General features: G+C 39.3%; 67 protein-coding genes and 1 long non-coding RNA gene across 131 annotated transcripts; 33 read left to right on the top strand and 35 right to left on the bottom strand.

Annotated features, from left to right (window-relative positions):
* The first annotated feature begins 6,031 nt into the window (after nucleotides 1–6,031).
* LOC6579739 (probable palmitoyltransferase ZDHHC24) lies at nucleotides 6,032–7,254 on the top strand. The gene is made up of 2 exons (XM_002005585.4): nucleotides 6,032–6,416; nucleotides 6,494–7,254. The coding sequence occupies exons 1-2, from the start codon at nucleotides 6,152–6,154 to the stop codon at nucleotides 7,111–7,113; spliced, it is 885 nt and encodes a 294-aa protein (XP_002005621.2). The 5' UTR covers nucleotides 6,032–6,151; the 3' UTR covers nucleotides 7,114–7,254.
* A 23,093-nt stretch (nucleotides 7,255–30,347) lies between these two features.
* LOC6579738 (DE-cadherin) lies at nucleotides 30,348–38,271 on the bottom strand. Its single transcript, XM_002005584.4, has 2 exons — nucleotides 36,568–38,271; nucleotides 30,348–34,660 (listed from the first exon to the last, which is right to left on the bottom strand). Exons 1-2 carry the CDS (start codon nucleotides 37,222–37,224, stop codon nucleotides 30,752–30,754), a joined length of 4,566 nt encoding a protein of 1,521 aa, XP_002005620.1. The 5' UTR covers nucleotides 37,225–38,271; the 3' UTR covers nucleotides 30,348–30,751.
* A 753-nt stretch (nucleotides 38,272–39,024) lies between these two features.
* On the top strand, nucleotides 39,025–41,622 carry LOC6579737 (F-actin-capping protein subunit alpha). Its single transcript, XM_002005583.4, has 3 exons — nucleotides 39,025–39,539; nucleotides 40,124–40,293; nucleotides 40,366–41,622. The coding sequence occupies exons 1-3, from the start codon at nucleotides 39,299–39,301 to the stop codon at nucleotides 40,813–40,815; spliced, it is 861 nt and encodes a 286-aa protein (XP_002005619.1). The 5' UTR covers nucleotides 39,025–39,298; the 3' UTR covers nucleotides 40,816–41,622.
* Nucleotides 41,623–41,770: 148 nt separating this feature from the next.
* Nucleotides 41,771–42,449, bottom strand: LOC6579736. The gene is made up of 2 exons (XM_002005582.4): nucleotides 42,278–42,449; nucleotides 41,771–42,221 (listed from the first exon to the last, which is right to left on the bottom strand). Exons 1-2 carry the CDS (start codon nucleotides 42,447–42,449, stop codon nucleotides 41,830–41,832), a joined length of 564 nt encoding a protein of 187 aa, XP_002005618.1. The 3' UTR covers nucleotides 41,771–41,829.
* A 215-nt stretch (nucleotides 42,450–42,664) lies between these two features.
* Nucleotides 42,665–43,373, top strand: LOC6579735 (39S ribosomal protein L54, mitochondrial). The gene is made up of 3 exons (XM_002005581.4): nucleotides 42,665–42,767; nucleotides 42,838–42,971; nucleotides 43,026–43,373. The coding sequence occupies exons 1-3, from the start codon at nucleotides 42,665–42,667 to the stop codon at nucleotides 43,185–43,187; spliced, it is 399 nt and encodes a 132-aa protein (XP_002005617.1). The 3' UTR covers nucleotides 43,188–43,373.
* Nucleotides 43,374–43,478: 105 nt separating this feature from the next.
* LOC6579734 (chitinase-3-like protein 1) lies at nucleotides 43,479–45,071 on the top strand. Its single transcript, XM_002005580.4, has 2 exons — nucleotides 43,479–43,592; nucleotides 43,651–45,071. Exons 1-2 carry the CDS (start codon nucleotides 43,517–43,519, stop codon nucleotides 45,003–45,005), a joined length of 1,431 nt encoding a protein of 476 aa, XP_002005616.2. The 5' UTR covers nucleotides 43,479–43,516; the 3' UTR covers nucleotides 45,006–45,071.
* LOC6579733 (chitinase-3-like protein 1) lies at nucleotides 45,006–46,897 on the bottom strand. Of its 2 annotated transcripts, none has more exons than XM_015163849.3 (4): nucleotides 46,602–46,897; nucleotides 46,363–46,542; nucleotides 46,043–46,307; nucleotides 45,006–45,985 (listed from the first exon to the last, which is right to left on the bottom strand). In XM_015163849.3, the coding sequence occupies exons 1-4, from the start codon at nucleotides 46,666–46,668 to the stop codon at nucleotides 45,079–45,081; spliced, it is 1,419 nt and encodes a 472-aa protein (XP_015019335.1). In that variant the 5' UTR covers nucleotides 46,669–46,897; the 3' UTR covers nucleotides 45,006–45,078. The 2 variants fall into 2 exon arrangements, with proteins under 2 accessions (XP_015019335.1, XP_002005615.2); XM_002005579.4 differs by having other exon boundaries at nucleotides 46,598–46,689.
* A 1,138-nt stretch (nucleotides 46,898–48,035) lies between these two features.
* On the top strand, nucleotides 48,036–51,697 carry LOC6579732 (sodium/potassium-transporting ATPase subunit alpha). The gene is made up of 7 exons (XM_002005578.4): nucleotides 48,036–48,345; nucleotides 48,407–49,099; nucleotides 49,176–50,771; nucleotides 50,847–50,938; nucleotides 51,008–51,182; nucleotides 51,240–51,469; nucleotides 51,531–51,697. Exons 1-7 carry the CDS (start codon nucleotides 48,265–48,267, stop codon nucleotides 51,661–51,663), a joined length of 3,000 nt encoding a protein of 999 aa, XP_002005614.2. The 5' UTR covers nucleotides 48,036–48,264; the 3' UTR covers nucleotides 51,664–51,697.
* A 1,905-nt stretch (nucleotides 51,698–53,602) lies between these two features.
* Nucleotides 53,603–78,345, bottom strand: LOC6579731 (RNA-binding protein asd-2). The gene is made up of 8 exons (XM_002005577.4): nucleotides 77,209–78,345; nucleotides 69,628–69,709; nucleotides 60,455–60,540; nucleotides 60,117–60,380; nucleotides 56,569–57,049; nucleotides 54,339–54,587; nucleotides 54,106–54,262; nucleotides 53,603–54,031 (listed from the first exon to the last, which is right to left on the bottom strand). Exons 2-8 carry the CDS (start codon nucleotides 69,680–69,682, stop codon nucleotides 53,932–53,934), a joined length of 1,392 nt encoding a protein of 463 aa, XP_002005613.1. The 5' UTR covers nucleotides 69,683–69,709; nucleotides 77,209–78,345; the 3' UTR covers nucleotides 53,603–53,931.
* Nucleotides 78,346–117,017: 38,672 nt separating this feature from the next.
* On the bottom strand, nucleotides 117,018–120,613 carry LOC6579730 (pickpocket protein 28). The gene is made up of 6 exons (XM_002005576.4): nucleotides 120,172–120,613; nucleotides 119,813–120,106; nucleotides 119,645–119,760; nucleotides 119,482–119,570; nucleotides 118,591–119,176; nucleotides 117,018–118,534 (listed from the first exon to the last, which is right to left on the bottom strand). The coding sequence occupies exons 1-6, from the start codon at nucleotides 120,564–120,566 to the stop codon at nucleotides 118,248–118,250; spliced, it is 1,767 nt and encodes a 588-aa protein (XP_002005612.2). The 5' UTR covers nucleotides 120,567–120,613; the 3' UTR covers nucleotides 117,018–118,247.
* A 1,066-nt stretch (nucleotides 120,614–121,679) lies between these two features.
* LOC6579729 (probable palmitoyltransferase ZDHHC24) lies at nucleotides 121,680–123,125 on the top strand. Its single transcript, XM_032730243.2, has 2 exons — nucleotides 121,680–122,033; nucleotides 122,126–123,125. Exons 1-2 carry the CDS (start codon nucleotides 121,802–121,804, stop codon nucleotides 122,740–122,742), a joined length of 849 nt encoding a protein of 282 aa, XP_032586134.1. The 5' UTR covers nucleotides 121,680–121,801; the 3' UTR covers nucleotides 122,743–123,125.
* A 206-nt stretch (nucleotides 123,126–123,331) lies between these two features.
* LOC6579728 (probable palmitoyltransferase ZDHHC24) lies at nucleotides 123,332–124,433 on the top strand. The gene is made up of 2 exons (XM_002005574.4): nucleotides 123,332–123,732; nucleotides 123,798–124,433. The coding sequence occupies exons 1-2, from the start codon at nucleotides 123,501–123,503 to the stop codon at nucleotides 124,391–124,393; spliced, it is 828 nt and encodes a 275-aa protein (XP_002005610.1). The 5' UTR covers nucleotides 123,332–123,500; the 3' UTR covers nucleotides 124,394–124,433.
* LOC26527697 lies at nucleotides 124,423–125,105 on the bottom strand. 2 transcript variants are annotated; one of them, XR_004364199.2, is made up of 2 exons: nucleotides 124,776–125,105; nucleotides 124,423–124,704 (listed from the first exon to the last, which is right to left on the bottom strand). XR_004364199.2 is itself a non-coding variant. In XM_015163848.3 (2 exons), the coding sequence occupies exons 1-2, from the start codon at nucleotides 124,951–124,953 to the stop codon at nucleotides 124,504–124,506; spliced, it is 384 nt and encodes a 127-aa protein (XP_015019334.2). In that variant the 5' UTR covers nucleotides 124,954–125,006; the 3' UTR covers nucleotides 124,423–124,503. The 2 variants fall into 2 exon arrangements, 1 of the variants encoding a protein (XP_015019334.2); XM_015163848.3 differs by having other exon boundaries at nucleotides 124,771–125,006.
* A 570-nt stretch (nucleotides 125,106–125,675) lies between these two features.
* On the top strand, nucleotides 125,676–127,195 carry LOC6579727 (28S ribosomal protein S29, mitochondrial). The gene has a single exon (XM_002005573.4). The coding sequence runs from the start codon at nucleotides 125,758–125,760 to the stop codon at nucleotides 126,961–126,963; it is 1,206 nt and encodes a 401-aa protein (XP_002005609.1). The 5' UTR covers nucleotides 125,676–125,757; the 3' UTR covers nucleotides 126,964–127,195.
* Nucleotides 127,196–127,341: 146 nt separating this feature from the next.
* LOC6579726 (RNA-binding protein asd-2) lies at nucleotides 127,342–130,815 on the bottom strand. Of its 2 annotated transcripts, none has more exons than XM_015163847.3 (4): nucleotides 130,321–130,815; nucleotides 129,587–130,163; nucleotides 129,409–129,530; nucleotides 127,342–129,337 (listed from the first exon to the last, which is right to left on the bottom strand). In XM_015163847.3, the coding sequence occupies exons 1-4, from the start codon at nucleotides 130,562–130,564 to the stop codon at nucleotides 129,099–129,101; spliced, it is 1,182 nt and encodes a 393-aa protein (XP_015019333.1). In that variant the 5' UTR covers nucleotides 130,565–130,815; the 3' UTR covers nucleotides 127,342–129,098. The 2 variants fall into 2 exon arrangements, with proteins under 2 accessions (XP_015019333.1, XP_002005608.1); XM_002005572.4 differs by having other exon boundaries at nucleotides 129,409–129,509.
* Nucleotides 130,816–130,918: 103 nt separating this feature from the next.
* Nucleotides 130,919–133,877, top strand: LOC6579725 (KH domain-containing, RNA-binding, signal transduction-associated protein 2). 2 transcript variants are annotated; one of them, XM_002005571.4, is made up of 5 exons: nucleotides 130,919–131,719; nucleotides 131,781–132,285; nucleotides 132,634–132,735; nucleotides 132,813–133,000; nucleotides 133,697–133,877. In XM_002005571.4, exons 1-5 carry the CDS (start codon nucleotides 131,455–131,457, stop codon nucleotides 133,840–133,842), a joined length of 1,206 nt encoding a protein of 401 aa, XP_002005607.1. In that variant the 5' UTR covers nucleotides 130,919–131,454; the 3' UTR covers nucleotides 133,843–133,877. The 2 variants fall into 2 exon arrangements, with proteins under 2 accessions (XP_002005607.1, XP_015019332.1); XM_015163846.3 differs by lacking the exon at nucleotides 132,634–132,735.
* Nucleotides 133,878–134,807: 930 nt separating this feature from the next.
* Nucleotides 134,808–135,563, bottom strand: LOC6579724 (DNA polymerase epsilon subunit 4). The gene is made up of 2 exons (XM_002005570.4): nucleotides 135,259–135,563; nucleotides 134,808–135,191 (listed from the first exon to the last, which is right to left on the bottom strand). Exons 1-2 carry the CDS (start codon nucleotides 135,458–135,460, stop codon nucleotides 134,905–134,907), a joined length of 489 nt encoding a protein of 162 aa, XP_002005606.1. The 5' UTR covers nucleotides 135,461–135,563; the 3' UTR covers nucleotides 134,808–134,904.
* Nucleotides 135,564–135,631: 68 nt separating this feature from the next.
* LOC6579723 (KH domain-containing, RNA-binding, signal transduction-associated protein 2) lies at nucleotides 135,632–137,399 on the top strand. The gene is made up of 6 exons (XM_002005569.4): nucleotides 135,632–135,884; nucleotides 135,956–136,077; nucleotides 136,136–136,500; nucleotides 136,564–136,650; nucleotides 136,809–136,894; nucleotides 137,185–137,399. The coding sequence occupies exons 1-6, from the start codon at nucleotides 135,728–135,730 to the stop codon at nucleotides 137,322–137,324; spliced, it is 957 nt and encodes a 318-aa protein (XP_002005605.1). The 5' UTR covers nucleotides 135,632–135,727; the 3' UTR covers nucleotides 137,325–137,399.
* A 1,694-nt stretch (nucleotides 137,400–139,093) lies between these two features.
* On the bottom strand, nucleotides 139,094–145,778 carry LOC6579721. The gene is made up of 3 exons (XM_002005567.4): nucleotides 145,459–145,778; nucleotides 141,154–141,357; nucleotides 139,094–141,089 (listed from the first exon to the last, which is right to left on the bottom strand). The coding sequence occupies exons 1-3, from the start codon at nucleotides 145,517–145,519 to the stop codon at nucleotides 140,770–140,772; spliced, it is 585 nt and encodes a 194-aa protein (XP_002005603.2). The 5' UTR covers nucleotides 145,520–145,778; the 3' UTR covers nucleotides 139,094–140,769.
* A 3,882-nt stretch (nucleotides 145,779–149,660) lies between these two features.
* LOC6579720 lies at nucleotides 149,661–160,191 on the top strand. The gene is made up of 3 exons (XM_002005566.4): nucleotides 149,661–150,353; nucleotides 159,416–159,622; nucleotides 159,680–160,191. The coding sequence occupies exons 1-3, from the start codon at nucleotides 150,278–150,280 to the stop codon at nucleotides 159,991–159,993; spliced, it is 597 nt and encodes a 198-aa protein (XP_002005602.2). The 5' UTR covers nucleotides 149,661–150,277; the 3' UTR covers nucleotides 159,994–160,191.
* Nucleotides 160,192–162,087: 1,896 nt separating this feature from the next.
* On the bottom strand, nucleotides 162,088–175,251 carry LOC6579719. Of its 2 annotated transcripts, none has more exons than XM_015163845.3 (7): nucleotides 175,153–175,251; nucleotides 171,661–171,851; nucleotides 164,089–164,319; nucleotides 163,710–164,032; nucleotides 163,055–163,612; nucleotides 162,616–162,802; nucleotides 162,088–162,555 (listed from the first exon to the last, which is right to left on the bottom strand). In XM_015163845.3, exons 2-7 carry the CDS (start codon nucleotides 171,719–171,721, stop codon nucleotides 162,398–162,400), a joined length of 1,518 nt encoding a protein of 505 aa, XP_015019331.1. In that variant the 5' UTR covers nucleotides 171,722–171,851; nucleotides 175,153–175,251; the 3' UTR covers nucleotides 162,088–162,397. The 2 variants fall into 2 exon arrangements, with proteins under 2 accessions (XP_015019331.1, XP_002005601.1); XM_002005565.4 differs by having other exon boundaries at nucleotides 175,217–175,240.
* A 935-nt stretch (nucleotides 175,252–176,186) lies between these two features.
* Nucleotides 176,187–178,254, top strand: LOC6579718. Its single transcript, XM_002005564.4, has 4 exons — nucleotides 176,187–176,631; nucleotides 176,689–176,802; nucleotides 176,867–176,926; nucleotides 176,979–178,254. Exons 1-4 carry the CDS (start codon nucleotides 176,230–176,232, stop codon nucleotides 177,600–177,602), a joined length of 1,200 nt encoding a protein of 399 aa, XP_002005600.1. The 5' UTR covers nucleotides 176,187–176,229; the 3' UTR covers nucleotides 177,603–178,254.
* LOC6579717 (neurotrimin) lies at nucleotides 177,615–180,658 on the bottom strand. Its single transcript, XM_002005563.4, has 6 exons — nucleotides 180,313–180,658; nucleotides 178,790–179,269; nucleotides 178,275–178,721; nucleotides 178,143–178,208; nucleotides 177,953–178,087; nucleotides 177,615–177,884 (listed from the first exon to the last, which is right to left on the bottom strand). Exons 1-6 carry the CDS (start codon nucleotides 180,488–180,490, stop codon nucleotides 177,688–177,690), a joined length of 1,503 nt encoding a protein of 500 aa, XP_002005599.2. The 5' UTR covers nucleotides 180,491–180,658; the 3' UTR covers nucleotides 177,615–177,687.
* A 2,714-nt stretch (nucleotides 180,659–183,372) lies between these two features.
* Nucleotides 183,373–186,542, bottom strand: LOC6579716 (RNA polymerase-associated protein Rtf1). 2 transcript variants are annotated; one of them, XM_002005562.4, is made up of 5 exons: nucleotides 186,461–186,542; nucleotides 186,074–186,193; nucleotides 184,999–185,965; nucleotides 183,768–184,946; nucleotides 183,373–183,703 (listed from the first exon to the last, which is right to left on the bottom strand). In XM_002005562.4, the coding sequence occupies exons 2-5, from the start codon at nucleotides 186,152–186,154 to the stop codon at nucleotides 183,597–183,599; spliced, it is 2,334 nt and encodes a 777-aa protein (XP_002005598.1). In that variant the 5' UTR covers nucleotides 186,155–186,193; nucleotides 186,461–186,542; the 3' UTR covers nucleotides 183,373–183,596. The 2 variants fall into 2 exon arrangements, with proteins under 2 accessions (XP_002005598.1, XP_032585725.1); XM_032729834.2 differs by lacking the exon at nucleotides 186,461–186,542 and adding an exon at nucleotides 186,367–186,441.
* A 1,090-nt stretch (nucleotides 186,543–187,632) lies between these two features.
* Nucleotides 187,633–199,394, top strand: LOC6579715. Its single transcript, XM_032730035.2, has 8 exons — nucleotides 187,633–187,912; nucleotides 194,601–194,971; nucleotides 195,096–195,256; nucleotides 195,396–195,597; nucleotides 196,320–196,571; nucleotides 196,645–197,576; nucleotides 197,641–197,838; nucleotides 198,314–199,394. Exons 2-8 carry the CDS (start codon nucleotides 194,622–194,624, stop codon nucleotides 198,424–198,426), a joined length of 2,208 nt encoding a protein of 735 aa, XP_032585926.1. The 5' UTR covers nucleotides 187,633–187,912; nucleotides 194,601–194,621; the 3' UTR covers nucleotides 198,427–199,394.
* Nucleotides 199,395–204,445: 5,051 nt separating this feature from the next.
* LOC6579713 (autophagy-related protein 16) lies at nucleotides 204,446–220,135 on the bottom strand. 4 transcript variants are annotated; one of them, XM_032730036.2, is made up of 10 exons: nucleotides 219,774–220,135; nucleotides 219,373–219,634; nucleotides 219,131–219,293; nucleotides 218,502–218,590; nucleotides 217,269–217,744; nucleotides 217,053–217,195; nucleotides 205,290–205,590; nucleotides 205,134–205,218; nucleotides 204,929–205,072; nucleotides 204,446–204,799 (listed from the first exon to the last, which is right to left on the bottom strand). In XM_032730036.2, the coding sequence occupies exons 1-10, from the start codon at nucleotides 219,961–219,963 to the stop codon at nucleotides 204,679–204,681; spliced, it is 1,974 nt and encodes a 657-aa protein (XP_032585927.1). In that variant the 5' UTR covers nucleotides 219,964–220,135; the 3' UTR covers nucleotides 204,446–204,678. The 4 variants fall into 4 exon arrangements, with proteins under 4 accessions (XP_032585927.1, XP_032585928.1, XP_015019329.1 ...); XM_032730037.2 differs by having other exon boundaries at nucleotides 217,269–217,720; XM_015163843.3 differs by having other exon boundaries at nucleotides 204,446–204,772; nucleotides 219,774–220,134.
* On the top strand, nucleotides 207,198–216,547 carry LOC6579714. Of its 4 annotated transcripts, XM_032730031.2 has the most exons (10): nucleotides 208,888–209,034; nucleotides 209,098–209,376; nucleotides 212,040–212,503; nucleotides 212,600–212,804; nucleotides 213,369–213,529; nucleotides 213,640–213,841; nucleotides 214,313–214,564; nucleotides 214,635–215,569; nucleotides 215,636–215,863; nucleotides 215,981–216,547. In XM_032730031.2, exons 3-10 carry the CDS (start codon nucleotides 212,182–212,184, stop codon nucleotides 216,148–216,150), a joined length of 2,475 nt encoding a protein of 824 aa, XP_032585922.1. In that variant the 5' UTR covers nucleotides 208,888–209,034; nucleotides 209,098–209,376; nucleotides 212,040–212,181; the 3' UTR covers nucleotides 216,151–216,547. The 4 variants fall into 4 exon arrangements, with proteins under 4 accessions (XP_032585920.2, XP_032585922.1, XP_002005596.2 ...); XM_032730029.2 differs by lacking the exons at nucleotides 208,888–209,034; nucleotides 209,098–209,376 and adding an exon at nucleotides 207,198–207,453; XM_002005560.4 differs by having other exon boundaries at nucleotides 209,098–212,503; nucleotides 215,639–215,863.
* A 1,501-nt stretch (nucleotides 220,136–221,636) lies between the features above and the next one.
* On the top strand, nucleotides 221,637–274,979 carry LOC6579709 (kazrin). 6 transcript variants are annotated; one of them, XM_015163840.3, is made up of 13 exons: nucleotides 221,637–222,350; nucleotides 237,183–237,212; nucleotides 259,306–259,864; nucleotides 260,456–261,044; nucleotides 264,788–265,108; nucleotides 265,823–266,728; nucleotides 266,794–266,854; nucleotides 266,939–267,624; nucleotides 267,693–267,854; nucleotides 268,005–268,149; nucleotides 272,028–272,139; nucleotides 273,504–273,527; nucleotides 273,594–274,979. In XM_015163840.3, the coding sequence occupies exons 3-13, from the start codon at nucleotides 259,751–259,753 to the stop codon at nucleotides 274,023–274,025; spliced, it is 3,552 nt and encodes a 1,183-aa protein (XP_015019326.1). In that variant the 5' UTR covers nucleotides 221,637–222,350; nucleotides 237,183–237,212; nucleotides 259,306–259,750; the 3' UTR covers nucleotides 274,026–274,979. The 6 variants fall into 6 exon arrangements, with proteins under 6 accessions (XP_015019326.1, XP_043866835.1, XP_043866836.1 ...); XM_044010900.1 differs by lacking the exon at nucleotides 237,183–237,212; XM_044010901.1 differs by lacking the exon at nucleotides 272,028–272,139.
* On the bottom strand, nucleotides 274,964–278,270 carry LOC6579708. The gene is made up of 2 exons (XM_002005554.4): nucleotides 278,128–278,270; nucleotides 274,964–276,323 (listed from the first exon to the last, which is right to left on the bottom strand). Exon 2 carries the CDS (start codon nucleotides 275,290–275,292, stop codon nucleotides 275,140–275,142), a length of 153 nt encoding a protein of 50 aa, XP_002005590.1. The 5' UTR covers nucleotides 275,293–276,323; nucleotides 278,128–278,270; the 3' UTR covers nucleotides 274,964–275,139.
* Nucleotides 276,420–278,126, top strand: LOC6579706 (probable hydroxyacid-oxoacid transhydrogenase, mitochondrial). Its single transcript, XM_002005552.3, has 5 exons — nucleotides 276,420–276,530; nucleotides 276,588–276,672; nucleotides 276,735–277,109; nucleotides 277,165–277,306; nucleotides 277,367–278,126. Exons 1-5 carry the CDS (start codon nucleotides 276,475–276,477, stop codon nucleotides 278,107–278,109), a joined length of 1,401 nt encoding a protein of 466 aa, XP_002005588.2. The 5' UTR covers nucleotides 276,420–276,474; the 3' UTR covers nucleotides 278,110–278,126.
* A 24-nt stretch (nucleotides 278,271–278,294) lies between the features above and the next one.
* LOC26527677 lies at nucleotides 278,295–279,490 on the top strand. The gene has a single exon (XM_015163839.3). It carries the CDS (start codon nucleotides 278,894–278,896, stop codon nucleotides 279,224–279,226), a length of 333 nt encoding a protein of 110 aa, XP_015019325.1. The 5' UTR covers nucleotides 278,295–278,893; the 3' UTR covers nucleotides 279,227–279,490.
* Nucleotides 279,380–300,589, bottom strand: LOC6579705. The gene is made up of 8 exons (XM_002005551.4): nucleotides 300,482–300,589; nucleotides 300,164–300,235; nucleotides 283,247–283,831; nucleotides 283,080–283,192; nucleotides 282,832–282,963; nucleotides 282,436–282,766; nucleotides 280,676–282,371; nucleotides 279,380–280,615 (listed from the first exon to the last, which is right to left on the bottom strand). Exons 3-8 carry the CDS (start codon nucleotides 283,814–283,816, stop codon nucleotides 280,293–280,295), a joined length of 3,165 nt encoding a protein of 1,054 aa, XP_002005587.1. The 5' UTR covers nucleotides 283,817–283,831; nucleotides 300,164–300,235; nucleotides 300,482–300,589; the 3' UTR covers nucleotides 279,380–280,292.
* A 788-nt stretch (nucleotides 300,590–301,377) lies between these two features.
* Nucleotides 301,378–304,733, top strand: LOC6579704 (ATP-dependent zinc metalloprotease YME1L). Of its 5 annotated transcripts, none has more exons than XM_032730032.2 (9): nucleotides 301,378–301,591; nucleotides 301,676–302,109; nucleotides 302,171–302,230; nucleotides 302,299–302,491; nucleotides 302,553–302,645; nucleotides 302,872–302,954; nucleotides 303,027–303,343; nucleotides 303,414–303,804; nucleotides 303,856–304,733. In XM_032730032.2, the coding sequence occupies exons 1-9, from the start codon at nucleotides 301,565–301,567 to the stop codon at nucleotides 304,514–304,516; spliced, it is 2,259 nt and encodes a 752-aa protein (XP_032585923.1). In that variant the 5' UTR covers nucleotides 301,378–301,564; the 3' UTR covers nucleotides 304,517–304,733. The 5 variants fall into 5 exon arrangements, with proteins under 5 accessions (XP_032585923.1, XP_032585924.1, XP_002005586.2 ...); XM_032730033.2 differs by having other exon boundaries at nucleotides 301,379–301,591; nucleotides 302,168–302,230; nucleotides 302,881–302,954; XM_002005550.4 differs by having other exon boundaries at nucleotides 301,379–301,591; nucleotides 302,168–302,230.
* A 349-nt stretch (nucleotides 304,734–305,082) lies between these two features.
* LOC6579703 (ER membrane protein complex subunit 8/9 homolog) lies at nucleotides 305,083–306,190 on the top strand. Its single transcript, XM_002005549.4, has 2 exons — nucleotides 305,083–305,367; nucleotides 305,422–306,190. Exons 1-2 carry the CDS (start codon nucleotides 305,170–305,172, stop codon nucleotides 305,830–305,832), a joined length of 609 nt encoding a protein of 202 aa, XP_002005585.1. The 5' UTR covers nucleotides 305,083–305,169; the 3' UTR covers nucleotides 305,833–306,190.
* Nucleotides 306,191–307,016: 826 nt separating this feature from the next.
* LOC6579702 (phosphatidylinositol 4-phosphate 5-kinase type-1 alpha) lies at nucleotides 307,017–313,239 on the bottom strand. 4 transcript variants are annotated; one of them, XM_044010904.1, is made up of 17 exons: nucleotides 312,841–313,239; nucleotides 312,217–312,251; nucleotides 312,008–312,157; nucleotides 311,745–311,942; nucleotides 311,549–311,691; nucleotides 310,938–311,453; nucleotides 310,770–310,874; nucleotides 310,572–310,704; nucleotides 310,409–310,496; nucleotides 309,846–309,908; nucleotides 309,661–309,678; nucleotides 309,433–309,516; nucleotides 308,995–309,354; nucleotides 307,751–308,009; nucleotides 307,508–307,680; nucleotides 307,316–307,401; nucleotides 307,017–307,087 (listed from the first exon to the last, which is right to left on the bottom strand). In XM_044010904.1, the coding sequence occupies exons 1-17, from the start codon at nucleotides 312,926–312,928 to the stop codon at nucleotides 307,079–307,081; spliced, it is 2,508 nt and encodes an 835-aa protein (XP_043866839.1). In that variant the 5' UTR covers nucleotides 312,929–313,239; the 3' UTR covers nucleotides 307,017–307,078. The 4 variants fall into 4 exon arrangements, with proteins under 4 accessions (XP_043866839.1, XP_043866840.1, XP_043866841.1 ...); XM_044010905.1 differs by having other exon boundaries at nucleotides 310,770–310,862; XM_044010906.1 differs by lacking the exon at nucleotides 309,661–309,678 and having other exon boundaries at nucleotides 312,841–313,238.
* A 407-nt stretch (nucleotides 313,240–313,646) lies between these two features.
* On the bottom strand, nucleotides 313,647–317,026 carry LOC6579701. 2 transcript variants are annotated; one of them, XM_002005547.4, is made up of 6 exons: nucleotides 316,175–317,025; nucleotides 315,859–316,052; nucleotides 315,563–315,725; nucleotides 314,430–314,538; nucleotides 314,157–314,338; nucleotides 313,647–314,038 (listed from the first exon to the last, which is right to left on the bottom strand). In XM_002005547.4, exons 1-6 carry the CDS (start codon nucleotides 316,236–316,238, stop codon nucleotides 313,959–313,961), a joined length of 792 nt encoding a protein of 263 aa, XP_002005583.1. In that variant the 5' UTR covers nucleotides 316,239–317,025; the 3' UTR covers nucleotides 313,647–313,958. The 2 variants fall into 2 exon arrangements, with proteins under 2 accessions (XP_002005583.1, XP_015019323.1); XM_015163837.3 differs by having other exon boundaries at nucleotides 313,960–314,038; nucleotides 314,147–314,338; nucleotides 316,175–317,026.
* A 1,260-nt stretch (nucleotides 317,027–318,286) lies between these two features.
* LOC6579700 (fork head domain-containing protein FD3) lies at nucleotides 318,287–321,502 on the bottom strand. The gene is made up of 2 exons (XM_002005546.4): nucleotides 320,555–321,502; nucleotides 318,287–319,650 (listed from the first exon to the last, which is right to left on the bottom strand). The coding sequence occupies exons 1-2, from the start codon at nucleotides 320,932–320,934 to the stop codon at nucleotides 318,585–318,587; spliced, it is 1,446 nt and encodes a 481-aa protein (XP_002005582.1). The 5' UTR covers nucleotides 320,935–321,502; the 3' UTR covers nucleotides 318,287–318,584.
* A 10,371-nt stretch (nucleotides 321,503–331,873) lies between these two features.
* On the top strand, nucleotides 331,874–335,608 carry LOC6579699 (inactivation-no-after-potential D protein). Its single transcript, XM_002005545.4, has 11 exons — nucleotides 331,874–331,977; nucleotides 333,040–333,200; nucleotides 333,256–333,451; nucleotides 333,507–333,694; nucleotides 333,758–334,204; nucleotides 334,261–334,413; nucleotides 334,486–334,557; nucleotides 334,612–334,723; nucleotides 334,779–334,918; nucleotides 334,980–335,276; nucleotides 335,333–335,608. Exons 1-11 carry the CDS (start codon nucleotides 331,935–331,937, stop codon nucleotides 335,519–335,521), a joined length of 1,998 nt encoding a protein of 665 aa, XP_002005581.1. The 5' UTR covers nucleotides 331,874–331,934; the 3' UTR covers nucleotides 335,522–335,608.
* LOC6579698 (60S ribosomal protein L23) lies at nucleotides 335,591–336,606 on the bottom strand. Its single transcript, XM_002005544.3, has 4 exons — nucleotides 336,498–336,606; nucleotides 336,282–336,365; nucleotides 336,082–336,209; nucleotides 335,591–335,853 (listed from the first exon to the last, which is right to left on the bottom strand). The coding sequence occupies exons 1-4, from the start codon at nucleotides 336,508–336,510 to the stop codon at nucleotides 335,656–335,658; spliced, it is 423 nt and encodes a 140-aa protein (XP_002005580.1). The 5' UTR covers nucleotides 336,511–336,606; the 3' UTR covers nucleotides 335,591–335,655.
* Nucleotides 336,607–337,011: 405 nt separating this feature from the next.
* Nucleotides 337,012–339,374, top strand: LOC6579697. Of its 2 annotated transcripts, none has more exons than XM_044010908.1 (8): nucleotides 337,012–337,292; nucleotides 337,837–337,914; nucleotides 337,976–338,134; nucleotides 338,253–338,375; nucleotides 338,434–338,513; nucleotides 338,569–338,719; nucleotides 338,777–338,998; nucleotides 339,063–339,374. In XM_044010908.1, exons 1-8 carry the CDS (start codon nucleotides 337,101–337,103, stop codon nucleotides 339,171–339,173), a joined length of 1,116 nt encoding a protein of 371 aa, XP_043866843.1. In that variant the 5' UTR covers nucleotides 337,012–337,100; the 3' UTR covers nucleotides 339,174–339,374. The 2 variants fall into 2 exon arrangements, with proteins under 2 accessions (XP_043866843.1, XP_002005579.2); XM_002005543.4 differs by having other exon boundaries at nucleotides 337,360–337,914.
* An 800-nt stretch (nucleotides 339,375–340,174) lies between these two features.
* LOC6579696 lies at nucleotides 340,175–362,289 on the bottom strand. Of its 4 annotated transcripts, none has more exons than XM_044010896.1 (15): nucleotides 361,993–362,289; nucleotides 352,399–354,384; nucleotides 348,757–348,922; nucleotides 348,324–348,562; nucleotides 348,096–348,259; nucleotides 347,813–347,949; nucleotides 347,613–347,765; nucleotides 346,025–346,120; nucleotides 342,748–342,897; nucleotides 342,597–342,673; nucleotides 342,077–342,388; nucleotides 341,890–341,984; nucleotides 341,737–341,825; nucleotides 341,364–341,680; nucleotides 340,175–341,122 (listed from the first exon to the last, which is right to left on the bottom strand). In XM_044010896.1, the coding sequence occupies exons 1-15, from the start codon at nucleotides 362,061–362,063 to the stop codon at nucleotides 340,987–340,989; spliced, it is 4,188 nt and encodes a 1,395-aa protein (XP_043866831.1). In that variant the 5' UTR covers nucleotides 362,064–362,289; the 3' UTR covers nucleotides 340,175–340,986. The 4 variants fall into 4 exon arrangements, with proteins under 4 accessions (XP_043866831.1, XP_043866832.1, XP_043866833.1 ...); XM_044010897.1 differs by having other exon boundaries at nucleotides 347,613–347,750; XM_044010898.1 differs by lacking the exon at nucleotides 346,025–346,120.
* Nucleotides 362,290–364,877: 2,588 nt separating this feature from the next.
* Nucleotides 364,878–365,909, bottom strand: LOC116804097. 3 transcript variants are annotated; one of them, XR_006357836.1, is made up of 2 exons: nucleotides 365,138–365,909; nucleotides 364,878–364,999 (listed from the first exon to the last, which is right to left on the bottom strand). It is a non-coding gene; the product is annotated as an uncharacterized LOC116804097 (long non-coding RNA). The 3 variants fall into 3 exon arrangements; XR_004364122.2 differs by having other exon boundaries at nucleotides 364,878–365,002; nucleotides 365,398–365,909; XR_004364121.2 differs by having other exon boundaries at nucleotides 365,398–365,909.
* Nucleotides 365,910–366,980: 1,071 nt separating this feature from the next.
* Nucleotides 366,981–371,624, bottom strand: LOC6579695 (protein artichoke). 2 transcript variants are annotated; one of them, XM_002005541.4, is made up of 10 exons: nucleotides 371,382–371,624; nucleotides 371,045–371,324; nucleotides 370,810–370,970; nucleotides 370,583–370,752; nucleotides 369,919–370,521; nucleotides 369,612–369,866; nucleotides 368,941–369,552; nucleotides 368,512–368,606; nucleotides 367,559–368,446; nucleotides 366,981–367,488 (listed from the first exon to the last, which is right to left on the bottom strand). In XM_002005541.4, the coding sequence occupies exons 2-10, from the start codon at nucleotides 371,149–371,151 to the stop codon at nucleotides 367,083–367,085; spliced, it is 3,297 nt and encodes a 1,098-aa protein (XP_002005577.2). In that variant the 5' UTR covers nucleotides 371,152–371,324; nucleotides 371,382–371,624; the 3' UTR covers nucleotides 366,981–367,082. The 2 variants fall into 2 exon arrangements, with proteins under 2 accessions (XP_002005577.2, XP_032585919.1); XM_032730028.2 differs by having other exon boundaries at nucleotides 371,388–371,624.
* A 104-nt stretch (nucleotides 371,625–371,728) lies between these two features.
* LOC6579694 (inactive selenide, water dikinase-like protein) lies at nucleotides 371,729–373,594 on the top strand. Its single transcript, XM_002005540.3, has 2 exons — nucleotides 371,729–371,813; nucleotides 372,175–373,594. Exon 2 carries the CDS (start codon nucleotides 372,192–372,194, stop codon nucleotides 373,386–373,388), a length of 1,197 nt encoding a protein of 398 aa, XP_002005576.1. The 5' UTR covers nucleotides 371,729–371,813; nucleotides 372,175–372,191; the 3' UTR covers nucleotides 373,389–373,594.
* Nucleotides 373,595–374,523: 929 nt separating this feature from the next.
* Nucleotides 374,524–376,735, bottom strand: LOC116804121 (zinc finger BED domain-containing protein 4-like). Of its 2 annotated transcripts, XM_032730244.2 has the most exons (3): nucleotides 376,498–376,735; nucleotides 375,172–376,408; nucleotides 374,524–375,107 (listed from the first exon to the last, which is right to left on the bottom strand). In XM_032730244.2, exons 1-3 carry the CDS (start codon nucleotides 376,503–376,505, stop codon nucleotides 374,625–374,627), a joined length of 1,728 nt encoding a protein of 575 aa, XP_032586135.1. In that variant the 5' UTR covers nucleotides 376,506–376,735; the 3' UTR covers nucleotides 374,524–374,624. The 2 variants fall into 2 exon arrangements, with proteins under 2 accessions (XP_032586135.1, XP_043866789.1); XM_044010854.1 differs by having other exon boundaries at nucleotides 375,172–376,735.
* Nucleotides 376,736–376,737: 2 nt separating this feature from the next.
* Nucleotides 376,738–382,589, top strand: LOC6579693 (ras guanine nucleotide exchange factor R). The gene is made up of 7 exons (XM_002005539.4): nucleotides 376,738–377,031; nucleotides 379,799–379,888; nucleotides 379,956–380,152; nucleotides 380,315–380,526; nucleotides 380,585–381,618; nucleotides 381,675–381,863; nucleotides 381,933–382,589. The coding sequence occupies exons 2-7, from the start codon at nucleotides 379,817–379,819 to the stop codon at nucleotides 382,065–382,067; spliced, it is 1,839 nt and encodes a 612-aa protein (XP_002005575.2). The 5' UTR covers nucleotides 376,738–377,031; nucleotides 379,799–379,816; the 3' UTR covers nucleotides 382,068–382,589.
* Nucleotides 382,590–382,908: 319 nt separating this feature from the next.
* On the bottom strand, nucleotides 382,909–385,395 carry LOC6579692 (beta-1,4-N-acetylgalactosaminyltransferase bre-4). The gene is made up of 6 exons (XM_002005538.4): nucleotides 385,145–385,395; nucleotides 384,755–385,062; nucleotides 384,263–384,686; nucleotides 384,073–384,195; nucleotides 383,918–384,013; nucleotides 382,909–383,853 (listed from the first exon to the last, which is right to left on the bottom strand). The coding sequence occupies exons 1-6, from the start codon at nucleotides 385,270–385,272 to the stop codon at nucleotides 383,712–383,714; spliced, it is 1,221 nt and encodes a 406-aa protein (XP_002005574.1). The 5' UTR covers nucleotides 385,273–385,395; the 3' UTR covers nucleotides 382,909–383,711.
* Nucleotides 385,396–385,554: 159 nt separating this feature from the next.
* On the bottom strand, nucleotides 385,555–387,861 carry LOC6579691 (dnaJ homolog subfamily C member 11). The gene is made up of 6 exons (XM_002005537.4): nucleotides 387,586–387,861; nucleotides 386,950–387,526; nucleotides 386,587–386,884; nucleotides 386,404–386,520; nucleotides 385,919–386,342; nucleotides 385,555–385,842 (listed from the first exon to the last, which is right to left on the bottom strand). The coding sequence occupies exons 1-6, from the start codon at nucleotides 387,655–387,657 to the stop codon at nucleotides 385,714–385,716; spliced, it is 1,617 nt and encodes a 538-aa protein (XP_002005573.1). The 5' UTR covers nucleotides 387,658–387,861; the 3' UTR covers nucleotides 385,555–385,713.
* A 265-nt stretch (nucleotides 387,862–388,126) lies between these two features.
* On the top strand, nucleotides 388,127–391,872 carry LOC6579690 (heat shock 70 kDa protein cognate 5). The gene is made up of 6 exons (XM_002005536.4): nucleotides 388,127–388,383; nucleotides 388,499–388,545; nucleotides 389,113–389,691; nucleotides 389,760–390,864; nucleotides 390,928–391,068; nucleotides 391,140–391,872. Exons 1-6 carry the CDS (start codon nucleotides 388,291–388,293, stop codon nucleotides 391,239–391,241), a joined length of 2,067 nt encoding a protein of 688 aa, XP_002005572.1. The 5' UTR covers nucleotides 388,127–388,290; the 3' UTR covers nucleotides 391,242–391,872.
* Nucleotides 391,873–392,543: 671 nt separating this feature from the next.
* On the bottom strand, nucleotides 392,544–405,914 carry LOC26527701 (ATP-dependent translocase ABCB1). The gene is made up of 9 exons (XM_015163835.3): nucleotides 405,705–405,914; nucleotides 397,395–397,608; nucleotides 396,556–396,833; nucleotides 394,542–396,495; nucleotides 394,158–394,463; nucleotides 393,882–394,021; nucleotides 393,259–393,820; nucleotides 393,052–393,198; nucleotides 392,544–392,971 (listed from the first exon to the last, which is right to left on the bottom strand). The coding sequence occupies exons 1-9, from the start codon at nucleotides 405,821–405,823 to the stop codon at nucleotides 392,771–392,773; spliced, it is 3,921 nt and encodes a 1,306-aa protein (XP_015019321.1). The 5' UTR covers nucleotides 405,824–405,914; the 3' UTR covers nucleotides 392,544–392,770.
* A 2,086-nt stretch (nucleotides 405,915–408,000) lies between these two features.
* LOC6579689 (cytochrome b5) lies at nucleotides 408,001–410,210 on the top strand. The gene is made up of 2 exons (XM_002005535.4): nucleotides 408,001–408,200; nucleotides 409,526–410,210. Exons 1-2 carry the CDS (start codon nucleotides 408,081–408,083, stop codon nucleotides 409,811–409,813), a joined length of 408 nt encoding a protein of 135 aa, XP_002005571.1. The 5' UTR covers nucleotides 408,001–408,080; the 3' UTR covers nucleotides 409,814–410,210.
* A 24-nt stretch (nucleotides 410,211–410,234) lies between these two features.
* Nucleotides 410,235–412,662, top strand: LOC6579688 (glycerol-3-phosphate dehydrogenase, mitochondrial). The gene has a single exon (XM_002005534.4). The coding sequence runs from the start codon at nucleotides 410,288–410,290 to the stop codon at nucleotides 412,418–412,420; it is 2,133 nt and encodes a 710-aa protein (XP_002005570.1). The 5' UTR covers nucleotides 410,235–410,287; the 3' UTR covers nucleotides 412,421–412,662.
* A 2-nt stretch (nucleotides 412,663–412,664) lies between these two features.
* On the bottom strand, nucleotides 412,665–421,639 carry LOC6579687 (ATP-dependent 6-phosphofructokinase). 6 transcript variants are annotated; one of them, XM_015163832.3, is made up of 12 exons: nucleotides 421,516–421,639; nucleotides 421,349–421,460; nucleotides 421,205–421,296; nucleotides 420,903–421,149; nucleotides 419,954–420,055; nucleotides 418,019–418,360; nucleotides 417,800–417,954; nucleotides 417,560–417,668; nucleotides 415,316–415,504; nucleotides 414,611–415,053; nucleotides 413,709–414,551; nucleotides 412,665–413,645 (listed from the first exon to the last, which is right to left on the bottom strand). In XM_015163832.3, exons 1-12 carry the CDS (start codon nucleotides 421,557–421,559, stop codon nucleotides 413,507–413,509), a joined length of 2,817 nt encoding a protein of 938 aa, XP_015019318.1. In that variant the 5' UTR covers nucleotides 421,560–421,639; the 3' UTR covers nucleotides 412,665–413,506. The 6 variants fall into 6 exon arrangements, with proteins under 6 accessions (XP_015019318.1, XP_015019316.1, XP_015019317.1 ...); XM_015163830.3 differs by lacking the exon at nucleotides 417,560–417,668 and adding an exon at nucleotides 416,868–416,976 and having other exon boundaries at nucleotides 421,516–421,638; XM_015163831.3 differs by lacking the exon at nucleotides 417,560–417,668 and adding an exon at nucleotides 416,278–416,386 and having other exon boundaries at nucleotides 421,516–421,638.
* A 552-nt stretch (nucleotides 421,640–422,191) lies between these two features.
* Nucleotides 422,192–423,151, bottom strand: LOC6579686. 2 transcript variants are annotated; one of them, XM_002005532.4, is made up of 4 exons: nucleotides 423,039–423,148; nucleotides 422,914–422,975; nucleotides 422,610–422,831; nucleotides 422,192–422,551 (listed from the first exon to the last, which is right to left on the bottom strand). In XM_002005532.4, exons 2-4 carry the CDS (start codon nucleotides 422,931–422,933, stop codon nucleotides 422,215–422,217), a joined length of 579 nt encoding a protein of 192 aa, XP_002005568.2. In that variant the 5' UTR covers nucleotides 422,934–422,975; nucleotides 423,039–423,148; the 3' UTR covers nucleotides 422,192–422,214. The 2 variants fall into 2 exon arrangements, with proteins under 2 accessions (XP_002005568.2, XP_015019314.1); XM_015163828.3 differs by having other exon boundaries at nucleotides 422,610–422,975; nucleotides 423,039–423,151.
* A 1,526-nt stretch (nucleotides 423,152–424,677) lies between these two features.
* Nucleotides 424,678–434,952, bottom strand: LOC6579685 (14-3-3 protein zeta). Of its 4 annotated transcripts, none has more exons than XM_015163827.3 (7): nucleotides 434,864–434,952; nucleotides 428,898–429,144; nucleotides 428,715–428,828; nucleotides 428,505–428,631; nucleotides 427,269–427,392; nucleotides 426,984–427,147; nucleotides 424,678–425,946 (listed from the first exon to the last, which is right to left on the bottom strand). In XM_015163827.3, exons 2-7 carry the CDS (start codon nucleotides 428,957–428,959, stop codon nucleotides 425,791–425,793), a joined length of 747 nt encoding a protein of 248 aa, XP_015019313.1. In that variant the 5' UTR covers nucleotides 428,960–429,144; nucleotides 434,864–434,952; the 3' UTR covers nucleotides 424,678–425,790. The 4 variants fall into 4 exon arrangements, with proteins under 4 accessions (XP_015019313.1, XP_015019311.1, XP_015019310.1 ...); XM_015163825.3 differs by lacking the exon at nucleotides 434,864–434,952 and adding an exon at nucleotides 433,379–433,468; XM_015163824.3 differs by lacking the exons at nucleotides 426,984–427,147; nucleotides 434,864–434,952 and adding exons at nucleotides 426,561–426,724; nucleotides 433,384–433,461.
* Nucleotides 434,953–435,001: 49 nt separating this feature from the next.
* Nucleotides 435,002–436,071, top strand: LOC6579684 (mRNA turnover protein 4 homolog). Its single transcript, XM_002005530.4, has 3 exons — nucleotides 435,002–435,126; nucleotides 435,194–435,441; nucleotides 435,496–436,071. The coding sequence occupies exons 1-3, from the start codon at nucleotides 435,099–435,101 to the stop codon at nucleotides 435,997–435,999; spliced, it is 780 nt and encodes a 259-aa protein (XP_002005566.1). The 5' UTR covers nucleotides 435,002–435,098; the 3' UTR covers nucleotides 436,000–436,071.
* On the bottom strand, nucleotides 436,010–437,260 carry LOC6579683 (SAGA-associated factor 29). The gene is made up of 4 exons (XM_002005529.4): nucleotides 437,117–437,260; nucleotides 436,822–437,049; nucleotides 436,374–436,761; nucleotides 436,010–436,302 (listed from the first exon to the last, which is right to left on the bottom strand). Exons 1-4 carry the CDS (start codon nucleotides 437,153–437,155, stop codon nucleotides 436,088–436,090), a joined length of 870 nt encoding a protein of 289 aa, XP_002005565.1. The 5' UTR covers nucleotides 437,156–437,260; the 3' UTR covers nucleotides 436,010–436,087.
* Nucleotides 437,261–437,468: 208 nt separating this feature from the next.
* LOC6579682 (diphosphomevalonate decarboxylase) lies at nucleotides 437,469–439,406 on the top strand. 2 transcript variants are annotated; one of them, XM_032729806.2, is made up of 2 exons: nucleotides 437,469–437,550; nucleotides 437,631–439,406. In XM_032729806.2, the coding sequence occupies exon 2, from the start codon at nucleotides 437,690–437,692 to the stop codon at nucleotides 438,758–438,760; it is 1,071 nt and encodes a 356-aa protein (XP_032585697.1). In that variant the 5' UTR covers nucleotides 437,469–437,550; nucleotides 437,631–437,689; the 3' UTR covers nucleotides 438,761–439,406. The 2 variants fall into 2 exon arrangements, with proteins under 2 accessions (XP_032585697.1, XP_002005564.2); XM_002005528.4 differs by having other exon boundaries at nucleotides 437,480–439,406.
* A 336-nt stretch (nucleotides 439,407–439,742) lies between these two features.
* On the bottom strand, nucleotides 439,743–441,406 carry LOC6579680 (transcription factor AP-1). The gene is made up of 3 exons (XM_002005526.4): nucleotides 441,243–441,406; nucleotides 440,498–441,067; nucleotides 439,743–440,432 (listed from the first exon to the last, which is right to left on the bottom strand). The coding sequence occupies exons 2-3, from the start codon at nucleotides 441,039–441,041 to the stop codon at nucleotides 440,119–440,121; spliced, it is 858 nt and encodes a 285-aa protein (XP_002005562.2). The 5' UTR covers nucleotides 441,042–441,067; nucleotides 441,243–441,406; the 3' UTR covers nucleotides 439,743–440,118.
* A 291-nt stretch (nucleotides 441,407–441,697) lies between these two features.
* On the top strand, nucleotides 441,698–442,143 carry LOC6579679 (60S ribosomal protein L29). The gene is made up of 2 exons (XM_002005525.4): nucleotides 441,698–441,841; nucleotides 441,927–442,143. Exons 1-2 carry the CDS (start codon nucleotides 441,740–441,742, stop codon nucleotides 442,053–442,055), a joined length of 231 nt encoding a protein of 76 aa, XP_002005561.1. The 5' UTR covers nucleotides 441,698–441,739; the 3' UTR covers nucleotides 442,056–442,143.
* Nucleotides 442,144–442,560: 417 nt separating this feature from the next.
* LOC6579678 (kinase D-interacting substrate of 220 kDa) lies at nucleotides 442,561–467,470 on the top strand. 11 transcript variants are annotated; one of them, XM_044010496.1, is made up of 13 exons: nucleotides 442,561–443,242; nucleotides 460,451–460,585; nucleotides 460,652–460,849; nucleotides 460,903–462,463; nucleotides 462,545–463,757; nucleotides 463,818–463,996; nucleotides 464,057–464,289; nucleotides 464,353–464,523; nucleotides 464,598–464,804; nucleotides 464,916–464,945; nucleotides 465,037–465,373; nucleotides 466,723–467,004; nucleotides 467,071–467,470. In XM_044010496.1, exons 2-13 carry the CDS (start codon nucleotides 460,475–460,477, stop codon nucleotides 467,259–467,261), a joined length of 4,713 nt encoding a protein of 1,570 aa, XP_043866431.1. In that variant the 5' UTR covers nucleotides 442,561–443,242; nucleotides 460,451–460,474; the 3' UTR covers nucleotides 467,262–467,470. The 11 variants fall into 11 exon arrangements, with proteins under 11 accessions (XP_043866431.1, XP_043866429.1, XP_015019306.1 ...); XM_044010494.1 differs by lacking the exon at nucleotides 442,561–443,242 and adding an exon at nucleotides 447,827–448,383; XM_044010495.1 differs by lacking the exon at nucleotides 442,561–443,242 and adding an exon at nucleotides 452,809–453,096.
* A 717-nt stretch (nucleotides 467,471–468,187) lies between these two features.
* Nucleotides 468,188–476,007, top strand: LOC6579677 (glycogen debranching enzyme). Of its 5 annotated transcripts, none has more exons than XM_044011000.1 (8): nucleotides 468,188–468,248; nucleotides 470,790–471,130; nucleotides 471,194–471,551; nucleotides 471,614–473,017; nucleotides 473,083–473,938; nucleotides 474,006–474,183; nucleotides 474,245–474,414; nucleotides 474,475–476,007. In XM_044011000.1, exons 2-8 carry the CDS (start codon nucleotides 470,799–470,801, stop codon nucleotides 475,791–475,793), a joined length of 4,617 nt encoding a protein of 1,538 aa, XP_043866935.1. In that variant the 5' UTR covers nucleotides 468,188–468,248; nucleotides 470,790–470,798; the 3' UTR covers nucleotides 475,794–476,007. The 5 variants fall into 5 exon arrangements, with proteins under 5 accessions (XP_043866935.1, XP_015019297.1, XP_015019300.1 ...); XM_015163811.3 differs by having other exon boundaries at nucleotides 468,209–468,306; XM_015163814.3 differs by lacking the exon at nucleotides 468,188–468,248 and adding an exon at nucleotides 469,407–469,656.
* LOC26528476 lies at nucleotides 475,944–476,715 on the bottom strand. Its single transcript, XM_015163809.3, has 2 exons — nucleotides 476,332–476,715; nucleotides 475,944–476,273 (listed from the first exon to the last, which is right to left on the bottom strand). Exons 1-2 carry the CDS (start codon nucleotides 476,428–476,430, stop codon nucleotides 476,037–476,039), a joined length of 336 nt encoding a protein of 111 aa, XP_015019295.1. The 5' UTR covers nucleotides 476,431–476,715; the 3' UTR covers nucleotides 475,944–476,036.
* A 141-nt stretch (nucleotides 476,716–476,856) lies between these two features.
* On the bottom strand, nucleotides 476,857–480,471 carry LOC6579676 (putative sodium-coupled neutral amino acid transporter 10). Of its 2 annotated transcripts, none has more exons than XM_032729521.2 (5): nucleotides 480,189–480,471; nucleotides 479,399–480,114; nucleotides 479,190–479,338; nucleotides 478,995–479,131; nucleotides 476,857–478,937 (listed from the first exon to the last, which is right to left on the bottom strand). In XM_032729521.2, the coding sequence occupies exons 2-5, from the start codon at nucleotides 480,010–480,012 to the stop codon at nucleotides 477,054–477,056; spliced, it is 2,784 nt and encodes a 927-aa protein (XP_032585412.1). In that variant the 5' UTR covers nucleotides 480,013–480,114; nucleotides 480,189–480,471; the 3' UTR covers nucleotides 476,857–477,053. The 2 variants fall into 2 exon arrangements, with proteins under 2 accessions (XP_032585412.1, XP_032585411.1); XM_032729520.2 differs by having other exon boundaries at nucleotides 480,193–480,471.
* Nucleotides 480,472–480,726: 255 nt separating this feature from the next.
* On the top strand, nucleotides 480,727–481,717 carry LOC6579675 (40S ribosomal protein S15). The gene is made up of 4 exons (XM_002005521.4): nucleotides 480,727–480,833; nucleotides 481,039–481,127; nucleotides 481,203–481,425; nucleotides 481,488–481,717. Exons 1-4 carry the CDS (start codon nucleotides 480,825–480,827, stop codon nucleotides 481,611–481,613), a joined length of 447 nt encoding a protein of 148 aa, XP_002005557.1. The 5' UTR covers nucleotides 480,727–480,824; the 3' UTR covers nucleotides 481,614–481,717.
* On the bottom strand, nucleotides 481,372–488,793 carry LOC6579674 (serine/threonine-protein kinase meng-po). Of its 4 annotated transcripts, XM_015163807.3 has the most exons (9): nucleotides 488,159–488,289; nucleotides 487,570–487,754; nucleotides 485,301–485,562; nucleotides 485,137–485,236; nucleotides 483,583–483,765; nucleotides 483,342–483,513; nucleotides 482,956–483,273; nucleotides 482,548–482,896; nucleotides 481,372–482,043 (listed from the first exon to the last, which is right to left on the bottom strand). In XM_015163807.3, exons 2-9 carry the CDS (start codon nucleotides 487,624–487,626, stop codon nucleotides 481,856–481,858), a joined length of 1,629 nt encoding a protein of 542 aa, XP_015019293.1. In that variant the 5' UTR covers nucleotides 487,627–487,754; nucleotides 488,159–488,289; the 3' UTR covers nucleotides 481,372–481,855. The 4 variants fall into 4 exon arrangements, with proteins under 4 accessions (XP_015019293.1, XP_015019292.1, XP_015019291.1 ...); XM_015163806.3 differs by having other exon boundaries at nucleotides 481,372–482,896; nucleotides 488,118–488,793; XM_015163805.3 differs by having other exon boundaries at nucleotides 481,372–482,896; nucleotides 488,159–488,793.
* Nucleotides 488,794–489,642: 849 nt separating this feature from the next.
* On the top strand, nucleotides 489,643–499,567 carry LOC6579673 (sodium-dependent dopamine transporter). The gene is made up of 8 exons (XM_002005519.4): nucleotides 489,643–489,904; nucleotides 491,645–491,910; nucleotides 496,451–496,585; nucleotides 496,648–496,802; nucleotides 496,862–497,031; nucleotides 497,104–497,481; nucleotides 497,549–497,786; nucleotides 497,855–499,567. Exons 2-8 carry the CDS (start codon nucleotides 491,730–491,732, stop codon nucleotides 498,476–498,478), a joined length of 1,881 nt encoding a protein of 626 aa, XP_002005555.3. The 5' UTR covers nucleotides 489,643–489,904; nucleotides 491,645–491,729; the 3' UTR covers nucleotides 498,479–499,567.
* Nucleotides 499,568–503,133: 3,566 nt separating this feature from the next.
* LOC6579672 (gamma-1-syntrophin) lies at nucleotides 503,134–511,516 on the bottom strand. 3 transcript variants are annotated; one of them, XM_002005518.4, is made up of 10 exons: nucleotides 510,573–511,516; nucleotides 508,700–508,782; nucleotides 508,431–508,580; nucleotides 508,001–508,286; nucleotides 507,769–507,933; nucleotides 507,483–507,667; nucleotides 507,252–507,410; nucleotides 505,906–506,130; nucleotides 504,165–504,368; nucleotides 503,134–504,042 (listed from the first exon to the last, which is right to left on the bottom strand). In XM_002005518.4, the coding sequence occupies exons 2-10, from the start codon at nucleotides 508,757–508,759 to the stop codon at nucleotides 503,932–503,934; spliced, it is 1,545 nt and encodes a 514-aa protein (XP_002005554.1). In that variant the 5' UTR covers nucleotides 508,760–508,782; nucleotides 510,573–511,516; the 3' UTR covers nucleotides 503,134–503,931. The 3 variants fall into 3 exon arrangements, with proteins under 3 accessions (XP_002005554.1, XP_032586101.1, XP_032586102.1); XM_032730210.2 differs by having other exon boundaries at nucleotides 511,190–511,516; XM_032730211.2 differs by having other exon boundaries at nucleotides 511,354–511,516.
* Between the last annotated feature and the right edge of the window lie 2,664 nt (nucleotides 511,517–514,180).

Raw genomic sequence — 514,180 nt, 5'->3', positions numbered from 1 at the left:
ATATCAATCCATTAGACAACAAAGTATGTATGTATATTTATTATTATTATTTTTTTTTTTTTAAATAAATTTTATAGGTACATAGATACAAGAAAATCTTCATTTTATTTTCATAGACCCATAAAATATTCTATGTATGCATATTTAGAAAAAATTATTCTGTCACGAACATATTTTTAATTTACAGCACTTATATCTGTTTTTTACGAGGTATATCAAAGTCATGAATTTGTAGATTTGATGTTCGCTTTTGTACGCCAATTTCGACTTTGTTCGACTGTTTACTTTTGATCGCATTGTATCGTTTTTATTATCTATGGGTGCGCTACTTATTAGATACACTTTGGACATTTGAGTGGGGCTAGGCGCGTGGGCGGGTGCCTGGTGGGGTGGGCTAACTGACTGCTACTACATGACACGCTCACACGCACACAGAGACAGACAGAGACACACACACATACATTGTCTCGCTCGCATGCTTCCTCGCTCGCTTGGTCACCTGTGCGCAGCAATTCGTGACAATTTCCATTTCTAAATGCTGTATTCATATCTAATTTACAGTTGCTGCGGCTGTTCTCAGTCTGTCAGTCAGCTGACAGTTAATATAGAAAGATTCTCAGCTTATCACTTCTCGACATGCTCTTGACTCTAAGGCCAGCATCGATGGATTTGTCGCAACATGTGGAACTCCCAGAGAGTGGAAGTCGCTGCTAATTACAGCCAACACGCACATGGACAATAAAAGTGCCGCATTAGAATATATATATCTATATGTATTTGACTTAACGGCAAATTGAGATGAACGCATCTCATCAAGTTGTTAAATTGTTGGGCGAAGTTCTATTCAGAAGTGGCTGATCCAACAAGAGCTATAGCCAAATAAATTACAATAAATCCATATGAGCTTAGGCTCTCGTATTCCTGCAAGTTTTATTTCATAGCCACTTCAATGACATTTTAACAATCCAATAACTGGCTACCATAAAATTGCAATCAAAAAATTTATAGACCCAAACAAAGGCATCAAATTGCAATAAATCAGAGGCCATGAACAGGCGACTGTACAAGCCTATGCATATAACAATAAATATATTTATATATTTGAATTTGCTCGCCTTTCTGTGTTTATGCAGTGTCGCTTTGTGAAATTTATGGAGTACGCACATGTGACATCAAACACCCGCCTTGGATGCTAGGCTCGCTCCTCTGGCTGGAGTCGAATCGCCATTGAGAGCTGCAGTGGAGCCTTCGCAGTGCCCTTGTCACGAAAACATTATCGAAATTGAATCACTTGAGCAATTTGTAACGCAAACCACCCCAACACAGACACATAGAGTGTGTGTATATATTGTAGTATATATAGTTAGTCAACTCTAGCAGGGGGAGAGAGAGAGGCTGTCACAATAACAAGGCAAAATAAACGGAACAGATTTCGGTAGCAGGGTGAAGCTGATGAAACGAGATAAACATGACCAGAAACAAAGAAATAACACAAGTTAGGGTGTACTAGTAAGGAGTGCTTGACCTGGGCATACCCTGTATATATAGACGGGAAGAGAGATAACAGTTCAGGCAGACCTTCAGTACACTTCATACACTGTCAAAAAACTACTATATATAGTAATCTGAGTTTCCATTTCCGATGGTTTCAGGCTATATCAAATAGAAGAGCCTTAGTTAGGAGTACTTGACTGGGAGATGACCTGAATACAGCAGAGTTTCCATTACTATCAGGCGGCCATAGCAAGATCGAACTCACACCTCTAGTGTTATCAAGTATATACATATATATATGCCTATATTCTGCCTGTAAAGTACATTTTGTAACTCCCATTTTTCACTGAGAACAAGTAAAAGTAGTATAGTAGGGAGTGTCCGACTAGGAGATACGCCGTAACCTACGCAGAGCTACGTTTCAGACGACCAGATAAAGATTCAGCTCGTTATCCTGCTCAAGAATACACTTCAAGCCACCTGCCACGCCTCCTCTTACCTCCTGCTGCCTCTTACATCCACTTTCCACTTTCACAAAGTCAATATACCCTGCATTACCATTCACAATGGACTCTGAGCACAAAAATGTAAACATACGCTGTTTATTCTAAGCTCTGGCCCCTTTTTTTGGGAATTCAACTTTCTATTTGCACTGCATCAATTTTTGAGTAAGTGAAGCAGAGAAAGGAAAACAAAAAGAATCAAATAAAGCAAATGAAATTACCGGCACGCTATAAGGACATCGTTTCATGCCTCCTGCTGGGCCTGCCTGTTGAGTAATGTGACGAACGCACGCGTCTCGAATACCAAAAGGAAACCTGAATTTAACCCCGAGGAGCAGCCAGGCAGCAGCTGCTGCAGTAGCGAAAGGGCTGGCAAACGACTTGAATTCGGCATTTCTTGTGGGCGCAGACCATCTGGATGGAGATCCTGGTCGACTTGTTCACGCTGACTGCACTAAATCCAGCTGCCACGCCCAGTTGTTTTATTGTGACAACCCCAGATCGGATCGACTCCTGCCCGGCGCCTCCTCCCCCCATGTTAATACTGCGCCGTTTATTTATCCCATTTGGTGGTCTGTAAAGTCGTTGCTTATCAGCAGCTAAGTCCTGCAGTAACTCAAACGTAAACAAATGCAACCCTTGGGCTCTCTCTCTCTTCCTCTGGAGCTGTCCTCAGCATATTTATGGGCTTCGTTCGGCAAATGGCAAAGAACAAAAGCCACTTTAATTACTTTGCTTTCCATGGGGCTTAACTTTATGAGTCCCTCTTTCATATATATTTTATTTATATGTTTGCCATTGATTCATTTAAATAAACAAACAAAAAGAATATTATAAATATCATTGCATTGCGTTGAGGATGGGCTGAGATATGCAAATTTTCTATATAGATAAATGACTCCAACTATTTGGTTCTATGGCATCATAAAATCATGATGGATATTCAAGTATATTCAAAATATAAAGATATTTTTTCATTTTTGTTTACCACGCCCACAATGGGCGTTGATAGATGGGTATTGGGTATGTTTAAAATATTTCTATTATATTTTTGATAATCATCATCAATAAGCACAAAAGTTAAGTGTTTTTTATGTCTGGGAGGGGCTGATCATTAGAGAGGGTGTTAGCTCGAGTTTTGAGTGTGCGTGTCTTAGGAATTGTGAATTCATATGTTTGTACACACATACATACATATATTGGCAGTCATAGACAAGTGTCATTCAGATAGATGAATGAATAAGAGAAGAAGAATATAAAAGCGAGTATTTAGCAGTCCTCATTGGTTATAAGCAAATGGAATCTAATTTTTATATATTTAGTAATTTTAAAAATAAAATAGAGTTTAAAGAACTTAAGTGCCAAAAATTAAATTACAAAAAAAAAAAAAAATATTTTGTTTTATTATGTTTACTTTTTTTTGCGAAAGCGAAAGCTAACAAGCTACTAGGCAAAGCGTTAGCAAGTCATAAACATTTGCCCATATTAATTATAATCATAAACTATAATTTTCACCCAAGAAAAAAGAATCAGTGACCGGAAAGACTGAACTATAGCGGGGCTGTGGGTACAAAAAAGAAAGCGAGTGATGCCATCTCTGCACATACATACATATGTACATATGTATGTATGTATATATGTAAGTTTATATATTTATATTCATATATATATGTACATATATACACATATATTATTCATCATATATATACATACATACATACATTCGTAAGCAAATTTTAATCCAACTTCTCAGCTCGTTTCGCTAATTTGGCCATAAAGAAAAAAACAACCGTTTCATGTGAAAAGTTGGCCAAAAAAAAGCATGTTGCATGTCACATACAGTCCATAGGTAACCCTCCGGAAAACTTGGTGCCTGCTTGTATCGTAACAGTTGAGCGCTTTCTGCGTGCAAAAAATAGAGTTTTAGTCATATTCTAACTTTGCGTGGGTGCAAAAAAAAAAAAAAATGTAATTCCAAAATTATAAAATTGTCAGCTTAAAGAATAACAGTTACTTTTGTCTACCAAAATGTGCCAAAATTTTAATGAACCGAACAAGTTTAATAACAATAGAATATGTCATGCAAATTATTCCCACAGTTTGGTAATAGAATTGTATAATTTATTCACCCACACACACACATACACACACACGCACTCGAAGCTCTTGAACTCTACATGTTATTTTGGTTTTGATCAAGCACACCTACGCATATAAGACTACAGACTCAAAATGACTTTACATAAAAACACACATATGTACATATGTATGTGTGTGTATTTATAGTTATTTATGTGCATATGCTCCGTTGTAAGTTCACATTTGATCATCATCTTTTGCATTTTACACGCAACTCAGTTGCGGAGGTGCCGCAAAAATATCTTGAAATGAAACTGGATTTCATGGTATTTATTGTGTGGGTGTGTGTTGTGCATGTGCATAACTGTGTGTGTGTGTGTGTGTGTGTTTGTGACTTCAGGCATGGGGTCGCATGTCCGTGTCCATGTTGGCGCATATGACACTTTTCTCTTTTATTGCATTATGACATTTATTTATGATCGCCCTGCCGCCACAAGGCAGCTGTGTTATCGAAAAGGGAGTGTTGAGAAACGTCCTATCAGAAGCAGGTCTAGAACAGTTTCTACGAAAAGCAATTTACTTTGCATTTGACAATGGTCAGTCAGAAGTGCAAAGAATTCCAATGCAAATCAGTTGTATGTACATATGTATGTATATACTTACATATGTTAATATGTGCTATTTATTAAAGCTAACTTGCTATCCAGTTCGCTTCAGTTGAATATGTTATTCATAAGCATTTCCTGTTTTCTAGGTACATTATCATTATACATGCTGATGTTCATACATACGTTATATACATATGCATGCATATGTACATATGTATGTATATATTTGCATATGCCAAATGTCAAATGGATATCCAAGACTGAGCTGCAATCGGACAGCCAAAAGTGGGGCTCAACTGAATCACACCTTTTCTGCCGTTGCCTTTAAAATTGATAAATGAAAAGTTGCATGCATGCATACATATACACATACATACATACATACGTGTATTGTACATACATTTGCATAAGCTTCCATGTGTCAGCCCTGTGGCAGTTGTTGTTCAACAAGATCTGAACGAGCTCTGGGTGTGATATTGCGAATAAATCATGCAAAAGTCACATAAACACGCACATACACACACACACACACACACACACATACACATGTATAACAGCTGTATAAGCTCTCCGTATTTCGCTTTTGCCATTTACTGTTTTTTTTTTTTCTTCTCATAATTGTTTTTCAAGAACAGTTAAAGAGAATCAAAACTTGCGTAATGCAATTAAGTCAACAGAGAGCGAGCGAGACAGACAGAGACAGAGAGAGCCCTTGACATAGTCAATCGTAGAGACAACAATTGAAAAGAGATGGCCAATTGCCGTTGTCTAGCCAGACCGAAGCCGTAGCGCAAAACAATTTAAATTCATTCAAAAAGTCGTAAACCTAATTACTGCAGCAATTTAAGTAAGTGTGGGTCATACTACTCTCTGATTAAGTGGCAGAAGCGAACTCATCTCAAATGATATTCAGTGTCAATGTAAAGTGCGGGAGGGAGCGGAAGACAGTTATCATTGTGTACATCTATGTAAATACACTTGTATGCGCATGTGTGTGTGTGTGCGTGTATGTGTTAACTGTCGCGAAAACAATTACTAAGAAAACACACACTATCAAGCGTGAATAATTATAGTGAATAGTGTGTATTCATTCTGAAATTATGTCACGGTATCTTGAGGTTATATGTACATATGTATGTATTTATTTCTATGTTTGTATGTGCATATATTGTAAGACATTCTTTATGCATTACCTAACAATTCTCATGCGACCCACTTTTCTACGGTTAATAAACTTGATCGATCTTTACCTTACTACTGAGTATCTTCCATATAGACATTACAATAAAAATCAAGCACACTTTGTGGGCTCATTGGGATATTCGATTTAAGTAAGCTGTGCTTTGTTTTATTTTGTTCAGTATTTATATTATATTCCATGAGAGGAATCGGTACTCAAAAAACAAGTTAGAATCTAAATATTTGGCCAAATCGTAATTCGTAATTTGTAAATCGTAAATCGTAATCATGCTTGCGTCTCTGAACCGATTCTTTCCTCGAATGAGGCTACGTCGCAATGTACAGCTGATCTCCAAGATGGACATCTTTTGCCATCTAATTCTGGTCATTTGCTTGCCCGTTTCGTTGCTGTACGAGTTCATAGCAGTGATACCCAAGTACCATTCGCCTGGAGGATATGCCTATGCTCTAATAGTTATATGCGTTATCTTGCTCTACATAAACGTCATGGCTAATATGATCGCCTGCATGATGGTCGATATATCAGTTGATTGTGAGTATTTAGATGTTGGAGAATTTATTCTATATATGTATATACATATGCGTAAATGGCATTGCTTTTCCATATAGGTGATCGCATCAAATCTTTTGACGTTAATGATGAGTGCGTGAATTGGCGACATTGTAAGATCTGTAATGCTCTAGCACCGCCCAGGTCCTGGCACTGTGCCACCTGTGGAACCTGCATTTTGACACGCGATCATCACTGCAATTTCACCGGCTGTTGTATTGGCCATCAAAATTACCGCTATTTCACCTGTTTCGTGCTCTATTCGTTTGTTTTATCGAGTCTCCTGATGTTCTACAACCTAAAGTATTTCATCTGGTCGATGGGTCAGCTGACATACCATACCCACTTCTCAGATATGACGTTCCTTCAGATTCTACACAATTCTGTCTTCACTCTGAATCTAATCTATCAAATCTTTTCGACCGGCATGATCATCCTGCACGCCCCCTTTGTGCTGAAGGGCGAGCTGATCGGCGAGCGTAACCTGAAGGACAAGCACAACTACGATGCTGGCATCTACTACAATCTGCGAGGTATTTTCGGACAGCACATGCATGTCGCTTGGATATTTCCCTTGTTCGCGAGCCAATTGCCTGGCGATGGCTACAACTGGAAATTGACCACAAAAGATAAGTCAACGGAAACCATCGCAACAATTCGCAGCCGTCCTACCGTCTAATCGCTCGCCAATCGCCCATCGTATATATTTAATTGCAATGCAAAAAATTCATAGTTTAAATCGATAATTGAATCTTATTCGAAAGCCTTTTGGAATTATCCGTTTATTAAAGTCGCATCGTTATTGGAAACAATTTTTAAATTTTCGAATTTTCATATCAAAATGATTTTGTATGTGCTAAAGAAGCTATAAATAAAGATTTGCGTGAATTCATTTCAATTTGATGTTCGGTACTTTCGAGCATCAACTAACTTGGCTGAGAACAGTTCGTTTATGGGCCTTAACTGCATTTGCATTGAGCATCGTGATTTAACGGATTTGGTACGTGTTGTCTGGCTGCATTCGAGTTGGGTCTGCGGTCAAGTCGAGAGGCCCTAAAGTGTAAATTGGCCATGTCCAGCGCTAATGGATCGACGCACGCCAGCGCAAAAGGAAAATGGACAAAATTGAAATGGAAATACCGCTTATGGGCACAGCGAGCGAGCGAACGAGCGAGCGCAGAGCCCAACATAAATGGCAATGAATTGCCTGTAATCGTGCAGGAAAAATACCATGGAAAACTTGTTCAACACGAAAACACGCGCCAAAACAATTCCCAATGCGACGAGAAAGTTGACGAGGCCCCAACAACAACCAACAGCAACCAACAGGCAACAGCAACTGCTAAAGAGCCTGATCGAGCCAACAGATGCTAAGAGTGTGAATGGCTATTAGAAGACAGTAAAAGCGTTTCACGTTCGCATTTTCCCACTGTAAGCAGAGACGAGTTTTATTATTTATTTAAATGGGTAATGTAGTTCTCTAAAAGTTTCCAAATTTATACTAAAATTTGATAAATTATTTTGAAATATATTCTACATTTTAAAAAACATGTTTTAATATTTTTTTTTTACAAAGATATATATTTTCTAAAAATTATTTTATATATGTTAAAAATATATTCTGTATTTATAAATTTCTATTGTTAATTATGCTAATTTATATAATGTTAAAAATATTTTATATTATTATTTTATATTAATATATAAAAAATACTTGATGTTAGAAAATATATCAGCTATTTTAATAAAAGCTAATGAAATATACAAAATAAATAATATAAAATATGTATATAAAATTTATCAAAAAATTGAATTCAAAAAAATAATTATACATATATACATAGAATCTCATTTACTCGATTTGAATATTTTTTGTAGAACTCCTTGCCATAGAAAATTTAATCAATTAAACCTTAAAATTTATTTTTATTATAATCGCAGGCTCAACAAAAAGGAGACAGAAGAACCGCCTACAAACTGCCAGCCTAAAGATGTTTTTAAAAGACTCAACAAGCTGGTGGAAAAAAAAATAGTGAAATAGGGAACCGCACTCTATAGACTCTTACGACTTTGCTAAAGTTAAACTACTGTAAATCAAGCGAGTTGGAAAAACTTTGTATAATTTCCATTTAATGAATACCTTTTACTTACTGTTTATGGCGAGAGTTGACCAAGTCAATACACCCCTTTGTGAGGGTGTTCAAAGTCAGCCAAGTCGAAGCTGAAGTTGGTTGCCTGCATTGCTGCTGCGGTTTGTAAACTTGAAAACTGGAAACTGACTAAGAGGAGATAGGCAGAAACAGAGCGGGAGGCAGACGGGGGAAAGACCGGTTTTGCAGACTTGAGAAATGCATAAGGCGAAAAAGAGACAAGCTCCAAGCATAAACATAAACGCTGACAATCAACTGAGGCTTGGCAGTCGCAAAAGAGGTCAAAGTTGAGCACGGCATTCGCATGCGTGTATATACATACAGGCATATGCATATGTATGTACTTATGTGCATATATATTGAAATTCTCGAGTATTAACTTTATCTACGTGCTGCTTTATGGCTGGTGGTGTAAGAAGCGTTAACTGCAGAAGGTAATTCGATTCTCCTAATGGCAGTTCGTTCTTTTTAAAGTCCGATAATTATTTAACAATTACAAAAGCTAGCATTCATATATATGAAAAGATGGTTTGTATTCGAAGGATATAGTGGCTAGAAAGAAAGTTGTAATATTATAAACTCTCTATCTAGCTCATATTCTTTTTATATTTATCTCTCTTTCAATTTTAATAATCTCCCATCTCTTTCGTTCTCTATCTCTCTCCTTATATTTTTTCTATCTCTGAATCTTAGCCTCCCTCTTCCTATCTCTCTCAATCTCCCTCTCTCTCCCTCATTCTATCTTTCCTTCTCTGTCTCTCTCTCTGTTTCCTACTCTCTCTTAATCACTGTATCTCTTCCACCCTCTCTCTTTACTTTTCTATTACTAACCTCAGTGTCTCTCTAGGCAGAGATCTTCTGGACTTACAAATCTGTTTACATTCATGTCCGGGCTTGCAACATTCTTACAAAGTGATATTATTAGCAATGAACTCGAGTTTATTGTCCATTTGTATTATTAGCACTTATCCCATGGTACTGATTGCATTGAGGATCTATTTATAAAATGCAGACGACTTCAAGTGAGAGTTCAGACAGAATGCCATGCTATAAGTGCTGCTCACTGTTCATATGTCTGGAATCACGTATAGTATTTATTATTGTTTATTTACAAATATCGCACTTAGTATATAGTACAACGATTCTTTTACCCATAAAGCAGCTGTCTCCCACGACTAACTGAGTCAGATGTCTAGGTGTTTATAATTACCTTCACGACACAGCCATTCAGATGAAATTATGAGATTGCAGCTTTCACACCCAATTGTAATTATACTTTTTATAATTTATGATCATTTTCCAAACACCTTTTCCCTGCCGGAACCCTCAATTAAAGTTGCTGCCATAAATCTGAGATGAGCGCACAAGCATGAAGTATATATTTTTGTATGTATATTGTATATTATATATATATATATATATATTTTTTTTTTTTTTGGTTCTATTTTCTTTTCAACTCTTGTTGAATATGCTCAACAGATGCTGGCAGTTTTGCGTTTTGTCTCTTTCATCTCGCAGCAGCTTAAGATAAATCAAATGAAATCACCATGAACTCATAATGAGTCAATAATTCAATTTATATTCCATTCATATTTGAGCATTACCAATAATATCACTAATTTGTTTAGCACTTAAAATCTGCCATCGAAAAGAATGAATCTGAAAATGAAATATTTGTGTATTATAATTATTATTTATGTTTATACTTGGTTTCATATGGTATCATATGAAATTCCTTGATAAAGATCTTCGAGTAATTCCTTAGCTTAGTTTAACAAAAATAAACCTCATAGCAACTTAAGCTTCAGCACTCATTCCAGGGTATTTTCTACCCAGTTACTCCCTGCCAAGCTACTCTGACTAGTTCGAAATGTGTTTTTGGAGTTGTACAGGGCAAACAGTTTGGGAATGCGGTGTTGTAGTTTAATTTGAAACCAGCCGAAACGTCATTTAGCTGTCAAACGGCGACTTCGCTCTTCAAAACTCCGGGAAACAGCCTCGAACATGATTATTCCAGATTCAATTAAAACTCGACCCTGCGTAGATCGCATTGATTGACAGGGGGGAATCCCATTTGACACACAGCCGTCGAGTCGAGTAAGTGAACGCTGAAGGAGTTTCGGGTACGGTTTCTAGGAATATTACAAAGTCTATTAACAGCTCTCAACATGGCGGCATATTGTTTGGAAATTTGCTATGTAGATCGGACTAGAATCGCTTTGTGTTCCAGTTAAGGGCATCAAAATCATATTAATTATGAAAATTGTGTCGGGCATTTATAAAAAAAAAAAAAAAAAAAAAAAAATCAAAGCGCATTCATTTACCAAAAATATTTCACACAAACGGGCAGCCAAAGCTAATACAAAGATTTTAATTAACAGCGAGCATATTATTTATGAGCTTGTGAGAATTTACTGGAGAGCAGCAGCAGCAGCAGCAGCAGCAGGAGGAGGAGGAGGAGATGCAGAAGGAGGAGGATTAGATTGGGGGCAAATGCTTGGGCAACAAAGTCTTCAACCAATTTTAATTTTATTTGTTGATCAAAAGCTGCGCGTTCTTCATAATCATAAACTTTGCATATTTATAAAAGTTTATGACACTGGGCAGGAATCGGCCGCCAGGGCTCGGCTGGCTCGGTTATGATGCGTGCGTCCATCGTCAGTTGCACACGTTCGAGATTTACAATTGGCCATAAATCTTCAGTGCTCCCCTCGCTGCAGACGGAGGCAGTTTCCCATTAAGCGACACCAGGAATCAAAACATTAAAAGTAGCGGTTGCCCATTGAGCCAGGAGGAGGGACCAGCAGCTGGAGGAGGAGGGGCAGCAGCAGCAGCAGCAGCAGCAGCAGGAGGCGTGTGTCAGGAACGGCCGCCGGTGGCGTCTGCTAGCACTTGCTTTCGCTTTTCAGGGGCTGCTGACATGGCCATCAGCCGTATAGTAGTGTTAGTGGCTGCCACATGCAGCATGCAACATGCAGCATGCAGCATCTCCTCCAGTTTGTTTACTCCGTCTGTCATAAAATTTAAATGCGTACTTTGGCGCTAATTTAGTTGACGCTGGCGTCTGCCGATTTGCCGGAAGATGTGCATTCGCTTAATTGGACTAGCCCCGCCCCAAAATCGCAAACTAGACACAGCCTCCGTTTTGAGTTGCTTTGCAGCTAGTGGGCGTGGCGCGTTGCTATTTTCGTTGCACTCGACTGAGAGTCGATTGAGTGCGAGTGAAAAGAGTGCGGGATTTGGAAAAGGTGTGAAATTCTAGGAAAAAAGTCTGGCAGCTGAGCAAAAGTGAAATTTTCCTGATCTTTAGATTATTTTTGTATTAAAAGTAAACAAATGATGTTGAGTTAAATTCTATTTTCTATCCCCCTGTTTAGACATTATTTTGTATTCGAAATCATTATTAATTTATGAGCTTGGGAATTTTAACAATTATAATATGCTATATGGATATAACTTTATGAATAGGAATTTCTATTTTTTTTTTATTTCGGAAACAATGTTTTACCGATTTCTTAAATGAATTTTCTTAGATAGAGACTTGAAACTAAATAAACATTTTAATATAAATATATTTTTTTTAAATTTATTTGTACAGAAATGATAAATATAAGACTGTAGAAAGGAAATGGAACATTCATTTCTTTATAAATATACTTATAATTGAATAATAAACTTATATACATAATGATTCATAATTTCCTAGGAAGCATAATCATATATTTGGAGAATACATAGACTAGCCAATATCAATATTTCATGATTGGCACCTTATCTGCTTAGCTCATGTATTAAAAAAGTCAAAGAGAAATTGATTAAGACAAATTATGAATCACAATTATTGATTGTGAAAGCGAACACTATATATGTATATAGTAAAATTTTTGTATTTTAAATTAATTTAAGCTACTATTATTATACTATAATAATTTATATTATACATATAATAATATACGTATATTGTTATATTATATATAATTACATATTTTTATAATTTTGTTATTAAAATTATTATTTATTAGATTATAATTTTAATATGATTAAATTTTTTTAATATTTAAAATTTTTTTATATTTTTTTGAATTATTTTTGTTCTTATAAATGTTATTTGTATTAAAATAAAAGACACTTTTTTTGCGTGCATTTTCAATTGAAATATTTTCTAAATATTAACACCTTTCTGAAATTAACTCTCTAAAAGTTTTGTTTACTCTGCATTTGCGGAGCAACCCTTTCGTTGATCAAATCCAAATTGCAATTGTTTGATGGCAGCAGCTGCTACTTTCTATACATATATATATGTATGTGTATATGTATGTGTGTGTGTGTGTGTGTATTCATATATTTATATTCATTGAAGTGGCAAGAGACGTAAAGTTCATTTAGAGTGCAACGAGGGTGAGCCTGAGGCTTGAGGCCGCGCGGCATGAGGGAGCGCGCGGCAGCGGATCGTGGAGTGTGCAACAAATGAATCTGCAATTGCAACAAAGCAGAAGCCAAAAGAAATATGTGAAATGAGCATGAAGGAAGGATTTACTGAATACCCTGTAAATGGCAGAGAAGTATTTAAAATGGATTTTTATGTGAATATGAATAAATAAAAGTAGAGCTGTAGCACTTTAAGCGGAGGCAAGGGGCATAGACTAATATATTTACATATACATCTATATTTTATATGCATATATACATTTTATAGATTTTAGTGTAAATAGAAACAAGCATGAAAATATAAAAATTGTAATTAAATAGGATTTAAACATTTAATATATAGATTTATATATGATTTTACTTACCCCATATTTAGGAAAGGAGAAAGAAAGTACTCTGAATATTTTAAATTTATTTATTTAAAAAATATTGACTTTTCTAATTAATAATTGAAGCAATCATACCCCATTCTAGGTGATATATACAGGGTATTCAGAACCAACTGCCGACAGCTGCTGAACGAATGAACGAGCTGCCAAATCAGCTAAAGCAAAAGCCAAAAAGCTCGGACTGGCCTGGATTATAATGTAGCTAATTATGCGCAATTGCAGCAGGAGTCGCCGTTGCCGCTGCTCCTGCTGCCTCTGTTGCCCCTGCTGCTGCTGCAGTCACTACAAAAAAAAGTCGCCAACAGGGCATGCAACAATAACAACAAAAAGGAGGTCGCGCATGCGCCGCCATGTGGCTTACCTGAACAGGCAATTGGAATTGGAACTGGAGCGTTGATCGTGCCGCGGGCTGGACTGGTTAATTGCTGTAACTCAATTTTCAGCAATGTTTGGGATTTGTCCACTTGGATTCCGGTTCGTGACTCACTGCAGCTTTTGGCAACGATGTGGCAACGGAAGTTGCCGCAGGAGCAACTGCACTCGTGTTGCATGTGCTGCACGCTTGACCTGGACGAGGCTGGCTGGCTGGTTCGTTTGGCTGGTTCTTTGTATGCTTAGGTGTTTCAGTACTTGGTTTGTTGTCGCTTCATTTAACCCTCTGTGCAACCAGTTTTATTTGTTAGTTTGTTAGCCGACTTGGCCCAGACAAAGGGCCAATGGCTGGGCAGGGGTTGGGTTGAACGAACTGACATAAAGTTCCACTCGCAGTTGCTCTGGGTGCAGCGGATGTGAATGGGAGAGCTCTCTGGCCTGCCCCTGGACTGCATGTTGCTACACATACCGAGAGACCTATGTCATGCCTTACCTCATCTTATCATCTTGTTGAGATAAAAGTGCGCACGATAAGATATGATTCACACAACACACATGCGTATGCCACTTTTATCAGTCTCTCATGCCCATCTGAGTTTAATCAAGCAACTTGATGAGTTTCTCCCTATATATGACTATTTACATCAAACCAACAATGCGATGTAGGTATATATGTATGTATATAGTTTATCTTTTGCACTTCGTGGAATATTAACAATCGTTGCATTTTATAAGCATATCTTAAGTAAACTTAGCTTGCGCGGAGAATTGCGATTTCAGTCAGTCAAGAGATTGTCAAGCAAAATGATATAGGAGTATTAAATGAATAACTCCATTGACTTATATGAATTGAAAAAGGGAAAAAGCGTATTTAATAAAGTAAAACTAAATTTTCACAACTTCTAAATATTTTATAAATTTTAAACTTTCCGACAATTTAAATTAGGCATAATTTTAGTTATATAAAAATAAAGCAATATAAGCATATAAAGAGTGAACAGATTGTCTGCAAAGCTTTTCCAACAAGTTCCCAGTTTTAACTCGTTTATTTTATTTTCTATTTTATTTTAGTTCCCATTAGACTTCCGTTTCCTGTGTTTTTTTTTTTTTAACCTGTTGATTATTCTATGTTGGTATTCTATGTCATATTGCTGCAATCTTTAAACAAAATTATATTATATAATTAACTGTATTTATAATACATTTTATATATTTTTCGTTTTATATTTTAAGCACTGAAATATATAAAAATGCAAATAATTGTTAAATAAAAAATACATGTTTACTATGATTTTCACAAATAATTTTAATTTTTTACATTTTATTTTCATATTTCTAATCCAAGAATTCGTGGCTAAAAATAATTGTAAAATAAATTTAAAATATCTCTTTATCTTCATCTCTATTTCTGTCTTTAAATAGCTATATATCTGACCTTCTATCTTTATCTCTCTTCCTGTTCCTATCTCTTTCTCTTCCTCACCCATTCTCACTCTCTTTTTACTCACTTTCACATACTTTCTCTAGATCTCTCTCTCTTTTTAAAATCGCCTCCCCCATGCAACTATCCCATCAAAATGCAAATAGAGCTAATGTCAAATGTCTGACAATGCATCTGTCAAATCTAACCTAATGACAATTAAGTGCGCAGGTGTAGCGTGTGAAAATGTGATCCAAAACTGATCTCAGCTCAAGCTCTGCGCTCGGTGGGAGCGAGCGATAGACGAGACTTGGTCAAAAGTCAACTAAATATCGAATTGACTACGACTTCATTCCAAGTTGATAAGGAAATTAGCATTTTATTCAAATTCTGCGCTGCTTGATGTGATTTACTGTGACTTCTTCTTCTTTTTTTTTACCTTTTTCTTTTTGCTCACTTTTTAGCGATAATGAATTAATTTCTTAATTATTCGCTGGAAGTCACGTCAAGAGCTTCGGCTCCAAAACATATACAATGGAGCCATAAAAGTTGCTTCATAATTTCTGAATGTTGTTGTTGTTGTAGCTGTTGCTGATTGAACTTAAGTTTGTGCAATTTTCTGAAAAATTAATCAGCAAAATGTTGACGCTTAGTTAAGATATCAGATAACCCAATTGTCGAGAAATTTGAGATCGCCTTTTGCTGAAATTCCATTGCCTACATTCGAGCAATGTTTTTAAATTATTATTACATTAATATATTATTATATGTACTGCTGTATATATATAAAGAATTTTGTAATAAAGAAATTATTTCGATATTATCTAGCAACAGGGCAGATAAGCAGCAAAAGGTCTGCGCAGCAGGTGCAGCCGAAGCCGCAGCAAAGCGGATGACACCTGTGCTGGCTCTGCTGGAGTATCGTTGCTTATCATGATAATGACAGACATGAATACACACACACACACAGCACCACACTGGCCACCGAAAATTTGTAGTTGCTTTGGTGGTCATAAAAAATAAAATTGCAGCGCGTTGCTGCCTCAAATGCAGTCGAGTGTGTAAAGTGAAGTTGAGGTCGTGTGAGGATGTGCCAGGGCGTGGCCAACTAGCACTGAAAGGGGGAGAAGGGGAGAGTGGAGAATGCTGACTCGGTAGTGTTGCTTCGCTTCGTTGATTTTGGGCCTGGGAAACTGTTAAAGCCAAGTCGCGTAATTGACCTTTTTTACTAACAACTTTTTTTTTTTTTTGGTCACATTTCCAACAGCTTGGCCAAAACTAATGGAAATGGAATTTCAATATGAATGCTGACACGCCCACAACATCATACCAATAATATATACAGTATTTATATAGTATTCTTGTATATATTGAAAGAGTCTTTCGTTTATGGTTATATTTTTGTTTTTTTTTTTTTTTTCGGCTCGTTGATGAATGTCAACAAATGTGATTTGCATAACAAAAAGAGAAGAAAATACAAAAACAAACAAAAACAGTTTCAGTTGCTCAACTCAAGCATTAAGCAGTAAAAACCGCCAGAACTTGACTATATACATATATGTGTATTTATGTATGTATGTGTGTGTGTGTGTGTGTGTGTGTGTGTGTATGCATATGTGAATATATTCAGCTTTTGTTTACCCATTGGCAGCTTCGGGCAAGCGCAACTAATTGCAAGCACAGCCATATGGGGGCACCTTTAGCTGCGATTGTTTAAACAATTTGATGGGAATTTCGCTTTGCCAACACCAGCCGAAAGCTTCGCCTTTAATTTATGTGAATTTGCCAAAGAGTTCTGTTTGAAAATCTATTCTCGACTGAGGGGAATCGTAAAGTTTTACCATCCTCGGCAGATGCTCAGAATACGATGGAAGGAAAAGAATAGGTTTAAAGTAGATATAAATATATATTTGGATATGTATGTATATGTTGATATATTTTTAATTAGCCAATGCTCGATCCAGTGAGTCTGCCAGCTGTTATTGCCCGCATTTGTCCCATAGAAAAGATTTCTTAAATCTTACATCCGGCTACATATTGGCCACAAACTAACTTGCCAATCTGCTTGAGCTAAACATCTCTGAGATCTGCAATAAACTTAGAGATCTACAATGAGAGAATTGAAATCTGAGAGCAAAGGCCTATATGAAATATAAATATTTTACTTATTAATTTATTATTTTTTAATACAAAAAAAAAAAATAAATAAATAAATAAATAAAAAAAAAATATTTTAATTAAATTATATAAAACAAAAAGTAAAGAATATATACAATAACTTAAATATAAAAAATATTTAAATTATATTAAATGATAAAAAAGGAGAAATTTTAAGAACAAAATTATCTAATTTATTTATAATTTAATATATATCTAAAAATAATTATTTAAAATTTAGAGTACTAAAAATAATTAAATTGAACTTTAATTTAAATAAAACACAAAGTACATAAGATAATAAAATTAAACAAAAATTGTACATATTTTCCGTTGATTTCTAATTCAAAATAAATTCAAGTTAAAATTTTAAATAATAAAAAAAAAAAAAAAAACAATTTAAATAATCTTATCAAACATAAATAACACAACAAAATTAATTAATAATAATAATAATAATAATAATAATTAATAATAACAACAATTAATATAATATTATATATCACTTTACAAAGTTTCAACAACAAATCAAAATAAACTAAATATATTTACCATAAAAATTAGTGCTCAAGTAAAATGCCTAGAAATAGCTTGCCTTTGTCTGAGTTCCCATCAGCAAAACTTTTTTTCGGCTCTGTTTGATTTTTGTTCAGTGTGAATATCTATCGGGCATTGTTTGAGTATCGCGGTTCATTTGGCTTTTCTGGGCAGAGTTTAACGTATTTCCGGTTCAATAAATTAAACAAATGCTCGCAGTTATGTGGCTGCCTCTAAATTTGTCCAATGCGCTTTTAGCGAAGCAATTGAAATGCGTGCAGCGATGGCCCCAAAATGTCGCTTGGAATGTGCGTGCGCACGCGCCAATTCACTAGGCTCCATCGGCCCCTCTCTCTCTCTCTCTCTCGCCTAGGTCCAAGCGGAAGTGCACTGTCAGCTGGCCTAAGCTCGGCTGTCTTTGATGCCGCCGGCTGGCAACTGTGGCAAGCAGCTCGGCTTTTGGGGCAGGCACGTCCAGCACCAAATTAACAGACAGCCAAACGGCAAACTTGAAAAGATGTTTCTGTATTTTTCTTCTTTTTGTTGTATTTTTATGGCAGCGCCGCTTGAAAGCTACTTTTTTCCATACACAATTGCAGTTTGAGTCATTGTCACTCGACGGCAGCTGCTGCCGCCTCCTCCCCTCAGCTCAGGCCCGAGCTGACCTCATTCTTAGCTTTCAAACTGCGTAAAATGCAATTTACGCATATAAAAAATGCAAAGCGCAATGCCAAACGAGAGACAAATGCAAAGCGCAATGCCAAACGAGAGACAAATGCAAAGCGCAGCAAAAACATAAACTAACTAACTAACTAACAATGGCTCCAGCTATGCCACTGTCGATATAAGCACACTCGGTCTTTGTTTAAATATCTGCACATACTACTAAAGTCTACTATTATTATAGTATGTATTAATACATAAGGTTCCAGATAATATTGACTGTTATTTATTATTACTAGTACTAGTATTTATTATTTCGTACTTTGTGTAGTTAGTATATAATAACAACTATATGCTGCTATCTATACTACTATTTTATGAAAGCTAATACCACTTCTATTGTTCAATTAGTGTTCTTTTATTAAGTTATATACCATTATTCTGAATAACACTAATATATGTCTGTATACGTATGCTACTAAGTAAGTGATAATAGTTTATACGGATATAACCTATTCTCTTCCTACTTCTGTCTTCCAATTTGCTAATATTCTATAAAGTTCAACTCTAGTACTTCAACTGTCAATATTTCTACTACTTCTACAACTACTCCACTAATTTTTTGCGATTCTTAGTACTATTAGTACACGTCTACTATTTCCACTACTTCTGCACTAAGAATACTATTATTTCTGCTTCTTCTCCGACTACTTTTACTACTATTTGAATGGCTTCTATTACTACTCCTACTACTATTTCTGCATAGCTACCAGTTTAACTACTTTTATTCCTTTGTAACTACTCCTACTCTTACTATTATTTATAGTTCTACTATAACTATTCCTACTACTTTTATTACTTCTACTAGTAAAACAACCATTTTTACTACTTCTATAACTACTACTACTATTTAATATTTTTCTATCACTAGGTGTACTAGAATTCTTACTACTTCTATAACTTTTCCCACTAATATTATTACTACTTCTATAACTTCTCATACTACTATTCTTACTATTTCTATAACTACTCCTACTACTATGTTTACTACTAAGTGTACTTATATTTGTACTTCTTCTATTAAAACGTCGTCTACTACTACTACTACTCTACTACTACCACTACTCTTACTACAAATATTACTATTACTTCCACTAGCTCACCTTTTTATACGAAACTTCTGATGCTTCTCTCAGAGGGTATCAAAAATCTCTTTTTAGTTGTCGGCAGCAAAAATGCTTTTGATCTCTAAATTGGTAATGTTTTAATTCTCGGCTCACACGGCCAGCAAAGCGACGACTGCAAATGCCAGAACAGCTTACAAAAAGCCCGCTGTAAAAGCAATTTGCGTGCCTCGAGTGGTGGGGCGTGGTGCTTGATGGTGCAACAACTAAGCGGATCCAGGCCGCACACGCATTGCTATTGCATTCTTGTCCAGCTCTCCCCTCTCCCTTTTCCTTTTCCCACTGTCTGTCTTGAGTCGGTTTCAGATAACAATAGCCGAGTCTCGGTCTCGGTCTTGGAAATGACCAAACGATCGACTAATTTGTCAAATGCCTGACCTGCGTCCATCTCTGCTCGAGGCTGGATTATTAGACAACAATGCCGTGATTTTCCAGCCTCCGCCTCACATATCTCAGAGCTGTTGAATCATGCAACATATTGCTGTGCTCTTCTCTGTGGGAAGTGTCGGGGCACTCAAGTTGATCGGATCCAGCGCCATTTGGTGCTAGATTTCGCGCTGTGTGGCCCCTAACAGGGTTAAGTACCTCATAAAGCGGGTCTGCGGTAATTGAAATGGGTTTCCCTACTAATATGTTCCTCAAGAATGCTGGAAAACCTCCACGGCTCAGCTGTTGCATGCTCAGATATCATTTGTAGTCTGTAAATATTATGAGTGTGTTTTATGATCTAAAATTGTAGATGGATTTATTTAGGTGCACAGAGTGTGTGGCATATTAGACATAGATTTGAATTGTCTTAATGTGGAAATGTAGCCTAGACACGTCCGTCAGACTGAGTCACTTCTGATGGCTGCTGAACAGCGAAACTTCATGGCTCAAATCACAGCCTCGTGTAATGCGACAAGCCATTGCCTATGCTGAAGGTCAGTTTGGCATATACGAATCTGAAACTGAGTGTGATCTTGATGAGTCAGGCATTACTATAAGTTTGCATATAGAATTCGAAGAAATCACGGAAATATTCTATTGATATCATACTAATATGATGATGTTCTTCCATATATCCAACTTAAACAGATCTACCAGAGCGCATACTTCCCATGCGAAATCTTCGCACTCAACCGTAGTTCATAGACCTATTTCAAATTCATTCTTTAACCTCCCTCACACTAGCTTGCTTTTATAACATCTATATATAACTATCAAGTTATAGTCTTGAAAAGGTTTCCAAGTTTTAAGTTGAAATGAAAAGTATACATACATATATAAATATTGTAAATAAGTATTTATCTTCAGATATAACAATAATAAATATAATAATTTGTACCTTTTACATTATATCCCTAGTAAATTTGTAAATTAAATATACCATTTCCAAATGTAATTTATGTCAATATATAAAAGCTGGGCGCTTGTAAGCACATTTGCTTTGCCCTGAACTCTGAACCAATTGCCGAGAAATAAATGGATTGGTTGACCTCTGACCTGGTTTATGCGCAGCCTTAGAAGTGTTAACATTTGGCCGCATTTTGCAGCGTAAACTGAATCTCATGTGTCATTTGTATTCAGTTTTCAGTTTTTTTTATTGGCAACAAACAAAGCGATCAAGTCCAAGTCAAGCTGCTCCACTTCGCCATGTTCTCCATGTGTTTTCGCGCTATTTTTTCTTATTTTTGTGCTTTTTTATTTATTTTTTATTTTTACTTAGCTGTCTCAAATGTCTTAATTTTGTTTACTTCCATTTGTCGTCGCTGTTTGTTTCTTTTATTTCAATTAAGCAGATTTTTTCTGCGCTTGTTTGTGCAGCAAAACCTTCGCGTCATCGCATTTTGAATAACTTTTTTTTTTGCTTTCAGCGTGGCCATTTGAATTTGAATTTAGATTTGAGTTTTAGCTGCGTTGGCGAAACTCTGAACACACACACATTTGACAGCCCAGAGATTTCTCAATTTCGTTTTGAGAGCATGTCAGTGTCACATGAGAGTTTTTGGCACTAATGAATAAATATTTGAAGGAACGAAGCTGGAGAGCTGAAATAGAATGAAAGAATCTGAATCATAAATTGCAAAGCAAAATCTTAGTTCAGAAAATGTTTATAAAATTGAATGAAAAAGGGATTCAAAAATTTGTTTGTGAATTTGAAAATTCGGTTTTGGGTTAGAGACCTTAGTTTAGATCAAAATGAATATTATGTGAAAGGACGAATGAAAAAAGTCTTTGATTATTTGGTTTGGGAATCAAAGACTTAAAAATGTAAAAACTATTGCAAATAATAGTTTCAATAATTTTTATAAAATTTTTTATATATTTTTTTTATGCAAAATTATTGATCTTTATCTAATATATAAAGCTCTTATATAAGCTAAAATTTATTGTATATTTTTTTTACATCGATTATTAGATAAAACTGACTTTTATCCTATATATCAAGGATTTATATCAGCTATAGGCTCTTCTTCAGTTAGGCCTTGTATACTCTCTCTTTTTTGTATATTAATTCAAATTAAAAATACTTAAACAAATTAACAGTAATGGAAATTAAAAACTAAATCAAATTAAGATTACTTTAATGAATTCTATAAAACTATTCATAAAGCTATGCTTGTATGGCCCTATTGAGCCTTCAATGACAACTGATTTCATCGCAATTCTCTGCTTTCAATAAACTAAACCTCAGCTGATGCCCAATCTCAGATCACACACATACCATTGCAAACCCTGTGTCGTCCACCTGGGGTGAGTGCCTTAAGGTTTTCCCTTCAAAACTCACTTCACCTCGACATTTACCGCTATTGAGCTGCAGCGGCATTTATCAAAGCTGTCAAAGAGCTATGCACATTCATTCGGTCAGAGCCATAAACGCACGCTTATCCATGTTCGTCGATGCATGCAACAACAACAACAACAACATCCCAACTAGTTGGGAATTTCAATATCTTTTTCGCAGTCGATATGGGAAACACAGGCACAATGCCTATTTATATGTACATAGGGTAAGTACAGGCACAGATATACATAGATGTGCGTGTGCTTGTGTATGTGTGTGTGTACCCAACGACCTACATATCCGGTGCTCTTATCAATTATCACAACTGCCAACAATTGAGGCAAAAATCAAGCGAGCAGGCAATCCTTTGTAGACATAGGCAATACCCTAGCTTTGGCTACTTACTGGGAGTTTTGGCTTAGTCGGGCAGGGCACCTATTTAGGCATATACATATATACCAAATTAGTGCTAAAATTTCGTTGGCAATTCCTTCTTTTTTTTTTCGTCTTAGGTTTTTGTATTGTTCATAATTTATGGTTTATGGCGAGGGTTGCTAGAGACTCTCTCCCCCTCTCGCTCTCGCTCTCTCTCTCTCTATGTGCGTTGTGGGGAACTCTAATTTGTATTAGGGTCATATTTCACTTGTAGGGTTTCCAGCGAAGTTTCATTTTAATTTTATTGTTGTCGTCGACGTCGACATCGTGCCACATGAAACTAAAGCAACGAATGCATTGTTTTCTGTTTTGTGTATTTTGTTGTTGTTGTTCTTGTTCGATTTTAGGCCTCGCTATATACTACGTAGATCCAAAATATATTCCACCCTGCGGTCGCTGGCGTTCCACTAGGGTGGGTGCCAAGAGCATTTCGTGGGTTTCCGCATACCCATTTTGGCAGACTCCTCCTCACGTCCTCACGTCCTCCGCTCGTCCTGCTCTCTCATGCTCTTTTATTAATAATCGACAATTGTTGACGCACATTTATAGCCCAAAACTGTGACAGCTGGCATATGGATTTCTATTTGGATTCGTGTGCACTCATATCACATATTGTGTCACGCCTAATTATTGTAAAAATAAAATATGTTTTCGATATCACAAATAGCAAAAAAAAAAAATAATGAAAAAGATTATTTTACGCTCCTAATGGAAAAGCACAAAGATAACAGTTGTCATATTTGCTGAGAGCGTGCATTAATAACAGGTGTGACTCTAAGGTATTTCTAGCTCATTAGCTAACTGTTTTTTTTCTTTCTTTTTTTTTTATAACTAAGATTTAAAAACTTAAGAGCTGTTTAGTAGAGGCAGGAACATTTGTTTATAGCCCAGCTTGAGTGCAGTTTTTATTGGTTCAGAGAATATCCGAGACAGTTGCAACTGCGATAAAATAAAAATAAATATATATATATGAATATATGTTATTTCGTATTAGTAACTACTGCTTTATGAATATTTATCAGTATATACTTATGTATAGGTGTATATGTATTTTTATTTTATTACCAGCTGAGCGTGCATATATTAGTTTTCATATTACTAGCTGAATTTTCATTTAGCTGTCATCGATCACAAATATAATTCTACATGGAAGGCGTTTTGAACACTTCATTGAAAGCCTTTAATTAAATCTCAAACTCCCAACATTTGGTCGTAATTATATACATGAAATCTCAATCAATGTTCATTATCCTAAACAAAGGCATATTATTTTTTTTTTTTTTTTTTTTTTATATATATTTATATTAGATTACATTATATTATGTATTATATTTTATTTTATATTTTATTATTAATATTATTTAATTGTCATTATCTTATAATGTTTTTCTTTATTTTTTAATGAAAAAGATTTTTTTTAAATATTTTAATTTTCTAAGCTGATGATTTCATTATTAAGAATATAATAAATATATTATTTATAATTTTGTTGTGCATGACCACGCCTTATTTTGCCTGATACAAATGATATTACCACATAAACATTATACAGTCTTAACACAAAAATCATAAAAGATATACATATATATAAAAACTTGTTCTTACTTCTCATACAACATTTTCCAAGTAAGCAATTATCCAGTTTAATAGAGTATATCTACCCAAATCTAGTACCCAGCTTAGTCAACTAATTCCGCTATATCTGCAGAAAACATATTACCTTTGTAAATATTATTCAACATTCTGCAAATTATTGACCAACTGACTGAGGGTTCGCGGGTGCGAGCAGCTAAAGCAGCCGAAAGCAATTTCCTCGAATTCCAAATTCTTTGTAAGTCGATGCAGCAAAACAGAAAAAAGGTGAGCAAATTCACACTCGACGAATGCAAATGAGCCCAGGCAGGCAGGCAACCACATCTCGCTCAGTCTCAAGTCCAAAGTGCTAGCCACCTTCCGTCTACCTTGCGGCCCTCGCCCCTCCCGTTACCTATCACCTGCTTGGCTGTTTGGCTGTGGCAACATTTGCAGCTGAAACTGAATCACTTGGAAACATTGCAATTTAAGCAGAAAATATGGACTTAAACTAGTTTTGCCACGTTTTCGCCTTCAGCCTGGGGCTCTCAGTGGAAACTAATGCTTGCGCTGACAAACGACGCTCACAAAACAGACTAAACAAAAGCAACAACAATAACAACAACAACAACAAAACATATTTCGCATGGTAAACATTGCTTTCAAATGCCCTTAAAAGTAATCATAACTCTGTAAACATTTCAAATTATTGCCAATTTTTTATAGTTAATTTTAAAAAATATAAAAAAAAAAAACAAAAACATTTTAGCTGTATGTGGAACGCCTTTCCAGTTTGTTTGGCTGTGGCTTTAAGAGGCTTGCATAATATTTTTGCCACCTGTGTTGCGTGTCATGCGCACGTGAGAGTTAAAGATCGTAGAGCGAAGTTTTGTTAGACTTTTGGAAATATGGGAATAGAGAAATAGAGATATGATCATACGGAAATATACATATAGATATTGATTTGGGGAAATAAATTTGTAGATATAGATATATGTACATATGTACATAAAGGGATTATGATATAAGTATATAGATGTAGAGACTAGATAGAGATATCGTTAAAGATATTTCGGAATAAAGAAATATTAATAAACATATATAAATATAGAGATATACAGATGTAAGTATGGGAAATTATATATTTTAGACTTATTCGATTGTCTCCATTCAATGTTTAGTCCAAAATTTATTTAGGGAAATTCTATATATACACATTTTTTTATACACTTAAAATTCCTAAATTGCTTTGATTATAATAAACAAATTTTTTGATTGGTTAAAATTTATATTTGGTATTTATATTATATGATTATTTATATTTATACACTACTTACTTTATGTTTATTAGACTGCTTTATAAAGGGAGCTATATCGAAACAGAGCGATCGCTATATATTCAAAGCTTGTAAGATATAAACAGACTTTGATGTGAAACTGATCTGATTGTTACACATTAAGGTACTCCATATAAACAGCAAGATCAAGTACTGCAAACAAACAAAAATTATAAATAATTGTATATTTATCTTTAAAAAATATTTAAAATCATTACACTCTATAAAATGAGCTCTGTTCAGTGGAATGTTGCTTTATTAAAGTTAAGTATTTCCCACTTTGGCTATTTCAATTAATATGTGCTTCGTCCAAATATGCATAAATGTCTTTTGCTTAATGCTCAAACCATATTCGGCCTAAGAGCTGCATCAATTTTGACGTTTCAAAAGCCAATTTGGCCTCACGGTGCAATGCGGCGCGGCTGCGGCTAAGACTGCGATATGCCAAGTAGAGCTTACAGTAGCGATTGCTGCATATCACACACATGTATATGTATATATGTATGTATGTGTGTGCGTGTGTACGTGCTAGGCATGGCAAATCAGTTGATGGGCAAGAATCTGCAGCCAGCACGTCCCGCCAAACAGCATTTCTCTAGGCCTCGATGGTCTATCTGTCTGTCTGTCTGTCGATCGGTCGATTGGTCAGCAATCGTCGCCACAAAAATTTCCCTTTATGAGCGATCTGTATTATTGATTCTAGTCGTCGGGCTGGCCAGCAGCAACACAGGTAGCTGTCTTATCTGTGTACCTGTTGGCATGTTGACCAGCTAATAGCCAACTTAATACAACAGCCACGTCTCAGAGCTTCATAGAGTTATTAGTGTCGTATTAAAAGGTTTGTGGGTGTTGGAGTGGGGCAGCACAGCTGGAGGATTCTTGATCACTGCTCAATGCATATGAAAGCAAAGAATCTATATATACGTATGTATGTATGTATTTATATATTTATATATTTTCTACAATGGCTGATCTTTGTTCCTCTCGGCATCTGCTTGGCTTGGTAATTGAAATTGTGATGAATAGTCGCAGAGTGTTAATGAGCACTTTGCCTCGACTTGGAGCTGTTGCCGGGAGCGCTACGAGTACCTACATACGACATTCCTTAATGGTCAGCCAGTTGCCTGTTATTAATCAAGAGCAGAAATGTGCAAGAGAGCAAAATTGCAGCAGCAGCAGAGCGACAACTAAGATGGGTAACAACGGCGGCAGCGGCAGCGACAGCGACAGCAGCATCCTCATCAACAGGTAGTAAAACGCCAAGACGTGCCCATCAATATCAATACAATGGCATCGTGCGTGACATGCTCAGCTTCGGGCTGCTCAAGAGCAAACAAGAGAGAGAGGGAGAGAGTGTGTGTGTGTTTGTGTGTGCATGAATTCAGCTAGGGGAAAGAACGAAACGAGGTAAATGAAGTTGGCGCGGCAGCTGGCGAATGAGCAGCCCAAAAGAGAAACACACAAAACACACATACACACGCACACACACACAAAATGCACTCAAAGCTCAGCGCTGTAAACTTCACTCAAGAACAGAAAAGAAGAGCGAGAAGGCGAGCGAGCGAGCGAGAGCATAAATGGAGTACAGCAAGGCAGGCAACAGATACACACCTCGCTGTCAAGCAGTTCCAAAAATACTGGTTTTCTGCAGGCGGCCAAGTTCGTTACAAAGATTTGCTTTCATTTTTCCGTTAACGGCTACGCTCGCTACATTTATATGTATGAGTGTGTGTTTCGTATGTATCCGACAGCAAACACACACACACACACGCACACATTCACACATGAATAGTTTGTATACACGAGCTGCAGCAACAGCAGCTGCCTTGTTTGTATGCGTCTGTCCAGGTAGCATTTGAGCCGTGTTCTCGACTTGGCTTTGCTTTGCATCTTACGCTTTGTTCGCTTCGTTCGCCTGGTCGTTCTTTTATGTTAATCCATTGGCTAAACATCCCGGGCACAATCCCAATCCCAATGCCCGTGCCGGGCTACACACACACAGCTACACAGACACACCTGAGCAGCAGCTGCAGCTGCGCACAGCTCGGACAGGTAGCAAAAGGTTATTTGATTATTCAACAGCCATTTTTTTTCAGCTTCCTCTGCGTCGAGTCCTTCGACAGCCGTTGCCTCTACCTGAACTGAACATCCTCAATTCTGATAATTTTTGCAGTTTTTTGGATTTTAATGTGTGTGTTTTTTTTTATCGCTTGTTTGGCCGAGATAGAAACGCATCTGTCGTTCGTTTTTGGGCCTTTCCGCAATCCAAGAAAGCCTTATCCATGACATCAGACTTTCATACTCTCCGAGAATTTGTATATACATATATATTCTCTGTATTCTCTTTGGCGTTCTGCTTGATCAAAAATGTTTTATTGATACTTTCGAGAGGCAATTGAAAAGTAATTTGCTTGAAATTTATGAGCATCTGGCGAGCAACTGCAAGACTTTAATTAAAGAATTCCGAGCATTTTCCTTTAGTATCGATATTTGCTTCATTTAACAGTTGAGCGACTACGATATGCATGTGTTAATCGATTCCAAATCGATAATCGATTTGAGCTGGCTAAGGCGGCGCACCTGCACTCAATGTTGAGCATATCAATTCTTAGCTACCAGCGTTGCCCCAGTTTGATGCACGCGCTGTAATCCATTTGCTCGTGCCCCAATCGATTTACACACACACACACACAAACACACATACATATGCACGTTGAGTGTGTGCCGGCGACATGGCGGCCTACTTTCGAGTCAAGCCCGCTGATAAGATAATGGGGCTTTTCCTCCAACACCATCACACGGTAGCCACAGTCAATGACTTCCACTGATGTTCGGCTCTCTACCTCCCTCACTCACCCCACCCCCCGCCTTCACTGCTCACTACGTTCCTCGCCTTCTGTAAACATCGCCACTTGAAATACGTTTGCTTCATGCTGCATTTGGTATTTTTGTTGTTGTTTGTTTATTTCTTCATTCGTTCTCTGTTTATTTTGGAGCTTTCATAAGACGGTTTGTATGTATTTGGATTTATAAGCATAATTCTGGTTGTCTTATCGATCATATTTCTTAAAAGGGAGTGTCGAACATATACAGATGTGAAACTGATGAGCGATCAAGTATTGCTCTTTCCTGTTCAAGCATCGCACACATTTTTTGCCTAAACTAACTAACTGATCAAGTTTTGTACGTTTTTCCGTTCGAACATTGCCTTATCTATATGTTCATATACGTTATGTGTATGTATGCTCCACTCTACCTCTATCTGTCTTATCAATTGTATGTTGAAGGGGTTGTATTCTACACAATATATAATGTGATAGGTACAAACTGATTAGGTATTCTCTGCTTTCCCAATACCATTTGCTCTACAGGAAGCATACTCATATATATATGTATATAGATCAGTTGTATGTATATAGATCAGTTGTGATCTTTGAAAGGTAAGAAATACGTTAGGAATTATATTTTGTTATTCTAATCTATAATATATTTGTCTCGAGACAGTTGTTACTTGATATTCATTTAAATTTTACCCCATTAAGAGAGTCACAAATGCTGATCGATTGTATAATAGTATTACATACATACATAGTATTACCTCTTATCTGTCCATAGGTCACACATCAGTTCCATTTCATGCTGTAAAATCGTAAATAATTAAAAGAAATCTTTTTTTTTTCAAATATATTTTGTGGTTTATTTTACACAATTGTGTTGTGTGTGTTTGTAAATTTATTTATATAAATAAATTTGTCAGTTAATCCTATATGTTGGCTTGTAAAAATTTTGCTTAGTTCTTAGGACTCTGTACGAAAAAACGACTTATAAAAAATACATATCGCATATTTATTTATTTTTAAACATTTTTCACATAAAACTTCTAGTTTTCAGGTTGATTTTACTCGATCTCTATATGGAACATAGAAATAACTGCACACACGCAAATACATGTACTCTACATATACATTTATGTATTTGGCTTAATCATAATTAATTGGATTGATTTGTTTCTTACATATATCTCTCTATGTATGTATATGTATATATGATAAGAAATTTACAGTGAAAACTTAAGAGCTTAAATTGTGTTAATTATTATTATTTTTATTTTTGTTTTTCATAATTTAAATGTAATTTAATTTGTCTTAACTTGAGTTTTGTTTATTCGGAAGTTGAAACGAGACTCCACAGCCTGTACATCTGGATCTAGGAGTCTGTCTAAGCATAAAATATAATATAATGCCTTTTATCGAATCTACACATAGATTTAAATTAACGTTAAGAACTAGTCTTAAATCTATTGTTGGGAATATGCAAATCAAATGCAATGCGTTTTCATTAATACATATATATTGTTTTCTCTTGATGTAGGAATATTTGTTTTGAAATTTTGATTATTTCATAAATTTTTGATTCATAAATATATATATATATTTATCTATATATATCTAAGCTATTGATGTGTATATATATGTATGTATGATATATACTCTATATATATATATGATATTTGTGTTGACTTCTATATTTTTTCTTTGAAAAATATAGACAACAATGCTGCAATGATATTTTGTTCGCAGTTGCTTCGCTAAATTAAAGTTTAGATTGGTTTTACGTAAGATCAAGATCACCTTCTGCGACAATCGATGGTCGACAGAAATAATAACGTGTTCCTATGCCCTTGCAATGCTCCTCAGTATTGTATAAAAAATCTATATATTTGCAATGTCTTGTTCAAGCGCACGGCACGTCGATAGGCCGAGTGGGGTCCGTCCGGCTATGCCGTCGTCCCGGCGCCCTACGCACACTTATCGTAAAAGTCTTTTAATTTCGTACTTGCTATTCTCATCGTACCGTTCTTCATTCCAGCAGTTCTACTCCGGCTCGGCTACCAACTGTACGCCTCTCAGATGCGCCAGCCCTGCTCGTCGTCCACATTTGAATCGGTGTCGGAGGGCTCCTCGCCGTACATATCGGCTAGCTTGCGGAAGCGTGGCCCAAAGTTCGACAAATAATCGAAATTGAGATCTCCGTCGTCGGTGCACGACGCCAGGCTGGACAGGCTGCCGTCCGAGTTGCCGTCGCCCTCGTAGGCATAGTGCCGCACATCGTCGACGGTGTTGGCGCCCGTGTCGCGGTCACAGTTCTCCTTCTTCCCGCCGAGGAAGTCACCAATGTCGGGTATGTCATTGGGATCCCGCATGCCCGATTGCAGTGCATGCGGATCCTTGTAGAGCTTCTCCTCGTAGAAGGGCTGCGTCCGTAGTACGTTTAGATCGTAGTCGGTGTCTCGCTCGCCGCCGCCCTCATCCTCATAGTTGATGATCGTCTCACGAATGTCGTCAATGTCCTTCTCGTGCCAGCCGTTCTTCTGCTTCTTCTGCACCACCACGGCCAGCAGAATGATCAGCAGCAGCGCAATGCACGTGATGATCGCTATGATGAAGTTGCGATCGATGCCGAAGCTGACCGCCACAGCCACCGCCCGCTGGCAGCCGCTGTCGATGTTCCGGGACAGAGATGGCATGCCCAGGTTGTAGGTGCGCTCGTTGATCGTCAGATTGCGGACGCAGCCGAAGTAGCCCTGCTGATTGGGCACATGCGTCCAGTTCAGCTGGCGGCCCAGGTGCACCAGATCGACGGGAGTGCCGCCCAGCTGCAGGGGCGAGTTGACGTTGAGGAACTCGTTGGGGCCCTGAGGAGCGCCCAGGCTCATGCAGGTGGACAGACGGCAGTTGTCGACGGTCATCTCAATGCTGGCCCTCTGCAGAATGATGTCCAGCTGATAGGAGCGACCCGCCTGCAGCTGAATGTGCTGATGCTTGATGCGCACCATGCCCGAGCCGTAGTCCACGCTGAGCACCGGGTAGCCCTTGTCCAGCTCCAGCGACAGAAAGTCCGAGATTGGCAGCAGCGGATTGTAGCTGAGCGGACCCAAGTACATGATGAGTCCTTGTTCGTGCTGTGGCGAAATCTCCAGGCTGATGCGCGTATTGTCGCAGGCGGATACGGGCTCGTAGAAGGCATAGCCGTTGCCGTAGAAGCCCACGGAGACCAGTTCGCAGTGGGGGCCCGTGAAGCCATCGATGCAGTCACAGGCGTCGTTCTCGCCGTATCTGCGCGTGCCTCCATTGAGGCATGGCTGGGAGGCGGGCAATGCTTCGCAGACGCACTGCGCCTGGACGAACGCATTGATGCCCACAAAGGATGTCGTGTTGGAGTAGATCATGTAGGGCACGGAGCTCTTGTGCAGTTCGTTTGTGCAGGAGCTCTCGCACTTGAGCTTCTCGATCAGGCACTCGTCGATGTTGACCATCAGCATCTTCAGGCCCAGTTCATCCTCCAGGCGCTGCTGGCTCTGACCCACCATGCCGTTGAGTTTCTCCGGCGCATAGTAGGGCGACCCGTGGGCGGAATAGCGCACGTCCAGTGTGCGATTCTCATTCTGCAGCACCGTGAAGACATCCACGTTGGAGACCGAGGTGTTGAATAGCTTGGCCAGCGAGTGCTGCAGCCGATCCTTCAGCGAGAAGACATCGTCCGCCATTACATCCCGGGGCACACTGATGAATTCCTCTTTGGTGATATTATAGAATCGTATGCTGCCACTCTTGTCCACCGCCTCCTCCGGCAGCTCGTGCACTATGACCGTGACGTCGGCATCAACGGAATGCTTCTGTATCTGGGGTGCGTCCTCGGTCACCACGAACTCCAACAAGTATTCACCTGCCTCTGTGCCCTGGAGCATGGTTATCATGCCGGTGCTGGGATTGAGACGGAACTGCTCATGCGGTATGCCGCTCTTCCATTCGAAGTACTTATCCTCCAGATCCCAGTCGTCCTCGTCATCCACAAAGACGCGGCCAATGTCCGTGTCGGGCGCCTCGCCCTTGTAGTTGTACATGAAGATGCGCGACGAGCCCTCCGACATGGCATTGTCGTTCACGTCACCGATGATCAGATGCAGAATGCTCACCGAACTCTGCTTGGGCACGCCCGCGTCGCTGATGCGAATGGGTATGAAGTATTCCTTCTGCTGCTCCCGATCGAACTGCACGTTGGCGAACAGGTAGTCGTTGTCGATGCTGAACTTCGACTTGATGTCGATGGACGCTTCGCTGTCGATGCCAAAGGTGAAGGGCGGCCCATTCTGCGGCTCGTCATAGTCGTTGGCCAGCAGCTGGACAACCTGGCCGGGATTACGATTCTCCTGCCAAATCACAGGCATCTGGTTGATGAGGAAGGGCGCATTGTCGTTGATGTCCTCCAAGGTGATGATCACTGGCTTGACTGACTTCAAAGATGTGCCTACGCCATCCTCGTCGCTGGCCGAGATTAGCACCTGCCAGCTTTTGTGTCCGTTGGGCGGATCACGATCGAGCGGCTGGATGAGACGCAGGCAGCCGTTATTGTCGATGGTCAGCAGCTTCCTGTGATCCTCCTTGACAATGGAATAGGTGATGTGCTGGTCAGCGTTGCGATCTTTGATATCCGGATCGTATGCCTCGATATTGAGAATGCAATCGTTGGACAAAACTGGACCCTCCAGTATGGTCTTGCTGTACTCCTCCTTGAACACCGGCGGATTGTCGTTGACGTCCTCTATTTTGACCACCACCGTTGTGAAGTCATCGTAGACGCCATCGAAGGCTCGCACCTTCAGCTCGTATTCGGTGACCGTTTCGTAGTCGAGCCGCTGATTAACCGTTATCTTGCCAGTCTTCAGGCCGATCTTGAAGGCATCGCCCACGTTGCCGCTCTCAATGCTGTACACAATCTGTGAGGCATTGTCCTCATCCTCGGCCTTCACCTCGATCACCTCGTAGTTGGTGTTGGCATCCTCGAGCAGTTTGTCGGCCAGGTACGTCATCTTCTGGAAATGCGGCTTGTGATCGTTCTTGTCGCCGATGGAGATGCGGAACACCTGGTAGCCATGATTGTGGTCCCCATTATCGAACAGGCTCGAGGGTGAGTTATCTGTGGCGCTGACCTTCACGTTGTAAAAGTCGCGCTCCTCCCGATCGAACGTTGTCAGCGCCGTGATATTGCCCGAGTTCGGATCGATGGCGAAGATCTCCCGATTGTCGACTAGCTCAAAGGTGATGATATTGTTGGCCGGCGTTCCATCCATGTCAAAGGCGCGCACCTGCATCACTGGCGTGCCTGGCGGCTCGTTCTCCAATATCGTGCCGGACTTGACTTCCGTAAAGAATGGAATGTTGTCGTTGACGTCCTCCACTTTGATCTTAATCTGATGCTCAGCGGCCAGCTCGAACGTGTTGCGCACGCTCATCGTCAGCGTGTACTCCGTGATGGCCTCGTAGTCGAGGCTCTTGCCCAGCTTGATGGTCACCTCGTTGCCAATCTGGTTGAAGACGAACGTATTCTTGCCATTCGTCTGCTCGGTGCGACCCGTGATTAGCTCGAAGATCACCTCCGGCTTGTCGGGCATGTTGGACACGGCGCGCAGCGTTGCGATTGGCTGCGAAAAGTTCTTCAGATTCTCCTTCAGGTAGATGGGCTCGTCAATGGGATCGACGAATGAGGGTGGCTTTATCGACGACTCCACCACACGGATGCGCACCTCGATGTGCGCCTCCTGCAGCGGATCTGGCACGATATTGAAGGCGCGCACATTTATCGTATAGGTCTGACCGGGCCGCCTGTCGATCGGCCGACTGAGATAGATGATGCCCGACTCCCTGTCGATGCGAAAGTATTGAAAGTCTCGCTCCCGCAGTATCTCATACTCCACGATGCTGTTGTTGCGATCATCAAAGTCGCTGGCACTGATCGACATGACCACTGCGTCGATCTGTAAGTAAACCAAAGAAAGAACAAAAACAATTTCGATTGAAGTTCTATATGGGAAAAATGTTCCAGTTCTAGCTCCAATTCCAGTTCTCATTCCCTCCTAGAGTGAAAAACTTGCCTGCCACAATGCGATTATGCACATTTTCCCCAAATGAAAAACTTATGCAAATGTATTCACGCAAGAAAATTCACACCAGCCAAGCCAAATGTGAGCACGAAACCCAACTGAAAAGTCTGCTTGGAAATTGGAAAACTGTAACCAGACAAGCCAAACACTTGCGCCCTTTACTACAGTGCCCACTCGCTAATTGTAACCTTGGCGAATTCGCAATTTCTATAAACACCTTGAGAGACGCCTTCTGTAACTTTCGCCATTTTTATACTGAGAAAACAAACTGGTTTTCAAGCTTCACCTCGTCTTCTTCCATTTTCAAAAGCAAAAGTTAACTAACTACAAATTTTTGATGATTTAGTTTAGAGTTTTTAGATCAATGAACTTTAGTTTTAAGTAAATAATTTATATATTCATTTCAATGAAATTCTATTGTGGTATTACTGTGTTTAATTTATTGATCCAATTTGTGCTGGGGTTGTCGCATAATCCCTAAATAATCAATAGTTGCACAGGGCAAATGAGAAACGTATATATGTATATAAATTAGTTCAAGGTCTTTTTGTGATATATGGCTTTAGGTCACGGGAACTGCTTTACATAGAACTCATTAAATATTTTAAAAGAAAGTCTATCCAAGACAGACAAGTTTTATCTTGTATTTATCTAAAATATTAAAAAAAAAAAACCTAATATCATAAATTAGCTGCTTTATTTAACTTTGGCATAAATTCAAATAAGATTTCTCTTTATCTATATTAAATATGATTATAATATAAATTTCTGCATTATTAAGGTTCTCTCTGTATGCCTACCCTATTTGCTTAGTAAACTCTGGATTTTATCTAGACTATTAATAGAAGCTATTCCCATTTCAGACTAACATGACTTAGGCCTCGACTCGTTTGGCAGCTTTTAAGAACTATTTAACGTGGGCTGAGAGGTAGGTAGAGCGCTTCAAGGTTTCGGGACTGACTCATCGAGTCGAGAGCTAAGAACTGCGAATTGCGAACTGAGAACTGAGAACTGAGAACAATGAACCCCAACCTGTGCCTATGCCATTTTTTTTTTTTTTTTTTTTTTTTTTTAACCTAACCAGCTTTTCCAGTTGAACGCCCACTCCCACACACGCTGAGATCCTGCTGCAGCTGCCTAGCTATACTCTTGCAGAGGTATTAAACAAAATTATAATATTCTCGGCTATATTTAATTTACAACTTTATGTCTTCTGTATCTTCATATATGCATAGAAATTACTATATATCTTCTCTGTTTCTCTTTCTTTTTATTTTCTCCTTAAATATTGATACTATCATATGACTTTTTATGGCTTATCTCTGGAATCAAATATGTTAATTGAATATGTCTGCATTTCATGTTTTGACTCAGACTTTAACTCTATTTTTCTGACATCTTCTATAATTTTTCATTTACATTTTCTTACTCTTTTCTTGAATGTTGCAGTATAATAATAATATTCTATTTTTTAAATATTGCTTTACATTTAATACTAACTAAAATCTCTTATTTTTACGATAATACTGCAGTTTTTAAAAATTATTTTTTAAATACAAATATTCAACATCTTTTTAATTTCTCATTTTTTTTCCCACAAATAACATTTTTCTCGGTACTCGGTCTATACAGGGTGCCTCTAAATTTCAACCGCCCACAAAAAGTATTTAAACATTCAGATCAGAGCATTTGGCACAGACGTAGATCAAATGGCGGTAATCCGTGGTCCGCACATTCGATCCCGACTGACGCCGAGTGCTCAGCTTGCAAGGATTACTCACCATGGTGTTCTCGGACATGGACTCGTCGTAGCGCGCCTTGTTGAAGACGGGTGGATTGTCGTTGATGTCCTCGATGGTCACATTGAAGGTGCACACATCGTCCAGCGGCGGCAGGCCGTTATCCGTGGCCTGCACCGTGACGAAGACGAATTTCTCGTGGATGGGCTCGTCGCGGTCGAAGATGTGCGCCGTCACAATGACGCCGGAGGTCGGATGGATGACAAACTTGGCTCGATCGAAGGCTGACTGTACCAGGCTGTAGGTTATCTCCTGATTGGGATCAGGGTCTGTTGCCTGCACGGTGAACACGTATGTATTCTCCGGCTGCTCCTCCTTGACGGAGGGCGCATAGCCGGCGCAGTTCTTGAACGCGGGCTTTCGATTGTCGCCCAAGTAGTTGTCGTATCTGCTAGAGCTGGAGCTGGAGGAGACGGCTTGCAGTGCTCCGACAAACTGGGCGGGTAAGCAAACGAAGGCGGCAACAACAATAACCAGCGCTATCATCGCCGGTCTCTGTGACCGAAGGCAGGTGTAGCAACTTGTTGTTGTTGTTGTTGTAGAGCGACATTTTCGCTTGTGTTGCTGATGTGGCTGCTGTTGAGCGGGATTCGTATTGCTGCTGCTGCTGTTGCTGTTGTATTGTGAGCGTAAAGACATTTTATAGCATTTTATTCTGTGTACACGATGGCGGAAGGGGATGTCGCAGGTGAGAGGGGATTTCGATCTAATCAAGTTGTCGATATCATCGTAGTAACAAAACAGAAATCACTAAATGAATAACCCGGTATTTTTTTTTTTTATTTTTTTTTTGTATTTCCACGATTTCGATAACTTTATATATATATATATATGTGTGTGTGTGGATCACGGGTTCACGTTACTTTACTTTTCTATTGAACTCGAATTCTTAAAATTCGTTCTCTCGCTCACGCTTTTGCTCACTTTTGCTCTTGCTCTACCTCTCTCCCGCTCACTCTCACAATCGTTTGTTTGTGTTCGTGTGTTTGGCAGTTTGTTTAGACTGCATTTTCATGGCAACCGACGCACGAAATACTTTGTAAAATCGAACTCAAATCAACTTGCAATTAATTCAATTAATTTTCATTCAACTTTCAGAATTTATGCTCATTTAGCTTAAGAATAGCATTTGCTCATTTGCTTTGGTATTCACATTGATTGCCAACTTTGCTTTGTTCAGCTCTTCGTTGTTGCGGCTCTACGGCTTATTTCACTCTCGCGAACAAACAGGTAAATCCAGGTAAAAAGCGGTTTCACACACACGCAAGCGCGCATACACACATAGAGGCTGCCTCTTTCACAGTAACGTAAGGGAGTGTGTGTGTGTGCTTAAGAGCGTTGTTTGGTCAGTGCACTTGTATTTGTTACCAACACGTATAAATGCATGTGTGTGTTTGAGTGTAAACGTTGGCAAAACCAAGGAAAAAGGCACTTTTGTTACTTTTGTGGCGTTTGCACAAGTCACAAACTCGGTTTGTTCGTTGTTTAATTGCTAACTGCACTGCAAAACAGTTGACTTTAATTTACTCTATTCGTATATTAGACGTAAATCGGATTTTGTTTTGATTCAATTTTATTCACAATTGCTTTGTGATCTTGTTTCAAAGCAACCGTTAGATGAGACGGAGTGGCAACGCGAAACCGAAATACACGAGCGTCCGCACGATTCAACTGCGAGAGACGGAATGAGCAACAAGCCGAAAATGAGCGGCAATTCAGCGAGCGAGCAGCCACAATGCCGATATATCGATATTAAATTTATGCGATAGTATATTGTGAATGATGTTAATTAACACAATGGCTTGAGTTACTTTCTTCTTCTGTAAAGATCTTACAGTTTGGAGATTATGTTAGTGGCCGTCGACGTCGAAATTCAAATTTCGAAGTTCGCATTTTGTATGTTCGTTCCGTTATTTAAATGCTATTTTAGCGATTTGATAGTAAACTGGATCAGTAGAATATTTGATTGTCTTGCATTTGTTTAATACTACTAATAATTAATAGTACTTAGTACATTTAATATTCTATTACATAATAGATTTACCTAACAAAGGTAGAACCTCCGTTAATAATTAATCCGAGCTTTAATAAATTTTCGAACATACTTTGAATTAAGGCATCTTCGAACTCCGAAAATAATACAAATCCACTTTTTGTTTAATTGATCCTAAAAGTATGTATTTGTTTTTGTAAACTCTTGTATGATGCAGACATATGTACATAGATGTTACATGAATACATTATTAAAATGACTATGCCAACGTAGTTGTTATTTATACATTTTATTCAATTGATACCAATTCCGGCCTAATGTAGTAAATACATAAATAAGATATGTATTTTCGCCGGCAAAAAACGATAGCGCAGTATCGTTAAATTTGCTCTCGAATATCGATACATGAATGCGATGTTGCACTAGTCACTAAGTAATATACTAAATAAATACCAAAAGAAAAACTCTGTCATCGTCATCGTTCATTGTCTTTTCATTAATTGCTTGAAAAAGTAGAAAAAGGCCGGATTAACTTTAATACGGGTAGAAAAATAAAGTTTCAAACAACATTGGCGGAAACACATGCCAGTAGCAACTGCCTTGTACACCCATATACACGTACTGTGCAATACTGCGATAGTTTAACATCACCAACAGCAACAACAATAACAACCTAAAAACCAAACACTGCCCCGAATTCGTGAATCACCAAACGAAAGAATGGAACAAACACAGATTACAGATGCGGAAAAGGTTCGCATTGTCTCCGAGTTCATACTGCATGCGCCGCCCGGTGAATTCAATGAGGTATTCAACGATGTCCGCGAGCTACTGAAAAACGACTCCTTGCTGAAGGATGGCGCCAGCCACGCCTTCTCCCAATACAACAAGGACCAATTAACGCCCGTGCGGGTCGAGGGCAGTGAACACAATGCGATCATCTCTGAGTACAATGATTTGGGTGCGTATATCAACTCCAATTTATGCAATTCTGCCTGTAAGTGATGGAATGGGGTAGTGGTTGGCCATCGGAGTAGGAGGAGGAGTGGGCGTCAGCTGCTGAGAGTTTGTTTGCTTATATTTTTGTGGCGTTTACCATATATGGGCATACGTTGCAGAGTCAGCCGAAACACACACAGACACATGCACGCTCACAGTATTTACAACTCGTTACAGTGGAAGCAATTGTTGAATTGAATGTTAATAATTCATTTCAGTTCATTTATTAAAGTAATAGTATATATTTTTATTAAAATTCAATAACTGCAAACTAAAATAAAATTCGAATTGGAAATCGCCATGTGGATTTCAGATATCATCAACATATTATCAAAAATTAGTCATAGATAAAATGAATTCCATTTCTGGTCCCCTTTCAAAAAAGTTGAGTTAGAGGTTTTGTAATATTATTATTTATTTATATGTCTAGATTTGTCACTACAATTTTCAAAGATTTCTTATCATCAAAGATATAGATATTGATAAGATATACAAATTTCCCCCGTATTTAATAAATTTTCTAATCGAAGTTGCTTACATTTATAGGGAATGGTCGCTTCTTCGATCCTCGCACAAAGCAATCGTTTAAGTACGATCATCTACGGAAAGAGGCGTCCGATTACCAGGATCTTAAGGCAGATGCCAATGCAGAATCGTGGCGAGCTGCCCTGGATCTAGCTACCTTAGCATATACCGCCAACCACTATAGGCACGGCGTAAGTTCAATTAACTAAATACATTGGTAAATATATATATTTATGTATATACATATATTATTTATGGTGCAGGTGTGCTCCGTGTTTGGCAAGTCTCAGGGAAATCAGATAACTCTGACCATTTGCATTGAGGATCATCAGTTCCAGCCGAAGAACTATTGGAATGGCAGATGGCGTTCGCAGTGGCACGTTAGCTTCCAACCTGGTTGCGGCCTGGCCGAGCTGAAGGGCGTGCTGAAGGTGCAGGTGCACTACTATGAGGATGGCAATGTTCAGCTGGTGTCATCGAAGGATTGCCGCGAGAGCGTGGTTGTCTCCAATGAACAGCAGTTGGCCAACGAGGTAATTCGCCTGATTGAGGAGGCGGAGAACGAGTATCAGCTGGCCATCTCGGAGAACTACCAAACTATGTCGGACACCACATTCAAGGCGATGCGGCGACAGCTGCCCATAACCAAAACCAAGATCGACTGGAGCAAAATCGTATCGTACAGTATTGGTAAAGAGCTAAAGACGCAATAAGAACAGGAGCAGCAAGCGGAAGCCGGTGGCACGCCAATATCCCCGTTGCCCATGGCAGTGCCGGCGCAGTCGCAGATCAAGAGACCCAACAGTCTTCCACTTGCAATGGCCAAGCGAGAGTAGTGAACGGAGCAGAAACGGAGATCGCAGCCAGAACCATATATATACACTATCTATTTACGATCGTTAAATGTTGGCGCTTATGTAATAACTGTCTTTAATTTGCTTATCTTTTACACAACACAACAACACATGCATCAATACTTAACTACTACATCTACATACATATACGTGCACAGTGCATACATTTCTTATCTGTTATATTACGATGAAAGTGGATATGTATATATATATATATGAACGAAACATACACCAACACACTCACACACAATACGCATACTATGTGCACATATTCGTGTATGTGCAACACAACGTATCAAATCAATTAAACTTGGATGATTGTCGTCAGCTCGAACCTGGATCATAGTCACAATCGCCACCAACAGTCGCCTTTATCGTTTAATTAAGCGCGTGTTTTTAATTCTAATAATAATAATAATAATAATGATAATAATAATAGAATGCATGTACTTTCAATAATGTATTATACATTTATAAGAGCATCGGTCCATTTATGTATGTAACCCTTGTCTCTCTCTATCTCTCACTGAAGCTGGCATCAGTTAGATCTTAAGCCACCGCACCTTGCAAACAGTAACAGTATAAACAATTTATATACAATCTTTTTTAAAAAACGAACAATAATTCAATGCATTCAATAAACACACCTACGCAATTGCAAGATAATTAACAAAAACTATTAATATAAATATACATACAAATATTTATATATATACAAAAGAGCGCTGCATAAACAAACAAAACAAAAATACGTTTTTTGTTCAATGAGACTTTGGTTTTATTTTTGAAATTTTTTGTATACTAAAATTGATAATTAAAAGCTTGCATAGTCAAATTTAATAACAATAAATGATATAAATTGAAAATTTTGATTTATCGCATGCGTCCGCCATCCGCTGTGTGAACGAAAGCCGATGATTCTTCCGCTTGGTGAAGCGGCTGTGGCTTCGGGTATCCGTGTCTCTCATAATGTGGTACGCCGGCTGGTAATTCTGAGTGTTTGGGTTCCGTTTGGTCCCGCACCGAGTATTCATCTTGTTTTTTAAGCAAAAAACGCTTATTGGGATGCTGATTGGCCTCCAACTCTAGTCGATCTATGAGCCAGCCGTCTTCCTTATTTATTGCCCAAAAGAAAAGTTTGCCTTTGTCCTTGGGGCCACGCACAGAAATCTCGAATTGGGCGCTCTCTGCATTACATGTATTAGCCGAATTGGATATGTCGAAGCCAGAGTCCTTGATGGGTTCGCCTAGCAATCCGACCGCACCTACAAAACTTGTTTACATTTTAACCGAACAGCTGGGCTGGGTCAATCCACCTTACCTTTGTGTTGGCGTAGTGTTTGCAGTGCCAATTTATAATACTCTGAGGAACGCACACGATCTTCGAGTTTCCAGCGCATGAACATTACCGCTGAGATGGACACCATAGCGCCGTATACACATATGTTGCCCAGTGTCCGATTGGACGGGAGCCGCAGTTTAAATGTCGGCATTATTTTATTCAAATTTGCATTTGCTCAACTTGTATAATTTTGTTATCGCTCTTTTGCCGGCGCAGGAATGATTCCGATAGATTATTGCATGTGTGACCGTTTGTTGAATTTAGTCTGGTTATACAACTGTATCGCTATTGTTAAAGCGTGTTGTAAATATAGGAATGAATTAAAAATTGAAGTTGAAGTCATAGTCAACTATAAATACTACAGATATGAACCACCTGACGCTTACCTTCAATTTGTTAAGGCAGCGCCTTACGTGCTCAGCGACTGCGGCGCGCTGCTATGCAGCCAAACCGGCTGCTGTGGCAGCAGGTGAGTTTGCTATTACTTGATTGCTATTTACATTGATTGATAATGTAATTTGAATAATGTAATCATATAGTGGGCAAAAAGAAGAAGCTGGGCAAGCTGGGGCCCATCATGGAAAAGAAGATAATACCAGTTGAAACGGATGCAAACAAATTGGTCAACTACGTGTGCGGCAGCAACTATATGAAGACTGGCGAGGACATCAAGGTAAAAATCAATATAAGTGTCCTGATGGTGTAATTAATCACTGCTCATCTGCAGCTCAAGCCTGACTCGGAGTACCCAGACTGGCTGTGGACCTTAAATACCGAACGCATCATACCGCTGGAAGAATTGGATCCCAACACCAAACAGTATTGGCGCCGCCTGCGTAAAATGGCTCTGCGGCGCAACAATCAACTGTCCAAGCTGAAGAAGTTCTAAGTGCGTTATTTTCTCTGTGCCTGGTAGCTGGTCACACTGCTCACCCGACCTTCAACTGTTTAAACGAATCGTCGTATATAGCTTTCTTTGGTCAGCCGAGAATTCTTTCATTATTTACCTTGCTGTTGGAGCAAGAATAAACACTTCGATTACTTTTATTGCTACGTTCTTGTAGCATAACATGTATACAAGCTTTTATTTAACAACAACTTGCACTTATCGATTACATTGTTTGTGTTTATTTTGCACACCAGCAAATTGTATAAAATACGAGCGTAAGACAAAAATCTTAATCAATATTGTAAAAGAATTGAAAAGGCTAACTTGAAATGTGGAATTGTTGGATTTTAGGATTATTGTTTACAATGCCGCTGATGGCAATTGCAGGAGCAACGGAGCCCACTAGTAAGTATATATAGTTTAATCACAGGTCAATAATAACTATCCATAAATCCGCACCCAGAGCACGTTGTATGCTACCAGGGCACTTGGTCCACCTATCGGCCAAAGGAGGGCAAGTTTGGTGTGGAGGACATTGATCCGTTTCTGTGCACACACTTGGTATACGCTTTTCTGGGTATACAGGAGAGCGGTGAGCTGCGTGTCATAGATCCCTATTTAGACCTGGAGGATAATGGAGGCCTTGGCAACATCAAGAAATTTAATGCTCTCAAGCTAAAGAATCCCACGCTGAGAACGCTGCTCGCTGTTGGCGGCTGGAATGAGGGCTCCAAGCGCTTCTCGATTGTGGCCAACGATCCGGAGAAGCGTTCGCGGTTCGTTGAGCAAGTCGTGCAGTTTATCCAACGACATGGCTTCGATGGACTGGACCTGGACTGGGAATATCCAGGACAGCGTCATAATCTGAACGAGAACAACGATCGCGAAAATTATGTAGCTTTGCTCAAGGAACTGAAGGCGGGCCTAAATCCCTTTGGCTACATACTCAGCGCTGCCGTGGGCTCAGCAGAGTTTTCGGCCAGCATATCGTATGATATACCAGCTATATCTGAGTACTTGGACATAATTAATGTTATGGCCTACGACCTGCACGGTCCGTGGGATGAATCTGTGGCCATCAATGCGCCTTTATATGCGGGTGCAAACGATACGACGCAACGGGCACAGCAGCTAAACGTGGATGCAGTCATCAAGTATTGGATAGACTCTGGAGCGCCGCCTGAGAAACTGATGCTGGGAGTGCCCTTTTATGGTCGTACCTTCACACTAGCTTCGGCCGAAGGGCATATGCCCGGTGCACTGCATATAGGACGTGGCATAGCTGGGCCCTACTCACGGGAGCCAGGCGTTCTGGGCTACAATGAGCTGTGCGAGCTCTTTCAGCGTGAGCAGTGGACGTTGAGCTGGGAGCCGATGCAACAAGTGCCATTCGCCTTCAGGGAGCGCCAATGGGTGGGCTACGAGAACACGAACAGCTTGATGCTGAAAGCACAATATGCCATGGAGCATAAGCTGGGCGGCATAATGATTTGGTCTCTTGAATCGGACGACTTTCGTGGCTGCTGTGGCGGCGAAAGTTTTCCCCTGCTGCGCAGCATTAACCGGGTGCTCTTCGGGAGGGACAATCCGACTGGACTCGCCGCTGAGATGCAGCAGCCAGCAGCAGCAACTCAGAGCGGCGATGGAGTCGCTGACTCTTACTGCCGCGACACCAATGGCTATGTGAGGGATCCCAACAACTGTTCCAAGTTCTATTACTGCAACGGCGGTGCGAGCTTCATGTTCGACTGCCCATCGGGTCTGGTGTTTGATACCAACACAAACAACTGCAACTATGCAGATCTAGTAGAATGCTAATTGCACAGCCGAAAGAATTTTTTATTTACTGACTATTTACTATAAACTTGAATTTATACAATGTAACTGAGAGTTAGTCAACTACCTTCAGGTTGAGGGGCAAGTCGCGGAAGTTGTAGCCATCTTGGCCTGGACGCCAGGTGACAAAGTTGTTGGAGCACTTCACCTGCTCTGCGGGCTTGCACTCGCCCACCTCCTCGTCGAAGAAGTCGCCGTCTTGGCACTCGTAGTCGGTGCGCTGGGCATCGCGGCACTCATAATACGCCTGACAGTCCCACATATTGCGGAACAGTCCCTCCCTGGGACAGAGGCCGATGCCCTCGGTGGTGGGCGCGGCAGTTGTTAAGACATTGGGATTGCCTATTTTCGACACGATTACTTTGAGCAGAGCGTAGCGCTCACCGCATCGGCCAGAGAAGTCGTCGGCATCGATGGACCATGCCATGGCGCCACCCAATCGTTGATCCCTAACCAGACGCATTTTGGCGCTGATGCTGCTGCCATCCTCATAGCTGATCCACTGGTCAGCCTTAAAGGCATATGGGACATGCGCCTGCTTGTCAAACTTCTTTGTCCACTTGGACGCTTGGGAGCAGAACTCAGCGTAGGTCATATACCCGGGCCGTTTGGAGGAAACGTGCTGCAGGCCGGGTCCCTTGCTGGGTGCATTGACATTCGTTTTACTCTGGTCGCGAAGGGTATATGTTTGTCCGAACAGCGGAATACCAAGGATTAGCTTTTGTGGCATTTTGCTCTGCTTCACCCAGTGCTTGATGCCGAGCTCCACGCTCTGGCTGCCGTTGCCACGGAGCGGCGACATGTAGTTCACCTGCTGCGCGTATATGTCGTGCGAGTCGTGGCTGTTGAGAATAATGAAATCGACGATTTTCGCTATCCTCGGAATATCGTAGGCAGCGAGAGTGTTCTTGTCCAGCCGCGCAGAAACGGTGACCAGAAGTAGAAAGTGATGTTCATCCAGGCTATTTGGGAAGTGTTGTTAGACTCTATAGGACTCGGGGGATCTACCTTGCACTTACATGATCTTCAGCTCTTTCAGTAATGTGATAAAGTTGTGGCGATCGACGAAATGACCCCCGTGCTGGGTGGGAAACTCCCAATTCAGGAGCACTCCGCTAAAGCCTCGTTCGAAGAGGAATTTCGTTAGAGTAACATAAAACTGATCGCGTTTGCGCAGGCTCGCTGCCATCTTGGAGAATCTTTCGGCGTCGCCTTTCTTATCGCCAATGGATAGAATTGCCTGATAGTTGTCGCGTCTCATACTCAAGATATCAGTCAGGAGTCCTGCAGGACACTCGAGTAAATTTAGATACCACACTATCTGCAGAGAGATATTTACCTCGCCCCTCAAGCATGGCCTCATTTATGACCTTCAAGGCACCCGACCCGTCGGGGTCCAAACTGGCCACAGACCCATAGACGAAATGTGTGCACAACTTTCTGTCTATTGTCCAGGAATTGAAGTAGCTCAATCCCTTGCGATCATAGGAGTCAGTATTCCAGTGGCAAAATATTGAATCTACGGATTGTATTTATATATAACAGAGTATATATATTCTATATAAGTCCTGTACCCACGTTTTGTGCCTGTCGTCTGCTCGCAGATCAGCGAAGTTATGAAAATTAATACACACAGAAATTTCATAGCGCCGATTGCATTACATTGACTGAACAAACAAAAAATTACTAGAAATTTAAGATTATCTTATATACATATAGATATAAGTTGGTCGCGTTCATTTGCGTGTTTTCTTTTTGAAATATTACAACTGATAAATAAGTTCAATTTAAGCTTCAATAAAGTGTTAAAATGTGAGTAATTTCTGCTATGTAAATTAGGTGTTTTATGAAAGGTAATATTTCTTTCAAAGGTTACTTGAATTTGAATGAAAAGCTTGAGTTGCTATACTTCTATTATTATGTATGATTTAGGGTCTGTAGCTCTTAGATATGTAAGGAACTTAAACCTTTAAAAGCATTTACAAATTTCTGTTGATTGGAAATAGTAAAGCTAACTTAAATTCTACAAAAACTTGATCCCAAAAGCTATTGAAATATTACCTTACTTGCACTTTGATATTTGAAAAGATTGGAAGTGGGAAAATATTATGCAAATAATAAAATCTATATAATATAATATGTATGTATATATAAAAGGATCATTCAGAATATATTAAATATAATCGCATAACTAACAGCTTGTTCATACAATGACAATATACACTCAAATATTCAAGTATTCGCTTATTTAAGCAAATATATGTTTATGCATTTTTATGTCATTTTTTTTTAGACAATCAAATTTTAATGTGCCATTAAATGTGGCAATAAAGTGCGACGGAACAAACGGTATTCATATCAAGAAAGTCAACTCAGGTATATACTTCAGATTTTTCTTTCAGCTGAGCAACCGGACATGTACATACACAAATACATATAAATACACCCACATATATACATATAATATATGTTTCCTTCAGTTGCGCATCCGGCACTTTATGTGTGAACAACAATGAAACAAATTTTACGATTATTACTGATTTAAAAACAAAGTCGATCGATTTTACGCCAATTCGTTTACATAAATACACAAATTTATGTACCTCAGCCTCAATTGCTGGCAAGAGTAAGGCCTCAAGTTTTCTCTTTCCAGAGACCTATTTGAAATCCTTGGAGCCAGCGAAAAACATATAAATTTCCATAAAAATCATTGATTACAGCTGTTTGTTAGTTAAAAAAGGAAATTTCTTCTACTTTGCGAAATTTCTTTTATCTTGGAAAGTCAGTCGACAACAAATAAATCTTGTACGTATATCTCGTAAAGTTAATAGACCTGTTTAGTATTATAGTATATTCAAAGAAATGAAAAGAAAACAAACGAAAGAAGAGCGAGACACTGAGTGAAAAGAACAGACAGAGGCAGAAAATAATAACAGAGAGAGAGAGAGAAGACTAGATTGAGATAGAGGAATAGAGAGAGAAAAGAATAGAATGAGATAGAGAAAGACCTAAAGAGCGAGATACAGAAATTACTGGAAGTGAGAGAAGAAAAAAGTGAGGTAGCATAATAAAGTGAGGTATGTAGATCAAGAATGTAGTTTTCATAGTAGTAGCTTTCATAGGAGCATTTGACACACTCATCAATTAGTCTCACACATTTTAAGGCGAATTCGGATTGCACTCCTAATGGGCTATTCGAAAATAGACCTTTACACCTAAGTAAGTTGGAAAAAGAAAAGACATGGCTGGGAAAGAGAGTTCGACATGGCATACAGACGACTTTGATAGACTATGCAGCCAGCTAGAGACCTGTCCGATAAAAGTGAGCACTGTCTAGAGACAACAGAGTCAGAGGAGTAAACAAGTTTTGTCTATCGTTGCAGGGCCTAACTTCTTCAGTGGCCGCAAAGCGCTTGGCTTTAAATGGCAAAAACAAAATGAGCTTGCCGGAGAGACCCGGATTCAGATGTGTGAGGTTTGCCAAGAACTGTTTTCGTGGCCTGGCCTCAACCGTATTTATAGCCATAATTTTCTGCTACATTCTGTATTATGTGGAGCAGGAGAACCCAACCGATCGACATGCTGAAAATGAATACCTAACGGTCACCATTATTTTGTTGATAGTATTTTTAGTGTCTGGCTTGCTTCGTTACATTCAGGAGAACGACGACTACCTGGTTGCCTGGGCATTCATGGAGCTGATGCCCATGTACTGCACAGTCGTCCGAGACGGCCGGATGCAGATAATACGCTCCGAAAATGTCGTTGTGGGCGACATACTGATAATCGCGTATGGGGAGCGCATTGCGGCCGATGTTCGAATCTTTTACTCCGAGGATCTGGAGGTGGACAATGTGGCGCTCACCGGGTACTCGACCTCCGTTACCATCATACCGGATGTTACGCATCAAGACAAATGGATCTCGCGCAATGTGGGCCTGGCGTGCAGCCATGTCACGCAGGGCTCTGGCCGGGGCCTGGTCATTGCCTGTGGCGATGATTCCGAGGTTGGGATCATGGCACGTCTGAGCATGGAGCCACGCCCACTGACCAGACCACGTAAAAATATGAAGCAGGTCGGCGTTACTATACTCTATGCATATGTATAATCTAATTGCAAATTTGGATCTGCATTCGCTCAACTTACTTCAGGTGGTCTTCTATAGGTACGTCATCTGGTTCATCATGCTCGGCGTTATCGTTATATCGATAACAATCACGGGCCTGAGCATTCCCAATCTGCTTGAGTTCTATGTTAGCCTGACGGTATCCTCGTCCCCTCTGTATGTGCCCAGCCTGGTGTTCATTGGCCTGTGGATCACCAAAAACAATTTGACTGAGATCGGCTGCTACGTCCGCAACATGGAGTCCGTCTCCACTCTGGGCCTGACGACCGTCATTTGCAGCAACCTACTTGGGTCCATGACGCAGCGAACTTGGCAGATCTCCGAGCTGTTTGTCGATGGCGAACTACTTAATGTGCAATCGTATTTCGATGAGACCGATCATTTTCGGCATCTGATTCGCGCCTCCGTGCTGTGCAATCACGCCAACTTCGCGCCCGGCCAGAGGGGCCTGCCCGCCAATCAGCAGACGCTCGACGGCACCGACTACGAGAAGGCGGTGATCAAGTTCGCCATCCGGTTTGTGGAGAACCTTCATGTGCTGCGCGTCAAGCATAAGAGAGTCGCTTGCAAGTCCGTGGACACCATTAGCCATCTGCAGGTTAGCGTCCATATGACGGTCAATGACGATGATGAGATGGAGTATTATCTGTATATACGCGGGCATTGGAACGAGGTCATGGATCACTGCACCACTTGCTATATGGATAATGAGGCTGAGCCAGTCGAGCTGAGCGCAGACCTGCAAAGTGAGGTCGTTAGTCATGGCCTCCAGCTGGAAAAGCTGGGCAGGCACACATATGCCTTTGCCTCCAAGCGACTGGAAGCGGATGATTATATGCTGTCGTTGATCTCGAACAGTTTTAGTTATAGCAACAAGAACACCTTTCTGAGCTTCATGAAAATGTATTCGGACTCCATGTGCTTCTTGGGCCTGATTGCGGCACAAAATCCGCCGTATCCCCATGTCATAGATGCCATCGCTCAGTGTCGCACCGCGGGCATCAAGCTGGTGTTCATGACCCGAACCGGCGTGAATTTCGCGCGTGCCATTGCCAGAGCTGTGGGCGTCTTTGGGGAGGACAGCGACATCGCTGACATGGCGGAGAGATTCAACATGGCATTGCCCCGGGTCGAGCACCGGGAGGTCACAGCAATCACGGTCAACATGCAGAACATGAGCACACAGGGGCACCACCAGCGCTGGAACATCGAGCAATTGCTCCTCTCCCATGTGGACGTCGTCTTCAGCCGGATTGCCGTCGCCCAGCGCTACCTGATCATCGATACCTGCCTGCAGCTGGGCGCTGTGGTCACGGCGATCGGCAGCTCCGTCCACGATACGTCGGCCATCCGGTGCGCGAACGTGGGCGTCTCTGAGAGCGCCTCGTCCCACGTGAGCCAGTCCTGTGCCGACATCATTGTGCTGGAGAACAACTTTGTGACGGTGGTGAGGGCCATTGCCGAGAGTCGCCTGCTATTTGAGAACCAGAAAAAGGCCTTGGTCTATGGGCTGGCCACGAATATGTCCATGATAGTGATTCACTTTCTGTTCGTAGTGCTGCAGATGCCATTCCGAATGCCTCTGGTACCGTTATTATTCATTTCATTCTTTGTGAATATGGTATGGCATTGGGCATCGGGCATCGGAGGTGAAGCTCGCCAGTTTTCATAGTTAGTTAATTTTTTTTCCTTCCAGATACCTGCTTCCACGCTGTTCTATGAGCCTCCCGAGTTTGATCTTATGAACGTGTTGCCGAGGGTCAATGAGGATTTCTTGATTAATCGACGGTAAAGCGGGAATTTCTTAGCTGAACTAAAAATCCAGCTTAATCTTCCGTCTATTCACCCATGTTTTAGCATGTTGTTTGTGTCCTACATAAATGTGGGTGTCCTGGAGGCCAGCGCCGTGGTACTGGCCTACATTGTATATATGCTGCGCAATGGTTTCCTGCCGGGAGCCCTGTTCGGCCTCAGTGCGAAATGGTATGATGATTCCCTCAATGATATGACAGACTCGTATGGCCAAGAATGGGCAAGTATCTATGCGATTCTCATCAGAGATCTCTCGTCCTAGCGACTTCATCTGCAGACGCGCAGTGCACGGCTTCAGTTGGAGTACGAGATGACTTCGGTGATCGTCATCACCTTAACTTTAATGCAGGGCGTTAATCTGGTCATGTGCAAAACATCACGCATCAATCTCCTTACGCATGGCTTTGGCAATCTCCGTCTGAACCTTGCCCTTGTCTATATGATCGGCATCTGTTTCATATTCACCTTTACAAGTGCGCCAGAACAACTGCAAAGTTTACCTGTCAAGTGCGTGATTTCAGTGGAGCATATCGATTATATTCATTGAATTTTAATTTATGTCTTTCAGCTATCTGCCCATCTTCCTATATGTCTTCCCGTTGGCCATACTAACCGTTATTTTAGAAACAATGCGACGTTATTTAGTGAGAAAATATCCTGGCTGCTGGCTTGAAGAGGTATCATATTACGGATGTCTATGAGAATGTATATATATGAATATGTGAATATATGAATATATGAATATATGAATATATGAATATATGAATATATGAATATATGAATATATGAATATATGAATATATGAATATATGAATATATGAATATATGAATATATGAATATGTGAATATATGAATATATGAATATATGAATATATGAATATATGAATATATGAATATATGAATATATGAATATATGAATATATGAATATATGAATATATGAATATATGAATATATGAATATATGAATATATGAATATATGAATATATGAATATATGAATATATGAATATATGAATAAATGAATAAATGAATAAATGAATATGTATATGAATATATGAATCACTAGAGTCCTAAATTATTTATTTATTTTTAAATTAAAATAAATTATTTAAATTAAATTAAATTAAATTGATAACGCATGGATTTAATGTATTTTTAAAATATTGCATTTATTTTTGGAATAGCTCGAAGCTGTGGTGGTGTAGCTGCAATTACTCACATCAATATTTTGTCTATATATTCGTGTGTGTGTATGTGAGTACCTTGTAGATTAATTAATTATTTAATTAAAGTTGCATATTAATATTTTGAGTTTCTACATGCAGTTATTTATGTAGGTACGAGTAAATTTTATTTTTAAAATTTTTCTTTTAATTTGTATGTGTGTTTTTTTTAGGACTTTACACGGTTTGGTTTTTGTTTCAACATCAATATCAATATTTGGTTTTATTTAATGCTATTTTGCTTGTAAATTGTAAATATGCCTTTTGATTAAACGGTTGAACATTAATGCATAAACTATTTATGTTTGTATGTATTTCTCATATTTGTATTTCGTATTTGGTTTTTATTCATATTGCGATTATATGTATTTATTTATGAATGCATTCGAGTGCATTTTAGATATTCAACTTGGTTTTGCTCTGTTTGTCGAGTATTTGAAATAATCTTCATAAATTCCAGAATACCAAATTCAGATATTCTCTTCTATATTCGGCAACAAATATAAAACGTAAATCAGTTGAGAACTGATTCAGGAAAGCTCCTAAGTCTCCTGTTTTAATTAAACTTTAAAAATAATTTAACTTTTAGGTTTTAGATTAAATAATCATAAATTGCGAAAATATCGTTAATTAATTCGTTGCTTTCGATGTTTCTTATTTGTTTTTATATTTTTGCTTAAACTGAAACCGAATAATTTGTTATATTTTTTTTTTTGTGTTTTGTTAACGACATTTGCTTTGGGTTCAATATGAAACAAGCTGAAGGCGGTGGGATCACTGTGATCACTTTTTATCCAGGACTTGGAATATCGTCTATATAGATATATATATCTCTATATATATACATATATGTATATATATTATATGGCTTCAATGTGTACTACGGGTTGTGCTCCAATCTATGCAAAGTAAAATATCGTTATGCCTGGGTCTAGAGTCTGGGAATATTTCTCAATTCTCGATCTGATCAACAAATGTGTGTGGTGTGGTCATTAATATTTCTTGTTGTTCTGCTTCTGCTTCTGCTTGTACTGAGCTCTCATTGGGGCTTTGAGTTGGCTTCTTAAAATACTCCAAAAATGATTATTATCAATTTATGTGGCGTGTGGTTTAAGTTGAGTTTTGCTTGGTTTCAACACGTTTTTATTTATTTTTAAATATATTTATATAGATTTAAGTACATATTCAAGTATATATATATATATATTTGCTGTTTGTCTATATATATATATATATATATATATATGTATATATATATATGTGTGTGAGTGTATATTTATTTAAAGTAATTTATTTAAAGTAATTGCGTTTACATTGTAATTCTATTGAAGTTGTTCATTAATTTGACTCTAATTTAGTTTTTTTTTAGTTTTCTTTTTTTTTATGGCTTTCTCTTTTTTTCGAAATAAAACATCGCATTAAAAATACTTGCGTTATTTATTTAGAATTCGCTTAAAACAAATCGTGTGTAGACAGGCTCTCTGGTATTGGTATGGCTTGGTATGGGCTGCTCTCGCTGCTCTTCCTCGTTCAAGACTCCTTTCCAATCGACTCCAATCGTATATGTTTTTTATTTAGAAATCGTATTTCATAAATTGTAATTTTGGTAAGCCTAAATTGTTAGTGTGTGTGCGATTGTGTGTGTGTGTGTGTGTGTGTGTGTGTGTCTTTAGAAGAAGGAGGCGGGGCAAATTGTAGTCGGTCAGGTGCGACCATCTGTGGTGCGCAGCGTATAAAAGTCGTAGGGTTAGACGCCTTGGGCCAGACTCTCCTTGGGCAGCGCTATGATGGACTGATCCATGCCCTGGTGCGGAATGATGAAGGGTGAGGCCAGCATCTGGAGGGGCCTGCAAGGCATAGAGAATATACATATTGAATCTCGCTTCAACTGCCAACTCCCCAACACTGAGCTAGTATTTACTCGGCAAAACTGGTGGTTGTCACCACCGGCTGGCGCACAGTGTGCAGCGCCTGGGAGTTCTTGGCCCGCGCCAGCAGGCTCATCACGGTGCGCTTTGTGGGATTCATGCCGGATCGCGGAACGCCCAGCAGCGGTCGCTTACGGCCCAGGCCACCACCTGCAACGATATCAACGGAGGGTTAAGCCCCATGCATGTCCGACCGCACGCAACGTCGACTAACGGACTAACGCACCTATGTTGATGGCCTTCACGTTGCGCAGTGCCGGATGCAGTAGAGCTCCGGGCGGATCGAGTAGCGTCAGTGTCGATGTGTTTGCGTCCCCATCGCCGGCCAGCTGCAACGCTGCGGCGCTGCTCTGCGCACTGTTCAGTCCAGACATGGCACCGGCCACGCCCACCCCAGGCGCTGGCTTCAACAGCCCACCGATGCCTGCAGCCGTCAGCTGGTGCTGCAGCGCCACAGCCATGGCCGTTGTGTGCACTGCAAGGGAAATTTAAAGCCAATTGAAGAATCGAGAAATTTCAGAGTGTGAGTTGGATTGTGGATAAAAGTAGGCTAAAACAAGCTAAAATAGAAAGGAATAGCGGGCTCGATGAAAAAAGTAAGAAAACATACCTCTAAGTGTTTCTTCTAAGTATTTGCTCTAGGTACTTGCTCTAAGTATTTATCATATATGTTTCTTCTAGGTATTTCCCCTGAGAGTTTGCTCTAAGAATTTCCTCTGAGTATTTCATTAAAATATTTCCCCAAGTATTTCCTAAAAGAGTTTCCTTTAACTATTTACACTAATTATTCCCTCCAAGAGTCTCCTATAAGTACATCTCCTAAGTATTTGCTCCAAAAGTTTCCTCTAAGTATTTCCAAGAGTTTCCTCTAAGTATTTCCTCTGGGTATTTTTTCACTTCCCGTCACTTCACTTTAAAGTCCTGCATTGCACTGCATTGACCTCCACCGGGCCTGGGTTTGACTGAAGAAATGCTGCAGCTACTGCCCTTTATATAGGGCGACTTTCACTCAGAGTCTCAGTTGCGCTCAAATGTTGTGCCCGGTGTCAGTTAGACGTCGTTGTAGTCGAACTTTGAGTGGCCAATGAGAGCACTCTCTGCTGCAGCAACTATTCTAGCTTCGTTTTACTTAAATATAAATACCGAATGCATGTGATCTTCTTCGTCAGGCAGTGAAAGAGACAGAGAGACAGGCAGTGAGAGAGGCAGAGAGACAGGTATACAGACGGATATACGAGCATATACATATATAGGTAAGCAAACACGCACAGTTAAATCGGAATACCTCATATATTTATGTATATGTATATATGAAAGGGCTGATTATTTATATGCTAAATAGCTTATGTACATTAATATTTGTAATAATAAGGTGCTATAGGCAGCTGTTTCTTCTGTTCTATAGTTCTCTTACGTATGCATAGAGAAGGATATATCAAATATTTAGTGAGTCAAGATTATAGCTCTGAGAATACTCAGAAAAAAAATATATTGTACAGATATGGAGTATTCTCATACATATATACAGACATACATACGCCTGTTTACCCTTTAGCTACTGCCAAAATAGCTTTCATTATGCATTACTGAAATACTACTATATGAAATTTGGCAAATGCCTCAAATAGCATAAAAGTGCAGTAGACTAGCTATGCAAAAGATGCCTTCAATATGATTAAGATCTGAATACATTAGCTTTATGCCAAAGCCAATTGAGTTGCCGGAAATGTAACTCAAAAATGTATTACTTGGAAATGAGATACCAAATATGAGCCTTGGCAAGAAATTCAAGGTAGAAGAAGAAGCATCCTAAAGTACTTGAAGGTTGGCTGTGTGCTCTTTGATGCCAAAAGGTCTCTCAGTGATGCATACGAGTACAAATATTCGCATTTGTGCGTGGTTTTTGGTCCTCCATATTTAACCAATTGCATGAGAGGCAATCGAGGGGCCATTGAACACTTTCATGTAATTATGTATAATTTGAATAACTGTGTCAATTATGGTTATTCGCATGATTTGGTGCATATGTGAATGTATTTATATGTATGTATACCATATGTAAATATATTTACATAAATGCTGTAAATATTAATATTTATTGAATAAAAAGGAACTCTCAAATTAAATGCCCATCTGGCTGTATATTGGATAGCGCGCCCTTCTACACGATTCTCAGAAATTCAAGTACAGCCCAAACGAGTTTCATGATTCAATTAAAAGTGTTAATGCAGACAGGATGAGGTATCAAGAGCAAAAGCAGCTGGAGCTAATGAGAAACTTCGCTTTCGCGAATAAGTATATATATATATATATAGATATATCATGAAATTTGATTATTGGCGAAAATTGGATTCGCTTAATGCGCATTAAAATGGCGAGTTTCACTGCTCTCACTCGCTTTCTTCCAGGCATTCGGATTTTGTGCTAATTGCATTTTCTTAGCCAAGGGTACTCACGTGCCGCTGCTGTCGCCGTAGTCGCCTGTCCGGCGAGATGCTCCCCGCAGGCGGCGGCCGCAGCTGCAGCGCTGGCTCCGCCGTGCGCCTGGAGCAGCTGATGGAAGTGCGCTGGCTGGTGGTGATGGTGATGGTGGTGCTGTTGCTGCTGCTGCTGTTGTTGTTGTTGTTGCTGCTGTTGTTGTTGTTGCTGTTGTTGTTGCTGTTGCTGCTGTTGCTGATGATGTGGGTGAGTGTCGCCGCCGCCGCCGCTGCTGCAGGACTGACCGCAGTCGAGCTTGTCCGGCGAGAGGCAATCCATGCCGCTGGCATCGTTGTCAGACTTGTCGTCGTTGGATGTGTCCATGTCGGCCAAGCCGCCGCCGAGGCCGCGCGCCGTGTTCGTCGGACTCTGCGAGTCGTCCAGGTTGCTGAGCGTGGGCGTGGACGTGAGTGCCTGCATCTCCCACATTTGCTCTTGCCGAATGTCGTCGTGGTAGTCCTGCAAAGCGAATCGGACGTAAAATACATTAACAATGGATGCCGGACACGCCCAGCGGGGGGCAGGAAGCTGGCAGCAGGTGCTGCTGGGGTTCAGTCATGAAAACTGCATTTCAGGCGTTCGCAGTGCGCGTAATAAATGCGAATTTTATTGGATGTCAATTAAAAGTTTGTGTGACACACCCACCGCCCAGCGCCCACCGCACACCGCCCACTTTTCCCACTTGTTCCCGCTCTGCTCGTTGCTCCGGAGTCCGGAGTGCGTGCGCGTTCGACCAGAGTAGAGCAGCGAAATATACGGGTACACACACACACACACACACACACACACACACACACACACACACACACACACACACACACACACACACACACACACACACACACACACACACACACACACACACACACACACACACACACACACACACACACACACACACACACACACACACATACATTTATTTACTTTTGTATGTGTGAGTGCTTAATGCAATTACGGCACAGCGCCAGGGGTATAAACTGTAACTCAAATGGATACACAGCACAAAATTGGGAGCTAGTCTCATCGAGTGTGGACGAGAGGCGTCGAAAGTATACTTTTCCATTACGAGCATTAACCAAGTTATTGTTAGTTCAACAGTTAAGTGCGCATGTGTGTGTGTGTGTGTGTGTGTACTCCCCTGATGAATCCTTAATATGGCCACTAGCCAACTACTAATTTCATTCGATTCCATTCGACTGGGCAAGACTGAAGTTGACTTTCTTTAAGGAACAATCAGCCCACTCCATAAGACGCACTGACAGCTGCCACAAACAGTTGGATTCACTTTACGAATTGCCCATGTGTACACACACGCACACACTCACTCACTCACTCACATTCATCTAAATTGATACAGTTTATGCTTCAAGTGTGAGCGAATCACATGTGAGAGAATACGCGCATAAACTTGAAATAATTTCTATGCAAATTTTCCGTAATCTGATCAGAAAACTCCCCAAACCGAAGCCAAAGCAAATTTATGTGCCTGACAGTTGCGTGTCACAGGTTCGCTCGTGTGCGAGTGTGGGTGAGTGAGTGTGCGTGAGTTTTGCTGACACCACATGTCTCCAGATATTATCCAAAGTTATGAGACTCCGTTTGGTGTGTGGGTGCTCAGAGCCGACAAAAAGAGTTATGTCTTTCGCTTTCAGCAAGTAGTCTAAGATTTATTACAAGTTATGCTTCAAAACATCCAGTCAAAAAACTAGACATAGCCAATTATGTTTTATTGTTAGCAAACTCGTGCAGAAGGCTTTAAGTTTAGCCAGGGTTTTAGGTTTATGGCACTAGATAAAAGATTGGGCTTGATATTTTATACTTTTGGCATGCAAATATATATAAAATAAATTTAATATTTATGATTAATAGAATTTTAATATATATTATAAATTTCATATGTTACATTTTTTATTTTCATATATTTTATTTATAATTTTTTATATTTTAAATATCATTTATTTATTTATTTATTTTATTATATATAATTTTTTATATTTTAAATATAGTTTATTTATTTATTCCCAAAATGTATTTTGTATATTTATATTGAAAACATATTTTATTTATATTTCATATGTAATTTTAAAAATTTTCTTTTTGAATACAATTTATTTATTTATTTATTTTTTTTTTAATATTTATTCATTTATTTATTTATTTATTTTAATATTTTAAAATTTATACATTAAGTATTTACTTTTTTAATTTAAATTATCGTTTATATTTTCAATTTATTTTATTATATATATTTTATATGTTATTATACTCATTCATTTATGTTTTTTAAAATATATGTATTTATGGTATTTTATTTATAGCTTGCAAACCATTTTTATTAAAATTTATGTTTCTCTTTATATTTTATTGATTCATGACCCCGTTTATTTTGATATTTCTTTCCATAAACAATAAGATTTTATTCCCAAGCATCATCCTGCTGCCCTAAATAATATTCTATAGAAATAATATAAATTTAAAGACGTTCAGAGTATTTTATTCAAATTTCAGTCGAATGATTTCCACACAGCTCAAAGCGAAAAGCTGCTCGAGTCTGAGGTAAACAAGCTTCACGGAGCAGAGTTTAAAGGACGTCGTCCTTGGTGGTGGCTTTGGAATTTAAGATATTTTAGATATTTGGGTCACTTATGCAGGGCAAATGGGTGGCTATAATTTCAGGTGGACTCGTCGTTTCTCATTGGGAAAGCGGAAAAATAAATAAATAAATAAATATCGTTGCGAGACATGTGAACATGTGAACATGTGCACTGCAGCCGGAATGATGGAAGCCAGAAGGATTGCAAACGAGCAACGGGCAGATAGGTAAATGGTTACCGTTTGTATCTCAAGTGGACGGAGCCACAGTGAGGCGTGGCAGAGGCGTGGCGCGGGGTGTTGGCAGCGGGCGCACACGCGATGCGAGAATGTCCTGTGAATGGCATGGCGATGGCGATGGCGATGGCAATGGGAATGGGAATGGAGCTGCGCCACGCCATGTCAGCGTGGTGATAGTGTGCCATGAGCCAACACAATGGACAGAGGCGACATCAGGCAGCTGCAGCGGCGAATACGAAGTTTATGGAACGCTTCCCGAGTGCTGCCAAAGGGGTGGCAAATGTAATTACAGCACAATGCAATTTAGTCAGCGACGCATGGAGGCGTGTCACGTCGGCGAACGAGGAGGATGTCGTGAGCACACGGAAGCTGCAGTCGATAACGAGTGCAGCCTTGATACACTTCCCGCTGTTCCGTTGTCTCCCGGACACGGACTGGGACTCGGACTCGGACTATGACTCGACAGCTATTGGCGTGCCATTAACTTTCGCGCTTGAGAAAATTTAAAGATGTTTTTTTGTTTTTCTTTTGAGTGCGTCTTTGTGCGCATAGCGACAGAGCTTCAACTTTAAGCACTTGCGACGGTCAATTGTAGCGGGGCAAACAAAGGCCGTAATGCCAACGGGGACAAACAGAGAGCAACGAAAATAAATAAATACAAAGAAAAAGAAGCAAAAATGAAGGGACTCACCGGAACCAGAAACCGACGCACTTCCGCCAGGGCGTAGGCGATGCGAGCGTGCGCCTCGGCGGGCGCCGCAAAGGTCGAAATCTCCACGTGCAGGTCCTCAAAGAGATGGGCGTAACGGCTGTCGCCACTGGCCCGCAGCTCCTCCTCCTTCCGTCGGTCACGCATCGATCCGCGCCCCAGCACGGCCATTTTGCACATTGTGTCCTCCTGGAGTCGCTTCATCGAATTGCCCTTCGGCCCGAGCAGCTTGCCAACGAAATTGAACTGCCAGCCAAATGCCCAATAAGTAAAATAAGTAAGCGATTACCGTTAGCATGATTAACAGATACTCGACCCACCTTCGGGTGATCCCGCACCGGCACAGCCACCTTCACGGCCACCTTGACGGGCTTATCGCGCGTTATGTCCAGCATTTTGAGTTTCTCTATAAAGCAGAAATTAGATTTAATGAGTTGAGGTAAGCTTTTAATGAGAATGTAAGTTGATAAGCATTTTATATATGTATGTAAATAACTAACAAGAGGTATGGGCTATTTGTCCAATACAAATACCCTGTCTTTGTTCTTGGCGACACAGAAATTTCTACGAAATTGTGCGTCTTGTGTTATTTATCATTAATCTGTACTTAGTATGTATGTATGTATATGTAGGTATATATGTATTTGCCCAGAGCTTGACATTGTTCAAAGGCAATTAAAGCTTTTTAGCTTAAATTGTGAACTCAATTTCTATACTTAATAGGCATAATATGTATGTATGTGTGTACACGTATACTTGTATTTATTCCCAGAATTGACTTGACATTGTAAAAAGACCATTTAAACTTTTTTCTGCTTAATGGAAAGTCTTTTTTGATCGGCTCAACTGCCATTGACTTTTGTTCTTTAAGGAGCGGATGTTAATATGCCACCATCAGGCTATTTATTTATTGTCCGACTGAAGATACATACATATGTAATTTAAAGTTGACTAATATTAGGGTTCTCAGAGCATCGCTTACGAAACTTTAAGCCTTACATCTTGACATTGATGGTTTCTGCCTTCGTTACTATCAGCTCAACTGTATGCGGAAGAAACTTATTTATTTTATATTTATCCTAAGATATACATATATATAATGTACATAAATATTTCTTTCAAATAAAATTTGACCGTTTCATTCCTCTATTCGCGAAATCAATCGAAAGAATTCATTCTCACTCGCTCTCACGCTGAGCAGCAGACTTCGGTTCTTTTCGTTCTTTTTATCTGTTGAGCGCATTGAGTTGAACAATTCGTGTGACGCTCTTTTCACGAACATCGTGTAGGGAGAGTGAGATTGGCAACTGACGCTCACACGTTGAGACTGAGTAAGAGAGCCAATAACTTTAAAGCTCAATGCAAACGGTCTTCATATTCTCACTCACACACACACACACACATGATATGTTTAGCATACACCATCCTAGCACACTCACACAAAGGGCTTTTTTCTGCATTTAACTCAGCCAAGCGGTAGGCAAACAACAAGAGCGAAGCAAAGCAAAAACAAAACGAAACGGTTTATAACCGATCGCAAACGAAGCGATGCAATCGGTTACTCTCCGAGTCTTTTCTTTGAGTGTGAGTGAGAAGCACTCATTTGCAGACAACAAGAAACGCTCAGCAGTTATTTGAGAGCTACATATGTATGTATATGCTTTTGTGAATATAAATAGGTCACGAAAAAAAACAGAATAGAAAGCTTTAATTTTCAAGAACATTAAATTAAATTATTAAATATAAAAATAATAAGAGAACATTAAATAAGTAATGGAATACTAAACAATTTAATTATTTTACTTAATAAAAAAAATAAATAAATAATAAAAAATTAAATTAATAATAAAAAATTAAATGCATATACAATATTAATCTGTAGGAAATTAAAAATGAAATATTAAATAATGAGAATATTTGTTTACCTATTTTTCACCACCCTTCATTGTAAGCCTTATAAATGCTATCAAATTCCAGGGTGAACCTAAGCTAAGCTCGTAATATCTACCTTGACTCATCTCACTTAACTATAACTTGCTTTTAGTTAGCAAACAAGATACACGCATATATTAATAAAGATTAAGATAAAAAGTTTTATGAAGAGGGAAATTCCACCCAGGAGCTCCCCCTCGACTCTCGCAGCCAATTCAATGTGAGCTGATTTCATCAGAGTTGCAAAGTGTGTGTGAAAGTTGAAAGAGCGTCTAGTCTGGTCTGGTCTGGTGAGAAGATTAACACGGCTGACTTTGACAATGTATTCGAGTGTTTATCAGATAGTTACCTGACATCCTTAATCAAACTGTCAGAGTCAGTTGTTGTTGTTATTATTGTTATTGTTGCCTTTAGTTTGGGCTGCTCAGTCCAAGTTATGTGACCCTTAAAGCGACTCAGTGTCTGGTCTGAGGTAGATAATTCCTTTTGGATTCTTCGTTTTTAATGTTTGTAACTAATTAAGCAAAATGCTTCTGCATACAGCCAAATAAGAGAGGGTGACAGCGAGAGAGAGAGAGAGAGAGGAAGAGGGAGCTCAACTGAAAGGGACAAATCTGTTGACATGCCCAAACATGAAAACATTTTTGTTTGCTCTTCAGCTCAAGTCCCGGCAAGGCTAGGGCCCGGTAAGCCAAGACAAGAGCCTGTAAACACACACTGAGAAAGAGAGAGAGAGAGAGAGAGAGATACAAACACACACACAAACACATACACCTATACATTTATACCGACACTCATTAGCAGGGAAAATGGCTTTCTTAACACCTTTGTCACTGCTGCTGGTGTTGCTATCTCTGCCCCTCTGCTTCCGATGACTGACTGGCTCTGGCTCTGGCTCTGGCCTGGCTCTGGCTGATTCTGAATATGTCGAGTTGTCAGTTGCCGTAACATACGTAAGTAGTTTGCAGTTGTCAGCAGAGTGAGTGCACTTTGCCGGCGCATACCCAGACACTTACACACACACACCTGCCCAGGCTATGTATGTGTGTGTGAGTGTGATGTATTTCGGTACTGACAAATGCATAAACAGTCAAACGGTAAGTGCAAGAGCGAGCAGCTGAATGCGCTCATTGCCTCAACTTGTCTGTGTGTGCGTGTGTCTTCGTCGTCTATTTGTGTTAATTGTTGTCATTGCCACATCAAAAGCACGCTTCATCATCATCATCATCATCTCCACTGTCCGTGGCATTTTATACATGCGGGAAAAACTTCCAAGACGAAAACACGTCTCGCTCTCTCTATATATTCTATATATTCTATATTCATATATATATATATATATATGTACACTCATATATTTCCTCGCCATGTACAATATTATGCATAATTTAACTGGAAAGCATTTCGGCAACGGTGCGTATGTGTCATGTAAATTTGGCATCAAAATATTTGCATACATGCATAAATTTGAGATGAGTTTCGGAGCGCGCTGAACACGCCAAGCCTTTTGTTGATTAATTACACCCATCGCATAATTCCCTAAAAGGACTTTTGTGTTTATAATTAAGTTAATTAATTAAAATCATTAAAGCGCCAAGCATAAACGCACAAGCTTACCCATACTAGCCCCAACAATTTAACACCGAGCTTAAGTTGATAAAATATACGCATATACGTATACGTAATATTGTTGATAGCGACCATACATACATTAAAGTCTGCTTGAATGTGAGTTAACATGCTGTTAACATATAACTTAACAAATAAGAACTCAATCAGTGAATTTCACACTGAGCTTAAGTTGAAGAGCTTTAAATATTACGTATACGTAATATTGTTGGTTACGAAAACATATTAAAGTCTGATTGAATGTGTTAATTCACATGCTGGTAACATATACTTTCACAACTAACGTTTCAATCAGAATTTTCGAAAAGTTGAGAATTTCACACTGAACTGAAGCTTGAAATATTACGTATACGTAATATTGTTGATAACGAAAATATATAAACATATTTATTTCTTGCCTTTAATTAATATGTTTTTAACAAATGCTTTCATAACTAGTATACCAAGAACTATTTACCAATATTTAAGAATTTCACAGTCAGCTTGAGTTGAAAATATTACGTATACGTAATATACGGATGACATCATTGATACAAGGACATTAGCTGTATGGGTATAATTGATTTGTTTACTTCCTATGGCTGTATTGCTATAGCACAATTGCACTGTGATGTCCTCGAATGATGAATGAATGAGACTGTGAATTTATTAGGGGCATAAAATCCAAGAGCTATTCGAGAGAGGCTTTCAATATTTTACGAAATAGAAAATTGATTCCAAAGGAAATTAAAAGCTAAAAAAAAACTACTGTCTCTATCTATCATATAGAATAATTAAAATTTGGTATGAATAGTCATAAAATAATATATTATAATATAAGCACACACGCTGGGCTTGTCTCTTATGCAAACAATAATTTCATAAAATAATATTCTATAAAGTGGAGAAATTTATTTAAAATGTTAATTACATTCTGTGCAGCTCGTCAATTGTTTATCAATAATATGTGATAAAAATTTATAAATATATATATATTTTTTTCAAAGTATTTTCCATGATAATTTCTTTTTGGGGACGACCGTCCTTTGGGCGACCATTGAACTAATTACGTAATTAATTTCCGCTTTATGCATCGCATATGCATTTAAAATCCATTTAATTGGCATTTGACCAGGCGGCAATCTATTGATTTTGGACGAACGTCGACCACACCGAACCGAACAACAATTATTATAATCATTATTCGTTTACAGTTAACGTGGGCTGACAATAATTTTTTGGGTCTGCCTACGGCGGACATAATGGGGCTATGGGAAAAGTTTTGCTGCTGTGGGGGGGTGGTTGGGTGTATCCATTGGCTCCGGCCAGGTCAGGTGAATGCAAATTCTCTTTTTTTTTATTTGGCACTCTAATCTTGTATAATTTATGGGCGAAAGGCCATTAAGCTAATTAGGTATGCATTTCAGGGGCCTCGATTGCGCTGCGCGAACTGCTGTTCCAACTATTTCTTCGCCCTTCCCCTTGCTCCTCGCCGTGCCCCTATCAGATTGCATTAAGTGCTTTTTTTTGTATACGGGCAGCTGTTAGAGTGTTTTTGGCCTTTGTCTATGTGCGGGCTGCCAAAAGTGCTAAAAAGAAAACTATATCAGGAATTCCCGAGTCCTGCGGGGGCTGAGCAAAACTTCTGCCTGGATATTGTGGGCCACAGATAAGCGCTTTGAATGCGTAATCAAACTGAATTTATAGTTCCGACAATCACTGAACTAACTGAATATGCAACAAATACAGTCAGAGCCGACAGCCAGTGGGAGTGGAGCACTTCCTGTGTGAAGAGGCCTCAGGACAGATGCTAAGCATTTGCTCAGTCATTGCAATTGTTTCCGTTGCCAAGTTGTTGTGCAGCATTTGCCTTTTGCTCGCATATTTTTCCATTTTTCCCCATTTCTTTTGTGTTTGCTTTCGTTTGGCTTTTCCAGGTCATTTGTTTGTCCGGAAAACAGTTCCGTGTGCCTGCTGCTTGTCCGACTCCTGCTCCCGCTCATGCCCGAGGGGCAGACACTTGTCTTAACATGAGGATTTGCCCTGACTCAATCCATGACCCTCAACACTTCAACTTCACAGTGTGAGCATGATTTATTTGCCTTTAATAAAAAGGCACACACCTGAATTTAAATAAATTACGTTCGCCCATCAAAGGCCCAAACACAATTTTCCAAACATAAGTTCAAATATCCGACGCTTAATTAAGTCCACTCAGCAAAGATTGATTTACCCTCGATAATGGTGGTTAACCCTTTCGATTTACATAAGCTCATGCTAATGCGTAGAAGCTTTTAGCTAAAGCTTTGGATTAAACATGAATACTGCACTATTTGTTTAAGAGCTTTATGTTTGATAAGCCGGGCTCGTTTTTATCAATTTATCAGAGATATTATCGGTTTACAGAGATGTGTTGAACAAGTGCTTTGAACTAGATCTCCCTTAAAGGTGGAGAGGTCGTGCAGGACAGCTGCTCTGTAGATTTTTGTATACTCATTTAAGTGAAATAATATTTTGATATGGAATAGCATAGGTATGGTATAGTGTGGTCTGGTATGGTAAGTTGTAGTGTGATATGTTTGATATGATAAGCTATGGTATTGGGTTTGGTATGATTTAGCAAGCTAAGGTATTGTATGATATGGTATGGTATGATTTGGTATGATATGAAAGTGTTTGGTACGGTATGTAATGGTTGGTATGATGTAATAATTATATAGTATGTTGTTTTTTGATATGGTATGGTTTCCTTAAGCATGGTATGATATGGTATGGTTTGATATAGTATTATTATGATATGGTATGATATTGTATAATATGGTATGACATATTATATGATTTGGTATGATATAGTATGATATGGTATGATGTTGTATGATATGGTATGATATGACATGATATTGTATGGTTTAATACAATAGGATTTGGTATGATATGGTATGGTTAGATATATAATGCTATGGTTTGTTATTGGGAAGACTATTGTGAACATCTCTCAAAGTTTGGGCGAGGTATAAATCTCCTTTAACAACAATAATTCGCAGATTTATATTTCCCTTAACTCTTTCCAGCTATCTGTCCAATATATTACAAGGTTTCTATTCCCCATACTCAAGTGACAAATATACTTCGATCAATCCCAATAAATTTCCACAAATTCTAAGCAAATGCTATTCACATGACAAGCTTCTGCCAAGTTCTTGCTCAGCCTCAATTCAATTGCAAATAAAATACCAAAATTTTGCCTGTTTCAGGCCTGGGCCCAACTTTTGCTGCTGGCAATTATAAAAACGACATATCATGGCAAATGGGGGCATTGTTAGCAAGAATTGAAAGGTATCGATTACAATCAAGCAAATGTAACCCGCTGCTGCCGGTGGTGCTGGTGGTGGTGGTGGTTCTGGCGGTGTTGGTAGTAAGTGCGTGTAAAAGGCTTTGTTGGTATTAATTCGGTTTCCCTTTGGCTGCTTATCGCAAACATGAGCGTATCAAAAAAAATAAAATAAAAATAAAAACCCTGCGTAAAGCACAAAATAAAACCCAAAGGAAACCAGACGCCTTGGGTCAAAGTCAAAGGCAGCTCCATGGCAATGGCAATGGCAATGGCAATGGCCAATGGCTCATTTAATCGTTTTGCGAAAGTCTTTTTGGTACTCATGAGCGAGACGGGTCTGATGGTGTTGGCTTTGACTCTGGTTTTCTGGTTTAACATTTCCATGCCAAATACCCAAGGGACGGATTACCAAAATGCGGCTCGTTAGTCAAAAAAAATGTGCTGCCCAAGAGCTTACATGCCGCAACGGCAACGGCGACGGCGACGGCGACGAGGAGACATCAAACATTCAAAGAACATTTGGCCCCTCGTTACGTTGCGTTACGTATGTATCCTTTTTTTTTTTTTTTGCTTTGCCCTGCCTTTCTTCTTCTTCTTTTTTAAGGCTGTTCCTCGAGATGCTGGGGCAACGGCATTGTTATTTTAAACTTCAGTCTTTGGCAAATTGAATTTGAGGAAAAACGAGCATCCTTCTGGCCGGAGCAGAGTTGGCTCTGTGTGCTGGATTTATATACATGCCGAGATACTTTTCTGGTTTGGTTGGCCATCTATGCTGGGCGTGGCATTGGGGCATTGCCTAATGAGCTCAAATGGTCGGATGAGATGAGGGTGTTGGGGAGTGCGAGTTGACGACAAATAGTTTTGTTTTTCGTTGCTTATCACCGCATGACGTAATCTGCTTGTATGCTTATGATTAAATTTCGGCGTGTTCGGTTCCCGATATCGGTAACAGCCAGTGCGACGACAGTTTTTACGACATCAGGATGCCAGTCGCTTTATGTCCTTCCTTAACTTTTGCACAAACAAGTCGCAAGTCGAAAAGGTAGTTGAATGGGAGCACAGAGAAAGAAAGCAAGAAAGAAGAAAAAAAAAAAAAAAAAAAAAAATAAACACTCGCTGCTAAAGCTCACATCTCGCCAGCTAAGTTCGACGTTTGCTTAGCTCAGCAGCAGCAGCAGGAGCAGGAGCAGCAGGAGCAGGACTCGAACTCTGTGGAAAATTCGTGTGACGCCCCACACTGACACACACACATACACATTCAGTTGACTCCCACACCCACACACAATCAACACAAACGTTGACTTTGCTCTGTTTGAATTTCTTTGCCACCCCAACGGGCGCTGGTTTGGCATTTGATTGTTCTTGGAGCTGTTTAAGCTGTTGGAGACCTGGGAGTGGGAGAGTTTTCTTATGCTTTTTCTTTTTGTATAAATAACATAAGTCATAATAGAAAACAATAAAAACAATGTAAATCTCAGTGACACTTTCACTCAACTAGCATTGCAGGCAATGCCAGAATACGATTGTAAACAGAGGTAGAGTGAGAGAGGGAGAGATTGAGAGAGGGAGAAAGGGAGAGAGAGAGGAAGCTATAGAAAACATTATTTCAAATTTAAGTGATATTCTAGAATTTGCCGCTAAATTTAATTTAATTTAATCTATATTTAATTCTATATGACCTAAAGCTCTCTTAAATATTTTACATTTCACTTTAAATTATGCCTCGCTTCAGTGGATTTTGGGTTAAATGAGTTGTATTCTAAAGTACACTCTGTGCGCTTTGGTGCCAAATGAGTTGGTAGACTATTCTGCTATTTAATTATTCCATTATAATTTTTTGTTTAATATTATTAAAATTATATATTTTATATAATTTATAATTTATATATTTATAAAATAATTTTGATAGTCTATTTAACAAAACTTTGATTTTGAGCATATGATGTATTTGCCATTTTTTAGTATTTTTAAATATTTATATACATATTATATTATATGATATTATATTATTAAAAATAAATATCATCATCGATTATAATTTTTCTTCTTTTTGAGGCTTTATCGTCATATTGAACTCAAGCAGTCTGTCCAAATCAAAAATCAAACTACGCAATACTTTTCAGGCAGCCCTCGTATGCATGCCTATTGCCAAACAGATAATGCTTTAGACTTATTCCTTTGTCTGCTTCTGTCAGTCTGACACTTCACACTCTGAATCAATATATATTTGCTCCTTATTCGTTTTTTATTAGCTTTAGACTCGGTCTCTATATATTTATTTATCATATTTATTGAATATATAATATCTGTATATTCTTCAATATATATTTGCTCCTTGCTGTCGTCTGTTATCCTTTTTTATTAGCTTTAGACTTCGTCTCAATGTATTTATTTATTATATCTATTTACTTTTACGCTTACGACTCATGTTTCAATATTTGACGGGTGTATTTACTCTACGTAATCCTTTCAGTTTTTATAGCTTAGAAACTACTTTATTTACAAAATTAATAATGGAATTTTGTTGCTCCCATACTTTCAGTTCATATTCAGCTCTCATATTCGATGAAGCTGCTGCTGTTTAGTTGGAATTTAAAAGTTTTGACTTTTATTGCATACCTGAACTTTTGAGGGCACGTTCCTCCTGGGTGCTTAAGCTGGATTTGGGTTCCATTTTATGCTTCGGATTCTGCCCGGCAAACTGCAAGCAAAGAAGTCAAATAATCAATGTAAGTACATAATAATAGTTTGCTCTGGCATTTTGAAGCCACCCGCCCAGCCGCCCCGTTCCGAGTTGTGAGTTAAGAGCTTAGGGTAAAAGTTTGCAACATTTGATTATACAAGTTGGGTAAGTAGTAGCTAAGACCATCATCAACGCAAATTCGCTTATGGAGCTTACGGAGACGAGAGTCTAGAGTCTGGAGTCTAGGGTCTAGAGCTTGTGCTCTATTGTTCTATTGGTTGATTTGACGGCGAGTATTTTGTTGACAAGTTGAGGAACATATTTAAATCAAATCAAAGTTTCTATGAGCCATTTAGCAAAACAATTCATGTCAAGTGGCTTGTTCAACGCTCTGTAAACAATGCCCTTTCGTGTGAACCCGTCTTGTATTACATCAGACAGGGGCAGACAGACGGAGAGACGGACAGACAGTTTGGCCAACATATTTGGGGCCAGAGTCTCTACGAGCAGCAAATATCAAGTATCAAGTTTTCATAGTCAGCAAATACTTGAAGCGAATTCACGCCGACATTTATATACCTACATACACACATGCTGGAGTGTATATGTATGCGTGTGTATATGCATGCGGGCTGAGCATAAAACATCGACGACTTGCTTAATGGAATTGATTTTGCCTCGTGGCAATTTGACTGGCAGCCAGGCAGATTGGCATTGCCTCAGGATAATTGCTGGCACGGTCCATTAATTTCTAGAGTATTGCAATATAAATTCATATATACATATACAAATATATCTCTATATATTTATAGCTGTTGTAATTCTCGTAGCTATAAACCTGTGCATCATGCCGCCTAATTGCCTTTTATGACAACGCGAAACATTTGTCGAAGCGCCTCTAAAGCCCCGCTGAGTACCTGGCTTGGAATCGACGAAAGGATAATCGTGGGAGCAGTTCTTCAAATTAATGATAGCGTGGGCCTGACAATTCCCGACAATGTTGTTTGTCATTGTTGGGGTTTGTTTATTTTTTGTATTTTTTTATTTTTATTTTACTTTTTTTTCGCTTTTGCTTTTGTTTTTCCACTTACATAGCTGTAGTAGCTTTTCCCTATCTGTCTATCACTCTCGCTCTCTAACACTGTCCCTCTCTCTCTCTCTCACTCACTCTCTCTCTCTGTCTCTCTCGCTCGCTTGTCATCCTACTTTCTGAGTTTGACGGATTTGTGCGCATTTTCAGATTAATGCTGCGATTATTGTTTACCGTTGGAATTGTGTACAGTGGTGCGTATACGTAATTTCATCATTGTTGCCTATGAAACTTTTTAATCTCTGCGATTATCGCTTTTGCTGAAAATTATATTTTTATTGGCATTTAAATTGTGATGACTTATCTACCATATTTAATAATTAAATAATTATTAATAATAATATTAAGGGGAATATTCAGATATGTTAAAGAAGTAGGATTATTTGGATTCTGTAAGCGAATGTACTAACAATAAATACTATTTAAAAGAAATAAATACTATTGTTAATATATAAATCAAATAAAATGTGGAATATATATAAGTAGATATCAATTTAAAATAGTGTATGGTATCTATTTTTGTATTTTTCAGTATTTTATATAACAACAGCCTTAACAGCATATTTTGTAATTTTTTTTTATCATTTTTTTTTTAGTTATTTAAGTGTTTTTCAGTACTGTTATCCGTTAATAACTTGTAAGTATTTAAAAAAAATTTTATATAGTTTTAAAAAATTATTTATTTTAAGCCTTAGTATTTTTAGGTATTTTTAAGTATTTTATATAATAAAAGCTTCTGATAGTAGAAGTAAAGTGGAAACTGCAAAGTCTATAAATTATTATTTTCAGGCTTTCCACTTGCTTTTCCCATTTTCACTTAGGACTCAGAGAACAAAAGCTACGCGGATTGAAACAAAGTAACAGATGTTTCGCTGCAATGCAATTGATCCACTGTGCAGCGGCAAAGACGACATTCGCAGGAGCGTTGTCTTTTATATGCAAAATTTAACCCAGAATAGAGAGTCCTGTGCGCTCGTTGGGCTAGTGGGCTAGTGGGTTGCAGGAAGGGTTGACGGCGGGCAGAGCTCCGTCTTCCTCTTCTTCTTCCTCTTCTTCTTCATCATCATTTTGTGCCAGAGTCCCGTGCACTCTCGGCGCTCTCGCTTTGTATAGCTTCGCACGCACGATTTAAGGATAACGAGGATGGAATGCAGGAAGCGAGGCAAATATTTACACAGTTGGATGATTTAGATAAAGAAGACATGAACATGAACCATAAAACGAAGAAGCCAACAGAGCGGTGAGGCGGCGACTCTGACGGCGCCGGCGCCGGAAGGGGAAAATAAGCCCGAGACATTATAAAAGTGGGTTGGCATTATAAAGGATAAAGAAATTTGAATACAATGAAGAGGATTTGGGGAAAGCCGTGATTGCCGAGCGCCACTTCTCGGCTGCCTTTGTGGCGCAACAGGAAACCAACACAAAGCACAAATAAACCAAAAGCCATAACAAATTCCTAACAAAATTAATGCAACTATCGTGTTCGCCCGGTAGCCAACATCGCCAGCACAACATAATGAGCTGCTCGACACGGCTAACCTGTCAATCAGTCAGTCAGGCTGGCATCGAAGTGCTGCCACCAGGTGCAGCTGTGCATGCTCGCTCACCTGGTCGCACGTTTCGGCTTTTGCTTTAAGCAATGCTTGCATGCAAAGCACGAATAATTTATGCAAGCAAACGAAGCGAAGGAATGAAAAAATAAAAGGAAGCAACGTGAATGAAAATGAAACCTAAAATGGAAATGCAAATGCTCAAATGAAAGATAGATAGACAGAGAGGGAGAGAGAGTTACAGAGAGAGGGAGAGAGAGATGGGGAGAGTGTGTGTGCATATTCCATGTCCACAGGCAGACGACAGCTGCGTCCGGGTTACGAGTCCTTCTGCCAGTGGCACTGGTTCTAGTTCTAGTTCTGGTTCTGGTTCAGTTTCTGTTTCAGTTTCTGTTTTTAGATGCCAGGTAGCCAGGTGCCGCTTTCTAGCCATGTCAAAGGTGAATATGTGCTCACTTGAAAGCCACACACTTACATACAGAGCCGCCACACGTGCCAATGGCCCAAATGCATACGCCGCCGGATGGCGTATGCCGGAGCGCATAGCATATGAGCGAAATTCGTCAGCTTCGCACAGCATTTAAATTATTTGTGCTTGTGTCAACATTTGGAATTCCATAAATTTCAGCCAGTCGATGCATACGAAATCGCATCAGGGCAGCAGCAGCAACAGCAACAACAACAGCTGCCTAGACCCCACCCAGACCCAGTCCACACCCAGTCCGCACCCAGTTTCAGTTCTAGCCCGAATTCCGCCCACTTGCACTTGTTTATTTATTTGCTCACTCGTTTGAGCATATGAAGCACTGTATTGAAATATATGCGAGTATTCAAATGCATTCTCTATGTCTCTCTCTCTCTCTCTCTCACTCTTTTACTCGTTGCTCCTGCCCGCTGCATTGTCTCTGAATGCAACTAGAATTCCTGACCGGAAATTGTTTCACAACTGCTAGCCAATTAATTTAGAAAATAATCGAAAAAAAACTGCATTTCGAGCAAAAGAAAAAATAAATAAACAAAGAGCGAAAGAGCGAAAGAGAGTGCAAAATGAATTGTGATGCCCGCAAAATATTTTTCTTTTCTTTTTGGCTTTTGGGAAAAAATCGAGTAAAATGAACTGAACAATAGCAGAAAAGCGAAGCATAGAAATATGCTCGAATGCATTCCAGCTATAAACTAATCAATTTTTAATAACTAACCAAATAAACAAACCAGCTGCTAAAACCAATAGTAAAAGCAATTATTTTTCAAAATATTTGTTTGATTCGAACTGCATTTAATTTGAACAATTTCAACTCAGCTCTGACTGCAAAACAAGCTAAAAGAAATCAATGGAATTATAAATGTGATGCTCTAAGCTTGTTTTATTGTGAATAAAATATAAAATATATGCAAATGCAAATTTTGATAAATTAGAGGCAATTGTTTTGCAAATATTATGTGAAATGAAATATTGAAATTGAAATAATAATTTATCATGCATCAATTATTGTTGTATTAGAAATACTTTTGAATTTTTTCATGAACAGCGAATAAATAAAATATAATAAAAAATTTATTTTATTTAAAATATAATAACAAATTTATTGTATTTTCTTTCACTTTTTAAAATAAATTCTAGATATAAATTTCAATTTTTATTTTAAAATTTCTAGTCGAAAAAAAGCGGCGTGAACTATAAAACACTTTTCTAACCATTTTTAGCTTCAATAGCAGCAAAATGTTTTGCGTTTATATAGACAAACAGACGGATGGATGGATGCATAGAGCAATAGACAGCTGGAGAGACAGCGAAACTCATGTGGAGAGATATTTTCGTTTTTTTAACTTGTATAAAAAAGTATAATTAAATTTTAAATTAAAAAAAAAAAAAAAAAAAAAAAAAAAAAAAACATTAAAAACATATGAAAAACAAATTTTGAAACTAGTTTGAAGCAAAGTTAGATTTTGTTGGATTTGCTGATTGCAAAGCAAAGCAGAATAAAATAAGTCAAGCACATTAGAATTTTTTTTAACTTTTTGCATTATTTATAATATTATATTTAATGTGAAATATGTTATACTATTAAAATATATTTAATGTAGAGATATAATATATATATATATGTGAGCGTAAATACCTGAAGAGGAGGAGGAGGAGGAGGAAGGCTCTAAAGTTCTAACAAACAATACATTATTTAACAAAAAATATTATAAAATATTTAAATACATATAGAAAATTCACATATATATATTAGTATATATTATATACACTGTATATTATTTTATTTCTTCTTTAATGTAACAGTTTATCAGCTCATATCTCCCGATAAATATTACTAATATATTAGCTCTTTGCTTAAACATATCCAAAATTCAAATGTTTTTTTTTTTGGCCAAGTCTAGCTCCCTTTTGGCCGCCTCAAATAGGGCACAAAAATAGTTGAGTGACCCGATAACCTTTTTGGGAATTGAAATGTGGCTAGGCACACTTGCATACATAATTACATATATATGTACCTAGGCACACCTAAAGCATATGCACATACATTAAAGGCGAGCAGCCAATATACATAATCGCATATACATATGTACGATTTGTTGTTGTTGTTGTAATACAATAATGTGCATATATAAATAGCAGCACAAAGCAAAAGTTTTGCCCTTATTGTCCGCACTGTGGTTGTTTCTTGCCCACACGAAAAAGGAGAACCGCCAAAGGTCCTTTGTGCTGAATATTTTATAGGCAGCGAGCGACCATATTCAGGGGTTTTCCAAAATACAGTTAAGGCCTGCTTGTGGCTTTTTAAAGTACGACTTTTTGCGGTTCGCAGCTCTTCAAGGTGAGCTCAGATGTGGAGAGCAACTTGAGCTTATGAAGTGGGTGCGAGAAATCGACATAGTTCGATAGGCAGCTGGCTCATAAATTATCTAAATTAGTTTTGTTCCGACAGAGATCAACAAATAAATGATATAACACTGCACCACAGTGCCCCACTTTGCACCGCTGGGCTCGAAACTATCAGCCATAAGAGTGAGATAAATCAAAGGCAATTACAAACATTCATTCTCGTTTACTGTCTGTCTGGCTGGCTGGCTGGCTGTGGGCCCCTCTGGGTGAGTTTCTGGCAAAAATCCATATGTATAAGTAATCTACCCACACTTAAGCACACACACAGACACACCCATAGGCGTGTTGGCCATCGTATTTGCCTGGCGGCCATCTTCGTAGCTCGGACAGTGTAAATAATTAAGCTTATTTCCCAGCAGTAATTAAGCTGCTTCAGGTGCACAGCCGTACTTCATTAAGTCTTTAATGCAAACTGATTACCCATCGAACGAGCTCCCCAACGACCAGTCCCAACTGCTCCAACTCTTTCCCCAAAACTTAAATAGCTCTCAATATTCTTCGATATTAAATGCAAATAATTTTCGAGTGTTGACCAAGCGCAAGGCTCGCTAATTACACAGTAAATTGGAAGTTCTCAGGCCTTGTAAGCAAACAGCAAACAGCAATAACTGTAGCAATACCTGTGCCAGCAGCAGGAATCAGGCAAAGTTGTGTAATCAACACTCGAAAATCGTTTGTAAATGTGCAAAGTTTCTTAATTTGAATGGGGCGCAGATTTCGGCTTGAGATTATGTAAATTCATCATTAAATGTCTATCAAGGCAAATTGGCAGAGTTATTAAGGTTTCCTTTAGAGTTGCCCTAATAATCATGGATTTTTGTGAATTAACTGTTGAAAATGTGAAATATATTTTGATATACAAATATTTCATTTATTTCAGAGTAAGAAATTCGATACAAATTCAATTTCTGTTTTAGCAACTGTCATCAGCCATATCAACATATCGATAACAACAATATAATTTTCATTTGCGACTTGAATAATTTTCAAATAAGCAAAATAGAAATTCAATAAAGCACACACAAATCTATGTTTAGAATTTGAAGCCATTATTTCAAAAGATGTCAGAGATAGAATTTTACAACGAATTGTCCACTTGGCTAAAATAAGAGTAGTTATCGATTTTTGTAAACAAACTCGATCTAAAAGAAATTCAAATTTCTAGCTATTAAACAGAATGTATTTTGAGATTCACGCATACGGACGAACGGACAGACAGAGAAACAGATAGACAGGGTAACAGATAGACAGAGAAACAGACAGGCAGACAGACGGACTGGGCTATATCTACTCAGTTCGTCGTCTTGATCAAGAATATATATGCTTTATGGCATCTGCCACGCCTTCTTCTGCGTCTTATACACATTTAACATAATTATACTCTCTTTTTTTCAAAGAGTTCGTGGTATAAAAAATCAAGGGATCCATAAAATGAACTACTACTACATACTGTCTTAAATTTATTTGATTTTACTATAAATTTCATTAAGGCTCGGCAGTTAGCTACAATTTCTGACTCAATTCAGCTAATAATTATTAAAAATATAAAAAAAAGAAGTATTTTTCCTAATATGTTAATATATGTATTTGATAAAATATTTATTACTTTTCTTCCATTTACTAATATATATGTAAATATATATGTTTTACTAAAGGAGACATCCAATTATAATTTTAATAATACAAAAAGTTACTATATACAAATCGAGTCTGATGATGATAATTTCATGATAACTCCCCCCCAATATTTTATCAGCTAAATCATAATAATCACATACACAATTGATTCGTTTATTCGAGCAATAATTTTAAACAATTGCTTAAGAGATTGCATCATAGCCAATTTGTCATTGGGAAGTGCATACGAAAGTAAAATTAAATACGACTGATTTATGCAATATATTGTCAGCAATTGATGACAATGTATATTATTATTTTAATTTATGAATTTGCTAAGCTTGGCCTTAGGCTATTTAGTGTCGCTTACCGTCGGAGTCGTTGAAGTACTGTGGTAAATTAATTCAAATTGGCTCGTATAAAGTTTTGCCGCGTAAAAGTAATCCGCTGGAGCAGTCGATTTAATTGCGAAACATTTATCTCAATTTTCGGTAGCGACACACTTGAATTTTCACTTTGCGTTCACAAGTGCCTGGAAGTGCTTATTTAATGCTTTATTCATTCGCTGCAAACATTTGCACATCCACCAAATTCATCAGGGCTGATTAAAGATGCATGCTCCGGGTACTCGGGGAGTCGGTTGTCGGTTGTCGGTTGACGGGTGTGTACGGGTGTGTACGGGTGTACGGGTGTACGGGTGTACGGGTGTACGGGTGTGCGGGGGTCGTAGCAGTCGTGTTGCTGCTAGCCCGAGGTGCGAAGACTTTGTTCGCTTTTAATTTAAGTCTGGTTGACAAAAAAACAACAAAGTAAACAACAACGGCAGCACTACAGACACATATATATGTATATATATGTATATGTGTGTGTATATGTATATCTTCGTCTACATATATATCCCGCGGGCCGCAGATAATGTCATCCGATTGTGGAGCCGCGCGAGAGCAGAGCGCGTGACGATATCAACAACAAGCACGTAAAACGACTACGGCGTAGACGACTACGGCAAAGAGGCTGCGACTACTACGGCGTAGACGTACCAACTGTTTGGCTAAGTACTCCGCAGACGACGCCACACGGCACCCACAGCTGAAACCGCCAGCGACAACTTTCACTGCCTAGCAGTTGGGGCAGGATGCGAGCGGGTGGCAGGCAATCTCTCTCTCTGTGTGTGTGTGTGGGTGTGGATGTGTTCTCAGCACTTGACACAAGATAAACAATTTGTCTCTGCAACGCGCGCGTCCAAATGGCCAGCTGGACTTGCCGCCAAACACCTGAACAGAAGCTGAATCCGAATCGGAGGCCGAGCACTGCGCTGCAGCTGAATTAGGTGGGCCTGAGTCGAACTGCCTCGACCAACTAGACTGACTGACTGACTGACTTGGGCGCAGCTACACTGGCGTCCCAGCATTGCCACTAGCGGAGCACATCTCACTGCCGAGTTATCCCGTTTGGTGAACCGTTCCGTCAAGAGCCCAGCGCGCAACTGATTCGCCAAGCACCAAGCTCTGCACTGCCATGGCCCAAACACACAAACCCATCTGCTGCTGCTGCTGCTGCTGTGGATGCTGAGTTCCATTTGGCCGAGTCTGCGCAGAGCACTCGATTCGAATCTCTTGTCTCTTAAATACTGGGTACAGTTCCTGTGCCTTGGTGTTTTGGATGTGCATTGTAAACAAGTCACTTGACTTAGGTTGGGCATATTAAGAGCTAGCCATTTGCTATATTTTATAATTATATATTCAAATTATTTTGTAAATTTAATTTAAATATAATTTAATTATTGTTAATGTAATTAATCCTTTTTATTTGTCGTACATATAATTTATTTTGTATGTTTAGTTGAACTTATGAGAATCACATAGAAAGACGATAAACTTAAGCTTAAAATAGTGTTGTGGTATGCTAATGGTTCTTTCTGTTTACTTTACTTCATTTACTTTTTTGACTTAAAAAAATGATTATTTTTATATATATTTTATTTAATATTATTATTTCTTAATTGTATAATATATAAAATATTTGTATAATAACTAAAATTAAATAATTATTTTTATTGTTTATTCATAACTATTTTAATAGTTAGCTGTTATTTATAATTATAAAATCATTATTTTACTTCTTTTTTTTTTTAATATTGTTTTACTTATGATATCCAATAATTTTCAATTTTTTTTATATTTGTTTTTTTTTTTTTTTTTACTTTTAAAAATTAAATTAAATTGTTACAACCTCTACCTCTATTTCACACTTAATATTTTGAAAAATTTTATTTATTACTTTTAAATATATTATTTTCATTTGTATACTATTATTACTTATAAATGACTTTAAGTTTATTATAATTTTATTTTTATTATTATCATTATTTTTAAAATAATATTTTTACTTATTTGATACTTGTAAGTTTCATTAATAAATTTATTATTTTATTATTAAAAATTTTAAAAATTAAATACACACAGCTCGGCTTGATTGACTGCTTTGCCAACACAACAACAGAGAGCCGACTCATATTAACTAGTACATATAATATTTATATAACCTCCTACACAGCATAGAGTCCATGCAGGTTGAGGCAGATGCTTGAGATTTCGCAGTAGATTCATTAAAAATTCTACCTTTTGCTTTAGCCGATTAAGAGCTGAGCTTTGCTTAAAGTAACATCAGAAGGGTAGCCAATAGCAATATCTCCCACTTACTTCCGTTTTAAAGGTCACAAGTAATGCCCTATTCATATTTCTCAGCTGCCTCATCACGACTTCTGTTTTCATTTACCAAATGTTATGCATCGGGTCCATTCGTAAGATAATATGGATAAATTCAAATCTTATTTTCACATTTTCTATGGCCAACAGCTGGCTCAGAGTAACGAATTTTCCAGCATGGATTGCAGGAATTCTGAAAAAAAAAAGAAAAGAAAATTCGATTGTTTTCTTTCGTTTTCCTTTGGTGGTGCAAAAGCAGTTTAAGTTTGGCTTTATGAAACTAGCTGGACATGGCCGTAGGCAAAACAAATTTGCATACACGTTTTCAATGTTTTCAATGGAACAAGTATATTGGGCAAAAAAACAAGAGCAGCAAAGAGTGTGAGAGAGAGAGAGAGGGAGCTAGTAAGTAAGAGAGACTGGTCGAAAAAAAAAAAAACAATCAGCCGTGAAGCTGTGGCCACAACGGCCGTCCGAATACGTACGCTTGTTCACGCTCGTTATCCTTGTGGCGTATGTGTATGTGTATGTGTATGTGTATTTGTATTCGTATTCGTGTACGTATTTCGGTGTTGCCAAGGTCCACACATATTCAGCAGAGCGTCGAGCACAATACGCCTGGGGCCTTATTTGGTTACCGTTCAATGCACCAGGGACTCTTCTCCTATGTATGACAAACAAACATAAACATTGTGTGCCGAAATGGAGACCGTAAAGTATCGCATATTCAGCTCCTTAGCCAGAGCAGAGTGAGAGAAATAGAGGAAGGGAGAGAGAGAGTGGGCAGGCGGGGCCGTCGGACCGAGGCTGGAAGTGAGTGAAGGGTCGCTGCCATGTTTGCGTGGAGCACTCTAATTAAAATTTGTGCCCCCGGCTGCAGTGCACCCAAAATACTTTACGAGCTACAAGTCGAAAAAATAAGAAAAAAAGAAAAACAAGAAGAGTAGAGCAAAACTAAACTAAACAAGTGGCAAACAGCTTAATTTGGTCAAGTCAGGGAATGTAATAAACTCGCGCCCAAGGCGCATTATTATGACCATGTCTGTACTTTGGCCAAATGAAATTATGGCCCCGTTTATGCCAGTGTAATTTGAATGATTTTACAAAACTCTGCGAATTGCTCCAAGTTGACTAAACTGACTGACTGAGCTGATTTATGGCTTAGTTGGCCTTAATATGCAAACACTTTTGAATACCTGACTCTAACGAGCCGTTTGACAGGACATTAGCATACATCAACTCACACACACACCCACACAAAGACACAGACACACACTCGCACGTGTCATCGTCCAATCATAACAGGGATATATAGAAACTAAGCTATCTGTCGTCGCAGTTGAATTTCAATGAAACTCTCTTAGATTTCCATTCCACAGAATTTCATTCATGACACTCAACAAACAATTTTAATGTAATAAAAAGGAAGAAGAGCCATTCTTGACGGTAAACAAGAAACCAATTATGCTTCACTTGACAAAACTTTGTACCCCCTTTTATTTTATTTTATTTTTATTTATTTTTTTTTTTTTGCAAAGTATTAAACAGAAAAGCTTTTGAAGACAACTTGGCTCAAATGCCACATCAATTATCTGGCGGAATGTTCACTTATGTACATATTTGCATCACTTTGTAAAAGGTCTTTGATCCAGCATCAAGATCTCGGAAAATAAATTTATAGAATTGTTTTTCAAAAGAGATTTCGAATGAAATTTTTAATAATTTTTGAAATATTAAATGAATAAATAAAGAAATATAAAATAAGTATAATAAATGAACATAAAAAAATATTACAGAAATATTAATTAAATATAAAATTAAATTCAATATTAATTAAATTTATTTAGATTGAATATAAAATTAAATTTTATATTGATTAAAATTATTTAGAATAAATATAAAATTAAATTTAATATTGACTAAGCTTATTTAGATTAAATATAAAATTGAATTTAATATTGATTTAATTTATTTAGAATAAATATAAAATTAAATTTAATATTGACTAAACTTGTTTAGAATTGAATATTATTTAAAATTAGATTTTTTGTTTAAATTTTTGATTGAAGGAGAAGTGAGTTCCTTTTATCTCTTTCTCTCTCTCTCTCTCTCACTCCCTCTTTTGCTCTCTCTAATTGAAAATAAATTATATTTTCCACTACTTCGATCTCTCTGTCTCTCTCTATCCCAAGTTTAATTGAAAGCAATGCAAATAGAAAAAAATTCAAAATAAATTAATTGAAATACATTCTAAATACAAATAAATGTGTGATAAATAATTGAACAGAATGTGAATAACAGTATAATCTCTATCAGTGCTATACGAGATGTTAGGAGATGTGAGGAGTGGAATGATTGTGCTTCACCATTAATTGTGCTTTACCAACTGTTTAATTACCTTTAACTGTCACTGTTGCATCGTGTCAAACATGTCGGACGACGGAGCATTGACATTCGTTGAAAAGTCTGGAGCGGTGCAGGGAACATGATATAACATGACCAGGTTGCCGGGCTGCCGTAGCACGAAGCCACCACTGAGCCACCGAGCCACCGACTCACCAAGGCAACTGAATTGCCACTGACAGGAGCAAAGTTTTAATTGATTTCCTGCACTGCACACAGGACATTGCTGCATTGGAGAAAGGCAACAAGCACACACGTATATATATATATGTATATAGATAAAGGTATGTATGATATATCTGGTATATCTGTGGGCGTGGCAGTTTGATGGCTGCCGTAAAGTCAGAGCGGAATGCTGCGCTCGCTCCTAAGTAGAGGCCCCCAAACTCGTAAAGTTTCGTTTAGTGCAATGCATTTCTTTGCGGCGCAGTTCGCACAGCACTCAAAATAAAGGCAACAAAGTGTTTTGTGTTTTGTGTGTTGTGTGTGGTGTGTTTGCCGCTGTGGCAAGCTTGCGACAACACACATAAAGTTGTCAAGCACTCGAGCGTTGCCAGAGTCTGACAGGCTCGTTCTCTCGGCCTCAGCGACAGACATAGACAGTCTAAAGCGGCTGTATGTGTATGTGTGTGTGTGTGTGTGTGTGTGTGTGTGTGTGTGAGGTCGTCGTAGAGATAGAAGCCAAATGTGCCATTTATAATTTAAGCGGGATTAAAGTTTCCTACAATGGCAAACTTGCTGCCTGAACATGCCGCGCGTCAAAAACTTTTTATGGCCTTTGGGGCGGACAACGCGGAAAAAAAACCCAACCGAACTGAAAACTGTAACTGAAAACGGCCCAAGAGCTGCTAGCAAATTTGACATCAAGGCGGCCCAAAACATACCAAAGCGGATTAGGCAGAGCAGCAGCAGGAGTAGCAGGAGCAGCAGGAGGAGGAGGAGGAGGAGGAGCAGCAGCAGCAGCAGCAGCCGGCAGTCAGTCCGTCCGCCCAAGGCGCAGTCAAAGTGCTCTACACTTTCTATACAGAGATTTTCCGTATCCTCTGCTCTGCTCGGCTCTGCAGCAGCTGCAAAGCAATTGCAGTTTTGGCCTCCATTTTGTTTAGCGTCCACAAGGGCTGTCCGGACGGACGCGGCGCGAGCAAAACACGCGGAAAAGCACGTGGAAAAAAGAGGAAAACGACGGCAACAACAACGGAGCAACAAGCATCAAACACAACGGCCTGCAATTTCGCAAATTGTCTTGAAATGGCAGAAACGTTTTTCCGACCCAACGACCCACCGAACCACCCAAGCACCGCAAAGCGCTCGGAAATGCCACCAGCAGTCGTTGGATTAATTATGAAAAATACCCACGCCCGCACAGGGGCAGGAGGCAGGAGGCAAGAGGCAGGAGGCAAGAGGCAGAGGCAGGGGGCAGAGGCTGAGGCATTGTGAATCGTGCACAAAAATGCGCCCATCTCTCGCTCCCTCATCAGGCTGTCTCGCTCGCTCTCTCGGTCGGTGGGTCAGCAACTTAATTGTCTGTTAAGTGTCACAGTGCGCACGCAAAGTGAGAGCGGCTGCAATTGTGGGTGGCTCAGTGCTGCAGGGTGGTTGGGTGGTTGGGTGGCTCTGCTCTGCTATGCTCCGCTCAGTCTCTCGCGTCGGATGTGTGTCGTCAGCTATGTTTTGACACTTGGACGCACTTGTCACACTTCCGGCTCCAACTGCAGCTGTGACAATGCCCACACCTGTGCCCCTACCTTTGCCCCTACCTGTGCCCCCACCTGTGCCCCTGCACAGCTGCACGTCAAGGACGATCGTCTAATTTGACGTGTGCTATGCAACGTGGCAATAGCTGAATGCAAAGTACTAGATCTGTGCATAGCTAAGGCTAATTTGAAATGTAAAGAGCACCGTCTCCACAGAAAATAGTAAAACTGTATATAAATATTATAAAAAAAAAAATTGCTATGTAAATGTTTTTTTTTTTTTTTTTTTAATGGCAAAAACTAATTTTTCAAAAGAGAAAGAAATATATATGTATATTTATAAACCAATTATTAATTTCAATATAAGAAATAAAATTTTTATAGTTAAAAAAAAAAAAAAAAATTAAAATATGATTCCATTATAATTTTAAAACTCCTTCTATATAATATTAGAATTAATAATTGACTATTTAATATTAATTTTATTATTGTCTAAATTATTATTTGGCATCTGATAACTACGTGAAAAAGTGTTATTATATTATATAGAAATACTAATAAAAATTATTTAATTTGAATACTCTTTTTAAATGCAGCATAAAATCTATATTTAAGTGCATTTAGGGTTTTTCTCTGTCAATAGGCTGATAAAGAAATACCTAACAGTTACGGTTTTTTTAACTCTACTCTTTATCAGTTTTTCACCCATCTTTATAGTTTTAATAGATTAATTTACATTGTGCAAGTGACAGTTCTGAAATTGACCCATTTAAGCCAGCCAGGAGCTAATATTTTAGTCAAACATCAAGTACAATAGACTCCTGTGCTGAAGTGCTAAGAGTCGAAAATCGGATAGAGGATTTCTTGACTGAAAAGTGCTAGTTGGCCGCATTTTACTGGCTTTGATTTTCAATTACCTTCACTTGATTCATATGCATTCAAAAGATGGCCATTGGCAAGACTGTCAGCTCAACTGGCACACACGCACGCACGCATACGAATGCATACGTATGTGTGTGTGTGTGTATGCATGTATGAGCGTATGGTCCGTTGTACGTGGACGTCGCTCTGGCCTTGGGTAAATATTACGGCCTGCGTTGGACATGAATGATGTGCGCTTTGAGTAGAGCATTGTAAAACACTTAACTGAGCAGGGTTGCTGAGAGAGGGAGAGGCGGTGTCAGGGTAGAGGCAGCAGCAGAGATAGCAGAAGGGCTGTCGGGATGGGCAGAGATGGTATCAGGGGTAGAGGCAGCAGCAGAGCTAGAGGGGAGCTGGGAGAAGCGGTGGTAGAGGCAGAGACGGTGTCAGGGGTAGAGGCAGCAGCAGCAGCAGCAGCAGAGTCAGCGCGTAGTCCTGGGAATTGGCCTCGTTGGCCTCTGTCTCTGCTGCTCCACACACAAACACACACACACACACACACACACACACACACACACACACACACATACATAGCGAACATCCAACAACCACAGCCAAAAGATTGTGCGCAATTCATTCATTGTGGGCTAGATGAAGTGGCAAGCGGACTGCTGTGTGCACAGCGCATATAACACACTCCATTGAGTCTCGGCCAACACTTCACACTCTTGTGGAAATTACCGAAGCCCTGATTAACTCACCAGCCGCAGCAGCAGCAGCAGCAGGAGTAGCAGCAGCAGCAGCAGCAGCAGCAGCAGCAGGAGTAGCCGCAGCAGCAGCAGGAGTAGCCGCAGCAGCAGCAGGAGTAGCCGCAGCAGCAGCAGGAGTGACCGCAGCTTTTGGAGGACCAACAGCAGCAGCCGGTTTGTGGAGCACGTTAAATTGAAATGCATTCTCCAGCATCCAACGTCCAACATCCAATATCATCGAGATGGACATCAACTGCGATAGTGATTGTTCAATGGAGCAAGCTGAAGTGTGTTTTCATTTTCATTTTTATTAATTAAATTCCACAAAGGTGATTTTCTATTGTGCGCAGCTGAGCTCAAAGGGCAGCAGCATTTTTCGTCTGCTCCTTTTTTTACGTGTAAAAGGACACGGGACGAACGAAAAATAAAAATAGCTCCTCTCATTAGCTAATGGCACTGAATTGCTTTTAGCTGATACGAAACGCGGCTTTAAGTGCTTTAAGCCCGGCCTGGAACAAAGAGTTTGGGCTCTGCGAAAGGCCGCAGCACCGCAAAGCTTTCCCATTCAACATTCGCTCGCATTGGCAGGATTTTCAGCATTTATTGCAATTGTTTCGCTTTATGGTTCTTCTGCTCTACCCTCTGCCCGGCTCAATTCAGCTCGGGTAGTTTGACATATTTGCTCGCATGACAGCTCCTTCGTTAAGGTATGCAAAAATGCTGCAACTCTCACTCGATGCTCGCGCCAATTGAGCGATTCAGCGCTTGGCTTCTTCATATCTGAGTGCTTGACTTGAAAGGGCATCCGCACTTCGGTGTTCTTCAATTCTTGTTGACCTTGTTTTTGTTTCATTTGTTGGGTTTATGCCGTATTTATTTGCTTTGATAGTGTTTACGTGCATTTTTTTACGGGAATTTCTGGCTGCCACAGCAAAAGAAAACATTCGGTTTTCCACTCATATTTTTTCCTTTCATTCAACGCGCAATGGCAGAGCACCAAAGTAAACATAAACAAAGCGGAAAACTCTACGAAAAGCCCAACCGGCAGCTATTTGCACCGATTGCCCTTTTAATCCACAGAATGGCTTAAAACTATTAACAAACGAAGCCGTTTTTATTACCATGTAATACAACAACTGACGGGCGGACGATAGGGTCGGCATATATTCGAAAATACGGCTGATGCCCAATGAAGTTTAAACTGTAATATATGTACATATATGTATATACATAGTTATGGAATAATAGTATATCTAGTAATATAATAGTAGTAAAGTAGTAGTAAGATAATGCAGATAAAACAGTATTAGTAATATAGAGTTATAACAGTATTAGAATAGTAGCAGAATAGTAGTAGAATAGTAATAGAACAGTAGTAGAATAATAGTAGAATAGTAGCACAATAGTAGTAGAGCAGTAGTAGAATAATAGTAGAATAGTAGTAGTATAGTAGTACAATAGTAGTAGAACAGTAGTAGAATAGTATTAGAATAGTAGTAGAATAGTAGTAGAATTAATAGATTTTGCTATATAAAAGGATATTTAAAGACAGGATGTTATATTTTCCATCCATAAAAGGGAATAAATATTAGGACATGGCCTAACAGTATATTCTGTATGAAGAATATAACGAAATCCAGCTTCTAACATAATGCCACAATCTAACTTTTCTTCAATTACCTCTCTATGAAAAAAAATACTAAAAATTGCAACAATCTTCAATTCGTGCTTAACTATTTTTAATGATAGATGAAAAATATTGCGCATACGCCGCATTGTATCGTTAAAATTTCGATTTAGCCACAAAGCAAACCAACATTTTGCTTGTAAATTAGTTTTAAGCTTTGGCTGGCAACAGTGCTGCCAGTTTGGCCTATTTAAAGCTAGATTATTCATTAAAGAGAAAATATATAGAGGAAATATTTAAAGGAAATACCTAGTAGACATATTCAGAGGATATACTTAGAGGTATATTTTCATATGTTTCCTCCCGTTTTTCATCTGGCCCGATATTCCCGCATGTCTTTCCAACAATTTAGCCTGCTTTAGCCGACTTTTATTCACACACGGGCAGCACTGCCTGGCTGATGCGGGACAAGTTAAGTCAGCAGAGTGAATGGACAACGGATGATCGGAGCTGGTGGCTGGCTCATCAATTACCAATTGAATTGCTGCATTTCGCTCTCGGCCAAGCCATATATTGGAAACCTTGCACATCTCATTAAGCTTCCATAGCTGTCTGCCCGCTGAGTCGTTTATCAAATGTGTGTGTGTTTGTGTGTGTGCGCGCTGCGAGATTCTCAGTTCAAGTCTCCGGCGATGATGATGTCGGCGGTGGCGTGAATACGGCAGCCGCAGGCCGCAATTGAAGCACGCCGGGCATTCAGGCATGCAGAGGCATGTCGCGCAGTCAAAGCCAAGCGGCGATGTCAATTAAAATTGTGGCAAAGTCAAGCGGTGCTCACACCCGCGAATCAGTTATGGTTCCAAATAAAAAAGCAAAAGCCAGCCCCACACACACACACACAACAGCAGTAGCAGCAGCATGGCGAGAGGGAGGGGGAGAGGCAGAGCCACAAAGGGCAGCCACAGCTGCATGCAGCACATACAGCAGCCAAGTGGCATCCACATGCTCGCATGAATGTGCATATGTAATTGCGGTTATTTGACTGAGAGTCAGTCCGGATCCGGGTATCACACAGTTATACGAAACGCAGAGGCGACAGGTGGGAGGGGGGGAGGTGCGCCTGGATAATGACGGGATGCTTTTCAGAGCGCTCGGCTCTTCAATAATTCAAGCACTTTCACACTTGCGGTCAGGTATTCCCACATGGACATGCCTTCGATGAGTGGGCGTTATTGGCGGTGAATCGGTGGTTGTGGCCGACTGGATGGCAGCTGCATGCATGCATGCATGCATGCTTACATGCATATATGCAAATTATGCATTTGTTCCACAACTCTACCGAACTGCGTCGAGTCGAGTCGAGTAACTGCATCAAAGTGGCAGTAATCAATGCATCCTTGCGTCTATTTATATTCCTGCAGGGTAATCAAAAGAATTGCAGCATTCATTCGCACTTATTTGCATACACACTCGACGTCTGGGCATGCAGGTAAGAGCAAACAACACACCTGGCCCAAACACTTCAATCAACGTTGAAGGGCTCTCTTTCTCTCTCTCTCTCTCTCTCGCTCTCGCTCTCTCTCTCTCTCTCTGTTGCACACATCAATAAAGTCCAGCCAATTTATTACTGAATATTGATATGAATTCAAATACAAATACGAAAATAAATGCAAATGCAATTTAAGCCTTACGGCTCTTAATTTATGATGCGGCTCCATTCGTTTGTGAATGCCGCATCGGCAACGTTTTCATTCAATACCCCCAGAGCTCCAACAAATTAGTATTACAATAATGTGCAACCACACGCAATAGGTGTTTATTTATATGACTCGAATGTGAATTACTAGCCAGATGAAATGAATTCAATTTCACAAAAGAGAGAGAGAGCGAGAGAGAGAGAGACACAGGATAATGGATTTTTAACTAGCAATTATAATACAACAAATATTAATTTACATTTTCAACTGGGACGTTGCTTACATGCATCATTTATATGGGACAGATGTCCTTATGTAAATTAACCATAAGGACCTCTTTCTTTTGGGTATGTACATATATTCAGAGACGATCTCTTAAAGGACTTTAACTAGACTAAATTCCTTAACATTTATCGTTATAAAATATTTTTGTGTAGCTCTTTTATGAAATTTCCTTTAATTAAAAATTTCGTGAGCCTTGCTTTGTGAGCAAAAAGTTTGAATTTTCTTGAACGGAAAAACAGGAAAACCACATCAAATGTAGAACATTCTCAATTAGCATTGACTTTACCTAAGCCCATAAAATCTTCAACAATTTATTAAATTCATAACTTAGTTTAATAATTAGAATTTAACTTAACATAATTTGAGCTTAGAAAAAAATATTTATTAACTGCACTAATTTATCTACATTTTTAATTTAATTAATTTTTTTTTTTCGGTTCATTTAGCTGTCTATAAATTGACATAAACATATGACAAGAATTGTTGCCCGTCTAAGGCACGTGGCGTGAAGCCCTATTTATGCACAGCTGCCACGCCCAAGTTAAGGTGTCACCCTAGTCACAGCGTCTTATGTTGACAGCCTGTCTGAAAAATAAACACATGTGAGGCTTCCAGGTAAATGTTTTTCATTAAAAACCTGGACCTCAGCTGCTGCATTAATTTGCCATCGTCAGAAATTGACGAAGAAATCAATCAACATAAATTTAATTAGTATGTGACAGATATACAGAGATAGAGATAGTAGTTATAAGAAGTTCTCCCCTGCTAAATGTTCAATTTGCAAAGCAGAGCAACAATTAACCAGAAAGTGACTGTCGATTGGCATTGAACACTCTGTTCCAATCGAGCTGTGGCCGAGACTCTCACTTAACTGTTATTGTCGAATGGACACTTGGAGTGGGTGGGGAGTAACTGGAGAGGGGATGCTGGATGCTGGTTGTCCAGGTCGTGGTGTTAAGCATTACTGCTTGATCGCTCCACTGAAGTGACTTTGTAATGCAATTGAACCCATTTTGTAAGAGAATAACGGAAACGTGAGCTAGGCCACAACAGGAGCGGAGCGGAGCGTAGGGTGAGGGAGTGGCACCATCGACTGTGAATGGAAGGGAAACACAAAGGCAAACGTCAAGTGCTCGATACTTGGTCGCGCATTTAACGAAAATCAGCAGAGAGCAAAAATCAGAGAGAGGGAGAGCGAGAGGGAGGGGGAGGCTAGAGCGAGAGCGAGAGAAAAAGTTGACTTTTCGAGCTGCTCGGGCGCCTCGAACATTCACAGATGCCAAATGGCAAACGAGGTGCCAACTGGTGGGCAGCAATACGACCGGAAAGGGAAAGCTGCTTTGTTCGTTTAGTTGCGTGATATTTCAATGGCTGACTGCTTAATCGTGCGGTAGCAGCAGCAAAGCAGCAGGAGCAGGAGGCGGCAGGCAGGCATCGTGTCGATGGTGTCAAAAGTTAATGCCAATGCGGCGATTTCCATTTGACCTCGTTGCACGACTTCCACTAAGCAGCCCTGGCATCAATGACAAAGAGCATTGCAAATTTCATTGTTTGATTTGGCGCTTCTTTTTTTTTTTGCTTTTGGTTTTTGTGACCGCGCTGCCATTGTTCCCAGTTTAAAAATGTTGTTCGCACTTTTTACGTCACCTCCGGCAAATGACATCGCTGTGCCACACTCACACATACACATACTTACATACATTTGTGAGCTAGCAAAAAAGGGACGAGAGCCGTAAATCGTACGTGGCATGAATTTATGTTTGGCCCAGTTCTCGGTCACGGAATTTACGTGCATTTACCCGAAATGAACTAAATTGCATCTTTAATGCCAGCATTCTGACCAACAGTACGCTAAACGGTCTGACGAATCGACTCTGCAGTCATAAAAAATTTAACCAAAATTGTGTGAAAATGCGTTATGCACAGCTGATCTACGTGTGAGATACCCTGGCAGCAGTTGGCTGTATGGTAAAATGTTAAAATATGCTCAGCAGATGATATCATACAATAAACTGTTCAGCTCAGAGAGATTGCGCATATTTGCGTTATTTTTCTCACTTGCATTTACATAAATAAACAGTTTCGCTACATTTGCACATCATCAGAAAGACTTCGGCTAGCTTGAATTAGAGAGAGCGAGAGAGAGTTACAGAGTACGTAAGCTTGAAGCTCTAACGTTGTCGCTGGCAGCCACAAAGCTTCAGATTCGCTCTGGAGTCGCCTGATATTACCGTTGCTTATTTGCAAAGCTCCAAAATACTTTATATTGTTCGCAAAGCTGCTTTGCTGCTTGATCTAAGGCTTTGTTATATTTTCAGTTACTCTTACTCTCTTAACTTCATTTGGCTTCAAATTACGCTTTGCTTAAGCTATTTATAGTTCTTCTGCTCATTCGTTCTCTTAGCGCATCGGCTTGAGCTTGCTCAGTGTGGCATATTTACAGTTAGAATTAAACATAGAGCAGCGTGTGCATGGACCGCTCTGCTTCTTCTTCTTCTTTTATTTACGCCTTGCACAGACAGTTCTTCCTTTTGCTTAGAACTTCGCTAAACTGCACGGGTGTGAGCAGTTCTGCTTCTTTGCCTATCTCTCGCTGTCCCTTTCTCTCTTCGTTTCAATTGTATTTACATACATATGCATTCTTATGCTCTTTTCGAATCTTCAATTGCTTAGCAGAAAATTTACATAAGTATGCAGAAAATGTATGTGTGTTTATGTATGCTTAGCTAAATATACAAACAAATTTAGTTTATATATAAAATTACATTGTACTGTATATATGTATATATTGAAACTATGATATTCAGGAACCCCCATAAGCATTTACATACGCATGCGAAAATCTTTATGCAGCCCTAAGCTATTCCAGCACACAGAAACAACATCTCAAAAATAATAATATAAGCACTTTCCCCATAGTATTTGACAGCTCCAAGAGCTATTTCCCAATTGTTGCTGAATATGCCACTCATTAGGGGTACACAGGCACTCTGATAAATTTATATGCATATATTGTCAGCCGTAGGTAAAGAGACAGTGGTGTGAGTGCCTGTGTGTGAGTGTGAGTATTATGCTTCTGTTTCAAGTCAGCGCACAGAGCGAAACTCATACGCCCCGTTGCACAAATCACAAATCAGCTCTGGAATTGACGAAGCATCCGAAATTGCGCAACAAAGCCACTACGATTTACATGCCAGCTTGAGTGTGAGTATGATTGTTTGTACACACTCGATTCTACATGTATGCATACACACACACACACATATATACATATTTAAATTTACAATTTCCAAGGGAGTTGGGTGAGAGGTTTGATGAGCTGGCTTATGCACGACTGTGGCTGGGAAATTAAATACTTATTGTGATTACAGAGGGGCCGCAGTTCGACAGACACAAACGAGGCCAGAAATTAATAGGAGCATTGTTTTAGAGGCGATTTGATGGCTTTATAAGTAATTCGGGGCGACAGCTGCTGCTGCTCCTTTTGCTACGACTGCTACTGCTGCTGCTGCTCCTGCTACTGTTCCTCCTGCTGCCAGCGGGCACAATTTCACGTTTCGTTCATAAATTGCTGCTTAAATTGGCTGTGCTCCACATTACCTGACGCATCATTCAAATTATTGAAGAAGTTGCGCCTCTAAGTTGCCATCAAACTGAAATTTATCTCGTTAGCCCACTCTGGCAGCGCCGGGTCCAGACAGCTGTCACTGCAGTGCCAAAGCAGGAGGCGGCAGTCGTCGACAGGAGTCGGCCGGAGAGGCTGCAGGGGGTGGCAGGGGGTGACAGGAAACGATGAGTTGTTGCGACACCCGGCGACAATTTTGAACGAACTCAAATTATGAGCCGGAGACAGCAATCGATACGAGTCTGGCTATAATACACATACAAACACACACACATACAAACATATGCATATATGTATGTGTATAAGTAGATGATGTCATCGACAGATGCTTCGGTGGCCCGTTTAATGAAATCAATTTAATTATTTATTTCCCTCGTGTCTCGTTTGCATATTTATTAAATGTTATTCCTGCAGCACAAATATTTTTGCAGAACAATCAACTTGTCTTCGATTTTATGGATTTTCTCATTGCGCTGCGATCATAAAAATTTAACGCCATTTTCCAATAACATTTGATGACCATAATTTCACATTTTCATTTCTCATTTTTCAATAAAGTTAAGCACATTTTCAAAGTGCAAGAGGAAGCATTCTTAAATATGATGACACTATCTATATGAGTGTCTGAATATGCACTGATGATAGGATTAACGAACTAGTGATATATTTACTTCTGTTAACTTAAATTTTTATAATTCCCAATTGGATCTGTGGCTCTGTTTGATGTTGCAATTGCATGTTTAAACATGAACACTTATCAAAGGCAAGAGAGCTCAGAAGATCCGATAGAGGGCGCGTTATCTCAGCAGTATAAATTCAAGTAATAAGGATATATGGAATGCAGCTGATGAGAGTGTAAAATGTGAGCCCAGAGAATACTTAGTGTTAAGGCATTTGAATTATGCTATGCAAGAGCTATGTAAGAGAAGTGAAAGAGAGAGAGGGGATGAGAGTGAGAGAGAGGGGGAGAGTTAAATGAAGTAATGAGAGTGATGATAGCGCCATGACAACATGACTTCAATTTTTCTCGCGCTCTCTTTATGTGTTGGAATAAAATGATATGGAATTTAAGACTATGTGACTTAAGTGTAAATCGAATGGAATAGAACTGAAACACAAAATTTAACAAAAGTACATATGCATGATAGCTCATTGACCTCGAATGGAGAGATTCTTATTCACTTTCACTTGCAGCAGTGTTATCTAGTTTGTCATAGGACAACGAGTCATTCAAATTGAAAATTTAAGTTGAAATTAATAAGAAAATATTACATATATACCTTACACTACATTATATATTTCTATCCACTTTTTATGATTTCTAAAGATACATATAATATACATAGTTCACATCTAAAATTCAATTCTAATATAAAAGCTTAAATAATTCACAATTGTTTCGCCTCAGCTCGCATTTTTATACGCCCAACATTTACAGTAAAATAAATAATTTGTATTAAAAATCCATTGTAACCTGACACACCATGCCCCCCCTGCTCAGCCACCTCTAAGAGAGAAAAGAAAATTCAATTTAAGCTAAAGGTCCAGTAAATGGAATTCGGTTTGGTATTCCCATCCGTTTATGACCACAAATTCATAAACATTTTTGCAGCCAGCTGAAATTATTAACTCTTATTTGTGCTGAGCTGAGCTGTTTGGCTTTCATTGTGTGCGTGTGGGTGTGCATGTGTGTGGGAAGCCGTAAATAAAAGAGGCAAATCCTCGCTCGGTTGCCCTGGCCTGGCCAGGGCGAGGCACAAAAGGAATTTCATATGAAATTCCAGTAAGCGAATTTGTGACTTTTTTAATGAAGCTAAACAACAATTATTACAACAAATCCAGAGGGGGCAAGCAGGTGGGGCAGCTGGTGGGGCAGCTGGGCAGGTGTGGCACCCTGTGGCGCCGTTGAATAGCAACAGAATGTTTTATATCTTTTCTTTCTTTCGCAGTTTGGCTGCTGCCTCTGCCCATCGCACGTAGCCGGAGTATGCTGAGTGGGCGTGCTGTCATCCTAAATTTTAGGTGACAAGTTGGCGACACTCACGCGTGTGTGTGTGTGCGTGTGTGTGTGTGGGTGGATGCATGTGTGTGTGTGAGTGCCAGAAGATGTGACACAGCCAAACGTTGCTGGTGTTGGTATCAGCGTCTGCTTTTATCTGTGTGTGTGAGGGTGTATGAGAGTGTGAGTGTGTGTGTGTAGCATCAGAGTCTGTTTGCATCTATTTTTGCATGTGTGTGTGTGTGTGTCTGCGCGTAAAATATATTTCCGAAAATTAAATTTTAATTATTCATGTCTGTGCTGGTAAATTTTAATTAAACGCTTTTATTGTCGCCTCTACTCCCCAAATGGGGATTCACATCTGGTTTGCTTATTGTATTTTGCAAAACACAAAAACTCGTCTCTCTCGCTCTCTCCCTGTTCCTCTCTCTCTCTCTCTCTCTCTCCATGGTTTTTTTGGAGCTTCGCTGTAATTACATACACTCAAATATTTATTCACATGCCTGCAAATATTTATATTTTTGGCACTTTGAGCACATAATTGATTCCAAAGCTCAACAATAAATTGAGTCAATTTCTGGTTCATGCTATGAATTGCCTTTTTTTAATGGGTTTTACATATCTATATAGGCTTCTTCTGTATTACTTAATTTGTGTTCATTTCTCTTGAAATTGTTTGTGCAGTATTTATGCTCTTTGCAATTAAACGAATTTAGACTTTTGAAAAGGAATAGCTCTTTCTACTTTATCAGTCTTCAAGATTAGAGACTTCAAAGTCTTCTTCTTGGACCACCTGTCTCTTTGAGTAAAGTAACTATGTATAAGTAAGAGCTTTTCATGACCGTTTCATTTTACAGAATTATTTATACGAAATATAAATTTTCCAGAGCGGGTATTTTGGCTCACTCTCAACTGGTTCTACATATATGATACAAAAATAGGAACACTTTGGAATTGAAACCCAGGACGGTCTATCGTATTGTTCGGTAGTGTTCTCAAGTTGCTCTCTCATCCATTTCGTTTGAACATTATCAAACTCTGAGCTGGTGTAGAGCGATTTCTGCTGAACTGATTCTCGCTCCGAAGAGCGACTTCCATAACTTTAAAATTCCTGGTAATTAGAGCATAGGATATAAGGGTATTTCATATTTGCCAATACGTGGGGGATGTTCTTTAATTTCGCAGGCCACTGGGGGCGTCTATGTTCTATTATGTTCCTGAAACTAGTTCATGCTGATTTCAATATCTCTCGATCACAGACAGTTTATAGCAGCTACCCCTCTATAAAGCTGTTCAATAGCCATGCGATTTAGACTAAGAACAGTTAATATTAATTAAATTTATTAGTTATCATTCCAATTGGATGCTTTTCATATTTCCATTTTATTATTATATATGTATGTATATGCAAATTGGATGCTTGAGCGGGCCAAGCTGTCGTCGCCCATTCAGCCAGATTTGAATGGGGCAAGCAATTAAAAGCAGGAAAGATAATTAACCCAATGCCATGTTATCGGACTGCGTTGGCAAAGCTGCACCGTTTGCAGCTGCCGCAGGTTGTTGTCCAGCGATAGCTGCAGTTCCAGCACCGTCTCCGGCTACAGACCCAATTCCATTTGCCGTTTTAGATTGGGTCTGTGGCACAAAATGGGCAACGGGCACAATGCGCCTGCATGTTCGTTCGTGTTCGTGTTTTTGTAGTTTTTGTCGCTTTTGTCCCGAGGATAGTAAATGATTCCTAAATTTTGCTGGTAGAGTCGCTTTTGTTGCGCTGTGTTTCGCGCTTCGTATGCAATTTCAATTTTCCGCCAGCGCTTTTCGCCATTTTCCATTTCCTCAGGCCGCCTTTTGTGGAGAGACACAAAGACAGAGAGAGAGAGAGAGAGAGCGAGGAGGAGAGAGAGGAAGAGAAAGTGAGAGGGGTAGTGCGTTTGCCTGCGGGCGCTTGAACAACATAATCTGATTCAACTAGTTAAATTCGTTCAGCTGCTTTCGTGACTCCGCCGTAAACGATTCTCACGAAATGCTCAATGAGCCCGCACGCGCCCCCAATTGCAGCCGAAAAACTCCTAAAAACTCGTCTGGCGCTGCCCATTAAATCTCAATTATGTTAACTGAAAAGGGGCCAAACGCTGATGCCATTATAATGAATTGGACGCCGACTTCGACTTTGAACCTTTTTTATGCGCAAATAATTTAAGCTTTGTACTGCATGCCGAGCCGAATTCACGCATGATTTCCCACCCACAATGCCAGTCAGTCGAGCAGCCAGCCAGTCGGCTCCTTCCCCCATTCGATTTGGCTGGCTCGGCTGGGCGAGGATTTGCAATCGAAGCTACCAAGACGTGGGTGCTAGTTCCTCTAAAATAACAGACTCTCGGCCCAGCCTCTGGCGCTACAAGCAGCAACACCCACGTCGAACAGCTAATAATAGAGCGGGCTGAGCTCGACTTGAAGATAGGCTGGAATATGATGAATTACGGGAGGTTGGAAATGGAATAAAACTTGCTGAGATGCTGTCTATTTATATACTATCTCCTTAAGCCTAAGCTTAATATTTTATATATTTAATAATTTTATTTATTTGATAAATCTTTAATTTTTATAATTATTAAATATGTTAACAAAAATGAAAAATAAAAATGTATGGATATAATTGATAATAATAATATAATATAATATTTTATTATTATATATTTTTTTTAAAATATTTTATAATTTTTAAAATTTAATGTAAATAATTATTGCTTAAATTATTTTAAATTTTAAAATTATTATTATTTTTTTTTTTAAATTAGCGTTGCTTATATTTTTTAATATATTTTTTTATGTATATCTTATTTGTCTTATATAATAAAAATATATATTAATTTAATTTGAAATATATTTACATATATTTATTTTTATTTTTATTTTTTTTTTTTTATCATATTAGCTTACAAATTCACAACATAAATTTAATTTTGATTTTAATTAATAAATATATCTAAAAAAAAATGATATAAATAAATAACATATATATATTTAATTTTATGTACACTCTTTAACATATTTAAAAATGATTTAAAATTAATGTTTTTTATTTATTTCTCCTATTACAATGCTAAGCTCCACTCTACTTTCAATTACAATGAATTCTTATAATTATTTTAAGCCTTTTCTCTTCACTTTTCTTTTACAACATTTTCAAAAATTTCTCCCCCTTCTCTAGTTTCTTCCCTAAAAGCGGTATACCCACAGCGCTTGCATACCCATTGATAGGGATAGGGTTTTTATTTTTTGGCGCTCCCAACTTGCTGTAAAAGAAAACTTTCTTTCCTTTTGTGTAACTTTTGCTCTGTGTTGTGTTTTAATAGGAGCAAACTTGCTGCTGCTGCCAATTTATTTGTTCCTTTTGTTTTGCCAATTTCTGCTGTGTATTCGCCTCGCTCCGCTCTGCAATACATATACATATGTACGTATCTATTAGGCTTACCCGGAACACCTCCATGGACATCGTGCATAACATCCATGCGCTCATCTGTAAGCAAGGTTAGAATGTGGCTAACAGGCGGGCGGGGCAGGGTGTGGAGGTGGGGCTGGTTGGTAGGCTAAACCAGCACGTTTGTAATCCGTGGCCGTGCCATAAATTTCAAATTGTTTTATTGCGCCTAATTTGCGTCGAACAAAAGGGTTTGCTATTCTATGTCGTCTATTATTGATTGTCGAGTCGACAATCGCATTATTCATGTTTTTCGCCCCGTTAATGCATCCACGGGCTTAACGCCTGAGCAAATCGGATTTGGTTTGAGTGCTTTGCTCCTTAATCTTAAATGTGCGGAATTTTCGCTTTGCGTAACATTTTTTCTATATATATATTTTTTCTATTTTTTTTTCTTGTTTTTTTTTGCTTTTTTTTTTTAAGAAAAACACATCCATAAATATAAAAAACTTTGCTGCACTTGCACAGACGAGTCAAGTCGAGTAAGTCTTCGTGTTCTAGTTGCGAAACTTTTCAAGAACCTTGAAAATGTCTAAAGTGCACGCAATTCAAGATTATATATTAAATACTATATATGTACATATATAAGTGTATATATAAAAATTCTTGCCTTTCGTTATCAACTGCAACTGATTTTTTCTGCACTTCTTCACCTTTTTTTGCGCTCTCTCTCGCCCTTTATCTGTCTCTGTTTTATTTGAGTTTCTAGTTTTTGTCGCACCGGCACTGGAAACGAGCGAAAATTCTGAGTGGTTGCCAGCTGGGAACTGGCAGTCCACTTTCTTATTCCTATTCCTGCTTCACAACTGACGATATTAACTTGGCTATCTCAGCAATTGCTTTGCACTCGCTACTTTGTAGCTCAGACATTCCTCCACTACTTTCAGCAAGAAAGTATGCTAAAATCTGAACGGGTATGAGCGACCAACAAATGCTCACGTTACTGAGCTAAAGAATAAGCAAAATTATTAAAATAACACTAATTAGTTAAAGAAAAAATGAATATTTATGTTAAATATATATATGGTGGCTGCATATTAGATTTCTAATAAATATTGTTGCATGATGATTAACAATAATAAATAATTTTTAAATATAATAAATAATTTAAAAATATATATATATATTTATTTTTTCGATTTTATTTTTATTAGCATACATATTGAAATGTGGATTTTTATATATATTTAGAATTTGTATTTTAATTATTTTTTTTTTTTTGTATATATATATTAGATTATTTTATTTTAATTATTATGAGGGAACATACATATATACTTTTATTTATTAATCCTCGTAAGTGTTCAAATGCTTCTTTACTTGTCCTGTGTGTGTGTGGTTTTTCTTATGTATATCTATAGTTCTATACTTATAGAGATCATAGAGATCTGCATATATTTTATAAAATAAAAATTATTGTAATTTTGTTGACCTCTTTTCATTACTTTCAACCAAATGTAAATAAATTCTACATTAAGTTACAATTATTCTATAAATAACTCTGAGTAAATATATTATTTAAACATATTTATATAATAGAAAATAAACAAAAACAATTAATAGTTATTTCCCCACAATAATAATTCAATTATGCATTCAACTTATTTCAACAGGCAACAATTGGGTTTCTCGTTTGAGAAGTTTCATTTCAATAGAATCTAAATATTAATCAGAAAATGCCGAGTGCCTCAGCGAGCGTAATTCAATCGAAATATATTGTCTGTCTAGCTCGAGTCCTCGGAGAAAAATAAATAAAGACTGAATGAGTGAGATGCATAGAGAGAGTGAGCGAGGCAGAGCGTATATGAAATGAGATGAGAATGGACATCAAGCTGTCCAAGGCACACACATACACAGAAAAAGAGTGAGAAAGAGAGAGCGAGCGAGAGAGCTAAAAGAAAAATGTTTCATGCCACTCGGATATTTAATGGCGTTCAGTACAAACACAAATATAAAATGTGCTCGAGTACAAACACAAAGCCATAAGTCTACGTGAGAAATCAAAAATGTTGCGATAAGCGCAAGGACTAGAGCCATGTCCTTTGGCACTCCGGCTCCAGTTGTATGCCGTAAGCCAAGCGCCCGGCATTCACGAGTGCGAGTGCACTGCAGGATTATCGAGCACGTACGAAAAAATCGAATCGACTCGAATCGAAACGAATCGAAACGAATTGAGCGGAGCTGCGTTGCGTTGAGTCGAGTTGAGTCAAGCCGAAAACTTCAAATTTAGATTGAAGTGGCTGCCGCGCGACCAATCCACGGCCAGCATACAAAAACGAAAAAGTGACGCAAGCTGGCTAAGCCTCACCTTGTTAGCGGCTTGTTTGCTTTTCAATTTTCGGTCTGAAGCCGAAAACGGCAATAAATCCTGTCCCAAGTGTGCGCCCAAAGTACCCCTAGCATCCTTCACTGGCGCCTCGACTGCAAGTGGAATCCAAGAGCACTCACTGCTGCTCCCCCACCAGCCCCACCAGCCCCGCCAGCCACACAACTCTTTCAGCCTTCCTCTCGCTCTCCACCTCCGCCAGCTGCATAAATTAAAATGTGCCACATGGCATCGACGCCCAACGTCTTGTTGCTCCCAAGATGGATGAATGGTCCACAACTCAGAGCAGTCCCTCCAGCCTCCAGCCTGCAGCCTCCTGCCAGCAGCCTGCAGCCTCCTGCTGCTCGACGTTCAAGCACCTGCATGCGCTCGCATTCAACTCGTTTCACTTTTTGGTCCAACTTAAGCCTCAGCTGCACTTCTTACAATATTTAAAAGTTGGAGCAGTTTTACTTGCACGATTATACCTCTATAGAATGGACTAACAAATACAATTGCAAGCGAAACACTCGACTGACACGACTTTAAAGTGTGTTTAAAGTGTATTCATGGGTTTTTCAGCTTGGCCTGGCTAAGACTTTGCTTCAAGATGGGGTTGGCCAAAAACAAAGCTGTTTTAAGAAGCCTATAAATTGTTAATATTCAATTTTTGCTTTATGTTTGTGGCATTTATTATTTATTAAAAAATAAGTAATTTTTATTACATTTTTAAATGCTGGATGTTTAAATTTTATATTATATTTTTCCTGTCTATCGTTTCGTTGAAATTTGTGTGCCTTGCCTTATATTATATTTCGCTTAAATTTTCTGCTGAAAAACCTTTGACCTTTACTTCTCATGAAACGTGAACTTGACTTTCTGACACATTTCATGTCAATTTTTGCTCACATCTGAGAAAAGGAAGAAGAAGTACATACATATGAATGTATAGATGTATATAGATTATAAATGGTTTATATAATATATATTGCATATACATATATCATGGTATATATTTATATATTGCCAGCTCAAGCCTTCATTCAATCTGCCAGTTTCCTTCTCATCTAACTATAAAATATATCTCTTTAACCACTCCCATTTCATAAATATTCCATGTTTATGGTATGAGCATTATAGACGCCATTCATAGTCTTAGCAGTCTTAAAAGAAAATCTAGTTGAAAGCGTGCGCTGCATATCAAATGGCAAATGAAAATGAAAATGAAAATGAAAAGATGATCAATTATGCAGAGGAATATTTATGTGCCAGCACACACACATACATACATACATATAGAAGTACACATATATTTATATAACCCAGCTCTAGTCAAATGAAATTGAATTTGCGGCCGCTGATGGCATCAGAAAAGCTCTTCGGGCCATAAGCTATTGGCAAGTGAGCTCGTAATTTAAAGTTTACATATCAAAGGCGTTGCCATGAAATCGACTTAATAAAATGAGAAAAATGCCAAAGAGCCGCACGTGTTGTCCATCACTTGAGGCGATTTGCTGGCATCGACAGTCGCTTGACTTTTGGGCGCTGCATTCAAATAAACAATTTATCCGGAGGCCAAGCAGTTGGCACTATTTAAGAGTTGCTCGGACGCTGGTCTAGTGTAATAAATATTGCAGGACTTCATTTGTATGCCAAGCCACGTGTTTTTGTCTATCAGCTCGACATAATAACCTGAGAGAAAGAGAGAGAGAGGAAGAGTGAGGTAGAGTGAGAGAGGGAGAGTGAGAGTGAGCTGGCCCAGCGGTCCAGACACGAAATAATGTGATGCAAATTTCGTGTAATCATATGCAAAGTCGCCTGCCTCAGAGCGCTGTCAGTGTGCTTGAGCTTCATTTGGACACGCAGGCGAAGCAGGTGCTGGGAGCAGGAGCAGGAGCAGGAGCAGGAGTCACATCAACGTCGTCGACGGCAACGAAAGTTTTTACTCTCGACAACTGGGTGATGAGCTGGGAATGATGTTGCTGCTGCAGCAGGAGGCGGCCGCAGCCGCAGCCGCAGCAGGAGGCGTGTCAAGGGTTTACGAGGTCAGTGAGATGTCGAGAGGTCGGCTCCCATGTTCAACACCAGCACACACAAGTGCAAGCCACACAAATATAATGAACTTACGTGCCCACATAAATATTCATTAATTTGCATCAGACTCGACTTCCTTTTTGTTCATTTAAAAAAAAAAAATTTTTTCATAGTCGCTGCAGCAAGTTGGGATCTGCTTGTCGGCACGTGTAATCCGAGGCAGAGCTGACTGCAAGAGCACAGCGGAATCCTTTTCAAAATGGGCTAATGAATGGATCAGCAGTGGCCAGGGCAGCGGGAGTGGGAATGTGGCTTAAATCGTCTATTTGCAACTCGCTGAAATTGTTGCGCGCCCAACCGAAATTTACAGCGCGCGTCTCATTAAAATGTAATTTCTCAACTTGTTACTGAAAAACTTTGATAATGTGGGTCAGGGCCGCACATCATCAGCATCAACATCAGCAGCAGCAGCAGCATCCGCAGCTAGCGAGTCTTCATTTTCGGCTCCAGCTCAGTCCTGCCCCGCCCCTACTGTGCCTCCTCGCACATTTGCTAAATCAACCCCAGCTGTTGAGCTACTCAGGCAGATGCCACACCTTGGGGCTGCAGCTAGGTGCCGCAATTTGTGGCAGCTAGCTATTACCCATCTATCTGGCTATCAAGCTAGCTGTACACGCAATCGGCCTAAATTTGTGATTTCAATTAGCCGCAAAGTGGAAGCGTTAAGTTTTGATTAAATGAAGGGCGTCAACACAATTAGGTCGTCCCTGCAGTTAATTGACATACAGCTGAACAAACATGACCAATGCACCAACGGCACCTGCACTTGCACCCACAACAACAACAACAACAACAACAATTGTAGCAACAACAGAACTGGCACCGTGCAACACGAATCGCTGCGGCAACGCCTGAAACCCGCAACACAAATCTTTAATGGCGAGTCGACCGCATATACGATTGTGGCTGCGGCACAGTGGGACAAAAGCATTGAAACTGTAGTGAAATTTGCAAATCATGGATAGATATTGACAAATGTGGCTAAAGCTGCAGTTTAATTCAAATGTATAAACATTGATATAGTGAAATATTGAAATAGTGTAATGCTGAAGCTAAATAATTTAAAAATACTGATATATAAAATATTAAAAATTAAAATTGGCCAACATAAAAATGTAAAATAAAATACATATATTAAAAAAAGAATATGATATAAAATACATTGTATAATATCAATAGAAAAAGTATTTTTTTGTTTTTTGTTTTTTTTTTATAATTCTTTTAAAAAGAACATAATGTTTAAATATTAAAAAAAAAAAATAAAATAAAATAAAATGAAGGAAATAAAATAAATAAATGTGTATATTAAATAGTTATATAAAAGATTTGAATATAGGAATATTAAATAAAATAATATAATTATATAGAAATATTGAAAAGTATTTTTTATAATACTAGACTGATCTATTCTGGGTTTCATTTTAATAAAACAAGTTTAATATTTATATATTAAATATAGAAATATGTATAAAAATATAATTTAGAATATAATAAAAGAATAATAATAGTATCAAATAGAAATATTATATGTTCAAAAATGTAATGAAATAAGTAAAGTAAAATAATAAAAGTACTAACATTTACAATATCCATTAACAAATTTATTCAATTGAACAAATTGAAATCTTGAAAAATTGAATAATATAAAGGTTTAAAATCATAAGGCTGAAAGCCTTATTTGATTTAATTGTATTTCCTAAAATAACTTAATATGAAATAACTTACCAAGTATACTATTTATTTTAAGTACCATCACAGATTATATGTAAATTTTCGCAATTCTTACCACTGTGCCATGGTTGCTCGAAAGGGGAGGGCGGTCAATTGAGCGCTGGCCGCAAAACTGTATTGAAATTTGCGGTCAATGCAAAACAAATTCCAACTCCATTGAACGGCTGGGTAAACAGGACTTTAGTGCCAAGAAGGGACGACTGCAAGAGGCGGGGCACAGAGGACGATTGGACGACTGGACGATTGGTCGAGGCGGGGCCATGAGTAGGTTGTGAATCGTCGTTGAGTGAGTGAAAGCCAATTGCGAATTGTGTTTTCAATTGATTTGCTTGAAATTGCATTTGGCTCTGCAATGGCAATGGCATTAGCAAATAGGCCGCAATCGAGGGGCCAGTCAGCCTGTCAGCCAGTCAGCCAGTCGATCCGTACTCTGCGGTCGCCTCTTAATCAAAGAGCCCGAACAGTGAATCAGCAAGGCGAGTGGAAGGCCCCTGGACAAATGCAAAAAGACAGGCATTCCTAATTTATAGGCAACATGGCATTAAGTTAATTATTAATGCTCGCTCCCCCTCCCAGTTGGGTCTTGAAGCATGTCCATCTTGTCGTCTGCCCCGCATATAAAAAGGTGGAGTCAAGTAAAGTGAAGCGGAGGCTGAGTGACTACGACTAGGAGGAGAGCGGGACACAAAAAGGACAAAGCTCCACTCCCAAGTGTTGTTCTTTAATTTCAAAGTGATAAAAAATTAACACGACAGCGAAAGCAGCTCGACCCGCCCCAAGGGCTGTCCAAAATACACACACACACAACAGTACACACACACACTAGCACGCAATGAGAAATGGCCTCTTATTGGTGTCTGCGACTGCCATTAGTGCGTCCGCCTTGCTCGGAACGCCAAATGTCCCGCATCCGGATCCGCACACTTGAGGTGAGAACGCAGTCCGGGTCGAGTCCTGCGTGGGGGCGTGGGGGTGGGCGTGCTTTAGCTGTCAGCTCGGGAAATGATTTATATTTGTTATTAAATCTGCAGCAGCATTTGAATACTGTAGCCCTGGCATTTGATTGCTATTATTTGCCGACAGAATGGGGCCAATGGTGCCAGCCGTGGGATTTGCCAGAGGTCGTAAAGTAGCCTCAAGATCCCAGAGTCAGAGACCATATTGAAAAGTTGCAATCGTAGCCGTGCGCCTGTCCCGTCTGTCCAATTGACAAATGGAAATTCGCACAAATTTTCACGATGGCCTGCGCTGCTTTAAGGTTTTCCCTTCTTAAAGCGCCTCAAGCCTGGGAATCGCAAAGCAATCTTGATTAGGCGCCAGCAGGAGGCGCTACTGTGTGTGCTGCGGCCAAATATCAATCAGGCTAACAAGTCGCACACACAGCTGCCAGCTGCTCACCAGTTCCACTCGGAGTCGAAGCTGTCATCTATCACTTGGCCTGCGGGTCTCGCTGGCCTCGAGGGTCTGGCTACGAAAATCATGTTTATTTAGTGGATTTGCTCAGTTCTCCAGTTGGCGACCCGAATCGATTGACCGGCAGCAAATATGTGTGCACCCATTTAAGAACCAAATCAATTTCAATTATGCATAATAATATAAATAATTGAGGATTTATATGGAAATGTCATAGTTGCACAAATTGCTACGAGCGACGTTCCATGGGCGAGTCGAGCTTCACGTTCCCATTCAGCATTTGCATACAAACGATAGACCTAAATATATACATACATATTTTTTTGCTTCTGCTTTTGCTTGCTGCTGTATATATTATATTTCTTCTCATTTTTGGTCCTGTCTCTAATCTCTCCCTCTCTCCCTCTCTCCCTCTCTCTCCGTCTCTCTCTCTCTCTCTCTCTCTCTCTCTCTCTCTCTCTCTCTCCATCTCATATGCACATTTGATGCCTTTATTGCCCAGAGTATTTCACACGAACGCTCTCGTTATTGCTCCCTAGGCACAGTGTCTCAAAGTAGGCCAAAAATTGCTGGTAAATATATTTGAAGTCTCCTAAGAGTGCTCTCATGCAAATATACGTCCGTGTATTGGTGTGTAATCTATATATGGAATGGCTTATGGTTTGAGCAGCTGCTAAGGTTGAGTGAGCTTAAGCGAAAGTAAATTGGGGCAAATAGGAGAAAATATTTGAAAGAATTATTTATTTTTCTATTTATATACGGCAGATTTATTTATTTTTATTTTTTTTTTACCTGTTCCATTCTGTGGAAATCGAAGAATTATATATTTTAAATTGCAATTTTATATTGTATATATAATTATAATTTAATTTCTTATTAATATGTTATACTCTGTAGAGCTTAAAGAATTTTTCAATTTTTATTAAATTTTATGGAACCTACAAAATAATGATTAATAAAGAATTATTTATTGTAAAGCATGTATATTCAAGATTATTTGTATTGCTTATATTATTTATGTTTTAGAGATTAGAATTTATATAAAATTAAAGCCAACTGGCAACTGGGGCTTTTAAATATTTAAATATAATTTTTTAATTTTATTATTAATTAATTTCTTATTCTTATTTTACATTCCTTATAACTTAATACTATGAATATCAGAATTATTTATTATTAATATTAAATTAATTTAAACTTCATATTTAAAGGTATTAAAATTATATTATTTAATTATTTAATTCTTCTTGAACTCAAAAATTGGAATTTCTAAATTAATTTAACAGTCATCCATAAATATTTTACACATAACATTTTCATAGAACACCTGCTCAAGGTGCTCCATTCACCTATCCCTAATTGAACACACCTCGTTAAATAGCTGAAAATGGGTTTTATTGCTTTTGCTGAGTTCCCCTAGCCCAGTTTCTAATTCAATAAGGCGCAGCCCGCACCACTGTGCCGCAATTGCCAATCGCCTTAACACGGCAATGACTGGGCGTATCGTAAAAAAGAACGGCTCGCTTGAGGTGCAAAAATATAAAAATAAAAATAAACAAAATATAAAAAGGGGAAAAACTGAAAAGCAAATCATAATCGTCTAACAAATCAAACTTATGTGCGTCGGCAAAGCCAGCGTTTATGGCATGGCAGCAGATCCGGGCAATAACAGCAATAACACAACTGAGCTGCCTCTAATCCCGGCGCAGACATCAGCCCGCAGCAGCAGCAGCAACAGCACAGGAGACGCACAGCTTGGCCATTATTTGATTTGGCTACAAAAGGACACTGGGGAAATACTCTGAAGAAAGCGCAGCGCCAAATGGCCGGGCACAAAGGGCTGCTTGGCAAACTTATAGTTGATAAGTCTTTTAGCGCCTCGCACATATACATATACATAGATGATTGACTGAGTCTGACTGACTGACTGAATGATTGATGATCAAGGCTAAGCATTGTCAGAGCTAGATAGCTCAAGGTTTTGCTGCATTTGATTTATGTGATGCAGATGTGATGCGTGGGCAACGATGCGGGTTTTAGTTATTATTTTATATATTATTTATTTAAAGATCACTAGAGTCAAGGGAATAAAAGATATATGCTTAAGTTACTCAACTATTTGTATTAATTTAAAAATATCCATGAAAAATATAAGTGCATAAGTCAGAATTTTAACTTTGATAAAATCTGATAGCGACCCTATTGGAGTATACTCTATTCAGCTCTTGACCGAGCAGGCAAACTGTCTAAAATTCAAGTCATAAACCGTTTTTTTCCTCGCTAAATTAAATTTACCGCTAATCGCTATTAAATTGATGCATGTAATGCGCATATCAGCGTGTTTGTACATCATACCCGGGCAATATCAACACATCAATATTAATAATCGCATTCATTGAGGCTCTACACATGTTTACTTAGCCAGCTGTCGACAGAGCCGCGAGCTGCCTCACGGGAACTGAAAAAACGGGCCAAGAAAAAATAAAAAATAAAAAAGAAAACAGCTGAAGTAAAGCGCAAAAAAGTTGCTCCACGCAGCACGTGATGTCGCTGGTAAAAGTTTGTGTTATCCATTTTGTTATTTATTTTGTTTTTTATCTGCCATTTGTAGCTGCAGGCATCTGCAAAAAAAAAAAAAAAAAAAATGTCATCAATATGATGCCAATGTCTCAAGTTAAGGCAATTTCCGAGAGACATCAATAGCAGCCGCAGACCACGAGCGTGGCTGCTCGAATGGGGCAAGTGGAGGGGGGACATGTATAGCAATAATATATAATTAAGAATCGAATTACAATAAATATTTTTCAATATTTTCAATTTATTACAGGGTATTTGCTCAGCAAGCCAAATTTATCAGATGCTGCAGTTGTTTCGATACATTTTTGATTGCACTAATACTAACATGCGCATGGAAAGATAGGTCAAATGTAAAAGAGAGAGATAGAGACAGAGAGAGGGAGAGAGAGAGAGAGGCAAGTGCTTGTTCAGCCGCTGGATATTGTGCAGCGATGCCATTCTCGCAATTACCCAGCCAAGAGAAACACTTCAGCAATTCATTGTTGCCAAACTGTCGTTTCACAGATTTTTGCATAGTTTCACGGTTGAAAGTGTGTAAGCCAGGCCAGCTCTGCATAGAAATCGGTGCCCATTTGCCATATGCCGGCAGGCAGCGGCGTGAGTGGGGGCGGATGGAGTGAAGTGGAAGAGAGAGAGGGTGGGAGAGAGGAAACGAGGCCTGGCATTTACACAGTCGGATGATTTAGATAAACAAGACATGAGCTGTCACAGAAAACAAAAAACAAGATGGAGAGCGAGAGGGAAAGTAAGCCAGCAAAGTGTGCTCAGTGATTGACCAATAGATACCCTATAAATTCTTATAAACAAATTAGATTATCTATATATAAATTACACATATTAATATGAGGTATATTTAAGTTAAGTAGAGAGTAGCTACTTATATATGACAAATTATTTGCTAAAGATAGGGCAATTGAGTCACTAATATAGCCTAATGTAGCCTATTCTCTAATCTCTACATTTATCAATTGATGGCCACATTAATCTACTTGTCACTTGGAATCTCATATGCCCCACTCCACAAACTTGGCCACAGAGCATACAAAATGGAAAAGGAAGCTGCAGCTGAGAGAGACACAGATACACAAAGAGAAAGAGAGAGAGAGAGAGAGAGAGAGACAGTAAGAGACAGAGACATCGGCAAGCAAAAGTAGTAGTTATTATTACGCAGGATAAAGCAAAGAGATTAGGACAAATCTGTGATTGTGACTGCGTCGGGGCAGTCAGTCGGCACTCGGCAGTTGGCACTCGGCAGATGGCAGATGGAATTTCGGTTTTCGGGTCTTTTTCTGGAGGCCAGTGCAGTCAGCAAAAACCGAAATTCGAATGATTTAATTACAGTTAATTGTGCGTTTCATTTGATTGACTTTCGCATTGGCGAGATTCACAAATTAATGCAGCACAACTGGCTAAATCAATGGCCAAGCTTCAATGGCTAATTGAAAAACTAAAATCAGCTTAAATTGTTCATAAATGATTTGTGGGCTGGCTTGACTATGGAAATCTATCAGTGCACAAGCGCAGCACAATGGAAATTTGGCATTGTTATAATTTAATAAATTTATTCATTGAATTTATTATTTAATAAATCTGTGCCAGATTCATGCGACCATGCAGCATAATTGGCTTTATAAATTAATTACAGTGAAGCTAGTGCAAAAAACTTGCAGATTTTCATGTGTGATAATCAGTAAACGCATTATTATGTTGTAAACCATATTTATTAAACGCATTATTGTATTATAATCAAAAAATCTATTAGTATATTATTCAGATAATGTATAAAAGATTTACAGCGCCTAAAACTAATTCTAGAACTAACTAGCTATAAAAAAATAAAATAAAAAAAAGTAGCTGTAATATTTTTGTTTATTTTTTTTAATGAATTTTACTTCTGTTTTTATTTATTTTATGCATTTTACTTCAGTTTTATAAAGAAAATTTCATAAAAATAATTTAAATTTAAATTTAAAATTTTTATGCTAAATGAAAGGAAATTCAGCTATATATATTAATTATTATACATATTTATTTCAGCTATAATGTCAAATTTAAATCAATTAAATTCCCATTCAAATTCTTATTAGCATTCTCTCTGAATACTGAATCAAAGCTGAGAACAGCAAAGCTCAAGTGGAACGAGAGTCTAGCTCTATCTGAGCCGAGCAAACTTTATACTTTCATACATAATATATAAGTTTGGGGAGGAGTTCGAAGTGTTTCGAGACAAGCAGCATAATTTTTTAATGAATAAGTTTTGCTTCAGCCTAATTAAAATCTTAACTAAGACCAACAGATTTAGCAAAATTATGTTCATAATTATTTAAAGGCTTTAAATATGTTATGCAAAATGCAAAAATTACATAAAAGTTGGCCAATATGAAAAACAAAAATATTGTTGAAGGCGACTAGCTTTTAATATAAACCAAATTTTTTTTAAATGTGGCATTTTATCAATAAAAAAAGTCTGATTATTAATCTTGAAATTAAAAAAAGTTAAAATATTCGAAATGCGCCTTAGAATTTTTCATAATTTTAAAAAGTAAAGTCTTAACCTAAGAATTGCATTTTAATTTTTAAGCTCGATTATTTACCTTAGAGGAAAAATAGTAATAATAATCAAATTAAAAAGCCAATGTTATTTTAAGACATTTTTTCATAATTCTTAAAAGCCGATTATTAATCTGAAAATAAAATATATATTTTTTTAAATGCGTATTAAGATATGATCTTTTTTTTCTAATTTTTCCAAGTTGCTTATGCTGAATGAAAAGAAACTAAAAGCTAAGATTGTCATTGGTATAAATCAAAATAAATATATAACTATATTTAGGATTAAGATTTAAGAATTCGTTAGAGTCAGATTAAATCTTCTTAAGTAATATGTAATATGAATAATAACATATAATATAAATTTAAGACTCTCGACATCCTATCAAGTGCCTTCAGTTCAGTTTTCTTTCATTATTACGCATTTCGCAGCTGTGCAACCTGTTGGCGGGTGGCAGACGTGGCTTGTGCTTGGCTTTGATGGCCGTGCAAAACTGACTTCCCAAGACAGTTATGGGGCAGCACTCGAGTGCGAGTGGCAGCGTCCAAGTGCGGATGTGGATGCTGCTGTGCTCCTCGCTGCAGCTAAATTGCGAGTCTGCGCTTGGCGCTTGAAGCAGGCAGGCAAATACTGGGAACACTTTGGGCTGTCCGCTGGTTAGCATGTGCTTTGCTTAGCCACATGCACTCGAGATAATTCGTCTGATAATTAACAGAGTCGGGTGATCAATCTTGTCCGAGCTCCAGTCACACTTTACGATTTTAAATACTTAAACCCCATTACAGTGCATACCAAAAGTCAGCTCGTAATAATGAAATATTATAAAGCGCATGGAAAATTGTGCTGGTTGGGTGTTTAGCCCTTTGCTTGTGCCCCAGTCCGTCCGCCTGTCCATCCGCCAGTCCAGCTGTGCGTCCGTGCGCAATTGTGGGATTAGCCTAATGAGGTGTGCTGGGCGCCCAGTCAGTGGCTGTCTGATTGATGGTCATGATTATTCAGCCTGACAGGCTTACCAGTTGTCCCTCAATTCCGCAATCTCTACAGATCCCACCCACCCACACACACACACACACGCACACAGGTCTGTCCTGCCAAGCGGTGAGACCAACGACAAACACGCTCCGCACATACGGCGTATGAATTATCTGGCCGTAACCGAAATACATTTCGAACCGTGGCCAAATGACGCGTCGCCCACGGCGATGTTTGCATGTGTAAAATTACCCAATTCCAAATGCATTTTGCTGCATTAGGCGGTGCGGCGTGGGTCGTGGCTGTGGCTGTGGCTGTGGCCGTGGCGACAAATTTCCATATTTGCAACGTATTTTCGTTAGCTGCCGCGGGCGTCTGTGCGACGCATTCTTCGAACCCTTTTTTGGCTTACCTGCGCAAATATTACAGGTGAGCGGGCGGGGCGGCGGTGGGTGGCGACTTGTTATTACTGTCAGCCATTTTATGGGCGGCGAAAGCTCGCTTGAAGGTTCCATTAGCCAAGCGCCTAGAGACGAGCATTTGGCAGCCGAATATTGCGCCCTAAGTGGCTGCCATTAAATTCAATGCCGTGATCCACATCTTTTGTGCCAAACAAGTTTATTCACTTAACCGCAACGGGAAAAAGTTGCATAAACGAGCAAGTTTAAGAGTCCCTCAAAAGGAAGAGCTCTCAAAAAATATCAGCAATTGAAACAGAATGATTACAGGGAAGAGGTAGAGCGAATAGACAGACAGAGAATAATTCTCTTCCTTTATGGGCCATAGAAAAGGCAATAGTTGCGAGTGGTCAAGAATGGGACAATGGAGAGAGGGAGAGAGAAGGAGAGAGAGAGAGAGAGGGAGAGTGAGAGAGAGAGGGAGAGTGAGACAGAGAGAAAGAGGCAAGTAGAAAGCTTCGCAGTATATCTATATTTGTTTATTAAATATAAACAAATTATAATGGACTATGTGTATGATGCAGAATTATATATAATATATGTGACCATAAACATATAATATAGTTAATATATATATTTTATATGAAATGAAATTAATTAATTCCTAAATATCAACAAATTATGACGGTCTGTATGCAGGATATATGAAAAATATATATAAAATAGTTAAATATATATTTTAGTTTAAATCAAATTATCAAAAAATTGTTATGGTTTGTATGTGTGAATCAGGTATGTAAGTATACGATATATATTTACATATATAAAAAATTAGCAGATCAAGAAATGTCTATTAGTTAATCTACATCTTTTTGTCTGTCTGTCTGCAGCAAAGTACATCAATATTTACACACATACATACATATATTTAAGAGAAAAACTAAGCTCGAGCACTTGAAACAGTAGAAAGTGCTCTCAGTTGCTTACTCCTCTCAGATCGTGTGTCAAATCGAACTCAGGCCAAGGTCACAGAGCTCAGCTCGAGAGCTGAGTTCGAGTTCGATGAGAGCAGCATGGGCCCTACATAAAGGCAGGTCTGCTGCAGCTCAAGTTCAGTGGTGTTTCGAATTTGTTGGTGATCAGTTCTACAGTGCAGGGCTCCTCTTCTTCTTCTTTGTCTGGTAAATATATTTTGTTATATTATTAGCACTACTATACTAATACTAAGTACATATACTATACTACTATATATAGAAATACTAATAATAATAATTTTATTTCTTAATAGTTTTAAGACATTGGTTCATCACAATTAAAATTAGATTTTTACAAAGTTAGTGACTTGTTGTACTTAGCATTAATATATAACTCTTTATATGTTGCACAAGTATGTAAAAACCTTTTGTTCTATTTCTTGCATTAATAAATAAATTAAATTGGTACATATATTATAATTCGTTTAAAAAAGTTTTGTAAATTGTATCAAATGTTTTATTCTGCACTTTATAATATTTATTAATAATTATATTATTATGAAAATGTAAATGGTATAAATATTATGTGCTCAATAATAAAATTTTGCATTTAACAAAATAAAGCTGGGCACTTTATAATATTTATTAATAATTATATTATTATGAACATGTTTAATGGTATAAATATTATGTGCTCAATAATCAAATTTTAGATTTAACAAAAAAAACTAAACGGCCTAAAATCCCTGATTTTCCATGCAACTTTCAATTTACTCATTTCATTTTTATATACAATTTCTTTACAAACAGATATGCAAATGGTATATGTACATACATATATCCAAATACATATATGTATATACCAATATGCTTACCCAAAAAATTTCATTGCAAGCTGCACTTAAAATTATTTAGTTGACTTGTGAGTTTTGTGACATTTTTATCCATGTGTGACTATATATTTATGTGCATGTATGTATGCATGTGTATATGTGCCCTGTATATGTGCATATTTGTCTGCATGTTAACATGGCTGTATGTCTGTGTGTGTGTGTGTGCATGTTTGTGCTTTTGCACTATCATTATTGAGGAAAACACATCATAAAATATGAACGAACATTTCCGAAGCTCTCAAGAAGTTTTAATTGCTTTTCCGCATGCAACTTATGGGCATATGCAGCACCCACATGAATGTACATCCTTATAAGTAGAATTTGAACAAGCCTTCAGCAGCCGCAGCCCCAGCCGCTCAACGACCTACCCCTCATCCACACGGCATTCGTATTAGTCTGCCCATTCCATTCGGAGGGGCAGAGCCACGTGCCAGGAATGCTGTGCATTGCTCCTCCTGCACATTAACGAACGAGCGAACGAACGAACGAACGAACGAAGACATTCTCTCCCACAACAGCTGCACAACAACTTTGGGACTTTGTGCATAACGTAGCCATAAAGGCGCACACTAGCTCAGCGAGAATGTCATAAAGTTGACAATGCTGAGGGCTGCCAAGGTGCGCCGTATACCTCTGGATATGTAGCATAACAAGCTGACATCAATTATTTATATCTTAATCAAACCCGACCCACATACAGCCCCATGGCCACAGCTTCACAGTCTTGACAACTTGACAACTTTACCAGCAACAAATTGGATGTTAATTACTCGAACTCATGTGCAACTACCTCCCCCCCCCCACTCACCTCCTTCCCCCATGAAACTTGCAAATTATATTGTCTGCCCATTCATACGAAATGGCATATTAAATAAATGCTTCAATCTGCTCGAGTTCAGTTTCCATTTCCATTTCCGTCTCTCTTTCTGTTGCTGTCTCTGTTTTTGTTTCTTTTTCTTTTTCTTTACGTTTTCTGTTTCCGTTTCATTTTGCACTTTTCCACAAATAGTAATAGCATAATTTTTCATTGAAGGACCAAAGCTCTGCGCGAGGACTCGTTAAAGCAGAGCAGCAACTGCCATTGGCTCTGTAACAGCATCATAAAGAATTGAATTCAGTTTTGTTCCTGACATTTATGGAGCTGTGGCTGTTGCTTGTATAGAATTCCATGAACACGTCGTAATCATTTGCGCCAGTTGTCTTATCGTTGAGCTGGCTTGGTTTTACTTTAGCTAAACCACTCACCCACCGCCGGGTCGTCCTGCTGCTCCTCTAGCTCAGCTTGCCCTGGTTTCTGTTACAATTTTAGTTGTTGTTAGTCTCCTTTTTGGCCACATTGTTGACTTGCTATAAAAACACGAAGCAAAAACATAAACCAAAAAAAAAAAAAAAAAAAAAAAAAAAAATACTCAGATGCATTGCACGTGGAAGCATCAAGCGCTGCAATTTCACAAATTGTCTTGAAATGCAAGAATGCATTTCATTCCTTTCGCAAAATCCAGCAACCCCGCCTAGCCACGCCCACTTGCCGCTTACCCGCCCACTTATCAGCACGCACTGCACCACAGGCAGCTGCTGGCCGGAATTATGAGAGTGGGCCGAGCCACGCCTAGCACTCACCCACACTGAATTGTTGCTGATATTCACACAGAAAGAGACACAAATCAAGCAGCTGCGAGGGCGGCTTGAAGAGTTACCAAGACACTTTACTATCACTTATTGGTATGACTTTTTGTTTACTATACTTCATTGTGTGGGTAAAATACTAAATGTAAAAAGAATACAATATGAATAAAATACTAAATGTAAAAAATTCTGAATTTAAATAGCACGGAAAAAATAAATTTGTCAACGAAAATTAAATTAAAACAAAATATATATATTGTATAATAAACAAGTAAGAAAGCTCTAGTCGAGACTGCTCGACTACGAGATCCCCTGAACCCTTGGAGCAATAGATATTTCAATACTTTTTCGCGACTTTCAGCTTACACAAGAAACACGCACACACACACACACACACGTACGTACGCACACACAGGTAAACATACACACACACGCATAAAGACACACATACACACACACACACGCATACAGACACAAACGCATACACACACACACACACATACAAGCAACCACGCATAAACACGCATGGGCTGCAGTGTGCGCTTACTATGAGAACTTAATTGTTTAATAACTTTTTTTATGGACGTACGATCTTCATGAAACTTTTAGATTATGATTATAACATGAATATGCATATAATTGCCAAAGCACAAGTCTCTAGTATTTGAAATACGCTTTTTACAAAAGTGAGGGTGAGGGGGTGAATTTAGAGGTGGGGGGTAAATTTTAACAAAAACCGAAATTGTATAAATTGCATATAAGCATACATTAAAAATTTGGAGACTCTAGCAATAAAGGTGTAGAAGATATAATTTTATAACTGTGTTTCGATAAGGTTTTTTATCGATAAAAAAATATCGAGATGAGTTATCGATTTTTAATGATAAACTTGATATGCGCGCTGTAATTACGGACATTTTAAAAAAAATTTGAAGTCTCTAGCTCTTATATCTTCTGAAATCGACGCGTTCATACATACGGACAGACGGACAGACGGACAGACGGACAGACAGACGGACAGGGCCAAATCAACTCAGCTCGTCACCCTGATCAAGAATATATATACTTTGTGGGGTCTGCCACGCCTCCTTCTCCCTGTTACATACATTTCAACAAAACCATTATACCCTGATTTCCCATTGAAAATGGGTTCAGGGTATAATAATAAAAAAAGTATATATATTACAAATATGCATGTTTAATAATATAGATATATATATTCACGAACTAACAAACAAAATATATCAAAACAAACAAACAAAGAAAATTTTTATAAAAATGTTTAAAATAAAATTAAAAAAATTAAAATGAAAATATACACACATATTTATTTTTAAAACGTAATTTGATTTACTGTTAATATTTTTATAAAAAAAATCAAAATACTAAAAATTTGCAATTAGTCTTTAAAAAATATTTATCTTGTATAATAATTTATAGCAATATAGGTTTATAATTAGAATATAATTGCTTCCGAATTGTATTCATAAACATTTTAAATATTTATATATTACTACATATAAATATAGTCTTAAAAATAAAAGTAAAATAAATTGTAATTGAACTGCATGCAACAACTTTATATTAGATAATTAAATAGCTGTTGTTATAGCTACCCAAAATAGTATCACTCTTGCTTGATCAACCTTTTATTTTGATATACATATTTCCATCAAACTCCCAGTACTCATCGAGCAGCCCTCAAATTAAATGTATATTTTCCTGTATGCACTTATGTGTGTCTGAACAAAATTAGTCACTTTGTGTGTGGGTCAGCAATTACCGTTGAGGCATAAGTATGCCAGGTCTTCTAGAGGCTCTGGCCTAGGGAAGAGCCGTCCGTACTCGAGCGTTAGCCCAGTTTCTCGACTCTGACAGAGTGGCCGTGCTGCTGGTGGCACAATGGCAAGCCATAAGAGTGCTGCTGCGCTCGAGTGTTGTGCAGCACAGGACAAGACAGCACGGCTCCAAGGGCAAGTTAAAGCGCTACGCAGATACAGAGGTACAACAGTACACGAACTGTTGGCGGGCACTGTGCGCACATCTAGTGAAAGCAATTACGCAAAATGCGCTTATATTGGCATCAAATATAATAAAATAATAATAATAGCCACAGCAGCACAACGGCGAGCCACTACAACTGTACATTATTTTGGCCAAAGGACTTGCTTCTATTTCCGCACTTCTTTTTCATAAGGAAACTCTTAATTGCAAACAGCATTCGGGCTGCGAGCATCTGCTGCCAAACCCATAATTTAGAAAGTGACTTAGTTTTACTAGTCTAGAATGCCCGAAGATGGCTCACACTGTACAGTGGGTGCTTTAAGTATACGGACTTTGTATAACTTCGCATAATTAATATTTGCATATTTAACCATTTCGATTACATTACACTCGGAACTGAGGGACCCTCTGCATGACATTCAAGTCTTTGTTGTTCCCTTGGCCCCCCTCACAGCTGCGACAATAACTTGAAGTGTAATTGTGGTGCATTATTTAATATTAAATAGATGAATGACCAAGCGCTTGTTGCTCGGCTTGGACTCTACTCTATATATATATAGTATTCAGGCCTTTATCAAATATGCACATAAGGTAAAGACTTAGCAGGCACTGTAGAGCCATGAAAGCATATATATTATGTAGTTGACTTTTGCCTAAGAGTAGAACATTTCTAGTTAAATTTAAAGCTTTAAACTCATAGACTCAAATGTAGATCTTCACTCAGTCATCACCCAGAGCGCTCTTAGTACTTATATTTATCTTTAACTAAAAGTATTTTTGCATTTTTGCCACGTGGCTGCATTTTGTTTGAAGACATGCCCTTAGGATACAGTTCCCTTGTATGCCATACTAGATTATCTTGGTTCAGCTGCTGTTTAGAGGGAGTTCGCTCAATTCTGGGTAGCTTCTTGCTGCCGTATTTCCAAGCTATAAGCTCCGATAGGGGTTTCAATACCAAGAAGTAAAGCATTTCAGCTATGGAGATAACGCTGAAGCCCATAAAGAGGCCCATGACGCCGCCAATGTTAGCTGCAAGGAAATATTATATGAATGTAAAGAGAGAGCTCTATATATGTACGGCTTACACAAGAACTCCGTGAAGCCAATGTAGACATTTTTTATACTGCCATAGTATGCCGACTCGCGATAGTATAAATGCATGACGGCAATATTATCCAGTAGATAGCTTTTGTTCATGCTGGCCACGACCCTATTGGCCAGCTTGAAGTCCCGCTTGGCCAGTGGGAAATACAGCGAATCAGCCGTATAGGTCAAATCGAAACAGCTAGGCAGACACTCCTTTCGGCACCTGTCCGACCTGTGTTCATTCTCTGGTAGATTCGCCTGGTGAATGCACTCAGTATCCTTGACGCCGCACACACTCGCATTCTTGTAGATGAGCGGGTAGTTGTGGGGAATACAGGTGCAGGCCTGGTACAGGTATTGGGCAATGCACTCCCTCTCACAGTAATTGTGCGTGTAGACCCGGTGGTAGAGCAGCTCCTTCTCGTCATTGAACACACACTGACGATCCTGCCGCGATATGCTGCGAAGCGCTGGCACCGCCTCCGACATGCTGACCGCGAGCCGGAAGTTCGTCTCATAGCCAATGCCCAGCACAAGGCCCTCCTCCTTGACATTGGGCGTTGTAATGGGATTATGGAAGAGGACCTGCAAAATGTGTGAGAACTTTGTGCTACATCCATGTTATCTATGAGAAAGTTTGTCCATGTAAATAAAGCTTAGAGAGCTCATGGAGACCTATATGATAAATAATTTATTTGAATTCATTTTCTATATAATTGAAATGAAATTTGATCTGATATTATTGATATTTAAAACATTTTTATAAGAAATATTAAATGAAATTAATAGTTTTTAAGAGATATTTATGAATAGTATGAAAATTTCAAGAAGTTTGGGTAAGTAGTCAATACATTATAATAATAATAATAATAATTGCCATATATACCAACCTTAAAACCAGGTCCATTCGTCGAAGAGCAGTAATATTCGCTCAGCTGCGCATCCAGAACCAGAGTAAAGCCCATTGTAATGCCCGTGCCTGATAATGAATAAAGGGATTCAAGCAGATACTAACTATAATATAATTCTGATATATATGTTTCAAGCATATACCAGCTCCCGGCAGTGGATAGTGGTGTTTGGGCAGTTTCGCGGGATAGCCCGCTTCGGGATTCCAAGGCACAGGCTGATATCCAAGTGCTTCAATATCGCTCATTGACTCAACTTGGCTAAGATTAAAGGTTAGTGGTAAAATGGGGAATCCGAACTCTCCTCACTTACTGCGATTTGTATATAAAGTGAGCGGGCAGAAAGTTAAAGACACAGCAGAGGCCCTCATCAGTGAGGATAAGACGGAATATTTCGGCGCAGGGCGCTACATGTCCATTGAATCGGCAGTATCGCAGCATCTGGTGGCAGGGCTGGGAATGATTCTTGACAAAGTCGGTGATCTTTAAGGTGTTGCTGCTGTTGACAGTCGTGTCCCAGGCCCTGTTGTCCGCCTCAGTGCTGTGATAGACCCGTTCCGAGCGTGGATTGCAAAGGACCTTCATGACATCGTACTCAGGCGAGCCCCTGTTGCAGTTGCCAATCAGCTAGACCTCAGATATATGTATCTCTCTCTCTATATATAGACTTACTCTCTGTATTGCAAGACTTTGCTGCGCTGAAACTGGTTCATGTTGCAGACGGTGACAGCCGGAAAGGGCACCTTCCGTATGGACGTGGCATGTGGACTGATGCCGATGATGACGGGCGTGCTAACCCACTTGGCATAGATGTTCGAGATCAGCTGGCAGGTCATCGCAAGGGCAGCCACAAAGGCAATCAGGAAAAAGGATCTGCAATTTGTCCTTAGCAATAGTATCCGACTTAAACCAACTACCGATGCTTGCCTCTCCCAGATGTTCAGCTCCGAGTCGCCCACGAATTTCAGTCCATGCAATCCGGTTTCCTTCAGAAACACTTTCAAACTTTTCTTAAAACTATGCTGCAAGAGCGCGCAACTTTTCCGACTTTTCTGCTTGGCCTCCATTGCGACCAGTGTGGACTATATAAAGTCTGTCCACAGTTCTCAGCTACTTATAGCCAGGCACTTGCTGGACATTGAGCGATTAAGCCAGGTAATTACTTAAAGGTATCTCCGTGAATAATAATTAAAGCCTTTTATTGATTGCATCATTTGAGGCAATTGCCCTGATTGGTTTCTGTGGTTTCAGTTACGCTCGCTTAAGCCGCTAATAAAATATTCAATACGCATTTCACTCAAATCACTTATGTATTAATTACTGCATGCACTGGATTTGTGTGGCTCGAAATAGTTAATGGGTATATATAAATAAATATATACATATATATGATACTGATATGTTAATTTTTGTCGGTCATCAATGTAAAATATCTGAGTGTGAATTTTGTCAAAATAATTTTGCTGAGCAATCAAAAAATTTTGCTGATGCTCTTCTATGCGCTTCTCATGAATTAAAAGAGGTATTTATATTGTAGTGCTCGCAAATTAATAATGCCTTTTTTTACATCACTTTTCAATTCTTTTCTAGTTATGACTCTCTCTCTCTCTCTCTGTTTCACTCCCTCTGTCTCTCTTTCTTTGCCTCTCTCTCGTTTCCCCTATTTTTACACCTTTAACTAAATTGATTAAACTTTTTGAGCATTCATTCTTATCAGAAATATTTTACTTCTTGGATATTTGATATTTATAGCTTAGATTAAAGGAAGAGCTGACATGAAGAAAGAGAGAATACTATATATACAATATATTCTCCATCTTATAACATGATTTGGTTTACAGGGTATATAATAGTCTAACATGTGCAGCATACACAAAAATAGATGTTGAAGCGATTCAGAGCTGTGCATATCAACACATATCGAGCTTATTAATATGAGCATATATAGCTATAAATAATTATGCACCTGCATACAGTTCGATAAGATAAAGAATTGTAATCGATATTCCCTCTCTCTCTCCCCCTCTCTCTCTCTCTCTCAAGCAACTTTAACTCTTTCGTTAAACAAACTCGTATCTCTTGGCCTACAAATGACGCAACAAGTATCTAGTCACTCTATAAGGTGTGCAATTGCAGCTACAAATGTATCTGAATTGTTGTGGAAGTCTGATAAGAAAGCTCTGCGCGCAAAGCTAAAAAGCTTCCGCACGTGATCGCCAACCGGTTGCGAGAGGCCGACAGAAGAAGAAGCTTCGCTCTACGCACAGCAGTCGATCAGTTGCTCCATGCGATTTTAGTCGCAATGAGAGTGAGACGGAATCCGCTGCCCCGGCGGCTGGTGGATATATTGTGCTACCTGGTGATTGGAGTATTTCTGCCCATTGTTTTCATATTTGAGATCATCGTAGTGCTGCCCGCAATACACGAGCCCGGCGGATTTTTGCACACATTCACATTCCTCATGGCCATGTTTCTGCTCTTCAATATAAAGGGCAACATGCTGGCTTGCATGATGATCGACACGAGCGTTGATCGTGAGTATTTTAATTGCAAACAATATTGCTAGCTCTCACTATCACTCTCTCTCTCTCTCTCTCTCTCTCTCTCTCTCTCTCTCTGTTTGTAGAGCGGGTCAAAGCGCCACCAGAAGGCGACGCAGCTCGTTTAGACTGGCGGCATTGCACGACCTGCGATCGTTTAGCACCTCCCAGATCGTGGCACTGCAAGGTGTGCGGCGTGTGCATACTGAAGCGCGATCACCACTGTCTCTTTACGGGCTGCTGCATCGGGCACGAGAATCATCGCTACTTTATGCTCTTCACCATGTATTTGTTTATCGGTTCGGTCTATGCTCTCTCCTACAACTCGGTGTTCATGTGGATACTCAATGCAGATGTCTACTGCAACTGGCTAACGGCCCTCAAGGTGGCCTGCCCCATATTCATGCTGGTCATTGGCAGCTTCTGGACCAACCTGCAGCTACTCTTCTATAGCCTGAACATCTTGGCGCTGCTCTATTCGGTTGTGATCCTCGTCTACCATGTGCCCATCGTGCTGCGCGGCGAGGTGTGTGCGGAGAGTGGCAAGCAGCACAAATACAATAATGGACTCTACGCGAATCTGCGAAGTGTCTTTGGCCAGCGCATGCACATTGCCTGGCTATCGCCATTGATAAGGAGCGAGTTGCCCGGCGATGGCTATACTTGGAGCACAAGTTCTGGGGAAAGCAAAAAGAGAAATTAACTCAGCTTAGAGGTTTTACAGTTATTGAGTGGCAGTCAACTTATATGTTATGGTATTATCTATGAGTCGAGTTTAGCTATATGTAGGTACTCTTCAAATGGAGATTGCTCGTAGCAGAATCACGAAAAATGAACAAAACCCAATATATCATCATCAATATGTCATCAAGAGCAAACGAATGCTAATGTGTCTTAACTATTAAGTTTAGTAATTAATCATAGTTAAAATAAATCTATTGTGTATGTTGTTATTGTTATAATTATTTTATTACATTTTCTTTGATTAATTTACGTAGAAATATATAGTCTATTTGTGTTAGGGTACAATCATTGTTCTTAATATTTTTTTTTAAAAGTTCAATGAGTAAAATTATTGCCCTATAAAAGATATGTCAAATCCAAAGCCAAAAAATATTTCTCAATTAAAAAAATAAAATAAAATAAATAAATAAGTAATGTCTCTCATTGTAAATATTTTTATGAAATTGAGAGAAAATTCCTATTTCAGCTAAAATAAAAATAAATATACATATATAAAATAATGGTATATCTGTTTTATTATACCTTTTTTTCCTCAAACCTTAACAAACAAATTAAATACAATTACTAAATTCACACACATATATGTTTATACATATTTTGCCAACAAACATGTTTCGAGTAATCTGATGATATCAAAATTCATAATTTCAATCCAGTTTGACATTTAGCTTTTTTTTAGATTTTTGTTTTTTGTTTTTAATATTGTGGATCCCAAATATGAAATTGCGCAGTAAGCCATATCCGAAAACGTGGTTCGAGATTCTGCTTTCTCTGAGTATACTTATACTCTTGCCGGTGACATTCGTATTTGACATATTTTTTATACTGCCAACTCTACACGAGCCATATTCCTTTTGGTACTACTTCAACATCGTGTTGGCCGTATTCCTGAACCTCAACATCGAGGCCAACATGCTGGCAGGCATGTTGATCGACACAAGCGTTGATTGTGAGTGACAGCTGACAGCTGACAGTGCTTAAGAAACTCTTCTCAATGTATATCTCATTTGCCAGATGAACAGTGCCAGCCGCCGCCAGAGGGCGACGCAGCTCGCTTGGAGTGGAGGCATTGCACGGTCTGTGATCGCTGGGCGCCGCCCAGATCGTGGCACTGCAAGCTCTGTGACGTCTGCATACTGAGGCGCGATCACCACTGCAACATTGTGGGCAGCTGTGTGGGGCATCACACTATGCGCTATTTTGTGTGCTTCGTAATACAATTCACCTTCGGATCGGTCTACTCCACGATCTATCACTTATACTTTATGTTGCGGTACAATTATACCTTGGTGGTCCTACATTTGATTTGCGGTCCTTTTCCACTCTTCGAGCTGGTGACCCTCAATGTGTTCAGCTGGAAGTTGCTTGCACTGTACTCAACTTGTACGGCATTTCGTTATTATCTGCCGCATGTGTTGCACGGGACTGTGCGCTTCGATCGTGGACCGAAGTACGACTGCGGACTCGCCTACAATCTGCGATGTGTCTTTGGCGAACGCATGTTTCTGGTTTTGCTATCGCCTTTCATCAGCAGCAAATTGCCCACGGATGGCTATTCCTTTCAAATTAATCCAAATCACATAACGGCAAAAAGTGTGATGGCAGTTTAACTGATGTAATAAATAACGGAAGTGAGAGATTTTTATCATACGTCTAGTTTATTTAATTTCTATATCACGAATGCGAAGCTCTTTTAACTAAAACTTTTTAAGGATTGCTCCTATGAATCCATCACTATTCCATATATGAGAATATTTATTTTGGCACTCCTGGGCTCAGACTCGCTCAATGCATAGCAGCTCAAGCGCAATGTCGTGTGATTGCAGCCGATGCCACCTTGAACGATCTCTGTTATGGCAACCGGATCCAATGGGGTTTCATCGAAAACCAAAATTAGAATTATTGTAAATTTCAAGTTGCCCTTGAATGCATGAATGCCGAATGTTTGTTGTTAAGTTAATAAGTACACACATTTCAAGCTATTCACCTCACTTATTATCTTGTCGTCGTATTCTACATAGCGTTCGTCACAATTCCAACTTATATCGTCCTCATGAATGGGCACGGCAGCTGGATCCATTTGGCCATATTGAAATGAATATCCGAAAATTATATTTGTAAAGGTAATTAAGTAAAAAGCACTAACTGACAGCAGCAACGGTGGAGACATGATTTGATTTTATACCAAATGTCAGGAAATAGAAAGCCATTTACTTTTTTCGTGCGCTCTTATCAGGCACTAAAGTACCTAAGTTTGTTTGATTAGATATTAGAGTAATTGATTTTATAACAGAATATAACAAGTATAAATACTCTAGTCGAGAGTGCTTGACTATTTACTAACCTGAACCAAACTAAGAAAAAAACACATTGAGTACGGTTTCTATTTCTATTCTATTTCGATATATTAAAAAAGATAAATGAAATAAAAAACTTATTTAAGTATATAGTACATGTGTATTTAAAAACTAATGACATGACGCACTTTTACTAGTTACAATTGAGATAATTACATTTTTTGAAACAATGAAAATATATAAATAAATACAAAACTTGCGCGCTCTGAAGTCGTATAAGAAAACTGTCGTAGCTGCTTCACGTGTGTTTGTTAATTGGCCAAATATTTTGTTATTTTTTAACGTCGATAGGTTTAATGTAATCTAATGAAACTTTCGGCATATGATCTACATAAATATATAGAAATGTAATTCCAAAAAAAATTTTATTTAAATTTAAAATATTTAAATTTCCCATGGGGTTGCTATTCACTATAATAAATATTTCAAATGATTTAACGCTCTCTCACGTCTACACGTTACTGGCAATAAGCGGAATTACAACTATCGCATAAAAGTGTCTGACTATCGCATGCAAGTGTTATCGGAATCGATAATTTCCAGCTGATTTGTAGCTCTTATTTAATATACACGCTCTTGCACTCCAATTCAATTTGGATGTCAAATTGTTAATAAAAATGTTTCGCAAACAATTTGGTAACTTGTCGCGTGTCTCCACACACCTGTCCCGCAATGTGCTAGCTGCTCGTGTGGCCAGCCGGGAGGCCGAAATGTCAACAAATGCAGCGCCGGCAGAAGCCGCTACCGCACCGCCTGTCGTCAATGAGTTTCGGACAGGTGTGGGAAATCCTGGTGAGCACTCGGATGTACAAATAGGCAAATTCTACACTATTCCCATGGAAGAGAAGAAGCAAATTTTCTCTGGCGGCGGCCTGCCAAAGCAATACGAGCAACAGATCAAAACCTTCACCGAGGCCTGCCTAATGGTGCGTTCTCCTGCCCTCGAGCTGCTGAATTACATCAAGAGGGCTGATTTGTCGAAACCGGTGGTACGTTATGTGCTGTATGGTGACAATGGTGTTGGCAAAACCCTGTCCATGGCACATGTCTTGCATTATGGCATGCTGAACGACTTTCTGCTGGTGCACGTGCCCTGGGCGCCCAACTGGATGAAACGGCCCAAGGAGTCAGCGAACTCAGCCAGCCAAGAGGGCTTCATCGATCTGCCATTTGATGCCGCCGCCTGGCTGGTGCATTTCAAGACGCAGAACTCGAAGCTGCTCGAACGCCTGCAACTAAAGACCAGCAAGGAGTATGTGTGGAGCAAGCGTGAGAGCACACCAGCAGGCTCGTCCCTGATCGAATTAGTGGAGCATGGCATTGCGAGGATCAAGTATGCATCGGAGACAACAGCGGCTCTAATCTCGGAACTGAAGCAACTGGCCACTGCTGGCCAGTGCAAGGTAATGGTGGCCATAGATGGCTACAATGCCTTCTTCCATCCCATCACGCGCATCTTCTCCGACAACAAGCAGCGTGTGTCCCCAGACCGCATAACGCTCACCCAGCCATTTCTGGATATAACCAACTACGACTGGACGAACGGCGTGTGCATTTTATCTGTGGATAAAATAGCCATGACCGAAGGCTATATGGAATCCTATTTGCCACGCTATCTGCTTGGCAAGGAGGGCTTCGAGCATCTGGATCCATTTGTGCCCGTGCACGTTGGCAATTACACGGAGAAAGAGTTCACCAGCTATATCAAGTACTATTTGGATCGTCATTGGATCTCGAAGACGCAGCCCGGCTTTGAGGAGCAGCTCAAATTCATGAGCAACATGAATCCCTATACACTAATGCAGCTGGTCAGAGGCCTCTAGTGTTGCTGTTTAACAATAACTTTTTGTTAGTCCCTAAATGTTAATAAAAATAAAAATAAATCAATTTCGAACGATCGAAGATATTGAAATAAAATATGCAATTAAATAATAAATGAAATAAAATGTTAAATAGATTTATACTTTCAACTCATATATGAACTGTAAAAAATTTTCAAATTTCCTGTCCTTAGAATAAATATTGATGCAGCCATCTGCCTTCGTTTCTACAGGACCATATATCTATCTATATAGGAATACTAGTAATATTCCTATCTATAATATAATTTATGAATATATTTCTTCTTTTTTTTTTTCAATTTCAGTTTCTCTTCTAAAAAAAATTAAAATATTATTTTGGATTCAAGTTTATTCAACATATTCAATTCAAATTGTGAATTTATTTAACGATAATCAGCAATATATAATAATGCACTGTAAAATAATTATAATGCGGTGTGGTGTGTGTGTTTGTTTGGTTTCTGTGTGTGTGTGTGGGTGTCAATAGAAATTATGTTTTGTCGCTTCATAAGCTCCCCTCTCACACACCTGCTGCACATGCATAACAGTAAATCGATTGATTTCATCTTCATTTCATTTCGTTTCGGTTCCGTTCGATTTTTGGCTTTCGGTAAAATAATGCAAAAAAAAAAAAAAAACAATAAAAATGGAAAAACCAATTGAACTAACATACTCATACTGTATTATTATGCATATGGTTCATATATATATTTTAGGTTTTATTTTTGTTTTCTTCTCTTTTTTGGCGTGCGGAATCAAGAAAGTTGAAAATGTTTCTCGAATCACAAATAATAACTAAGCAGCTGCAATTTAACATTGTCACCATATTATTTGTATGTATATTTGCATAATTCTATTACAATTTTAGTTGCTTTTAACAACAATAACAATTATGTGTGTGTGTATAGGTGTGTGTTGTGTGTGGGTTTGGATTCATTTCGTGTGTATCATTAAATTTATTTTTTATCTTCTTTTTTTCTGACGTGTTAATGCTAAGCTATGTAATGTTTTTTTTTTTATTATTATTTTTATCATAATCGCGCTCTAGTCGATTTATGTTTAGATTCATGTTTGCATTATTAATTGTTGATTCTTAATTTTTTTTTTTTTTTTTTTTTTTTTTGGTTTTTGTTTATACGTTTATATGTATTGTATGCTTGATTATATGTGGGTATTATGTATTTATGTATTTCTGTGTACGTGAAATGTCAACGTAAAAAGTACAAAAATTAAATAAACTACATTTCTGTTACGCTCGACACTTTTCCGAATTCATAGGTTACAAATAATAATAAGCCTCCTAATCGTTGTAAAATGCATTACGATAGCATTTGGAGAAATAGTTCAATCATGTATAATTCATATGTATTATATATAAATATATATATATATATATATTTGTATATATATGTATTGAGATATATAAATATGAAATGATATTAAAAGAACAAATGCGTCAATTATAATGAATACAAAATTAAACAAAACAAAATAAAATCAAGACACCTTGGGGTCCGTTCGGAAAACAGATTCACACAGTTTAAAATTCCAATAAACAAAAAAAAGAAAACGGAAAGCTTAGAAAATGGCATCTAACGAGTTCCCCTCAATCCACTCCTACAATCAATCGAAAGCCCAATTAACGTTCGTCGGTGTGTGTGTGTGTTCTTGTTGTACGTGTGTGTCGTCTGTGTGTGTGTGTGTTCATTTGGAGCATTCGTCTACTTAGGCTAATTTCTTAAACGTACATTTTACTCATTTCATTTCATTTCGTTTTGTTTGGTTTTGGTTAGGTTTTCCACTCTCGAAATCTTGTTAAACTCAATGTGTGAAAATTATATATGTATGTGTGTGAGTGTGGTGTTTGTATGCGTATGTGTGTATGTGTGTATCTATAATTATTACATCTACCTTTGGAGCAGTGTGTGTTATGATCCGGCTCAGGCTACAAAACGACCAAAGCCCAATCATCTAATGGCGGCGGCGCATGCACATGCATCAGTTACATACATCTATGCACGTTGCTAGGCGGGGCATGCATTTGGATGAGATGATGATGGACATGATGACAAAATGGTGAACAAACAGCGAGCGGCAGGTGACGCATTGCTTCTGTATTATTTCTTAACAAACTGGTAGGGGGCGGCGGGACGGTAATGCCGTATAGGCTGCACAGTGTTACCAATTCCACCGCCTGTGGCAGTCACAATGGTATTGGCCATTATCCCACCGCCGGCATTGCCCATGCCAGCGTTGCGTCCATTAAAATTGGCTGAGCTAACCACCATGCAAGGTGATTCACGTACAATGGCCTGCGGCGGCAAGGTTGTATGCATCGCATTGCCACGCTGGGCAGCTGAAAGAAGAAGAGGCGAGAGTTAGCAACGAGGGAGCACAACTAGAACACTGCAGCACACACACACTCACCTGGCACATAGGGCTTTGGCTGGTGATAGGCATTGTTGTGTGAACGATAGTAGACAGTCTCGTCGTTGTGATGATAGTGCGGCTGCTGCTGATACTTTTGTCTGAAATGGAGCAAGCCATGGCTGTAAGTGGCGAAGCATTGGGAAGGTGAATTTGTTTTGGTTCAATTGCAATTCACCTGTAGCTGCCACCAGAGCGATTGTTGCCATTGCCGTTGCCACCAGAAGCTGATTGTTGTTGCTGCTGCTGCTGCTGTTGCTGTTGTTGTTGCTGCTGCTGCTGCTGCAACTGGCGCAGGGTCAGCTTTTTGGCAGCTTCCGGATCCTCCATCAGCTCCCTGTACTGCTCCTGACGTATATCGTCATGCTTATCGGGTATCAGATACCGCCTAATTTCGGCCAGCGCATACGCAACACGAGCGTAAGCCTCAGCTGGTGGTGCTATGGTGGACACCTCGACATGGAGCGGAAGATTCAGGTGGGCATATTTAGCGTCCGCAGAATTGCGTAGCTCCTCCTCACGTGCACGATCCTTCATTGAGAACCGGCCCAATATGACGATTTTACACTGCGTCTCCTCCTGCAGCCGACGCAGCGAGTTGCCCTTGGGGCCAAGCAGTTTGCCAACATAGTTGAATTTCTTATCCTTGATCGGCACGTGCACCTTCTGCGACAATTTAATCGTCCGCTGCTGATACACATCGGCGTACTGGTCTCTCGTCGGAATGCGACCATTCAACTGCACCCGCTCCAGAGCTGCAAGATCGTTTCATATGCATAAACATACACACACAGCCAGATATGCATTTGAGTATATGTGGGTGTGTGTGTTTGTGAGATGCATATGTGTGTATGCATTAGTATTTACCAATCAGTGTGTACATAAGGTAATTGGTTGAACTTATTTCATTACCTTCATCAATTAGTTTTAATGCCAATGGAAATTGACTCTCCATGCGCGACCGTTCGCTCATCAGTTCTTGCATGTATTTTTGGGCCGATTCATTTAGACGCACCGGCTGCACCTTCTCGTTGTCCACAGCATTGTGCTCGTTCTCGTGCTCCCCGTTGCTGGTGCCAGCATTTGCATTGGCAGCCGCCGCCGCTGCTGCCGCCGCCGATGACCCTGGGCCGACACGCATTCCGTTTTCCGCCATTTGTCCTGCTTTCCGTAACGGCGCCCGTAGTCAATTGATGTGGCGAATATTACCAAAACGAATCGGCACAATGCGTGGCGCGTTTTATGTTAATGGCCCCGTCGCCGAGCAGTCGATTTAATTTGAATTTATCAAATATGTTTGCAACCTCTTTGTGGCCCTAATTTTTTCTCTCTTTTTCCATCAAAGTGTGTACACATTTAGCGAATATAGAAAAACGCGCTTTCCATCCCACACTGTCCAGCCCTGACAAGCCCAAGTGCCAGATTGACCAGCACTAGCAATCTGATATTCATTACGATAGTATCGATAGAGTGTGGTGGAAGAGCGGTAGCTTGTTCTTTATATTGTCTGTAGTGTTACCATTGTTTGTGAATAAAACACCCTACCTAGTAAACTTATGAAAAACTCTAATTTTTATTGAAAAATTAAGTAAACAGTGAATTAAAACGCGACTAATATCTGTACAATATTTGTCTTATGCCCTACTGCAGTAATTGCTTAAATGCCATTGCAATATATTGATAGTTTCTTACTCTACTGACTGATATAAGTTGTATAATGACTGCATTTCGATCTATGTCGAGTAAATTTACACTAATAAATCATGTTCTCAGTTAAATAAACATTTTTCGCTGATAAACACTAAAAAACATAAACGGTGTAATTTAGAAAACTACTGTTTTCAATTACCATTAGATGTGAAAGATACCAAATCCTTTAAAATATGTAATACGGCAACACTGATTACCCCATACATAAAAGAAAATTTTTTCAGGCACATCAGTTTTGCAATTGAACTTTGAATTTCGCTCTGACTTAATTAGTTGCCACAAACTTGTAATTAGTGGCCAAGATATATACACTTAAAGTGTTTTTATTCAAACAAAATGCCGCGAGACTACGACAGAGACTATAATGAGGACACCGCCGCTGATTACAAGCGGAAGCGACGTGATGATGAGGCAGCCGGCGCCGGCAGCGCTGCAGACGCTCCCGAAGTGGATGGCAGCCATGGCCACACAACTAGTCACGCCCCATTGCATGACACGCCACAGCTGAATGAGAAAACAAACGCGTACCTGCAAGAGTGCCTAATGGAAAAGAAGACACTAGAGAAGAAACATATTATAACAAAGCGTCTACTGGACGATGGTGAGTATAGAACACGTAGGAGATGCTGAGTGCACGATGTAATCGCTATGATTATTTGCAGAGGTGGAAAAGATTTTGGTCAGCGGTCGCATTCCAAAGCCAGAGATATACGCGAATGTGTATAGCGAAAAACCGATTAGGGTGGCCCAGAAAGTGCTGTTTCCCATCAAAGAGTATCCGAAATTCAATTTTGTGGGGAAGATACTTGGTCCAAAGGGCAACACACTGCGCCAGCTGCAAGAGGAAACGATGTGCAAGATGGTTGTCATGGGACGCAATTCGATGCGCGACCATGGCAAAGAGGAGGAGCTACGCAGCTCCGGCAATCCAAAGTATGCCCATCTCAGCAGAGATTTGCACGTAGAGATATCGACAGTGGCGCCTCCAGCCGAGGCATATCATCGCCTGGGATATGCCCTGTGCGAAATACGCAAGTTTATGATACCTGACGCCAACGATGACATTCGTCTCGAACAGTTACGAGAAATGGACGGCAAGGAGCGCATGTATAAGAAATCTCATCACTATTCCAAGTCCTATGGAGAACATGGCGGCTATAGCACTCGGTAAGTTCAACCCACCCACACAATGCACTGCATAGTCTGAGAAGCATAATCAAAACCTAAACGATGCACTTTAGATTGCAAATAGATAGTTTTTCAGTTTATATCACTTTATAGGAATGATATTTGAGACAGTTTCAAAGTACAGTTTGCCAAACAATCTCGAATTTCAGTTGTTTCCAGTAGAGCTCTTTCAAAGTAGACTTTCACATATTGTTTTTCAATGTTGGGCCAATATTTATAGAACTAGAGAACTAGCAGATATTTAATTGATATATAGACAGATATTTCTCTTGAATTGCTGAAAAAAAAAAGAAAAGTGCATTGAATCATTTTTATATTATCATTTAGCACACCACCGCCAGCCACATCTAAGCCGAAGGTGTATTCAATTCTCGAAAAGGCCCGCTATGTAATGGACGATCCCAATTACGGAATTGTCAAAGCTCATAGGTAGGTGACTAGGTGAACCTGACTAAGAATATTTGTCATTAATTTGTATGAAATGCATTTGGTATTCGTTTATGCAGATCACGGGATCATGAGCTATACGATCACCATGGGGAATATGATCGGTATGCGACGCCGCCTCCGCCCCAGTCATCCAAGCATTCGAGTCATCATGCCCAATATGCAGACAGCAGCTCATATGAGCGTGACTATAGACGTGAGTATCATCCGCACTCGTCTTCCTCATCCTATGCGGCGGCCTACACAGGTAAGAACAGTCGAAATTAGATAATTAATGTCTTTTCCGCAGCTGGACTGTTTACAAATGAAAAACATATAAACAAGAAAACAAAAGAAAAAGGCAAAAAATACAAATCGCGCGCAAAAAAATACCAAGAGAAGCAAATTAAAATACCAAAATATATCAAGTTAAGAAAAACGCGAATCGAAATTATGAAAAAGAATAAAACGGAAGTTCCATCCACATATATATCTATATATATATACATTTAACAAGATTTTAAATGCACTACGCCTGACAGGCGATCGATCGAATATAACTCTCAAAACTCACAATTATGACAAACCAAAATCAGAAGCTCAAGACAAACTACTCTCTACTAACAGCAATTCGAACAAAAGCATTTCAAACACAAAACTTTTAAAGCAATTCAATTCAATTCTCATACATTAAAAAAATCCAATATTTATCTGTGATATAGTAAAGCAAAAAGTTGAAGAAAAAAATCAAAAAAATAAAACAAAAATAATATGTTTTAATTTACTGGGGCTAGTGCATTCAAAACCGGTTAAACTCCTTTATATTTTTTTTTGTTTGTTACCTATTTTAAGATCAATTAAAACAGAAAAAACTAAATAAATGCAGAAAAGAAAAAAAAAAAAAAGAGCACAGAGACAAAAACAATTGAAATCTAAACAACAAATAAAATTCTTTCCAAAATAGCAAAACCAAGCAACGGTCGTTCCTCATCGTCATATAGACCCACAACATCGAACTCGGGATCACATTCATCGGCTCACTATGAAACTGGATCACGTTCTCGTGAAAGCGTGCGTTATCGCTCGGCTCCATATCCAAAAATGCGCTAATTTATCTCTCACAATAAATCAACCAACCAACCAACCCAACCCAACCAACAAATCAACCAACCAACCAACAAAGTTAAGTAGTTTTTATGCAGCAATAAGAGCGGCAAAAATCCCAAGCTAAAAAAAAAAAAAAAAAAAAAAAAATACAACCAACAACAATAAATACCAAAATGTTTAAAGTCCAATAATCCAACCAATAATAATACATAAAATCTATTCATACACTATTTATAAAAAAAAAAAAAAAAAAAAAAAAAAAAAAACCAAACAAAATTTAAATGCAAAACCTATTTTATAGTAATTGTTGTTTAAAATATTTCATTTGTGTTAAACCAAACAAAAAAAATCAGAAAAAAACAAAACAAATATTAATAACGCAACAAAAAAAAGAAAGGAAAGTAAACACAGCTATATTCAACTTGAACAAAATATTGTAAAAATCGTAAAATTCACAAAATCAGTTAAACTTTAAGAAAAAAGATGCAAAAACAACAACATTATACACACACCTATATGCAATCGTAATTAAAAAGATAAACCCCTAATTATTCTAAACAAAATGTTAGCGTAAGTTTTGAAATAATTTTTCAAATAAGTTTATGAAGAGATAAACAATAAAAGTTAATTAAATAAAATAAAAATAACAGAAACGCCCAACGACAAAGTAAGTATGCAAACGGCTTCAATAAAAAAGAAAACACAACTTCCAAAAAAAAAAAAAAAGCAAAGAAAATAATGCAAAAAATTGTCCGGTTACGTTCAAATTCAGAGCTTTCCACGCTATATATAAAAATGCGTTAAAACTTAAAGGAAGAACTAAAAACCTAATGTATAATATACTTGATCATTATTTATAATTTTTAACGATGATGTGCGCATTGAAAACATAGAATGAATAAAATCTAATATTTTTAATCTATTTCTCTGTGTTCGTCGAACACTATCCCCAAATAAACACAACATTATAATAGAACCAAATAAATAGCGTTTTCCTTTTGATACTCAACGAAAACATGTTGAAATAATTATAATATCACAATGGAATTTTTTATTTGGGATCCTTCAAAAATTCAGTGCACCATCCAAGAACATAAGACTATCCACAGCGGATATGGCGAGATCTACGTCCCTCTTTTGTATGGTCTTCTTCTTGGCCTGCGCCGTGTAGGTGTAGGCCTCGCGAGCCAGGGATTCGATAAATAACTCAACGGCTTTTGTCACTGCAAAGACGGCTTCATTCGATGCGATTTGAAGATCTGGATCCAATTTCATAATGTTTCGAATGCGACCCATTGGCAGCTGCGTGAGCTTACCATCGTGCTCATGCTCCGAGGTCTTGTTGCCGTTGGCTGCGGATACATTAAAAATTAACAATTTGTTGTATTTGTTAATGGATCATAGCGCCAGTAGTTTTACTTGTTTTTGTCTGCTCTGGGCTCTTGGCAGCCGGCTGATTGACACTTGGCGAGCTGTTCGTGCCGTTTTGCCCAATGGATTTCTCAACATCTTCAGTGTCGTGTTCAGCCATCTCTGCACTCATTTCAACGTCTTTTTGAAATTCCTGCCCCAGATCTGGCTCCTCGGAGTAATCATTACGAAACAAATCTTCACTTGCCATTGCAATTCAATTTTATTTTCCAGATTTAGTGGTAAATGCTGTTTACTTTGTGCAACACGGTATGTCGCCGCCAAAAGAGTATCGATATAAAGCTGGCATCGATGACATCAGGCCATTTATATTGTCGGCATCGATAACGTCTGCCATTTCTATCGTTTTCGTAGCTGGCACTGAAAATTTTACAAATTTAATCGAAGAGGAAGATTAAAAGCGTACAAACTATTATACACAATTTTCACGTGAATTTAATTGAAAAAAAAGGAAAAAATGGATAGTGCTAGTAGCGATTTTAGTGAAAAGCCAGCTCCACATGAGCATCAGCCGCGTTTGAACGAAGTTGCTCAAAAATTCTTGGCCGATTTAGACGAGGAACGCCAGCGTCTGTCCGCCGACTTCCCATTATGTGCGCTGTTGATTGACGAAGGTAATGGAGGAAAAAAAAAAATGTCGAGCATGTATTATGATTTATGTATGTATACATGTATTACGTTTCAGCTGTGGATCGCGTTTATTGCACTGGCCGCATTCCTGGCCGCGAGTTTTATGCCGATGTTTACAAACAGAAGCCAATGAAAATCACACAAAAGGTCTTCGTGCCCGTCAAGCAATATCCAAAGGTAATACGAAATGAACAGCTAGCAAATGGGGTACTTAAATTTGGCATATTCTTTATAGTTCAACTTCACTGGTAAGATTCTGGGTCCCAAAGGCAATTCATTGCGTCGTCTGCAAGACGAAACCCAATGCAAGATTGCGATCAAAGGGCGCAGCTCAATACGCGATCGCGGCAAGGAGGAGCAGCTGCGCAGCTCTGGAGATCCGCGCTATGCTCATCTGCAGAAGGATCTGTTTCTCGAAGTGAGCACTGTGGCGACGCCCGCTGAGTGCTATGCTCGCATTGCCTATGCGCTGGCCGAGATCCGTAAGTATCTAATTCCAGACAAAAACGACGAAGTCTCCCACGAACAGTTGCGCGAGCTAATGGAAATGGATCCGGAGTCTGCCAAGAACATACACGGACCCAACTTAGAAGCGTACAGGTACGTAAAAATAATAAACAAACATTAATTTAAATTATAACATGCTTAAATTGTAAATTGCAGATCCGTTTTTGACAAGAAATTTGGCGGCAGCAGCGGTGCACCGAAATACTTGAATCTTATCAAGCGAGCAGCGGAAAATCCGCCCGAGTAAGTTACTTGTAAAGTATAATTTTAAATCAATTCTCTGTAAGCGTCAAATAATGAATGGCAAACAATCTGAACGAGGCAGCGTATACCTGAACTGAACCGAAAATATTTGAGCTTTAACATTGTTTACTGTTACAATAATAATATAATTTTTTTAGAGTCGAAGAGGCTGAAGAGGTGGCCTACGAGTATGATCATCGCATGGCCAAGCGTGGCGCACCATCTGGATATGAATACACCAAACGTAAGTTAAGCCAACGATTCGTAGCGAGTATACCTTAGAAATCCCAACTATGAACAACAACATAACAATGGGGGATCTTCTCTTAGTGCGGGTCGATACGAAATCTAAATCGTTATAAATCAAATTGATTGCATTATCTATGCAAATGTCTAAATATTAAAATGCAGTTGAGCTAACTGATGATGACTAATTCTTATGCAATAACAAACTATCTCTCTACATATAATAACTCTATACCTATTCAATTTATATAAATGTATAACATATTTAAAATGCATAACATTTTATAGCACGCCCATCAATAATACCAACAAGCGCAGCTGCATATAAACGGCCACAGCCATACCAAACTGACATGAAACGAATGCGCGAACCACCCATCAAGTCTTATAAACCGAATACGTACACCATTCTGAAAAAGTATAAATAAATGAAAGCACAGCAAATGCTCCTAAAAATATAAGTTCAACCTACAAATATACAAAACTATCTAAATATAATTAAACCACAAGCAAAGACGATGTAATAGTACTATAAAAAAAATTTCTCATTAAAAAAAAAAATATATTAATTAAAATCAAGAGAACGTTTCAATTTGTTTTGGCCTTGGGTGAAACACCAAAATGCAAATGCCCAATGCTAAACAAATCTGAAAAATAATACATTAATTATAATATTAAAAGGTTTTTAATTCACGCTCCTTCCTATAAGTATTTTTTTTTTTATAATTCGGCACCTTGAAGGTTGTGAACAACCCGACTTATTTTTATGTTTTCAAAATTATATTTTAAATTAGTATGGAGTAAAGAATAAAGAATAAAAGAAATGATCAATTTTAATAAACTAAAAGCAGCTTATAATATACTTTGATTATAAATAGATACTAAAAAAACGCCGTAGCAATAGAATGTATAAATTAAATAAGATTCCATTTCCACTCGGAATCATACTGTTTATAAACAAATAAATTTGGATCAATTTATATATATACATATATATATATATATATATATATATATATATATATTTAAAATCTATAAACAGTTAAAGTTTATAACAAAATATGCGCATATTACAATAAGATCAAATGAAACTATATAAAAATTTATAAATTTTTAAAAATTTTAACAAATAAATAAATATGCTCAGCACAATAATAAAACCAGCAACCCACATTGAATGTAAATTATGAACAATAAATTAGCTTTACAGCACAGACGGAGATATTTCCTAAGACGATCACATTAAAATCTTGAAATGAGCCAATCCCAAGATAATATTGTGTTTTTAGCACATAATTCTCTATGGCATTCCCACAGTGTTTCGAGCTAACTCAATGTCTAAGGTATGTACATGGATGTATAATAAAATTGATAAATATATTTCTGAAAATAATTATGAAATTGCAATAAATAAAATGTAAAATACATGAAGTTGTGCATATTTTTTTATTTTAGTTTTTAAAATTTGGGAAAATGTAAAGGTTAGTATAACTTCAAATCAAACAAAGATTCCGAGAGTATCTTTAAGAGTATGTTAAGTCACCATGACAAAGTAATGTATTTCTTATAACTTTAAAAATATAATGAAAATAGCAGTTTTAACTAAGTTTTGCTTAACCTGTAAAAAGTTATTAAAAAATTAAACTCAAAAGCTCATAAATATTATATCTTGAAATAGCTGATATAGGCATACCCTAGGCTGAATCTATCTATTAAATGTTTATTTTATACATATGTACATACTAAATGTCACATGCACACACATATTTATACATACATATATGGGCTTTATCATGGGATCTTTGTTCAACTTTCCCTTCGATTCGTATTTCTTAATCAAATCATGTATATATGATTCATTACATTCATTGCAAATGCAACCCCTATTGAAATATTCTTTCTGCTGCAATCTCTATGTTGTCATCGTTGTGCTCAGACTTCAGACAAAAGAAAATTACTTAAATTAAACCTTAGCTATTAATAATGGAACTTTGTTTATGTAAGGAATAAGAAATCGTTATTCATTTCTCTGCAGTTGAATGTTTAATTTAGGTATATTCTCTGTTTTTTAATAAGTCATCTTCAATTTAAAATATACTAATTTTTATTATTTCTTCTACTAGATGTGTCTTAAAAGTCATGAATTATTTACAAATGTACTGAATCCAGAAGACTCTTAAAAAGAAATACAAATATCTTATCTTTCAAAACAACAGTTTATTTGGTTTCAGTTCAGCTTAGGATAAATTTAATACTATAACGCTTAAAGACTGTTTAATTGATATGTAGATATATACAGCAGCCTATAGACTCTATGATCTTTCATTACAAGCTCTTGCTACGCTCTATAGTATATGTTGTGGCCCGTAAAAGTCGCAATCCAAATTTGTTTCAGGACTTCTTCGTATGGATGTGCTGCACTGCTGTTGTCCTGGCAGCCAGCTTCCCGCTGCATGCGCTCCAAAATGCGACGATAGACCTCTGCGGCAGTTTGCAGCTGGTTGCAGTGGCTCTGCTCGCTCCAGACTCCCATGTTGCTGGGAGACTCAAGGCCAGCCTGAGCTGTGTCAATGCATTCTGTGCTGGGAATCATTTGAAGAGAGTGCGAGTCTGGCCTAAGCAGTTAGAAGTAGTCGTAGTTTATCTCTGATGTGCCGCACAGATTTGTTTCGAGCTGTGTCCTGGTCGCCGTGCCGCTGTCGACTGCCGCAGGAAGTTTCGTGTTTCTTGAGCCGCGCTTGGCTTGCGTCGGTTCCACCACCCTGGCTCTGCCCTGGCCCATTGTGCTTGGCTGCCTGCCTGCCTGCCTGCCTGCCAGGCCATATGGCCTGCATGTCCTGCGCACATTGCGGAATTCCTACCCACAAACTGCAGCTGCTTGTGTGACAGAGTAAAGGACAGACAGAGAGGGAGAGAGGCAGACTCTGTCTCTGTCAAGCGCGGCGGGTGTTTACTTGTGCAGTCGCCCCTATTCGCTCCACTATGCACTCTATGGAACTCTGAGCGTGTTCCCTCTAAGGGTGGGTTTTCTTTCACGAAACTCTCATTATGAAAGGCTGAAATTGAAGTTTTTATTATTATTTATTTTTAACGGCTTCTGCATTGATTGCACTGCTGCAAAATGGGAAGAGCTCCAATTCGATTTTCAAAAATTTTTTTATTATTTTTATTCTTCTTTGTATTCGGTTTAAGACACTTGGAAATATTACATTTTATGCATTTGTTTCAATACAGTTTTAACAAAAATAATATATTGTATATAAAATAAAGATCTATTGAAATTATGAACTATTTGTTACTGCTGGAATCTTATGTTTTAAGCTAGTTACTTAAGTTAAATTTCTTTGTTAAGAAAAGTTCAGATAAAACATATTTATAGAATTTTGATAGGGAAACAACAAACTCTTAGCTAAGGCAACTGAATCGGATCAATAATAACATAGTTAATTGTAAATTCTATATACTTTTTGTGGTTTTTCGTCTAGCAGCTATTGATCCTATAATTGATAAGCAATTTCACATATATTTGTGTGTATATATATATATAATAAAGCAGATTCGTTCAACACTTGTATATAGGCGCATATATACAGATTATATATATATATAATCTCTTATGGCTAATCTAGATTAATAAAGCAACACCTAAGTGGAGAAGCAATCCATTCAAGCTCCACCTGATGGGGAGAGGGAATGGAACCAAGGCATTGGCTAATGCGAGAGATTTGCTCAGATTGAACTATTTTGGATACAAGCTCGTCCTTGATTGTGCGCTGTTCAGTAAGTCCTTTTGCCAGTTGAAAAAGTACAAGGTGGTGCCGGTGGTGCCGGTGGTGCATTCATTAGTTAATTGTGTGTGGATTTTGTTGTGGCTTAGAAATGTGCACGGATAAGTATACTGAGAATGAGACATTTCAGAGCTGTTGGCCAGCTGAGCGCTGGAGGCGCCGAGCTGTGGCCAGCCGGCGTCGCGTTTGGCTGCGGAGGACTGGGTGGCGTCGGTGCCAGCTTGACGGAGATGTCGCGCCGCACACCCGACGGCAGCACCTCACAGTGGAAGCTGTGGCCCGTTGCATTGGCCAGGGGGGCAAGCAGTACGAAGGGGCTGTCCAGCTTGTAGATGTCGATCACCGACTGATTGCCGTTCACGACCAGCGTCTCCTCGCGATACCAGAGAATCACATGGTGTTTGGCTGCAATGGAATGGAACATGAAAGCCCGAACCCATCTCAACTGGCTGCAATCATCAATCCATACCATCGTAGTTCTTCACTGGGCAGTCGATCTTCACATTGCTCGCACTGGCATCGACGTGCACGACGCCCGCCTTCTGGTTGAAGAAGGGCACCAGTGGAGCCGCCGTCGACTTGGCCAAGTTGCCCGGCGAGCGCGCTGAATCATCTTCCCCATAGTCATTCTCGTTCTCATTCTCATAGTCGCTCGACATCTCCTCAGCGTGTGCTGAAATACATACACATAGATTAGTAAATGTGGGCGAGGCAAGGTCAACAGCACACCTGGACGTAATTAAGCTCCAATTATGCATTGAAAACCACTCTATGGCAGACACAATCCCTCCCCCTCCCCCCCTCCACGAACTCTTTCAGATTTTCGAGCTTAGCTAGGCCTAAGCTTAGATTCCCAAACGCCCAGCTCCACCCACTCGATGGCAACAACATAAAACCATTAGGAAATGGGCGCAGCTCTGGCCACTGGCAGCGTGTCAACGCCCATTTCACAGCTCATAGTCCCCATAGTTTCCCGAGTCTTTCTACACATGCCATGCCCAGCCGTGCCACGCCACGCCATGTCAGCGCTTCGAGGTCATTATATGTTTCAGCGGGAATTGTCTATGCGTCCGTTTGTCCATCCGTTTGTCCGTTCGTCATTCTGGACAGACATTTTTCGGGATTTCAAACACGGGTATGCTTTGTATATTGATTTATGTCAAGGCTCCCGCAATATGGTTCGCTTGCGTCATTTGCACTTTTAGTTCGTCGCTCAAATTGGCAAATACCCGCTATAAGCCACAGCCACAGCCACAGCCACAGCCACAGCGTGTGCTAATTTATTTATCCTGTTTATCGAACGCTTAGCCACCAACTTGTGGGAGTCTACGGAAATTGGGTCACAGCTATAGAAAGCTAAGGAGCTTCGTGCGAGACTTGAGCTCAAGATGCATGAATACTTGTAGTTATGTGAAATAATAACTGTTAAGTATGTTAAGTACTCGGTAATTGCAGCAATTAGATAAGTGAAACAATCGCAATTGTTGAGCAATAGAAATTATAAACTTAAATTTAATTATAGGTCAAAGTGTTGTTAGTTAAGCAACAGCGGTAATTACAGATTTTCATTAAAACTCAGAGAACTGTCAACTAGCTGCATTTATAGCTATAAAGACTAAATAATAGTAATTGACATTTTAGCTAGTTGCAAGCCAGTTTAAATATAATCGAAATGCCAATTATAATCCAAGTTGAAATCAACAAATGTTTCTACTACTGTGATATATTATAACAATTTTAAGGTATTTTTTAATGGTATTTTAATTTTAGTATTTAAAAATAAATTTTAATGATATCAATTAAATATAAGTTAGGTTTTCTATTAAATTCTTTAATATTCTATGCTGACTTGAATTAAAATTTTTTTTTTTTGAACTGCAGACGGATGCATAAGCAAACAACTTTAAAGAGAGCTACGAGATTATTTATTTTCTTAACATGTCGGGTATAATGGAGTGAGCTTATAGATAATTCAATTCATTTCAAGATTTATTGTTTTAGATCGAATACATACATATATGTAAGAAGTAAAGAGAAACATGGCTCATCTTATAAGACATATGAAGATTTTCTCGAATATCATCAACAGCTATATATACATATTACTTCATATCATTTTGGAGCAACTTCAACATTTAAGTCATGTTATAACTTGTTGCTTAGGTATGACACACTTATAGAGACAAGTAGACGAATAGACTTATCTTTATATGGATATAGCCTGGAGATATAGAGACGAATTAACTTCCCTTTATCTGTTCGTTTCTCATCTCATCTTTATCTATTCGTCTCTGTACACACTTCTCTTTGATAGACTTTTCTTTATATAGATATAACCAGAACAGATAGCAAAGAAATTAACTTCCCTTTATATATTCGTCTCTATGGAGACTTCTCATTATCTATTCGCCTTTATAGAGACATCTCCCTATCTATTCTTTATAGAGACTTCACTTTATCTATTATTCGTCTTACAAAAAGGATCAAGGTCAAAGCTGCAACAAAATTCTCAAGCCTTCATTAGCAGCTCAACTGTCAATGATGTTTACATATTAATAATAATTAAAAAATAAAAAAGAACTCAATTCATTCACCCATTCATGCACTCATTTCCCCGTATTCATTTAGCCGCTTGATTATTCAAAGTCACTTTAATCATGTTGATATTTTTATTCAATGTGCTCATTGTCCCCTCTCCCACTGTCCACTCCATGGATGAGTGTGTGCTGTGACACTAATTTGTCCATTTGCGGTTAGCCACACAAGTGCGTACAGCTCATCAGCACGGTGGTGCCGAGTCAGTGGTGCTCGGTGGTTCGCTGGTTCGCTGGCTCGATGGTGGTGCGCACTACACGCGCCGTCTTCCGAATTTCATCAATTTGTCATCGCTTCGGTCGGCCACAAGACGCGATTCCCATAGATGATTTGCGCGGTTTACAAGGAAATTCTCTATTGCTAAATATATGTACGTCTAGACGTGACTCTATTGTCGATAAGTTAGATTCTCTTATAGATGGATCTATTGCCATATTGTGAATAGTTAACTGGATGTGAATAGAAATGAATAACTCGACATTTGCATTCATTAATATGCGAATAGTTTAGAGCTTGTAAACAGACTCGGCGAAATATTCCATTCAATATTCTATTATTATTATATGACATATACATAAATATATATATATATATATATACACACATTTATATATATGCATATATAATTATGCTTCTGAATATATTTTCAAGAATTGCAATAAAAAAATCTAATAAAAACTTTAAAATTAAGAGAGCAATTGCTTCTGGTGTGAAACTTTTGATTCTCTTAAATTTTCTCTCTTAAACTTTGCATGACTCCAAACAATTTTGCAAGCTCTTTAACTGTAAATGTTTTCTAAGCAAGCTAAATTCTGTTATGCTATTATGTTTAAGCTTTATTCGAAATCAGCTAAATTTGCAAATTTGACTCTTATCTAAAAAAGAGAACTAAAAGTAAATTAAATTTGTTTTTGAAAAATTTAGTCAGCATAGAGTTTCATTAAAAGAAAATTATTTTATAAGAATTTGAAGACAAAATTAATAGAGTTTTAAAGAAGTAAAAAGTAATCTGTAAGTCCACATATTTTACAATTTTGAAAGTATTAAAGAAATCACAAGTTAATTAAAAAAATTGTAGCTAATTAATAGGTGTAATATCTCAGCTGATTCTTATGCTCTCGATTTCTCTATATGACAGATAAATAAGATAATTAAAATTAATGTAAAACCTTCAAAAACTTCCGATCCCATTACCTTAACAGATAAGCATATATAGAAGTATTTAGAAGAAAACTCTAGCTTGGTTTACATTCACGTAAAGCCCTTATACTGTTTCACTCCAAGCATATCAAACATTAAATTCCTTAACTCAGATTCCATACAAGCTCATTGCAAACATTTTATAGCACATTTAAGGATATTTAAATAGTTGCAAAGTAATCAGCGTATGCAAATTGGCGTAGGCCGTTAAATGCTGCCACCAAAATGTTAGTTAGCAGGTCGCAGAGGGAGGCTAATGCACCAGAGACGATGGCTGGGTTGGGTTGGGTTGGGTTGAGTGGTGTTGGGTTGGGTTAATCCATCGATTTCTTGAGCGTTGCCTCCTCGCGCATTCTCACATTTTCCCATTTTGCACTTTGTGCTATGCATCCAGTTTTGGATATACTGCAGGCACTTTGCCTAATCACGCCATAATCTATGTGCTTATACAACTTGAAGGATTGTTTACCCAGCAACATTTTGTAATCCACAGAGATGCAAAGTGGATGCCGCCATATGGCAACAATGAATCGAGCTAGGCAACCTTGGCAAGTATATTATATGTGCTCATAATATATATTCTTTGAATAGTTTTTATGCAATACAATGAAAAGTGGAAAATCTTATGAGTATATATGCTACATATCTATATAATTGGCAGATCTGTCAACATGGCGTATGATTGATAAACTTAGTATGTTGGCATCGCTCAATTGGCTAAGATGGCTAGAGACAAGGCTAATGGATCAGATGAATATTCCATGAAAACAGATGCCATAGATTTTAGCACAAATTGCAAATGTATGTATGCATGTATGTGTGTGTGTGTGAGTCGTTATGAATGCCAAGTGTGCTATAAATAATTGTGTGTGCGTGATGTGAATGGACCGAATGCAAATGCGAAGAACTTATATTCGAAAACATTGAACAGATTCCAATTGGAATCCAACTGGATAATGTAATGCAGCAGGATTTGTACCTGACATCCACAGAGATCCAAGGCTGAGTGCCAGCAGCAGGAGATGCGTCATTCGCCACATTTTATTATGATTATATTTTTTATTGTAACTCGACTGCAGTTGAGCTGGAAATCCTTATCACTTTGCTCTACGATATATATAGTTCTTTTTCTTCGGTTATTTGTTTTTATTTGGCTTTAACCAGACCCGGAGAAACCCGTTCACACTGAGCGACACTGAGAAACTGAACTTTTGCGTGGGTTGCTTTGGTTGTTTGGCCGCTTTGCTCGTGGCGTCGCGCCGTTTCGCGTCGCTTCTCGCAGAGAATAAGAAGAGCACACCACGAATCGTGTAGGACGACTGCAGCATAAAAAAAGGAAATAAAAACGAAAACTATGCGAATGCGAATGCGAACGCAAACGCGAACGCGAATGATGATGGCCGATGACTCACAGCAGCGGCAAACTTTGCTGCCCAATTGGAAATTTACTGGGCGAGCAGAGCGCGCCACACAGGACTCAATGGCATACATATGTATATGGAGATGTCGCTCAAGTGGAGTTTGGCATTTGGTATGCATCGCATGCCCATGCGCGAATGCGACCACAAAATGTAACTCCACAGAATAGCAGGCAGCCCCTGGCCTAAATGCCGTAAAGCTGTTGACTTATCGAGGGTGTTCACATGACAATACGTATGTGTATGGGTATGTATGTGTATATGTGTGTGTATGTGTATGCATATTGTATGCTATGTGTGCAGGAACGTTACGATGCCTAGGTCAGTGCAATATGGAATACACTGTGAAGGCAGCAGACGTGAAATATATACTTTAAATAAATTAAAAAAAATAATAAAAATATATTATTAAACTTGAAAAAAAAAAAGAAAAAACAAATAAATATGAAATTAAAATCCTATCATTATTTATGTTTATATATTTTACAAACAAATTTTTGTTCATCTGATTATTGTTGTTTTTTTTATTTATTATTCTTATACTTATTTACATGTTTCTATGCTAAATTTAAATAATCTTTAATATTTTTATTTTATTATTACTAAAACTATATATATATAGAGTTAATTAAATAAATTCAGTATTTATTTTTTTATATATTATACATATTAAAATTTATTTAACTATCAATATATATTTTTTACTTAATATATTATTTTTAATATATTAAATTTATCTAATATTTTAATTATTATTATTTTTCTATTCCTCAATTTTGTCTTTGTTATTGTTATCTCTGACAATGCTCCATAAGTTGTTTTGAATTCGTTCTCTCTTCCCATTGTTGTCAGTGTATGTTTACATATGTGGAGTGAGTATATTGCTCGGTGGAAGATTGAAATTCTTTCGCACATTTGCTGACACTTCCAATTCCAAACAATTACTTCAGTTGCTTTTTTGCTGAGGCCGTGGGTCCTGTTTCATCCATCATGAACTGCTCTTTTGCACAAACACCAGCTAAACACAACCCCCGACACACACTCCCACACACACCAATACACACGCACACACTCGGTCACACCACATTTGCTCGACTGTACGTGTGACTCGCGTTGCCAACTATACATAGTTTCTAACGCTCTCTTTGCTGTCGTCCGTTGCGGCTCTCTTAGCCGGCGGCTGTGGAGTCTGCGCAGCGACTGAGATAAGAGACAGCTAGAAGCTAGAAAGATCTTGTTTGATTGTTGCTTTATGCAGACATTGCACAGCTTTTAACCAACACACACACACACACACATACATATATCTGAATTGTCGCTGTTGTTTATTTGATTAATTTGTTTTCAAAGTTGTAAAGAAATTCTCAGAAAATTTGGTGAATGCCGCCGCCGTAGCTGCCTCTGCCTCTGCCCCAGCCTCTGCCCCAGCCTCTGCCCCGCCTCCATCTCTCTGCCTACCAGCGACAATGTGTGCGTTGTCTACGTGTAAATATAAATATTTGATTAATATCCTCGCATTGCTTTGCTCAGCTTAGCTGCAGGCGCGAACATGTGCAGTTGGAGATGAAAAACAAAAAAAAGATGAAAATCTCAGATGCTGCTGCCCCCAAATCTGGAGATTTTGCGGATGTTTACAAAACTTGGCAACCAGGCAGCCCAACAACAGTCCCCAACATAAGGCAACACAAACAACAAGATGAATGTGCACACACACACACACTCGCACACACATAGATAGAGATGCATAATGCATCCGCGAGATACTCGCGCACAATACGCACTTTGTTTTATGGTCGTAGATTAATTTTAATTGTTTGTTTGTCTCGTTTCAACTCGACAAGATATCAGCAAATGTTGCATTGCATGTTACATGTGTCTTCTCATACAGTTATTGCAGAGACTGTCTGCCCACACGAGCAATCATATACAAATGTATATGTGACTGCATCTGCTCCCCCAGTCAGCCTCTCGGACTGATGCTGGAGTAAATCACAGCAACGTTTGCCAATCGTCCGGCTTCCCATACAAAACATTTTGCTGGGAACGTTGCAATTTCATTAAGCGAACTGCAACTGGAGACTGCATCAGTGCAGCTCATGCAGCACGAAATGCATCGCAGTGCGGCTGCAGCTCGTCTTTTGCGTCTCTTCTGAGAAACTGCAGCATGTAGAACATATTTAAATGGAAAACACCAGCAAATTGCTCGCTACGAAAATTTGCAATGCCCAATAAATGCGAAAGTATTTGGCACAGGAATGCCTTAAGCAGATAAACATGATATAATTACATTTCCTTTTGCATGCCATTTTGCGAGCCGAATACCAAATTAATTGCCAACCGATTGCCTTTCAGTTAACCTACATACAGTGTATATATGTATATGTATGTGTATACCATATATGTCAGCATATTTGTATGTGTATGTATATATAGTGTTAACATATTTGTTTAAATGTGTCAGATATGTATGTTTCACATATGTTTTGCCTGTATTCTGAGCAAGGGATTCCTTACCGCTAAATGTTACATTTAAAATACATAAATGTGAGTTACATGCATTAATTAGCATAAATAACTTGGGTTTGTTTAATTAACTACTTGAATTTCCCATCTTCAATCAGTGGAGATATATAGTAGATAGTAGTAGAAGGAAATAGAAATTAGAAAATGGAGAGACGATAGAAGGTAAAGGAAACTTCAGATTTCAATAGATTTTTCCCTTGCTAAATCATAAAAATCCTTATAAATAATAAATATACTATTATATATATACGGATATAACATAACACCAATATACTCTCTTCACTTTCCAAAGGTGTATATATCATAAATTTGTTAATTTATTAAAGCTAATCTAAGTACAGTTTTTCTTTTCGTGTCTCAAGCAAGCTATCAACAGTAAAATCTAAAATCAATCAGGAAACCAGCTGAGAGCACTTGTAAATTCGATTTTCCTATGATTATTATTTTGAAAACGTTTCCATATATTGTAGACATTCCATTAGCTGATTACTTGAGGTATTTTTGCCTGGCATTTCCGCAATTGAGTAAACCAGAAGCTAATAGTATATGCTGAAAACAACTGCCTGGCTCGCTTACAAAATAATCATCTGTAAGTAAATAATTTTTAATGACTTGAAACGATTAACGATGCATCGAATGAATAATTTAGATTTTAGATTAAATAACACGTCAATCACATGCTTGGATTGAGAACATGTCAGGAAACTTGGTTCAAAAGTTCTGACATCATAAGAAAAATGTAAAAATTCAAATAAAAAATTAAATAATATTTAAACAAATATTTCCACAAATTTTATATTAATAATTTCTATATGAAAATATTTATACTATATACAATATACGAAATATAAATTGAAACAATATTATTGTAGTACTTATTTTATATTATATCGATAAATTATATACTAAAATATTCTAATGTTAAAATGTTAAAATAAAAAATTAAGTATTGATTATTTACTTATATTTAAAAGAATTGTGTAAATAAAATAATAAAAAAATATTTAAAATTAAACTATGCTTCATCAATTGCAATTTGAATCTGTAATGGAATAACAGCCATTAGCGCCAAAGGGGAAGCCAAAGCATATTTCTCTTTAAATATAGTTTCGGCTCTCTTTAGCCAAACTCTCTGACATTGTGCACTGCCTCTGCCTTTGCCTCGCTCTCTCTTCAACCACCAGCACAACGCTGGGGCCAACAACTATGCGACAAACGGCATTCGTTTCAGCGCTCTTGCGGCGAACAGTGCAGTGAATCCCAGTGAGCCGAACAGACGAGAGCCGAAAGCCGAACAGTCAATAGCCGAAAGCCGAACGAATTGGAAAAGTTAAATTCATAAATTCGCGCCTCGCCGACAATGCGACAGAGGCGAGTTCGTGCAGTCAACTTTTGTGCGTAGACGCAGATCGGAACGTTATCGGCTGGAACTCTTCCCCTGGATTAACTGTGAACACAGAAAGTTTCTGGTGAAGTTCGTTTATCTGTGCCGGATTGAGTGAAGTGTGAACGGAGCCAGAAATCAAAATACTAAAATAACAAAAAATAAAGAAAGAAAGAAGAAGAGAATAAATAAATAACTACAAAGCAGAGTAATTACGCTTCTTTTGTGGAAAAGTGCTGAATATGTAGGCTGAAAATTGGGACATTGAACGGCAACGAAATCAACTTCAATAATTAATTACTCGGCAATAATTTGTGTGATTTTGTGGGAAATCACAAGAATAATAAACAAGCAACAGTCAAGACGAAGACGAAGACGTGTGACACAGTTTAAGAACGTTGCCAGAATATATTCCCCAATCTCCATTATCATATTACTTTCGAGTGTCGAGCAGTTAAGAGAGAACTACGAAAATGGTGTCGGGAACAGTCCAAAAAAATCAACTGCTGCTGCTGCTGGCAGTGTTACTGATCGCCCGATCTGCCCTGGGTAAGTTTTTGGTAGAGCCTACTATATACATACATATACGCTATATACATATATACATAATCCAAGTTTTAGTGCAGCGGAAATCTGTTGCAATTGTAAGCGCATAATCTAATCTCTGTGTGTGGAGACCCTTTGAACTGACTTGATCAGATTCAACTAAATACTAATGATTGTCTCTCTGTGTGTGTGTGTGTGAGTCTTTTGGAATTTATTGAACAATTTTTGACCTATATAAAGAGTATTCTACAAGTCAAATGCGCTGAACTTTGCGCGGCATTAAAAGATTGACGAAATACTTTGAGAACAATTTGCTGTGATTCACACTCGTGCCCGGAGGATTAGAGGGCGGTGCTTAAAATAGATTTATATGGATCCTGCTCTTGTGCAGAAGAAATTTGAATTTTCTATTTTTATATATTTCAATCACATTCTTTTGCGGTGATGACAACTGATTCACTCTGGGGAATGCCCAAAAAAGATCTACAAAACATCAGAGATTTCCTAAGAAACTTTATCATTTATCATTTGTGTTGAAAACTCTTGGCATTTAAAAGCAAGCGAAACTCGTTCCAGCTATTGCTCAATCATAGTGCACATTAAGTGAATAGATAAATATTACCTGTTTTTTTTTTCTTCTTTTTGCTAGTTGAATGCAAACTGTAAAATCTATAATTTATAGGCGAAAGCTGTCACATTAATGCAGTTATTTATCACGATCAATAAAGCGACTGCAGCGCCAGCACTCCCTCGATTACATACACTATATAGTATATATACATATATATAGATGCAGGCACTCATTCAATCGGAAGTGAGTATGCCAATTTTGAATGGCAGCGCGACGGGGTGTGTGTGTGAGTGTGAGTGTGAATGTGAGTGTGTGCCATTCATTCGCATATCGGTTACGCTGTTAATTATTCCATAGATGCCTAATAGGCGACAACACAACAAAAACAACAACATCAACAGGAAGCACAATGAATGAGGATGTTAGCAACAGTAACCAGGTAAACAGGGTAGGGCAGAGGGCGATATACCGCAGCTCCTTGTTTCGATTTTTTTTTTTAGTTAGGCAAGCGTGTCGCAGCAGCGTGAGAATGTGTGTTTTTCGAACAAAGAGAGAGAGAGAGAAAGATCCTCTGCTCCTCCCTGTAGCCCCTAGGCTAACCCCTTTGGCCATAAACAATGCGATTGCTATCAGTTTGATTGGATTGCCGAGGGTGAGCTGCCTTTGCTTGGCAGCCTTTGCGAATCTCCTAAAAAGTATTTCAGCCCCAGCTCAAAGGCTGCCTATGAAATGGCCATCAATATCGGCGCATTATAATATTGGGCTCAAATTCCATCGCCCTGACACGGGTAAATAAGCCAAATGAGGATCATCAGAATCGCTCTGGTTTGTCTTGTCTACGTTTACCTTTACCTTCTTTCTTCTTTCTCCCTTCTTCTTTCTTGTTTCTCATCACTCTTTGCTCTTTGCTCTTTTTCTCGCGGAGCATTGAGTTTCACGACTGCGAATCTGAGAATCGCTCGACAGTCGCCTCTCGGTCGATCACGACAAGGGGCTCGGTCTGTCTTTTGCATAATTCCTCTGGTATTTGCATACATATTTATTTTGGAATCTCTGACTCATGCCTCGTCTCGAGACAGCCATAGACAGCCATATGCCTATAGAGTAGATGCAGTAGATACGACCGCAGATACGAATGCAGATACGAGTGCTTCATGTAAGCCGCTCGATTCATGCGCATTGCTCATTCTCTGTTGGCTGTCATGCCTCAGATGGGGGCACTGTGGCATGGGTTGCACGAGCAGGAGGAGGAGGAGGAGGAGGAGGAGGCGGAGGTGGAGGAGAGGCAACAAGCCGCACAAGCAAAAGGCAAAAGCAGCAAAGCGAGTTAAACAAACTCGTAACCAATTCTTGACAATTAAAGAATCAATTTACTGAACTGAGCTGGCGAATTGGCGGCTCATGCTGCCACTGTTGCATGCCACCCGCCGCCGCCCCTGCTCCTGTTGCGGCTGCTGCTGCTGCTGCGGGTGCGGATCGGCTTGAGATAGAGGCAGGGTTCGACTTCGGTTCGAGTCGGCACAAGTATGTGTATGTATGTGTGTGTGTGTGTGTGTGTGCACTCAACTGGGGCAACAGCAGTCAGAGGCGGGTATTATTATTATTATTTGTGTGTGTGCTTGTGGCATGCTGCATTCAATGAGTGCTGCTTGAGTATATAAGCACTCATACAATAACTCTTACTCTTATGTACTCTCTCAACCTTCTATATAGATGTATAAATTGTGCCACATTAAAACATAAAAATTAATCGGTTTGATCACACAATGATGCTCTTGTTGATCATGATCATCATGTTGATGATGATGATTCAGCTGCAGCAACAAAAGCCAAAGAGTTTAGCTTCGTCTACAGACAAATTTCGTGTTCTATTGTATTCTAATAGAAAACTTGTTTGATTGATCTTCCTTTTTATACACATTTTGCGCTGAGCTTTCGATTTTCATTAATATGCCTTAATTGAATCAAACAAACATTTATGAATCGTTCAAAGTTCCTTGAACCAGCATTTTGGGAGAAATTATTATCGAGAATGCAGACGGAATTTTTAAAATAATTGATATTTTTATTAGAAATTTATTAGTTAAAAAATTTGCTAAAATCATAATTCTAATATATATTAAATAAAATTGAATATTAAACAATAATCAACATAATCATTTTGATTTTATATTATATTTATTATAATAGATTTCATTTATATTATAATTATTATTTTAGCGAATTTTTTTAATAATTAAAATTTATATTTAAAATTATGCAATTGAGAAGAGTCTTAGCTTAGCTTTGCTTATGGCTAACATAGCTTTAACTCAAGTCTAAAATTGCTAGAAATTATATATTATAATATTATGTATTAAAATAGTTTATATACATAAATATTCTTTAAATCTTTTTTTTTTTTTTTTTTTTTTTTGAATTGAAATAATATAGAATATATATAATTTTTATGGCAAAATATTTATAGAAATTTAATTTAAATATTTTTAGTGCATTTATTTAAAATATATAACTTTTTTTTTGTATTTGTCATGTACATAATAATAGAATAATTTTTAAATATATATATTCATATATTTTGTATAACATTTATAATATATATATAACTTTAAAAAAGATAACGAATATTCAATGAGAACTTAAACAATAGACTGCAGCAGATCTCAATACTATTATACATATATAACTGTATAAATACATACATATATACATATTGTTTTTTCAAATTTTGAAAATATTTCAATGCCTACAAAATGTGCAAATAAATGAATATTTGATGTTTTGGAAACCACTTTCATAAAATATGATTTGAGCTGCATGGGAATTCGATATGGCGAGGCTGGATTATGGATGGCTGTGGGGACATCGCGCCATTAGGTGGCGCACATGAAAGGGAATGGCCGAGGCGAAGCAATAAATAATACAAGAGAACTGGCCACAGAAAGAGGCGCAATGAATTAAAATGAAAAAGAAAGAGAAGAAGAAATAGAATTGCTGTTGCCTTTTGCGCTAAATAGTTGGCGGTGCTGGAAAAGGAGTGCCGCATATTAATTACATGCCACAGCTACAGTCGCAGTCACCGCCGCAGCCACTTGAATGGAACACGAGCCCTAGGCCAAGCCAAGCCAAGCCCTGCCCTGCCCCGCCCCCCTCTCAATGGGAAGCGCTTTTTAGTATGCGGCGGGCGTGCGTCTTCGGCTCGTAGCTGGACTTGGACTTGGATTGTGCTAGCTTCTATTGTTGACCTATTGGATCTTAAAGTACATACATGATGTACATATATGTATATGCACATGGACATACATACATATATGTATACATATAAATAACATATGTATATATATAGCTATGGTTCTTTTTTTTTTTGGCTATGTGCCCGCATCTGAGCACTTGGCGAGGCCGCAGCTCGGAGCTCGCCCCGCCTCATAAGTGCCAACACGTGCACTTTGGGCAACGGGAAACGCTGTCCATGTTCTCCCCCCCTGTATGTGCCAGAAATGTTTGAGAGGCGCTCTCTGGCTCTGATAATAACTCTGGCGAGGCACGCACAAGCGCCTATCAAATGTAACTGCTCGGCCGGCTAAGTGAAATCAATGTACTTCGTCTATATTTGGCTGCAACTCCCAATTGTAAGTGCATCGGGTTTCGTATCGTACATACTTTCATTTCTATTGCCTTAGCCACTTGATCGCCTGCAATTGAATATCGATTATGGGACAACACGCTCAGCCATGTCCCATAAATTCTGAAGCACATTGATTTGCATTTTATTCGATTCGATTCGAACAGCTTTCAATAATTGCCCAGCAAATGCGCTCGACAAACATCTGTCGACTCAATCCCCTTGACTGGGCACACGACACGCGGCCTTTCAACTCGAATTGTAAATTGTGAATGTGAATTGTGAATGCGAATTTCTAATGCCGCATTTCGCCTGCAACTGTGTGGGTTATTTGTCAATGGGTGTTTGTTCTGTGAATTTGCTGCACATCTGCCGTCGAGTTGGGCCAGTGCGTAGGTAGAGCTGCTTGGCTGTAGAGAGAGAGAGGCAGAGTCTCTGTTTGACTGTCTGTCTGGCTGTCTGTCTGTTGGTCCCTCGGGCCGTAACCTGATCGCTTTCAAAGAACCAGAATGCCATTATCATTATCCGCTTCGCTTCATGTCTCTATCTGCCACCATCCATCCGCCACACAAACAGCATAATTTTCGGCTCGTATAACGCACTCGCCAGTTGGCCAACCTGGACCCGAGCCCGAGTCGGGACTGCGCACCATCAGGGTCAGTCACGTAGGGGCTGGCTGTTGGAAAACCTGAAACAACACTACGAGACAGACAGACAAACTGCCAGACAGGAGATCAAAGATCAGAGCTCGCTGAGCGCTTTTAGGCCTCGGCCTCGGCCTCAGACTCGGCCACAAATGAGGCACTCGGGCGGCTTATCAGGTAGTAAAAACTGCTGCACTTGGATGATTCCAGTGACTGGCAGAATCCAGCGCAAAGGCTTTGCCCGCCAGGCTTATGGCTACCCACTGGTCAGCGTCATTCGGGTCAGCTCTAGGGGTTATTAGCCGAACATTTTTCGAGAATCATTCAGCCTATGATAAATTGTTTCTGGCCTAATTCTGAGTACCAATTAAAGCCAGGAAAAAAATAAAAACATAAATAGAAACAAAGCTACAGAAAAAAAAAACAAGATCAACTCACAATTGTTATCTTAAACACCAAGAGCATGAACAACAAAATATAAAAAAAAATAATAAACAAAAACTATTCAGTCCCATGGGAATAAATTTCCTGCAATAGAAATCTGGAACATTAAAAGAGTTTTTTTTTTTCTTTTTCCTACAATTTTAATAAATAAAAAAAATGCAGAAAAAAATGCAACTAAATTTCTTATCTATTATATTTATATTTAAAATTATATAATACTGTTGAATGCTATTTTTTAATTGCTCTACATTTATTAATATTGAAAAATGTAAAATATATATTATATAAAATTTATTAAAAATTCCTCATATAAAAGCAAAACAATTTTTTCAATATTTACTGTAGCAATCATTTTCTAAATATTTTAAATTTTTGTAGTCTTTTTTAATGCGTTTTTTAATGCTCTACATTTTTAAAGAATGTGATTGACATGAGCAAAGATTTATTTATAAATTTTTAGTAGAGAAGCAAAAACAATTTCTTTTACTATTTTAACTTGAAACATTTATAAAGAAGAATCTACCTACAACATATTTAAAATTTTTGTAGATTTTTCTTACACTTAATTTTTTTAATTTTTCTTAAATTTGATTGATATAGGTAAAATTTCTGTTTGTAAATTCCTGAATATCCACTAACAATATTTGTTTTTTTTTTTCGCATAGCAAAAAAGTTTTGCCTTCACTTTTAACTCTTTTTTCTTTGCATAAATAAATAATATATATTCTGTGCTGCATTATAATGCAAATGGCACATGGCACATGTTTCAGCGCTTGCCGAAAGAGTAAAGCCAGCAACTGCCCCCTGGCTGCGGCATATATCAACAGCAGTCTGCAGCGGCCATTGTGTTCCCGGTTCATTGGCGTTTTTCTGGGAAGCGAGAAGAATTTCTTATTATTGTTACTTGGGTTGTTAATGGCACGAAATTTACGACAGAGCGAAGTCGATGGGGTCAATGCGTATGCTCTTTCTTTATTATATAGAGGAAATTACCGTCCAAGTGAAATGTGCCTTCAAAATTTTCAATTCATTTCAAAGTTGGGGGCGGGCGCCAAACTCAAGCAAGTTCAGTCAACTACACTTGGCTGTCGGCGTATCCGCTATGAATTAAGTTACTAAAACCCAAGTCCATAAGCGTGCAAATACCCTGTAATAGGTTTAAATCGGGTATGATGTGCTTAAGAAAACTGTTTTACTAAATGAAATATGAAATATTATATTTATTTGTATATTGTTCGTTTCTACTAAGTTGCATCAATTTTATAGGGTATTCTGCTAGTCGTGCCTTTCTGCAGCAACTTTATCAGTTGTTTGTTATTATGCGAGTGTCCGATCTATATGACAACTAACAATTTCAACACGCAACGCTGAGCAGCAGCAGCGACGGCGACAAAACTGGCTATAATAAAGTGTGTGTGCGTGTGTGTGTGTGTGTGTGTGTGTGTGGGCAAAGAATAATACAATAAAGAAAACAATAAAAGAAAAACCAACAGGCATAATGCAGTCAGTAGCTGAAACAGAGAGAGAGAGAGAGAGGGAGAGAGAGGGAGAGAGAGAGAAATGGCAGCAGCGAAATACGAATGTAAATTTAAACTTTTTCACAATCGTCCAAATGTTTCCCTCTTCCAATTTTACTCCCGACGCTTTGTCTGCCTCGAGGAGCGAGGGTGTGATATATATGAGTGTGTGCGGGTGCGTGTGTGTGTGTGTGTGTGTGTCTGGCCATGCACTGCAGTTGTCAGAGTGAAAATGGACATTGTTGTGAAATGCTATTCGATTTTGTGTCCACTGTCGACACCACTAAAACAAAGTAGCACAAAGTGACGCCGACGTCGACTGCGACGCCAGACAGCCAGCCAGCAGTGACAGTGGCAGCAGCTACAGCTACTGTCCGCATAAGCCATGCCACCAATGTGTTGGCCGCATGCACACATGTGGGTGCGGCGATCGGCCGACCGACACGGGCTATGCTCGGTTTAGGGTGGGGGTGGGGGTTGGGGTTGCTGTTGTTGTTGTTGTTGTAGTTGTTGTCGGCTGGCGCAGTGTTTTCTCTTTCCATTCGCTTATTTTAATTTTTTGTGTGCGAGCACCCGAGTTTCAGTTGACCCCATTTCCGTGAAATGTTTTTCCATTCGACTTTGACAAAATATATACACACACACACACATGTAAACACCAACACACAGACAGTGTGAGTATTTATATGAGCGATATAAAGGAAGCAATGAATATCTGAAAATGTGAAATGCGAGCAAAAATATGCGAATTGGCTTAACTCGACCGTGCGCAGCTGCGCTGGGATCTGCAACTGCATCATTGCTGCTGCGTCTGCGGCTAAATATGTACAAGTGTGTGTGTGTATCTGTGTCTGAATATGTCTGTAATTGCATTAGTATCTGTAATGCAGCTACATCTGTGCGGCTGCAGTTGCATCTGCTTCTGCACTTATGCATCTATTTATATATCTGCATCTGCATATATCTGAATATATCGAAATATATCTATATTTACATATAAATATGTATCTGAATATATCAGAAAGTGTATCTGTATCCGCATTTGTATTTGTATCTGTATCTGTATCTGTATCTGTATCTGTATCTGTATCTGTATCTGTATCTGTATCTGTATCTGTATCTGTATCTGTATCTGTATCTGTATCTGTATCTGTATCTGTATCTGTATCTGTATCTGTATCTGTATCTGTATCTGTATCTGTATCTGTATCTGTATCTGTATCTGTATCTGTATCTGTATCTGTATCTGTATCTGTATCTGTATCTGTATCTGTATCTGTATCTGTATCTGTATCTGTATCTGTATCTGTATCTGTATCTGTATCTGTATCTGTATCTGTATCTGTATCTGTATCTGTATCTGTATCTGTATCTGTATCTGTATCTGTATCTGAATCTGTATCTGTATCTGTATCTGTATCTGTATCTGTATCTGTATCTGTGTCTGTATATGTATCTGTATCTGTATCTGTATCTGTATCTGTATCTGTATCTGTATCTGTATCTGTATCTGTGTCTGTATATGTATCTGTATCTGTATCTGAATCTGAATCTGAATCTGAATCTGTATCTGTATCTGTATCTGTATCTGTATCTGTATCTGTATCTGTGTGTCTACATTTACATATCGCTATAAACATATCTCAGTCTCCCTCTCTTATCATATCCGCTTCCGTATCTGTATATTTACCTATCTCGCCCATCTGCATCTCCATCTCTATTCACATCCACATCGCATATTGCTCTATTGAAAACTGTATATAAGCTATAAAACAAACATCAACATCAGCACCGCCTGATGAGTGCCCCTAATGCATTGGCAAAACAAAAACTTCCCGGTTTGAATTTCAATTTAATTGAAACGTTCAAGTGATTAGCCACCAGGAAATGTGGGTCATAATGGACCAGGTCCAGTTATAGCTGCGGCCAACGCGAGTTTTGTTTGGCTTTTGTTTCTTTTCATTTCATGGCTGTTTTTATGGCCCTATTGTTTTACCAAATAGTAATAATTTTTGTTATTTTGAATATTCCCCATAGTTTCGAGATGCGCTCGTAAAACTTCAGATAATCAGATCGTAAAAGAATTCCAAATTCAAGGTTGAGCCACCCACGCTTTTGTGTGTGATGTCGCCTGCGGTCTGGCTATAAAGTCCAATCTTTAGTGTTCCGATTTTTAATGACAGACCCAGACACATTTGAATGATATATTTTATGAAGCTTTTTCAAATAATAATTAATGTTTCAATAATTGTCTTTTGCACTTCTAGGCTACCCCTCAAATGCGGACAGCGATGATATGATGCTGAATGACGATTACGATTACGACACAGATGAGTTGAGTGCGCCCAGTCCACAGACAAAGCCCACAGGTGTTGTCAAGACCAGCGAAACAGGATTCCGCAACAGGACTCTGACCCAGCGGGGCATACTGGGCGAGGATGTTGTGCTGAAGTGTGATGAGAACATCACAAAAGGTATGTGAATTCAGGTCAATCGACTGAAATTGAAGCTAATTGAAATATGCATTGCAGAGAACGTCATACTCTGGTACCAGGACTCCAAGATCATCACCAGCGGCAGCAGTGTGGTGCTGCCCAACTTCAGTCTGAATCCGCGAAACTACGATCTGACCATACTGAAGGCGAGTCCGCAAAATGCCGACACCTACTACTGCCAGATCCTGCCCCAGAACATATTCGTGGCCACCAAGGTGGTGCTGGGCGATCATTCGCTGGACGTCATTACGCCGGAGAGCTCCAAGTCCGGCCAGAGCAGTGCGCACCGGCTCGCGCTCTTATGGCTGCTGTCCGTGGGACTGGCTCTGGGCCATCAGCTCAAGCATTAGTTAGGTTTAGTATTAAGCAGCGCTTTTTCTATTAAATATAAAATCAAAGAACAACAAAAGTGTCCAAGGATAAGCTGAAATTGCATTTCTGTCTCCCATTTGTCTCCAATATGAATAAGTAATTGTTAATCGTGCATTTTGCTTCTCTGTAAAGACAAACGATTTATTTATTAAAAACCAAAGTATACAGAAATTAAATTAAATTTTGTTTGATTTGTGAATCAAAATGAGGGGAGATTTATGAATTATTATATTTGTATTTTTAGTTTTTATATTTCGGAAAATAATATTTTTATATGAAATTCTATGCTGAAAGTCAAGAGTTGAACTGATTTAATTTTGTGTTTTCAGAAATCTTAATAATATGGATTAGATAGATATTGCTTATATTCATTAGTATACTTACTTACGAGCAGAAAAGTTATCTTAAGCTGAAATGAAATATAGAGTATATATACTCTTTAACACTTAAATTACCAAAATATAAAAATTGAATATTTGTTCTAGATAGACCCTAAAAATGTAAATTAAAACTTCTGTAGTGCACGTAACCTCTTGTTTAGTCTCTTCCAGCTGAAAGACAATGAATGGTCTGAATTTCATCCAAAGGCTGATTTTTCGCATGGCATATATCAAATTTTGCATATTTTTACATTGATAATATAAGATAGGAGACAAATATATCGCTTAACTAGAAATAAAACAGTTCAGTTCTCAAGCAGGAAAATATTTAATTTGAGTTTCAATTCGGAAACCCTTTCAAATTTAAGCTCCTTTATAAATTAGTGATTCTTAATGAAACGACTTTTACTTGCTCCATTTAAAAAAATCCCTAAAAATGTTTAAATCCAATTATTCGGAAGAGTTTTTTTGTTTGTTTGCTTTATTCATATCGGTATATATATATTTATATATTTTTTTTAATTAATATTTTTTTGTTTTTAATCGTCGCATTAACTAAATTAAAGGAGACAAAATTACAATATTTGTTTAAGACACTGGCTTTTAAATATGTATCCATGTATGTATGTGTATAACAGGTCGGCTCTCGAAATTAACTTTTGCACGTGGCAAAATGTCGTATGGAACTTTTGGCGTTTAACAATCTTCGTTTGTTCTTCTTCTTCTTCTTCTTCGTCTTCTTCATTTCTGCGTTTAACATTTCAATTGGCACATTTATTCTTGATTTCTTTTCGATACTAATATTATGATTTCTTAAATAAAATATAAGTATACAAAATATATATATTCATATATTCTCATATCTGTTTACTTTCTTGATTGTATGTGAATATATATATACGTATATATACATAAAAAAAATATATATATGCGTATATATATCAACGATCTGTGTGGTCAGCGTTTGCATGGCAATTTTTTCAGGTATTGTAGCGAACAAATTTCAATCGAAGCCCAAACGAATAAGCGACTAAATTCTCCATCCTCTCTTCCTCTATCTCCTCCTCTGATTATATAGATATCTGTAGTTATTACATAAGTACTCTGCTCTTAACTATAAGTATCATTCGGGTTCCTTAACTCCCTCCCTCCCGCCTCCAGCCTTCTGCTTACTGCTCCCTCTTTATCCATATGTATGTATGTATGTGGGTAGGTACACATGTATATTTTAAGCTTTGGTCTAGTTATCGTTCAATATTTCAAATGTTTACATTATTCGACAAATTATCATTAAATAAAAAGTTCGTTTTTATTATTATTACTAGTATTATTAATATTATTATTATTCCCTTAGCGTAGCGCTCGGCTATATCGAAACATCCTCACTAGATCCTCATTTACCCTCATTATATGTACATTCTTCATGTTTGTTTGCGTGTGTGTGTTTCATTCTTGCTATTTGCTGTTTCCGGTAATTTCAGGATACTACGCCATACTTCCCACACTCCATATGGCTTCTCAGTGTTAACTATCCTCACATACAACAAACAAATAAATATTACATGCTAAGTTTTGGGCGGTTTTCAACCGATCATCGTAGTTAATTTCATCTTAACATTTAATTAAACTAAACTATTGCTCCTCCTCCTCCTTCTACTCCTCCTACTGCTGCTCCTGCTTTTTCTATAGTTGGCACAAATTTTTTCATTTCTTTTTTTTTTTTTTTTTAGTGAATTATGCCTATGCTCGATTGAATTTAGTTTAACATTAACATTGAACCCCACGATCGGGGCCTGTGAGGCGCATTAGCATTTGCATATTTAATTAGAATACTTGGGTATTTTCTTTCATTTCTTTCTATTCTTTTGCATTCGCATTTTTTATGGATAAGCTGCTACTGCCAGTTGGCCGGGTTCAAGGCACAGCACAAGCAAAACATCTAACTTCAAATACGTATGTACAGTTGCCACGGCCCTGTTTTCCGCATATACTGATCGTTCGCTTAGAGTCGCAGCAGTGATATACTAAGTCCGGCTAGCATCGCAATGGGCAGCAATTGCTTCGTGCACGCCGCATTCGTCTTTGAGCTGGCTCCGACTCCAAAGCCCGCACGCACCAGATCCTCCGGCGGCACTGCGCCCTCATCGATTTCCGTGGATTCTGTGTGGGACAAAGATCGTTATTATCTAGAATAGATGATATATATCTCTCATAGATTACCCTCTTGCTCCTTGATCAGTATGTCGTGCTCGGGCGAGAAGTGGGACCAGCCCGCCGTATTCTTGGTCTTGATGCGCGCATGCCACAGACCGGGCGTCAGTTCCATCTGGTGCGTGATCTTCCAGATGCCATTGTCCTTGTCGTGACGCTGTGTGTGTATGATGGAGACGGTGCTCCATGTATACGACTGCAAGTGGATGTGGTTAATGAGGAATCTATAGAAACTATATGCAGACTAGGGCTAATAATATCCTTATCAGACTTCCTTTAGTCAGTTGAGGCATGCATGGACGAATTATTTATCATTATTGAAAATCAATTTCACATAGTCTCATTGAAGACCAAATTGCGTATGCTCCATGAAACTTTGCGAAATTGATAGAGTTTTCATATATTTCATTTAAGTGTAGCCATATATCTCTAAAAGCTGAAGACCCACCATGGAGAGCTTGTAGTCCAGCATGGCCTCGGACAGGGGCTGCAGACTGCGGACGAGCCAGTGCATGGTGACCTCGTTGCCATTGATGGAGCTGTTCTCGAACTGGGGCGTCTCGGGGCTGTAGCTCAGCTGGATGCGCACCTCGTTGGAGCCGATGGCATTCTCGACATGGCACAGATACTCGCCCAGATCGCTGTCCTCCACGTGCTTGATGATGAGCGTGGTGCGATTGTGCTCCTTGTGCAGCGAGTTCTTAATCGAGTACTTCTCGGACAGGGACAGCGTCTTGCCGTCCTTGATGAAGAAGCTGATGGCAATGGGACTGGCGCGATAGTCGCAGTAGAGCTCCGCGGTGTCGCCCTCGATGGTGTTGACGTGATGGCGATGCGTGGACACCTTGGGGCTGTACTGCACATCGACGGTGACCATGCCGTGTGGAGGATCGGCGCTGCCATCGTCGCCGAGGCACTGATAGACGCCGGCGTTCTCCTCGTCCACATTGTCCAGCACGACGACGCCCTCGGCTGTCTCCTTCTCCGAGGTGTGCAGTCGCTGGCCCTGCAGAGAGAGAGTGGGAGAGTGGGGAAGAGAGAGAGGGAGAGTTTAGCTTGGGGGCAGAACTGATATAGGTTTCGCTGCACTCATTCGTTCATACATTGAAGGACCACTTAATGTCCGTCTTGGTGGGCAGGAACGTTTGGCAGACGAGCCTGTGGTGGTCGCCTTGCTTGAACGTCTGCGATCGATCCGTGACATCGCGACCGTCGCAGAGGATCGACAGCTTGGCGCCCACACTCAGAGCTGTGTGCTGCCTCACGCCCTGCGGCAACACCTCGCAGTAGTAGTCGTCCGCATCCTCCCGCGTCACGCCCGCAATGCGCAGCGAGTTGTTCTTCATGACCTCCACCCGATTGTTGATCGCACTCTGCCCGGTGGCCAAGAGCGTGGTGTTCTTGTACCACAGCGCAATGTTCTTGACTGAAAGACAACTCCCATGAGTTACGTAAAACATAGCTGGCATAGCTCACACATACTTTGAAAGTTGCGCGCATCACAGTTGATGGTCACATCGTCGCCCGGCCTGGCCTGAATACTGACGTCTGATTGATCGAAGTAGGGCGGCAAGCTCTGCACATCCTCCACTATCTCAGCCGGCGGCCCCTCTGGACTCGTCGCGTCGTCATCGCCATCGTAGTCGTAATCGTCGTCCTGGTACTCCGGCACAGTGCTGTCCTCCTCGCCAATCGGTGACGCACGGCAGAGCTCTGAAAGCAAAGGCGAGAACGAGAGCGAAAGTCAGTTTAAGAGGAAGACCAACCAACAGCGAGTCAGCTTTGTATGTAGGTGAGTCGTGAGTCATGTTCGAGTTGTTAGCTCTCGAGTGTACAACATATTTACATTACTTGTTGACATGGGGTGGCTCTTAATTGGAATTGATAAAACTCACACCCCATCTCACGGTACTGAGAACCGAGAACCGAGAACCGAGAACCGAGAGCCAACAACAAGTTCGGGTCATATGATCTACAGCTCTACAGAGGAAATCGACTTGCGAAAACGGCGACAAACAGAGCGGAACCAATTGCTGAGCAAATAACACCTACAGAGATATCTATAGTTGGCCAGGAAGTGCAGGTATTACGCTACAAGCTCATTCGTGACTTGGTCACGAATAACCTCGACTCTAGATGAGTTTTATTTCCTGTCTTAGCTGTAAATATTTCATACATTTGTCATACAATATTGCTGAATATTGCCATTTATCTAATATAATTAGAGAGAATAATCCTAGCCACATGTATCCTTTGCCTTTTCCATTGATACTAATTATTCCCGCTCATCTTAAGTAATTAATTTCCTTTAAGCATGTCTCATTCTTGATGATTAATGCTCTTAGTTTTATTGACTCTATGACGCTGACGACATTCTCTCGGAGACAACAAATTACTCACTGAGATGAGTTCGTCTAGAAAGAGTTGCGTTGAAGAGGTTGAGGCTCTTTATTTAATGAATTAACATGCATTTTAGAGTTCATTAAAATGCTAATAAAATTGCGATGTAATGAAATTGATGATAAATAAAAATAAAATATATATCTAAATAAATAAATTAATATGTGAATAAACAACTTCACAGCCAAATAACCCAATACGAACATAAATAAAGAAAATCATTAATGAAAAAAAGTTAGTTAATTAATTAAATAAATATACAATATATATATATAGCAACAAAAAAAAATTTTTTTTAAAAATAATAATTAAGAAATCTAAAAATCAATATAAATATAAGTAAATAAAATAATGCATATATGCAAATAAATAATAATAAATAACACAAAAACTATATGAAAAATAAACCAATTCAAAGAATAATAAAAAATAATAATTAAAAATTGATCATAATCAATAATATTTAATCAATCAACCAAATAAACAATTATTATATATATTACATATTTTAAAAAAAAATATATATATATAATGTTTTAATTTATTAAACATTAAAAAAATCTAAATATGTTTTAAATATTAGTTATGTATAAAAATAAAATAAATAATTTTTTTTATTTTAAATTTAGTATATAATAAATTATATAATATAAAAATAAATAAATGAATGAATTAATATAAAATGTTCATTTAGCTAGCAGCGCCAGAAACTTAATTAATAATTATAAGTAAATTAAGCTTATGAAGCAGCAGCAGACATTGTTGAATATAGTCTGTTGCTGTTTTTTTTTTCACAAGTTACTAAACTTGAGTCTAGTATCATTTCTAACACATTTAACCCATTTGAAGCAGTTAGCTGTTCAAGTCATTTAGCTTCTATTCTCTAGTCCGTTTACAACTCTCTAAATTAGCACAATTTCTATAACGACAAAGTGAATTGAGTTTTGTTCGTCCATTCAGTCTGTCCCTCTCATAGTTCCTCCCTCTCTTTACTCGTCGCTCCATCCTCGTTAAAGTGATATATACTTAAAAATAAATTATACGTAGTTTTCCTAATGGCACACATAGATAAAAAATTTTTTCAATTTCTATGAAATCGATAAATATCTACAATAAGTAATCTCACTCACTGAATCATATAGAAATCTATAAAAGACCCCAATCCAATGAGAATATATCTCTAAACATTTATTATTTAGCTGCAAGTGAAACTCATTTTGAATAATTTAGCTTTTATCTGCATAGCTTAGCTGTAACTTTGGCAGTAAATAATTAATTTAGCCAGTTTTTATCTGCATAGCTTTAAATACAAAATGGGGTATAGACTCAATAACAATAAAGACAGCCTGACTGCACAGACATCAAGAGGCGAAATTGAATTTGATTGGCTCCCAACTCAATTGTCTACAATAGCGAAGTTGGCCATAAGCAAAGCTAATATTGGTTTCTGAATTACCTGCACGTTGTGAGAGACGCTCGAAATATGCAAATCGAATGACGAATTTATCGCTGCAATTCAGAAATCGCCATTAGCGCTAGCTATAGACCATTGTCAGGCCCCACATATGGGCATGGCCATAGTACGAGTGAGATCTAACGGCAATTCCGATCTCACGACTCATGGCCCACGCCAATGAGTCATGGGCATAGCGTCATCCGACGAGCCTAATTTGGCTATGGGATGAAGCGATGCGTCTGCAAGGTAAAGGGATTACGCAAGCCGAGGTTATCAGAGCTCGATATATAAACAGTTGCCAATTGATAGCGATAGGCAGTTATCTTATCCAAAACCCACACAAAGATAGACAGACAAATTTAAGCTAGACGGCGGGTGAATGAGAGAGAGGGAGAGAGGGGGAGTGTGCGCCTGTGGCCAAGACCTTTAACTGAGATTGTGAAATTTCGTTGCCTGAGTCAAGGCCAAAAGCGTCTCAGCCCAGTTGGCACTCCATGCCCAGGCAGCAGTCAATTGGCTCTTGCGTAAGTGGGTCACCGCGAGGGGCGACCCTGACGTTTGCCACATGCGTCAGCTACCGCTGCCGCTGCTTCTCTCTTTTGGGGCGCATTGTCCTTGGATCGATGTCAGAGCCAGCCATTCATCCACTCAACAGTCTGCCATATGCCGCCCCATGCTGTCAGCTGCAATTCCAATACTCAGCAAGGCGACAGGACGTCGCGGCGCCAGCCCCTGCTCCTGCTCCTGCTCCTGCTCCTGCTCCAGCCACTGAATGTGGTCCACCCTGCCCGAATGCTGTAATAGCTTTGCCCTTTGGCAATAACTTGTGCGAGCTCACGCATTTGGGTCTAGACGCGCTCCGCTCCGGTCCTGGCGTCACTCAATTGCCATTTACAGTCTCGATTGCTCTTGAATTCCTTGCACTCAACTGTGTCAAGGGATGCAATTCGTCATGCCCGAGCCAAGGATTTGGCCGAGCTCTGGGCGTCTTATCAGCGCCCAAGTATAATATCTTTTATGACCTTGTAAATATAATTGTCTGAGCTTTTTATAATGCGTGCGCAGCACACGCACTGTTTTCCCTTCACAAATATGTGAGCAGCTCGAGCATTTGAGCCACATTTGGCTTATTTATGGCTTTCATTACGATAAACATGCTTGGGCCCGAGATAATATCTAATGGCCCACCTGCCCGTGGCTCCAGCCGAACATGGTACAATTTTGACATTTGCCCATAAATAGTTGATGCATCAGACATAAATTTGGAGCTCTCTCGCAGATGCGAATACCTCAGATGCGATTAGATGGCACCTATATATATATATATATATATATATATATATACATATACACAATATAAAGACGGCGTCTGTGGGACATATCAGTAAGGTCGGTTCGCAGAGATAAGATGAGCGGCAGGCACGACATTCAATTCATTCAATTTAGTTCAAGATGATGCTCGATGGACACGTATTAAATGCGAGTGCGTGTTTTTGTTATTATTTCTTTATCAACGTGGATGATGAGAGCAGTAGTGGTGCAGTGGTGTAGTGGAGCAGCGGTGCAATCGATATGTTATTTCGTGTCCTACATATGTTGGTCATACACACACACACACACATACACATATATACATGTATGTCTATATGCATGTTTATACAGATACCATTCGGCTATGGGGTCAGATCGTAAACAAATAAAACGCCATGTCTGTTGTCTCAATGAAATATGCTTATAAATAAATATGAACTGCTTCGCTCGATGCTTGCCAATTCCATCGACAAATTTGGATCTGTCTGTCTGTTGTATGGATAAACCGAATACATATCTCAGTATATACATACATATAGAGACAGTCGATTTTGGCTGCTGGGGTCATAAAAGTGCCGCGGGCCACAGACGGGTTAATCGCGCTTCGTAATGGGAGCATGTCCGGCGCGTGTCAGACCAAATATTTTAAAGAGAATTATATGCCAAATATACATATAGATAATCGAGAGGCGATTCTTAAGCTGAGATCTATAAATGATTGTCTGCGCTTATTGGAGCAGAACAAAAACCAGCTGAAAATCAATTATAATCTTTTCACTGTTTAGCTCTTGCTGAAGCGTGAAAAACCTATGCGATAGTCGTGCTCGTGTCACGCGCCCTGCTCTAGGCTACAGGCGACTTAGTGCCAAAGGCGTAAATTGTATGCCCCATGTATTTGTCCATGTACATAATGCGATTCCACGAATTTGCATAACGTCTGAATTTAAACAAAACAAAAGGAAATAAAAAAGAAAAGAAAACGAAATTTAATTGAAATCAATTGATTTGGCGGTGGCAAAGGCAATAAGGCAATGGGCAACATTTCTATATATCCATATGACTATATGTATATATATGTACATATATATAGATAGATATGATGTATACTTATATATACATGTGTTTCTACGTAAACCCCTGACAGTGAACTGGGAAATATGATTTGCACACGGATCAGGAAAAGGCGTGGCTTCTGTTTGATCAAATGCCGGCAATCGAATCAAAATGAGTCAAAATGAATAATTTTGCATGCGCGCATGGATGTTTCATAAATATTCGAGAAATCAATTGCAGACCAAAGCTTGCAATCAATATGTATTTAATTGAAGCAGTTTTATGCTTCAAGCATTTCAAATGCTAAAAATAAATAATTATTATATATACATATATATTATCTATAGATATATTTTTTTTTTTAATTTATTATTTTTTTTTTTTTTTAACCCGCATAATCGATCAGCTAATAATTTTTGCCTCTAAATATATTATGGAGCCTCATTATAATCAACTTATGCAACGTATGAAATGCCAGCTTCCCATTTCAGATTTAATTCGCAAATTTGATTATTGCTTGCAATATAAGCTGACAAACCTTATCAGGAATATTCCTAAATAAAAATGCATGATTTTATTATGAACATTCCCTAATTATATGCATAGAATATTAATATTACTTTTCTAGGAAATGCAAAATTTCTTAGAAATGATTTCAATATAAAACCCGAACTCTTAGTCTGACATAATTATTTTGATAATAATATAGAAAATCTTTTAATATTTTAAGAAATTGGAATTTTTTGAACGATGAAGTAATCAAGAAGAAAAGTTTTACTTGCATATCATACACTGTGCAATACGAATTTGTATGATATTTTGCGAAACTTATTGAGCAATTTGATAGCTATGATTTTTTTGCAGTTTGGCCCTTTACTCTGTCTAATTTATTATATTGTATTTATTGAGGCATGCAAATTTTAGTGAGACTTTTTATCGAATTTTGTAACAGACCCATTATTTTGAAAACAATTTTCAATGAAAATTAAGATTGAGATTAATATATATATATATTTTTTTAATGTTTTGTATTTTGTAATTTTCTGTAATTATTTTTAACTAATTTTTATTTATTTTATTTATTTATTATTTTTTTTTAAATTTAATTTTATTATTATTTTTTAAATTTAATTAAATTTGAAATGAATAGATAAAATAAGTTGTTAAAAAATGGACTATTTAACATTAACTAAAAAAGAAATATGTATAATTTTATGTTGCACGTATTGTACGTATATTTTTATATTGTACATATTCTAGTATATGCAGAGATACCCTAGATTACAGATACTATAGATAACGGCAGTCTAAACACAGATAACACAGATAGAGATATTCTAGGGACAGTTGCCCTACAATCAGTCACCCTATATACAAATACTACCACGATTACAGTCTCTGCAAACTGTAAATGCACAATCGAGAAAATTACTTAATGCTTGCGCAATTTATAAATGTTGTAATCATCATGAGTTAACAAAACATAATTTTCGTACAGCTGTCTATTAAATCAACATCCATCAAATTCTTTCAAATTTTTTATGCAACAACTAAATTTCCAAATATTTACAGAGCCAACCATAAATATGCTTTGAACTTGCATAGAAAATGAGACTATTTTGATATATTGGGGTGTATCTACATACATATGTATGTATGTACATACACATGTATGTGTTCGGGTGTGCAAAGTTTTTTTAGCTGGAAATCATTTATATAGTATATATGCTTGGGGTTGTCAGATTTCGACATGCCTTATGCCTTATGCCTTATGCCTTCTGGCTTCTGCCTTATCGCATGCCTAAAATTGGAAAAGCGCACATTTAATTAAAAATTTTGTTCATTCTTGGTGGGCCGTTTGGCCAAATGGCAACCAATGAGTTGGGGCCCGGCCGCACAGCGTGTGTAACCGCGGAAACCAGAGAACTGGATGAAAGCAGAGATCGTCTGAATAGAGAGAGCGGTAGAGCGAGGAGGGGAAAAGTGGGCGTTCGTTGTCTTCGCATCCATTGCCAGGCACTGGCTGCGTGTCTGGCATTAGCAAATATCTGACATCAAAACTGGCAGCAAATATTTGCTCTTCTACAAGCAGAGTAAATGACTAAATAATAATGCCAAGCGCTCACTGTTTACCGTTATCAATGTTTTATGAAACTCAACTTTCAGCTAGATAAGCGTTCGACGATAAGATATGCTGCTTGGCATTTCATTTAGCGGCTTAGCTTTGGTATATTCAGGTAAAAACCCACGTGCTGTACACACACACACACTCACTCACATTCACGCTGCTATAAATTAATCAGAATGATATGTACGCATTGCTCATTGCTATTAATATGGCAAACGCAATGCTGGTAATTCATAATTTTAACGCACACGTAAAGCCCATTGACAACGCCTCGAGCTGAGCAACATCTGAAATACCTGTGTAAATTAATCATTGTAAAATATTTTACTTATATTTTATGGCCATAAACAGTTAGCGAAACTTTCCCCAAAAGTATTCAAAAATAATAAATTCTAATGCAATTAGCTTTGGGTTTGTTAAATTTACTAAAAAAATACCATGTCAACATTTTCCTTAATAAAATCCAGTTCTATTAGCTTTAAGCTTAAGCCAATATCTAGTTAAGTTTAGTTAAAGTTTTTCCTATATCGAACTTTATTTTTTAGAATTTATTACTTAACAAATCACACTTTATATGGCCTATAAATCCATCTATTTAAGGGGCGTTACTCGCACGACGTTCTCTAGGGTTTAAGTGTTAATTAAATAAATCCAATTCATATCTTTGGTACATATCATTCGACATGCCAATGCCGTAGAGACTTACCGCCATAAAATTGTCCAATTAGCAGACAAATGAGTAACATCCACGTCGTAGCTCCTCTCATTGTTATCACTTTCAGCTTTTTTTTTTGTGTTTTTCTTTTGTTTTTCTGTTTTACTGTTTTGGCAGCTCACGCACTATTAAAATTTGTATTTGCTTTCGAGTTTGGTGCGCTATCGGAGGTAGATTGTTAACTGCAATTAATATGTTTGTTGGAAGTCGATTTAATTAATTTGCCACTAAATTGCTACAACAATCAATTGTCGGCCCAATCGGGCACCGCAAAGCCAACGAAATTCTTCTATTTGTTTTCGTATACGTATCGCGTCGTGTTCACCGGAAGCTCAAAAATTGGCTAAAGCCAAAATCAAAGAAAAACGCGCGCGCGCGCGCAAATATTGCAGTCGAAATCGGACGAGAAAAAAAAATACCAGAATGAAGAATGAAAAAATAAAACGAAAACAAAAACAAAAACCTTAACCTATAGCCCGAGTTGCTTAAGCTGGAATTCGCAGCTGTGCGCTAGAAATCGCAGCTTCCAGTGGAAGCTGATTGACAGCTGAACGGTAAACATGGCTTTTAATATTCGCCTTGACGATTATGCAAGCGCTGCAGAGCGGCGCGGCGGCGAGACTCACTGATATTATGATCTCAGTGCGAAAATTAGAATTCGCTCTGCTCACTAATTCGCCGCAGCGCCTGACTGCCTGTCTGCCTCTCTCGCGCTCTTAATCCCTCTCTCCGTCTCTCCTGTGGCGCGCTCAATGCCAAACCGCTGCAAAAGTGGGTCGTGTCGGGTCGATGTGGTGTTTGGGCTGGGCGTGGCAGGGGGGGTATGCCAAGTTGAAAAGCATGCAAATATGTATGCATATAAATAAATTAATGTGCAAATGCGAAAAGCTCAAAAACGAAAAATAACAAGGAAAAAACCCGATTGTGAGCATAACGAAGCCTCGACACCCTTTCCAACAGCAGAAACACTTCAAAATAAACAAAGCTAATTGACAAATAATTGCAATATTAGTCATAATATTTGATACTAATCAATCTGAGTAATTATTCATTTTGTGCAGCATTATAATTTCCTGATTGTATCTCATCTGCACTGACAATGCCAATGGATTCTCTCTGTTAGCGTATGCTGATGCAAACATCCAAATAAACAGTTGAATATACAGACACAAACACACACACACACATATATGCAGCAGCATGTTTGCATATGGTATACATATATATAAATATAGATATACTATATGTATTTGCAACACTTCGCAATCAGCTTTTAGTTTGTTGCATTTGCTAAAAGCAGCTAACGAATACCAAATATTCATTTTTCTATTCACATATTTACCCTTCGCATAGGCGAACAATTGGCGGATGAACGTTAGCTTCGAGTTCCTATGAGTGCTATTTGCTTAAGTGCTTTTTTGTTATATTCAGGGAAAAATTTGAAAGTATTGAGAGGCTTACTATTTGGAATCTTAACAGAACAAAAATGGTTTCAACCATAGAAAATTCATTTAGAGCGCTTGCCCTGCCCATCATGTGATACACAATCTGCAGTTAGAAAGTACGGTTATCAAGAATGACGCTTTTCATTTATTTTTATCAATGGTAAACGTGCAGTCAGTCTTCAGGCAGTTGGACTTTCGATTCTTGCGAGGGTCGATAAGTGCATATGACATTTTAAATTTAACCGAATGGAAAAACTCAAGGAAAATCAATATACTTTTAAGCCCTTTTTGATATGCTACTGAATTATGTTTTAGATCTTGAACCAGGCATCATAAATTGTATGATAAATCAAAATTGTGTTTTTCATTTCAATCAATATTTAGTTTAATTTATATTTTAATTATGGCAAGCTAAAATCTTGTCTAAAAAATAAACAAGTCTTGAATTGAAGTCACGTAAGACAAATGGGAAAAACTTTGGCATTCGCAAAGCTTTGGCACTCAGAATGTCTAACTCAAGTACTCGCCAAGCAGCTCTCGCTCCCTCGCTCCTTCACTCACTTACTCAATCACTCATTCACTCACATGCTCTCTCTCTCTTTCTCTCTCTCTCTGTCGTACTTCTGCGTCTTAAGGCGAGGCCTTACCAATCTTGCTTGCTTGTCTTGTTTTTGGTCTTTTTGGCGTTTGTTTATTTACATTGCGCTCCAAGTTTACACACACACACACACACAGCAGCAGCAGAGATGCACTTGTATGCGTGCGTGCGTCTGTGTACGTTTGTGTAGCAGCTGCAGCTGTGCTCCGTTTGCTATTACAACGATTTTTTGGAATGGGAATCAAAACTGAAAGCGGGAACTGAAAACAGAAATGCGCGCCTTGCAAATGGAATTGAAAACTTTTCGTACTGTAAATAAAAGCAATCGATGTTTTCTGTTCGCTTTTTGTACTCCTTTACTCCATCTCTCTCTCCATCTCCATCTCTTTCCCCCATCTGTGGCAGCTGCTCCTGGTGCCCTACAGCAGCCGCCATTCCCCTTTCCATTCGCCCATATTCCAATTTCCATTTCCTTTCTCGAACAACTTTCGGTGCCGTCATTTCGCTTTCGTTTGCCTCTCGCCGCATTCGGCTGGGCTTGCCGGCAAACAGCGGCGACAGACGACATCGGCTGCCGCGGCTGCAGCGACTGCATCGAGTATTTTTTACATTTTTCACATATTTATAGAATGCGCGGCCAATGCATTTGCATTTGCATTTGTATTTGCATATTGCACAAGCCTGACGACGACGTGTTGTTGATTTTGTTTTCGCTATTGTTGTTGTTTTTTTTGTGTTGATAATTGCGAGTGCCAAAATGCATTGGGGACCACAATTCGAATGCGCTTTGGCAATGCCGCAATTGCTTTAAGGCTTTCAGTGGCAACATTTTTTGTCATTATGAATCACAGCGTCCATGGAGTAGCTCTTTGACTTTGGGGCAGCTGCAACTGCCACCGTCGCCGCGGCGGCCAGGGCCAGGTAAAGAATGGATAAAGTGAAGTGCCTGTGCCTATGCCTGTGCCATTTACAGCAAGAGAAACAGGTTTTGCGTTCGCCTGCGACTGGTCGTTGAGATGCGAGCAACGCGAGCAGTGGCAAGAGAGTGAGAGAATTGGAGAGATGAAGAAGGCGCAACAACACAAACACAAACAACGACTACAACAACAAATATTCGGCTAAAGCGTTACAAAAGGCAACCAACTGGAGGCGACGACATATTGTACGAGCAATTTTGATTTACGACCAGGTAATGCCCGTGCACAGATGCTCTTCCAGTTGGTAGCACTTGCACTTGCAACGCTTTCGCTCAACTTCGTGACGAACTTGTGCCCCTTTTTGTCTTCGTTTAATTTGGTTAAATTTGTTTCAGATATCTGGCGTAAAAAAGCTCTGGCTCTGGCCCACGTTAAATACGACTATAAACACAAACACCACACATACATGTATATGAGTGTGTGTGTGTGTTCGCGCACAAAACAAATTGAAGTTTTCAAGTACTTAATGGTAGTATTGATAGGAGTAAATAGTATTTTCAGCTGTGCGCTACGCGCTCTTTGCGTACCCGTCGCGATGCTTTTCGAGCGAGAACTGACAGACATTTACTTTTCAGCGCGTGCTTGGATGCCGTTTTGGGAGCCACAAGCAAGCTGGTACAAGTGGAATGGAACGGCTCTCTTGTGGCTGCTGTTGTTGTCGCTGCCGCTGGGGCAGGTAAACAAAAATTTTATCTTTTCCGCGTTCCTCGAATGGCGCCAAATATATCTGAGCGAGAGAGATAATCGAACTGAGTGAGCGTGGGTCCAGAGAAGATGCTGACAATGTCAGTGTCAACTGTTGTTGGTTTTGCACTGATTGGAAGCCCTACACTGAATAAATACCCACTAGCTGAGCATGAGGGAATATTCACTTTAGCATTACACATATGCAACACTTTGGAGCTCATGGCGGATACTTTATTTATTAATAATACTTGAGAGTTCAGGCCTAAACAAATAAATTAAATTAGTATATATGACTTAGTATTTGGTTTCCTGTACGATCATATCTTATTTTTGTTTATACAAATTATGGCTACTATATGAGCTGGCATCACTTTTTAATTTTGCCTTATCACATTGTTATAAATGCAGTCATAACGGAAAACTACGTAGATTTCATCATCACTCTTAGTGACTAAATAAAATGTAGTATACGTTTTTTATTCATCAGATGACTTCACTGCAAATTTAAAAAGAAATTAGTCGATTGATTAATAATTTATTTATTGGGACACTTTTTTATCATTACATAAATAGATATTTTTAAATACCTTAAATAAGTTTTAAAGAAATAAATAAAATGGTAATAAAAATTGTAAATATGTAATTGATAATATGGATACATTATAAAAATCAAAAGCTCGTTATTCGAAGGCCGTTATTGGCCATATTTAAATAAGCGATACTTTTCTTTGCCCACTGCAATCTTCAGTATATCGATATATTGAGAATTGGCAAAAATTTGCAACACTGTCAATTTCGCAACATTTTCAGCACTGAACTAGCACTGCGCGATTCTTTGTTTACATCTTGAATCATGGAAGTGCCTTTAAGCGAGTTCAGCTCGCTGGATCTGGAACGTGAATTGTACGCTCGAGCAAAAAATACGGATGGATTAAAGCAGGAGCGCTTTGGCCGCCTGTTGGCTGCCCGACAGCAAGACAGCCAGTCGTCGATCCGACAAAGAAGATCGTCCATTGCAAAGTTTGGAGCTCGCTTGCAAATGGACGACTTTGCCGAAATAAAAATGTTCGATCCGACAGAGTTTGAGTTCTTGTCCAATAAAGTTCGATGGCGACTCGATCGTGTACGACGAACAGAGGATGGCGAAGGACTGGAATACTTCCATCCAGATGTACTCAGTCGCATCGACCGCAGCAAGACGTACATGCTGAATATGGATGAGTTTCTAGTGCGACAAGAGCCATACATTCATAAGGTGAGCTCAATGAGCTAATGTCGATTGCAAACATATAAAAGACTCAATTTTGTACAGATCTTTGTTATTTTCATATCTCGGACTTGTGGGCAAGAGCATAAGCTGTGCTATGCAAGAAGTCTGGCCAAACTGCGCAGCTGGGATGAGCAGGCGGAGGAGTTTGAATGGCCCGTGAGCTAAACATTAACTGCTCAAGCATACCTTATTTAATTGTACTTTATTTAATTGTAATTAGCTCATCACGACTGAGAACATAACCAGCTTGAGTGCGGATAATGCTGAGCTGCAGACGACGGTAAGTTCACGTTTTTTTTTATTAATTACCTTAACAACATATTCTTCTTCAGCTCATTACAACAGAGAACATTGCCAAAGCGCTGAGCTACGTATTGGGAACAGTTAAGGACAATAATCTAGAAAACATTGTGGCCATTGCCTGTGATACGAATCGACTCGGTGTGCCAGCCATAACGATGCTGCTGGAGGCGAGTGGCCATGTGATGCCACCGACGCTCTACGACATCTATGACCTGCAGATCACCTTGCAGAACATGTTCTGCTCCGCCTGTGTGCGGATCCTGATGCGTGTGGAGCACGAGATATACACGAAGACCACGTACGGGGATCAGCTGTGCAGGCTGTGCTCTGGCAATAGAACCAAGAATATGAATGCTGTTCTGCTGCTGATGGAGTATGTGAATAAGTTGCCCCAGATTCTAAATACAATGTGGAGCTTCGAGGAGCATCTGGACAAGCCAATTTCCCTAATTGGCCTGAACAACAGATTGCTGAAGATTTACGGCTCACACATCAAACGAGAGCTGCCGCCTATAACATTCGAAGACTGTGCCGCGGGCTCGGGACTTTTGCAATTGATCGTCTTTGATGCCCTGTGGTGCATCTCAACCGAAGCTGAACCTGAAGAGATAAATCTGGAAGTCATAGTCTATCCGCCACACAACCAGGAATGAGCTGTTTAAGAATAAGTTAGATATATTTATTATTTATTTTATTGGAACATGGAATTCAGTACAGTTATATTTTGATATACTTAATTTATGTGTAGAGCATAGCGAGACAAATCTGTATAAATATCGCTAGATATAGCAGTTCACTGCAGCCAGAACCTGTGGCCGCATTATGCACCATGCTGGCTGTAAAGACCTGTGATCTCTGCGTAATCTCGTTCTCAAAGCTCTCCTCGGTTGCATCGTACTGCAGCTCCGATTCCGTTGAATAGTTGGGCAGCTCAACTTAAATTAGAATAAGAAATGTATTAGAATATACATATATAATACTATAGTGATAAGGCAGTAACTACCTTCGCCACCTGTGGCAAATCGCACCGTCTTGCTGTTGTCGCTCCAGCCAAAGCTATTCCGCGCCAGCACTGAAACCTCGTACAGACTGGCCGGCTGCAGTCCATGCAATGTGTACGAGGTTATGTAAATGGGACCTATATGGAGACTATGCAAATAAAATGATGACTAGATATAAGAGACTAGGCTTACCAATGGTCATTTGTGCTGGAATCGTCAGTTCGGTCCAGTTTGTGCGAATGGGCCTTGTTATATTTGCTGTTTGAAAGAAATGAAGGCTATAAATAGACTGAAACTAATGTAACTAATGGGAATTTCACTTACCCGATGGAATCTGTCGAAACTTGAGCTTGAATTCCATAATGGGTAGCAAGCTCTCCGTCTGCCAGACCAACACATGCGACGTGGAGCTCTGCGTGCCGGGATTGATTTTGAAGACGCAGGGCATGGGTCGTCCGGTCAGCTCGACCGTGGTGCTCTTGAAGCCAATCGAGTTGGTTGCACGGCACTCGTACTGGCCCATGTCGGCGTCGCGCACCTTCTTGATGATTAGCACGTGCTTGACCAGACTCACGTAGTTGTCCAGGGCATGGCTGCTGGATGACAGCTCCGTCTCGTGGCTGCTGATGTGGGAGCCAGTTTGAACGGGCACGCCGTAGTGGAACCACTGCAGCTTTGCCACAGGCGCCGCCTCCACAATGCACTCCAGCTGGGCCCGATCGCCGACCTTGGTATAGACCACAGGCTGTGGCAGCGTCAGCTCCGGAGCAACTGGAAGTAGATGAATGGCTCTTACTAATGCTTCTCTCTCTCGTGTTTCGCCTCATGGCAACACCTACACAAGACCCGCAGCTGCACGCCCGCCACCGCCGGCTGACCCACTCCGTTGGCCGCTAGGCACTCGATCAGCCCCGACATCGCCCTCGACTTGATCTCAAAGATGTGACTCTGCCGGTTGCCCGTATTGCTGTACTGGTCCAGCGTGTTGCCATTCAGCCGCCAGCTGATCGCCGGCTGCGGCACACCGTTGGCCAAGCACACCACCTCAAAGGTGGTGCCAATGGGCAGCTCCAGCACTCCGCTTGGCTCCATGGCAACGCTGGGCTCGTACTGCACCTCGATCGCATGCGCCTGGACGGCATGATTGCTGTTCGACATGATCTCGCAGTAGTAGTTGCCCGTGTCCTCCGACTTCAAGTTTGACACCTGCAAACTGCCATTGGACCAGAGCACAATCCGTTCCGGTGGCGGAATCTCCGGGTGACGTGAGTCAACCAACTGCACATCGTCCCTGTGCCAGCGTACATAGTGAAAGGGCGCTATAGGAGAAGGTTTTTCGTATTATTATAATTAAATGTATATTCTCAAAATATAAATAAAATATTTTTTTTCTTTTCTCTCTCTTTCTGGTGTTAGAGTATTTGTGTTCCATATGTATTTCGGCTTATGCATTCGCACGCTTCTAAGGTATATTTGTAACCTAAACTGACCTGGGTTATTCCAGCTTCAACATTAGATTCGGCATATTAAAAACCTTGGGAAAATCTTGTTCTTGTTTGGAAATTTCAATTCATCTGATCCATCTTGATATACCTTATATTATATGTTATATTATATCATATTATTTTATATATTTATTTTTATATATATTTTCAGATTTATTTATTAAATAATATATATTTTTATAAATGCGCCTTGGTTGTATTGAAAATATTGCAATTCATTTATATTTTCATTTATCAAATGAGCGCTACATTTAATATCATATCATTTTCATTTACTAAATATAAATAGGTCATTTTGTTCTTAGATGCCTGCAGATCATATTCTGAACGCAATCAGTCTTCATGAAGACTAATTTCAGTTCGTTAAATCTTCAATGCTTATTGGATCAGTACTGCACATTCAAGTTTCCTTTTATTTATAAAAATTACTTTTAAATGTCTAGCTATAAAATATAAATATAAACATATAGCCTCTGATATATATTTTTTCTGCAAGCATTTCTAAGCTGACATTTTATATGTGAAACCATCTGAGGAACTTGTAAACAACTTTTCAAGAACATCTGAAGTAAATTGCAAAATTAACCAAATCCCGTTTTGTTTGTCTATTATAGAAAAAAGAGATGTAGAAAATGCATTGTGATGAACGAATTTCCTTTGCTGTCTTTTGTGAATTCATTCACAATGCTTAAGAAACTCAATTTAGACAGCGACAAATTAAATGTTATTGTTGTCGCCAATTGCCTGCACAAAGGAGCACTTTCAAGGCCCATTATATTGGCTAACTAATACGTATAATTATGCTATATATATATTTCTGATTGATTATAATTATTATTTTTATTAAATTGGCTTACTATCCAAATAGCAGGGCAATAGCACAGTTTCGTTCTCGTAGCTTTTGATGGTAGTTGGAACGCTTTTAAATTTTTGATTATTCTCAAGATCATTGTTAAAGTTCAGTTCGCACTGGCCGAGGAGGGGCAGCAGCAGCAGCATCAACATCATCGTCATCATCTTGATGGGAACACACATGTTGCACACACTGAGCTGAGATTTGTAATTGAATTAGACGTAGCGATTTCAAATCTCTCAACGGCTAATCGAAGCGAATTCCACTTGGGCGCGTGTCACGAGATTTACTGTTCCGATGCGTTGGAAATCCCGAGCTCAACTGAACGCTTGAGCAACCGATGGGAGTCTGACGAACACTTGCGCCTGGCTTTGGCGACGACGACAGAGGCTGAGGCCGAGGCAGCGGCAGCGACAGCGACAGAGGCAACGACAGAGGCAGAGACAGTGACAGTGACAGAGGCGACGATGAAGACAGCTCAGAAAGTCACTTGCTCTTTCTTTTTGGGATGCCGGCTGATTAGCTGTCTTCCAATGTTCAGCAACGCATTGTGTGCCAGTTTGGAGCACATTTAACAGTACATAAATATACATATAAAGTAGCATATACGTATAGCGTGTGTATATATGTATATGTACATACTTATATAGCATATAAAATATCTATAGAATGCAACGGAGCGTTCTGCACGCCCTCGCCAAAGCATGTCCATTTGCATGTGCCATGCATCGCTAGTTTGTTCAGCATTCTGAATCGGATTTTGATTCTGTTTCAGATGCTGCTGCTGATCTATTACGTTTGCCGCTTGAAAGAACGTGCTCCTGTTGCATATTATGAGATAAAATGTCATTGTGCCACAATATACATACATATGCATAGATGTAGTCGCCGCCGGCCACATCCACATTGTCATCGGATCAGACACACACATTCATACTCTCATTCACATTCACATTCACAGTCCGGCACTTAAGCCCCCTCGAGAAGCTCCCCCTCGTTAGAACTGTGAACCAAATGCAAAGATTTCAATTATAATAACAAACTTTTACCGGAAGTGCAGCCATAAAAATACATTCATTTACGAACGTATGTATAGCACGGTTGCATCATAGTAAATAAATCTCTGAAATGCCATGCAACCCCCTTTAGATCTTCAGAAGATTGTGTTATCTCAGTTAAACAGAACTTTTAATGTATATAGAACTTTTAATTTAAATACTTATATGTGATTATGTTTTTTTTTTTTTTTTTAATTTTAGGATGACTAAATAAAGCACTTTTAATTTTATTATAGACATCATTCCAAGATCTTCATTACACTGAAACTGAAAGGTAATAGCTATGTATGTATATTATATAGATATATATATTTTATTTATTTATTTCTTTAATTTAATTTAATTTTTTTTAATTTTTTATTTTTATTTATCAATAAATACCATTTTACATTTTTTAATATCATTAGTATTTTTATTTTATTATTTTATTTATTTTTGTATTATATTTCATATAATTTATCTGCATCTATTATATTATATTATATTCATTAATTTTGTGTGTATATAAAATGTAATAAATGAAATATACATATATTATTTTATTTTTATTTATTTCTTATAACAATGAGCTAGTTAAAATATCATTAAAAATATTAAAATACTTAAAAAATGAAGAGTGTTTAATATTATAATTTATGATCGATTTCATGAAGCACTAGAAAATGTGTAACTATTAAATATATTTATAAATATATATAAATATACAATCAATAATAATAAGATCTCCATGATTTTAGGGAGACGAAGAGACCAACCCTACTCGATTAATAATGCTGATTCACTGTATCGAAGAATTTTTCCTCTACCTATTCGCAACACCAGCCTACTCCAGCGTATTCCACATGCCTAGAGTATAATACGATAAGACTTGGCCAAATTTCAATTATAAATAAACAAAATTGTAAAATATTTGAGAGCGATTTCTGCTGATTATTAAGTAAATATTTTCATAAAGATTCCGCACTCTATGTATCTCCTAAATTGGTGTTGTCCATTCAGGCCACATAGATATACATACGTAGACACATGTACATGCACATGATGATGATGACTCTCGATACGAATCGAGCGTGACCTTTAACAACTTGATGTAGCTCAGTCGAACTCCACGCGAAACATCTGAAATGCGATCGCGTTCAATTAAAAGACAATTTGATCGAATTAATTAAATTAGACGTGGACATGCTGGGGCTCCAAACAGCTGCGCAAACAAACTGCAAACCAATTAAAAACGAAAAGAGGCGTCCACAAGACTTAACCCGCTGCGATGTGATGCGATGCGTTGCGATGTGGCGCTATATAGAGGTCCATTTACGATCATCCCCTTCCCAATCCCAATCCCATTCCTATTTTCACTCTGGTACAGTTGGGCAATTACATTTTTATATATTTTCGGATAGATGTTGAAATTTTTGTTGAGTATGGTTGGTATTTTATTTGTAAACTCGACTACAATAACTGATTTCAATTAAAATAAGTACAGTGCTAAGTGCTTACAACCGACGCATTAGACGTGTGCGGAGCATGGTCAAATTTTTATCGGAATTAGGCAAAATTTAAAAATAGTACTTAATTTACTAAATATATGGGATTTCGGGCCATAAATACATTGTTGAACTTATCATATACATATATGTATATATATTTAAATGGGGGATATACATATCAGATCCTATGACTTAATCGTAATCATACAATAAATATAGCTGTTAAATGAGTTTCGTTTACGTTTTACTTTAGCTAATTGTCGTTCACAAACTATATTTATTCACACAGACAGTGACAAACAACCAAAGACAACAATTGCTATCGTTAATAATAAATAAACAATGGTCGTTACACAGATCGCAGACGCAGAACTCACAACTGGGGACGGGTGGCTTCACTGCCAACTTCGACTTCGACTTTCATTTTGGAATGCAAACGCATTTGAGCTCTGTGCGATTTCGTGTAATTTCGTCCTATATATATATACGATACGAACCCTGAATGAAAAAGTTTATGAATGATGCTCTCTATATATCAGTACATAGCGATATACATATATTCGTAAACATACAATACAATTCGTAAACTATGCCTATAGGTGATTCAGTTGCGCACTGCCGGGGGGGGAGTAGAGCGTTAACAAAACTTTCCTCCTCAATCAATCGTCACAATAATCGATTACGTTTAATTAGTCGTAACAGCACTAACCTAAGTAAAGAACGTCATTAATTGAACGGTGCAGCTAGATGAGGCCGCGCTTCTTTTTGTAATCTTCCAGGTTCAGTGAACGCTTGGACACCGTCTCGGTTGGCTTGCTCGCCGGCTTGGGCAGAGCATTCGTGCTATTCACTGCAATTGGAAGGCGAATTATTTAGTGAGAGTCAAGCTAATTAAACGGATGTTGTCAGCTTACCTGGCAGCGGTACATCTAGGTCTATGTCAAAGTCGTGTAGCGAGTATAAACTGTAGTCCTTGCCATCGCCTGGCTTCGCATTGGATGTGCTCGTTTCATTCGGTTTCTTTTTGCCAGGCGGCGGTGGTGGCAGCGGGGCGGGCAGCACCTCGTCCTCATCCTTTTTGGCACCCTTGAAGCCCATGCGCGGCTGAGTAATGCGCCGCGTGAATGGATCTGATATCTTCATGCCCTTGTTGGCACGCGCCTCCTCCATGATGGCCTTCTCGGCATCCTGCACATTCCGCTTGCGATTGCGATCGTTGATGTACGAAATCAAATTGAGACTGTGCGAGCGACGTTTGTCCAGCTCGGAGGCGCGGCTCTCCAGCTGATCGATCTGCTGGCCCAGCTCGTTGGCAATGTCGTAGTCGCCGCGCAGCATAGCTGCGTCGCGCTCCTTCATGAGGCAGGTCTTCTTCATGGCATAGTTGGTGGGTCGATTACGGAAGCGATTCTTCTCCTCGACGATCTTGTCCACATCCTCGTCCTTGAACTCGTAGTTAAGCGCCTTCTTAATATCGTTTTGCTTAATCTCGATCAAATCCATCGTCGGCATGGGCACATGCTGCTGCTGGCAGACCTCGTACCATTTGTTAAACTCGGTTTCAGTGAACTCCTGATTGGATATAAACTCCAAACGGAAAACGCGCTCCTGAGTGCCGTGCTTGAGACGCAGTCCCCGATTGGTGCGCGTCGTTCCAAGCGTGTATATTTTGCCCGTCTCCACGACGCCAACGATCTCCGCTACTCGATAGACGGGCTTCTGGCCATTGTTGCCGATGCTGATGCGCACAAAGCAGTTGACCACGGTGCACTCAAATATGGGCAGATTGACGAAGCGCTCCATTTTGAAGCGAGACAATCGCAGCTTGTTCAGATCCTCTCGGGTCGTTATGAACACGGGACTCTTTGCGGCCTTTTCGTCGTCTTCAGAGTCGCTGGACGCTTTGCTGCTGTTTGAACGAGAGCGCTTGCCCGCCGGCTTCTCTTCGTCATCCCAGTCGCTGCTGCCTGAGTCATCGGAATAGATCTCAGACGCTTTCAGTTTGACTGCCGATTTGCAGCCAGACACACTCTCCAGTTCCTCTTTGTCATCATCTCTGTCACGTTCGGCCAGTCGCTTCGCTTCCTCCTCCTCTGCAAATTCGAATTTAGTCATATTATATATTCATTATGATTTTGTACTCACCTCTCTTAGCTTTTCCCTCTCGCTTGGCTTTGAGCATGGCCATCGCATTGCTGCGCTTGTCGTCAGTTTTGTTCGCCTCCACGTTCTTCTTACGCTCCTTGGACCGCTCTTTGTGATCGAAATAGTCAGCTACATTGTTGGCATTTTGCTCTTCGGAACTCTTCTCGGCACTGCTGCTGGTGGCCCCCGACACAGATCCCGATGTCGAGGGGCCCTCGCGAATCGAGGGCATAGGTGAGGGACTTTTGGCCGAAGCACGCGCCTCTAATGCACTAATTTTGCTGGCATCCAGGTCTGCGGCAGTTGATGCGGGCACCGGTGGCGCCAAGTCCTTTGCCTTCTTGTTGCGCTTGTCCTTCTTGGACTTCTTTTTGGCACGATCCCCTTTTGTTTTTGATTTCTCGTTCTCGCTCCGACGGGCGAGCTTCAACTTCCTCTCGATCTCCCACCGGGTGCGCATAAGATCGCGCTGCTCGATGCGCTTGAAGATCTCTGTTTCACGCTCTTTTTCAGACAAGCCATTGAGGCGCTTGCGGTCCTCCTCATCACCCATCAAATCATCGTCGTAGCCGTCATCAAACTCAGAATCGGAGCTCGACGACGATGAACTAGATGAGTCGGAGCCACTGGCAGAGCCCGACGATGACGTTGATTTCGATTTGGATTTGTCATTCTCTGAGTCGCTGTCAGAGACCTCCCCCTCTTCGTGCTCACTTTGAACGTCGGTTTTTTTTTGTTCGGGTTCGATACGTTTCTCTGCTGGCGCTGGGGCCTCATCGTGACTGTCCTCGTCCCAATTCTCCTCGGACGAGCTCGAGTCTCGGCTGGTCTTCTTTGAGCGCTTCTTCTTCGAGGCTGGGGCGCTCGATTTATTGTTTGCCCAGTCCGAATCTGAATCGGATTTTGAGTTTGAGGCTTTTGTGGCATTGCTTGGCTTCTTTCTCTTTCTGGCTAGTGACAACAAGTCCTACGTGCAAAATAAATATAGATTTGTACAATATAATCTGCGCATTGATTTGTTACATGGTGCGAATTTGACGGAGGCGTCGTTTGTCATTTTATGCGCATTACTTACCGATTCTAAGTTGGTATCCGCGTCGCTATCGCTATCGCTCGAGTTTGAGTCGATTAGAGACTGAGTGCGACGTTTTCCCATTGTAATTAAGTAAAATTTGTGCCAAACAACAAAGTTAACCTGCAAAGAATGTGAAAATAAATAACTAACATATATATATACAGCGACAATGCCCTAACAGTCCCGCGACTGTTAATAACAGCAAGCATTTATTTTTCTCAGAAACGGTGGTGTTAGTAAGGCAATAAATTACTGTATTATGCAATTTAATGCGTTTTTGTACAACACGCAACTAATATATTAAAACCATATGAATTGTCACTAATTCAGGGAACGAATTTCAACTAAAAACCAGCTTAACTCTAAATTCAACATTTGCCAACTTACTCCAATTCCTAGACCCTAAATGAATGAATTGCTGTACAACACTGCATAACATAGAGCGGGTATTTATCGATAATTTATAAAACAATTTGTTGAACCAATTCAAAGCATGAGCTGCATAATTACATAGTTTCCAAGCTGAATAAGATGATGAATTAATTGTTCGCGAATGAAGCAGTTGGATTTCGCTTAAATTACTTAATATTTTCCATAGTCGATTGCACTTACCAACACTTGATACTTCAGGCATCAGTTTTGTAGCAGCTGTCAAAAATCGATGTCCGCGAAAAAGCTAACTGCTATGAAACTACGCGGGGGCTTTGAATTGATTGCTTTTATCGCTTTGACTTTTTCAGATTTTTAATTTCATAATTTGTTTAAATATATAAATTTTTTGCAAAATTCATCTAGTGATGTTACAAAAGGAAAATATTCTTAATGACCGACGATAAGTCGGCATTGGAGCATGTTATGAATATATACATATATAATAATACTATTTTCTTCCTGGTGCACCCGTTTTCGCAAGTTTAATTTTCTAATGGGATAAATGCAGAGTATGCAAATAATAGCATTGCTCATCTCTACGCAAAATTACTGTTAGCATTATTGTTATAAATTATACAACGGTAATTGAGTTACATTACAATGTACACACACACATGCACATTGATCACGCATTGCCGTTGACTGTAAAGAGACACCTAAAAATATGTGTTAGTCCAGGAAGGTGGTGATATAAATTACTAAACACGCCGACTGAGGAGAAAGAGAGTGAAAGATGGGCCAGGAGTGAGAAAGTGAGGGGGGAGAGCGAACATCAAACAGGTGTACATTCAACATCGTACATTGACCGCTTCCGAAAAGTCGTGTGCACTCTCTCTCTCTCTCTCTCTTTCTTAAGCCTTGCTGGTTGGTCAGGTAGAACCCAAACACGTTTGAGTTGCACTGTGGAGAGATTTCGTTCGAACCAGACGCGAGTCGTGGAGGGTTCGGGTTGGTAAACAATTTCTTCGGCCATCGAGATCTCACACTTTCTGCACCAAGAAGTGCTCTTAGGCGCTCTCTCAGAAAATTCTCTTATATTCAGGCGCTCCGTGATTGCAGATGTTGTGGGCCCAGCTCCCACAGCTCTCTTGGGGAGCACCAGTAGCAGCAGCAGCAGCTCGGCTCAAGTTGCGTCTGCAGAATTTTTTTCTTTTTGGTTTTTTATCTAACTTTTATAACAAGCGAGTCGAGGGCAGGAAAATCTTTAGTTCTGCGTTAGCCATCGAGTGGATAAGGTCGGCTTTCAACCGAGTTGAAGAAGTGTTGAAAAAATTAGTTGTGATCCCGGTTGTAAAAGTTTTGCCAAGTTCATCAAGTTGCAATAAGAGGATTATGAGATCTATGATATAATAAAATAAAAATAGCTGAAAAGGAAACAGAAAAGAGAAAACTATTTCAATACATAAGGTAAGTCGTGCAATGTTTAATTAATGATAATAGTTGAAGCATATCTCTCAAGGAAACGATCATTAATATAGTTAATAATTAACTTAATGACTTTTATTTCATATCAACGTAAAACAATAAAATCTTAATACACCTTTTGTCGGCCCATAAGACATGCGTGTATACATTCATATTTCTATGTAAATTAAGAGCTTCCACAAAACATAAAACATGAAAACAGAAAAAAAAAAACACAAAAACCATTACCCTTACTGGCCCAGCTTAAGAATAAGAAGAACAAAAAAAAAAAACCATTACACTTTACTGAGGAATGACTAAGAAAAATCACAAAAAACATGTTAACCGGTTTATTCGAACAGCCGCGACAAACGGAGGAGGGCGTCGATCGTCGTACCTCATAGGAGGAGACGGACCAGACTAGTGTGCAAAGAAAGATTCTGTAAGACTGCAATGGGAAAAAAGCGGCACTTCGAGCTGCGCGCCTGAGATCGCAGCTAAAAAGCAGCACATAAAACACACATTGCAGCAATGCGATTTTCAAACAACATCCAACATCCGTCAAAAACATAATGAACGGTAGCGCTATCCAGTTATAGCAGACGATTCGATTTTGTAACAGTTGCCTGGGCCCTCGCTGACGCCGATGAACAGCTAGTTAGATAACCAGCAATTAGCTCTACCCAGCAATGTGAGAAAAAGAATCTATAATCTATAATTCTGTTTGTCCATTAAAGTTCTTTAGATATTTATGGATAATGCGAGAAGTTGTTGGAAAATCATTTCTATTATTTTGTAACTTGTTAGAAAATCATTTATTTCATTGACAGTTTTTTTTTTTAATTAAAAATTCATTTTAGAAATTTGTAATTTATTGCTAACGATTATTTTCGTAGTGAGAGAAGTTGTTAGAAAACGATTTTTATTATTTTTGACAGTTTTCTTAGATTTTGTTTAGAAATTTGTAAATTTATTATCAGCAATTATTATAGAAAGTTTTAGTGGATAAAATTTGTATCTCAGATGTCATTTGAGTGTTAATTTCAGTTCATTAAATATTGATGATGAAAGGTATACGAAATTTGCGATTTAAATAAAGCAGATGCTTTCTATGCTTTGATTTTGATGTATATTAGGTATAAATATTGCAACTATAATTGGGCGAAGAGTTGACTGGATGGCACTCAAATTTAAGACACACAGGAGAGTTATAGGATAATTTAGGATAGGATAGGATAGTTTATGCTAGATGAGGAGGTAGTAAAATATAAGAAAATTAACTAAATTTACTGTTACATATTTTTATTATAATTTTTTCATATATACATTTTCAATGCATTCAAATGAAATGAACGGTATTTCGTAATTCTCTTTTTGCATTCGTAACTAAACAAGATCACAAACATTTATCGCTCGAACGGAAAAAATACCGTTTCATTGGATATAAATTTGCGAAATGCAACAATACTATTTTAATGAACTGTATATATTTATGGAAATATTTAGTATAAATATAGACGTTTGTTATTTTAACCTCTTTATGTCATCATTCTCTGTAATCTCTGCCCCAGAAAACTTAACTAACCTTTCATATTTATGCATCTTGAGTCATCTGCTCAGAATTATAATTTCTTTGACTTCTTTCTATTGACATAATCATTCTATATGCATCATTGGAAATTTCGTTAGAAGGTAAACAAATCTAGGTAAACTTAACGGAGTTTTAGGCTGGCCAATTTCTTGGCACACAATTCGATCATAAATTAGCTATATAATTGACTGCTAACACCTAGGGAAACAGACCAGCTAATAAGTGTGTCAAATACATCTATGACAAACGCACACACACACGCACACACATATACACTCACGCATGCAGCCAACATCCAGTTAGATGTTGTTAAGAAGCTTTAGATTATCAAATCGGCAGATAGACTCAAATGCCTTACATGTATTTCTATGTGTATACAAAGCGTATGCACCGTTACGAATCCAAGATTCGCTGTGATAAACGCCTATTGAAAATTTCGACTACTGCATGACACAAATAATCGAGTCGGGCCAGGCCGAGTCGCTCGTCGCTCGCCGCTCGTTGAATCAATGAAATTGGCCGACCTCGCAGCATGCAGAATAGAGAGAAAGTTCTTTCAACGGGTTTTTTTTTTCTTTTTCATTTCTTTTCTTGTTTTTTCTTCTTTTGGCTATATTGATTTTGGATTGTGTGGATTGCTTGAACTGTTAAATGACATCACGCACCTTACCAAACATTCCGTAAAGTCTATTTGTTAGCGCATTGAAGTGGGTAAATAGGCTAAATTATAAAGTTGTGCAAATATTTAGTTAGTTTTGGTTAGTTGGGGAATTTAACTCGGGGTGGTTGCACAGTTGATTATATATAGGTATATATAAATATATAGGCTAATCGATTCAAGATCTTCATATTCATATTGCAATTTTCTGTATTCTACTTAAGAATATAATAATACATTCGCATGACTTTTTTCTTTATAGCCAAGTCTCTTTCGATGGTATCTCTCAGTCAGAATCTATTACTACTGACAACAATACCCTGTACTCATTAAATATAATTTTCGCTCGACTTCAAAAGAAAACTTCAGATAATATATTATTAAATATCTTAGGAAACCCGAAGGGCATATTACCGTTAAGTATGTTACATACATCCAATTAGCTTAGCATTCTCTAATTAGATTTCTCGCAGTAATATTATGAGATGTGTCATAAGAAACGTGTGCGAAACTTAATGTTTGGAAATTTAATAACTTCTAATTAGTAAAAATTTAATGTGGGAAATTTGGGAAAGCAGAAAACAGATTGTGTATGAATACGGGGTTAACAGTAAAATGGATTATAGACAGGAAGTAGTAATAGAAAAGAAATAGAGTGGGATAGTAATAAAATCTGTAACAATAACGATAATAATAATAATGATAATAATAAAATATGAGCTTAGCTCTATAGACTCCATACATAATCGAATATATACCCCTTCTTCCACACATCACTGCTGTCCATAGGGTATACAAATTGACCTCATTACTGTGTGGGTTTTCTAAGCATTCGAAATGAATGAGAAGCAACGCCAGAGACAGATGACCACGTATTTAAGTGTTGGTGAAATTGAACAAGTGAATCTCAGCATACCAATTCGTATCTGTCTCTCTCTCTCTCTCCCACTCTTCTACTCTCCCGGTCTCTCGCTCTCTTACTCTCTCGCTGCTCGAGTAAAGTTTAATGTGTGCAATAAAAGGCTATTTGCATATCTATTCAGACTTCACTCGGCGATACAGTTCAGTTTATATGGTTTGTTTTTATTGTTCCCAATTATAATGTTTGGATATCAAAAGTGGGACTTTGGAGATCCAAATAGAAAAAGAAAGAATGGAGGAGAAAAAAAAAATAAAATAAAACAAGTAAGAAGGCTCCAGTCGAGACTGCTCGACTAGGAGATACCCTGAACCCTCTAAGCTGATATTCTAATCATTCTGCACTTCTTTTATGCACACATACATACACATGCATTCACACGCACGCATAAGCCTGCGCTCTGCTAACTGCGCAGTAAGCAGCGACTGCGCTTGGGCTGCGCTGCAGTGTGAGCAATATTATGAGAATTTATTTGTTGAATAATTTCTTTTGTAAACATAGGATCTTAATAAAACTTTCAGAGCGTATTCATATGGTGAATATGTGTGTACATTCCAAAGCACAAGTCTCTAGTACTTTAAATGCGTTTTTTACAAATTGGGGGCGAAGGGGGCGTGGTATCCAAAATCTGTAAATGACAAAATCTTTGTATCCATTAACTTTATATACAACGCAAATTTGAAGACTCCAGGTCTAAAAGTGTTCAAATTAGGCTAAAAAAACAAAATCAATTTTTCGATTATTCTCGATAAAAAAGTTATCGGATGATTTATCGAAAAAATAAAGCAAACTCGTACTGCGTATGGTACACACGAGTATGCATGCCAAATTTCAGCTCTCTAGCTCTTATAACTTCTGAGATCGACGCACTCATACGGACGGACGGACGGACGGACGGACGGACGGACGGACGGACGGACGGACAGACGGACAGGGCTATATCGACTCAGCTCATCGCGCTGATCAAGAATATATATACTTTGTGGGGTCTGCCACGCCTCCTTCTGCCCGTTACATACTTTTTCACAAAACCATTATACCCTGATTTCCCATTTTCAATGGGTTCAGGGTATAATAAACTAACTAAGCAAACGCATTGAATTAAATTTAACTGCAGAGGAAATGGGATTTTAAAGAAGAAAGCCGGTTTAGATTTTTTGGTGAAAATTGTTATTGGTGTAGGCAGGTAGCTAGCCAGTCAGCCAGGTAGGTATGTAGGTGTATGTGTGTGTGAGTGTGTCGGTGTATATCAAATACCGTTGCTTCCAGTTGCGTCGACATTGTTGCCAATGAAGATTAGGGTGCACGGCTTTCTGGCCATGGGGCTGATGGAGCTTTTGTTGCAGCAACAACAGACGCAGCAGCATGCAATTTTCATGTTTGGCTTTGCAACAAGCACGCCAAGCATGTCTGTGTATGGCTGTGTGTGTGTGTGTGTGTACGCACACACATGATCAACCCAGTAAAATTCACTGTTAGAATAACAAGTTTTTCGACCCGCAAGTTCAATTTTTAGTGGTGAATCGTATGCGAGATGAAGAACATTGCCATAGCCATAGCCATAGCCGTTGCTAACTAGACGCTGGCCAGTCGTTGCGCTTGGAAAACTCTGCTAATTGGAAATGAGACGCCTAAGAGCAGCCAAAAGGAAAACTCACCTAATGCATATGTATGTTCATGAGTTGGCCTACACACACACACACACACACACACACACACACACACACACACATCTCTCTATATGTTTGTTTAGTGGCTTATTTCTTTATGCGATTATTCCCGGCACGCAGTCGCGTTTCACGAGATCTCATTTGTGGTCTGGTATGCAGCATTATCGAAAATCAAAGCGTCTTTCAAATTTGTTATGCCTTGGGGCGACTTTCGGGAAAGTGAAATTGGGCGAAAAGCCGACGCCGGCAGACTTCGACTTCGACTTCAACTTGGACTTCGTCTTGGACTTGTTGCTGTCTATTGTCATGCTCTTAACTAAATGCGCTCTAATACAAACCCAGCGCACGTCGAGCCGAGCGAGGTTGGCCCAGAAATGTGAGATAACATTACACAGATCGATTTCCAAAATGTCAGCATCAGCCTAAGCCCTTTCCTTATATATAGGATTTGTATATTAACATACCATTTCCAGTAGATCTCCGATCTCTTGGTAACTCTGTAGAGTTCACAACCTTTTTATTACCTGGCGTCTCGTGTTCGCAACTATGAAAGCATAAATGTTATTGTTGTTGGCCATTAAGTCGGCAACTGTGAAGCCAGCTAGCGAGCCCAGCCGGCTTAAAGCCAGCTTGAGTTAGCGAACCAGAACTGGCATAAAAGGTCACTCACTCCCCAAAGAGGTAATTGACTTTCCTCGTACTCAATGGTCCATAGGGTCACTACGTGCGCCATTGTTATGAAATACTTCCAGCCAGACGCCATAGGCTGGACTAGGGTCCACTCTAGAGTGGGCATCTCATATTAATTATATGGGTTCGCTGCGCGTTCGCAAATAAATTGATGTGTATCAGAAACGATTGCAAGTGCTTATAATCTTTCAATTATGGGCGAAGCCAATTTAACTGAAAGCATTGTTCTGACTTGTTAGGAAATCGTTAAGTGATGAAAACCCTGCTCTGCAGTGAGGCGCTACAAACGAAACACACTCTGTATAGAAAGTAATTTGAAAAACTTTCAAGCGAACTTTTTTTTTTTTTTGGATAGAATTCTTAAGCAACTGGAGCGGGCGTTCGCTAATGGAGGTCAGCTTTTGCTCTAGTTTTGCTGTGAACCTTTAAAAGTAGTGGGCGTGGCATTTAACATGTATATAAAGCCATAGACAATGATTGATAATCATATTTAGCATTTCTAGCTGTCATTCAGTGGGCAGAAGGTAATTAACGGCTGAATAGATCATTTATTCAGAAAATCGACTTTCCAAATGCAGTTCTCATGAGAGAATTTTTCCAAGTGTTGAAGTTACTCAATCAATGCCATTACGCATAACTGACATTCACTAATTGTATTCAAATTGAAGAATTGAACATTCTTTACTCTGACCATAAATGAGTTTTCTTTGCGCGGTATTTGCTAGTCGAGCAGCCTCTGTATATTATTGATATATATATATATATATATATATATATATATATATTTTTTTTTTTTTTTTTTTTTTCATTGCTTGACATTCATCAATTTAACCTAAATTGAAAAAGTCTATATATATTAGTCTAACTTTAAGTTTGACTTCGGTGCGCAGTATTTATTAGTCGAGCACTCGGTTAATACATTAGTATATTTTTTATATCTTATTTATTTTTCACTGATTAACACTCACTAATTCGTGAATCCAAATCGAAAACTCAATTCAAGCTTTTTTTGCGCGGTATTTGCTAGTCGAACACTCTCTAAGTTCATGGCTCTTACAATTCTCGTTTATTTCTTCTCTATATATATTGATATATATTCACTTATTTTCTTTTTCTTTTTCTTCATTGACTGACATTCACGTTTTATTTATTTATGCTTTCAGCCCTCCATTTGAATAGTCATAATGGCTTATGGAGTATTTAGCCACAGTATTTTGCAATTCGTTGCGCTGGGCGTCTTAATGCTGTGCATGACTCAAGCCCAGACGCAGGAGACGGCGACCACAGACAGCTCTGATCAGCTACGCGATCTCAGCGAGCAGACCACTTTGCTGGCTACAGATCCGTCGCTGGGCGAGACAACCACAGAGATTCCAGCCACAGTCGATGTGGTGCCGGCCATCGAGACGGAGAATCGTAATGCCCAATTTGATCTCTCAGCTGCGGCCGATTTGGATACGAAGGACTCGAACGAGATCTATTTGGATAATGTGAGCTGCGAATCGGATGCAGTTGGCTTTGAAATTGTCACCGGGTAGGTTGAAGAGGAGGAAAGCTAACACCTGTGATTATATTTGATATTTTAATTAAGCGCTGTCATAAGTCGACGATTTACTATTTATAACTGTGTAATCTTTTTCTCTCTTCTCTACCTTTAGCTATGTTTTTTCAGCACCTGGCCGGCTCTTGGACTCGCTGCCCGGCACTCTAATGCTGACGGACTGTCTGGCCACCTGCCTGAAGAATGCCACCTGTCAGTCCGTTAACTACGAGACGGGCCTCTGCGTGCTATTTTCAGCACACGCTGATCAGTTGCCAGGTAGGAGAGAAAAAAAATAAACATTTTAAATCCTAATTCGCTAAATATTTGTGGATTTAGATAGGACAGCAGAAGAAACATAAAAATTGGCTTATTAAATTTGCTTCCCTCCTCTCTTCTTCTTCTTCGTTCGTTGCAGGCGCCTTAACCAAATCGCAGTTTCCGGTTTTCACAATCTATGCACAGAAGTCTTGCCTCTCCGCGAAGCACTGCTCTCGGGCCTGGTTCGTGGACCGCGTTCAAAACTACAAACTGAAGTCGGAAGTTAAGCGCAGCCTCGCGGTGGGATCGCGGCGGGAGTGCTCCGAGCTCTGCCTGAGCGAAACGGAATTTACATGCAGGTAATAACACTTTAAAGCTAATAGAATTGACTTCTCGCTGATTCGGTTCACCTGGCCGGCCGCAAGGTGCGCTTAATGAATCGTAATTATGAGTAATACATTAATTATGAATGTGAATAGGACTATGAATATTAATATGAATATTAATATGTATATGAATCCATATGAGAATATGAATGAATAAATATTGGTATCTAAATATGAATCTATATATAAATACGAATGTGAATGTGAATATCAGTATGAATATGCAAGTGAATGAAAATGAATATTGATATGAGTACTCGAATATTGGCGGACATTCAGATAATCATGAAACGGAATTCACATGTATTTGAATTTAAATATAAAAATAATCATGAATATTGTATGAATATTCATATGAATGTAAATACGAATACAAATTTGATATTTATTTATCAAAATGAATATGACTAAATATACAAATTTAAATAAATATATAAAACTAAATATGAATATAATATGAATATATATGCGAATATGAAGAAACATATATATATGAATATAAATATGAATGTGAATGTAAATATGGATATATGTATTAATATTCATTTTTGTATTCATTGTCATATTCATCTACATAAATATGAGCTAAAGTATGAATATATTTATAAAGAATAAAATAGAAATAAATCTAAATATGACTATGAAAATCTGAATACTATGAATATGAAATTCTCTCATTCTGCAACTCTTTACAGATCAGCAAACTATAAGAGAGCCACTGGCGTCTGCGAGCTGAGCGAAATGGACCGTTCGACTTTGGCTGGCACGAATGCCTTCCAGGTCATGGACGGCACTGACTATCTGGAAAACCATTGCATCGAGGAGCCGAATAAGCTGTGTGAGTTCAAGCGACTGCCCGGACGCATTCTGAAGACGGTGGACTCGGTCTACCAGGAGGTGAGCAGCGTGGATGAGTGTCGTGAGCTGTGTCTCAATTCGCCATACAGGTAAGCACACATATCATATGGTATGATATATATATATATATATATATTCAATTATTTCTACTCATCTTTGTAGATGCCACTCGTACGACTACAATGACACGGGCGACATGGTCTGTCGCCTTTCCCACCACAGCCGCGCTACGCTGACGGACGTGCAGGATCCCTACCTAGAGGTGCCTGAGGCGGCGACCTATGAGCTCGCCTCCTGCTACAATGTGACGATCGAGTGCGGAGGAGGCGATATGCTGGCCAGGATACGCACCTCGAAGCTGTTCAGCGGCAAGGTCTACGCCAAGGGCTCGCCCAGATCGTGCGCCGTGGATGTGAGGAGCGCCCTGGACTTTGAGCTGCGCATGAACTATCACGATCTGGAGTGCAATGTGCGCCAGAGCCAGAGTGGGCGCTATGTCAACGACATTATCATCCAGCATCATGACATGATCGTCACATCCTCCGATCTGGGTCTGGCCTTGGCCTGCCAATACGATCTGACCAACAAGTCGGTGACCAACGGAGTCAATCTGGATGTGCGCGGCGACCTGACGCCCGCTCTATCGGAGGAGGTGATTGTCGACTCGCCCAACGTGATCATGCGCATTACCTCGCGCGACGGCTCCGATATGATGCGCTCCGCCGAGGTGGGTGATCCGCTGGCACTCAAATTCCAAATCATGGACGAGCAGAGTCCCTATGAGATATTCGTGCGCGAACTGGTCGCCTTGGATGGCGTTGACAACTCGGAGATCACGCTGATCGACTCGAATGGCTGCCCCACCGATCACTTCATCATGGGCCCCATATACAAGAGTCCCGGCTCCACCAAGATCCTGTTATCCAACTTCGACGCCTTCAAGTTCCCATCCAGTGAGATTGTCCAATTCCGCGCCCTGGTCACGCCCTGCATGCCCAGCTGTGAGCCGGTCCAGTGCGATCAGGAGGACACCAGCGGCGAGTACAGATCTCTGCTCTCCTATGGCCGCAAGCGCCGTTCGCTCAACGAAACAGGTGAGTCTCTCAGACTATATGATATGAAAGAGAAGTTTGCTGAGATTTGCTATTATAATTCCAGCCACTTTCGAGCTGCGTCAGAAACGCGAGGTTAAGACACCCTCAGATATGCTATTGGTTCAGTCCATTCAAATCACTGATAAGTTCGGCTTCGAGGAGCAACAGAGCCGTAAGTCGAACATTGGCGGATATTCGGAGAACAATGAAACGGAATTCACAACTACAAATCCGGGACGCGGCTTCTGTGTCAATGCATTTGGTAAGTAGAGTAAATTGAGCCTTGTTATAATAAATAAAATAGTGTTGATATAATTTTTGATATTTATGAGGAATCAGTTATATATTTCATATCAGTTATATATTTGATATATGACAATAGTAATAGAAAGTTTTCCATCTGATATCAAATTTTTAGGGGGTTGGTTGGTAGAGCAAAAGTCGATTCTGATTTACTCCACCTCTCTTATTAGTTTAAGATTTCTTAGGAATATATATCGTATATCATATATCATTCATATTCTTTACGAAAGATGTAGCAATATATATATTTTTTCTTTAGAGGAAATGTTAAAATGAAAGCCTAATATGATTCTCTAACTGAAAGATCTCTATATAGAATTATGTAAAACTTTTGTTAATGGGAATTTATAGATCTAATATATAAATACGTTAACTATTATATTTTTTATGTATATTATTAATAATTTCTTTACCTCTTACTTCTTCTTCTGTAGGACTCATCACAGCTGCCACGTTCTTCCTGCTCACCCAGTTGGCTATAATTGGCATTTGGACCTTCTGCTATCAGCGCCGGCAGAAGCTTCAGGCCTACCAGCACTCGTATTAGGTTAAATATCTTCTCTAAGCTTCGAACTCAGATCGAACAAGTTAATTTCAGCAGGTGCGCACGACGAGAGCGGGTCACACATACATATATAAATCTGTCTCTATATATATATTTGATACTTGGCAGCCTTGGAAATTGGTCTTGTCTAGTCATTGCTCGATTTGGGTGTAGAATATAAATAGAAATGTCGCGGATTGTTTGTTGGTTAATGGATACTTATGTATTTCAGTTCTACTATTTATATATTTTGAGCCCACTTTACGTACTATGTACTCTATGCATGTTTTCCAGACTTGTGAAGGTAGTTCGAGAACTCCACTGAACTACCCTCGTGACTTTGGAAAAGAAGAAAAAATCATGCACAAATTTAAACTAACTTTATTAAATTTATTTACTAACTTAGGCAAATGCAGAACGTTTTTTAAACAACACATATTATTTATTTATATATACATAATATATTTATTTTTATTTTCTGATATATAATATACTTAATATATAGAACATGTATTATTGCCGATATATGCATTTAATTTAATTTAAATAAAAACTGCCTTAAAAATCAATAAAAGTAAAAACTTTTTAATGAATTCTTTTTGTGAGCGGATTATTTATACTGCAAATAGAAACGATTTCTTGATTTAATTGGAATGACGAGCGACAAAAGACGTGTGAAAGAATCGAATTTTGCACAGTTTCGATTGTAACAAGGTAATATTTGTATGGCTCTTTTTAGAGACACCTGCGCTAATTGAAGCTTTCTAATGCTGCCAGCATAAAATCCCATTATGATGCCCAGACTTTCGATCAGAATCAACATCCGACTTACGACTTGTTCTTGATTTCGTGACCTACACCGATGACAAAGCAACTTTGAGCAGCCAGACTGAATGGACTGAATGAATGAATAATGGACCTTAACTAAATCAAAACAGAAAACAAAATGAAGACTGCCTTGAGATCTTTAAGATGATATGGAGCGATTGGCTAGACAATTTAAAAAATTGCAAATATTTTGGAAGACAATTAACTGAGGTCATTAAGCCTAACCTTGGGATGAGTCTATTGAGATCAGAGATGCAGATACGGGTAGCGAAAAGATAAAATTACGAATGCTTAAAAGTGAAATGAATAAGCAATTCTATAGATAATAAAGATCAAGTTAAGTTGTGCATAGAAAATTTTAATATATGAAATTGTAGCTAATAGAAATAATATATATATATATAAATAAGAACGCAAAAAAATCATTAGATCAGTTCAGTTATTTATGTTAGAGCTCCAACTAGCTAATCAAAAACAGTTAACTCTATATTTTGGAATACCAAATTTAGAATTATTAAAATAAAATGATCAACTTTTCCCTTTCTTGAAGCATTTTATCACTTCCGCATATCAAGCTGTCCATATGCAAATTATTTCGTCGTTAATCAAGCTAACGAAATTTTATTTACAAGCTCGCGTGACAGCTGCTCTTAAAGATTTCTTGGCCACGCCCACTGGGGGCTTGGCAAACAGGGAATTATTATGAGTTTCACAACAGAGAGAATTATAATTCGGAATATACATATTGATACTGACCATGCCCAAGAGAAAGCAAGTGCTCTCGCTGGAAAAGCTCGACTAGGAGATACCCTAAGGCAGGTAACCTTTTGTGGTATTCGAGTTGAGTTTAAAAGACTACATCAAATTATAGATTATAAACGGAAAGATGAAGAGGTGGACAGATGGAAAGCTGGACAGATAGACACATGGATAGTCGACTGGATGAAAGACGCTATTAACACACAAATATTATTTTTTATGTACTATTAACATTATATTATTCTCTCATATATATTTTATGGCATTTGTCGCACCTTCTTCTGCTTACAAATATAGTTTCATAGCACCATAATAAACTAAAATCCCATTTACAACTGATTCAGCATATCAATAGTTTGGCTAAACCTACCTGAATGGAAAGAAAACGCTCACTTTCGGAGTTAAGATCAGCTAGTTTTTCCGTATTTCACTGCTAGATAACGATTGCTTAGCAAAGCCAAATTACAGATGATCTTCGAGTGAAATCTGCGTAAATATTCAAAGACAACTTTAAAGTAATTGCCCTGAGTGAGACTTACAGTTAAACAGAGAAAGAACAAGAAGAAGCTGAGGTAAAAGCGTGTTTCCCAGCTGTTTCGGATGCACCATAATGCTGGGAACAGAGTGGAGAGACTGCTGTAATGACTGCTAAATTGTCACCTATTAAGTTCGTTAGCTTGTTTGGCATTTTATCTCTCGATATTTTCATAATGATGCGTGTCAATCTGCATTGTTTGTCAAAGAGGGAGAGGAAAAGGAAGAGAAAGAGCAAAAGGGAGTTAGTTGGAGAGAGAGAGAACGCCCAAATCTGAAGAGCCCATCTGAAGTAAATTCTTTTGCAATGGTGCTTGCATGTTGGGCCTAATTAAAAACTTTCCTAATTTTCTAATTTGAAAGACGCTGAACGACGACGACGACAATGAAGACGATGACGACCTTTCAAGCCGAGTGCTTGGTCGCTGCGGAATTCTCGAGAGGCCTCAACTATATAGCTATATAGAAACAGTTGTTGTTGCTGGCGTTGTTTTTGCTGTGTAAGTGAATTAATTGAGATGAATGCACCTAACTGTGTGCGAGGGAGCGAGGACACAGAGCCAGACAGCAGTTACCTGCTTGAATGTGTGCTGGTTGCTCCACCAGCAGATAAAGATACAAATCTGCACGAAGCCTGTTTCCTGTTGGCTCCGAGGGTGCATTAATTTGCATGATGCACACCATCGGCTGCAGCTCCACTTGTATACACACACAAACTATATATATATATATACTATATATATATATATGTATATATATCGTGCTTGAAGCAGGTGCGCATCTGAATGCTGGCCGCTGGATAATGGCTAACAGCATCGCCATGGCAATGAGTGGAACGTCCAACCCACATCTTAAAGTGAATCGCGGCTGCAGCAGCAACTGCCTTGCTGCAACCTTACCTCGCCTTGCCACATGGTGTCGCCAATAATGATAATGTTGCCACAGAGTGCACATTATTTTGGCTAAATTCAAGTGGGCGTTCGCGTTCCAAGAACCTCTTCAATTTTCATTTACAGTTGTTGCTGCTGCGGCTGCTGCTGCGTGCTTCGTTATTTTAGAAAAGTAAATAGTTCTTAATTGCGCATGCGCTACGTACGTAGCAGGGATGGCTATATAAGAATCACATTTCGAACTTTCTATAGCTTTGCCTGGTGGCAGCTCAAGGAAAAGGCCCTGAAAGCTGACTCTCCTGAATTTCTACGGGACGTTTGAATTACATATTTTAAACTAATTTGAAATTGTAGAAAAACTTTGTATGCAAAATAATTAGAAATAATAAAAAAATTAAATAATCATAGAAATATAAACTTTAGTAATATTAATCTACTACAAATTAATTAATGAATAGTATATTATTTTATTATTTATACCGAAAATGTAATTTTTAACATTTATAATTAAAATTAACATTAATATAATTTTAAATAATATAAGAAAAGAGTAAAACTTTTATTAATAATAAAATAATTGCAAAATATAATATTCAATAATTTTGAATTATTATAAAAATAATAAATAAATATATAGATTAAATTTCAAAAAGTTACTAAAAATTGTTGAAATAAAAATAAAATGATGGAATTAATAATATATGTAAATCAAGAAATATAATATCTAAAACTATTATAAATTATATAATAAATATATCAACAATAAAGTACAATTTATAGCTTACATGCCTGAAGATCATTTATAATATTGCCAAATTCTAGAGTATGTCACAGTGTATACTTTTTTGTGCAAGAATTTCTTTGAGTGTAATGATTTCTTAGTTTCATTGCAGAAAACAATTAAAATAGTTTCAACTGGTAGCTGTTTGCTCTTTTAGATGGCATTTAAATCTTTTACTACAGCCACAACAAAGACATCATTACACTGAGCGAAACTGACAGCATTTAGCGTATGCAAGAGCATGCACTGGTTAGCATTTGCCCAGTGCCAGACGAGGAAGCAGGCATTGATGAACGAGTGTCTGATATAGTCCATGGTGGGCTGCTCGAAATGATCTCATGAGATTGGAGCGCAATGTGGCCACAACTGTCGTGCCAAGTTGAATACATTTTTCAATAAAAGGGCTGCACGAATGTGTCCCTCCCGACTCCCGACTCTCGACTCTTGGCTCTCGGCTCGCGACTACTCTCGTCTCTCGACTGGCTGTACCAACAAAGCAATTAGATTTCTGCACCTCATTATCCACACGAAAAGCATTCGTGCCATTAAAAAATTACTTTTCCAAGTGTACCAAGGTAAACGATCTTGGGCAACTAGTTACATACGATACCGAGCGCTGCTGCCCATAAACTGACTCAGTGGCTGCTTCCATTTAATGCCTAATGTTTGCACTATAAACTGCTTAAAACATGTTCGCCTCTCCTAGTTAATCTCAGCATAGTTACTTGGCCCTTCAATGTCACCAGGGACAGAGATAGAGACAGAGCCAGAGACTGAGGCGGCGAGAGCATTGACTCTGCATTTCCATCCAGTCAACAGTTGAATGACATCGCATAACACAAGTAGTTCAATTACTTACACCTCATCTGAATAATCCTCAAATATAAATTCTCAATAATTAACAGGCTTTGTAGTAAATGTGACAAAGCCATTAAATGAGGTGACATGCATAATAAATTATGAACTCTTTATAGGAAAGTGTGAGTATGGAATAAGGAATACCCTTGCGAATATATCTATATATAAAAGAAGATAGATAGACGTATAGATAATTCTTGTATACTTAAGAATATATTGAAGAAGTTATTCCAGAACTGAATTTAGTGAAGATTGAAGAGTGTGAAATGGAAACTTGAGCATAGTAACTCAATATATTATGTAGTAGCTTGACTATGGATATAATATTGTAAATATATTGCCATAACAAATAAGCCTTACTTAAGTTAAGATCTTTAACTCAATCTCTCTGTAGATAAGATCTTTGTCTTTGCCTTCACATAAATACTTCGATAACTGCTCATTTGATTGAACATTCTTCTATGAATTCTTCTTACGCTCTATTTGTCTTCGCCACAATTTCTTAATACACTTTTGCTGCTTCAGAAATGATCAGCTTATTTAATCCGGCAAATATATAAAATGATGAAAGCAAAACTATTTTAAAAATGCTTTAATGACTCGGCATTCTTACATCAGTTTAAGTGCTGTTGCATGCCAATGGCAGATGATCTAAATTGGTTTTTTATTACATTTTCAAAGTCAAGGTAGAACGAAAGAAGATGAGGCGAAGGCACAGTCGATGTGTGCGAATGCTTAAATGTGCTAAACTTTCGTCTTCATTTAAATATATATATATATATGAATATATACAATATATAAGATAGTATGTATTATTGTATAAAAATACACAAAACCTGTTTTATATAGACATATCAAATTATTTATGTGGCCAAAGCACATTTTATATAAATATCTTCTGCCAGATATATATAAATATAGCATTTCATATCTTACCAAAGAATTTCTGTTTATTTATATCAAAAAATGCAAAATTCAGCTTTAATACAATTATAGACTAACTGCAAATGACTTTAATTATATCTCTTTTAATTGCTTCACATCTAAATAATTAACTCAGTGAATAACTAAAATCGTATGCATAATTTATATTTTCATATTTACATATTACAAAAATCTTGACTTCTTTATATCAGTTATTTTGGTAAAAAAATAAATGTTAATAAATATTTTGCTTTGAAATCTATTAGTTAAATTGCTAAATTCGTTCAAACCTAAATATGCGAAAAGAGTCCAAATTAAATATTTAATTGATAGTTTTACGTACACATAATACACGTAACAATAATGATAATAATAATAATCATATTAGGTAACCAGCTAGAGTTAACTTTAAAAGAATTTCATACAAAATATGTCGTAAAAAAGTTGGTTACATTGAAACGGAAATCGGCTCAGTAAACCGATTCAGTATACATATATATTGTATATACTACATAATATATAACATCCAAATACATATTATAAGGAGGACACACGGCTGACTTGCTGACTCGGTGATTCCATAAGAGACATCCGAAACTGTGCGCCTGTTTAACGTAGCTGCGATCGCTGGGACAAGCATATATACTTATATGATAATTATTACGTCAGCCCGACTTTGGGCTACGAGTCCGAATAGATGATGCATCTTTTGCTCTTCCCCACGGATGCGAGCGAATTGCTGTTGGGACTCCAGCTCACTGCATTGACGGCCGTGCTGTGAAAGAACGGAACGGAACCAGAACTTTACGTTTTAGGGTTGCCAACAAAACAGGAACAAGAAAAAGAAAGAGAACAGTGCAAATAGGTGTGTGCCAGTGTGTGTACGTGTGTGTGTAGGTGTAGTTTAAATAATTCCAGTTCCTATGCCTACCTGTGCCCCTTGAGCGTCGTCTCGAGAAAGCCATTCACATTCCATATATATATTGCACCATCTGCCGATCCACAGGCGATCTTCGAAGCGCCCGAGTTGAACGAGGCGCGAGCAAAATCACAACTGATCTTGAAGTGCTCATTTCTGTGCATATAGGGTAGGGTATTATTAGATATTTACTTATTTTCAGTTAATTCAAACTTACGAAAACGTGGATATAACTTGATTCTTGCGTAAGTCTAATAGTTTTATTGTATCATCCCTCACCGAACATATCAGGTAATTGCAATCTATTGATCGTGAAATTGAATATGAAATAAATCTTGATCTTGATTTTTAATTTCATTTTCGATTCACTCACCCTTCGACAGATCCAACGAGGTAATTTTGGCAGGCATTAGCACATCGTCCGCTTGCTTCTCCGTTCGTATATCCCAGAAGCGTATCTTCTTATCATAATGGCCACTGATAATCGTCGAGCCGAGGCTGTCCGTTGTGCACAGATCGTTGCAACTGGAGCCGGCAAACTTCGTCTCAATGCATGCGATGCTGCGTAGGTCCCAGATCTTCAAAGTGCGGTCGTGACTTCCGGTCACCACTTTAATTGGCTCTTGGACATATTTGGCGGCCATCACCTTGCCACTGTGACCCGTTAGTGTGTGCTTAAAAACAAAGAAGAGGCCAGGTGTAAAGCCGTTAAACAACAACAACAAATTTGGGCGCCATAAAAATGTTGCACTGGGCACAGTTGACAAAATATATATACATTTATTTTATATAAGTATGTTTTATATGAATCTGGACGTCGCGACGTCGCGTCGTATATTAGGAACAATTACGCATACCGAACAGCAGTCACTTAGCCAGGCTTTACCGGGAACAAAGTGTCATTAAAGTTGTCGTAAACCCAAACCGAGCAACAGCTTCAACTGCTCTTGAAACAAATTATTGAATACTATGCTGTGCGCCGTTCAGTTAGATCAACAACAACTAGCTGGGGCTGGTCCAGCCCCGAAGGTTAGCTGTAGTTTCAGATGTTTCAGTTATACTCGCAGAGAAATACGGTTAGGATCATGACTCAGAGTGTGGTTATCATTGCCAAAAAGTCATTTACCTGTGAGAGCATGAGAGCAGCAGAGGAATCTGTGACTCGGTTTAATGTAATGCTAAAGTTATATAATAGACTCTATATGGAATCTAGTTTACTATAATGTGTAAAGCTGGCAGAGAGAATTGTCACTGCTAATTGAATTTGTCGTTGTCTAATGACAATATAATATAGTTAATAATATAATTTATGATCTGCAATATCTTCCCCTTTTAACTGAATCTCAGTTACTGATGATCATTATCAGAATTTAAAATAATTTAACTATTGTGTTTCCTATACCAACTGTGATCATATTTGATCTCTATGCTCAAAACCCTTTTTGATTCATCTTATTCAAGGCTGAGTTCTTTAAGATGATATTAATTGATTGAGCTCTCATATTTTAATTCATAGTTCCAAAGTATCGAATATTTTTAATATATAACTTAAATTTGTTATACCAATTGCGGATGGCATTTGATCTAAATATTCCTAATTTTCATACTTTGCAACATTTTCTTTTCTTTTAGAACTAAGTTTCTTGAGCTGAATCTGGTATTTTTACTCATTACTATTACTATTACTATTACTATTACAATACAATATATTTTCTATACTAAATATTTTCTTACTTTTCAACTCTTTGTTCCCAATTCTCATTCTCTTTAGTATTAGTTTCGATTTCTGTTAACTAATGTTATAATTTATATCGATTACTTTATAGAACTAAAGCCCAACTCCTTCCTCTCATATCACACTATAATTTATAATCAAATATTTTGATTTGCATACTCCATACATTTTATATCATTAACTCGCAGCCATGAATACAATAGGAATATCAGGAGTTTCTTTTTGCATCGTGTGTGTGTGTGTGTGTGTGTGTTTGTGTGCGTGTATTGGCAACCAGAATAGCCTGTTCATGTCCCTGACCAAGTTTTTCTAAGCCATAGCAAGTGAAGCGCAGCTCCTGCTCTTAGCCAAGTTCCGAAAGAGCACAGGGGAATGTTATCAACCCGGCAACTGAAGCTGAACGGTCAATGCACGTTCTGGAGACTTGGAGCATGGCCACAACACTAAGCAACAGGTTTCTCCACTCACTCACTCTCTCTGCCGCCGCTCTCTCTCTCTCCCACTCTCTTTAGAGTGAGGGCCTTTCTGCTTAGAATAATAGCACTTTCGACAGTGCCACCGGTTGACGTATTGTCAGAATTTGAGCTAGACTCTCTTAAAGTTTCTCGCATTCAAAGTAAGGTTAATGCGTATGCTGCAGAGCTTCGGTGGTTCAATCTTGAATGGAATGCTGAATAGAGCATGGATCGGCAGTAGTTGCTCCTCTAAGTGCAGTCGGAAGAGGCATCTTAACTTATAAATATAAGAACATAACTTTGGTCAAATGACTTCAGTTCTGCGGCAACCTTACTCAAGTAATCAAGTACGTCTCAAAGGTGGATACTAAGCCCCATGCTAAAACTAATATGTTCTGAAGTGTGCAAATGTGTTCAAGTGTTCGTTTATTCGTTCGTTCGTATTGCGGCATTAATTCGAAATTAAATTAGTTTTTATTTAGAAAAATATAACTATAATTACAATATATAGAACCGAGGCAGCCATAAACTATTTTGGGCCTCAGAGCTCTGTTACAAAACTTTGGGCGTATAAATATTTCCTTGTCAGATGGAATTAATGATGTGCTAATGAGTTTATTATTTGGAAATAATAATTAGGTATAGTTGCCTAAAATGCTATTTAAATTAATTAATGGAGGTGATCAGGTGCAATTCAATAAGCGACTGAATATGATTTTATATAGTAAATAATGAATTTGTAGAACATTATAAATTTGCATATATTTTTATAGATCAATACTCATTCAAACTGAGCACTAGATGTTTTGAAATTGCTTATAAATATATATTTTATACATCAATTTGCTGAATAAGGATAGTGAAACCTACGGTTTATATATTTAATTTAATATATATATATATATATATTTCATATATTTAATTTTATATATTTAATTTAATACAGCAGCATTCGTGAAAAAAGTAGTGCAAATTTGCACTATCATTAAAAAGTGTTAAACGTAATATTTTGAAAATAATTTTAAGCGAATATTGCTTTGAAATTGTTTTAATACATATGTTTTGAAAATCAATTTGGTAAAAAAGGGACAGTGAAACGGATTTAAATGTCAATAGGATATATGATGATCATATTTCATTTATGCTATATCATATGTATGCATGCAAATAGAGTGCAAATATTTTAACTGCAATAATATAATAATAAAAATAATAATAATAATAATAATAATAATACACTATTAATGAACAATAATAATCATAATTAAAATAATAATAATAATAATAATAATAATACACTATTAATGAACAATAATAATCATAATTAAAATAATAATAATAATAATACATTATTAAAAAAATAATAATAATAATACATTATTAAAATAATAATAATAATAATACATTATTAATTAACAATAATAATCATAATCATATATATTATATATATATGCCTCTGTAAAAAAAAAAACATATTTTCAATGTAGAGTATAGTTAAAATATTTCCGCGCAAGTATTCTTAAAAAAAAAATTTGCATAATTTCAACAATCGAGTGTAACATAAATTATCATTTATCTATATTAATATTTTCTTGCAAAGAACTCACATTGCTAAGAATATTTTTATGAAGCTATATAGCTTCAACCCAGAAACTATATAAAATGTCGAATCGTATTAGTTTTATTGCGAATGCTTTGCTCTTATTTGCTCAGCTTGAAACTTCAGTTTACAATTTTTATTTCAATATTAGCATTAAAATCTGTTCGAGTAGTCATTCAATTTAAAATATTTGACTATAGCCAGGCCAATTCCATACTTGACTGAATTTTCCCAATATTTCAAGTGATTAAAAAATATATATTTAGTTTCAGTAAATACTTAGGTTAACAACAATTCCACACTTGACTTAAATTTTCAAATATTTCAAGTAAGTAAAAATAAGTATTTAATTAGGCTTCATGCACAATCTTAAAACATTACGTTCAAGCAGCTCCCACTTGCCGATATGTGAACAAGGTCGTTCCGAAAATTGGCCCACTTTGGAAGCCAGCTGACAATTAAGAGTCGACGGAGTCATACTCTCGAAATGGGGTCGAAACGCAATGGAGCATATTTTTGGGCAATTAGATAGGCAGCTGGAAAAATTGTGCATGTGTCTGCATGTGCATGTGTGTGTGTGTGCGAGTGTGTGTATTGGAAACCGTTTCGTGTTTCGAGTTTCGAGTGATCGCCGCCGTGGCTGTCATTAATTCAATGGCAAATAATTCAGGTAAGAAGTGCAGGCGCAAAGTTGGCGCGGCGTGATAAGGAGGCAGCTTAAGTCAATGTGCTCATTTCAATGGCCGCGGACAGCGGGACTCTATATCTCGAGATGTGCGCAAAAAGAACCGTTTAAATGTCAATCCAGAAATACCAGTTAGAAAAGGTGGTGCAACAGCAGCAGCAACAACAGCAGCAGCGGCAGCAGCAGCAGCGGCGGCTGCAACTGCATAAGTGCATAGAAAGAGGAGGAAGAAATCGCACTTATATGTTTAGTCACATGCCGCAATGTGTAGCACCAAATGCTGCCACAGCCTCTGCCACTGCCACTGCCGCTGTCGCTGCTGTTGCTGTTGCCTTCCTGCTATTTAGGCCAAGTCAATGCGGGTTCTCAGCCTGTTGTCATATTTAACAATTTATTTGATTTCTCGCAATGCGCACATGCAACGCAATAGAAGGACGTCGGCATTCGCTGAGCTATGCAGCAGCTGCATTCGGTTGCTGGCCAACTGCAATTAGCAAAGCAATGGCCAAGACAGCCCAAAGGCAGTAGGCAGAGTCAAGTTGAGCTAACTTAAAGTTGGGCTAGTCAAAATGCAGCCCAATTTCACTTTCACTCTAAAGACTTTTCTTCTCTTTTTGATAACAACAGTTAGCCAGGCCTATCTCTGTAAAATTCTCAATCTCAAGTATAGCACACATATGTAGCTCAGTTAAATTCCTAAATGGTTTCCACACTCTGGCTTCTGGCTTCTGCATATTCACAGCGTCAGATATCAGCAGAGCCGATGAATACTTAGGCATCGAAGCATGCTTTGTGGTTTCTCTGGTTAGTGCTGCGCCTGAAAATGGGTTATAATGCAAAATATCTGTCTATCTGTCTGTCTGTCTGTCTCTCTGTTTGTTTGCTGCCTTTGTTTACAATCTGTTCCTCATTTACATAGGGTCATGTGTAGGAGCGAGCAAATGAATTAAAATGCTAATATCTCCCATGAGAAGAAGTACATTCAAAGCAGGCGCAACTACAACAGCAACAGCAACAACAACAAAAGCCCACTAACATATTAAGTTAGTCTGCTTTCATCTCATGTTTTTATAATTTTTAAAGTCAAATAAACAGGCTCAGAGTGTGATTAGTGCCGTTGCTTATAAAAATGTATCTAGTTAATTGTACTAAATAGATAAAGTCATTTGATGAGATGAGAAATATGAGCTACAATGTGATTTAGAACTGCTTTACTCAAGTAGCTCTAGGGATTAAAGCGAGCAAATCAACACCTGCTGCGGCAATATGTTCTATAAGAGAAACGATATTTATCGATATTGTGCGATATAGATAATGTAATGTCATGTAAAGGAAGTAAAGGCTGGCCCTATTTTATTTTATAAGTGCACCGATATTTATCGACATTTTGTATAGATTTCTATTCAAGGTTAGCATTTAGCTGCACTTTAATAAAATTCCCTCGCAGAGATTAAATCACTTCCATATGCAGTCCAAGATCATTTCTATATATAAACATGTGTATTTATATATATATCGACTTTTTTCTTATTCCCTTTTTTTCGGCCTATTAAAAAGTTCGACTGCACGTTGCCCCGTCAGTTATTTTAGTCACACATATTAAAAACTTATCCCATATAACCCTCAACAACTTGGTCTACGTCGATAACTGTCAATCAGCAGATGTCACTCGTCAATGTTGCATTCGAGACTCGAGTTGCTCGTGTCATTCCATAGATGTCAGCGAGAGAGTTCGTTCAGTTGACTCGTTAGTTGATTTTGTATTTTGAGCTGTAGTCAAGCAAACAATGGACACAACTTGAAGTTATATTAAAAGACTTTAGAGAAAGTTAAGAATTAAGAATTCTAGCTAAAGATTAGACAAGATCAGATTGAAGCAATAATAGTCTATTTGATTTTTGATCTGTATTTTATAAATGAGTCAGGTGAGGTATTTTATAGTAATAAGAACTATTATCTCTATTTATATGTATAAAAATATTCACAGGAATATAGTTAATTTTATTATAAATGCTATAAAGCACTATGATCTAATGATTTGTAAATATCTATAAGAAATTAAACTTTTTGCTTTAAGTTTTTCATCTAAATAAGCGCTGATAACTATACGAACTCGAAATTCCACTTATGAATTAAACTTTTAAGCAAATAAGTAGCCAAATATAGATGATATTTTCCCCTACATAGGTAACTACAGGCATTCAACGACTTCATCCTAATCACTTTCTATAGACACAAGCAAGTGTGAAGTGTACATAGTAGGAGAATATTCTACTCTACTTCGATTTCCATGTAATTCCAAATCAAGAAACACCTGTTTAGAGAATTATGGAGTGAAGCTCACATAGCAAAGCTCTTAGAACTCTAATTGAAAACAAATAAAAATAGTTTGTTCTATAGATCCAAGAGCTGTGTAGGGAAGAACAATTGTCGATAGATGCGGAAAGGTCATTATACTATAATAAGCCTATTAAGGCTTATTAACAACAACAACAACAACAACAAGAAACAACTAACATACAATTATGGGTAATGGTGGTCCCCTGGCTGGGCGCCAGAGCAATTGAACGGACTAAACGACACCTCAGACACCAGAGCTGGCATGAAAAGATAATTAAATTAATACCTCTGCTATTGTTTTTCTTTAGACTGCCGAGTGGAGTGCGAGAGGAGCACACAAATCGTACAAATCGAGAGAACGTGCGCTGCCGCAGTCCGCTGCCGCAGTCCGCTGTCCGCTGTCCGCTGCCCGAAGTCCGCACTCTACGCATATTGAGGAAAATATTTCCAATGAAAAACAGCATACGGCCATTACGCAGCATGAGGCCAACGCACTTGCAGCTACTGCTCATGCTGCTGATGCTGTGCTCTTCGGGAGATGCACGCAGGTCGCGCATTGGGCTGGAGGCAGCTGCAAGGGACAATTTGGCGGAGCCAGAGATGGTGCCCGTCGCCATTCAGCTGGCACCAGCATCAATGCCTGAAAGTGACAAAACAAAGAGCACCGACAGCAGCCCAGCCGATCCCAGCCAGAAGAATGATCAATCATTGTACGTGGCCAATGCCAATGCCAATGCCAATGCAGCAACAACACAGACCAAATTGGCTGGCGGTAAATACCTCAACAAACAGTAGCCGGCAACGTGAACCCGCTACCTGTTAATGCGACGATTAACCATGAATGCCATCATTTTCATTTCACTTATAGATGCCAGCCACGCAGAGCCCGATGCTCACGCTGACTATGACTCGCACTCTGACTCTGACGCACCGAAGCCCTTTTTCAGAGAGGAGCTGTGGCAAGAGGATGAGCAGGGGGAGAACAGTTCCCTGGCTGGCCAGCCAGATTATCATAATTACACTTGGAGCGAGGAATGTGACCCAGATTTGTTGGGCTTCGAAATTATTACAGGGTAAGATTTTGGAAGAGGGAAGAGAGAGAGAGAGAGAGCGAGAGAGAGGGAGAGGGAGAGATAAAGAGAGAGGGAAGAGAGGGAGAGTGAGTGAAAGATAGAGAGAGAGAGAGAGAGAGAGAGAGAGAGAGAGAGAAAGTGAATGAAAAACAGAGAGAGGAAAAGAGAAAGAGAAAGAGAGAGACAACAGAAAGGAAGTGATCGAGAAGAGATATATGTATATATGATATATGTGTTTATATAAACAAACTGTACTTAATTTATCAGGGAATTCGATCATTCAAGATCATGATATGTACTTTATAATACTGTATAATATACAATATCACAATATATCATATAAAATATACCTTATATAATACATATTTGATCATGATATATATATATTGCACATATTTAATATCCAGATCCATATATATGTTATTTATATATAATATACTACACGTCATTGAACTTCAATAATGTGGAATATTTTAATGCCACCTACAAATCTATTTCATAAATATTTAATATTATTTTCTTCATGACCACTGAAATTCAAATTTAAGTTTATCTCATTTACAGCTATGTTTTCTCCGCACCTGGCCGACTGCTGGACTCGCTGCCGGGCACACTGATGCTCACCGATTGCCTGGAATCGTGTCAGACTAACGAAACTTGCCAATCCGTTAACTACGAAACTGGATTATGCGTTCTATTTTCATCGAATGCTGATATTCTGCCCGGTAAGTGGAACAAGAATTCGTTTAAGATCATATTGAATAAATGTATTTAGTGTTAAGCTACGTTTCTAATGAATTGATTTTTTCAATATTTTCTCAATTTAATTGATCAGGTGCCCTCACTAAATCACAGTTTCCTGTTTTCACAATTTACGCGCAAAAAACCTGCTTGGGCGTGCGTCCATGCTCCAGAGCCTGGTGCATCGATCGAGTTCAAAACTACAGACTGGATGGACATGCAAAACGAGTCGTATCAGTGACATCGCGTCGTGATTGCCTCGAGTTGTGTCTTGGCGAAACGGAGTTCATATGCAGGTGATTAAATCAAATATTGTGTGCGACTACCGAAGTAATTTGTGCTACTGGACTGAACTGAAATCATTCTATAGATAGAATCGGCCTTTTTGTAAAAACTTTATAATTTTGAAGAAAATTATTGGCTTAAGTCTGTTAAAAAATAAGCTCGACTCTTAACATATTCATACATCATAAAAAAATAAAAATAAATAAAATAAAATAATAAACTAATAAGCGAATAATTTGATCATAAGTTACTGAATAATGATATTAATAATGATGTTCCCTATGTAAATGACAATAATCAGTATATAATAATAGAGTAATAATAACTACTATGGGATAATGCTCATGGTGTTCTATAAAAACAACGATCATCATATTGTACGATAGAGCTAGAGTTACTAGATTTAGTTGCTATAAATATTGATCGAAATACCTTGCATTATTATTAAATCATATTCCGTATTTCATTTGTGCCTCTTGCAGATCTGCGAATTATCATCGTGATACAAATAGCTGTACGCTGGCCGAAATGGATCGTTTTACTTTGGCCGGTTCGAACGCCTTTCAGGCACATCCGGGCACAGATTACTTGGAGAATAATTGCGCCGAGGAGCCGAACAAGTTGTGTGAGTTCAAGCGTTTGCCAGGTCGCATACTGAAAACGGTGGACTCGGTTTATCAGGATATTGGCAGCGTGGACGAGTGCCGAGAGCTGTGTCTCAATTCGCCATACAGGTGGGGAATACATAAGACTAATCTCGCTCTAAGACTCATCTCTCTCTCTCTCTCTCTCTGCCTCTCGTAGATGCCACTCCTACGACTATGGAGACACCGGCGACATGGTTTGCCGCCTCTCGCATCACAGTCGCGCCACGCTCTCCGATGTGCAGGATCCCTACCTAGAGGTGCCAGAGGCGGCCACCTATGAGCTGTCCTCCTGCTACAACGTGACCATCGAGTGTGGAGCCGGCGACATGGTCGCTCGCATACGCACCTCGAAGCTCTTCGATGGCAAGGTCTATGCCAAGGGCGCGCCCAAGTCGTGTGCTGTGGACGTGACCAGTGCGCTGGACTTTGAGATTCGCATGGGCTACCAGAATTTGGAGTGCAATGTGCGTCAAAGCGGTGCGGGTCGCTACATGAATGACGTGGTGATTCAGCACCACGACACGATTGTCACCTCATCCGACCTGGGTCTGGCCGTCACCTGCCAGTACGATCTGACCAACAAGTCGGTGACCAACGATTTGGATCTGGGCGTCAAGGGCGAAGTGGAGACGGCACTCTCTGAGGAGGTCATTGTCGACTCGCCCAATGTTCTGATGCGAATCTCCGCCAGAAATGGCTCCGATATGATGCGCTCTGCCGAGGTGGGCGATCCCCTGGCCCTGCATTTCGAAATAGCCGATCAGCAGAGTCCGTACGAAATATTCGTACGCGAGCTGGTTGCCATGGACGGCGCTGATAATGCCGAGATAACGCTGATCGACGCACAGGGCTGTCCAACAGATCACCTGATTATGGGACCCATTCTCAAGAGCGAACAGTCTGGCAAAATGTTATTTACCAATTTCGATGCCTTCAAATTCCCCTCGAGCGATGTGGTGCAGTTTCGTGCTCTCGTCACGCCCTGCATGCCCAGCTGCGAGCCCGTGAACTGCGAACAGGATGATATTACGGCGGAGTTCAGGACACAAACCTCCTATGGACGCCGACGTAGGCGTGAGGCATATGATCAGGGTAAGTTTAATTTGATCTACTTCGATTAAGATTAATTTTAATCTCTCTCCATTCTCAACCTTCTAGCAGATCATCAGCGCAACAGTCGTGAGGTCAGACAGGTGCAAAACAAAACAAATCAAGAGGATTTGCTGCTCGTACAATCGATACAGATAACTGATAAATTTGGCTTCGTCAAGAGGCAGCAAGAGCAACAGCAGCAAAAGCAGACAAATAAGCTGAAGGACTACGATTCGTATGACAATGTGCTATTTGTAAATGAGGGCGTGGCCGGCCTCTGTTTCGATGGCATCGGTGAGTACATACAGACATATATCAAATATCTCGCTAATCTACTTCTGATAAACTATATTATATTCCAAAACCCTCCACATTGAGTAGTCTAAAACAAGCTTCTGTTGGTTGTTTCAGGTTTCATTGTGGCTGTGACTGTGTTTTTTGTGGCGCAATTCATTGTTATCGCCCTTTGGTCGTATTTGTATAGGCGACGACAGGTCCATCAGCCATATGTTAATCAATTTCTGAATGGCGCCACGGACTACAGAGCCAACGGCAGCAACAATATCGCGTTCGGCAAATAATCTGATAAGCAGGGCCCAAGCTGGGCAAGCTGTGCAAGGTGTGAGCGAAAATGATGTTAGTTCGTATATAATTCATTATATACTGGGGTTTTTACTTTTTGCCTCGATTGCGGTAAATGATGGAGGAATCGGTGCAAAATAATGCAATATTCTAGATCTAAATATATATTATTTAAGAGAAATCAAATTCTGAAAATATTTTATAAATAGAAGTGATATTTCGAAATTCTTTAGCATAAAATTTTGCATTAGATAAATCTATAGTAGTTATAACAATGATAATAATACAATTATAATGATTTTTTAATTTGGAAGAAAAGATGACTGAATACACTTGTCTTTTTTTCCAATATTTTTAATGAATAAAATAAAAAGCACAGCAATGAAAAATAAATAATTTTTAAATACTCATTTAGAGAAATGAATATGTTTTAAACATAAAGAAATTCGAGAAAATTATTATTTATAAGCATATTTAATAAAATAAAAAAATAAAAGTTGTCATAAAGCAGATGGATTTAGAGATAATAACAATTGATTAATATATTTTATCTATATTTGTTGCTGCGGTGTATTCAATCTTTGGGCAGGGTATGCATTAGTCGAGCAGACTGCGGCACTCACTATCATTTGGTTTCGATTATGGAATTATTTTACAGCGTATATGTCTAGCATTGTGTTGTGACATGATTTAATAAATATATGAATATATTATAGTCTTTGTTTAGCAAGATATAATATATTTATATATATTTAAATAGAATGATATCTACATAGGTAAACGTTCTTACTTCCATATCTCTGCCTGCCTTTGTTTTGCGACTTACAAAGATAACAAATAGAACTGTCTAAATGTTGTATTTTGAATGGCTCTTAGAGGCTTAACTCTCCGTTCTACTCACCCGCAGCCGATTATCCATTACTGTCCACACTCGGGCGCCATAGTCATTAGATGTGCCCAGTATGTAGGCTCCCGTTGAGTCAAAGTCCACAGAGTTGATGCCAGCGCTGCTTCCGCTCAGCACAGCACGCGGCTCCGTCGAACCTAACGAGCATTGATTGCAGTTAATAAAGCTAATCTCTTTCGGCAGCTGTGCAATTAATCTATGGAGAATTACCTTTGCCAACATCCCAGAGTTTGACTTTCCTATCGGCACCGCCCGTGGCTACCATACGCTCCACCGGACTCCAGCGTACTGCATGCGATTCGTTCTCATGCGCCTCGAATTTCATGAAGATCTTCGTCGGATTTGGCTGGCCCAGGTAGCCAGCAGCTTTGAGAGTCTCGATGGAGGTATTTGTATTGGGACGCACAACATCATGGACAGCCTCGCCGCCCATAAATCTAGCACTGATATATTCCTCGTCGTTCAGACCCAAAGCTTCCATGGCGCCGTTGATTGAGCCGTCATCAATTTCGTCGTCGCTCCCAGCGGGGCCACCGAATTGGGCTGGACTCGAGTTGCGATGCAGTGGCGTGCCGCCCGGTGCAGGAACAATCGGATTTACCGCCGAATTGGGTTCGCGCACGGCGTCCTCCAAATCACGTTTCAGTTTAGCCGAACGTTTTCTGAAAAGTGACGGCAGTCTTTTTCTAGATATTTTCGAAATCGGTTACATATGTTTATGTTGAACCATATAAAAGCAAAACAAGAAAACAAAAAAATATTAAATTCGAAAAAGCCCGTCTAGATAGATAGATACGAATCGGGATTATTTACCTTTAACAAAAGCAATTTAGTTGCATAACAATGTGATTTATTAATTTTTAATGACCCAATGAACAAGCTTGCGAGTTATGTAAGTAGCGAGCGAAGTTATTGCAATCAGCCACAAGAATTTAAAATTTAATAATAAATGAAAAAATCAAAACTCTATGAATACAAGTGTTCAAAAATATTTTGCTGAAAATCTAGAATTTCTTGTCAATATACATACTTAGAAGAGATCTGTTGTTAACGTGTTTTATAATACTTAAAACTGATATCACAAACTGAGTTTTACTTTCATTTCAAATTATTAATATTTTACACACAATTTTTATAAATTAAATGATATCTGATTCATGCAATTTCTTCAATTCTACTGTGAAAACGATTTTGTTTTTTATTTTTGTGAAAATATATATTTTTAGCATACCAAAAAGATTTGCAAGTTTTAGCCAATACTTATCAACATTTCTATAAATATTATATGTATATATAGATATATATACAATATCATAATATGAACCGATAACATGAATGAATGCAGTGCACGTTTAACAAAAAACGATATAAGAAATTATAAAAATAAAAGCATTCTTCGTTTTTCTTTTCACTTTTCTGTTTTGTTGTCTTTGTGTTTGTTACCTTATTAAACTTTCGTTTTCTTCATTCAGTTTATCGGCGTCTTTTGCCCGATAGCGCATCAAACGTTCCAGCAAGTAGCGATTCTCATCCTGTAAGTCGAGAGAAATTAACAAAATGTCAGCAAATAATGCAAATTAATATAATCATTATAATTAATAATGTATGGGAGCTACATTCATTAATATGCAAATTCATTTGATTTGACCCATAAAAACTTTTACGCCTGGAACAAAGAAACAAGTTTGGCAGTAGAAAGATAAAACAAGACAAATTCACGTCTGCTCGCTTTGCGGCTAATTATATATTCAGTTCCGAAATGACTCTGACTAGATCAGCTAGCTATAAGCTGGCAAATGGAGTTTAAACTATTCAACTTTCATTATACTCTTCTCACTTCATTAAATATAATCTATACCCTACACACAATCATTATACTTTTATATATAATCGACTTACAGAGTTCCTTTAACGACTATTCTATTTAATATTCACATGCATTTATAACATAAACAATATAATTTGGAACGATATTTAAAAAAAATCTGACAATACTTGTGGGCAAAAATGTTTAGAAATCGTAAAGCAGTGCTATAACGATCAGGCTTAACTGAAGAATCGGCCCAACTAACCTGCACATTGCGCATTTTCTCCTCCAGGGAACTGAAGGCCAACTGCAGTGCCGTGTGCTCATCCAGCAAGGTTGTGTTCAGCTTCTTGAGCTCCTCCAGGCTGGAGTGTAGCAGCTGCACCTCAGCCCTTAAGCGATTGTTGGCAGTTTGTTGTTCGTAAAGACTGAAACGGGAGAGAGAGAGAGAGGGAGAAAGCAGCATCAATTGAATCGGAATTGGCAAGAGTTCTCTATGGGACATACCTGTGCTCCTTTTCGGAAAGTAGCTCCTTTTGCTGCTCCACTTTGAGATTTAGATCGACAATCATTTGGGAGTGCTCGCCCTTTCTTTTGTGCAGGTCCGTCAGCTCCTCCTGTTGCGCCAGCAGCTTCTTTTCCAGCGTGGCAATGGCCACATTGGGACCGGTGCCACCTGTTGACACGGCATTGCGCAGTTGCTCGTTCTCCACGGACAATTTCAGATTGTCTGACTTTAATTGCGCAACATGATCTATGAGGCGGTTGTCTATGATGGTGCTCAGTGGAATAGAACAAGTTTTTAGTTAGCACGCACTCAATCGAAATGAGTCGCCGTCAGGCTTTGTCTGCAGTCTATATATAAATATATGTGTATGTATGTGCATGCGTGTGCACATGTTACTCACTTTGCACAATAATCTCCTTGAAGTTCTCACACTCCTTGCGGTCACGTTCGCGCAATCTTTGGACAACGTGCTCGCGCCACAGGCACTCCTCAGTGGACATCGTGGGATCCGAATGGGCTCTGGCTTGCTCTAAATTAATATATTGCGCCTCGCTGCTGTTGCTGTCGTCACAATGCGTATACAGACACATTCATAGTGGCAAGGCTATTCTAATTAATTTCCAAAATCGATGCGTTACGTTACTCGAGCGTAATTGCTTTTCGTTTAAGCTAATGTTTTCTTTCTTGTTAAAATGAATTTGTTGTGACCGGACGATTATTGTTTTACGCTATCTAGCAGAACAGCTGTTTATCGCTGTGGCGGCCAGACGATAAGTGGTCAATCGGAAAACGCGTGTTAAATGAAAAATACCAAGAATGACGTAAGCCATCATAAATGACGTAGTATTCGTTAGTTGATTAACGATGCAATATGCCTTCAATTACAGTTTAACCTTTTTTTTTAAGAAAATGGTATGTTTAATTATGTTATAATGAATGTTTTTATTAGACAATAAAATTATTATTTTTTTTACTACTTATATTTTTACAATTTTACCTAATTCCTGTTTGAATTTGCTGAAAAGTATATTTTTTAGTATTTTCTTTAGAGCCGTTAAAAATATACTTCTTTGTTGCTTAAAATTTACAATACTATTATTAGCTGATATGAATATTTGACCATGAAGTATTACCTGCTTTTTCATTAAGGGTTTGTAATAAACTCCATTTCAACACTATTAAACGCAAATTTCCATGAAATGTCAGATATGCCATACTTTTACAAACAAGGTGTAAATAAAAAAAAAAACTTTCCTTAATGCAGTTATGAATATGCGCTTAAAATTTGATAAGCCATGAAAGTTTTTTGTTTGTTAATAAAATAAACACAATTAAATTAAGGCACACCTGCACGGCTCAATATGTTCAATCAATATTAATTAAAATACAGGTATTCTCCCTTAGGCGCATTCACATTCCCATTCCTGGCGTTTTGCATGGGTGCTTCGCTTCTGTTGTCGGCGTGTGCGAAGGGCGGGCAGCGGCAGCGGCAGCGGCAGTGGCTGCCTGCACCGAGTTTCATAATTCGACTTAAATGCTACGAGGCAATTTGCAGTAGCAAACAACAACAACAAGAGAAACAGCAACAGCAACAAAGCACAAACAACATGAACAAAGTGCACATTCCTGCCGCTAAAACGCCGCCTGCTGCTGCTGCTGCTGCTGGCGCTGCCACTGCCACTGCTTCTGTTGTTGCTGCATTATTACAACTACAACAACAATAATAGCAATAATAACGTGCGGTAGAGAAAAACCATCCACCCACACTTGGACACAACTCAAACAGACCGCAACCCCACGCTGGGCAACCACCACCCACACGTAACGCAACGAGAGCGAGCGAGCTGGAGAGATTGAGAGAGAGTGCGCCAGAGCGTAAGCATTGAGTGAGAGCTTTGAGCGCGACTTTTGAACTATGCTGACGCATGCGCTCAACTAACGGGGTGTTTGGAGCTTTTCATCGAGTCGCCGAATCGCCAAGTCGTTTTGGCCATTTTCGGGTGGTTGTCGTTCAAAGCTCAACGCGCTGTTGCGTCGCATTTACTTTGCAAAGCCACAGCCGCCTTCGACTGCCCAAGCGAGGCAAAATGAATGTGTGTGCGAGACAGAGAGAAAGAGAGAGAGAGAGAGGGAGAGTGAGAGAGTGGGAGTGCGGGAGAGCCAGTGATTGCAATTGAGCGTATGCTCTTTGTAAAGCTTTCAACTGCTATTCTACTTTCCAAAGTTCAATTGAGAAATTCTGCTCGATGAGTGTGTGCGACTTTTTTTGGCCAGTTTGACGAAAGACGTTCGCGTGTGCGGTAACGGTAAATCCAATCGAGCCATTGGTAAACAAAAACAAATGTCGCTTGAGTGAAGTGTGACAGCGAGAGAGGCGCGGGGGTTGAAAGTTGAACATTGCAGTAGCAAAAGGCGCAATTAAAACGGTGCTAAAAGAATAATTTATAAAACATAAAAGTAAATAATAAAAAGTTAAAATAAATATATGTATATAATATAAGTATATTTAACTAACTGCAAACTTAGCGGACACAGCAACAACAAAATTAACGTGGGCTTTGCTGTGTGTGTCGCGGCGGGCTAACTGTAAATTGTACACGCCGTGTTGCGCCTTCACCCAAGGGTGCACGGAATTGTGCCACCCTCCTTGAATAAACTTTCCATCCCAATCGTGCGCTGTGTGTGAAAATCACACAGAAAAACAAGCGCAGAGTTTTAGTTTTTATTCGCAACAGCCATTTGCTTAGTGCCACAGCAAAGCCGCGGGCGTGGCGTCCACGGACACGGACACGGACACGGCCAGGGACACAGAGACAGCCAGCAGCAGTGGCAGCCGTAGCAGCAGCTGCCGTTGCAACGGGACTATTTCACATTTTGCTCTGCCAGCTCTGTTAATTTGTCGTGCATTTGCAGCAACTGGGGAAAAACAACTGCGAAAACTTCAGCTCGCAAAAAATAGAAAATATTTTTTGTTTAGGTGAGTGTGAATACAGTTGATGGCAGATCATATATTTCTCCATTTTTTGTGCTAAATCGGATTTATTGTTGCGCCATAAACTATCTATTATTAGAGCTATGTAGCAGCGCCATAAAGCTACCAAATATTATTTATATGCCACTCTTTTTTAATATAAGAAAATATACATATAACCATTTGTTGTTTTATAATGAAACTCCATTGCTATATATTTTTTATGTTTAATTCTATATAGCACTGTATATTGTTAACGAAACTCTGTTTCTTTAAAGATTAGATATACAAAATTATTTTATAGTTACAAAAATATATAAAAATTTTTATTATATAAAAAAATCTATACATCACAGGGTGGTACATAGTTTATTTCGTATACAGGATGATAGAAAATTCTTTTAAAATTAAATATTATATGATATTTAATTATGGTTGTACTACTATAATATCCAAAATATTTTAAATTATTTACACTTTACAAGGACAACCCAGTTTCGCTCAGTGTGTACTGCTAAAAAATGCGCAACTGATGCACTGAAGTGATTTAGTCAACAGCCAATACAATAAGGTAGTTAAGGGCTTTCGCAAACAAAAGTGGCCAAAGTCAATTCATATTAAGGGTCAGGCTGCTGCTGGCCTCTTGCTGCCGATGTCCCCGACGAAACCAGTTCGCCAAACCAAACCAAACCAAACCAAAGCAATCCAAATTCAAATCCAAAATCGAGAGCCCAGGCGCAGCCAGCCGAGTCCACATATGTATGCACAGTGGGCAGTCAACTAACTAAACAAAAGAAGCTGGCAATTCTGAAGAGCTTAAAATGCGTTTTGTCAACATTAGACAAAAGGCCAGTTGACTCTATCTCCCTCTCTCTCTCTGTCTCTTTATGGGGGTGTTGTGTGTGTCATGTGTGGATAAGGGGAATGATTAATGCTGGCAAAATTGCTTTCGAATTGCCGCCAACACAACAGCTAGCTATAGCCAGATGCCGTGTGGACTTTGTGGATGCGAATGCGAGCTGGAAACTGGAAAATGCACAAAGTGTTGCCGCATCACGCCGCCTGTTGCCGCCAACCCTCAAGGACGGCAAACAACCCTCGTCTTCGAGCAGCAGCTACAGCCAGCGGCTGCAGCACGACTGCAACTGCAGCAATGATGAATAATTCAAATTCAGACGCATCTCGTATGCATGTGCATACAAAAGCAGTGAAGACCAGCTGAGTAACGGTAGCTTGTACAATCCGTAGCAGGTAACCGTGGCTTAAGTGCATTATCCTTGAGCCCCTTTGCCGCTCAGCCCCCTCCCAAAATAATTGCTCAAATCTTGCACCCAAAAGCAAGTTCCCTCAACGCTTTTCGAGGCCTCGCCGGGTCCTTGACTCGCATGAATTTGTTACTCCCCCAATCCACCTACCCACAACCCAAGGCCCCCAAACCAGCAAGTCACTTACTCTCTGTTATACACCCACCTCTCTGTTATACACCTGCTGTGATCAATCATCAAGGGATGCCCGCCGCCTGAGCTGTTTGTTTTGCTTCCTCATGAACTCGCGCGGCATTTCATATATTTCGCTTTTAATTTAAAGAAAACATAACAAAAGCAATTTACTTGAAATCATTGCGAAGTTTATTTACTTCAGCAACAATAACATATTTGTACTTTACTTTATTACATTTTTTATAGATTTTTTAAATTTACTTCACTTTAGTTTGTTTAATTTTTGTTATTATATTTATTATAAAATGCTTTTGCCAAACTTTTCTAAGCATGACATTAGAAATGATGGTTTATTATAAATGCTCTGACACTGCATGACAGAAGCTAAATTATATGACACTCGATCGATGGTTCATCTAGGAAACTTATAGAAATATTAATCATAAGTGCTCGCTAAATAAACGACGTAGGCTAATGAATGAATGTCACTGAAACTGTGGGCAAACTCTTTTTGTGAATGTGGCAAAAACTAGAGTGAAGGCAGCTGCATGACAAAAGCTGAATGCTACGATACTCAACGGAACATCAATGTGAAAGACTGAATAATAATGTGAAGCTTTTGTAAATATTGATATGTTTATTTTATTTCTTTATTTGGAATGAATGATTATGTAACTGTACTAGCTCTTCTAGTGAATGTGACAAAATCAAAACTTGAAACTTGGGTTAGGGTGGATGCATGACAAAAGATGAATGCTATGACACTCGAATAAGGTGCATCAATGCCAATGACTGAAACTATTTGAAATATTCATCATAATTGCTCGTTAAATAAATGACGTGGCCTTAAGAATATCTCTGTAAATGTGGGCAAACTCTTTTAGTGAATGTGGCAAAAAATAGAGTGAAGGCAGCTGCATGACAAAAGCTGAACGCTACGATACTCAACGGAACATCAATGTGAAAGACGACTGAATTATAATATGAAGCTTCTGTAAATATTGATCCTCATTATATTAATAATTAATTAATTCTAATATAGCCCATTAGAATTATCTTACTCCTAACCTTTCCTAATAAACGAACTCAAATTACGACTAAAGCAATTCGAGTTCAATTTAATATTTCTCATAGAGAGCAATTCAGCAATTTGAAGAGTATGCATCAGCTGTGCATACCCGTCCGCAGCTGTTGCCGACTTTTCTTAAACAGGGAGTGCTGCACTTTTGGCGTTGACTTTGCGCTGTCTAATGAGAAGCATTGAAGCCGGTTGAAGCTCAATATAAAGATATCACACTCAGTTTGTGCGCCGCATCCTGGGCTCCTTAACGATATTAGCGAGGTGAGGTCCTGGCGCCGCTGGGTGGGCGTGGCGCGCTGGCTCGAGTTTGGCTCTGGCTATTTCCACGCCGGGCACGTTTCGCTTTTTCCAGCTAAATTAGATTGCGTGCAGAATGTGGGCGAAGTGCTCGACAGGTGCAAACGGCGCTCGGTGGCTGACTGACTGACAGCGCGCCACACAGTGGGGCATTGCGTGTGCAGCTATTGACAAGGCACAGTGGGCAGAGTGGGCAGTTATTGTTCGTACTATGCAGGGCAAACTAATCTCCTTAGTGCTATTAATTATGTGCCGACGCCATTTTGTTAACCACGGCAACCCGCAACCAAAGGCTGAATATGCGTTTCCAAAGCCGCGCTCTCGCTCTCCCCCTCTCTCTATCTTTCACTCTGTTCTGCCAAGCCATTGTTTAGCTGTTCCGTTAAACTTTATCCTTCTAGCTGCCCTGATAAGCCAGCCAACGAGCCAGTCAGCCACAAAGGCGAACGCTTCACGCAACTTCAGCATGCTTGGAGATTATTCAACGCCTCGCACCCCCCAGTGGAGCGTTTCCAGGAAGAACTTTGTGCTCGGCTCAGCTGTTTGTATTAGCACTTTCATCCGAACAAAATAAAAAACAAATCTACATACACACTATATATATGTGTGTATGTAACGCACTTGCATATGTATTAGCGTAGGCGGCGTACACTGTCAGAAATAACTCTTAGCATGAATTGAGTGATAAGAGACTTTTGTACTTGTTAACAAAATGACAAGGGGATATTGGTTTTCTTTAATGCCCGTCTTGCAACATAAAGGGAGGATCACTACCTTCGTATCTCCGTTTGAATGCAGCTTTGGCACGATAACTATATTATCAGAGCAAGAGACTCTGCTGTGTCTGTGTTGACTTCCGATATAAACGAAAGATAATAAACTCAGCTGAAACTGAGGACTAAACTTAATATTGCACAAGTTGCAGCCAGCAACAAGATAAGCAGCAACTTTTCGCTGATGAAAGAGCTTAAGGGGATTTATGCAGATGCCACAAAAAAAAAAAAAAAAGAAGAAGAAAAAATATATATGCTAGATATAAGACATTATAATTATAGATCATGGAAATGCATCAACTTAAGCCGGGCAAACAAGCTTTAAGAATTATCATAATGACAGAGCGATTATTGTACAAATATACATACTATATATAGAAACTATGGCATGACATTATTATTTATTACGTATACGACACGTTTGCCCCACGCAAATACGAAATAGATGAGGCGCACAGCTGATGTGTGGGATGCGTAATTGCAAAGCTTGTTTCTGGCCAATTAAGTGCAAATTATATTATAGAAAAAAATGAAAAAAGTAATGACAGAGAAAGAAAATATATATACTGCGTACGCCCACGAAGTTTTCACAATTCAATTTCAATGCCAGCTCCAGTCCATCTGTCCAACTGTCCGTTCGTCTGTCTGTCTGTCTGTCAGCTGCGCCGCTTGACAATTCCGACAAAACAAATCAGAGGCAGCAGCTGAAGCTGAAGCCGAAGCTGTAGCTGAAGCAGTCCAAGTCAAGCCACCCATTTGACTGTGGTCTGTAAGTGTAAGTGAGTGTCATGTGTCTGTGTGTGTGTGTGTGTGTGTGTGTGTGTGTCTGTGTGTGTTTCTTGTGGCCGCAGCCACAGCGCGTAAGTGAATGAATGGAAATGAAAAAGTGCTGGTGGCACAGAAACTACGTGATCCGCATGCCAAACAGCCAACTGACATTAAATGACTCGGACGACGGGCGAGAGACTGACAAGTGCCGACTGGGCGGTGGGCGGTGGGCGGTGGTCGATGGGGGGTGGTTGGTGGTCGGGAGTGGGCGGGTGTGCGCAGCGGTGGGTGGTGAATGGTCGCTGGCTGCCCAAGCGTAACAGCAACTGGTCAATGCCTCAGCCTCAATACAATACCACGCTGAGCACACACAAAAAAATAACACACACACACACACAAGCACACACACACGCAAACACACAGCGCAAATTAAATAATTTGTATTTCTGCAATTGTTCGCATTTTGAGCTGGAATTCTCAGCTATGCTCTCGGTCGCTCGAGCATGTTTGTTGTCTTCAAATTAATTAAATTGTCTCCAAAATGCCATTTAGACAAATAACAAGCCCAAAAATAGCAGCAAATTAAATTTCAAAACAATTCGTAAATATTAAATCAGATTTGATTGCTCCGATTCGCTGAGCACTGCTAGATTTTTATTTTTTTTTTAATTTTTCTTTTTCTTTTGCTTTCTCTCTCTCGAGTGGCTGTAATAGGCTCGCCAGCTGACTTTGCTCTCATTAGGCTTTGCCTGGTGGAAAAGGTCACGGCCGTTGACCGGAAAAGTGTGTAATTCAAGTTTTAATTAAAATCATAACAGCCATTGCCGGGGCACACAACATTAGCCAACCTTTTGGCCAAATGAATCTGGCTATTTCATATAATTTACGTAGCGCTTCTGCAATTAATTTTCTGCAAATTATAATTACAAAGCCAGGTTATAAATGTGCCTAACTCAGGCCACCTAAAACATTTGCTTCTATTTGTTTCTTGGAGAAGAAAATACTATATAGCAGAGGAGGTATATATAAGAAATAATAGTAAAAACAGAGATTGAGGAGAAGAGGGAGAAAGAAAATTGGTATTTGTAGGCGTTATATGTGTGAGCGAAAGAATGAATTACAGAGCAACACAAATAGAGTGAGAGAGTGAATGAGAGAGAGCGAGAGAGAGAGAGAGAGATAGAAAGATAGATAGAAAGATGGAAAGGTATATACTGTTGGAAACAGAAAGCGGGGGAGAGAGAGACAGGAAGTTAGACAGTATGTGAGAGAGAGGATAGGAAAGTTACACCGAAAATGGGAGAGAAAGAAAGAGTGAGACTAAAACAGAGAGAGAGAGAGAGAGAGTGAGAGACAGAGAGAGGAAGAGAGGGAAAGAAAGTATTAGTGAGTTTAATTGATACAAACACAGACAGAGAAATAGATAGACAGAGAAAGAGAAGAGAGAGAGAGAGAGGTAGACAGGTTGTGAGAGAGACAGAAAGTTATATAGAAAATAAGAGAGAAGATCTGGTATGGGTTTTCATTTTTTAGCTTATCCTCCTCTTATCGTATCCTCCTTTAAGCCACCGACTGTTCATCTATTCAGTATCTAATATATTCATGAACAATTTCTTATGCTTCAGCGAATTTCCAATATTCAAATATTCAAGCTAAATAATAACAAGATTGCTGCACAAAAGAAAACAAAAATTGTTTATGCCTTAATCGATGTATTTTACATGTTAAAGAAAACAATTTATGGATCAGATGGAACACAATCAGGTCTTGCCAATTACATTGCCTGAATAATAAATAAAAACCACTATAAATCAGAAAAGGTACACCAATTTATAGCAGAGCAGATGACTTGGCATATACATATACATATACAGTGTAGATATATTTAAATACATTTATACGTTAAATATTTATACACATATTTGTCGAGTTAATGTTTGTGTCCATAGATCTTGTCGCAATAGCAGGTGAATTGGTCAATTAATGCGGGTTTTCAGCTTGATGTATGGCTGGAATGAATCATTGCGGTCATGCAAATCAATGGGAATGCCATAGGTCCAAGACAATGACACATTCTATGGGTACAAAGTGTATTTAATACAGGCAATAAATTATGGCCAAGCGATGGCAGCAATTCATCCAGGAAGCTCAGCATTGGCCGAGGGCCATGCGAAACGATTATTTTTGAGCACCTGCAGTTGTTCCAAATAACACACACACACACACACACACATAGGCACGTGCAAGCTCACACACATACGCAGACACCCCACATACACGACTCATTTATTAGATTGCATGCAGAAACGATGTCAATATAAAGGGAACCCAAGGTTTAAAGGTAAAAGCAGAAAATGTGTAACCATAAACCAGCTGGTAACCACAAAAACAATTTGATGGTCGAGTGTGTAGAGGTGCAGGGGTAGTGAAAGAGAGAGAGAGGGGGGGGTGTAAGTTCATGTGGGGGTGTGCATGTTAATGGTCGTACGCCGGGTGGGTGTCAGGGAAACAATTGTGTGTCATGCACTTTCAACCCCAGCGTCGTCATGTCTGGTGCTCTGGACTCTATAAAGGGGCAGGAGCAGGAGCAGGAGGTGGAGGTGGAGGAGCTGCAGGTTCGAGATGGAGCTGTAGTTGGGGCGTGAGCTGACCAGGAGCAATTGTCTAGCAACCGGGGAAACTACAGCCAATGGACTCAATTGAGCAACAACAGCAACAACAACAGCAACAACAACAACAACAGCAACAAAGAAGCAACAGTCTGTTGCCGCATGCTTTGGCCTTTCTAGCTTTCCGTTAGTCGCTGACTGACATCGCATCCGTAGCCCCGCGGCGCCGACACGTGGCCCGTGTCTGTCTGTCTGTCTCTGGCTCTGTCTCTGTCTCTGTCTTGCTCTGTCTGTGCCAGCCCTCTGGCAGCTACATCATTATTTTAGCCAGTGGCAAATGTTTTGCCAACCCTTCAAGCCTGCCAGCTGCCGCAGTGCGTTTTAATTTTGTTTGATGTATTACCCAAAAAGCCCAACACCAAATGGACCCGGCAGCGCGCAAACCTATCTAATGGGGTAGCTTAGTTCCAGCACTCAACATATGCAGATGCCAGGCGACATTACTATGCAGATTTCTCAGCATTTTCATTTGGTATTGCGCACATTGAGCAAACAGCAATTTCCGCACACAAATTCAGTAAACAGGCTCATTGTCAGGGGCTCTTGGTCGGGCCCAATCGAAAATCCTGCCCCCAAGTCTAACGAAAAGCCATAAAAAGAAGGCCAGCCGCCAAAATTGTGTTCGAGTGTGCAGCGGATGAGCTCTTGAAAGGAGCCAGCGACAGATAGGAGAGGAGCCTTGAAAAACAATGTAAAACGAAGCGGGAATACCCTTACCGAAGCGAGAGTACCCTTACCTGAGACAGCCATATATAGATATATGTATATATAGATATTCCTACAGATATATGTCGTGTCTTGCTCTCATCCAAATTCTAACTCTGTTATTTTTTTATAGATTTTTTTTTTTTTTTTTTTTTTTTTTTTACTTGGTATCGAGTTTGATGACTTAGTGCTGTGAGCCATTGTTGGGCAACTGGCAAAACTCCATCAACATCAATGCAATTCCATTAGCACGAAATGATTTGATGCGCTCCGTTATCTCTGTAGTGTCAAGCGTCCAAAGGGACATCGGCTGGGCAAACAACACGAAGCAATCGCAATTGGAAAGCCATAAACGCGCATTGAACTGTGCAGCCTCGCCCGTTGTTAGCTTTAGCTTCTTTTTCTTCTTCTGCATCTACTTCTGCTTCTGCTTTTACTTTAGCTGCCAGACAGTATTATTATTATTTTTTTTTTTTTACTTTTTACTTTTTTTATGTGCGCGCTGAGCGCTGAGCCACTCAGAGCTTAGAGCGTTCGACGCTAGACGAAAGCCAGCTGAAGCTGAAGCTGAAGCTGAAGCGCACCTAGCATAAAAAGCGAGCTTTAAAGCACTTTCTTTTTTTCTTTTTTTGTTGCTGTTATAATCTTCAGTTGTTGTACATTTACTTAATGTTTCGCATAAAAACTCTGAAATGTCTACTTAGGCTATAAGTGTAGCATAAGCTAAGAGTTTACTAATTGTTAGCAGCTGTGTTATTATCATTATTATAATTATAAATATTGGTATATTACTATTATTATTATTATTATTTTTTTTTTTTTTTTCATTAAAATAAGCACTGTTATTATTATTATTTTAATTTTTTATTTTTATCGATTTTTTAATATTAATTCTTGCATTATTATTCATATTCAATATTATGTAATACACAGTCTAATAATAGCACAGCTTCAGCCAAATTATAATTCTGAATAGTGTTCGGGGGCTGCGAGCTTCGAGCTGGGCGCTCTGAGGCTGCATAATTCATTTAAGTCAGATTCAGTGGCGCTGCTAATGGAGCTGCTTTGTTATTATTTACCTCAATGGGACAAATCATATACGCTGCAATTCAAATGGAAGTCTCCACTCTGCACTCTGCACTCCCCACTCGCAATCCTCCACTCTCCATACGCACACAAATTAAATGATGGCAGGCCTGTCCCTGGACATGTGTCCACTAATTGAAATGGACTGCGAGTGACCCGAAAATCCTATTACCCTTAACCAGGCAGCGGGCGCATCTGGACGCCATTGCGTCGAATTTTCAGCTAGAATCCGTTATAGGGGCCGTGCTCCATTAAGGAGGCCCGGAAATCTATATAGAGCTCTAGCCAACCGAGTGACTGACTGAATGCATGCAGGCATCACTACTTCCTGTTAATATTAACTCAGGCAGTTAGTGAGTTTCGTTTGGTGATTCAATTTAAATGCATCTTTAATTGGTTGCCAAGCAGCTGCCGACTTGGGCTTCGCTTTAACTGCTTAGGGGCGCTGCAATGGAATGCTGTATGTAATGCACACCTGCCACATGGCTGCCAGGTAAATGGGAGACAGCTGCCCCGGGTGAGGCATTAATTCCGGCTGCCGCGACTACAGAGATGCTGATGCAGCAGCTGGAATGTGGCGGCAGGAGGGGAGGGAGTGTCTGGAGCAAGGGAATGGGCTGGAATGGAACGCTCGAGCCATACATGAAATGCCAACGAAACTGAGGAAGTAATGGGAATTCTGAGCGGAGGCACAGCAGAAGCCGTGTGAAGCCTGGTGTCGATTCCGGATGGAGTTAGTTTCGGCGTGAGTGAGTGTGTGTGTGTATGTGTGTGTGTATGTGTATGGCTGAGCAGCAGGAAAATGGAATAGGAAATTGAGTGTGTCTAATGCGTGCTTATGGCGCACATTTTAATAGAATTTTTCAGAGTCTTCTGTGGCCAAGCAACAGGTGAGCAGCAGACGAGCAGGTGAGCAGGTGAGCAGGTGAACAACTGCCAGCTACAGTCGATGCTCGCTTTTCTTTTATTAAAATCGTGCTGCCTGTCAGAGTAACTCGATTTCCGTTTGCATTTGCATATTGTCGCCCAAAAACGGGAACTTGGCAAATTTCTATCATTTTTCATATGTTGCACGTTGCGACGTGGCATGCTACAATATTAAAGAACTTGCACGTGTGTATCCGTAACTGTGTCTGTTTGCCTGTGTGTGTGTGTGTGTGTGTGTGTGTGTGTGGCATCTGTATCTGCACTCAAGTCGCGTTTGCTGCTGCCGTTGCAAATAAATTTGTCAAATTGCATTCGCAATTCGCTGTTTTTCTTTGCTCTCGCTTATGAAACTGTGCGGTCTTCAGTGGGTGGTGCGGTGGTGCAGTGCTGTGCTGTGGTGGCTGCATGTTGCAATTGCAGCTGTAGCTGAAGCTGAAGCTGAAGCAGCCACAAACAAGCGACACAGCAATGTGTCGCATTGGTCTGTCTCTCTCTCCATCTCTCTCTCTCTCTCTCTCTCTCTCTCTCTCTCTATCATGCTCACGTCCTCACGTGCTCCACTCTGCTCCACTCGGCACCACTCTGTGCCACCCAGCCAGCTCGCCACTGACAGCTCTTACACATTTCATTTTATTGTCACGTACGCGTTCATTCCGTAGTTTCTCTTTATGGTAGGTCGGCGCTGGTTTTCCACCAAAAATTATTTCTATTGCCCGCCCGCCATGTAAGGCCATGCCCAGCTGTCGTATTTCACTTTGTCACTCGTTCGTAAGTCGTATCTCTTCCTCTTACAGTTTCATTTACATACAGGGTGCCTCAAGTGTAGGCAATTAATAAGCTATAATAATCGGCTTGTCTCCCATAAGTACTGCATTTCAATGGAGCACCAATTGACCCTCATAGAAACTGCAAGTTGCCATATAAATGCTTGTACTTTTATACATATATATATATATGTATGTGTATACTATTTCTGCGAAAAGTCTTAACTAAAAACTTGTGCAATTGCATTGAAAAGCAGTTAAGTAGTAGAGCAATTGGAAAACTCTTTTATGTCAAACTAAATAAGTGCAGTTATTTTGTAACTTTTCATAGAAATGCTGAGCGTATACCTAAGGAAAATTGCCAAATGGGGTATAATGTTTTATTTGTTACAGTTGTAAATTGCTAGGGTAATTGTAAAGCTTAGTTGAGGCAGGACAATATATTAATATTGAGTATATACATATGTGTTATTTATATGTCTTCATTTTAGCTAGAATGCAGGGTATATTCTAGTCATGCACTTACTAGAGCACTCTTGCTTTTCTTCAACTGTAAAGCGCATTAAATTTAATATTTACAAGTTTTTTTTTTACAAGTTTTAATGTGAATTGAAAATAGTTTATATTTTATACACATATCTATACAATACAATATTTCAACTACTTCTGCAATTTAAAAATATTCCATAATAAAAGTAAAAAAATAGGAAATAAATCTAATAAATGTCATTTGATATTTGGCCAACAATTCAATAAAATATTTATTTAGCTCAAAATGATTGATAATTCATTTTCATTTTTCTCGCTTATTTTTTATTGATTGCTAAAAGCTTGAATTTAATGGCAGAATTTACCGACAACAACAAAAACGGAGTTTTCATAAATTTTGTATTACATTACCTTAATTAATGCTCGTTGATTTTTTTAACACAATTTTCAAATTTGGTTTTAATAGCAATTTATTTACATATGCATATGTGCATTTAAATCATAAATCGAACGGATTTAGCGTGGTTGAAATAAATATATGTAAATATATGATTTATTACTATAAATTATGAAATAATTCATCTGCTTATATGTATGTATACGATGCGAGCCCTCAACAGCTCCGCGAGTGGAGCATGTCCTTGATTAAGGGATTAAAGTGAATGCTGAAATAATTTTACTAAAGAAAATTCAGTTTCTATTAATATTATAAGGAAAAAAATAATAATAATAAACAAAATAAAACATATTTAATTATTAGCATAAGTTAGGCAGAAATAATAATGGATAAAAATAATGTGTATATAAAATTTTATATATTTAATATATATAAATACTTATGAAAAGAAAATCAATAAGATGATTTAATTTTAATAGCAAAAAGAAAATATATATTATTATTATTATTAAGCCATTCTATATTTTATAATATTTTCATTTATATCACAAACCACATTTGTGGTTTTCACTTGGACCACAAAAGATAAGCAAGTGATTTAATAAGTAAATTACTCAGTCCATTAGTCAGTCAGTCAGTCAATCAGTCAGTCAGCAATCGCTGTGTTTGTAATTCGTAAATTGACATCTGTAACTCCCAATTCGTCAGCATCTGGCTACTGCTGGAAGCTGCATCTGTATCTCCATAGCTCAGCAAATTTGCAGTTACGATGCAATTAAATCCGACAGTCGGATGGACAGACAGACAGACAGACAACGAGCTGGGCGAGCTAAGAAAAACGTTGATAAATGTCAAATGGAAAGAAGAAATGCTGATGATAAAAAGTCAGCAGGACGAAGAAGATGCGACCGCAGTCAATGCAGGAGGTAACAGCAAAAAAAAAAAAAAAAAGAGAGAGGGTAATTCATACTCATGGCTGAAGGAGGAAATTACTCGAGCTGAAAGCTGGAGGAGCAGCTGCACTTAGTTAATTGAGCATTAGAAACACTTTGCTCTGCGCCGTTCGCCGTTCGCCGTTCGCTGCTCGCGTGCTGCATTAACTTTAACTTTGGTAATCTGCTCAGCGTAAGTTCTACAAAATGAATTAAAATTCCTTGCAATGAATTAAAGCTGTAGACATTCTCATGCCAGCCAGGCAGTAAGGCAGCCAAGGCAGTCAAGGAGCCCAGGCAGTTTGCCATCTATCCTACAACTAGTTGAGATCCTTGGAGAGGAAGGACACATTCGTAGAGCGCTAATTCAGTTTGCCGTATCATCTCTCAGTTCGTGTGCCGCAGTTCTCCTTTTCTTTTTTTTTTTTTTTTTTTTGGCACTTTCTGGACTCGAATGGCCGTGGATTACACGCAGTTGCAGCTGAAACTGCAGACGGCAGGAAATATGAAAACTAACAGACTTATTGCATTACTTACGCTAAATAACCCACTTACAAAAGCGGCGCACACGAAAAACGAGCAGGATGCCTGGATGACAAAATGAGCACCAGCTGGAGTAGAAGAAGAAGATGCTGCTGCTGTTGCTGCTGCTGCTGCTGACGACTAGAACGGTAGCTAGCTGGCAAATGCGTACGGCAAACCGTAAACCCGTAAACGGTAAACGGTAAACGTAATGCTGATGGTGATAATGATAATGATGATGCGGGCAACTTATTAAATTCTCCAACGGATGCTCACTAGCAGAGTTACAACCGCTGACAGTTAGCAGAGCAAAAGGATGCCCAAAAAAAGAAGAAACCTGGCCAGGCAGAGCATGACAATTGCACAGAGCAACTTGACAGCCGCACTGACAGCAAGCATCCCAGCGGAGAGCGCTGCGATGATGAAGTTTTTCCTTTTGCCTGAATGCTGAATGCAGGAAAAATCTCAGCTACGTGCTCCATGCCACACGAATGTGCATAGGTGGATGTGTGAGTGTGACTGTGTGTGTGTGAGTGAGTGTGAGTACAGGTAACAGTATATGCATAAGAAAACAGATCAATGAAGCAACGGAGTTTGGCTTTGCCATACATACCCTCACTAACCAGAGATACCCTACGATGTCGCCGCACAAGGTTCAAAATATCGTTAAAAGCAAACTTAACGATATTTATAGCCATCGACACATCGATTTAACAGCTCTGCTGCTAACTTGTCTCTTGTGGCCTAACAAGCATTTTATATTAAATTAAAGTTACATTAATAAACGTTTTAATGTTGTTTATATACAGAATCAGTTAGAATGATTTTATATTTCAGAATAAATTATACGCTAAATACATACATACAATATAAACAGTATAAATACTTTCTCACACAATAACATAGTCAGTTAATTGGGAAGCGATATTTCAGTTATTCGCTGCGGCAGCCGATTAGCAACATCGCACACAATCTATCGATCTGTTGCAAAAATTAAGGTTCATCGATACTATCGATACAATGCCATCGACGGTTTTAACAGCTCTAGCTTGTGCAACAGTGTTTGTCTTTTCGCAATGCAATTGCGATTTGTCCAGTCCAATTTAAGAGCTATAATTATTGATTAAATTAAGTTAATTAGCTCTCTGAATCAGTCTAGTCACATCTAGAGTATTCAACAGTCATTCAATAAAATTTGTTACTCACTTTGGATTCTCTTTCATTTCGCATGGGTCATAAGATTTGCATTCGGAGAATTTGTTCGGTATTTGTTTTTTCTCCTCTTGCTCCGCCTCTTCACTTTTTCTTTTGCTGTTTGCATGCCTTGCAGTCTTTTGTTTATAGTTGGAAAAGCTCTTGAATTTCACATCTGACTTTGGGAGTTGCATAAAAATCTGCATGTTGCACACAGATTCATCTCGCTCTGTGTGGAGCACGGAGAAGCTAAGAGGCTGCACTTGTATGTATCTTAAATTTGAATAGGACATAGAACAATACAGCAGCTGCGTGTGCTTTAAATTCTGCACTCGAGAGACTCTCTGCATTTGTGTGCGTGCGTTTGTATTCAAATTTATGCGAATGCGGGGGGTAGGGGGAGAGCGCAGCGGCAAAGATGAAAATGAAAATCTAATATGCTGGCAAACCCAATTAAATGCTGCACAAAGCAAGCACAAGGCAGCTGGAAATAATTCTGTTTACGCTGAGCACGAGACAAGTTAAATCTTTTCTTCTGCCGCTCGGTGCGCCAGCTGTGCGCCGCCAGCCCAGAGTTATGGGAGTTGAGACAGCGCCTGGGGCTAGGCTATGAAAAAGCGCAGCCCGTTCACATTTGATTGGATTTGCCAGGCGGCGCGGCGTGCTAAACTGAAGCCAGACAAATTTGAATTTTAGTGAGCTGCTCTGAAATATGACTCTGACTAGAGCTAGTTTTGGCTGGCTCTCTTTTCTAATTGTGGCTTAAACTAATTTATTATTTCTTCTCTCTTGCAGCTTCTCACACATCTCCAGCAATGAGCTGAGGTAAGTCGGAGAATTGAATTCATCCCGCCAATGGGCACATTTCGTATTTCAGTCACGGCATTCGCGCTGGTTGCCAAAAATAGAATAAGCTGAGAGAGCAGAGGATGAAGTCAACGCCACACAAATACAGTTCAGCGTATTTTTATGGCAATCGTCACTATTACAACAGAAATACGTGAGACTATTTCCGAGTCATTTTATACGTAGTATTTATATATATATATGTATTTGACGTCACGTATTTTTTTTACAATTTCTGTAACTGTATGTTGCAACTACTAACATAAGCCTTGAACTTTCCAAGGAGAAAATAAGTTTGACGGCCTGTGAAATACTCTGTAGCATGAGCAGGCTTGTAGATTAAAGGGAAATGTCGAATGGTAATAGAGTTTGGTTGGAGAAATTTAGGAAATTAATTGTGTGCACTCGCGTGTAAAGGCGCTTTGTAGAAGATTGTCCAAGTTGAGTTCTCTCAGAAGAGTTCTATGTGCAGCTTCCTTTTGCCTAATCGATTTAATTGCCCTTTGCTAGGACTTCTGTCAAGTCCTGTTTGAGCCATATTCAGCAGGAGGCTTCAGAAAAAAACTCATGCTAAACGTTCGTTCAAACACATTGCATAGAATCACTCAGGCTCAAGAGTTCTGTCTAAACTTTGGTACACCCATTTCTTGGGGGTACTTGAAGGCAAATTTGATAGGGCTCAGACTTTGGCCTTTGCTACTATAAAGTTGAAGAGAAAAGCCTTAGGTAATACTCATACGGAACGAGGGTTGATAGAATGAAGAGGGCTCTGTGCAGTATCTGTTAATAATATGCTAGAAGTTAGTGCTTCCTTCTGCGAAGAGTTTGTTACGCAGCTTAGGGACTTTGATTTTTGATAATAGAAATGGCAAGTCCGAGGCTTGACCTGTAATATATCAGAATGAGTCTTAGGTTGTTCAGAATGCTTTCATTAAGGCGTTCTCTGAGGAATTATTCAGAGTAAGAAATTTAGCCTCGAGTTTGTTTAACCATACTCTGCAGCCAAATTTTAAGGCATCTGCTTTTGACATCAGTTAAGATAAAGCTTAAAAAGTAATTTTCCAGAATGAGCCTCAATAGTCTCAATGTTTCCTTTGTGAATGCTAATAGAGAGATGAGCACTGATTCTAGCAAATTCCTATCAAACTCAAGTCCAGACGGAAATCTCAAAGAGAAGTAATTAAATTTCATTTAAGAAGCATATATTTTCTAATTAAAAATTTACTGATGTCGAGCTGTCTCCTGCTGTCATCGTGCGCTATCGCTCAGTCATTCATTTCATTCGTTTGTCATGGTTACCTCTTGTATTATATTTGAAATGAATAGCATTTAGTCATTTGGGGCTGCCTAATATATGTATATATATAAATACATATGTTTTTTTGGCCAAAATGTAAGTAAAAACCAAATCAAATCGTCTCCAGCTGTGTGGGCACTGCTAATGAGCTCGTTCATGTGTGTGTGTGTGTGTGTGTGTGTGCTTGTCGTTGTGTGGTTTTCTGCTACTTGTGAGTTTTTTCACAATGCGGTTACAGCGGTGCCACAACAAAGTCGTCGCAGCTCAAAGGCTAGGCATTAAGCCAGTCAAACACGAAATCAGCATGCAAAATAAATGTGTAGTCAGTGTTGGATGTTGGGTGGTGGGTGTTGGGTGGTGGGTGTTGGGTGTTGGCAAAAGGATTAGTCAAAGTCAAAGAACTCGTTCGGCGAGCTGCGTATGTGGCACAGTGGAGCAGCATGGTGAGTGGCTAAGTGACTCAACTTGACTCTGCCTTTTTAGCCGCACACTTTAGACTTATGTATGCGACGAATGTGGCGCAGCACCACCCAACCACCCACCAACACGCACACCCACACTTGCTCCACACTTGATATGGCTGGCACACATCATACACTTGTTGACCGAGTTTAGATCAATGTTTTGACCAGGCCAACTGCTGTTCAAGTGCTCATCTTAAAGATCAAGTTTCTCAGTGAGCGAGAGAGAAAGAGAGAGAGAGAGAGAGTGAGATAGAAAGAGGGAGAGACTGCTCTTATACGCAAGGGGGCATCCTTGGCCATGCGTTTGCATTCTTTATGGCTGCACTCGGCTGGCAGCATCTTCGATGTTGGCCATAAAGTGTCGTTGGCCAGAAACTAATCGGTGGCTGCTATAAAAGTAAAACTGCCGCAACGAGCCAAGTTATTGGCTAGTAAAACTAGTGGAAGGCAGCTCGCACAGGTTGAGTGTGGCACATGAGCCACAGGGACTTGGCCTCTCTCTCTCTCTCTCTCTCTCTCCCTCTTTCTCTCTCACCCTCTGTGGCTGCATTTGTGTGACATCTTAAGTGCATTGGCCCAGCAGCAGCAGCAGCAGCAGGAGCTGGAGCAGGAGCAGGCACAGGCGGGCAGCCGGGGCATTTATGATCACATTTTTCGCGACAGACAATGTCAAACAGAAACACTGTTATGTCGCAAAGTTTTGCCTTTTAGTAACGCTTTTCTTTCTGTTTTTCCTCTTTTTGTATACTTTTTTATTAATTTGGTGAGTCGAGGCACCACACGACTAAAAGCTCACATTGTGGTTTTTATGCGCAAAAAAAATGAAAAAGGAAACAGAAAAAAAAATGGAAAAACCGACGCAAATGCACGGAAATCCCGCACAGATTTATGAAAAACTATATCCGCAAAGCTTTTATGCTTTACGGTAACAGGCTGTACATTAATTTTAAGTACATACTTTTATGCCGAGACCGTGTCAAAAAGTATTTCAAAGCTCTGCCCTGCCCCTCCCTCGAATGTAAAACACGCAAATGTTTTTAATAAACTCACAACTCAATTTTGTTGCCGTAAATCGGTTAGGACTCTCACATATGACAACCAGGTTATATATAGCTGATAAATATGTATGAGCATGTGTGTGTATATTTTCAAGCTGGCGAATTTCTTTTTTGTGTTTTGATTTATTCTTGAATTTGCAAAAACAATTTTCGTTTTCACATATGATTGATTTACAGCTATTATTAAGCTCTTCCACTTGCCGCTCGCTTTGTTGCTTTTGTTATCTGCACAAAGTTCTCAATGGGCATTCGCTTGTATTCGTTAGTCGCTCGCTGTGGGAGAATAGTTTTCATACTCGTTCAGGCAGTGAAGAAGAGTATATTAGTTTTTGTGGAATTTTCGTCTTGCTGGGCAGACAGGCTGTCCATACGTCAGGTCATCTGCTCTTTCATTTATCTGTGTCATTGTACGTCTGTCTCTTCATCTGTTTGTCTCTCTCTCCGTCTGTTTCTCTGTCCGATTGTTTATTTGACTGTCCGTCTGTCTCTTTGTCCATCTGTCTCCCTGTCCGTCTGACTTTCAGTGCGTCTGTCTCTCTGTCCGTCTGCCTCTGCATCTGTTTTTCTCTCTGTCCCTCTGCCTCTTTATCTGTTTATCTCTCTGTTCGTCTGTCTCTCTGTCTATTTGCCTGCTTCACTGTCCATCCGTTTGTCTATCCAGCCGTCTTTCCATTCTGTCAGGTCATTCCACTATATCTGGTAAAATGTTAAAGCTTTTACTAAAACAGTAGAGAATTAAATGACTGCAGACTCTCTCTGAAAATTTGAATATAAATAATTCAACTCTTTTTTTTATACTCTGAACGAGCATGGGGCAGTCATATACACCCGTCTGCAATATTGCTTCTTGTTCCTATTGAAATATGGCTAAGTAGCTTAAAGGCTACTGACTGCGTCAGTTGCGTATTTCCAGCATCGGGGCAAATTCGATTTATAGCTAATACATACATACACACATACATATGTACAAATATATATATATATACATATATGCCAGCTTATAAACGGCGAACGCACGTTTCCTATTCTCCCAAAAAAGGAAAAAAGTAAAAGCAAAAAGGAAAAACTTTCTGCAATAATATTTGAAAAATGCCACCATAAAGAATTCATGACATTGCGTATAGTGGATATTTGTATTTATATTCCTTCCCTTCCCCTTCTTTTTTTTTTTATACATTTTTATCATGATATTTTATGTTGTCAATATTTTGAAGGGCGACCCGGAATACTATAAATGTCCCTGATGCGCAGAGCTTAAAGGCTACGAATTTCGTATGTTTTCGGTCGATGGCAACAGCCATAAACATTTATTCTAGTAATCCAGCGTAATTAAAGTTTTAGCTGCAGATAAAAAAAGAAAAAGCAAAAAGCAAAAAACAAAAAAAAAGTTGTTAAAGCATTTGAAATGCTTTCACGCCTGACCCGACGCTTATTAATTACTTGACACTAATAGCCGCAAACATAACCACAGATGAAAACGAAAACGAATCCCAAAAAGCCAATTCAGTGCCTCCACTGTGCCTCCACTGTGCCTCGTCTGTGCCCCCAAATTGGGGTAGGCTGCTCAAAATGGTCAGTCATTATCCTTTTGGCTTTGCAGGGGGTAGAGGAGAGCCTGATGGCCAGGGCGGACTAACTGAATGGGAAAGCAACCAAACAACGGCAAGTGAGGGGATCGCTCTGCCTCTCGCTCTCTCTCTCCATCTCTTTCGCTCTCTCCCACGTTCTCTATGCCATGAATGGAACTTATTATCTGCGTCAGTTGTACACAAACACGTACGTGCGACTTGGCACAGCCTCCTCCAGGCTGGCGCGACCCGTGACTCGGCGCAATAAAATCTTATTAAGGCGCTTTACAATAAGCGCTCAAAGGGGAATGCGAATGGCGGAGACTAAACCCCAAAAGCCCGTAACCCCCAAGCCTCAGCCACAGCCTAAGCCATAAGGCAAGATGCGCATTTTTACAAATGTGACGCCAACAACAATCGAGCCGGGCTGAATGTTTATATTTTTCTTCGTTTTGGCGTTTCCTTCGTTGGCTATAAAATATATAAAAGCATACATATATATATATATTTGTATCTGCATGTATATTGCGCATACGCCGCATTGTGCGCCGGCTCGAGTGGCCGCTGTGCGGTGCCCAGTGCCTTATATGTAGTCATTAATAATATATCGCTGCTTCCGGTCGTCGGCGGCGCCGCCCTCGGCAACCAAGTGCGATAAACCGTTTAGCAATATCCGGCAAGGCACCAGAGGGCCAACTAAACAGCGGCGGACGTACATGCGAGCACGACTACGAGCATATTACGTATACGTAATACAAATAATTGCACTTGTAACTTGTAACTGCCAACGCGTTCTGCCCGTAGTTTGCTTCTGTTTTCATTTTATTTTATTTTTCTTTTTGTTTTTGTTTCTGTCATCCGCTCAATGCTGTCACATTAAAAGCCAATATATTTCTCTTCTCAAGTATCCTAGATTTTAGGAATGGCGAAGCGGATAATATTGGAGTGGAGAATGCTACTTGTCTATAGACTGAAGGAAGTTTATAATTAAGTTGGCGAAATAAAAGAGTGTGAGTGAGAGAGAGAGAGAGAGAGGGGGAGGAAGCCATTCAGTTTTATGGGTTAATCTAGAAGATTAGCAAAATATTTTATTTATGCATATAATAAAACTACAACAATTAAATGTACATATATGTATAAATAAATTTATATAACTACAATATTTAATATATATAAAAAATATTATATTTAGTTGGAAAAACGGCAGCTGAAGCTTAGTTTGCGCAAACAGATTTTGTCGGAATTTTCAGATAAAATCCGCTTAAGTAAGCTGCGGCACTCGTTGCGCAACCTATTCAAAAATCAATAGATTTGATTTTATAACTAATTTGTATTTACTTTAAAGTAATAATTGAGCTGATAAATAGTTTATATTTATTTTAAAATAAAGATTTTGTGAAAACAATATCAAATTATGAATAAATTTACTTTATATCCATATGAGCTCATTTTAAGTTTTGTTCATTCAAATATACTTAGTTTGATAAATTATAATATAATGATTAATCAATTGCATATCAAATCATTAATAATAATAATTTCTTTTCAAATAACTTATACAAGTTTTGGCACTCGATATTTAGCCTATTCAACAGTCAATTTGATTTGGATAATATCATTTGGATTTACGTAAAAGTAAATATAATATGAAAATAATTAAAAATCAATAATCAAATCTCATTGGCTAGCGATGAGTCGCCTCTTCCTTGACTCTGGCCTTGAGATGCTCTCAAGAAACGAGCTGCAGGCAGCCCGAACTGAGCTGACATTTCGGTCCACTCAGAGACAATGGCATTCTAGAGTGATTCTCTACTTATTAACTCAAAGCTTGCTCTACAAAATGTCACAGAGAGAATATTATATTCGTATCTAAATGAAGTTCAGAAAATACTTTTGCAGCCATATTTTGAAGTCGCTTAAGTTTCAATAGAGATAAGTAAACATCCCAAATGCACGACTAGGAGATACTAGTCGTCTGCTTACTTACATTTACCCATCATCATAATACCCCAAATGTCCAATTCGCATTTCCAATGAATTCCGCTGCTGATGTTGCAGACACAGAGTTTATCAAAAATGCATAAATTTATTGAATTTGATTTACAGAATTTACACACCAATTGATTCAAGAGATTATCACTTGTTGTTAGACCAGAAGTTTGACACTAAATTTGTGACAACTTTTAAGCTAAGAACATAATCCTTTTACTAAATTGCTGTGTAGGAAAGAGAAAGAGTGAGAGAGAGGAGGAGAGTGAGAGAGGTAGCGAGTGGAACTATTTGCCTGCTATCTACAGTGCTGGGCTATTGACATAAGGCAACATATGAGATCCTTTGACTCTTGCCAAAATGGTTTGACGACTGCCGGGTCTCGGCTTATTTAAGTTTGTCCTCGACTGCAGGAGGAACTCGAATGCATCAGCTATGGAATTTAATAAAAAATAAATTGTGAGAATATTTCGCCAAACACACACGAATATTTTATTTTGTGAATGCGTATTTTATATGCATACTTATTTATGTATGTATGGGTTACTTGAACAATGCCATCAACTTTGCCGACAGCTAAACACAGGCGCACACAAACACACACAAACACACACACACACACACATATGCATACCTTGTGCTTGTTTTCGCACAGATGTGGAAAAAGTTTTGCCAATAAATGAAAATAGGAAACGAAGGACGGATAAAAACAAGATGTTGAAATAAGTTGTCAAGCTAACGCCAGGCCGCCCCCTGCTTCCCCAGCTGCCCCCCTCTACCGTGTGCCACACACACAACGCTGCCCGTTTCCGCTCTGGCAAAATGGCGGCTGGTGGCTGACGGCTGACGGCGATAAGCGCTGAACATTGATAAACATGCCCGGGCGTGCAACAACACGAGGCAGCGGCAGGTCGCTTATATTGTAGTTTCCCTAAGCGGGGACTCGGCTCGAGTTGTAGATGAAGTTGCAGGCAGGATGATGTGGTTGCCTGACAACGCATCAGATCGTTGACAAAGCACACACACACACACACACACACACACACACACACACACCTGAGACAACAGAGTACACAATTGCATCCACATCCATTTAAGTTGAGGAGTTGCAAACGACAATCGCAGTGGAAGTGAAAATGGAAATGGGAATGGGAATGGGAATGGGAACGGGGAATGGGAATGGAGTGAATGGAGCACTCGCTCTTCTTCTTACTCTAGCCACGCTTTGCCGCTGCTTTTGTCAGCTTTCTATGCACTCTGTGAGTAGGCGCGTCAAAGCTTTGTTAACTAGATAGCCTCGCACTAAAGTTAGACGGCTATTGTTATTATTATAAAGCAATATGTGGGGCAAGGCGTCAACTGAATTTTAATTTGAATTTTTATTGATTATATGGAATGAAAACAGGCTGGAAAATAAATTAAATTAAAGTTAAATATTATTGACTTACTATTAATTTATTTTTATTGTCATCCAATTTAAATAATATAATTTATATGCCTTGTTTATTTTTATGCAAAATAAAAATTAATAAATATAATTAGAGTATATTGAAAATTCGTTTAAGAACAATATAACATAATATTTAATTGATTTAATAATATATACATATGTACATATATTAATATGCATACTCTAAAATAAATATATTTGATATATTAATAATATTTAAGCAAATGTTTTACTTAATTAAATATTTTATTTAATATATTTGTAACGTTTTTAATTTAAGTATATTACCAATATTATTAATATATTAGATTATAAATAAATACACGACATTTTTTATCCCTTTATCATTTTGAATGTATACTAAATAAAATATATTGAGTATATTCTATATTTCTAGATATAAATTGTTAAATTTATAGCTCAAAATAAATAAGAAATATATAGAAATATTTCTATTTCATATACATAACGTGGAACGCATTTTGCCTCGGCCCAGCATGTTTTAGTGAATATGTAACCTCAAACAGGGTGTCTAACAGGGTGTCTAACAGGGTGTCTCACGTTAATCTTATCAATTGTACTCCATCAGCAATCGAATTTCGCACTCACCTACATCCATCTCTCTCTCTTTCTCTCCCTGTCTCTCTCTCTCTCTTTCGCTCTTTTTACATTTTCAGCTTGAATTGTTGCCTCAGTCACATTTGAGCAACAACAAAGCCGTAAATTGCATTGCTCGAATGTTGCTCGAGTGTTTGAAGACCTTTTCATGGGCCAACTGTGACGAATAGTTGTTATATTTACCAGTTTATATATATGTATATGCAATATATGTATATATATATATATATATGCACATAGGCGTAGCCTGGCGAGATGAATGAACTCGACTTCAATCGCTTGTTAATATACACATGAGAATATGTATATATCTAGCTGATATGGAGTTCATATTATGTTGCTCCTGCTGCTGCTCCTGCTGCTGCTCCTGCTGCTGTTTCCTGCTTGAAGCTGATAAAAATAAAATTCAAATATGCCACACAAACTGTGTGTGTGTGTTCATGTCTCTCTTTTTTTTTTGCCACATCAGGATGTTGGCAGACCATGCCGATAAAGTTCACTTAGCCGCAGCTGAAAAACCACATCGACAATGGGCGAAATAAGTTTTGACATGCAGTTGATAAAATTCTATCAGCATTTAAGTTGAATGCAGCTCGGCTGATATGATCTAGCAGCACAATGAAAGTCACTCACACACACATACATATCTATATATATTTATTTATTTGTGTGTATGTGTGTGTGTTGTGGCAGGTAGACTCGGATTATGGAGGCAAATCAAACCTAAACTAACTACAACATGCTGCAGCAGGCACTATGCTTAATTAGAGCATCTCACAATGGATGGATATTCATGCCACATACACATATATATATACTATATATATATATCCATTCTCTGCTCAGATACTCTCAGCATATTTGTATAGACAAACGAGCCTCAATGTGCGTACCTATATTTGTGCAGGCCAAACCAACTAATTACTGAGTCTCTCTCTCTCTGTGTCTGTCTCTTTCTCTCTCGTATCTTGGCAAACAAATCAAATTAGTTTTTTCAATTTCAGTGCAAGTTAAATGACTCGAATGGCACACAAAAGCAAAAAGCTCGACTCTTTATATACCCTCACCCAGCACATGGTAAACAATGAAAGTTGCTTAATATCAAAAGTTTTCGTTCTCTTTTCGGTTTTATTAGCGAAATGTGCTGCAAATTGCAATCAATTAGTGCAAAAATGAAAAGTTTCGTGTATTAAAATTTTTGTATTAAGGGGCAATTCGGCAATATTTAAATCAATTAATGAGTGAGCAGGTAAATGTGCTTTTTTTCTTCGAAAAAAAAAAATATTATGGCAGTATCAAGATAGACGAATACTTTTCATCATTGAATTTCTTTTATTAGATAATTTAGATGACTTGAATTAATTATTGAGCGAAGGCTAATGGAATAATTTGCTCTTTGTCATGTTTACTTTAAGCTATAAGTTCTCAAATAAAAATAAATATATTAATTATAAATATTTTATTTTAAATATTTATAAAAGCTTTTTTCGCAAATAAAAATAAAAATATTAAATCAGAATATTTAATTTTTAATTTTTAATTTTACGTAAGCTTTTTTGTTTTGCAACAATTGATATACAAATTGTACAACAGTTATGTAATGCATGCAAAAATTCAGAATAAAATATTTTATTTTATTAATATTCAAAATTTTCATTATTTTATTATATAAGTTTATAAAAAAAAATAATATTCATTAAAAAATAAAATAAATTGTATTATTCCAAATTTTTGTATATATTACATTTTTTCGATTTTATTTATTTATTTATTTATTTATTTATTTTTTTTTTTTTTTTTTGTTTAAATCACATTTTTTATATTTTTTGTATTTGGTGTGAAATGAAATGTGCTCTAAGGCATATCATCGACTCTTATTATACTTAAGCTATTGAAATAAATTCACGGAAAAACCCTTCCTGTATTATTCCAAGTAAAACCAATTTATAATTCAAAAATAATATGCTTCGTGTAAAGCGTAAATATTTAGAATATTTCGAGTGGAATATGTGAAGATGTCAGCTGAGGCATAGCCCGAATGATGTTTCTCTGGGCGGTTGGTTGATTGTTATTCAATCCTTAACCAGAGCAACTTGGCCCACAATCACTTGTGGCTGCCAAGTGAATGGATAAAGGAGTGCCAACAATGCCAACAGAGTCATCGAGTGGCATCGCCCACACACACACACACACACACACACATAATGGACCCAGGCACTGGGCAAAAAATGTCCAAAGTGACAGCTGGAGACATCGAATATAGCTGTTGGATAAGCTGTTTGTTGCGCTGTGAAAGAAAACACATTGTTAATCTGCTTAAGGCTGGACTAAGTCCAGGAATAGAGAGTCTGTTGGCTAATGAACTTCATAATTCTCTAGTTTTTGTGGCCAGAGAAAATATGTTTTGTGAGTTCTAAAATTTCATGAGCTTCAATTGAAAATTCTTTGACCGTTGGAATGTGTTGCAATTGTTTACAGCAGCCTTACCTCTGCCTTCCCTCTTCCTCTGCATCTATCTATCCCTCGCTCGCTCTGCACTTATTTCAATTTGTTGTTTGGGCAATGCGGCAAGCAGAATATTTCTGTGCTGGTTAATTGGGCTGCTGCTGGCAGGAGCCGGAGTAGGCCACTGGTTGAGCGAAAGCCTCAATTTATTTTGCATTGGCATTTCGAGTCTGCCTCGATAAGGATGCTTTCCCGCTGCCGCTGACGACGAGCTGACCTTCGGCTTATGCGAGGCATACACGGACAGGGATCAGACTGCGGATTGCCGGAGTGGCCGGGCCAACAAAATCACCAAAAACGTAAACAAACATTTGCCAGAGAGGGAGGGAGCGAGAGGCACCCACTCTCTTGTAAAAGCTTCGCTTCGTTGCGCAGGCGCCTAGCTCTCCAGCCTCTCCATTGCACTCGGCTGCATTCGGAGCTTTCGGAGTGACGTCAACTCTCGCAGTAATGCCAAGGACTCTTCGGCTGGCCAATGCTGGCGCTCAGTGGCATACGAAACATACGCCGAATAAGATGTCTTCGCAGTGCAAAAATACAAATCCATAAAGATATTTAATCCCATACACACATACATATAAATATACATATATATATATATGTATATAAATATATATGTATATGTATGTATATTTGTATACATAGTCGACGGCTTACACGTGTGTAGGCGTGCGTATCCGCGCGTGTGTGCGTATGTGTGTGCTCGTGCTAGTGTGCGTGCGTGTGTGTGTGTGTAAGTGAATGCTCTTGAGTGTCAATAACACAAACAAGTTGGACACGAGCAAACCACCAAACGCTGCTGCCCACAATTCAAATTGCAATTGCTGCGGCAGCATCCACAAATGCTCCAAGTCATTTCAATTGCAGTTGACGACGGCTCAAAGGTAAATGCCAAATATAATGCTGTTTGATTTTTTCTGAGTGTACACAGACACACACACACACACACTCACATACACACAGTTTCATGCTTTATTTACGTATTTACGCTGTTAAACAGACAATGAAAACAGCGACAAAAGCTACGCTTACTCACACATACGCACACACACACGCACTCACACACATACACTCACAAAACATGGCCACCAAAGCCGCAAGAGAAAAGCGGCCAAACACGAAAACATGGCCAAATTCGCCGAAATTCGGTCAATATTTGTCTCTGTCTGTGTGCACGTGTGTGCGTGTATATGTGTGTGTGTGTGTGTGTGTGTGTGTGTGTGTGTGTGCGTCTGCTTAAAAAAGGGAAATTTCCAACAGTCTTGAGCATTGACAGTGAGAACTGATGGGGCAACCAAATCTGTGTCAGCATAAATTGCGACGCATTCGTTTCGGCTTGAAAACACACACACACACAAAGAAACAGAGTTTATATGGGAAACAGGAGCAGAAAAAGACAAAAAGAACAACAAAGAGAGTGGGCGTAGAAGATCTGGTCGAATGATGGGGTTAAATTCCATTTAGAGTTAGCCAACATTTTCCTGGAATAAAATATTAAAATTTATAAAAAATACATATATAACTATAATAAATCTTAAATGATATTAAATATTAAAATATTTAGGAATTTTACTATAAACATACAAATAATACAAATAATGTGCTGACTAATATAATTGAAGAATTGTAGATTTTTCTTACACAAATAAATCTAAATAAAAATTTTTATAATAAATATGTAACAAATTGAAATATAATTAGTAAACATATAATTCAAGAAAATTATGCAAAATATGAATATGCCTGGAAATAAATAAATAAAAAAAAAATAATTAAATTAAAAAAAAAAAAAACTTAATTCAAAATAAATTTCGAATTTGACAATTAAATAGGATTTAAATAAATTTCTATAAATATAGCTATAGGAACTATCTGCTTGACCCTGAAAAATATAAACTACCAGATTCATTTCCATATTTAAAAAAAAAAAAAACAATATGCTTGCTTTGCCACCCCAAACAGCAGGTGTAATAGGTAAAACACTATCACGGGCGATCAGTGGGGCAATTGAACTTAATTGTATGATTCGGGCTTTAAGTGGGCAGCGGCAGCAATTTATTCAACTATTGTCTCACCTGATGCTAATCAGCTGACAGCGTGACGGCTGACAGAGCGGCTAATGGGGTTAGTGGCAAATGAAGTGGCGCAAACCGAAAACGAATTTGTAGCCATTTAAAGAGATAACCACAAACTGACGTCGGCGTCTATTTGTCTTTCCGCTTTTCGTGCATGTTAAATATTTCTGAAATAATTTCATAGCCATGTGTGGAAATGTTGCAGCATGTTTGCTCGGCTGGGCACGACATTATGCGGGGTTGGCCCAAGCCAAGAGCAATAGCAAAATATTACGTGCATTTTATTACAATTATTGTTACGCATACGCCATGTGGAGCAGCAGGAACAACAGCAGGAGCAGCAGGAGCAGCAGCTGGAGCAGCAGGAGCAGCAACAGCCCGTTGCGCGTAATAAATCGCTTGACAATAATTCACCCGAGCGGCAAAAGGAAGCAAAGGAATGAAAATGCCATCAACGGAGCTGAACAGAGCTGAACACTGAAACGAAGACTGAAAAAGGCTGGGCTATTAAGGCAAAGGACTTAAAGTATTTCCCAAGTGGCAAGCTGTGAGCGCAGCGCCCCTACTTCACTGTCCTTTCAGCTGCTTCTTCATTTTATTTGTGCTGAACTGTCGCCCAGCCACGCCCACCGGCAGATAGCCAACGTGGCAAGGGCTAACACATCCGTGGCAAGTTCCGTTGCCACAAACGTCGTCTCTGTTTGTAGGCAACACGCACCTTCCTCCACCAGCTGCTGCTGTCCCTGATATATGTGAAGGTGTGTGTGTGTGTGAGTGTGTGTTTGTGTATATGTGTGTGTGTGTGTGTGTCCCACGCACTTGGTGACTCGACATGCTCTTAATGCCAAACAAAAACATAAGCTCAAGGACATGAGTGCGTCTGTGTGCCTCAGCCGCAGCCGCCTCCTGCTCTCCTCCCCTCTCTCTCTCTCTGTCTCTCTCAGCTGCTCAAAGTGTGCGTCAATGTCATTATGTGTAAATTTTTAATGTTGCCAACCGACACACACTGCAGCCCAAACAATAGCAACAACAATGGCACCAACAACAACAGCAACAACAACAACAACTACTACTAGAGCATTATGCCAAAAGTAGGTTATCAAATTGTGTAAGTACAGGGTTAGGTCTCCGGGGCCTGCCACCAAGTTGTTGCACTGAATCCTCACACAGCGCACAGCTGCCGCAAGAAACAACAAACTTTTACTTATCACAAGCAGCCTCCACTCCCCCCTCTGTGTGCCCCACTGCCTTGCTCTATCTCTGTCGCACACACACACACTCATGCATTTTAATGGGAAAATCATTTACTGACCCTAGATTACACAGAGTTATGCCTCCGCCTGCTCAGCTCTGCTCAGCTCAGCTCTGCTCTTTACCTTAAGCTGCGCAAAAAATGTTTTGCATGTTTCTCGTTCGGCTGAGGCTGCCAATTGGGTCAAGCATTTCAAGCATTTCCATTTCGCGCCCCCCACAAATATATTCAGTAAGCGCTTTTCTTTTTCTTTTTTTTTTTTTTTTTTTTTTTGTTGCCGGATTCGGAACCGGAAAACGCTTTCCAAACTTGCCGGCCAAACAGCTACAACAACTAAAACTACAACAACAACGGCAGCAAACAAGTTGAAGCCGCATCTATTTAGTTTAATGAAAAACACAAACTCCACCCTGTGCTGGCTGCAATGGCAAGTGCCACCCTGTTGCCACTAATTAATTGCAAACTAAATGAGTTGCTCAACGCAAACTTTGCCTTCTGCTCGGTTGAGCAAATCAGCGAAAAACAAACAGTTAGCAGACAGCAGATAGTCGACAGTAGACAGTAGAAGGTAGATAGTAGATAATAGATAGTAGATAGCAGCTGGTAGTCCTCTAGCTGCTGGCGCTATTCACAGTTATCGCAGTCAATGCCGGGAATCACAGACAAATGCACGTCACGAAGTCACGAGGCATGCAGCCTCTACGTGTGTCTAATCATGCCTTTCCCCCAAAAGGTGTTTACCCCAGCCTGAGCTGAACTCCTTTACGCAGTCATCTATCAAAAGTATCAAAAGTACATTTGAGCATTGGCATTGTTAGTTGCCAAGATTGACAGACAGCAGGTCTGATGTTTTCAAATATTTAACAGTATTTCACTAACAGTAAAGGGTAACTGACATGTACTGTTAAATGACTCAGACTCTGTCAATTGTGATTAGGAAAATCTTGAAGAGCAATTTAGGTTACTAATTTGGAATAAAACGAGACTTAACCTTAAAACAAAGTTGATTAGAGCTAAAGAAATTGTATAACTGAATCAAGAGAAACTATACCTATACAATACTACCCTTATTCGTACAACACCAATACATACAGCGGCGATCCGACAACAAATAGTAGTAGTGCTAATAATAGTAAAATACTTAAATAAATACTCCAGTTTCAATTTATCCCACTTTACGCCTCACCCAGCTATCTGCCATTCCTTCAGAAACTATACAAAAGCCAATATACCCTTAAAGCACCTTCCAAACAAGCAACAAAAACAATTGAAAAGTGTTCAACAACTGAGCTATGAAGAAGACCATTTTATCGCACTAAACTCTAAAAGTTCTCAACTTATTTGCATTTATAATTCAAAAGAAAATAAACTTAATTAGAATGTCAAACTTAATGAAACGCCCTTAAAGGAAAATGCTTATAAAGGAAAACCATTCACAAAGGTGTAAAGTGAAAAACAATTGAAAGTGTGACAGCTGCTGAAAGAGAGCGTATAACAGAATACGTTTTGCAACACTGGACAGCCAAGAGTCACTCACTTGCAGTTACTTTATGAGTTAACTTGCGAAACTTATGGCCGATTATAGCCGAGCGAAGCGAACTTCATCAAGGCAAACAAATGCGTGGCAAGAAATGTGCTGAATACAATTCAGGCTGAATTGTGGCAAGGCTTAAATAACTGTGAATAGCTGGTCTAACGGCTGCACTATATAATTTGCATATGAATGATGTTGGCGCAGGGGAAGTGGGGGGCAGTTGGGGGCTGACATGAAATCAGCGTGCTGATGATGTGCCCGGTCTTAGCTGTGACGTGTTACGGACAGCTAATCAGACCAACTAAAGTTTTTGCCTGCTCGGCCAGAGAGGGATAATCGAATCGAGTCGAGCCCAACAGGAAATTAATACTAAAACTCTATATACATACCTATATACTATAGTATATGTATGTGTGTGTGTGTGTGTGTAAAATGAGTCATATTTATGAGTCATTTGTGTAAAGGAGCTGCTGTCAGCTATAACCTCTATATGTAGGCCTCTTTCCCTATCATCACATCAGTTGTAACTATTGTAACTATTTCCATGGCGCTGTAATTGAAGCTGTTTGGAATGCGTTTTGCTCGGCTTATTAATTTCCAATTATTGCTGCCTGTCGCCTGTCAGCGCGACAACAGAGACAGCACAATAGTATCGTAGAAAGAGGGAGTGAGAGAGATGGGTGAAGAGTGGGCGAGTGGGAGTGGAAGGCTGGCAATTCTGTTATATAATAACTGCCTCATTTGCAGCTCTTCGGCAAATTTCAGCTCCAAAGTTCGCTGAACAAACAAGGATACCTCCGGCTGACATCTGTCACAACGAAATCTAACTACGTGACTGCAATTATGTGTGTGTGTGTAACAGGTAAAGATGCAGATACAATTGCATCTAATTGGATTATGGCTGAAGGGCGGAATTCCATCATTTGCAAACATTTTCTAGAGTTTGTTATCTGTCATATGAAAATGCTATTTGTTCATAAGTAAGCATTATTATTTCATTAAGAAACACGTTTAAGTTATTCTCTGAACTGAACTGAAAGCTAACTGAGTTGAATGGAAGCAAAGCGAAAATGCTCCATATATGATTATATGTATGTGTTAAGAAATTTCTATATATTTTTATCATATAACAAAGTAAGACTCTTTTAGTTGGAAGTGTGCAACTAGGAGATACCTTAAGCCCTATGGCATTCATTTTTTCCAAATAAAAGTGGAATTAGCAGCTACAAATTTAGACAATGAACTTTATATACTTAAGCGAAAGCTTGTTAGAAATTCTCAAAATTTAGTTTGATATTGACTTTAATAAAATTCTATGAAAATGCAACTGAGAGCATTAGAGCAGCAATTTTATGGAAAATTTCGCGTTAATTTTTCACAAGGTTCCATAGCAACAGGCAGACAGACAGTCAAGCAGCCCAAAGTAGACATAGACGGACGGACGGACAAGCAGACGAGACGATATTGACGCAGCTATTGAAATTAATAAAGAATGTAAATAAATAAATGGGAGTCTATAATATATTTTAGCTAAATACAAATATAAAATATCAATATGAACAAATAATTGATTTATTATCTGAGAATTTATGCATTGAATAGATTTTACAAATAAATTTAAATAAATATATAAGACGCATACCTAAATTTATTTGTTTATTATAATTTATTCTTATAATTTATAATTATTGCCCAAACAATTATCTAACAAAACATAATATTATATAATAATTTTATTTTATTTATTTATGTATATATTAGATAATTTAATTGTACACTCATTTAATTAAATTTATGCATGTAAAATAAATATTTTAAATGTGTAAATACACATATAATTTTATTATTTCACTTACGCTCTCTAGTTCAAAATTTAAATTGATATATTGAAGTTGCTCTCTATGCATGCCATATCAGAATAATATCAATAAGAGTACTTAAAATTCAGCAGCATTTGCCATGTTTACTCTGAATACTTTTCGATATGGCAATATTTTGCTCATATTTTCACCTTTTCAAGTATTCATTGAAATTGTTAAATTTTAGGTGCAAGTGCACTCACGGAGTGCAGCAGAGAAAATAAAAATAAATGAAAAATGCATTTTGTATAGAAATGAGAAATGAAAAATGCTTGCGATGCCTGTTTAATTCAATAACGTGGCCAGGTCATACTCGTTTGAATATGCTTTCAGGCAGGTCAAGTATTTCAGTTGAACTTGGCATAAGCCAAGCCTTTAGAGGAATGAGATAAACAAAGGCAACAACTTGCTCAGGCAGCCGAGTCGTCAGTCAGTTGCCATGGCGACGCAGCTCAAGCAACTGAGCTCAAAGAAGCTCTGCTGGAATTTATACACAAATTGCACTTGAGTGCACATGATATCTGAATACAGAGCAACGGGGTGCCGGAGGAGTGTCTTTGACGAAGACAACTCATACGAGCTGAGTTGAGGTTGGCGCTGCCTGTGTCTTCGCCTGGACAACGGCTCTATAGCTAGGCACATAATCATATCGCTCGCTCTCTCTTTCTCTCTCTCTCTCTCTCTCTCTCTCTCTCTCTCTCTCTCTTTCTCTCTCTCTCTCTCTCTCTCCGACTATCGTAATTAATTCCATTGAATCAAAGCATAGCCAAGGCTAATTATAGTTTACTTGAAGCTTTGACATCAACTTCAAAAACTTTGCCTCTCACTCACTCTCACAGCAAACTGCAGTGAAAAGAAATTGCTCTGACCCGTATTCAATGAGCTGGCGCTTACGCTGCGCCTGATTAATTTACGGCTATCATAAAAGACGTCGTTTATTTACAAACTTTTTGACACATGAAAGGCTTGACAGTAATAAGAGCTTGGTTTCACAATGGAAACACTCAGTGGGCGATATATTCAGTACTGCTCGATCTGAACTGATTATATTGCCCACTAAAAGATTCCAATGCGCTTGCGACGATTCTCTTCGTATTGCTTGGCAATGCGCGTCAGGTAGAGTCCGTAGCGCAGCAGCTCGCAGCATCGGTGCACCTGTTCGTTGTGGCGCTTCAGCTTTACGACGCGCTTGGCCTGGCAGCGCTCGTGCCTTTTCACATGATCCTGCATATCCTTGACTAAGTGATGCCGCAGCGCCAGCAAGGCGCTGTCTCTCCTGGCATGGAAATCAGCTGTTAGCTTGGCCACATGCGCCAATCTCTCAGTGAGTCGATCGACGCGCTCTCTGAGGAACTGATGCCTCCGATTTATGACTCTTTGGTATTTTTGCTCCCTCGACTTGGCATCGAATGTGTGGCGGAAGCTAAGCAGACAAGCTGGAAAATACTCCGCCTTCGCATCCTTGATGTGCACATAGAAGGACTCGTTGGGCTGTGGCACTAATGGCTCAGCCACGGGCTCGAGCTGTCTGTAAATCTCATAGTGAAGTGGAGGGGCGCAGTTCATAAAGTCTTCTATAACGTCATACACCCCATTATAGTTCATTTCCACATTTAATTTCGTTTCAAATTTCCAAATATTTCCAAAATATTTAAAGCAGTAAAATACATGGTAAACATGTTTAAATTTGTTTAAGCAAGAGAAAAATAAATAAATTGCTAGTGGGAAATTAAAATTAAAGTAAATCAAATAAATATATTTTAAATATAGTCGACTTATGATGGAACTTATAAATCAAGTATAAATAAAGACTTATAAAATTAAAGTAAATCAAATAAAAATATTTTAAATATAAACGAAATTCTCAAAAGCCACATACATATTATATTTCTATAATATTTCTATTTGAGAATGTCTTTGCTTAAAAATTATTCTTGCTATTCTTCTTAAGTTTTATTTAATTGCTACTTATACTACATACATATCTATTGACTTAAGAAACAACGACTCAAACAACTCAAAACTGCATGAGTGGAATTTGTGTGCAATTATAAAGATAATGAATTCACATGCTCAAGCCATTTAATTAAAACCCATCCCAAATGATAGATTGAATAACTGGAAGTGAAAAGCGCCCACACAGGCTTATGAAAGCCTTTATTATGGAACACAAAACTCTTCACAAATTGCAAACATAATTTCTCCTAGCTCAAATGAACACAGCTATACATAGACATGTATACATATAATTAATATATATATATATGTATGTACTAGCACACATAATAGCCAGCCATGTAACTATCTGCTCGGATTTAACATAAAAGTTGTGTGTTATTATTATGATTAAAGTTTCTGTTATTTTTTTGTGTTTGTTTTTGTTTTTGCCACATGCAGACACCACACCACACTCATCCAACCATACACACACAGCTCACCCCCACACTTGGCACCATAAAACACATTAGTATTAGATCCATTCCAGGCAGGGGACTCCCCGCAGCTTAACTTCAGGTGCAGCTGCGCTGCTCTGCTCTCCTCTCCTCTCCTCTGCTCAGCTCGACTCAGCTCTGCGTGTGTGGCTGCGGTCATGTTATTCTCAAATCCTGCCCATATGTTTGTGGTTTGGGTTCGTGAGTCAAGGTGCAGTTGGAGTTAGCTCTACGACCAAAAAAAAAAGAGAGGAAAATCTAGACTTTGGTCACTGCGACTGAAGCACCGCTTAAGCCTGGCATTTGTACAATTTTCCCTCCAGCACTCGCAAAAAAAATCCTCGCAACACCATTTATGGCCAGCGTTTTGTAGCTATTCGCCAAATCGGATTAAAATCTAAAGGACCAAAAATAATCAAAGCTTTATGCAACTTTAGTTGAACAAGCTATTACGTGGTTTCAGCTGGCAGCGAGTAAAAAAATATGGTTGGCTCTCTTCAATTAGTCACGATTCAATTGAAAAAGCTTCGACTTTTTCCCGCATGGAACCATAAAGTTAATAAAGTCCTACCGATCAGTCCATTGACATTCGCATGCCTTTTCATATGCCCATACAAAGTCCTTTACGCTTTAAAATTGAACTAAGAAAACGCTTGCGGGTTTTTTACGTATTCCATTCACAAAAAATTCGCAATGGAACTTTTTGTTTTACATTCAATCGTCGGTGGAGCTTCAATTTGTATGGCTATAAGTTAAGTTAATATTGTTATTTCCAAAGTTGAAAATCGTACAATCCAATCAAAAACGAAATCGGGGTATGAAATAAAAACATTTTCCATGATTTTTATAAAGTCCGCAGCCGGCGCTGAAAAGTGCTCGGAAAAACTGATAGTTAAAGCTCAAAGGAAAACCACTTGGCGCGCTTGTAAATACAGAAAAGCGTAAATAATTTCTGAAAAAAAAAAAAAATAAATAAAAACAAACAAAAAAAATTATATATATAGTAGCATACGTATGAGCAATAAAACACGGCTTTAATTTACTCTAGCCGAAAAACTGTTTTAGGTGGCACCATTGCCATTCCTATTACGAGCATTTGGGTTTTTACATTTACTGCATTCCGGACGCAGTGCAGTAAAACCGAATCTAGACACGCAACTGGATGCATAGAAACGTGGAAACAATCCGAAATAGAATTTGTGTGGCCGGTGCTCTAAATCTGTGTATACACATATATATAAATGCCCACAAATGTTTATATGTATGCGTGTGTGTGTGCATTGGTAGGATCTGTTGTACGCGATAAAGCGTTTACTGCCTGAGCAGTAAAAAAAGCAAGTCAGGGATTCTTAACTCGAGTTAAACTGAGTTCGCAACTTCAAACAGCCGAAAGATAGCTGAAAAACACTTGAAAGTTGTTCAAGCAACGTTGTCCATTAATTGAATTTGAAGTAACTTACGTAATTAACTTAAAAGCACTATAACGTCGATTATTGTTAGTGGAAAATATCGAATTTATAGCGATGTATTGGAAATGCAATATATCGATATCTTTCAAAAAGGTTTGTTGCAGAGATTTGGAGACTTTTTTCGCTTACCATTGATTTTGTAAATTAAAGCGGGTTTAATATCTTTATTAATAATAACACAAATTATTAAAAATAAAAATAAAAATTTATTAACGTTTGCCTTTCTGGTATATAACGTCTATGTTTTTCATTGATTAATACATTTTAAATTTAAGTAGTTAATGATGCAGACGATACTTATTTAAAAGTATCGGCAGATGAGCGATATATCGCTTCGTTGCACATCCTTTGCGAAGCTTTGTAGATTTCTTTACTCTGATATCGAAGTTAAGAGCCTCTTTTATTTAAAATATTAAACTGCCATTGTGTGGATATATTTTTCTGCTATATAAATAACTATAGTGAGCCCTCGTTTGATAAAGCCTTTTCCATTTATCTACAGATGCATGCGGAATCTTTGTCAAGTGAAAGCAAACGAAACGCTGAGCAATTAACGGATTAAACGAGGACGCGAACGGGAGCACAGAGCAGAGGAGCTGGAAAAGATTTCGGGAATCGGCGCCAACAGCATCTGCGGCTCATCGGGCGTGTCCTGCCCTCTCCCGCCTACAGACGGCGTCTCTGTGTACGTATTTCTTCGGTCCCTTTGTAAGGTAGTCAGAATGTTAGAGCGGGCTGCGCATGGTGCAAATTGTGGCAGTTGAAATACTTGTGGTCGGTCGGGCGAAGCAGCAGCAGGAGCACTTGTATTCGTATTCCAATATATATGCATATATATCTATATCTGGGCAACGTGGCATAGAGCGAACGTTTTGGGACAGAGAGACACACAAGCTCAGCTCAGCTCAGTCACTGGCACTGGGAGCGCTTCAGTTGTGTGAGGAGGTATGCAAATAAACGGTCTTGCTGCCGGACCAACCATGGCCGCATCAGAGCCACCAGAGCCGCCGCCACGCAATCCGGATCGCATAAATGCCTCTCTGCACAAGCTGGGCGAATCCGTAAGTACACCAAGTACAACCCAATCCAACAACCCCGCACCCAACCCCCCAAAGTGCCAACCCTGCATGCCCCACAGCCCCGCTACAACAACCACTAAAAATGAAAAAAAAATGACAAAAAAAAAACCTCCATTCACTTGATGTTTAACCTAATTGGGCCTCATTCATTTGCTTGTTAGCGCCGCTGGGTGGTTTTTGGGCAGGGTTCGACGGGGCGGAGGAGCCGGAAGGTTAACCAAAGGATGGGGGTCAACATACAATTTGCATGCCACTCGCCATTCAGCGCTGTTCCACTTTCACATGCTTATACTTATGCTTTCAAAAGTTTCGGCACATTTCCATTACCTTATCTCTGCGAATGTATGTATGTATGTCTGTCTCGCTCGCACATGCTCATTGACTAATTGACTTGGATAGCCAGCGTTTCTCTCTATCTCTCTCTGTAACTTTAAATCTCTCTCTCTCTCTCTCTCTCTTTCTCTCTGTTTCGCTATTTCTCATACATCCTTTGAAAATTTCTAACATCCTACTTATGTATAGAGCGCGCTCCTAATTGAAGTGCATCCATTAAATGTTTGTCCAACTTTACAGAAAATTGTCAAGTCGCTGGACTCGAGTGTGGGTGCGCTCAAAGAGAAGTCCGTGAACAACAACAAGCCGGTGAAGCCGGTGCTCTCCCTGGACAACAACACCACTAGCACAAGCAACAGCCAACAGTTTGGGATTGCCTCGTCGACCTCGTCCTCAGCGCCAGCTGGGCCCACACTAAAGCAGCCGAGCCTGTTGGCAGGCAAACGGGATCTAACACCCAACGCCTCCTCCGTCTCCGACAGCAGCTCCCCGGCCAGCTCGAATGGGAGCAATCAGACGCTCACGCCACCCATGACCATCGACAACCAGAATCGCTTGGCCGCCAAGGGCGACACATTGGGACAAGCAGGACAGGCACAAGCGCAGGCGATTGGCCAACCACAGTCGCAATTAATGAATGGCAGCAGCGCCAACTCCATCTGCATCAGCAGCACCAGCAGCACCACCATATCCACGGCAGCCATGATCCATGCGAATAACTCAAATTTGATTGCCGCAGGTCACTTGGCGCAGGTCAACCCAGCCAGCAGCAGCAACAACAGCAACAACAGCAACAGCAACAACAGCAGCAGCAGCCAGCTCAGCGCCGGTAAGTGCCAGCCCGCTGCACCCAAGTGCATTTCTATAACATTTCAGCTGGTCGAGTGGGCTTGTGAGTGGGCGCAATTAGCTCAGCAGCCGCAGTCGCAGCTGCTGGATGGGGCTTCAAGCAATTGCGTATACACACACACACACACAAACAGACACAAGTGTGCACGTATATGCATATATGTACAAATATGTATATTTGTATATATGTATGTTATTTTTTATCAGTTCTCTCTCTCTCTCTCTCTCTCTTTCTGTTGTGTGTGGCCCAGCATGTGCAGCGCCGTAAGCCTCGGTCACAAATTATCCCCCTTTGTTACACTATCTCTCCTCTCGAATCGCATCTTAAATTTTGCATACATATGCACTTTATTTGCGTACTCAAATTGATTTTTATTGCAAATTGAACTTAAAGAGCGCCATGAGAATTGAGAATTGTATAACTTGAGAGCGAATACTTGCCTCGCTCTAGTCATGCCATCTCTCTTTCTCAGCACAATCTCTCTTGAAAAATCAAAACACTTTTACTTATATTTCGAATGTTTTTTCATGCCCTTTTATAGTTAGATCTTGAGATTTAGTTTCTTAAACATTACTTAAAATAGTCCAACAGAAGTATAATATTAAAATGTATTATTAAGAAATTTTATATTTTTTAAACAAATAAAATAAAAGTCTTAAGCCTCACATATATTGTAAAGGGTCTCAGAAGGGAATTTTGAAAAAATTCTGAGAAGAAATAGTATGAGACTGAAGTACATAGAAAGTATAGATAGGATAAAGATGAGATGAAGATGAAAGTATTACTTATTAAGTAGTGGAAGTAATACAATACATAATAATTAATCTACAATGCAAGTTGAATGCCTTTTACTCTCTTAGTCTTGATTTAGCACTCTGTATATTAAGCCTAGTCATATTAATTACGACAGCGCAATTTGAATGTCTGTTAGTCCATCTAGGGTCTGCCTTGAAGCTATCCCTCCATTTCCCTAGTAGAATCTTTCCTTCCCATCATAATGTTCTAGTAGTCTAAACTCATTTCGAGCGTAAAATCAATTTTGTTTACATTTTGAACAATTTGAAAGAGCAGACAGGATATGAAATGCCTTTTCCATTACACGAAATCCATAGGGCATACGCATTGCAATTGGACTGGGTGGACTTTGCCCTGTGTTTCGTTTGAAAACCCAAAATCTGACTTTACATATTTTTGGAGCTGTCACAAACATTGAACAGCAAAGCCTTAGTTACCTTTACTAAAAGCTCTGCCTCTCTCTGGTGTTGTTTTTCGATATGTGTGTGCGTGTGTGTGTGTGTGGAGCACCTAAAGGCAGATTGGACTGTAGCTAAACTAGTGGCAGGTCCTAAAAATTAAAATTAAAATCACACTGCAATGTGCAATGTGTGTGGCCTGGACTGGGCTGGGCCTGGCCTATCCTGCTCTGTCCTGGGTGGGCAGGAGGCGTGTAGGGCACAAATGGAAAAGTCCGGGCTGCAAATAACCGCATGGTTAGATGACAAACACAAATCTCTTGCTTACACGTACGATGCAAAATGCGGCCGTAGGGCAAAGCGGGGATTGGGGAGGGCTAAAGTGCAGCTGGGTACGGCGCATCGAATCATTTCCGAATGCCAAAGAGAAAGTCTCGAAAGAGATAGCAACGGGCGGCCATTTAACGTGGCTTTCTCTGCGTTCCTCTATTTGGGACCCATCCTTTTAATGGCGCTGGCAAAAACTAACGAACCGCCGCCTCCAGCCGCCTCTTGATGGATTGGGCCCGGGCTCCTGCACCTGTCGTCATCGCCGTCGTCATCATCAGGATTAGATGCGAGCTGCGGCAGCTGTTGCCCAAGAGCAATGCAATTGCTGTCTCGCAAATCATGCAACCGGCTCAAACTCAGCCAGATGCGATGCACCTACCGACCGACCGGCCGACCGACCGACCTACTGCTGATATCTACTCGAATTTACATATCTCTCTCGATTTCCTCAATCTCGGACTCAAGTGGGCTCTCGGATATTTAAAGCTGCAGATTTACTCACGATGGAGTATTAAAGGTGTTCAATTTGGGTTAGGAATTGAAATGGAAATATATAGTAATATATCAAAGTAGGTAAAGGGTGTGAATAGATATACGCTGTATAGACTCAATCTAGCATTTTTTTTTTTGATTTAGGCAAATTATACTAGACTGAGAAAAACAATTTAATACAAATTTAGTTGAATTTTATATATGAATAAAATATCTTAAAATTATAATTTATTTCCCACTATTCCCACATCAGCTGTTGACTATGTTGCAACAACATTTCAACTGAATCGCTTCCTGTGCGAAATTTAAAATGGTTTTAAATTACATTTATAACGGAGAGGGCGAATTAAATTATATATATTTTAAATGAATTTAAGCGTAGCACTATGGGCCACGCCAAAATTTTATTAAATATCGAAATTTTAAATATAAAATAAATAAATATTGAAATATTCTATATTTAAGATTTAACTTTAAATTTCATTTTCAAAAATGTTTTTTTATTATTTTAGTTAAACTATATTTTGTGCTATTTTTTTCTTTTCTTTTCTTTTCGTTTAATTTTAATTTCTTTATTTTATTTATTTATTTTTATTTATTATTTTTAAATCTTGATTTTATTTTTTGTTAAATTACTGGCATTTATTACGCAAATTTAGTTTTTTCTTTTCTTTTCGTTTTATTTTCATTTATTTATTTTAGTTATATATTTATTAATTTTCTTTTATTTTATTTGTAAATTTTTAATTTATTTTTGTTAAATTTCTGGCATGTGCTACGCAAATTTGAAGCTAGCCAACAAATACAAATAAAATATTTATATCAAATAAATATTTATATTAAATTTTGGCCTTCACATTTTTATCCCTTAAATGGCAAGTTCGGCCCACAGTGCGCAGTTCAAAATAATATAAATACATATTTTTAGCATTCGTTTAAATGCGCTCATGCAGAAGTGAGCTTTAATAACAAATTTGGCATAAAAAGAGGAAGCTTAATAAATAGATAGGTGAATAATCTATTTTAACAAAAATATGTCCACATCACTGGGCCTCAATTTCATTTGATTGAATATGCCACGTTAAGTAGACAAATCAATCCCATGGTCAGCTACCCATATATACCGACTATATACTATATATATGTACATTTTGTAAATGTCGCAAAATCAATCAATGATTGTTGTATTTATATGAATTTTCAGTTTGCCTAACGACCATATTTATGAATATATTTTGAGTACGTTTGATTCATGATTAGCTAAAATGAAACTCAATTAAAGCTCCTGCACGCTCCATTTGCCTGACTTTCTATCTCTGTCTCTTTTTATCTCCCTCTCTCTCTCTCTGTGCCTGGGTGTGTTCATGATCCTATTAACACACTCGCACATATATATATTGTATCTACCCTACATTATCATTATCATCATTATCATTAACATTAACATTAACAATATCAATCGTTGTTGTTGTTGCTGTTGTTATTATTATTACTACTACAATTGTTGTTGTCGTTGCTGTCGTTGTTGTTATTTATTTTGTTAACATCCCTCTCCAACTCCTCTCAACTCGGACACTCATCCCTCATCGATTGAATACCCTCGGCGAATGGGTATATCTATGTATTTGGGGAAAACAACAAACAAACAAACAAACAATATATATATATACGTATATATGTATGTGTATAAAACCGTATAACTACCAGTCGACAAGAGAAATGCGAATGATGTTTGCTCGATTGCAAAATTAATGGAACCGGAGCTGGCAGCGGTCGCCGCTGCCTCATTACCTACTACGGCTACTGCTGCAACTACTACAAAAGCAAAGACAATGAAAATAAAATCCGCAATGGCCATGCCCATGCCCGTGCCCGTGCCCAAGCCAGTGGCATCCCCCACGTGCTCACTGGCAGCACATTCCCCAACATCCGCTGCATCCGCCGCGCTGCTGATGCTAGAGGCAACCACGACCAGCAGCGCTCACGATGGCAATCGCAATGACGAGTCAAAGTTCACCTTTCGCTCAGGTAAGTCGATTGAGACTCATATACTTGCCCGCATCCGCACCGGCACCAGCATTACGACTCCTGCTCCTGCACCCGCTCCTGCACCCGCTCTCACTCTCGCTCCCACTCTCACTTAAGCCATTTCAATCTTACGTTTTCCTTACTTTTCATCTGCCATTTCCGCTCAGTATTTTTAATTGGAGCAACGCACAGACGCTCTATCAGCACTCGCATTAACATTTAACCCGCATGCCCCGCTCCCACTCGACCCCCAGTTGCACTTGAATCTGTCCGGATTGCTCTCTGACTTAGCCTATTTAAGTTATTTTCTGCTTGGCACCCCCTCCAACCCCCTTCCCCCTTCACCCTCAAGCAAAACTTTTGCCTGCCCCAAAGCCTTTCACGTTGCACTTGTTTCAGTTTCTGCTCGCTCGTAGTTCTGTGTGTTAGACATTGGCATGCATTAGGGGCAGCTGACTGGCGACATGTCAGCTGGAGTATGTGTTGCGGGGGGTGGGCCCAAGTCCAGCGACCCTTGGGGAGGGTAGTAGAACGCCTGAAAACTCACCTATATGTATAGGTACATCAATAGAGTAGCCCATGGGGCGGGTGGCTAACTGCTAACTGCGCGTAGTATCTCGACAAGGACACCGTCCTCGCTTTTCCACGGCTTGAGCTTAGCGCGGCACACAACTGGACATGCTCCATCCAGCTAACTGTATTGGTCTCTTGCAGAGGCGGCCATGAAGCTACGCGAGGAGAACGAGCGCCTGAATGCGGAGCTAGTGCGTCTGCGCCGGCTGCTCGAGCACTCGACGGACGGTGCCGTGGGCGGAGCTGATCCCGGAGCCGACTTGGCGGCACACGATGGCCACAGCGTGACGGCGTCGCAGGAGCGCGTGGAACGACTGGAAACGGAGCTGCGCAGCGTGAAGAATCAGCTGCTCACCATGCGGCTGGAGCGGAAGAAGCTGCGCACAGACAAATCTGATCTGCTGGGCCAGGTGAAGCAGCTGTGCGCCTCGCTGCAGGAGAAGGAGCAGGAGCTGCGCGACTTCATACGCAACTACCAGGAGCGTGTGCGCGAGACTGAGTCAACCAATGCCAAGATCTCGGGTGATCGCGACCGAGAGCGCTTTCAGCTGCTGAAGCAGGCGCGCGACGAGGCCGAGCGCTCCCTGGCCCTGGCCCAGCAGCTGTCGGCGCGGGATCTGCAGCTGCAGCGCCTGCAGGAGCAACTGCAGGAGGCGCGCCGTCAGCTCACCGGCTGCCTCTCCGACCAGGAGAGTCTACATTCATTTGCACCGCTGACGCCGCCCTCAGCTGCCTCGGGGATGCTCAGCCAGCTGGCTGGCGGCTCTGGGCTGGCGGGCAATCTGAGCGGCATGCGCACAGCCGAGGACAGTGGGCGTGGCAACTCGAATTCATTGTCCGCCTTCAGCGGCAGCCTGAGCGGCGGCTCCGGCGCCACAGTGGGCGACCGCAACTCCTGCTCGAACGACTCGGGCCTGCGCAACAGCAGCGATCGGGAGAGCACCGGCGGCGAGCTCAACTTCAGCGACGGCACTTGCGACAACGGACCCTGCATCACCGTCGATCCCGACAGCATCTCTCTAGTCTCCAGCCAAAATATGTATCAATGTGAGTGCTCGAAGATTAGAGCAAGCTTTTCCCTTGACTCAACTCAATTTCTGTATCTCCTGCAGTTGGCACTCCCAAGGAGCGCAGCCCCACACTCTCGCCTCTTAACTCCGGCGCCTACTCCAGGTAATTGTGTGTGGCTGAGACAGTCTCTAGTTTGCCTACTTACCTCTCTCTCTCTCTCTTTGTCTCTGTCTCTCCTTCGCTCAGATCTGTGGAGCAGCTCTCGCCGGATGCCGAGGGACCCGGCGGCGCTGGCGCCATGACCCGCAAGTTCGGCAACAAGAGCGGACCACTGGGCGCACGCAACGGACGCGGCGGCACCTGGGGCAGCATCTCGCGCGTGTTCGCACGCTCCAGGAACAAGAGCAAGGCCATGTCCGCCGACGGGGTGAGCGAGTACAGCGACTACTCGTGGAATCCGCTGTCCGAGGAGGGCTATGCCGAGAAGCTGCGCCTGCTGCGCGAGGCCTCCCAGCTGCCCATCGAGCGCTGGCGAGCCACTCAAGTGCTGGCCTGGCTGGAGGTGGCGCTGGGCATGCCCCAGTATAGCGCCCGCTGTGCGGAGAACGTCAAGAGCGGCAAGGTGCTGCTCGAGCTGAACGACGTGGAGCTGGAGGCGGGCCTGGGTCTGGCGCATCCCATGCATCGCAAAAAGCTGCGCCTGGCCATCGAGGAGCAGCGCCGCCCCGAGCTGGTGCGCTATCCGCTGATCACCCAGCTGGGCCACACCTGGGTGGCCTCCGAGTGGCTGCCGGACATTGGCCTGCCCCAGTACGCGGAGCCCTTCCTGCAGTCCCTGGTCGATGCGCGCATGCTGGACACACTCTCCAAGAAGGAGCTGGAAAAGTTTCTGGGCGTGACGCGAAAGTTCCATCAGGCCAGCATAGTACATGGTAAAATTCCCCTGAACTCACCTGAAGCTCCTCAGCTCATCTGGCTAATGCATTGCTCTCACTCCTAGGCATCCACGTCTTGCGCATCGTTAAGTACGACCGACAAACGCTGGCCATGCGGCGCGTGCAGTCGGAGACTGTGGACACCGATCCCATTGTGTGGACCAACCAGCGCTTCATACGCTGGGTGCGCTCCATCGATCTGGGCGAGTACGCGGATAACTTGAAGGGTGAGTTGGCCGGCCATTTGCCAGTGGAATCAATGGCTATATCTGTTGCATAATAGTAATGGATGTGCCATTGGTTTAAGCACACTTGTGCTTGCCGTGTCCAGTTTCAATGCAATCCCACTGAATTCGTGTGTCCCGTTCCCATTGCAGACAGCGGCGTTCATGGCGGTCTGGTGGTGCTGGAGCCATCATTTTCGGGCGATACCATGGCAACGGCTCTGGGCATTCCGCCGTCGAAGAACATAATACGACGGCATCTAAACACGGAATTCGATGCTCTCATCCTGCCCGCAAGGTGAGTGTGTGTGCGTCCTCCCCCAGCATCATCCGGGCACAGTCGCATCACGCGTGATGGGGCTTGTGTCCGTCCCCCCTATGTAGAACCCTGTATTTCGGTCTCGGTTTCAATTGCGTTGCCGAGCACCCGCCTCCCACTCTCTGTCTCTCTATCTATCTCTCTCTCTCTCTCTCTCTATCCCATCTACTATGCATAAGTATGTAGCGTTAAACAGCGTTTTGATTCCTTTTTACCCCATTCGATTGGAATTTCTATTGTTTCGTTCACATTTGATTGGTTTTTGGTTTTTCGTTTTTGTTGATTTTGTATTTTTCTTTTTTGTCTGCATTATATTATAGCCATTGTCATCATGTATGTACATGCTCGTAATTCGAATTCTTTACTGCTATATTGTGCTCATTATTTTGTTGATTTGAGTTGATATCATATCATTACTGCATGTTCCATCATGAACACAATCATCCACATCATCATCCATCACATCACAAATGCTGTAGCGGGTTTATAATTGTATTATGTAAGGGTATTGGGATTAGAGTTCAAGTGGGTCGATTGGTGAATTATAAATATCAGTCGATTTTGAATAATTCATTGGGCAACTTCATTAGGAGTAATAGGAATTCATAGTAAAGTTTGTTCTTTTATGTATATTTTCAATATGTCATATAGCTATATGAGGCATCTAAAATACATTTAAACTCTAGATTCCTGCTCTGAGCTGATTGAGCAAACAGCTCTCTGTTTAGCCGAAAGTATTTAAGGGTCTAGGCTATATTTACGTACCGCTTCTTCCATCATTCACTTCATCCAAACACACCCACACCTACACACACCCACACACACACGGACACCAGCATTGGAGTGTCATACGCTTCTCTTGATTTCCAACTGATTTGCATATTCTCGTACATCTCATCTACCCAAGGCTCACAGTCTCTGTGCGCCTCGTAGCAATCATCCAGTAAAGCAGTTGTGGAGCTAGTCCCGAGATTATTGTTGTTGTGTGCCTAGTGCTTGACTGAAGACAATTCATTCTCCTCCACAGCTCTATATATATACATACATACATGCATATATATTCATGCGCCGTCATACGTATCCATATACTAAACTAGCTGCATTATATTAACTATAACTACTGCTGTCTCTGTCTCTGTTGCTGTCTTCGTCTCGTACATCAGTGTGTGTCTGTGTGTCAGTGTGTGTGTGTATGTATTATGTAAACTAGATATGTATATGTGTGCGTAGGCATACATACATACGCGCATATATGTTATAATCACATACATGCATACGACGTGCGGCGTGTTTGTGTGCGTGTTTTAGAGCATGTCTGAAATGCCGTCAAATAACGCACTAATTGGCTTGTGCCTTATTTTTCTCTCTCTCGTTCTTTCTCTCTCTCTCTCTCCCTCTCTCTTTTCTCTTCCAACATCTCGATATATTTATATAAATATGAACATATTTTCTATTTTGCTCAACGCCCAACAATGCAGATACATAATATACTGTCAAATGGAAGAATTTCAAATGGAAAACTCCCGGCAATTGGCCAAACTGCAGGGCCATTAAGTCGAAAGTCGAAAATCGAAAATCAAATTGAAAATAATCAAAAAAAACAAAAAGACAAAAAGTAAACGAAAACGAAACGAAACAATCCTTGTAATCGCCGTGTGTATTTGTAATCAATTGTAACTCGATGGGATTCAACTCGATTCAATATTTAATTGTATTTAGCTAAGCTGATTGGTATTTCTAGAAAGAGAACAATAATTGGAGCACAGCGCTAATCAAATCAACATAATTAACTCAACTTACTCTTAGTCTAGCCAAAGAATTACCAGATAAAAAGAAAATTTAACTGAAAATCAAAAGTTAAGAAAAATTAAATCATCTATGCATAAGCATCGAAATACTCGTAGGGAAACGTAATCAGAAAAGCCCACCCTGAGACCCAAGAAAATCTATAAAAAAAAATAACAAAAAGAGAGTGAAATACTATAGCTAATAAATAAATAAATACCACATATCGAACAAATCTGAGGAGCTTTGCACTATCTATCGATATGTCCATATTATATATACATATATATATTCTATACAAACGAGTCTCCAGAATCGATGTATGCTTTGCAGCTAACTTAAGATCGCATTTACCACACAAGAACACATACTATATAGATATATACGTATTACACAACTGAAATTTTTGCATTTAAGCCAATAGAGAGAAACGCGCTATATGTGTTATATAGTATTTGATTGTATCGATATCGATGTTATTTGTCAGAGATCACACGCACACGAATCAGAATCTCTAGAAGTGTCTAGGTATAGTGGGCCAGCGTATATTTGGGTAGAGACTTTTTTAAGTAGTAGCAAATGCGATTTGTTTATAGTTTTATACATACATATACATACATATATATATACATATGTGTATTCCACAGACATTTGATGTGACAACAAAATAAAACTCTATATGTTAGACATACATATATACTACGTACATACATATACATTTATATAACTAACGATATCATCGTGAAAGCACACACACAAACACACATAACTGGGTTTGTAACTGATGTGGACAGCCGTCCACTGTGATACAGCACACATAAAACTGAGAAGTAAAGAGAACATACTCACATACATAAATACCAAAATATATATACATATAGATATACATATTCAAATGGAATTATCTGCGAATACGTATACGAAAACTCACAGTTCCGTACCGAGATTTTCATTTCCTGCCTAAGTAACCAATAAGTAAATCAGATGCAAACATACATACACACACATATACATATACCTATACATACAAACATTAGCTTGTTTTCCTCTCGATGTTGCCTACTTTTGTGCGCCAGCTGCATTTCGATACCTAGATAATGCTCGTAGTACAAAAACTCTTGGTATTTTATTTTCTTCTATACAAACCAAGTCCAAAATTTCCCACCAATATCCCAAAAGTCTCTTGACTGAGTCATTTGTAAACAAAAACAATACTGAACAAAAAAAAAATGCAATGTCAATTGTAAGTAAAACTTGAATTCAATTATTTTGGGTAAAAACTAGAAACATTTTCGTCTAATATGTCTATGTTATTTTGTAGAACTTAGCCTATTCGTTGTCATCTCTACATACAAATTCCAATTCCTGGCCCCTACCCCCCTATATCATCTCAGTCTACATACATAAGTATATATGTATATACATATATCTGTTATATATATATATGCATATATTTATCTTTGTTGTTTACGCTACAAGTAGTCAATTATGCTAAATACAAAACTATTTATCAATATACACCGATGCTCTGCATTTATTAATCGTTTTTCTTTCTTTTGTCTCTGTCCCGTTTCTTTTCTACTTTCCATATTTTTCATCTCTTTCTTTCGGTTGTATCCAAACAAAACAAAAATCAAACTCAACGGCTTGTTGTTGCTATCCTTGTCTTGATTGTTTACGATAATGCATTATACAACACTACAACAACAACAACAACAACCACACGATGTATGCCTACAACAACTACAACGACTACCACAACTACTACTACTACTACAACATTGCTATGCGTGCGTGCGCGCATGTGTGTGTGTGTATATGTGTGTGCTTGCATTTTTCGTCTGCCTGCGCCCGCCTGCCTATGCCTCTGTCTCTGTCTCTCTGCCTCTGTCGCTGTCTCTGCCTGCCCCGTTATATCTGTGTGTGTAATGTTCATTTGTGCCAAAAATGCAACAAAATTGTCCACATGCACAAACACAAATATACACACACTCCCACACACCCCCACATGCTCACACACACACACACCTAAACGAAAACAATCCGGTTGTATTGCAATGTTTGTTGTGTAGAGCAACTTTGGGTCAAGGCATTCGTTCCGGTTGCGGCATAGTGCCCCTAACTGGACCCGGCGGACTGCAGCACTATGCCACAACAGATCGGCGATCGAGCGGCAGCTTGCGGGTAAGTTCCACTCCAATACCATCAAGTCATGCATACGATACATATATCAATATATCTCTCTATATATAACTATCGCTATATTGTTTGCACACATCAAAATTGCGATTTCTACAATTGAGAAATAATAATTAAAAAATAAAAAATAAAATAGAACTCCAGTTTCTGCCTATGTATTTATCTTAGCCTGATTTGACGTGAAGCTTTTGTTGTCTACTCTCTCTATATACATTGTATTTCTCTTTCTCTCTATCTCTGTCACTCTCTGTGTGTATATGCCTTTATAAACGTTATCGCTTCAAGTACTTGTGTAGAATGTCAAAGGAACATAGTAGTATTTATTTTGTATTCATTTAATTTACATAAACAAAACAGACAGACATTTGCCCACTTCTCAAAGTACTTTGAGCACACAGTACAACAATGCTTCGACACTTAAGAGTACTTAGTATTAATAAGCCTAACACACAAATTGTTCAGCATATATACCGAGTCTCATAAATATACATATATATATATATACACTCAATTATATATATATTTATATTTAACTAAGGTTAAGTATTTCATTATTTTCGCATAAATTTCTTATACTTTGGCATGTTTGAGTGAAGCTAAATAATCGCGTGGACCACAAGAGATAACGTCCCGAAACGAATCGCATCATTTAACATTTTAGATATGCTACAACAAATTATTTAAAAATAAATTAGAAAAAAAAGCAGCTGAAAAGTGAATAAGAAATTAATTTACAAATTTGCTTGTGCTTTTTTTGGTATTCAAAATATACCAAAAAAAAACGAATTAATTGAAATAAGCTAGTTCAATTATTTAGGGTCCATTATTGTATGATTCGACAGTGTTGAAAAGCGCACATTTAGTATTTAAAAAAGTTTAATCAAAAAGTATATAAAATATTTATAATATTTGAGCAGCCTAAGAAGATAGCTAAAAAAAAAAAATAATAAGCATTTATAATAAATACACAATAATAATAATAATATATATAATGATTTATATATATACATAATATTAAATAATCCCCATACACAACTCGTAGTTATTGCAAGTAAGTAACAATTAATTAATACGCATTTTGCGAAATGCACCCAATATGGAAGTTAATTAAAATAAATATAAACTGTTTAAATTGCGATTTTTTATTTGATTATTGACAAATTCATGAATTATTAATTATTAACGGCATCAGAAGTTTCACGACAAATCGCAGATAAATGTTAATTGGCAAACAGGTGGGAGTGGGTCGAATGAGAGGGGGTTGGTCAGCTGGTTATCCATAGCTAAACTTAAACTGAAAACTAATCTAGCATTTTGTTCTCTTCTTGTTCCTCTCTTTCGCCTGACAGATTTCGGCATGGAAAGGATCTCAGGTGAGTGGCCAGCCACAGCAGAGGTGTGCCAGCTTATCAGCTAATGATCGTTTCCTTTGCTTACAGAGTTCTCTGTCAAAAGCCTTTCGCTTCAACAGCAAACCCCATCGCGCCGGCGATCGCAGCTCCTTCGGTAACTCCACCTCCCCAACGCCATCGTACAGCAGCAGCGAGGGCGGCGGAGGAATATATGCTACCATAGGTCCGCAGCAGATGCAAATGCAAGCGCATCATCATGCGCATCAGCCGCATCATTATCTGCCGCCACCCACGACCGCACCGCCGCCGCCACCACCGGGCTCCAGCTACGGCCCCCCGCCGCCCGGGCATCGGGTGAGCGCCCCACCGCTCGCCAGCATCCTTGATAGCCACGGACTGGACTCGCATCTGCTCTATGAGCAAAACAGCCGCCGCGTGAAGAGCATCAGCGACATAGGCGTGGCAGCCAGCGGCAGTCTGGGCGGCATATCCGCATCATCGGACTCACCTGAAGCATGAGCATGAGCCGTGTAGGGTCTTCAAGATTTCATTTCATACATGTTCCAAAGTGATAGGTTTAAGAGTCGAGATAGAATTTGGAGTTCAGCAGCTCCTCATCCGTTGATGGCTACCATGACCCACCTGTAAAGGCGTTAAGGTGAACATTACGCAACACATACATACATATATCAAGTCAGCAACAAACACAACACTAAACATAATTGATTAAATCAGAATTCCAACAGAACAAACTCATAATTTATTAAATAACACATACGAGATGTAAGTTCTATGCACGCAATTACGTAAGACAAAGTAGTAAACATTTAATTAATTGAATTAATTAACCACAGAGCGCGTTGGTTGTTTGCCGTAAACCAACTCCAACTATAAACAATTTAACTTTATTAGCCTAATCAAATCTGTATTAATTGTAAATTCATTTGGAAATTATATTTAATTATCAAAGCAAACTGCGAAAACCTAAAATGGAAAATGCAAATCGCAAATTGCAAATTGTGAACTGCGAGTGGCTATAAATTAAAGTCCTCTGGCATCGGATTTGAATTAATACCCCAAACTAACCATAATTGCAATTTAGATAAATTCAAATTATTTTGTTAAGCGCCCCAACTAACTAAACTAACTAACGTAGCTAAGCAATTGTGAAACCCAATTCAATTCGTATTGTGCAAATTGTAAATGGCTATAAATCTAAGTTTAGTATGCAAATATTTAATTCCCGCAATTCTATGTAAAATCTCCAACACAAATTAATTCAGGCAAAAGATAAAACTTAATCCGCAATAGTGAAAGAATATTTATATATATATAAATCTGATATCCTTCCTACCTATACAACTCCTAAAGCATATATTGTATCAATAATATGAGATGTTTATTTTTAAGCAGACCAATTTAACTCTAGCATTACAGGTAATATAAACGAATAAACGAATGATTGAAAACGTGTTTAATTTGAATATTTTTGCTCGAGCTTGCGTTGTTACAAAACTAGAACTTCAACAAATTGCATTGTCTCCAGACCGAAACATTTCACCGTGACCAAAATTTTGTGTGTTTGTGCATCCCGAACGGATTTCTGCTTAATGCATCTGATGGGCTTGAGCTGCTAGCGGCGATCCTCGTCGTTCTCATTCCTCGGCCGGCGAGTTGTATGGGGTCGTCCCTTGGGTTCCGGCACAGGCTCGGCGGCAGTCAGGGTGCCAAGGCTACCGATCATAGCCAATACGCCGAAAAATAGAAACAAATTGAACCACTTCATAGTGAATTCCGTTTGTAATTTGCAGCTTAGTTGGATGTTAACTGATCGCCAATCCGATCTGGTGCCCCTTTTATGGTCGGGCTTATGCAAATGACACTGGGAAAGTCTGTCAACATCGTTTAATGTTGCTTGTGTTCTTAGATCAAGATGTCCGATTTTTAAAATTGAGTTGTAAATCTCGTGTTAAATATGGGCGGACATACATTTAGGTAATTGGCTGCAATCGCAATTGTTTTTCCCACTCACAAACAGCAAAATTGTTTTGCTTCGCGACGTGGGATCAATGCTGACATGCCAAATCTATTTAAATGTCAAGCTTGACATTTACATTTGACTTATTGCTAATTATGGCCAATTTATAAATATCTATGTGTATATCTATGATAACTGTATATTTGTACATGGGAGATTGTTCTAAATTAAAGTGATGATTGCATCACTGGAAGCACAAATACTGTTCAAACGAAATTACATAAATAACAAAATTAATAATAAATTTCTATATGAATGTATCTAATTCACAGCATTACGAAGTGCTTGGTCTAATGCGACTATTAGGACTAGCGAAAATTGAAATATGTATGTATGTATATATAATATAAACATACTCGTTTCGAATAGATTACAATTGATGAACGAAATTTGGAGCGGAGTGTGTGCTCCAGTTAATTAAATAACCTAACGAAGGTTTTTTGGTGATATTGCGAGGACTGTACAAACAATTTTCTTAACTAAAGACTGCATTTATCAAAAATGCTGTTGACTAAACAATAATCACAAAAGATTCGTTTGACGCTAATTATATTCAGAACTCCATTTGAGAATGGCATTGCAGAACTAGCTTCTCCCGAAATATGAGCTCCAACTCGTTGGCCTCCTGTTCACGTCGTAGCTCCTCACCAATGCACTGCCACATGCTCTCGAATCCACAGTCCCACGGGCAGTTGCTGAGCTCACTCTCAATTAAGCTCTCGTCAAAGTTGAAGGAGTATTCGTGCTCGTAATCACACATTTTTATTTGTTTGTTTAAGCTGCAGTAGACAGAAAGGAACTGTTATAAATATCGATATAGAAATGATTTCGATTATTGCATCAACAATGCCAATCGAGGTGGACAGCCCCGCTGGAGCTGTTATCAGTTGCAGAGCACAGCTGATAGCATTTAGATCAACAGAATAGTTTATGAAGATGTCGCGCAAAAACGTCTTAAATTTGATCAACACAATCGTTGCCAACTCGTAAATAACTGTATATAAAATATATTTCTGCAAACCAGCTCATTTGATTACTTTTAGCTGCAAGTGTCCAGCCCATTCGCACAATTATGGATCAGCTGCAGCAGCCACAACCCAAACGGGTCCAAAAGAATACGCATTTGAGGTAATTACGGAACGGGCAAAGTCCAAAGTCTATAAGAGCTTATCATGGTTTTCTATGCACAGATGTCTGCGTCTACTGTGCGCTTTGGTCCAGGCGTAAGCACAGAGCTGGGCGCTGACCTGCGCAACTGGGGCGCGAATAATGTTTGTCTGGTCACCGATAAGAATGTGGCGAAGCTATCTTCAGTTCGGGTTGCCCTGGACTCTTTGGCGCGCCATGGCATCAACTACCAGGTGTACGACGAGACGCGTGTAGAGCCCACGGATGAAAGTTTCTGGCATGCAGCTCAATTCGCGCGTCGCCAAGAGTTCGATGCATTCGTGGCCATTGGCGGAGGCTCTACCATGGACACGGCCAAGGTGGCGAATCTCTTTAGCTGTGATCGCGAAGCAGAGCTGCTAGACTACGTCAATGCGCCCATTGGTCGAGCCAAGGAGGCAAGCGACAGCTGTCCATACATAGATTCTTGGCTGATTTTCTCTTTTCTCGTAGATTTCTGTTAAGCTAAAGCCACTCGTTGCGCTGCCCACGACATCCGGAACCGGCTCGGAGACCACTGGAGTCGCAATATTCGACTATAAACGGCTGCACGCTAAAACGGGCATCTCCAGCAAGCATCTGAAGCCAACATTGGGTGGGAGCTGCACACACGAGTCGCCAATTGCATGAGCTAATATTTATTTCTATTGCGCAGCTATTGTTGATCCTTTGCACACTTTGACGCAGCCGGAACGGGTTATGGCCTTTGCTGGATTCGATGTGTTCTGCCATGCCCTGGAGAGTTTTACAGCAGTCGACTACCGCGAGCGCGGTCCAGCGCCTGCCAATCCGAATCTGCGGCCCACGTATCAGGGAAGAAATCCCATATCGGATGTATGGGCGAAATTCGCTCTGGACATAATAAGCAAAAACTTCATAGATGCCATTTACCAGCCCGACAACCAGAAGGCCCGCTCCAGCATGCATCTGGCATCGACTATGGCAGGCGTCGGCTTTGGCAACGCAGGAGTGCACCTCTGCCACGGTCTGTCATATCCCATATCGGGTCATGTGCGAGATTACAAGCCCGCTGGCTACTCGGCTGACCATGCCCTAATTCCCCATGGTCTCTCGGTTGTGGTCAGTGCACCGGCTGTCTTTGAATTCACGTCCTCCGCGTGCCCTGAACGCCACTTGGAGGCTGCTCAGATACTTGGAGCCGATGTGAGTGGCGTGAAAGCTGCTGACGCTGGCCGCCTATTGGCGGACACTGTGCGCGGCTACATGCAACGGGCGGGCATAGAAAATGGCCTCCGCGAGCTTGGCTTTTCCAGCAGCGACATCCCAGCTCTTGTCGAGGGAGCTCTGCCCCAGGAACGCATTACCAAAATGGCTCCACGCGCACAAACCCAAGAAGATCTAGCCCGACTTTTTGAGAACTCAATGCAGGTCTATTAATTACACATTTGCACTTACCTATAAATTTTTTTCACTTGGCAGCAATGCAAGGCGACCTAACGGATCTTATTAATGAAGTTAGCTGCATTGGAAAAGGGCATAGGGATTTCGATAACTTAAGTGCATAATCGAAAGTGAATTAGCAAACGAACAATCGTAAAAGGATATCGATTATTAAATTGCAAATAGTACGCTGTTAAGAGAATTTCGAAAATAGTTAACAGCGGCAGTCAACTATAAATAATGTATGTAATGCATATATTTGAATTATTACAAAATTATAATAAAAATTCATTGAAATTAGCATATGTATATAAAATATGATGATAATCTAATTTTTCTTTGAGATTAGACTTATTAGGACCGTTTTCCGTTCCATTCAGGAAAACTCTAGTTCACTTTAAGCTTAATTGAATAACTCATATAACAGTTTTTAGAACTTTGATTTGAGTTGAATTGCTCAAGTTTCTCTTGTGTAAGAATATCATCAAACAATATTGTCCACATTGTATTCTTTCCTAAAGTAAACAAACTCTGAGCAGATCATATTCACTCAATCACACACAAATACATACTTACATACCCTCGCCTTCTCTTGAACTTCCATTTGAGTATTTGCAGAGGCAGCATATTTGAAAATCGGGTTCGTGGAGGAGATGCTATTTGCATGGCTCGACTTTTCATTCGAGGAGGCATTCAGTTGACTATTGACATTGGTTAATTATGCAAGCATATTTTTTGTGAAATATTATTTTCGATTATATATACGTACATATATTGTTCAATGAGCGACTACAGCTGTGAGTGCAAATTTGAGGGCAAGACATTTGATAAGGAATTCGACCGAATGTGGTTGGATATAGCCGATGAGCTGCGAATGCAGCACGAATCAACTGGCATAGGTAAACTATTTCAACACAATCAGATCGGCAGTCCGTGCGACAGTGGATTCGAGAAAATGTGGCGTCAGACTGAAGAGGATCTGCAGAGGGAACAGGAGATTGCAGAACTCACACAAAGATTTTGGCAAAAGCTAAATTTGAAACGTAAACAATCACGATGGAATGTGTGCACAGTATACCCTGTATGCGAAAGTAATAAGAGAGGAGACTGTTGATTGCTTAACAATAATAAGATGCAAAGTGTGAAATTGATTAAATTGAATAAAAATGTTTATTTGATATACAATTAGTCGATCCACGTCCAATTCATAAATAAGTAAATATTTGTATTATATTTAGTCGTACTAGAATACAATGTAAAGATTAAGTTCGTTTTGGTTAAAATAATTTATTGATTCCAGAATATGTTTGCAAGCTCAACATTCAAATTGATTGGATTGATAGTATCATAATAATAAAAGACTTAACGTAGTAATTAATATGCTCTGCGTTCACTTATCTTGCCCAGATCTCAAATCAAAAGTTCTTAAGGAGTTGTAACAGGTTCAGATCTACAGATATATATATCCATGTTTTGCCCAACTGTTTTCATTTTTTTATTTTTATTATTATTATTATTATTTTTTTTTTTTAATTTTATTATTTATCTTTCTCTCTCTATCGCATCTCTCATGACTTTACTATGCATATGAATTTCGGCAAAATGGCACTAAATCTTCAAAACTGTTTCAGAAAAGTATACAAAAAATCTGACATCTGTCAACAGGATATGGAAATATATGTATATATGTATGCATATATGGAATACGGCAACTCAATCAGTTAAGTGTCCGTTGCTCTAGAAACGGTTTGCTGACCGATCTCTGCCCTTTACCCTCGCTGTAGTAGAACAACACCTATTTGCTAGATATTATAGTGGGGAATTTCTCAGTATTTATTTCAGTTTTCTTTTTGTTTCTTTTGTTTCGTTTGTTTCTTTTTAGCTAATACTTTTCACGCGCTCCGCCTGCTGCTGCTGCTGCCTGGACGAAACGTTTCGACGTGCCTCGAGTTGGTGTTTGAGTCGCAGTCGAAATGGCTTTTGGTTATTATTGTATTTGATGATTTGTTGCTGATTTGCTCTTGTTATTTGTTTTTGCAATTTTCCACGTGCTCAACTAAGAGTTAACTTATAAATTAAAAAAACAGCGCAACACACTCGACCACCGCGCTCCATGCCACTCCGCCCACCTAAGAAACGAAGCGAAGCCTTTGGAGCTGCTCGCTGCGTGCGATACGGACTTAGACCTGATTGATTGGCGCGTATCGGTGCACCTTTGGTTGTTTTGGCTCCTTGCTGGTAGTCGGCTTCACAATGTCCTCGCTGAGCTTCTGATACACGAAGGAGTTCTTCGATGCCAATATGGCCATGCGATAGCGCTCGCCGCGCTTGCGCAGTACCAAAGCGACCAGCTTGGCCAGGCCCATCAGGATGACCAGCAGGCAGGTGAGTGCCAAGATGGTTGGTATTAGGAAGTTGGAGCTGTTGTAGTAGATGCGACCGCGCTCAATAATGATCTCCTCCTCGTCGCTATTCAACTCGTCGCTGTCGAGGCCGAATTTATCTGCAATTGCAATGCATTAGGAACTGCTATGATAAGAGTAGATGCAAATCTCCGACTTACCAATCAAGAATTTGTCCTTGGTCTCCTTGGACACATCCACTTCCTCGACCTTCAGGCCGTGGTCCTTGATCTTGGGCTTCAGTTCGCTTTCGATATATTTCTTGACCGCATTTACGGTCTTTGCCTTGTCGCTCTTCTTAATCGGCTCCTCCTCGTCTTCACTGTCGCTATCATCATCATATTCGCTATCACTGTCGTCGTCGTATTCTTTGTCGGCGTCTTCCTTGTCCTCGCCGCCATTGTTCAAGTCTTCCTCCTCGCCGCTGTCCGAGTCCTTCTCCTTCTCCTTGTCGTCGTCAGCGTTAGCCGAGCCCTTCATGATCTTCTGCATATTACTTAGCTTGCTCTTATCCGGAACACTCTTGTCCAAGACACTCAGCAATTTCTTCTCATCATCGTCCAACTTCTTCTCGCTCTCCTCGATGCGCCTCTCAAGATCCTCCTCGCCATTGCTTGAGCTGTTGCTGTGCTTGCACACCTCCTGCGCGAGCTGCGTCCAACCAACCTGAGTCTCGATTTCAATGAGTGAGGCGATATCCTCCAGATTGGGCATCAGTGCCATTCTCTTGGGCATTGTCTGCGTGTGCAGCGATACATAGCTAATAAAGTCCTGGAAATCGTTGTCGCACTTCAGTGGATTGTGGGTTATGTCCAACGAGCGCAGATCCTTGAAGCTCTTAATGTCCGAGGTGGAAATACGCTTGATCAAATTGCCCGAGGCATTGAAGGTACGCAGCGTATCGAAGAACGGATAGCCGACGCCGGCTTCCTTGTCCGTCAGCAACGATGTCAGCTCGCAGTCATTCACGTCTAAGGAACGCAGCTGTCGCAGCGGCTTGAAGAGATGCACAGAGAGCTTGGTGATAGGATTTCCAGCCAGGTTCAGCTTAGTTAGCTCATTGTTTTCCCTAAAAACGAGCTCGTCTAACTGGGTGATCAGATTGTTGCTCAAATCCAAGTCGATGAGCTTTGTGAGGCTGACAAGCGTGTCGCGGGGCAAGTTGTTGATATTGTTCCAGGCCATCTTCAGTGTCGTCAGGTGCGGCATGGTGGAGAAGGTCTTGTGGCCCAGAGCGCCGATGGCACAGTTCGAGAGGTCCAAGTAGTAGACCGTGAAGTAGCCGTTGTAGCTCAAGAAGCCGTCAGTTGGCAATTGGCTCAGCTTTGGATTATCGTTCAAGCGGATGACATCAAGCTCTGAGTTCTTGAAGAACAGCATGCTGGAGACCTGGTCCAGTTCGTTCATGGACAAATCAATGTGGCGCAGACTCTTGAGCGTCATGAACGAGTCTGTCTGAATCTTGGTAATGCCATTGCCCTTCAGGTTCAGATTCGTGAGGCCAGGCATTTTCTCGAACATGGTGTGATGCACATGGTCAATGGAGTTGAAGCTCAGGTCCAATTGCTGCAGCTCGGGCACACCGAAGTGCAGATCGCCCGTGAATGTGTTATATTTCAGATGCAGTATCGATAGAGATGTGCCGTTAAAGACGCCGGCTGGGAGCTCCGTTAGCGAGTTGTAGGACAGATCCAATTCCTCGATTGTTTCAACCGAAGCGAATACCTTCTCGGGTATCTGCTCTAAGTTATTCTGCGACAGATTGATGTAGACAATGTTGGAGAGCATTGAGAAGGCGGTAGGGTTCAGTTCCCTTAGGTTGTTGCGCGAAAAGTCCAGCTCCTCAATGCTGGATGACTAAAATGGAAAGTGAATTGTGATTGGAGAACCGAAATAGATTTCAAGATCATCCCCAACATACCTTCAGCAAGTAATGGAACGTGGACATGAGGCTCAGATCGTTTCCGGAAACGGTCACCATGCGCAGCTTCTTGTTCTGAGCGAAGGTATCGGGGCTAATGATGCCCAGGCCGACATCAGTCATGTTGACGGCATAGAGATCGTCCAAGCCATGGAACGCCTCTGCGTCCACATACTCAACCGTGCAATTGGCGATCTTGATGGAGGCCACGAACTTGAGGCCCAGCTTCTGGAAGAACTTGGGGCCCAGCAGGATGGGATATTTCGGACCCACATTAGTGACCACCAAATCGGTAATGTCCGAGCCAAACTTCTGAGTGCCCAAGTCCAGTCTAAGAAATCAAAGGGTCAATTGATATGGAGGTCAAGATTGGAAGGCATTAATCGATCTACACACCTGCTGCAGGTGGCCACCAGGTAGCTGTTGATGTTGCGCGAGCAGGTGCAATATCTGGGACATGGCACATTCTCGCTGAAGGTGACCTGCTCCTCGTCCATCATCTTGTCCACCTCGTCCTCGTCATCGGAGCTGGAAGTAGAATTCAATTTGTACAGAACATGGAAAAGAACTCAATGTACTCATGGCCATTTTCATAAATATATAGATAAAGTGGTTCATGAGCTCATTTGCTATCGCTATCTTACTCATCGTCATCATCATCGTCATCGTCATCGACATCATCGTCATCATCATATTCATATTCGCTATCAATGGCGTTGTCATTCAAATTTTCCTTAATATCCTTGCTGATCTTGGGCTGGAAGGGAACAGAAATTAGAATATATTAAGCAAAAGAAAGTGGAGCAACTACCTTGGGCTTGCTGGAGGTGTTCTCCTCAATGGGATGCAGCTTGGGCGTGGTCGTCTTGGTCGGCTTGACCTTTTTGGGCCGCGCGCTCGTCGTCTCCTTGACTTCCTGCTCGTCCTCCTCATTCTCGGAGCTGTCGTAATTGTATGCATCGTACTCATAGTTGTCATCATACTCGTAGCTCTCCTCGGTGCTATTCTTGCTGACGGTGGCATTCTCTGGCTTCAGGCGATCCGGCAGCATCTTGTTATAGCGTGGATCCTCGGCCAAAGTCTCGTAGTGCTTGGCCGCCTCCATCAGGTCCTTGAGTGTCTCCTCGCTAACCTCCGATTTCTTGGCCTTGGCCTTGGCCGTGGTCGTATCAAGCGGCGTCTCCTTCACCTTGGGCGTGGATATCTTGATGGCTGCCTTCTTGGCATCCAGCTCCTCCTCGGAGAACAGTTCATTGCTCAGCTGATCATCAGCCAGCACCTTGGCTGCTTTAGCTGGCGCAGCGGACTCACTCGAGTGACTTACATGCAGAACACCCAGTGAGATGACCAGCAGCAACACCAGTCTCGCCTGGCGACCCATTCTTATGCTCGCTAACTGCAATGCAAGAGAGAGAAAGGGAGACAGAGTGAGAAATTATATGAATGTACATAGTAGATGCAGGTAAATGCTTCAGTCTATTTCCTCTAGTTGCACAAAATGTGCCCGTGGAACTCGTTCCGATACTAAGAATGTCAGCAATTCGATAACTTATCTTATCACCCACCTGAGAGATAAGCACAAAACCTTTATTAAATCAACAACTCGCAGTGCGCAGTGCGGATCGAGCTCTTTAAGAGGTGGGCAGACGGTCTCTATATGCCATATACTGATCTCAGCATCCGGCTAATATGGACGCTGCTGACGTGCATCGGTCTCGATCGACGTCGGTCGGTTTTCTGTTGATAAACTCAATTAGCATCTCCCACTGGGCAGAGTTGACATCATGGAATACTCAACTCTGCGACTCCGAGATTGGGCGACCAGTTTTTACGGGGAATTTTACTCAGTTTTTGATATTTTATTTTCTTTCGTGGAACTCTTACTTATCAACGAATGGCCGTTGATAAACAACGCATGAATCTTTAGATATTTTCAATTTGTTACTCAGTTGTTTGCCAAAAAATCTCAACAATTGCAACTTCAGGTACTTTCCCACCTGAGTCCGCTTAAAGAAAGTCGGATATAAGTACTTGGGGTTTTGGTACATTACCAGCTATTTTTAGTGAGTTTATATGAATAGAGATTTATTTGACTGTTTCTATTTCCTGTTGGTTTATATAAAATCTAATCGAAGCGAATGAACTATTGATAAGTTATCTAGCTTCAAGTGCTATCAAAGGGCATTAACATATTATATACACACATATTTATATACATATAGTTGTATATGCATTTAGATTGTCAATTATAGAGAGACGTGTTCCAGCCACAGGCCAAAAACTATTAACGACAATTGGGAAACTCGTGTTAGATTTCTAGTTTCTCGTATGGCAAAAGGCGCTTGGCACGCAGACCAGAGCCATAAACATATGAATAAATATGCATAAACATTACTCTGAAATGACATTTGTACACTCTGTGTGTGTGTGTGTGTGTGTGTGTGTGTGTGTGTGTGTGTGTGTGTGTGAGTCCAGCCAATAAAAAGCAAAGCACTCGACCCAAGCAGCGATCATATTTCCTCTCTATCACCTCTCTCACTACCTCTCCCTCTCTCTCTCTCACACTCTCAGGGAACCCAATTCCCAATGGTCTTTGCACGAGTTTTCGGACATTATATCTATGTGTATATGTGTGTGTGTATTTATCAGAGTCTGGTAAACAAACAGCTCTTAAGTTCAATTTGCTGTTTAGTAGGGCAGACAAAACGCGAATAGCAGGAATATTTTTTGCCTTATATACATACACATATATACATACATATATTTTTTTGTATTTTTGCAAATGCAAATGCGCAGTTTAAAGCTAAACAAAAATGACATTTATCTATAATGTATGACCATATTGAGTGGCTATACTATATCTATATGTCAGTATGTTTGTATGTATATACACGCTTGTTTAATTAGACATATGAATGCACACACACCTAGCTCGCTCGAGCTGCAGTTAGATAGTTATCTGCATGTATCCATGAGATTGCTCTGAGCCAGGCTAAAACAGTTTGCGTGGGCGTCAAAGCGGCTGAGTGCAGTCACAGATACAGTTACAGATGCAGATGCAGTTACAGATATATACATAGGTATATATGTATATACATGTATATATATGACTGGCTCTTTGAACCGGCAATGGCTTTAAACGTGTTTAGGTCTTAGGCAGGCCTATTGCCACAGCTTTTCATCGACTCACGACTAGCTGCGCCTCTCTCTCTGTCTCTCTCTCTCTCTCTCTGTGTGTCTCTCTCTCTCTCTCTCTCTCTCTCTCTCTATCTATCTCTGAGCCTGACTGTAGGTGATCATAGGCGCCGTATACGTCGACACGATACCATAATTAATTCCATTTGCCATTGCAATGAAGTCGCTGCTGGATTGCGTTCAAGTTTAGCCTGGCTAAATCAAATCAAATAAAACCGGTACAGCCCCTGGCCATACTAGCGACGTGTATGCAAATGAACAGCGAGTCGGAAATCATGAGTCAACCAATTCATCAATATACTCCATATGTATTGTTCGATTGTGTTAATGCGAGTCGCAGTCTACTAGCTTCGATATCTCTGTCAACCTTATACGCGCTTCGGTCAAGCCCTGAACTACCGTACCGTACCGCACCGCATCGCACCGCACCGCCCCCTGCCTCTTTGAACCTGTTGCTGTTTGCTCTTGGCATGCGTCGCATTAGTCTGTTTTGCTCTCGCGTTATGTGGCTGGATAATATGAATAAATAGAACCGAGTGGATTTTTGTGTTTCGCATATAATTAACTTGGCCTGATACACATACTAGCTCGGCCTCAAGCCGGTTAATAATATTTATTTAATAGACAAACACTCGCCAGGCACGGAAGTCAACGCCAGGCAGAGCAAACACGCTTTTTATTTTATTATTTTAACTTTCTTTCATTGAAGCACTTCTAGCTCAGAGATATGGAACACTCAAGCAAATACTTGATATATACTTGGTATTTGTTTCCTGAATAGCAACATTTGTCATATTGTTTACCTCAGCTCGAGCAGCTCAAATAAACATTCCCAGTGAAATAATTCTTGGCTGAAGTTTCTCTAATAACATTTTAAAGCTAAATATTTGTTTAATTTTATGGGCCGCAGCGCAGCATGAACTTTATTAACATATTTATATAACATTTAAGGGTATCCGCCCGTTAATTCCGGAAATTCATAGATCACAGTTATGGCCTAAAGTATCGTCTTACCAAAAACAAAAAGTTATTGACAAAACTGCATTTTGTTCGAAGAGAAAATCGATGGTCTCGAGTTTTCAGTTATTTATTTAATCAGGCATTTGGCGTCTGACTGGGTTTGTCAACAGACTGCGGTCGGTCGATCGGTCCGTCGGTCGAACGATCCCTCCGGCCGATAGACATTTCCCATGTGGCTTCGGCTGGCACCCGCATTCGTGCCCCAGCCAAAAACAGTTTCGTATTACAAACAGCCGAGCGAACCGGAGACAATAACAAAATGTCATCTGTCGCCGACTGGCATGTGGAGCACCAGCTGCTGGTGACTGCCCCATGAAAGTTATCAGCATTAGCTTTTGGGTGCGCCCTAAAGGCAGCCCGTGACGACATGATAAATGGGCCAAAGAAATGGTAAAATTGGAAATTGGTAACAGTTGCTATTCAGCTGAGATCAGCGCTCAGAGATCTGCGTATGCGTCACAAGGCCTCTGCGACTGAACTCTGAACAGAGCCAAGTGCCGAGAGTCGAGAGTCGAGAGCCGAGAGCCAACAGGCAACAGCTCGACTCTAGGTAGTTTCACCTTGACAGTGGCTTAAAATTTCAAAAGTTTTTAACATTTGAACCCAAACAGAAATTCATACGAAATACACAGAGAGAGAGAGAGAGAGAGAGAGAGAGAGAGAGAGAGAGATACACACACATGCGTGGGTGCTTGGTGATCTCGATTGAGCTGTTGTCACGTTAAAAATAGCCAGGGTATGCGATGTATTTGCTTGTGAGCAGGAAGTGAAATGAGATTCGAGTCACCTTTTCAGCATGTGTTCGCCCCGGCAGACACAGCAGGCAGACCAGGCTAAGGGCACAATATATTCTTCCTTTGAGATTATACAAAACAACAAAAAACAGTAAGGAACTGAAAAAAACTACAGCGGAAGTAATTTGGCAACGTTGTTGAAACGAGGGTGATTTCATGTAAGACACATATTTCAAGCGCCTTTCTAAAATTAATTGAAACAACACTGAAATTTTTGTATGTCGGAGATTAATAAGACTTTAAATGGAGTTTAACGGAGCTGAATGATTTAGAGGAGGATTGAGGATTGAGATTGAGGTAAAGATTGTTAAATGTTGGAGTTGATTGAAGAGAGTTTGAAGAGAACTCAACAGATAGCTTCAGATATTTGGAGCAGATCATATAGACTTTTATGATATAAATATATAACTTCTAGTTATACTTGTTATTTCATATAAGCTAATATGAAATACATAGACTATTTATTTCAAATGATCAATTAAATGTCTTTTTCAGAATCGGTTTTATATTCTCTAGAATATTTTTATATAAATATTTGCTATCTGCAACACAAATAGAACATTTCATGAGAATAGCTAGAGAATATCTTCCATATTAGGTGCACCAAAAGTCTGTATTATATCATTACATCGTTTGCTTCTCAGTTACAGCTAAATAATACTGATCCGCAACCTATATGATCGGTCGAACAGCTGTCAAAGTTATCTTCTGGGTAGACGTTACGTATTTATACTAAGCTATCATCTAGCACCCTATATGATAGGCCCTTCAGCTGTCAGAGTTGCCCTTGCTCACTTATACTGAATATTTTCAGCTAAAAGTTTTAACTTTTTCGTATCATATCAAATACAAAATCATATTATTATTTCACATCTCCGACAGCTATACATAGGGCATAAATTCTCTCATTACATACCCTAATAATGAGAACTCATATTCCCTATATACGCAGTTGTGGAAGTGTGCTTAGCTTTCAGGTTTTTGACGCACCTTGATCACGACTTAATCCCGTTTATTGACAGTTCATTAGCAGCCACAGACTGCGTGATATTTCAGTTGTCATTCGTTATTAAAACGGGGCTGATTGCAACTTAATATCGCATTACGTATCAGATACGATAACTATGAATATAGATCAGTTCTCAACTTGAAATGGCGAATGCTTTGAATGACTTTTGACTGATGTTGTGTCTAGTATATAATAACTATATACTATCTATGTATATAATATATCTGTATGCCTGCATGTTTATTCATTATTTCGAATGCGGCTCATCATTTCTGCGACGTTAAGTTTTGCACTAAAAACTGTTTAATATGAGAGTTGCAGAAGCATATAACGACAACATGCTCATACAATGGAAAAATTGCTCAAGGCGTGCACATAAAAAAAATGCCGACATTTGACCACACACATGAGCACACACACACTCGCACACACGCAGAGAAAAAGGGGGAAACTGTTGAGTGGCCGCAACAATAACAACAACAAAAGCGGCTTTAAGAGATGGCCAGACTGGTTTTCGACTGGAAATTGCGACTTGGAGCAGCAACAGCAGCAGCAGCAGCAGCAGCAGCGGTGACCGCAGTCAACTCTCGAGCAGCTGCTGTCGATGCCGAAAAAAAAAAAAAAAAAAACGTCACAGACCTTCCAAGTCAAGCGAAGTCAAACCAAGCCAAAGCCGTAAGCCAGGCCCAAAGATGATTTTTTCGAGTTTTTAAATTCTGAGTAAAACAATTTCCATTTACTTTGCAAACAGTGAAACTTTCGACAATCTAAGGAGGCTGGAGAGTCCAGTCAGACATTCAAGGGGAGAACCTAACCAGTTGAACAGATTTAGTTCAGTTGATATTCGGACTAGAGAGAGTTTAGACCTATCGTTCCAAATTATATAAAATATATTATTTCTTTGAACACAAAGTTGTTATATATTCACAAGAACCCAACACAGCGTCCCCCAATCACTAGTACTCTAGTATGGGAGCGCTTAACTGGCGCCCGAGCAGGGACCCACATTCTTCACGGAAGTAAAGGAAAACGGTGACGTGTCAATAATTCTATAAAAATAACTTATTAAAAAAGCAAGTACAAATAAATTGTTCCAATCCAATTGGGCAATTGTTGGCAAAATTACGAAGTACTTCTGCGATTTGCAAAGTAATGGGATGAAAGTCCTTGCCATAACATAAAACAATAAATAATAACATAATTTCTAGCAAGTGTTGATGCACTAGATAATTCTATAACATAAAAGAAATCGTGGCTAAATGGTGGTATTGGCAATACCTAGGTTCAAATCCGTGCCGAGACGAGTCTTAAAACGAAAATACAAGAAATTTGCAGGCATAATGGTGGTACGAGATTGATTCTCGTATCGAGGTTCAAATCCTTGCCTTAAGACAAATGTCATAAAAAATAAACGTCACAATTTCCACCTGTGTTGAATGATGGGTTTCCGTATAAATTAAAAGAAACCTAGTGGTCAAAGTTAAGTTTAAAGCACTAACTATATAACAAAATTAAAAGGCGGTTGTCTGGAAATCTCTAATCAACAAGCAAAGCATATATATGCAAAAATAAAAACATGAATTGCAGAGACCTTCTATTCGATCGTGGAATAACCCTTACCCTAGTAGGTCTTAGAACCAAAGAGGAATACTTTGGGCTTCCCTTTCGGAAGAGAATAAGTCTGGCAACAATATATAACAGAAAAAAGTAAAATAATTAAATAAATGAAACGAAAGCAAGAGAGAGACCAGATGATTGTGGAACCACCCTCACCTAAGTAGGTCTTACACCAAAGCAATTCTACGAGACGATTATTAATATTTTCTTATCTCCACTGGAAACGGTAAATAGCAGCAGCTTGGAAACAATGAAAAGCTGATTTAATGTAGAAAATTAGATCGATAACATAGTAGGCATCGAATTGAATAGTAAGTAAGTTTTCCGACATTGAAATAATTTAGTTCACTTTTGCACCGAGCTCAAGCCGTAACTAAAACGAAATATTTTGAAAAATTTACAAATTATAAAAAAAATACCAAAAAAAAAAAATAATAATAATAATAAAGAAATTTAAAAGAAATCCTACAAAAAGTTTAAAAATTAAAAAAAAAAATAGTAATCAAATAAAAATAATCCCACAGAGGGTTTAATAATAAAAATAATAATAATAATAATAAAAATAAGAATAAAAATAACTTATATAAATAGAATAATAATAGTAGAATTAACAGATAACAAGTAATATTGTCATAACCACAAATGAATACTAAATGTATGGAACTATGAGTGCTTTGAATTAACTTGAAGGTGGATATTGATGGCCCTCTTTATAAATTTATATTGGATAAATAACATTATATTGGGCAATTTATATTGGATAATTATCATTATATTGGACAATTTATATTGGATGAATATCGTTATAATGGACATATGCACCCTGATCTTCGGGACGCAGATATTTAGATGGGGAAGAGTTAAGACTTTTGACAATCTAAGGAGGCTGGAGAGTCCAGTCAGACATTCAAGGGGAGAACCTAAGCAGTTGAACAGATTTAGTTCAGTTGATATTCGGACTAGAGAGAGTTTAGACCTATTGTTCCAAATTATATAAAATATATTATTTCATTGAACACAAAGTTGCTATATATTCACAAGAACCCAACACAGCGTCCCCCAATCACTAGTACTCTAGTATGGGAGCGGCTTTAAGAGATGGCCAGACTGGTTTTCGACTGGAAATTGCGACTTGGAGCAGCAACAGCAGCAGCAGCAGCAGCAGCAGCACCAGCACCAGCACCAGCAGCGGTCACCGCAGTCAACTCTCGAGCAGCTGCTGTCTATGCCGAAAAAAAAAAAATAAAAAACGTCACAGACCTTCCAACCCAGCGTCGGAGTCAAGCGAAGTCAAACCAAGCCAAAGCCGTAAGCCAGGCCCAAAGATGATTTTTTCGAGTTTTTAAATTCTGAGTAAAACAATTTCCATTTACTTTGCAAACAGTGAAACGCCGAAAAAAAAAATAAATAAAAAATAAAAAACAGTCTGCTCAGACACACTTTTTTCTTCAAAGCTGAAGCTGAAGCTGAAGCTGAGCTCGTCTATCCGAGCTGGCGACATTTGCTGCTGGGCCGCTCTCTGTTGACGATGATCTTCATGATTAGCAGACATGTGCTGAATTTAAAAAGTGCCATAAACAGTGGCTTCGCAATCCGAATTCGTTGGAACGACATTATACATCCCACATACACACACATATGTACATACCTAGCGGAGCTAGCAAAGTGCTAAGCAAAGCTAATGAACAAAAATTATTTAATAATAATGGCACGTGCGTGTGATTTCAGCTAGCTAACAAACAATCATCCATCTCGCTCTATCTACCTCACTCTATCTTCCCTTGAAGAAAAATCTATATTAAACTTGTGCAAAACGTTAAAACCACTTCTAATTAAAAGTTTCATATGTATAGAAGCTGGCAAACATTTTACAAACTTGTTACGGCATATTCCAGTTTTAATTAAAATATGCTGAATATTAATGCGAATAACTAAAAATAGAATAAGTCATAATCAAGCACAATAATTCTTTATAAGACACAAAAATACTTTAGTAACTAGACAAACTTTGAGAAAACTTTGAGACCAAGATGCGAGGTCAAGAAATACATTAACAATTAGTTAGAGCTCGAGTTCAAAGCACTTTGAGCAATGAAATATAAATGATATTTTTAAATTTATTTTAATTTAGTAAAATATGTTTTTCAATTTTTTTTTTTTTTTTTTAATATTTATTTTTTTTTTTTTTTTTTTGCAGCAGATTCCAAAATATTAAAATAAATTTTTTTTTTATAAAATTATGGTAATATATGAGTACGAATAAAATTGATGTAAATAATATATGGAATATATAGGAAACATATTTAATATAAATAATATATATATATATATATATATATATATATATATATATATATATATATATATATATATATATATAATAAATAATCCTCAAGCAAATCAAATTAAAAAAAAAAAAAACATTAAAATATATAAATGTGTTAAAATATGTATAATATAAAAAAATAAATAAATTTCAGAAATCAATAAAAAATAAAATAAATACAAAATTGAACAAATAAAATAAATAATAATCAAGCAAATAAAATATTTTAAAAAAATCATTTAAATATATAAAAGTGATAAATATATATAAAAATACATTCATTAAAATACGTATAATGTAAAAAAAATGAATAACATTAAAATACAAATGGCTTTAATAAAATTACGTTTCAAGCATAAAATTGTTATAAAATTGATGATGCAATAGAAATATGTTAATTATAGTTCAATAATACGTGAATTTTGCAATATTTTATTTTGAAAACATTCTTGGCTAAATGGCTATAATAACACTCCCATATAGAAGACTTCGCAATACGCTTTCGTTGCGTGGTTAAAGAATTGAAAATTGCAATAATAAATATTATTGTCAATTTGGGTCAAGCTTAAGTGGAATTTCTGAGTGGATACAATTGATGAAATTGCCAAAATTTTCTGCAATTAATCAGGATGAAAGAGCTGATGGAGAAGCATAAAAAAAAACATATAAATATATGTATGTATATATGTATATAAAGGTTGTCTTTGAGTAAGAACTGCAATCGACGAGGAAGAAAATTGCATTTCGCTGACAAAACAACTTTGAGTGCATGAGTAGAGAGAGAGACAGAGAGAGAGAGAGAGAGAGAGAGAGCTATATACATATATACAATAGCATTGTAAGGTAAATAAACATATGTACATATATAGTATATGAGTATCTGTTTATGAGACAAAGACTCTGGGCAGCTGTCAACACAGAGGCTTTGCTTATCGTTGAATGATCCCACTGTGGTAGTCCATGGCCCGCTAGACATGTGATTAATCGAGCTTAAAATTTCAATTGCCCAGCGTTTTGTGCTTGAAAACTCTTCATTTTCTTTATTTCTTTTTGTGCTGATAAAGGGAGTTGGGTGCTCGTTTCTGTCATCGGAGCTGTGCAGGAGCTGCTCAGGTGCATATTTTTCCCAACTTTTTTTTTTTTTTTTTTTATATATACTTATATTTTCATTTTTTGGTGACATTTGCTTGTTATCAGAAAGTTGATTTCAATATTCGTCAGCTTAATGCACAATTTGTGTTTGTTTCCTTGCCTTGTGGGCCGTAATTGCTGGCCAGACAGTTAACGAGTTAATGCTGCATATAGCCATATTAAGCGCCCCACATGATTGCGCTTTGTTTTATTTAATATCATTCGCAGCCATATGCATGCATATATAGTATTATTGGCAGGAAGCAGAGCATAAATTAAGTTACTGCCAAAAACCGGCTCTCAGTTCCTTACGGCTCAGATCAGCGGTTCATTAGCGCGTACTTGAAAGAATCTCGGCATGACGCTGAATGAGAGACCCCCCAACCCTTCCGCCCGCCAATCCCGCCGCCCACACGCATCGCTTTGAAGTTGCTCCGCTTGCACTGCATCAAAATAGTTTTTACTGTTGCCTTTTCCACACCTGAGTGTGAGTTTTCAGTTCACACAAATTCAACTTTGCACTCGACTCCACTTGACTTGACTCGGCTCGACTCATAGCCTAGGCTCTCCATATGAAATTGTGACTGCCTTTGTTTATGGGGAGGGCAGACAGAGACGGAACAGCCATCGCACTTGACTGGGCTGTCGGCACGTAGTCGTCGTCTCTCTATGAGATTGCAGAGGGGCTTTAACGCCATTGAGTTCATGAAACTGTCAACGTGCTAATACTCGCACTCAATGCACTCAATACTTACGACGACGACGACGACGATTGACGCCATCGGGCACAGATATGAAAATGTTCTACCAATTGGCTAGCATTGGCTTAGCGCTTGTCAAATTGCTGACATTATTATCGCAGCGAGGTCTTAAAATTCAAATTCGTTGGCCCTGCCCTTACCTGGCCAGATTGCCATTGCTGTGGCATGCTGCGAAGTTGAATGCCGACCGAGCATGAAACACAAATTCGTCGATCTCTGAATTAATTAAGTGCAGCAAATGGAATCTGAAATGTGAGTTTTTGTTGTTGTTGTTTTTTGTAGCTGCAAGCGCAGGCGTGCGCCGCAGCCCAAAACAAACCAAGGCAGAACCAACAGGCTGAGCCACAGTCGGAGCCACAGCTCCAACCGCATTTGCAGTCAGACAGAAACAACAACAACAACACAAAACGCTGGCCACGTCCACATTCCTCGTACCAACCACGTAGCTGCTGCCGCTGCTGCTGCATGCCGGCTCCACAGACGGTGCTCTCTGCCTCCCCCTCCCCCTCCCCCTTCGCTGCCCCTCTGCCCACTTCAGTCTGACTCACTTTTTGGGCCGAGTCTGGATCTGCGTTGGGCAAATCAAAATCGTTGCATTTCATTAGCCATCAGCCAGCAAACACAGACCACAATCGCGGCCAGCCAGACAGACAGACAGACAGACAGACCGACAGACCATATGCCGTGCCAAGTCGAGCTGCCGTCTCTGTTTTTGGTTGTTGTTATTGGCCTAATACGTAATTTATGATTGCGACTAATACACACAGACACACACACACACGCGCAGGCACTAAATAAAATATATTAGCTTATGCATTTGTCATGATCTGTGCTGTGAAAGCATTTACATAAATTGACATTTCAATTCGAACTGTTTTTGATCAAGTCCAAGAGATTTTAGACCAAATAAAAACAACTTTTTAAAGCTATCATATATTAGATGGTAGAGAGTTTAGAAATGCATTTATATAAGCGCAGGCCAAAGATATAGTTGACATTGTTGATAGCATTAGGAGAAGTTGGGGCAGTTGAGCAATCAAGGCTTAACTGATGATCGATCATAGCTATGAGACCTAATTAGATGATATACTGTCCCAATATGTTTCCCCATATAGATGAATATATGAATTCAAGCACTTTTTCAGTATGCCTGGCATACCCTATATGCATATAGGTCTAGAAAATATGCGTGTTTATGTCTCTGTCCCTTTCTATCTCTCTCTCTCTCTCTTTACCCTACGCACACAGTTAGACAGTGAAAGTTAAGATCCGCTGCAATTGAAATTCAATTATGGTGGCACCAATAGCCAAAGTATGTTAAGACTGCGTCATGGAGCATGCGGCATGCAGCAGTTGGCATTGCATGGCATGCGATATGCAGCGTTTGGTTTTGTCACTTGCCTTGATCTGATCCGTGGCCGGCGAAGTGGAGAATGGCATCTGGTTTGACAGAGAGCCGCAAGATAGTACCGCAGTTGATTAACGATCTCTGATCGCTGATCGGTGATCGGTGATCGCACTCTGCAGTCAGTCAGGCTTGATCGATTCGAGTCAGGGTTAAGGTAAATGTCATAGCAAAATGCGTTCTCCATGTACATTTCACGCTCAATTAGGCAAACGAGCACGCTTAAGCCAAGCTAGAGCAATAAACTATCTGTATAATGCATTTAGCTCCTACACGTTTTATACACACTTCAATCGATCATCGACGCTTGCAATTGGTTTTATATTTCGGCATCTGATATGGAAACATGACATCATTTGCCAAAACACTCGAAAATCACTCGAAAATTGTTATTTGAAGAATCGCAATTTGTTTTTCTGTTGATTTTTTTTTCTTCTTTTTTTTTTTTTTTTTTTTTGCATGATTGTCATGCGGAGATTCGCTAACTAGGCAAGAACAACAATAGCTAAAGCAGTTAATAATATACAGTCGGCAGCTCAGCTATGAGATATGCTAGGAGTTTTTTATTGTCTAATAATATTTTGTATTTGTATATGAAATAATTGGTCTAAAAACAATTAATTTGACTATATATCAAATATTATAATAATGTTGTACAATGAAATTCAAGCTGCCATTAATAGAGTTATTTCGAGTGCTCATTGCAGGCCATTAAGCTGATATGAAGTCTGCTCAAAAAACTTTCAATATTTTCTATATTATATATTATATATTATATATTATATATTATATATTATATATTATATATTATATATTATATATTATATATTATATATTATATATTATATATTATATATTATATATTATATATTATATATTATATATTATATATTATATATTATATATTATATATTATATATTATATATTATATATTATATATTATACTATATATAATATGGACTAGATTTATTGTATGAAGTTTTTCGAATAACTATGTTTAATATCCACCGAGAATTACTTTAAAAAGGCAAAAATAATATCTACTTTATATGTATGTATATATACATATGTATATCACATTACCGCGTAGAAGTTACATAAGTTAAGCTTCAATGAATTTTAACTTAAATAAATAATATTCACATATATATTTCTTATATAATATACAACACCCTAAAAATTCTATATATAATTTAATTAAAATCCAGTTCGTTTGCATGTCAAATAGATGATTTTTTAAGTGTTTTTTTGTCGTCATTTGTTTTGGCGAAAAGTCGTGATATGTTTGTTAAAATAAAAATGCTATTAAGACGTATTTTTATAGGCATCCCAGAGACATTTAAGCTGCCGCTGTTGCTGTTCCTGTTGCTATTTCTACAGGGTATATGTAGTTGGCATTACGCATACGCCGCATGTGCCAACACTTAAGTTTCTGCCTGGTTTTTTCTCCCATTTTATGAATGCGAAAACATCTAACCGAGTTTGCCTACACGCAAACAGCGACAGCTGCCAGTTACCGTTGTTGTTGTTGTAATTGGTGTTGTTAGTGGCAAGCTCGTTGAACAACATTTAATTTTTAGCCAAATGTTTGCCTGCCACTTTGACGAATTCGTTAAGCTGTTCGTAAAGCTAAGGCAGAGTGTTCACTCACACAATTTGTTGCCCTCCTCCGAAAGCGGAGTTCAACTAGCCTGGCCCCCTAGCTCCCCTAGCTGCCCCTACTCCACACACTGTTTGCTGTTAACTACTTTATGAGAGCTGTTGGCACAAGTACAGCCTAGGCATCTACTCAATTACCACTGCAATCGAGCAGGGGGGCAGGGGGTGGGGCCAGAGCGCTGCAGCTCGCTCGTAGAGCCGAGTGCTCTGACCTCATTAGTTCGGCAGACACACGAAACTCAAAAACGGAGTCAGAGACAGAGACGGAGTTGTTGTCGTTGCCAGCCAGTTATATGTATTTTATCTGTGGGCCGGCTTATGGCAACATGTTGCGATAAGATAATGTCGCCACTAGCCTAGGCGATCTATCGCCACACAAATGATGGAAAGGTCTCAGTTTTTGACACTACTCGAAAAATAATGCATACTCAAAGAGATATCGCACTTAGCGAGGACTTTCTGCACTCTCGTTTCCACCTCTTCCCCTCATTCCCAGGTAATTGGCTCGACTGTGTCCCAATTTGCATAAAAAATACTCAAAGTATTCATGGAATTGCAACACACCTATGTAAACGTTGTTGACTATAGCTAACGTAATCATGTCGCACCTCCACATTCAAGTGTCCAAATGACGTATTTATGTATATTTGTATAGTCACATAAATTCATATCTGCTCACAATACATATATACAATATTTAGATAGATATATAGCCCAATACTTTACGAGCATGTACAAAAATAATAGTTTTGTTATATTTCAGTCACCCATGAAATTGATAAAAAATTCTAGACGCATACATACATATAGTTATAATTATACATACATAAATACATACAAATATATGTGTATTTATTTGTGGTTAAAGGGAAAAAACTTGTTTGGAATTATTGATGTAGACAGAATTTGATATTGTGATCGATAGAGTTTGTTCATTATTTTTTCGATCAAATCGACATTCCTTTCAGTGCTCAATGCATTCCCTCACATCAGCAAAGAAAGCTTTCAGAGTTGGCTCGATAACTGCGCATCTGTAAGATAGATAGCATTCCAGGGCTGATAATGGGACAGCTGCAGCTGCTGTCGCTGTCGACGTTGCCGTTGCCGTTGCTGTCCCTGGCGAATGTCAGCGAAATGCCTAAAGCCAATCTTCAGGGCATTGAGTCGCGGGTCTCGGGTCTCTAGTCACTCGGGTCTTACGATATTTTAGTAGAGTTTACAATGCTTCTGTCTCTCGACTTGGCAACGAGCTGAGTTTTATATGAAGGTGACTTCTTTTCGAATGCATTACCGGTTTTTCTTGCCCCCCCTCTCTACGCGCTTCCCTCTCTCTCACTCTTTTGCTCTCTCTATCACACTGCGCAACTGATCGCACTCTTCAGGAAAAGAGTAATGCAATATATTTACACACGCATACAAACAAATACGCACACACACAAACACACAGGTGTAAGCTACCTTTGAGCGGGCATGCGAAAAAGGGTGAACAAGTATATAAAATATCAATTTCTTACTTCGGACTATAAACATCATTTGTTAGTTTTAAATAAATTAAATTACTATATATTTTTAATTGTGTATTATCATATTTGATATAAATACTTCGAGTATGTAAAATTAAAGCTTTTAAATTTTTATAATATTTATTTATATTTTCTTTGTATGAAATTAAATGAAGACCTGTTAATTTTTATTATTAAATTATATTTTCTTGTTATTATTCTTTTACTTTATTAAATCAAAACTTTTATTAGTTTTATTAAATTCAATTGTATATATTTTTTTAGTTTTGTATTTTTTTTATTATTGTATTTTAAATTTGTACATAAGCTATTTAATTTTCTCCTTAATTTAAATATTTGCAGCATATTAATTACAACCTAAATATTTTTAATAATCATTTAAAATTTTAAATTTTAAAACATAGAGTATTACTTCTTGGTAGAGTATATCAAATTCGTATTGCTGTAAAGGCATCTATTCATTTCCCTAAGCCTTTGGCACATTTTAAAAATATTGCGCGATTCAGTCATGGCAGACTGTAAATGTTTGTCTACCACGGATAGCCGGGGTCTGAGCCAGAGCAAGCCAAATCGCATATCTCACCTGGAGACGACGTGCGGCTGCTGCACTTTTTCTGACTTTGTCTGTATTGGTGAGTGCAAGAAAGTAAGTGCTTACTAAGAGAGGTTACAGTTGGCCTCTTGTTGATAAAGCTGCCAAATTGGCGGCAAGAATTGGGCCAGTGCTGGCTCAGTGGTAAAATAAAAAACGGCGAATGCTTAGATAATGCGGACTTAAGTTGAAAATTTATATGTCATTAATACGCTCTCTAGTTCGACTACACACACAAACATACTGCTGTGTGTGTGTGAGTTTTAGTGTATTTTAGATATGGCACAGTAAAGGCAGCAGCGCGCAGGTAATGAAGCTACAGGTAGGTAGACAACAAACAACTACAAACTCATACACACGCACACAAATAGCCGCTCGCTTACACACACTTGCATACTCGCGTTCACGTACTCGTGCATGAGCGACTCGTCGTAATTGGGAAAACACGTGCGATAGAGCGAGTAAACTCTTGTTGTTGATCTCAGCTCGCATGTTGTTGCTCTCGCACTTGTGCTCCGTATGCCTGCCCGCAAATGACGAAATCTCATCCCTCATTTTCATTCAAATTCAATGTCTACTAGCTCTGGCTGTGGCTCTGGCTCTGGCTTGAACTGCACTTGCAACCAACAATTTTGCATCGTGGTCTGGCAGATGAATATTCAGATATGTATATATTTCCTACAATTTGCACTTACCTTGCGTTTGTGGGCTGCGTAAAATACGTTGCTCTCGAATGAAGCGAAGTAATCCAAACTTTGATATGATCTCTAAAATAAACACACAAACGTTATCCAAAAACGAAAACAAACACAAACTTTATCTGAAGGTTTTGTCTAGCACTACAGATTACTACGTATGCATGTATGTGTATGGAAACTTTTCAGCTGATTTTTTATAATTTAAATTATTTGTCACGTTCTTAACAAGTTGAGCATATGGCTAATTTATATATATTTTATTTTGTTTTTTTTTTTTTTTTTATAGTTAAGCGAAGCAGTTACTCCTTATTTTACCGATATCTCGTGTGCAGTAGTAATACCGCTTCTCTCGTAACGAATTCGTTTTAACACCTGTTGAAGTTCAAACTCGACTGATCGTTGCGCTGTCGAAGTTGAGTATACCGGAGATCTGCTGTTGCAGCTCTAGACTGTTAACCAACTGTTAAATATATCGATGACAATTCAAAAATTCGATTAATCAATTAAGCCAAACAACTGGCGCCATCTGCCGAGTATTGTATATTACCGTTTCAACAGAACACAGCACTTATGCCTAAGAGTTACCTTTATTTTATAGCATAATTTGCAGCACTATTCACTTTATTCATTTTGGTATATCTTACAAGTATGCACTATTGATATGTACATATCTAAGTTATTCAACGCAAATTCTAAACCTATTGCGATGTTAGCGCTAGTGTCGTGGCATTTCTATAGTTGGGTTTGGTTTTGTTTAATTTAATAAATCATATGTCGATTAGGTTTTTACAAACTAAAGTAATATTAGTATTCTAATTGTTCCTCTACATTTGATTTGAATATATTTTACAAAAGATGGCTCTGTTTTCAAAATAATTTAGTTATATTTCGATAGTATTTAGCTATCGATATTAAATATTTTAATATGCACATTTCATAAATAAAAAATGAAGCTTGCTGTGAAGTAAATACTATAAAGTTATAGCAATAGTAATTCTTCATTTCTAAAGCTATTTTTTTGTCATTTCTCATGCAGAATTTCTCAAAATATCACTTCACAGTGTGACCATAATAATATGGCGTAATAACTTTTGGTTAAAACACATTGAAAGTATAATTGATTTTAATTAATAACATTTTGGGTCAAACAACTCACAACGCAAACACTCCAAGAGTTTATAATCAAAACAGTTTGGTTATAAAATCAAATCCAAAATTGCAGTATTTTAAATAATTGTCCAGGCGGGCTACCAAATTCGAGGGCTGTCGCAAAACACACAGGGATGCAACACGGACGCAACAAGATTATGACATTTTCGCCTGTCAAAAATTTTTGTCGTCCGCTCGCCCGATCTAAGCCTGTTATTGTAATTAATAAAATTTTTGTATATTCTGAGAATGTTTTCTGCCAACACACACTCAGTGGTAAGTGTAGGCCAACTACGATCCCGATTCTCCATTGCTTCCATTCCCACAACCACTGACTTTTTGGTTTTTATTCAATGTCAGCCCTACCTTTATCTGGGTAATTTTAGTCGAAAACCGCACTATTACACAGTAAAACGTACCAAACTGCAAACAAATGGCGGTGTTCCACGTTTCTTTGCCGATAAATCAAGGTCCTCCAGCTCCAGCATCAACAATAACAAAAGTACACATGCCCAAGGTAGAAGTTACGACCTCGTGTTGGATTTCAAGAACCTGCTCATCAAATCGGGTGCTAGTTTACAAAGCATTGTGGAGAAGGCAGCGCGATTGAATGGTATACTGGACAAGGAGCTTGTCAACAATGCTCTGATCAGAGTCACAAGCATGTTGCCCTCGATGCGGAATGTCCATGTCACACTGGAGGAGCCCGCGATACAAACAGCTGCTTCGGGCAAGCAACACGCTAATTACAAGTTTAAAGTCTCATTGGATTCGACGAAAAATGCTGAGCTTATGTGCGTATGATCTGTCTAAAATCTCATTCATCCACTAACTAAAAACTCTCAATTGCAGCAGCATGCAATCAACCTTGTTGAGAGGGCTATTGAGTCCCATGTCACTGAACCACCATCAGTTGTAAGTAGAATTGTCAATTGTTGATTGCTGGAGCGGAATGATTTCAAGAATTTTCATCGTTTCTGCAGGAGACAATTCCGCGGATTCAAGACAGACCGTTCCATTGAGGCGGAACAGAAACGCAATCCCACAATGACAACCAGACTGAAGTCAGCGCTGCAAGGAACGCCGCAGAAAACAGATGGTGAACTGAACATTCAGGCCGAGAAGCTTAAGAAATTGCTCTCTAAATCGGAGCTGCAGGGAAATGCACATAATGCGGTATGCACTACGTTCATTTATTCTCATTCGAGAACTTCACTGTGGATAACTCTGTTTTCAGGAGAATATAAAAATTGCTTTTGCTGAAGGATATTTGGCGGCATCGAACGCGGAAGATTCGCAAAAGTCGGGAAAAACAATGAAGTACCTGAAGGTAAGTTCCAATACCCAATTAACTAACCCCCCTTTGTCTTGACCTTCGTTATACTGCCGAAGAAAGCATCTCCGAGAGGGGAAACATCTCGGGCAGCTCTCTGAGTATAAGCTATAGCTATATATTCACATTCTGCCAAACTGTGCTTTACTTCTGGTCTGTAATGAGTTGTTGTCCACCATTCGCTCCTTAGTGTTGTGAATAATGCTCAGTAATTGTCACGCAGATTTTCCAGACACTCATTGTTATCGTCGTATTCATTGGAATCTTCATGAGTTTCTTTACCTCATCAAATGGATCTGTATTCCGGTGAGTCAAACTTTACATTCTCTTTCTCCACTCTCACTCTGTGCAAAATAATTCTAAAAACATGTCTTTTAGCAGCATACAACTTGGCAATCAGGTTGAGGTTGATCCAGAAGAAATTCACGTCACATTCGATGATGTCAAAGGCTGTGATGAGGCGAAACAAGAGCTTAAGGAGGTGGTAGAATTTCTCAAGAATCCCGACAAGTTCTCAAATTTAGGTGGTAAGCTGCCGAAGGGTGTGCTCCTCGTTGGCCCGCCTGGCACTGGAAAGACTTTGCTTGCCCGCGCCGTTGCAGGCGAGGCAAATGTTCCCTTCTTCCACGCCGCCGGTCCGGAGTTTGATGAAGTCCTGGTTGGCCAGGGCGCCAGACGTGTTCGAGATCTATTCAGTAAGTAGTTGTGATTGTTCACTAACTAATCATTATTGTGTATCACTTTCTTTGTTCATATCATTTACAGAGGCTGCTAAGGCTCGCGCTCCCTGCGTCATCTTCATCGATGAAATTGATTCGGTTGGCGCAAAGCGCACAAATTCTGTTCTCCATCCATACGCGAATCAAACCATAAATCAACTGCTCTCCGAAATGGATGGCTTCCATCAAAATGCCGGTGTCATAGTGCTCGGTGCGACGAATCGTCGGGATGATTTGGATCAAGCGTTGCTACGTCCAGGTCGTTTTGACGTTGAAGTTGTAGTCTCTACGCCAGACTTCACGGGTCGCAAAGAAATTCTTTCATTGTATTTGGAAAAGATTCTGCATGATGACGTGGACTTAGATATGCTAGCACGTGGCACCTCGGGTTTCACGGGCGCGGATTTGGAGAATATGATTAATCAGGCAGCTCTGAGGTAACTCATCATATATTCTTATAGGATAGTAACTAATTTTATTCATTCCAGAGCTGCCATTGACGGAGCCGAGACTGTAAATATGAAACATTTGGAAACTGCAAGAGACAAAGTACTAATGGGTCCAGAGCGTAAAGCCCGTCTGCCCGATGAAGAGGCAAACACAATAACCGCCTATCATGAGGGAGGGCACGCGATAGTGGCCTTCTATACGAAGGAGTCACATCCTCTGCATAAAGTGACAATTATGCCGCGTGGTCCCTCTTTGGGACACACCGCCTACATACCGGAGAAGGAACGCTATCATGTGACAAAGGCGCAACTGCTGGCAATGATGGACACGATGATGGGCGGACGTGCCGCCGAGGAGATAATTTTTGGTGCAGAAAAAATTACATCAGGCGCAAGCAGTGATCTGAAGCAAGCAACATCGATCGCCACGCATATGGTTAAGGATTGGGGTATGTCGGAAAAGGTCGGTCTCCGGACAATTGAGTCGCCCAAAGGCCTGAGCGCAGGCGACTCCCTAGGACCGAATACCGTTGAAGCCGTAGATGCTGAGATTAAGCGCATTCTGAGTGATAGCTATGAGCGTGCGAAGGCCATTCTCAAGAAGCATGCGAAGGAACACAAAGCGCTCGCCGAAGCGCTGCTAAAATACGAAACTCTGGATGCTGACGATATCAAGGCTATTTTAAGTGACAACCAGTAGTATTTTTCCAGAATGGCTTCAGATGGGCGTACACTGCATATACATATAATTACATATATTTTAGTTACAATATTATAAACGTAAACACTCTGAAACAGAAAACTATTAGAGATCGGGACGCAGACGAGCAGTTAAGTAATAAAATGTTATACATATTTTTTATGTATTCTTATTCATTCATATAAACGGAATAACAATAATGAATAAGTCAAATTCATTACTAAATTGTTTTATTTCAATCGAATCAGGTGTTCTGTTATTTCAGCTTCTAAGGTAAACAACACGTATGCCATGGCCAAAAACTAACAGCAGCTGCTCTGTTATTACATGGATTGCAATATTATGTTATCGATTCAGTACTGTTAAAGGTTTAAAGTAAAAATCTTTTCCAAGAATACTTAAAAAAGATTATTTTAAATGAATTACTGCGCAAAATCACATTTTGTCTTTCATAAAGTAATCCGTTATTTAATTATAAACAATACCCGCCATTCTTTTTGAGCTCGTGCACATTTGACGTATTTTAGTATTTTTGTGGATATTTCTGAAGTATTTTGACATTTGTTGTTTACGGTCTTACTCAAAGTTAATTAGTAGTAAAAACTTACAAGTCAACTCTCGGCTACGAAAATTTACAAAAATAATAAGTTAAAATGTGCGAATATGAGTTTTCTGAGACTGCATATACAAAAATCATATTTCATGCAGCGAAATACCCACACCAAGCTGTGAACGGTCTGCTGCTGGCCGAGAAGAAGACAAAAGGCTCTATAGTCCAAATCACAGATGCAATTCCTCTTTTCCATCAGTGCCTGGGCGTTACTCCTATGGCAGAAATAGCCCTAATGCAGGTGAGTTTGCAAACAATTAAAAACTGATCAGATCTGAAGATGTGGCAATTGCAGATTGACGCTTACGCCGAGAGCGCGGGATTGGTAATTGCCGGCTACTATGCTGCGCCGGAGAACTTTTACGACAATCAAATCGAGAAGGCGCCAGCTGCCAAAATCGCGGATAAAATACAGGAGAACTTCAAGAACGCCTGCTTTGCCATTGTTGACAACAAGCTCGTTTCACTGGAGCACAAACGAGCTGCACTGCAGGTGTACAGCTATGCGAGTGACTCGAACCGCTGGTCAAAGGCCAAATACTCGCTGGTGAACACGTCGCAGACGCTGGAGGGAGTGTCGCTGCTGCTGAAACGGGGCGCTATGCGGGATGTGATTGATTTCGACAATCATCTGGACAATCCCGAGAACGACTGGACCAATCAGTTCTTGAATCAATCCCTGAAAGATCTGCAGAAGCTGTACTAGTCCAGAAAAGTTATCCGTTATCTAAGTGTGTTAAAACTGTTAGCAAATTGTGTGCATTTCCAAATGAGAAAGACCAGAGCCGGATTTTCAACCTTGCAATTTAATTTATTGTATGTAATTACAATTGGATTTCAGTAATCTTTAGAATAATGCATATAAGTTAAATAACATTCAACTAATTAATAAATAATCAATTCATTCGTATTTGCTTTTGGAGTACATGTCCTAGCCCTATCCGATTTGTAAGAGTCTAGTCCGTCTGTCGTCCGTGTCCTGTGGTGTCGTGCGCGTCCTTTAAACCTAAACATGTTTACAGTTACCATATTATAATAAATACAAATGAATAATATGCATAGAATTTTGCTTTTTGTTTTCTCTGTCCCGCTCATCAATTTTCAATGTTAATATATTTTACAACAATATTGTAATATCGCGATTGCTGATTATACATATGTAAGTACATAATACGTATCGTGGATATATCGGAGATTCGAAAGTATCGCAAAAACGTTTTTTAATTTAATTTTGTTAAATATAACTATAATTTTTTTAAAGTTATAACTTTAATTTTAAGGTATTGTATAATTCGATATTATGCATTCATATCATCAAATATCAGCTTATATATGGAACGTGGATCAAGGAACGGGAATCGTAATTGCATTTCGTTTTGGTTTTTGTATTTGTTAGTTTTTTATTTTTGCTGTCAACTTGCTTTGATCTTATGTATGTTTTGATGTTTGTATATAATATCAATTATATTTATTGTTTGCTTGATAAATTTATTGTATTCGTATATATGTATATATATGTACTTTGTTTATATAGAATATATATAGATATATATATATTACTTGAACGATATCTGTTGCTGGTATCCTGTATATACGAATGCATGTAGATATTGCTGTGACGTCTATCAATGGAGTTCTACGAGGGCGCCTTTTGATTATATCCTAGCTATACAAGTGCAGGCACACACACACAAATATGTACATATGTATGTCAGTATATAACAGTATATATACGGCTGGTATATGTATATGTATGTATGTATGTATTTATATAACAGAATGTGCACATGCCCATGCACCTGAACACTCAAGCATTTTCTTTATCATATGTATGTATGTATGTTTATAACTTTAATCCAATTCTGTTTGCACCATGTATACGAGAAGTAGTTGTTGTTGTTGTTGTTGCTGTTGTTTTGTGTTGTGTATCATCGCCATCATCACATGTTATGTTAGTTGATCTACAATACATATAATATATAGAATTATTGCAAGTGCATATGTATGTGAGTGGGTGGGTGGGTGAGGGTTGAGAGTGTGGTTGTGGTTGTGCGTGTTAATGTGTGTGCAATTTGAATGGGTTTCTGTCTGTCGATCGGGTTGCTTTGTGTGTGTCTTGGCTTGGGATTGTATTTCGAGTCAAAATCGAAGAGAATCTAGATGTTGACACCATCGCCACGAATATTTACCATTCCCGATGACAGAGAGTTGATGGCATCCTCCACTGTCGGCTTGTGTCGATCGAGTTTGGATGAGTTTATGGGCGAGAAGTTGTCTGCGATTGTAAGCGAATGAATGAATATTTATATATATATATATATATAGACCAACGGAACAGAAAAGGCGGATTGCAGTAAGAAATCAAGTCAAGTGCCAATTACCGAGATCACCACTCGAACTGGAGTCCGTAAAACTGGGTGTGCCCTCTGTCCAAGTGGGTGTTGAGCCCTCACCTGAAGCCGGTGGCGTCCAGGCCAGGCCACCGCGTGACCCATAGTGACTGCTCGATGACGTGTCCACCGCCAGAAACGTGTCCAGATGCACCTCAGAGACGCTGCAATAAAAGCATAGACAAAATCGAGAATTGAGAATTCTGCTAAGCCTGTTGATGTATCTAGCAATACCTAACAATATCCTCCTTATAGGAGCCTCGATATGCTGGGCCAATGTTCATCTTGCGATCCAAATACTGTGGTTGTTGCTGATAATAGGAATGTTGCTGCTGGGTTTGTTGCTGCTGCTGCTGCTGGTGTTGCTGGTGGTGATGGTGATGATGATGATGTGACCTGCGCCCCATCGAAGAGGTGCTGTTCTTGTTCGAGCTGTCCTCGGAGATGTCGTCAAAGGCAGGGGGAGGTGTTGAACTGCATGATGGAGTTGTGCCTAGCAATACAATGAGAACAGAAATGCAATGAGCGCGACAGAGTAGAGAGAAATCTAGAGCAAACATAAACATATAAATATAGGGGATGGGCGGGGATGGGGCAAGCGCAATGTAAGCATGCTGCAGTCTAGGCACAACTGTTGCGTCTGAATTCGAGCGAATCCTGGAACGTTGCGCCATTGGACTGTGTGTCCGTGCTCTCCGGGATGGTGGAGGGCGCCGCTTTGGGTGCTCGTCGCTTGCGCTTGGGGCGCTTTGGTGGTGCTGCGGGCACACTGAGCTGCACGTGCTGTTCGGCTTCATCCGCGGCCTCCGGCGGAACCTGGAGCACGGGCAGGTTTCTCGGCCGTCGATTGGCGCCTTCGAACTCGCGCTTCACCTCGAGAAATGTGCTCACCGACTGCAGCAGATTCTCCTCCTGCGACTCGCAATTGTCGTCGCCCAGCGCCAGGTCTACATAGTGCAGATAGCGCTGGCGCTTGTGCTGCTTGCGCTGCATCAGGTGCTTGCTCCGTCTGGGTGAGCATTCGGTGCTGCCGCTCACAGTGGTGTGGGCGGTGCGATAGCTCTCGGTGCGTATGGGCGGAAAGTTACGCACGATCGAGCCCACCGAGGAGCGATCGCTGCGCGCCATGAAGCTGTTTTGGCGCTGAAAGATGTCCACATGGCTGAGCAGGCGCGACGGCTGCTGCTGCCGCCGCTGGCTGCTCTCCGAGCGCGCCGTGGAGTAGGCCGACTGCAACGACTCGCGACGACGCGTTGAGCGGTTGCGTTGCAGCGGAGACACGGACGGCACGGGCGCTGGACTCAAATCGTCCGCCACATCAAAGAGATCATGCAGCTCCAGCCAATCCTGGACATTGCTGGGCGAGCGACGATCCCCAAAGCGAGGATTCGAGTCGCTGGGCAATTGCAGCGTGTTGCTCACGCTGACTGGAGCTGCTGTAATGCCTGTGGGTGAATTGATATCGAATGTTGCTGTACCTGGCGTGGTCGAGTGCGCCCGACTGTCCTGTGCATCCTTGCGACGTGGCGATCCACGCGGTGGCACTGGCGGTGGCACACGCGCCTTCAAGTTGCTGCCAGCCGCAGCACCGCTCGCCGACGACGTGGATGCGCGCTGCCTCACGGGCGGTGGCACATTGCCGGAGTGGGAGCTCTGGCCAGCTGCACTCGAATGACGCCCACTTTCCCGATCCCGATCGCGATCCCGATCTCTATCTCGATCCCGCTCGCGTTCCCTGTCACTAGCAGCAGCTGCTGCTGCGGACGTTGGCTCTGAGTTAGACGACTTGGATGGCTGATGGATTTTGCCGCTGCTGTGCGAGTGCGATGCATGCACAGCTGGAAGAGAGAGATGAAAGATGAGAGATGAGAGAGATTAGGAATGAGTTTTTAGTCGATTGAGCAACGCTCACTCACCTCGTGTGGGCTCATTGTCGCTGTCTATGGAGCGCTGTATGGCCTTGGAGAGGCTTTTTCTTTTCGACGGCGAATGCTTCAGAGCTGTAAAATCCCACAAAGATCACAGATTAGTTGAGGAGCGAGAATATCATAAAAGAGGTGTGATTGAGTAGGCGCAGCACTTAAAGCAGAAGCTCATTGCATTTGGATTAGTTGGATATGTGGGTTAGAGATATGAACACTAACGTGTGATCGAGAGGCATGCTTTGCGTCCGGTTTCATCAACCAACCAAGTGCATTAAATATATGTAAAATATAAAACCAAAGTGTAAGAACTCAATAAATATATATGTAAATATAAGTATATATATCAGTTAGTTACTTAGCAATCAAAATGAAAATACAATTCGTGAGTATTGTTGTTTCTTTACCTATATAGCTGGTTACCAAGGTACGAAATTTTCTGTGATTTCCTTTGATCTCTGGGAGATCCACTATATGCGTACAAGTGAGAGTAATGCATCAAAGTAAGTAATCGATAAGAAAGCAGAGAACAGAGCGGTTTCAGAAAGAAAATACACATCAAGTCCAAATTTTCAATTACGTTTCACAAATTGGATAAGATAATAACAAGATAATGATAATTAATTAGTTAATTCGACTAGATAATTAGCTGACTACCGATTGATAGCGCACAGAGGGCAAAGTGTGTGTACCATATTGCATTTTTGCTGCACAAAAACTGAATCAAACTAAATTAGCGATTTACAATGGTGTTGAATGGGTATATCAAATATTCTGATATACCACAGATATATATATATTATTATGTGTGTGTGAGTGTGTGTGTGTGGGTGGCAGCTACGCAAAAAACGATTGCCAAAAGGTCGAATGTCAACACGGACATGTTCAAGTAGTTTTCGTTTTGCCAATTGCACAAAAATGCCTTATAGTACGTGTACTTAGCCCAGTTTGCGACAGCCGGCTGACTTACGCGATGGTATCTTGCGGAATACGGTCTTGGCCATAAAGTTCTGAAATCTTTGAGCATAGAACGAGGGTCGACAAACCGAAACGGTCTCCTGCACAAAAAGAAGAACAGAAAAGAAATTTTATTTGGCTCTCTCAAGTAATCTGAAACCAACTCAAGCGCTTACCCCGTCATGTATAATGCTTTTGAATGTGTGCTCCAGCTTCTTCTTTAGCCTATACGATTGCAGTATATCGATGATGCCAATATAGAGCAACAGGCGCTCGCCCTTCTCGCTGCGTGCCGGAATGCCACCAGGTCTGGTTGGAAAATATATACATATATACAAATATAATAAAATTTGTTTATAACCAAATGCACTTACGGCACATCCTCCTCATCGTCGATGGGCTCGCTTTCCGCCTGAATGCTCTCCATGGCAGTGGAGTGGGCCACCAGACGCTGTCGATTCACGGATCTGTATGCCACACTGGATTAGCATTTAGCATTTTCATTGAATTCTCCTCTTCTGCTGCCTCCTGTGAATACTCACTTATTTCTGCTGATGCCCGTGGCCGCATCACGATCCTTGGCATCACCCTCGGCCGCTTCCAGCGGCTCATCGACATCGGAGTCCTCGGCCAGCGGTGCTCTCAGTGGCTTTCGATGCTCACTCAGCTTCTCCTTGAGCGCCACGTCCAAGTTGTGGACGCCCAGCAGCAGCGAGTAGTCCATAATCTTGAACGATTCCAGCACTGTGCAATCCCGTTGAATGGTCTTGATCAGAGCCGAATAGGTTTCCGCCTCCAGAAAAATGCCATTCGGATGCTGTTCCATGAAGTCGAGATCCTTGTACGTGGGCGACTTCTTGGCCCGTTCCGCCTTCGATGCCTTGCGCTTGAACGTCGAACCCTTGAGATCATATTTCAGATGCATTCGCACCGAGGATGGCAGCAGATTGTTCATCACCACCAGGCGAATGTTTTTGGCATTGCTCGTTTGCAGGCAGTAGAGGCCGAAGAATTTCGGCAATAGAGTGCGCGGATTTTGATTGAGATTCATATAATAACTGTTGGGGAATGAAGCCATTAGCAAGAGCTCACACTCTCTCCTCCTCTCTCTCTCTCTCTCCCTAACTCTCTTCCTTGGAGGTGTTTCCCTTACCCAGGCAGTAGTTTTTGTAAAAATTCACCCTCTTTGTGTTGCACCGTTTTGATAATGAACTCATCATCGTCCGTTAAATAGAATATAGAGCCGGAAGCACCTGGATTCGATAGTTCGCGCAGTGGCGAAGTGCACATAGACATCTGGAAAGCAAGAGCTTTTATAACAATTATTGAACTTGGCTGCAAATACGGACCATAAAATCATCGGGCTGTATGCCAAACAGATCACGAAAGTAACGAAATGCTATGGGCGCATAGATCTTATATCTGAATTCGCTATAATGGTGGGCAGGTGTAAGGCTAGAACCCTCTGGCGGAAACGTAATGCTCTCAATTTCCCAGAAGTCCATCATAAGTAGATCACGTTTTGGCTTCGATGCCAGGCTGCCGACCTGCCGAATAAAAACAGATATTATAAATTGGTGTATATATTTACGATTCTCCTTCAATCACTTACGGTATGTTGTATGCCCAGCTGAATGGAGCCCATAATTTGCGACGTCTGTATCTTCTTGTAGGTAATCTCGCCGCCCTCGCCGACGCGCCTGTGTCCAATTTTTCGCTCCTTGTCCGCTTTGTTGGCCGAGCGCGGAGGCCGACTGCCCAGCTGAGGAGTAAAATAGAAAATGCTCTATATAGAAACTAAACACTTGTTTGTGTACTTACGTCGGGCGATGAGTTACCCACATGGTCGGTGGAAACTACAAGTTGGGAAAGTATATTATTAGTTGCCTATTTAACGTGCTTAATTCATATAAAATTTATAATGTCCTGGACATGAATAGCGAATGACCCAAGTGGGAAATGAATCAACTTGAGCTTGAACTTGGGTTAGGTACATTCACGCAAACGTACATACACGCACATGCACACGCACACACGCACACATACTGGCATACGCTGTGTAGCCATAAATAGTTGACAGGTTGTTGGCCGCTTGAAAGTTTCTTTTGTTTTCGTTTGATTTTTATGTAGGTCCTTCTTGATGATGTATATAAATATCAATTGGAAATGTGTTGGCATTGGCTCAGACAAGTATCTCAGTTAGTCAGTGAAGCAGTCAGCCAGTCAGTCAAATCGGGGGCGCGCCCCCCGCCTCCCACCTAGTTTTTGAGACACATGCGCCACGGCCACTTCCATTTGCCATTCATTGATTTTTTGTCTGCGCTCGTAGCGAATTCGTCTTTGTTTGCCACAAACTTTTGTTGTGAGCTTCTTTTTTTTTTGGGTTTTACGTTGGCAAAAATGCGTTTGTTTATTGCAACTTTGTTTGTTTGCTTAGTAAATTACCATTGCTTGGCTCCGCTAGTTTAGCCTGCGATGCTGAGGAGCTGTCCAGGTCAATGGTGTTGATGGTGTCGCCGTCGGCGGACGCCATGCTGCCGCATTAGCTGCTCCTCCTGCTGCTGCTGCTACTGCTACTGTTGCTGCTGTTGCTCTGCCAACAGTTTAAGTGAGAGTCGTCCACGTTTCCAGCTACTAATACTAGGACATGCTGAATAAAAATTGTTATTTCTTTTTTTTGTGGCTGCTAAACTGTTGTTAATATGGCTCGCGGATTATCCAATCAATGGGCCAAGGGAGCAGAAACCTTGGCTCTGCCTATCGTCTGGCCTATGGCGTCAACTTTTTGCAATTTCAGTTCACAATGATGTTGATTTCTCTGCTGCTGCTGCCAGTGCTGTCATTTTCACTGCATACTCATGGGCGCATTGGAAGGAGCACTGGAAGTGCTAGTACGTACATGCGCACCAGGGCTGCACAAGCAAGCGACAGCAAATAGTGCAGGGCTGCAGTGTACAGGCGCCATATGCTAAAAGTGCAAAAAAATACCAAATGGTTTAAAAGCGTTATATTTAAATGTATATATTTAATACTAAGTATAAAATTGACAATGGACATATTATGAATTTATTTACGAAGAACATTTGACAACACATTTAATTTAATGCACTTTTAATTTTTTCGTTTTTTATTAGCGTTTCTGTACTCAATTAGACCTATACATCATACATAACTATTTATATATATATTTTTAAATTTATATGGTAAATATATGAATACAATAATTTGTTTTAGTTTTTGTTGTTCTTGTTTGTTTGTTTCTGCTTGTTGTGTTCTGTGTTCAGTTAAATGTTTTATGTATATTTGTTGTTGTTTCTTACTTAATTTTGTCTGTTTGTATGTTTATGCGTGTATATATGTATGTGTGTATAGGTGTGTATGCGTGTGTATCATTCGTTTCTCTTACATTTACATGCATTTACAAAATAAGCGCTTTTTTAAAAATACCGCAAAAAATTACGTTTATCGTTTTAAAATTCTATTTAAAAATGAAATTTTTCTTTTAAACATTCTATACGAACATAAAAACAAATACGTACATAGCCTACAAAAACACTACCAAACTAACTGCTTAAAGCTAAAGATGCGATCGACATAACTACGGCGACTGTTGTCCATTTGCGTTGTATATTTGTGGCTTTATCTGAATTGGCGATTGACGTTCAAGAGAAGTGGAAGAAGAAGAAGAGTTGACTTCTATTAAGAATTGTTCAAGAGAGTTGTGGGGGAGCCCGCCTGCCTGCCAGCTTACCTCTACTTACCATAGAAAATAGTCTCCCTGCGCTTGGTATAGTTAGTGCCGAGCAGGAAAAACGCACATGTGATCGGTGTGGGTGATTCGAGTTGATCTCTAGGAATGCGCGTTCGCACTGTCATGCTGTACAGGCCACTGGGATTTTGATCCAATTGCGTCAGCACCGAGTCCAATATATGTGTATCAAAACTGAAGGGAGACAGCGAGAATGAGAGAGTATAAGAGAAAGAGAGATTATAAATATATTGTGTATCTATCATAAATGCTGATCTTTACTTACATGACAGATAGCACCGGCTGTGGGAAAACATTCTGCACTGCACACATTATGTCCACATCTGTCTGCTCGCCTCCCATGCGTGCCTCCAGCATGAAATCCGACTCAGGAACTGTTTGCCAATCGAGTTGGTGTTCAGAGGGGGGCGTGGGTAGATTGGTCACAGGACATGTAGCGAACAAAAAATCCGTGAGAATTAATCAAGTGTCAAACTAAACAAAAAACCAGAAAAAAAACCCCAACAACAACAACAACAACAAAACTTTTGATATAAAACAAAAAAATACAAACAAAAACAAAAACAAGAGGCGGCGCTTGGCTGCTGGCTGGGCGCTTTATAACCGCAGCGACTGCCACATGACACGCATGCAAATATGAGTCGCACGTGCCACAAACACACACACACACTCAGACTCAGAGTAACAGTCACACACCCACATGTAGCAGCACACCTAGCCAACACCTATGCAAACAAGTTCACGCCATAAACAGGTGAGTAAAATGGAGCTCAATAGAGTCGACTTATTTTTTACTCTCAAAGGCTACGAAGAAGAATTCCTATATTTTAATAGGAAATTTAAGATGAAAGGAATTTGATTTTATATAAAAAAAATATTAATTAGAAATACTAAAAAATTAATAATTATCAATGGATGTCATTTAAGTTTTTAAAAACTTAACTACAAATTGTAAAATAATAAATATCTATTACATTTTAATCTGCTTGAGAAGGTTTTATTTGATTTCGCAATAATAAATATTATATCTTTATAAAAATATATATAAATACATTATATCAAAATCAAAATTTAAGAATTCAATATTCGTCTTATGTACAATATCTCAAAAAATGTATATCACAAACATGTTTATTATTAAGAATTATGAAAACCAAGCAATTTAATATATGTACGTCTTATAAGTTATACTCTAATAAGAAATCGAACTACTCGTTCGATCTAAATCTAACAGAAGTTAACCTAATAAAAAAATATGTTCATCTTGATGCACACATCCATATAACCTCTACACTCATAGGGTATTGGAATAAAAAGAAAACAATAGCTTTATATACATATATGTAAATTGCAAACCCATCCACATTCGTATTCGTATTCACATTCACATTCACATACCGATTATTTGTAAGCGGGCACTTCGCTTATCCGTGGACTCAAAGGTTTGCACGGCACAGGTGTATTCCCCCGTCATGTTCCAGTCGGGATTCTTTATCGATATAACACCGGGACTGCCCTCCATGGTGAATATTTTGGTGTCTATCTTTGACTTCATGAAGCCCTACAAGAGGCGCAACAACAACAAATGTGAGAAGAACAAGAAGAAAGCAAATTTTATGTTAATTAATTTTTTTGTTTGAGTTTTGTTTTTGTTTTTGCGCCTTTCGAGCTGAAATGGGGTGACAATGACTCACCATGGCAAAACCCTTTACGGATGGTATCCACTGATAGATGGAGTGATTATTGAACAGCCACTTGAGCACAAAGCCCTTCTCCCTTGGCCCCATCTCGTACTCGCAGTCCAACACCAAAGGATCGGGCTCATTATCACGTTCGAGTGTGTAAGTGTGCGGCACACGGAGATTGGTAATGCGCACCGTATGGGTCACTAAACATATAAATATATATATAGGATTAGGATTAGAAAAAGCTACCTCCAAGCTCTCACTCTCTCTCTCTCTCTCCCACACTCTTCATTCTCTCGGTGTCTGCCTGTCTGTCTGGACTTACCCGTGAGTAACGTGAGGCCGGCCAACAGCGTTGCGCACAAGATGCTCCAGCTCCAGCTCGCCATGTGCGCTTTCTAGTCGTCGACCTGGTCCTGGTCGTCGTCCGCGTCGTTGTTGTTGTCGTTGTGCAGCCGTAGCTTGTGCTTAACGTTATCTTAACCCGGACGTAAAACGCTTTTGGCTCTCAGCTCTTAGCAATTGGCTGTTGCCTGCGGTCTCAATTCCAATTTGAAATTTTTGGCTCTGGCTTAGGGTAAGGCTGTTGTCGTCTGCCTCCAGCCGCTACGCATTGCTCAACAGCCTTTAAGGCGTTTAGTCACACAAATTATCACCTTTCTCATTACCATAAACATAACATCACAAACAACAGGCCAACGCTCGGCACGGGGGCAGTTTGATGGAGGGGAGGGAGGCAAAGGCTCCTTTCGCTTGTGCTGCTGCTTCTGCTGCTGGCAGAACTTTTCTACGCTCTATGATGAGCTCAGCATTTTGGTATGAAAAACAAAATGCTTTACACGTCTATATCACACACATTTTGCAAAGTTTTTAGTTTATATTAATTATATTTTAATTGATGGCAGTTTCTTTTTGCTTTTCGTTAAATTTACTCGCGTTTGCATTCAATTTATCCTGCGATTCGAAAGTTTTGCACTTTATGTTGGTGAAAAATCGACTTTTTGCTGTGTGTGCGCCTGTGTGTGTGTGTATGAGCGTGTGCGTGTGTGTGGGGAATTATGCCAAATGGAGTTTGCAGCTCCGTACTGCTGGATACCAATAGTGTTGGTATCTTCTATTTAACTGTTGTCCTTTTTCCAGCCTAGCTTTTAATGTTTTAACACTGGAATACCACGCTACAAATACTTCAGAGCACTGTCCGCGCAGAGCTTTCGCCAAGCGCCGCAAAGCTTTCCTCCACCGACGCGTCGCATACCAAACAGCTGAACGCCAATGCGAACGGCGCATGCGCCAGCTTTTTGACAGCCGAAATAGCGGTTTGACAGTCGGTAACAGAAAGTTATCAGACAATCGAGAAGGAGACAGCAAGACAGAGACTGAAGGAGAGAGCTACATTTACATTGAACTTGTTGCAAGTGTCAAGGCAGTTAATTGTTTCTTCAATTAAGACTCTAACTTTCTTTTAATTAACAGCTTTACTCCTCTTACCTTACTGTGGCTTCAACTTCTTCTTCAGTTTTTTAATTAATTCAATTTCTGAATAATATACATACATATGTAAGGCACTATCAAGAAAATTAAATAGTGCTTCATATAATTGATGAAGAAATAAAAAAATTTTGTATAAAAAAATTAAATTAAATAATAAGTAAATAAAGTAAAATAACAAACCTAAAATTACCTTCAAATTAAATTAAAATTAAAACAAAAATGGGAGAAATATTTTTCTTTAATTAAAACCTTCTAACTTTACACTTTTTCTCAATTTCAATAACTAAAGGGCAATGAAAATATGTAAGAAAAGAAAAGTGAGTAATAAATAAACTAAAATTAATAATAATAAATAATATTGTAATAATATTTTATATAATAATTAAAAAATAAAGATATCAATTAAAGGAAATATAATACATAAATAATAAAAGAAATAATATGCAAAATGCTGGAAAAGAGGGTTTATGACTTCATAAACAATTTAATAAATTATAATATGTTGAGTAAATCATTTTTAATATTCATATGTAGTCCCATTTACTTACTTTATCCTCTTTACTTACATTTTGTATGCTCTAACCAAAGAGTTTCATTTTCTAATTATAGTTTTTATTAAATTTTCAATAACATCAGCAAATCTCTTAGTGGCTACGTCTAAAGTTAATAGTGTTTGTATGTGCTTAGCGCATTGGCATACAATATATATGTATGTATGTGTGTGGATGTACGCACACAGACAGAGAGACAGACGTGCATATACATATATATGTAGTTGTAGTAGCACACACACACACATATATATGCATGAACAGCTATGTGTGTACACACATATACATATATACCATATGCAATCGTTTAAAAGTATGCTATAAATATGTAATTTCTTTATATATGTATATATTCTCCTTACATTCGGGCATAAATATTGAGTTGTGTGTGTGTATGTGTGTGTGCGTGTTCTCTATATAATTTATACAATTGATGTGGACTCGCAACTGGCGCGTTTATTTGGTCGCATTGAAATGTTCGTGCATTTGGCATGAAGGTAACTGGGGGATGCTACACTGGGTGCTGTCGGAGATGGGGTGAGGAGGGGGGTTACATCAATGGGTCCGTTTTTTTCACTACAGCTAAAGTTTACAACGTACAGAAGAAGTGTTAAAATATGCCCAAGGCAGGCAGCAGATGCCGACAGAGTGAGGGAGCGAGAGAGGGAGAGAGGGAGATCTCATCTCGTCTCTCTAATCGCTGGCCGCCCCATCGCTGTGCCCGTGTCCAATCAGCGTCTCAATGCGAAAATCTTTGGCAATTGTCTGCCTGGCGCATCTCAGGTTCGCGGGCTCCGAGTCAATGTGGAGCAGAGTGGATCGGGTCAGTGATCGGGCGGGCGTCTTTGGGCTGGACGTAATCGCGACTGAGCCATTGGATGCCTCGGTCTGCTCGAAGAGCAGCGCATAGGGCGAGTTGCGCTCCGGCTCGGGATCTGGGTCGCGTGTGGTGGCCTCTGAGGCCACCTCCAATCGTGTTGGATTCGTGCACACCGAGTCGACGGAGTCCGATATATGCGAGTCCTGCTCGTGCTCATTGGCACTCTCCACGTCGATCTTGTCGCACGAGGTATCATCGGCATCCACATCATCGCTATACACATTGAGATCGGCATAGCTATTGCTGGCTCGGTCCGCATAGTCGACTGGGCCGAGCCCAGCCGCCGCTGCGGACACATCGAATGCATATGGATTTTTGTACTTGTTGGCTCTGCTGGCATCGCCGACGACGCCGCTGCCGCTGCCGGTAACGCCGGTGCTGCTGCTGTGAGGCAGTGCATCAATGCCATCCGCGCGGCGATTGATGAACGACAGGCGGTCGAACTTGTCGCTGTTGTTCTGATAGAACGAAGCCTCGGCATTGGCAAAGAAGTTGAATTTCTTATCGACACGCAGCGCCGTGTCGAACACATCGCTGGGCGTGTGCATCACATCGAAGTCGCGGCTGCCATTGAAGTTGGGCACATTGAAGTGCACCGGCACCAGCGGCACCGGCTTCCGTATCCAGAACGGCGACAAGGTGCCAAACACCGCCGGAAACGAGAAGCGCTGCATGGCCGGCGCTCGCTTGTAGCGCTTCCGTCGGCGCAGGAAGCTGCCGTTATCGAACATGTCCTCGGCCAGCGGATCCAGTGTCCAGAAATTGCCCTTGCCCGGATTGCCCGGCTCGCGCGGAACCTTTATAAAGCAGTCGTTCAGGCTGAGATTGTGCCGTATCGAGTTCTGCCAAGCGGGAAACTTATCCTTATAGTATGGAAAACTGCAAGGATATCAAATGGTTTAATATATAGCGCATGCGAATATCCAAAAATGTTTTGTCATGTTTTGCATAGATAATCAAATAGTTTTAAATGATATTTTAAATAATTAAAATTATGTAAACAAAATAAAATTACTATTGTAATCATAATACATAATTACGACTATAATTTAAATATTTTAAATGCATATTTTAATGCATATAAAATAATATTAGTATTTCATATATGAATATAGCAAAAATATAAAAAACAACAAAAAAATATATAAAAGACAAACTAAAATAAAATTAAGCCTGTACTAATTATAAAATAATGAAAATGAAATAGAAAACATTTATTAAATTGGATTTTAAAGAAATTAAAAAACACATTTTTTTTTTAAATATTTATGATGCGATTTGCTTAAATGGATTTTTATTTAAATAATTTTATTTTAATTTTATATTTATTTTTTTAAATATATATATTTTTTCTTATAAAATATATTTATATTTTATATCAAAGAAAAATAAATAAAAAATTAATATATTTATTTTTAATTACTTATAAAATAAAAGTGAACAAAATTGCAACCAAACTTTTGTTAGAACTTAATATATTTATTTTTTTTATATATAATTTCTATATACTTTTGGTTTTTATTTATTTAATTAAAATTAAATTAAAATAGAATTGAATTAAAATGCATAATATACAATTTAATTAACAGTCAATTTAATTAAATTGCCGACTTAAATTCAATGTTAAATAAACATATTCGCATATTAAATTTGGTCAGGAACTTTTAATCAATTTTAATAAAAATTAAACTTGGTAAACTTTATTCAAATTAGACTGCTAGACGACATCTATCCATTCCAATTGGAATACAAAGCTTGTTTTAATTGTTCATTAAAGACTTACCGGGACATTATGAAATCACATATTCCACTGAGTGTGAGTTTCTTGTGCGGCGACTGCAGAATGGCCATGGTGATCAGGGCTATATAGGAGTAGGGCGGCTTCACCAGCGGGCCGCCGGTGCTGGTACTGTTGCCGCCTCCGCCTCCGCCGCCGTTGCCGTTATTATTATCGCCGCCGCCGCCGCTATTGCTGCTGCCGCCGGCTGGCGTTGACTCAAAGTCGCTGTCATCGCAGATCATGGACATTTCATCCGCAGCGGCGGCGGCGGCGGCAATGGAGGCTCGAGAGGATGTGAGACCGCCGCGCTGTGCCTTGTGCAGGGGCGGCGACTGCGAGGAGCAGTCGTGCAGGGCGTGCATAGGATCTGTGCTGGTGTGCATTGTTGTTGTTGTTGTTGTTGTTGCAGTTGTTGTTGTGGCTTTAGCTCTTAACTATTCTAAGGATCTGTCTACTATATGCTAATCAAATGCTTAACTTATGTATGAAGAGGACGTAACACTTGTTTGACTATTTCTCAGGAACTGATTTATGTTTTATGCTTTATGCTTTCTACTTTTTTTTTTTTTTTGTCGTTTGCTTTTCACATAGATTTTTTTTTTCTTGAATATTTTCAACACTAATTTCAAGTATGCAATGTTATTTCCGATTCCGTTGCCGTTTCCCGTTTACCGTTCACCGTTTACCGTTTACCGCTTCCGTTTTTATTGAACTACGCGTGACACTGTTGAGATCTTACGAGCTTGAGTCTTCGGTCTGTTGCATCATCCGTCGGCTTGTCTGTTTTAGGCGGAATCCTTTTGCCAAATGTTAACTGAATCGCAACGAAAACGAAAATCTTCTCGCCCGAAATGTTTTTCTACATAACTCAAACATTTATTTATCAAAACCGCTGCCGCTCTCGCTTCCATGAGCTTTTGTCGGCGCTGCTATGTTTTCGTATCTCGAATAACTGTGATTCTACTGTCGACGTCGTCGTTGCCGCTGCCGTTGCCGTTGCCGCTGCCGTTGCCGTTGCCGTTATCCCGGGCGTCGTGCAGCGCTGCCAGCGTCAGCGTCAGCGTCAGCGCATCAGCATCCCCGTCTGTGTGCGAGACAGAGATGGAGCTAGTCTCTTGCGTCTCTGCTCTCAGCAGGGGATGACTGAGATTGTAAACCAATCTACGACCAAGTGCACCCCCCAATCAGGAGACAGAGGCTGGGCAAGGGGCAGCAGCAGCAGCAGCTCGTCGCACTCTCGCACACACACGCACGCACGCACACAGAGACAACGTAATAACATAAAATGGTGGAGTGCTGCTTGCTGTAAATGTGATATTTGTGTTTTCCTCTCCAGCTCCATTGTGTAACGCGGGCGCGGACGCAAATTGGCAGGCGACGTCGACGCCAGCGACTGCAGAAGCCAAAACTCATGGCGCGCCCCTCTCCCAGCCCCTCTGCTCCACGGCCCCTCTGCCCCTCTTCGAGTTGCCTCAGGGCTGACGGGCAACATTTTCTCAAATTTAGATACCTTTTGCTGCGTTGACGTCGTGGCTCTTAATAATGTTTCATTATGTCAGCCGCACGCACACACACACACACACACACACACACACACAGACAGACAGAGCTGCCATATTGTATATGTGTGTGTGTGTGTGCTATGCTAGTATGCGCTCTCGTTCAAATGTTAGCATTTTTATGTGCGAATGTTTTTCTAACCGTATGTCGGGCGTTCTCGTTCTCGTTTCAGCTCAGCTCAGTTCGTTTCGCCACCTACTCTGCCTGCTCGGCCTACTCCAACTCACTCCCTACCCACCTCTCTCACTCACTCACTCACTCACTCGCGCGCGCTCCCTCTCTCTCTCTCTCGCTCGCTCTTTCACTCACACAGCCAATGCGCCATTTTTGCAACATCCTTAACACAATTGGGGGGATATTTGGTATACTTGTACATATGTATGTCTATTGTGTATGAGTGGGCCTGTGTGTGTGTGTGTGTGTGTGTGTATTATTTCTCTTTTTCATTTTCGCTGTTTTTGTTCTCTAGTTGTTAGACATTATTGTTGCTGTTGTTGTTCGCTTTCTTCCCTTTTCAAATTAAACATTCAGTAGTCAGTTTTATTTGTTGTACTTTGTTCAAATTAGTTTTCAGTTTTGCGGAAGTTGCTAGCACACACACATACACACATAGGCACACACAGATACGCTCCCTGGGCAGGACAATATTGATATCGTTGCTTTCTCCTTGCATGATTTTCATTATTCTATTTTCTTTGCTCATCCCAGCCGGATCCCACTCCAATCATCGCTATACAAAAATCACTTGGCTACACTTACAAATCACTGAATTCTAGTCAACATTGTGGGCGTGGTAACGCCCAGCCTCTATATGTGTATCTATATCTATATATCGAGCTGTGTGCTCAGCTTTTTGCGGGGGGGTTTGGGGCTCTGATTCTGGCTCTGGTTTTGCAATTTTGTTTGTGGTAAATTTATTGCGGATTTCCTTTGTCTTTTTACGAGCTCAGATGGACATTCAATTTCAAAAGAAGTAAAGTAATAAACGAGCGTTTTTCGAGAACCATTGATTTGGCTGCTTCCTTAATGGCAATTATTATAAATGTGATTTCTCCAATATCAGTGCGATGATCCAGCGGATTTTTAAGGAATAATCAAATTTGAGAAAAATCAGTACTCGATTTTATTTAGAGATATCCATAAAACATAAAAATGATTACAATTATTATTATAAGCATAATAAAAATAAATAAATGTATAATAAAATGGAAATATGTATATATTCTTCAAATGTATTATTATTATTATGCTTATACTGCAATTTTATTTATTAACAGCCAAACAGAAATACTGAAAATTATATATAAATTATATTTTTTATATACATATATAAATTAATTTAATAAAATAAAACTAATTAATCTAATTTAATAACTTAGATCTACTAAATTGTAATAATTCTTAATAAAGGTAACGTATTAAATTAAACCTGTTATTATTTAGCGACTCCATTCAAATAAATGAAATTTGCAATTATCTATCAAAAAGACAGCTGAAAAACTAATGAAGCACACATATAAATAATTAAAGGTAATTAAGTAACAGAAAGAGAAGCAATCAAATTTGTCTAATTATTATTTATTAATTTCACATCTGCTTGGGCAAAGCACTTTCAGCTTGAATTACCTTCATTCCATTTGTGAATATTATATTATCTACGGCTAGTCAGTGATTAGTGTGACTAGTTACTGATTAGCCATGGTCTATTTCCAGTTGGCCAAGTGCTTTATCTGCACGCCGAGTTGCCATAGCGATTTTTGATGGCCAAGTGAGACGACCCATATCCAAGCCGAATCCGCTGCGGCAGCCCCTGTCATTCCACGGTTAATCATCGCTTAAGCACAGCATGGGACTGGGACTGAGGCTGGGACTGGAGGGGGGTTGCTCAAGTTAAGCGTAAGGATGCGATGCGTTTAAGCTTTGAAGGGGAACAATTAACTTATGCGCAAACAATAACGCCAAAGAATGCACGCTGACAGGAACCGGGCAGCCGGGCAGGAGGCGGGCAGGAGGCAGCGAGCAGGAGGCAGGAGACAGGAGACAGCATACAGGCAGGGGGCAGCGGTATGAGCCAGCAATAATCCCTCTTTTGTCAGCAAATTTATTGCCAGCAAACAAACAAGCCGCCCAAAAGGATCGGCCAAGGATATAAATATATATATATATCTGTATATATAGATGGCTAAAAGTGGATGGGCGCGCGCACACAATTTTTATTGCGAAATCTGCAAAAGGCAAATAAAAGATTTGACACTCGAGTTGCTTTGACAGGCGAGCAGAGCCAAAGCGAGTCCTGGCGAATCCTTGAGCGTTGCCAAGACACAATGACAATGACAATGGGAGACAATGCAACAAGGCTTTGGGCTCCACTAATTTGTTCCTTCGCTTCAGCTATTGATACCTGGCTGCACCTGACTGCGGCAAAGAGATCGCAAAGGCAAACACACACACACACACACACACACACACACACACACACACACGCACACAGAGAGAGACTCAATGGCTGTTGGGCAGGTTTAATGGCAGCTCTTCTTATGTCATTATTAAATCTTTGAAGTATCTGCAGAATAAAAAACAGCAACACACACTTGAATACTTGAGTGACGCTCAATTTGATGGACAAGCATCAGGAATCAACCCTCAATGGGAAAAATCACAGCAGGCAACGGCGAACAGCGAACGAATTGCACAACTGCAACAGCAGCAATAGCAACAGCAATAGCAGCAGTCAGAAGGACCTCAATCTCAACCGCAAACCGAGGGCAGAGCTCGGCAGCGGCTCAGCTCGGCTCAGCGCTGGGCAACAAATCGCTGCAACCTGCCGTGGCGCGGCAAAAACAAGTGGCAAAGTATAACAAAGGAGTCCGAGCTGAAATATTTTACGCTCGATTTATCCGCTTTGCAGCGGCAGCAATCGAAGGGGAGGCAGCAGGCAGCAGGCAGGAGGCAGCAGGCAGCAAGTGCCTGGCGCTGTTTCGAGGCTCATTTCATTCATTTGTTCATTTGATGAGGATGATTCTGGTGCGCTTAAGCCTCCTTGTTTGCCGGCAATAAAAATCGAGCCCAAGCATCCCCACCCACCCCTCAGCCAGCCCGTTGCCCGTGCAGGATGTCAATTTCTCAATTCATAAATAAAACCCAAAGCCCTTTGAATGTGTCAGCACAAGTGTGGAAATTACAACCATTCCCATGGTTGGGCATGGGCATGATTGGAGAGGCCTCAGCACACACTCACACACACATGTGTATGTAGGCGTGGTGGGTTAGACTGCACTGTGTTATTGTTGTTTATTTGCTGCCGCTGCTGCTGCCGCCTAAACCACACATTTCCCCTCTCCCCCTCACTCGCTCGCTCTGCAGCAATAAGCCAAAGGATTTGCGCGTCTGTGGGCGCTGCATGAATGGGGTAAGGCTCATTCGCTCACTCCGAGTCCACTTCTGCCTCTGGATTGCTTTGCATGCTCGCAGGCACACTTGGATCGCATTAAGTTGATTTATTATGCAGCAAAGAATTCAATTAAGTAGGATGATTGTCACTTGTCCGTATGCCATCATAACCGGAATAAACTCGCACTTTTGCGCTTTCGTTTCTTCGCTTTTAATTTGCGGGGCGTGATTATTCGGACAGTTGGCAATAGTTGGCACTGATCTTACGGCTTGCCGACTATGGCACGCACAGACGCCGATAATCGTTTATTTGTTTTGACTGCCGGCGCAGATAATAAAGCCAAAGTCAACAAGCAAAACCATTAACTACTATTAACGTCCATTAAGAGCATTTAGCCATAGAGATGAGCTGTGAAAGTCAGTTATTTGGGCGATTCCCTGAAAGAGGATCTGGCCTTGGAATTGATGAGTTATGAACGGGATATGATTATTGCTATAAATATGACAACTATATGAAATGTGGAATTGATTTACAACTATTTCTTATACTAATAAAATGAGAGTAGGTAAATAAAAATCTAGAGTAGTAACTAAATAGAATACGGACGTCTCTCCATTATAATGATCTCAGCTGTTTTTGTTTTTAATGTGAAAGGTGATATATAGAGAAAGAGATAGCGAGAAAGAGTGAGAGAGAGAGGGATAGCTAGAGAGAGAGAGAGAGAAAGAGAGTCAAAAAGAGAAAGAGGGAGAGGGAAGATTATCAGGGTAACCTAGCTGATGACGAATATCACCAAAAGGAAAGTTATCATAATATATAATAATAAATTTTAGTTCTTTGCATTTGATTAACCGTATGGATATATGGACATGTGGACAAATATTATTACAATTATACATTTATTTTAGTACACATTTATTATTTTTACATTTTTAGGTTTATAAGAGTTCACGGCTGAAATAAAAACTGAATTTAGAAATCGGGATTAATCCATTATTTATTAATTAAATAAATATTTATATAATGTTGTACATATAATATTTATTAATATATTTATGTATAATATATATAAGCAAGTTTAACTTATTTAAAATATATAAAATTATTAATTTAATTTTTTTTTTTTATTATTTATTATTTTATTTTCCAAGAGCATTCAATAATCACAAATATATATATATTTTTTTAAATATATACATATAAATTGTTTCAGATGCAGTCAGGCAATAAGATATCAATTGTGCAGTTTTTAATATAAAATAAAAAAAAACTTTCCACAAAAATTAATCTTTCTCTTTTCGCCCGCCAAATGCAACCGCTGTAAAAAGTGTTAAAATTGAATGCAAACATTGTTAACAAAGAATCTGGTCTTGTTAAGGAGTGTTATGGAGACACCCAATAACTTGTTGTGGGGCACGTGGCGGACGGACGTCGTTCGAGGGGTGTTAGGTAATTCACACTTCCTGCCAGGACAACGGCCGTATATATGTTGTGCGTAGCTGGAATTTCATTAAATAATCGTTAGTGTAAATCAATTTGTTAGATCAAAGTGAAGAGCGGAAGAGAGAGAGAGAGTGAGAGAGGGAGAGAGACGAACGGAGGCGACATGGCGACAAATGAAAAGAAAATATGTGACGATGCTGATGATGATGACGATGATATTATCAATTTGTGCTGCAAATATTTGACAGCAGCAGCAGCAGCCATTGATGACCAAATTACAAAACATCAGCACGTGCCACGAACCGCGACGCTTGAAGTGTGAACACGTGCAATCGCTATCAATGTCCAAAATCAACAATATCGAGCGCAATATCAAATATAAATAGAACGAGCCAAACACTGCTCGGTTAGGGTTAATCTGACATAGCAGCAACTGAACTAGACATACACATTAGAATCTGTTTAAATATGCATACATATATACATATATATAGAGAGGTAGAAGAATAAAGATCAATACGAAACTATTCCTTCAATAGATGTATGTATGTATGTGTGTATATGTATATGTTAAGTGCAGCTGGGCTCTATTAAAAGCTTCATTGCCATAATCGCATTAGGTATTTATACTCATCCTTGAGCAGAGTAAATAAAATACAAATAAAATCTATTCGTCATGGTCGCAGCCATTCAATTGTCCTGTGACTGAGCTGCCGCTGCCGCTGCCGCTGCCACTGCTGCTGCTGCTGCTGCTGCTGCTGCTGCTGTGAAAAGTACAAGCGTTTGAAATTTAATTTAACGCATTTACATGCGGCTTAAGATTTCAGGGCTTCAGGGCATGGTAAACAAATCAAATATATTTAGGAGCAGCAACTCAAACAAAGGGATGCAGGAGCAGCAGGAGCAGCAGCGTCGACTGATGTCGACAGCCAAATGAAATTTACTTCTTTTATTTCGGCACTTGATGTAAACGATGGGCCCAGGTTCAGCACAAGGACAAGCACCAAGCAGGACCAAGGACCAAGGACCAAGGACCAGGACCAGGAGCAGAAGCTGCATCTGCGACCCTGCGCACATGCTACCGTGTCCTGACTGCCGTAGGGTGGCGGGTGGTGGTGTTGCTGCTACTGCTGCTGCCGCTGCTCCTTGATGGCGGTGGTGGTTGAGAGTTAAAAACTCAATATTTGAATAACTTACTACCGTGCGAGTGAACTTTGAGGCGGTGCTCGAGCCAAGGGCTTAAGGGCAGCTACAGCAGCTACAGCAGCGACGGCGAGTCCGGCGCTCTCGCAAAAGGACAATTATTTGTTTATGCGTTGTCATTTAAATTGAGTTTTAATGTTGACAACATACAACAGTGACCAAAAAAAACTGAAACGATTGAGCCCGCCTCGAATGTTTGTGTGCCGTTGTGATTACAAACAATGCACAGATACAGCTTCAGCTCACACTCACACTCACATGGCAAAGGAAGCAGCTCCATACGGCTGTGCAGTGGGCGGCGTAGTGGCATTTATGTGGGCACCATTATTTGCTTTGGGCACGTTCACATTTAAAAGTTATGAGCCCATTATACTCGTAGTAAACACAAATATCCATAATCCATAGCCATGCCCCCTGTGCGACACATGTACGCGTAATTGTTTGTCGATGTCCTCGACTGTCGTGAGAATATTCACTTTGGCCCTCTTCTCGCTCGCCCCAGCTCCCCACTACCCAGTCCCCACCCCCCACCTACCATTCGCTTTGTTTTGTTTCACTGCGTTTCATGTGCATGGAGAGCGCCTGTTGCGTATGCCACACTCGGCTGCAACTGAAATGCTAGACACAGATGCAATGCGGACTCTCAGAGCAACTGTTGACGGAATATATGGGACCGAAATTAAGGCATGTACATAAGTATATTGCCATGCAGGTTTGATATATGTATGTATATATTTTGTGCAATATTATACTAACCTCAATTATAGGCATAAGCAGTATCAGTTCAAGAATCGACTGGCCAAACTATAATTCAATTAGCCTAAATATATGTACAGTTCTGTTCATACAAATAGTAGTGAGAACACTGAGAGCAGTACTACTATTTATATGTATTGTATTCGTATGATCTCTATTCTTTGCATAAACTTGATCTAAACATAAAAATTGTAAGGAGAGAGCTTGTATTAAAATTCTAAGATATAGCGATGAAACTATTAGTACTGTTTTTTACTAATATTTACAGTAAATGGGCTTATAAGCACTGAAAATAGTAGTATTAGTACTACTAGTACTACTACTACTACTATTTTTATAAAGTTGTACGTAAGCTAAATACTTTTATTAAGTGTTAAAAAAAAATAAATAAATAAAAAACAAATAAAATAGTAGTACCAATTTCACTACTATTTTTACAAAGTAGTTAAAAAAAATAAATAAATAGATAAAAATAAATTTTAAATTTAAAATTAAAAAAAATTAAAAATAAAAATCAATAAAATAAAATAGTACGACAAAAATTACTTTATTAGTATGTTTAGCTCCTAACACCTCATTTTAGGAATTCCATTAATAATTTCTCAACAATAATAATAATCCGATCAGAGAATATATATTTACAGATTTTATATATTTTTTAATCATAATTATTACTATTAAATTCTCTGTATACCATAAATGATATACAATTGCAGTAAAGTAAGTTAGTAAAACCCTCCCCTCACCACAGCTCATTTGATTAACCATCGAATTTTCGTTCTTTCTTTCGAAATTAGCTCAAATTATGAATATAAAATGAAAGACATTCTCTTAAGCCGAGACACTCAAAACTTATCGCCAATGATTTGTCAGCATTAATCAGATTAGTTAAGGCCATTAAAGTGGCTGTGCTCTGACTGTGTGCTAAAAACCAAATTCATAACGAGTTTCTACCAGCTGAAGTGTTTTTGCGCAAAAACTGTAATTTTTATTCATTTCCAGGACGCACTCAGAAGTGGCTGCTAAACGATTATTAGCAATTTGATATAACTGCATGTAAGTACAACACGAGAACAAGTCAACAACGAATTCACACACACACACACACACACACACACACATACTCAGGCTCAGACACACAGCAGGCATATGTATGTACACGTGTAGCTACTTACATAAGAGCTTAGCGCGATGCTGTTGTCTCTATAGGTGTATATGTATGTGTGTGCGTGTGTGTGTGACAGTAAACAGTAGAAAATCACTTCAGTTAACTAAATCGTCGCAACAACCATGCGCCGACTGCGACGCAGCAGCGCACACAGCACGATGCTGCCAAAATGAGAGACAGCAACAGCGCGCGCTCTCTCTCTCACACACACACACACGAACACACGCACACTGTTGATAGCGGCCATTGCAAAAGGCGTGCCAGCTGAGCGACAATAGCCAATCAGCGTTCAGCTGCGCTGTGTGACAGCAGCCGCAACGCAACAGCGACGCCAGCAGCGCAGCCACTGGTATGAGAGCAGAGGCAGCAGGCAAAGGCAAAAACAGCAACAGCGGCAGAGGCAGAGACGGCGACTGCGGCCGCCATTTGCCGCTGCAGATGCGTGCAGCGCTGAAAGTTAAGCTCATTGCCATATTTTTGCTTTTTTAACTGTTTTTGCTGTCTGCTTTTTGCTTTCTGTTTTCAGCGCTGGTCGGGCGCTGTTCTCTCTTTTGAATTTACTTTACTAACAAAACATGACTGTTGGGAGGCAAAAAGGAAATTGTTTTATGAAATGGGTTTCCTTACGCTTTTTATTATGAAATTAATTTTCAACATCGTTTCGCCGACGTCGCCGCCGTCGTCGTCGTCGTCGGCCCTTTTTCCACACACATACATATATATTTCGCTATACATATATATATATATATATGTATGTATATGAATAATTCCCGCTCTTTGTGCGTCTCTGTTTACTCAACTTAACGCTTTGCCATGGCTCGCCTACCGCCCACAATATTCATAATTCTGTTCCCTTGCAGCATTTAATGGAAATGTTTGCGTAGCTTTGTAGCCCAGTTGCCCACCTCAATGCGCTGGGTACCCGCCTACCGCCCCCACCTCTCGACTCTCTTTCAGCTCTTGATATTAAAATGCAAATCTTGATTATGCATTTAAGTTCTGCAGACAAATTAAATTCATTTGCGACGAGCGTTGATTAATCGAGCCCCATTAGCCCATGCCGAAAGTCCTTGGCTCCTTCGCTCCATGCGCTGCATGTAAATATTTTCTTTTAGTTCTCCATATAGACGTGCACGGCGTACTTAAGCGCATGTTGAGTGCATTGAAGCACCTAAAATCGATGGGCATTTGGCATATGGAAGAGCATTTGATGGGCTTCCATTTACGGAGTGTTGACTTTTCCATTCTGCAAATCGCAACAACAAATTAATATTGTAATGTTGTCAATAAAGCCAAACATACTCTTTTCTTTTCTTTTGCTCTAAATATTGTGACTGAGATGTGAATGTGTGTGTGTGTATGAGTGAGTCTGTGTGTGTGTGTGTGTGTGTGTGTGTGTATTGCGTCATATCTGGCAAGTTATCGCGGCAAAGCGGCGAAAGTTACTCAATGCAATTGAAGCCAATGTGAAAATGCTCTGGTAAATCAATAACACTATGCTACAAGTTTAGAAATGGGATTAGCATTAGCAGGAAGTTGCAGTAAAGTTCTTCTATTTAGATTTTCACCAGCTCTTTAAACACCTTCGTTTTACACTCGCCAACTGACACACATTACAGCACGACCCACTCTTGTTGTGCAGTGTAATCGATACGAAATTTAGACTCAAAATAGAATGGCCACTAAGTCAGTTAGCAAGAATGCCAGACAGCTAATTGTAAAATCAGTTTAGGCGCGATTTTCAATGGGCTCACTGCAAAAAGCAAAAAGCTCACAACGAAAAATCAAATAGAAAAAAACCTTTAACTAGTTATTATTGTAAATAAATAGGAAATATATATAATTTATTATATTAATTGAATATGGTTCAATATCAAGGGAACTCCGGTGCCGGCGGCGGCGGTGGTTAGTATTCCACAATCAACCGTGATAAAAATCTAATTTGTATTTTTATATAATAAGCAACAAACGCTGGCAGCTTAACATTGACTTATTTAATTTAGTCTAAAACTAATTACATAACAAACTGAGAATAGTTGCATCAAGTGGAAGTGCTAAAGAAAACTGAACCGAAATATTAATGTGATTAGATATTTTTTTTAGACTGGAAACACAATTATGCACGATTATATATTATGAAAATATGCAAATGAATTTTACGTACTTTAATTTACGTAATTCAATAAAATTAATAATAAAAGTTCATATTTGAACGACTAAAGTGTCTCATTACATTGCTAATATTGGAGAATATTATAAAGCTCTTCTTTTTGAATTTTGGAGAATTTCACGAGTGAAGCTGTAAATTCAAAAATGATACCATCAGGGCTCCATAATAGATCCGTGCTTGGTATACATATATAAACTCTCTATATATGTACGCATGTAATAAGGATGTATAGATAACATATGAAATACAGATGCATTGTACTTTAATTACATACTATAACGTGTATTTTCTTATGGCATTAATGTACAATTGATGTGTATTTGATATCTTAATACAAATACCTAAATACAATAATATGGTTTTCTAGATACCATAATAAAAGTTCTGAAATTGTCGTCTTTGCCGACAAGTTTTACACAAAAAGAACCAAATAATATTAAATAGTACGCTCGTAGTTATAAATTCGTATATAGATGTATTACAGTACGTATGATACACTTTCTACATACGAGTATATATAAGTTTCTTTTTCTATAAATATACAGATATCCCTTTCCATCTCATATACTAAGATGTGTCTACCCGCCCACAAATCTTCGTTTCAGTTTTTCTTTATATATCTCTCTTCCTCTATCTATTTCTTCCTCTCTTGTTCTCCCTTCCTAAGCTTCTCTCGCTATACCTCTCGCTATATTTTCAACCCCAAATCCCACTCGTTCCGTGCCCAAACTATTTCCCTCCTTCATCGTTATTCTATTTCCGTTTCATCTCTTTCTAACCACCTCTTCGTCTTCCAGAGCACATTCACATGGTCACCTTGGATAAGACGGGCAAGAAATCCTTTGGCATTTGCATTGTGCGCGGCGAGGTGAAGGATTCGCCGAATACGAAAACAACTGGCATATTCATAAAGGGCATCGTGCCCGATAGTCCTGCGCATCTCTGTGGCAAACTAAAGGTCAGTAGCTGAGATCATGAAAGAGCTGGGTTTACTCAAGCCACAAAATTTGCAGGTGGGCGATCGCATTCTATCGCTGAATGGCAAGGATGTGCGGCATGCCACGGAGCAAGCGGTCATTGATCTGATCAAGGATGCGGACTTCAAGATCGAGCTGGAAATACAGACATTCGACAAGAGCGATGAGGCCAACAAAAGCAACGATCCACGCAGCAATGGCTACATGCAGGCCAAAAACAAATTCAATCAAGGTGAGAAGCTTTCACATTGATATTATAGTCCTATATCCGGCTGTACTCTCCCTAGAGCAAACATCCAGCAATAATATGGGCGGCATGGGCATGGCCAGGCAGCCGACTCTACGCAACGATCCAAAGCGTGGTTCAAACTTCTCAGCCTCCACTCGGGTCAAGCACGTGCCGCTCAACTACGACGAAGACGATGAGGATACGCGTGACATGACCGGACGCATACGTACACAGGCGGGCATTGAGGTATAGTCATTGGCGTACTCTCCATCCCACATCCCACTCATCACATGATTCCCTTCTATTCAGATCGATCGCGCTTCTGCGGGCAACTGCAAGCTGAATAAGCAGGAAAAAGATCGCGACAAGGAACAAGAGGATGAGTTCGGCTATACCATGGCGAAGATCAACAAGCGCTATAATATGATGAAGGATCTGCGTCGCATCGAGTTCCAGAAGCAGGGCAACGTGCCGTTGGGCCTTGCTTTGGCTGGTCACAAGGATAGACAGAAAATGGCCTGCTTTGTCGCCGGCGTGGATCCGAATGGCTTGCTGGCCAATCTGGATGTGAAGCCGGGCGACGAGATCGTCGAGGTCAATGGCACTGTGCTGAAGAATCGCTGCCACTTGAATGCCAGCGCCGTCTTTAAGAATGTTGAGGGCGAGAAGATCGTCCTGATTACCTCCCGGCGCAAGCCCAACGATGAGGGCATGTGCGTCAAGCCCATCAAGAAGTTCCCACCATCCACAGATGAGGCAAGCCCAAGATAAGCTATTGCCTGTTCAGCTATTAACTTTTCTTATATTTGCAGACGAAATTCATCTTTGATCAGTTCCCCAAGGCGCGCTCAGTTCAGGTGCGCAAGGAGGGCTTCCTGGGCATCATGGTCATCTACGGCAAGCACGTCGAGGTGGGCAACGGCATCTTTGTATCTGATTTGCGCGAGGGCTCCAATGCAGAGCTGGTAAGTTTTGGCTGAGATATTCCGTGCCAGCTGCTCGTGCTCATCCTCTCTCTCTTTCTCTAATCCTAACAGGCGGGCGTCAAAGTCGGTGACATGCTGCTGGCTGTTAACCAGGATGTGACTCTGGAGTCGAACTATGATGAGGTATGTGCATAGAGCAAAGCAAACGTATGATTACGCTAATGTCTACTCCAATAGGCGACCGGACTACTAAAACGTGCCGAGGGCGTGGTCACTCTGATTCTGCTCACACTCAAGAGCGAAGAGTCCATCAGGAGCGAGCGCGAGGCAGAGGAAAAGAAGAAAGAAGGTAATCATGTCATTTAACTAAAAGATAACTTAACTTTTATCTATTCTATTGACAGAGGCCAAAAAGGAGGCGGAAAAGCCTCAAGAGCCAGCCACAGCTGAAATAAAGCCAAACAAAAAGATTCTCATTGAGGTGAAGGTGGAAAAGAAACCGTTGGGCGTTATAGTAACTGGTGGCAAGAACAACTTCGTCAAGGTGAGTGAACAGACACCGACTATATACTACTTATATATTTCTATCCGTCTGGCATTTACAGACTGGTTGTGTCATCACACACATTTATCCGGAAGGCGCCATAGCGGCTGACAATCGCCTGAAGATCTTTGATCACATTTGCGACGTCAATGGCAATCAGGTGCACTGCGAGAGCATGACCACGCTTAAGGTGCATCAGCTGTTCCACATGCCCTACGAGAAAAATATCACCTTTACAGTTTACCGCGCTGATCCGCCGGAGCTGGAGAAATTCAATGTTGAGTTTATGAAGAAGAGCGGCAAGGAATTGGGTCTCTCGCTGGCGCCCAATGAACGCGGCTGCACCATCTCCGAAATGGTATGTATAAACTGGATAGTAAGTATGTTCGCTTGATAAGCGGATTTTCTTGGCAGATACAAGGACAATATCCGGAAATCGATAACAAGCTGCAACGCGGCGACATTATAACCAAATTTAACGGCGATGCGCTGGAGGGTCTGCCATTCCAGGTGTGCTATGCATTGTTCAAGGGCGCCAACGGCAAGATCTCGATGGAGGTAACACGGCCAAAGCCCACGCTGCGAACGGAGGCACCCAAGTAGAGGACGAGCGAACGAAATTCATCCACTGTAGATGCGTGTTAGTGCCATGAAAAATAAAACAATTTAGAATCAGTTCTAATTTAATAACATCTTGTGTTCCATTATTGTGGGTTTATTTCATGTTTGGACACTGCTTATGCTATAGAGCTTGCATTCGATGCGATACGGGGCCATAGATCAGCGCATTCCTTGGCAACCGGCCCGGTTATGGCCGAGCCTTTCATTTCGCCTTTATTGTTTACAATGACCCCCGCATTATCTTCAAAGTATATAAACACCCCGTCCCTCCTCCTGAACGGCTTCCGCTGCCGAATGACCACGGCAGGCATAACCTAAAAATAAACACGCGTTGAAAAAAGAGAAACAAACAAACAATAACTCAGAAATTAATGGGAACTGAGCAAACTATAGCCGCTTTTCGCACATGTTAACGCACACACACACAAAAACACAATCACCGATACACACATTGAGCACCGACTTATTTTTGTTGCGGCAAGCGAAACGCAGTATATTTTGCACAATTTCACTTTATATTTCCAAAGAGTGCGCAGACTTACCTTCTTTCTCAATTCAGGCTTGCCCTTCTTGACGGTGGCAACAAACATGTCACCAACACCAGCCGCGGGCAGACGGTTCAAGCGACCGCGAATACCGTGCACAGCAATAACGTACAGGTTCTTGGCACCTGAAAAAGATGTATTGAAATATTTTATTGATTGCACTGCATTTGAAAGAATTTGTTTGTTTTGTACATTACCTGTGTTGTCAGCACAGTTCATAACAGCGCCTACGGGCAAACCTAGGGAGATGCGGAATTTGCCTCCCGCGGTACCACCACGTCCTAATTGACGAAAAACACAAATAATTAGTTAAACACATGTATTGCATTAAACACTTCATTATAACTTTGCAATTTTGCATTGATTAGTCGAATTTTTCACTATTTATTCGGATTTAATTTTCTGGAAAATACCTCTCTTCGACATTTTGCTGCTTGTTCGGAACCAAAAGGAAGTAAAAAGAAAGAGCTAGTTCGGCTACCGAACCACAGCCAACTTAACTGTAATTGTAATCGGAATCGGCAGCGTTGCCACTGCAAGCAAGTAAATGAACTTCTTTCAGTTCCGAAAAGCCAGCGCTGCCAACTTTTTTTAAATTTGTTGCGATCATTAAATTAGTGACGTTTGTACTTTTAATGTTTATTTAATTTATTTAACCGTTTCTTTTGTATTAATGAAATATGGTATATTTCAAACATATTATAAAAATTATTATTATAAATAGTACTACAGTACACATCTATTAGAAAATTATTATCTATTAAAAAATTCATTTATTGGTTAAAGATCGAATTATTGGTTAAAGAACAAATGTCTACTCTATGTTTTTGGTTAGTGATAGTACATAATTATTGCTTAAAAAAAAGTAACTTGTTTTAAAGGCTTAGGTTTATAAAGGAACTAGCTTAATTAGTTCCAAATGATCGATCAGCAGATCTTGAGCTTTTGACCGCAGCCAACTTCAATCACGCGCTAAGATTCTAAAGTTCATAGTTTGTGGACAAGCAATCTAGAAAATGGGCGACCACGGCTTTTTAAGTTATGTTAAACGAGTTATCCATTCATTAGTAGTGTCGACGCCGGATCGCGTAACTATAGAAAGATTAAAGCGTGACTATGCAAACGAGGAAGGCTGCCCAGTGCCGTACAACAGTCTCGGCTTCAAAGACATCGAAAGCTTTTTGCGCTCAATTCCCGACACAGTTGAGGTATGTAAATTTGCACTTTGGGAACTCTCAAGGTACATATATTAAAGAATATTTATTTATTCTTTAGTTAGTGGGCTACGGGCCGATGGCATACGTCTTGGCAAAGAGTAATGCCAAGACCGCCCACATCCAAGCCCTGGTGCAGTGCCAAAAGAGGCCAAGCAGCAAGCAAAAAAATCGAAAACGTGGCAAACCCCTATTCTGTTATCCCTCAGAACGATCTGATATCGTGTTTATCAATGAGTATCACAAATCGAACAATGTGCTACTGAATAATTACAACAATTACAACAGTTATCGAATGCGTTACGATTCCAATTCGTCTGCTAACCAATATGTCAAACAACCGCCACCAACTCAAACTTCAGTTGTTCGCCAGAACAATTTAACAAAGGAAACGAATTCTATAACTAATTCACTTTCAAAATGTACAATTGCTAATGCTGGGAATTCCTCTTCGGCTGCAGAAAACAGTTTAGAAATCTATGTTGAAAAGGACGAAAGTCCAGATAAACTCAAGTTGCCTAACCAATCTCTCTCAAAGAACAATAGGAACCGCAGTCCACAATATATATCATCTGATGAGGGTTGCGATGAAGATGCTGAACCGGAATATTCTGTGGTATCAAAAGTTCATTATATATGTGTCTTTATATAGACAATAAATTATGTTTTTATTTTAGGATAAAGAAATATTAAATTACAAATATGCCGAGGTTGCCGGTTGTACCAATTTAATTAATGTAGAATCCAACGTTCAGAGCAATTGGACAGACCATCATCTTGATTATAGCTCCTCGGATGAAGGTAGTGAATCGGATGCCATTCCGGTCTTTGCTGTGGTAAATATTTCTTGTAATTAATATTAAATTACGATTGAAGTCTCATAGACTTCATAGAATTCAAAACTGAAGTCGGATTACTATTTGTAGCACTTGCCTAATGTGTTTTTTATTCCAGGACCAAAATGTCTTGAGTGTGGAATATCCTAGGGATGCAGTTCGCTTTGATTATCAGTTGCCCAAACAAAATGTGCATAAAAAATTCAAATTGGAAGAACGCGTTGAAGTGCAGCTTGTGACGGTAGAAAATCACAATTACATTATATATATCCACTACATCATACACTCTGCATCAACAGGTGGCTAGTCCGCATAGCTTCTATTTTTGGCTACATGACGAGGATTACGAGCAGTACAAAGGCATGTCCTACAGCATGCAGTACGTATATTATGAAAGGTTATATCATAAAAGTAATGTGCTGGCTCTTTTTCAGACAATTTTACAGCATCATTAATGAGTATAGCTATACGATTCCATTATTTTTAATAATGGTTGGTCATTTGGGTGCTGTTCATGTGAGGGAAGAAATTTGGCACCGCGTAAAAGTCTTAAATATCAAAGCTGGCGACAGAATGAATGTGGAGGCAAGCGCTTGAAATCCTTCAGTTATTCATCTTGTATTTATAGAACTTGTTCAACAGGTAGAACTTATAGATACGGGCGACCGCATATGGATATGCCATACTGATCTGAAGTATTTGTGCAAAGACTTTGCCAGATTGCCACCTCAGTGCTGGCCCGGCAGACTGGCCTGCATAACACCCAGGCAGGGTAAATGCTTTTCTATGGAGGCCAGCAACTACTTTTACGATATTGTCTGCTATCGAAGACTCTATGCGAAAATAGAGAAGATAAACGATGCTGTAGGGATTTACTTAAGAACTTTATATATGACTGTCAACTAATATGATATTCTGCTTATTTTAGGATAATACCTGCACTATGATACTGGTTGATCCAAATAGTTCGCTGCATACCAAGAACATTAATATGGCACTCATCGAGTCTGGTTGGGTACGTCGCTGTTACAAGCCATAAGATTTTTTTGGAACTTAAAATAGAGCTACAAAGTTGAAAATGTTTGTTTTGTTTTCCCATTAACTTGTTATGTTACAAACGAATTTGGACTTCAAGTAATGTAAATTGAAAGACTTTACTTAAGTTTTATGTTAAGGCAAACGCTGTCCTTCTGCTTTTCATTTATTAGTTTACGTATAATAAAATACTAAGTTACATAAATCTTGAAACAAGTTGTTGTTGTTGTTGTCTTATCGCTTGATTTATGTTTTGAAATTAAGACAAACAAAGACGCATAAACTACGCAAAAAGATCTCGCTCGCAACTAAATAGTATTTCTTGAAACATAATGCTCAAATTATAGTTTTTGCAATAAATATATTATTTGTTATTTTTTTTTCTTGTTTGTTTAACTGAATCGTCATAACAATTCCCTATAAAAGACAACATTATCTATTAATGTAGTTTGTATATATGTATGTATGTATGTTATGTGTGTTTGTATGCTTGTATGTTGTGTATATAGTCAATGCTTATGTATGTATGTTGCTTGCTGCTGCTGTTGTTGTTGTTGTCGTAGACGGCAACCTGAGGTTTTCTTTAATTTTTGTTTGTGTGTGTTTTCATTTAATTATAATTATTATTATTATATTATTATTATTATTTTTTTTTTTTGAGGCTGCTCTACTACTTTGTGTCAGTGTTTACTCTTCCTCTTTATTAATTTTTTTTTCTTGTAGTGAGTGAAAAACTAATAGTTCAACTACTAATGCATTTCGTTAAATTTGCTTTTTGCTTCATCTTTTTTTCTTTATCATAATATATTGTTATCGTGTTTACTCATATTGCTGAGTGTTTTCCTTTTTTTTTTTTTTTTTTCATTTTTTGTTGCAATGCGTATTTAAATATGCTATATAATCGCAATAATACATAATTGTTGTTTGTTTGTTGGTTGCTCTTGAGTACATAATAGCTACGCGCATTTATATTTGTTTTTGTAATTTCATTTCATTTTCTTTTCATTTCTTTCTTTATTTTGGTTTTGTGGTATGCATAACGTAACAAGTTTTCTTTATATCATAAGTTTATGCACGTGTGTGTGTGTGTATGGGTGTATGTTTAACTACAGGTGTGTGGGTGTGTGTATGGCTGTCTATAGGTTAGTAGTAGATCCATAGGACTAACACCTATGTATGTAGCAAATTCAAAAGTCTATTCACTTCGTAATCATTACAATATCGTGGGCATAAAACTTATATACTTATATGTATGTAACTGTAGGTGTGTATATGTATGTGTGTGTGTGTTCTCTCTATGGCCGTGTTTCATATCTGTGTGAATGCTTTAACTGGCTGCTGAATTTTGTTTGTTTTTTTTTTTATCGTATAAGTTATTTTTATGTACTCATCTTTTTTTTTAGTTTTTCATTTTTTTTTTTTTCGATTCTTATATTAAAGTTCATCACAGTTAGCGGAGCTGAAATTATGAATAATTATTGAGGACATTGTTGTGTAATACGTTTTCTCTATCTCATTTTTTTCTCTTTTGTTTTTTTTGTTGTTGTCTTCATTTTCTACTAAATCGCAATTGCATATATATGTAGACTACTGTAAATTGATTCAGTGTAGTTTTTTTTTTTTTTTTTTCTTTCATTTTTTTTCACTAATTATTATATACGCATGTGTGTGTGTGTCTGTATGTGTGTGTGTAATGTTTGTAGTGTCTATGGGTGTATTACTATTTGCTGTTTTTGTTTTTGTATTTGAGTTCTGCGAACCGCTATTCAGATGGTTGCTCGTTGCGTGCTGTTTGGGCTAATCATGATGCCTCAGTGTCATGGAGTATTGCCCTCGAATAGAGCTCGAAACTCGCCGCTACGTGGTCGGGGCAGACCTTCGCGTATCGTTTGCACCGGCTCAGCAATGCTCGACTCTGACCCATGCAGTAAATTCTCCTTGAGATCCATGTCACTGCAAGAGATATAAGAGTATTGTATAAGAGTTATAAGAGTCTAGCATGTTGTATAAGATATTTCGTACGACTACCATATAAGAGTATGGTATAAGACTCTTGCATAAGAATATTATACAATTTTATAAGACTAGCATAGATAAGTCTTATACAAGAGTATCATGTTGGTATTGTATGTAAGAGTAAAATATAAGACCAGTGTATAAGACTATTGTATAACAGATATTTATCATAACTTACTCATCTTTGCAGTCATCGGCCTCGGCGGCCAATGCATTGACCACCGCCGTAATTGTATTCGATTCTGGATTGCTTAATTGCTCATCCTTTTGTTGCATTATATTTGGATTTTTGCCAATCTTGTTTAGCCGCTCGGCAGCCACGGTTTCCATGGTCTTGCGCATTAGCGGATATTGATCCAGAACGCAGTTGAAATGATCCACGCTCAACGAGAATAGATTGCAATAGGTTTCGGCTCGCACGCTGGCCACACGACGCGCATTGGTCAGCAAACAGATCTCACCGAAATAAGATCCATCCGATAGTGAGGTGGCAACCTATGGATAGACAGATACCCTGTAATACATTCTAGCATGGCATACTCTACACATACCTCGCCGTTGGCCATGACAATGTCCACCACGCCCTCCTGTATGAAGTACATCTTTGTACCGATCGTGCCCTCCTTTATGATAATATCACCTGAGTTGGAGAAGAGTTTATGATAAGTTAGTAACTCCTTAGAGTATGCATTGATGGATAGTACCTGGTTGGAAAACTTCGTATTTCAGTTTGGTAACTACGTCGGAAACAAAATTCGAATCGGCATTAGCAAAAAAAGGCACTGACGCCACGAGGGATCTGTGATATATATGTAGATATATAATTAGTTTAGTTTATTAGCTCTCTTCAAACACTCCTGTTAATTATCTTTATTCTTAAGGATCTCCCACCTGCAATTATAGTTGATAACATCCTCGCGCAGCTTCTCGCTCAACTCGCCCAGTATTAACTCTTCATCGAAGAATTTACCCTGGTACCGATGCTCGAAATATTCCGTTATACGCTGTCGCATATCGCGCGGCAACTTGCGATAGGCCATATACTCCTCCACCTGTTTGACCTTCTCGCGATACTGCCGCCTGCTGGAGTCCAAGCTCTGTATTAGATTGGTCGCATGACCAAGGAACAATGCATAACATGTGGCGCCCGATATCATCGATAGCATCGTTAGCCACATATCCGTCAGTGATTGTGGTGGAAATCTGCAAAAGGTCAATTGATAAGATATGATAAGAGATAAAAGTGGAACTTTATTTATATATATATACTACATACTATTAAAAAATTCAATATTATTTTAAATATAAAAAAATATTATAAACAGTATAAAAGATCAAATAGATTGAGTTTATCACAATACAATATATATAAAATATTCATCTATTGATATTATATGCAGTTTTTGCTTACCTGCCGTATCCTATGCACAGCATATGTGACATGGCTTTGAATAATGCCCATGAGTACTGCTCCAGCCAATATGATTCCTGCATATAACATTACTTAAGATCTATGCTTTCTCTATCGAAAATATATATTCATATATTTAGAGATATCATACCTGTAATTCGTTGATGGATACCCAGGAATTAGATGGAAAACCCTGTAACATTGGCACTAAGAACTGCAAACAGCCGCTCCAGTGTCCGATGAGGAGCATCATGCAAATTAAATTGAAGATCCTCATAAAAACCGAGGCCATATTAAGGAACTGCAACCAGATTTATCAATAAGAGTGCACATCAACTTAAGCCCAGCACCGCATTGTCTATTACATGTATGTGTATGTGTGTTTGAGTGTGTGTATTTGAGTGTGTATATATGTGTGTGTGTGTGTATTATATTTGTGAGTTTCACATTTAAATTACAACGAACCAAATCAAAACTAATGCAAGTAAAATAATAATAATTAAAACCAAAAACTAAATTACATTTTTGTAACGGTCTTTTAGTAGGCTTTTTCGACTTCCAGCTGCCAATTACTTTGAGCCAAAGCAAAATAATAAATAAACCAAGCCACAGCCAGAGAACGAAATCAAGAAAACAAACGAAGATTTTCAAAGAATTTTGTGTGCTGGCAGCTGATGCTCGCCTCACAGTGGCGCCCAGAAGTATGCAACACTCGGAGCTCAGCATAAGCTGCCAATTCGTCTGGTCAATCACAATAGACGATCGCACACACACACGCACACGGCTGGCTGTAGTGGTAGATGCAGGCAGTGGAAAATCGCTATCAATCCGTATACAAATTAGGCATAATTAACTAAAAAATTATAAATTAATTGTGAGTCTAATATTAGGCAAGTGTAATACAACCTGAGCGCAATTAATCAAACCATTTCTACGTAGTTTTATTTTTGTTTGTTTAGTGCAAATCAGCTGCTATTATGGTACAAGTGCTCATCTTAACTTTTGCTCAGAGTTCCACATAAATAAATTGATGCTTAAGTAAAAACGAGTATTATATATGTATAATATGAACAATAAGAAAATATATATATATATATATATATATATATATATATATATAGATATGTATATATATATATGTATATATATATGTATATAGATATACATATATATATTTAATTATGCTCACTATTCCAGAAGTATTTTACAATCAAAAGCGTTTTTCTTATCTCAGTTGTTAGTGCTACGTTTTCTGTACAGAAGTTTAGAACGAAAAACAAGAGGAAAAGGTCAAACGTCAAACCATAAACAGAAATAGAAACGAAATAAAATACGTATATGTAGATTTAACCCATGGACAGAGTAAAGAGTAGCAAAATAACGGGTGTATTGCATTCAAGTATTTTCTTGTTGTGGCTGTTGTTTTCGTGTGAAATATTACAGGGTATTATGCCCTTAGGCCTTCTTCATTGCCATCTTCATTGACTTTCGCGAGTTTATTTACACAGACTTACGGAACGAGGAGATCGCCACGCGAGTCTTTAGCTGAAAACTTTTGTACAACAGAAAACACAAGAGAGAGAGAGAGAGGCAAAGAGACAGAGAGAGAACAGAAAAAAACATAACGCAACGTAAGCCCATAACCAAAACCAATCAAACAACAAACAAAAGAAAACAAAAACAAGAACAACAAAAACAGAGAGACCAACGTAACGGTAAACATATTCGTAATTGGCAACAGTAGCAGAGTTTTATTAGTAGTAGTAATAGTAGTAGTTGTAGTAGTAGCAGTAGAAGAGAGTAAGGTAGAAGTACAGAGAGAGAGAGAGAGACAGAGAGTATAAGAGCGTAGAGCGTAGAGCGTAGAATTGCAGCAATAAAGCGCACGCCGAAACAAAAGCAAAAGCATTGATTGTGTTTGTTGGTGTTTATTGTTGTTGTTGCTGTAGCAGTTGCTGTTGTTGTTTTTGTTGTTGCTGTTTGTTTTAATCTTGTTTATTACAGTTGTTGTAGCATTATTTATATATCATTATTATCATTAGGCTTATTCATATTCGATTAGATTAGGCACTAGAGAGAGTGTTCAATTGTGTTTGCGATAGCGAAAGCGTTTTTACTTGATTTGCATTTGCACTTGCCCACAAATGTATGCTATACAATACGTATAAGACTTGATGTGTGTATGTAGTAGATAAATAGTAGATAAAGTATGTATGCAAGTAACTACTGGATATGTACGTATATGCATTGTATCGGATATGTAGTAGTACAGTGTTCATGTTCGTGTTCGTGTTCGTTGTTCAACAGCTGTTCAGCTCATCATTATTATCATTAGCATAACGGTGTATTTATTTGTGTGTGTGTGTGTGTGTGTGTAAGCAGTTTCCCTTGCTGATTGGAAATTATCTTGCACAGTTGCTGCTGCGATATATACAATTTATCAAATGTCTACGAGTATAATTATATCTTTTATTTATCGCTGTCTTAGTCGCAGTGCTTAAGCAAAAAGCATTGAACAAATTTTATATATATATAGAAATTCTTCATTTCTTGTTTTTTTTTTTTTTTTTTTTTACATGTGTTTTTGTCATTCGCATTTGATTCAATATCTGTGGCACTCGAAATACTTTTTACAAGTCTCTGTGTCTAGATGCAATTCACAGGCGTTCTTTAACTACTATTTACACTGTACTAACTAGAAAAATGAAATAATCGCAAATAAAGAAGAAGAAGAGTGACAAAACTAGAACTCAAATCTTAAGCCTAATCCTTGGCTAAAGACATGCTCATGCATGAGGTCTACGGCTAGCTAGACTAGAGATAGTTAAATCGGAAAGAACATAACTATTTGGAGCTAAATAGAGCCTTCAATAGCTATCGAATCGGACAAGTGCTGCAGCATCTCAAATCGTTTCTAACCTCATTTCGTGAAGTGCATAAAAACAAACTTCGATTAAACCGAAGTTGGCGCAAAATTCTATTCATTTCATTTTTTATTATTATAATTTTTTTTTTTTATGCATCAAATCAAGAAAATATATGTATCAATCAATCAATATTTAGTTATATGTATGTATGTATATAAAAAGGCAGTCTTAGAAAATTTACAGAATGTACGAACGAACATTAAAATTCAAGCAAACATGATCAACGAACAATCGAACAATCGAACGAACGAACGAACGAACGAAATATGCACTAAAACTCAATTTTGGTTCAATCATATCTCAAAAAGAATGTGATCTATGTTGCACCAATAATACATAATTATAATGTCAATCAATCAAGGCTTTTTGTTTTTGTTTTTTTTTTTTTATGTTTATCAAAATTAATTTTTTTTTTGTTTGATAGTGTTTTGATTTTTATTTGATAAAAAATCTTAAATTTTTTTTTTTGTTTTTGTTTTTAGTTTTGTTTTGGGTCGTTACCTTGAGAATTAGGTTGCTTTTTGTCAAGCCATCTTTGTCTTTTCTATGCATTCTCCCTCTGCGATCAGCACTTTTTTTCTGTAGATTCTGGAGAATCTAAAACCATATATATACACAGGTATTATAAGCCCTGGATTGGCTAAGGTTTTTAAAAAGTTTTAGGTTTTCTTGTCTGATTTTGATAAGCAAATTGGTTTTTCGAGAACTTCTTGAATACTTATATATATATATTGTGACAGATATATATATTTATTTTGGTTTGTATAAAGTTGACGTTTTTTTATTAATTTTTTTTTTTTACTTAAATAAATACATATGTATATATAAACATAAAACAATAAATTGAGTTCAAGTTTCCATCGTTCTTTTTTGAATAATTTTTTGGGTGACGTTGCGCGAGTAAAGAAAGTGTTGAGGAAATAAAAAAGCATTTTTCAACACTTGAAAATTAATTGAAATGTTTCTCAGTTGCGACTTGGAAGAAAGTCTTCAGAGATTTTCTTCTCTTTGTACATTGTGCAATGAAGAATTTGTTTGAATTTTCAGTGCTTTATAAAGTCAGCAAGAAATGAAACATTCAAATGAAGAAGAGACACAATAAATATGAATGTAAGCAAAACAATGAAATCATATAGAATAAAATACAGAAAAAATATAAAACACATAAAAACAACTGAAATTTCCCCCTGCGACAGAGCGAAGTTTGAAGCGTCTTTGTGAGAATATTGTGGAGAGAGAGAGGAAGAGCGTTAGAGAGAAAGAGAGAGACGGCTCGCGATTTGGTATTGTTGTGAGTTGTTGTTGTTGTAGTTGTTGCAGAACTTGATGGGAAGTATTGGACCTGGACGTGGACTTGACTTGGACTAACTGGGCTTGGAGCACAACGCATCACAAGTTGGAAAACAAATACATTTAAGATTTACAAAACTTTCAATTATGTATTATTAATATGATTATTATTTTTCTTTTTTGGTTTTTGTTGTTTTTTATTTTAATTTTTTTGGGCTTTTGTACAGCGTTGGTTTGAACATAAATATATATATACTTAGGAAGGTAAGGAATTAACTGAAATCAACTGAAATGATAGACATCGAGTATATTCTAAAACATTTAACAACTGAAAATGTATTATTCGAATAACTCCTATGGAATATTGAATGTTAAAGCCTAAAAACAGAATCAGAGAAGACTGAGCACTTTGGACTACATATATAGACAACTTGAATCACTGTTAGCTGTTCGACTGACTGTACTAAAGCCTAAAAACCCAGAGATAGGTTTTCATGTTCATTTTATTTTTATCGTTCTTTTAATTTGTATATTTTGAATATAATTATATATATTTTTTGAGGGTCAGGTAAAGAACAAAAATTGTGTTGCAAACTGAAAAACTGATTTGGTAAACGAAACAAATCGAAATCGAAATTGAAATCGAAATAGAAATATATATATATCATAGCATATATCATTCAATATGACTCAAATAAATATATATATATTACTTTTTAATATATCTTTTGCTATGCAAACCAAAAGTCAAACAAATTGCAGAAATTATAATGAAATTGAGTCGGAATTGTATACTTACATAGACCTCCTCCCATTGCGAGACGTAGCGGACGAGGCGGGAGAGACGGAGCAGGCGAACTAGAGAAAGTAATTTAGCTAGACGGAGGATGCGCAAAGCGCGTCCGGCATGCAAGATTTGAAAAGAATCAGAGAAATCCTGCAATTTCATAATCTTAATCAAAATGTTGCGTACTGTTTCTTTAAATACAATAAACTTACTTGATTGAAAATTAAAAATATATAATCTAAGGGTATCGACGAAATCAGATCGAGAAAAAACCAGGTTCTTAAATAGTGTTTAGCTATAAGCTTTGGATCCAATATTACTTGTTCAGCGTTGTCTTGTTGCATAATTCCTGTAATTGCGAGAGACCGAGAGAAAGAGAGAGACAGAGAGAGAGAGAAACAATTAACAAAAGAATTTCAAGCAAGGTGGAGGAATTTCGAAAATTCCACTCTATATATACATACATATATAGTAATTGCCATGTGCACACATTACCTGTTCTAAAATTGACTACAATATCTATTAAAAAAATAGTATCACTTAGGCAGTTGAAGGCAATCCATCGTGTGCTCAGATCATCGTTGAAGAATGATATTGCGACTGGCAGGATAATAAGATTTGCTACTAATAATAAAAGCATGCAAAGGTCCCAGTAAAACCTGAAAATAAAAACAATAGATGTATAAATATATTATAGGTATACATGTAGATTGCGTAACCCACCTGAATGAACTGCACGGGTGTATTACCCAATGCCCGGAAGTTTTCTGACGTATGCGTTCTTTGACCAAGGCCTTGCGGCTGCCAAATAATTTCATGGCCAGACGATTGTCTGTCGGCTGGAACCATGATTGCAATTGACTTTTTAGGAAATTGGCCGAGACTTTTTCCGATACTATCGGTATATTGGGCATTGGCTCCTCTTTCGGAGTGCCGTACAACGACACATCATCAAAGTGTACCTGTAAGATGCAAAACTCGATTAATACACACACTGATTCACCTGTAATTAAGGCCTAATTCTGTCTATTCCCTCTCGCTGGATTGCTACTATGATGATTTAACATATGACTAAATGGCATAGTTTGATTGTGTGGGTTAGTTGGTTAGTTGGTAATGCCTGCTCTAGTTGTTTAGGAAAAACCTTAGCTCTTGCCATTTCGGTTCCTTGGTCGCATATTAGCAGCGCCTCATCATCGAAAGCGGTGACCAGTGAGTCGGTGCAGGTGTTCTCGAATGAAATGCGCAAGTCGTTCTCATTCACATTCAATACGGAGCAGTATGAGCAGCGCACTGATTCTTCGCTATCGCCGTTCAGCAGGCTGCAAAAACAATTATTGATAAAAAAAATACAACAAAAAAAGCAATCATAATAAATAAACATGAATAGGAAATGCAACTAAATATATATATGTATATATATGTGTGTGTATATATATAGTAGATATATTGTATTACAAGTACGCGCTTAAGGTAAGCCAGTGAAAGTAACGGCTATGCCGGGTTTTATAGGTTTTTTAATTCTATTTATATTTGTAGTTGTTTTAATTCTCATAATTGTTGCACACGCACAATGCACAATTCGCACTGTTGCTGTTGCTGTTGCTGTTGCAGCTGCAGCATCCAGATCTCTCACCTTGCATTCGGTGATTGTCAAGGTCTTTGGCTCGTTGCGGAAACGAAATCGCGTGGTCTGTGTGCTCCGCTCTCTCGCCGGCGATGGCTGTTTGCCTGTCTCTATTGTTTGGTAAAGTAGAAGCGTGCAATGATATTTTTTTTTCGTGTTTTTGTATTTTTGTATTTGTATTTCTTTCGTTCTTTTTGTTGTTGTTGTTGCTGTTCTGCTTCACACTCAATTGAATGTAGTTTTTAAATGGGAAAGCTACGTTTTAATTAAGCCTGTTGATGCTGATTTAATTTAATCTTCGCCTCGCATTAGTCTAATGAATTTATTACGAGCGAATATTATTATTATTATTATTATTATTTTTATTATTATTAGTGTGCGTGCGCGTCTTTTGTATACACATAACTAAAAATAGAAGTTGAGCAACAACAAAATCGTTTAGAATTTCTACACAGCCGATCGGATAACTGTTATCCGTTGGTTATCCATTGCAAGCCATTGTTATCCACTGTTATCCAATACATTTTGCATGCTTTTGTTGTTGATGTCTGCAGTTTTGGTTTTGGTTTTAGATTGCGTTTTCGTTTCGTTTCGTTTCGTCTCAATTTGTTTTCTTTGCTTCTATTGTGGTTGGCGTTTAATTGTTAGTGGAAACTTGAAACGTGTTGAAGCAGCTGTTCGCACTGATTTGATGACCGTAACTTAATGTTATCGCTGTTCACAATTACACAAAATATATATATGTGTGTGCATGTGTGTGTGCGTTTGCATGCAGTTTGCTCTATATACCGTAATTTATCACTTTCAGTTATTACAAGCCCGCTAACCGAGCGCAACTAAGTAACAATGCGCGGCCAGCCAGCGCCGGCAAACACTCCGAACGAACGCGCTGTCGAATATCGTCTCCGAATACCAAATACCGAATACCGAATACCGAATGCGCGTATACAAAACCGAGGCTGTTGGTATTCGGAATCGAAAATTGGTGTTCGTCTTCGGCTTGTGTATGGGTGTGTGTGTGCGTGTGTGTGTGTCGTGTGGCGTCCTCCAGCTGTCGGTTTATTTTGTTTGTTTGTTGCTTTGCTCGTTTACTCGATTGCCTGTTTATAAGTTTATGTGTTTGTTTGTTTATTGCTTTGCTGCACTCGCTTTACCTCGACTCTCAATTTACGGCAATAGGGAATGCCGAAAAGGGAATTTGGCGCGTAATTAAATAATTGATCAAGTGAAGCTGTTGATGATTTTTTACATTCAGCTCGCTCGATCATTTATTTCAGTTTTCTTATGCTTCTGAGTATTTCTCTTTGTAAGTTTAGTTTTTGCGGCGAGCTGTTGCCGGGCCGGCTAGATAACCTGTTCTGAGGCTCTCGCGTTGCCGTTGCACAATAAATAAATAAAAACAATATTTTTGTTGTGTTGCGTTTGCTTTTTAATTGATTTTGCGACGAGCTGCGTCGCAAATTATAGCTCGTCTATAATTTGTTGCTATTCTTCAAAAATTGACGCCAATAAAAGCACAGAAAACGGAACAACAAGAACAATAACAACAACAACAACAAACAACAACAAAAACTATCAGAATTACCTCTAGATTTTATGTAAATGAATTGGTCTAACGGGTTACCGAGCCCGGGCCGGGAGGCTAACAACAACCTCAACTATCATTGAGCTCGAGATGGAGCTCAGAGAGAGAGAGTGGGAGATTGTAGTTGGGGTAGGGGCAAACACTGTTCGCTTCTAGTCACAATCTAGTCCAGTAAATTATGGATATAGTCGATTTGAGTCACTGAGCTTAGGCAATTGATATTATGATAATGGCGCGAGAGTTTTCCGTGTCAACGACGCAATCAGCACGTACAGCAATCAATTCCCAATGCTCAATATCTCATCCACGGTCACGCGAATGCCCGATTTGAAAGTTTAGTTCCGATCACACCGATTCGAGGGATTAGTTATTAAGTCCTGCTCACTGCACCGATCGTCACGCTGCAGGCTTTAATTATGATTGAAAGCTCAACGCGCTCATGAAGTTCACTGTTCGCGGCTTAGAAGCTCATTATGCGACGGAACCATGGCCGAAGCACATAACTCCCCGATTCAGACACAGACTGCGACTCAGACAGCGACTCAGACTCGGAGTCAGACGATGCTGATGGCAGTATGCAAATGCTGCTCGATAAGCGGCTAACAAAAACCGGTAAAAGACATGAGACGCGAATTTAACGACATGCGGCAGCAGCAACAATAATTAAGTGTGATCTAGTCCTACAGTATCCGACTAGCATATACCCTGGATGTTGGGGTGAATTTAAATAAAATATATAACCTAAGAAAAAAGGGGATATAGTATGTGTCTCTATACAGACAGTAAGATCTTACTATATCTTTTCAATTGTGGAAGATCTGCTATTGCCATATTATATTATCATTCATATTCATTCATATTAGGATATCATACAAATGACTATTTCAGCTTATCTAGTCTAGCCTTCGGAGGCGAACGGATGGACAGTAGGAACTCAATCGGCATAAGAAAAATCATTGAATAAACTTCAACTTTATAATCCTGAATATCCTGCATTAGTTTAGGAACGAATGGATTATCGAATGAAGAATCGCATGGACCGTCGGACGTAGAGTCCGCTGTACACTCGACAGGACAGTCGGACTGACAGTCAGATTGACACTCGGATGGACTAATTGAAATCAATCAACACTGAGAAAGTTAGAGAATCATTTGAAGTAAGCGACAAGTCCACACTCAAGCAGAGTCTAGTCTAGGCAGATGAAAAGACGGCTAGACAGACCTCAAGCTGGATTAAAATATGAAGAATCGATATACTCCATAAATAGAAATTTAAGAAGTATTCTTCTGCCTGTCACATTCAATATACACCCCATTTATCCATTTCAATTGAGCAGAGGGTATAGCAACGTCGGACGACGACTTTGCATGCGTAATTCGCTTAGCAATTGGAGCGTCGCATCGCGTCGCGTCTCTCAAGACTTTGTAAGCGAGCAAATGGCCAAATTGGCCAACTGGCTGGCTCGTTAACTGGTTAATGGTTGATGATAAGAATAGTTAAGTAAATGCATATACATATATATGTATGTATATCTATATATGTACATATGTGTGTATATCTATATGTATGGGCATGGCAGACTCACCGCTCGCTAAGCTTGCTCTTGTGCCTGCGTATGTGGCGTCGATTGAAGCTGTTGGTGCACGAGGTGGACGTTGGCCTTGACGTCGGATGATGGACGCCAAAGTTGTGGAGCTGCAGCGACTTGAGTGTGGCTGGCGCTGTCGATGCCTGGCCGTGGACGTGCCCGTGATGGCCGTGATGGCTGTGCTGTCCGGTGTGTCCCACAACACCGGCGCTGGCTACTGTGATCGTCGACTCGCCCACCGCCTCATTGGCCGCCTCGGAGCCCTGCTGGGAGCCGTTGCTGGACGAGTGATGGGTGTAGTCGGTCGGTGCGCTCAGCTGGCGATTGAATTCGGCCTTGCGCCGTGTCAGATCCGTCAGGCAGTACTTGTTCAAGTGGCCGTTGCTCGAGACGGAGCTCTTGGGCGATGATGCCAGATGCTGTGTGTAGGCCGAATGTCCTTGTCCTTGGCCCTGGCCGTGACCGTGGGCATGTAGCTTGTGGCAGGAGTTGCTGCTCACGCTTAGCTTATTGCCGGCGCTGTGCAGCAGATTGTTACAGTTCTTGCCGCTGATCTTCGCCGCCAGCGAATGCGGCACCGGCGGACTCTTGCCCGTCGTCGGTATCGTGTTGCTGCTGCTGCTGCCAGCCGCCCTGTACTCCTTGTCGTCGCTCTCGCTGCGCACCGATGCCCGGTACGCCGGAAATGTCTTCGTCTTGCTCTTCAGCGAGCCGTTCAGCAGCAACTGTTGCTGCCGTGCGGCAACCGCCGAGAGCGCCGGCAGCTGCTGTTGGCGTGTCGCCGCTGCTGCTGTTGCCGCTGTCGCTGTCGCTGCCGAGGATGAGGATGAGGATGAGCAGCCGGTAGCTGTGGCCGGTGCCGACAGGGACGATGGCACCGTATGGGCAGCACTTGGAGCTACCTGCGGCTGCAGCGAATGCTTCTTCTCGACCAGATACAAATTAAGGTACTTGTCACCCGGATGCAGTGAGTTGTCGGAGACGGCGTTCGATTTGGATATGATCTGGCCCTTCTTCTTGGCGGTGCGTGTCTTCAGGGAGAGATTGCGCAGCTTCTTGGACTGCTCCTTGATCTTGTTGGTGCGCAGGAACGAGGGACTGTTCGCGATGCACTTGAAGATGTACGTCTGATTCACCAGCTGCTGCTTGTCGCTGCCCGTGTCGTAGTCGCTGTTCAGATTGAGATTGAGATTGAGATTGGTGAAGTGCGGCTCCGACAGCTGTTGCTCGCTGTAGTGGCTCTTCAGCAGGCCGCCAGCTGCTGCCGCTGCGCCAATGCCAATGCCTCCGGCCGACGCCTGATCCTCGGACGCGGGTGCTGCACTCAAGCTGCGCGTGTATTCGTGACACGCATCGTACAGAGCCGATTGGCCGCCGGTGCTGCTGATGCTCTGGGTGCCACAGCTAACGGGACTGTGGCTGTGCGAGGGCGCCGGATCGAGAATGCGCAGCCCACTGCGACTGTCGCTGGAGTTCTGCTTGGAGATGCCGCTCGATAGCCGACTGCTGCTGCGCTGCCGTTGGGCGCGTGGCTCATCCAGGCCCAGCTGGCCCAAGCCAGCGGCTCCTCTCAGCAGCGAAACACTATCACCGTCTCGATCCCGATCCCGATCCCTATCCCTATCCCTATCCCGATCTCGATCACGATCCGCTACCTCGCCGCGCCGACTGCGTCCGTAACCGAGGGCGACTCCAACGCTGCCGCTGCTGCAGCTATGCTGATCGGCCGCCGGACTGGGACTGGGACTGTTGCGCACGGAGGTGGAGGCCGAGGAGTGCGAGTGGATGGGTATGGGCCCAGAGGCCGCCGCTACCGCTGCCGCTGCTGCCGCCGCCGATGCGGATGCGGATGCGGATGCAGAGTTCGATCCCGCCTGTGCGTAGCTGAGGCTAATCAGAGACTGACGCACCAAGTGCTGATGCGAGTGCGAGTGGCGCTGCTGCTGCTGCTGATCGTCGGGGTACAAGTTGTCTCGGCTGGCGCTACAAAAGGCACAGAGACAGGAATGAGAACCGGGTAAATGATATAGAATAAATGGCGATAGACGCCGGCAAACACACAAATTTATCTATTTGAGATTGGCAAAAAAGAAACGAAATTTGTACAGCGGATGCGGGTGCGGGTGCGGGTGCGGGTGCGGGTGCGAGAGGCATAGGCGAGGGGCCAGAAAGTGGACAGAGGCTACGCTAAAGTGAGCAGGAAACGGTGTGGAAAACACGCCGAGACAAAAGCAAATAAACAAAAGAAATTGTTAATTATAAATATTGATTGTGCAGCTGTGCGAGTGGAGGGACGGTGCTAGGGTACGGGCATGTGAATAGAGGCTTGAGCTCAAGCGGCTTCTGAGTTCATCAGAAACGCTCAGCAAGCTATATACATAGACATGAACATTGTATATATACATATATATATACATGTGATACAATTTATACACCCGTATTTATAGCTATATAGATATAGATATATATACAATGTAGCGACCGAGCAGCCGACATGCTCATCTGCTTTTGATCGCGCGAAAAATTGAACTAAATTAATGTTTAGAAACACGCATGGCACTTAGATAAAGATATAGATATAGATATAGATGTAGAGCTACTGATATATACATATATACAGAGTTATATATGTAGATGTGTGCGTGTGTGTCAGTGTCTAGGCAGGCGTGCACATTAAGCAAATATCCAAGATATATAGCTCTTTAGCCCCCCACAAATTGAAAGCCTTAACAAGAATGACCCCCACTGTCGCCCTCTCTCTCACTCCCTCTCATTCTTACTGAAAGTCTGAGCGGAAGTACTCTAAATCAAATTTTGCTAAAAGCGACTGATAAGATAACACGCCGAACATTTATGTTTTATTTATGGTATCGGGCATCTGGTATCGGATATCTGGTATCGAGTATCTGGCCTCTAGTATCTGACTGTCTGGTCCGCTGAACTTTTTGGGTAAACTGATAATATATACAAGCTCATATGTATATTTATATTGCAGTGGAATCTAATGCATCGAAAATGGAGTAAAAATATTCTATACAAACTTCCTTCTAAACAAATATGTCCGAATATTACAAACTAAGTTAATTCTATGTCCAGCTAAACTGTTTTTGATTCCTCTCTGAAAGCTTAAAGCCTATTTAAAATCTATCAAATTTAAAAAAAAAGTTGTATTAAAATTAAATTTTCATCAGATCGTAATGATCATACACTATGATCACACGAATATATATAATCGTAAAACAGCGCTTTTTGTTTAATTATAAAATATTTAGAAAATGTTAGAAACAAAATAAATGCATTAAAAATTATTTGCAACTATCTTGTATTACAAATGTAATTTTAAAATAATTAAACTCTTGGTTTGATGCTCTTAACGAAAAACTAAAAATTAATTATTTCTACCTAAAAAAGAAAATGATTTTTAATCTAAAACTCCAACTTCAGTGCTTCTTGCTAAAACATATACCTGACTTAATTATGATATATTTATTTTAATTTATCTAAATAGATTTTATATTTGAATGCATTTGCCTTGAAATTTTACTTTTTCAGCTGCAAATTTTAGCTGCTTTTAAATGAAGCCAAGCACACTGTGCACACTGGGCTAACATGAATGGCTCAGCACATGTAGACGGAATGTGCATGTAAAGCATTTATGTATTTATATATATATATATATTTTTTTTTTTTCAGTTATGCATAATGCATATTCCATATGCGAACGATTCCAAAAGAGTTATATATGTATAACTCTTTATGTGTATATGTACTCATTTACATTCAGATAGTAAAGGGAAGAGCTAATGCTGCCGCTGCCATTGCCCCTGGTGGTGTTGCTGTTGATGGTGCTGTATCTGTATCTGTGGTTCTAGCTCAGTCGCAATCTCAACTCGTTTGGCACGCAAGCGGCACACGGCGCACACACACAGTTTTGTTGGGCCAATGCAAATATTTGTTCAACATTTTCTATTGACAGTTTGAGTGCAAAAATTGTAAATTGTAAATCGCAAATCGCAATCGCTGGGCAAACTAAAATCAATTTCACTCAATTAGGCGCTCACGCCATGCGCTCAGCCGATGCACCAAATGCAATTATCTCAATTTTGAATATGCATTTTCGGAGTTCGAGCTGTGTATTTGGATTGGAAATTTCTGAAACTATGCAATGTGTGATGCATTAACGTAATGATGGTGCACACGACAGCCCTTCAGCAAACAGAAGGAGAAGCAGCAGAAAAAAAATGATAAAAATGTTACGAATGACTGCAGATAAATCTGACGTTAATCCGCTTTCAAGTCTCACTTGAGATGCTGACTGAAATCAAAGGGAAAGCAACGCCGCAGACAGGTTTTTTTTGTATGTTTTTGTTGCTTTTTTTTTTTTTTTTTTTTTGCTGTTGTCAATTTGATTTGAATTGGGACTTGAAGCACTCGAATCTCGCATCGTCAAGAGCGCTGCGGACAAATGTGCCCTGCGGCAGCTCGAGCCGCTTCCAAAAAACCTGCAAACAATTGGCAAGGTTGCCTTTACCCATGATAATTGTATTGACTGCTCGCTGGGCCGGCTACAATGTCAACTTTGGCGCATTGGAGAGACACAAGTGGGCAGAGAGAATGGGGGCGTCGGGTGTGGGGTGTGGGGTGTGGGGTGTCCCTTCACCAGTGAGCACGTGCTGCCATCCTCGGGCAATCCAATGCGTTTAGCTGGTAGAGGCACACAGACCCAGTTTCTTAAACACAATATGACTCAATTATTAATTCAAGAGCCAATTGAAGGCATTAAGCGTAAATTCGAAAAGCGTAATTGCGCCGGACCCGGCAGTTAGCAGCTGCCGGCTGGCAGCTTGATGGCTGGTGGCTGGTGGTTGGTGGTTGGCGGTTGGCGGTTGCATTGCATTCCATTTTGTTTATCGAAATTATATCAATTTCCCTCAGCAGCAAGTGCAACAGCACAAGGCGGCGGTTAAATGTGTTTTATATACAATAACATGCCAGAAAGCTCAAAGCGGGACTGCTCCACTACGGGATTCCCTGCACCCATCGAAGAAATGGTATTCCAATTTATTTATAGAAAATTAAAAAGACTCTATATTTAAAATTTGGCGACTTTAGCTACAAATATGTGGGAGGTATAGACTTAAAATAGATTTTTGATAACTGATAACACTAAAACAGTAAAAGTTATCGATTTTTCCAAAACAAACTCGTTCTACGGGTGCTATACCGGAGCCCTCAACAGCATTTCAAGTCTCTAGCTCTTATCGCTCCTGAGATTGACGCGTTCATACATACAGACATACGGATGGAAAGAGGGACGGACAGATGAGCAACTCATATCATATATTTATATACAGTATAGCCTCTTCCACGCCTTCTTCTTCCTATTACAACCATGTTAACAAACCCATTATGCCCTGCTTTCCGATTTTCCATGGGTGCAGAGTATAAAAACTTATACAGAAATAACGAAATATATATTTATATATCTAAATACATACATGTATTTATATACAAATGTTTTCCTTTGTGCAATTGTTATAGCGTGTGCCGCTTATGAATTTTACAATTGATCTGCTCTAATTTTAGCAAAAATAATAATTTCTTGAACTTTTGCCATATTTGAGGAATCGAAATAGGCAGCTATATTTATTTGTATATGGGAAATTATTGCAACTGTAAATTGAAAATTCAAATGAAAATCGATGCAGCTGCCAATCAATTTGCATAATGCCAATCGCACAAATAAACAATCATTTGGTCAAGGTGAGGGCGAGGGGAGTTGAGGTAAGCTGAGGCATACCTGTCGTAGTACTTGGAAATGTAATTAAATTTCAACAGCCCATCATCTATATTTATGACTATGTATATCTATCTATATCTGTAGCCAAATTAAACCGGTTAGACAAAGGACCAATCACAGTAGACACAATGCTGAATTGCCCATTGTCAAAACTGTAATTAATATGATATTTCCAGCTATGCTGTGCCATAGGTCATAATTCTTAATAATAGAACAAGCAGTGAATTAATGCTTTCATAAAAAGATTCATCAGCTATATATACACACATATATATATATATTTATCTTTGTACTGTGTATTTTGACAACCAAAAGTGACTCCAGCACGCCGAACATTAATTATTCGAGCGTAATTTGCAATTAGAATTGAGTTGAAAATAAATCTACGTCATACTCAAACGTCATGCCAATTCAAAATTAATGTCGTTGATCTTAAAATTAAATTATAGTGAGATATAGGTACTTAAGCATTTGTATATGTACACATATATATACAGGTACATATATATATATATATATATATTACTTCAGAAACTCACAGGTAGATCTCATAAGTCGATTAGGAACGGGCACAGAAGCAAGCGTTAACAATCAAATAAGCCAACATCGAGCATGCCGATGCTCAAATACTCTTGCAGCTAACTAAATATAATTATAAAAGGTCTGAACTGGGATGAGAATATACAATTTAGTATTAACATATTGTATTTCAGGCTCTCAGCTTTTTTACATTATTTAAAAACTTGTATATTAATATAAGGAAAAGAAAAATTTGGTATATATTTATATATATTTTTTATATATTTCTTTTTTTTCATCTTTTATGTGGTTTCAATATTTCTAAAAAAAATTAAATACTTAAAAAATATATATTATATGTTATATATTTCTTCGGGTTTCTTAAAAATAAAAAAACAATATTCTTGGATGACGTTTTAAAGGGATTCCTTACAAAAATTAGCTTAAAAATTGGGTACACAGACTGACAGAAAGACAGACAGATTTATATGTCGATTAAGATAACAAATATATTTAATAATTCAATAAAAACACACGCTGCAAGAACATTAATAATAATCATAAAATAATATATATATTTTACATTTTCGATTTTTGATCAGGGTTTTACGAGCAAATGTATTTATCTCTATATATGTGTATATATAAAGTTCATTGGCATTGGCAAAAGGGATTTGATAAAATATTAATTTAAAAAAAAAAAAACAATAATATTAAGTAGCGTTTTGGAATGCATTAGCAGAGGAGGAAGAAGAAGAAGAGTAGGATAGCTGAGTGCTTTATACAACTATTTATGATTAATTAGAATAATTCATTGAAACAAGAAACATTGTTTATGCTCATAGAGTTCTAGGGTAGCTTGCAGTAGGGGATTAAGGAATAGCAAGTTAATAGCATTTAAAACGTGTTGGGGGACAATCTGTAGCAAGTACATAGTTAGTACATAACTAGTAGTAGTAGTAGTAGTAGTGGTAGTTAGTAGTAGTTATAGTAGAGTAATAGTAGTAGTAGTAGTAGTAGTAGAGTAGTTGAAAGGTAGAGGCAGAGAGAGGCAATTTGAAATTTTGAGTACCTTCACTGATGATGTCAGTACGTACGCAAAAATTGGCTTCCACAGCGTTAATAAGAAACGGAATCGAGTGTTTCACGCTGATTGTTTCGATTTCACTTAGTTTCTTTTTTCTTTATTTTTGTTCTTTTTTGCGAAACTTGATTCGCTAGCGCTTCGTTTTTGTTTTGATATTTTAGGGTTTTGTTTTTTTTTTTTTGCTTTTTTGTTCAAGTTTTGTACTTTTAAGCAAGTTTTCTGTAAAAATAACAACAACAACAATGACAAACATAATTTTCAATGTAAATATTCACTTGAAACGAATAGCAAGGAAACAAAAAAGTATGGGATTAAAATAAAATAAATAAGTTTTAATTAACTAATAGTCAGATTCCACGAAGTAAAGTTTCGTTTGTTTAACTGGAAAAGTTTTGCGGAATCCGTCTATGGCACACATACAAATACAAATGTGACCGTGTTTCTGTGTGTGTCTGTGTGGGTGTGTCTATGTACTTGCTATGTGCATCTGTTAACAGTATACAAAAAAACTGTAACTAGTTCAATTGGAAACATCGAGCTTCCTACACAAAAATGCCAACAAAACTGTTTATCTCACTCTATGTGTGTGTGTATGTGTGTGTGTGTTAGCTACAATGTGCAAGCAACAACAATAATGACAGCAAGCCCTTTTTATCAATACACACATATATTAAGAGACTCAAATACATATGCAATCCTATGTACAGGGGCGCCTCATGGCAGGGTAAGCCGAAATTCGGTCAGTGCTTTAATCATTGAAGTAAAAGCGAAAGCTTCCGTTGCCTGCATTGATGTTGTCGTTGGACATGTACACACACACACACACAAATACGCTAACACAATTACACACACACACACACACACACACACACTCATACACTAAAGAAGTAATTGAATGGCGCCTGTGTGTAGGCAACGCTTTTTTGCACACTGCATACAAGTGCACTTAAAGTACTTTGACACTATTTTTCGAACGGTTGCTCATTGTTGTTTGGCCATTGTTGCTGTTGTTGCTATTGTCGCCATTGTGCTGGCCGCTTGGCTTTTAATCTAGTTTCGTAATTGCATTGACTGAGTGACGGATGACTAACGCTGCCCGCCCGCCCGCCTCCCCTCTATGGACCGTTCAATGAACGGAAATCAGTTGCATTGTGCTCGAAAAAGCCAAAGGAAATAAGCAAAATGGGATCAAATAAGAATATTGAACAAGTGAAACTTGAACACACACAAATACACACAAGCACACACACACATTTATATAGCCATAAGTAATTACAGCAACAAACTGACCCTAAAAAGCTGTTTTCATTTGCTTTCAAATTTAAGCTTTCAAATCGTTGCAGACACACACACAGACAAACAGAGACTCACATACACATTTAGATAAACAACAGCAGCAATAACAACAAGAACAATGCCAACAGTTTAACTTAAGAAATCAACAAACAAACGAACGAACAAACAAACACAGCAAACAAACCAAAAGAAACAACACAAACGAATGGGAATGCTGAAAATGAAATGAAACGGAAACGGTAATACATTCATATATATGTATGTGTGTACGTATGTATGTATATATTTTAATATGCACACATTCATGTATGCATGCGTATGCGGGCAGGTATGCTTGAAGCTATGTCTGTGTGCGTGGGCTTCAGGACGTACCAGCTCTACTATATTATTGATAAGCAGACTTTTTCCTAAATATTTGATGAAATGTTGGGATTTAGGTCGTTCATACCCATAAGCACAGCCTCAACGTCACACGCTCGCACACGCATACCAAATGCATGCACACACACACACACACACACATACCCAAAATGCCAAACATACCAAAATATACCATAAATACGTACATACATACAAGCACGTGTATACACTTGTATGCGATACGTAACGGAGCGCCACATAACGTAACGTAATGTCATGCACATGTATGTATGTATACAATAAGCAACGCAACGAAACGCAGCGTAACGCAACGAAACGTAACGCCATGTAACGTAATATAAAAATAATGCAATACATAAATCCATACATGCACATGTACACTCATGTATACGTAATGCAACGCAACGTAACGCAACGTAATGTAATGTGACAATTATACGTTTAATTAACAACAATTATCAAAGAAATACAAGAGAATAATTATACATATATATATGTAATTGCATACCGTTGATCGTTGGTAAATGTTCCGAAGGCTCCAGGACCGCTAACTCGGCGCTGTGTGTGTTTAACGTGCATTTTCTGTTACAAAATCCCAACGAACGCAGCTCCTCTGCATGGAAACGGTGAAATTGCGTATTTTTACTTTCGCTCTTCGTTAGTTTGTGATGCCGTTATGCCACGGCTGTTACTCCTTGTTGCTGCCTTCTGCTCAGATTAAATCGCGCGCGCTCGCACTCACACACACACACCAGCCGCTCACACACCAGCCGCGCGCACACACACACACACACACTCTGTTGCTGTTGAGTTTTTTATGCTGCTGCTCCTGCTGCTGATGTTGCTGTTGTTGCTCTTGTTGCTGTAGTTGTTGTGATTGTTGTTCTTGTTATTATTGCCATAGAGCACAACCCGTTAGGCCTGTCGCAATGCTCGACTTTATCATGGTGTATTTGCTGCATATGGTAATCGAGGTTGTGTCTCTGTGACTATGTTAGTGTGTGTCTTTGTGTGTGTGTGTGAATTTTGTTGAGGTGTATAGTCTGTCTCTCTCTCTCTCTCTTTCTGTCTATCTCTCACTGCCGTTTGTGTCAGTGTGAGTGTGTGGACGCAAGTTGCGTTTCGATTTTTGAGAATTAACTAATACGAGAATACAAGTACACGACATATACGAACACATAAACAAAAATAATTGCTTTTCGTTGTTGCTTAGATAACTTCTTGTAGCTCTCTAACTCCCTCACTCTCACTCTCTCTCTCTCTCTGTCTCTGTCTTTCTCACTCACAGAGGCCGCATGCTGAACGTTTTTAGCGGCTTTTTATTTGCTCTTATTATTTTACTATTTCACTTGCTAAACTCTGTTGGTTTGGTGTCTGTGTACGTGTGTGTGTTTGAGTGTATGCGTGTCTGTCTTTGGTGGGTTATAGTTGAAGGTGTTAAGTAACGTAGGTTGACTGTCTAAAATGTAGTTACTAAAATAGTTAACAGCACTAGTTATATTGCTTATGGATCTGGTTGGGTTTGGTTTCGCTTTCGCTTTCGAATTGGAATTGAAATTAGAATTGGAGTTTTAGGTTGAGTTTCAGTTGGGCGCTCGCTAATGCTGAGTTTTGAGGTTGTGTTTAACGTATTTGTCTACTGAGTATATATATTAATACCATATGTTGCTATTTTTATTTGACTTGTATCTATATATCTATGTATACATATGCCTACAATATAATATATTATATGTAGATTTTTCGTGTTTTGCTGTGTTCTTTTGTACTTTGGATTATAGACGTCGTTTTATATACTCTAAGGGATACCGTTATTATAGTTATTTGTTTGTCGTTTTAGGTGGAGTTGTTAGTGGCGATGATAGGCGGGGCGGGCGAAACTGAAGGATGGTGGGCAGCAGGCGGAGAGCACACACGGTTAGTTATTTATTTATTTGTATTTATCGTTTATCGTTTAAGATCGTTAAATATACATATGTTTAGAATATCACAAAGAACGGCTATAATAAATTTACTATTTAGCATCACTTTTGTCTAGGCCACGGCAAAAGAATATAAATTGAATTTCTATCTGCTTCGATTCGGCTCCTTTTTCTTTTTCTTTAGTTTTTGGTTTTTGGTCTTGTCTTCCTCTTACTCTTCCGTCTTCCTCTTTGTCTTCGTGCTCAAAGTTCAATGAACGCAACGAATTATCTGCGATGACTTTTCGCTACTTCGCTAATGGCTTGTTGGAAATTGTTGTGAGTTAAGTTAAGGCGTTATGGTGTTACCGTTATATATATAAATCTATATATGTTTATATATATGTGGCTATATTGTGGTCCGGGGTTTTCTTCTTCTTTCTTTTTTAATTTTGGGGTAACCGGGCCGCTTGTGGTTGGCCGGTCGACCGTGGGGCGTGGCGCGGCGTGGCTTGTGCTGAAGTTACGTCAAGGCGCGTAATGCAAGAAACCCAAACACAGCTATATATATATATATCTATACATATATATTTAGATATATCTCTAAATGTAAGCTATAAAAGTTGCACAAGCAGCACGCGAGGCGAATTTGTAGGCGTCCTTGTCGTCCTGCACGTCCTTAATTAGTGCGTTTATTTCGTAATTCTTGGAGTTTGTAGTTTCGTTTTTGCGGCTTTATAAAAATAAATCCATTTACACATACATATACATATACAGACATATAATTAGTTATATTCTATGCAATTTGTATATATATATATGTAGAGAGAGAGGCAACTACTTGGTAGTTTTAGTTTAGTCGTTAAGTGCGATTAATACTACATATATATTACTGTATATATATGTATATATAATTAATTTGATTCTGCTACATGAAGAAGACGCTTGTTCTACAAACTACGAGGTTTCCTTTAGCTATAGCTCTAGTTATATCAGTTATTTCATTCACTGCTGAACGAATCGCATAACGTTTTTATATAAGTAGCACATATATATATATTCTATATATGCGTGTTGTTTTTTTTTATAGGTAATAGTTATGTCAGTATATAACGCCTCTATAGATAATTGTATTGTATATATGTTATAGCACTTTTCCTTTATATATAAGTATGTATGTATGTATGTAGCGAGTGTTTCTGTAATTTTCTGTTTTTCTTTTTTGTTGTTGTATATTTTTAAAAGTAATTTGTTCTTGCTAAATTTTGTTAAATACTTATAATTGCTGCGCTTTGCTGTAGGTGTGTGTGTGTGTCAGAGTGTTTTTATGTATTTGTGTATTTGCTCAATTTCTTTGTTGCAGGTACATAGGTTTTTTGGTTATTTTGTTTTTAAGGTGTTTTGTGGTTTTTTCTTAGTTTGCTTTTAGGCGTTTCCGGGGTCGTTGATTAAGTAATGCTGCACTTGAAGTTTGATCTAGTTGTAGCTTATATCGTTTGTTTTCGTTTCGTTTCGTTTTTTTTTTTCTATTTTTTTTACTATTTGATTATGTAATTATGCTTGGTCTTTACTGTTATATTGAACTGTGTTATATGCCACTGGTGCTCAGTTTAGCTGCTTCGTTTAAAATTTTGGCAAAAAACAAGGAAATATGTAAGTCAGAGGTAATTCGTCATCCACACACACACACGCACATAGAATCACACATATATATATCCATATATATGTATGCTTATAACTAACAACACACACCCAGAGATTCACCGTGTGCGTGCGTGCTTTTATTGAATGAACCGTTTAGCGTTCGTTAAATGTTAAACTAATTCTTTACGCAACACAATTTGACTCTTTCACACACACATACACACGCACAGAAACCGCAAGCGAATCATATGAAGAAAATGGAACAGAAGAAGAAAGTGCACGTTAAATCAATGCTTCTTTTGACCTCTATTACATTTTCGTTCGTCTTCGCTTGCGCCTTCGCTTTTCATGTCTCCTTCGCCTGCTACCTGGAACGTTTTTTTTTCGTTCGCTTCTGCTTCTTCTTCGTATTTTCAATGTCCCGTGTTACGGCACAGTTGGGCACAGCGTGTTTCGATTAGCTTTTTGTTAAGTATTGTGAAGTAGATTTCTTAGCGCGTTTTTCTTGCACGTTCGCTGCGTTTATCACAATGCTGCTTGAACCAATTAATTTATAACAAATTATGGAATGTTGGTGTGCGTGAGAGTGGCGCTTAGCTTAGTTTAGTTTTGCTCACAGCAGCGTTTCACTTATTGTATGTGTACTTTCAACTGAAAATCGCTTTACATAACGGTACTCTGGTACTCTGTTACTCGCTGCTGCTGTGCTGTGCGAAACACGACACGAACGAACTCAGCGCGACAAGTGAATCTTCGCTTGGCACTGACGTGCGCCGTGAGCCTGTGAAATTTCGCTGAAAATCGATAAGGACACATACGGACTAGACACACACACAAACAAATACGCACACACACACGCACATACACACCCGCATAGAGCCAGCGCAAATGCAAAAGCAGCGCAAAGTCACCAAAACTAAAAAGCACAATACACCGAAAACGAGAGCGCTCATTGCCAGTGAAAGTGCACATGTCCTGAGCGTGCTGCTACACTGGTGGCCAACAATAGTGGGCGCGGTGCGATAAAGTGAGCGCCATTTAAATTGTATTTGTCATTAGATAAATTTCTTAAAAGCAATGATATCTTCATAATGTATAGTTACATTAAATACCTCTTTTCTTGATTTCTTTTACAGGATGGATTAAATATTAAAAAGCAAATATTATATGAATTTTTATTCGTTATTATTATTATAATAATATTTATTATATTTTATATGGTTTCGGATATAACAAATACACTTACTACTATTCTTCATAATGCGTATACGCCATATGAAATTTTTTCTACAACAGTATTATCTTTAAAATATTATTAATATTAATCAACAGTTAAATAAGCTATTTTTCATTAAATATGTTAAATTTACGTGCGTATTATAACTACATGTATTATATCAAATATAAATACATTTTTATACACAGCTGCTTAGAATCATATTACGTATACGCACGAGCCCAAGCATTTTCTGAATAGAACAGTAAGAGCAACAGAGCACTCAATTGCTGGCCACCAGTGTACACGCACTTATAAGCGTCATCTAAGTTAAAGCTGAGAACGTGAGCATGCGAGTGCGCATTTGTTTGGCAAGCTTTGCTTTTGCTCAAAGTCCTTGCGCTCACACTGGCTGTTAGCGGCGTCGTCGTCATTCTGTGACGTTTGCTCGTGCAAAAACAACACAAATAACAAAATGCCGAATGGAGAGCCGAGCGCTAGGCCCGAACCCGCACGAACTGGCGGCGCTTGGCTGCCCGCTGCTTGCTGATTGCGCTTTGCTTTTGTGTTTTCGCTGTGAATGAAAGTTCGAAAGTATCAGCTGGTTGGGCTTTAACATATTCTCAATTGTGCTCAACGGGAACCCCGTTTGTTCTACACCCAAACACTCACACCCTCTCTCTCTCTCTCGCGCGCTTCGGCAACAACGGCAACGGCCAAGTAAACAAATACATGTGCATAGCGCGCGGCGCGCACATGTTCAGCTGTAGCTGTAAGGTCAGAGCAGAGCGCGTCCTTACAGTGCATGCTGGCAGTATTCATACGCGAGTGCATTTATTATTGCTGTATATATTGTATATGGATAACAAACAATGTTAAAGCTATGTATAATAGGCAGGTATTCGGTGACTTTGTGGCGCTGCCCGAACCTCGCACATTAAAGTTGCCAAAGAAGAAAGTCCTCGGCAGCTTGAGCGAGGGCAGCGGCTGACATTGGCCGGCAAACCAGCGGCGCGTGTTACCATCGCTGTCGCGGGCCACAATGCAAATCTCGGCGCCACCCAGTTTCGCGTCGCCATGCGACAACAACTCGGCGACGGGTATTTCGGCTGTGCGCTGATTGTAGGCATAGTCCGCCTGGTGCAAAATCTCGTTGCTGCTGCTGCGTATGTAAACATTAAAGTCCGCCACGTCTGCAATGGCCGAGACAAACCAGCGCATGGTCAGATTGCCCGCCTTATTGCTAAACATAAAATAAAAGAAAATTTAGCTACAACTGATTTAGAATATTTGTATAAATATTTATAACCTACGTTTGCACCTCGCGAAAGCGGACATCCGTCAGCTGTTTGTACTCGTTGCCCGCATAGAGCTCCAGCTCATCCTCCCTGCAATTTAGGTATTCATCTTCAATGTTCAGCAGGTGCTGATCCTTGACAATGCTGGGCGTCTGGCAACTGACGCTGCTCAGGTCTTCGCTAGGCGCTGTCTGCTGCAGCATAAAATGCTTCAACGGTCGAACGTTACAGCCGCAATACAGCGGATTCTCGGCCAACAGAACTTGGCTACCATTGTGCATGGTGGCCACCAGTGAGGCTGGTATATCCTCCAGGCTATTGTTCCGCAGGTCAATGTATTTCAGCGACTTCGTCTTGATCAAATTGCCAAAGGGCAAATGATAGATTTGATTGTGCGAAATGTCCAAGCTGCTCAGATTCTTGGGCAGATCGAAGATATGCTCCTCGGACATCAGATTCGTCAACTCATTGTGGGACAAATCCAATGATTGCAGTGAGGTGAAGTTCGATAAGACGCCGCGACGCAGTTCGTTAATTTGATTGTGGGACACATTCAACTTGAGTAACTTCTTTGTACCGAAGGTTATATCATAGGTGAGCACGGGCATTTGATTGTAGCTCAGATCCAAGTACTTCAGATTGTAGGGTATATACTGATGGGATGGGAAGGTCTTCTTGGTCACGAAACTGATGCGATTGTGGCTCAAGTTAAGTGTCTCCAGGCTGAGCAAATCGTCCAGCACACCGTGCGTCTTATTGTCCAGCTTCGAGAGGGCATTGTGCGACAGGTCGAGCGTGCGCAACGATGGCAATCCAATGAATATATCATTTGGCAGCTGTCTCAGCCCATTGCTTGACAGATTGAGTGTGAGCAGCTGCAGCAGCCCCTCGAACGCCCGTTTGCTGTGAAACCGAATTATTCATTAAAATGCATCTGTTTGACTGCAGTGTCAGGTCACAGCACTTACCTAATATCCGAGACCTGATTCCCATAAAGATTGAGCTCAAACAGAACTGGCAGCTTGCCAAAGGCGCTTCGCTCCAACACACTAATGTTGTTATTCTGCAAATAAATTATTCAGAATTATTAGACACTATTCAACTGAGGACATAAATGGCAAATTAAGTTTAGAATTTGCCAATTAAATGTTGGGAAACAACAAATTAAAAACTTGAAGTTGCTAAATTAATAGAAATCTTGCATAAGTAATTATCATCACATGAATCATGCTAGAAACCAGTTCGAGACCAATAAAAAAAAGTCTCCCCAATGACACAGAGAATATTGAAGAATAAATTAGAATCTAACTATAACAATTATAAAGGCATTCAGAGAATCATTGTTAAGGTATACTGAGTTATGGAGCTATTGTAATTATAGTCTCATCAACACTCACCTCTAGGTAGAGATATTGCAGCGTTGACATCACAGCCACCGCCTCCAATGGCGGCTTGCTGATGCCGTTCGACTGCAGCAGGAGGCGTTGGACAACCAGCAGCCCCGTAAAGCTCTGTCCATCCAAATTATCGGCAAGCTGATTGTGACTGAGATCCAAATAGATCAAGGAATTCATAACGGGCCAAGTACCCGCTGGTATGGAGCTGATGTTGTTGTGACTCAAATACAACTCATTCAACGAGATGGGCAATTGGAAGAGTTTCTCCAATCGATTATTATTCAAAAAGAGCTGCCGCAAGCTCGTCAGCTTGGCCAGCGAACCGCGCATAACATTAACCAGTTTGTTGTGGCTCAAGTTCATCTCCAGCAATGTGGGTAATGTGCCAAAAGTCGAGGATTTAATCTCCCGCATGCTATTGTAACTCAAGTCGATGGAGCGCAAAGAGAATAACGTTTGAAAGACGCCATTGAATATTTGAGATATGTTGTTGTGCGAAACATCGATTGTGTGCAGCTCATAGAGTTTGGGAAAACAGTTCTTGGGTATTTCCGTAATGTTATTGTGCGAGACATTCAAGATGCGCAGGCCAGACATATTTTGAATGGGTATCTAAAAATGGAAATGTAGTTAAACATAGCGATGCAGTTTATCATTAAAAGCCAACCTACCTGTGCTAAGTTGGTAAAGACATTGAAGCTCAGCTGAAACTCCGTAGCGAAGGTCGTTTCATCGAAACTACGACGGGAGAAGTTAGCAAGTCGATTGTGTGAGAGATCCAATTTGGTTATATTAATGCAATTCTCAAAGGCAGCCGTTTCAATCAGCTCCAGGGCATTGTGCGAGATATTGATGACAGCCTGGTAGATGTCCTTGAATGAGTTCTTCTCGATTTTTGTTATATTGTTCTCTGCCAAGTCCACCAGCTAGAAAAACTATAATCAATAAAATATCGAATATTTATTCCATTTCACCTACCTCCACATAATTCATTTGCGTAAACATTTGATACTCAATCTTCTTCAGCTTGTTGCGCGCCAGATCGATTGTGCCAATGCGTGCCACAGAGCCGAACGTGCCACGTCCCACATCTGTGATGGCATTGTCGCTCAAGAAGAGACGACGCAGAAAACGCATTCCTCGAAAGCTGTTCGCGTCCAGCTTGCCAATCTTGTTGTGTGACAAATTGAGAACTTTGAGCACCGAGTTGCGGGCAAAGGTGCCACGGCTCAGTTCGGTTAAGGCATTGTGTGAGACATTGCACCAGCCCAGCTTTGTTAGATCCGAGATGTGTTGCGCCTCCAGTTTCTTGATCTTATTATGACTTATGTCCAGCAATTCCAGTTCACGCAGATTCTTAAATTGATTGCGCTTCAGATTCTCCAGCTGATTTCCATGCAGATCCAGAGTTTTTAGTTTTCGCAGCGGTTGAAATGTCTCCACGGGCAGATCACTCAACAGGCCATTCGTAAATCGTATAATTTCGAGCTTGTTGGTAATTTCTTGACCCAAAAACAGATCCTTTGGCAGTTTCTCAAACGCATGCCCATCGATTACCAACTCACGAGTTTTGCCCAAGATCTGCAGCATAAATTTATAATATTATTTGCTGGGAAAATTTAAATTCTTTGAATTCACTTACGCCAAATCCCAGCTGACCAACATGACTTAGATTCGTTCGCAGCAACTTGACCTGCTCTAACGTATTGTTCATGCCATAAAATACATAATCCTCAATGGTGGCAAGTGGCGTCTCCTCAATGGTCAAAACACGCGCCTTAATATGCGCAAAAAGCGGTCCGAAGAGGCGTACTGAAAGTAGCAGATAAATCAATATTTTCCAATATAATACATATGACCGTAACAGACCGAAATGCCCTTTGTATATGGTCAACTCCTCCACTGGCAACTCCAGAGAAGCCAAGTTCTGAAGGGCCACCGAGAGCGTGGCCAAGTTTGTATTTTCGCAGCGAACAAAAATGCCAACATCGCTGCCATTTACACATAGACAGGGGTACAAAACTTGTGGTCTATAAATTAAATAAATTTAATTTTAAAAAGTTAGTTAAACTTTTGTTAAACGTATAATATTACGAGAACTTACTTTCTGGGGCATTTGAACTTGGGTTCGCCATAAATATATTCGCTGCTGACTAAGGCAAATAACTGCAGCAGTAACAAGACGATGGGGCGCAAGCGTAACTGAATCATGTTCAAAGTATAACTTGTTTATTTACGTTTTATGTAGGTGTATGCGTGTCTTTGTCGCTGTCGTCATTGGTTCATTTTGGCCATGGCAAGAGAAAAGAGTTTGTTGCTTAAGTCTATTGTTTCTTCGTCAGCAAAAAAATAGTCATTTCCAACTATTTGTCATATGAGTAAACCTAAAGCAAATTATATTAGTTAAAACCCTTTCCTATTTCGTATAAATATACTTCCACTTTTACTTTTCAGCTGCGCTCGCGCAACAGGTTCCGCTTGTCTTTCTCTCAGTTTTGTTACTGATTTGCTATTGGTTAACAGCTACCGTTGTTGTTAATTTGCGTGGAGGCCAATTGCCACTAAAGCAATGCCAGCGCTGCACATGAGACATGACTTATAATTAGAGTAGTAAGAGTAGTAATGTAACTCTTTGTTTCATTTTAACTTATTCATTTTATTGTCAATCAATTCTATTTGCCGTTTCGACGCGCCACCATATTTGAAACAAGTTGGCAGCGCTGTGCCTGCCACTGTGTGGCCGAAGCTATCGATATACCAAACATGCAACTGTATTCAGACAGCGACAGCAGTGCAAAAGCAAAATCAACGCGCTAAATAAAAAATTATTGTCCGGGTTTTGAGTAATTTATTGTATATTTTGACGCGAAATCGTAAGTACAAATTGCTCTTGGTGTATTCGGTAATTTACCCGTTCGAAAAGCGGGCCAGAATTAGGCTTTTGTGAATTGAAGAAAGTGGACATTGTTCACGTTTTGTTCTTTGACGACAGGGAGAAATACTGACTTCGCCCGATACAGCCGCCATCGAGCAAACAGCCAATCACAGAGCGCGCTACTCACACACACATAGATGCGTACTGAAAATCTATATATGTACACGTCTATTTGCGTGTGTATTCGTGCCCAGGGAGAACGCGAGTTATTTGTTGCCACCCGTTTTATTGGCGGCAAAAAGTGCGTAATTCTAGTTGGAAGACATATACTAATGCAATCATTACATTTATTTAATTAGATTATTTTGATCACAAAATGAGCTACGCTGCGGACGTTCTAAATGCTGCTCATCTCGAGCTACACGGCGGTGGCGACGCTGAGTTGCGCCGGCCTTTCGACCCAACTGCTCACGACTTGGATGCATCTTTCCGCCTGACACGTTTCGCGGACCTGAAAGGTCGTGGCTGTAAGGTGCCACAAGAGGTCCTCTCAAAGCTCGTCTCAGCACTGCAGCAAGACTACTCCGCTCAGGATCAGGAACCGCAATTCCTCAACGTGGCCATACCCCGTATTGGCATTGGTCTTGATTGTGCCGTCATACCACTGCGTCACGGCGGTCTTTGCCTGGTGCAGACCACGGATTTCTTCTATCCGATTGTGGACGATCCTTACATGATGGGGAAAATAGCTTGCGCGAATGTACTCAGCGACTTGTATGCCATGGGCGTAACTGATTGTGACAATATGCTTATGCTATTGGCCGTAAGCACCAAGATGACGGAGAAGGAACGCGATGTGGTCATCCCACTGATTATGCGGGGCTTCAAGGACTCAGCCCTGGAGGCGGGCACCACTGTGACCGGCGGCCAGAGCGTTGTGAATCCATGGTGTACCATTGGTGGCGTCGCCTCAACCATATGCCAGCCAAACGAGTACATTGTGCCGGACAATGCTGTTGTGGGAGATGTTTTGGTGCTAACAAAACCATTGGGCACTCAGGTGGCTGTGAATGCGCATCAGTGGATCGATCAGCCCGAACGCTGGAACCGCATCAAGTTGGTTGTGTCTGAGGAGGATGTGCGCAAGGCTTATCATCGTGCCATGAACTCTATGTCGCGCCTGAACCGAGTCGCTGCTCGTCTCATGCACAAGTACAACGCCCATGGAGCCACCGATATAACCGGTTTTGGTCTGCTGGGCCATGCACAAACTCTGGCCGCTCACCAGAAGAAGGATGTTTCCTTTGTTATCCATAATCTTCCAGTAATTGCGAAAATGGCAGCTGTGGCCAAGGCCTGTGGCAATATGTTCCAGCTACTGCAGGGACACTCGGCGGAAACTTCGGGCGGCTTGCTCATCTGCTTGCCCAGGGAACAGGCGGCTGCCTATTGCAAAGACATTGAGAAACAGGAGGGCTATCAGGCCTGGATCATTGGCATCGTGGAGAAGGGCAACAAGACCGCACGCATCATTGACAAGCCGCGCGTCATCGAGGTGCCCGCCAAGGACTAGATGTTTTCCTTTATCCTAATTACAGTAATTTTTTTACATGCAAACACATGAGTTGTAACGCTATTATGAGTGAACTAAGTTACCGTTTTTGTAAATGATAATGAAGAAGAAGAAGCTTGACTAATTACATTAACTATAATTTTGATTTTTTGTAAAATCAATTGACACTGCTAAGAATGAAACGAATAAATAAAACAAACACCTGACTTTGTGTTGATTAAATATTAAGCACCTGCATTCCATTAACAAAATTAGCCGCCAAAGCCAAAAAGCTCTGCCAGAAAGCTTTGCGTCGTGCGACCAATAAGCCTACGGGCGACAGCGTCAATGGGGATGCTCACGCGCTCAGCGAGCACTTGCTGAGCATTCCATAACAGGTTGAGTTCATGGTTCATTACATGAGCAGCGATGACGTCGCAGTTTCCAAGCGTAAATTTATTTGGCGTGCCTATTCCAAATAAACAAGCTTCATACTCGAGTTAATTTTAGTATATATTTTGGGACATAATAATAATTAAAACACGAAAATATGTGATGCTTGAAATATTTTGCAATTAAAATGCTTCATTAATATGAACTCACATAAAGACAGATAATAATAATTAAAAAATGTCTATTCGTATTCAAATAGCTTGTTTGAGTATGAGAAGAAAAAGCTTTTCGAACAAGAGAGCGCGAGCGTGAGTCTGAGAGAAAGCAGTGCTTGGCGAGCACAACCTATAGATCAAGTCAATTGGGGGTCTGATCTGTTTCGATCGTGCTCTGTTCACGGCAAGTGCAAAATTGTGAAGCCTCAGTACTGCATAGTGATGTAAATTTGAGTAAAAACATCGATGTCGATGCCCATAGATGTTTTCGTTGTCAAGCATCGATGTTTGGTTTATACATCGGGTCAAAACTTCGATGCATCGATGTATTTTCCCATTCTATTAAGAAACGTTTTTTTCGGGTTTTAAAGCTTCTTCATAGGTGCTTTCATAGCGTTATTATTTCACTTAAATTATTTTTAACTTAAAAATGAAAAACTTATAGCAATCTTTTCATATTCATGAGACTTATCTTATCTTAAAAATTATTAAACAACAAACAAAAAAAAAAAAAAAATAATACGTATGCTTTCATAGCAGTTAATTAAAAATTATTAAACAAACAAAAAAAAAAAAAAAAACGTATGCTTTCATAGCAGTTTTTTTATCTTTCAATGTTACTTATAAACTACATATTAAAAAGAAACAATTAAAAAAAATATTTTTTGTCAATGCTTTGCAGTAACAAAATACGACTTAGTCGCTCAGGTGTCATTCTGTTTCTTTTACGGCACAAAATATTTGAAGCCGCTGAGAAAACCCGTTCAGAGGGAACGGATGATCCCATCACCGGCAAAAATTGCATAGCAATTTTGTACAAATTCGGATATGTACATTTCATGCTTTCCCAAACAGTTATTGGATTACTTTCGAAGGAAGTAAGCGGTATTCGTAGATAAGAGCTTATTTCTACGTCCATATCCACATTCGGGTTGTGACACTGCGCGAGCTGGTGATGGTGGTTCCAAAAAGAATCCGAGTTCCCTGTTGTCGGTGGTATGACCTCTTTGCTTTCATTTTCTTTAAACATAGATTTAATTTTCATCAGTGCATTGGCACATGCAACTGGATCTTTAAAATGTAATTTTTTAAATCTAGTATCAAGCAACGTGGCCATTGCTAGAATCGATACCTAAAACAGTACATTACAAATATATATTTAACGAAACTACCAATTAAGAGTATTTGAAATATACCTGCTCAATCGATCCCATTCGCCTTTCTATTTCGAGAAGCAGGAACTCCTTCATATCCTTCGCTTCTTGTGTGTTGTCACTTAATTTTTCTAATTTGTCTTTGATGATGCTGACAATGGGTATGACCGTACTGGCCGTACAATATTTGTCTCCGCTGACAATTTTCGTTGCTTCCTCAAGGGGGCGTAGCATTGTAAGCACATTGTTTAACAGCTCAAATTCCTTTCCGGTAAGCAACATTTGGTCATTTGGAATACTCAGTAAAATGTCGTTCACTTGCGTTTTGACCTCCAAAAAGCGCTCTATCATATAATATGTACTGTTCCATCTCGTTGGAACATCCTGAATAAGTACTTTATCTGTTGCTTTCCTTAAATGGTCGCTGGCCACACCACTATGGTTAAAAAAAGCAACGATTGATTTAGTTTTGGCAATACATCCATTTACGGATTCCCTTTGGATGGCCGAGCGAGCAATAAGATTAATCGTGTGCGCAAAGCAGGGCAGGTGAATTTTGGGCCCAAACGTTATCTCAGCAGCTTTTTTAATATTTGTACCATTGTCTGTGACAATAGCTGTTACTTGCTTTTTGTCAATGTTCCAATCTGAGCAACAGATTTCCAGCATTTCGCTCAGATATGGTCCTGTGTGACGCTCGCTTAACTGCATAGCTCCAATTGTCAATGAAGACATTTCCTGCTCCAAGAGAAAATGAGCAGTGATCCCTAAATAGCTGCGCATTGACATTTGGTCACTCCATATGTCCATTGTTAAGGATATGCTCTTTCCAGTCAGCCTTGTTCTCCACAGATCTTTCATTTGACTGTACTTCTCATCGAGCCATTTGGTTACTTTATAACGCGAAGGAATTTCATAACGAGGTGCGACAGTATTCATCAAATAAATGAATCCAGCATTTTCAACAATTGAAAACGGCTGAATGTCCTTTGCGATCATGTAAACAATTGCATCATTTATTTTTTTTGTTTTTTGTCCTTCTCCTCCAAAATCCGTGATATTTTGGAAGCTTGCAGCTATTGAAGCTTGTCGTGGCGTCCCACTGTTAGACACAGGTGTCTGGTCTTCTTCCCTTATTTTATGCACATTGCGTAGATGATCTTTCATATTCGTAGTGTTCCCTGCAGTTTTGATTGTTTTGCCGCAAATATTACATTTCGCACTATTGCCATCAATTTTGGCGAAATGCTTCCAGCAAAAACTCGTCTTTGTTGTTATTCTAAAACAATTGATTTTGTCGTATAAATATATGTACATATGTACATACATAAATAAATACATATAAGTAATGTTACTATATTTACTTACTTCGGCATTGCAATATTTGCTGCTTAAGTTTGTATAACTGCACTTTCAGGCAACACACGACAATATACGCAAAATATGTATAAAATCAAACCAGCGACGTTTTGGAAAACATCGATGCATCGCTTAAAAACATCGGTGCATCGCTTAACATCGGTATCAATAAAAACATCGGAAAACATCGGTAAACATCGCCAAAAAAACATCGATTGTCGATGCATCGATGTTTTTTCACATCACTAGTACTGCACAAACCAGCGAGGCGCGTACGCGTATTGAAAGCAAAGCTGTTCCCCGTTACCGTTACGTTTTGTAGTAGACACACGACACAGACACGAACATACACAAACATACATACAAACGAATTTCTAAGACTAACGCGCCCGCGCATTGTAGCAATTTTCTTTTGGCTGAACACTGAACCCGCCGTCGTCGCTGCAACAACAAAAATAACAAAAGCAGCAGAAATACAATTACAACAAATACAACGGGTCAAATAGTCTGCACCAATAATTTTGGGTTTTGGAAAAGTGCATAGTGAGTGCTTAGTGAATGATATTGTAATGCATAAATCTATTTACCGTATGTATGTACATACGTATATATACATATGTATGTGTGTGTATCTATGGAATCTAGCTATCTCTTGAACTGGCAGACAAGCTCAAAATACAAACTGATGACGGCGACAAACTCACATAGAAACGAGTTTCAGTTTGTTTTTTTTTTTTTTTCTCGCTATCCGTTGATACTCTCATTTGCTCATGCGAGTATCTATTATCCATTTGTGTGCGTGTGTATATACAGACTCGCAAAGAGAAATTCAAATGGTGTTCAATAAAAATACGCATTCAATTGCATCCGCATCCTATGGCTAACTGTATTTATTTGAGGATGATTCATTTCTGGGGCGTACTCGATATTTTGTTGTTGTTTTTGCCTTCTGTTTGAATCAAGAGCAACAACAACAGTTTTCGGAATCGAAAGCCAAAAAGAAACGGTGGCAGTGAACTATTTATAGAATTATTTGTTTTCATACATCAATATGTGTGTACGTACACCAGCAATAGCAACAACAAGAGCAAAAGGCGAAAGTCTCGCTGACAATGAAGGCGACGACAACCGTTGCCTATTCTTTTGCTTCATTGTGCGCCGCCGTTCAAAGCGTAAATTCGGCTAAATACAAAAAAAGAACAGCAAAAGTCAAATGGAAGCAACGAAATAAAGAGCACATCAATACTTTTTTATTTTTTGTCTTTTTGAAGATTTGCGTATTCATACATAAAATTTTCAATTTAAATTAGCCAAGTTCAAACGTTACCCAAAGCAAATGTAGAAGGTATATGCATGTACATACATATACATACATATGTATATGTATTTGTGTGTGTGTGTGTTTATGTGTTAACTAGATTGAACTGTGCGCTGATGCTGTTGCGTAGGTGGGCAATAATAACATCAACGGCGGCAGCATCGTCACCAGCCACACAAATTGGCAATCTAACTCAGGCGCTAGAATACAACACTCACACAAACTTATACATATGAATACAGGCAAACACACACGCATACATACAAATGCATGTTCTACGCCTTTTCGCCTACGTTTTCAATTTGATTTTCGGAAATTTGAACAAAAACAACAACACCTTCGCTTTGCTCTTTTCGGCCATTTCAAGCTTGTTCGTTTGCTATTTTGTTTATTTTATGTTTGCTTATATGCATACACACACACACTCGTGCCTCTACATACATATTTATGTATCTGTATGTATTTGTGTTCACATGTAGATCGTTGGCATTTTTGCGAGTTGCTGTTTACCCCTGCCAGTCCCGCCTTTACGTCACGCCCACTCCAATGGCAGACAACGGCAACAGCAGCAGCAGCAGCAACATGTTCCCACTTTTTGTCTCTCGTTCCGATTATATGAGATCATTTTGAATTGTACAAAAAGCGTATGCAAAAACAAACATACGCATTACACGCTTCGCTCTCTCTCTCTCTCTCCATCTATCTCTCTTACTCGACCTGTTTTTTTTTTTATATAAATCAATTTGCCTCGAAGCGCCACTGTAGAAAAAAAACGTGCTCTGTATGATCCAGGCGTCAATTAGATTTAGCCTTTTATTTATATTATGAACTTTTTATTGTTGCTGTGTTAGCTTACGTGAGCTTCTTTATTAGCTAAAAAACTCTTGACCATATGGCGGCAAACGAAAGATCATTCTGTAAGAATCTCGATGTTCATTTGATTGAATCTGATGTGATTTGATTAGGGGCCTAGACGCAGTGATTTATTTAACTTACGTGAGCTAAGATGTATGTGTGTGTGTGTGAGCCTATGTTTCTACGTGCATGTGTATTTGCAGTCAGTCGAATATTATTTGTTTATGACTCGGATGACATCATCTTTGGTCATCCTTGTGTTTGCATCTGCTATTCTCTCACATGCGCCTTATACAAAGTCATTCATTGAAATCTCTTACTCAAGGTTATCGCTAAATCACATAAAAAAAAAAGCTCATCAACTCTGTAGTCTGACGAATATCTGTACATATGTATACAGGTTTTATTTTATTTTATTTTATTTTTTTTTTTTGAATTGTTTCATTCGACGAAAAAGGAACTAAGGACACGCTAAAAAGTGAAAACCAGTTTGACATTGACTTTGCCAGCAGCTTGTTCATATCATTTTGTTTTGTATGTTTTCTGTGTCGTCAGTTCCGAAAATCAATGCCAAATTTTGGGGCACATAAATATATGCATATAGGCTTTTTTAAGGCATATTTATGTCATCAATTAACTTGAAAAAGTTTTTTATTTTTCGTTATTTCTCAGAAATTGTTGAAAATATTTTAATTAATTTCAGAACTTTTTATTATGCTGGGTATCTGCTAGTCTAGGCATCTTTTGCGCCTTTTCAGATGTTTATTTGGTTAATTTAGATCGTTTTTTTCTTTTGGCTGGTGCTATTGACAGATCATCTGGTCAAGTGATGCCCATCTTTAAATTGACTTGAGCTCCATTAATGCGCCAGAAATATCACCTCAGAATGTGAGCTGGCACCATGTTTGTACAGATTGAAATATCCAGTGGGTGTAATGTATACAAGAATGCTTGAAATTCTCATGAACTGCGAATCAACCTGTCAGTCCGAAGCCGTTTACGTTTACAGTTACACCCACACGCGCACACAGCCTAGAATTTATGACTAAAATATCACTTACTCATACACATATAAATATAATATAAATTTAAATATTTCGTCTATGTTTTTATTGATGCTTGATGTCATTCCTGCAGAAAAAACAATAATTGGAAATGCAGTACTCGAGCAGCTCGGAAAATTACTCATCCTCAATAAAAGATTCGCCCTCCAAATGGAACGGACGTGTAAGTCGAAATTCTTATTATTTTTGTAGATCTCATTTAAATCTTAAAAATTTATTTATATCTACAGAACGACAAGAATTATGCGTACAAGAAGTCATCGTACCAATATTCAAGCTCCGGCGATAATAATGTGTCATATCAGAGCAAGGGCGCCGATCAAAACATCGATCAGTTGGATGCCCTGCTTGAGGACCTGAAACAGGAACGCCAGCACACGACAAGAGAACGCGAGATTCTACCCGTTGGAACTACTTATAGAACACTGTAAGTTGGTTGAAACTATAATAATCTACACTATTTTTAAAAAATATTATATATTTAATATTATACTGATTAGATATTATGCATAAATAAATATATTTATAATTTTTGTAATTTATTTAGAGAAATCCTTTCATATTTCATTATTAATTTTTTCTCTTGCAGTGAACGCACTGATCCAGCAGGCACTATCACGAAGACAACGCGTGTCATCAAGACAACGAAACATTCGGCTGGCCAGCAGCCCATCAATGATGATGTCGAAACCTTTAATCCAACCGACTACAGCACACTGCAGTCCACGGCCAAGTACTCTAGCTTTCAGGATAACTTAAAGCGTGACGAGTTCCAGACCAACGAGAAGCCCTACACGCTAGGTAAGACCCATTTGAAAACCTTTTTATATCAGTTGAGTAACTTCTTATCCTCTTTCAGCCCACTCACCCGGTGGTCAGTATGCGAGCAAGACGAAAATCTATGAGAGCAATCGCACGATCAACAACAATGTGGAGCTGGTGCCGAGCACCGTGAGCACCACTCAGACGCTGACCAGCAATGTTGACATAGACAAAGAGCTGCAGGACATTGCATTGGGCGATGGCATCTTGCCGGTACCTGGCACTAAGGTGACCACCACGGTGCGCACCTACACCTATGAGATACCGTCGACTGGTCCCGGCAGCGCCACCAGCACCATCAATCGCACCACCAACAACAATACGCTGAGCAGCAGCTACAAACACCACGAAACACTCAACAGCAGCCAGAACTATACGCAGCTATCGCCGTCTCACGTGCCCCAGACGGTCGTCTATAACACGGAGAGCTACTCCACGCTCAACAGGCCCAACGATCGGCCGCTGGTGAGCAATCAGTCGTATGAGATTCGCGAGCACAAGGAGACGACCACGCGCGGCTTGAGCCCGCAGCCTCGCCAGCTGCCGCTGGGACCAGCGGTCAGCCCGAGTGGTGTGCCGCCCAACTCCAGCCGCACCGTCATCTACAATATACACAAGACGGATAATGTGAATACGGTGAACGACCTGCGCTATCCGCACAGCCCGCCCCATAGCCCCAACTACGGCTCGCCCCACAGTCCCGGTCAGCCTGGTCAGCTGCCGCCGGGTGGCACCAATCGCTACTATTTCAAGGAGACCGAGACCTCAAATACCGTCAATACCATACACGGCCCGCCCAACGGTGGCGTACCATACCCAGCGGAGCCAGCACATCCGGCACCACTCAAGCAGCTGCCCAGCTCCAACTATCCGCAGCCACAGACCGGCAATGGCTATCCACCGAATAATACCACCTATTCATATAAATACTCTTCCACAACGAACATAAACAACCGCCGAGGACCGGACTATGGCTCGCCCTCGCCCTTCCCCGTGGACGGCGTCGAGTATCCCGTGGGAAATGGCAATCCGCCACAGCGTGTGGACGATCTAATGCAATCCTTTGGCACTGTGAGTAAACACTAGCAAAGATTTTAGCCAACTGCTCATACCTTTGTTTTCCGTAGACGGATCACGTGGACCGTGTGGATATTGAGACGCCCGTGCGCAAGCGCGAGATTGAGACAGCCGTCGCATCGCCACAGCAGCAGCACGTGCCCTCCGTCAACAAGGCTGGCAAGGAGGTCTACTATCCGCCTGGTCACGACACAATCATAACCAGGCGCGAGGAGATGCACGCAGGCTCTGCGGGTGGTGTAAGTCTTTGTATTTGTTAACGAATTCCATTAAATTCCGGGTTACTTAAATTCCATTCTCTTTAATAGGGTCGCTGGGCCAAGGGATCTGGCATGTATGAGTACGAATCGGGCTCGAAGTCAAAGACGAAAACCAAGTCCGGCGGCGCAGTTGTGCCCCTCTGTCTGCCCCTCTGCTGTGCCATGCCCTGCTCCATAATGTGAACACCGCAGCGGATCGCAGCGCTTACACTTGTATATAGGATTCTCTAATATTGCCGTTAATAAGTCTAACGCTAATTCCTGCCCTCCCCCCGCGTACAGCTTGTCATTGTTTATATATATATATGTTCGTTTACCTAACCACTTATTGGGTTTTGCCTCTCATCTGGATGCTCTAATTGTTGTAATTTTGTTGACCAAATTGATATCTATTATATTGACTATTTGTATATATTTATATATATATATATATTATACGTGTCCAGGCCAATTGACTACCATTTGCTAGTAGTTACCCCTAACCTAGTTTGCTCCGAAAATTATGGAAAATTATTTGCTCACTATCCAAAAGAGAAACCCAAAAAGCATTTATATTTTACAACGTGACCAGTGAAAACCCCGGTCAGGCCTCAAAAGGTCTGCATAATTTTAAGTTTTTATTTGAAAGCCAATTGTTTTAACTGTATTTTGCATACCAAACTAATAAATGAGCCACGGAATTGAATTCCCCACTCGCCATACTTATATACGTGTTTTCCCGCCCTCGCCCCGCCCCCGCCATCGAATATTATCTACTAATCATTAGCGGCCAGTTAGCCGTGCCACAAAGTAATAAACATAACCCAGACTTAAATGGTAACATAGTCGTTACGAAGCCATAAATATTTTCTAATACACGTACGCACACAAAATGAAACAACAAAGTAACCTAAATAAAAACGAAATCTAACCAACGAAACGATTAGTTGAAATTTTTAATTGGACTCATGGGTTTATATAGTATTTTATAAATGACAGATGAATGAATAGATAATTCGTCTAAAGATAAAACAAAAACTCTGGATTGATAATATAGTAAAAGTTTTATTCTGGTATAGTAAAATGTATTTTTTAATAAGTTTTACATTTGGTATTGTATATTAAAGTATGGTAGATAATAATAAACACCCTTGCAGAGTTTGATATAATTTAAGAGTCATTTCAAACTGAACAGCAACACGCGCTGCTGTCTGCTGCTGCTGCCCTCTGCTAGTTGGATCGGATTACTAAATAGCTGTTCTTGGATTATTAGTCAGTCAGAAAAGTTGATATTGAATACCTAAATATAGAGATATCGGACAAACTCTAAGGGCCGTCTGCAAGGGTATAAGTCCGATTCGGTTTACCGAAGATACGAGAATTCCCATTTTTTATTTAATTATCATTTTTTGATCAAATAACAATTTGTATATCACAAAAGTAATATCTACATTTCACCTTGTAGGAATTGGTGTAGAATTTTTTGTCTTTTTTGGTTTTTTTTTTTTTTTTTTTTTTTGCTTTAAAGAGAGATTTTTAGTAAAAAATTATGAGGAAGAAACAAAAATCAACAAAATCTACATATCCATTAGAATATATAGAATATATTAAATGGGGCTAGCTGCACTACTGAAGTACATATGGTATTTCTATATTGACTGGACATGCTACGTACACAATATTTGTGTGTCTATTATTCGAGATAATTTAGGGCTACTTCGAAAAAGTAATTCTGTCATTTGTACATACATAAGTAAATATTGTACGAAATTGAGATTCCCATTCTGCAAATTTCTTGTCTTTGCTCTAGTTGTTTTCCTTTCATAAACAGACTTTTACTGTATTTGGCTAACTCTTTCGCTCGGAGTTCTTTAGCTCAGCTAAGTACCAAGTGAAAGTAGGGAAATCCTTGATGCTGTAAATCTCATATTTGATCGAGTTGATGCCATCCATTTCAATCTTACTGATGCCATTCTGTAGATTTTCGTAACTGCAAAGAATATAGTAAAGTTAATAAGGTAAAGGGTTTAATTAATTGCAGGCAGAGTGCAAACCGTTTTGGATTGGCTTTTTCCTTCTGATGTTTCAACATCTTATAGCGAGCTATATTTATTGGATATCGTGATATGAATAAGTTGGCATGTTTCAATCTGAAACGAAAATGAAGTTAATAACATATTCTATTGATGATCAATATGAATCGCACTACCTGTTAGACATATCGTCGTCCTCGCCACCCCAGCCGAAGAAGGAGTTAGAAAAGCCATTTACAGCCAGGAAATGCTGGCGTGTCATGGCAGAAACTCCGCCAAATATTGAACGATAAGGCAACCTGCTCAAGTGCAATAAATCAGTAATAAATCAATTAATTAATAAATAAATCAATGGCAGCAACCTACTTGAAGTTCAGCGTGTCAATTGCAACGGACATGTGCCGCGGCTGACGTGGACAATTGTACAGATTGCGTTCATCCAAAGGTAAAAGATCGACGTCGTGGAATATAAAACAGTCCCACTTATAAAGCTTTAAGGCCTCCAAGTAACCAATATTCATCATGGCAGCACGATTAAAAGGCTTCCCATTGGTTTGCTCTATTATAAATATTCGATAAGCAATGCGCTGTTTCATTAGGAACGGATGTATGTTGCGTAGGAAGACCGAGAGGTGTGCGTATCGGTCGCGGAAGGGCACGACAATGGCGACATGATGTTGAGCAATGCAATCAGTTGGCTGATAAGCGCCGCCAGGACGCAGCAAAGGTCCCAGCTCTGCCTCAATAACATCAAGAGATTCAAGGGTTGTGTTGGGCGTGATGGGTCCACCTAAACAAGAGATTCATTTACTGCTGTTACACTTGCATATATATATATATACATTTAACTTCACTTACCATCTCTGGGATCGGGATCAGTGCAGTTTTGTGTAAGGTGCAAATGCGGCTTGAGCGTGCTGTTTGCATAATCTTGCGGATGCGCGTGCGATAAGTCTTGTGGAATGGAAGTAAAGTTTGCAATCGCAATCACAGTCGTTGAGGTTGAGTTGCGACCGATGTGCTGGTCGCGCTCTTTAGATAGCGCCAATGGAGCGGCAGGCAACTTTTGCCCCGAAATATTCGTGTTGACCCCCTTATCGCTGGCAAAGCCACTTACGTTGTTGCTTCGGCTGTGGATGTGTGCATACTTGTGCACACGCCTTATGCTATAATGAGAGCATAGTTTTATATGTATATATGCGTACATATGTACAAAAAGTGTTAAGTGAATGCATTTCTCGCACTTACCTCAGCTTGCTCAGCGACGAGCCGCTGACTACGTCCGACTCTGAGGTCCACAAGAAGTTCAGCACCAGCAGTAGACATATTGAGCCGACCACGAAGCGTATGAGATTCGCTTTTGTAAATATGGTCATGGTCCATTGATTGCATCATTCCTTAATCAAGTTGATTGCTATTTTGAATGCCATTATTATGCTACTGCATCTTTTTCAACTTAAAATTACAAATATTGTTGTTCGATTCCATATGGACCAATCTGACAACAGCTGATTGTGAATTGCGAAAAGCAACAGGGTGACTCGTGCGCATATGCCCATTGGCGGCACATTTAAATTAAATTGTAAATCAAACTACTTTTATGTATTACTAATTTTGCATATACGATGATAGTATGTATAAAGTAAAACACAAGTATGTTTAGGAAATTACAAGCATTTAGCTGAAACTGATGCCAATTTAGAAAAACTAGCCAGTTCATTGACTATCATATATTTGTGTTTCTTTTTTACGGCTACTATTAATTATAAAAACAATTTTAAACAAAAACTGAAGATTTTTACAAATTGCAATGCGTTCTATCCTGGCAGTCGTAATGGTTCATTATCCTTTAGATTGACGGTTTTTAATACATCCTCAAATGTATACTCAATGCGCAATATTTTTTCGTCTCCCAAGCTGGGATCAAAAAAGCCAGGTAAATCGCACTGCAATGGAAATATACGTAGTAGGTAAATATCATAAAAATTAGTTGCAAATTAATTTAAATTCGGTTAAATATACCTTAGACGATTCATACAACTGCAATGTACTATCCCTGACTAGACACTGAATGGGCACGGTGACATCGTGCGATGCCTCCGGCTTGAACTGTGAGGTGCCCTCGTTGATGCATCCATAGATCGCTCTCTTGATGATCAGCCCTCGACGGTCCTGCTCCTCTTTAAGGATGCGATTGTAGGTGCTCTGCATCAAGTGTATTGCTGCCATTGCCTCTGTTTTCTTGGCAGCCAAACGCTGCTCATTTTGCCGCTTCGTCCGCTCCACTTCGATGCTCTTACGATCCGCCTCCATGGGATCCATAATGGTCTTTTTGACGAAAAACCACGCAACTATCGGCGTCACTGTTGCATAGAAAACAGCAGCGGGCACAATTTCGTCGCTCAGATGGATTGGAAACACATACGACTGGTTAGAACGTATTATTCTGGAATCATTAATGATTTGATTTGTTCAATACTCTTTGCACAGACGGGTGGGTCACTCACTTCAATTTGAGTATGACTCCGGAAGGCACGCCTATGGAAACGGTTGCTATCAGCGAACTGTATTTCGAAATTTTTTTCTCCACGCCGTATTCGCCCAGGAATCCAAATGTGCCCACTCTGAAAATGTCAGCCATTGATGAATTAATGCAAATTATTAATTAGCCTAATCCTGTTCATGCTCACTTGGTGGCCAATTTCAGCTTCATCTCGTTCTCAAGCATTTTTCGGGTGTAGGAGACGCCAAAGTACATGTGTGGGGTGCCTATCACAAAGGACGTGCTTATGGCATGCTGATCGTTGGAGTGATCCACCTGCGTGGTCATGGATGACTGCGGTCCGGCATTAAGCGTCAGGCTGCCTACGGTGTGCTTGTCCAGCTGAACGGCCAATGTGGAAAACACAACGGGTATTACACCATTTTCCTGGAAATTCATATTGGTGCCGCCATTCAGGGTTAGCTTCGATGTCAGCGTGCGCCCACCTGTTGCCATTACACATATACAGATCTTCACTATTTAATGTTGCACAATAATCCCAGTCGCTTACCCTTGAGACCTAACAGGAAGCCATTGCCGGCACCAAGGCAAACCTCCAACCAACCTTTGTTGAGCAGTCGCCGGCCGGCAACCATAAAGCCCCCTGTGCCGGTGCCATTGGACGAGTACAGATTGCCACTCATGATGATCATGTCCTTGCGTGTTATGGGCGCCTCAATCGATTGGGCAATGCTCATTGAGCCGATCTCCACACGTGGCATCTCTGTATCATCGTAGGGTGTAAATATTTCGGTAGCATTCACATTGATAGTGATGTTGCCACGTGGATTGGTGCGCTGTTGCAGCCGGCGCTCGGCAGCGGCCTGAGCTAAACGCTCGTACTCCTCCCGTATCTCTGCCGGTGTCTTTGTCCGGTGTACGATTTCCCAGCCCTCTGTTTTTAGACCCTTTTCGCCTACTGAATCGTAAATCGCACGCTGGTGCGGATCGGAAAGAACCTCATAGGCGCGTTTCGTCCGGTTAAACATGATTTCTGCCTCCTTTTTGCTCTCCGGGTCCATATGCTTGTCCGGATGGTAAATGCGACTTTGCTTCCGGTACGCGGTATTAATTTGCTCCGGCGTGGCCTGGTGAAAGGTGATGCATTAGAAGTACCAATAGATATATTTAATTGCAATGCACTTACATCTCGCGGCAAATTGAGAAATGTGTAGTAGTTTTCATCGAGTTCGGCGTCGGATTCGTTGTCCGATGCCATAACGCCGAATTTGAAAGTTAGACAATCGACAGATTACGCTCAGAGTGTCTAAAGTACCGGCTGTACAATAACGGCATAAGCAGCATCGGTCGAACCGACGATTTATTATTCAATTTTGGTGAAAATTTTGAAACGATTTTTTTATACTACTTTACGCAATAATAACAACACGTGTGATGGAACACGAAACGCTGGGAAATCGTCACATACACAGGGTGCCTCGGACAGATCTATTAGAGATGCCGAGCAACTAATGTCATAAACAAGTCTATTCACATATCAGCTAATACAGTTTGTATAGCCGAATTATTAAATACACAAATTTCAAATCAATTCTGAAAAGCTTTGTAAATAATTGGAAGAAATCACACGTACACTTGCCACTCAAAAGCGTTGGCAGCACCGTAGCCGAACACTTAATGCAACTCTGCGTATTTTGTTTCAGTTCCACCACAAACCGATTATTTTGTTGGCTGCTCACATCTTTGACTGTCGTCTTTATCCAGCCCTCGTAAGGGAAACGTGCTCGTGGTTCGCTCTGACGAAATTTTCGACTCAATAGCGGTGCATTTTGCAGCTGTTTTATTTGATAATTAGTGCAAGTGTAAAATAAAAAAAAAGTAAAATACGAAAATGTTGCGCGTACCCAAGCTCATACCACGCCTATCGCGCCAGGTCAGCCTTGCAGCCCCAGCGCATATGTCGGCAGCTTCTAGCATATTCCGCGTAAGTACAAATCAGCTTTACATAATAGTCGGTGCGGCATGTTCTAGCAATTGATGTACCGCGTAATGTTTTTACATTTCAATCACTTTAAATACATACTTTTGATTAATTACAGAATATTCCTGGCGTTTTCAATGGATTGTCGGGTCAGATGCGTTACAAGTAAGTGAACTTTGATACTATAGCACTTATTACACATGATTTGCCGCATTGCAGGGCAAGACACTCAAATAAAACAATATGCCGCTACTTATGTAATACACATTTTCGAAAGTAGTAATATATTTAAATATATTATATTTTGCTATTGGGCAATGTAGATTTGTCTGTTTAAAATATCTTGTTAATATATGCGGCATATATGTATATAAGCGATGTCTGTTACATGACATGCATACATATATATACACAAACATGCAGTTATTGTCAGTGCTGAACAGAGTGGCTCAATTGCAATTAGTAGTTCAGTTCCGCGGGTTGATAAACCAATTTCAAATACAATTTTTAGTTACATAACATACTGCTTTAATTTTTTTTTGTGAAATATAGAACAATGTTTCCAACATTTTTTAAATGAGTAATTACATCAGCTTAACTTATTGTTGATGAATGGAACTGAGCATCTCCATTATAGTCTTATCTCATGTTTCTTTGTATTTCGCTTAGCGTACCCAATCTTATCAGAATTACAAACATCCACTAACACGTGTTTTTTTCTGTTACTCTCAGATCTGGCGAAGTTAAGGGAGCTGTTATTGGTATCGATTTGGGTACCACCAACTCCTGCGTGGCCGTGATGGAGGGCAAGCAAGCGAAGGTGATTGAGAATGCGGAGGGCGCACGCACAACGCCCTCACACGTTGCGTTTACCAAGGATGGCGAACGTTTGGTTGGTATGCCGGCCAAGCGTCAGGCAGTCACGAATTCAGCCAACACTTTCTATGCCACAAAACGTCTGATTGGACGCCGCTTTGATGATCCTGAGGTTAAGAAGGATATTACCAATTTGTCCTACAAAGTGGTTAAGGCTTCCAATGGCGATGCCTGGGTATCGGCGACAGATGGCAAAGTTTACTCGCCCTCCCAAATTGGTGCCTTTATTCTGATGAAGATGAAGGAGACCGCCGAGGCGTACCTCAACACACCAGTCAAGAACGCTGTGGTCACGGTGCCCGCTTACTTCAACGACTCACAGCGTCAGGCTACAAAGGATGCTGGTCAAATTGCTGGCTTGAATGTCCTGCGTGTGATTAACGAGCCAACAGCAGCGGCGCTGGCTTATGGTATGGATAAAACCGAGGATAAAATGTGAGTGAAGGAAATCACTGATCTTTGGCTACATTAATACTAATATATATAATATTAATATCTTCTAGTATTGCTGTATATGATTTGGGCGGCGGTACTTTTGATATTTCCATTTTGGAAATCCAGAAGGGCGTCTTCGAAGTAAAGTCCACTAATGGTGACACTCTGCTGGGCGGAGAGGATTTCGATAATGCCATTGTCAACTTCCTAGTGGCCGAATTCAAGAAGGATAGCGGCATTGATATCCGCAAGGACAATATTGCCATGCAGCGCCTGAAGGAGGCTGCAGAGAAGGCCAAGTGCGAGCTGTCGTCCTCCCAACAGACCGACATCAATTTGCCATATCTGACCATGGATGCTGCGGGACCCCAGCACATGAACCTAAAAATGACTCGCTCCAAGCTGGAGAGTCTGGTCGGAGATCTGATCAAGCGCACCATTCAGCCTTGCCAGAAGGCGCTATCCGATGCTGAGGTATCCAAGTCTGAAATCGGCGAAGTTTTGCTGGTCGGTGGCATGACGCGTATGCCCAAGGTGCAGTCCACAGTGCAGGAACTATTCGGACGCCAGCCCTCGCGTTCGGTTAATCCCGATGAGGCTGTTGCCGTCGGTGCCGCTGTCCAGGGCGGTGTCTTGGCTGGCGATGTCACTGATGTGCTCTTGCTCGATGTCACTCCCCTGTCGCTGGGTATTGAGACATTGGGAGGTGTCTTCACACGTCTGATCTCTCGCAATACGACCATTCCCACCAAGAAGTCGCAGGTGTTCTCAACGGCCAGCGATGGCCAGACTCAGGTGGAGATTAAGGTGCACCAGGGCGAGCGTGAGATGGCCAACGACAACAAATTGCTGGGATCCTTCACACTGGTCGGCATTCCACCAGCGCCCCGCGGCGTGCCCCAAATTGAGGTGGTCTTCGATATTGACGCCAACGGAATTGTCCATGTGTCGGCCAAGGACAAGGGTACCGGCAAGGAGCAACAGATTGTGATCCAGTCGAGCGGTGGTCTGAGCAAGGATGAGATCGAGAACATGATTAAGAAGGCTGAGGAATACGCATCTGCTGACAAGAAGAAGCGTGAACTAATTGAAATTGTTAACCAGGGCGAGAGTATTGTGCACGACACAGAGACCAAAATGGAAGAATTCAAGAGCCAACTGCCCGCTGAAGAAGTACGTAAATCGAAGTTTTACATTTGAGTACAAATACCATAATTTTGTTTGATTTTTTTATAGTGCGAAAAAATGAAGAAGGAAATTGCTGATCTGCGCACTCTGCTGGCCAACAAGGAGACCGCTGATCCAGAGGAGGTGAGGAAAGCCACCAACCAACTGCAGCAGTCCTCATTGAAGCTCTTCGAGATGGCATACAAGAAGGTAGTCTAATTAGCAAAACTAATACATATTTAGTATATTTTATTAATTGAAATTAATGAATTGTATAACAGATGTCCGCCGAACGCGAGAGCAGCTCAGGCGGCGCCGCCTCCGGCAGCAGCAGCAGTTCGGCCGATTCTTCCGGCGACGCCAAGAAGGAGGAGAAGAACTAAATTAGGCAACCATAGTCGTAGTTGTTGTTCTCTTATTTCATAATAATCACATTTGGATTCGGATTAAGTTGTACGTTAAACAAAACAAAGCCCATCATATTCCTGATTCTTCTAAATCATATAAAATGATCCCGATCATTCATAAGCAAAAAGCATTTACCCAAATTGTGTAGTAATATGCGTGGACATTAACAACCTACGAGATGCAAACACCAACGACATACGATCACAACTCAGTCAAAATCAGTTGCATTAAGTTTTTATTGTTTATAATGCACTACTCAATGTCTGGATCGAAATCTATTGTAAATCTGTGGCGTGACGGAGAGTTGTGTTGCTTGTGTGCCTACTGTAAGATTTTCCTTACTTTTACCTTACGTTTATTTTAAACTAGTTGTAGTTGTACAATAACGAGCACAGCAGCACAAGCCCAAATCCTGCAGAGTCCACATGAGATAAGATGTCACTCGTTGGCAGATCGAAAGTTATAATTTAAGCAAAATTTGTCTTTGGTTTCCAGTGGAAAACCAAAAATAAAAAGAGTTGACTGGGTAAAATGCAATTACATAGTCTCTTTACATTTGTAAACTTTAAATATACGTGAACAATAATATATTATTTACAAACTGAAGCATTTTGAGATCTTTTTATTTATGTATGAGATTGTTAATTATGTGCATAGATTTCTGAAATTGCAAATTGAGTGTTTTTTGTGTATTAGATTATTATTATTATTATATTATTTTAAGCACGCAGGCGGAATACTCGATAAGGCTTTTATATATTCATATCTATCGATTGACTTATCAAATTATAGCAATATAATATACATATTTGTATACATGTAGTTGCGAGCATTTACGTAAGGAAATGTAATCGGATGATTGATATAGTTTATATTGCTTCCTATAATGCTTTTGGTCATTTAACAAGCTAGACTATTTTAATGACGAAATTAGAGTTATCATTGATTATAGGTAAGGTAATCTTTCAACTTTGCAAATCGTAGGGTATGTTAGCACCTGGAACTGAGAATGAGACATTTGCTTCTTTGAAGTTTTATTTCGCATTCTGTTTGATATACTTTTTATTTTATTTTAGGAGATCACATGCTTCACGCGCTTGATAATCGTCAAATATTGCTTGGAGAAAGGTGTTATATTTGTAACACCTGGAACGTGAGTGCTTCATAATGACACACTCTCTTAAGTCAGTTTTTTCATTGAATTTTTGTTTTTATTTTGTTTTAATATTTCAGTTTTCTTTATTTATTTGTTTTTCTTTTTAAATTCATTTTTTCATTACTTTTTTTTTATTATATAATTCCAACAAAGTCGGTAAATTCATAAATATTTTCTTAACAGCTAAAATATTACTATCTACATTAAATGTGTCTGGCTTTTCGTTCGTTTTTCTATGTACAGGCTAATACTAATCGCTAGCAAGTAATTCTCATTGATCAGTAATTCTCATTAATCGCTATTTGTTACTCTATGTAAGTGTTTAAATATTGATCCGTGTGTCAAAATTTACATGGAACCAGTTTGCAGTTTGTACAATGTGTAGTAGAGACCACGGGTCTCCAGCAGCTCCTTGTGTGTGCCGCTCTCGGAGACGACGCCGTTCTCGAACACGTAGATCACGTCCGAGTCGACGACGGTGGACAGTCTGTGGGCTATGCTGATTGTGGTGCGACCCTCGGCAGCGGCATCCAATGCTTCTTGAACGATCTGCAGAAATGAGAAAATAATAAATATTAATCATTCATATTTGCTCAATAATAAAACTAGGTTTTTCTTTACGACTTTACCTTCTCACTTTCGGCATCCAGAGCAGATGTGGCCTCGTCCAGTAAGAGGATCTTCGGGTTTCTGATCAGAGCACGCGCAATAGCTATGCGTTGTTTCTGGCCCCCCGACAACTGTGTGCCCTTCTCACCCATGCGCGTTTCGTAGCCCTGTAGAGCATAGATAAAATGTTAGTACCCATCCTCGAGCACATCTAAGCTCCCACTCACCAGTGGCAAATTGGCAATGAACTGATGTATGTTGGACTTCTTAGCCGCTGCAATAATCTCCTGATCCGTGACTATTCTGGTGTTGTCGCCGTACGCGATGTTCTCACGTATGGAACGATCGAACAGGGTGGGCTCCTGGGACACGATGCCCAGCTGCATGCGCAGATTGCTCATGGCCAGCTGGCGAACGTCCCGATCGTCGATCAACACAGCGCCAGCGTCCACATCATAGAAGCGCTGCAGCAGCTGAATGCACGTGGATTTGCCACAGCCCGAAGGACCAACCAACGCCACTTTCTGGCCACTTTGCACGCGCATAACAAGATCGCGCAGCACCTGCACCTCGCGACGCGTCGGATAGGTGAACTCCACCTTGTCGAACAAGACGTTGCCATTGGAATGCCAGGGCTCCAGAGAGACGCCCGGACTGTCGGCAATCAGTGGCTTTCGATCCAGGAATTTCAAAATGCTCTGCGCTGCTGTAATGCCCTTCTGCATGTTGGGCGCAAAGGCCAGGGCACCGGCAATGGAAGCGGTGCCCATGATCAAAGCCTGTGATACCCTGTAAACGAAAATAGAATCGTTAATTGACAACACTTGTTTTAGTTGTTAACTTTGCTTACTTGAACACATCGCCCATTTGTAGATCGCGATTGACCACGCACCAGGCGCCGTAGTACATGCAGGCGGCATAGGCGAAGAACATAACTGATCTGGCCAGGCCATAGACTATGCCACGATAGTGTGTATTCCTTTTCGATTTCTAGAAGAATAACGAGGGAAAAAAGGTAAGAAAACGCTATCCGACTAGGAGATACCCTGAACTCCGAACGTGGTCAAATTAGGAGCTGAATTCATTTGGGGATATCAAGGATCATAGTTAATCTTAGGCTGCTTACCACAACGGCTGGTGTGAGTAACTCAATGTAGGTCTTATGGAACATGTCCTCGCGCGCCAGAGACACGACGGTGCGAATATTGGAGACCACCTCAGCGGCCAGCTTGGTTGTGTTCTCCATGGTCTTGGCATTGCCCATATTCTCCTGCTCCATGACAATGCGTTGCAAATACATGGAAATCAGTATGACGGGCATAAACGCTATGGCTACCAGACCCAGGCTCCACTCATAGTACATGGCCAGGGCGATGCCCAATACCACAGTGGCAACCGATTGAATAATGCTGCCAATACGCTGACCAGTTGCCTACATATATAAATAGAGGTATAGAGATATATGAAATTAAAAGAGTTACACAAATTCCACAGTATTTGTAGTACTTACACCCTGTACGGCGGCTGCATCGCCGGATAGACGGGCGCAGAGACTGCCCGTGCCATTGGAACGATCATCGAACCAGGACACCTCCTGCTTGAGCATTGCACTGAAGACCAGGCCACGCAGACGCTCCGTCAGATTCTCGCCGGCCACACCAAAGAGATAGATTTGCATGAAGGTGGAGATGCCGACGACAATGCCGCAGATCAGGAAGAACAGACTGTACTGGTTGGTGTTGTCACGTACGTAATCATCGTCGTCGGAACGCATCACGTCGAGTATGCTGCCAAAGAGTATAGCGAAAATGGGCATGGCACAGCCCATGATGATGGAGCACGCGCAACCGATTCCAAGATGAAGCCATTCGGGTTTATTTAGCTTCAAGACGCCTGGCATGGGCGAGGGTTCTTTATCCTTCTTGTTCTTCTTCTTCTTTTTCTTTTTATCTGTATGATCTAATGCGTCGTCGATGTCCTCCTCCTCTTCAATTACCTTAATTTCCTGTTCGTCCTCATCCTTAACATCGAAGTTCTTGAGTATATTGCCAGTGGGACTGAGCATGCCGCCATCGTCCTCGCCCATCTGTGTGGTCACCAGATTGAAGTAGTGATTCTTTATGGCCATCAGCTCCTGATGGGTGCCGGCCTCGACAACCACGCCTTTGTTGATCACTACAATCTTGTCGGCACGGCGTACGGTGGACAGACGATGGGCCACAATGATGGTGGTGCGCCCCTGGCTCACCTTCTCCAGGGCGGCCTGCACCTTAGCCTCGCTGGCGGTGTCGAGAGCCGAGGTCGCCTCGTCCAGTAACAGAATCTCCGGGTCACGAATCAGAGCGCGAGCAATGGCAATGCGTTGCTTCTGTCCGCCAGACAGCTGGGCTCCACGCTCACCCACCAGCGTATCGTAGCCCTTGGGCAGCTTCTTGATGAATATGGCCGCATTGGCCGCTGCGGCAGCCGCCTCAATATCCTCCTTGGTGGCATCCTCGCGACCATAGCGTATATTCTCGTATATGGACTGGCCAAAGAGCACAGGCTCCTGTCCCACGACTCCGATGCGCTCGCGCAGCCACTTGATATTGATATCCTTGATGTTTATGCCATTGAAGAACACGTCGCCGGCCTTAGGATCATAGAAGCGCTGTATCAGCTGTATGCAAGTGGATTTGCCACAGCCCGACGGCCCGACTAGGGCTACCGTCTGGCCGCGATGAATCTTCAGGTTGAGCTTCTGCAGAATGGGAATCTCTTTGCGCGTGGGATACTGGAACTCGACGTCGCGGAACTCGATGGTGTTCAGCGGCTCATTGAGATTCTTGCCGCGCGGCTCTATCGGATTGATGGTTGGGATCTGCTCAATGATTTTGAAGACCTTGGCACAGGCGCCCTTGGCAATGCCAAATGCTTCAATATACGGCGCGGCCATGCCAATGTTCATGGAGCCCATCATGATCGAGAAGAAGATGGTGATCATGGTGCCTGGCGAGTAGTTCTCGTAGTATTCATCGTGGCGGCCCTTGATGACGAGGCCGACGCCGTACCAGAATGCTAGAGCATAAGAGGCATAGATGAAGAACCACAGAAGGCCGAAGCCGATGCCGGAGAACATGTTTCGCTTAATGTTCAGTAATTTGGCGGCAACGACCTTCTCCTTGTAGACGGCAACCTCTTTGTTTTCGCCCTCAAAGGCCTTGACGGTGCGGATGCCGGATAAAGCCTCCTCGGCAACAACGGCGGCGCTGGCATAGACGTTGACCTCCTGTTTGGCCAGCTTGGATGTGGCGATGGATACGAAGCCCATGGCAATGAAGGTGACGGGCAAACTGGTCAGGCAGACAAGCGAGAGCTGCCAGCCCTTGTAAAATGCCAGCACAACGGACCCAACGAAGCCCACGATGAAGTTCACAAAGATCACAACCTTCTCGCCCAGGCCGTCCTCCATTTTCGATAAATCTCTGCGGGATTGAAGAGGATTAATAAGAATCTGAATGATTGAAATGATTTGCTCTACTTACTCATTCATGCGACTGGCCACCTCGCCGCTGGGATTCATGTCGTACCAGGTCATGTCCTGATGCAGCACAGACTGAAAGAACTTGGAGCGAATGGCCATAATCTGGGAGTGGGCAGCATAGTTGAAGCACGTGACGGATAAGTAACTGCAGACCAGCATTACAATTCCGATATACGTGTTGTTCAGCGAAAAATCCTGCACCGCATCCAGCAGCATGTCCGATGCGGCATCCTTTACATAGACATTCCTCTCCAGGGTACCACTCATGCTAATCATGTCCTAAGAGCCCAAAGTGTATGAAAAGATATATCGGTTTAGTGGGTAAGGACTGGCAAGATAGAGCTATGTATGTGGCTACTTTCAATTGGTAAACACTTCAAAGCACTTTCTGTTGTGCTTATACCCTGAACTTGAAATTGAAAATTTAAATTTCGGGTATATTGCTTTGGCTAAGATGTATGATTAAATAATATTCATTAGAAATATTAGGCATGGGACTTCAGGACTTCAATTGTTTTCTAAAAATGGAGTGGGGGAAGGAAGAAGGCAGAGAAAATAAACTATATATACTCGTAATGGCAAGACAGAGTTCTTTACGAGTATATATGAAAGTTCGTAGGAACAAATTGCGAAGCTATAAACAAATTACAAAAAAATTCGCTAGGGTATTTGCTGGTCAAGCACTCCAGACTACTGCTATCAGACTTGTTTTCTTATCTAACCATCAATCGGGTGTAGACAAAGTAAATAAGTTTCAGTCAGCCAATCGGAAGAGCTCTGACTCAATCGCAAATAAAACATATAAATATGGAAGCTTTTTAGATATATAAATATACTCACATCAGCGAGATTTCCAAAGATCAAACTGTTCGCTGGTGTTGTCAGGCCCGTGGCTACAGCTGCGAGCAGTCCGATAATGTAGAGCATACGATCCTTCTTCGTTGCATAGCGAAACATTGTAAAGAACCCGACTGGCTTGACATCATCCTTCGGTTTGTCCTCTTTCTCATCTTTTTCCTGCTTCTTCGATTGCTTTTTCGTTTTATTTGGCTCACTGCAATCATATGCAAAGCACGTGCCATTTCATAAGTAAACTTAAATAAAACAATCCGAGTTATAAATGGGGAGCGTAACACCCTCTATCTTAGACGAATCGCACATTCCTTATCGCTAACCCTAGCACCAGTCAAGGCTGTCGAAGTGGTAGCCACGTTATGTTCGCGTTGATTTGCACTATCAGCCCGAGTCTAACACTTTATATCATTCATTCAAATCGAATTCGTCATCATAGTTCGTACCACAAGATTCCCAGGCAGCACTTGGTTCCTACAATAGCTCAAATATATATATACATATACGTTCTCTTTGTTGTTTTAACTGCCATTAGAGTACTAAAATTTATGACGCTAGACCGCGAAATATTGTGCACGCTTCGTTGTTAAGAAAAACTGCACGATCATGGTTACCGCAATTTTCATAGACCTATCAAAGGAGGATAAATTGCGTATACATAGTGTCCTTCCAAAAGGAGTCTGGTCCTTCGATGGCCAGTGTATAATATTTATAAAAAAAAGTAGACAGCAACTTGCGGTCTCTCTGAAATATACGAAGTGCTGGCACCGGTGTTCAATTTTGTACTGAATTTATTAAATTTAACATGAACGCAAGCGCAGCTTGCACAGTAGAGAGCGCACCTATGCGCATCTAACAGCGAGCAGCGAGAGAGCGATCTTTTGGAGAGCGACACTCCCGTGCTAGCGCGTACAATAACAACTTTTCTGTACAGTGGTTCAGCTTCAAGTACTTAACCTATACAATTTCGATAATAATTCAATTAATAATTCATAATAATTCAATTTCTTATAATAATATATAATAATATTTCAGAAGGCAATCCAAATGCCTTAACATCGGCCGCGTTGAAAGGCCGCAGGGCTTCAATAACATGGTGTATTAGTGGAGTGGCAGTGGTGCAACGCGATGAATTGCCCTTTTATATGTGCCATTTTTTGTCTTAACGACAATTACGCGCACTCTACCATCTCCTCCGACTATGGCTTCCGTCACCACGCCTAGCATCCACTGTTGTGGAGGAGCGTTGTCCTCTCCCACGAGCACGACTGCTCCGACCTGTATGTTCTGTCTCTCCTTCGTCCATTTTGACTTCTGCTGCAGGCTGAGCAGGTAGTCCCTTGACCAGTCGTTCCAAAATCGACGCTTGATGTTGGATGTCAGCTGCCATCTTTTTAATAGTGTCAGCTTGACGTCGTCGACTGGCTCTGTGGACGCGATTGGCAGCGGCACGAGCGTTGCTCCTATCAGGAAGTGCCCTGGCGTGAGCACTTCGCCGTCGTTGGGGTTGCTGCTGGGAGCGACCATTGGCCGCGAATTGAGCACGGCCTCGACCTCGACCAGCACGGTGGCCACCTCGTCTTGCCGTAATCGAGCGCTGCCCATCGCTTTCAGCAGCAAACCTTTGGCGGATTTCACCGCCGCTTCCCAAAGGCCGCCAAAATGCGGTGCTCGAGGAGGGATGAATACAAACTCCATGCCCCGCTCCGCAGCAAACATTTCCATGTCCGCTGTGTTGCCATGGAACGTAGCTTTGAGGTCCAGCGTGCGTGCAGCACCCACGAAATTGGTGGCATTGTCGCAGTACAGCTTCCGGACAAGCCCACGTCGACCAACGAACCTGGATAAACACATTAGAAATGAATTTGTGGTTAAATCGGTGACTAATTCAAGATGCACTGCCTTCGAAGTAAAGCAAACAAATATGGCAATATACATTTTGACTGGCGATTTGCCCCGAATTCCCAGCGAAACTAGTATTGGACCGCAAAAGTCCACTCCACTGATCTCAAATGGCCTATTTCCATGTAAGCGATCAGCGGGAAGATTGCCCATTATTTGGGATAAGAGTTTCGGCTTGTAGCGAAAACAATGTACACATTTTCGGACTACTGCACTGCAAGCCTGTCGAGCATTGACCAGCCAAACCTGCTGACGAAGCAGGCCCATTAGTACTAGGGGATTGGCGTGGCAATGAGAGCGATGCAAATGCTCCAAATAAAGCGTTACGAAACGACATTTTTTTGGAAGCAACAATGGGAATTTGGCATTATGTGCTAATGGTGCCTTCAATAAACGACCTCCTACTCGTAGCAACCATAACATACGCCTGCCATGCTGATGTGGGTGCAAAAATGGTGTCAGTTTTTGCAATGACGGTTGCAACACGACTGACTTCTTTATTTTCTTTATTTCTTCGCTGAATTCAATGTGTTGAATTACAGATATAACTGCAAGGAATGCGAAGCTTAACTCAGAAGCTGTAGGAACAAGTGAAGAATGACTTTCTTGTTTTCCATTGATAAAGCGGAACATATAGGCAACGATGCGGATTAGCTTAGAAAATGATGACGTTGACTCAATAAGATGTACGATAGGATTTGCTACCTCATCGACCGCGATCATAGTAATTGCAGTTCTACGCTTCTCTAGCAGCTCTAACTCCTTTGATAGGGTGATTTGTGGGTTGGCTGGCCACAATGTGTCAGAGAGCTTTAAAAATCCTGGTCCGCAAAACCACAATGATGTTTTAAGCTCCTCAACTGAACATCCCCGAGATACAATATCTGCTGGGTTGTCTTTCGTTGGTACATGACGCCAAGATACATTAGTTGTCAACTCTTGGATGGTTGCAACGCGATTAGCAACGAATGTGTTCAAGCTAGATGAATGCATTCGCAGCCAATGAAGCACCACCTCAGAGTCTGACCAAAATGTGACTTGATTAATAGGACAATCAAGTACTTTCCTTACCGCATCCCATAAGGTAGCTAACAATTCTGCAGCACACAACTCCAGCCGCGGAACAGATTTTGTTTTCAAGGGCGCTACCTTAGATTTAGCGACTAGCAGCCTGGTAGTGATACCCTTATCTGTTTGCATTCTTACGTATAAACAACAACCGTAAGCTCTCGTTGAGGCATCAGCAAATCCATGGATTTGACATCCTTTCGATTTAAGTGTGCCAACGTAACGAGGTATATGCAACGAGTTTAGATTTGAGAAACAGCTAGTTACTGCCTCAAATTCTTGCCTCATTTGAACAGGCAATTGGTCATCCCACCCAAGTTTGTGCAACCACATTTCCTGTAAAAGGACCTTCGCACGAGTTACGATCGGACTTAACAAACCTAAGGGGTCGTATAACCTTGCTACAAATGACAAAACGGATCTTTTGGTCTGTTGAACTTCTACTGGACAGTTCATGGAATATCTAAAGCTGTCATTCATTGGATTCCAAATTAATCCCAATGTTTTTGTGTCCTCTTGATGACCAATAACTATATCGTTTCTAGCTGGTTGTGCTGCGAGTTGTTTACAATTGGACGACCATTTTGTGAGAGGAAATCCAAACTTTTGAAGAATTGCGATCAAGTCTCGATGCAACAAGCACAATTCTTCGACGCTATCTGCTCCTGTCAACAGGTCATCAACATAGAAATCTCGGGCTAACGATCTTGCAGCAGCTGGATGAGTGGAAGCATGCAAGTCGCTTAGATGTTTTAAACATCGAATTGCTAAGAATGGAGCAGTCGCTGTCCCGTACGTTACTGTGTTTAATCGAAAGATTTGTAACGGATCAGTGGGCGTTTCCCTCCACACAATAAGTTGAAAGTTGCGGTGGGACTCGTCAAGTTCAATTTGACGGTACATTTTAGCGATGTCTGCTGTAGCAGCCCAAGGACGAAGTCGAAATCTTAGCAAAGTCTCCCATAACTGCGGCTGGATGGTCGGACCCACCATGAGTAGATCATTCAGCGACAATTGAGAGGAGGACTTGCTAGAGGCATCAAACACTACTCGAAGTTTAGTGGATGCGCTGTGCGGTCTTAGCACGCATTGATATGGGATGAAATAATGCGGCTCTCTCGGAATTTGATTGTTAGTTGGGCTCATGTGACCCAAGGCCAAGTATTCTTTCATAAAGTCAATATACATTGGCCGAATGTCTTCTTGCTTGCTCATTCTTCTTTCCAAGGCCAGAAATCGTCGCTTGGCTGTGTCGTAAGACGTACCAAGACAATGTGGGCTTGATTTGAATGGCAGCGACACTCTGAAACGACCCGAGGTAGTTTGGCAAATAGTCTCCACAAATGACTTCTCGCACAGTTGTTGCTCTGGGGTATACAAATTCGAATTAATTGTATTTGGCTTTTCTTCCAACTCCCAGAACTTGCGAACTATTGAATCTATAGCTATGTCGTCGTTTACGACGCTAATGAAAGTCGACGAACTAGTAGCTGCATTCAATGTTCGGCAGCGACCAGATACAATCCAACCAAAGGCAGTCAATTGCAATGTTGGGTTGTTATCGGATCCTTTTATTTTGCCTTCTCTTAATATATCAAAAAAGATATCAGCACCGAGCAACAAATCAATACGTTGCGGCTTGTGGAATTGAGGATCAGCTAATTGTACATTATCAGGTACCTTGATCTCTTCAGTGTGCTTCTCTGGTTGATACGACGAAATGGAACGTAACACACCAAAGTCTGTTCGGATTTCTATGTCGTCCGTTCGGGACGCTATCGAAGTTTGAACGCTGTGCCGAACAGATGACTGACAATTAGCAATGCCCAACAATTGAATCCCAGATCTTTGCCGTTTTAATTTCAACTGTTTTGCCAGTTCTTCAGTTATGAAATTTACTTGCGAGCCGGAATCTAATAAAGCTCTAGCTAAGTGATAAGATCCAGATTGATCTTTTATCTTCACAACTGCAGTTGCCAAAAGAACTTGATCAGAGGCTATCCGTGCGTGATTTACAGATGAAATCTGTGACGAAGTGACACGAGGGACTGCTGATACAACTGCTGAGCTACTTTGAGCCGCTTCAGAGCTGTATCTATGCAGTATGGTATGGTGCGGCTTAGAGCACACACGACAGTGGGCTGATTTGCAAGCAGCCACTGAGTGTCCTGTTCGCAAACAATTTATACAGAGCGGATAGCTCTTTGCGAACGTAAAACGTTTCTGGCAAGGTATTGCTGCGAACGACGAGCACGAGTGAATGAAGTGATCGTTCTTTTTACAAAACACGCATTTGGGACTCTGCGGCTCACTTGGCAGAGCGACAGCTAGAGAAGTTTTCCCAATTCTTTTCTTATTATCCTGAGCTACCTTACGACGTGGACCAGATGAGTCTTCAGCACTTAAATGCTGATACCGTCTGTTCAAGGCAGCTTCACAATCTTGCCACAATGGAAGCTTATTGTAGTCAAGATTCTCTTCCCACCTAGAGCGCGTGCCAGCGTCCACTTTCATCATTACCAAATGGATGAGCATGGCATTCGAAATCTGCTTATCAGATCCTAGCGATAAAAGAGATTCGTAAATGGCACGGACTGAGTCTATCAGCATGCGCAAAGATGATGCTGACGGTTCGGACATGTGTGGGAGATCAAATAGTTTTGAAATGCTGTTAAAAAATATGAGACACTGATTGTCGTACACATTTTTTAAAGCAGCTAACGCTTTTGGATAATTTGCATCTGTCACCTGATATGCCTTGACAGTGCCTAATGCTTCTTTGTCCAAGCATGACAACAAGTGGTTAAACTTTTCTATATTTGATAACCCTGGCTCGTTGTCGACTAAACTCTCAAAAAGTCCAATGAAATTCTTATATTCCGAATATTCTCCGCTAAACTTTGGCAGCTTTATATTCGGTAGATTCCTAGAATGTGACACTGAGCTAATCATTGTAGAGTTAGCGGGACTCTCACTTTTAGGTTGGCTATCACTACCTCGCTTCATAAGAAGTGCCTTTGTCGATACACACAAATCTTCTAACGTTGACCGAGGCACTAAATCTGCGTTAATGTCGTCCAACTCTTGTTGTGTCTTAAAGGCCTTTTCTATGTAGCGGTTCAATATCTCAAGTCGACATTCAATTTCAAATGGCTCTACTGGTTTAGTGTAATCTTTTAATGATTTATTAATGCGTGTTATGTCGTTTGTAACATTTTTGTAAACGGCCAACAGAGCTTCGACACGCTCTGATGATGACTCGTCCATAGACCTATTCTTTCCTCGCTTGTTAGTCATGATGCTATAAGTGATGCTCAGTTGAAACCAATTTCAATCGAAACAAATAAAAGTTCACTTAATGTATGACAACAAGCGAAGAGCAATTCAAGAATGTTAACAAATGCGCGCGATCGTAATAAATCTCAATATATTACGCTGGCAGTGTTAAACTATACTTGAGTGACTGTTACGATATAGCGAAGACAACAACCAAAATGTTGAGTGACTATTTGGGCAAGTGGTCTATTGAGTTATATTTGACTGTTGAGCGACTGAGTGCAATGCATTCATAAGCGAGAGCGCGCCGGTATGAATGCCAAAATATAAGTGCAGATCGAGCTCATACAATGAGCGCAAAGCGAGAGTGCAAGTTTTGAGCGCAAAGCGAGAGCGCACTAATATGTGCAAGCGAGACAGTAAAACGAGAGCGCAACTATAAGTGCAAGCGCGAGTGCAAACGATATTGCAAGCGCGCATGCAAATGATGAGCGTAAATTAAAGCGAAATTTGCTGTGTAAGCGCGAGTGCAAACGATATAGCAAGTGAGTATGCACTGAGCGCAAAGTGAGCGCGCACTAATATGTGCGAGCGAGAGCGAGCTGTGAGCGCAAGCGCAAAACGAAAGTGCGAGACGAAAATGAGCAAAAAAACTGTAACACACTAGCGGCGCCAAAGAAAACTTGGATTATGCGAGGCAATAGAGATTGAATTATTTGCAGATCAAAGGTCAATATGCACCTTATTATTATTTTTATTTATTTTTTTTAAATTTCAATTTGAAATAAGCTCAACACAATGTACATAGGCGTAGATTGTACATACATTAATATTTTGTATGTCTCAAGTAATGCATTTATTTATTTATGGCTTGCATTACTTGGTCATCTATGTGCTCTATGTATTTATGTACTTCCCTGATTATCCACAAAATCCATAATCCAGCTTCCTTCAATTCCAGAGAGTGTCCACCCGGGGGCGCCAAAAATGTCCTTCCAAAAGGAGTCTGGTCCTTCGATGGCCAGTGTATAATATTTATAAAAAAAAGTAGACAGCAACTTGCGGTCTCTCTGAAATATACGAAGTGCTGGCACCGGTGTTCAATTTTGTACTGAATTTATTAAATTTAACATGAACGCAAGCGCAGCTTGCACAGTAGAGAGCGCACCTATGCGCATCTAACAGCGAGCAGCGAGAGAGCGATCTTTTGGAGAGCGACACTCCCGTGCTAGCGCGTACAATAACAACTTTTCTGTACAGTGGTTCAGCTTCAAGTACTTAACCTATACAATTTCGATAATAATTCAATTAATAATTCATAATAATTCAATTTCTTATAATAATATATAATAATATTTCAGAAGGCAATCCAAATGCCTTAACACATAGAATATGCGATTATAAATACTAGATTGATTTATAATGATATGCATTAATATATAATTAATATTCGTTTGCATTATAGTATCAATATAAAATTAAAATAAAAAGGAAAAGATAATATTTAAATAATCAAATAAATATGCTATTCACTCAATTAGTTAAAATAAATGATTTATTTTTTCTGAGAACAGAAAACTAGAAACATACTTTTTAAAGCACAAATTATCAATTTTTGACTAAAAGAAAGCGTAGGAAAATTGAAATCTTTAAACAAATTTTCTATGAAAATTAAATATATAGATAGATATATAGGCTTATATAGTAAAAATAAATCAATAAATAATTATTATATAAATATACATATATATTTTTATTTTTTATTCTTAAAAAAAAAAACATGAATATATTTTTAAATTCACAAATTGATAAATTGAATTTTTATTATTATGTCCCTTTGGTATAGTCTCATTGGAATTTATTATTTTCCCATAACTATTTTAGACAATAAATATTATTTGAATCACAGAGTTACAATCAACTAAGAACTTTGCCTTTGTTTTTATTTTTGTATCCTAATTTGCAGAAAATTGTAGCAGGGCTCTTCTCTTAAAAGCTTTAACTTATTTGTTCCTTTTATATGAAGTTCAAGGTACATTTCATTCAACTCACAAGCTTTTGCGTTCCTTGTCTTTCTCAGCAAAGGAGTCAGCCAAAACAATATTCGTTGCATAGCGTGACAATCGATTGCTATCGTCGTCCTTGACGACATTGCCGTTAGACTCGGTCATTTTGATGGGCTATTGAACACTTGATTTTCAGATTGGTTAAATTTCTGTTATTCTCGAAATCACGAACTAAATAGGACAACTGTTAGAAAGAGACTAATGAAATTGGTTAAAGCATATGGGCTTATATTTGAAGCCCAGAGCAGCGAAATAAAACATTAGTTGATATCGGTTCATTTTTGATAAAGCTTATCAATTTATTGGGCTATGAATAAAGTAAGAGTACGCAAAGGAAAGAGTAATGCCATGAATATGAGTAGATCAAATGAAGAGTAGATTTTAAATGCCAATGGCTTAAAATCAGCTGCAAACCATTATTTTTGATTAATCGATTTTTATAGCCAATTCATAAAAATTGGAATTACTCAAATGGTTTTTCAAATTAAATGGAGCTTATGACGACTCCCACAATTTAATCATTATTAGCCATGTCATCATTCGTTTTTGAATTAACAATATAGGGAGCGCGATTTCTCTATCTCTATCTCTCTTTCTCTCTGTCTGCCGTATTAATTGCTAACAGAATCGATTACATATTAAATTACCTTATCATTTGCAAATTACTCAAGGCAGGCAAGGTGTATTTTCTAGCAGATAGCGCCGGTTAATAGGCACTTAAAAAATACATACATAAAAAATATAAACAAAGTGAAACTATCAATTGTTCTTATTATGTAATTGTACATAGGCACTTACCATCTGTTTCTAATCAGACATGTTCCTATATGTTCATATATGTATATATATATATCCTGATCTGTACACGAGTTTTTACTAATACATATTCCATAATATTCAATTCCATAGGTATTCCATTCTTGTTAAGAGAACTGAAATTGAAAATATATATAGTCTTGTGTGCTATATGACTAATTGATAAGTAGAGTATATATATTTGTCATATTTTATTTGGATTTATTTTATATATATATTTTTTTTAGTATACAAAATTAGTCTCTTTCAATTTCAATTTTTTTTACAGATACAGTTGTCTCCTTCTTAAAGAATTATTCTCAATGAAAATATACAAAATTATATTAAAATACAATTCACAAAATATATACAAAATTCACAAAAATAATTAAATTAAATTAATACTGTTTATAAATAAAGTTTAATTAAAATACAATTTAAATAGATGAGGACAAATAGTAAAAAAAAGAGAGAAAAGAAAAGCATATATTAACGAATCATCGTTGTCAGCACAATATCATCAGTAAAGTTACATGAGCTTATTATTTATTTTTAATCAACCAGTCAAGGGAAGCATAACACGTTTACTTTCTTAGACAATGAAGGCATATCAATGGGAAATGCATGGACATCACTCTCTTGTGCTGATAAATGGCATTAGCGCTGCGTATTCATGATATCAGCACTTTGAATGTGAGAGAGTGTTAAGTCTGGTAGCGATAAGAAGTTGACGGCAAATATTTAATATGCGTAATCGGCGCATGCGAGTCTATTAACATGCAAGTATTTGTTTACTGCTGGTCAAAATTTAAGCCAAATAGATGATGAATAAGTCATGTTTATAGTATGAAGTGATTTTGAAGTGATTATTGGCTTTGCAAACTTTTAGGATTCGTGAGGTTTTTAAAGTCACCGTCAATTCCAAATATTTTTGGAGACTCATTAAATGATAATCTCGACATTCCAAGTATTCCAATGTATTATCAATATACAGTTAAAACTAAAAGTTTAAGCTTCATTTATTTTTATTCAACAATTATATAATAACATTATCAGTGGACTAAATATGTTTATAAATATGAAATATCTTTTTTAAACTCAAAAGTCCCGCGCTAACCTGATAGTTATTAACAGCAGCGAAAAAGTTCAAATTTGAAATTAAAAATCGATTTATCGAACATAAACTACTCATAATGGTTCTGTTAGGGCTATGTTAAAATGTCGTGCATTAGTGCTAGCAGACAGTTCAGTTACTTTACAAACTGTTTATGCTTAAAAATTATATTGATATAATAATTTTCTACTCGAAAAAATGCTTAAAAGATAATTTAAATGATTGTTGAGATACATTTAAATGTATAGCTCACTGAAATTCTGAAAATAAATTGCTTACTGTTATTAACAGTTTGGGCAAATGTTAAGTTTTTGCTTTTAATAACAGAGTCATTAACGAGCTAGATGAGCGACAATCAGTGAGTGGTTCGCTCATTCAGTTTCAGCGAGTCGTTCGATCGAACTTATTCCATACTCTATTAGTAATAGAAAAGCAATTCAACAAGTCATCGACATGTCCGGTGAAGGAGAAAAAACTTATACGCGTGCAGAAGTTGCCAAACACAATACCAACAAGGATACATGGCTGCTAATTCACAATACTGTTTACGATGTCACAGCATTCCTGAACGAGGTAAGCAGAGTCTAGCAATTAATAAACAGCAACAGCACCCCTGTTGTACACGTCGGAATGAGGGCGCGGGCGATGGAATTTGATTTCCCCTGGTGTGAGTAGTTGCTGTGGGAAGGGGGACAAGTTGTCTTATCATCATTACTTGGGTTTTATAACTCGTCTTAGCAGTGTTATTAGCCTGTACATATGTATATGTTTCCACTTATTGCGTTTGAGAATATGATAATGTTACCCGTAAAACACGAGAAGCCACTTGCCCCTGTACTTTGACCTACGATCTATGAATGAATGAATGACCTACTCATGCTCACAGCTACATTGAACTTGTGAAGATATTGTGTTTGTCGTTTTTTCGAAACGTTTATGTTTGTATTCATATTTATTGCATATTATTTTTCGTGCCAGCGCGCAGTTTCAAATGTTATTTTTATTCATTATCAATGGAAATGGGGCAAAAGTTAAGCAAAATCTGTTCAAACGAAAATTTACATTTCTACTTTGTATTTAAGTACTCAGCCGTATATGGAAGGAAATTAGAAAACCAATGTGAAGCGAAAGTCACACAAATGTATATACATCTGTATATATAATGTACAATTCAGATCAGCTTTATATACCTTGAATTTCTAAAGTCAATCAACTAGAAAGACCTAACATAGTGTAAAAATCGACATATATATGATTCAGTTAACAAAAGAATAAGTGTTCATATATACATGCATGGATTTGTAATAATCAATATATAAAATATTTAAATAAATAAATTCTTTGTTGCTGATATATACATTATATAATAATATATAATAATTGGTGTATTTCCATTTGAAAAATATCAACAATAATCAATCGTAATTTTTCTTATCAGATAGGAATATATAAATTAAATATATTCATTATTATATATTATTATATTTATTATTATCTATTAGTATCCGCTTAAAATCCTTATACAAATTAGCAGATGCTAGTCACTATGACCGTTTGGTTTTAAGTTCTGCTGGTGATAAGAAGGCCCAGCACTTAAATCATTTCTGTGTTATAATGATTACGCTGCAGTTTGTGATGCGAGGCAATTAAAGTTTGTGAATGATGAAAGTAGAACCTTGCCTTGCATTAAAAACTTTTCGACGTTTATTCACACTGTTTAAAAATAGACACGCTTCATCCGACTGCCGTGGGTCGAGCGCATTTGATGCGGGCGCTTGATGTTTTAAACATTGAGCAGGGTTTCACGGTCAGCGTAGAAGGCGGCAGCAAATCATTTGCATAGTTTGGCATATGAAAAGAGCGTACTTAATATTCGTTATTCATTTGCTTTCTTTCAGCATCCCGGCGGTGAAGAGGTGCTGATCGAGCAGGCGGGCAAAGATGCCACCGAGAACTTTGAGGATGTTGGCCACAGCCACGACGCGCGCGACATGATGAAGAAGTACAAAATTGGTGAACTGGTTGCCCACGAGCGCACGAAAGTTGCCCAGAAATCGGAACCCACCTGGAGCACAGAGACACAGAACGAGGAGAGTTCGTTGAAATCGTGGATAGTGCCACTGGTTCTCTGTCTGGTTGCTACGTTCTTTTACAAATTCTACTTTGGCAATGCTAAGCAGCAATAAAGTCAATAAATAATTCCCACTCGCCTCAATGCTGCACCACTTGACGCCTCCACACAGTGAGAGAGAGAGGGAGAGGGGGAGAGAGAGACACACATGTAAAGAGTTGATTTCCAGATACCCTGCCTTTAAATACTAATACTGTTGTGTCTCATGCACTTGCCGGAGGCGTTTGGCTGCGCGCTTGCCATTGTCGCTGGCGGAATTTGTAGAGAGAATTTGTGCTTAGTTTAAAAGTTAAAAATGTGCATGTTTTGGCATCTTGTTTTTGTACTAATTGCTATAGTAAGTGGGTTTGAGTTTTCTTATGAGCTAGATAATTGTTTAACTTTCCAACACGCAACAGAAATATACACAAACATATATTTAAATAGACTATTAAATATGAATGTATTCGAAATTGCTTTGTTTGTTCTTTTGTCAAAACAAAATTAATTTTCGAACTCTTTCTTTTTTTGTATCACAACTAATGTTACCATGTCGAAATTTATTCACGTAGCTGTCCTGGCCGGCAGCTCAATGTTTGCACTCTCTGCTGCCGGAGCTGCCCAGGATCGAAGCAAAGCGCCCCAGATGAAACGTGAGCTGCCCACACGCAGCATGAATTTAGATGCGTTGCGTCGCACCGAGTACGATGTTCTGATCATTGGCGGTGGAGCGGTAGGCGCTGGATGTGCTCTAGATGCAGCTACACGTGGATTGAAGACTGCCCTGGTTGAGGCCGATGATTTTGGTAGTGGCACCTCGTCGAAATCCAGTAAATTACTGCACGGCGGTCTGCGAGATTTGGACCATGCAATCACACATCTCGACTTGTCCGCCTTTCGGCGTGTTCACTCATCGCTGCAGGAGCGCAGAAACATTACCAATCTGGCGCCGCACCTCAATCAGTCGGTGCCAATTATGCTGCCCGTACACAATTGGTGGCAGTTGCCTGTCTATTGGATGAAACTGCGTCTCTATCACTTAATGGCACCGGGCACATCGAAAGGATTCACATACATCAATAGCCGGAAGGCCCTCGAAATGTTTCCGATGATGCGCCGTGACATGGTTGGCGCCTTCGTCTTCTACGAGGGCCAGCACGACGACGCTCGGATGTGTCTCGCAATCATTTTGACCGCCTCCCGCTATGGCGCCGACGTCTGCAACCACATGAAGGTGGTCGATCTGCTGCGGGACAAGAACAAAACTGTAATTGGAGCCAAAGCTATCGATCAACTGACCGGCCGAGCTTACACGATTCGCGCCAAAATGGTCATCAATGCAACTGGCCCCATGAGTGATTCTATTATCCGCCTGGAGGATGCTAGTGCGTCGCAGCAGTGTACGCCCACCTGGGCCTCGCACATTGTGCTGCCGCCCTTTTACTGTCCCGAAGAGGTAGGGCTCTTCGATCCGTACACGGACAACGGTTCGACAATATTCTTTTTACCCTGGCTGGGGCATACGCTAATGGGCACCTCGGATGACACACGCGAGGCCACCCAGGGGAAACAGCCAACAGAGATGGAGGTTCAGTATCTCTTGGACAGCATCAGAAACTACATTAATCCAAATTTTGATGTACGCCGCTGTGACGTGCTCGCAGCTTGGGGCGGCTATAAGCCGCTTCCCACTCAGTCGACAGAGCTGGCCCATTCGACGCTCAAGAACCATGTGATTTCTATAGGGCCCGGTAACATGGTTTCAATCGTGGGCGGCACATGGACATCGTTCCGGCTGATAGCAGAGAAGGCTATAGACGCTGCCATTATCAATGGTGGACTTCAGCCGTTGCGAAAGCATTCGATTACGGCGACCTCATGCAAGTTGGATGGCGCCATTGGCTGGTCACCAAACATGTTTATACGACTGGTGCAGGATTTCGGTCTGGAGCGGGATGTGGCCAAGCACTTGTCCGACACATACGGCTCAAATGCGTTCAAGGTGGCCGTTGGCGCCAACGCCAGTGGCAGCGTGTGGCCCATTATAGGTAAACGGTTGCACTCCGAATTTCCCTATATTGAGGCGGAGGTGCGACAGGGGGTTAGGGACTATGCCTGCACCCTGGTCGACATGGTGGCACGTCGACTGCGTGTCGCCTTTCTTAATGTCCAGGCGGCCGAGGATATTTTGCCGCGCGTGGCCAGCGAAATGGCGCGCGAGCTGAAATGGAGCCGAGCTAGGCGATTAAGAGAAATCAAAGAAGCGCAAGAATTTCTAAATACTCAAATGGGAAATACAACCGAATTCGATCCAATTCATATGAATATACCCATAAAGCTGTCTGTGGATCAGGTGCAGAAGTATGCCGAGCATTTCAGAAATCTCGACGAGGCCAATACGGGCTTCGTGTCGATAAACAAATGCTGTGCGGCCATGAAGTCGTTCGGTGTTAAAGAGGTGCCGGTGGACCTGATGCACGACGTGCTGCGGGACATTGACTGTCACTCCCAGGGCAAGGTAAATCTCTATGAATTCCTCATGCTCATGTCGGCCATTGTGCACGGAGACACGGCATATTTACGTTATGCCAAGATGCATTTAGACCAGAAAATTTCGGCAATAAGCCGCCGGCGGCGCAAACAAAGCGAATGTACGGTCGAGCGGTCCGGAGGCGGCTTGTGAAGATCGAATCAATCAATCTCGTACAAAACTCTTAGTGTATTTAAATTATTCTGTACTGTCTCTTATACTATTTATATTTATTTGGTAGTGCTACCATATCGTAGCAAACAGAACTCAGCAGTGTTGCCACACTTTAGCTAGGCAACTCAGCTCATTCGAGTCGTTCGCGTTCAAAAAAAGTATAACGGAAATGAACGAGCAGTAACAGTAGAATATAATGCGAAAGTAATTAAATATGGAAATGTGTGTTTTAAATTTGTATTTAAGTTGTAAAGTTGAATATCGACGTTATTTAGACCTTGTAATCATTTAACAATTGTTTTCTATATTCTCTTAGCAAAACTCGTATATGCCCTATGGAGCTTGTGTGTATATATATAATAGTTATAGTATTTGTAACATTTGTATATATATATATATATATATATATATATATATGTATTTTTGCAACAATGACGATAGCATACTAATAGTGTGTTTCAATACATTTAATTTGTGTGAGTAAATGTTGCCAGGTAAAACATTTACCGGGTTTTTGTTGCTGTAATTGATGTGTTTATGTAATACACATGCAAAGGTGAAAGCAATAGTAAACAATTTCATGTATGGATTATGTATGTGCTATAAATATATATTCAAAGTGAGAAAAACATAAACTAAAATAAATAAGCAATAAGTGAATAAGGAAAATTTTACAAAGTGGAGTTATGAAGAAAATTATAAATAATTATTGTGGCGGCATATTTGATACGGATATATGTATATATATAGAAAGGTATATACATGTGCGTATGTATGTATGTATACATTAGAAATACACTTAGTTGACATGGATTTTTTCGGAGTGCACACATTCACTCTAGGGTATGGTTAGATTGGCTAAATATCAGTAAATATTAGCTGTTTAAACTTTGACCTGAGCTGAGAGACATGTTTATCGTATAAATATGTCAAAAATGTTTACTATATAAATGAAACAATAATAGAAACAAATGTCAGAATAGAAATAAACATTAAGATTGATTCTACGATGTTTTCTATGTGCACTGGGCATGATAAGTGTTTGTTGTATTCTTCTTCAGCTGTCTAAGCGACGGCATCTGTGGCGCACTCCTCCTCGACGGTGATGTACATGCCCTCCTCCTCGTAGGCCGAGTCGTGCTTAGCCAGAATTCTCAGCAATGGACGCAGGCGCAGCCACCACTGCTTCTTCGGTATGCGTTGACTGTGGGAGATGACGAAAATACTCAGATCAATTCTGTATAGAGATTACTATTGTGGCACTCACTCAAAGTTGGTGTCGGCAATGAGATCGACCAGGGGCGTGAATCGATACTGCCGCGAGACGATGCCCAGCAGTGTTGCTGTGTCGGTCGATTTGCAGTTGACGACGCCATTGCTGTCGATGTTGTTCTTGATCTGTGTGGCCAGCCAATCGACGCACTTGGCGGCCATTTTGGTGCCCATGTTGCGATCGAATGGACTGGGAGAGCCACCCTGTTGCATGTGGCCCAAGATGTTCATGCGGCAGGTGAACAGACCCTTGCCCTCCTCTGAGTACAGGCGATAGATGAAGTCAGTGGTGTAGTTCTCACTGGCCTTCTCATTGCGCAAGATGAGGCCGCGAGACACGCCCTCGGCCATTTTGGATGCCATGTGATAGACATCCTGTTGCAGATCCTTGATGGAGAACTTCTCCTCATATATATACGCGGCATCCGCACCACCAGCCAGGCCAGCCAACGTGGCCAAATAGCCGCTATAGCCACCCATGGTCTCAATGACAAACACACGACGCTTGGTGCCCTGGGCCGACTGGCGAATGCGATCGCAGATTTCGGTGATCTCATTCAAGCCGGTATCGCAGCCGAGCGAGAATTCGGTGCCGGGCACATTGTTCGAAATGGTTGCTGGCACAACCACAATGGGTATGCAAAACTCTGGATAGTTGTCGCGCTGATCGGAGATTTGGCCAGCGGCGTGGTAGCTCTCAAAACCACCGATGATCAGCAGACCTTGGATCTTGAACTCCTTGAGGCGAGCGGCGATCTCCTTGAACTTGCCCTCGGGCAGAGTACGCTTGGTGCCCAGGTAAGCACCACCCTGACCCACCCAGCCAGAGACATCAGACCTGTGGAGTGGAGTCAATTATTGAATATTTTTAACTACATCTTTACTTCTCTTACTCACCAGCCCAGCTCGCGCACATTGCCAGCAATGAGGCCCTCAACGCCATCGTTGATGCCATAGACAACATCGCCGCGATAGATGGCATTGCGCACAAAGCTGCGCACGGCCGCATTCATGCCGCAGGCCGGCGCACCAATGTGCATCACAGCCAGCCTGTAGCCCTCGATGCCCTTGCCCTGCTCGTCGAAGTTCTCCTTGGGCGGCTTCAAGCGCGTCAACATCTTGTAGGTCTCCAGGTTGCGTTCAAAGGAACGACCGCGCAGCTTCACAGCATCGGCCCAGCGACGCTCCGCCATGGCCTTAGCTACAGCCTGGGTGCGCTCCACACACTCCATAAGAGGCACACGAACCGTCTGGTTGCCGTCCAGCGAGATGACCACCGGCACTGACTCCGGCGTGGCTTCCATCAGAGCCAATGTGGCCTCGGCGCCCATGCGGCAAGCCTGTTTACATGATGAAAATTTAAAATTCACTTATCGATAATTTCTATGGGAGCTATTTAAAATATAAGTAATGAACAAGTAAAAGTAAATTATCAATGGGCCCCAGCACCCATACGATCGAAAGAAGTCAAAAATAAATGATCGATTTTTAAAAATGGCCTCGAATACAGAGTATTTCTAAGTCTGGCATTTTTAAACACTTTCTAATTATCTACTCTACACTTCAGTCTCAGTTTAATTATAGAGAACTGCAATTACTTACCAAGACACGATCGAAGGCGCTGGGATTGCCACCGCGTTGCACGTGACCCAAGACAGTGATACGAGCGTCGTGTTTGAGACGCTCGTCGATCACCTTGCGCACCTGCTCGGCGGTAATTGGATTGCCCTCCCGATCACTGGCTCCCTCGGCCACAATGACGATGTTCAGACGCTGACCAGCTGAACGCTCCTGTTTGAGAACGAAAGCAAGAGACGTTAGACATTGCACCGTTCTATGCAAATCTCAAAAAATGAGCGGGTTAGTAACTTGAGTGTGTACATAGAAGCAATGAAGAACTTCAAAATATATACAAAGTGCTACGAAAATATGATAATGATAATGATCTAAGAAATAATATATGTACATGTATATATGTTTCTATGTGAATAGATGACGACAAATGTGAGGTTACAAACAAAATTAAACGATGATAAATACAGGTGAGACAGAGAGAGAGAGAGAGAGAGAGAGAGAGAGAGAATGTTTGTGTTTTTTTGTTTGTTTGTATATGTGTAGCTTAAACAATGAATTTGAAAGGAAACACGCTAAAAGTAAATTAACAAATAATCCATAAATATATAGATATTTACTAATCAAGCTAAGATACAGTGAAAATAAACGTAAACGAAGGCGTAATAGAAGCCAATTAAATTGTCCAGCAAAAAGTAAATAAGTGTATTTGTTTATATGTGTGTGTGTGTGGCTACACTTTAACCCAATAAAAATCAATTAAATAGCCAATCAATTAGTAGTCTAGAATCAGTTTTTGACAAAAAGCTGCTTGCTCTTTGAAACGTCTGTTAGAAATGTTAGAAAAAGTTGTTAAATTAATGTTTCTTTTTTCTTCTATATATGTATATACAATTTGAATAATTTAGTAGTAAGCCGAAAAACAAAATACCATCGCATAGACTTATATTGAATTTGACTGGAAAAGGTAAACCCTTTCGCAGTGGGCTGACCTGAGCTAACTTTTTGCACAGATCATCCTGCCAGTTAGTTGGTGCGGGCTCTTCGGGTATGAACATAAAATCAGCCTCTGTGGCAATGGCGGCTGAAATTGCCAAATAGCTAAAAACGAAAATAAATCAAACACACCGAAGAAAGACACGATGCGCACAGGTGAATGAATTGTTAATTGATTTTTCATTAATTACAATATGCTTAGGATACGGATAGACAAGGATTGGGTGGGTGGGTAGCTTGGTTTAACTCGGGTTCATCATATATCTAGTTTTGGAATCGAATATTTATATAAAATAAAGGCAAAAATATATATACAAAAGAATTTATAACTTGATGCATGATATATATATATAATATCTGAATAATTCCTGCTCGCAAGTGTGTGTGTCTGTGTCTATATGTCTGTGTGAGTGTGGGTGGGTGAAATGCAATGTTTCTATGTTTTGCTGCTGTTGTCTATTGCAACAACGAAAAGCAGATGAGGCGCGAGAGATAGAAAAATAGAGAAAGAGCAAACACATTATGAGAAATATTGTGTTTGGTAGCTTTTGTTTTTTTTTTTTTTAAATAAAATATCACTTCTTGCCTGGGCCAACTGAGTGCAAAGCCTATCTGGCCAATCGACTTTCGGCGGCATTTCGGGTATAAATATGAAATCGGCCTCGCAGGCCAGGCCACCAACGAGCGCTAAATAACTGTAAAAATATATGTGTGTTTGTATTATTTGGTTATACATATATGCCGTACAAATATACATATATATACTATATAGTATATATATTGGGAAAATCAAAAGGAGAGAGTCAATAAAGGGCTGGGAGAAAGAGAGCGACAAATTAGGAAACATTACGAAATGAGCATCACTTCAATGTAAGATAAAAGAGCTGAGGAGAAGAGGAATATTAATTATAACTTCATATAGTTTCAATAGATTTCATCATCACTATCTACTATCATACATAAATAAGATATATTCATTTTAATTAGCCCTAAAATCTGCCTAAATTAATATAACAATTATAAATAATATCAGTTGATATATAACTAGACTAGCTCATTCTAATTATTTTATCATTCCCTTAATTATTAACCTAACACTTAGACTTATCCATCTCATTACACAAACATTGAATGTTTGATTCACAAGTAAACGAAAGAGAACACAGAACGATTTGGGTCTGATAGAGATATATATATTGTATATATGGAGAGAAAGAAAGTTTTCGTATGCGGGACATTCAACAATCGAGAGCTGATGGCTGATGGCTGATTGCTTGCCTGGTCCAGTTTGAGGGTCAGTCTATCGGGCCAATCTTGTGGCGGCGGGTACTCGGGCAGAAAGACATAGTCTGCCTCGGATATAACGCCGGCGACAACTGGTAAATAACTATAAGTAGTGAAGGCATTTAGCATTTGGAATTTGACACTGAGCAGAGCTAACACTTTATACGTAACTAGTTACACATCACAGACAGGCTAACTAAAACAGCTTAGATTCATTGATAACAAATGGCTTACCCGCAATGACGACCCATGACCTCCATGATGAAGGTGCGCTGATGCGAGTAGGCAGTGCTAGCAATGGCATCGATGGCCTCAATGATGCGGTGCAAGGCCGTATCCGTGCCAATGGTCATGTCCGTGCCACAGAAATCGTTATCAATCGAACCCACCTGGAAGGGTAAATAAATAGTGAGTAAGAGTGAGAGCGAGAGAGAGAGAGAGAGGAAGACTTACCAATCCAACAATATGCAGAACATTGTACTTGTTCTTCTGCTCAGGGGTAATGCTCTTATTCTTCTCCAGCTCATCCAGCAGACTGGACCATTCCTGACGGAACAGGTTGGCGCCAGTCAGCGAGCCATCGCCGCCAATTACCACCAGATTGGTAATGCCGCGTTGCACCAAGTTATTGGCAGCCTTTAGGCGGCCAGCACGCTCACGGAAGTCCTTGCAACGAGCGGAGCCAATGATGGTGCCGCCACGATGTATGATCGATGACACCGACGACCAAGATGCTTCCTGAATGCAATCGCCGCCATCAACCATGCCCTGATAGCCTTCACGAATGAAGTAGACCTGAAGTCACAAATTATTGAAAAAAGGTATTATATTCGATTTCAATAAATTTCTTTTGAAGTAAATATGAATCATTTATAAATCATAAAATATGAAATTCCAAGAATTGTTACTATTTTATTTCAAAATATTGATTTTTTTTGCGTCATTCTTGATTTGACTACACTTTCCAAAATCTTTATAATATATATAGTTAATAATATATAAATAAATATATATTATTTTAATATGTTAGTCTAACGAATGCTCGGCTATTAAAAACAATCTTAAGTGTATTTTTATTAATTTTTAATTGCTTTTTTTAGAGCTTCCTTTTACATATATACATATATCTGTTATGTATATATTACAAATTTTTTAATTAGAATTTAATTCACTAAAGTTCAATAAATGCTTTGTAAAGCTTCCGTTTTATTGGTATAAAATTCGAACTATAAAAATATCATCATATATAATGATATAAAATGTACATTTTATTAATATGAGTATTTCCTTATATATATATTATTGCATATAGCTCAGTACTTATCGGGCTTAATAGGCGATAAAGCTCTTTAAAAATAATTGAATGACCTAAACGAGATTATTAATCTATATGTTGTCAAATAAAACCAGAAGTTAAGAATTAATACAAAGTAAATAAGAAAAAACAAAATAAGAATTGAAAAACCCCTCGAGTCAGCATTTTGAACTCGTTTTCGCTTTTAACTCCTTGCCTGAAATAAGAAATTTGTATCGCTGATTGACTTTGTTTTTATATAATAAACATATATACATACATATATGCATAATTTAATGTTACCCAGAATAATTTAGCATATAAATCAAAAGTGAATAAAAGAAAATGAAAGTGACTTTGAAAAAAAAAGTAAAATAGAAACATCAGCCTTGCGACAATTTATTCATTGCAAAAATCATCATCACCATCAACGTAAAATTTTGAATAATTTATTTCAATTGCAATTATTTAAAATTTCAACTCTTTGCCCTCTCACAGAGTGTGATAAAAATTTGGCATATTGGACGCTCAAAAACCGAATTCACTTGCTCGAGTCGATCAATAAAACCAATAATAGGCAAATAGTAATTCACTTTTCAAACAATAACCGCATTTTCTCAGATATATCTGCGTGATCGTCTGTAAGTTGCCCGAAAATAAACTCAATGTCAAACGCACACGGACACAAGATTCGCCTGTGTGTAGTGGTATTGTCAATGTATTGGTGTTCTCTGTGAACGTAGTGTGAGGCGCTTTTATTTGAATTTTTTTTTTTTTTTTTTTTTTTTTGCTACCCCCTGGGTTATCTAACGGCAATTCACACCGCCAGCAGAACAAGCTAATTTGTTTTATTTCTTTTCCTTCATTATGATTTAATTGCAAGTTCAGCTGATATATATAAATTTGCTATATATAAATATATGCATAACAGAGTCTGCTGTAGACCATAAAGTTCAATGGCTGAACTTGTTCCGGTAACCGATAAGAACATTTTTGTGAATAATATGTATGTGTGTATGTATACATATGTGTCAATGTGTATTTCCAAATTATATATACCAATGCAAAAGCACTTGGCAGAGGTCAAAACTCACCTTGCATCCCAAGTAGATGGCCATACGCACACATGCCCTCACAGCAGCATTCATGCCCTGGGAGTCGCCACCGCTGGTGAAGACGGCCAGGCCCTTGTCGCGCTGGGAGCCGCGTGCCAGGAAACGTTGATTAGTATCACTATTCATTTTTTGGCCAAGCACCTCTTTCGATTTAAAAGTTATTCAAATACAAGTTAATCGATTCAAAAAACAACGGCAACGCACACACACGCACGCACGCAGAGGGAGAGAGTTAGGTGAGGTGAGAGTGAGAGGCGGACGCACGTATTGAAGTTCAAGTTGGATGCACCCAATGGGAAATATTTTGTGAATGATTCACAGCGCAACTGGAGGAGCTTCGAGGAAGCTGAGTTGTCCAAATGAACTGCGCAAATCTTATGCTGGCCACAGATGCCGTGGCTATGTGCCTGCGAGACGATTTTCACAAACTGGGCGCGAGAGCGGCGGTCGAGCGCAGAAGTTTCGGTTTTGACGTTTCAAGGTGACCTTTAAACGCAGCAAACGCTTTGCGTTAAGCGCAACTACACGGCACACTGATGCAATGAACTGGTTGGCTGGCGTTTTTATCGCGTCGCACCGTCACGTTTTAAGCGTAATGGCACTATGCGCGATTTTTGGTAATATGTTTCATTAATGCAACCAATTTTAACAGTAATGCGGGCAAGTTTCTGCTATCAATTTGTCCCTATTGTGGGTGAAAATGGGCGATTACTCTATTGGACTTTTTTTGTTTACCCCACACATACACACAGTGAGTGTCATATTGACAGCTGTGCAACAGCTGTGCGCGCATTGCCAGACAAAAGCTCTGTTACGCCAGCCTGCTTCTGCATGGCATATCGGAAGCTTTTCACCACACTTACATGCGTCTAGCCGTTAGTATTTTAAACTTTAACCGATTGCATTTAATTGGGATTATGTTACTTACATATTTGTTTTTAAATTTAGTATAGTTGGTAAGCCGTACGCCTTCTGGCTGGCCAAGAGATGATTCGTCAAACATTAAAGACTCATTGTCATCATATCCCATAAAATGTACACCGCTTATCAATGGGAGTAATTCATTGCTTAAAAGGATTAATTCATTTAAACTCTGTGGGTGGCATTTTAAAGCATTTGCCCAGTAAGCTTTATCCAATTGCCGCTTCCTCAAGAAATAATATTCTAGCTTAGGACTTGAAATGGTTTACCTACAGATATTTTGGCTGTAATCTCTGCAATCTCACTTACTTATTAAGAAACATGGAATTCATTTTTGCATTAATTTCCATTGTCAAAGTATTTAATCTATCGGAGCAGCCATGCCACAGATTGTTTTTATACTGCAAAGATAATACTATAATATATTCAAAATTCTATATATATTCAACTCACTTCAATGACTTGGGCGCTTTCCAATTGTGAATCCGATTGAGACGGCTCGGACAACTGCGGTTTACTGGGACAGTGTTGGGTCGTAGGCAATAGTTCCTGTTTTTCGACTAGGCTATGGGCGATGGCTTTCGATCAGTTTTGGGTACTACGCATTAGCTCGTACATACCGGGCTGATAATTTGGAAAATACTCGAAATTTTAATGCATGCATATCAATTACCAAAGGGACAAATCACTACAAATCACTATTATCTATAAAATACATACTCAATTTTGACTACGTGTAAGATAAATTACAATTTACATTATATGTCAAGTCTCCGATCAATTAAGGACTGGCATACTCTGGCATACTCTGTTTAAACAAATATTTTAATTTAAAATTAAGAATTCACTATTCGCTGTTGGGCAAATAGCCAAAGAAATGGAATTTTGGCTCTAGTTTCCTAATATTAATAGTAAATAAAAACATATATCGAGTTTTTTTTTAGGAATAGTTTGAACAGTATATGTATGTATATAAAACAGCTCGGAGGTATCAACCAGTCGAGCAGTGCCGCTAAGGATCGATATGATCAATTGACTTGAATAAATAAAAAATAAAATTACAAATTAAAATAGTTTCAGTGACCAACAAAGTAAATCCCACTCCAGTAGTCCAATAGGTAATCCAGATGCAATAATTCGATGATATCCGATGATTGCTAGTTAATTATACATACTACATATATGTATACTTATCATATTTTTAGCTATTACATCGAATTGTTTGTCTACATAGAGGGCACGGATTAGATGGCATGAAAATCGCCGAGAAAGGCCCATTGCGAAACTTACTTTCAATTTGTAATTGTAGTTGTTATGAATTATTCAGTAGGCATTTTTTTCACCAATTGGCTTAACCTTAATCTTTTCAGATAAATTACATATTTTCGCTTCGTTGTTTTCATTACATTTTTCTTCAAACGACGTGGAAGTTTCACACGCACAGGCTTCTCATGCTTATCCTTCTCCTTTAGCCTCTCCTTCTGCCTGTCCTTCTGTTTACCCGTTTTCTGCTCCTTTTGTTTCTTCTTCAAGGCAAAGCCAAAGCGTGTTTGAGCTTTCTTCTTGTTCTCGGCATCTATATATTGTCTTATATGGTTCACAGTACGATCGAAATCCAAACTTCGAGTTACGTGCACAAGTCGTTGCATATTCGGACTTTAGGCATAGGAAATGATTATGACGTAAATATCAAATTGTAGAACACATTGCTTACCTCTTGGTAACACTCAATCCCAGATTACTGATGTCATCGAGCGCGCTGTCCACCGCATTCACCACGGTCAACACCTCAGCTGTATTGTCGCAGAGGTAGCGATAATACAAGTTGATATTCTCCTTCATCAAGTCCATGAGGTAATCGTACTTCCTGGCAACATCCGCACAGCTGGTCATTCTGTTCTTGAAGGCCAGCAACTTTTCGTTATCGCTGCGCTGACTGAAAAGGACACAACGATAGTCCTGTGAATAACCATTCCGCAGCAGCATAGAGACGGCTATTCTCCCAACACAAGCATTACCTCGGCCAGAATAACAGCATGCGGGCAGAACTTTCAGGAAGTGAAAAGCATTGTCGAGGTTGCTGTTAAAGATATTTGGGATATAGATTTGTATAGATCGACTGGACCGACTCTTCGGCACATACCGAGCTATGCACTTCGTCAAAACTTGAAATTTACAGTTATGCATTCCTAAAAAAAAAAAATCTACTTAATTTTGAGAAAGGTCCGAAAAGAAATGACCTACTTTGTTCGTTTTCATTTTCATTTCATTATATTGAAGTTGTGCGTGTATGAATAGATTGTATACATAAACCAGCTTATAAGACTAATTCAGTGTAGTTTTTGAATCAATAAGAATGAATCCAGTTATAAGTTTATTCGTAAAGTAAATCTAACTGAACTCTCAAACTTTTTTATAAAATCTTTGCTTCTTACCCATAGTCCTAAGCTGAAATTAGAATAGAATATAATATTTATATATTTTTTTCTTACCTATAATCTAAGGTGAAATTAGAATAGAGCATAATAAACACAGTACAATTTTTTTTTGTATTTTTATTTTTTTGTTCTTTTTTTTTTTTGGTAATTAAGAAACTGTAATTTCAATAAACTTAAATTTTCACATCAATCTTTGCCTCCACACACACATACAATTTATGTGTGCTCAATGTTGTGTTGTTGTTGTTCTTCAACACATTTTGAATGTTTTTTCTTTTTTTGTTTTTTTATGTCTGTGTATTATGTATTTGCAGTTTCCATTTGGGTTATTCGACTCGGTTTTTTTTTTTATTTTGTATATTGTAAGCGTAAATTCAATTGCGAAAATATACAGTTATACAGTTTTTATACACATTTGCATAGATCATATTTAAATTCTCGGTTTGGCGTTTGCTCTTGTTGTTGTTGCCAACTCGAATTAAAATTGGATCTACTTAGCTGTCAATATAAGTAATTTCTGTTGTATTTGTATTTTGATTAGTTATCAATTTCCTGTTCTTTTGCAATTAAATGCCCTGATAAACCAAACTTAATATCAACAATAAAGCAGAATGTTGAATTAGTTGAGTTTAGCAACAATTGGCATCATTCGAAAAATAAAATTTGCTTTTTCTTTTTACTTTTTTATATAGTTGCTTCACACACCTGTTTTTTTTTTTAATTTTCTTCTTTTTTTTTTAGGCTTGGGGTTTTACATTTAAACATATAGATGATAATAAAAATATAAAAAGTAAACACTGAGACATTTAGTTATAACAATTGCACATTGATACTGTTATTGCTGTTGCATTTGCATAATTGCATATAGTAAGTATATTTGTATATGTAAGTACGTTATAAATAGTTATCGCATCGATCGTACGATTAATTTTGATACTAGTTCCAGGATGGCAACATTACTGGTTCATTTACTCTTTGAATCCGAATAACCGATTGATTTACATACAAGGAGAAAGAAAAAACAAAGATTTGTTCAAACGGGCACAATAGAACTCATGCCCTTTAAGCTATCCGCGCAATGGAACAAGTTGCTTGCATTGATGCAGAGTGAATATCTACATATATTAATATATATATAGCGCTTGTGTATGTTAACCACAGCTAGCTTGACTGCAAAACTATATAACCATTTATTTAGTTTACAAGAATTTAACACACTGTTTACTCTTCTCTTTTTTTAATCGATAACGGCATTGTAAATGCAGCACTGTGTATGTGTGTGGGAGACAGAGAAAGCAAATGAGGAAATAGAGAACATAAATTGGTTGAAAATAAAAGTTTAGGTTTATGTTGTTTTTATTTGTTGTATTTTAGAAAAAAAGATAATTACAAATAATACATAATTTGTTTCTTTTGGTTCGTATAGGCTTCTTCTTTGACGACGAAAAATAGAGGGCATTATTTGTAATTACATTATTTATATTGTATAAACCAATTAGCCTTTCTTTATTATTGTTGTTTTTTATTAAGGAAAGCGGCGCAGCGCATTAAACAAAAATAAAAGACAATAAATTTCTTGTTGACTGTGTCTTGTGTTCTGTTTGTTTGTTGTTTGCTGTTTGTATGTTAATGTAAAACAGTATGATAATTATTTATTAAAACATAATTAAAATAAATAATAATATTTTAGGCATATGTATAGTGTACGCAGTTGGCCAAAACAGCGGAATAGTAATTAACTACACAAAACAAAATTCACATCTTTGCCATACAATACACTCTTCCTGTTCCTGTTCTTATTCTTGTTCTGGATAGCTGATAGATGTTTTTTATTTTTTTTTTCTTCATTTTTATATATTTAGTTATATATATTTATATTTTGTATTTATAAGTTTTGACTCAGATAGTTCCATTTGTGAATATTTGCAAGAGCATTTTACTAACAAAGACAACTTGAACGGCATGTGAAGCAAATTAAGACATTTGATTTCATATTACATTTCCTTCTCTTCATAGACTTTTTAATCGACTTTACATGTATTGATTTGACGCGGCGAACGACATTTGTTCGTCTGTATACAATATATAAACTGTCTATAAACCAGATTCATTTTTTCTTCTTCCTCAAACAGTTGCATGACAATAGTCTTCTCACCTAAACTCTTCTCAGCCTCTAAACTATCATCACACAGCCGCGAGCTGAATCATTATTCTGCTGAATTGTTAATGTTGTAGTGTTTTGTTGTTTTGTATAATATTGTTGTGTATTGTTTGTTTGTTTGTTTAGATTTGTGTCGATGCTGATGCTGATTTTGATGTTGCTTTTATTATTACATTACTGCTCTGCTGCTTTCGACTTCAAAGATTTCTTTTTATATTTCTTTTGTTTTGTTTGTTTTTGTTTGTATTACTGAATAATATTTGCATAGTCAAAAAGGAAACATTTTAGTTGTTTGGTTAGTTGTCACCGCCCTCCTGTGGCTCGTCGCCATCACCCTGGGTATCGGAGGTCCAAAGGGTCAGGTTATCCCTCAACAATTGCATGATGAGTGTTGAGTCTTTGTATGAGTCCTCGTTGAGTGTGTCCAGCTCGGCTATCGCGTCATCGAACGCCTATAATGTGGGACAATAAGAATATATATATTTAGTATTTGATCAAATGTAATTACAACAATAACAATGCAAAATGCCGGCAAGGTAAATATGAAAGTACAAGTTCTTGTTCAGGTGCAAAACCAAAGCATTTCACTTCCATAAAAAAAATGTTTTAGTATTTACAATTATACCTTTAATTGTTTTTGTTTCATTCAGCAACTAAGCAAAATAATCAAAAATCATAAATTCATCTAGCAAAAATAAGAACTATTAAACTATTATACGATATTGAACTCTGTGACCTAACGGTTAATGCACTTTCTCTAAGAATCATTAATAATTTCACCAGCAAGATACGGACTGCATTATAAAGGGTTAAAAGCCATACATGTAACGGGGTACATAAGCCAGGCTTTCATCAATGAATTAATTAAGCCAATTTATAATTTACGTAACATGCGATGACCGTAGGCGTATGCTTATATCGTACGTGCCACGGACTTGTGTGGGTGTATGTGTGTGTCTGTCTGTATCTGTATTTGCATTAGTTAGTTAGTTAGCCACTTAACAACAATATTTAAATAATTAATATGAAACAAAGAAAACAAGATTTGTGAAGAAAGAGATTGAACCTGTTTAGCTAAATGACAAGCCCTCGCTGGTGAATTAATAATTTCGTAATAGAAGACGGAAAAGTTGAGTGCAAGACCTAATCTGATTGGATGTGTTGGCTGCATTTTAGTTTTTGCAATATCGAATGCCTCTTGATAAGCTTTTTTCGAGTCCTCAACGACGTCTTAAATTATGTACGTTAATATGGGGTACCAAAATAAATGAAACAAAAAGAAAAAAAGAACCAAAGTTCACAATTAGTTTTCAATATGATATAGATACTGAATAATGAACAATCAACTTAAATGTAGAACTAAAAATTAAAGTTTTGTTTTTATGATTTGAAATGGTTTTCGTTGCACTTGTTGCTTGTTGCTCGCTTGCCAGACATTTGCTTGTTTACTGGTTTGTTGTTTGTTTTTCAAATTTATTTTTTTATTAACCTGTTTAGCCAATTGGCAAGCCTTATCTGGAGAATTCAAAATCTCATAATAGAAGACTGAGAAGTTAAGTGCAAGACCCAAGCGGATGGGATGTGTTGGCTGCATTTTGCCCTTGCTAATGTCAAATGCATCCTGGTAAGCGGTTTGGGAATCGTCAACAACGGCTGCATCATCACACAAAGAGATAGAGTTTACATTTACGTTGTTGTTTTATTTGTTTGTTTTATAATTTAAATAGGTATATATATTTAAAGAGCTTATAGCTTATGGAATTTAGATACTTACTGTTGCGTGCGTCTCCTGTAGCGACCTCAGCTAAATACCTGTAATAATCTCCCTTCATCTTCAAATAGAAAACCTTGCTCTCTGGATTGCTGGCTTTTGGAATAAGGTATTTGTCCAGAAGTCCCTGTTGATTAAACACAGAACAAGATGTCAAAATGTAAATAAGAGATCAACAGAGACTTGTGTTTATAAATAAACATTCCTAATTGCTTCGCGCGCACAATAAGCCGCTATTAAACCAATATTATGCGAGCAAAAGCTGCTAGGCTAATATACTATTACGCTGCCCAACTTGAAATAGCTACACGCGCATATATATATATATGTATGTGTATGTATGTGTCTGCTGTAGATGTATATATATGCCAATTTTACAGCCGACTGAGGCACTTCAAAGTATTATCGATTTTCTGTCACCAAAGAAAGAAAAGCTAACAGCCAGTCGCCTCAGTCGCCCAGCCCCGCAGTCCCAACCCCCAGCGATAGCTGCTTTTCTATATATACGTATAATATGTATACATTGGCTACATATGTAGGTTGTACCTTTTAATTTATTTTTAAGCCCAGTGGGTCTGCTGACTAAAGGTAGTTTACTTAATAGGTCAACAGTGTGTCAAATGAGCACTGCTTTAAAATATATGGCTGGCTGTGCTGCTCAATAGAAAACTCTAATTAAATTGACATTAATCAAGCAAAGTTGGGCCATTGTTGGATACTGTTGCTATCTAATCTGTATGTTTATTTATATATATATACATTGCATGACTGTGTGTGTGTGTGTAAGAGAGTGTGTTGCTGGTTGCAGCAGCAACATGTCTGGAAAATTTCTTTTTAAAAATAGATTTATTGATTGTAATACAATTTGCTGCACACCCACACCCACACCCACACACACATACATAGAAGCCTGTACTGTGGGCCCTCCGTTAAGACGATTGTAATTTCAAACTAACGCAGCAATTGGTTTATATAGATGCATGCTAGAGTTATATTTTTACATAAAAAAAAATAAAATAAAACTCGGATGCCCAGCCACATTGAGATACAGCTACCACCGCCCCACTCGCATTTGGGAGCAGGACTTGCGCAGTGAACAAGGAGAACTCATCATAATTTGCTTACTCTATGGTGGATTTTGGGAGGGGGCGGATTGCGGGACCCTAACAATATTCATGGTCATGGGCAGATGATGGGAGAGCACAGTGGAATGGAGTAGAGTTGAGCAGCTGTACATACCAAAACTTCATAGCAAATTTCTCTAAGCTCCTTCTCCACACGCTCTCTGTACTCGCGGGCGAGCTGTTGTTTTCTGGCGGATGCTTCGGTTTTTTGCTCAATGGAGGAAATAACACGCCACGATGACCTGTTGTTGTATAAATGTATGCACAGAAAAAGAAATATACATAAGTATATGTAGAAACTCTATATTTCCCATTTGCAATTTACCTGCGCGCTCCAACCACATTTTTGTAGGCAACGGAGAGCAGATTTCTTTCCTCATTTGACAGCTCGACGCCCGTCTCTGTGACTGATTTCATGGCCTGGGCCATGTCATCGTAGCTACATATAAAAGTAAATCAAATTAATTATGTATTCCTTTGATCTTTGCGAATAAATGTATACACTTACCGTTCTGATTGCTCGGCCAATTTTGCCTTTTGGACCAGTTCTTCCTTATCGACTGTCGACATGTTTGTGGTTTTTTTGTTTTAGTTACTTGACCAAACTAAGAATATGAATAATTTGTATAAGTGTGTTCGTGTGTGTGTATTGGCCCACGCACGATCTCTGTTGCAATTGATAGACAGCAGAAAAATTAATTAAAGTAGGAGGAATCCACAGCTCAAAGCGTCGCTCACAGTATGTGAATGGTTATCTGCAATAGAAAGAACGATCGAAATAAAGATATAAATATATATATTTAATGATTGTCACTGTATTGCAATTGAATTTCCCACGCGGCACATTCACTTTATTAATTGGCAACCTGTTCAAACAGCCAACAAACAAAAGCGTCTGTGCTCTATGTTTGTATGTATGTATATAAGTACACTTTCTTATATTGTGAGGCACCACCCACATCTAATTGAAAGCTACGATTAATTCATTTATTTCCCTCGCCAGCTTTCGACACGAATATCCTTTAACTAACATCCACACTCACACACACGTACACACACACACATACAGCTGCAAACCCGAATAATTATCTGCCGCTGCCGCTGTTGCTGTGTGTTGCTCTTTCGACCAGGCCCGAAACTCGACTAAAACGAGAACTTGCCGCTGTCTCTGGCTAAAAACGTTGAGCTGAGGTGCGAAGGAGCAAGGATTGCCGCCGGTGGCAGAGCTCGTCGCATGCGAATAGCAGCTGCGCGTTGCAAACTTCTGCTGATATTGAGATATGCTGGCGGTGTCAATGGGCGGGTAACAGGATATTAAAGGATATTATATTGCGCTCATCAATATATGTATATATATACATGACATTCAAAACTGGTTTCGCAACATGCACATATATACATTTATGTATTTTTAACTGTAGAATTCAATTTGCAATTAGCAGCAAAGAGTCGAGTTTTAGCATTTTTGCTTCACATGCTGCAATTAGCATTAATACCGAACTGAATCATCGAGACGCTCGCCATATCAGTATCTCATTTCATTTCATCGACTTTGAATATAAAGTGTTGAGAAAATAAAGTACAGGGTCGAGCAGTTACTTAAACTCGTAATGATGATAACTAATAATAAAATAAAACAAAAGGTTTGCCTCGTCGTAATGTCAATAAATTGCGTTTTATGTTAAGCAACTGTGAGTCAGTCACTTCACATGCTAACATTTAACTTCTATCATGTATATACGTATGTATGTGTATGCACATGCTCGCTACAAAGCATATTATGATGCAAACGGGGGTTAACCTGTTGCCTTTTAGCCAACGGCTGAGTGCTTCCCTCGACAACATGACTGAATTTGTAGGTATTACATAAATATTGATTGATTATTATTTATAAATAAACGCAAGGTGAGGCTGATTGATACATTTTCCATTATCCTTGGGGACAAACATAGAAACATAATAATAACGACAAAATTATTATCCCCCAAGGCAGCCTTGTTAGTCCGCTGCGCATAGGGACCCATGGCCCATCATAATGTGCTTTTGACAGGTAACAGAAAAGGTGGGTGAGTGTGCGTGTGGTATTTGAGTTTTGCTTGCGTGTGGGCGTGCTCCAAATTATGTTTACACATTGTTAATACAAATTTGTGCTTGTGATTTACTCTGCTGTTTGCCAATGCTATAAGACATGACATTCGACTTCTTTGGGGCGCCCCAACTGCCAGATGCACATTGGATACGTAAAAAATTGAGATGGGAATGGGAATGGAAATGTTAAAAAAGCAACAACAGCAACAACCGACACGACAAGCGAATGGAATGAACGAAACAAAAAACAACAACAACAATGAAAAAATAAACCAACATACATGCACAGAGAGAAAAGTTATAAATAAACTATGAATAAAATTGAAAATGAAATAAAAGAGAGAAATCTGTGGCTTGATGGGTGTGTGAGTCTGCATGTGTGTGTTTGCGAGTGTGTATATCTGTGTCTTTGTGGTACGTGAGTAAGCATATGTATAAATATGTACTAACGTATTACTTGTGTGTATTCAGATGTCAAAGATGAATGCACAATAACCCAAAATGCAGAAATAAGAAAATGGTAACAAAACTTAAGCGAAAATGGTAAAAATGTTGAGTAAAGGTGATCATAAATATTCTATGTATGTACGTATGCTAAATATATATGCATAGTCACAATGACCCAACCACCCACTTGTTATCTAAATTTCTAAACGATCGCATCCGACCGTCAAATTGTAAAAACATTGAACGTTAGTCTGCACACAAGTACAGATAAGTTCTCATACACTCACACACGCACTCAGATTATAGATGCTTGTAAGAATAGCAACTTTTGTGCGTTGCTCGTTTTTAGGTCAATTGCCAGGTTTTCGTACAGTTATTGACAAAAAAAAATAAATAAAAGAGATGAAAACACTAACGAAACAGAGCGAAACGACGGAGTATACTCAATAGAATAATTTTAATTTCTAAATTCCAACAAATTTTATTTGGGTATGCATGTATACACATGTATACGCATAGATATATGGGTGCGCATTTATAGCTACAATCCAATCAGCCACTCCCTCCCGTTTCAATGGTGGAGCCAACAAAATCAGCTCTTAGCAATGAAGCGAATTGTATGCGTCATGGACTGCGTCATTTTTTGGGTATGCCTCACAATGAGGAAGTAGTGCGACTGCAAGAGTCACAGCCACTAACTATTTTTCTTTATATAGAAGTATGCGTGTGCACACATGCATTCTTTCGCTTTTATGTGTAATTTTGTATGTGTTATAAAAAAGAAGAAGAACCAGCTAATAGTTAGCGAAATGTCAGTGCGACAACGACGACGGCATTGGCTTCGGTCACTGGTACAGATGGAAGATAACGGCGAATAAATTTGAAACCGTTTGTTAAAGTTCTGCGATGACGGCAACTTTGACTGTTGCAAACGGCGCTATCCCATGCGAATACGGGCATGTGTGTGTGTGTTGTCGGTGCGAGCGTGTGAGTGCGCGAGAGTACTGAAAATACACCACACCGGGCGGCAAACTGTAAATTCACCACACCGGCCCCATGAGGTCGCGACGACAGAGATTCGGCTACACGGCGTTACGGCTACATGCGCAGTACAGAGGGAAAAAATACGACTGTAGAGAAATGCAGATAAGCAGAAAATTCCAATACACAGGGTTTTGAAAACTAGACACAATTAATGGGAGCTTTCAATAGTTTCATTCACTTTTCTTCGATTTGATGTACGATTGAACCGCTTAAAAAGCAACAAATCAAATTACATACATACATGTATGTATGTACATCTTATCCAATGAAATTACGCATACATACGTCCATGAACGTACATCAGCTAACAAGAAACAAGTGTGTGTGCCTCACAGTGAGGGGGAGGGTTGTGAAGAGCACGCAACAAAAAGTATAAAAATAATCCCACCGGAGAGCGAGAGAGCAACATAAAGAGAACACACATTTCCAAACGGCCAAAGGCAGCAGCGATAGCGAGAGCAGTACGGTATAAAAGAACACGTAACCGCGTGTGTCGTCCACTTACATACACACAGATATATATATATGTACATTCATAAGTATATCTATTTTGATATATATTTATAAGTAATATATATTTTTATATCTGTAGAAAAATATATGTATATATATGCATGTGGTGAATTCTTTAAGTAAATCCAATAAAAATTAAGTTAACAACGTACGTGCATTTTTATGCACAAGTCTGTGAAAAATAGCCCAAACGAATTAATTTTACAAAATTTACAATGCATAAGGTACAAATTCATTTTTTTTACAAAGCGAATATCGCCGCAGCACACTTTTAAATGTGCATATGCGTAATACATTCGGACTGGCTTACATATTTACACACATATACACAGTCATTCGCTCCGACGTTCGTATGCAAGTATTTTAGCTATTGACGACTAAAACGCCTAGCGACCAGAACACACTTAAGCACCACAATTCGCCTTCGCATTAGCCAAGTCAGTTGTTGCCACGGCCGCCAACATCAACCAAAAGCACTGAAAATATACGAAGCTACGAAGCAAACGAATCTCACGTCTACATATATATATGTATAAATATACATATATACACACACATAGAGACACACACTAATACAAAATATACCAATACTAATGCATATCAGGCTTTTGTACATACACATGTACGTATTTTTGCACAAATTCACAGTTCTGAACATTTTCGTCTTTTTGCGTAGTATTTTTATCGATCGTTCCATAGAAGCATGTAGAAAATTTTTTTATACATGCGGCGTTTGCACATGTTCTTGGCGAATTGAAAAATTTATTGAAATGCATAAACTACCGAAATGCACATGTTTATCGCCTTAACTCGCTTTAGATTTTATAATTAATATATACATATGTGGGTACATATACATATTTCGCCCCATATTACTAATGCAAATTGGTTGGTTACCTTACATTCGATTCACTCGAAACGACAACGACGACTACCAACGAACGGCGAACGACTAAAAGTGATGGCAAATGTTGCACACAGTAAGCGCAGTATCTGTGTGTACGCCTATTTGGTATACATGCATGTATTGGTAGATTTCACACACTCATAAACGCATACATAGACGGCAGCGCATGCCGCTACAGCAATTGAGAGAGCACAAAGTAAAAAGAGAGAAGAGAACAAAGAGAACAGTAGGTAAAAATGAGTGTTGCCAACCTGGCTACAAAAAACTGAGTTGCCAGGTGTAAAACAAGTGAACTGGATTCGTTGAGTTTTAAATGACCTGTTGTTGTCATGCCTAATCCGCCAATTCGAATTCAAAGAAGCTTGCTGATTAACTTTGGTTATTACAGCTGAGCAAATTACTTCTTAATTATACACATGATGTACTGCAGCTTTTTACGTTAAGTGCAGTAAGCATAAACAAATTTGTTGTTGGCCATTACAAGCTGCAGTTTTATACATTGTATGACGCATGCCACAATAATGTTGGGGAGGAGCTTGACCGAATGCTGCTGCCGCTGCCGTTGCTGCTGTTGCTGTCGTCAATTGTGCGCAATTGTCGTTTAATTGAGTAATTTGAATGAGACGAACGTCCGTATGTTAAATTTTAAATTCGAGTGTTACGCGAGTTGTATTTGCGGCCTTGTACGTGTCTCTTTGTGCGTTGTAAAATTGACCAACAATTACTAACTATTCTAAAAAATCTAATTAAAATGGAAATCCATTGTACATTGCGCCATTGGTTAAGCCCTTGAATTGCGATTAACGCACAAACCTATTTTTGTACCTGTTAAAGCCTTCCAGCTCTTATCTCTGGCACACTGATTAAATTTTATTTTTTCAACTTCACGGGTTGTGACGACGCCTTATCAGCAATTATGTGCTTTTGATAAGCTTCAGTAAATTATTGCCTTAATTCTAATGTTGATTTTCATTGAATTGCGCTAAGTATATCCGAGTCGAAGTAGACACCGCACTACCAACAAACGCTTTTTGAAATTTAAATGATTAAAAAAATTCTTGTTGTTGGCAATGCTGCGTCGCTTGATTCGTCTATTCACAAAATTACGTCATCAGCGTCCTACTTGAAGCAGTAATTTTATCCAGACGCAGTTACAAATGTATTTTCTTCGATCTTACAATCCTAATATCAGATATGGGGGCTCTTATATTATTTACAATATGAAGAATTATGAATCAATTCATTTAACGTATTAAATCGATACATGTGAAAAATGCGGTCTCTCAATCTCTCGCCGACAACATGGCGCTCCGAGTAACACAATTGTGTAGAGACGAAATATGTTACTCACTGCGCCCTTACAACAAACAAAAGTTTCGAATGTTAATAGACAACACAATTACACAGTTTAACACAATTTTTTGAATTAATTATATCTTTTAAGATTTTTAAATAAAATTACTACGTAAACACACCTTTCGTCGGCTATTGCTGCAGTGTGACCGGGCTAGACAAACGTAATAAATGTTGTTTAGCATTAGTGTGGCTGAATTTTATTATTTAGACACGTTGGCAGCTCAATAATAAACGATATAATGAGAATCGATATAACATTCACCGATACAGCATTCATCGTAGCGGTCGCACGTGTTTACTTCGGTTTTTAAACTTGGAGAAGACTCAAGCCGAAATATACATATATAAGTCAAAATGCCGCGCTCGAAACGTGATAAGAAAGGTAAGGGTTACATCAGGTATTCCTGACAGAATGGAATACATTAATTTTCTTTTGATTTTACTTGCAGTTTCCTTGACCAAAACCGACCGCAAGGGTCTTGCATGGAAGCAACGCATCATCGACGACATCCGATTTTGTGTGGAGAAGTATCCAAATATATTTGTTTTCCAGGTGCAGAATATGCGCAACAATTTGTTAAAAGATCTACGGCAAGAATGGAAACAAAATTCTCGTTTCATTTTTGGCAAAAACCGCATAATGCAAATCGGCTTGGGTCGCACAAAGGCCGAGGAAGTTGAGAAAGGAATACATAAGGTACAATATTTTATATGGATAAAAAATAAATGCTTTATTAAACATCTCTTGCAGCTTTCAAAACGCCTGACTGGTCAGGTGGGTCTGCTATTCACGGAGAAGAGCAAAGAAGAAGTACTAAAGTGGGCAGATAAATATTGGGCTGTGGAATATGCTCGCAGCGGGTTCACAGCAACGGAGACCGTTACCCTGCCAGCTGGACCTCTGGAGGAGTTTGCACACTCAATGGAGCCGCATTTGCGATCACTGGGTTTGCCCACTAAACTGGAGAAGGGCATTGTGACTTTATACAGCGATTATACGGTCTGTGAAAAGGGCAAAGTGCTGACTCCGGAGCAAGCGCGAATCCTAAAATTGCTGGGCAAGCCCATGGCCAAGTTTCGCTTGACCATGAAGTGCTCATGGACAAAGGCTGACGGCTTCCAACTGCACGTTAAAGATGATGAGCAGGAGCCAAATAAAGAAACAGATACCCCCATGGAAGAGGACGAAGATGAAGAGGAGGAGGAGGAGGAGGAGGATGACGATAATGCAGACGAGGATATTGATGAAGAGTAATTAGCTAAGATTTCAATTAGAAATTAAGTTTTATGAATATGTATATAATAATTATATATATAGCTATTACAATTCCACTGTTCCTTACTTAGGCGGATGAGAGATTGCCGCTGCCACTGCCCGCGCTTTTCTTGGTGGTGCGATAGGCAATTACATAGCGCTGCGCCACCGGCAGCGGCTCTGCGTAGCCATTCAAATAGGATGAATCCTCGAAGAGCACTTCGTAATCTTCCGTTGCAGTTTGTGGCAGGCGATGCACAATGGCCTTATAGAAGCATGTTGTTTGTGGATACAGAGCCATGACTAGAGATTTCAAGACGGGGAATTTGGCATTAGCTAAATTTTTTTTTAAAGGGAAGGGTCCGACTACGCACCGACTGTATCCTTAGGGAAAAGCGCATGCCCGTCTGTCTCTGGATTGGCACGCATTAATGGCAATGGAATAACTTTGCGTTTGCTCAGCACATGTCGATCCTTCTGCTCTTCGTCTATGTCAATGACATCGTATTTGTTTTGACGGTGAAGGAACTGCACCACCTCAGCCAGGATCCAGTTCTCCTCTTCGTCGATGCCCTTGGCCAGCGCAGCCACATTGTCGCCCACCTTGGCCACATAGTTGCTCTCGGCAGGTATTGCTCCGCACAAAGGCGGTGCGCGCTCGCCAGGCTTGCCAACGAACAGAGGCAATGTCTGAGCCGAGAGCTGCACCATTTTCATGAGAGCACCACGACGAATGGCTTCTTTGTTGCCGGCATTGCGAGCCTGTGAATATGTGAATGTATTAAAATTCTGTATTATATATTTTTCTAACTATTCCCTTACCTGAATGCGCCGTTCATTTCGTATATTTCGTATCTCATGTATTTTGGCGAGAGCTGCTCGAATTGTTGCTTCCTCTTGACTTGCCTCTGCAATTTTTGACTGCAACAGCGTCTTTAGTTTCGGATTTGGATTTTGTTGTGCACGCACAAGGCTGGCTATTGAATTTTCAGCACGGCGTCTTTCACTATCCACTTTGTGAATAAGTTGTTGGATGTCTTTTAGGCGATCCTGTGAATAAAACAAATTGTAAATGAGTTTCAGGATGTGATAAGCAGTTTATGCTCTTATTACTTACCTGTATTTGTTGTGCAGCGCTCTCCGCAGTAAGTGGCATTTTAATTCTTTCTCTGTTTTATTATTTGTTTATATTATTTCTATACCTACACCAAATAATGCACTTTTTTGTTTTAGTATGCTGGAATGACAGGTCAACCTTGTTGTTGGTATTTTTATGTATGCAGATATCAAATATACTAAATAATGCAGAAACCAACAAAGGAAATGATTAACAAATGATACATTTCTATATAAAATCAGATTGAATACTTGATTTAATATAGCGAGCAAATAAATGAGAAAATTTAACTAGCAAAAATACTAGATTTACATTAATATATCGAAAATAGCTACTTCGAGTGCCATAGGCTTTTCGATAAGTTGATAAAATGCTTATCGGCTGACTACCGCACTTTACGGTGAAAGCTGGGGAAAGTCGTTTTCAAACTGAATGTAAGAATATTATTATTTATATTAGTGTTAAAGCATAATGTTTACGGCAACGTGTATCGCTCCTGTTAATATGGCCCTAGTTAAATACTGGGGCAAACGAAACGAGGAACTAATACTGCCAATCAATGACTCCGTCAGCATGACTTTAGATGCTAACGAGATGTGTGCAAAGACCACAATAAGCGCATCGGAGAGCTTTAAACAGAATCGAATGTGGTTGAATGGCGAAGTAGTGCCCTTCGAGGAGAATGCCCGATTGATGCGTTGCGTGGAAGGCATACACCGTCTGGCTCTGGCCAATGGTGCCCACAAGTTTCCATTATCGTGGAAGGTGCATATCGCATCTTACAATAATTTCCCCACTGCCGCTGGTCTGGCATCGAGTGCAGCGGGTTATGCGTGTCTCGTCTATACGCTGGCACGTCTCTACGATTTGCCCATGAACGAGGAGCTAACTACAATTGCTCGCCAGGGCAGCGGCTCGGCGTGTCGCAGTTTATACGGCGGCTTCGTGCACTGGCAACGGGGCACATCCGCTGACGGCAGCGACTCCATTGCCGTGCAGTTGGCGCCCGCTGAGCACTGGCCCAATATGCACATGCTGATCCTAGTCGTGAACGATGCACGCAAAAAGACCGGCTCGACCAAAGGCATGCAGCTGGGCGTTCAGACATCCGCATTGATACAGCATCGCGCCAAAGAGGTTGTGCCCCAGCGTGTCAAGGATCTGATAGCGGCGATTGATGCGCGTGACTTTGAGTCTTTTGCCGAGATCACCATGAAGGAGTCGAATCAATTGCATGCCATCTGCCTGGATACCTATCCGCCGTGTGTTTACATGAACGACGTGTCGCATGCAATCGCGAATTTCGTGCACGATTACAATGAGACGGTGGGCTCCGTGCAAGCTGCTTACACCTTCGATGCGGGCCCAAATGCCTGCCTCTATGTGCTGGCCGAGAACGTGCCGCGTCTGCTGGCTGCCATCCAACTGGCGTTTCCCAATGATGCCTCGCAAAGTGTTGAGTATCTCAAAGGGATTCCAGTGCCGCCAGTTGAGGTGAAGAACGGTCTTCGGGATGTCTCGATTGGGCATGTGAATGCCAAGAATATGCTCAAATATATAATCCATACGAAAATAGGCGAAGGTCCCAAACAGCTAAGCGACGAGAAGAGCCTGCTAATCGATGGCTATCCGCTGACCAAATAGTCTAGGCTCTATAGACACCATAAATCTCTAGATTCCGGGCTCAAATTAGTTAATTTGATTAAGTGTGTTAATATGTAGAAGAATTCTAGCTAGGTCTCGGGGAACTTTTCATGCAACTCATAAGATATACATCACTTATTTATCTTTCTACCTTTTTTTTATGGTTGGTTTTTTGTATATATTTATTTATTATTGTTTCTTTTATAAATAAATATAATTTTTTCTTTTAGCTCAATTTATTGTTTGAAGATGCATAATTTAGATACACCTTTTTGCTTATTCATTTATATTGTATGATTTCTTTTCTTTAAAAATATTTTGCATAAATAAATAAACATTGCTTCACTGTGCATGCAAATTGGAGATGGGAGCGTGATTAGCTCCGCTATGTGCCTTAAAACAGTCTCGAATCGAAACAAGACAAAGCAAGAAAACAAAACAATAACAAATGGCAAAAGGTGACAATAAACGTTTTTCGAATTTTAGGCAAACTAAATGTAGATCAAAATAAACAAATACAAATCACAATTAGAATTTTGTATGCTAGGCCAAATGTAATTAAACTAGAGTTTCTATAAGTAATTCATAACAAAATATATTTATATGTGCAAATATGAAAATAAATGTTTTTTATTATAAAACTGAATTCAAAAAGTTATTTTTATTCTATGCTGAACATCGACTTTTAATTGCCTGCTAGAAAACCATAAATCTATCAGAGTGAATACCCGAAATTTATAATCAATAAAAACATTCCACAGATTTCAGTTAATTTATAGAGTATATATATTTATGTATGTATATTTTTTTTCTTTCTTCTTACAAACAATATATATAAAATACTTGTTCATCTTATAAATAAGCATGGGGGTAACCATATGTACATCTAGAACTAAATAAAAAAGTACTTTTCAAAAGCAATAAAATGGGGTTGCAGCAAATAAGGCATTGCACGTTAGTATAATTAAAGTTAAAGCAGAAATTAAATGTCTCTATATATGTATTTATATAAAAATAGGCACTCCAAGTTAAATGTTCTCCATTAATCAGCCGGTAGACTCACTGCAGTCAGTCAAATGGTCGATTGTCTCGATTACGACATGATTGCTTGGAAGTGTATCTAAGTCGAAAGTATTCGATGATGCATTAAGTAAAAGCTCTAAAGAAATCTCTTGTTCCAAGGGCACTGTCGACAGCAGAACGACACCGCTTTCCGCATCCACAGCCGTTTCGATGGCATCCTCAATTTCCTGATCTTGTTGCTCATCTACCTCCTCCGGCTCGCCTTCTGTATCATTGTCGTCCGATATTAAACTTGACATATACTGCTGCACAGTCTCCTCGGTATTATCCTTATGTTATTTGCCCGCAAGCAAGCCGTCGCATCCCGCTTCCACATGCTCCATAACCTGTTGCTTCAGCTGGGCCACGTGATCTTTCAGGGTTTTCACAATACCCGCTAGGTCCGCGTTCTCGCCCTTAAGTACTTTAACACGATCCTCCAGCTTTGAGATGCGTTCCAGCTTACGTTTGCGGCACTTCGAGGCTGCCACGCGATTCCGTTGACGTTTGCGCTCCAATTTAATCTTTTCTTGATCTGCCATATCGATAGGGCTGACTGTCGGGGAAGCCACGGCATTCTGTGGCTCGTCCTTAATGACGGGAAAGCCATCTATGATTAAGAAATATGGATTAGACTCTGCTAGATTCTGTAATATACAACTAAATGGTACTCACCCACGCTGGTGTAGGTAAATCCTCCACTGATGCCATTATTCACGGCGGTCATTGTAGCGGGGGCAACAGGAGCTGGATTGCTGGCAGCTGTTGGAGCGTTGGTATTGTTGCCCAGAAACGCCTGCGAGTTTTTGCTGGTGTGAAGATTCTGGAGGGCTTCTTCAAAGCCCTTGCCAAAGGCCTCCTGTTCCGAAGTGATGGGCCCCACCTTAGTGGGGAATACTGTGCCCGGCTGTGGCGTTTGCAACAATCCGCCAGAGAGTAATATTTTTTCAAGGTCAGGCGTGTTAAGTGTCTTTAAAGGTACATCGGGTGAGTCAATGAGCAGAGGTGCCATGGCGCGCTTATTCTTCTTGTTGAGGTCCAGGAAGGCTGGACGTTTGCTGACGTTGGGAGTTGAAGTGCTATTGGGCGTTGGAAATTCCATTGACTCCTCGGTGCCAATTGGATCTGGTTCCGTTTTAGGTACTATCGGTGCGGCGGCTGCGTTACTACTGTTTGTATTGCTGGCGAGCGCAGCAGCGGAAGCGACAGACATTTTCATTTTTTTCCTTTGAATATGACGTCAGACTGATTACAAAAAACGAAAGAAGAAAAAACAAAGCAAATAGCAGTGGGTCGCTGTTGTGATAACTTGTTTTAGATGATGACTCATCGCTCCCCTTACCAACCCGCCCGTATTCTACGTATATAATCACAAGTACAAAAGTCGTGTATGACGAGCAAGTGATTTGACCTTACTTACCAATTTCTAACACAGTGTACTTTTACCGGCAAAGTTGTTTAATTTTTGCAACTAATATATGAATAAAATTGTACTTTATAAAAAGAGTTTAAATTTTATAACAATTTAAACGTAAAGGCAATTGCGTTGTATTTGGTTGGTTTTGCTATTCTCAGTGAAGTAGTCTTGATGTTGCCACATGTATATAAAATGGGAAACAGCTGTTTTCCCTAAATATCGAGTGCAATTGTCGATATAAGTGTGACTATCGATATTGTTGCTTCTTCTTCCTCTTCTTTTCCGCTGTGCTGTCAAAAACGTAGGTCGCAAATAAACTAAATAACAATTTTAATTCTGCTCAAAAGTGTATTTTCCGATGCCATCGGCAGCTATTTTATTGAATAATGAAGAAAATAATCTATAAATTGTGTTCTCTAATGGAAATTTTTTGTTTTTATGTTGTATCACTCTTTGACTGGTCGCCGACTTCTGCCGCAAAAACAGTTTGATAACTCGCAATGGCCAAGTCCAAGAATCACACAAATCACAACCAGAACAAGAAGGCTCATCGCAATGGCATCAAGCGCCCCATGCGCAAACGCCACGAGTCCACCCTGGGCGTAAGTAGAAAACAGAAAAATGAGAGGATAGATTACCATCCTCTATCATACTCCATATTCTGACATATTTCATATTGTTCCACAGATGGATGTCAAGTTCTTGATCAACCAGCGATATGCACGCAAGGGTAACCTTTCCCGCGAGGAGGCAGTCAAGCGTTACAAGGAGCGCATTGCTGCCCAGCAAGGCAAACCCAAGCCCGTTAAATTGTAAATTCCAGGCAGCATTCGATATTGTTTTGAGTGCAAAATGTGTCTTAGAATAAAGGAAAAATACATTTAACGAATGTACATAAATTTTATTTATGATTCTGTGTTCGTTTCCACTAGTGATGGGAAAATGGTATTAATTTCTTATGTTGCATATCGCTTTGCAAAGTAAATAAAACATTGTTAAATTTGTAAAAGAAGCAACTTAAGTCAAATTGAATGTGAATTACATTTTATACCCGATTGCCCTTTAAATTACAATAATAATCAATAGAAACCAGTTTAAATATGTATTCAACTTATAAAAAAAAACCATCCCTTTCAAAGATAAAAAATTTTAAATTGTTAATTTTGCAACAATAGCTTACATTTCTTTAGTATATCGATAATTCTGCGCGCTTTTGTAGTTACGCTTGGCCATATTGTGAACGTTTTGGCATTTGTCAATCTGGCAACATTCTTACCAGACATAGCCAAGCAAACAATTCGGCGACTAGCCAATTGTATGAAAATTCGTAAGCGCGTTGCCCATTGTTTGTTGGGTAGCAAAAGGCAGCGAACGTAGAACTGTTGTTCGGTCGCCATATATGTAACTTAATTTAATAATAGTACAATTTATAATAGAGTGTGAAGATATTGTTTCATAATTCTATTTAATATACAAATCGCAAATTATGTAAACAGTGAATATCTACTGCTCAAATTCAAATGCAAATAGTGAAAGAATCATTTTTCGCGCAGTGTGCTGCTGCGAATGCTTGGTGCTCATCTATATGTACGTGAATATGTACATATATAATTTTTATTGTGTGTTCGTGACAGTTTATTTCAATTATTTATAACCGACATATTCAATTTTAACTGTTAAAGTGCTGATGTTATTGAAACTAGTGTAAGAGCTAATGCGGGCGTAGTTGTAATCAGTTTTTATCGACGTTTCATTGTCGGGCATACAAACTCGCATACAGCGACACACGTGCGTGTATACATACAGACAAAGCTACATACATACATACAAGTACATACACACATACACACACAGGGCAGCGCTCAGCTGTGCTCAGCTGTCGTTTGTTGTCAATGTGTCTGATCCTGCCAGAGTGTTTGGTTTTTGCGCGGCAAATTTGTATAACTGACTATCGTTCCTATAATAACAATAACAATAACAACAACAATTGATTGATTTAACCGGTGAGTGTCATTGATATAGATATATCGGTAGATACATATATAAATCAACTTCTGTTCTTACAGTATTGATGCAAACAGTCCAAATTTGAGCTACTTTCAAATTTGTTATTTAATTTGTTTCAGTAATGCTTAGTTAGACATTAAATCCAAACAACAATCCATAGCAAATATTCCACAGGCACGATTAGACTATTTTCCATGACTTTTGTAGAATTTCGCATTAACTAAAGAGGTGCTAATTAATTTAATAATAATGTCATTTGTGTGACCAATCAATTTTAATATTTTCTGTAGAGGCAAGTTAACAAAATTTCACAATATATTTATTTTTAAATGCCAAGTACAGTAGTGCAAAGTCATTAAACTATATGTAGGAATGTGGAAGTATGAAATGTATTTATTCTTATTTTATATTTTAAACAAACAAAAAGAAAATTTGCTTTCTTTATTTTTTGTTTTATTCATTTTTCGTTTTAAATAATTTCATTTACCCTTGGCTTATTTCTGTAAAACGAATCTTTTCTTTTCTTTTCTGCTCAACTTGGTATTTGCCAGTCATTTGTGGCTAACGAGTATTTAATAGACGGAATTGAAAATGAATTACTTCCCATTTGAGGTGTGGGGCACTCCACAAAGTCCACAGAGTATACCTTTATCGTCATTCGTCATAATTGAAATGAATACGTCTTAATGCCAGCGCACTCGAAACTAAGCGCACTTTATCTTTGTTTCTGTGCCAGTTTCTATTTGCCAACTGGGCTTATCTACAAACAAATGGGCCGATAAGAAAGCTAGTTGTGTGGATATATACAGAAATACGACTACATATATGCACAGTTTATATATGTCACTCTGCTATTATCAATCTGCCGGCGTTTCGTCTTGTCAACGGACTATTAAGATTGCAATTTCTTCATTTGATTAATTGGCCTTATATTTTAGCATATTTATATATGATTAAACTTGGGCATCGAAGGTAGCTTTATCAAAAATCTAAGCAAGTACAGAAAAAGTTTAGAATATATGTGGGACTGTCAGTAAAGTATATTTCTAATTATTAAATATATACATATGTAAATTTGTCGTCTTTTAAATAAGTTTACTTGAACCGCTTAACTTTTCGAACCACCCTCTGTGACGGCATACTCAAACTCATATTAAAATAGTTATTGGGAGTGCCAGCAGTTGTATTTTCAGCTTATTTATTATTATGAGAATCGCCTAGGAGAGCTATGTTTAGGAATGTGTTTATATGTACTAAAAAAAATATTTGCTTTCGGAGATCATTTACAATTATAATCACATATATCAATTGTTATGAGAATGAGAATAGAGTTACATTAACATTATTTCTTTATATGCGACTCAACGAAGGAAGTTATGAGAGTTATTTAAGCAGTATATTTTGAGCTCTGCAAACAGAATATCTCGTTATGCCAAATTAATTTATAGAGTATATTTGATACTCTCGAAATACATGTCTCTTAAATATCCGATCAGATTAATACGATCAATAACAGTACACAAATTGATGTTAATTTGTTAAAATTAATAAATCAAATCAACTGGAGATAGGCATTGAGCGAAAACTTTGGCAGTTGCTTTTGAGCCTTTGAGAGTGTCAGAGATACATTAGATGTACGCGGCTTAGTGATATTGAAATATATTACTAGTGATTAATCAAAATCGAAAATGATGGACAATCTGCCAGTTTATTCCATATCTCATTTCATGGAATCCCAAGCACTAAGCGAAACGGGTGTCACGTATACTACGCAAGTAAGTTTTGCCGATGTCAGCTATCGAATTTTACGAATGACTCATCAGTTGCTCACAAAAACAAAACTTGCGCTTGATACTTGATGTTTACATTTATATATGGTATATATATCTTTATATATGCGCTTTTATATATTATGTTTTTTTAAGCAACAAAGTTTGGGAACTGGAAACCCCGGCATTGAGCTAAGAGTTTCTGTCCATGTGTGCGATTTTGTAGTAATATCCAGTAATAGGTTAGTGTTGTAAATTTTTTGATACATCAGTCATAACAAGATCTAAGGACCATTTAGCATTAGCAATTGCAGAGTTTCCTAAAGACTCGCACTTTGAATTCAGATGCTTTTGAAATATATTTGTACTAAAGATAGCGGATTGATATGATAATAAACAAAGTATTTAATCAGTTCATCGTTTTTTTTTTTTTTAATTTCATAGTCTGCTATCTAAATTTGTTAAGTCTATGCCTTTCGGTTTCCACGACGACTAGCTTTCAATAGTGATAACCGGAAAAGCTGAAAACAATGACTGTTTTCCTTCCACTGGCAGTCAACGTTCTCAACGTTTGTTGTAAGCAATAAAATTCTGAAGTTTAATGAATTAAGTTTAATGATTGTCTATGATACTACATCATTATTTCGACTTTGTTCGGTATTGTTGTTTTTGTCTCTGCTTTGGCTATTCTGGGAATTGTTGATAGACCGATGGCAGACAGGCGCAAAATTTCACTCACAAATTGCTTGGCAAGTTGTATAAAAATAATTATATATTTGTGCACTTACATATATGTATATACAAAATATATATACACAGGCGCAGAGGAAAATAATTATATACATATATGTGTATATATATTTCTGTTAATAAGCATTGTTTCTCTTATTTAGAATTGTCGTACTTTACAATAAATAAACTGCATTAAATGAACCTGATTGAAAATGGGCAGAGTATCTTAAAGATTTTTAATTAAATCTATTGATTTATGATATATATGCAGGCTGAGTTGTTGGAGTCGAAATGATTGTATACATAGATTTTATTTGATATATATTTAGTAGTACTTATGTACATCTACATCTGTCTTGTTTATATTCATATATCAGTTAAGAAAGATCCAAGCTTGTCTCCTTACCATCTCTCCACATCTTTAAAATTAAAGCGCCCTAAAGTATGCTCTGCATTCTCTATTTCAATTTGAATTAAAACAAGGCCGTTGTAAAGTCTGCATAAACAGCTTGTTAAAAAGAACTGTCTAGATTTGTTAGTCTTATAGCTGTCTTCGTACGGCTTAACGTAAAGTCCTCATGTCCTATCTTCATGATTGATATAGCAATTTTTTTTAAATTGCTGATTTGGTATTTTCCCTATACATTTAAACATAGAATGTATTATATTATATTTTATTTTTTTATTTATACATTTGTATATACTATACCTCAATTATAGTATTATCTACAACATTTTAGATATTTTCTGCTCGAGTGATTTCGTGTAGATTATTATTTTTTGATATTTAGTACACATTCAATTGCGCGGTCCCATGGCAACTATAATAATAATAATAATAGGGCTATGCCCAACGCCTAGTTACTTACATATTGCAGTATGTGGATTCAGAAAGGGGCTTATAGATACCTCAAACAGGAATACAAAGCAAAGCTCCGGTATTTAACTGTAAACAGAATTGGTATTAAAATAATAAATGATAAAAATTAATTTTCATACATCAGGTAAATCAACAGAGTAGTATAACTATATGAATATTCTGCTGTGCATATTTAGTATGTGTAACATAACATTATGTTATTATTATGTAAACTATATATACTAATTATTATATTTAGTTATCTTACCTCAATTAAATACGTGTGAATGTGCAGTCAAAATCTCTTCAATTTCTCTCGTAGGCTCAAACATAACTGAGTACATATTTGGGGAACGCTATGTCAACATGAAATGCCGTTCCGCTTCTCTGTGTGCTTTGGGCTGGGAGTAGACAGCCAACGGGCGGCGTTATCAGTCAACGAGATCTGACTTAACTTAACGAATACTACTATATGTCAGACAATGCGCAAGTGTGTGAGAGCAAGAGGGAGAGAGACGGAGAGTGTGAGTCTGCTCACTCACTGTTTACTGTCTGCGAGAGCTGCTGTGCGTAATTTGAACGTTCCTTTCCGTCGTTCCGCAAGCAGACAACAGTTATTACGATAACTTAATACAGGCACAACAGTAATTAGTAGCCGATGTGATTGCTCATTTTGGGCGCCAGTAATTGGAGTGTGTGTGGGAGTATATGTGCGTATGTGTGTGTGTATATGTGTGGGTGGGTTTCTGCACAAGTTTAGCTGTACGAAAGCGCCGTTAATGTTTCGCTAAACTCTAGTGTTTCTTTATCAAAATGAATAGGTAAAGATCAGCTAGAAGGGAATGCGCGACTAACAGATTATCTGTAATTATAGTTTCTAGAAGAAATGCTAATAATATTTTAATTGAATTGGGGAAAAAATAGGAAAATATAGTTCAAGAATATGCATATGGGTAATATTCAAAATCAATTACAATATATTTAGTATTGACAATGGAAGATTGTATATAAAATATTCAATTACAGGGTATGAAAAATAAGAAAATGTAAGCAAATATCATTGCTTATTATGATAAGCTACAAAAAGTTCGTTACACCCACTCTGCTGCATAGTTCACTTACGGGGTATACGAACTGAAGAGAATGCTAGGCGCACATGTTGTGAGCTAGCTGCATTATTTGCTGTCGCTGCCTGTCCAGAACCCGGGCATTGCCTGCGGTTAGTTTTCCAGCAGTGCGCGTTGCGTGTGCTCGACAGCTCGAATACGGCGCGCCGAGCTAAAAAAAAAAAATAAAAATGATAATAAATAAAAAACGGAATTAGAAATAATATTTAAATCCGTTGAATCTGTGTGTGCTGACGAAAATAAAAAACCTTAATTAGTATCAAAAAGGTTATCAGCGGTAAATATTTGATCGGCGCATGCAAGTAATTGGCACGAGCTAAATAAGTTGCGCTAAACGGAAACAATTTCCCATTCAATGTTTTGCAATTTAACTGTTTGTTGTGTATTAAATGTACGCTTTAGTGTATAAATAGAAGAATAGCACAAAAAGAAATCCAGCGAAAAAACTGTGCAAAATGGTTCGCACCCCCAAGTTGGATCAATTGGGGCGCGCCTACTCGGAGATGTCGCCCCTAAATCCCTCATCGCCGCCGACCTCCGCCGCGACGACGAGCTCCGGCCGCGAGCGTCACGATTCCGGCGGCTATGGCAGCATATTCCCGTTTGGATTCTTTCGCAGCTCCTTTGGGCGCAGCAATAACTCCGTCCAGGTGGGTAATTTCGATTCTACGTCTGCCGCCGCGCCGGCTCGACCATATGTTTTGGCTAGCTTATCTGATAAGCAGAGATATTTTGGGTAAACGTGGGTAAATTAAACCAGCCAGCCAGACAGGCAGCAGTCAAATTAAACATGTGTTCTAGTATATATATATATATATATATATATATATATAATTTATATATATGTATGTGTGATGTACACAATTGTATGCTGATTAGAATTCTACAAACTGTAAGTCGATAGCGACAGACCTTCGGGGCATAGACATTTTTATTTTTTTGCTCATATATAATTAGGTCTGTAAAAAGTCTGTTGTTAATGTCTTAGCTCATTAGCCAAAAAGTTTAAGTATAATGCATTTATAAGCAAGTCCAATATGACTTTAGGCATATAGAGCAAAGAATGTTTGCCAGCCCTGATGGTTAGGTACTCTTTGGTAGCCTAAAAGTATGCGATAGTTAATATAATTTATAGGTCTATGTTCACCTTAAATTCAAAATGAAAATGCAAAATGAAAAGCGTTATTTATAATAATAATATCTTTAAATTTTGTCTATATGTTTTATCTATAGATCTATCTTTAAAAAGTATCTTCAGATAGAGTCTTTAGATAGTATCTTTAGAAAGTATCTTTAGATAGTATCTTTAGATAATATCTTTAGATAGTATCTTTAGATAGTATCTTCAGATAGTATCTTTAGATAGTATCTTCAGATAGTATCTTCAGATAGTATCTTTAGATAGTATCTTTGGATAGTATCTTTGGATAGTATCTTTAGATAGTATCTTTAGATAGTATCTTTAGATAGTATCTTTGGATAGTATCTTTAGATAGTATCTTTAGATAGTATCTTTAGATAGTATCTTTAGATAGTATCTTTAGATAGTATCTTTAGATAGTATCTTTAGATAGTATCTTTAGATAGTATCTTTAGATAGTATCTTTAGATAGTATCTTTAGATAGTATCTTCAGATAGTATCTTTAGATAGTATCTTTGGATAGTATCTTTAGATAGTATCTTTAGATAGTATCTTTAGATAGTATCTTTGGATAGTATCTTTAGATAGTATCTTTAGATAGTATCTTTAGATAGTATCTTTAGATAGTATCTTTGGATAGTATCTTTAGATAGTATCTTTAGATGGTATCTTTAGATAGTATCTTTATATAGTATCTTTATATAGTATCTTTGGATAGTATCTTTAGATAGTATCTTTAGATAGTATCTTTAGATTGTATCTTTAGATTGTATCTTTAGATTGTATCTTTAGATGGTATCTTTAGATAGTATCTTTATATAGTATCTTTAGATAGTACCCTTAGATAGTATCTTTAGATAGTATCCTTAGATAGTATCTTTAGATAGCATCTTTATGTAGTATCTTTAGATAGTATCTTTAGATAGTATCTTTAGATAGTATCTTGAGATAGTATCTTTAGATAGTATCTTTAGATAGTATCTTTAGATAGTATCTTTAGATAGTATCTTTAGATAGTATCTTTAGATAGTATCTTTAGATAGTATCTTTAGATAGTATCTTTAGATAGTATCTTTAGATAGTATCTTTAGATAGTATCTTTAGATAGTATCTTTGGATAGTATCTTTAGATAGTATCTTTGGATAGTATCTTTGGATAGTATCTTTAGATAGTATCTTTGGATAGTATCTTTAGATAGTATCTTTGGATAGTATCTTTAGATAGTATCTTTAGATGGTATCTTTAGATGGTATCTTTAGATAGTATCTTTAGATTGTATCTTTAGATTGTATCTTTAGATTGTATCTTTAGATGGTATCTTTAGATAGTATCTTTATATAGTATCTTTAGATAGTACCCTTAGATAGTATCTTTAGATAGTATCCTTAGATAGTATCTTTAGATAGTATCTTTATGTAGTATCTTTAGATAGTATCTTTAGATAGTATCTTTAGATAGTATCTTTAGATAGTATCTTTAGATAGTATCTTTAGATAGTATCTTTGGATAGTATCTTTAGATAGTATCTTTGGATAGTATCTTTAGATAGTATCTTTAGATGGTATCTTTAGATGGTATCTTTAGATAGTATCTTTAGATTGTATCTTTAGATTGTATCTTTAGATAGTATCTTTAGATAGTATCTTTGGATAGTATCTTTATATAGTATCTTTAGATAGAGTCTTTAGATAGTATCTTCAGATAGTATCTTTAGATAGTATCTTCAGATAGTATCTTCAGATAGTATCTTTAGATAGTATCTTTGGATAGTATCTTTGGATAGTATCTTTAGATAGTATCTTTAGATAGTATCTTTGGATAGTATCTTTAGATAGTATCTTTAGATAGTATCTTTAGATAGTATCTTTAGATAGTATCTTTGGATAGTATCTTTAGATAGTATCTTTAGATAGTATCTTTAGATAGTATCTTTGGATAGTATCTTTAGATAGTATCTTTTGATAGTATCTTTAGATAGTATCTTTAGATGGTATCTTTAGATGGTATCTTTAGATAGTATCTTTAGATTGTATCTTTAGATTGTATCTTTAGATTGTATCTTTAGATGGTATCTTTAGATAGTATCTTTATATAGTATCTTTAGATAGTACCCTTAGATAGTATCTTTAGATAGTATCCTTAGATAGTATCTTTAGATAGTATCTTTATGTAGTATCTTTAGATAGTATCTTTAGATAGTATCTTGAGATAGTATCTTTAGATAGTATCTTTAGATAGTATCTTTAGATAGTATCTTTAGATAGTATCTTTGGATAGTATCTTTAGATAGTATCTTTAGATAGTATCTTTAGATTGTATCTTTAGATTGTATCTTTAGATGGTATCTTTAGATAGTATCTTTAGATAGTATCTTTAGATAGTATCTTTAGATAGTATCTTTAGATAGTATCTTTAGATAGTATCTTTAGATAGTATCTTTAGATAGTATCTTTAGATAGTATCTTTGGATAGTATCTTTAGATAGTATCTTTAGATAGTATCTTTAGATAGTATCTTTAGATAGTATCTTTAGATAGTATCTTTGGATAGTATCTTTAGATAGTATCTTTAGATAGTATCTTTAGATAGTATCTTTAGATAGTATCTTTAGATGGTATCTTTAGATAGTATCTTTATATAGTATCTTTATATAGTATCTTTATATAGTATCTTTAGATAGTATCTTTAGATAGTATCTTTAGATAGTATCTTTAGATAGTATCTTTAGATAGTATCATTGGATAGTATCTTTAGATAGTATCTTTAGATTGTATCTTTAGATGGTATCTTTAGATAGTATCCTTAGATAGTATCTTTAGATAGTATCTTTAGATAGTATCTTTAGATAGTATCTTTGGATAGTATCTTTAGATAGTATCTTTAGATAGTATCTTTAGATGGTATCTTTAGATAGTATCTTTAGATGGTATCTTTAGATAGTATCTTTAGATGGTATCTTTAGATAGTATCTTTATATAGTATCTTTATATAGTATCTTTAGATAGTATCTTTAGATAGTATCTTTAGATAGTATCTTTAGATAGTATCTTTAGATAGTATCTTTGGATAGTATCTTTAGATAGTATCTTTAGATTGTATCTTTAGATTGTATCTTTAGATGGTATCTTTAGATAGTATCCTTAGATAGTATCTTTAGATAGTATCTTTAGATAGTATCTTTGGATAGTATGTTTAGATAGTATCTTTAGATAGTATCTTTAGATAGTATCTTTAGATAGTATCTTTAGATAGTATCTTTAGATAGTATCTTTAGATAGTATCTTTAGAAAGTATCTTTGGATTATATCTTTAGATTGTGTCTTTAGATACTATCTGTGGATACTATCTATAGATAGTTTCTATAGATAATATCTTCATATACTATAAGTAGTACATTTGGATATTATATTTATTTAACGGCTATGGCAACTGTATACAGGACTTACTACGAAAAGCATATTATGTGTAAAGTCAATCAGCGAATGATGACGTAGAATACTTTTCAGATTTTTTTTGTAACTTGACGTTGATTTGACGAACAGAGCTATATACAACAACATAAGTAATGAATCTTCGTTAATTTATCGCACTGAATCTCTAAAGCTCGCTGTGGCTGTAAATTACTATTGACACACACTGTTAGCAGTTATAAAGTTTATTATGGACTGTCATAATGGAAGGCAACATTCAAAGCAATCGCCCTCCACGGGCCGCTTCACTTGAAGTCGCTGTCTTTGATTCAGTTTTGTTTGCTACGCAGTCTGGAATGGTTCGACGCGATGATTCCCGAAGTGTGAAAATAATTACCTAAAACAAGAAGTTATTTCAATAGAAAAGTTTTTCAAGTTGCAAATAGGAAGTTGAAGTTGTTCCAACACTCTGTTTTAATATCCGGCGCTTATCTGCGCGCTTATCGAGCGTGTGTGTGATAAATTCAATTGTTTGTTCTATTAATTAAAAGTGAAATGTAAACTGTGTGGCGCCATGCATTTCATCCATATATGGAACATGCATCCAGCTTCCAGCAGCCAGTTCGTTTAGAACATTAAAGGCAAGCGGTCGAGTTTAAGTTATTAATTGTTGTTTATTTTGGGTCTTTTTTCTTCAATATCTTCTCTATTACCTGGAAGCTGTAAAATACCTTCAAAACGGAACTAAGCGGCGAGAGTTTAACCAAAATGTTTAAAGCCCGTTTGAAAACGCATCCGGGCGAATCCGAGGTGTGTGACATAATTAATTTAAGTGTAATTTAACTACAAATTTAATGCAGTTAAGCTGTGCGAAGGCTAAGAGCTATAATCGAGATAAGCTAATGATAACAAAATGATGAGTGCATTTGGTGGATGTGTATATATAGAGTTATATATATTCTTTGCTTAAGATAAACTATAAGATAAGCAGACTAGATATACTAGTTATGGAATATAGTATAGATGAATGCAGTTTTAGTCTGATTGGCAAGAGAAATGTGTGTATTTTCGATTGAGTACTCATTTTATCAAATATTAAGAGATTTTAATTAAAATCTTGCTGTAAAGCAGATTGAAAATTTGTAAGTCCTAAAACAAAAGCAAATAATATTAATATTATAAAAATTAAAATTATAGTATAGAATTTTTGGAGCCACCTTTGATAATTCTTTCGCCTCAGGTTGTTAAAGATACTGTCTGCCATTTTACATCTTATCCCCATCAAAATTCTGTCCCAAAGACTTCATTATTTGAAGTTCTCAAGTCTTCAATATGCTTATGAACAGACTTATATGCAATATGGAACTATTTCACTCTCCACGATTCGATTCCGTTTTTGAATGTCATTTCACTTGATTGTGTTGAATCAACAATTGGTTGTGAGTTGATCAATTGAGTATGCAGTCAATTAGACAAGGCAAAGCATCAAACGTTCAATTGTTGTTGTTCAATCAGAATTAAAAAACAAAACAAACTGCTGCAAATGCAGAACAAACTAAAGAAAGAACATTAATAAAAGTATTAAACATGTCATATGTGAGCATACTTAATAACTAATCAGTTGGCCCAGGCGGCAGCTGCTGCAGCTCTCAATCCATAGTCCGCGTCATTTACTGTGCCGACTCATAAAGAAGCGATAAAAAGAAAAGAAAAGAAAAGAAAGACAGAGAAGAACTCGAAACTCGCAAAGTGTCAGCAGCGCATGTGCATACAGAAGTGAACAGCGACCATGCAGCCGAATGATAAAGCGCCAAAGCTTAAACAAAAAGCAGCAGCAAAGCCATCAACGACAGCAGCTGACCCAAAGGCGACTGTGACTGCGACAGCAGCAGCAGCAGCAACAACAACAACAACGACAGCTACAGCAGCATCAGCAGCATCATCCGTAACCAGTTCAAGCGACGTCAAGGCGTGCAAGCAGCGCACAATTGGGGCTTTGGTGCGTGGCCTGCACGATACGGGCACACATGATCTGCAGTCGCTGCAGCGACCGCTGCTCGAATGGGACGAGCATCGTGACTTTCGCAGTGCAAAATCCGCCACGCCCAGCACAACCAATCGCACTCTGCAGCGACAGCGTGGCACAGAGATTGCGCCGCATGGTTCGCTGCCGCGTCTCGTGATCAACATTGAGAGTGCCGAGTCGATGCCAGCGGATGCCATGGGCAGCAGCAATCCAAATACGCTGTCGCCCTCGCCCACGCCGACGCGCTCACCTACACCGGACAGCCATGGCCAGGAGCAGAATGGAGATGCGTGCAGCGGCAGCTGCAGCGATCATCAGGAGCACAGTATAACGCCCCATACGACGCGACGATTCAGTCACTTTAATATGGCACTGCGTCGCTTCTCCCACATCCATGTGAATGTACTTAGTTTTTTTCTTTTCCTCTCTCTTTCTATCTCGTTCTCTGTTTCCCTCTCATTGTTTGGCTGGCTTTATCTTCTAATGCCCTACTCCTCTCTATACCTATATAACCCGTCCTGGTTCTATAAATGCAACATCTAAAAATAAACATGCTATGCAACTTTTTCTGCTTCTTCTTCATGTTGTTGATGTTGTTGATGTTGTTGTTGTTCATTGTTGTTCATTGTTGTTTGTTGCATTGCTCTTCTGCTCCCCCTGCTCCTCCTATTCTTATGCTGTCGCTTATGAACCCAAACAAGTTGAATGCTCTTCTGTTAATTATTTGCCTTGTCGTTCTACTTCTTGTCTAACCACAACAAACATCAACCAATAATAACTTTTCGTGATTCATTAAACAATTAATCTATATTTAACAGCTGCTTAAACTGGCAAGCAAGCATTGCAGTTTGGCAACTAACGTATCTATTTTTGGTATTTTTACAACTTGGCTCAGCTTTGCTATCCATTAGCCATTATGCAATTTAATGTCTGAGGTGCGTGCTGGCTGAAATAACCTTTAACATATTAAATATACTTAAGAGCGTCATGCGATAAACAAACATTATTTAGGGCTGACTTACTGTCAGCTCTGTGGCTAATTCAGCCACTTGATATGGCTAAAAAATTACCTCTAATTGGTAATCGGTTATGAAATGTCGTCAACCTATCGAAAACTGTCCATCAATGGGTTATTTTTGACGCATGGACTTCTGGGACTATAATGTATTAGCTTTAAGTAAATATGGCTAAAAATTTGTGGGAAATCCGCAGTATTACAATTATTATAAATATAAGTAGAATTAATATTGAATATATTATATTGAATATTATATTTATTAAAATAAATTATATTATTATTATTATTTATATTACTTTTACTATTATTATTATTATTATTATTATTATTATTATTATTATTATTATTATTATTATTATTATTATTATTATTAATATTATTATTAGTATTATATTATAATTATATTCATTTTATTATTATTGGTATTGTAATTAATAATTTCAATTCAAACTTTAATTACTACACTTCTTAATACTTTTCATGAAACAAGTTGGGCGTTACCGACTGCATAATACTCATTGAATCACTTTATAGAAAACTCAAAAGGAACTACTTACAGTATAAAATTGTAAGGGTCTAGATGTATTGCAATGTGTCACGCCTAAAATGGGCGTATTGTTGTCTAAATGAGACTCTAACAACTTAAATAATAGTAGATATCGTGTATCTCTATTTGATACGTTACTAGCGAAAATATTATAGAATTCTTAGTCTCTGTTTTCAATATTGATATTTGCACTGCATGCAAACCAATATACCCTTTATACCCTTTTCAAATCGCTAACCAGTATAAATACCCAAATGTAACTCCCATTATATTGCTTAAAGATACTACTTTCACTTCATGAACAAGTAAAAAACCCAAAATGAACTCTTCTGATACTGCACCAATATACTCGTTTAACTTCTTGAGCAAGTATAATAACATAACAGTAGAGTTAACTACCATTCATTGCACTGCTTGCAGTGACCTTCAGCATAGACTAGAATCTATTAGCTTTAAACTAGTCTGGGGTCCGAAACTCGATTCTCGCAGTTCGAGTTGACTCTACGCAACTCACTCATCTGTCGATCACTGCAAAGGAGCGAACTGGAGTCTCTTAAAGCGCATTTTCAGCAGCAATAATCAATGATCAGTGTGGCTTTCACATGTGTAAGGTATTTTACACTTAATTGGAATCGGAAATTTTCAAAAACATTAATCAAGCTGCATTTATATGCAGTTGACCCAAATTTACGGTGATTTTTTTTCTTGACCAAAGCCAAAGCCAACGTCAAAGCCAAAGCAAAAAAAATCCCCATTTTCATGCGAACAACAATAACAAATTTCTTGGTTCAGCACAAAGAATTTATTGTCTACGTTTATTCAATTTGGCTGAAATGCTTCGTTCAATTAACTAATGGAGTAAGCCAACTGGGCGAGAGCCAGCAGAAATTGAAAATGTATATTTAATTGATTAACAATTAACGAGTGCAATGGAATAATACCTAAACAACGAGACTCAACTAAGGTTGGTCGGCCAAGTTGTGCGGTTGCAGTTGGCCTTTGCAATGCCAAAGTCGTAAAGTAAAGAGAAACTTTTTCTTATGTCCGACAGTGTTGAGGCAGTGTGCGCTTAAGCTGAGGCTTAAGAGCAGAATTCCAGCTAAACAGCATTGGTCATTGGTCACCTGGTCATTGGTCACATCTCCCGCACAACATTTTAGCCAAATCAGCCAGCCAGCCAGTCGGCCAGCTAGCCAGCTTGCCAGCTAGCCAGTTGGCCATTTGGGCAGTTAGCCAGTTAGTTGGTGGCAGTGCGTGCTTGTGGCAAGAGCGTGCGCGGCAAATGTGCAACAGCTATTGATTGCTCTAGCCAAATTGGCAAACAAGTTTAAGTGGCAGGCAACAACAACAACAACAACGAAAACAAAAACAAACTAAATTACAGCATTTCATAGTGCGCGCGCGCGCATTTGAGCATCCGCAGATACAGATCTCTAACTGTAGGCCCAGACAGTATCTGCTTACATGTGCTGCTGTTATTTGTAATCAGTGACGGGTTTTTGGGCAAGCGGACGGAGCGGGGCGCGGGTCGGGTCGGCTCGGCTTGATAAGCGAGAGACAACAACGTCATGCGACGATACCACCCGACACCAGACACCCGACTAACCAAGCAGCACGACCAAACGACAGACCGCCCGACCATCCAATAACAGCAGCAGCTTGCACATGGCTCGCATTCAAAGCCAATTCGTCGTGCCGTGCAGAAGCATTCTTTGCGAGATAGTACAAATTAAAAAATACACAAATAAATAATTATTAACAGAATAAGAAACCGCTTAAATATATATTCATATAACAATAAAAATATACAATGCAATTTATTACAGTTAATTAAAAAAACTGTCGCTTGCTTTGGTTACTGAATTACGTGTATCTAGTCTTAATTGCGGCGCGTTGCACTGTAAATCATGAGCTGATAAAAAAAGAAGAAACTGTAGTGAAGAGAACTTGTCTTAAATAAATAAAAATAAAACATTTCGTTTACAAATATTTGAGATCAACTAAAGCCAAGTTCGTGCGCGCGTTGCAGTGTCGGCAAAATGAAATTATCCAAAAGTTTCGATGAGTTAATTTTAAGCGCATCGCGTTTAAGCTTAAACAACTTACGTTCTCCCACAAAGAAAAAAGCCAAAAATGTTCGTATTTATTCAAATATAACTGAAAACACAGCTAAGCTAATAAACACACAAGTTAATATAAATATTTAAGCGTGCTATATTTAACTGATTTTCAACAAGTGACGTAAATCTAGGTTTACTTTCTAGAGAGAGAAATAAATTATTATAAATAATATTAAATAATAAATAGGAATTAAAATTAAATATAAATATAAGTAAAATATAATATTTTTAAGATTACCAAAAATAATATTAAAATTCAAAAAATACAACAAAAAGAAATCTAAAGTGAATATATTGGTTCATATTTATTGAAAATTGATGTAATAATACAAAAAGTATTTATTTATAAAATTTTTGTATTTCATAAATATTATTTTGGTCTGCTTTAAAACTTTTTTTTTTAGTTAATTATGATTATTATTTTTATAAATATATATATATATATATTTTTTTTTTCAGTTTATTTTTATTAATTCTAAATTAATCAATAACAAATTTTTATGCACAATTTGAATATGAACAAAAATTATTTAAATACATTTTTAGATTTATTATTATTATTATTATTTAAGCGTTTTATTTATTTTACACTTTATCATATAAATTAAAAATCTATTTCCATTTACACAGTATATATGTTTTAAAATTTTAATCATAACCTTAACAAAAATTAAAATACTAAAAATATGTTTGTTTTGCGAATTAATATGTGACGCTTTAATGCGTATTAGCACTTAGCGCTATTTAATAGCTATGTCTATAGATGTACTTACACACAAACATTCCTAGTTAATAATAATGAAAATAATCTTACACATTTACTAAGATGAAACCTTAACGCTTCACTGTTTACAAAATATTTATTTATAAAATATATTTTCACGCTTCAAAAAAGTGAAGCAAAACAAAAATAAATTCTGATTAGTATCGCGAGTAATTCCTTTAACTAGATTCGCTCCCATTTTTTATTTGGTCTTAGCTGTCAGTTTAATTTAGCTGATTTATACAATATTTAGATACGTCTTTGGCAGTAAAGCTACTGCAAAAACGTGAGTGGATACCTATTTTAGAGTGGTAAATACTCGTAATCTCATTTTTTTGGCGCAATCATAAACCACGAAGGCAAATAGAGAATCTAATTTCTGTGAAAATTAAATAAAAGAGGAGAAAAAATATTTAAATTTTCAGGAGGAGGCATTATAATACGACCGTGCGATATATAAATATATAATTAGATGAAATAGTTTGATTAGGGATTTTGTTATATTAATGTTAGATCAAAATCAAGATCTACATGGAGTGTATTCATGAAAATAGTAGTGAAACTAAATGTACTGAATGTTCCCATATGTAGAGTCGGAATATAGCCTTCGGAACGTAAGAAGTTTATCATAGAACTGTCAGAGGATTGTTCGCTTCAAAAATAAGACCCCTGGAGTAGATGTGGTCAGCGACGTAGATTTATTTAAACAGAATCTTATCGACAATGGAATATTTTGATATATAAGGATTTTATATAGATAATTATTCCTTGCTGAAAATATAATGATCATTGTTATCTACGCCTTTTAAAAAGGGCATTTTAGCTTCGGTAATTCGTCATCCTTTTAGGTCTTTGTAGGCGCCATTATCAATATCTTTTTTTAGCTAAGACCACACCTCAATAATTTTGACAGCTCGTTGTCGTCAATCGTTCGAAATGGACTTGACATGTTTCAGTTAAGTTGACAGTCGCAAGGTATTCGCACGCGCAGTGCATGTTTATCAATTAAATTTGCAGATCTTAAATATACGATACGCGCTTCTTATCAGAGATTTTATCTCTGACATTCAAGTAATCGATCTTTATGTATATTTACTTATTTGTTAATGATTGCTATGATTCCAGCTATAAATTCAGCTTGAAACACTTGAATCTTACAGTTTAGTATAAGCGATTGGCTGGAATAAACATATAAAGAAAATTAGGAATTTTAAAAATCGTTTTAACATTTTTTCGCTAACTCATCTAAAGATGTAAATGCCTCATATACTTTAACATTCAGTTATTGTATTTAGTGTTGTTTAAGTCGAAAATATGTCATATCCTTTAGATATACCCTATAGGCACTCCCATACACTTAGTGCACTTAAATTTCTTTGAGTGTAGTTCCGTTGGTTCGTGTTCTATTTATCAAACAAGCCTTCTTCCTCTAATTTGAGCATGTGACTTGTGTGTTCACATCTTGTATGTTGATTTATATTTAATTAAAATATGTTTTGCTTTAACGTAACGCAATTAAAACACAAGAACCGCCGCCCCAAGCCCCACCAGACCTCCCCTTAATTGAGTTATTCAAATAATAATAAAAGAAAACTAAGAAAACTGCATGAAGTTTGATTAATCAACATTTAAAACATTCTGCAATTGCCAATAGATAATTAACTCTACAATATTTGTCGTCTTCGTCTAGAATATAAATCGATACGGAGATTCCATGGGTTCGCTCGGACATCGCGCGGTGCTGCAATACATTGACAATAATGATATATCCGGTCTTCGCGCTATACTCGATAGTCGCCATCTATCCATCGATGATCGCGATGAGGTAAGCGATATATGATAATCCATATAATATCTATCAACTGTACCTAAACTCCAACCTCATTTATAGAATGGAACTACGCTGCTTATGGTCGTGGCCGGGCGTGGTCTGACCTCGTTCGTGCGTGAGTTTTTGGCTCGTGGCGCCGATGTGCAGGCGGAGGATCTGGACAACTGGACGGCGCTGCTGTGCGCCACGCGCAATGGTCACCTGGATGTGGTGCAACTGCTGCTGGATCATGGCGCTGAAATAGAGCATCGCGATATGGTAAGCGAATGCAGCCTCTCAAGTAATTATGGTATTCATGATGAGACTTGCAGGGCGGTTGGACTGCTCTGATGTGGGCTGCATATCGGGGACACACGGATCTGGTGCGCCTGCTGCTGGACAAGGGAGCCGATGGCAATGCCCATGGCAATTACCATTTGGGAGCGCTGCTCTGGGCGGCGGGCCGTGGCTTCAAGGACATTGTGGAGCTGCTGGTGCAACGCGGCGCCAAGGTGAATGTCGGGGACAAGTATGGCACCACGGCTCTGGTGTGGGCTTGCCGTCGTGGCAACGTAGAGATCGTGGACACGCTGGTGAAGGCTGGCGCCAACGTGGACACCGCCGGCATGTACTCATGGACGCCCCTGCTGGTGGCTGCCGCCGGCGGACACACGGACTGCGTCACCTCATTGCTGGAGAAGAAGCCAAATGTGAATGCCCTCGACAAGGATGGCATGACAGCGCTGTGCATAGCCAGTCGCGAAGGCTTTCAGGATATCGCCGCATCTCTGATAGCTGCTGGCGCCTACATCAATATCCAGGATCGTGGTGGAGATACGCCGCTGATACATGCCGTCAAGGGCGGACACCGTACGGTGGTCGAAGCGTTGCTCAAGAAACACGCCGATGTGGATATCCAAGGCAAGGATCGCAAGACGGCGATCTACACGGCCGTGGAGAAGGGCCACACACAAATTGTGAAACTGCTGCTGCTCACCAATCCCGACCTGGAGTCCTCTACCAAAGATGGCGATACGCCGCTATTGCGTGCCGTTCGCAACCGCAATCTGGAGATTGTTCACATGCTGCTCGATCGCAAGGCCAAGGTGACGGCCAGCGATAAGCGTGGCGACACCTGCCTGCACATAGCGATGCGTGCTCGTTCCAAGGCCATTGTCGAGGCGCTGCTGCGCAATCCCAAGCACAGCCAGCTGCTGTATCGCGCCAACAAGGCTGGGGAGACGCCCTACAACATTGACTCGCTGCATCAGAAGACCATCTTGGGTCAAGTGTTTGGTGCGCGACGCCTCAATACCAACGAAGACTCGGAGGGCATGCTGGGCTATGAGCTGTACTCGTCGGCGCTCGCCGATGTGCTCAGCGAGCCCACTCTAACCACGCCCATCACCGTCGGCCTCTACGCCAAGTGGGGCAGCGGCAAGAGTTTCCTGCTGAACAAACTGCGCGACGAAATGAACAACTTTGCCAAGCAGTGGGCGGAGCCACCGACCAAGACTGGCAGCCTCCTGTTTATGGTTTGCCTGCACATTTCGCTGCTGATCGGAACAATTGTGGGCTTGAGCACGTGGTCTGTGCTGTGGGGCGTATTGGCTGCAGTTATCTTCTTGGTATTGGCTTATCTCCTGCTCGCGGCTACGAAGTACTTTAACTACCAAATGGACATGTTTTGGGCCTACTCTGTGCTGCATGCGCTGGAGAAGCGCATGACACGGCTGCGCCTCATACTGCAGGTCACATTCTGCCATCCGCCCGGTCCGCAGGCCGACTCCCAGCCCAAGCCCGTGCGCTTTCACTTTGCGGAAGCGAGCAGTGCCTCGCCCACGGGCGACGGCGCCGTGGCGCACATGCTGGCCTCCCTGCTGGATGCCATTGGTGCGTAGTTACTTAGCTAATGATGCGGATATTGTGATATATATAAATATATTATTAACTGAATTCTATTTGCCTTTGCAGAGTCACATTATGGCTGGCTGTCGACGCGTCTGTATCGTGCCTTTCGTCCCAAGTGCCTGAAAATGGATGTGGGCTGGCGCTGGCGTCGCATGTGCTGCCTGCCCATTGTGCTGCTCTTCGAGCTCGGCCTGATCACCCTTGTGGCGGGCATAGCACTGATAGTTGCCTACTTCACGCACGCCAATGACGTTGAGCGCGAGCAGATTCTGGTGGCCGTCTATGTGATAGCTGCGGTGCTAGTGACGCTCATCTGCACGCACCTGCATGTGCTGGCCAAGGTCTGTGGCTCGCTGTTCATCTCGCACAAGCGCCAGCTGAAGCGGGCCGTGCGCTCCAACGAGAATGCGCCCCTGACTCTGCTGGGCGCCGAGGTGGCTGTGCTGACGGATATGGTCAAGTGTCTGGATGCGTTTACCAATCAGCAGAGTCGCTTGGTGGGCGTCATCGATGCTCTGGACTCGTGTGATACGGAACGCATTTTGACGCTCTTGAATGCTGTGCAAACGCTGCTCTCCTCGCCCAATCGTCCCTTCGTCCTGCTCATCTCAGTGGATCCGCATGTGATTGCCAAGGCCGCTGAGGCTAATAGCCGCAGGCTGTTCACCGAGGGCGGCATTGGAGGTCACGACTTCCTGCGTAACTTGGTCCATCTGCCGGTTTATCTGCAAAACTCTGGACTGCGCAAGGTGCAGCGGGCCCAAATGACGGCGCTGCTCTTCAAACGGAGCGGCGCAGACTACCAAGTCGACGACGGACCCTCGCTGGGCCACTCGGTTTCAGCGCGACGTCTGTCCAATGCCTCAGAGATAATGTCTAGCCAGGAGAAGCTACGTGCGCCGCACAATACTCAACGCGGTGGCGGCAGTGGTAAAAAGTTGCGTCTGTCCGAGTCCGTGGCCAGCTCGATTGGCTCCAATCTGCATAGACTGGGCCAGAATCCTCAAGGGGTGCTTGATCTGTCGCGCATTGTGCTCACCGATGATTACTTCAGCGATGTGAATCCGCGCAGCATGCGCCGCCTGATGAACGTCATCTACATCACAGTGCGTCTACTCAAAGCATTCCAGATCGACTTCAGCTGGTATCGCCTCAGTTCCTGGATAAATCTCACCGAGCAATGGCCACTGCGCGCCAGCATGATTGTGCTCCATCACGATCAGTTTATGGACACCAATGCCGATGAGAACATCTCGCTGCAGAGTGTCTATGAAAAGTAAGTGAGACAAGCTTGAAATTAATGCATTACTCAATAACCTAACTTGAACTCTTTCAGAGTTCGCCCGAAACTCGCCTGTCTGCGTGAGGCGGCACCTCTGCTCGAGCTGGATCGCGATGAGCGCAAGCTGGACGCATTTCTGCAGCTGCATAAATCAGATTTATTGGTCGCGGATTTGCGCATATTCTTGCCCTTCACAATCAATCTGGATCCGTATCTCAGAAAGGTGCTCAAAGGTAAGTGATTGCTGAATGAATTCGTAATGAACATTAATCATCAATTTCCCGCTGTCACAGAGGATCAACAAATCATCGAAGACGAAGGCTCGCTGGTGCTGCAAACACGTCCCAGCATCACGCACAGCATGCGCCCACATCCGCCGCCAACAACCTATGTGCCTTCCCCCCAGGTCTATCCGCCTTACCAAATGCTGCAGAACGACTTTGTGGCCAATGAGATGCGTTCGCGCCATCTGAGTGTGATGGAGCCAACAACACCGCTGATACCATCGCCCAGCGAGTCCTTTAGCGTAAGAAAGAGATTCAATTGGTGGAGAAAACTTTTACTATAATTTGCCAATTGCTTTACACAGGATGATATACTACAAACAAAGCTCACGGACCTCACCGTCGAGGGCGTCATCAGCCTGCTGGAACGCATTGAGGATCTCAAGCCAGCGCTACCGAAACTGGCGCCTGTGCTGCGTGAAAATGCCATCAACGGCCGCGTGCTGAAGCACTGTGAACTGACGGACCTCAAAGCGGTATATATATAGCAGGGAATATATTTTGTGTACAGATATATCTAATTTTTAATTCAATTATTTACTCCATGCAGGTGCTTGGCCTGAGCTTCGGCCATTGGGAACTGTTTCGACTGCTTATTACCACCCTGCGCGATGTGGAACGCCTGCCACGCAAGATTCGGCCACAGCCCTCTATAGCAGAGCCCCCAGCCGCTGTGCCCGTGATGCGAGAGGTGCCCGAGGCAATCCCAGCGCCTTCGCTGTCACGGCGAAACTCTGTCAGTCATATGGAGAAACAGGTTAGTTAATAAATGGGTTAGCTTTACATATAAAGCTGAAAGCAGACAGGATCTTCATCCATGTACATAATTGTGTTTATCTTTGTCTCTGTCTAACGCTTACCGAAATAGTCAAAAATCCATGACTATGAGTATCTGCAGGTAAAAAAGCTCACAGAACCAAACTTTTTTCGAGTCCTCTTCAAAATGATTGTATGTATATGATTAAAATATGAAATCTTGTCTTGTGCAGGTTACGCTTGAGGAGCAAATGATTTGCGGCGCATTGCAAACATTGAATGAGGAGGCTTTCGAGGATGTGGCCAGCAGTGAGAGACCCAGTCCGTCTGGTTTGCCCACAGGTGAGATGTTAGCTGCTGCCGCACAGCTGCAATTAGCACCCATTCGCGAGTCTTCCGAGTTTGGTTCGCCATCCGACGAGCAGAAGATTCACAATCTGCTGCAGTACAACATCAACAACAACAACAACAACAATAACAACAACGAATACAATCGCAGTGCCAGCTCGCACTCGCTGCAAAGTCTGAACGCTGGTGGAGCTGCCGGCGGCGGGCTCCAGATGCGTATGGGTAATGGCAATAGTAGCGGCAGTAACGCCGATTTGATAAACGTGGGTGGTGGCGGTGGAGGTGGTGTTGGTGGTGTTGGTAGTATGTTCTATAATCAGCATGGCTTGGCGCACGGTGCGCGTCCAAGGTCGATTGCCGATGAGCTGCTGATCGAACCCATGACGCCCTACACCCAGGTGCCAACGGTGGTGGTGATGCCCAACTCAGATAAGATTTACGATGATACCAAATTATAAAATTCCTCTACTATATGTTTACCATATACTAACAAACATATCTGTATTACAAAAGAGCTTCCTAACCAACGAACCTGTAAAAGACAACTGAAAACGATTCGAAAGCTGAACAATTGAAATAATTATACATACGAATGTACTTACATATGTATGTACATTCATGTGTCTACTATATAGGAGTAAGATTAATTATAGCATATATATTAAAATAGGTATTAAGGAACACACTTGTATTTGGTGTAACTTTAGGTCTGGCATAGTTCTTAAGAAACATTTACTAAACAATTAGTTGTCTAACCATATATACACTTACCTATATATTATATATCTTTATATATATACTATATATATGTGCCATTATCAAACCTTGTTGACAAGTTGAAAACGCTTTTGCAATTTTATTTAAAAGATTCTTCCATAGACATGGCTTTTATACGCTATTTAACGTAATTTAATATATTTCTTTCTTCTTTTTTTTATGTTGATGTTTTTGTTAAATTGGCAATAGTTCATAAACAACCTAATCCAAACTCTAAAACCTTGTGTTCAGGTTTTTAGCTATATACAGTATTTTGATTTATAGTATTTGCATAATTTACAAAATGTATTCCAAAAACGACTGCACGTTTATTTAAAATTAGTTTTAAGTTGCCATAAAAAAACACAATCGTAATTAAAATGAACAACTAACCAAAGCTGCTTCCACGAGCGAGTTTTTTAACTTGATAATATGAAAGATTAAATAAATAATAATAATATGAACAACTTTTTACAATCGCATTTTTCTATGTTCGACAAAACAAAATAAAAGTGGCTTTTATTGCTTTCTATTGAATTTCGTTGATTAATGCATGCAAACTTTAGCTTAGCTTGTAAATATTTATTAACCAATGGTGTTGGGTAAAAGAAAACAAAATACTTATATTTAAGATCTACATAGATATATATACATCGTGGAAAAGGAGCTCTGCACTGCCATCAAGTCTTCCATCAAACAGAATAAATCTGTCACGAGCATCATCTGGTTGCTAATTGTGTTCGCTTTGTGTACTTTCCACTAGCTGTAATCCCCCTTTTCCTACATTTCTAATTTTACATTTATCAAATTTGTAGACCTCGATTTGTCCAGTGCCGGTGCCTTGTTTGCTCCGACGCTGCTCACGTCCGGCTCGCCAATGCAGCAGCGGCGCGATTCCATATTGAAGCAGCAGGGCAGCGTGAAGTCGGAGAAGCGCGTATCGATCAAACAAACGCCCAGCAGCAGCAATTTGGCTAACATCAACAATAACAATAACAATAATGCCTCAAAGGTGGAATACGTCTCGGAGCGTCAAGTGGAACTGGCGAGTGGGCCGGGCAGCAGCAAGGGGCGCTTAACCACCAAGCCGCCAGCAGGTAATGCTATTTATATGAAATATTTACATATTCCTTTATTAATTACATTTTCTTTCCTTCTCTTAGGTCCCCGGCCTGCCTCGCTGATCATAACCAAAAATGACTCAAATGCGCAATTTCAGCTGCTGCGCTCCTCGTCCATCGAATACGAGGATATCGAGGCACAGCAGCGTGCGTCGATACGTGCTATTAGGACCACACTGCTCGACCAGCAGGAGGATGAGTCGGCGCCTTTGGTGTTTACGGTGCGCAAATGATAGGACTGCAATGACTGCGACCAGCAGCAAGAACAACAACAAAAACTACAACAGAAGATTCAATATGTGCTTTTTACTTAGTGCCACTTAAATTAAGTTACAAATAGGCTGTAGTTCGTGTAACGCGTGTCACTGTTTAACGTTGTAATAATTTAATATTGCTAGAAAATGAATTGAATGAATATATACACTTACTATTATGAATTTAATATGCGCTCTACATGAATATATGCATACGACAATTAAGACAAGTAAATTTAATAAAAAAATCTTTACAACCAAATAAAATTTTTCATTTAAAATTGAACATTTGTACGATAACAAAACGTATTTTTTTGTTGGCGGCTTACCGGCGGTAAGTTACCGCACTATCATTACCGTTATGAGTATCGACGCAAGCGTGAGTCCAATTATTCAACTAGTTCAGTTCCGATAACTGACCATTTATCGATATTAGATGCCACACTTTAGTGTGCTTAGCCAATTCTTGTTTACTTGTCAAAATGCTGCAGTCTGTTTTGTATCTAATCTGTGCATTAGAAAAAATTAGGCAATGCACTTGTAAAATAAACTGTAGTGCTAAAAAATGCGTGATGTATTACTAATTTATTGATGCTTACTGGATAACACAGTGTTGGCTAATAGGAGTAAGTAATTGCATATTTATATATGCAAATAGAAATAGCGAATGAAAAGTGTGAGTGTAAAGCTAATTGTAAATGTGTTTACACTGAAGTAAGCATTCGTTGCAGCTTACTCACATTGCATACATGCATAACAACAAACAGTAAACATACGCGTGTGTGTGCATTGAGTAACCACTTGGGGGAAAATGCTACAAAAACAAAACGATTGCGAACAGCTGATTTTTGTTTACCAGCAACAGAGGGTGCGAACGTTCTCAAGCCGCAGCAGCTGATGCGCGCACGAAAACTTGAAAGGTCACCTTGAGCTCAATAAAAAAAGAATTGAGGAATTTATTGTCTGGTAAAGTGTTATTCGGCCGCAGATCACAGTTATTGGTGGAAAAAATCATAAGAAAATAGTTGGTGACTCATATATTATTTATTTATTAAAATAATTAAAAATTAATTTCGATTTCATCAAGTGCTTGTACAAATTCAGCGAAGCACTAACCGAATTTTCTGCAAACAAATATTATCTAAGTGTTTATAATAAATTATGAATCATATGCTGAGCATTAGTAGCATACATGGGCTTAGGATTTGCTTTGTTTTCTTAATTCAAATAGTTGATAATAGAAAGAGACGTTAGTTACTCAAAAATACAATTTTAACGTTTCTGAAAAGTGCTCTCAAGTCTACATAGAAAAATATGTATATACATACATATGTTAATAGATAAGTGCTTAAGTATGTATGTAGGTCAATGAACGCAGATAACTAGATCTATTTATAACAAATTTACACAAATTGTTTATCAAGAATTTAGCTAAAAAGAAATGACAAAAATCAACATGCGAAATCGGGAATTAAAATAGAAGAAGGAAATAAAGTTGAACTTTTCTGAAAAGTTTTATTTTTATCAGCATGACATGTGTATTATAAAAAATTAAAAAGTGGCCTTCATATAATCAATAACTATATAAATATATGAAAAAATAAACTTCTAGTTCTTATTTCCCAAAATCTTCTATTCTATACATATTTTCTAAAAATATAATAAGTGCAGTATTATATATTTGTGTGCATATTTTAGCAATTGATTTTAATTGCTAAAAAAAAAAAAAAAACTAATTACAATACTTAAAGTTTACAGTTTAAAGTTTCATGAGCGTTAAAAATAGTGTTTTTCTTCTTGACAACCCACTGTATTTCGCTGTGCTTTGACTCAGGTCTAATAAAATGATTTAATGCTTTTAAGAATTCGAATCGATAACGAGCATTAACAGTTATCATGTAAGCTTTGCGTGCTAAGAAATGCACCAAAAGCAATGGATGAAAAGCTCCTGCGCAATCTGCTAATCATTCCAAAGCTTGCGCCTGTCTCAATACGAGTGTATGTGTGCGAGTGTGTGTGTGCATAATTAGTATTCGCACTTGTTAATTATTTTTTCGTTTTTTACTTAGTATGTAATCTTTAGAATGGTTTATTTAAGATTGCAAGTGGCTTGGCCAACGCCAGCGTTCAGTAGCATTAAGTCAGCAGTCGACAGCGAAACTCGCAAAAAAGAAGAAAGAAAAAACACAAAAAAAAAAAGGAATATAAAAATTAAGAAACGCTTCACAATTGCAGTTCGTAATAACGTGATAGCACAATGCTAGTCGAGGGCTTGAGATGGCTCTACATGAGCACCCGTCGCAATTTCTATGCACTGATCCAGATCCTAATGGGCTATCAGTTCTTTCGCTGGCTCGTCGAGTACTATGCACAAGTAACTACCACGCCGCACACTAATGCACCGATGCAAATGCATGCAGTGCAGGGTTTTGATAAGGTAACGGCGCCGGCGAATGCTGAAGATGAAGAAGAAGAAGAGGCAGACACAACAGCAGCAGCAGCAGCAGAATCAATAGTTGTGCCGGCGATTAAGATTAGTGCGAATAAGCTTAGTGCCACGAGAGTTATGGGGAATGCAGGCAGCAGTAGCATCAGCGGCTCCGGTGTCATACGCAGCGAATCTGTACGAAAGCGCCACAGTGAGGTATTTACTCAATCTCTGATTGTAATTATGTAGTAAATAATATTTACTAAATATGCACAAGCACACAAAAACACACAGCCATACACAAACCCAACTGTATACATATGTGTCTATTGTGTATGCCCGAGTGTTTGTGTCTCTGTGTGTGTGTGTGTGCCTGTGCATATTTAATAAATAGAATTTATGTAAGTGCTGCGGGCAAAAAGCATAGCCCAGACTTAATAAAGCAGCCGCCCAGCGACAGTTTCAGTCTGTGCCGTGTGCTCCTCGTGCTCTAGTTACAAAAAAAAAAAGTTCAATATATATATCAATATATATATTCTTTGAAAGTCGCTTCCACTGTGGTGTTGTAACTGATTGCCTGTGTGTGAGTGTCTAGGTAATTCTAATCTATATCGCCGTAATCAATCTATTTTCTATAAATAGCCAGAACAGGCGCCTGCCTCAAGTTCAATCAGAGCTGCAATTTAAAGTCCTATATATAGTTTATAGGAGTAAAATTTCTTAGAATGTCCTTAAAGTATTTGTTGTATTTCAAACAAGTTATCTAGTATTTTTAAATATTTATATCTTCATTAAATATCCATTACTCAATTGTATTTAATGAAGCTTGTATTTCAACTCGATCATCATGTTTTATTGGGGTGACATTGAAAACGAATTGAATTGAATCGAGTCGAATCAAATTGATTGCCCAATGCACAGTTCTCTATAGTGAGTAGGGCATATCTTTGTGATCATCTATGTACACACACGAATACGAACACTCACACATTCATACACAATCATCCACACACACACACACACACATTTACATACATATACATCTATTATATTGGAACATCCTTTAAATCTCTTTTCAGGTTTTAATCATGAGCAAGGACACGGACTCGCACAGCATACCCATTACGGAGGGCACAAATGCTGAGCATGTGCTTTACCGCTTGAAACGCGGCTCCAAGCTGCGCGTCCATCCGGATGTCGCTCTGCTGGGTCGCAAGATCCTGCTCCACACCAACTATCCGGCCGAGGGCAAGAAGTTCGTTCGCACGGAATATCGTGTGCTCGGCTGGCAGCTGAAGGATGGCCAGCAAATCACCAGTGACGCGCATCCGGATGTGCATGTCGTGGACACAGACATCTTTAGTGAGCTAACCCTGAACATGTCGGGCACATTCCGATTCTACTTCAGCTTTGCCGATGTGTGAGTACTCTATATATAGGGAATATCATATAAATTTTGGCTAATTTCTCTCGTTGCTCACAGGGAACGCAAGGCGGACTCTCCGCCGGATGGCGCTTTGTATGTACAGGTGGAGCCTACGCTGCATGTGGGTCCCGTGGGTGCCCAGAAGATAATACCCCTCAATTCGGTGCGCTGTCAGACGGTGATGGCCAAGCTGTTGGGCCCGCTGAACACGTGGGAGGCCAAGCTGCGCGTGGCCAAGGAGTCTGGCTACAATGTCATCCATTTTACGCCCATTCAGGAGCTGGGCGGCTCGCGCTCCGGCTACTCGCTGCGCGATCAGCTCTGCGTCAATTCCCAATTTGCGGCGAAGAAGGGTGAAAAGGTCACGTTTGAGGATGTGGAGAAAATTATCAAGAAGTGCCGCCAGGAGTGGGGTGTAAGTGCTTGAGTTAATCCAGTTTCTCGCTTTCAATTATAATGCCTCTATCTAATCCTTAGGTAGCTTCGATTTGTGACATCGTCTTGAATCACACCGCCAATGAGTCAGAATGGCTGATCAAGCATCCGGATGCGACATACTCGTGCGCAACATGTCCCTATTTGCGTCCAGCTTTCCTGCTGGATGCCATGTTGGCGCAGTGTGGCGCGGACATAGCCGCGGGCAGCTTGGAGCATGTGGGCGTGCCGGCCATCATCGATCAGGAGTGCCATTTGGAAGCTTTAAAGTACCAATTGCATAATGTCTACCTGCCCAAGGTCAATATACACGAACTGTATCAGTGCGATGTGATGAAATATGTGACCGAGTTCATGGCCCAGGTGCGCACTCGAGAGCCACCAAAGAACGTGGCGAACAAGTCGCGATTCCAGGAGATTCAACTGATACAGGACTCGGCATATCGACGCTTGGGTAGCACAATCAATATTGAGCTGGCATTGGAGATCTTTAATGCTTTTCATGGCGACTGTTTCGATGAGGAGTCGCGATTCCGCAAATGCGCCGAGACGCTGCGCCACCATCTCGACGAGCTGAACGAGCGCGTTCGTGCCGAGCTCCAAGGCTACCTCACCTATGCCATAGACAACTGCCTGGCGGGCGTGCGCTATGAGCGCGTCCAGCACGACGGACCGCGTGTGCGTGAGATCTCGATTAAGCATTCAGTCTTCATGACCTACTTCACGCACACCAACACGGAGGGCAAGACGCTGACGGAGGTGGAGGCGGACATGTACGGCAAGGCGGGCGAGTTCTTCATGGCCCACAATGGCTGGGTCATGGGCTCTTCGGATCCGCTGCTGGACTTTGCCGAGGAGCAGCCAGGTCGTGGAAACGTGTATCTCAAGCGTGAGCTCATCTCCTGGGGCGACAGCGTGAAGTTGCGCTTCGGCAAGCGCCCCGAGGACAGTCCCTACCTCTGGAAGCACATGACGGACTACGTGGAGACAACAGCGCGCATTTTCGACGGTGTCCGCCTGGACAACTGTCACTCGACGCCACTGCATGTGGCCGAGTATCTGCTGGATGCAGCCCGCAAAATCAATCCGGAGCTGTATGTCGTCGCCGAGCTATTCACCAACTCCGATGCCACCGACAATGTGTTCGTCAATCGCCTGGGCATTACCTCGCTGATACGCGAAGCTCTCTCGGCCTGGGACTCGCACGAGCAGGGTCGCTTGGTCTATCGCTATGGCGGCGCGCCTGTGGGCGGCTTCTATGCGAATCCCAATCGTGATGTGGCGCCCAGTGTGGCTCATGCTCTGTTCATGGATCTAACACATGACAATCCTTCGCCCGTTGAGAAGCGAAGCGTGTACGATTTGCTGCCCTCCTCGGCGCTGGTGGCGATGGCTTGCTGTGCCACCGGCAGCAACCGCGGCTACGACGAGCTGGTGCCGCATCACGTGAGTCCCAATATGATTAACACTTAATGAAATACAATGTCTAAGATTTGCCAATTGCTTCCCAGATTCATGTGGTCGATGAGGAGCGTCCCTATCAGGAGTGGGGCAAAGCCGTTGACTTCAAGACGGGTATTATTGCTGCCAAGCGCGCTCTGAATCTGCTGCACGGCCAGCTGGCAGAGGAGGGCTTCAGCCAGGTGTATGTGGATCAAATGGATCCCAATGTGGTCGCCGTGACGCGTCACTCGCCCATCACACATCAGACGGTCATCCTGGTGGCTCACACAGCCTTCAGCTATCCGCATCCCAATGCTGGACCTACTAATGTACGGCCGCTGCGCTTTGAAGGTGTCCTGGATGAGATCATACTCGAAGCCAACTTGACATTGAAGAGCGACAAGCCGTTCGACCGTCCAGCGCCTTTCAAGAAGGCAGACAACGTGCTCAACGGCTTCACCCAGTTTGAGCTGTCGCTGCAGGAGCATATACCGCTCAGCAAGTCGCAGGTCTTCGAGACGAACCAGTACACCGATGGCTCCAATACGCAGCTCAACTTTGCCAATCTGCGTCCGGGCACTGTGGTGGCCATTCGCGTCTCCATGCGTCCCGATGCACGCCTCAGCTTCGATCGCCTGCAGCAGGTCACAAATGCGCTGCGCCTCGTGTCGGGTGAGCAGTGCGAGGAGCTCAAGGCGATTGTCTCCAAATTGGACTTGACTGCATTGAGTCGCGCGCTGTTCAGCTGCGACCAGGAGGAACGCGACATGGGCCTGGGCTGCAGCGCCTACGACATACCCAACTTTGGACCCATTGTCTATTGCGGTCTGCAAGGCTTTGTCTCCCTGCTGACGGAGATTTCGCCACGCGACGACCTCGGCCATCCGCTGTGCAACAATTTGCGTGACGGCAACTGGATGATGGGTGAGCTAAAATTCGGGAGTTCAGATTGGTTAACTTAAGTAATATTTATTACTGTTTTTATATGTAGACTACATTGCTGATCGCCTGAACAACTTTAATGATCTAAAGCCTTTGTCCACCTGGTTTAAGGCAACCTTTGAGCCATTGAAGAATGTGCCACGCTACCTCATACCTTGCTACTTTGATGCCATTGTGAGCGGTGTCTACAATATTCTGGTCAATCAGGTGAATCAATTGATGCCCAGGTGAGTGCGGAATAGGAATAAAATATAAATATGTATATATTCATATCCAATTCGATTGCAGTTTTATTCGCGATGGTCACAACTTTACTCAATCCTTGGCCGTGTCCACGCTGCAGTTCCTCGCTGTCTGCAATTCGGCAAATCTGCCAGGCTTTAGCCTTGCTTTGGCCCCGCCAAAGCCGCCCAAGCAGTGCGTCACACTGTCCGCGGGTCTACCTCACTTCTCCACAGGTGAGCGCAAATGATTTCTCTGTTATTTACTTTACTTAAATACTCCAATTTTCCTTGTAGGTTATATGCGCTGCTGGGGTCGGGACACGTTCATCGCCCTGCGTGGCACAATGCTGCTCACCGGTCGCTTCACAGAGGCGCGTTTTATCATCATTGGCTTTGCGTCGGCCATGCGCCATGGCTTGATCCCGAATCTGTTGGATAATGGCGTGAAGCCGCGCTTCAACTGCCGCGACGCTGTGTGGTGGTGGCTCTACAGCATTGCCCAGTACGTGGAGGAGGCGCCGCAGGGCGCTAATATACTCAAGGACCAGGTGTCACGTATTTTCCCGTACGACGATTCTGAGCCGCATCCGCCGGGCGCCTTCGATCAGCTGCTGCAGGACGTCATGCAGGAGGCGTTGCAGGTGCACTTCCAGGGCCTGCAGTACCGTGAGCGTAATGCCGGCCATGAAATAGACGCTCATATGACGGATCAGGGCTTCAACAATCACATCGGCGTGCATCCAGAGACGGGCTTTGTGTTTGGCGGCAACAGCGCCAACTGCGGCACCTGGATGGACAAGATGGGCTCGTCCGAGAAGGCGGGCAATCGTGGACGACCCAGCACGCCTCGCGATGGCTCCGCCGTGGAGCTGATTGGGCTGCAGTACGCCTCACTGCGTTTCATGCAGAGCCTCAGCGAGCGAAAGATTATTCCGCACAGCGGCGTGGAGCGCAAGGGGCCGTCGGGCGAGGTGACCAAGTGGAGCTACAAGGAGTGGGCGGATCGCATACAGAAGAACTTCGATGCGTATTTCTATGTCAAGGAGACGGACACCACATCGGTGGCCAACAAGAAGTGCATCTACAAGGACAGCTATGGCGCCACGCAGGACTGGACCGACTTCCAGCTGCGCTGCAATTTCCCCATCACGTTGACAGTGGCGCCAGAGCTGTGTAATCCGAAGAACGCCTGGAAGGCTCTGGAGCAGGCGCGAAAGCATCTGCTGGGCCCCTTGGGCATGAAGACCCTGGATCCAGATGACTGGAACTACAGAGCCAATTATGACAACTCGAACGACTCCACAGACTGCACGGTGGCGCATGGCGCCAACTATCATCAGGGACCCGAGTGGGTGTGGCCCATCGGTTTCTATCTGCGCGCCCGGCTCATCTTTGCGAAGAAGTGCGGCTACCTGGACGAGACCATTGCCGAGACATGGGCCATATTGCGGGCGCATTTGCGCGAGATTCAGACATCGCACTGGCGCGGCCTGCCCGAGCTGACCAACGACAATGGCAGCTACTGCCGCGACTCCTGCCGCACGCAGGCCTGGAGCGTGGGCACCGTGCTGGAGGTGCTGCACGATCTGCACAGCCTCGGCGCCGATTGCTAAGCAAATGATCTTAATGCGAACTCAACGAATCTCTCGTTAGCTGAGAAACTATTATTCTAATTGATACACAAAGAAAAAAAAAAGAAAGAAAAAAGTAATCCAATTACACACTTAAATGGTAGCTGCTACAAAGGATGGAGTTACGAGTTGTTCAATTTGTTATCCAAGTTGTGGATCATCCATACTCTCTATTAAAGTTATTTTATCTATGCGATCAGTTGCCTTTTGTTTCGATGTGCGAGTCTACGAGAAGTAGCTGTCCCTGGCTATGCGCATCATGGAAGTCTTTGGCTGGCAAATGGGCCCACAATTCTTGAATGCAAAGTCGATATACTCTGAGTCCAGCTGCTGGCTGCTGGGCCTGGGCTCCACATTGCAGCCATCTAGGGTTGCGGGCGGATCTCGATCCTCTATGGACATTCGCCGATTATCCGTTGCTTTTGCAGTCTTAAATTTTTGTTTGAATTTCCACGCTTTTATCTAGGAATCAATAGGAATCGAATTATTTATGCTCCAAAGCAATTTATGTTTCACTTACGATGCGGCATTTATATAAAACTTGTGCGGCGGCGGCACAGGTCAGCTCGTAGGCGCTATATAAAACTATCTTTTGAACAACATCCAAAACTATCGACATGCTGCTACCTCTATTTCCAATAGAAACTGCTCAATTTTGATCAGAAATTTGGGTTGGTGCTTAACATTTGGAATAAACAATCACTAATTATTAAACAAGTTTGCCCACAGCACATTGTATGGCAAATTCATTTAAAAATGATACTTGATCAGGTATGTAGATTTAGTATTGATTTAGCCCAAATGTTAAACTAATTCAGCGCATATTTTCAAAAGTCTAACAAATAGCCAAGAAAATTTCAATTAATGCGTTGAAACAAATTCGAATGAATGTAAAATCAAAGCCTGCCTAGAATTTGAATTACATAAAGAAAGACAATATTCGTTCAGTTCTTAATATATATATATATATATATATATATATATATATATATTATATTTGAATATAATATTAGTTTTTTCAATTGAAGCAATCGATTCATATAAATAGTTTTCTATATAACTATGTATATATATTGCTAGGCATATAGGCGCATCTTCTGCTAGATACTAAATTAATACATTATCTTTCAATATAAATAAGTTAATAATAAAGCTTATTGGCCCTGTGAACATTAGACTGGAGCTGTACATCTGTCTATACATCTTGTTACATCATCTTCTGATGCACGTAGTGCTTGCAGTTCAGTTCAGCGCACTAGTTAGCCTTTTATCATCTCTATCTCTATCTGTGTGTGTGTCTGTGTCTGTCTCTGTGTTGGGTACCGAGCTCGTTTTCTCGAGATCATCGTCATTAACGGACTTCAATTCACGTCCCATATTCTCCACTTGCAGGGCGAGTCCGATCAAGCCGCCGCTCTTCACTTCGTTCAGTTTTGGTTCGGGAAGACAGTTTTCATTGCCATCGGCGTCACGTTTGACGCGTATCGCCGGCTGTGCCGTCGTCGTCATCTGTTGCTCCTTCAGCTGCAGCAGCTCTCGCCGGATGGCCTCCACGTTTTCAGCATCGATTGATTTGTTGGCCATCAGCTCAGCAGCTAAGACACTACTGTTAGCTCGAGCCTTGGTTGAATTGGCGAGCAGCGCTAAAGGCAGTGGCAGCCGTTGGGCTAGTGGCGGTGCATCGCCACTCGCATTCCGCAGCAGCTCGCCCGTTTTGTAAGAGAGCGGCTCAAAGACGCCAGCGTGCGCTTCCTGCTCCTCTCGCGCGTGAGCGTTCTCCGTCAGAATTTCCAGCAGTGAAGCGGGCTTCCGTTCCCTTAGCGTGTTGTTGACCTCTTGTTGCGGTTGCAGTTTCAGTTGTGGCTGCTGTTGAGGCTGTAATTGAGCTTGTGGTTGCTGTTGAGGCTGAGGTTGAGGTTGTGGTTGAGGTTGTGGCTGCTGTTGTGGTTGAGCTGGAGGCTGTGCCTGCTGTTGTGGTTGCAGTTGTTGCTCTTGCGGTGCCATCTGTGGCTTCTCTTCTCTTTTGATTTTGTCATCTTGCAGACGATTGGTTTCTTTGACCTGATTTAGTGCTTCAGCCAGTTCATTCAGAGCCAGAGGTTTCGGATTATTGGGGCTTTGATTGGCCAATTGATCGTTGATCTTGTCGACGCTGCGCTCCAAAAGTTTCATTGTGTCTGCACTCTGTGGCTTTTGTTTGGCCAACTCCTCGTTTAGCTTGTCTACAGTGCGACCCAATCTCTCCATTTTCTCTCTAAGTTCTTTTTCTTGTTTGAGCAAATCGACTACCATTATTTTATCCTTTAGCTCCTCGGCCGTAATTTCCTCCTCCTTTTTGATGGCTGCTCCATCTATGGTCTGCTGTGCAGCTATGTTCATGGGTTGTGAAGCTTCCTCCTTCACGGGAGCCACACTCACTGGAACCACATCCTCTGCTCTTGTCGAGTTTTTCTTGAGAACTATTTTTGCATCTTTTGCAACTGCAACTGGTTGGGGTTCTTCTTTGGGCAGACTTTCAGACTTTTCTGGTGGGGCTTCATTTTTCGAATCCACGCCATGGGATTCGTCAACAGGCAGTGGTGGCATCGGTGGATTATCGGAAACAGCGATCACAACGTTGGGCTTTTCGACAAGATTTATGTTATCTGCGGCCCGTACACGTTTGTTCTCTTCCAGTTTTCCTAATACTTCTTTGACTTCAGCCTCGTTGGTTTTCACTAAGCGTTTGATTACTTCTGAGTTTTGTATATTGGGAACCTCGACGGGTGGTGGGATTTCGTTGGTTAACAATGGTGTGACCACTTGCACTGCATCAAACTGGGGACCAGAGCTCTGGGCATCGATGGCGTGCAGGTTGGCATACGTGCCCAGAATCATCAGGCAAAACCCGCTGACGAACACAAACTGTGCCAACGTTCGTTCCGTGGAGTCTTTTCTAATGATCTGGCGAAAGCTCGACGCGGGGAACATTATGCATATGGCAACGCCTATTGTGGAGCCGACTAAGCCAATAATGAGCTCAACAGAGGGAATAATGAGCGCCACACAAAGCGAGAAGAAGACGATGAAGAGTGTTATAACTCGGAAGCGCTGCTCTGGTATATAATTACTGCTCTCCATGTGACCCTGTATGGATAGTAATATATATTAAGTATTTGGGGTATTCATATATATGCACCTCACCTTTTTATATAGCAAGGAGTAGATGCTGGCTCTGCATGGAAATATGACCAGTGGAAAGCTGAATGCAATAGAAAGCACGAATCCAATTTTGATAATATCGCTGCCGAATGAAGGCGACAGATTTACCAAGATGTTACCTGCAATCGATAAAGTGTATAGTATATAGTATATATACTATAAATATAAAGAATATACCTGAGAAGCTATGCGTGCAGAAAGCCACATAGCCAAAGAAGCCGACAGCTATGTACACCAGTGTGCAAATCCACGTCGCATTGCGCACAATGCCATTCAATTTGTCCAGACTTTGGTTATTGATACTGCCGAAGACCTCAAAAAGTTGCCTGCAATTAAAGTGAGTTTCATTAAAAATAGAATTCAAGCTGATATCAAAATATAATTACATTTGGCAGGCCAAGGCCATGCTAAAGATAGGCAGGCATTGGAGCACACCTGCTGGCTCCCAGTAGACGACTTTCTCTGTCCAATCGTTGGCCACAATGTGCGACTCGGACTCGAGCACAATCTTGAGCATGAGGCACACATAGAATCCAATGGAGGCAGTACAGACAGCCGACAAGCTGTCCACATTGCGCAGCATGCCCAGCGGCACAATGCACAGGACGGTGATAGCGAACATGACCAAGGTGCGTAGATGTTGGTACTCTGTGATCTCCAATCCTAAGAGCTTGGCCACAATCTGTGGTCCCAGATCGCCAACGACGACAAAGTACGTTATGCACGTGCCAATCAGATAACCGATGATGCAGAGTTCCGCCAGAAGTTTGCCGGATGTGCCGAAAGCGTGAAGACCAAGCATTTCAAAGCTTTTGCGACGTGTCAGCAATGAAGTTTTAATCAGATAGTGACAGCAGATGCGCGTTATCCAATTGCTGAGTATGAGCAATACAATTGACAAGATAATTCCGCATTTCTGGAAGCAGAAAGGCATCGCCAAGATGCCGACACCTATTATGCTATTCGCAAGCGTCATAACATAGCCCGAATGCGAGAACATGATGCAATTCGCTTTCACCTCGGTTGGTTTGCTAATGAGCTGAGCGAAGTTGCTAAATAAGTAGAACAGCTAATTTTTTTTGTTAGCTGCGAAACCAGGTATCTGTGTGCGTAGGCAAAACAATAGAAACAAAGAGATAGCTTCACACAACGCAGCGCTGGGGCAAACACACTTACATACCTGGGGGCCGATTGTTATCACAAGCAAAAGAAGGCGCCAGTTGTTCAAGCAGAAACAAATTGTTGAAATCGAAGGCTGCTGGTGTTTGAATTTGGCTGGTTATAGTGAATAGTGTGACGAAACGCATTTAATACTATTTCATTTGAAAATTTCGCTGCGCAATTGTGCACATTTTACGTTTGTGGTACTCGGCTGTCTTTTAAAACATAATATTGGTAACGTCAGCATTGTTTGGGTTTCTGCTCGTCCAATTCTGCACAGCTGATACTGTTGTGGATGTGAGCGTGACGATATGATTTTATACGAGTAACGTTAATAGCGAAACCAATTTCAAAAGTATTTGTTACTTTCTTACCACATATTTATAATTCTATTAATTAAACTTAAGTTGAAATACTATAGTGAGGTATTTGATTATTGTAAATAATTTGTTAAGAGATTTCAATTATTTTACACGCTTAATTCTACAATTTTAGTTATAATAGAATAAGAATAATTGAGCGCATCTCTGGTGTATGGCAATGTGACCAGAAGGAATGGTGAAACAAAACTCTGGCATCTCCAATATTTTCAGTTTGGTGGCAACGCTGCTCGGCATGTTTCTTTCCGTTCCGTAGACTGCAATCGTCAAGATGGCCGATGTAATTTTTGTGCAAAAATCTAAAAAAATATTAAACATCCGTGTGCAGAATAGCAAAAGTTTATAATATTTACAATATCTGACTCGCTGCGCATGGTTGACAATATTATTTTAGAGTTTTGAGTAATACATTGTGCGCAAAATTGACAGCAAAAAACTGTGCTAATAAATGCCAATTGTTTTTCTTTTTATTTTGACACAAACAGCAAGTTGATGAAACTCTTAAGAAGAAGCGTACCTTCAAGAAGTTCACCTACCGTGGTGTGGACTTGGACCAGCTGTTGGATATGCCCAAGTAAGTAACAGTATTCGGCATCAAGCGGCGTCTCAAAACTAACCTAACTGTTTATTCTGTCCCGTTCGTGTGCAGCAACCAGCTGGTGGAGCTGATGCACAGCCGCGCCCGCAGGCGTTTCTCCCGCGGTCTGAAGCGCAAGCCAATGGCCCTGATCAAGAAGCTGCGCAAGGCCAAGAAGGAGGCTCCCCCAAATGAGAAACCAGAGATCGTGAAGACTCATCTGAGGAACATGATCATTGTGCCCGAGATGACCGGCTCCATCATTGGCGTTTACAACGGCAAAGACTTCGGCCAGGTGAGTCAGGGCTTTAAGATTTCCAACTGAGTCAGATATCTAATAATTTTCATTTAAATCAGGTCGAAGTTAAGCCAGAAATGATTGGCCACTACTTGGGTGAATTCGCGTTGACCTACAAGCCCGTTAAGCACGGTCGTCCCGGTATTGGTGCCACCCACAGCTCACGTTTTATTCCCCTCAAGTAAGCGGCGATTCGTCTGCAGCAGAGTCTTCGGCTGCTTGTGTGGCCTGGGGCTGGTTTTTGGATTTTTACGCGTAATAAAGGAAACGTAATTTTTTAAGAACGTAATGTCGCCTTTCAATTACCATTGCCATCACCTATGCCCCAGAGAGAGAGTAAACAGGAGTGTGTTAACAAATTTACGTTTAATATTTATTGGAACTTGAAAATTGTATATATAATGTATGGATTTATGTGTAGCTGAAGCTATCTTCGCTTTCGCGCGCTGTTGCTGTTGGTGACCACCACACGGTCGTAGGCCGTGTCCTTCATATTCGAGTTCGATTCACGTGCCCCATTGTATACCATCTGCCGTTGCGGATTACTGCTGGCCTGGAGATAACTTGGTTTCAGAGTGTCGTTCACGTCGGCCGATCCGTATGCGCTGTCTTTGACTTGAGAATCATTGTGGAAGCGATTAAAATAATTCGATTGCATTGCAGGAGGCACAGCTGCAGGTGCAACTGGATTAGACAGCACTGGGAGTTGCGCAAGCGATTGGAAGGCATTAGTCAAACCCGTAAAGGTCACCGTCTTGCTCTGATTAGTTTTGTTACCAATATTGCTATTGCCCCCCATGAAGAAGGCGCTGCCATTGGGCACCTGGCTGCTCTGCAGCGGCTGCAGGGGCGGCAGGCTCTGGTTATTGTTGTTAAAAGCGGTGTAGGAGTTGGCGTTGTCAATGGCCGGCATGCTGGCATACATGACCGTTTGCAGCGAGTCGGATTTGGAGCGCTGTAGAATACTCTTGGTGGACGCTCGGGTGCCGACGCCAATGGAGTTCTTAGCAGGAGTGGAGGCGTGCACAACGTGCGGCTCATCGAGCGAGGTTAGTAGGCTGCTGCTCTGTGACTGGTTTAGAAAGCCGTCGACTTGGAGAAGTGCTGGCTGACCCTTACCTAGGCGGTTCAGCTCCATTTCCATAGAGTTGTAAATGGTCAGATTGCTGGCCAGCAAGTCCTGCCTGGAGCCCAGGGTCAGCATGCTGTCCGCATTGTTGAGCGTCGATGTCGAGGCTAGGTTAATGGACTTGGACGAGTGCATGGCCATGCCCATTTCGCTGGGTCCCTGCTGCAGTGCGCCCGTGCGTGGATCGAAGTGCTTCTGTGTGGCATCTTTCAGTGTGCTTTTGATTTCCTTGGGCTTGTCCGGCTGCTGGGGCTGGCGTATGGAGGAGATGTGACCGGGCACAGGCTCACGCGAAACTGACGAAGATGGTGATGCCGAATTGGTCTCCTCGTTCTCCTCCTGCCATAGACAAGACAATCAATGTGTGCATGCAAGGATCATCGATGGTGGGCACTTACCTCATCCTCCTCTGTGATAATGGACGACTCTATCCAGTCTTTTATGCGATTCTTTTTCTGCATTCGATCGACATTGGTCTCGATGCCACAGTCAGCCAGTGTGTAGAGCAGGCGATTCTTCTCGTCGGGACTGCTGTGAAAGGAATACATTGAGGGGCATAGCTCGTCTGTCTCATACTCGGCCATCTCCTTCTCCGCCGTCTTGGCCAGCCAGCGATCGTCCATGAACTTGGTCAAATCGCCCAAGCTCTTTGGTCTGTTCGCGCTGCGTGGCTCCAGGAAACGTTTAAACATGCGCTGCGCACGTGATGTCAGCAGCTAGAAGAAGAGAAAGGATAAATAAATGTTAAGAGAGTAATTAGTAATCTCAAATTCCTGTGGATTACCTTAAAAAGTTTGGGTGTTCGCCGCAGCGGCATCATCATTATGCTGCCCTGCCACACCAGATAGCGCACATAGCGTGGATCCTCTGAGGATGCCTTTTGCCAGGGCAGACAGCCCGTCAGGCAGACGAATATAACGATGCCGAACTGCCAGACATCGTGACTGGGATCGGCCCTAGAATGCAAATAGAAATATATTATTAATTAGTATAGCCTATAGAATTTTCTTCCTGATGTAACTTACTTGTAGGTGCCTTCGGGCTTGACTTCTAATACTTCTGGGGGACTGTAGGGCAGCCATTCGTTGCGCCTTTCCACTACGGTACCAGTTTGATAGGACTCCCCGAAATCACAGAGCTTCACGCGTTGAAAGTCCGAGCGATATATGAGTACATTATCAAGTTTAATGTCGCGATGCACAATGTCTCTGTAAAAAGAGAAAGAGAGAGGATTTTCATTGGTATAATAAGAGAAAAGAGCAAAGAAATACATGAGGACGAATAGCGAGAGTCACTCGAGAACAAGAATACGTGAGGAGCGAGGAGTCTAGGAAGAGAGATAAGTCTGGGAATACGTGAGAAGCATACGCAGAGTGACCAGCACAGAGGAGCGAGGAGTACAAGAATGCGCGTATAGCACAAGAGAGTGAGCACTCGGGAGAGAGGTGCAGGAATAGTGAAGATAGCAGGAATACCCGAGAGGCTCAGGAAGAGTGATGAGGACCATAGGAGAGAACAGGAAGAGCGCCTACTAATCCAACTTCGCATGACGCTCTTATCACTTATAAGCACTACATAGTTCTTTCAAATGATTAAACATTAGTTATGATTAAATTAAAAACAAATCAATTTTAAACATCGTAAATATAACTAGTAACAATAGCTTAGAGCTATAACTAATTAATACACTTCTGCTTATTATAGTATTAATAATTAATAATATATTTATTTGATAATAAATATACACCATCCACCGAAAAAGAAGAAGCGGAGCAATGCTGTGAAGAACCGACCTCTAAGCGCTCCAGAATGCCACTGAAGAAATGCTGCAGCTGACTCCCTTTATATATATGAGAGAGTAGCCAAGATCAGACTTGGAGCCTGCTGTGAGTTCGTTTTTACACCCGAGCCCGAACACTCAGTCAGGTGACCAATCAGAGGAGCTCTTACTGCTACGAGCATTCGAGTGTACTCTATACTAACTCTATACTAGCATTAAATGCTGCCTCACAGACACATGCATACTCTACCTGGTCAGTTCTCGTGCTCTTCTCATTTTCTCTATGGGAGTGCATGTTTGATACGTGATGATGTTAAATACTCAATATGAATTGCTCGATCACACAGACAGCCAGACAGACATACAAACATACAGAGAGACAGACAAAAAGGCAGCTATACAGACAGGCATACAGACAGCCATACAGAATGACAGACAGAGAGATGGACAGACAGACCTACCGACATACAGACAGATATATAAACATACAGACAGACAGTTTTTATTAATAATATAAATATAGTATTTCTATATTCATATTATTTTAGAATTTAAAGTTTACGTTAAAATTTACATAAAAATAAAATAATTATTAAGTCAATAAAAAGATGGCTTTATATTATAAATTTAATTATTAAAGGCATTTAGCTGGCAATAGGATTTTTTTTGTTTTTTAACAATACACGCATATTTAATTCCATATAACTGCTAATATACTAGGCTTAGCACTTATAGTGAATTAAATATGCATATACATATATAGTTTAAAAGGAATTCATACATCGGGATATATACTTACTTTGAATGCATGTAATCTATGGCGGAGGCCAATTGTTTAGCAATGCGCTTGCTGTACACCTCGCCCACACCTGTCTCGGTCACATTTGAAGTCAGATCACCTGCAGAGCAAATTGAAAATACCCTGTAAATACAGCTTAGCAAGCGGGTTAGTTGCATGCATACCCAGTGGTGCATACTCCTGGGTGAAGACGTAGAAGCCAGCCGTCTCAAAGGCCACGTCGTACGTGGTCACAATGTGCCGATGGACGCCCAGGTGGAGTCCGTAGTGAAACTCGCGATAGAAGTCGCGCAAGGTGACATACGGTTTGGGAACTGCCTTGAGCACCATTTCAGTCTGAGATCCGCGATGTTCCACCAGCAGTATTTTGCCAAACCAGCCCTCGCCCACAATTTGAATGATATCGAATTCATCCACCAGTTGGATCTATTGAGTGCAGCCAAAAATTTTAAGAAATTAGTTTATTTTGCCTTGCTTTGCTGCTTTGTTTGCATGTGCTTTGGGTTATAACAGATGTTTAGTACCTGCCCCAAATACTACAATAACTGCACATCCATGACACGGTTCGATAATTGCCCAATATATACATATATATTGTATATACATATATATAAACATGCATACATACATATATCGCAGTCGTGAGACCAGACATATTTAATGTTACTCTATTTTTGACATTCGCCGTTTGCTGCCCAATAAAATGAGTTCGTTTTCCTCTACTTTGCCTTCTGGCTCGGGCCGCGTTAACTATTAGCTGAGCGAAGAGATTTCTGGCCATCTGCCAATCGAAACAAAATTCACAATTTATAGCCTAACCGAAGCTCGAATGCCCTATATAGGACAATTCAATTTGTGTGGAAATAAATCTTTCAATAAAAATAAATATAGAACTAAAAAAAAAAAAGTATGTCAAAATGCAAATCATAAATGAAAACAAATAAAAATCTAATATAAGTTTAATTATTTGCAATTTCAAATAATTATCAACAATTGTGTGCAAGAAAATAAAACATAAGCCAAAACACGTGTCCAAAATAATAAAGAGAAATTCTATTATATTTTTATTCATTCGTTTTCAAATCCCATTCAAGCGTATTCAAAATATTTTGTATTATATGAATTACTGCGAATGCAAAATGTTTCTCTTTGGCCAACGGATTGAGTCAATACATTTATATGTTGGCCTGTCTGGTTATTCATTTATCAATCTTTCCGTCTGATTATTACGCTTCTCATACTTTGTTTTACGCAATTTTATTGCAGATTAATGAAAGCATAAGGAAGCTCAGACGCACAATGGTAGACAATATGTATAGAATAGATTCTATGGCATATATGCTGAATATGTATAGGTATGTATATATAAATATATTGAAATTCTATATGTATGTGTTTAGTTAAATTAAATTCTAAACGAGATATTGTTTAATGTTTATTATGTATTATTATATTTAACAGATTGATAACAAGCAGGAATGTTGTCCTTAAATATTTTTATAAAGATTTCATATATATATTTATATTTTTTTAATTTATATATAGTGTATATTTTATTTTTTTATTTTTTTTTCAGGGATTAGAGCTATTTCTAAAAAGAATCAAGGTATTCATACTAAATCTCTTAAGTTAAACAATTCTATAATTAACAAAGCTGAACGATTCTCCTAAGCAAATCGATGCTATAGATATGAAATATTAATCAGACTTTACTTAATATTTGTATATATAAATAAAATATAAATAATATATCCACTTATAGCTGAGAAACTCTTGGATATGGGATAGCTATATAATACATATGTATCACAACAATCTGAGCTAATTGGACAGTAAAATATATCTATGAAAACTATCATGAAGTTGGGTTCAACTCTTAAGCTTTGCGTAGAAACTAAGTAAATGGTTAATAGATGATGAGAAACATATAGATAATAATTATTATATTAATCTAAGCTTAACTATTATATAGTAATAGAGTTTTGATTAATAACTATTTATTTATTATTTATTCAATATCCAGCAAATTTTTTCCAAAATCTTAAATTAAAATATATAGAAGGTATTATTTATAGAATATAGAATATAATATATAGTAATATAGTGTTCTATACGATTATCTGTTTAAGCTTGTATGTATTTAAATATAAAATAAGCATTTAATTAGAATTTTAGCACAAAGGCATTCCATTGTCATTTAATATATTATTTAATACATATACTTATAAGAACAAATATTAAAAAATCAGACATTAAGAAAAATCGCATTTCGATGACTCTCCAGCTGCTTTTAACTACCTCATAAATATATTTTGCCTTTGTGGGGGGCTTGTTTCTGCATAATTTCATTTGGAAATATTGGGCGAGCACATTTTAAACATTTACAACGAATTTGGCAATAGATTGTGATAGTCTAGTGTGTTCGCACATTACCTTTTCCAGTTCGAATTCACGAATTTTGTGTATATGCCCTCGTGGTCTCTTCGACATTGTGACTGCAGTTCGTTCACATGGGTTGTATTGGTTATTGTATTGCGAATGTTTTTGGAGTGTCCCGGTCGGATATATGTAGTTAGTGGACCATTAGTTTTTGCTTACACTTGTATAGCAGACATACACTAGACAACAAAATAGAGAAACGATGCTCGAGTTAAATTTGCTTTTATTTGTTTGGTGCGCTTTTGGTTTTCCGTATTAACAGCCGCAGCAGCGCGTTGTAAATATTTATAGCGGCTGCACAAAGGCAATCAGAGTACATATAGACCAGCCCAAATATACATATATATATATATATATACATAAATTCATATACATATATATATCTTTGTCGGCCTATTTGTATCTTTGTGCATGGGCTGAGCGTGTTTAAAAAAATGCAGAAGATAAATTTCTGGCGATGCTTTGGCTGTTCGGCACTTCCTGGAAAATCGGCGCCAATGTTGCATTTTTTATTAATTAATTACACTTAACAATATATTTACTTAAAGCTATGTATACTATATATAGTACACTTGTAGCTCACATTAGCTGCCAATCGGCTTAAGTTCAATGTTATTTCGTTGCTGATGTATATATAGTTTTAGCTGTTGTGCTATTGTTGTTGTATTTGCTATTGTTGTTGTAGTTGTTGTCAAACAAATATTTAATTGAACCGTCTACACGAACACACACGCACACATGCACTCACACACACTCAGCTCGGTCTCTTACCGTTGCAAATAGAAATGTATTTTGTTTAGTTGCCTAGGATTTTGGTTTTTGTGAAATTCGTCTCGTTTCTTTTCTATTCTTTTGCCTACACATTTGCATATTATCAACAGCGAAATTAAAAATAATGCTCGTTGGCTCTTATATAAAATAACATAAACCGACAGTTCAGCAAAACACACATACATATGCATAAATATACATGAATCTATATCATTTGTTAAGCATTTCATTCACTAGATCATCATTGATTAACTGTTATTTGGAACTTCATTTGAAATTGATGAAGTTTTCTTCTCTCTTGATCTTTTTATTGAGTAAGTTCGTTGCACGGATCACAATGCGTTTTCTTTTGCTTTCTTTGGTAGTCTTTCTTTTCAGTTCTGCATTTTCCGTGGCCGCATTCGATGAAAACCCGTTGCCAACTGCTCTCCGAGTCGCGACTCTCGCGGCTTTTGTCGCTGGCCAGCAAAATGTATTGAAAATGTTTAAAAAAAGACATTTTGTTTACGCCGTTTTCACTTGAATTCTAGGCGTGTGAGCATTTTCGAAATAATTTTCAGTTTTTTTCGAAACATTCTTGAGCTTTGCGAGAGCAAAGCATTATTAGTAGTTCTCATGCCGCATTTATTGCTGCTCATGTATATACATATGTATGTGTTGATCGCTGATCGACGATCTTTCACGACTTTTGATCAAATCGTAAATGTTGCACATACATAGATAGACAAATATTTGTGTTTGCTTTTGTCAATATTTATAATCTGTTTATTTATTTACATTATTTCTCTGTAAAAACAGAAAAGCCTTTATAGTCATGCCGAGCTATTAAAATAATGCTAATTAATTCAAAACATTTCATTCTAATGCAATTTCTGTTAGTTAACAGTGGCAGAGCACTGCAAAAGAGCTGCTTAACAGAGCACTGTTAAAAAGCTCAGCATCTGGCGGGCACAAGCTTCACGGCTAACATACAGCATGTTAAGCTCACAGTATATGTAAATATGTAGCACATATAAGCTTCATATACACACTCACACACGTACATGCACACATATACATATAGCTGCGTACATACGCACAAAGGCAACTCTAATTGGTCACTTCCGTTTTGAAGACGTTTCCTTGGCGCATGCGACGTTCAACTTCAGCAGTTGCTGCGTTTGACACGCACACACACACACACATACACTTGTAGCTCTATGTGTGTGTGGCTGTGTGAGTGTGGGGAGGGTGCAGGTGCAGCCAACCACTTGTCGCAGGCTATAAAAGTCACTGGCATCGAGCACTTGCCTGCATACGTTTGAATGTTACCGTTAGCGCAACAACTGATTCAGCTGCTGTTGCCCAATTCCTAGTTCAGTGAGCTACATTAAATAGGTTAGCAGTTCTACGGACAGTGCAAAAATATGTGTGGTTATTAAAGAGTCAAGTGTAGAGAGTTCGATATTTTTTGACGCTTTTCATTAACATTTTCTGCATAGTTTCTTTGTGAATTTGAGAATTGTTGAAAAATATGGATTGGCAAAAGTGTGTGATTTAAGCATTTGGAAACAAGCAGGTATGTATGAATTTGGCGTGCTTAAGGTAAAACCTGTAATTAATTTTGATAGATAAATTTTGGTGTATTAAAGTTTTTGACAAAAGAAATGCTAAATATCACAAAAATGTACTGAACATTGGCGAATTTATGAATATATAATTAAACAAAGCGAATGACCCATAAAACATTTAAGATTCATGCATTTACAGACTCACAATTATTTTTCTATGCTCAAATCTAATAATTTATATATACTTGTGTAAGTTTACATATATTTATGATTGTCATATTAATCTATAATTTAAATAAGATTATAAATAAGATTCATTTTATATACTCATTCAGGCACTGATAATTTATTTTCTAGCAACATTTTTGTAGTTTTATATAAATAGTAATTAAAATTGCAAAACAAGCAATCACATTTTATTAAAAATTTTATATTATCTTAAAATAAAACCCAAAAATTTATCAGATTCTTTCAAAATGATTTATTAACAGCAGCAAAAAATATATTTACTAAAATTTCACCATTACCAAGCGTTATTTCAGTGTTTAAAATTATTTGCAAATGAAACGCATATTTATAAATACAAATTGTTGAACAGAAAAAAATACAATAAATTAAATATATTTTGTGCAGTCATGTATTGACGTGTAAGAAAACTTGTAAGACTTATAAAGGTGCCAACAACTTATAATTCATTTTATTAAATTGATGAAGAAACCTATTACATATTTATCAAGCATCATTATTATCTGTTAATATTATGTGCGAAGAATGATTTTAATGGCTGGGTTATACAATGTAGACTTAAACCAGGAAATTGGAGAAATCTTATTATTTTTGCATTTATTTTTAGAAACGAAAAAATAATATTTATTTTAATTTATATTTGTTACTATTCTATTTAACATAGTTTACAATAAATCTCACAAATTTCAATTATAAAATAATTTTGTGTAATTGAAATAAAATTGTTTTATGATATCTAAGCGGGTCAAGAATTACATCGAAGTAAATCTTGACTTGTCTTCAACTCTTAGAAAGAAACAGCAGCAACTGAGATTTAGAGATCTTCAAAGCTCCAGCCGTGGTAATTCTTTTAATTGAATCGTGCGACTTGCTCGCTTTCAATTGAGCTCAGCTCTCGGCATTAAATTAAGCTAATGCGCGAACATTTAATTGGAGCAATTAATTATGCTAAGAGTTGAAAGAGAACAACACACATGTATCCATGCGTTTATATATAGATCAAATATGGTGTGTAACATGCTTGAGCACAATGAGAGTAAACTGAGATTTGTCGATGGGCCAAGCGATGCTTTATGTGCGAATCGTTTGGTTTTGTGCTGTAATTGTCAAGTGTTTGTGTGTGCGGCGGCCACACGTCGTATGCGTAATATACGAACAAGCACTTGAAGCTCGGGCTAGAGAGCATGTCGTGGCCAAACAGAATTCAAGTGCTATGGACATTTCACCAACACACACACACACACACACACACATACAGAGAGACACTCTGAGCTCAATTGAGCATCAAGTGTCGGCTTAAACACTCAAGCAGCGCATCGAAATTGTCGTATGCCACAAACATGCGAAACATATTTTCAATATGTGGCAAAAGGTGAAAGCCATGATTGAGGTTTAATCTAGCATTTGCAATTAATATGTAATCCAGCTAATTTTACCAAATGCATTTATTATTCTCTCCCTCTCTCTCTCTCTCTCTGTCTCTATCTCTCTTTGTGTTTTAGAGCTGGCGGGCGACGGCGACGGCGAGGGCTAAACTAAAACGACGACGACGTTTTGGCCAGGGATTAGGACATCGTCGCAACGGCGATGTCACCGACCGGACAAATAGCAAAGACGCCCACGCCACACGACAACGATAACAATAGCAATAACGATCAGCGTGAAACATGGAGCGGCAAGGTGGATTTTTTATTATCGGTTATTGGATTCGCCGTCGATTTAGCAAACGTCTGGAGATTTCCCTATTTGTGCTACAAAAATGGCGGTGGTAAGTGCTGGACGACTAACTCAAATCATTTTATCTGGGCGAGAGTTCACTTAACAGCAACAACTGCCAACGGCTGTCCCTTTGGCCAATTAGCGACACACTCACACACACACACACATACAGTTTAACGGCTGAACAATGCCACAAAATCATTTATAAGGCTTTACACATCATTGAGCGGCAAGGAACTCACTCGAGCTGCTCAGCTGCCGCATAACAAGTGACTTGGCCTTGTTAACACTTTGACAAGTGCTGGGAAAATGCGTGCGAAGTGCTGCCATTAAATGTGGGCTACTCTCGGCTTGGGCGTGTGCCTGGTGGTTGGGGTGCTAAGTGCGTACTTCCTAGACGAAATTACCCAGAGTCCAAGGCATATAGAAGGAGAAGGAGCAAGAGAGAGGCAGAGGAAGAGAGTCGGAGCGAGGGCATAAGTTGATACATATGCTTAGACTTGTGATCTTCGCTGGCAACGCCATCATTCAAAACAATTTCAAAGCTAAGTGCTTTTGTATGACAACTAAATCTGGCAGTCATAATCGCATTTGGGCTCCTTTACCTCCTTTGCCGCAATCTGACAGCGAGTGACTAAGCATGGGGCAGGACATGCTTTCCAGGGCTTTTATTGTTGCCAACACACACACACACGCATATACACATACATATATGTATCAAGCACATCAAAATCAAGTCATATATATGTATATATGTATGTGTATATATCATAATACGCATTGTTGGAAATTCATGTGCGGCACACGTTTTGACGGCGGCACTTAGGCGTTGAAATGAATTTTCCATTCGTAAATCAGGATATATGTGGTCTGTATAAGTATGTGCGTGTGTGTGTGTGTGCGAATGCCTTTGCTGGTTGCCTTTTCCTTTATAGTTTTATGACTATTTCATATAGTATTTTGTTGTCGTTGCTGCTGCTGCTGCTGCGCTGGCCTTTGCCACAAGCTTTTTTCTCAGCTCTTAAAAAATAAATTGTTATTTCATACGCTTCATTGCACTCAATCAGTGACAGCTTAGTTTTCATTTTCATTTTATATCATTTTTGTTGCCGTTGCCGTTGCCAGGCTTAACTTGCCATCGCCGTCGTCGTCGTCGTCGTCGTCGTCGACGTTGCAGCGACAGCATCGACGTCCACAGGTTGCGATTATTACCTTTTAATGCCCTACCAGCTTAGTGGGCATTTAATTTTTCCTCTTCTTTTTCAGCTGAGCAACAGATGAAATACCTCCACTCTATGTAGTTGGCCCTGTGCTGACATACATACATTAAATATACATACAGACAGTGTCATATAATCTTTGTGGAGCAGAAGAACTTGTGATTTGTTAAATGCGTTTCTTGGTTTGAGTTGTTTTTGCAAGAGAAATAAATCAAGAATTTTAATAAATTTTTAATGATTTTCTAAGTTTACTGTTGGTTCTACTATACTTCATCAATATCATGATAATTTGTACGATAATTATTATTAATTAATATGAATATTAATTAATATTTGTGTAGATACTACATATAGTAAAACACGCATAAAAAAAATCCTTATACAAGGTAACTATTCAATTACGAATCCACTCTAAAAGAAATGTTAGGGAGTCAAAATTAAATGACTTATAAGAGCACCTCAATCTGGGATACAGGTTTATTTTATAAGAAACTCATATAAGATTCAAGCAAGAAGCTATTGACAGCCACTTCAGACACTCTTTCAAGAGGGACTACGAGAACATGGAGCACTCTATGCTCAACGTCAACATGATCTGGTATAGAGACATGCGATAAACACTTGTACTTGTATTATTATATACGAATTTTATATAGAAAGTGTCGCTCTTCGAAACGAATAATAGTTCAGCACAGACCGAGTCATCTTATTGTCATCTATGTCTCTTAGTTCAGTTCACCATATTGTAGGTCAACCATTTGGGCTTTCCTGCCGCTCTGAGTATATCAGTTAAAGAGAGCAGCTCAGCACAAACTCTTCTAAATAAATATTTTTAATAGTAGTATTATTATAAATTATTATTAGTATTTATTAATTATTATTAGTATTTACTAATTAGCTGAATTTTTGTGTTGTTCGAAATGAGAGACGTGTTCATTCGTTAATTATTTCGTTTCTTACACTCAATCCGAAATTTCGTTAAATTTACTGTTCTATTTGGACTTAATCTTTTTTGATAGGAACTAGCTCTAATCGTATAAATATTTAACAACTTGAATTTATTAAAATGATGTAAATATTTAAATTATAAATAATACAATAATATTGAAAATATATAGTTATAATAATACAAAATAAATGTACCCAAACCATTTGCTGTTATGGCTGTGATTTTTGCATTTATAAAAAATGTTTATAATTCAAATCAAGTTACTCATATTTTTAAATGCAAAAATCATAAAAAAAGTCACTCAATAACTGTAATTGTGAGTGAGTAATGTGAAGTCATAATGTTTGCTCTCTTCAACTTCAATAGATTGATATTTCTATTTAGCAAACGCGCTTTAATTGTAAGTTTATTAGGGTAATCAATTTAGTACGCTTCTTTGTGATAAAAATAGCCATGGGAAAACCGGAAGTGGTGGGCGAGGCGACGGAAATTACAGCTTCAACAGCAGAGTAATAGAGCAACAGAGCAGCAGAGCTGCATTTGATTTTAAGATCCTTATCTTGTGAGGTATTATTTTACGTTTTGTTTTACATTTTCTACATAATTGACAGCACAGTGTTCAAGCGACTTTCGTTTATTTTTTTGTAGCTATACAGACATAGATGTATGTGTGTGGGTGTGTGCGAATATGCATAATGGCCGTTGTTGGCGTAGCCGTCGTAGTTGTCGACGACTTTGTCGCCCACTTTGCCTGCTAATAGACATAATCAAATCATAAAACGCCCCGCTGTCACTCAACAAAGTATCGATGGCACTTTAGCAATTGCCCGGGCAGGCGGAGCAGGCAGAGCAGGCAGAGCAGGAAGCCAACCGACCACGTCGACTGCATGAGACAGCCAAGCCGAGCCGTAGCCGGAGCAGACCAGACCAGGCCAGAACAGAATACAGCAAAGTGGAGTGGTGTCGAAAGGAGAGACATCTTTCTCTTTGTATGTGTGTGTGTGTGTGTGTATGTGTGTGGCCATGTCCTTATGTACGTACGTGTGTATGCTTGTCCCATTGCCAGCCGGGATGCTGTTAATGTTTTTAAAATGTCCTTAGAGTGGCACTTGTGAAACAATTTGATTTTGTGTGTATCTGTGTGCTGGTGTGTGTGTGTGTGTGGGTGTGTGTGTGTGTAGAGCGACAGAAACAGACACTGACACGGGTCAATCACACACTCATACTCTTTCCCACACACACAGACACACACACACATAGACACACCCATCATACACATTGTTATTCATAATATTTATAGTGCCTCGGGTGTTGTTAAATATTATAAAACTCGATTGCGCTTTAATCAATGCGGCGCTGCCCAATCGAACTTGGTTGCTGGCAAATTCAGTTTGCCAGCTAATGATTGTTGAATAATTGAACTTGAGAGAGGTCGGATATGTGAAATATGATATTATAATGGAATTATTATTATGGATGTTAAGTGCTGATTTAACTATTATCTATAATGTATTATATATTGTAAATTATTATTTATATACTATACAAAATATAGTTTTTAGTAAATTTTCTTTGATAAAATTTATATGAAGTACTTATATTCTTGATCTGGAAAATCGGCTGATGTATGTCAGTCCATCTGTCAGTCTATTTATTGGCCTGTCTGATTATTTTTTGAGATCACACACCAAATATTGATCGTGTATATATCATCAAAGGCAGTCAAGAACGTATTTCTATAGAAGATAGAAGGAGAGAGGATGAAGAGCAGTTAAGGGCAAGAAGAGGAGCAGAAGCAGATTTGTTAAAGTCTGCCTTTATAATTCGGCACAATTTCTTGATATTTATATTGGAAATAAGTAAAGTAGAGGGCTTGAAGCAGCTAGAGCTATTCCCTAATAATCGGGTGTGAAAACTAGAGCAGAGCTCGGATTGACTCTCGCCCTATATAATGGCTGCCTACTAAACTACAGGTGGTAAGTTCTCATCCTTTGCTTCGGTATTTGATAGTAATATATAATGATAGTTAGTAGCGAGCTAATGATGATGAGTTTTAATATAATAATATACACAATAATTATTATTATCATATTAGTAGAATCTTATTAAAAATATTCATATATTCAAGGGTACCTCATAGCTGGGCATGCCTGCAAACTGCACTCTGCATATTGCAATGACAATAAAGACTACGCATTAATTACATACATATATTGGAATCAACTATGATTCATAACTGAATTTGCACCAGATTTATGCCTAGATGGCCATAACGAGAAGTTACACAGAAAGAATATTTGTTTAATACAATATTATTATATATATCATGTCTTAATCTTATATATACTCGTTTTTAATCTATTAAATATATTTATATATTATAATATGCAGTTTATAAATATTTTGCATAATTTTGACAGGCGCCTTTCTAGTGCCCTACTGCATTATGTTGATTGTGGGTGGAATACCGCTGTTCTACATGGAGCTCGCGCTGGGACAGCACAATCGTAAGGGCGCCATCACATGCTGGGGTCGTTTGGTGCCACTGTTCAAGGGTAATAATACAGTATATATCACAGATCTTCTCGTGCTACATCATAGACTCCGTTTCCCTCAGGCATTGGCTATGCAGTTGTGCTGATTGCCTTCTATGTGGACTTCTACTACAACGTGATCATCGCGTGGTCGCTGCGCTTCTTCTTCGCCTCGTTCACAAACGTGCTGCCCTGGACATCGTGCAACAACATATGGAACACGCCCAACTGCAAGCCGGTAAAGTCCCTTGAATAGAGCTTCATTTCACCTTATTCACCTTGATGCGTCTATCACAGTTCGAGGGCCAGAATACGCGCCCTTTGGTTGGCAATCTGAGCGATTTCTATGCCTTCAACAATCAGAGTTTGTTCTTTGCCAACGAGTCGTATACGAATGTTACCTTTGCCAGCCTGGCACCCGTTCTGCCCGTCGAGCGATTCCAATCGGCTGCCTCCGAGTACTTTAAGTGAGTGGCACACACACACACGCAAACACACACACACATCTGCACACACTCACTCTGCACTTTCATTCTCAGCCGCTACATACTCGAGCTGAATCAGAGCGAGGGCATTCACGATCTGGGCAAGATACGCTGGGACATGGCCTTGTGCCTGCTCATCGTCTATCTGATCTGCTACTTCTCCCTGTGGAAGGGCATCAGCACCTCGGGCAAGGTGGTCTGGTTCACGGCGCTCTTTCCGTATGTGGTGCTACTCATACTGCTGATACGCGGCATCACCTTGCCTGGCTCTGCCATGGGCATTCAGTATTATCTGAGCCCCAACTTTGATGCCATCTACAAGGCGGAGGTGTGGGTCGATGCTGCCACCCAGGTGTTCTTCTCCTTGGGTCCTGGATTCGGTGTGCTGCTCGCCTATGCATCCTATAATAAATATCACAATAATGTGTACAAGTAAGAGATTCGCTTCTGCTTCTTCTCCTTCTTCCTCTCTTTTCTATGTGATCTTCTTCTATCGCAGGGATGCACTGCTCACCAGTTTCATCAACTCTGCAACGAGCTTCGTCGCCGGCTTCGTGATATTCTCCGTGCTGGGCTACATGGCGCACACGTCGGGCGTGCGAATCGAGGATGTGGCCACGGAGGGGCCAGGCCTGGTCTTTGTCGTCTATCCGGCTGCAATTGCCACCATGCCGGGCAGCATCTTCTGGGCGCTCATCTTCTTCATGATGCTGCTCACGTTGGGACTGGACAGCTCGGTGAGTGCTCAACTTCCCACAAAGACTAAACAGACAAGTTATGACTAAGTTTGCTCCCTCGCCAACAGTTCGGCGGCTCGGAGGCCATTATCACCGCCTTGAGCGATGAGTTCCCCAAGATCAGGAAGAACCGGGAACTCTTTGTGGCCGCACTGTTCTCGCTGTACTTTGTGGTGGGTCTGGCCAGCTGCACTCAGGGCGGCTTCTATTTCTTCCACTTGCTGGATCGCTATGCCGCCGGCTACTCCATACTCGTGGCGGTGTTCTTCGAGGCGATTGCCGTCTCCTGGATCTATGGTACGAAGCGCTTCAGCGATGACATTCGGGACATGATCGGCTTTCCGCCGGGCATGTACTGGCAGGTGTGCTGGCGCTTTGTGGCGCCCATTTTCCTGCTCTTCATAACGGTGTACGGCCTGCTGGGCTACGAGCCGCTGACCTACGGCGACTACGTCTATCCGGACTGGGCCAATGCACTCGGCTGGAGCATAGCCGGCTCCTCGGTCACAATGATACCGGCCGTGGCCATCTACAAGCTGATTGTAACACCGGGCAGCTTCAGGCAGCGACTGCGCACCCTCACCACCCCGTGGCGGGATCAGCAGCTGGCGGTGAATGGCGTTGCCACCGAGGTGACAGTGACTCTGGTCCGCCTGGCCGACACCGAGGCGAACGATGCGGCCGATGTCTGAGCTCGACCCACGGCACGTTTTCAGATTTACTACGTGTAGAGCATTTGGAAATTTACCAACAACTTCAAGATTAGTATTAACCCTAGCCTGAATGTGTGTGAATCAATGTATGTGTGTTATTGCAGTTAGCGGCAGCTAGAATTGATTTAATTTACACTTTCGGCTTAGCTCTTAGGCAGTCTCATGCACTAGGAATCTAATGCAAATTTCGCATACAACGTACTTACTTAGGTTTCGACACCAAACAATGTTGTAGCTCAAAACCATAAGCCTACAGTTAAGACTAGCCAGTAGTTTCATATTGCGCTGTATGCACAGTGGCGCCAATAAATACACATACACACGTACACGTACACGCTACTCACGCATACACATGTACACACATACATATATATTATGCATACTGTATGATAGTATGTTTGTATATTCACCAAAACGCTGTGTAGATAATACAGAAGAAATATTTAAGTAAACAGTTGTAATTGTTCAAATGTATGTATGTATGTAATGGTGTGCACATGCCACAGGGAATTAAAGGTACGATTAGCAGCTCACAGGACCCTTAACTGGATGTCAGAGCTCGTATACACACATAAATAGCTTTATTATATAGTCTGTGTCTGTGTAGCCGAAGCAGGCAAAGCAATCAATAGCTTATGCCACATAATTGATACAAATATATATACATATACATATATATACACATATATGAGTCCCTGCCAAATAATTTATACGCTTAACAGTCGAGCAAAGTCCTTTTCACACAGCCATAAAAGGATTTTGCTCAACTCCTAGTATTTACATATAAAAATATACTGAATCAGTTTGTTGTTGCGTTGAGTCACTCTCTGTTTGACTTCGTCAACCTCGTCTAATCCCTAAGTGTTACCTTTGATAATGTTTACACAAAAGCAAAGTCGCCAGCCATCGACCTTGCTTTGACTCTTTACCGCTTAAGTTGATCCAGGTGATTCGCATTGCATTTCCACGCAGCCATGTGGGAGTGCAATGGGTTGCACTAGTATCGCATTACCAAACTAATTTTACTCTGTTCACTTCAATTAAATAAATATGTATTTTAAGTTGATATTAAAATACTAAGCTGTGTTTGTGTTTTGGAATGGAAATGAAAAAAGATGGGTACTATATCTATTAAATTTCTTTTGAATAGAATAGTCGGAATAAGAAGAGATTTATTGCTGTGCAACTTATTGATTTGATCTATGTGGAACTATAGAACATGGACTTCGAACTTTATTTAAGCTAGCTAAAAAAGGTTTATTGCATTTACTAACATCAAGTAAGATAACTGATTGCTCTATTTCCATTATTTTGGCCTAATGATTAACAACAGTTATTAATTCACAAGAAGACTCTGTGAACTGTGACTGTAATATTATATTTTCTTCGATTTATTTATTTATTTTTTATTTTTCTTGGTTTTGGCTACTGTTTAAGTGATTTGCAATTTATCTCTTATGGTGGGTCTGCATAATACAATTTTTCTCCATTTTTACAGTAGCTCTAACAATGAACCGCCTGTTAAACTTATCGATGTTAACTTTCTAACTCTGGAAAAGCTATGAAAGCAGACCTAACATGATTTAATTGAACATACTTTGTTCACTATATGTATGAAAGATTGGACTATCAACATATTCAGTTCCAGGCTACTCTACTATGCAATCTTCTCTGCTAGGCTATGCAATCTTCTCTCCAGGCTACTCTTTTATGGTGTCTACTCCATACAGTATACTTCTCTGTTCAGTCTACTCTGTTTTTTAGTCTAATTGGCTGTACAGCCTACTGTTCCTTGCTCTATTTATCTAGTGTACTCATCAATGCAACCTACTTATATATTCAGCCTGTTATGCTACTCCATTCCATTTCAATCCAGCTTACTCTTTGGTCCTGCATAGACTGTCTCTTATCATTCAGCATTCCCTGTTTTTTTTTTTAGCATTTTAATAACAACTTTAAAAATGTTTGTTTAAATATAAAAATAAAATATATAAAATTTAGCAATTGTATGATATATTTATATCAGTCCCATCATCTCTTGCTTACAATTTTTACTACTAAAATTTCATTGCATTTTCCCAAAATCCACAAGAAATTATTTATTTGCATAATTAAGGGCATTTTTATTATTGTTATTATTATTTCATAATTTATTTACGCTTAATTTTCTTTTACATATATAAAGTTATATAATATTTGTTTGTTTCTTTTCTTTAAATATAAAATTGCAAATCAATTAGAAAATTTACATAAATAACAAAATGTTAATGGGTTGAACATGAGATTTATCATTTAAACGAAATGCGAACATTATGTAATATGAGAATTAATGGGTTTTGTTTTTATAATATTTTTTTTTTTTTTTTGAGGTAAAGCTAATTGGCTTGAATTGATGGAAATGCTTCTGTTTGGATAAGCTGCGTAATTTAGTATTTTCTATTTTTTGTGCATTATTTTTGCCAATGGACTTGCATTTAATTAAGTGTGCATCCGATAATACTTATGCATGTGTGGGGTGTAAGTGTGTGTGTGAGTTATATGTATGTGTGTATGCTATGTATGTATGTCATGTCAATGTGTGCATGTATATTGTATACAATATATTCCAGGTATAATTTTGTATTCGTTGAGTATTTATTTGGAATTTGTCTTATGCCCTTGCAGAGTATTTGGTATTTTTGATATTTAATTTAAACGTATATTTATAAAAATTTACATTCAATTTACTTAATTTACTTTATTATAAATCAGAATAAAATAAAAAAAAGTTCTAAATCCAATCCCTCTGCAAGGGCATTTAAAATTCGGTATGCCGAACATCAATTTCTGCTTTTAAAAAATATTTTGCATTTACTTTCTGCATTAAACGGCAAATGATTTAATGTCAGGACAATTATTTATTAATAAATTTATTTTTATGTTTGTTTTTGTGCATTTTGTATTCATATTTATTTGTAGTGCATTTTACGTATTTTTGGTCTGTTTTAGGTGCCTTGAGGGGGGAAATTAGGTACACATTCCACAGGAGTGAAGAACGAACGAACGAGAATTTTAGCTTCTGCTTTATGTATGTATGTATATATATTTTGGTATATATACATACATATATGCTATAGAAACTATGAATTGGAAATGCCTGAATGTGCTCGATTTAATATACATATGTATATATTAATATATATATATTTTATTTGTAACATGGTATACTGTAGTATATTTTGTGTTCAGATTATTTATTTATTCTTGTAAATATGCTTGAAGCTTGTTATAATATCTGATCGTTCAGTTAGCGTTTATACATTAGCATTTTTATTTTTCGTTGGTTTTTCCTTATTTCTTGGTTGTAAATTTGCCATCTACTTAAATAAGTTTGTTGGTTGTTTAACTGCGTGTTATTTGATTATTAAAATACCAATGCGAAATTATAGTAGCTTAACACGGACTATTTTTACTGTGAATCAACTAAAAAAGGCAGCAAAGGACGGACAATGATGTTGGATCTTAGAGATGAGCTTGAAGTATGCCACAGCGAGATACCCTATGAAGCTGAACATTTAATTATCTTGAAATCTATGATGAACGCTTAGGAAAGTTTTTAATATTGGGAAAATTCATTGTGACGTAATTTTTGTGTATATATGAATACATTTTATGTCATATATCGTATACATTTTACATTTACATTTTATGTCATGTATCCTCCATTGAGAAATATGTATAGAATTTTGATAGGTCTAGATCTTTTAGCTAAAAACCAAATCCCATCAATTGTAAATCATTTTTTGCATCAAGGTTGTCCTTTTATATGGTACCCGTTCATCTCTAAGAGCACAAAATATATAGAATCTACGCACTGGTATAATAGACCTCGGCAAGCCGAAGTTGCTCGGTTTGGATCATGTTATAATACTATGAGTACTCTAATCTGGTTATTCCTTTAATATTCTGTCACATTGAGAGCTTTGTTCTGGTTCGCTATGTATGTAACTGTGTGCCCATGTATGTGTGCACAGCTACGTGGGCTTGATAATTGATATTGTTGATATGATTGCGTTGTATGAGTTCAAGTACGAATATATATAATATAATATATATATATAATATGGTATATGGATTATACTATATCTAATGTAAGTAAGCTGCTGTCTGCTGTCTGAGTCCATTTTGTGCTGGGCTAAGTATTTTCGTAAAACTGATTTGTGTACAGTAAATCAACCATTTGTTCCATTGGAAAAGCTTAATTCATATAATAGCAACAAATTTTGTTGTTGTTCTGTGTGTACAGTGATCGCTCGCTTGAAAGACACATTTGAATTGACATGACATATGCTGATGAGTCGTCATACTATAACTCGAGCATGAGTCTATATACGATATTTGTATTTACAATCGAATTACTTAAATATATGTATGTATATAATGAGTATTGTGTGAGCTTGACTATATGTATATATATGTATGTATATGACTCGATTAAAAAATCTATTAAAATATGAATCGCGAATTTCGGTGGCTGTTATTCATGTCGATTAAAATTAAATGAAATTTGAACTCTTCTTTTTTGTTTGTATTTTGTTATGCTTATGAAATACTGAACAACATAAAAATATAATCAAATAATTTGATTCGATTAAAAAGCGCAACATTTATTGAATAATTATCTAGTTCTAACAATAGCATTTTCATTAAAATTGAAAATTATATTTTCACTATAATGCACATCGTTTCCATTCATTTAAAATGTTGTAGTTGACCAAAAATGAGATTTACTCAATTCGATTTCGATTTCGAGTTCGAGTTCGATTTCGATTTCAGATGATTTGTAAATTAGTTTTTAGCTGAAGCCTAAGTTTGTTAAATCAAATAACGTATCTAAATGTAATTTCTAATTGTTCAATCAATATATAGATTTATATATATACGTATAAATATATATAGTATATATAGATAATGTATTCAATCATATTGACAACTTTAACTGATTATAGGAAAGAAGCCTAGAGCACGCTTAAATTTACATGTGTTGCACCAAGAGATTTCACATTAAGTTTATCATTCCGTTTCGTTCTACAATTTCATTTAATAATTTATTATGTGTGTGTGTGTGTGTATGTGTGTGTTTACATTTAAGTAACTATATATCAGTATATCAAATCTAACTCAATATTTAAGCTAATTTAACTAATTCCACTTACGTTCGCATACAAGATATATATATATAGTTATATATATATATATATATATATATACTTACAACTGTATAATTATAGCTTGCATATATTATATATTTCCGTTATTTACTTATGCTCTCATATAATTGATGTGTATTTTTGAAATACGATTTTCAGTTTAGCTTAGCCTAAACAAAGATTACTTTTGATTCTGCCAATGAATGGGTGTGTGTGTGTGTATGTGGGGGGCTCTAGCCAAGCTTAGGTCTGCTGTATGGAGCTGAGGAATGCCGGATCCACAGATGCCACCTTGGCGGTGAGGAATGCGTGCATGCAAAAGAGCAAGCTCTGCAGTACCTGGCACTCTAGTTCCTAGATGCGATAATATGGCAAAGAATGAGATTGAGATTATACATATGAACATATAAGGTAAAGTTCTACAATGATTTGGGTTTGGCTAATTGAAGCGCTGTGTATTTATTTATGGCACTTGCCTTCGTTTCGATGGCCCGCGTCTCGTTGTCCTGGAAATGTAGCTTCAACTTTGATTTGCCATCGTCGCTGGAGCCGCGCAGTTGCGAAAACTTGTACTGCCACACCATGGTGGCATCGGCGCCCTCTGTCAGTGAGAAGCCCGCCTGCCAGTCAAGTGTCAGTCCGCCGCTCTTGCCGTGATGGGAAACGGCAAAAGTCTTGCGCTGCAGGTATGAGTGATAGACATAGTATATAGAAATAAATGTGAGATTTATTTATTAGCAGTATGTGGTTATGCGAGAGAGAGAGAGAGGGGGAGAGGAAGAGATAGAGAGAGAGAGAGAGAGAGAGAGAGTGACATTCCGACAGCTGCTTTGATTGAGTCTTCTAATAATATTAAGCATACGCCCCATCTCACACTCTCTCTGTGTGTGTGCGTGTGTGTGTGTGTGCTGACGCACTCCTAAGACCCATAATAGCCTCTGGCTATATCTGTAATAGCCACGGCAAAACAACGGCATACATAGGTTCAATAATCCCTTTATGTCCTGTCTGTGTGCTCGACTAAACGCTCAAAATTGCGAACCAAATTCGTATCGATTCGGACGTTGGCCAAAATCTACGTTTTTTGTCGCCCTCTTTTCTTTTTTTTTGCTTTGCTTCCAACTTTGTGCGTCGCTTATGTCGGTCATTGGCTTTGCGCTGACTTTTCGGAAAGCTAACAAGTGTTGCGTAGACACACACACACACAGACAGAACTGTGTGTGTGTGTGTACTCGGACAAAGTTACATTAAACAAAATATCACAAAACTTTTTGGCAAATGTTTGTTTGGGAGCGCACAGAAATTTGTTTTGTTCATTCCTTGGAAAATCAATACGACATCCTTTATAATTTCTGCTTAGCAAAAAGCAATTACAAAGCATTCATTATGAATGAGTATTTTTATGCTTGTAATTAAGGAAACTACCCGGCGTTGCCACACTCAAAAGTCATAAGCCAAAATGCTTAGGGATAGCGTTAATTAATTATTAAATATGAGAAGGCTGGGGATTTCTATTAAATATAATGAAATATGAATATAAAATTAAGTAAAAATAATAATCAAATATAATATATTTAATAGAATAATAAATAAAATAAAATTATATTAAATATATTAGTAAATTAAAGTGTTAGTAGAACTAAAAATAACAATAAAATATAGTATATATAAAGAATATTAAATAAAATTATATTAAATATACACAACTATAATATGAATATATTAAAAAAAATTATATAAAAAAAATATATATATTAAAAAATTAATATATAAAAAAATTATATATTAATATATATAAATTAGTCAACTAGTCGAGCATTCGATTTCCAGTCAAAACGATTTGATTCCTACAAAAGACTTCGACATTTGAATGACGGCAAAACTCCGTACATATGTCTGTCTATATTGATTATCCTTTGCCCTGACCTTTGGTTCAAGGCTGATCGGTGGGAGGCAAGTGCATAAATTAACAAGCAATTGGCAATCACGATAATCGCCCGTTTGCATTGTGCCCAGCCCGGCCTAGCCCGGCTAATTACAAACAAACATGCGAAATTATCAACAAGAAACGAACCCCAACTGTTTATATACACCAGGTACATACATACATACATACATACATATAGAGAGCTCCATTAATGGAGGTCATGGGGACAGTCATGTGCATGCATATATGAATCTATGTGTGAGTGAGTGTCTGCGTGTGCATTTACTTACCCCTAATTTAATAACACTGGTCACTATGGCCGCATTCCAGCTGTTCTCGATGCGCAGCAGCTCCTGGCGCGTCTCGACGCTCAGATAGCGCGGCTCGTGTCCGGAGCTCTGCAGGAGGAAGCAATGCTGTCGACTGTCCACAGTCTCCGACTCCTTGACGATGCGAAACATGGTCTGATAGACCTTGTAGACCACCAGAGCCTTGCTAATGCCGGCCACATTCAACTGCAAATGAGCCGAACACAAACGAAATCAGTTATAGCAAATTTTTCATACCAAAGATTTGTTAGCCCAATTCGGCAGCTTTGAGCCAAGTAATATAATTTTAAAGCGCATTAAGTGCTCATATCTCTGCTGGCAATCAGGGCGAGCCAAAATGCCGCCACCAAGAGCAGAGGGCGCCAGCACGAGCATCGCGTATGCCGTGGGCCAACATTTTTCTGAAACTTGCAACTGCAGTGAGTGCAAAGGCTGCTCATTAGAGCAAACGTACAATTTGTATGCACGTGTGCAGTGCTTTGTGTGAGTGACTGTGAGTGTCAGTGTCTGTGTGTGTGGGTGTGTTGGTATGCTATGTGGGGGACTTCCAACTTGACACATAAAATTAGCGCAGCATAGAGGAGCGCACAGTTGCTTTGAAGAACTTTGGGCAAATGAACACGGAACAAAGCTGACTGCAAAGGCTTCCATATCCAATTACATATTCATAAAAGAGATGACAATTTCCACTAAACAAGTGAATAAATCTCATATCAGTTAATCAAAAGGGATGTGAGTACTAAATTAATTTTAATTAAATTTAAAATTAAATTTAAATTTAAATAAGCTAATATTTGTTGGACGAATTTGTTACAAATTGTTTAAACATTTAATGTATAATTATTTAATTTATAATATATGGTTATTATATTATTTTATATATATATAGAGCTACTTCAGAATCAATGTATAGATTGTAGGTTTTTTTTTCCAAAGATAACTCTATAAATATTCCTATAGTATAAAATTTTCCGACAAAAAGTTGGTGATAATATCCTTAAATAAATTTGGATGCTAAAACTTTGTAGTTTTATTAATTTTCTATTAAATTAAAAAATAAAAATAGAAATATTTTTGCCGAATTACAGCACAACTGAATTTTGTTTTATTTGAAGAGCCATAAAAAAAAGTGTATTGAACAAAAATTACAGTTCTATAACTTGAATATTTAAGAAAATACAATACGCATTACTGTAGCTCTTTACAGATTGCAGGGTATTATATATTCGTCTACTCTTATCTAGAGCTTTCCTAGCACTTTTCTCTGCAACCGCAAATGTAATTGATAGTTTCTTCATGCTACTTACTGGAGGCGTTTCGAACAGCATTACTTCGGTGCCTTTGAGCAATAGAAATCGTGGCTTATAGCTCTGCCATGATATATTGTTATTGATAACGCCCTCGTTGACCCAGCCCATGTACTCGATGCGCTCGCCCACAGCAAAGTTGCGATTGTAGAGCTTCATCTGGCGAATGAGTGAATTTGAATATGCATTGAGCCACTTCTAGTGTTTCTGGTGAGGGTGCTGCCGTATTACCTGCAGATGTGTTAGGCCCACGACATTGTCCGTTATCAGCTTGAGCCACTGGCTGAGTATCGCCAGCTCATCACAGTGTATGACCCCGGTGGTGACGCCGTTCAGGCCGCGCACCTCGAAGGCGTTGGGGCGCAGCTTGTCCGTGCCGTAGATGTAGCGCGTGACATAGGCCATCATTAGGGGCACTACAAATAGCCGCAGACAGAGACAAAGAGAGAGGGAGAGAGAGTGTGTGTGTGTAAGCGAGGCCAACTTGAAAGGTATCTTTAGCTGGGCTCCTTCATACCTGCCACCACGTCGGTCCAGCGCTTCTCTGGCTCCGAGCAGATTGACATTGGCCGACTGCAGCTGCGGCTGATGGTGCCGCTGTTCACGGATGACTTGTAGCCCTCGTCGGCCTTTAGCTCCGCACAGGTGACATCGTTGTCGGAATCGGGAGTATCCTTTGTTACTGCATTGATTGAATGGATGTTAATGGAATACGTTATTCATGCGGTGTCAGATGAGGTTGTGCTCACGTTGCTTCTGCAGGAACGGTGTTGCGGCGCGGTAGTGCTTCACAGTGAGTACAACAATGTCGCCGGCGTTGCGCAGTATGTTGACCGCATCGTCGTGCGGGCATGCCGTTATATATTCGCCATTCACCTTGATGATGGCGTCCCCCACAAAGAGTTGACCCGTTATGTCGGCCGCCTGATCCTTGTAGATGCGCGATATTAATATGGGCAATTTATGCTCGGCGCCCCCCTTTATGCTCAGTCCCAGGCCGCCCTGTTTCTGCCTCGTTATTTGCACCATTCGCTCCTGCAACAACGAACAAATACCAATACCAATATACATAAACAGGGGTAAACATACTCGAGGATTCGTTGAGCATGCTCAGCAGAGATTACAGCCCAACACTTTTGGGATAAGTGCTCTTAATGAAGCCAAAGTTTATTAACATACCTTGGATTCCATTGGCGGCCCATTGTGCTGCGAGCTCGTCGGCGTAACAATTTCCAACTTTTGCAAGGTCAACAATTCCATTGTTAGACTAAGTCGGAGGGGCTCTGGTCTGCTTTTGCCATCGCTGACATGAACCATCCCAGACCTCACCTGTTGCACGTAATTTCAATTTGTGTGTGTGTGTGTTTTTTTAGAGGCATGATTAATGGCATTTGTATTTGTTAGCATTTCTTTTTAATTTTTTTTAAAATATTTTTTTTTGGGCGTACCTTTAAGTTTTGATCGAGTTTTTCCTCAATCGGCGTCGCCATTGTGTCCGAGAGCTTCATATTTTTTTGTTTAACTTAAATTGCTGTAAAGTGGAAATGGAAATGAAATGGAAAACGTGATAAGAGAGGGTTTAAGAGGGCTTAGATATCAAATATGCTTAAAGTACGGGAAATATTATATAAATAAAATTTTTATAAGGAAATATTATAGCAGGAATTTATACATGGAAATCAATCAAGAAGTGAATCAAGAAAAATATAGATTGAAGTATAATTTTCTATTCGTAGGTAGCAATAATATGGAATAACAATTCACGTTTGCTGGCATAAGATTTATATAAACATATTACCCTAAGGTAAGCTCTCAAATCACTCATTATAAAGATATGAATAAATATTTAAATATATGCTAGAATAAATATTTATATATATTAAATAACTTTGTTAATATTAAATTATGCTCCATAGAGTATATATTTAGATATTTAATAAGAAGATACGCATATATAATGAGGTCTTATGTTCCCTCTCGTTGATATAAAACTATAGACTATAAACTACATTTAACTTCTAGTTGCACTGAAGCTTCAAGCACAACTTAAATCAAAAGCTAAAAATACTTGAACGTCATTGAAAGCAAATCATGTTATCATTAATTGAATTTTCTTGAAAGTCTTGCATGGCAATTGGCTAAGCATTGATTACAATTTTAATTAGTTGGGTTGCCCGCAGGGCGAGCTAGTTAATAAGATACATGCACAGGCATGATTGCTTTTATTTATTTATAATTAAAAGTCATGCGACATGCACTGTGCCATGACATCTGTGATTCAGTCATAGAGTTATGTGAGTGCAGCGCGGCTAAATATTTAATTTCATTTGATAGCAAATTTAATTGCTGTCTGCTTTATAGCTGGCACAAATCAGCGAAATGTCACGTAGTTTATTTTTACATTTTATTTTGCGCATTTAATTCACAAATATGTTTCAGCGCCACGACCACAAAATAGGGAAGAAATACGCGGAATATTTACGGACACTTCCACCCACGCTATCTAATCACAAATTACATGAATATTTTATGAATAATTCAAATATATTTACTTAAATATATATACAGATGTGTGCATATGTTTTCAATTAAAAACGAAAATAAATATGCAACCGGAAAACATAAAATTACAAATGACTGAAACACCGCACTCACACACACACACTCACACACAGACACAGTTGAAGTGCTCTGCTTGAAGTGTGGCTGCATCTGGTGAAGGAATGAATAATACAAATAACAACAAGAAGAACACAAGTGCCGACATAAATACATAAATATATGTATAGGTGTTGATATGTATGACTGGCGTATGGCACAACACTTTCACTACCCCTTTCCAAACACACTCACACACACTCCTACTCGAATCGAGCATGAAAACAGATCTCCTCAATCTATTTGAGTGCTTGTGTTTAAAATTGTTTCTGAGTAAAACAGGTGTTATTCCATACGTTCCCCATTAAATGCGGAAATAAATAAATATAGAGAGAGTGAGAGAGAGGGGAGGACAAAGAGAGTGGGAGTAAAGTGATTTTTCTGGATTGTCTTCAATTCCATGCGAATTATGTCTATAAACAAATGAATATATATCTAACTATAACTATGGTTACTCGACAATCAGCGCCTGGCAACCCACTTTAAACACAAATAAGCCAGCATTCAATGACAGATAGGTATATGTTGTTGCTGTTTCTGTTCGTTTGTCAGGCGCGGGTCAGAGATGCTAACCCAAGCGACATAAATATTTCATTTGAGCCCGTTCGCTGGCCCCGTAAAAGCTGCCAAGTACCATCGAGATGATACAATTTATGCACTTACCACAGACACACACGTGCGTGCCAGTTGGAGCTGTTGACCTGGGCTATACGGCTACGGCGAACGGCAACGGCAACGGCTACGGCTACGGCTACCTTTGATTATGGCTGTATTACGTGTACTTTGTCGTGTGGCGTGCGTGTCTTGAAACTCGTTACGTTAGCCAGCAGGCAAAACTCACTCACTTACGGAGCGTGGGCTGGGGGTGGGAGTGGTGAGTGGTGGGTGGTGGTGGTGCTGCTGCTGCTGCTGCTCTCTGGCTCAAACCAAACAAGCCAACATGTTCGCTGCTCTCGCTTGACAATCAGCTGTGCTGGTTAAAAGAGCAGCCAGCTAGGGTAACTTTTGGGGCTGCTGCCCGACTGAAGTGTTACACACACACACACACACAGTTGGTGTCGTTCTTATTTATGTTCCACTGTAATTGTTGTAGTATGCACTAAACTGCGACAAATGCACACAACTTGAGCAATTCACATTTCACGTACAGCAATCAAAAATTGTACAATTTTATTGTTGCGACTGTCGCTCGTGTCGCATGTCGCCTGAGAGAATGCAAAGCAATGGCTGAAAGGCTGCTCAAAATGCATTTATGGCATTCTATTGCCAGTCAAATTTACTTTATATGCACGCCGTATAATCCCGCTCGGAACTGGGTCATATTTTCCGTTCAACTATTTGCGGCTGGGCATTGATTCGCTTTCGATATGCACCAATCAGCCGTTTGGTTTGGCGATTAACTAACGTGGTTCAGCACAGTAAGTACTCGAAAAAGTATGCTAACATTTTTTGGATTTTCCACTGTTTTCTTTTCTTTCTTGCGCTGCCCTCCTCTTGCCTCAGCGTTCACTGTGCCTTTGGCTCATGTAGTTCTCCGTCTGGCATCCGCTTCCGTTCATAGCACAACGTTTTGTAAGGCTGCTCGCGAACGCACTAAAATTCAATTCCAAGTGAAGTCAAATGCGTGCCAAGAGAGCAAGTCGGGCGCAACCTCTCTCACTCTGTCTCTCTTCCACTGCACACACACACACACACGAACACACACTCGTCTATCGCATAAACAGAAACACAAACACATGTGGAGAGAGAGGCCATGCACATGATAGCTTTGCAGCCTTGCAGCGCACATGATTAAAAGCTGATGGCGTTGCCATATCTACGAAATGTTCGAGATTCGCTTTCAAAATACTAAATAAATGTAAACAAAATTGTAAGTAATATATAAGTATCTGTTATTTAATATTTTAACTCATTATGCAATAAATAAATTTATATTGATTTTGTTATAAATAAAAGGTTTTATCACATATCGTTTGCCTCTGTTGGTCGATAAAAGTCCCAGCTTTATTTTCGGTCACGCCTGTATGCGCTGAGCTTAAAGCTCTATGCGAACTTGTCTCTAGAACTTTTATGTGTGAAGCCGCTTTGGAAGGATTTTTAAAAGCTGTGAAAAAGCAATAGCAATAGCTTTTAGCTCATGTTTTTACATGAATAAAATATTGAAATCATCATAGTTTTTTATGGGATCTAACCTTTTCATATGTCAAAATTAAGTACTGGTAGCTTTTCGAATTTTTTAAATAATATTTTGCCATAATAAGAATGCCATAATACAATATTTATATTAAAGTAATTTATGTATTTATTATTATTATTTTAATTATTTATAAATAAATCAATAATTGACTCTTCACTTTCATATATCAGTTTTATTTATAATTAATAGCTATTTTTAAAGTTTATATTTCCTTTTAGCCTTGCTGCCATTTGCTATTCATTTGAAATTCATACATAGAGCTTTCTCTAACGACAAAAACATGAAAGCTTCGGTGTCCAAATAAAGCGCCTTGCCCTTGCTGAGCTCCTATAGTTCTCTCACGACCACACAGATGGCGCTGTTAAGTGAATTATTGAGCGTGTTTCCTCAAGCGTTGATCTAGAATGCTTATCAATGGCATTGTCTATTCTTATAGGAAAGTTTCGCAATTGATGTTTTTTGATGAATAGTCTAGTACTATAAGCCATATGTCTTAATGTGCCGTGTGGCATGTGGAAAGTCGAATCGAATTTTTCGTTAAATGTTAATTAAAAGGGCGAGCCGCGCCCACTTACCAGTGTGCCGTCAGCTCATTAAAACTTTGGGATTTCGAGACTCGGCCCAGCCTTCTTATTATTGTTTTCTCTTCGGTCCTTTTGCACAACGGGCACTCGGGGCTCAGTGATAAGCCGAGAATAAATAGCATTCGCAAACAATGGCAGCAAAGTTAATTAATGAGTTAGCACAAGTTGCAAAGATTTGGCATTACAGACACATTTCCATTTCCATTTTACGTGTACGTATATAGAGAGTCATTCGACTGGCAAATGGCAAAAGGACCGCCGCAGTGAGGGTGCGGGAGCACATGTGATGAAATGAGAAAAACTTTTTAATAAACACTCGATTGATGGCAATTGACAATTATGCAAATGGGCAGGCAATAAGAATAATAATATGCGCGAAGCTGCCGCACAAAACTTGAAATGATCAATTTTTTGATTCGCAATCGCCTTGGCACTTTTGCAGTTGCGACATCTATCTACCAATCATGGCCCAGAGCGAGCCAGAGCCAGGGCAAGGGCAACGTGCTGATGAAGTGACAACAAAAACAAGACAGACAAACTTGCAAACACACAAAAATTGCCAGGGGCTAAGGGAATGTGCTGAGAAGTTCACAATGCCGGCAACGACAACACAGGAAAAGGTGACACCCAACTTAATAAACTCTGCCAGCAGAGGCAGCAGCAGCAACAGCAGCAGCAGTCGGAGTGGCAGCAGGAGCAGACGGGGTAGCTGAAGCATCCGGAATAGCCGAAGCAAGGCCGCCAGGTGCATGGATCATTTCTAGCTTGTGCTCTTTGTGTTTGCGCCTTTGTCTTGACACCGGCACTCCGGCACTCCGGTACTCCCGGACTCTGGCAGAGCAAAGCAATCGGTTTTGGGTGTTTGGGTTTGGGTTTGGGTTTTTGGGTTTTGGGTTTAAGGCGTCGGCATTATTGACAAAAGTTTTGCGTGTGTTTTTCGAATTGGAGAAGGGAGGGCGATAGCGGTAGAGGCGTCGGGCGCTACACATTTTTGTTAGCTGATTGAAATTAGTTGAAGCATAAAAAAGTTTGTTTGCTAACAATTTTATACAAAAATATTTCGTTGCAAAGTAAAATTATGACTGCTTTGCATATTTTTCGGTTACCAATGTAAAACTTTAGCCTTTCAACTTATTGGCAAATGTTGGAATTTATGGGCCTGTGCGCCGGGTCCTGAGTTGAGTTGAGCCGAGCTGAACTGAGCTGAGCTGAGCCAATGTTGGTTTTATTTTGCCAGCAATGAGCTGCGGTTTAACAAGCCAACGTTTTGCCATTTCTCCATTTTGTTCTATTCCCCTTCGCTACTTCAGCTCCCTCTGTGCGCCTTTTCCAGGCGGTTTGAGGTCTTCTAATGGCATTAGCAGCCTGTCTGTTGACTTTGTTGAGTCTGTTATTGACTTTGCAAATGCGACGCCCTTAAAGCCAAAAATGATGCACGCTCGCCACCCTCTGCATCCTCTTCGCTCTCCACTCTCTGCCAGCTGCCGCCC

Source organism: Drosophila mojavensis, unplaced genomic scaffold, assembly GCF_018153725.1.
Source record: "Drosophila mojavensis isolate 15081-1352.22 unplaced genomic scaffold, ASM1815372v1 contig_80, whole genome shotgun sequence".
NCBI lineage: Eukaryota > Metazoa > Arthropoda > Insecta > Diptera > Drosophilidae > Drosophila > Drosophila mojavensis.
This window is presented reverse-complemented; position numbering and strand designations above follow the sequence as displayed.

Coding starts and splice junctions, on each gene's coding strand:
- LOC6579739 (XM_002005585.4), top strand. CDS start 6,152: ATGCTTGCGTCTCTGAACCGATTCTTTCCTCGAATGAGGCTACGTCGC. Junction 6,417..6,493: donor GGTCGATATATCAGTTGATT/GTGAGTATTTAG, acceptor TTTTCCATATAG/GTGATCGCATCAAATCTTTT.
- LOC6579738 (XM_002005584.4), bottom strand. CDS start 37,224: ATGTCTTTACGCTCACAATACAACAGCAACAGCAGCAGCAGCAATACG. Junction 34,661..36,567: donor CCATGTCCGAGAACACCATG/GTGAGTAATCCT, acceptor GTTTACTTACAG/ATCGACGCAGTGGTCATGTC.
- LOC6579737 (XM_002005583.4), top strand. CDS start 39,299: ATGGAACAAACACAGATTACAGATGCGGAAAAGGTTCGCATTGTCTCC. Junction 39,540..40,123: donor CTCTGAGTACAATGATTTGG/GTGCGTATATCA, acceptor TTACATTTATAG/GGAATGGTCGCTTCTTCGAT. Junction 40,294..40,365: donor CCAACCACTATAGGCACGGC/GTAAGTTCAATT, acceptor TTTATGGTGCAG/GTGTGCTCCGTGTTTGGCAA.
- LOC6579736 (XM_002005582.4), bottom strand. CDS start 42,449: ATGCCGACATTTAAACTGCGGCTCCCGTCCAATCGGACACTGGGCAAC. Junction 42,222..42,277: donor AACACTACGCCAACACAAAG/GTAAGGTGGATT, acceptor CAAGTTTTGTAG/GTGCGGTCGGATTGCTAGGC.
- LOC6579735 (XM_002005581.4), top strand. CDS start 42,665: ATGAACCACCTGACGCTTACCTTCAATTTGTTAAGGCAGCGCCTTACG. Junction 42,768..42,837: donor ACCGGCTGCTGTGGCAGCAG/GTGAGTTTGCTA, acceptor GTAATCATATAG/TGGGCAAAAAGAAGAAGCTG. Junction 42,972..43,025: donor AGACTGGCGAGGACATCAAG/GTAAAAATCAAT, acceptor GCTCATCTGCAG/CTCAAGCCTGACTCGGAGTA.
- LOC6579734 (XM_002005580.4), top strand. CDS start 43,517: ATGTGGAATTGTTGGATTTTAGGATTATTGTTTACAATGCCGCTGATG. Junction 43,593..43,650: donor AGGAGCAACGGAGCCCACTA/GTAAGTATATAT, acceptor ATCCGCACCCAG/AGCACGTTGTATGCTACCAG.
- LOC6579733 (XM_015163849.3), bottom strand. CDS start 46,668: ATGAAATTTCTGTGTGTATTAATTTTCATAACTTCGCTGATCTGCGAG. Junction 46,308..46,362: donor GGCCATGCTTGAGGGGCGAG/GTAAATATCTCT, acceptor AGTGTCCTGCAG/GACTCCTGACTGATATCTTG. Junction 45,986..46,042: donor CTGAAAGAGCTGAAGATCAT/GTAAGTGCAAGG, acceptor CTTCCCAAATAG/CCTGGATGAACATCACTTTC.
- LOC6579732 (XM_002005578.4), top strand. CDS start 48,265: ATGGCTGGGAAAGAGAGTTCGACATGGCATACAGACGACTTTGATAGA. Junction 50,772..50,846: donor TTTCATTCTTTGTGAATATG/GTATGGCATTGG, acceptor TTTTCCTTCCAG/ATACCTGCTTCCACGCTGTT. Junction 51,183..51,239: donor ACTCGTATGGCCAAGAATGG/GCAAGTATCTAT, acceptor CTTCATCTGCAG/ACGCGCAGTGCACGGCTTCA.
- LOC6579731 (XM_002005577.4), bottom strand. CDS start 69,682: ATGGAACCCAAATCCAGCTTAAGCACCCAGGAGGAACGTGCCCTCAAA. Junction 60,541..69,627: donor ACGTGCCCTCAAAAGTTCAG/GTATGCAATAAA, acceptor TCTGCTTTATAG/AGAAACTCAAAATGCTGGAC. Junction 54,032..54,105: donor ACAACCACCAGTTTTGCCGA/GTAAATACTAGC, acceptor TATGCCTTGCAG/GCCCCTCCAGATGCTGGCCT.
- LOC6579730 (XM_002005576.4), bottom strand. CDS start 120,566: ATGGAGGCCAAGCAGAAAAGTCGGAAAAGTTGCGCGCTCTTGCAGCAT. Junction 120,107..120,171: donor AAAGTCTTGCAATACAGAGA/GTAAGTCTATAT, acceptor CAACTGCAACAG/GGGCTCGCCTGAGTACGATG. Junction 119,761..119,812: donor CACTTTATATACAAATCGCA/GTAAGTGAGGAG, acceptor CTTTAATCTTAG/CCAAGTTGAGTCAATGAGCG.
- LOC6579729 (XM_032730243.2), top strand. CDS start 121,802: ATGAGAGTGAGACGGAATCCGCTGCCCCGGCGGCTGGTGGATATATTG. Junction 122,034..122,125: donor GATCGACACGAGCGTTGATC/GTGAGTATTTTA, acceptor CTCTGTTTGTAG/AGCGGGTCAAAGCGCCACCA.
- LOC6579728 (XM_002005574.4), top strand. CDS start 123,501: ATGAAATTGCGCAGTAAGCCATATCCGAAAACGTGGTTCGAGATTCTG. Junction 123,733..123,797: donor GATCGACACAAGCGTTGATT/GTGAGTGACAGC, acceptor CTCATTTGCCAG/ATGAACAGTGCCAGCCGCCG.
- LOC26527697 (XM_015163848.3), bottom strand. CDS start 124,953: ATGTCTCCACCGTTGCTGCTGTCAGTTAGTGCTTTTTACTTAATTACC. Junction 124,705..124,770: donor ACGACAAGATAATAAGTGAG/GTGAATAGCTTG, acceptor CATGCATTCAAG/GGCAACTTGAAATTTACAAT.
- LOC6579727 (XM_002005573.4), top strand. CDS start 125,758: ATGTTTCGCAAACAATTTGGTAACTTGTCGCGTGTCTCCACACACCTG.
- LOC6579726 (XM_015163847.3), bottom strand. CDS start 130,564: ATGGCGGAAAACGGAATGCGTGTCGGCCCAGGGTCATCGGCGGCGGCA. Junction 130,164..130,320: donor ATTAAAACTAATTGATGAAG/GTAATGAAATAA, acceptor ACGATCTTGCAG/CTCTGGAGCGGGTGCAGTTG. Junction 129,338..129,408: donor GCCAAAGCCCTATGTGCCAG/GTGAGTGTGTGT, acceptor TTCTTCTTTCAG/CTGCCCAGCGTGGCAATGCG.
- LOC6579725 (XM_002005571.4), top strand. CDS start 131,455: ATGCCGCGAGACTACGACAGAGACTATAATGAGGACACCGCCGCTGAT. Junction 132,736..132,812: donor GGAATTGTCAAAGCTCATAG/GTAGGTGACTAG, acceptor TCGTTTATGCAG/ATCACGGGATCATGAGCTAT. Junction 133,001..133,696: donor CTATGCGGCGGCCTACACAG/GTAAGAACAGTC, acceptor TTTCCAAAATAG/CAAAACCAAGCAACGGTCGT.
- LOC6579724 (XM_002005570.4), bottom strand. CDS start 135,460: ATGGCAAGTGAAGATTTGTTTCGTAATGATTACTCCGAGGAGCCAGAT. Junction 135,192..135,258: donor CCCAGAGCAGACAAAAACAA/GTAAAACTACTG, acceptor ATGTATCCGCAG/CCAACGGCAACAAGACCTCG.
- LOC6579723 (XM_002005569.4), top strand. CDS start 135,728: ATGGATAGTGCTAGTAGCGATTTTAGTGAAAAGCCAGCTCCACATGAG. Junction 136,078..136,135: donor CCGTCAAGCAATATCCAAAG/GTAATACGAAAT, acceptor TATTCTTTATAG/TTCAACTTCACTGGTAAGAT. Junction 136,651..136,808: donor GCAGCGGAAAATCCGCCCGA/GTAAGTTACTTG, acceptor TAATTTTTTTAG/AGTCGAAGAGGCTGAAGAGG.
- LOC6579721 (XM_002005567.4), bottom strand. CDS start 145,519: ATGTGGCGAATGACGCATCTCCTGCTGCTGGCACTCAGCCTTGGATCT. Junction 141,358..145,458: donor TGGATCTCTGTGGATGTCAG/GTACAAATCCTG, acceptor TATGTATTTCAG/CACACGCTGAGGAGATGTCG. Junction 141,090..141,153: donor CCCAGTGAAGAACTACGATG/GTATGGATTGAT, acceptor ATTCCATTGCAG/CCAAACACCATGTGATTCTC.
- LOC6579720 (XM_002005566.4), top strand. CDS start 150,278: ATGGTGTCGGGAACAGTCCAAAAAAATCAACTGCTGCTGCTGCTGGCA. Junction 150,354..159,415: donor GATCGCCCGATCTGCCCTGG/GTAAGTTTTTGG, acceptor TTGCACTTCTAG/GCTACCCCTCAAATGCGGAC. Junction 159,623..159,679: donor TGATGAGAACATCACAAAAG/GTATGTGAATTC, acceptor TATGCATTGCAG/AGAACGTCATACTCTGGTAC.
- LOC6579719 (XM_015163845.3), bottom strand. CDS start 171,721: ATGAGAGGAGCTACGACGTGGATGTTACTCATTTGTCTGCTAATTGGA. Junction 164,320..171,660: donor AATTGGACAATTTTATGGCG/GTAAGTCTCTAC, acceptor CTTTGCTTTCAG/AGCTCTGCCGTGCGTCACCG. Junction 163,613..163,709: donor ACATTAAGTGGTCCTTCAAT/GTATGAACGAAT, acceptor CTCTCTCTGCAG/GGCCAGCGACTGCACACCTC.
- LOC6579718 (XM_002005564.4), top strand. CDS start 176,230: ATGGAAGTGCCTTTAAGCGAGTTCAGCTCGCTGGATCTGGAACGTGAA. Junction 176,632..176,688: donor AAGAGCCATACATTCATAAG/GTGAGCTCAATG, acceptor AATTTTGTACAG/ATCTTTGTTATTTTCATATC. Junction 176,803..176,866: donor CGGAGGAGTTTGAATGGCCC/GTGAGCTAAACA, acceptor AATTGTAATTAG/CTCATCACGACTGAGAACAT.
- LOC6579717 (XM_002005563.4), bottom strand. CDS start 180,490: ATGTGTGTTCCCATCAAGATGATGACGATGATGTTGATGCTGCTGCTG. Junction 178,722..178,789: donor CGTGCAGCTGCGGGTCTTGT/GTAGGTGTTGCC, acceptor ATCTACTTCCAG/TTGCTCCGGAGCTGACGCTG. Junction 178,088..178,142: donor TCCAGCACAAATGACCATTG/GTAAGCCTAGTC, acceptor GTCTCCATATAG/GTCCCATTTACATAACCTCG.
- LOC6579716 (XM_002005562.4), bottom strand. CDS start 186,154: ATGGGAAAACGTCGCACTCAGTCTCTAATCGACTCAAACTCGAGCGAT. Junction 185,966..186,073: donor CGGATACCAACTTAGAATCG/GTAAGTAATGCG, acceptor TTTTGCACGTAG/GACTTGTTGTCACTAGCCAG. Junction 183,704..183,767: donor CCTAGATGTACCGCTGCCAG/GTAAGCTGACAA, acceptor TTCCAATTGCAG/TGAATAGCACGAATGCTCTG.
- LOC6579715 (XM_032730035.2), top strand. CDS start 194,622: ATGGCTTATGGAGTATTTAGCCACAGTATTTTGCAATTCGTTGCGCTG. Junction 195,257..195,395: donor ACACGCTGATCAGTTGCCAG/GTAGGAGAGAAA, acceptor CGTTCGTTGCAG/GCGCCTTAACCAAATCGCAG. Junction 195,598..196,319: donor GAAACGGAATTTACATGCAG/GTAATAACACTT, acceptor AACTCTTTACAG/ATCAGCAAACTATAAGAGAG.
- LOC6579714 (XM_044010902.1), top strand. CDS start 211,924: ATGGTGGTCCCCTGGCTGGGCGCCAGAGCAATTGAACGGACTAAACGA. Junction 212,504..212,599: donor ACAGACCAAATTGGCTGGCG/GTAAATACCTCA, acceptor TTTCACTTATAG/ATGCCAGCCACGCAGAGCCC. Junction 215,864..215,980: donor CCTCTGTTTCGATGGCATCG/GTGAGTACATAC, acceptor TGGTTGTTTCAG/GTTTCATTGTGGCTGTGACT.
- LOC6579713 (XM_032730036.2), bottom strand. CDS start 219,963: ATGTGTCTGTATACGCATTGTGACGACAGCAACAGCAGCGAGGCGCAA. Junction 217,196..217,268: donor ACTCTGGGATGTTGGCAAAG/GTAATTCTCCAT, acceptor AATGCTCGTTAG/GTTCGACGGAGCCGCGTGCT. Junction 205,591..217,052: donor TAATGGATAATCGGCTGCGG/GTGAGTAGAACG, acceptor TTTGTTTTTAAG/CACACACTAACGGGTCACAG.
- LOC6579709 (XM_044010900.1), top strand. CDS start 259,751: ATGCAAATAAACGGTCTTGCTGCCGGACCAACCATGGCCGCATCAGAG. Junction 266,729..266,793: donor CAGCCAAAATATGTATCAAT/GTGAGTGCTCGA, acceptor TATCTCCTGCAG/TTGGCACTCCCAAGGAGCGC. Junction 268,150..272,027: donor GCTCTCATCCTGCCCGCAAG/GTGAGTGTGTGT, acceptor TTTGTTGTGTAG/AGCAACTTTGGGTCAAGGCA.
- LOC6579708 (XM_002005554.4), bottom strand. CDS start 275,292: ATGAAGTGGTTCAATTTGTTTCTATTTTTCGGCGTATTGGCTATGATC.
- LOC6579706 (XM_002005552.3), top strand. CDS start 276,475: ATGAAGATGTCGCGCAAAAACGTCTTAAATTTGATCAACACAATCGTT. Junction 276,673..276,734: donor CAAAAGAATACGCATTTGAG/GTAATTACGGAA, acceptor TTCTATGCACAG/ATGTCTGCGTCTACTGTGCG. Junction 277,110..277,164: donor CCATTGGTCGAGCCAAGGAG/GCAAGCGACAGC, acceptor CTTTTCTCGTAG/ATTTCTGTTAAGCTAAAGCC.
- LOC26527677 (XM_015163839.3), top strand. CDS start 278,894: ATGAGCGACTACAGCTGTGAGTGCAAATTTGAGGGCAAGACATTTGAT.
- LOC6579705 (XM_002005551.4), bottom strand. CDS start 283,816: ATGGGTCGCCAGGCGAGACTGGTGTTGCTGCTGGTCATCTCACTGGGT. Junction 283,193..283,246: donor ACACCTCCAGCAAGCCCAAG/GTAGTTGCTCCA, acceptor GTTCCCTTCCAG/CCCAAGATCAGCAAGGATAT. Junction 282,964..283,079: donor GACGATGATGATGACGATGA/GTAAGATAGCGA, acceptor TTCTACTTCCAG/CTCCGATGACGAGGACGAGG.
- LOC6579704 (XM_002005550.4), top strand. CDS start 301,565: ATGTTTTCTGCCAACACACACTCAGTG. Junction 302,110..302,167: donor ACGAAAAATGCTGAGCTTAT/GTGCGTATGATC, acceptor TCTCAATTGCAG/CAGCATGCAATCAACCTTGT. Junction 303,344..303,413: donor ACGTGTTCGAGATCTATTCA/GTAAGTAGTTGT, acceptor TATCATTTACAG/AGGCTGCTAAGGCTCGCGCT.
- LOC6579703 (XM_002005549.4), top strand. CDS start 305,170: ATGTGCGAATATGAGTTTTCTGAGACTGCATATACAAAAATCATATTT. Junction 305,368..305,421: donor CAGAAATAGCCCTAATGCAG/GTGAGTTTGCAA, acceptor TGGCAATTGCAG/ATTGACGCTTACGCCGAGAG.
- LOC6579702 (XM_044010904.1), bottom strand. CDS start 312,928: ATGGCGTCCGCCGACGGCGACACCATCAACACCATTGACCTGGACAGC. Junction 311,692..311,744: donor TACAGCCCGATGATTTTATG/GTCCGTATTTGC, acceptor CTTGCTTTCCAG/ATGTCTATGTGCACTTCGCC. Junction 310,875..310,937: donor ACGGGCATCAGCAGAAATAA/GTGAGTATTCAC, acceptor ATGCTAATCCAG/TGTGGCATACAGATCCGTGA.
- LOC6579701 (XM_002005547.4), bottom strand. CDS start 316,238: ATGGCGAGCTGGAGCTGGAGCATCTTGTGCGCAACGCTGTTGGCCGGC. Junction 316,053..316,174: donor CGGCCTCACGTTACTCACGG/GTAAGTCCAGAC, acceptor TTATATGTTTAG/TGACCCATACGGTGCGCATT. Junction 315,726..315,858: donor CCGTAAAGGGTTTTGCCATG/GTGAGTCATTGT, acceptor CGCCTCTTGTAG/GGCTTCATGAAGTCAAAGAT.
- LOC6579700 (XM_002005546.4), bottom strand. CDS start 320,934: ATGCACACCAGCACAGATCCTATGCACGCCCTGCACGACTGCTCCTCG. Junction 319,651..320,554: donor TGTGATTTCATAATGTCCCG/GTAAGTCTTTAA, acceptor ATATCCTTGCAG/TTTTCCATACTATAAGGATA.
- LOC6579699 (XM_002005545.4), top strand. CDS start 331,935: ATGGTTCAATATCAAGGGAACTCCGGTGCCGGCGGCGGCGGTG. Junction 334,414..334,485: donor AGGGCTCCAATGCAGAGCTG/GTAAGTTTTGGC, acceptor TAATCCTAACAG/GCGGGCGTCAAAGTCGGTGA. Junction 334,919..334,979: donor GCAAGAACAACTTCGTCAAG/GTGAGTGAACAG, acceptor TGGCATTTACAG/ACTGGTTGTGTCATCACACA.
- LOC6579698 (XM_002005544.3), bottom strand. Junction 336,210..336,281: donor GAACTGTGCTGACAACACAG/GTAATGTACAAA, acceptor CATCTTTTTCAG/GTGCCAAGAACCTGTACGTT. Junction 335,854..336,081: donor AGCCTGAATTGAGAAAGAAG/GTAAGTCTGCGC, acceptor GTTTATTTTTAG/GTTATGCCTGCCGTGGTCAT.
- LOC6579697 (XM_002005543.4), top strand. CDS start 337,101: ATGGGCGACCACGGCTTTTTAAGTTATGTTAAACGAGTTATCCATTCA. Junction 338,514..338,568: donor GGCATGTCCTACAGCATGCA/GTACGTATATTA, acceptor GCTCTTTTTCAG/ACAATTTTACAGCATCATTA. Junction 338,720..338,776: donor GCGACAGAATGAATGTGGAG/GCAAGCGCTTGA, acceptor CTTGTTCAACAG/GTAGAACTTATAGATACGGG.
- LOC6579696 (XM_044010896.1), bottom strand. CDS start 362,063: ATGCACGTTAAACACACACAGCGCCGAGTTAGCGGTCCTGGAGCCTTC. Junction 348,563..348,756: donor GCGACCAAGGAACCGAAATG/GCAAGAGCTAAG, acceptor TGCATCTTACAG/GTACACTTTGATGATGTGTC. Junction 346,121..347,612: donor CGCAATGGGAGGAGGTCTAT/GTAAGTATACAA, acceptor ATATGGTTTTAG/ATTCTCCAGAATCTACAGAA.
- LOC6579695 (XM_002005541.4), bottom strand. CDS start 371,151: ATGATTCAGTTACGCTTGCGCCCCATCGTCTTGTTACTGCTGCAGTTA. Junction 369,867..369,918: donor CGCAAATGAATTATGTGGAG/GTAGGTGAAATG, acceptor TAGTTTTTCTAG/CTGGTGGACTTGGCAGAGAA. Junction 368,607..368,940: donor TGCAATATCTCTACCTAGAG/GTGAGTGTTGAT, acceptor ATTTATTTGCAG/AATAACAACATTAGTGTGTT.
- LOC6579694 (XM_002005540.3), top strand. CDS start 372,192: ATGAGCTACGCTGCGGACGTTCTAAATGCTGCTCATCTCGAGCTACAC.
- LOC116804121 (XM_044010854.1), bottom strand. CDS start 376,470: ATGTATTTATTTATGTATGTACATATGTACATATATTTATACGACAAA. Junction 375,108..375,171: donor GAATGGGATCGATTGAGCAG/GTATATTTCAAA, acceptor GTACTGTTTTAG/GTATCGATTCTAGCAATGGC.
- LOC6579693 (XM_002005539.4), top strand. CDS start 379,817: ATGCAGTACTCGAGCAGCTCGGAAAATTACTCATCCTCAATAAAAGAT. Junction 379,889..379,955: donor CCTCCAAATGGAACGGACGT/GTAAGTCGAAAT, acceptor TTATATCTACAG/AACGACAAGAATTATGCGTA. Junction 381,864..381,932: donor ACGCAGGCTCTGCGGGTGGT/GTAAGTCTTTGT, acceptor TCTCTTTAATAG/GGTCGCTGGGCCAAGGGATC.
- LOC6579692 (XM_002005538.4), bottom strand. CDS start 385,272: ATGACCATATTTACAAAAGCGAATCTCATACGCTTCGTGGTCGGCTCA. Junction 385,063..385,144: donor TCGTCGCTGAGCAAGCTGAG/GTAAGTGCGAGA, acceptor CTCTCATTATAG/CATAAGGCGTGTGCACAAGT. Junction 384,687..384,754: donor TGATCCCGATCCCAGAGATG/GTAAGTGAAGTT, acceptor TCTCTTGTTTAG/GTGGACCCATCACGCCCAAC.
- LOC6579691 (XM_002005537.4), bottom strand. CDS start 387,657: ATGGCATCGGACAACGAATCCGACGCCGAACTCGATGAAAACTACTAC. Junction 387,527..387,585: donor TTCTCAATTTGCCGCGAGAT/GTAAGTGCATTG, acceptor ACCTTTCACCAG/GCCACGCCGGAGCAAATTAA. Junction 385,843..385,918: donor AGTTGTATGAATCGTCTAAG/GTATATTTAACC, acceptor TTTCCATTGCAG/TGCGATTTACCTGGCTTTTT.
- LOC6579690 (XM_002005536.4), top strand. CDS start 388,291: ATGTTGCGCGTACCCAAGCTCATACCACGCCTATCGCGCCAGGTCAGC. Junction 388,384..388,498: donor CAGCTTCTAGCATATTCCGC/GTAAGTACAAAT, acceptor GATTAATTACAG/AATATTCCTGGCGTTTTCAA. Junction 388,546..389,112: donor TCGGGTCAGATGCGTTACAA/GTAAGTGAACTT, acceptor TGTTACTCTCAG/ATCTGGCGAAGTTAAGGGAG.
- LOC26527701 (XM_015163835.3), bottom strand. CDS start 405,823: ATGACCGAGTCTAACGGCAATGTCGTCAAGGACGACGATAGCAATCGA. Junction 396,496..396,555: donor GTGGCCAGTCGCATGAATGA/GTAAGTAGAGCA, acceptor TCAATCCCGCAG/AGATTTATCGAAAATGGAGG. Junction 392,972..393,051: donor TGGATGCCGAAAGTGAGAAG/GTAAAGTCGTAA, acceptor TCATTTCTGCAG/ATCGTTCAAGAAGCATTGGA.
- LOC6579689 (XM_002005535.4), top strand. CDS start 408,081: ATGTCCGGTGAAGGAGAAAAAACTTATACGCGTGCAGAAGTTGCCAAA. Junction 408,201..409,525: donor TCACAGCATTCCTGAACGAG/GTAAGCAGAGTC, acceptor GCTTTCTTTCAG/CATCCCGGCGGTGAAGAGGT.
- LOC6579688 (XM_002005534.4), top strand. CDS start 410,288: ATGTCGAAATTTATTCACGTAGCTGTCCTGGCCGGCAGCTCAATGTTT.
- LOC6579687 (XM_015163832.3), bottom strand. CDS start 421,559: ATGCATGCATTAAAATTTCGAGTATTTTCCAAATTATCAGCCCG. Junction 421,297..421,348: donor AAAGCGCCCAAGTCATTGAA/GTGAGTTGAATA, acceptor TTATCTTTGCAG/TATAAAAACAATCTGTGGCA. Junction 414,552..414,610: donor AATGTGCGCGAGCTGGGCTG/GTGAGTAAGAGA, acceptor TCCACTCCACAG/GTCTGATGTCTCTGGCTGGG.
- LOC6579686 (XM_015163828.3), bottom strand. CDS start 423,082: ATGCATAACTGTAAATTTCAAGTTTTGACGAAGTGCATAGCTCG. Junction 422,976..423,038: donor TTGACGAAGTGCATAGCTCG/GTATGTGCCGAA, acceptor TATCTTTAACAG/CAACCTCGACAATGCTTTTC. Junction 422,552..422,609: donor GGATTGAGTGTTACCAAGAG/GTAAGCAATGTG, acceptor CTATGCCTAAAG/TCCGAATATGCAACGACTTG.
- LOC6579685 (XM_015163827.3), bottom strand. CDS start 428,959: ATGTCGACAGTCGATAAGGAAGAACTGGTCCAAAAGGCAAAATTGGCC. Junction 428,632..428,714: donor AATGTGGTTGGAGCGCGCAG/GTAAATTGCAAA, acceptor ATACAACAACAG/GTCATCGTGGCGTGTTATTT. Junction 427,393..428,504: donor AAATTTGCTATGAAGTTTTG/GTATGTACAGCT, acceptor TTTAATCAACAG/GGACTTCTGGACAAATACCT.
- LOC6579684 (XM_002005530.4), top strand. CDS start 435,099: ATGCCGCGCTCGAAACGTGATAAGAAAG. Junction 435,127..435,193: donor CTCGAAACGTGATAAGAAAG/GTAAGGGTTACA, acceptor TTTTACTTGCAG/TTTCCTTGACCAAAACCGAC. Junction 435,442..435,495: donor TTGAGAAAGGAATACATAAG/GTACAATATTTT, acceptor CATCTCTTGCAG/CTTTCAAAACGCCTGACTGG.
- LOC6579683 (XM_002005529.4), bottom strand. CDS start 437,155: ATGCCACTTACTGCGGAGAGCGCTGCACAACAAATACAG. Junction 436,762..436,821: donor GAAATGAACGGCGCATTCAG/GTAAGGGAATAG, acceptor ACATATTCACAG/GCTCGCAATGCCGGCAACAA. Junction 436,303..436,373: donor TTTCCCTAAGGATACAGTCG/GTGCGTAGTCGG, acceptor TGAAATCTCTAG/TCATGGCTCTGTATCCACAA.
- LOC6579682 (XM_002005528.4), top strand. CDS start 437,588: ATGTTTACGGCAACGTGTATCGCTCCTGTTAATATGGCCCTAGTTAAA.
- LOC6579680 (XM_002005526.4), bottom strand. CDS start 441,041: ATGAAAATGTCTGTCGCTTCCGCTGCTGCGCTCGCCAGCAATACAAAC. Junction 440,433..440,497: donor ATTTACCTACACCAGCGTGG/GTGAGTACCATT, acceptor TCTTAATCATAG/ATGGCTTTCCCGTCATTAAG.
- LOC6579679 (XM_002005525.4), top strand. CDS start 441,740: ATGGCCAAGTCCAAGAATCACACAAATCACAACCAGAACAAGAAGGCT. Junction 441,842..441,926: donor GCCACGAGTCCACCCTGGGC/GTAAGTAGAAAA, acceptor ATTGTTCCACAG/ATGGATGTCAAGTTCTTGAT.
- LOC6579678 (XM_044010494.1), top strand. CDS start 448,189: ATGGTTCGCACCCCCAAGTTGGATCAATTGGGGCGCGCCTACTCGGAG. Junction 464,946..465,036: donor ATGACTATGAGTATCTGCAG/GTAAAAAAGCTC, acceptor TGTCTTGTGCAG/GTTACGCTTGAGGAGCAAAT. Junction 467,005..467,070: donor AACCACCAAGCCGCCAGCAG/GTAATGCTATTT, acceptor TCCTTCTCTTAG/GTCCCCGGCCTGCCTCGCTG.
- LOC6579677 (XM_015163812.3), top strand. CDS start 469,540: ATGCTAGTCGAGGGCTTGAGATGGCTCTACATGAGCACCCGTCGCAAT. Junction 469,720..470,789: donor CAGTGCAGGGTTTTGATAAG/GTAACGGCGCCG, acceptor ATCTCTTTTCAG/GTTTTAATCATGAGCAAGGA. Junction 474,415..474,474: donor TCTACCTCACTTCTCCACAG/GTGAGCGCAAAT, acceptor TTTTCCTTGTAG/GTTATATGCGCTGCTGGGGT.
- LOC26528476 (XM_015163809.3), bottom strand. CDS start 476,430: ATGTCGATAGTTTTGGATGTTGTTCAAAAGATAGTTTTATATAGCGCC. Junction 476,274..476,331: donor TTTTATATAAATGCCGCATC/GTAAGTGAAACA, acceptor ATTGATTCCTAG/ATAAAAGCGTGGAAATTCAA.
- LOC6579676 (XM_032729521.2), bottom strand. CDS start 480,012: ATGTTCTCGCATTCGGGCTATGTTATGACGCTTGCGAATAGCATAATA. Junction 479,339..479,398: donor ATGGCCTTGGCCTGCCAAAT/GTAATTATATTT, acceptor CTTTAATTGCAG/GCAACTTTTTGAGGTCTTCG. Junction 479,132..479,189: donor CTGCACGCATAGCTTCTCAG/GTATATTCTTTA, acceptor TATCGATTGCAG/GTAACATCTTGGTAAATCTG.
- LOC6579675 (XM_002005521.4), top strand. Junction 481,128..481,202: donor CAGCTGTTGGATATGCCCAA/GTAAGTAACAGT, acceptor GTTCGTGTGCAG/CAACCAGCTGGTGGAGCTGA. Junction 481,426..481,487: donor ACGGCAAAGACTTCGGCCAG/GTGAGTCAGGGC, acceptor CATTTAAATCAG/GTCGAAGTTAAGCCAGAAAT.
- LOC6579674 (XM_015163806.3), bottom strand. CDS start 487,626: ATGTCGAAGAGACCACGAGGGCATATACACAAAATTCGTGAATTCGAA. Junction 483,766..485,136: donor ATAGATTACATGCATTCAAA/GTAAGTATATAT, acceptor CTCTTTTTACAG/AGACATTGTGCATCGCGACA. Junction 483,274..483,341: donor GAACACCCAAACTTTTTAAG/GTAATCCACAGG, acceptor CTCTTCTTCTAG/CTGCTGACATCACGTGCGCA.
- LOC6579673 (XM_002005519.4), top strand. CDS start 491,730: ATGTCACCGACCGGACAAATAGCAAAGACGCCCACGCCACACGACAAC. Junction 496,586..496,647: donor TTTGGTGCCACTGTTCAAGG/GTAATAATACAG, acceptor CGTTTCCCTCAG/GCATTGGCTATGCAGTTGTG. Junction 497,787..497,854: donor CGTTGGGACTGGACAGCTCG/GTGAGTGCTCAA, acceptor CCTCGCCAACAG/TTCGGCGGCTCGGAGGCCAT.
- LOC6579672 (XM_002005518.4), bottom strand. CDS start 508,759: ATGAAGCTCTCGGACACAATGGCGACGCCGATTGAGGAAAAACTCGAT. Junction 504,369..505,905: donor CCAGTGTTATTAAATTAGGG/GTAAGTAAATGC, acceptor TCATACCTGCAG/CGCAAGACTTTTGCCGTTTC. Junction 504,043..504,164: donor CGCGGGCCATCGAAACGAAG/GCAAGTGCCATA, acceptor TATCGCATCTAG/GAACTAGAGTGCCAGGTACT.